The sequence below is a fragment of the Equus asinus genome, chromosome 5 (assembly GCF_041296235.1).
Source record: "Equus asinus isolate D_3611 breed Donkey chromosome 5, EquAss-T2T_v2, whole genome shotgun sequence".
Taxonomy (NCBI): Eukaryota; Metazoa; Chordata; class Mammalia; order Perissodactyla; family Equidae; genus Equus; species Equus asinus.
This window is the reverse complement of record NC_091794.1, coordinates 80,663,530-81,151,198: the sequence shown is the minus strand read 5'-3', so window position 1 is coordinate 81,151,198 and position 487,669 is coordinate 80,663,530. Positions and strand designations below refer to the sequence as shown.

At 43.6% G+C, this 487,669-nt stretch overlaps 14 protein-coding genes and 2 long non-coding RNA genes across 67 annotated transcripts; 9 read left to right on the top strand and 7 right to left on the bottom strand.

Annotated features, from left to right (window-relative positions):
- The first annotated feature begins 22,016 nt into the window (after window positions 1-22,016).
- Window positions 22,017-59,498, top strand: RIMKLA (ribosomal modification protein rimK like family member A). Of its 2 annotated transcripts, XM_044770520.2 has the most exons (6): window positions 22,017-22,273; window positions 25,872-26,033; window positions 46,265-46,495; window positions 49,700-49,786; window positions 54,855-55,058; window positions 57,145-59,498. In XM_044770520.2, exons 2-6 carry the CDS (start codon window positions 25,979-25,981, stop codon window positions 57,633-57,635), a joined length of 1,068 nt encoding a protein of 355 aa, XP_044626455.1. In that variant the 5' UTR covers window positions 22,017-22,273; window positions 25,872-25,978; the 3' UTR covers window positions 57,636-59,498. The 2 variants fall into 2 exon arrangements, with proteins under 2 accessions (XP_044626455.1, XP_014722813.1); XM_014867327.3 differs by lacking the exons at window positions 22,017-22,273; window positions 25,872-26,033 and adding an exon at window positions 31,499-31,797.
- A 16,782-nt stretch (window positions 59,499-76,280) lies between these two features.
- On the bottom strand, window positions 76,281-111,746 carry ZMYND12 (zinc finger MYND-type containing 12). 14 transcript variants are annotated; one of them, XM_044770550.2, is made up of 10 exons: window positions 111,559-111,694; window positions 97,693-97,791; window positions 92,643-92,784; window positions 91,280-91,451; window positions 84,213-84,382; window positions 81,771-81,893; window positions 80,640-80,751; window positions 79,077-79,222; window positions 78,007-78,140; window positions 76,859-77,024 (listed from the first exon to the last, which is right to left on the bottom strand). In XM_044770550.2, the coding sequence occupies exons 3-10, from the start codon at window positions 92,703-92,705 to the stop codon at window positions 77,006-77,008; spliced, it is 939 nt and encodes a 312-aa protein (XP_044626485.1). In that variant the 5' UTR covers window positions 92,706-92,784; window positions 97,693-97,791; window positions 111,559-111,694; the 3' UTR covers window positions 76,859-77,005. The 14 variants fall into 14 exon arrangements, with proteins under 14 accessions (XP_044626482.1, XP_070366251.1, XP_070366254.1 ...); XM_044770547.2 differs by lacking the exon at window positions 97,693-97,791 and having other exon boundaries at window positions 76,281-77,024; window positions 91,280-91,448; window positions 111,559-111,724; XM_070510150.1 differs by lacking the exon at window positions 78,007-78,140 and having other exon boundaries at window positions 76,281-77,024.
- Window positions 111,747-111,994: 248 nt separating this feature from the next.
- Window positions 111,995-116,648, top strand: PPCS (phosphopantothenoylcysteine synthetase). Of its 3 annotated transcripts, none has more exons than XM_014867309.3 (3): window positions 111,995-112,734; window positions 112,904-113,007; window positions 114,770-116,648. In XM_014867309.3, exons 1-3 carry the CDS (start codon window positions 112,161-112,163, stop codon window positions 115,091-115,093), a joined length of 1,002 nt encoding a protein of 333 aa, XP_014722795.3. In that variant the 5' UTR covers window positions 111,995-112,160; the 3' UTR covers window positions 115,094-116,648. The 3 variants fall into 3 exon arrangements, with proteins under 3 accessions (XP_014722795.3, XP_014722796.1, XP_014722797.1); XM_014867310.3 differs by having other exon boundaries at window positions 112,186-112,312; XM_014867311.3 differs by lacking the exons at window positions 111,995-112,734; window positions 112,904-113,007 and adding an exon at window positions 113,088-113,226.
- A 1,564-nt stretch (window positions 116,649-118,212) lies between these two features.
- Window positions 118,213-253,614, top strand: CCDC30 (coiled-coil domain containing 30). Of its 21 annotated transcripts, XM_044770533.2 has the most exons (20): window positions 118,263-118,609; window positions 122,747-122,814; window positions 125,549-125,691; window positions 126,449-126,631; window positions 132,850-133,043; window positions 139,788-139,877; window positions 143,162-143,315; window positions 147,184-147,255; window positions 152,933-153,048; window positions 155,149-155,247; window positions 199,510-199,689; window positions 208,399-208,608; window positions 211,942-212,096; window positions 225,929-226,091; window positions 231,998-232,110; window positions 240,918-241,059; window positions 244,955-245,091; window positions 247,051-247,165; window positions 252,833-252,900; window positions 253,253-253,614. In XM_044770533.2, the coding sequence occupies exons 5-20, from the start codon at window positions 132,876-132,878 to the stop codon at window positions 253,449-253,451; spliced, it is 2,181 nt and encodes a 726-aa protein (XP_044626468.1). In that variant the 5' UTR covers window positions 118,263-118,609; window positions 122,747-122,814; window positions 125,549-125,691; window positions 126,449-126,631; window positions 132,850-132,875; the 3' UTR covers window positions 253,452-253,614. The 21 variants fall into 21 exon arrangements, with proteins under 21 accessions (XP_044626469.1, XP_044626465.1, XP_070366242.1 ...); XM_070510141.1 differs by lacking the exon at window positions 122,747-122,814 and having other exon boundaries at window positions 118,233-118,609; window positions 126,554-126,631; XM_044770528.2 differs by lacking the exons at window positions 122,747-122,814; window positions 125,549-125,691 and adding an exon at window positions 128,817-128,937 and having other exon boundaries at window positions 118,249-118,609; window positions 126,554-126,631.
- LOC139045323 (uncharacterized) lies at window positions 143,170-150,134 on the bottom strand. Its single transcript, XR_011503458.1, has 4 exons — window positions 150,052-150,134; window positions 146,864-146,926; window positions 146,549-146,638; window positions 143,170-143,281 (listed from the first exon to the last, which is right to left on the bottom strand). It is a non-coding gene; the product is annotated as an uncharacterized lncRNA (long non-coding RNA).
- Window positions 253,615-255,894: 2,280 nt separating the features above from the next.
- Window positions 255,895-273,487, top strand: PPIH (peptidylprolyl isomerase H). 4 transcript variants are annotated; one of them, XR_011503456.1, is made up of 11 exons: window positions 255,936-256,066; window positions 256,409-256,473; window positions 256,772-256,795; window positions 257,069-257,113; window positions 257,341-257,383; window positions 260,946-261,038; window positions 264,689-264,776; window positions 265,275-265,315; window positions 266,111-266,200; window positions 266,453-266,645; window positions 267,155-267,221. XR_011503456.1 is itself a non-coding variant. In XM_014867303.3 (10 exons), exons 1-9 carry the CDS (start codon window positions 256,001-256,003, stop codon window positions 266,177-266,179), a joined length of 534 nt encoding a protein of 177 aa, XP_014722789.1. In that variant the 5' UTR covers window positions 255,895-256,000; the 3' UTR covers window positions 266,180-266,200; window positions 273,313-273,487. The 4 variants fall into 4 exon arrangements, 3 of the variants coding, with proteins under 3 accessions (XP_014722789.1, XP_044626492.1, XP_044626493.1); XM_014867303.3 differs by lacking the exons at window positions 266,453-266,645; window positions 267,155-267,221 and adding an exon at window positions 273,313-273,487 and having other exon boundaries at window positions 255,895-256,066; XM_044770557.2 differs by lacking the exons at window positions 266,453-266,645; window positions 267,155-267,221 and adding an exon at window positions 272,844-273,487.
- Window positions 273,488-278,125: 4,638 nt separating this feature from the next.
- YBX1 (Y-box binding protein 1) lies at window positions 278,126-297,833 on the top strand. 2 transcript variants are annotated; one of them, XM_044770559.2, is made up of 8 exons: window positions 278,126-278,493; window positions 279,147-279,210; window positions 287,922-287,955; window positions 290,650-290,739; window positions 291,036-291,338; window positions 291,617-291,699; window positions 296,539-296,804; window positions 297,452-297,833. In XM_044770559.2, the coding sequence occupies exons 1-7, from the start codon at window positions 278,328-278,330 to the stop codon at window positions 296,771-296,773; spliced, it is 975 nt and encodes a 324-aa protein (XP_044626494.1). In that variant the 5' UTR covers window positions 278,126-278,327; the 3' UTR covers window positions 296,774-296,804; window positions 297,452-297,833. The 2 variants fall into 2 exon arrangements, with proteins under 2 accessions (XP_044626494.1, XP_044626495.1); XM_044770560.2 differs by lacking the exon at window positions 290,650-290,739 and having other exon boundaries at window positions 278,162-278,493.
- Window positions 297,834-314,709: 16,876 nt separating this feature from the next.
- Window positions 314,710-321,166, bottom strand: CLDN19 (claudin 19). Its single transcript, XM_044770571.2, has 5 exons — window positions 320,659-321,166; window positions 319,293-319,457; window positions 319,109-319,193; window positions 317,159-317,311; window positions 314,710-316,389 (listed from the first exon to the last, which is right to left on the bottom strand). Exons 1-5 carry the CDS (start codon window positions 320,879-320,881, stop codon window positions 316,341-316,343), a joined length of 675 nt encoding a protein of 224 aa, XP_044626506.2. The 5' UTR covers window positions 320,882-321,166; the 3' UTR covers window positions 314,710-316,340.
- A 6,023-nt stretch (window positions 321,167-327,189) lies between these two features.
- On the bottom strand, window positions 327,190-344,255 carry P3H1 (prolyl 3-hydroxylase 1). Its single transcript, XM_014867280.3, has 15 exons — window positions 343,710-344,255; window positions 340,881-341,033; window positions 340,281-340,470; window positions 339,935-340,066; window positions 338,966-339,105; window positions 334,380-334,469; window positions 333,994-334,046; window positions 333,699-333,820; window positions 331,639-331,766; window positions 331,388-331,483; window positions 330,821-330,971; window positions 328,948-329,065; window positions 328,469-328,544; window positions 328,081-328,221; window positions 327,190-327,660 (listed from the first exon to the last, which is right to left on the bottom strand). Exons 1-15 carry the CDS (start codon window positions 344,172-344,174, stop codon window positions 327,517-327,519), a joined length of 2,199 nt encoding a protein of 732 aa, XP_014722766.1. The 5' UTR covers window positions 344,175-344,255; the 3' UTR covers window positions 327,190-327,516.
- Window positions 344,256-344,399: 144 nt separating this feature from the next.
- On the top strand, window positions 344,400-350,581 carry C5H1orf50 (chromosome 5 C1orf50 homolog). Of its 2 annotated transcripts, none has more exons than XM_014867282.3 (5): window positions 344,400-344,565; window positions 344,685-344,800; window positions 348,842-348,928; window positions 349,435-349,566; window positions 349,908-350,581. In XM_014867282.3, exons 1-5 carry the CDS (start codon window positions 344,487-344,489, stop codon window positions 350,091-350,093), a joined length of 600 nt encoding a protein of 199 aa, XP_014722768.3. In that variant the 5' UTR covers window positions 344,400-344,486; the 3' UTR covers window positions 350,094-350,581. The 2 variants fall into 2 exon arrangements, with proteins under 2 accessions (XP_014722768.3, XP_014722769.3); XM_014867283.3 differs by having other exon boundaries at window positions 344,427-344,556.
- On the bottom strand, window positions 350,256-357,296 carry LOC139045321 (uncharacterized). Its single transcript, XR_011503455.1, has 2 exons — window positions 357,156-357,296; window positions 350,256-351,484 (listed from the first exon to the last, which is right to left on the bottom strand). It is a non-coding gene; the product is annotated as an uncharacterized lncRNA (long non-coding RNA).
- On the top strand, window positions 353,539-371,243 carry TMEM269 (transmembrane protein 269). 3 transcript variants are annotated; one of them, XM_044770564.2, is made up of 8 exons: window positions 353,539-357,210; window positions 358,329-358,437; window positions 361,480-361,618; window positions 365,263-365,360; window positions 366,023-366,166; window positions 366,760-366,963; window positions 368,387-368,462; window positions 370,387-370,524. In XM_044770564.2, exons 1-7 carry the CDS (start codon window positions 357,043-357,045, stop codon window positions 368,416-368,418), a joined length of 894 nt encoding a protein of 297 aa, XP_044626499.2. In that variant the 5' UTR covers window positions 353,539-357,042; the 3' UTR covers window positions 368,419-368,462; window positions 370,387-370,524. The 3 variants fall into 3 exon arrangements, with proteins under 3 accessions (XP_044626499.2, XP_070366236.1, XP_044626498.2); XM_070510135.1 differs by lacking the exon at window positions 368,387-368,462 and having other exon boundaries at window positions 366,763-366,963; window positions 370,387-371,243; XM_044770563.2 differs by lacking the exon at window positions 368,387-368,462 and having other exon boundaries at window positions 370,387-371,243.
- Window positions 371,244-375,419: 4,176 nt separating this feature from the next.
- On the bottom strand, window positions 375,420-381,333 carry SVBP (small vasohibin binding protein). 3 transcript variants are annotated; one of them, XM_014867329.3, is made up of 3 exons: window positions 381,228-381,333; window positions 380,373-380,522; window positions 375,420-375,848 (listed from the first exon to the last, which is right to left on the bottom strand). In XM_014867329.3, the coding sequence occupies exons 2-3, from the start codon at window positions 380,484-380,486 to the stop codon at window positions 375,762-375,764; spliced, it is 201 nt and encodes a 66-aa protein (XP_014722815.1). In that variant the 5' UTR covers window positions 380,487-380,522; window positions 381,228-381,333; the 3' UTR covers window positions 375,420-375,761. The 3 variants fall into 3 exon arrangements, with proteins under 3 accessions (XP_014722815.1, XP_070366234.1, XP_070366235.1); XM_070510133.1 differs by having other exon boundaries at window positions 381,172-381,288; XM_070510134.1 differs by having other exon boundaries at window positions 381,144-381,280.
- Window positions 381,334-389,921: 8,588 nt separating this feature from the next.
- Window positions 389,922-407,023, top strand: ERMAP (erythroblast membrane associated protein (Scianna blood group)). The gene is made up of 12 exons (XM_014867337.3): window positions 389,922-390,114; window positions 394,844-394,933; window positions 395,169-395,507; window positions 395,768-396,049; window positions 397,590-397,706; window positions 398,223-398,255; window positions 399,253-399,285; window positions 401,495-401,515; window positions 402,306-402,326; window positions 402,425-402,451; window positions 402,553-402,579; window positions 404,440-407,023. The coding sequence occupies exons 2-12, from the start codon at window positions 394,849-394,851 to the stop codon at window positions 405,162-405,164; spliced, it is 1,710 nt and encodes a 569-aa protein (XP_014722823.3). The 5' UTR covers window positions 389,922-390,114; window positions 394,844-394,848; the 3' UTR covers window positions 405,165-407,023.
- Window positions 407,024-410,383: 3,360 nt separating this feature from the next.
- ZNF691 (zinc finger protein 691) lies at window positions 410,384-442,699 on the top strand. 7 transcript variants are annotated; one of them, XR_011503451.1, is made up of 6 exons: window positions 410,409-410,453; window positions 414,757-414,868; window positions 416,513-416,582; window positions 419,222-419,413; window positions 433,089-433,238; window positions 441,469-441,814. XR_011503451.1 is itself a non-coding variant. In XM_070510132.1 (2 exons), the coding sequence occupies exon 2, from the start codon at window positions 414,766-414,768 to the stop codon at window positions 415,612-415,614; it is 849 nt and encodes a 282-aa protein (XP_070366233.1). In that variant the 5' UTR covers window positions 410,384-410,453; window positions 414,757-414,765; the 3' UTR covers window positions 415,615-416,337. The 7 variants fall into 7 exon arrangements, 1 of the variants encoding a protein (XP_070366233.1); XR_011503450.1 differs by lacking the exon at window positions 441,469-441,814 and having other exon boundaries at window positions 410,384-410,453; window positions 433,089-434,953; XR_011503452.1 differs by lacking the exon at window positions 414,757-414,868 and having other exon boundaries at window positions 410,395-410,453; window positions 441,402-442,699.
- Window positions 442,700-457,443: 14,744 nt separating this feature from the next.
- SLC2A1 (solute carrier family 2 member 1) lies at window positions 457,444-486,010 on the bottom strand. The gene is made up of 10 exons (XM_044770574.2): window positions 485,687-486,010; window positions 474,050-474,145; window positions 462,721-462,881; window positions 462,323-462,563; window positions 461,474-461,636; window positions 461,195-461,382; window positions 460,905-461,009; window positions 460,334-460,435; window positions 458,934-459,137; window positions 457,444-458,540 (listed from the first exon to the last, which is right to left on the bottom strand). Exons 1-10 carry the CDS (start codon window positions 485,702-485,704, stop codon window positions 458,340-458,342), a joined length of 1,479 nt encoding a protein of 492 aa, XP_044626509.1. The 5' UTR covers window positions 485,705-486,010; the 3' UTR covers window positions 457,444-458,339.
- Between the last annotated feature and the right edge of the window lie 1,659 nt (window positions 486,011-487,669).

Sequence of the window (487,669 nt, the reverse complement as noted above, 5' to 3'; positions counted from 1 at the left end):
CATTCTTAGAGAAAAACTTCAAGGTGGTCATCCCATTTTAAAGAAGAGGAAACAGACTCAGTAGTTTGGGAGTGGTAGAGTCAGGATCCGAACCCAGAACTGTCTAGCTCTAAGCTCAGCTTCAAAGACCCTCTAAACCATCAGTTCACATAGAGGTACATTGATATGAGAATTGTAACTTACTGAGGGCTAGCCACTGCAAGCGGGTGTATTTACATCCAAGCACCAGTTGAGGAAGCCTTTCAAACCTTGTTAGAGACACAGCTGAGCTTGGGACCTACACACGCAAAGTCCCAAAGAACTCTCTTCAGTTTTTCTATAGACACAAACATAGTCCCAATAGTCTTTACTGCATGAGGGGGCAGGAGGCTCAAAATCTGTGTGTTTGGCAATCAAAAAAAGGGTAAAGTGACAGTAGTAGACCACATTATTGTTCCCAAACATTTACTGTGCCTCTCGGGTGGATGGTACTTCCCCACTCCATCCACAGCAGGCTTGGTTATGTGGCTTGCATTAGCCAATGAAATGCAAATAGCCATATGGGCCACTTCCAAGTGGATGCTTTAAGAGTCTGTGTGCTTCTCACTATTTCCCTTTCCTGCTGCCCTGATAAGCAGCAACGTTCAGGATAGAGGCTAATCCATCTGCCTCAGTCCCAGAGTGAAGACAACGTGCAACAAAGCCACAGCTGACCTGGGAAGGGCACCAAGCATAAGTGAGAAAAACAACCTTTGCTGATTGGGCCGTTGAGATTTGGGAGTTTTTACCATAATGTAACAGTGCCCATCCTGACTAATGCAGACCCTTTCTGAGTTTGTTTTCCTTTGGTGATCCAAATTTCTGGTGTCATCCACAGGTAAAAGAGGTTGCTTGGGAAGTATGAGAAGATAATAGGAAATGGGATGATTGGTGTAACATAGTGAAGGATTTGAAATTCAGTCCTGATCTGTGGGCTCAGACAAGCCTTTGTAAGATAGGTTCAATGGACCACATTATGTCCTAGAGGAAGTTACAAAGAGGGTTAAGATATAATCCCTGTTCTTTTTTTTTATTATTATTTTTAATTTTTGCTTCTTTTCCCAGAAGTCCCCCCAGTACATAGTTGTATATTTTAGTTGTGGGTTCTTCTATTTGTGGCATGTGGGACGCCGGCCCAGCATGACTTGATGAGTAGTGCTCAGTCTGCACCCAGGATCCAAACCAGTTAAACTCTATGCCACTGAAGCGGAGCGCGCAAACTCAACCACTCAGCAACGGGGCCAGCCCCACAATCCCTGTTCTTGAGGCAAGGGCCATCCTCATTCATTTTTAAACCTAGCACTCTACTAGGTGCCTGGAACCCACTAGGCACTCAATAAGTTTGTATAAATTTTTGTTAAGCTAATGCTATGGAATGATCTGGAACCATATCTCTAGTCTCCTAACTCCCTACAAAGGCTCTTCCTATGTGGTCTATTGCCTACTGGGGTCAGGTTAAGGGAACTTGAAGGAGAAGGCTATGGTAATATTATAAGCTAATTTTTATATAATACTTTACAATTTCTATGTCCTTCATTTATTTGAAATGCCACACAAATGAAAAATATCTGGAACATCAGGATCTGCAGGGCTGGAGCATAGTAGGCATTCAGTAAAGGCACACAAACCTCCCTAAGGAAATTACAGAGGAAAAAACCTTGAAGAAGAGCCCGATGGACTTGGCAATGAGAAATCTAGCTTGACGTGCACAGTGAATCAAGTTTTTCAATGGGACCAGATTAAAAGAACATGCAGGTGAAAGTTAACCTCAGACAAACAAAGGTGCAAGGCCCTAAGGCCGCACACTTGCCAGGCATCTCCAAAGAGTACGGGGCAGTAATTGAAAAATCTTCCACAGAACATCCTTGAAGCAAGAACCGAAGAAAGTTCTGAAAATGAATTAGGACTGCCCAAATCTGTGGATCAGTCCTTCAAAACCAGGAAGAGATTCAACCTGAGATTGCTACTGTTCACTTAAAAAGTTAAGATACTGCAAATATAACATGCATCTGCTTCTGAAGTATAACAGTGTTGGGCATGATTAGAATATTCAAAGGGCTAACACAAGGTAGAGAAATGAAGAGTTATCCAGTGAACCCATTAGGGTTAACCTTAAGGGATTAACCAAATTGAATAATGTGTACAAAGAGATTCTTTATTTTTTTGCCAGGAGATTACACTGGGGTTTCTTTTGGTTAAAAAAAAAATAACAGGGGCCGGCCCGGTGGCACAGCGGTTAAATGCACACGTTCCACTTCTCGGTGGCCCAGGGTTCGCTGGTTCAGATCACGGGTGCGGACACAGTGCCACTTGGCAAGCCATGCTGTGGTAGGCGTCCCACGTATAAAGCAGAGGAGGATGGGCACTGATGTTAGCTCAGGGCCAGTCTTCCTCAGCAAAAAGGGGAAGATTGGCAGCAGATTTTAGCTCAGGGCTAATCTTTCTCAAAAAAATAAAATAACAGAAATCCTTGCAACTGAAATATTTAAAATGAACTGACTTGATGTATGGGACTTTTTTAAAATACTTCAGAAAAAAATGTGGGGGAGATCTATGAAACAAGACTGGTAAAATGCTGATTCTACAGAAGTTCAGCGGAGGGACAGTGGCTTCTGTCAGCAATAGGGAGTGAAAAAGGAAGTAATATTTTACCTTACTAAATCCCCATAATGATCCTAAAAGTTGAAGATCACTGTCCCCATTTTACAGGTAAAGAAAACCGAGGTCACATTGCTAGTGAATGGTAATGTAAAGACTTGAGCCTCATAGGATTGCCTATGACTGAAATCCTTCCTTTTGCTAACTCCCCACACTGATTATCTAAACATGTTTTCTCAGATTCTGATGTTTTAATGGAAATGAAGAAGAGTTGTTTTTCTATGTAATGGAAACTTATTTGTAATTCCTATATCTTCTACCTTTCCTTATAGATGCTCATCCACCTTTGGGCAACTATTTTGAATAGTTCCTGATTCATGAAGTTGTTTTAATTTTATTTAATCTGAATTCATGATCCACCTATGACTTGCTCCCACTATTCAGCATAGGAGAATGAATGTGGATTTGTTTTTTTTGCAATGATTCTCGAAGCAAGAGATGCCAAAAGGCCTGTGTCCATGCACTCACACACATAAACACAAAGCTTATGTTTAAGTACCTAAGCAGACTTTTTTTCCTTTTTAACCATTTAGCAGTTACTTTATGGCTGTCTATGCCCACTTCAGCCATCTGATCTCTTTTTCTGCCACGTTAAGCATAGCCAAGCTTAACCCTTTTAGTGAAATTTCCTCTTCCTTGCAATCATGAAATATGTCATCTTTGTGCCTATAAATTGCATCTGGATTTGCTCTGTTTCTAAGATGAAATTTACTAGGAATGCTGATGAGATGTCTATCCATTCATTCAGCAAACATTTATTACATGCTAAGTGTGAGCTGGGTACTGTGCTCAGGGCTTGGAGAACAAAGATAAAAGCAATAGCTAGAGGGCAGTACAGCATAACAGTGACTAAGTGAGTCTGTGATAGTGATAAGTGAGAGTGATGTGAGTGAGGGTGGGCCCTCTTGCCTGGGGTTAAATCCTAGCCCTGCCACGCGCCAGCTCAATGACTTCAGTTGGGCAAATGGCTTCTTCTCTCTGAGACTCAATTTCCTCATCTGTGAATGGGGGTAATAATAGTACCTACTACACAGGTATGTTGTGAGTTATCTGAAACAATGCACGTGTAGAGTGCTTAACACCGTGCTCAGCGTGTGAGAAGTGTTCTAAATGTGAGCTCTTCCTACACCGCAGCATGGTTCATAGAGAAAGGAGAGTGCAGGAAGGAATCTGATCTGACTTTTAAAGAAAAGTTTGCAGACACGAAAACATTCGAATTCAGCTTTGAAGGATGAGTTCAGGTTTGTTGGTGCAAGGTAGGCAGGAAGGTGATTCCAAGGTGGCACAGATTTGAAGGGCCCTTCCATCTGCTGAGCTCCCTAGGGGTTGCGGGGCTGGATCAGATGAGATCTGTTTGGCCACCATCTCACAGTTCAACTCCTTCCTCTGCCCATTCCTCTTTACTTCACTCCCCCACCAGGACTGATCACAAAAGCATACCTCTTCACTCCCTAAAAAAACTTCTTGCCGGCAAACTCCCTCTCAGAGTCTGTTTTTTCAAGGAATCTAACCTACGACATCGTGAATGATACTAATTGTAATTTGAAATAGAGAAATATCATTGATGTGTACAATGTAGAAACCTCACTATGGAGAACTAGCTAGGGGAAATATACATTAATTTATTCATTAAACCATCAGAATGCATTTGCCCAACACTGTGCTAAGGAATATTCTGTATTTCATTACATCTAAGCATCCTTATTATGCATACATAATATTGTATAAATATCTACTTATACAAACTTGGATAAATGCACAGAATGTTGTAAATATGATTCCTTAACCTTTTTCAAATGTTTTTATTTTCGATGAAAACTTCAGATATGCAAATAGACAAATACAATGAACCACCATATATCCATCGAGTTTCAACAATTATCAAGTAGTAGCCAATCCTGTTTCCTCTAGATGTCCACCCTCACACTCACATTGCCCCTTCTGTTATTTTGAAGCAAATTCCAGACATCAGACCTCATCAATGCACACCTATTTCAAAAGTATATTTCCGAAAGATAAAAACTCTTTTTTTAACAAAACATACCATTATCTTATCTAAAAATTAGTGAGAATTTCTGAAGTCACTGGCATTAGTTATATCTTTGATCCATCCTGTCAGTGTTTAAATTTCCAATCACCTTATGAATTTTTAAATTTTTGTTTGTGTGAATCAAGGCTCAAATAATGAATGGAAACGGATGATATGTGTCCCTTAAACCTTTTTTAATTTATGAGTACTTTCTCTGCTCTTTTTTTTCTTGCAATGTATTTGTTGAAGAAACAACACTATTTTTCCTGTAGTATTTACCACAATATGGATCTTGCTTTTTGCTTCCCTGTGGTGGTTTTTAACATATACTCTGAACTCTGTGTTTGTTGTAAATCAGTAGTTGGGTCTAGAAGCTGAATCAGATTCACGTGTGATTTGATGCACAAAGTATCTGGTTATTTCTCCTCCCATTTTTCCCAATTAAATACTTTAAAAATTTTCCTCCCAGGGGCCGGCCCCGTGGCTGAATGGTTGGGTTCGCGTGCTCTGCTTCGGTGGCCCAGGGTTTCGCCAGTTCAGATCCTGGGCACAGACATGGCACCGCTCATCAAGTCACGTTGAGGCGGCATCCCACATGCCACAACCAGAAGGACCCACAACTAAAAATACACAACTATGTACTGGGGGGCTTTGGGAGAAAAAGGAAAAAATAAAATCTTTAAAAAAAAAATTTTCCTCCCAAGAAGTTAGCATAAGTTAGATTGCAAGTTCAGCATTGCAGCTGATGTATAGTCGGACCACCATAGGACAACTGATCTTTAGCCACACCGAAGATTAAATCTAGTCCTACTGTTATCCTATAATCTGTCATCACTATCTTATTATTCATAAAGTATTATTAAGAGGTAATCCTGGCATCCAGGACTGGGCTGGGTACCATGTTATACTAGTTGGAACCATTTATTGAGTCACTACTGTAAGCCAGCTACTTTATTAAGGTTATCTGTAATCATCACAGCAAACCCACAGTGTAAGTTTTATTATCCTCATTTTACAGAAGAAAACTAAATCTCAAGAAGATAAAATTACTTTCCTAGGGCCACACAATTGGCAAATGGCAGAAGCGGAGGTGGTATGTAAACACAGATCTGTCTTGCTCCCAAGGATCTGCTTTTTTTCCACTAACCCCTAGTCCTCTGAAAACACAACTGAATTATAAGAATGATCCCTGCCTTCAACAGGATTATATCTGTGTAGGAGAAAGCGATAAATTACTAAAACAATTAAATACTATCAGATTAACAAACACTATATAGAAGATGAATGATGAAAGTGTGTGCATTTTGCAAGCAGTGATTGCTATAAATGCACAGGAAGGAGGAAGGGAACCTCAATGTTGATTGAAGTTCCTGGGGGAGGTTTCATCAAGCAATGCAGAAATTATTGCAAATATAAAAGCTTTACCAATGAGCAAAGGGTCCTTTGCACAAGCGTACTCTCCCTTGGGATCCATGTCACAATGACACTAAGATTTCATCACCATGGCAACTGGTCATTGGACCAATGAAATAATCAGTTGTCATGGTAACGTGATCTCCATCTTACTCCCACCAGGCACCTGTTCCAAATCATCACATCCTTCAGCAACCTTGTACCACCTCAGTGCTCCTTTCTTCTTTCCCCTAGTCACCCTGTTATTCCCAGCCACCTATACCTGGGCCACAAAAATTATGGCTTGCTGTGTATATGAGAATATGAAAGCCAGAGCAAAAAAAGTGACTCTGTAGTGTAGAGCTTCACTACAGCCAGGGAGAACACCTCTAGAATGTAAGAGCTGAATGAACCAGAGCATTGAAGAAAGAGAGCATGTGATGCTTCCCTGCTCCATGTTTTCCTAAGTACAAATCCTTTGGATTTTGAAACATTGCACCATCCTGCATCTCCTCCTACCTTGCTCTATTCCTTCACTGGCTCCTTTTCTCCTCCTGTCTTCTAAATACAGATGTCTCTCAAGGCCCCACACTTTGTGTCTGCTCTTTCTCTAAACTGCACAGTCTGATACAGTAGCCACCAGCCACGTGATGGTTATAGAGCCCTTGAAAGTATTTATAGATGTGCTGAGCTGAGTATAAAATGCACAGCAGATTTAAAATGCACATACCAAAAAAAAAAGAATGTAAAATATCTCATTAATAATTTGTATGGTGATTACATGTTGAAATGATAATAATTTGGATATGTACGGTACAATAAAATATATTATTAAAATTTAACTTCCTCTGTTTCTTTTTTAATGTTTTTATTGTGGTTACTGAAAAATTTAGTTACAAGAGTGGCTCACACTCATGGCTTGTATCATATCCTATTGGACAGCACCTCTCTAAACTTTCCCCCTAAGCCTTCTCTCCCATGCTCCAGATGTCAAGTATCTCCTCTAGGAAATGATTCCAGGATCCCAAACCCCAACCTCTTTTCTGAAATCCAAACTCACGTTTCCAATGGCCTTCTGGCCCTTTCACAGATGCCACCAGCCCCTCAGCTCAGAACAAGCAAAGCCATGAGCTTTCTTCCCTCAAAACCTGTTTTCTCCTAACTGGGTTTATTCACCTTTTGTGTTACTTTCTTAGTGCTGCTGTAACAAAGTATCACAAACCGAGTGGCTCAAAACAACACAATTTTTCTTATCTTAGAGTTCTGCAGATCAGACGTCTTAAATGGATCCCGCTGGGCTAAAATCGAGGTGTCGCAGGGCTGCATTCCTCTGGAGGCTCCAGGAGAGAGTCCATTTCCTCACCTTTTCCAGCTGTGAGAGGCTGCCAGCATTCTTTGGCTCATGATCCCCTTCCATCTTCAAAGCCAGCAATGACTCGTCAAGCCTTTCTCATGCTGCCCCACTCTGGCACTGAGTGTCTTGCTTCCCTCTTTCACTTCTGAGGACCCTTGTGATTACACTGGGCCCATCAGGATAATCTCCCCATTTTGAGGTCAGCTGATTAGCAACTTCGTTTTCATCTTCAATCTCAATTCTCCCTTGCCTGGTAATATAACATATTTGCTGGTTCCAGGGGTTAGGGTGTGGACATCTCATCTGAAAGGGCTGGGCAGAGAGAGAACATCTGTGTGCAAGGCCAACAAGAAAAGAAATGGTAATCAGAGCAGATCAGAGGACAGCGCTCATTGCTTTCAAGGCGATTGTCGACAGGGAGCAGTTAAAGAGACTGGCTGGTACGGACATCATTGGTTTAACGCTTCTCACAGTTCACTGCCGAGTCTACCTCCCCAAGACTCCTTTCCTGATCACGCCTTTCCCCAGTTACTCCTTCCCTCCCTGATGGCTTGGGTACCTCCTTGGACATCTGTCTTATTCTTTTTGTATCATGATTATGTATGTAAGCACTTAGTCTTAACCTCTCTACTATGTTGGAAAATATTTTGTGAATAGGAACTATTTGCTTCACCTTTGTGTTTAACCATGATGCCTAACATGGTACTTAATATAGAGTAGCTTCTCAATAACTATTTTTTTCAATTTAATTGAATGGAGATAACTTGTGTTGACTTATAGAGCATGTGCTTTTTCACCACAGCTACTGGTTACTTTAAACAGTAATCACTCTCTTAATTGACTTCCACTTAACTGATACTCTTCATTCTGTCTTAAAAGAACCATCAGTGTAATCCTTGCAGCTAATGGGCTACTGTGCACTTGAGATATATGCTCATCCAGGGTCAGCTGTATTTTATTTCATAACCTATTGGTGCCAGGTGTACTTGATATTATAATTATATAATTTAATTTAAAGTTATGTAAAGCAATGTAATATGAATGTCAGAAGAATGAGAATTTTTTCTGCAAAGACTAAGTTGATTATCCCAGAAATGCAGGAAAGTGCAGCATCCTAAAACCTATTAATGTAGTATACCACTCGAACAGATTGAAGGAGAAAAACTAAACTGATCATTCCAATAAATGCAAAAAAGGCATCAACAAAATTTAACACTCATTATGATTTTTAAAATTTTTTTAAACTGGGATTAGAGGACCACTGTCCGTATTTACAGATAATATGATTTATTACATATGAAACCCTTAGATAATGCACAGAATAGAATCCATCAAAACCAGTAAGGGAATTTAGCAAATTTGCTGTATTCAAGATCAACGTGAAGAAATCAGTAGCCTTTCAACGTCAGTAAATATCTAGAGCTTGGGGTAAGAACAAAGAGCCTATTCTCAATAGTGACAAAAATAACAATTCCTCGGAATTGATCTGACAAAAAGTGTGTAAGGTCATTGTGAAGAAAGTTACAAAACTGAAGAATACACATACCTACACAGAAAGAGAGAGACCTGAATAAATGGAGAGATCTACCAGGTTCGTAAACTGGGAGATTCAGTATCATAAAGATGTAAATTCTTCCCAAACTAGTTTATAAATTCAATATAATTCTGAATGAAATCCAAATATGACTATTTGTGGAATTAAACAGACTGATCTTGAAATTCATGTGGAAGAGGAAAAGGACAAGACAGTTTTGAAGACGTAGAACAAAATAGGAAAACCGTTCCACCAGATATCAACTTATTTTAAAGTTACAGGATTTAAGATGGCATGATATTGGCTTAGGGATAGACAGATTGGCAAATGGAACAGAAAAGGGATCCCAGAAAGAGGTCCATGAATATATGCAGACTTGATGTATTCAAAAGTGGCATTACAAATATAGGGGGGAAGAATGAACTATTCAATAAATGAGAAATTTGGTTGTAAAGGATCCAAATAATACACCTGGACCCGCTTGCCTCCCGGGAGCCCCAGTTGCTACTGATATTCCTTCATCTCTTAACACATCTAGCTTTCTCAGTCTCACTGTAGAGTGAGAGCCTGGCTTTGGTGTGGCCTCCATTGCTCCAGATAGGGCAGAAGACACAATGGCTCTGGTGCCCAGGGCCCCACCCTACCAGATTCATGGAGGATATGGCTCTTTCATCATTGTCAGGCTCAGATAAAGCATCAAGCACCAGAGAACAGCACTGGTGGCTGGCTTTCCCACTGGCTACACAGAGAAAATGTGTAACTCAACCTGGAAGTGAATTAACTTCCAATGGGACAAATTTCAACCAAGAACCGGGAAGAGAAAAGAGAAGCCAGCAGGGGGCCGGCCCAGTGGCCTAGCCATTAAGTTCACACGTTCCCCTTCAGCAGCTGGGGGTTCACCCGTTGTATCCTGGGTCTGGACATGGCACCGCTTGGCAAGCCATGCTGTGGCAGGCATCCCACATATAAAGTAGAGGAAGATGGGTACGGATGTTAGCTCAGGGCCAGTCTTCCTCAGCAAAAAGAGGAGGATTGGCAGCAGATGTTAGCTCAGGGCTAATCTTCCTCAAAGAAAAAGAGGAGCCAGCAGATAAATTGTTCGCTCTTTCTGCTCTCTCTGATGGACTGTTCTGAGGTGTGGTGCTTCCACAGAACCTGTCGAGATGATGTCCTGGGTGACCAAGGCTGGATTTCCTTGGGAAGTTGTGGCCAGCTTGTATTTACTTTCTTTACTTCCACACTTCATTTCCCTTTTCCCTAATTCTTGCTGCCATGGGATGGCCCTTCTCAATATCTGTGCCTCAGGCTCTGTTTTTAGAGAACCTGGGCTAAGACTGTTATATCTACAGAAAAAAAAGAAAGCTAGGTCCCTACCCCAACACCATACCAGCAAGCATATCCAAGCAGAATAATGACCTAAATATGAAAAATAAAGCTTTAAAACATTTTGAGGAGAATGTTAGGAGAAGCTTTCCTTCAGAATAAGCAAGTATTTCTTAAAACCCAAAAACATAAACTATGACAGAAAAAGATTGATAAATGTGATTACCTATAATTTAAAAGCATTTATTTAACAAAAGATGACATGAACAAAGATAAATTACAAGCCTCAATCTGAGAAAGATATTTGCAATTCATTTAATTGACAAGGATAAGTGTCTAGAATTCAACAAAATTCCTACAAATCAAGAATAAAAGATAACCAATAGAGAAACGGGAAAAGGACAGAAACAAGCAATCCTAAAAGAGGACTTTTGGAGGGCCAATAATCATATGAAAAGATAAGGAACCTCATTATCGATTAGGCAAATCAAAATAAAACCTCTGGCGATACCATTGCACACCCGTCTAACCGGAAAAAAATTTAAAAGAATGATAGCATGAGTGTTGGATATGGAGCAGTGAACTCTCATACACTGCCAGTGATAGCATAAGTTGTCACAACCATATTAGAAAATAATTTGACAATATACTTGTGAAGCTGTACGTGCCCTTTGACCTTCAAATTCCATTTTTGGTATATTGGCTAGGCTAGAGAAACTCTCACGTATATATACAAGGAGATGTATGAAGGAATGATCACTGCAGTTTTGTTTGTAATAGAGAAAAATGGAAATACAGTAGCCCCCCTTATCCATGGAGGATATGTTCCAAGACCCCCAGTGGATGCCTGAAACCACAGATAGTACTAAATCCTACACATACTATGTTTTTTCCTGTCCATCCATACCTATTATAAAGTTTAATTTATGAATTAGGCACAGTAAGAGATTAACAAAATAATAATCTATAATAAATTGTGCTGTAATAAAATAGAACAATTATAGCAATATATAGTCTATAAAAATTACCATAAATCTTAGCAATTCCAGCATACAATTTTTTTTTTTTATTAAGTCGAGAACTTTCAGCTTTTCACTTAAAGGAAGCACTTTATGGCTTCTCTTTAGCATATCCGAATTGCCAGCTTTGCTACTCTTGCGCTTTGGGGTCATTATTAAGTAAAATAAGGGTTACTTGAGCACAAGCACTGTGATACGGTGACAGTTGATCTGATAACCAAGACAGCTACGTGACTAACGGGTGGGTAGAGTATACAGCGTGGATACACTGGACAAAGGTTCATGTCCTGGGCAGGACAGAGCTGGACGGGGCAAGATTTCATCATGCTAATCAAAATGGTGTGCAATTTAAAACTTATGAATTGTTTATTTCTGGAATTTTCCATTAAATATTTTCAGACCACAGTTGAGTGCAGATAACTGAAACCGTGGAAAGTGAAACTGCAGATAAGGGGGGACTACTGGAACTCAAATGTTCCACAAGAGAAAAAATAAAATAAATAAGTTTTAGAATATTTACAAAATACTATGCAGCAGTTCAGACGAATTAACTAGAGCTACGGATATCAACAAGGATATCATAATGATGAGAGAAAAAGATCAAGTTGCAGAATAATACATACAGTATAATGTGGTTTACACACGGATTCAAAACACGTAAAACAAAGTCACATATTTATTAACACACGTACGTAATAAGTATAAAAACACATAAGGTAAACCTAAACCCTGACTTCAGGATGATTGTTGTGGATGGGGAAAGTGAAATCAGCACGGAGTGTGCAGGACATTTCAACTTTATCTGTTGGGAAAATCTTGGGGCCGGCCCTGTGACTAAGGGGTTAATTGTGCACACTCCGCTGCAGCGGCCCAGGGTTTCACCGGTTTGGATCCTGGGCGTGGACATGGTACCCCTCATCAAGCCATGCTGAGGCAGTGTCCCACATGCCACAACTAGAAGGACCCACAACTAAAACATGTAATTATGTGCTGGGGGGATTTGCAGGGGGGAAAAAAAGAAGAAGATTGGCAACAGTTAGCTCAGGTGCCAATCTTTAAAAAAAAAAAGAAAAAGAAAAATCTGAAGTATGGCAAAATGTTAGCATTCATACAGCTGAGTGTGGGCACAGGTGTCCCTTCTGTTTTTCTCCTTGTATGTTTGCAACATTTCATTAATTTTTTTAAGCTAAGGGGAATGTTTTGAAAAGACTCAATAAAGGCTGAGTTCCTGAAAAACAAAAACAAAAACTTCCATTGAAATAAGTGTGTGCAAAACAATTGTAAGAAGTCGGGTAAATAATTCTAAGTAGTTTAAAGTCCTGAACACAGATTTCTTTCCCAGGTGTGTTTAAGTTCTTGCTTCACTTTAAAGAAAAACAAACAGGAAATCATAAAAATGCACAATTGTTGAGCGTGGTTTGTTCAGGAAAGATAACGCAGAGCTCCAATCAGTGGGCTCGTTCTCAGTCTTGCCTTACTTCAAGGCACTGGTGAAGGAAGGGATATAAATATGTTTCAAGTTGAAATAAAATATTTAAAGTAAGTATAGATCACATTTTGTGATTTCCTATTTTAACTGAATTATTCCCTTTCCGGTCCTGATCCTGCTGGATAAGAAGGCTTCTACTGTAATCATTCCAAGATCTATTCACACACATTAAAGGCCTCCGTGCTAGGCATGGAAGTAGGTGCAGATGGCTCCCAAAAGGACTGAGAGAACCAAAGAGGTAGGGGTGCAAGCATCCCGGGCAGAGGATAAAATGGGAACAAATTCAGCAAAAGATGGACAGCATGGATTTCTCCTACTGAAGGGTATAGGAGGAGGGGAGAGAGAAGCTTGGGAAGATAGGTTATGGTAAGACTGAAGAAAGAGGCACTTGAATTTTGTCTTAATCTCAATTTTAACATACTGTGGTTTCTAAATTGAAAGCATTCTGTTCATCATATTTTCAGTTGTCATGTCAGAAAGTAGTCATCTGCAGTTTCCAAGGCACTCTGAAGAAGCTTATGCTGATATCATTTCTAAGAATAACAAATTAAATGGGATCAGAGTTATCTCTTTAACCTTCTATAATAAGAGGTAAATTGTATTTCTTTTCTAAATAAAAGTTTTTTTCCCCGAGGAAGATTAGCGCTGAGCTAACATCCACTGCCAATCCTCCTCTTTTTGCTGAGGAAGATTGACCCTGAGTTAACATCTGTGCCCAACTTCCTCTGTTTTATATGTGGAACGCCTGCCACAGACTGGCCCTGAGCTAACATCTGTGCCCATCTTCCTCTACTTTATATGTGGGATGCCTGCCACAGAATGGCTTGACAAGCGGTTCATAGGTCCACACCTGGGATCTGAACCAGCGAACCCAGGACCCCTGAAGTGGAGCACGCAAACTTAACCGATGTGCCACCAGGCTGGCCCCTAAATAAATTTTTGTTGACAAAAAAATTCACACACCTTTAAAAAACTGGGGCCGGCCTGTGGCCTAAGAGGAGAATTCCTAGGTCGTAGTATACACACATTTTAAATTTCAGTCAATGCTGCCAATTTGCCCTCCAAAGTGGCTGTACCAATTTATATTTCTCTTAGCAGTCTCTGTGAAAATTACCTGTTCCAACTTTGTGAAATCTTTTACTATCCTTTCTAACGCAATATTAACAATCTTTTAAATTCCTTTGTTTGTTTTTTTTTTAACGATTTTATTTTTTCCTTTTTCTCCCCAAAGCCTCTCCGGGACATAGTCGTATATTCTTCGCTGTGGATCCTTCTAGTTGTGGCATGTGGGATGCTGCCTCAGCGTGGTCTGATAATTAGTGTCATGTCCGCGCCCAGGATTCGAACCAATGAAACACTGGGCCGCCTGCAGCGGAGTGCGTGAACTTAACCACTCGGCCACGGGGCCAGCCCCTAAATTCTCAACAATCCAACGAGTGAAGTTTTTTATTTTAAATTAAATTTTCCTGATTCCTAAGAGAGTTGGTCAAATGTGTATTTTAATATCTATATTGGCCATTTGTGTCTTCCCATTTCCAAATTGTCTGTGGTATCCTATTTTCTTTTTTCAATTACTCATAGGAGTTTATACATTATGAGTCTTAAGTGATACATATATTATAAATATTTTCTCTCAGTCTGTTATGTACCTTTATCTTTCTTTATGGTTTATACTTACTGTTTTACAGACTTTTTAAAATTGATATAGTCAAATGTATAACTTTTAAGGTTTTTTTCTATTTGAATCTTCTTCAGTAAGATTTTCCTTACTCCTAAGGCCATAAACATTTTTCTATCATTTTTTCTAATACTTGCATAGTGTTTTTTTATATTTAGGTTTTTAATTAATCATAAGTATATATTTTTAATGGTATTGGTAAGAATCCAACTTGACTTTTTTCTCCAAAAGGATTTCCAATTGTCTCCAACTACATTTTTGGGGTATCAGCTTTACAGAGAGAGAATGCACATCCGTGCGATCCACCCATTTAAAATGTACAATTCAAGGGTCCTCAGTACGTTCACAGAGCAGTACAGTCGTCACCACAGTGAATTTTGGAACATTTTCATCACCCCAAACAGAAACCTCGTACCCTTTTTACTCCAACCCTTTCCCCAGCCTTAGACAATCATTAATCTACTCACTGTCTCCATAAATTTGCCTATTCTGGACATTTCATATGAATGGAATCATACAACATGTGGTCTTTTGCGATTGGTTTCTTTCACTTAGCATAACGTTTCAAGGGTCATCCACATTGTAACGTGAATCAGTATTTCATTTCTTTTTATTACCAAATAATATTCCATTGTGTGGATATACCACATTTTATTTATTCATGCATCAGGTGATGGACATTTGGGTTGCTTCCATTTTTTGGCTATTATAATGATACTGGATGAGCATTGTGGGTGCTGGCAATCACTGATCTGGTTCTTGTTACTATAGGTTGATATTCTCTTTTCTAGAATTTAACATAAAAGAAATCATATTGTATGTATTCTTCCGTGTCCGGATTTTTTCACTCAGCATATTCTTTTCACAATTCACCCATCTTATTGCACATATCAGTAGTTCATACCTCTTTATGGCTGAATAACATTCCATTGCGTAGAAATACTCCAAAATTTTTAAATTTTGATGAAATCCAGTTTACCAATTTTTTAAAATTTCATGCTTTTTGGATATTATTCACAATGTGCCATTAAAATTTATTCATTGGGGAAGTGTTTCTCTCTGCTCCTGATGAATCTCAGGCATTCACATGACTCTGAGATAATAAAAGGTCCCATGGTCACAATAAATGACAGTCTCAGTTCAGGCATTAGAATGCCCAATTCTATGTCACAATCAAAATGTCAAACTTTATTTAAAGTGAAAATTCCTCTCTTCCACTAACTTGGACCTTCTGTGTGAACATTTATGGTAGGAATGAAGGGGAGCTAGAGTCATGACTATACTCTCTTTCTCCACCTACGACATCTCTTCCTCTTGCAGCTGGCTCTCTTAGGTTTGGGAGAGAGTCAAATAAGAAGTTTCTTTCAGACTTGGAAGAGAAACACTCTTGTTAAATAGTTCCAAGCTCTCTGGGATTGGCAAATATTCAAAGCTGACTATTTCTCTCTTGAGGTATGTTTGTGGGGTCTGCAGAGAGCCCCAGTAGGAACATCCTATTGTATACAATGCAGGTGATACCGTTTCCCTTCCATTCCCAGCTTTTGTTTTTTTAGTGGTCCTCTCTACACTTTCTATTGGAGTCTCATAGCTCTCCCAGGCGGTTTTCTTGGGCAAGATTTAAGAGTTTAAGCCTGCTCTACTTCCAAAAATCTTCCACCCTGACAAACTCTTGGAGCGCAGGCCTCTTGACATAATAATTTCTCCTTCACCCCTGTGGTTGGAGCAGCTAGCCAGCCCATCTCTGCCTTTCATGTGTTCTAGGCATGACTCAGGCACTGGTCCACTGCCTGGAAGAGTTACGCATCAAGGTCTCCAGGTGGCCCCACTTACATGGCTCCCTCTTGACTTGAGGAAAATGGGAAAGCATCTCCTACCCCTGCTTGTTGAGAGGGGAGGAGAGACACTCACAACATAGCTTTCTCCAGAAAAGTTCTCTTTACACAGTCCTGCACCAACAACCTTTAGGCCCCTGAGGGTGAGAATTGTGAAACTAGTTTTTTACTATCTGCTTTGAAACTCCTACAAGATGGTCTGCTGACAACTTTTTTATCTAATGTCTACTGCCTTAGGGTTTCTGGCTGAAACTTCCAATTTAAAATCCTATTACATTTGCATTTGTGAGCTAAACACTACTCGGGTGTGATGTATTATTCTTTTACTTCCTAATGGATTGAAATTGCCAATGTTTTATTTAAGATTGTGGAATCTAAGTTCATAAATGAAATTGACCTATACTTGTGTGCTTTTTGTATTGACCTCATAAGTGTCATGTAGCAGGATAGAAATTTGCATCCTATGACTCAGATGTGCCAAAGAATATAATGTTCATTATTTTTTACAACTAATCCTATCTTAGACTCAAGCCTCTACTCCTGCTAATAGCAGGGGAAAAATTTTAATTGTGTTTATGTATCTATGAGTTTAAATTTAATTTAGTCAATTCAGAATTCATGCTCACTCCCTGCTGGCTGTTTTTCTTCCTCAAACAGCAGGGGAGGAAACCTACACTATCCTGTGGCCTTCCCCATCCCATGGTTGAAGCCGCTGAAGGAAGGCTGGTCCACCTTATCTTTTCCAGTGTCATTCTGATGTCTAGTATTGAAATTCAGCATCCCTGTATTTTGTGCTTCCCTCATGCCAACTTCAGGCAGGGAAATAATCCAAATTATTAAGAAAATGCATCAGGAGGTATTTTCTAAATATTTTAACTAGTTTATTTACATTGAAATCCAAGACATTTATTGTTTATATGCTTTTTTTTTGCCCATTCAAGGATTCAATCACACATAATAGTCTTCCATATACTGGTGGGGAAGCTTGCTGCCTATTTCCCAGAATCCTCTCATGAAACCTATGCTAACAGCTGTTATCTACAATAGCTATGGCCCAGGTGCTTTACTTATATTATTTCTAATTTTTGCCATAACCCAGTGGAGTACATAATTCTATTGCCATTTTACAGAAAAATAAATTCAGGCAAAGAAAGGCGGCTGTATTAGTTAGGATACAGGCTAACTTGCTGTAACAAAGGGATACCAAAATACAGTGGCTTGAAGAAGGTGGAGGTTTATTTCTCTCTCACAAAACACAATAGAGGCAGGCAGAAAGTCTAGGGTGGCAGGTGGCTCTGCCTCTCACAGTTATCCAGAGACCCGGTACCTTCTGTCTCATTATTCCACCATCATCTAGGGTGTTGTCCCCATCCATATGGCAAAAGCTGGCTCACCAATACACATGCATGTCCCAGCCTATGGTAAGGAGGAAGAGAGAGGAGAAAGGACAGGCAGTTCCCTTTTTAAGGAAATTGCACACAAGCACTTCAGCTCACACCCCATCATCCAGAAATATCACAGTCACATGGCTGTGTCACAAGTCACATGTGTCACAAGTAACTACAAGGGAGGCTGAAAAATGTAGCCTCTACTTAATGGCCACATGCCAAGTTAAAACTAGTAGTGGTGGATGGGTATGGCAGTGATTCTATTACTCAAAGAAGAAGGAAATCATGGATATTGGGATCGTTTAGGTATCTCTGCCACAGAATCCAACGTGATGCTCTCCTTCCAAATTCTGAGCAGTGTGTCCAGATGAAAAATTACATTTCCTATTTCCCTTGCAGATAGGAGCAGCCAGTTAGATATAAGTGGAAGTCACTGGGTGGGGTTTCCTAAAAAGATTTAGTTGCCCTTCATCCCTTCATCCTTCCTGCTGTTTGGAAAGCAGGTGAGGTAGCTAGAGCTTAGAAAACCATATCAGACCATGAGTGACCTAGAACATGGAAGCCAGGTGCTAAAGATGGTGGGCATGCAGCAAAAGAGAGCCTAGAAGCTTAGTGATTGAGGAGCCACCACACCAAACTTGATCTGCCTAACTATGCACTTCTTTATTTTGAGGGAGAAATAAGCCTCTTTCCTATTTAAATTGCTCTAATTATGATCTTCTACAAACAACCAAACGTAACACCTAACTAATTCAAATTATTCGGTTCAGTGATGTATTCAAAGTCATGCAGCTAGCAAGAAATTCATGCTTAGATTTACCTAGTTCCAAAGCCCATATTCTCACTGCTCTAGGATTTTTTTTGTCTTTTACAAGACAGAGATGGTATCCTTTTGTAAAGAAGCTCCAATACAATGAAGAAATAATAGTTGGCTCCACCATATTTAGGCAAGATATTTATCCTTTACATGCAGAGTTCTTTATGTGATAAAGTATTTTGGCTAGCAAAATATTTCTCTATTAGATGTATGCAACATAAATTACAGAAAAGCACCATGAGCTATCAACCTAGGCATGATTTGTTATTTCTTATCTCTGACTTTTTCTATTAATATTAACTGGCTACTTGTTTCTTTCATTCTTAGCTAGCCTGTGCTGACAGACAAGCAGTAGGAGGTACCAGTGTTAAGGAAAATTAATGGGAAACATTTTTGAAATGTATAACATTCTATTATTTCCATTTGGAAAAAACCCACAATTATTTAAATCTAATACATTGGATCTGCCTTCTGGGACACATAGTTGGGGATTCTCTGATCTACATGATTGACTGATGGGGCTTATCCTATCAGGATGGAAAGGACGTACAAGATAATGAATAGGCTTTGAGAGCCATCATGACCCTCTGAGCCTGGATAAAGGATTGGCCTTTCAGGTATAGAGATCATTTGTTTAGATTAGGAAATCAACCACATGGATTATTTAACCTGCGTGTTCTAAACTGCTACTGGGGAAAATATTACTAGACTAAATGAAGAGAATTGTGCTACTTTTTTGGGCAAAATACCAAAAAGTGACTTAAGTTGTTTAGAAGGGTTTATTAAATAATATTCTTATCATTATAGCCTTTTGGGTAAAGGAGAAATGATTGTCTGAGGCTGTCAAAAATGTTTAGATTTAGAATGTCCTGTGTGGTATGAAGGAAACAGATAAAACTATGATTTATCAGCAAATGTCACCTTTTGGTTTTACGTTTTTGGTGGATGGAATAATGACACCCCTCTCCCAAGACGTCCATGTTCTAATCCCCAGAACCTATGAATGTGTTACTTTACATGGCAAAAGAGGCTTAGCAGATGTGATTAAGTTAAAAGTTTTAAAATAGAGATATTATTCTGCATGATCTTGGTGGGCCCAATGTAATGACAAGGGTCCTTAAAAGACGGAAGAGGGAGGCTGCAGAGAAAGAGAGAAGAGGTGACTAGGAAAGCAGAGGTTGGTGTGATACCGTTGCTGGAAGGGGCCCATGAACCGAGGAATGCAGAGAGCCATTAGAAGCTGAAAAAGACAAGGCACTGATTCTCCCTTAGACCCTCAGGAAGCAATGCAGCCCAGCTAACACTTGTTTTTAGCCCCATAAGACCCATTTTCAGACTTCTGACCTCTGGAACTAGAAGATAATAAATTTGTGTTGTTTTAAGCCACTAAATTCATGGTAATTTGTCACAGCAGCAATAAGAAATAGTGTATGTTATAGCAACAAGAGGAAACAAATATAGTCTTCAAACTTTTTGGGGGGGTCAAGCAAGGTAAAATAGTTGAAGCAGTAAAAAGTGGGATTCCACTCATTCTACTCCCAACCTCCCCCATCACTTACTAATGAGTTTGTTTTAGATGCAAATATGCAAATCAGGAATGAACTCTGGCTCTTTGGAGAAATGGCTGATTCTAGGATTGGGAGAGAAGACAGACAAGATAAGCCTGAAGCATCTTGTAGTGCCAGAAGGTAAGGAAGCGCTGAAAACAAAACAAAACACAGTCAGACAATGATGGGGATGTGTCAAAGGGACATGGGAACCAACTGAAAGAGCACCTTCTCTTATGAACATGAACAATACCATAGATCAAGCAAGACCAGGAAGTAGCCAGTAACCTTTGGGCCACATTTCCGTACATCCAGAATGGCTACGACAACATAATTCTTTACACTAGTGTTACCACCAGTTGGTTATGCTGTGCACAGCCTCTACAGGTACCATGAAGAACTTTACTGCATAAGTAGGTTTTTAGGGATATATTTCCCTAGAGATATAACAGACCAAAAATAAAGCAAGTCATGAGGAACATTTAGATGTATGTCAAATCTCACCCTTAGAATAAAAGGAGCATTAAGTGAACCCATGCCCAAATGATTTTCCTGGTACTATCTGTCCTTGCCCCTGTGCCCAGCCATCACATGCCTTTCTGAAAATAAGTACAGACTTTGCAGTTGCACCTGTGGTCTTCACCAGCTTGGGCATGTTTCCTCTTGGTAGTTGGCTCAGTTCAGCTAATTTGCTGTTGGCTCCTGGTGTTTGTCTATGAGTTTCTTGAACACCTAGAGACACTTCCAATGAGACTATGGAATTACAGTGTTTTAGAGCAGGCCTTAGAGGTTACTTTATTTAAATAATAGCTTATCTAAGTTAAAATCCTTCATTTTACAGATAAGGCTAGCAAGGTTTAAGTGACTTTCCTAATGTCCTATTGCTGGCTAGTTAGCAGTGCTAGCCAGACAGGACAAGAATTTGGGTCTCCTAGTTCAGCGGTTTTTTTCTACTACACATGCTGCCTCCTATATATTCCACCTAATCTCTGCTGTATTATACAGTACACTCTCTTCTACTGAACGTGACTAAATTATCTGATGCTGTCAAATAACAACCATGCCTAGGAGACTTTAGCTGGCTTCAGGATTAAAGAATAAATAAAATCTGAAGGCTTTAGCAAGACATGACAAAATAACCATGAAACACTGATAATATGTCGTCAGCTTCCCAAGCAAGAAAGGACACAGCCAATTACTATTAATTTTTCCGAGTAATGGGTGTGACTCATCTAACTTTTGCTATTTACCCAGGATTTGTTCAGTAAGTGCAGGACTGACATCTCATTTGGCAGATCTGTTTGAAAGTTGATTATGCAAAGTTGTTTCACTCCCATTGTTGAAATGATCTTTTCTTCACAATTTTCTTTCTTTTTGTTTCTTTCCTTTTTCTCCCAAAGCCTCCCAGTACCTAGTTGTATATTTTCTAGTTGTGGGTCCTTCCAGTTGTGGCATGTGGGATTCCCCCTCAGCATGGCTTGATGAGCCGTGCCACGTCCGCGCCAAGGATCTGAACTGGTGAAACCCTGGGCCGCCGAACTGGTGAAACCCTGGGCCGCCGAAGCAGAGCACACAAACTTAACCACTCGGCCACGGGGCCGGCCCCCACAATTTTCTATTTCCTTTAATCTGAGCAGTCAGATAGATCTAAACTCCTGTGACTAGGGCTACCTAATTCACAGTTCCCTCTACCTCTGGATTAGGTTCTTCTCATCTTCCTTGATGTGTTCAGTAACCACTTCAGGATACCTCCCTTCCACACCTCCCACTTCTCCCTATCCTATCCTTGGCTAGAACCCCGTCCAATCTAGTTTTATTGAGGATAACACAAAAGGAGAACAAGAGAATATCCCTGAGTGGCAGATTATGAAACACTCCTACTTCTTCAATTTCACACCCTTCTGCAGAAAAATAAAGGCAGAGGGCAGCAGTATGAGAGACACAGATTGAGAAATGGACACATATATTTGACTGGCTTTGATCTCCCTGAGTCACCACTCCAGAGGACACACCAGATGGCAACAGTGGCCACATTCTCTTCTGCTCCTGTTGGAGGAAGCCCCCACTGGGATGAAACTGGGATTAAGATCTTGGTGGAGTAAGGCGAGATGACACCTGTTCCAGTTCTCTATTGCACTCTCTGTTTTGCCTGACTGTTGAGGACCCTTTAGGGAAAGAACTCAAACCATGTCCAGGTACGGATATATTCATATATAGGTATGTCAGAGGAGCTGGGGGAAAGTAGGCATGGGTAGGGCTGATAGAAGCAAATTGCAGGCAGGACTCCAGATTCCTATGAAAGCAATCATCACAAAGAAAATGGTGAGGTGTGAGCTGGGTGTGTGCTGAGCCACACCCAGCACCAGAGTGGGAGGGTTGGTTAGCATGGTAGTTCTGGGACCAACATGGTGTCTATCACCTAAACTTGTCCAAACCCAGCTATTCCACGTGAGTGTCTTGCCTACATTCTGGGGAGGACCGAGAGGGGCAGCTTTAGGATGATGTAACATTAAAACACCTGCCTTTAATACGTCTGAGAGTCATTCCAATCCACCTGTGTGATTACATGTGAACATGGTTACTTCGGTACAGTAATGGTTGATGTCTTCATGAATGGTTCTCATAGTTTCTTAGCTTTTATTTTCTATTCTGATGAAAAATTTGCCAATTTCAGAAACATAGAACCCAACAGGCTTTACAAAGTACACAGCTGATTTCTGCGTGCTTTGGACAGTTCTGTCACATTCATGACGGTGTTTCATTATTTTTTGCTCTGGCATGTTGGGAGGGCATATGAGGACATTATGGTTGGATGGTGTCAGGGGGTGGGCCTGTGACCCCACTGCTCTCCCAGCGTTGTTTACAGTAGTGGCATTGCTCTGACACAGTGGCCAACAGAGGAGAGGGAGGTTCCTCTCTTTTTCAGAGGATGCAGCAAGAGCCTGCTGCTGTTGCCCTTAGTGAATCTTCATGCGATTAGAAAAAGTCATCTCCTGGGCGCAGTCACAGCTCCTGGGGGTATGGCTTGGTACCCTTGTACAAATAGAAGAAGGGCTTCTTTCTTCTGGAGAACACATCTGGGCAGGTGTACAACTTAAGCTTAGTGAGCTGCATTTCATGCTAGACTTTAGTCCCCATGTGTGCCCTTGTGTACCGAACAACCTACACAGCTGTGCATAATTGCACAACTGCATGCACTAGTCCGTCAGAGCATCTCAGAAGCTCATGGGCACATCTCCAAATAGAGCACTGAGAGGAGGTCCAGGATAGAAATGCAGCACCAGCCTCGGCCTGAGCAGCAGAGCGGCCAACATTGGTCCAGCCAAGTGGTGTCAGTGTTAAGTGGCAGTCCAAGGGAACCACAGAGCAGGGGTCCTCACAGAAGGCAAGCAGTGGTCAGTGTGGAATGTTAAGAGTAGTAATGAGTGAAAGCATGAAGTGAAGCCTGGGCTGTTTGGTGGGAACACTGAGATATTTACTGGGGACTCTCAGGCATTAGAAAGGAGAGTGTGGGGCATATTTCTTGTTTTGTCTGTCCAGACCCACACAAACTATGTAAGTGTGGTGATGCTGCTAATTACAGCACTCCAATTCCAGCCATAGGGCCCAGCCAACTGAGGTACCCCCTAGCCTTGGCCAGAATGATTGGCCCAGACGTAGGCCAATCAAAGTTCTTCCTGGGGACTTCTTCATTTAGAGGTAGAAGAAAACGCACTTGGCCTTCAAGATAAAGAGCATTAAGAATGTGAATGGAGGCCATCTTCCCTGCCATGTAGAGAAGGGTATCTCCCATAGAAGAGAACAGGATCAACACATAGAAAGAAGCAGAGCGAAAGGGAGAATGAGAGATATGGAAAGAGAAAGGAGGGGAGAGAGATTGAAAAAGTGAGAAAGACCAATTTGGAAAACGTATTTTAGTCCCCCGAGCTAGCTGCCACTGACGTCCACGCCTAGACTTCCAAAGATTGTGAGCCATCCCCTTTTTGCTTACACTAGTTTAAATAGGATTTCCATCATTTGTAAATAAATGACTTCTAACTAACACAGGCAGGGAAACCTGGAAGGGTTCTGAGCACCTGAGCCACCCAGGCGGGACCTATCTCCAACTCTCAAGTGACCTTGTGGAGTTGGGAACCTTCAATTCAATACAAGTTGCTGAAACATCTTCAGCTCATCAAGAACAGTTGAGTTACCTGCCTCTCAGTTCCTTGGATAATGCCAAGGCCTTTGGATGATCTGACTAAATTCTTGACTTTTTACGGTGAAATCCCCTTGCTTCTGACCCATGGCTTGGCTATACAAAAGGGTAGACTATGTGGCTGACCAGTCATCCATCTGACCTGGGAATTCTGCCTCACTGAACAGTTAGTAAACTTATACCAAAAGAGAAATTAATTCCTAAGATCTTACTGGTAAATCCTTTTGTAAAATAAAGAATATTTGCAATATGAGTAACCCTCTCAATAGGCTGATGTTATATGTTCAAATATTCATATTTTTAAGATAAATATATATTCATCCCCAAAAAGTCTATACAAATTGCATTTTGTGCTAGTGATAGGCCACAAAGCTAAGAAGCCATTCACATCTTGGACCAGTTAGCTTCAAACAGAAGGTAGCAACAATATTTATTAACCCAAAAATGGGCAAAGTCATTCACAGGTCAGGCATGATAGAGCCTTAGAAGGATGAACCAACAATGAGAGGAAAATGGCCAGCGCCCACTAGGAGCAGAATTGGGGGAAACTGACCTAGCTAAAGGGTCATTTGTCAATGTCCCAAGACCAGGAGGAAGCCAGGATTGAGCTCCAGCTGGTCTGTGTCAGGGAGATGCATAGCAGGTGAAGCCACACAGCAAGAGGGTCCAAGACCAATGGCAGTAAAATGGCAGTCAAGCCCTGGTTCTGGGTTAGCGGCCAGCCCCTAGGTGGTAAGGAAAACAGGTCTTGAGTTCCTCAGAGGCAGGCATTCACAAGAGCTAGCAAGAGAATCAGGATCCTAGACCAGCAGGGGTTTCAGGCTAGTGCTTCCATCCAAATGGGTGGAAGAATGCCCACTTACATGGCCCGGCCATTATAGATGAAAGCTACAACTCAGTGAGCAGGCAGGGGTTCAGGCGATGGTGCTATTTATTTTACCTGTTGGCAGGCAAAAGGAATTCAGCTCAGTTTAGGTTAAGGATACAAATATGGCTAAGACATAGCATATTTGCTCTCAAGTTGCTCACAGTCTAGATGGAGACAGAGCCATAAAGAGATGATTTCAAATCTGGGCAGATAGTGGGGGAAGTGCCAAAGGAGAGGGAGGCATCATGTGCTATGAGAAGACAAAGAGTGGTCACTTACCCCAAACTAGTTTAGGAAGACTCCTTGGAGAAGATATTACTTGAGCTGATTTTAGCAGGCAAAGAAAGGTAAGAAAGATTTACCATGAATAGTCACAGAAACAAGCCGCAGAAAAGCATATTCAGGGCATTTCACATAATTGGATATTACTGGAGTCGAAAGGGGTCTCCCATAGGCCACAGGGAGGTATGGTGGAAACTGTTTATCATCCTCATGTCCATTTTTCCTCTTCCGTTTAATAATAGAAGCCCTTTTCTCCCCCACTAAGTGTCAGCTGGGCATATACTTGTCCAATTAAGGAGATTCTCCAGCCTTCTTTGAAGAAGATGTGACCACAGGACCAAGTTCTTGGGATATGATTGGAAGCTAGGAGTATAAATTTCGTGTTACATCATTACAAGGAATCCACTTGCCCTCCACTTTTTCTTTCCTCTATTTCTCCTTACAGAGGTCTGGAACACAGACACGGCCAAGAGAGCCAGCCTCAAACACGCCAACAATGACCACATCCTGGCGTAGGTGGCACACTAAGAGGACAGAAACCTGGGTCCCAAGATGAACAAGTGGAGCAGAGCCACCTCTTCATCCTGGACATCCATCACTGGACTAAGTGAGCCAGAAATATATTTCTTGTGGAGTCACAGTCTTTTGGGGTCTCTTTGTCATGGAGGAATAGCCTGTACCCTACATGGAAGAAAAAGGATAGTGTTGAGGCATCTTACATAATTCCTGACTTGGTCAGAAATGGCTAAGCAGTGAGAAAAGTCTGAGACAATAAACGTCCATCTTTAATGATTATAGCTGAGGGAGGCCAGGGCTGACAGAAAGCAAGATAAGCAAAATACAGCCTTGTCTCAAGAGAGATAGGGAAAGCCCCCTGAAAATGATAAACTTCTACCTGGTTCTGGGAGCCTAGTTCACCCAGAGCAGGACAGCAGCTAGCAACCACCTGAATGTCTTCCTGGCACCCCGCCCTGCAAAGCTACACCCACTGTCATCTTTAAAAGATGACTCCAACAAGCTTCCAATGAAGAATGACGACCTATTGACTAACCCCATTTATTCTGTGTTAATCATGTTTGAAAAAGGGAAAAATTACTTCTAACCCGCCTCTATTTCCTGAAGAGGATGGGTCCTCTAGTTGGAAGACCTTCAGTTTTACTAAACACAGTAATTTATCAGCGGTGTAAGTTTGGAAGTAGAAACTGGGATAAAATGCATTCCTCTAGTAATAAAAGGGTTGAGGAATCTGCAAGGGGCTCTGAAAGTCGGAGTTAAGAGCAGCAAGGCTGGGGGGGTGGGGTGGGGTAGGGGGTTGAAAAATGTCCCCAGTGGCAGAAGCAGAGAGAGAGCACTCTGGAAAAAGAGGTGTGTTGTAGGGGGATTTTCAAGTGAATTGATGCAGTCTACATGATGTGAATCTTGTCTCCCCTTCAGCAAATTCTGCCTTGTTCACTAAGACCCTGGTTGAGAGGGTATAAGGCATGTGAGCTTGAACAAGAGGATGAGGGAAAAGCTGACATCTGAGTCACATACAGCATCTGTAGATAGAAGAAACCAGACCAAGGAAAGTGAGAGTCAGTGCCAGCGATTAACAATTCTAGAACATCAGACACCTTCCTTTGGTTATTAATTCTATAATTTTGAAATGATGAGTACTGGATTGTCATAATTTGAGAGTTACCATTCACCCAATAATTACTGAGTGCCTATTACTGAAATAATAATTGTGTTATTAATTGCTTATGAGAATTCAGCAAGGGAGAGCTTCCTTCTAGCTGAGGAGGGGGGAAATTTTAGGAAAGGCAACATGATGGAGCTCTATCTGAGCTGGGTCTTGGAGAATGGATAGGACTTCGTCATGCAAAGGCTTTTCAGAAGAAGGGAAGACCATGGATGATCTGACCAAAGCCAAAGTCACACATTTATTTTCAATAAATATTTATCAATATCCACTGTGTGCCAGGCACTTGCTAGGTCCCGGGGATATGAAGATGAATTTGGCTTTATAGGCTTCTGTTAATATATCCCTCAATTTTTCTACCCATTCTCTCATTCGTTTGCCACATCTATCAGGTCTTTCTTGGTCAAATTTCTGCATGGACAATTTTTCTTTCTTGAATCTATGTGTATGATGCTTCATTTGCTCCTTAAATGTACTACTTTCCATTTATTCTAGTGCATTTTAACCTGCTATTGATGATCATTTCTCTAATTTATTGAGGTCAATTGAATTTTGATCTTCTGTGTACTTGGCACATCCATCTGCTTGGGGTCATATGAAATATTTATAAAGACTTATACTTTCTTTCCACTGTCAAGACCCACATCTCCATATTCTTTTGTGCCAATATATAGTGAAGGTTGGAAGTCAGACAAGCAATATGGCCCCAGAGTCCCAGGTTACTAAAACCTAGTATATCTGTAATTGACCACAGTTTTGTCAACTGAAATTGCAACAAGGTCTCTTAAATGACTGTTATCAACAGATACCTGAGTACCTACCACAAGTAGCAACAGTGATGCACGATGCCTTGACCCCTGTTTTTGAAAGGTTTACACTCTAGATGAGGAGGCAAATAGACAATGCACACACATCTGTTTGGCAGGGGACTTTCTACTCGTTTTCCTCACAGAGTAAGAGAGAACAAAGTGAGAATGGGGGAGCATTCCTTCCTATTCCATCCTCCTCTGCCCTGTCCTCTTCCTGGTTTCCTACAGAAGGAAGAAGGAATTATACTCTGATTGGGCAGAACCCAGGACATTAATTAGTTCACAGTTTACCAGTGTTGGGGTCCTTCTGTGTTGAAAGATCCCACAGCTATGTGTGCTGCTTCTGCTCCCGAATTCCTGCCGAGTAGGCCAGCCCAGCTTTAGATGAGTAAAGATGGTCTGCTTTGCAGATCTGATCATCTCCTCGTCTCTTTCTGCAGGCTCGCCTATGCATGCTGGTCCCCAAATTTGGAAGGTGGAGGGAGAGCAGGGAATGAGGAAGCTTCACTTCAGCCTTAAACCTAAGCCATGTGACGCAACTCAGTCTTTTGGCAGAGTTCTGTTCCAGAGGTTATTGGGTGCTAGCTCAGCTATGAATAAAATGATCCTTTCGTTTCTATTCCAATCTCTTTTTTTGGTGCATAGTTCCCTTGAGGACCCTAGGGAGAGGAGAGACGATTAGCAGAGCAAGATTTGCTATTTCTCATCCTTCAGCGTGGCAAACTATATTGTTAGTCACAGTTCTTCACAAATTTTTGCTGCCCTTCCCAGGGAAGTGTTATATTTCCCTAGCCCACTGACATCAGACTTGGCCAGGTGAACTCGTTCTAACCAAGAATGTGTGAGCAGCTCTAACATGTATAAGTTCCAGGCAGAAGCACTAAGAGCCAGCATGTGACTCACCATGATCACTTTTCCTCTTCCACGAGACAAAACACTGTTCCAGATACAGGCTGCTCTATCAGCCTGGGTCCCGGCATAAAGACAACCTAGACTACAGCCAAAGTGCCCTGCCATGAACATGTATGGTACTTCAAAAAGGAAAAATTTGTTGTTGTAAACCACTTTGGAAGCACTTGTTACCGCAGCCTATGCTAGTTTATCCTGACTGATGCATTTACCTTATTACCATCTGTATCAAACACCATTGTCTGTCCTCCCAACATCTATTCTCCCTTCATTCCTCCTAAGAGAACCCTAATTCTGCCCAAGTATTCACCTAACTCTACATGCGCTTGGGGTAGGGGACTCCAGTTCCCAGCCACAGAGGGTGACTCATAATTAACTTAAGACATTCATGATGGTTTCTTACTCCTTGCTGGTGACTGACTCAGATTGGGGAGAGTGTGGAAAGTCTGCTTGAGGGCTTCTGAGACAGGTTTTCCTTGCCAATAAAAAGAGACACATGGAAGAAACAGTCTCTCCACTTCTGCTAGACATTGTGTATATGCATGTGTCAGCTGGAATTGTGGCAGCCATTTTGTAACTATGAGGGATACTGGCCTAAGGGTGTTAAGAGTGAAAAGATGGAAAGAATCTGAGTCCTTGGTAATGTTATTGAGCTGCTAAATGTACTAACCCTAGAGCTGATCCATCCCTATATTTCCTGTTACATAAGATACTACATTCTCCTTATTGTTTAAGAAAGTTGAATCTGGAATGGAGGGGAAAGGAATGAGTTTAGCTTCAGGGACATTGAGGTGATGGCAAGACAGCATCCTTTTTTTGCTTTTTATTGCTGAAGCTCAGAAGACGTCAGGGTTAACACTGAATTTGGGAGTCATCTATGGAAAAACATTACCTAAAGTAATACGTCTTAGAAAATAACACCAGAACCTGGGATAGTACCGCTGCGCTTGTGGAATTTCGATAATCTAGTAAAACTTTATACCTATACAAGTGTAGCCATCTCCTGGATATGCCACTACCCCACAACCTTACTTGTCACCCAACCTAGAAAAGAGAGATCACAAAGGTGGTAGCAACTTCCCAGGAGAGAAAGCAAAGACAGAGAGGAAGTGATTACAACAGCTGGATCCTCAGACCCTGCTCTCCTCAAGCCTGGGTTTTAGGGATCTTGGTAGCCATGTGCATTTGACTAAACATTCTAGTTTTGTGTAGAGGACTATGAAAATGGGTTATAAGGAACATCTAAATTTACTGACTCTTCTATACAAACTATCATTCCAGGAAACTATGGTTCTGATCACCTTATAGACATCCTATGTGATACTGCAGAAGCCCAGTAGGAAGCATCAGGGTCAACAAAATATATACACAGGACAGCAAGGAAATGGGCAACGTGGAAGACAGAGTCTCCAGTGTCTACTAAGTTGATCTGTGGTTAGCAGACAGTTTTGAAAGTTACTAATCCATAGGGCACTAGCTTACTGTCACTTTAAGAAAATACATGGGGGGAGCGGTATTTTGCCACACAAAAGGATTTACTTAACATTGCTTGAAAAAGAATTTTTGAAATTCTGTTGAGACAGAACTTTTCCAAAGGCACATCTAGTGAGTAAATGGATGCACTTGCATATTTACAAGGAAGCCTGTACCTTACCTGAGACATCTTGTCCCATTTCTAAGTTGTCATTGCTGGGCCTGCCTTGAAATTACTCTTGCTTCCCTAGGCCAAACCAAGGAGTTTTATTTTAATGAGCTGGAAGAGCAAATGCAGTCTCTAAAGATGGCTAACTTCAGTCTTGCAGTTATTTAAAAAGGAAAATCTGGCTTTGAACATTGTTGTTTGCAGGCGGAATTTGCAATTGGCTAAGACCAAGGACGGTGTTTAAAGATGACTCAGTTGTATGGCCTGGGGGGGGAGGGGGAAGATCAGCCAGTGGTCCTTCTAATCAAAAAGAGTCTTAGATCCGTTTTCATCACACTGAGGCTCTGTAGGCCCAGAAGCGCTTCATACTACGGGGGTGCGTGCAGTCTAAGAAAATCTGAGACCCTGAGAAACGCACCTTCAAACGATATGATCGGGAGGAGGCTAAAACCCAACTGCCCCTCACCCCCACGCCCAGCTCCAGGACTGGGGCAGAGAATTCCAAGGCCAGAGTCCAACTGGGGCCTGGCCGGGTGACCTTCGCCAGGCCCAGAGTCCCCCTCGGGACGTCCCTGAGGTGCTGCCCCGAGCTCTGTAGGGGGCCGCCAGTTCCCTCCAGCCCCCCAAGCGCTCGACATGGCCTTTGAGACGCATCCCGTGCGCGCTGCGCATCACGAGTCCGCCAGCTGGGATACCCTCTCCGCGCCACTGGGCCGCCGCCCCGGCCCCTCCCGCTCCGGCCGCGCCACCCCTCCTCCCGGCGGGGTCCAGGGCAGGGCAGGGATGCCCTCCCTCAGCCTCGCCATCGCCCGCCGGCGGCTCCCGGGCTCCCCGGGGCTCCGAGCCCCGCCCGGCTCCCCTCCCCCGGCCGCCGCAGGCCCGGGCCCGCCGCCCCTCCCGGGCGCCGCCGCCTCTGCAGCTGGCCGCGCGGCCGGCCCGCGCCGCCGCCGCGCGCTGATTGGCTGGCCGGGGGCGGCGGCGGCGCTGAGTGGCCGGGCAGATTCGCTGGGTCAGGGCTGCAGAGGCGCCTGGCGCACCGGCGGGAGCGGAGCCGCGGCGCGCGCTCGCCCGGGACGCCGGCCGCCCGCCCGCCCGCCCGCCAGCCCGAGCGAGCGGCCCGGGGCGCCGAGGGGCCCCGCCGCGCCGGGCGCCGCCAGCCTGGCCGCCATGTGCTCCCAGCTCTGGTTCCTGACGGACCGGCGCATCCGCGAGGACTACCCGCAGGTGCAGATCCTGCGCGCCCTCCGGCAGCGCTGCTCCGAGCAGGACGTGCGCTTCCGGGCGGTGCTCATGGACCAGATCGCCGTCACCGTCGTCGGCGGCCACCTCGGTGAGCGAGGCGGGCCCCGGGAGGGCGGGGAGGCGCGCCGGGGTCCCCAAGAGCCGGCCGGGTGGGCGCGCGCACCTGGGCCTCCCCAGCCAAGTCCTCTTCGGCCCCCAAAGCAGCCACTCTCCCCGCGAGACCTGCTTAGGTTGGAGAACGCCTCTAACCTTGAGAGCCTCCTTTGATCTGCCCTGGGGCCAAGATTTGAGGACGGGGTTTAATTTACTTAGGGGACTTTGTTTTGGGAGGAACTCCAATTCATCCGAAGCCGCCTGGAGGTCCGAGAAAAATCAATTTGCTAAGCCCAAATTTGCAAATTCTGCTTGCATCGATACCCTGTCCGTTTACACTGCGGAAACCCACACTAAATTTTCAAAATTGCCATTTAGATGAATGTTTTTAAAAGTTTTTCCAGGAGTATGTGAGCATCAGTAACGCAGTACATAGGATATTATTTCCCAAACTAGGAACCTGCTTATGGGGAGAAACCTAAGAAAACTTGGAGTCACCTCTTGAGTGTAAAGTGGGAGAGTAGCGACCTTTGCTGGGTTTTCTGACCCTCTTCCACCTCCCTGAAAGTGTTGAATTCTGATTCCAGAAAAGCCAAGATTTCAGGTGCAGACCATTCTGGCCTCACTGCTTTCACCACTGCTGTGTCCAAGAGACTTTCTTGGGTAAGACATGGTTATCGTCTGTGATCCTGACGTCAAAGGTTAAATATGTTGCTAGATGTTCTCAATTATCCTTTATACTAGTAGTCTCTGATTTAGGGATCTGCAGTTTAGGAGCCTCCCCTGGCTTGCTGTTTGAGTCCAGGCTCCACTGGAGGTATCCAGCCACTTCAGGGGGATCTAGGACTTGGGGGTTGTTGAGCCCAGATGAGGGTGCGTCTTGGGATACCCTTTCATATTATTTCACCCACGCCTGGTTAAATAAGCTCATAATTTGTTAGTTTCCTTTGGCAGGGGGAAAGGGATTCCAAATTCTGAACAGGCTACTCACTCATGAGATTTTGAATTATCTCCTGTTTCTAAGTGGAATCTGTTATCGATGTTTCATCCGTAAATTTATCTACACCCTTCATAAGTAATAGCAGATTGTATAGCCTGTTGGTGAAATATACTACAAATATTAGTGTCTTACATTTAGTCTAAAACAGTGTCTGTCAGCCGTGAAGGGTACCCTGTCTCTCTCCTTGACTTGCTAAAACTCTCACCGTAAGTTACCGTAGAGCTAGATTCCTGAACAGGGAATCTGCAGACCTGGATGCTCATTCTAGCTGCGCTACTAACAAGTATCTTGGCTTTGCCCTGGGCACGTCACTCTACGTCTTTGAATCTCAGGTTTCCAGTAGATAAAACTAAGGACCTCGTCCAGCTCTAAAATTCTGTGCGTCAGTGCTGTACTTAAATGGGATAATCTGTTCTATTTTGCTGGTCTAGATCTAGTGTGTCCATCTTCCACCCCCAGGGTCGGTTTGTTTCCTCTTCATTTTATTCATTTATTTTACAGCTTGTAAAGATGCCTGTTTTGAGATACAGTAACCAACATTCCACATCGTGTCCCTGCTGTAGATCCATCATGCATTCTGTGAAAGAGTAGGGAAGTGCTCTCTCTTATGTATCTAAAACCCCATTTTAAAGAATCAGTCCTAGAAAAAAAGAAAATCAAATCCTGGTGCTGCAGGAAACATTTAAACCCCTTTGTTTAGTGTCTTAACATTTTACTGGAATTCGTGTGTGAATGTATCTCAATCTATTCACAAACCAGGAGTTACTTTTTTTAAAACTACAAGAAAATCTACATAGTTATTTTTGTCTGGTCAATGGAGAAACTGCAGACAGGTATTTTTTTGATGCCATTTTAATTATTTGCTAATTCAGAGATAGCCACACACAAACCACAACACATCAAACAGACCTATTAGGTCACTATTTCTGCAGTCCAAAGCAGGCAAAAGATTTATCTGTTGTGGGAGTGGATTAATTAAAGCACAATGAAGTGAGTTCTGTGAGAAAAGGGAGCTCATTTGCTTTTTTTGGCGCTGAATAGTACCTAGAATAGTGCCTTGCACATAGTAGGCACTCAGTAAATATTTTTGGATGAATAAAGATGTGCACTCGATTCCCCAGTTTCTTCTATAGTCAAACTGTAGAAAACCCTTGGCAATTTGCTGAGCCAAAGTATTTCTCTGAAAAAACTCTAGAATTTCTTGGCTTTGAAATACAGAAATAGATAATTACAATGATATCGATGCTATTTCCCATTTGAGAATTATTGAATGTGAGAGCTGGAAAGGACCTTGAGGTCATCCATTCTAACCCCTTCATTTTACAAATGAACCTGATGCTTAAAGAGGTAAAGTGACTTACTCAATGCCATTCAGGTAGTTAGCAGCAAACCCACAGGTAAAAACCTAATCTCTGGGCCAGCCAGTGGTGTAGTGGTTAAGTTTGCGCACTCCACTTTGGAGGCCCAGGGTTTGCCAGTTTGGATCCTGGGCATCGACCTACACACCGCTCATCAAGCCATGCTGTGGTGGCGTCCCACATAGTAGAGCTAGAAGTACATACGACTAGGGTATACAACTATGTACTGGGGCTGTGGGGAGAAAAAACCCAAAAACCCTGGTCTCCTAAGTCCCAGCTCAGTGATATGGAATAAGTATGCTTTAGGACACCTGCAACGCATAGGTCCCTTCTCAGTAGATGTGGAATTGAACTGAATTAAATCAAATTGAGGCTAGACAGAGACTTTGCAATAAATTTTATAGTTTAGGAAGTTAAGGTACCACAGTTACAAAGGCTTCATACCTTCATTCCTTTCCATTCCTTCCTGAGATTAGTGTAGGAGTTGATGGAGTCACTTTGGGATGGGGATCAACAGTGCCTCGGAAAGTTGCTCAGACTTATTCCTGTGTGTCCCTCTGTGGAGCCCAAATCCAGAGATAAGAATTTCAGGTTATACCTGGAAATAGGATTCAGATAAGAGATGAAAAGTTTTGGATTTGCAGATTACTGTTATTTTAAATAAGACAATACATGTAAGCTGAAAATGCTGTGCAAATACAAGGTTTTGTGGTTATTACTTTTAACCCAGTGACCTACCCTGCCCAGCGTAGATTTGAGTGGGGGACTACTGGGAAGAGTGGAATGACCTTCAGGTGACTGAAGCACTTCTGGAGGAAACACCTTCCCGTCGCTTTCTGCTGAGTATAGCATTATGAGAATCATATCCATCTCCATCTCCTTTCTAGAAACCTCAAGTTCTTCATTCACTTAACAAATATTTATTAATTACTTTCAACTGTGGAGATAAGGTGGTGGTGCATTTGGTGGCACCAAAATTCCATAATAATAGTCATAGCAAAATATCTATAGTGTTTATTGTGTGCCGGGCATAGGTCTAGGTTCTTTTTACATTTAACTCGTAAACCTCAGTAAGGGTGTCTGGGCACATAGTACCAGGTGGGAGTTAGGACCAATACTCAGACTCTGGTCTCAGCCCTTTCTGATTCCTCTCTTCCACTCCACCCCATGCGTCAGCCTACACCGACCGCTGTGCCCCTTGCACTGAAATTCCCTCTGCCTGAGATGCCCATCTGGTCCAGCTCCCTCCCACATGGTAACTTTTATTCATCCTTCCAAGCCGGCTCAAGTCACTCAGCTCTATGAAGTCTTCCTTGAACCCCTACCCTGCCCCAAGCAGTCTGTCTCTTCCATCAGCTGCCAATAACATTGCACATACCTTTTGAAATAGCATTCATCATATTTCATTGTGATTTATCTATTTACAAGGTTTATCTCCCCTCTCTCCCTAAATGACTAGAGATTCCTCAAGTGTGTCTTCCATAAATGGCACACAGTATGCCTTCCCTTAATGTTTGTTAGTTGACTGAGTGAAGTGCCTTAAAGGCTAATTTGGAGTGTATGAGATTTTTCCTATAATTAGCTTCTGTGTTTGAGAACTCAAGATTGGATGTGTAAATGTTTTTGTGAGAAGCTGTTAGAGGAGGACAGAGTCACTAGTGCAAGTTAAGATCTTTGGCCACCCACTGGTCTCTACAATTGACTGTTGGAAACTCAGGGACAGATACCAAGACAGAACAAATAAATCTGACCTGGAAATGAGGGTTCGTTACAGTTTGTCTCAGGAGCAGAGTGATTCAGCATTCCTTTCCTTCCTTTCAGAGCTGAAACCTTGGTGGCCACACGGCAATTTCTAGGTCAGGTTCTCTAAAGTGTTCTGGGATACTGTTACTTGGGTCTTTGTAGTAGTCAGGTGAGTGAGATTTAAATGTTTGGGTGGGGGAGGTCCGAAGTAAATTTGTGTGAGGAAGTGGTCTTATCACAGCCTTCCCAAAGACAATAGAGGCCTCGTGGAGAAGGCGTGGGCTCCTGTTACCGTGCAAGGAGACGCGGCGGGAAAGGGTGTCACGCTAAGTCTTTGTGCACAGGGGCTGATCTTTAACCTCAGTCAGTCCCTGCTAAAGGCCTGTGTCTGCCACCTTGTCATCCGCGGGGCCGACCTCAAGGACTGAGGATGGGTTGGATGTTTAGTTTCTGTTTCTAACAGAAGTTTTTACGGATTCCTGTACCGTGAAGGAAAGAGTTCTAGAAGCAGTAGACTGGAATCCCTAGTGAATCTTAAAGCCCTACTCATTGATTTCTGTGCCACCTGTTGCTGCTTCCATAGCCCTTCCTCCAAATTTGTTAGGCTTGCCTGGTGGAAGGGGGTACAGCCATTCTCAGAGGGGTCCATGTCACCCCCATCCATCCACACCTCCTTGTCACTCTCCTTACTAGCAGGGAGTCCACTGGCATCCAGGCCCGTCAGTGCCAGCCTTCCCTCACTCCAGCCCCTTGCCTGGCCGCGTTACCCACTTCCCTGAGAGACTTCACCTTGTTAGGGGTTTGTATTGTTTTAATGCAGACCTGTAACATGATCCGAAATTCTCAGTCTATTTGATCCTTCACTATTAAAAAGTAACTCAAGATTCTACTATGAGAAAGTGATAAATTTAAGTTACTTTGCATTGAGGAACTAACAGCATTAATGGTTCTTCATTCTTGAAACTATTATTAATACTTTAATATCTTTTATGTGTCTTAATCTTCACAATAATCCTGCTCATTCATTTCTCTCACTCAACAAATATTAATTGAGTGCCCACTCTGTGCCAGGCACTGTGCTAGGGACCGGAGATACAATGGAGGGTAAGAACAGGCTCCTCTCTCACTATTATGATTTCATTCATTCATTCATTCGTTTGATCAACAGATATCTGTTGACTGCCTACTATGTGTAAGATATTGCTCTAGACACCAGAACAAAACAGGCAAAAATCCCTGCCTCTTGAGGTTACATTCTAGGTGGGGGAGGCAGAATACAAACAAGATAAGTAAAATATGTAGTATGTTAGTGAAAAGGGCTAAGGAGAAAAAAAGCAGGGAAGGGGGCTAGCATGTTTCTGGAGGTGGGGCAGGGGATTGCAATTTTAAATAGGTTGGCTGGGGTGGTCCTCACCCAGAAGGTGATGTTCAAGTAAAGACTTGAAGGAGGTGAGGAAGCAAGCCATTTGTAGAGTAGAGTAGTTTAGGCAAGAGGGAAGAGCAAGGGGACCAGTGTGGCCAGAGTAGAGTGAGCAAACGGGTGAGCATTAGGAGAGGAAGTCAGAGAGGTAGGGGCAGGGAGAGAGGAGATTTGTAGGGCCTTGCAGGTCACAGAAAAACTTTGACTTTTACTCTGGATGAGCTGGGAATCCAGTGAAGGGTTTTGAGCAGAGGAGTGACGTGACCCGCCTTATGTTCACAGGGTCATTGTGACTAGTGTTGAGAGTAGACTGATGGTAGCAAGGGCAGAGGCGGGGGAATCAGTTAGGAGGTTATTGCTACAATTCAGGTGAGAGGTGATGATTGTTGGACTAGAATGATGTCAAGGGAGGAGGGGGAAAGTGATGGAATTTTGGATATATTTTGAAGACAAAGTTGTCAGGGTTTGCCTAGTGGATCAGAAGTTGGATGTGCAGGAAAGACTAGTCAAGGAGGAGCGACCCAAAGAATAAAGTTTGCCATTTACTCATATGGAGAAGATGTGAGAGGAGTTGGTGAGGATCAGGACTCAGTCTGATACGGCCATTAAACCTCCAGGTGGAAATGTCAAATAGGCCGTTTATCATATGGTTTGGGATTCAGGGGAAAGCCTTGAAGATATCAAATGTGGGAGCATCTCCATACACCTATCAAGGGAGCGACCATAGATTGGAGAGAGAAGACGTCCAAGGACTGAGCTCTGGGGCACTCCAGTGTTCAGTGGTCCGGGAGAAGAAGAGGAACCAGCAAAGAATCCGAAGTAAAAGAAATGAAGAAACCCAGGTGAGTGTGGTGTCCTGGAAGCCAAGTGGAGAAAGTATTTCAAGAAGACGTGATCAGCAACATGCCGGCAGCAGCTCTGCCTGCCCATGGGTCCTGTCCCCATGCCAGCGGTGGCAGCAGCAGCTCCCCATGCCAGCAGCATCTCTGACTGCCCGTGGGTCCTGTCCCCACGCAGCACCCTGACTGCCCATGGGTCCTGTCCCCATGCCGGCAGCAGCAGAAGTTCTGACTGCCCATGGGTCCTGTCCCCATGCTATTCTATTCTCTAAATAAAAGAGCACTACTGCCAGAAAAAAAAAAAGAAGACGTGATCAGACTGTGTCACATGTGGCTGGTACATCAAGTGAGATGAGGAATGAGAATTGACCATTGGGTTTAGCAATGTGGATTTAGCATTAGTGACCCAGTTTCAGTGAAGTGATGGAAGCGGTGAATATGCACGCTGTCTTAGGAGTTTTGTTATAAAGGGAAGGTGAAAGTGGGTTGATAGCTTGCTATGGACTGAATTATGTCCCCTCCAAATTCATCTGTTGAAGCCTTAATCCCAATGTTAGGGTGTTTGGAGACGGGGCCTTTGGAAAGTAACTAGGTTTAGATGAGGTCATGAGGGTGGGGGCTCCTGATGGGATCAGTGCCCTTAGAAGAAGAGATCCGAGAACTTGATCAGAAGAAGAGATCCGAGAACTCTGCCCTGTGAGGATACAGTAGGAAAGCAGCTGTCCGCAAGCCAGGAACAGAGTCCTCACCAGACTCCAGTCATGCACCCTGATATCAGACTTCCAGTATCCAGAACTCTGAGGAATAAATGTGTGTTGTTTAAGCTGCCCTGTCTATGGTATTTTGTTACAGCAGCCTGAGATGACTAAGACACTGCTCAAAGGGGAGACAGGTGTGAGAGGCTTTTCTTAAAGAAAGGAGACATAACGGCATGTTGTATGCTGGTGTGAACGATCCAACAGGGAGAGAAAAACTGATGATGGAGGGGAGAGAGGTGAATTGCTGTAGCAGCGCCTTCAGTGAGAGGCGTTGGGATCGATTGCATATCTCAAGGAGTTGGCCTAAGCTGGGAGCAAGGACACTTGAGCTGTTATAAGATAACCTATATCATGCAGGTGCAGGTGGGCGGGTGGATGTGATCCTGGGAGTTTATAGAGAAGTCCTTTGATTGCTTCAGTTTTTCTCATTGAAATAGGAAGAGAGAAATGAGAAGGAGGGAGAAAGTAGTGAAGGTTTGAGGCAAGAAAAGAAAGTGTGGATAGTTGTCTAGGGTTTAGGGAGAGTGAGTGGAAGAGGGAGCTATAAGGCCTGTCAAGCAGCATTAAGGATGCTCTTGAGACCAATCAGCAGGTGTGTGTATTTTTTCTCCAGACATTTTCCATTGCACAGGAGGGCACATGAAGCAGGCAGAGAGTTGTATCGGTCTAACCAGTGTTGTGGTTTAGCCAAAAAAGAAACGAGTGCAAGGATTTGAGGGTATATGCTATGGTGCTTGACTATGGAACTTAAATAGGGTAAGAGGGGAAGTGAGGGGATGAAGAGGGTGAGAGACAGTGAAAAGGTAGGGGATCCATACATGGTAGTTCCTGGTGGGGTCCAAGTGTGCCTGGAGTTGGGGTCTAGAGAGAGCAAGCTGGAAAGACAGGAGACAGTGGTTGGAGATTGGAATTAGGATGATCGCATAGAGTCTAGAATGTAACCAGGAGTGGTGGCTGAGGTGGGGTGGGGGACAAGATCCTTGGAGGAAAGGAGCTCAAGAAACTGAGGGGCCTGGGAATTGGAAGAATTCGCCATAGGAATATTGAAATCACCAATATCTCTGACAGCGTGGCAGAGTCAGTGAGTCAGGAGCTAAAGCTTCAAAGACAGAATGGCGGGTGACCGGGGTCTGTAGATGACTTGCACAAGTGGGGTGATGTGTAGTCTGATGAAAGTCAACCTGGTGTTTTAGGGGGGAGAGAAGGAGAATGGTCTGGAAGCCGCAATGAGGAGCAGGGAGCGCATCTCTTCTACCTCTAGGCCCAGTAATCCAAGGTGTGAGGGAGGGAAAACAGTCACAGCTTGGGAGGGCTGGGGGAGCCATCTTGTTGCGAGAGCCGGGGTTCAGGTAGACTCAGAGAAAGAAGGGGAAGGCAATGCTCACTGAAAAGGTTGAGGATGGAGGACTTGCCGCCCGTTGATTGAGCCCCCGACGGCACAGTGGAGATAGAAATGGGAAGGTGGGATTAGAAAAGGCATTGTCAGGGCCCTGTTGGGTTTAGAGTCCAGGGAAATGACGTGACCTTGACACTGGAGTCCTGGGTGACTGATAGGAAAGGGAGAAAGGACTTGATGAGATTTGTCTTCATGGTTGCAGGAAAGATCGTGTTGGTGAGGTAGGGCGGACGAGGGAGGAAAGTTTCCAATTCTGGGACCCTTCCATTTTACAGATGAGGAAACTGAGACCCAGAGAGATTATTGTATCTTGCCAAGCTGTTAAATGACGGCAAGGAATTCAATCAAGTCTCTGAGTTGGAGGCCAGTACTTTGTCACTCTTCAGAGTTGCCTTTCATCTCATGAGGGCTCAACTCCTTGAAATGCTGTGGCAAATATTTACGTTATTCCTGAGATATCCCTGAACTCAGTGCTTATAAGATACTGTGTCTTTCCCATCAGTTTGTTTCCAAGAGGTAGACATTATGCATTTATTAGTTTTACACATTTCTTCTGAACGCAGAGGCACTATTAGTCAACATCTCTCTTCTGAAATTCTCCTTGATTCTCCCTCAGATATAATCACCTCCCTGCTCCCTCTTCCTTTGCTGTCTCTGTGCCCTGTTGTATCTACCGGCTTGAGCACCTCTCTCCTTATGTTGTAATCAGTCACCTCCTCTGCCCACCTCCTGCCCAACCAGACTGATAACTCTTCTTAATACCCAGCCACTCTGCCCGAAGCATTTACAGCATTAATCACAGTTGGATGTTGTCCTTCTTCTTAAATTCCAGGCATATTGCTTGTTTCACTCACATCCTCACCCCCATGCCCAGCCCTAAGATGGTGCCTGTTCCTTAGCTGTCAGTGGCCCTCTTATGTCCCTTTTGCCCTTACCGTTTGATGGCACCAGGGCCCCCTTTGTAACCACCAGCCCCCGAATCTCTGTCTAAGGACTTCCTCTGGTCGCAGGAGCCCACTGCCCACCCGTGCCTGGAAGCCAGAAGGGCCAAGGAATTAATATCCTGCTCCTGGAGCAGCCCTCGCACAAAGACTGAGTTGATGTATAAAAATGATAAATCGCCAGTTCTGTCGCCCCCTCGGGTGGAATAACTGAGGCGTGGGCACTAACACATTTCCTGGAGTTGCCCAGGGTGGTCGCTCACCCTCTTTTTGCCACATTCCCTTCTCTACTCCCCACCAGTGTTTCCTGAAGTTACTGCCCTCATACGCCTCTTGCACTTAAGTTCTTGTCTCTGGAGGCTGCTTCTGGGGAAACCCAAATTAACACTGGGCTTGGCCAAAGTGGGTGCTAATAAATATTTGCTGGATGAATGCGTGAAACAGGAAATGTGTGTTGAGTGAGTGAATGGATGTTAAAGTTGTGTCTGTCTTTCTTCATAAGGAGACTTTAAGTTCCGGGTAGGCAGAGACCACCTGGTTCGTCGTTGTATTCCTGCTTAATAGTGTGTCTGACTCATCCCAACAGTTCAGTAAAGGTTGAATTGGATTAAATGACCTCAAAATAGCACTTGGTAGAAAGAGAAAGTGGCGACATAATGACTGTGGTTTTAATGAGGTGGAGGTGAGATTTCTTTGGGCATTGTAACAAAGCACTTTAAGAGGGAAGGAGGAGTGGCCACAGCATCTCCTCATTAAGAATAAAAGTAACTTCCTTATGAGGAAATGCTGGGGGTAGGGTGGAAACACCTGGGGAGTGACTGAGATAAGCCAGATCATATTTCAGATGACACATCTTCCTCATAACACACCAAGATAATATGAAGCGCTTAATGTATTGTCTACCTACTTTATTTCTTTATGTTGTCGATTCCTTTCTGATAACTTTCAGAGCTCACTATAAGCCACTATTTCATGATCCTGCTAAAATAATGGTTCCGAAGGCCGCCGTCAGCGAGGTCCTTGTTTGCTCTCACGCTGCAGTGTCCTGCTGCTTTCTTATTTCTGCCGCTTGCTTTGTACATGAGGGGGTTTTCTAGCATACTGGAAACCAGTTGAGTTTTGAAGCTTTCTCTTGCAAAGCCCAGGATATATGTGTGTGCACATAAATTAGTGCTGCGTGCGCACAGGTTGGGAGGCTGTGACCCATTCTTCGTCAGTTCTGTGTAAATGCAAAGACTTTTACAGTCAGATCTATTGCAGGTTTCATATTACTAGACACTTCTAACTTAAATGAGATAATATATGTGAAAGTTCTTAGCAAAGCTCCTAAAACACAGCAGATGCTCAATAAAAATGCCAGCCCAATTCAGATCTATGTGTGTACCTTTTCTTATCCATGCTTCTATTTCCCTCTTGGTTTGTATGATGAGAATGGTTTTTAATTTTTAGAGCTCTACTTTCCAGTAATGGTTTGCTTATTTCTAAAGCTGCTTCTCTGTATTATATAGTAAATTTCTTTGCTATGGCATATACAACTGTGAAAGTCTAGTTTTGTAGGAGTTGAGTTAATTTAACTGGATATATAAGCTAGAAAAAAACAGGTTCAGTTCTTTGGGAAAAGTTATCCCATTATTCTATCTTGTTTTTAATACATTAAAGTATTTCAAAATATAAATAATGGAGAGTTCAAAAGGAAATGAGACACAATTACCCATGAAAGTAGATTATTCTTTTTAGAAGTAATAATATGGAGAAAATATTGTTGTGGTTTCAAAAAGTCGATTTAGACTAGGTTGGCTGTTGGTCATTGTGCTCACTAGTTTGGGGTCTGATCTTTTTCACTATCTTTTGGACCTGTTTTGGGACAGAGTGATCTTTTTAGTTAAAAAAAAAAAAAAGTTGTTCGAGGCTAAATATTAACTCTCAAGCCCAGTGTAGGAGTCTGGGAGACCCCAAATATGCCAGAAGCAACTTGGCTCCCTTCCCCCAGCCCTGCTCCCCAGGTCAAGTGATGCCGAGAGCAGTAGGACACTTAATTCCATGAAATCCCTTCTTACTCGAGGGCACCAGCCTCTCACTGTCAAGGGCTTTCCTTCCGCTCACTGGCAGCCAGGCGGAGCCCTGTCCTCCCTGATGTCCTGCATCAGCTCTTCGTTCCCTTGGCTTGAGGCCTGTAGATTGCAGTGGAGATGTTAAGGATCCTGGGAAAGATGACACATTAAGCTCCATCCTGTATTATCAGGTCCTTTCCTGAGAGGCGATATTAATGCTGAGAGGGAGAGAGATTACTAAGTGGTTAAAGGTCTCAGAATTCATTGACAGGTTTGCCAAGGGCCATCCTTAAACCCAAGCTGTTGTTCGCCATGGCTGTGTGAAACTGCCGAAGCCACAGTGAGTGGCAGCCTCATGCCTACTCCTTCTAGAAATGGTGATGTAGGTTAGGTTCAGATGGCACAGGGAGCGGGAATGAACAGGGGGCAAGTGAAGGTGCCCGTAGCAAGGATGCCGGAGCTGTGTCAATGGGCAGAGAAGTAACTGGTTGTGCAGATGTGTCCCTAACCGTGCCGTGTGCCTCTCTGCACGAGCTGGACGGCCGGCAGAGTCAGAGACCAGACCTGTCTAAGTGCTTGGGAGAGCCTTTTTGGCTACACTTTAACCCATTCCATTCTTCGTTTATTAAAGGCTTCAGTTGGAATGAGCCAGGCCCAAAGATTTACCTTTGGAGAAGAGAGATGAAGTCCTGGTAAGACTTCCTAGGTCTGTGTGAATCTGCTTGTTGAGGCTCAGCTGTCTCTGTCCACTTGTGGTTGGTACTTCCAGAGATGATTGAGTTCTTTTCTCTCATTTAGAAGTTTACCTGTTTGTCTGTGGTCTCGTGTTGGGATTGAAAAGCCAGACGTTTCTGCTGCTTGTCATTTCTCTAGGTCACTTTTCTGTTGCGAAGCCATTTTTCTCATCAGGTGATACAAATCTCCATAAATTGTCCTACCTTGCTTAGTAGAATGTCTGTGCAGTAATAATGCCAGTGCCTTACGTATGTATAGCATTTTATAGTTCAAAGCATTTTGCATATATTATCTCATTATGTAATGTCCTGGGCTGTTGCTTTTTCCCTGAATGTTCTGTATTTACTCACCATTTTCACCAACTTGAATACTTTTCTTTCTTTTTTCTCTTACCAATTTTGAGGGTACTGTACAAGGTTGGCTTTTTTCTCCCTTTTATATCATTTTTCACAGGGGCTGTCCGTGGAAAAGGAAAAAGCGTATATAAATGATACTGCCTTCTGATGGCAGAGTGAAGATAACCTGAATACTTTCTCTAAATCGCCCCTGAGAATTATGGTCCAGCTCCTTGGATTCACGCTGTCAGCAGAAGTACCAGAAACAATTTATCTTAATGATTGCACCTACCCCCTCTTTTTAAATTGATGAGACATCTCCCAGGGTGGGGAGAAACAGTGCAAGTTAGATCCATTTGGTAGTTTTGTGGTTTTGGTTTTTTTGTTTGCTTGGCTTGTTTTATTTTGCTTTGCTTACAGTTTTTGTATTGATATTATTCATCCCCCAATGGGGAAATAGTAACTTCTTTAGCACCTTTTCTCTTCTGGGAATTATATGGTTGTGCAGTGTATCTCTTATGAAATAGCGCTTTAGGTTAAAGCCTATATGGTGGTTCTGAAACTGTGTTTAAAAGATTTTCTTTAGAGCATTTTAGAGACTCCTTTAAGGGTTGCAAAGGCAGACCAAGTAATTCCCTGAACCCACTTCTCATTGCCCTACCCATCCCATTTTCCGTTTCCATCATCCCATCCCCAGGTGCTGGGTGCACCTGAGATGCCTAGGTAACTACTTAAAGTGATACAACCATAGGATCTCAGGGTTGAAAGAGACCAAGCAGGTTGCGGTGAGCTTCTGACCCTTGCATTCCTTCTGGGTCAGCCTTGGGTGACCAGTGAGCCTCGGCTCATTCCATCCTAAGGCAGTGGAAAAGTTTCCTTTTCTTGAACCCAAATCTATCTCCCTGTAGCTTCTGTACAGTTCAACAAACATCAAGTGCGTGTCATGCATCAGGCACTGTTCTTGGGGCTGGAGGAAAAAATAATGCTCATGGATAGTTCTGTCTCTTGGGATCATAGAAGATGAACCAAATAATTCTTCTGCGTGGAAGCCCTGCAGATACTTAAGACTGCACTCCTGGTCCTCTGAGCCTTCACTTCCAGCAAGTAGTCCCAGCTTACCCAGTGTCCTCTAGGTTCAGGTCCTTCTGCAGTAAGCAGCAGTTGTCTCTGGGTGCATTCTAGTTTTGTTTAATGTGGAATTAATTTTTCGTAGGTTGATTTTTTTAAAATGTTTTTGTTGTAAAGGTAATATGCAGTTGGAGACATTTTGGAATATACAGATAAGTGTAAAAAAGGAAATCACCTATAATTCCATTACCCACTATTAAAATATTGGTATATTTCCTTCCAGCCTTTTCTAACTTGTCTTTATAACCTTGTGTCTGGGTATTTTCACTTACCATTGACATTTTTTGCATTCATTATATTGAGGAAAATCATTTAAATGGTTACATAATATTCTAGAGAGACTTTTTAAGGTTAAGTCAGAAAAGAGTAGTAAGGATTCCTTAAGTGAGCAACACTGCTTTCGTTTCGTTACGTCTCCAGTCTCCTGAGCCACTACACTTTGAGTAATACTAGTGCCCAATGGGAGGAAGGTGCTGGACTATGTTATCCCCTGTGGATTCTGCTAACTGGGGTTATTCTCCATATGCTGCCTTTGTTTTTTTCTGTTCATTCTTGTGTGTTTCCTCATACTCACGCTCTACCCATTTGTTTGGAGTATAGGGTTGACTGTAGCTTCCTCGTTACAACAGGAGACCCAAGTGCCATTTTCAAGGCTGTCTTCCTGCTCGGTTCAGTCTTGAGGAGTCTGCTGGAGCCTGTTCTTCTTGTGAGACCCGACTACGGCGAGCATAGAGCTCACTTTTGTCCTCCAATTGCAGGCCTACAGCTGAACCAGAAGGCACTCACCACCTTCCCAGACGTGGTGCTCGTCCGGGTGCCCACACCCTCAGTGCAGTCGGACAGTGACATCACGGTCCTGCGACACCTGGAGAAATTGGGCTGCCGCCTAGTCAACCGCCCACAGAGCATTTTAAACTGCATCAACAAATTCTGGACATTCCAAGAGCTGGCTGGACATGGGGTGCCCATGCCAGACACTTTCTCCTATGGTGAGTCTTCTGGAAATAGGGTTGGAACTTAGCTTTCCAAACCACCTGCAGCTCTGTGTTTTCTCTTCCTGGAAGCCCTCTAGTATCTTTCGTTGGTTTTCAATGTGAGTCTGTTCATTTTAGGTGATTCAACATCTTGAGTCTTTATCGTGGTCATTCCCTCTGTCTGGAATGCCTTTGCATCTTTGTCTCTGTAATTCACTCATTAACTATGCATCTGGTGCACGCTATGTGTCAGCCACCACACTGGGCACTGGGCTCCAGCAGTAAGTGGAGAGTCCCACCCTCGGGCATTCCCAGTTCATCGGAGGCAGAGGACAGCAGGTACACAGGCAGTTTCAGTGCTGTGTAGTTAGTGCCACCGTAAGAGTTAGTGCAAGGTGGTACAGGAATAGATAGGAGAGCTCCTCATGTGGTTTAGAAGATATTGAGGAGGCTTCCTGAAGGAGAGAACATCTAAACTAAGCTGACAGTGTATCCAGCTAAAGCAAGGAATGCAGGAGAGTTGTCCAAGCAGAGTCATCTGCAGCAGAATATAGAAAGATCTAAACGCAAGAGAGAGCATGACCGATTGGTGGTATTGTGAATAGTTTGCAGGACGTAAGGGAGATAGAATTGAGATCTAAGGCTATAAAAACAAGAAGGAGCCATGTACAGCACAGGAAGGAGATTAGGCTTAATCCTGAGACTAACGGGGAGTTATTAGAAGTCTTTTAGCAAGGGGGTGCCCTCATCAGAGTTTGGAATATCACTTTGGCTACACTCTTGACAAGGAAGTGGACAGGGGCAAAATAGAGACAAGATATGTAGTGGTAGGCTTTTTAAATAATTCCAGTGACCAATGATGGTCTAAACTACATGGCCATGGTTGGAATGAAGATCAAGGAACAGATTCAGGAATTATGCAGGAGATAGAAATCATAGGACACGATTGATTGGATGCAAAGAGTGTGGAGAAGAATCAAGAGCGACTCTGGTTTCTGGTTTGGGCAACCAGATGTGAAAGCAAACACTCACGAGATGAGAAACAGATTGGTGGGTAGAGGGCGAGGAATGGCTGAGGAGACATGATTTCAGTTGGGGACATGTTCTGTTTGAGGTGTCTATAGTATATGCAAGTAAAAATACTCAGTAGGGGCAGATAAATGGATCTGGAGCTCCTGAGAGAGGTGTAGACTAAGAAAGTAGACTTGGAAACCTTCATTGTGTTAAGTGACGTCACAAGAATGGATGCGATTACTCAGGGAGAATATGTAGAATGAAGAGAGGTCTGAACTGTACACATAAAAGGGTTAAAATGGTAAATTTTATCACAATAAAAAATAAAATTTAGTAAAAGAGGGTTCAAGGAGTCCTTTAGAGAATGGGGAAAGGAAGAGAAACCTATAGCAGAGAGAAAGTAGAAGCAACTAGAGAGGTGAAAAGAGAGAGAAGAGAGATCACAGCAGCCAATGGACAGAGCATTCCAAGAGGATGGTATCACTGGAAGTATTGTTGGACTCAAAGGACAAGTGCCATAAGCACTAAGGCATGTGTTGGATTTGGCAATGAGGAGTTGAATGAAGACAGCTTCGGTTTAGTGATGGGGAGAGAAGCCAAATGGTCAGGGATGAGGAAATCGAAACCCTTTCGAGTAGGAGTAGTTCAATTATAGGAATACAAAGCTGTCGTTAAGGGATGATGCAGGGTCAAGGAATAGGGGTTTTGTTCGTTTAACATGGGAGAGAACTGAGCAGGTTTAAAATGCTGGTGGAATTAGGAACTGGGAGATTGCAGATACAGCAGAGAGGGGACCCTAAGTGGTGCAAGATCCCTGAGGAGGTGAGAGGGAGAGGGGTCCTAACTAAGCACAGGTGCAGGGATGGCCTTAGATAAGAAGAACACCTCTTTCCCTGTGTTATAAGGAAAGGAAAAAGAGATGGCTAGAGAGGAGTTAAATTTATCACTGATCTCAGGAAGTTGGGAGTTCTCTTATAAAATATCCTCTTGATAAAGACGCCCCTGGTTATCTACACTACCTCTTCATTTTTTTTAATTATTAGCACTTTTATGAACGACAGGTCTTATCAGTATTCCAGAGTGTTTTGCTTTGTAAAACTTGATGAACTACCATGACACCTGTGGTAGGCAGGATGGCAGTCCCCAAAGATGCAAATGTATAGGAAATCAAGGAAGTTTGTAAAGTGATTTAGAAATATTTTAATATGCATGATTCATATTTTTGAAATTAAGGCTTAAACAAGTGTAGCAGAGCCACTTCAGGCTTTCGAGTCATGCCTTAACTTCGGGTGAGACAAATGCCCAGGCTTGGTTTCTTTGGGTACTATTTTTCTATTGCTGTGTAACAAACTACTAAAATATACTAAAAACTTAGCTTAAACTAACACCGTTTATTATTTCATGGTTTCTATAGGTCGGAAGTCCAGCCATGGCATAGCTGGGTTCTTTGCTCAGGTCTCACGAGGCTGGATGGGACAGCAGGGCTGTGATCTCATCTGAGATCTGGGGTCTTCCAAGCTCACTGGTTGGGGTTGGTTATTCAGTTCCTTGCAGTTCTAGGACTGAGGTCCCCACTTTCTTGCTGACTATCAACTGAGGGCCATTCTTAACTCCTGGCGGCTGCCTACTGTCCCTGCCACATGGCCTTCTCTGCAATGTGGCAAGTTGCTCTTTCAGGGCCAGCAGGAGAGTCTGTCTGATTCTTTACCTTCTTTTAAAGGGTTCTCCTCATTAGGTCAGGCTCACGAAGAATCACCTCCTTTTTGATCAACTCAAAGTCAACTGATTATTAAACCTAATTACAAGAATGATATTCTGTCATATTCACTGGTCCTCCCACACTCAAGAGGGGGTGTGTACACCAGCAGGTAGGAATCTTGGGGGCTTAGAATTCTGCCTACTTCAGCCATTATAAAAGAAAAAATAACCTACTGTGCCTATGGGGTTGTTATGAGGATTCCATGAATGGGAGCCTGTGATGCCTTTGCCTCATAGAAGTACTTGATGCATGTTGGTGTCCTTATCTCTCTGCTCCCACCTTTTATATTACAGGTGCACAATGCGTGTCTGCCCCATCGGATGGGTTCAAATGGTTTGAATAAGAGAGACACGAGGCCTTGAATTAATTCTCACGGTGGGGGCAGCACTGAGCTGACTGCTCCCTGACTGTCAGCCTCACTTTCACTGACTTTCTTTTCTTGGCAGGTGGGCATGAAGACTTTTCAAAAATGATCGATGAAGCTGAGCCCCTGGGCTACCCGGTTGTGGTGAAGAGCACGCGAGGACACCAGGGTCAGTGCCGCTCCTCCCGGGCTTCCCTTAGAGCCGGGGCTCTGCCGGGCACCACCCTCCTCAGGCCTGGAGAAACGGAGTTCCCCCTTGGGAAGCTTGCAGCGTTGTCCCAACCTCTGTCCCCTCCTCCTGTCCCCACTGTCCTTGCATTCGTGAGGCCCTCTCATCCCTTCCCCGAACTATGGCAGCAGACTCCTGACTTGACTCTGCTTTCCCTAACTGCACTGCCAGTGCATCCTGTCTTCTTTTGGGGGAGTCATTTCTCTGAAGCATAGATCTGTTCTTGTCACTGCCTTGCTGAAGAACCCTCCCAGGAGCCTCATTGCCTGTTAGACAAAGTCCATGGTCCCCGCCTTGGCACTGCAGGCCCTGGACAGACAGCCGCAGCCTTCCTGTGCAGCCTTCTCTGGCCACATGGGCCCTCCACAGTCCATCCTAGACGTCTGCTTTTTCCCCAACTAGGCCGTGTGTTTCCCTCTCTTTCACCCTCTGCTCTCGTCCCTTTGCTGGGAAGGCCGTCTTCCTCTGCTGGACTTCTGCTCACCCTTTAAGGCCAGCTCCAGGTGTCATTTCTTTTCTCTCCACATCTCTGGCCTCCCTCCCTCTCTTCCAGACAAAATTACTTACTTTTCCCTTTGGGTTTCTATAGCACTTTGTCCACGCCCCTAGCATAGTCCTACACCTGATGACAGTCACAGGTTTATGTGCCTTTTCCCTTTCTTGACTTTGAACTGCTTGGGGCGGGAACCAGGTCCTGTGCATCTCTGTCTCTGAGACCTATGATGTGCTCAGTACATAGTAGGACTCAGTAGCTGTGGAAGAGGACACTGCAGCAGGGTGTGAGCAGGTAACTCATGATGACACCCAGATGGCACACTCAAACGCTCAGGGCATCTGGCGTGAGAGGAAGTGCCCTAAAGAGACACGCAGTGAGCCATTCCTCTGATGTGGGGACTGTGCACAGAAGTGGACGGGACCTGACCACGGAGCTCCAGTGTGTAGAGAGTAGAGATAGTTGCGTGGCAGCGTGGGGACCGCTGTGGGAGGCATCTGGTTGAGCCTAAAGGAGGGAGAGGCCAGCCCTGCCACAGGGCAGGGAAGTGTCATTGGAAGGAAAGGAGGCTTGAGTTGGAGTGTGGCGTTCGCACTGGAGGAAGAGAGTGAGCAAACTGCAGGGCAGATGTGAGCAAAGCAGCCTGGGAGGGTGGAGGGTCCTGTTGACGAGTGAGAGAAAGGAGTTTGGGCGGCAAGGGGGCCTCTAATACTACTCGGTTATGTTACAGTGCTAAAAGTCAGGGGCTGTCAACGAATATTCTTATCATGGTAAAATACACGTAACACAAAATTCAACTAATATTTATTGAGTGCCCACAGAGGGCCAGGCACCCTTCTAGGCTCTGGGGATACAGAAAGGATCAAAACAAAAATTCCTGCCATCAAGGAGCTCACCTTGTAGGAAGGTAAGACAGACAATAAACAGAAATTAAGTAGAATATGTAGTTTTTAAAAATGTTTCAAAGTTTGAATTCACATTAGAAGTTTACCATTTTAAAGCATATAATTTGGTGGATTTTAGTAGAGTGTTCACTATTGTGTGCAGTCATCATCATCATTATCTAATTTCAGAATATTTCCATCTTCCCAAAAGGTAGGAGTCCGTGCCAGTTGCTCCTTCTTTAGTCCCTGGCACTACTAATCTACCTTCTGTTTCTATGGATTTGCCTATTCTGGATATTTCTTATCAATGAAATCATATAATATGTGGCCTTTTGTGTCTGGCTTCTTTTACTTAGCATAATTTTTTTACATGATTTAACATAATGTTATAGCTTGCCTCAGTACTTTATCCCTTTTTATGACTCAGTAATATTCCATTGTGTGGATATACCACATTTTCTTTATCTGTTCATCAGTTGATGGACATTTGGGTTGTTTCCACTTTGTGTCTGTTATAAATAGTGCTGCTGTGAACATTTGTGTATGAGTTTTTGTGTGGACATATGTTTTCATTTCTCTTGGGTATCTACCTAAGACTGGAATTGCTGGGTCATATAGTAATTCAGAGGAACTGCCAAACTGTTTTCCGTAACGGTTATGCCATTTTACATTCCCACCAGCAGTGTACAAGGGTTCCAGTTTCTCCACAACCTCCCTAACCCTTGTTTTATTTAGTATTCATTCACTTATTTATTTACTATTTATTTGTTTTTATTTACAGCCATCCTAGTGGCTGTAATGTGGCATCTTATGGTTTTGTGGCTTTGATTTGTCTTTCCCTAATGACAAATGATGTTGACTATCTCTTCATGTGGTTCTTGGCCATTTTGTATATCTTCTATGGAGAAATGTCTATTCAAATCCTTTGCCCATTTTTCAATTGGATTATTTGTCTTTTTTATTGTTGAGTTTTTAAGAGTTCTTTATATATTGTGGCTACTACATTCTTATCAGATATATAATTTGAACATGTTTTTTCCCCACTCTCTAGGTTGTCTTTTGACTTTCTTGATAGTGTCCTTTGCTGCACAAAGTTTTTGATTTTGATAAAGTCCAATTCATCTATTTTTTCCCCAGTTGCTTCTGCTTTTGATGTCATTTTGTGCTCACCTAATCCAAGGTCACCCCGATGTACACCTGTGTTTCCTTCTAAGAGTTTTATAGTTTTAGCCCTTACACTTAGGTCTTTGATCTATTTTGAGTTAATTTGTTTAGAGGGTGGGATATAGGAGTCCAACTTCATTCTTTTGCATGTGGATATCCAGTTTTCCCGGTATCATCTGTTGAAGAGATCATTCTTTCCCCATTGAATGTTCTTAGAACTCTTGTCAAAAATCAACTGACTCGGGCCAGCCTGGTGGCATAGAGGTTACATTTGTGTCCTCTGCTTCAGCAGCCCAGGGTTTGTGGGTTCACATCCTGGATGTGGACCTATATACCACTCAGCAAGCCGTGCTGTGGCAGCATCCACATACAAAATAGAAGAAGATTGGCACAGATGTTAGCTCAGTGACAATCTTCCTCAAAAAGAGGAAGACTGGCAATAGATGGTAGCTCAGGGCCAATCTTCCTCACCCCCCCAAAAAAAAAATCGACCATAAATGAGAGGGTTTATTTCTGGGCTCTCAGTTCTATTCCATTGATCTACATATGCCATGCCACACTGTCTTGATTACTCTAACTTTGTGTTAGTTTTGAAATTGGGAAGTATGAGTCCTCGAACTCTGTCCTTCTTTTTCAAGTTTGTATCAGCTGCTTTGAGTGTCTTGCATTTCCATATAAATTTTAGGATTAACTCATCAATTTCTGTAAAAAAAGAAATTGGAATATTGGTAGGGATTGCATTGAATCTGTAGATCAATTTGAGGAGTATTGCCTTCTTAACAACAGTAAGTTATCCAGTCTCTGAACATGGGATGTCTTTCCATTTATTTAGATCTTCAATTTCTTAAAACAAAAATATCTTCTAGTTTTCAGTGTATAAATCTTGTATTTCTTTGGTTAAATTTATTCCTAAAATTTTTTATTCCTTTTGATGCTATTTTAAATGGAATTGTGTTAACTTCATTTTCAGATTATTCATCACTAGTGTAACATGTAGTATCTTAGGGAAAATAGATAGGAAATAAACAAAGTTACAGCAGTTAAGTTAGATTCTAGCATATGGAAATAAATCTAAAGAACGCAGCGGACTGGTACAGGTTGTACCTTTGAGAAAGTTACTAGTCTGGTGGACCCTTATTTTCCTCATCTGTAATACAGAAATAACTATCTTTGTCCTAATGGCTTCACAGGGTTAGTATGAAGTATAAATGAAATAATAAAAAAACATAGTGTTCAGCACATAGTAGATGATTAATCCTAGTGTCCTTCTACCTCTTTTTTTTTTTTTTTTTCTCCTTGCCTTAAAACTGTAGCTCCTTTATTAACCACAGACTAAGTAAGCCCCATATTAGAACCTCTGTGCCAGGAACCAGGGAATCCAGCCCCTATTCCCAGCCCCCATCTCTGCTGAAAATCCTCCCTCCTGTCTAGAGAACCGCCCGTGCCTATGACCACATCCCAGCCCTCTGATGCCAGGGCCAGATCTCCTTTGCCAAGTGTCCAATGATTGAGACCTGTTTTGGAGGTTACTTTTCAGTCTTATCTGCCACTAGCGGCTGATGCCCGTCACTCTTCATTAAGACTTCAGAAGAGTCCCACTCCATTTAAGGTGGTGGCATGCATCTTAGGAAAACCATCTTTTAGTTTCATATTTGCTAACAAGAATGCTCAGGTCAGATTTGCCGAGCAAACCTATCAGGAAGCCCTGCTCAGATCTGTTAGCTAATGTGCCAATGGAAAGCAGATGCCAAATAATCACAAAAGTATGGGTGATTCAAGCAGAAAATGAAGAATTTGGAGTCAAAAGAAAAAGGTTTCCCCAGAGATCAATAGAAGTATAGATCATTCATTTAGAATTAATAGGTATAACCAAATAATAAGTTTCTTAGGTTTACAGGGAGGAAGAGTGGCTGTCAGCGGCTCCCTCTTTGGACTCCCATAGTATTTGCACAGACCTCTCTTAGTGCCATATCATGCTGTGTTGTAATTATCTTTTTTGGATCTCTCTCCATCTAGACTTGGAATTCCTCTAACATATGTTCAATTAATTATATTCTGTAATATTGATTGACACTTGCTTTGTGCATTGAGCCCAGTGTGATGAGCCTAATGAACATCCTCGGGGTGATAAAAGATGCTAGCTAACTGTTTTTGGACCTGAATTGACTAGATCCTTAGGATTTTATCTTGACCCCCTTCTCTGTATTTCTGGAATACATTATTATGTCATTTTGAAAAAAGAATGGTGGTGGAGGGAGAGGGACCTGAGTAAAATCAAGAGAAAATAAAGTTCAATGGCCATTTGATAAGAAGCAGGAGTCTGGTGCGAGAAATAGAAGTGGCCAACCTGAGGCAAGTTTGGAAAGAGTAGATGACTGTGTGGGACGGCCAGGGAGGTGGGACGGCTGGCACAGGATTCAGAGGCTTCTGTAACTACTTCTCTTGCTCTTTGTCTTTCTTCTTAAAGGAAAAGCTGTTTTTCTTGCAAGAGATAAACATCACATCTCAGACATCTGCCATCTCATCCGCCATGATGTGCCCTACCTGTTCCAGAAGTATGTGAAGGAGTCCCACGGAAAAGATATCCGGGTGGTGGTGGTAGGGGGCCAGGTGATAGGCTCTATGCTCCGCTGCTCCACGGATGGACGGATGCAGAGCAACTGCTCTCTTGGTAAGGTACAAAAGCTCAGAGTCAGTTCATTGGTCAAGGGAGGGCGCTAGGATTTTTCACTGGGATTTTGGGACCCAGTCAGTCAGTGGATATCAGTCCCTCCTGTCCTGTCAGACTCTCCTCTAGGTGCCGAGATCACAGATAAGAGTTGGAAACAAGCAGCAAGCAGTCCAGGAGGGGGACAGATGGGCGTAACTGTTGTGACAGAGGTCAGGCCAGGCGTGTCAGGCCACTGAGGTTAGAACCCTACCCTGTAGGTGTTAGGACCTAGCGGTCAGGTTTAAACCAGGGAGTGACGTGAGGATCAGTGTTTGAGAAAAACGGACATCTGTGTGGAGGATGAATTGAAGGCATAAGATGGGAGGCACAGAGGTGAATTTGGAAGCTGTTGCAACAGATTAGGCAAGAAATAACAAGGGTCTAAACTAAGGCAATGGCAGGAGATAGAAGCATATTCTGCTTTTACATTATTAAAATTTTAATTATAAAAAAATTTAATTATAAAAAAATTATAAAAGTTGTGTTTTTCTTATATATATGATGTTATTAGAAAGCTGCCATTTATGGTCAAATGCACAACCTGTCCCATTAATCTATTGATAAAGCTTATGTTCTGATGTGGTGGAGACATTCCAGGAGGGATGTAAATTCTCGTCCCCATCACAGAAAGCTATTGTCAACCTCATTGAATGAATTTGTCTGTTGGGAACATGAAAAAAAATACCTGCAGTTATTATTTCCTAAGTTGCCAGATGAGTGTACCAAGTCTAGTGACTTTAATAAAGGGGCTGAGACACTGATCCAGTCCTTCCTTCAGTAATAGTGGTTGAGCAGTTGCCATGAGCGGACTCCATGGTAGATTTGGAGAGTGCAGCGATTGATGAAAGTGCCTGCCCTCGGGCAGCTTACAGTCCAGTAAAGGAGAACACGCGTAAACGGATCATTGTGAGATACTGTGATAAACTGGTGTGATAGAGGCAAAGCCTCGATCAACCTGACACTGTACCAAGTACCTAACGTTCTCTCATTTAGTTTTCATGGCGATCACGTGTGGGGCCACAGTATTGAACCTAATGTGTTATCATCCTGTCTGTTTCAGTCACTGTTCTCTGACAAAGAATCACACAGTTTTGTAATTTATCCGTGTTACTTTTCTTGGTGAGCTGTTTGGGAGCCTCTTCCTTATACAGTGTAGTCGGTGGGGAAGGGACAGTGTTACAGTAAAGACATTAGTTATCAGACCTGAGAATACAAGTCAAGTCTTTCCAGGAGACTAAGAGAAGACTGTTAAATCTGAGGTCCTAGCTTTTTTATAAGTTAGGGCTATCAGACTCTCTCTGTGTGTTGGTGTAGGATTTTATCTCACAAGCCTCTCCATCTCTCTCTTTTTAAAAAATAATACCTTAATTTTGTTTTTTCTGATCATAAAAGGAATATATTCTCAGTGTAGAAAATTTGGAAAATAAAGCAAAATCAAATGAAAAAAGATATTTATCATTGATCCCACCACCTAGAGACAAGCAATGTTAACATTTTGGTATGGTTCTTTCTGATTTCTTTTTCTGACAGTATCTTTTTGCATAGTTATGGTCCTACTGTACAGTCCTTAATCCTTCTAAGTATTTTCCCACGGGAACTCCAGCTCTCTATGAGCATTATTATTAACTGTTGTAAAATATGCTGTTTTCCTCCACTGTGAGATATTAACATGGAAATTTTTCATTTATTCATCAACAAATATTTATTGACTATCTACTACGTACCAGGCACAATGATTTTCCAGTATTTTAAATAACTCTGCCATCCACATCTTTCTGCATAAGCTTTTTTTCCATTACGTATTACTGTTTCCTTCTTGGCGGGATGACTGGGTTAGAGGATATAAGCATTTTTAAATCTCTAGATAAGAAATGGCCATGTTGTTTTCCCAGAGGGTGTCCTGATTTCCATCCAGACCTTTTGTGAGTAATGAAAATGCCCATCTTGTTGGCCTTCCTTAGCGTTCCCCCATCTCTTCCTTGCAGAGTAATTTGAATCGTTAGTCAGTGTCTGATGTCACTCTTCTATCACTGTGCTTTCCCCATAGGTGGTGTGGGTGTCATGTGCCCGCTGACAGAACAAGGCAAGCAGTTGGCTATTCAGGTGTCCAACATCCTGGGCATGGACTTCTGTGGCATTGATCTCCTCATCATGGACGATGGCTCTTTTGTGGTGTGTGAGGCAAACGCCAACGTCGGTTTCCTAGCCTTCGACCAGGCGTGCAACTTAGATGTGGGTGGGATCATTGCAGACTACACCATGTCCTTGCTGCCAAATAGGCAGACTGGGAAGATGGCCGTCCTCCCAGGACTGTCGAGTCCCAGGGAGAAGAAAGAGCCAGATGGCTGTGCTTCAGCTCAGGGAGTTGCAGAAAACGTCTACACCATCAACAGTGGGTCTACCTCTAGTGAGAGTGAGCCTGAACTGGCAGAGATCCGAGATTCCTCAGCAAGCACAACAGGGGCCCCGCCCCCCATGCTGCCCGAACCCGGCTACAACATTAACAACAGGATTGCTTCGGAATTAAAACTTAAGTGAATTCCTACTTTTTGGCAGCGTATAAACCAAATCCTATTGCTTCCTTAGTAGTTTTGAGTGAATAAAATCTGGACTAATGTGATTTCATTTGCACAGAAACTAGAAATCCCATCTGGGCACTCAGCATTCTTTATAACGATGATTTAAGCAAATGGCCTAGCTTTGTGGTTTTTACGAAGACTAATTTAAAAACACTCACCAAGAACAACATCCCGACTGATCAATTCGGGCCCATGTCTGCTGCGACCACTTGGATATTATGGCTGACTTAAGGCACTGACTGTGTGCTGGCTTCTGGCTTCTAGCAATAGAGCCCATTTTCTCAGAATGGCTCCTGGAAATACTACACTCAAAAGCAACCCCCTGATGGAGACGCATGCAGAAGAGGTGGAACGTGACTGTAGTTATGTGCTCTTCATTAAGTGTGTGCGTGTGATGCTTGGAGACGACTCAGTTCAAGCACTACAAGAGGGTCAGCCTCTGCTCCCCTGACAGTCACCATCTTGACCATGTTTCTCTGACACTCAGGATATGGTGTTTTAGGGAGCTTCCTCATTAGCATTTTCAATGAAGCACTTTGTAGAAAGCAAGAACAAATGTTCTTTGACTTCACTCGTTGGCAAATGTCCTGCTCTGTAACTGGGGCTTTCTACAAATTGCTTTGCCACTACGAATTTATGGACCCTGCTTCAACTAATGCCAGCCCCAGCAGCCTCTCGCACCTTTGCTGCCTTTGGCCTCAGCTGGAAATGCACTTCAATGAGCCAGTGGCCACACACTTTCTTTCTTAAGCGTGCACTAGAATCGAACACCATGGACTTTCTTTTCAGTGGACTTTGTTCAGATGTCATCCAGAAGCCAGTGGGTTTTTGTCGTGGAAAGCTACTGGGAGATAATCATTTTCCCCCTCCTCTACTGGAACTTTGTGGAGTGCTTAGCTCTTGGAGGTTTTCTTGTATGAGATGGTGTCGTGGGCCTGTTAGGTAGAGCCATTGGAAACACACTCCAATACCCTTGACATTCTAGTCTTATCCAGGTTCCAGAGACCTGTCCTTACCCACTTTTCCAAACCTGGGAGACTCAGGTATCAGGAATACTCATTGCACATTTCGGGGGAAGTTGGATAATGCAGACATGACACCAAGTGCTTTTCATTTTAACTCTTCAAGCAGTAGAGGATGATCCTTCCTTTGGGAGACAACATGGAGATGGAATGTTCCATTTCTGCTTATATGAAGTATGACTGAAAATGAGCAAGACTACCTTTTGAACCAAACACACTAAACATATGCACTCAAGAGTTCCCACAATTGGAGTTATTTCCTTCGGAGACCATACTCTTGAGCTGTGATGTTGCATGTGCCAACAACACATAGAATTCCTCTTTGGAGTTATCTTTGAAGCCATGCAAGGAAAGAGGCCTCACAACCTTAAAGTCAGATCTTGTTTTCACACCACCCTTCCCCCATGGTAGTCCCAAGCTCCATCACTTATGTTATGTATCGGTCTTACCTTTTAATGCTCTTTGGCTGTTAAGAAATCATTCCTCAAAAAATAAATCTACCCTTAAAGGACAAAGACTTACCAACATTGAGGAAGGTTACAAGTGGACCATTGCCAAGGAGGGTTCTAGAAATGTTCTCAGTAAGGCCAGCTTCACTGGACTAAACAGACCATACATCTTCCCAAGGTGACTACTTCGAAGGCAACAACACCCATTTGGGTGTATAAATTCCTGTACTTATTCTGCTGTAAATGGAAAATGTGTATAGAGTCAAACTATTACATTTTTTTCACAACACATTTAAGTAGAAATTGGCTTTTAAAATATTGTGGCTAAAATCAGATCTCACCAAGTAACAATTGTACAATGGAAAAATGTTCAGCACCATGTAATGGAGATGTCACGCTGTACAGATGTAGTTTAAATGCAGTCCAACATAGGGTGCATGCCACTGAAGTGTAACTCTAGTAATGTGTCTTGTACAGTTGAAAATGATAATACTTCACCTTTATATAGGTTAAGACATGTACCTTATCTTTACCACTCAGGGTGGGTTTAGAAGAAGGATAGTTCTAGGTCTGTTCTTGCTGGAATTGGCCAGATGCTTTCCGTGTAAACGTGAACCACATGATGACCTTCTGGAAGCTGCATTCACTCCTCCCCACTGTTTAGTGTAAGCCCAGTCTCCCTACTTTATCTAAAAGGATGCCAGTGGGTCCCATCCTGAGCACAGCAGCTAGAGAGTGCTTCCAGATTTGTCAGAGGGGGCCCATTTTCCAGCTGCCAGTGACATCTGTGGTCATTGGCATCATTCCTTGGAACCGAGCCCTGTCCAGAAGCAGAGAAAGCTGGATCCCTGCCGCGTCAGAGCCCCTTTCCAGGATTTCCCATACTGGCTGTGGACCCTGTCAGCCTCAGATGGGAGGCCAGGCCACCCTTGTCACAGCTGCCCACAAGGCCTACTGGAAGCAACATGGGGCACAGAGCCAGGTCCTGGTTCTGGCTTTCCCCTTAAACAGCTGATGGAACCTGGTGCAATCAGGTGGACTCCGCGTCCATTTTTCCCTTCTTCAGCTAGGGCAGATGCCTGCTCTGTTTCCCTCTTGGGCCTGCTCTGAGAGTAAAGTGAGTGAATTACTGAGATTGTATCATGTGTGAGCTGATGGAAGAACACTTCTCACACCTGGTTTTGTAACAGCTTCTCATCACCCCTCCTCTGAGGGAGTTAAGAAAGAGGCCGTGAATTCTTGACATCAGCACACTAAACAGTGGCAGGGGCCCTGGAAAGGATGCAGCTTCTCACAGGCCTTACGACCTGAAAGGAGTAAGGCTCTTAGTGTATTCAAACAGCTTTCTGGATGTTAGCGTATAGAACCCGAAACTCTTGACTCATAGACCAACTAACAGTCTTCCTTATGTAACATAAATTGCAGTGTGTATACGGTCTCCCATTATCTGGTAGTAGCATCTTGAAACTGGTCAAAACTTGAATGCCAATAGCTCAGTCACTCAGAATATATATGATTCTGCACTTGGGAAAGATGTCTTTATGCTATCTGTCTGATTGCTAACGGGTGTGTGGGTTGCCAGAATGTGGCTTTGGGGCTTTAGGATCTGATAAACAATATAAGTGGATGACAAGCTATTAGTATCATAATTGCAGGCTCACTGCTCCCAGCTAAGAGAGGATTCCACGGCTGTTGAGGACTGGGAGGGGAGGAAAAGGAAGGAGAAAGGTCTGGGATAGTTTTGCAACACTTCAGTTGAAGAAATAAGAAACCCGGATCATTTGGAATTCTAGTGGGAAGGAGGAAGAAATGGCTCTTCTGTGGGTTATTTTAATGAAAGAATCATGAATATGTATTGATTAGAAGTAAGGGTCTTTGAAACTATTCTGTGTAAAGATGATGAGATGCATGGATTCCCATCCACCTCGGCGGAAGTGAAAGAGACATCCCTCCTTTAAGTCCTGATGAATGCTGGTGTTGAGAACACTCTGAACGTAAATGGGGCGGAGATTAAAGCAGTCGCTAGGCGTTCCAGGATCACCCCAGTAACAGCTGACCCTCCCAGAAGTTAATGAACGAGAATGCCATGTGCGGGCAAGCCTAGGGCCCCAGCTGTCTGAGGTCGGTTTAAGGAACCATGTGGGAGAGCGACCCCCAAGTCAGAAAAACAGGACGCTTCACTTAATTCTCTCCTTTGCACCTGGAAGTGAGGCTTCTGTTTGCTGTCAGTCTGTGCAGATGTTTTGGGAAGAGGAACTGACAACAGTCCTCTTTTGTCACCATCCCTGAGGGTCGTGTTCTTAGGTCTGGTGCTGCAGCCTGGTAGAAAACCTCATGCTGTTTTTGATGGCCTCTGTGACTCAAGATCAGATCCTGGCTTTCAAATGTGTTTACCTGGGAGACCACCCATCTCAGGAATATATTGGGGTTTCTTTTGCTGAGGAAGATTCGCCCTGAGCTAACATCTGTGCCAGTCTTCCTCTATTTTGTATGTGGGTCACCGCCACAGCATGGCTGCTGATGAACGATGTAGGTCTGTGCCCAGGAACTGAACCCAGGCCGCCAAAGCGGAGTGCGCCAAACTTAACCACCAGGCCACAGGGCCAGCCCCGGGAATATATTATTTTAATCCTTTCTTAAAACTGTATTATGCTTCCATTCCAAGTCTGTGGCTAGACTCTGCAGCCCTCCTTCTAAAACTCACACAGCTAAGTACGAAACATTGTTCCTTCAAGCCTTTCAATTTCCTTCTCCAGATGTGTCCTCCATGCCAGCATGTGGGACTGTCCTGGGCCCTGTGCTGGCATCCCAGCCCTGTTTGGTAGGCTCACTCTGCCATTTCATGTTCACTGAGGCTCCCAGGCAACACTGAGAAAGTCACCTACAGAGCCAGATGTGAGGCCACAGGACTAACAGCACTTTGGAGACCAGTTCAGTCCCCCATTACAGCCAGGGAATCTGAATCCCAGAGGCCAAGGCACACAGCTAGTCAGCAGCAATGCTGGGACCCGGGCGGTCTGATTCCCCATCCAGTTTAACATACTACCAGAGGTGGCTCTGTTCTTCCTTGGCATCCTGTTATGGCTGCCATCCTGGACCCGCCCTCTGCCCATTCCCCTTCTGCTGAGCCTCCGCTCTGAATCAACATGGTGTTGATGTTGGCTTCAGCTCTTGGATGGCTTTTAGGTGAGAGCCCCAAAGGCGAGTGTGGATTTCCATGGTGCAAGCTGGCTCGTGGCCTGTGCCGTCTTTAGACCATTTAGCCCCACCTCATACCATCAGTGATGGGATGTGGGAGAAGGCCCCTGCCAAGATGACTGAAGGCTCCCTTCGCCCCGGTTTGGCTGGTGTTCCCTCACTGTGGAATGTCTTGGGTTTGTGGAGGCCTTTGTGGGCCTCTGCAGAGGCCAAGGGCTTGAAGGCACACCTGAGCAGGGATCTTGACTGATACACCTGTTCCAGCTGCAATCAGCCACAGTCAGAATTTCCCTCCCACTTGCAGTTCCACAGTGCATCCCCCTTGCAGCCAGCCACTAGGTGCGATTCCTTCCTGTTGTAGTCCACATGTCTGATGAGGACGCTCCCGCCCCTTGAGATCCAGGTAAGTCTGGTAACTGAGCCTTTGGATCTTTGTGATTTCTAAGGGACTTACATTGTGGCCATCACTGCTGACTCCAGACCTCAGCTAACTCATTTTAAGCAAGGGTGGTGTTTCATCCCTGCACTGCATCAGCTGAGACATGCTCAATTCCCTCCCCCAGTTTCACACACACCAAAATTCAAATGAGTCTGTGTGTGTGCACGTGCGTGTGTGCCTGTGTGTGTTTCACTGATGTGAGAGGAAATGGAAGACACTGCAGCAATGCAGACATGGCGCCCCCATTCATATAATGTTCTGAGACACTACAGAGGAATCCACACACTTTCCGTTCCGCATGGTACCTGTCTCCCTTCTTGGGACAAACCAAATCCATTTGCGTTCCCTAGTACAGCAGTATAGCCATTCCCTTTCTTAATTTGATTCCAACACCCTTACCTTCAAAATTTCATCTTCTGTGACAGTTGGCTCATTAAAGGCATTTTCCTAAACAAAGATGGCTCCCTCCTGAAGAGGAACTCGAGTGCCATCTCTTAGGATGATGTATTTTTCGTCCCCACCACGCTAGCCAGGTATCACAAGAACCATGTTCACCACTAGCTGTCAGGGTCATCATGCTTTATGGAAAGCACCATGGACTGATGTAAATGGTGCCAGGTTGAGTTAGCCCCGGCTCAAATCCTGACTCGATAACTTACAGCTTGTGTAACGTCGAGAAAGTCACTTAATCTTGCTAAACCTTCGTTTCATCCCCTATAGATGTGATAAATAAACACAATCTTGAATGTGAAGCACTTAACCACATGTCTGGCTTTCAGCAGGCTCCTTGCCTCTTGCTTCCTCCACTGTCAGCAATCACAACAGCTCCTTCCCGCGATCGTGGCTCAGTGCCAAGGGATAAAAGCTGGCAGACAGCAGCTTTACAGCTGGGAAAAGAGATGCTTGGGGTTAAGGGGGCTGGCAGCTGCTCAAGCATGCTGTGGTTTAGGCTTGACGATTAGGAGGTCCATCCATCCTTGAGAGTCTATGATACTGTAGGGTAAGATATAGGGGGTGTATTTGGCTTAGAAAAATCCTGGAGGAAAGGCTGCCCTGGACAAGTGGGAGGCAGGAAAGCTGATGAGCAGCCTGACCTTGGATGATTTAGCACCTGGTTTCTTTGGCTGTTCCTGTAATAGGTTTGCTGGCTTTGCATCAAATAGAAGGAGGAGGTGCCAGGGGCTTGAATTAAATCTGTCAAACAGAGGGTGAGGGGAGTGCAGAAGGCCGGGGGGCTGTGCAGGGAACTCTGATAGCCCGATAGCACCATCTGGACTTGGCATGACAAGCTGGGGCTGACAGCTCTCAGATCAGATGGAACCAGCCAATAAAGCAGCTAAAATTCTGCTATCCTGGGCCCGTCCCGAGTGGGATTCCCAGAATCTCCCATTTAAAAGGAACGCTGATCTCCTTCAAGGGGAGAGCTGGGGCTCTGAATCACTCTGCAGAACTAATAAAGGTCTTTGCAAAGGCAGGACTAGGCAGGTGGCTGGTTTGTTCAGACCCACCTGGAGGTCCCCAGAACACCAGTGGTATGCTGGAGCTGGCTTGTACCAGCCCATGACAGCGGATTGTTAAATTTTCAGGAATTTTGTGAGCTGGTTGGTAAACAGAGCCATCATTAAGAATTACATGAACCTAAAATTAAATAAAGTATATTAAAAATGTAGGTAATAAATACTCAAAATTCATCACTTCCTAATTATTGTGTTATTTTCTATGCTCTTGAGGTTATTGACATCTATTGGATTCGTACGGTGGAAATGCTGTATAACGGTGTGCTACAGTGCATCTCGTCCCAGCTCCACCATTCAGTGACATCACAACGGTAACTTGAAATCAGCCATGGTGGGAATATGCTATCCCACAGAGATGGGCAGACACTACATGTCAAGTTTTTCCCCTTAGAGAGCTGGCTGTTAAACATTTATCAGCACACCACTGCCACTGGGTGACCGAGAAGGAAACTGAGACACAGAAGCATTGAAACATCTTAGTTCCAGCGAGGTAGCATGTGTGATGTATTTCTCAGAAGCAGGTGTCCCGTTATAATGTGCAGAAGTGACAGGAAGGAAAACATTTGAAAACACTGCTTCTCTGCTTGTTTTTGTCTTGCCTCTGTTTTTCACACATGAGAAATCTTGTTTCGTTTGCTCCTAAACCTGCAGAGCAATTTGTGAGGGTCTGTCTCACCCACCGGCTGTACTTCAGCTCAGTTCCCTCCAGGAAGGTGAATTGTAGTTTTTCCTGCCTAACTGGTAAACTGAAAAGGTGCTGTAAAGAATGTATCTTAACTAGGCACCCAAGGAGCTCATTTCCAAGCGGCTTGTACAGCAATAACAATGTTAACGTCTCCAACAGAGAAAAAATCATTTAGAAATAATTGTTTTGCTGTTTTGGCTTTTTATCAAAATTATTACTGTGGAACAGAATTCCTTGTCTTCCTTTGTCCTCAAAACTCTGTGCCTTTTGGTTATTCTTTTTAAGTAAGAATCAATGCTGAATCTACATTTTATTATTTTCATATCATAAAATGAGGACAAAGCTTCATAGAAACTTCATCCTATTCGCTTGCACACCAGCTGCATTCTGAAAAACCATAATTTTCCTTTCAAACGCAAAGTGCCGTCTGAATTGTAATATTGCCAACTCTCAACTGTCAAGATGATGGAGGAATACACTAATGCAGATGGTATGAGCTTATCGTGGGCCTGCTCAGCGTGCTTTCCTGGACTGACATTTGAATTAAAGATTCAAATAGCAAGTGAGAGCTGAAAGCCATTAAAAATGGCTGTGTGGGGCAGTAAGGGGCCCAGGGGACTGAAAGAATCTGTGTCCCCAGCTGAAGAGCCATCAGGACTTGTGTCTGCCTGCCATTTCAAAAGGCTTTCTGGCAGGAACAGTGCTAAGACCTTTAGGAGCTAACTGTGGTCAGCACAGGCCTGAGAGCCTTGAACTAAGGCTGTTCCTCAGCTTGCGAGGGTCAGGGAGCCCAGTCTGAGGTCAGAGAGTCCCGGGGAAAATGCCTGATTGTTGCAGCCAAGGATGATACTATCGTACCACTCACATCGTCCTTCACCCAGACTCTGGGGAATGCGACCTATAGTTCTTTTTTATTTTATATGAAAATTTTCAGACCACACAAAAGTAGAATAGTAAACTCCCCAGATTTTAAATTATCAAAATTTTCTATTTTTACTGCATCTAGTTCTTTTCCTTAAGCATTTAAAAATAAATCCCACCCACCCTGTCTTTTCTCCTCTGCATCCTTCAGCATGCGTCTCTTTTTTAAAAGCATCTGTCCTTATGCCTTTACCACATACAGGAAAATTAACGATACTTCCTTGTACCGTCTAATTCCCAGTCCATATTCAAATTCCCCCAGTTGTCTCGAAAAGAGCTGCATTTAGCTGCATCATAGACCCATGTACTGGGGGCAGGAGGTACTTGGGAAAGGGTGGTGACTGCTTCCCCACCGTCCTGACTGTGGCTCTGATGGAAACTGCTGAAGGGGCACCTGTGGAGAGAGCTTTCCTCCCAAGTTGTTGGATCCTGGCATTTCCTCTCCTCAAGGAATCAGCCTATGAACTTCCCCTTCTATTTGCCAAGGTCCCAAGGTGGCTCTCTGAGACATTCTCAGCTTCATGCTGCTGACTTCCCCTGGCTGTCACGCGGTCCCCACTTCCCTGCTTCTCCTGCAGCTCATCCTTCACTGAGGGCATCTCCTCAAGCAGGGAAGCACCTTCTCCCAAGCATTGCCACTCCTCCACCAGCCTCAGATCTACCGCACTCTCAGATCTACCGCACCCCCTCTGCGAATCACAGCTCTGTAGATCTCCCACAGGGCCTGGGCTTCTCCATTTGTTAGAAAACTCTGGCTGAACTTCTCATGAGATAAGTCAGAGAGCATCTGAGTAGCAGCACAGGGTGTCACTCCTCTGACTACAGAGACAAGTGAATGCACTGCTTGCTCAGGGCTTTTCTCTTCCCCTAAAGAACATTATTAAGACAATGGTGAAATCTGAACAAGGTCTGTATTTTATTGTCTGAGTGTATCCTATTTCCTGATTTTCTTTCTTTTTTTTTTTTTTGCTGAGGAAGATTTGCTCTGAGCTAACATCCGCTGCCAATCTTCCTCTTTCTGTATGTGAGCTGCCACCACAGCACGGCCACTGACAGATGAGTGGTGTAGGTCCGCAGCCAGGAACAAAACCCCAGGCCACCAAAGAAGAGTGCACTGAACTTAACCACTAGACCACTGGCACTGGCCCCTGATTTCCTGATTTTGATGACTGTACTGATGAGAATATGTAAGAGTGTTCTTGTTTTTAGAAAATACACATTAAACATTGAGGGATAGGGGGACATCAGGTCGGCAACTTACTTTCCAATGGTTCCAAAACTAATGGGTATCTATAGGGAGGAAATAATAAAGCAAATGGGGTAAAATGTTAACATTTGGGGAATCTGGGTGAGAGGTCTGTGGGACTTCTTTGTACGAATGGTCTGAATAAACGTGAGATCTGTTGGCCTCATCTGCCGGTCTCACCTCTTCTCCAGTAAACGGTCTCTCCCAGGGCCTGGGCCCTCTTCTCCTCCTTCTCCCTCTTCTCTCCCCTCGGCCATGTCCTCCATTTCCATGGTATTAATTACCATCTACGTGATACTCTCACATTTCTCTCTCGAACCCAGGCTTCTTTTCTTAAAGTCAGATTGCGTGTCCAGTTGCCTCCCTTTTTATGTCTCAAATGTCATGTAAGTATCTCAAATTCACCTGGCCCCAGTCTGAACTCACATTCTTCTCTCTCTCCTGCAAACTCGCTCCTCTTCCAGGGCCTCCCCACGTGAGTGCACCATGCCAACCGCTTGCTCAAACCAGGAAAACACAAAACACGACTCCAGTTGTCATTTTTGGCTGCCGTCTTCCTCATCTCCCACATCCAATTTTGTTTCTTGTGGTGAAGCTCGACTTTCAAACTCTGAATGGTCTTTTTTCATTGAAAACTTTTTTCTTGCTTATTCATCAAGATGTTCTGGGAGATTTACAATCCTCACAAAGGTTCGCAAGAAAGGGACAACTTTCGTAATATATAATCCTGGTTTTACATCCTGGGCTTAATAGTAACCTTGTTTATATGTTTTTAAAACGTGCTGCTGTTTATTTAAGTATTTATCAACTATTGAAACTGTTTGTGTATACATATATATTAAATAAAGTATCTCCATCACATCATCATCAATCTTGATGAATATTAGGAAAGTCATACTTTTTCTATCAAACAAAATGATGACATGGTCTGACATTCAAGCGACGCCCCATCATCTTTTCTAAAGCATTTACTTTGCCAATCATTTGTTTTCTGTGACCTATTGTTCTTGAGAGATGATGCACTTCGCAGAGCCATTGTGAATACAGACACCTCACTTGCATGATCTATATCCTTACTGGGCCGTGCTGGTGGTAGTTTGATTCCGATTGACCATCTGAGGCCCTATGGCACAGCACAGTCCACAGCTGTGCAATGATAGAACGTTATTCAGTGGGAATGCAGAGCAACTACTCAAAGCGAATCTCTTTTTTATTGTGGTAACATTGGTTTACAACATTACATAAATTTCAGGTGTACATCATTATATTTTGATTTCTGTGTAGACTGCATCGTGTTCACCACCCAGAGACTAATTACAGTCCATCATCAAACACACGTGCCTAATCACTCCTTTCACCTCCTCCCTCCCTGCTTCCCCTTTGGTAACCACCAGTCCAATCTCTGGCTCTGTGTTTGTTCATTGTTGTTTTTATCGTCTATTTATGAGTGAGATCAAACGGTATTTGACTTTCTCCCTCTGACTTATTTTGCTTAGCATAATACCCTCAAGGTCCATCCGTGCTGTCATAGATGGCAAGATTTCATCCTTTTTTATGGCTGAGTAGTATTCCACTGTGTGTATATACCACATCTTCTTCATCCATTCGTCACTTGATGGGCACCTAGGTTGCTTCCAAGTTGTGGCTATTGTGAATAATGCTGCAATGAACATAGCGGTGCATATATCTTTACACATTCATGTTTTCATGTTCTTTGGATAAATACTGAACAGTGGAATACCTGGATTATATGGTAGCTCTATTCTTAATTTTTTTCTTTTCTTTTTTTTTTTTTTGTTTTTGAGGAAGATTAGCCCTGAGCTAACATCTGCCACCAATCCTCCTCTTTTTTGCTGAGGAAGACTGGCTCTGAGCTAACATCCATGCCCATCTTCCTCTACTTTTTATGTGGGACGCCTACCCCAGCATGGCTTGACAAGCAGTGGGTAGGTCTGCACCTGGGATCTGAACCGGCGAATCCTGGGCTGCTGAAGCAGAACATGCAAACTTAACTGTTGCACCACTGGGCCGGCCGCTCTATTCTTAATTTTTTGAGGAATCTCCATACTGTTTTCCATAGTGGCTTCACCAGTTTGCACTCCCACCAGCATTGTATGAGAGTTCCCTTTTCTCCACATCCTCTCCAACACTTGTTGTTTCCTGTATTGTTAATTACAGCCATTCTGCTGGGTGTGAGGTGATATCTCATTGTAGTTTTGATTTGCATTTCCCTGATAATTAGTGATGTTGAACATCTTTTCATGTGCCTGTTGGCCATCTGTATATCTTCTTTGGAGAAATGTCTGTTCAGACCTTTTGCCCATTTTTTAATTGGGTTTTTAGTATTTTTATTGTTGAGATGTATGAGTTCTTTACATATTTTGGATATTAACCCCTTATCAGACATATGGTTTGCAAATATCTTCTCCCAGTTGTTAGGTTGCCTTTTCAGTTAGGTGATGATTTCCTTTGCTGTGCAGAAGCTTTTTAGTTTGCTGTAGTCCCTTTTGTTTATTTTTTCTATTGTTTCCCTTGCCCAGTCAGACATGGTACTTGAAAATATGATGCTAAGACTGATGCCTATATTTTCTTCCAGAAGTTTTATGGTTTCGGGTCTTACATTCAAGTCTTTAATCCATTTTGAGTTGATTTTTGTGCATGGTGTAAGGTAATGGTCTACTTTCATTCTTTTGCATGTGGCTGTCAGTGTTCCCAACACCATTTATTGAAAAGACTTTCCTTTCTTCGTTGTATGTTCTTGGCTCCCTTGTCAAATATTAGCTGTCCATAAATGTGTGGGTTTATTTCTGGGCTCTTGATTCTGTTTCATTGATGTGTGTGTCTGTTTTTGTGCCAGTACCATGCTGTTTTGATGACAATAGCTTTGTAATATATTTTGAAATCACAGATTGTGATACCCCCTGCTTTGTTTATTTCTCAGGATTCATTTGGCTATTTGGGGTCCTTTGTTGTTCCATATAAATTTTAGGATTCTTTGTTCTATTTCTGTGAAAAATGTTGTTGGAACTTTGATAGGGATTGTGTTGAATCTGTAGTTTGCTTTAGGGAAGTATGGACATTTTAACAATGTTAATTCTTCCAATCCAAGAACATGGAATATCTTTCCATTTCTTTGTATCTTCTTCAATTTCTTTCAACAATGTTTTATAGTTTTTAGTGTACAGGTCTTTCACCTCTTTGGTTAAATTTATTCCTAGATATTTTATTCTTTTTGTAGCAATTGTAAATGGGATTGTATTCTTAATTTCTCTTTCTGCTACTTTGTTGTTAGTGTCAAAGTGAATTTTTGTTAAACAGGGGTTCACTGACAACAGGACAGAATTTGTAACATGCATATGTAATTGCTAGTAGAAAAAATTTAGCCCAGCCTTTCAGGGATGATCCCTCAGCTCCACACCAACAAATAATGCCAGAGATGCTCAGGAAAGATGTGATTCCCTGGTGAGAAGATAATAGGCACTCTTATCTTCCAGAACCCCTGGTTCTCTTCAACCTGCTTACATCTTTTTGGGTCAAGTAAACCACATTTTACAGAGATCTTTGTAAATGAGATTATGTCCTGTATCACTGTATCATATAGGAAATTGAAATACATTTTCATTGAAAAGTCAAAAAAATGAGGGCAAAATAAAACATTTTCAGGTTAATGAAAGAAAGAAAATCTGAGAATTTGCCATCAGCAAACCCTCACTGTGGAACATACTAAAAGTATTTTTATGTAATGTGAGCCCTAACAGAGGGTGTGAAAAACAAGGAAGAATATGATGACTTTATAAAATAATAATTATGACTTGTGGGTTTAAGATGTATTTCAAATAAATAACAGTAATAATATATAAGTTAGGGAGAAGCAAATAGAGTTAAAAGGTTTTAAAGACTTAAGAGTCAACATCCTGAATAAGTTTAGACTTTGATAAGTTAGAAATGAATATGTGAATTTCTGGAGTAATACTGAAAGAACATAAACGTGGTATATAACCCGCAAACTAGCAGATGAAGGGAGAAAATGGAATGAGAAAGAATATATAATAAATCCAAAAGAAAGAAGGGGGAATATGGAACATGCAGGGCAAATAAAAGGCAGAAAATAAGATCATAAATTTAAACTCAAATATTTAGCATATAAATAAGATATAAATTGACTAAATGATTCTTTAAAAATTACAGATATAAAAATATCTAATTCTATTATTATTTTTTTTTATTAATGTTATGATAGATTACAACCTTGTGAGATTTCAGTTGTACATTTTTGTTAGTCATGTTGTGGGTACACCACTTCCCCCTTTGTGCCCTCCCCCCACCCCCCCTTTTCCCTGGTAACCACTGATCTGATCTCCTTATCAATATACTAACTTCCACCTATGAGTGGAGTCATATAGAGTTCGTCTTTCTCTGACTGGCTTATTTCGCTTAACATAATACCCTCGAGGTCCATCCATGTTGTTGTGAATGGGCCAATTTTGTCTTTTTTTATGGCTGAGTAGTATTCCATTGTGTATATATACCACATCTTCTTTATCCAATCATCAGTTTCTGGGCATGTAGGCTGGTTCCACATCTTGGCTATTGTAGATAATGCTGCAATGAACATAGGGGTGCAACGGACTCTTGAGATTTCTGATATCAGGTTCTTAGGATAGATACCCAGTAATGGGATGGCTGGGTCATAGGGTATTTCTATTTTTAACTTTTTGAGAAATCTCCATACTGTTTTCCATAGTGGCTGTACCAGTTTGCATTCCCACCAACAGTGTATGAGGGTTCCTTTTTCTCCACAACCTCTCCAACATTTGTCGCTCTTGGTTTTGGATGTTTTTGCCAATCTAACGGGTGTAAGGTGATATCTTAGTGTAGTTTTGATTTGCATTTCCCTGATGATTAGCAATGATGAACATCTTTTCATGTGTCTATTGGCCATATTCATATCTTCTTTTGAGAAATGTCTGTTCATGTCCTCTGCCCATTTTTTGATCGGGTTGTTTGTTTTTTTGTTGTTAAGCAGTGTGAGTTCTTTGTATATTATGGAGATTAACCCTTTGTCGGATAAGTGGCTTGTAAATATTTTTTCCCAATTAGTGAGCTGTTTTTTGGTTTCAATCCTGTTTTCCCTTGCCTTGAAGAAGCTCTTTAGTCTGATGAAGTCCCATTTGTTTATTCTTTCTATTGTTTCCCTCAACTGAGGAGTTATAGTGTCCGAAAAGATTCTTTTGAAACTGATGTCAAAGAGTGTACTGCCTATATTCTCTTCCAAAAGACTTATTGTCTCAGGCCTAATCTTTAGGTCTTTGATCCATTTTGAGTTTATTTTGGTGTGTGGTGAAAAAGAATGGTCAATTTTCAATCTTTTGCATGTGGCTGTCCAGTTTTCCCAGCACCATTTGTTGAAGAGACTTTCTTTTCTCCATTGTAGGCCCTCTGCTCCTTTGTCGAAGATTAGCTGTCCATAGATGTGTGGTTTTATCTCTGGGCTTTCAATTCTGTTCCATTGATCTGTGGACCTGTTTTTGTACCAGTACCATGCTGTTTTGATCACTGTAGCTTTGTAGTATGTTTTGAAATTGGGGATTGTGATTCCGCCGGCTTTGTTTTTCTTGCTCAGGATTGCTTTAGCAATTCGCGGTCTTTTGTTGCCCCATATGAATTTTAGGATTGTTTGTTCAATTTCTGTGAAGAATGTTCTTGGGATTCTGATTGGGATAGCATTGAATCTGTAGATTGCTTTAGGTAGTATGGACATTTTAACTATGTTTATTCTTCCAATCCATGTGCATGGAATGTCTTTCCATCTCTTTATGTCATTGTCAATTTCTTTCAAGAAAGTCTTGTAGTTTTCATTGTATAGAGCCTTCACTTCCTTGGTTAAGTTTATCCCAAGGTATTTTATTCTTTTCGTTGCGATTGTGAATGGGATTGAGTTCTTGAGTTCTTTTTCTGTTAGTTCATTGTTAGTGTATAGAGATGCTACTGATTTATGCACGTTAATTTTATACCCTGCTACTTTGCTGTAGTTGTTGATTATTTCTAATAGTTTTTCTATGGATTCTTTGGGGTTTTCTATATATAAGATCATGTCGTCTGCAAACAGTGAGAGTTTTACTTCTTCATTACCTATTTGGATTCCTTTTATTTCTTTTTCCTGCCGAATTGCTCTGGCCAGCACCTCCAGTGCTATGTTGAATAGGAGTGGTGAAAGTGGGCACCCTTGTCTTGTTCCTGTCCTCAGTGGGATGGCTTTCAGTTTTTGTCCATTGAGTATGATGTTGGCTGTGGGTTTGTCATATATGGCCTTTATTATGTTGAGGTACTTTCCTTCTATACCCATTTTATTGAGGGTTTTTATCATAAATGGGTGTTGGATCTTGTCGAATGCTTTCTCTGCGTCTATTGAGATGATCATGTGGTTTTTGTTTTTCATTTTGTTGATGTAGTGTATCACATTGATTGAGTTGTGGATGTTGATCTAATTCTATTATTTTTACAAGAGATATATCCAAATATATCCAAACATAAGGATACAGATTGTCTGAAAGTAAAAGGTTGCAAGAAGATAAAGACACGTTTGGTTTTTTTTTAAAGATGGGCACCTGAATTAACAACTCTTGCCAGTCTTCTTTTCTTCTTCTTCTTCTTCTTCTCCCCAAAGCCCCCAGTACATAGTTGTGTATTCTAGTTGTGAGTGCCTCTAGTTATGCTAGGTACATATTTAGTCAGGGTTTAGTTGGGAAAACAGAAGCCTCTCTAGGCATTTTGAGTAAAGAGATTTATTTAATCCAGGGAATTAGAGGCTTACACATCTTTGAAATGGCTGGGTGATAAAGATCAGGGGGCTTTCACAGGAAATCTACTTTCAGGAAAGCAACAGCGGGTGATTTTCAGAAAATTAATGGCTGTTCCGTCTCATCCAGCCTCCAAATCTTGTGCAGTTGCCCCTCATTGGCAAAATTTAATCCAGAATCATAAAAAGAAAGAGATATGAGGAACTATAGTTCCAAGATTCCCCTTCAGAGCAGAGGTAAGTGCTGAAGCAGAGGTAAGTGATGATGCCAACTGATAACAAGCAACCCAGCCCCAAAGGAAATAGGTGTAGCTACATTAATATCAGACCAAAATTGACTAGAGATAAAGAGAATCACTTCATAATACAAAAAATAAAGATTCAATTCCCCAGGAAAATACAATATTTAAATTTGTACTTGCCTCATAACGAAGCCTCAAAATGTATAAAGCAAAGATTTAACAGAACTACAGGGAAAAATAGATACATCCACAGTCATATTGGATGGACTTTATATACCTTTCTCAGAAATAAAGAATTCAGCCAGGATATACAAGATATGAAAATATGAAGAAATTTGATTTAATGGACACAGATAGGGGACTGAGCCCAATAATTCCATTCTCTTCTAGCACACACAGAACATTTACAAATAATAACCATATCCTGGGCCATAAAGCAAATCTCAACCAATTTCTAAAAGCAAAATTGTACACAGCATATTTTATGACCTCAATGAAATTAAACTAGAAATCAACAACAAAGAAGTAATTGAAGTCATCATCATTTAAGAATCATACTTCTAAAAGACTCATGAGTCATAAAAATTAAGAAATATTTAGAACAAAATAACTATAAAAATATTGCATTTCATAATATGTGGGATCAACTAAAGCAGTATTTAGAGGAAAACTTATAGCCTTAAATGCAAGTATTAGGGGCTGGCCCCATGGCCGAGTGGTTAAGTTTGCGCAGTCCACTTCGGCGGCCCAGAGTTTCACCACTTCAGATCCTGGATACAGACATGGCACTGCTCATCAGGCCATGTTGAGGTGGCATCTCATGTGCCACAAATAGAAGGCCCCACAACTAAAATATACAACTATGTACTGGGGGGATTTGGTGAGAAAAAGCAATAAAAAAAAAAAGATTGGCAACAGTTGTTAGCTCAGGTGCCAATCTTTAAAAAAAAAATGTAAGTATTAGAAAAGCAGAAAGGCTGAAAATTAAATTACTAGACTTGAAAAACCAGACAATTATGCCCCATATTCAAGAGGAAAATCAATCAACAGGAAGAATACATTTAAGTAATTTAATTTAAACAATAGTTTTGTAAATATACTCAGTGGGGAAGGATTCATGAAGAATTCAGGGGTGGAGAGAAAAGAGAATAGGTAAGGGGGGGGGGGGGGGAGGAGAAAGGGGCCAATGAATATTAAAGAAGAGAGCTAGAGTTTAACGAAATGAACTCTGAAGGGCTTTCTTAGAATAGAGAAATTCTAATATTTTCTTTTGAATGATCTGCTGAAGAGTGGTTGATTCCTCTCCTCACCCCTCCAGTCTTGGTTAAGCATCTACTGAAAGAGCTGGCTCAGATTTGGGGTTGGGGTGAGAATCAAGAAAGGATTGTGTTGATGAAATTGAAGCTGAAAATTGGAGCAAGAGACAGCTGGTAGAGAAGTAAGACCCTGGGGCTTCATAGCCATTTCAGAGAAGCATAAGAATGCCCAAGGTATGGAATTGGGGTTCCAGCGGATTTTACCTAGACCTGAAGGGTGGTCCATCTGACATATTTTTATTCTATGTGTCAGAGTGAATTAACTTACAGTGAGGAACATAAAACTTTCCGACAGGTCCTTGACTTGCATATCCTCTCCCTGGGTGCAGATCTACCCGGGAAGCAGAACGCTAAGAAGAGGGCAGGCTGCTCGGTGAGTCTGGAGAAAAAAAGGATGTTCTGAATGGCCAGAGTCATCAATGGGACAAGCTGATACAGCCATGGCCACAAATGGGCCATTTTACACAATAATGAATGAGATTATGGGGGGATCAGGGTCACAAAGCTATTAAGTGACAGCTGGGATTTGAACCCAGGCTCATCTGACTCCAAGGCCTGCACTCCATCCCCTATATCACAGGGGGGGCCTTTCAGAGCGCTTCTCCCCTAGACAGTGCAGATGGCTCACATCTGCTTCAAATCATTGTCTCAGAAAAGAAAGGCACCAGCCTGGAATGGTGTCTCAGCCAGCCCATGCTGGGGCTCCTTGCAAGGCCCAGGGCCTTCTCCGGCAAAGGCGTATGATTTATGTCTGAATTTTGCTTTTTGTTGTCTGTATGTCTTCTGTCCTTGTTCCTTTATTCCTCCTTTACTGCCTTCTTTTGCACTGAGTGGATCTTTCCTAGTGTACCATTTTAATTACGTTGTTGATTTTTAACTATTTTTTTAGAGTAATTTTCTTAGTGATTGCTCTAGAAATTATAATGGACTTTTTAATCACAATCTCCTTCAGATTAATGTTAACTCCATACCAGTAGAATAGAGAAACTTTGCTCCAATTATAGCTTTATTCCCTACCCCCTTCTTTGGCAAAGATCTATGAAACATGCATCCCTGGGAAACTTCTGGGAAATATGATAAACTATTTGCAGTTTAATTACAAATACATATTAGCGAGCTGACAGCACGTTACTCAAAGTCATACAAAGTCACAATAAACCAAGTGCAGAGGTCAGGATAACCAACCGTTTTACTGATCCCTGTGCCTAAAGCTCTCCATTCCCTCGCGTATGCTGTGCAAGAACAGAAACACAGGTATTTGTGCAGTCGCAGGGGGAGAGGGTGGGAACCTCAGCAAGTCAGGCACCTCGAAGCAGTTGTGCAAGGCCGGACTGTAGCAGACGTTCAACAACTCCATGAAGAGCCCCTGACGTGGAGCTCATAGGGCACTAAGTAACGGGATGGGCATCTTCAGCTGAGATGAGACTGAGTAAGTCTTGAATGGAGTTCTGTTCCTGGTCACTGAGCTGTTGCTCTCTGGCTAGATCGAGGGCTCTCATGGCATATTCTTGTGCCTGGATTAGAATTGCAGTGGCAAAAGGAGGTCATCACAGGAAAGCATTACATTGGGAAGCCCCCTCCGCACCCAACCCTGGAAACATGGGAAAGGACCCATTAGCTTCTCACACCAGCCACTGAGCTCTTGTTGGGAACCTGTGAACACACACTTGGTCCTTACAGCCAGCCACACGTGTGCTGGGTGGGGCAGGGGGCACCAGAAAAACACACTGAGTTTGACAAACTAAGAACTAAGAAAGCACAGCTTCTTAGCAAAGCGAGCTCTTGGTAGGATCTTATAAGCCTTTTGAACCAACACTGGAAGGCACAGAGGTGCCAGGCACCACAAGTAAACTGCCATCCTGAGGGCCATGTGGCCCAGAGTGAGACTTGGACAGAGGCTTCACAGGACACCTTGGGACAGACTCTGGCGTGCCTGCCCTCCCACCTTCCCTCCCTCCCTCCCTTCCTTCCTCCTTCCTTTCTTTCAATAAATATTTGAATAATAATTCAAATTCAATTTGAATTCAATAATTCAAATGTCCAAATAATTTGAATAAGGAACTATTTATTGAATGGCTGCTATGTTCCTGATACTGTGACTACAGGCAGAAATTCCTGCCCTTGTGGAACTTACAGTGTAGTAGAGAGAGGGGAAATAAACAAGATATCTAAGTAAAACTGATAGTATCTTAAATAGTGATACATGCTAAGGGAAAAAAATAAACCAGGAAAGGGGGATGGGAAGCATCAGGGGTGGCAGTGGGGTTTCGTAATTTTAGACGGAAACTACAGGGAAAGCTTCATTGAAAAGAAGATAAGTGAGCAAAGACCTGAAGGAAATGAGGGCCAGTCTTGAGTAAACAGATGTGTCCCTTTTCTCTAAGGACCTCTGGTAGATCTAACACCTTGGGGTAATGATTTCCTAAGTATACAGCAGAAAATTGGACCCTGAACTGTAGAAAAGAGGTTCTGTCCAATGTAAACTTGGAAACTCACCCATCCCAGGTGGGGTTAGAGTCTCTCCTTTGAGCTCCCACAGTGCCCTGGGCTTCTCTATCACCTCTATTATAACCCACTGGCTGTGAGCTACTCCAGGCCCTGGTACACAGTAGGTGCTTAGTAAAAGTTTGCTGCAGAAAGGAAAGAAGGAAGAAAGGGACAGAGGAAGGGAGAGAGAGGGGAAAGGAATCTCAAATTTTCTGTGTCACCCACACAGAAAGGCTTCCGCTAATTGGCCCTCCCTCTCTCTGTCTCCTTACCTGCCTTATTTTTCTTTGTAGCGCTTTTCGCCATCTGAAGTTACATTAAACATTTATATGTTCACTTGTTTATTGTGACTTCCCCTCCTCCCAAAACACGTAAGTTCCACGGAGACAGGGAACTAAGCTGGAGCTTCACCACTGCAGCCCCAGGCCCTGAAACAGTGCCTTGCAAATGTAGATGCTCAATAAATACTTCAATGAATGAGTGAATCGGCTCATCAATAAATCAATAAACCTGAGATTTGCCACTTACTGTCTGTAAGAATTTGGACAAATAGTGGGCCCTCTCTGTGCCTCAGTTTCCTTACCTGCAAAGTGGGAATAATGAAACACCTACTTCATAAGGTTGGTATGAGAAATATGATAATTCATGTAAAATACCTAGACCAGTGTCTGGCATGTAATAAGCACTCAGAAACGATCACCTTTTCAGTCATTTCATGGCAACCCATTTCCACCTGGATCCCCCAGCAACAAGGAACTCACTAACTGAGCGTAGTTAGAGCTACTACACCATTCCTCCAAGGACTCCCCAGAGCCCTCATGTCCTGCCGACTTCCTAGCACCGCCCCAGCCTCAGTTTACCTATGCGACCCTGGGAAGGCTCCTTTGAAGGAAGAAGACAACCCAGTTTCCATTATGCAGGCTGGACTCAACAAATGAGAAATATGAGGAGCAACTGAACTTTTCTGGAGTGAGGGCTTACTCTGAGGGCAAAAACTAGTGTGACTGGGCAAAACATAGCTAAATTCAACCAGAGGCATTTCTCCATTTAAGACATGCTGCTTCTCTAGGGAAACTTGCCTTTGAAGAATTCATCATCAGGTGGTAAAGCATGACCAGGGTTTTCAGAACAAAGATAGTTTTTTGGGGGGCTGTGTCAGAGGTAGATTCTCGAATGTTCCAGATTGAAGTCAGGATCCGAATGGCTTCTGCTTCCTGGGCTTCATCTGCAGTGGAAAGGGAGGGAAGAAGAAACAGCCCTGGGGGCAACTGAGTCTCCCTCAGCGATAAGCACTGAGCTGTTCGGGCTCCAGGCCTTCTGAGGCCTCCTCACAGGGGCACTGGTGGAGGGAGCACAAAGCACAGGCAGTTCCTCAGCTGGAGAACTGCCACCCCGGGCTGAGCAGGAAGGTGGAATGTTCTCCAGCGCTGCCTCGCATGTCATTATCAGAGTAACCTAAAAAAATGTTCATTCCTACAGGTCCCAGAGTCGCTAGGGTTTCTCTCTTTCAGAGTCCTGAATCAGATCTCTCAGGCTCCCAGGTAGTGGGAATTCGTCACAGCAGGATCCCTTGGGTCCAGCTCAGCTTCTGCTCTACAGCAAGAGGAAGGAGCGGGGGCTTCTTACACCTGCAGCAGCTTCATCCTTCTCCCCTAAATCCACAGATGCTTAAGCAATAGCCTTCCACCTCCCCAACACGAGTCTGTCCACAACTTCCCCAGAAGTCTTTGGTCCTACTTTAGTCACTATTTATTGACTTATTATGAGTTATTATGGGCCAGGTACTTAACAGCACTTTTTAAGTACTAGGCTTAGAGAAAAAGACAAAAAACAACAGATACCACAATGTTAAGGTTGGATATCTGATTTCCAAGTTTTCTGCTTTAACGTGAACCACTTTTATAATGAGAGAAAACCCAATAAAGTTATTAATTTTTTAAACCTTAGCTCAAAACCTCTCCTCCAAGAAGTCTTCCCTCTTCCACACCATCCAACTATCCTCACCTCTTCGTGCTGGGACTCCCCTTGTAACATAATTGGTACTCACAGAAATTTTCTTTTGGTATTTCACATGGGTTCTGTCGCACCGCCTACACTGTATGTCTTTTTTTAGCAGAAACTAGATCCTCTGTCTCTTGTCATTATCTCAGGGGGAATGATGTTGTACAGTGCTACTCAACACTCAGCCCTTTGGGGAGCCCGGGGGCAGTGAGATGAATCAAACTCAGCCCTGCCACTGAGAAGCTCGCCGTCCAGTAAAGGAAGAAGATAACACAGCAGAACAAATAAATGAGCAATGCGCCATCTGCGCAGTCTGCCTCGGCTGGTGTGCCCTGGAGGGATAACACCAAGAAATGGATGCTCTGCACGAATCACAGGGGCCTCTGGCAGGGTATTTTCCCCTCCAAATCCGTCCTTTATTAATCCCCTGAAGGGCTGTGTGTGATGCTAGGGATCTGAATTCTTCCCAACACTGGTCAAATCCCTTTAAGGCCCTGTCTCAGTTTCTCCATCAGCAAAATGGGGAAGATGGCTCTGATGTGTTCCATGGCAGGGACAGCCGCTCTCCCTCTTGGGGCAAGGCCTGTGGATTAGGAGGGATGACGTCACTGCTCTGCTTCTTAGGGAGAGCTGCCACTTACCCAAGCCAGTGTCGGTCTCAAATCGTTTGCCCAGTAAATCTATTTGTTGGATGCGAGCCTGCGAGAGGACTTGATAGTGATTGTTCAAATATTTATTCCAGATCTCAGAGACCTGTTGGGAAAGGAGATGGCAATCAGACAAGCAGGCCAGACCTTAGCCATCGGACCCACCAGTTGAGAGGGCAGCACCTCTGGCCAGGTTTCCTGACTGTCTGCAGACTCCCTCTCTCATTGTGCCCAGAGGCAGGGGGAGCCTTAGGAGCCCAAACAGACCTGGCCAAAGTGAGTGTGACAAGCATTGGGCAGCAAAGGGCAGGAGGCAGGCTGATTGGGGGACAGCCCCGGTGGAGTCTAATAATAATAGCTACCATTTGTTGAGTGCGTACAACGAAACCTTTACATCCTCACAACATCCCAATTGAGGTCATATTCTCATTATTCCCATTTAATAGATAAATAAACTGAGGCTCAGAGAAGTTAAGATCACAGTTGACTTTGGTGAGAGCTGCCATGTGGCACAGCCAGGATTTATATTCAAGTCTGTCTGACTCCAAAGCTCATTTCTTTTTGGCTACACCACAATGCTCCTTCCTCACAGTCGGGCCTAAAATATGAATAAACGGTCACAGGATGAGCGCCTATATCATACACAGAAATGGTTGGTTGCTAAGTGAAGTGTTTCTGTATGAAAATAACCAACATTTTAATATATTGGAAACAGCTTCGAATATTTTACATGTAAAGATAGAAATTGTAAAATACTCTCATGTTCTTTGATCCCTGCATAGAACATTTCAGCAATAATTTTCCCTTAAAATCTTATCTCCTCCTCTATCACACACCTCAGTATGCTTGCTCCTATGGGGATGACAGAGCATAGGGCAGTCTGTTTGGTTCTTATTGACCCATCATTTATTATTTGTTAACTGCCCTATGGATACTAAGGACAGGTCTATTTTGGTAGTGGGGAAGCAGGAAGAAAGAAAAGTGGAATATATCATGTATCAGGCTACGTGACATGGGGCAAGTGACTTCATCTCTCCGCCCCAAATTTCTCATGAATGGTCTGATACTGGTTGTAAGATACAAGGCCTAAGTGTCAAGGCTCAGCTTCCACATCCCCCAGCTCACCTTGGTGTACAGTGTGTCTGCCCGGTCCAACTTTTTAAGGCCATAGAAGATATTAGCTAGGTGGAAATAGCCTCCTGAGGTCCTGATGTCCTCTGTTCCAAATGCACAACTGGCAAAATAAATCTATAGCAGAAGGAAGAAGATTACTAGAGTTCTCTTTGTAAATCATACATCTGATAAAGAACTTGTATCCAGAATACATAAAGAAAGTTACAACAATTAAAAAATGGGCAAAGGATCTGAATAGACATGTCTCCAAAAAGATATCCCAATGGTTAATAAGCACATGAAATGATGCTCAAAATTATTAGTCATTAAGGAAGTGCAAAATAAAACCACAATGAGAAACAATTTCACACACATTAGAATGGCTATGATCAAAAAGGCATAAAATAACAAGGATTGGTGAGGATATAGAGAAAATAGAACCCTTGTACATTGCTAGTGGGAATATGAAATGGTACAGCCTCGGTGGAAAACAGTCTGGCAGTCCTCGAAAAGTTAAACATAGCATTATTATATGAGCCAGCAATTCCATTCTTAGGTAGACACCCAAGAGAAATGAAAACGTGTCCACACAAAGACTTATACACAAATGTTCATAGCAGCATTATTCATCATAACCAAAAAGTGGAAACAACCTAAATGTCCATCAACTGATGAATCGATAAACAAATCATGGTATATCCAGGTGACGAAATACTACTCAGTAATAAAAGGAATAAGGTATTGAGACAACCACACGATGAATCTCAAAATAATGACACTAAGTGAAAGAAGTCAGAGGCAAAAGACCACATATGATTCTGTTTATATGAAATGTCCAGAAAAGGCAAATCTAGAGAGACAGAAAGCGTTTGCCTGGGGCTGAGAGTGGGAATGAGAAATGACTGTAAGTGGATATGAGGGATTTCTTTGGGGCGATGGAAATGTTCTAAAACTGGACTGTGCTGACGGTTGCAAAACTCTGTAAATTTATTAAAATCATTGAACTGGACATCTAAAATGGGTAAATTTTAGGGTATGTATCAATAAAGCTGTGTTTTGTTTTGTTTTGTTAAAAAACCTAGGCTGAGGAATCGAGCTTGATCTAATTCTGTGTGGCGCAGCTCAAGACAGATGTGCCTCTGCTCAATTTATTGGAGGGGTCAAGTATAAAAAGAAAGCACAAATGAAGAATTATCTCATTCATTCAGAATATTAAAATGTATTAGTCAGGCTCCAGGTGGAAACAGATGGCACCCTCAAAAGGATTACCTGAAGACAGTTTAATGAAAGGATTATTTACAGAGGTGTAGAAGAGTTAAGGAACCAATGAGAGCTGGGGAAGCATGAGGGACCATCAACAGCAAGAAACTATTACCATCCTGCCTCCTGAAGGAGCCAAGGGAGAGAGCAGGGTCACCAGGGCAGAGCTAGAGCAATGAAAAAGGCTACCACACATGGGCTGTGGCCACAGAGGAACACGGCCCCGGCCAGAAGTGGGCTGGGGCAGAAAGGCAGCAGAGAGAGTAAATGCCCAACCTCTCTCCTCTCCCAACCTCCACTCCCCTGCCATGCCTCTCACTCTCCAAACCCAACCAAGGCCAGAGAGCAATGGAGTCCAGGTTGTGTGGTCTGTAGAGGCCAGCCTCCCAGGGCCGAGGAGGGGCAGAGAATGGATTTGGGATGAGGGGACATGGAGAATAACCAGCACAAGAATGTTTCCAGTGACTTTACGGGCCTTGTGCAGTGGCGGCAACGAGAGGGAGAAGTGCCCAGTGAGGAGGCTGAAGAGAGAACCATCCTGTGTGGAGAACACAGTCTGACCCTAACCTCATCCAGATTTCAGGCTCAGGAACTCTTCTCTCTGATAACATCATCCAATACTGAAATCCTAACAGAAACCTAGATAACCCTCATCATCCTATCTAACATTTGCAGAGTGTTATAGTCTAGAAAGCACTTTCATACACCTTGAGCTCATTCAAATTTAATAGCCACACTCTGAACTAGAGACAGTGATGTTATTTATAAAAATAGTCGCCAAAGTGCTGCACATGCATTGTTCTGTTTTAATCTCTGCAATGACTCAATGAGGCAGAGACTAGCTTATGATTTCTGTCTTACCGGTGATGAAAGAAGTTAAATAATTTGTCCAAGACTATGCAGCTGGTGAAACGACAGAGCTGGAAGTGGAATAAAGCCCTGTCCTAACCAGTATGCTGTTCTGCAACCCTTTATCCAGCAAGTGACGTTGTGGAAATGATGTGACCTGGCCAAGGTCACACAGCCAGGAGAGGAAAGGCTTGGACACAAATTGATAAAGTTGCGTTCTCGCTAATACCCAACCAGTCAGTTGTAAACAGAAAGTTTTAGAGAAATGCTCAGTTAACAAACACACAAAAAACTAAACAGAGCTGTTCTCAGAAACATTCACGTGTTATAATTTCACTTGTTTACATCATTAGCCAGATGATAACGGGCTTCCTCATAGTTTTCCTTAGCCATATAGAGAAGTCCCAGGTTCCGATGCAGTAACGAGTGGGTGGCATAAGGGCATTCAGTTGACTTGAGGACTGTCCACTGGGCTTGGCATAGATATTCCTCAGCCTGGACAATCCGGCCCAGACCTGCCCAAAAGAAGTAAAGAAGGTTATAATTCATATCCTGGCCAGAGAACACATGATGAAACATGAGTCCTCACACACTCACTCATTTATTGATTACTCAAACATTTATTGACACATAAAAACTTGTACACGAATGTTCACAGTGGCCTAGTCATAATAGCCAAAATAGAGAAACAAGTTGAATGTCCATCAGCTGATGAGTAGATATACGAAATGTGGTCTATCCAAATCTATGAGTGGAATATCATTCAGTCACCAAAAGGAATGGAGTACTGATAGATGCTCAACATGGATGAACCTGGAAAACATTATGCTAAGTGAAAGAAGCCAGACACAAAAGGCCACATATTGTGTGATTCCACTTACATGAAATGTCCAGGATAGGTAAATCCACAGAGACAGAAAGCAGATTAGTGGTGGCCAGGGAATGTGGGTGTGGAGAAATGGGATGTGACTGCTAATATGGTATGGGTTCCATTTGGGGGTGACTAAAATGTTCCGGAATTAGATGTGGTGATGGTTGCACAATCTTATGAATACACCAAAACCATTGAATTGTATTTTCAAAGGGTGAATCTTATGGTAGATGAATTATGTCTCAATTAAAAAATACATGTATATGTATACTTAGTTCCTTTTATGTACCAGGCCTTGTGTTGAGTGATGGAGATTCAAAGATGGATTAAAGCCATTACCTTTGAAAAATTTACAGCCAAGTTGGGGGACATGAGTGGGGAACACATGCGTGATGTGAAAACAAATATATTTATAACACAGTGTAAGTGCAATGATAGTAACATCATAAAGTTTGCAAGTGGCAGAGAGTAGGATGTGTTTAATTCTATGGATGGGGTGGACAGGACACGGAGTGAGGAGAGGCATGGTGAGTGCTGTGGACTGAATGTTATGTTTAATTCATATGCCGAAGCCCTAATCCCCAAAGTGATGTATTTGGAGGTAAGGCCCTTGGGAGGTAATTAGATCCAGAAAGTGGAGCCCTTATGAATGAGATTAGTGCCTTTATAAGAAGAGACACAAGAGAGAGGATCTCTCTTTTGGCCACGTGAGGATACAGTGAGAAGGTGGCTGTCCAGAAGCCAGGAGGTGGGCGCTCCTCAGATACTGAATTTGCTGGTACTTTGATCGTGGACATCCAGCCTCCAGAACTGTGAGAAATAACTGTGTATTGTTTAAGCCACTGAGTCTATGATATTTGTTATAGCAGCTGAGCTGACTTGCATGATGGAGCTTGATACATGTGGAAAAAAAAAATAGAGCATTTTAAGAAAAGGAGAAAGAATTGGATTTAGATTCAGAAGGGTCTTCTGGAGCCAGTGTGGAGGAGGGAACAGAGGGGAGGGAGAAAAGCGGAAGGCTCACTGGAAGGCTTCTGAAACAGTTCAGACAAGCCCTGACAAGAGCCCGAATAAGCCAGTGAATGAAGGTGGAGCAGATCAAGAGACATTTAGGAGCTACAATGGACAACCCATAGTTACTAAGTGAAAATCACCTTCGTTTCTAATATTCAGATACTGTTGACACTTTGTTTAGCTGTAAAGATACATAATGGTTTCCTGTTTGCCTCCTAGGGAGGTTGTCAGAACTGAAGAGAAAACTACTCTGACAGCCTTCTGCAGGGGAGGAGGCATGCCCTGGGTATGAAGTATTTCCTATTATGGATGCTGCAGCAGAAATGGCACCAATAAAGGGTCAGGAGATGAGGACATAAACCTCTCATAAGTCAACCTTCTGTTCTTCTCTGTCCTTCCTCCCAGGCCTAGTTCACAGGTAAGCATGGTTTTATTCTAGTTGTAATCACATGGCACTGAATTAAAGGGGAGAGGTAAAGAAGAAGCAATCCACAGAAGGAAGCAAGTAGCTTTGCTTGACCAAAGCTCAAACTAAAATGGGAAAATACTAGTTTAGAAGCAAGGGGCCTAGGTCCATGATCCTGGCTCATGTGAACATGGCAAGTCACATCTTCCATTTGGGTTTTGTCTATAAAATGAGAGCTTTAGACTGAGACCTTCTCAAATTTAAAGAAGCAAGTGACTCTTAGCTAAGATTGTTTAGATGGGGAAAAGATTGGTAGAGGGCATTGACATACATCGGAAATTTTAAATGTTCATTGTCCAGTTCTTATTCCAAGTAATGCCAAAGAAAGAAGGCTCGAGGCCAAGCTGAACCAGCAACTACAAACATCAATCCCAAAGAAAAAGGCCTATTTGGGAGAAAAACTATGAGGTTGAAAATTCAGAAAGCGGGCCATAGTGAGGTAAGAGGAATGGGCTGTTAGGAGCAGGTCAGAACTAAGATTGTGACCAGTGAGTGGTAAGTTTAGGCATGGCCTCTTGTATATACACTGCTCGCCTGGAGAGGTGTAGGGTGGAGTGGAGGTAGTGGAGACATAAAGCTGCCAAAGGAAGTGAGACTATCCTCAGGGGTGATTTTAACAGTCACGGAGTAGGTACAGGAAGGACAGCCAGGAGCAATGGCACTCATCTGAAGGGGGAGACAACAGCCTTACACTGGCTTAGTGGCAGATCTGAGAGACATAACGGGGGAAGATTTTGCAGCCCTTGGTGATGAAAGGAAAGGAGCACAGAATAAAGTGGTCACAGGTGATTCAAAGGTGTGGCTGTGAGCACCCAGCAGAAGAGAAGGGAACCAGTACTTGCGGTGGGCCAGCTATTTGCCGTGCACTATGCTAGGACATTGGCATTTATGATTTAAGTCTGCCAACCCCCTGTGAAAGAAATGGCAGAGGAGGGATTTACAGAGGAGGAAACTTCATTCGTTCACTTAACCATATATTCATCCTATTTGAGTCTCTACTACTCTGCTAGATGCTCTGCGCTTGCTGGTGAATAAAACAGATGTGATCCCTGACTTTAAGGAGCTTACAATTAAGTGAAGTAGGTACACAAGAAACAAATGAAAAATGAAATTCTATGAAGGAAATGAACAGAGCACAGTTATCAAGAAAAAGCAGGGAGAGGGGTCAGCCCAGTGGTGCAGCAGTTAAGTTCGCATGTGGTGGGTCAGCGGCCCAGGGTTTGCCGGTTCGGATCCCAGGTGTGGACCTACGTACTGCTTGTCAAGCCATGCTGTGGCAGGCGTCCCACATATAAAGTAGAGGAAGATAAGCACGGATGTTAGCTCAGGGCCAGTCTTCCTCAGCAAAAAGAGGAAGATTGGCAGCAGATGTTAGCTCAGGCCTAATCTTCCTCAAAACAATAACAACAACAACAACAAAAGAAAAAGCAGGGAGAAACCTATTTTGGATGATTAGGGAACACCTCTCTGAGAAGGAGACATTTAAGCAGGAAACTGAAGGTTGCAAAGAAGTCAGCCATGGAGAAAAGAGCATTCCAGGCAGAAGGAACAGTATGTGTGAGGGCCCTGAGGTGAGAAGGAGCTTGATGCCTAGGGTCACCAACCAGTAAAGAAGGAGTTGGAATGTGAACCCAGGTTCTCCGGGTTCCAAAGCACTGACAGCGTTGGGGCAAGATAAGTAAGGTGGCTCCTCTTTGAAGTGTTACTGAAAATATCATCTCTAGTTGATTAAAATTCCAAAGTTTTACCAAAAAAAAAAAAAAAAAAGCTGAATACCCCTTATTTTCCATTCCAGTCTGGAGGAATCTCTAAGATGGGAAAGAGGCATGTACACAAGGGATATGATTTATTTAGACTTTCCAGAAGGTTGGCAAGGCTTTAAATCAATGACTGTGGGAGTTATAGTGAAACCTTCCATTTACACAGAACTTTCCAGCTTGCAAAGCACTTTCATGTTCATTACACACGAAGTCATTTAATGCTCAAAACAATCCTGTGAAGAGGGACTCAAATTTCACAAGTGCCCACACAGTGCCCACTAGGTGTCAGGTACTGTGAGAGGAGTTTTTGAGTACCTTCTCTGTACTAAGAAGCACCGTTCTGGGTGTGCAGACACTATGATGAGTAAGAACAGATAGAGTTAGGGATCTCCCTGAGCTTATGGTCTAGTGGAGGAGAGATTTTAGTTAAATAATCTCGTCAACAAATGTATGATTATTATTGAGGTAAGTGCCCAGAAAAAAGCAAGAGGTTTCTAAGTGGGTACATAAAAAAGAGACCTGACCTAGTCTGGGGACTTGGGAAAAGCTTCTGGACAAGGGGGTGGTAACTCTTGAGCTGAGACCTGAAGGATGAATTAGGAGTTAGTTAGGTGGAGGGGAGGGGAGGGGAAGTGGGGAGAGTGCCTGGGGAAGAGCCTTCTAGAGCAGGGGAGCATCACAGTGCCTCCGAGGAACCCAGAGAAGGCCAGTGTAACTAAAAGGGAGAAAGAAAAGAATGCGAGATGAAGCGAGAGAATTCATAAAGGCTGGACCGAGCAGGGCCTCACAGGTTGCTTTAGGAATTTGGTCTTTATTTGGTGGAGCAACTTGAACACATTTTGTGTGGAGGCCAGATTGGAGGGGGGCCCAGAGAAGACGTGCATAGACCCGTTAACAGGCAGTCGTCCAGATGAGAGGCAATGAGACTCAGCCAAGGTGACGTTTCTAAAATCCCATAGCTAGTCAGTGTCAGAAATAAACAGAACCTGGGCTGTGTTTCCTTGTCCAGTGCTCTTCCCAAGAGTTTTGGAGGAGGGACTGTCTGGAATGGGGAGTCAGGCCTGAGCAGAGTGAGGAGGACATTCTTGCAGTTAAGTAGCCTGGTATCCCCATACCAGAGCCCAAACCAGTGAGAAGGGGATCCATGTAGAAGAGGCAGCCCAGAATGAGGAGTCAGAGCCCACGCGGGGAGAGGAGGGCGTCTGCAAGAGGAAAGGATGGGGTTGGAGGTGGGAGATTGGTTCCTACAGGGGCATTCATTAAATATATAAATATATTAATGAAAAGGGAGCTATGAATATGAATGGGAGAAAATGAGATTGAACTCTGTGGTAGCATTGGACTGGATTTGGATGTACTGGTATGGGTCCATGGTCGTATATATATATATATATATATACACATATATATAGAAAGAGAGAGGGAGAGATACAGATATAGATATATAGAAGTAAATTTTGATGTAATGTGTGTATACATACCCATATTATTATATTTACACATATTCCCTAACTCTGTCCACTGAGAAGGCCTGGGAGCAGTCATACCCTATTATCAACGCATATATCCAGTGCACAACTCTTGGCTTCTGAATTCCATTTTCCACCAAAAGAAATCAAGGTTCCTTGGAGGCATGTTCCGGAAAGCAGGAAAATGATCAAAGAACAAAGGGGATGTGTCAAGGAGACACAGAAGCCAGCTTGAAGGGGCTGCCACTTGCCAAATCAAAGACAGTTTGAGCATCAAATTAATGATAGTAATGGATTATAACCCATTGAGTAAAACAGAAGACCAAAAGTCTATATGATATAAATAAATAAATGAATACATTGAAAGTTTGATGAGGAATGGGATATTTATATAGTTTCAAAATACCTCCCCATATAATACTTATTAACTGCAAAGAGGGGAAAGAGCAACTCTACAGAGAAGCTTGGAAGATACCACCTTAATAAAGTAACTTAAATGGACATCATCAGTAATGGAACAAATAGAAAACATGTGCCAACTTAGAAGATGGGATGAGACGAACACAGCATCGCTTCTGTGATATTACTGCCAAAGATACATCACCTGAATCAGGTCATGAGAAAACATCAGAGAAACCCAAATGGAGGGACATTTTATAAAATAATTGGCCTTTAATCTTTAAAAGTGTCAAAATCATAAAAGTCAAGGAAAGATTGAGGATCTGTTCCAGAATGGAGGAGACTAGAGAGACATGGCAACAAAATGAAAAGCATGATTCTGAACTGTATCATTTTGCCATGAAAATGTTATTGGGACAATTGGAGAAACTCGAATAGGGTCCGCTTGGTGGATGATAGCAGGTGATGGTTGTATTGTGGTTGTGAAGGAGAATGTCTGCAGGAAATACACACTGAAATACTCAAGGCATAGGGCATGAGCCAAGCAACTTACTTTCAGATAGCTCAGGGAAAAAAGGTCTTTGCATTGTATTTCCAAGAGCTTAACTGCTTAAAAAGTTGGTTTTTAAAAAAATAGTGGCTATTAAGATGCATAAAGTGGTAGGACAGTACCTAAAACACTGTAGATGCTCAAAAATGTTAATTCCCCTCAAAAATGCTAATTCTCCTCTTATAGCAAACACCATGTAGGCTGTCTGCCAAGTCTGTGCTCTTACTCTCAGAACTGCCTCTCCCATCTACAGGAGCCAGTTGCTATATTCCTGTTTGAACTGTGTGACCTTGACACAAAGGTAGATAAAGGTAGGTACCACTCTCAAGCTGACTCAACACAATTCTTTCTTCTAGGAATTTAAAATTGGAAATCAAATGCTAATTAGTTTCCTTTACCCACCTTGAACCTGCAGGACTTGTAAATTCAATGTAAATTCAGCTACATCTGACATCTAGGGGTAGCTGTCTTCTGCAGTAAGCATAGGGTAGAAAAATTTGGTCTGCAGAGACGGAAGATAAAGCCGATGTGGAGAGAGAAACAGAGACAAGAGACAAGGCACGGGAGAGAAACTGAGAGCAGCAGCCTTAGTTTGTTATAGCATTCTCATTCTAGTACCTCATGAAGCCTCAATTCCCCCGGACACTCCAGTGTCCTAATAAATTTCCTCCTTTTGCTTAGATCAGCTTGAGTGGATTTCTGTCAGTTGTAGCCAAAAGTCCAGGACATCTCCTTCCCCACCTTGTGCCAAACTTTACAGCAACTCTGCTCTTCCACAAAAGGTGTCCTGGTGCCACTGCCAAGGCTGGACTGTTTGGCCACTGATATGACCCAATATAGCACTTCTTAAGGGCTCGGGGGGTCTTGAGTTGGTTTCACTTACCAAGGCTCGCCTCGGCCAACAGCAGGTAAGCAGGCACAAGCTCCACTGAACTCAGGCCATGCACATTCATGCGGAAGCGAAGAGAATGCAAAGCTGCTGGGACAGCATCTTCATGTTTTCCTTCAAAGAGATATTTCTGGGCTACGGTGTAGCAGAACTCAATCAAATGCTTCTGTGGAAGAAAAAACTAGATCATCCGGACGGTCTAATGGTAAAAGGCAATGCCAAATATAGAGGTACATTTGGAGATATGGCCAACATCTGACGAATTGATTCAGGGTACACAGTGAGCCTGCCTATATTAAGGTGGACGCGAGACCCCAAATAGGTGATATAAAAAGGCAAAGCTGGACTGTGAGTTCCTCAAGGTCCAGGAACAAGGGTCTTCTCAGCTTAGCTCAGTGCTTGGCATAAATGAGCGCTCAATATAAAATTATTAAACGCATGTTATTCTTACATTTATAATAAAAATTTAGTTTAGCAAAGCTGTCACGTCTCAGGACAATCCAAAACTTTCCGCCTTTCTATTTGAGTTAATTTTGAGAGAACATCTTATTTTTCCCTCTGGAATTATCCTGCTTAGCTAATATCGGAAACAACTTTAACTCTGCATTGTTATCAGGCCACTCTCAAAGTGTCACAAGACTAAAACTGATGAATCTGGTGTTTTGAGACTTACGGCTTTGAAAACGCTATTTTTTTGAACACGAATTTATATGCTATCAATGCTGTGATAATAGTTTTCCTAATCTCCTTTACCTTTTCATTAGTATATCCATACATCAGTTTTTGACCTCCTGCTATGTGCCTAAGCTCTTATCACAGTTCTTGGCATATGTGGATGTTATGGGTAAATTTCGTGCCCCCATGAATTTCCTATGTTGAAGCTCTAACCCCAGTACTTCAAATGTGACTGCCTTTGGAGACAGGGCCTTGACAGAGGTGATTAAGGTAAAATGAGGCCATAGGGTGGGCCCTATCCAGTGGGACTGGTGTCCTTATAAGAAGAGGAATTTGGACACACAGACACCAGGGATGCGTGTGCGCAGAGGAAACCAACCCTGCTGACACCTATCATTGATCTTGGACTTCCAGCCTCCAGAACTGTGAGAAAACAAATTTCTGTTGTTTAAGCCCCCTGGCCTGTGCTATTTTGTTACGGTGGCCCCAGGAAACGAATACACCAGGTATTCAGGAAATACGTGGAGGAAACTGACGGAACGGTATCGAGGACATAAAGACATAAAACAACAGCCGTGCCCCCAGAGCGGTTACCATTTAGTGATCTCCCCCAGCACACCCTCTTTCCTGGGCGTTCCGCTGCACCCACAAGTCAAGCCCGTGGCAGTCCTGCAGGACGTACCTGCCGCTGCTGCAGCTGCTGCAGCCCGTGCTTCCGTTCTTCCTCCGAGTTGTAGAAGGGCATGGAGGTACGCAGCGGAATCAGGAGCTGGCAGATCTTCTCGTGGATGCTGCCCCAGTCAGCTCTTTGATGAACCACACCACTGACAATAAAGACATGGGCTTCGTTATCTTCACCTCTGGCCTGATCTAAGATTCTGCTGGCCCTACTACTGGGCCCTAGAAACCAGAAGAGTAAGCCCAGCACAAACCAGGCAGGGAACCCCAAGCCATTCCTGACGCGAATCTCTTTTCTTTCACGTGGTCATTTGATGGTGTAAAAATTAGTTCGGGACGGGGTGGGTGGGAGGCTGCTGTGTCTGCAGGCACAGGTGTGCTGCTGTGGCTATTCTGCTTTTCTGCTTAATTAGTAACAACGAAGACAACTTTAACTCTGCATGGTTCTAAGACCATTTTCAAATATCTGAAGACTGCAGCTGACCGATTTGAGGGCCTTTTTTCTTGGGGAAGGGAAAGGAGTTTACATTTGATGAGGCCCTAGGAGACGCTTCCCTGTACTCGGTTCCACCATGTTGCATGGCTCTGGAGAGCACCACTTGCATTGTCTTCTGTGCTCCACAGGGCCATTCACACAGAACACAATGTGAATGCCCCCCAGTCCCAGGGGTGCAGCAGGGGGTTTTGCATGTACCTACCTAACTTTTTGAAAACAAAACAAAATCTATTATTACTGTTTCAAAGGTAAACAAGCATAGGCATGGAGAGCCCAAGTAGTTACTCTAAGCCTGTACTCCAAAGCCAGTTGTTTTTATAGCTCTCCAGAGGGAGCTACTGTGACAGTTGGGTGTACTGCTCTTCTGGCTATTTTACATGCATATTTAGTGCTTTTAAACACTTAATTGGACAGCACAGATATAGAACATTTGCATCACTGCAGAAAATTCTATTGGACAGCACTCCTACAGAGAATCCACTCCCATTCCTTAAATAATTGCCTCTGTGAATGACTCCCCTATCTATTACCCAGTTCTGACCCTTCCTCCAATTATGTTTTTTTCTATGTTTTAAAATTGATGTATATTCACATGCCATAAAACTCACCATTTTAAGTGTACAATTCAGTGTTTTTTTAGTATGTTCACTAGGTTATGTAACCATCACCCAACCTAATTCCGGGACATTTTCATTACTCAAAAAAAACTCCATCCACTCTAGCAGTTACTCTCATGCTTCCCTCCACCCATTGGTGCCCAGAAACCACTAATCTACTTTCTCTATTTATGTGTCTATTCTGGACATTGCACACAAATGGAAACAGACGATATGTGGTCTTTCACGTCAGCCTTCTTTCACTTAGGATGATTTTTTCAAGGTTCATCCATGTGGTACCATGTATCAATATTTTATCCATTTTTACAACTGAATAATATTCCACTATAAGACTATAGCATAATTTTTTTATTCATTCATCAGTTGATGGACATTTGGGTTATTTCCACTTTGTGCCTATTATGAATAATGCTGCTATGAACATTTGTGTACAACTCTGTGTGTGGACACATTTTCATTTCTTTGGGGTATCTACCTAAGAATAGAATTGCTTAGTCATATAATAACTCTATGTTTAACTTTTCGAGGACTGCCAAACTATCTTCTACAGAGGCTGTACCTTTTTACAATCCCACCAGGAGTGTATGAGGGTTTCATTTTTTCTACATCCTTGCCAACACCTGTTATTTTTCTGTCTTTTTTATTATAGCCATTGTAGTGTGGTATCTCATTGTGATTTTACTTTATATTTCCTTAATAGCCAATAATGTTGAGAAGCACTTCATGTGCTTATTGGCCATTTATATATCTTCTTTGGGGAAATGTTTATTCAAATCCCTTGCCCATTTTTTAACTGGGCCTTTTATCTTTTTACTGTTGAGTTTTAAGAGTTTGTAGGGGCTGGCCCTGTGGCCGAGTGGTTAAGTTCACGCGCTCCGCTGCAGGCGGCCCAGTGTTTCATTGGTTTGAATCCTGGGCACGGACATGGCACTGCTCATTAAACCACACTGAGGCAGTGACCCACATGCCACAAATAGAAGGACCCACAACGAAGAATATACAACTACGTACTGGGGGGCTTTGGGGAGAAAAAGGAAAAAAATAAAATCTTTAAAAAAAAAAGAGTTTGTAAAGAACTGGAAACTAGTTCCTTTTCAGATATATGATTTGCAAATATTTTCTCCCATTCTGTGGGTTGTCTTTTCACTCTCTTGATAGTGTTCTCTGATGCACAAAAGTTTTTAATTTTGATGATGTCCAACTTTTTTCCTTTGGTTCCTTGTGCTTTTGGTGTCACATCTAAGAACAGTTGCCTAATGCAAGATCACAAAGATTCATAACTGTTTCCTTCTAAAGTTTTATGTTTTTAGCAGCTATATTTAGGTCTTTTTGTTTATGGTGTAAGGTATGGACCCAAATTTATTCTTTTGCATGTGGATATCCAAATATCCCAGCACCATTTGGAAGGAAACATTCCTTCCCCAATTGGCACTCTTGTTAAAAATCAATTGACCATAGATGTAATGTGTTTATTTCTGGACTCTCAATTCTACTCCATTGATGTACATGTCTGTCCTTATGCCAGTACCACACTGTCTTCAATACTGTACCTTTGTAGTAAATTTTGAAACTGAGAAGTGTGAGTCCTCCAACTTTGTTCTTTTTCAAGATTGTTTTAGCTATCCTGGGTCCCTTGCATTTTCATATGAACTTTAGGGTCAGTGTGTCCATTTATGCAAAAATGACAACTGAAATTCTGATGGGGATTGCATTGAATCTGCAGATCAATTTGGGGAATGTTACTATCTTAACAATACCAAGTCTTCTAATCTATGAATATGAAACATCTTTCCATTTATTTAGGTCTTCTTTCTAATTTCTTTCAACGACATTTTGCAGTTTTCAGTGTATAAGTCTTATACTTTTTTGGTTAAATTTATTCCTTTTTTGGTGTTATTGAAAATAGAATGGCTTTCTTAATTTAATTTTCAGGTTGTTCATCACTAGCATGTAGAAACACAACTGATTTTTGCAGATTGATCTTGTATCCTGTAACCTTGCTGAATTCAGTTGCAAAAACCTATTAAGGTTTTTTTGTGGGTTCTTTAGGGGTTTCTCTATATAAGATCATATCATTTGCAAATAGAGGTACTTTTACTCCTTATTTTCCAAGCTGGATGCCTTTTATTGCATTGTCTTGCCTAATTGACCCAACTAGAACCTCTAGTAAAATGTTGAATAGAAGTGGTGAAAGTGACATTCTTGTCTTATTCCTGATTTCAGGAGGGAAAGCTTTTAGTCTTTGTCTATTAAGTACAGTGTTAACTCTGTGTTTCTCTATGGGTTTTTCATAGATACCCTTTACCAAGTTATGGATGTTACTTTCTATTCCCAGTTTGGTAAGTGTTTTTATCATAAAAGGTGTTGGATTTTTGTCAAAACGCTTTTTCTACATTTATTGAGATGATCATCTGGTTTTTGTATTTTATTCTATTAATATTCTATTATTAAGGATTCTATATATTAAGGGTAATATTCTAGTAAGTCTTATATTGATTGATTGTATGTTGAACCAACCTTGAATTCCTGGGAAAAATCCTACCTGGTCATGTTGTATAATCCTTTTTATGTGCTGCTGGATTTGGCTTGCCAGTATTTTGTTGAGGATTTTTGCATCTATATTCATAAAGGATATTGGTCTGTAGTTTTCTTTTCTTGTGATGTGTTTGTCTGGTTTTGGTATCAGGATAATATTGACCTCATAAAATGAGTGGAGAGCTGTTCCTTCCTCTGTTTTTTTCTTCTTTGAAAGAGTTTGTGAAAAATTGGTGTTAATTCTTCTTTAAATATTTGATAGAATTCACCAGTGAAGTCATCTGGTCCAGAGCTTTTCTTTGTGGAAATTTTTTTTTATTACTAGCAAAATCTCTTGGGTTATAGATCTACTTAGATATTCTATTTCATCTTCAATCAGTTTTGGTAGTTTTTTTCTTATTAGGAATATATTTCATCCATGTTCTGTAATTTGTTGGCATACAAGTGAACATAGTATTCTCTTTTATTTCTGCAAAGTTGGTAGCAATGTCCCCGATTTCATTTCTGGTTTTAATAATTTGAGTCTTCTTTTCTTGGTCAGTCTAGCTAAAGGTTTGTCAATTTTATTGACCTTTTTAAAGAACTAACTTTTGGTTTTGTTGATTCTCTTGTTTTCTTATTATGTATTTCATTTATCTCTGCTCTAACTTTTAATATTTCCCTCCTTCTGCCAGCTTTGGGTTGAGTTTGCTCTTTTTTCTCTAGTTTCTTAAAGTGGAAGGCTGAGTTATTGATTTGAGATCTTCCTTCTTTTTTAATGTACGTGTTTGCAGCTATAAATTTCCCTCTGAGTACTGCTTTCACTGCATCCCATAAGTTTTAGTATGTTGTGTTTTTGTTCTCATTTCATCTTGATGAGGTTCAGGACAGGCTTCCCTGAAATAATGTGGATTATTTTGAGTTGCAAACAACCTAGGCTCAGAAGGCTCAAGAAGAACCTTGACCTTCCCCCAAACTGCCTATAAGAACTTAAGATAGAAGGGCCTGTCCCAGGAAGGAACTATCATCATAGATAACTCTAGTATCATAGGAACTAGGTGAGGTAGACAGGGAGGAACTTAGCAAGGCCCATTTGATCAAAGTCCTCTCGGGTCCCATTGTTCCTAGATGGCCCAGCAAACATTTGTTTACCAAACATGAACTCTTTTCATCTCCCTGTAAATTGCCTTTTTTCCCTTTGAAGTCCCAGGTCTCTATTTCCTTTACCTTAGTCCAGAATGGCATATATACCTCATTTTGCCTGTCACTGGAATTTTTCTTGCTTATGAGAATTCCCCATGTGCATGTATTAAACTTTGCTTGATTTTCTCCTGTTAACCTGCTTTATGTCATTTTAATTATTCAATCAGCCATAAGAACCAGAAGGTGAACCACCACATTTTTGGCTTGGTTGGCAGGATACTCACTGGTTGGCAAGATCTTCTCTGGCTGAAAAAACTGCCTTGTCTGGCTGGAAGAACTGCTTTCTCCCTAGGACTAGTGCAGATGAAGAGATCCTGGGTCATCTGACAAGACACAAGAGGTAATATTTCTTACCATGTCAGCTTCCCAGAATCTCTTATCTGCAGGGTCTGGTGAAAGCAAGCAATGAGAATTTTTTCTCTCTCATTCTAAATTTAGATCAGCAAGAGAAAATATTTGTGAAACTAGTTTCTTAGGCTTTCAGCAACTCTGGTATTTGGTGCAATACTCTCAGCTTTATTGATCCTTTTCCTCCCAGAGATGGTCATTGTTTTTTTTCTTTGTCTCTGTCTTTCATGTCATTTGTCGTAAGAAGGAAATACCATAGGGTAGGACATAAGCCTAAGCCCTGTAAGCTTGTTGTTTGAGGCAACCCTGCAGACTGGTGAATTTGAGGGTCTCAGCAGATTGATGTCTATTTAGATAAACTTTGCTGTGGGTTAATATGCACATGAGGTAAAAGCTATTGCTCAGGGACATCTTGGGAGCCAAAGCCACAAAGTTGGCGGGCAAGGGTGGAGCACTGAAGACCCATGAGGGTGCTCACCACCACAGGAAGGCTCCCATGATAGGATAAATGGGTCATGGAATGGGTTAGATCAACAGTAGGTCACCCACAACCTCAAGAAAGTTTTGGTGCAATGAAGTACTCTGTAAAACACACACGTGGCACATCTCTCCTAGGTGTTAGTTTGGCCCCAAGAGACTCAAGGCTTAGCTAAAGCTGTTAATATGCATATAAGAAAAACCAGATGAGGTTTTTCCTTCCTTCTTGTTCTGTCCTGAGAGCTTGGCTTTTTGGCCAGTGAGAATATTATCTGGTCTCCGCCATCTGGAAGGTGCATTTACCAGAGCGCACCTTCGTGGCTAGTTGAATAGACTGGGGTTCCAAGATGCAAAATCACCATCAGCACACTCTTTGTCTGGCTGTGCCAGCTCTCAGAAGAGTTTGTCATAAGGGGTCCCAGTCCATAAGAGGCCTTTTTGTCTCAACCTTCATTGCTTGTTAGTGCTAGAAAAATACCATTCCAGTGGCACCTGCCCAGTGTCACTGATTAGTCGGTCTGTGACTGGAGGCCTCCCACGCTCTCCTGGGAGACTGGAGACACCATTTTCACTATACCATCCTTACTACCTGTGCAACGAAGGTCTTTACTTTCTCTGACTATTTTTGGGAGTGAACTTTTTGGGTCATGGGGGCTAACCATCTGTGCCCTGTCCAGGGATGCCTCTAGCATCCATGGTAAAGATTTATTCCAAGCCTGGAAAGTTACCTCTGGGTCTTCCCATAAGGCTTATTGTACTGAGTTGCTATTGGGATAAATATACAAATGAAGATCCTTTTTATCAATGGCCAGACAATGGATCTTTTAAATTGGAAAAACTTCTATATTTTAAAAATATTTTAGAGAGCTCTCATCACAAGCAGCAGCCTTATTGGTATTTATGAGAGCATCAAATTGAAAAGAAAACCCAAAATAAGTATAACAGTTAGCCTCAGGGAATTCCTTAATAAAATGAAAGAACAGAAGTCAGACTTAGAACAAAGATGAAAAACAAATCTAACAAAAATTCCCCTTCTCCTCCCTCTTATACTCTCCTATATCCCCTACTCCCTGACCCCCGAAGGTCTTTCGGATCTCTAGGTCCCTGGTTTAAACCTGCTCCCTCTCAATGCTCAGCTCCTCAGCCAGCTTCTCAGTGAGTTCCCTTAGATCCTTAAACTCCAGCTTCTCCAGAAAACCTCCAGCTGCCTATTTTAACTTCCCTCTTAGAAGACTTACAGGAGGCACTCAGGCCTGACCTCCAAGCTAGGGTCTTACGGGTCACTTGCATAAATGCTGAAAGCCAAGAAGTGAATTTAGCAGAAGCAGCCAGGAAGGGCCAAAAGGCTCACTTTGCTGTCCCTTATGAGTCCTCCTACTTCCCAGGGCTCTGTAATCAGGCTCTGCCAGCTTCAGGCATTCCTATGCAGTGTCCATTGTGGATGTATCCTGGACCTCTGCTCACAGAATTCACGTCCGCGGGACACCAGCCAATTTATTAAATTATAAAACCCTCCTGCCTCCATTGTCAGAAGATCCTACAAAATTTAGAGAGGAGTTAGAAAGATTAGCAGCAATTCATAACCCCACTCACAGAGACCTTGACTGGCTGCTAAGGGATGTTCTTCTAGCCCACGATTATACAGTAGTTATCAAACAGGCCAGACGTCCCCCTGGAGAAGATCCCTCTCATAGGGGAAACAGACCGCCAGCCCCTCTCCAAGGCCCTCCTGTAAATGGCTAGGAAATGGCTCTGCTAGAGGCGATATTCAAGGTTTAATAGGAATGATTTTAGAGGCATTTCCTCCTAAAGTTAATTGGTCAAGAATTGAATTGTGCACTCAGAAAGAAGGGAACATCTAAAGGCCTTTGCTGAACGTTTTATGCAAAGTTTTCAAAGCCACACTGCACTAAACCCAGAAGCCCCAGAGCACAGGGCTCTCCCAATTCCTGCTTTACAAGGAAATTTTCTCCTGATATTAAAAAACAAATTCAAAATAGTGTGTTTGGTTGGTCTGGGCAACTGTTAAGTGTGATAATGGAAGCTGCTACACAATTCTTTGAAAAAAGTCTGCAGGAAAGCAGCAGAAAAAAAAAAAATTAAAAGCAACCATTCTCTCTTTGCAGCTTGAATCTTCAGAGGAGAAAAATGTGACTCTGAGAGTAAATTAAAGCCTACTCAGAGGCTCCCTATTTGCTTCCAGACAAGTGCAGGTATTGCAAGAAACTGGGGCCTTGGAAAAAAATTGTCCCACACTTAAGAGAAGGGAACATTTAAGAAGTAGCCCCCGAGGCCCCAGCACCCCCAGAAGGTTCATTTTTCTCCTCCTGAGGGGCATTTCCCCCTCAAATGATGGGGTCGGCCAATCCTCAGTGGCACCTCAGAGCCTACCATTAAACTTAAAATAGAGGATGGGGAACTGAATTTCTTAATTGAAACTCGTGCAACTCTTGCTACTATCCATTCAGAGGATTTCTTTGTCACCTCTGATTCTATTCAAGCTGCTAGAGTCTCTGGGGAGCCTATTTCATTGCCCATAACTCAGCCCACCCCAATATCTTTACGCCTTAACACCCATCATGCCTTTCTAGTGTCTGACTGTTCTACTAGCAAACTTTTTTGGCAGAGATTTTTTTCTGTAAATTTACTGTCACTATAAATTGTAATGAGAAAGGTGTTTTTATCTCCCTGCCCTCAGACCAAACCCCAAATCTCCTATTTTCCTGCTAGAAAGTCATGCTGATTTAAATTCATCTGAAGAGGATGAGTCTTTAAAAGATGTTTCAATTAGTCTTTGGGCTACACATGCAAATGAAGTAGGATTGTTACCGAGTGCAGAACCCGTGCACATTACTTGGAAAAAGAATACACCGTTTCCATCAGTACAAAGAACGTAATCTGTAAGACTTCCTTTTGCAACAGAGTGTACTAGTTTTTACTTCCTCAGCTTTTAATACTCCAGTCTTGCCAATGAAGAAGGCAAATTTGACTCAGTTGGGAACCAGATCTATAGATTTGTACAAGATCTGAGAGTCAGAAACTCTTGTGTAATTCCTCAGCATCCTGTGATCCCTAATCCAGCTGTCATCCTGACCTCAGTTCCTGCTGATGCAGCCTGGTTTACAGTAGTTGATCTCTGCTCAGTTTTCTTTCCAATCCCATTGCACCCTGACTCACAATTTATTTTTACACTTACATTTACAGGGAGGCAATTAACATGGTCACACCTACCTCAGGGATCTCCTTAAGTCCCCCTCAACATTTTCCCAAGTCCGTAAAGCAGACTTGGATTCTGTAGCCTTTACCCAAGGCTCCACACTTGTTCAGAATGTTGGTGACCTTGCATTCTGTAACCAAACTAAACAGGGAGCTCTTAGAGACGCCCTCATTCTCCTGAAGACACAAGCTGCATGAGGCCATAAAGCCTCCAGATCTAAACTTCAGAGGGTACGAATGACTGGTACCTACTTAGGGCATGAGATATCTCAAGGCATCCAAAAGCTACCCTCAAAAGCCTTGAGTCAATTTTGTTCATCCCTCTCTCCCAAATGACAAAACAGCTACATAAATTTCTAAGGGCAGCTAGTTACTGCCACCAATGGATTCCTAACTTTGCAGCCCTTGCTAAACCTCTATATGCCCTTCTCCCAGATATCATTCCAGAGCCTATTTCCTGGCCTTCACAGGCATTAACCTCCTGTGAAGCATTAAAATTTGCTTTGTCCACAGCTCCGGCTCTTGGCTTACTTAATTTTCACAAATCTTTTCATCTATACTGCCAGGAAAATAATGGGATTGCTACAGGCAATCTAGGACAGTCTATTGCCTCTCAGATATGTCCTATAGCATATTTCTCATGCCAACTAGACCCTGTGGCATTAGGTATGCCCCCATGCTTGTGTGCGTGGCTGCAGCTGCCACCTTGTTTGACAAAGCCAGTACTCTTACATTAGGCTCCCCCATTCATCTCTATGTTCCCCATGCCGTGTCTGCTGTTTTACAAGTTCATAGGACGCAGCACCTCTCTACACAGCGACAGACCACCTATGAGCAGGCTCTCTGACCAATCCTTTCATCACAAACATCATTGTAACACTTTAAATCCAGCTACTTGATTAACCCTCCCTGATGATGGACAGCCTTACTCTACTCGACATGACTGCCTTACAACTATAGAATTGGTCTCAAAGCCATGAGAGGATCTCTCAGACATCCCTTTAGATAACTCAGACTTACTTCTATTTTGTGATGGCTCCTGTAAATGAAATTTACGGGGAAACATAAAAACTGGTTATGCCTTAGTTTCCCCTCATGAAACTCTCAAGGCTCTTTAGCCACTGTAAAATCAGCCCAAGCTGCTGAACTCATAGCTTTTACTAGACCTTGCACCTTAGCAAAAGGGAAAACTGCCACTATCTACACAGACTCCAGATTTGCTTTTGGAGTCTGCATGCTGTTGGCACAATTTGAAAATCCATGGATTCTTGACTTCTACAGGAACTCCTATTGTTAATGGGCATAGACTCCCTGCCCTATTGCAAGCTTTTCATCTTCCTTCTAAAATTGCCATTGTTCATTGTTCAGCCCATACTAAGGAGACAGATGCTCTGTCTTTAGGAAATGATAAGACTGACAGAGCTGCTAAACATGTAGCTCAAAACAGACTCCCCTAACCTTTTTCCGCTGAACTTTTAAACCTGCCTTAATGCCCGGCTGATAATATTAACTATCAGACAAATGCCCCACAATCTGAAAATAACAATTGGACAAAAAAGGGTGACAAATAATGATCACATGGATTGGACATTGGGCCAAACGGAATTCCTGTACCTCCTTTGCTTTTGGCTTTTTGGCTTGCACTTATCTCCCATCAAATGGGACATATGTGTACAGTGGGGATAGTTAAGGAATTGACAGACAATTGCTTTTGCCCTGGCATCCACAAAATTTCTGACCAAGTTATTTTCCAGTGCACTACTTGCAGATCTCACCAAATTTCTGGGAGAAATCAACATACCCCAGGACGTCCTCCTAGGCCCACGCTGCCCTTTGCCGCACTCCAAATCAATCTTATAGATTTGCCCCCAGCCTTAGGCTACTGTCACTGTTTGGTTATTGTCTGCATGTTTAGTGGATGGACAGAATGCTGTCCATCTAGACGTGCTGATGCCACAACACTGGTAAAGAAATGAATAACTGAAATTATTTCTCATTTAGGCATTCCTTTATGGATTGAATCAGACCAAGGAACTCATTTTACAGCAGACATAAACCGCTTGCTTGCAGAAACTCTGGGGCACTCATGAAAATTTCATATCCCATATCATTCTCAAACTGGACTTAAATGGCCAGAAGCTTTGCCCTGAGCCCTTATAAAGATCATGGATTAACTCCTTTTGAAATAGTTTTGGACACCCGATGCCTACCAGCATCTCTAAACCTTTCATTCCTGGCTTAAATGAATACTGTAGGAACTTAAGTGAAAAATTCGATGCTGTGACTAGCTATACACAAGAATTAACTAGTATACTTGAAGCACATTGTCAACAGGTAAAAGAGGTGTGGCTCCCACCGACTGCGAAGGCTTGCCATCCCTTGCCACCAGAAGACCAAATGTACATCAAGGTCTTTGAGGAAAACATGTGCCATCACCTTCCTGGGAAGGAGCTTATGAAGTACTACTAATCACCTACACTGCCATCAGAATAAAAGAAAAATCTTCCTGGATCCATGCAAGCCATGCCAAATAGACACAGCACATCGCTCTCAAGACAGCTGGGAGACAGTTCCCACAGATGACCTAAAACTAAGGATCCCCAGGGCCAATCCCCAGGCCCCAGAAGCAGCTGGCATCATGAAGTAGACAGCTTTTCCCAAGATCACAGACCAAGAAACTGCTTTCACCTATTCTCCCCATCCCCTCCACTTTTACAACTCCAGATGCACACACTTAAAAAAACAACCTTTTATTACTAACGAATATTTTTAAAATCATTTCTTAGAAAGCTGACTGGAAAGAGTTGGTCTCTATCTACCCTACTTCTCCTCTCTAAGTTTCCACTATGGGCTCTTTTTCAGTCTGTCTTACTCTTACTAGCCCTCTCTTTTTCAACAGGTTGAGTGCAGACCAAACATCCCCTTATGCCAGTTTACTAAACCCTGGCCATGCTAACTAATCAATCTGACTGTTGGTTATGTCAACATCTAGATAGTGCAAAAGAACCTTAGCTATTCTTTGTTTCTTCTGATATGAACACCTGGTGGACCAATATGGAAGATGGATGACCACAGGGTACGGTATCCAAAAGAAAAACATCACTCTGACTCTTCTCCTAGCTCCTTCTGTCACCAAATACTCCACCCTAAATGTCAGCCAACTTACAAACTTGGGTTCCTTTGTTCCTAAGTTTGTGCCACATAAATGTGCCAGTGGAGATATCATAGAGAAGCTGCTTGTGTATCACAACTCCAGGTTCTTTTCCCCAGCTTTGGAGATTATGAATTGGAAAGGCGATCTTAAATCTCTCCATGGTAATGGAACAAGAGTTCAATACCACTGTACAAACTTTGAAAACACTCCAGTCAGAGGTTAACAGTCCAGCCTCTGTGGTGCTCCACAATCGACGTGCTCTGAACACACTGACTGCCCAGCAAGGAGAAGCTTGTGCAATCACCAGTGAGAAATGTTGCTTTTAGGTGAATCAATTAGGGCAAGTAGTATGCAATTTATATCATTAAAAGAGAAGATTAACATTTTCCAGCAGATAAATGAAGCTCACACATTTTATTGGACTGACCTATCCCAGGATTGGGGAACTGGTTTAACGGGGTGTGGGGAAATGTGCTCCAATCTGTTCTTTTCTGTTTGTTCATCCTCATTCTAATCTATGTTCTTTTCTCCCTTTGCAGATTTCTTACCATTCGGCTACTAACCCCTTTTCTCTCTCCACAGTCACCAGTTCAGCTTTTAATATGTGAAACTTCCAGATAAATTTCAGAAGAGGGAAATGACAGGGTTCAGGGCAGGCTGCCTCAAGATGTGGCACTCTGGGATGCAGATTATTTCAAGCTGAAAACAATCAAGGCTCAGAAGGCTCAAGAAGAACCTTTGACCCTCCCCTAAAGTGCCTAAAAGAATTTAAGATAGAAGGGCCTGTCCCAGGAAGGAACTATCACCATAGATAACTCTAGTATCATAGGAACTAGGTGAGGTAGACAGGGAGGAACCTAGCAAGGCCCATTTGATCAAAGTCCTCTCCTGTCCCTTTGTGCCTAGATGGCCCAGCAAACATTTGTTTACCAAGCATGAACTCTTTTCATCCTCCTGTAAATTGCCTTCTTTCCCTTTGAAGTCCCAGGTCTCTATTTCCTTTCCCTTAGTCCAGAACGGCATATATACTTCATTTTGCCTGACTGTCACTGGAATTCTTCTTGCTTATGAGAATTCCCTATGTGCACATATTAAACTTTGTTTGAATTTCTCCTGTTAACCTGCCTTATGTCATTTTAATTTTTCCATCAGTGATAAGAACCAGAAGGGGAAGGGGGGAACTTTCCTCTACTCCACAATCTCAAAGCATTTTCTAATTTCCCTCGTGATTTCTTCTTTAACCCATTCGTTGTTTGAGTGTGTTATTTCCATACATTCATAAATTTCCCAAATTTCCTTGCTATTGATTACTAATTTTGTTCCATTGTGGTTGGAGAAAATACTTTGTATGATTTCAGTCCTTATAAATTTATTGAGACTTGTTTTATAGTCTAACATATGGTCTATTCTGGAAAATGTTCCATATGTACTTAAGAAGAATGTGTATTCTGCTGTTATTGGGTGGTGTTCTATAGACATCTGTTAGGTCTAGTCGGTTTATAGTGTTGTTCAAGTCTTATATTTCCTACTGTTGTTCTCTCTAGTTGTTCTATTCGTTATTGAAAATGGGATATTAAAGTGTCCAACTATTATTATTGAATTATTTCTCCTTTCAATTCTGACAGTTATTGTTTCATGTATTCTAAGACTGTTGTTGGATGCACACAATCTTGGGTTTTTGCATTTTTATTGCCTATTACATATTTTTATTTAATGTGAGGAAGTTAACTGTTTCATTCCATTTATACATATTCCAAAATAGGTAACAATAACCTAGAGCAGGGGTCAACAAAGTTTTCCTGTAAAGGCCCAGATAGTAAATATTTTAAGCTTTGAGAGCTGTATGCTCTCTGTTGCAACTACTCAACTCTATTGTAGCACAAAAGCAGTCATACACAATACACAGCTGTGTTTGAGCACTCTTTCTCCTTCCTTCCTTCCTTCTGGGACAACAGAAATGCAATAAAGTGTTTTCTTCATAAACTGTGACTGCTATTACAGAAATGACACAAAGCATTTTAAAAAGGTTTTTTCGATACAAAATTGTTGTAAACGAATCAATAAAAGCACTTAACAGCCAGGATATAGAAACAGTTGAGTTCCACAGGGTATTTATTAAGTAGGGGCTTGTTGAATAATGGTGCAAGCAATGGAAATATTAACTTAACTGCCTGAACTTTTGTTCCACTGAGAGCATTTGACATATCTTCCTTTCTAAATAAAGTGAGCATTATTTATATATTCATGAGCTCTCTCATTCTTCATCTGTCTCACCCCTAACACCCAACACAGGCCTACGCATAAAGAAGGAGTTGAATGGGGTTGGCCCAGTGGCACAGTGGTTAAGTTTGCATGCTCTGCTTTGGTGGCCTAGGGTTTGTGGGTTCGGATCCTTGGCGCGGACATGGCACCACTCATCAAGCCATGCTGTGGTGGCATCCCGCATAAAAAATAGAGGAAGATTAAGGGGCCGGCCCCATGGTCGAGTGGTTAAGTTCGCGCGCTCTGCTTTGGTGGCCCAGGGTTTCGCTGCTTCAGATCCTGGGTGTGGACCTGGCACCGCTCATCAGGCCATGCTGAGAGGGCGTCCCACATGCCACAACTAGAAGGACCCACAACTGAAAATACACAACTATGTACCAAGGAGCTTTAGGGAGGAAAAAGGAAAAAAATAAAATCTTTGGGCCTGGCCCGGTGGCGCAGAGGTTAAGTGTGCACATTCCACTTCTTGGCGGCCTGGGGTTCACCGGTTCGGATCCTGGGTGCGGACATGGCACCACTTGGCACACCATGCTGTGGTAGGGGTCCCACATATAAAGTAGAGGAAGATGGGCACAGATGTTAGCTCAGGCCAGGCTTCCTCAGCAAAAAAAAGAGGAGGACTGGCAGTAGTTAGCTCAGGGCTAATCTTCCTCAAAAAAAAAAAAGAAAAAAATAGAGGAAGATTGACACAGATGTTAGCTCAAGGCCCATCTCCCTCACCAAAAAAAAGACTTTAAAAATATGTTCTCAACCAGGGCTCACAATCAAGTAGCTTGTGAGCCAGACATGTTCTGTTTGGCCATTATCATGTTTCTTAAACTAAATTTGAATGTCTTTAGGCAGAGCATTCATTCTCCAGTTCACCACAGATCCTACTGTCTCTGACTATTGAACACTATTTCACTGTTTTCTTTTCCCGGCCAGTAATCTGTGCCCCATATGTTAAATAAACAGAAAAATTATTGCAAAATACTCTTATCTATATACCATAATTTGCTAGCCTATAGTACTGAAGCCTCTTTCACCTGTCAGTAATGTTTCAGTGTGTACTTTAATAAAATTTCCTTTTCTTAAAAATGTTCTATTCCCTGGGAACATTCTCACAATTCAACATAGAATGACATGCACATGATTATACAGAGTGTATAAAATAAATGTATTTATAGAAAAAGAATGTAAGGAAATTCACCAAAATATCAAGTTATTGACCTCTGGGTTATGAGATTACAGATGATTTTTCTTCTTTATTTTTTATATTTTCAAGTTTTCTGCAGTGAGCATAAATTACATTTATAATCAGGAAAAAAATCATTTCCCAAAAAAATAAACTTTCACAAATTCAAGTTGATTGTCCTTCCTGCTCTTTAAATTTGGGATGAGGAAAAAGAATATTTATTGAGTGCCAACTTGGTCCCAGACATGGTGCTAGATTCTTTACATTCAATCACAAAAACCCTGTGAGGGAGAGGTACTAAAGGCCCCATATTTGAGATATAGAACAACTACCTCAGTTTTATTTTATGGAAAAATATTGAAATCTCCAGAACACAAGGATATAGAAATCTGGAGAAAAGAGGGAGAAACAAAGAGGTGAAGACCTTAAAGAAAATTAAAGGCAGTGAAAGAAGAGAAAGAAAATAATGGAGGATAAGAGCATAGGAAATGATAATTTATTCATGCATTCATCAAATATTTAGTTTCGACTATTTCAAGACACTTTGCTGGTGACCTCAGGGTATACATAGATGGGCATACATGTGACAGTCCTTCTACACACACTCAACATGACACCCTGCACTAATGGAGCATAACAAAACTGAGATAACACGCTCACCAACAACTAAAATGGAGAAGAGAAGTAAGAGTCATCTGAGAGCACAGCGTAACTGCAAAGTGAGTTGAGGGGAAGAAGGAGGTACTTCTGGTTGGAGGGATGAAGGGGACAGGGGAAGACGTGGAGGGATGAAGGGGACAGGGAAGAAGCAGAGGGATGAAGGGGACAGGGAAGAAGCAGAGGGAGGAAGGGGACAGGGGAAGACGTGGAGGGATGAAGGGGACAGGGGAAGAAGCAGAGGGAGGAAGGGGACAGGGAAGAAGCAGAGGGACGAAGGGGACAGGGGAAGAGGTGGATGCTCATACTAGGCAAAGGGGTCTAATCTCTCCCAAGTGCCAGGTCTGTACTTAAAGTTGCTTACTGGCCATCTCTCCTAAGTGACTTGAAGGCCCCTCAAACTCTGTGTCCTCAATCCAATCTGTCACCCATCACCTCCTCCCTCTGTTCCTTGGCCAGTTAATAGGTTTATTATCTATTCAGAGGTTCATTTATTCAGCAAATGATCATTGAGTGTCTGGTATGTGCGGGCACTAAGCCTAGTAAAAGACACAGATATTTAACAAATAAACATAAGAATATAAAAGTATAGGAAAAGTGAAGAAAAATGTGAGAGAGAAAAATGAGAGAGGAGTATTTAGATTGGGATTTCCAGAAAGACCTCTTGGAAGAAATAACATTTCTGGGAACTGAAGGATGAGAGGGAGCTGGGAAGATTCATGGGTGAAGGGGAGGTCCCCAGCAGAGGGTACAGGCTGGGCAAAGAATCCAGGGAGGGAAAGACTTAGCAAATTAGAACTGAAAGAAAGCCTCTGAAACTACATCACGGAAAAGAGGGGGTGAGCGTGGTGGGAAATGAGGGTAGAGAGGTAACCAGGGCTTTGCAGTTTCTGTTACAAATTCTGAATTGTATTCTATACACAATGAAGACACAGCAATGAAAACACATCCCTGCTCTCATGGGGCAAACAGACTAGGGAGGAACACAGACCATTAAACAACTGATTTCAATCTGGGTCATAAACGTTAGGACAGGAGACATAAACAGTGCAGTGACAGCACTGAGGAGGGACACCTAACCCAGTCTGAGAGAGGTATGTCTACTCTCCACTGGGACCCCTGCAACAACTTCTCAATCAGTTATGCAACTTTCAGTGCCTACCCTCCAATCTATCTTGCACACCACTGCCTGGCATCTTTCCTTAATGCAGATGAGAACATGTCAAAACCATCATGGCCTCCCACAGGATCAATTTCAAACTCCTTGATCTCACATCACCATTTGGCCCTAAACTTTATCTTCTTGTTTAAACTCCTACTACCACCTATCACAATGATTTTGCAAACTCTTTTTTTTTTTTTTTTTTTTGAGGAAGATCAGCCCTGAGCTAACATCTGCTGCCAATCCTCCTCTTTTTGCTTAGGAAGACTGGCCCTGAGCTAACATCCGTGCCCATCTTCCTCTACTTTATACATGGGCCGCCTGCCACAGCATCACTTGATGAGTGACGCCATGTCTGCACCCGGGATCAGAACCAGCGAACCCTGGGCCACCAAAGCGGAATGTGTGAACTTAACCACTGTGCCACCAGATGGCCCCTTGCAAACTCTTTTTGACTCAACCCATAGTAAGAAATACGTTTTACCAGTACAAACATACATATGCACATAAAACACGAAAACAAAAAGTTTTAAGAAACAATTCAACTAGGATTACTCTGATACTTTCTCTTCTATTTTTTTTCCTAAAATGCTGGTTGTGATTTATTCACCACCTGCTAATGAGTCCCAGACTGCAGTTTGAAAACCAATGACTGCTCCCTCCACTATCATCTTCTCTAATCTCTACCCAGCTCTGAACAAAGTGTTCTTTCATCCCTTACCTAAGATATCCTGGACCCCAGGAGTGACCTACCCTTCCTTCTTTATTGTTCCTTCACCAAGCAAGTTCCTACTGACCTTTCGAGACTCAGCTCAAATGCGACTTCTTCAGAGAAACCTTTCCAGATCCTGTCCCAGTCACCATGCTTCCGTCCTTAGAGGTCCCAGGGAATGGCACAGCCTGAGTGTCAGTACTTGCCACGTAGGGTGTATCATAATGACTTTCTTTTTTAAACAAGTTGGTAGGTTTCTGAACACCAGGAACCTAGCTGTTTTATCTCAGGCCCAAAATAGTCTAATCTGAAGCAAAGGTCTTAGATTGTTATGCTGAATAAAAGAAAATCGATCTTCTGTTGTACTAGCCGCCCACACGCTCACCACCGTGGCTGTGCACCGGACAAACCAGCCTTCCTTCTACGGCTCAAACGCGTCAGTGCTTCCTCCCTCAGAGCCTCACTGTGCCACTCTTCCCCCAGCATTTCCAGGAGCCTGCTCCTACCTTATCTTCAGATCAACAGTCTACCCTGAAAGGCTGTCTGCCCAGACTCCCATCACATTTCCTTCGTCTTTATGGCATTTATCACTCTCTGAAATTACCTTGTTTTGTGTTTGTTAGTTTACTTAGCCGTCTTCCGCAGATGTTAGATCTTTGAGGGAGAGGGTCTACCGAGTTTTCCCCAGGAACTCCCCCCAGTAGAACAGTGCACAGCACACAGTAGGCCCTCAACAAAGTCTGGTGACGAGCGAGTGAGCGGGAGAGGAGGCAGACGAGTACACAGAAGTCCCAGGGACCCGTGTGGGAGCCGCCTGGAGGGTTCCCTGGTGGGGCCTTTCCGGCTCACGCAAGGCAGCCAGGCCCACATCTGTGATGGGGAGAGAGCGAGGGACCTGAGCGCCCAGGTGCCACCTTTCAGGGCCTACCAGTAGTAAGTGACCGTGCAGGCCGTGCACACCCGTTCGGCCGGGGCGTCGCACACCTCACAGCAGAGCCGGCGCCCCTTGGGCACCGCCAGCGGGTAGATCACGTTCATGCTGCAGCCGGCGGCGTCCGTCTCCAGGACGGTTGCCAGGCCAGGCTACGCGGGACGCCGGCGTCACGTGACCACGACGGGGCAGCCTCGTTCCCAACATTTCAAGGGCAAGAGGGAGGGGCGTGACTCTACTGACCCCTGGGGTGTGTTTGTGGGGTTAAAAAAAAAACCGAAAAACGACTCCCACACAAATCTCAAACGTTAAATGGCCCCCAGGCTAATTCCCTTGGAATCCAAGTCCAAGAAGGCCTATATGGTGGCCGGTAAGGATCAAACATGGCCTGTTCTTTACCCAGGCTAGGGAACTAACACGATGGCACGTGACCCTTCCAGAGGCTTGCGCAGCCAAGAACCCCCGTCAGCTCGGCGTCAATATTTCTGGGCTGTACGGCAGAATCAGCACGCATTTCCAGACGTGGAGAAACCTACAGTGACGTCCAGCGCAGGGTAGCGAACCTCCCCCTCATTACTGCGGCTGCGCGTGGCCCAGGTATGGGGGCAAGGGGCGTGGTGCCGGCCGCCCTGGAGCCTGCGCAGGCGCGAGGGCGCCAGAGACTGATGGCGGAAGTGGATCTGGTCGCCGAGTTCCCCCAGCCAGCCGGTGCCGCGCGCTGGGCCGAGGTTATGGCTCGCTTCGCCGCCAGGTTGGGCGAGCAGGGCCGACGGGTGGTGTTGGTCACTTCTGGAGGCACCAAGGTGCCACTGGAAGCCCGGCCAGTGCGCTTCCTGGACAACTTCAGCAGCGGGCGGCGCGGTGCAGCCTCGGCCGAGGCCTTCCTGGCCGCGGGTTACGGCGTTCTGTTCCTGTACCGCGCGCGCTCCGCCTTCCCCTTTGCCCACCGCTTCCCGCCCCAGACCTGGCTGTCGGCTCTGCGGCCCTCCGACCCAGGCCCTTCGGGCTTGCTGAGCCTGCAGGCCGAGGAGAATGCACTCCCGGGCTTCGCTGCGGCTCTGCGGAGCTACCAGGAGGCTGCGGCTGCCGGCACCTTCCTGGCCGTAGAGTTCACCACTTTGGCGGACTATTTGCATCTGCTGCAGGCTGCGGCCCAGGCCCTCAATCCGCTAGGTGCGTGCCCTGGGAGTCCACCGGTTGCCCCGAGGCAGAGCCTTTCTCCCCGACACTTGTCCCCTTACCCACTCCTTACCCCGGGTCTCACAGCTGGCGAGCCTGAATTGAAAATGAACTGATCCTATACCCCCTTCCGGTTTATTACACCCTGTGCTTATCTTTGCAGGCTCTTCTGCGATGTTTTACCTGGCTGCGGCCGTGTCAGATTTCTATGTGCCTGTCTCTGAAATGCCTCAACACAAGATCCAGTCATCTGGGGGCCCACTGCAGGTGATGGGCGCTTCTCTTCCAGAGATCTGATCCCCTATAACCAATCTTGGGTTAATTCCCTCTTGATCTGGAGATGGCCTTTCTGCATTCCGTATGTGCTAGGCACTAGGGATACAGAGATGAATAAGACACCGCCCTCCCTCAAGGACCTCACAATCTAGTGAGGGAGCTGGATACAGACATAATTTACAATACAGAGTGATAAATGCTCTAGTAGAGGTACGTACAAAGTGAAGTCAGAACGTGGGGTGAGTGAATCTTGGGGAAGTCAAGGAAGGCTTTCTGGAGGAGATGACTTGAACTGGGTTTTAAAAGATGAGCAGAGGGTATACTAGACAAAGTAGGGAAGGTCTTTCCGGATAGGGTACATAATTGGAGTTTGGAAGTGGGCAGTATGCTGTGAACCGAAGTTTGGTAAAGCTGGAGAACAGGGAGAGTGGTGGAGGTGGAGGGCAGACTGAAGAAACACTCACTTCATACAAGACTTTGTATTCTTTCTTAAGGAGCTTGGGCTTTGTCCTGTGAAGCCGGGGGAAACATAAATAGGAGAATGAGATTAAGGTTTTATTTGAGGAGAACATTCTAGCATCGTATGAAAGGTGAATTTGAGAGCGAGGGTGGTCGGGGATAGACTGGATGGAAGTTATTGCTGTAGTTTAAGGAAGACGTATGGGTAGGGTAGCGATGTGGTTGAGATGTTGAGATGACCTGGCTTCTTGGAACCTTAGGGAATTCTTAGTCATTTATTGGTGATACAAGTAGAATTTAAATAGGAGAAACTCTACCTGTGGAGCACTTGCTGACTTTGTAGGATAGTGCGTTTGTTCATTTCTTCAACAAATGTTTATCAAGTGCATGCTCTATGCCAGACATACTGTAGGACCTGGAGATAAGACAGTGAAAAGACACACGCTGTGTCCTTATGTTGCTTATACTCTGCAGAGGAGATGATAAGTAAGTCAAATGCCTACTATGTTAGGTAGTGCTAAATGCTAAGGAGAAAAGTAAAGTGGGGATGGGTATATGATCCCTATTACACTTGCCAACTTTTTGAGGGGAAATCCTGATGATTAGCTTAGTGATTTCACACTTTTGAAATTCTGGGAGCTTTAAGTTTATCCCGTATTTTTTATTTCTGTCTTGAAAGTACACAAAACAACTCAACATTCCCTTTAGAAGAGATCGAGAGTGGTATAAAGGAGTTTTGATCAAGTGAAAATAAAGAAAATCAGATCTGTTTCCTCAGTGCTAAGATGTATTACAAGTGACAATTTTTAAATGAAATCAAATAGCCATTCTGTTAGTGTAAGAAATATTTTAGGCTGAGAGGCTTAAAAACTTTGTTTATAAACCCAACTTTATTTGAGCTTTTGCCAAAGTAACATTTGCATGAATAGATTATTTGCATTTGTTTATTTGAGAGTTTGGTTGAAAAAATAAAGGGGAATGTTTGAGAAAATGTAACGCTGTTGTTTAGAGCTCTGTTAATGGTGATGAGGGTGGCAGGCCAGGGCTGAGTCATTAGATGTGGTTTGCCCCAGAGTATGGATGAAGCCTTGAAATTAGTCATCCTCATGAACCCTATAGAGCCAAGGCTTTTAAGCTAAGCATTTCATGTGCTTTGAAGAGTTTGAGAAAGAGAAATCCCACTTAAATTGACATAGCCAAAAATCTGAGTCCCTGCTTCTTTAGTTTCCCATGAGATTGACCTGGTAGGTAGTGACCGTTGTTTGCTTATTAAGCTTTTCTTTTTCCAATACAGATAACAATGAAGATGGTGCCAAAAATGCTTTCTCCTTTGGTTAAAGACTGGGCTCCCAAAGCATTTATAATTTCCTTTAAGTTGGAGACTGACCCCTCCATCGTAATTGATCGTGCACGGAATGCTTTGGAAATTTATCGACATCAAGTGGTGGTGGCTAATATCCTTGAGTCCCTACGGTCCCTTGTGGTTATTATAACCAAAGACTCAGAAACCAAGTTATTGCTATCAGAAGAAGAACTAGAAAAAGGCATAGAGATAGAAGAGAAGATAGTGGATGACCTTCAGTCTCGACACACAGCTTTTATAGATGACAAAAACTGAAGTAAAAAGCCCATATAGGATTAAAAATTGTTCAGTGGACCAGGGCTCTTACGAATGGTGAGAACTAGAATAAATCCTTTGCTTTCATAAAGACAGAAAATGAAGGGACAAAGCAGTGAGTGGTGTGCAGGCGAATATGGTTTGGTATTTGTCTTTTAAAGATCATTTCATCCTCATTAAAAATGAAAACAAAGGCAAAGCAGTTATGACCAAACCACCTGACACACTCACCTAAATGTCAACTTGATTTTGAAAATGAACAGGAGCTGTTTCTCACTTGTAAGAAAAAGAGCTTATTGGGAATTATATTCCTCAAAATATACATATGGGGCCTATCAACCTCCTTCATACTATAAAAAGGATTATGGATGCATGAATGGCCATGCTTTGAAGATCACATATTTGTTGATGCCTGCTATGTGGTAGGACCTGAGGATTAAAAAGGTGAATGAACATGCCTAATTTGGGAAATGGATATCTAAAAAATTAAGTGCAATAAAATGTGTGCCCAAAAGCCGATACAGTGGAAAAGATGTTGTTTTTTGGAAATTTATCAAAGATGGGCGTAGGAGAGGACAGCTCTCTAGAGATAGAATGCCTCTAGAATGACGAGCTTCCCACTCCGTTTACTTTTTGCATCTTGTCCTAGATTCAGTCCCTATTTGAGTTTACAATTTACCTTTCAAATATTTAGGACTGCTTTGCAGGGAAACTTAATCACCTTGGGCCAGGCAGGGGCCCACTGGTGACCTCTGCCCTGAGGGAAGCATTACAATGTGGTAAATAGTTTTGGCTTTGGAGTCATCGTAGTCAGGCTTGACTATTCCAGGTGTGCCACCTACTAGCTTTGTAAACTTAGACATGTGACTTAGTCTCAGTTTACTCATCTATAAAATGGGGATAATTTCTGCAAAATAATGCCATTTGTTGTGAGATTTAAATAAAGCAGTGAAGGGGCTGGCCCCGTGGCCAAGTGGTTAAGTTTGCGAGCTCTGCTTTGGCAGCCCAGTGTTTCACGGGTTCAGATACTGGGCTATGGCACCGCTCGTCAGGCCATGCTCAGGCGGTGTCTCACATGCCACAACTAGAAGGACCCACAACTAAAATATACAACTATGTACTGGGGGGATTTGGGGAGAAAAAGCAGAAAAAAAAAAGAAGATCGGCAATAGTTGTTAGCTCAGGTGCCAATCTTTAAAAAAAAAAAACAACGGTGAAGATAAAGCATTAGTCTGGCACCTGGCACATAGTTCACAATAAATGGTCGCAATGATTATTTTTCTCACTTAGCGAGGCAGTATTATGCTGGTGACCTGCTCGAGCCCTGAATCCTTGAGGTTTTCAAAGCTCCTCTCACTGCCCTGGGCTTTGGGTTGGGAGTGCACAAGAAGTGTAGTCCAGAAAACTCCAGAGTGCAATGTGAAAAACTACCATTAATAACTAGGTAGGAGCAGGTACTGTACTTCACATAAAAATTTGATTTTGAATGCAATTTGTGATATTTCTTGGAGTGAGTTGGGAAGGGTTAGCCCAATGCATCTGATGGATAATAGAGGTACAATAAATTTTAATTGGAAAGATTTCAGCAGAAGCGCCATGATGCACTGAAATACCTCATTGAATCGGGAAGTGTAAACTTGAGCTGAGGAGCAGGAACTGCAGCATCAGGACTGTTGTGGAAGCAGCAGTCCCACTAAACAAAAATTTTAAATTACCGTCAGGCAAAACCCCAAAAGCAACAGGCTCTATCAGCAGTGGCTGCAGTGCTGAAGCAGCAGGAAGTGGAAGATTGACTTTCTTCCCGACATCTGTATCTTCGTATGGATGATGACTGTCATCATCTTTGAACGTACAATGAGAATAAATGGAGTTAAAACTAGAAGTGATCCTAACGTTTATTTTTGCCACAATCATTCCTTCCTTTGGGAACTATTTCCTATCCTGTTTTGTTAATGCTTAAAAACCACCACCACTACCCTACATGGAATTATTTAAAGTGTTTTCCAATTCAGTTTAGTTTCCATTCAGAGCACTTAAACAGTATTTACAGTGTAAAAGCCCCAAGAGGTTTTGGTTTTTGTTTTAACAGCAAGTGGAAGTGTATTTAAAAAAGGAAAGAATGAAAAGAAACAGGAGTCAATGAGAGCAAATAAGAAGGAACTTGATCTAGATTGGAGGACCAAGGAACAAATCCCTGGGGAAGTGACGCTTGATCTGATAAGTAGGAGTTAAGTGGGCTGGAGGTGATGGTCGTGAGCATTTTAGATCAGGGATAAAACACTTGGAAGGGCTCTGGTGCCAGAGGGAGAGGCGAGAGCACTTCTGGAAAGTAAGGGGTAAGAGTCGTCAAGATAATGCATGTAGAAGCTGCAAAGCTTTGGGAAAGATCCTGTGCGGACCTAGAATAAGAGTAAGAAAGGCAAGTAGGTGTTTGGGATACCACCAAGGCAAGGACCCCAAAACATGAGTAAAGTCGAGCTTTGATGAACTAACTAGAATCTGGCCATAAGAGCATTAAAATGAAGATGATGTAAACCGAGTGTATGTTAAATTTTGTGTCATTTAGAAGTTTTTATTTTGCATTACATGGGTGGAGGATATGGTTCGCCTAAACGGAATTTTTAGTGCTTAGGACTTTCAAAGGTCTTCAGCCTTAGGGATAATTCTAGTTAACTCCGGTTTCTTCGTTTTTACGATAATAAGCCAGGTCCAAAAGTGTTGTGATTGTCTTAGGTGCCCCAGGTAGGTAGTGGCAGATCTAGGCCTAAAATTCAGAACTTCTGACCTAGCACCCTCTCCCTTTTGAGAATGAAGTTACTGTAGAAAAATAAATCCAAGGTTATTAGGCTGGGGCTCTAGAAAAGGCCTGCCGGGAAGCTATTTGAGAACTAAATGCTCTGTAACAAAATGTAACCTCTAAATCGCAAGTGTGCGCCATGACGTTACCATGGTTACTACGAAGCCAATGGAATGAGACGTACCTTCGTTCCTGCCGGAGGCACCCCGCCCCACGACCCGAAGGCCAATGATGTGCGTCGTAACAATGGTCTCCACAGGAAGGACCGCCCCTGAGCCAATGGTGTGCGTCGTTTCTATGGTTCCCAGCGGAAGGACGCCTTGGCGTCTCTGCGGCGAGCGCGGTTGCTATGACGCCCGGGACTCCTAAGGCACCTGCGACGGGCCGCGGAGCGGCGGGGGAGCGGAGCGGCCCGGGGACCCTCGCCGCCTCTCCAAAAGACGATTTCCGGCCTGGTTCCAGAGTTTCCCGCCTCAGCCCCGAGGAGGGAAGCAGCTGTTCTCCGCTCTTTTTCAGCGTTCCCGGTCTTTCCCGCTTCTCTCCCCAGTATGGCCCGAAACGACTGGACGAGAGCCTCCTCTGGCTCGGCCTTCCGAGCCGCGGGCTGGAGGGATTCCGCCTGAAGAACGACTCGCCCGTTGCCCGGGACCCAGCCGCCACAGGCATCTGGAATTAGGCTGCCGCTCCTATGGAGAGAGGGCTCAGAACGCCCCAGTTAGGTAGGCGGTCCTTGTCTCACTTTCCAGGCCAAGACTCACCCTTGCACAGACGGCGGCACCTGACGGTCCAGGCCGTTACAAGGTCCACGAGGCCACGGCTCCCCCGGTTTGAGGCCTGAGAACAAAGAACTGCCATTTTTGGCTTCCACTTTAATTCCCGATGAAGCTCTGGAGGCCCTTTGTATCCTCAACTTCAGACGTCATCAAGTCAGTTCCCTTCTGCTTTCAAGCTACAACCTCATCCACTTCTCTCATCACCCTGAGCACCAGTTTTCTCATCTTGCTCATTCCACAGCCATTTCACCCTTTCTCGTCCACGCTGCACGTTACTGAATGTCCGTTTGTCTCCACTACCTCTGTCATCTGTAGTCCACCCCCTTTCGCTTTCCTGCTACAAATGCTTTGGGTCGCTAAGTATTTCACATTCTCCAGGCCTAGAATCATTTGGAAGATTTTCTCGGTTTCTCTGCACTATAGCGAGCTTTCTGTCTTGGGTAAACTAGAGACTTGAATGGAGAAGCGCACACTGGTAAATACAAGCAGTAAATTACTACCAGCCAAGTGTGGCTTGAAAATGGAGGGAAAAAAATCATAATGCATTTTTGGGCCAACCCTAGGCTTATATAAAGAAAGAAGATTGTTCCTTGCTTAAGTGAATACTGTGTTAGGCTTAAATTTTAGTGATGTGTTCATGCATGTGAAAAGATCATTCAGAATGATCATGTAACAGGATTTCAACTTTAAGCCCATATGAACCCAACACCTTGATACGATAGAATTTTCTGGAAAGGAGATGCTTGAAACAGTTCTTGTGTCTCCTCTTCATGTCAGTTTCTTAATCAGAAATCATTCTTTGTGCTGTGAGCCAAGAAACGAAAACAATGAGGAGGAATGATTGAAAATAAATATTTTTGGCAAGGCGGCAGCCTCAATAGTCCTAAAAAGACTGGAACAGAGGGCTTTAGAAATAGAATGAGTCATTTAGATCCAGTGCAATTGTATTTTAGCTTGGAAAACTAATTTGTCTGAAAGTATGTGTTCCTTGTTGAGTCTTACTGTTTCTTCTTCAGTAGTTTGAAGATATGCAAAGGGTACATTTTTAACAGATATTTCTGGGGCTAGAATGATTTGGATTTTTTATTTCTCAGGCCAATTACAGCCATTATTTGTGATGTCTCATGCTTCCAGCCAGGTCAAATTTCCAAATACTGAGAAATTCAGCTTTCTCTTCTATAATAGCTTAGAAAAGAAAAACTAATTCTACACCTTTTTCAATTTTTCCTGTTAAATGGAAACTGAATAAATTTTAATTCTTGAAAAAAGGGTCTGTTAGGTGCTATATTTTAAGGCACTTTCCTTTCCCCTCAATATATATTTATTGAAGAAACACCTTTCTGGCAACATTAACATAATTTAAAAAAATTATCCTCTCACACTAGCATAGTAGTTCTAAACCTGGGGAATGATTTTGCCCCCTTCCCCTCCCAAAGAGACACTTGGCAATGAATGGAGACATTTTCAGTTGTCCCAACTGGGCATCCAGTTGGTAGAAGCCAGGGATGCTGCTACACATCCTCCTATACTCGAACATCCGCCCACTACGAAGGATTAGCCAGCCCACAATGTGAATAGTGCCAAGGTTGAGAAACTCTGTCCTAACACGTCAACAGTTCATTTTTCTGTTCTATGTCAATCCTTGGTCACATGTGTACATCTTTATGTAGTTATAGTGTACATTTTGCCTTTCTTTTTCACTTTAATTTTATATTTTAAGCATTTAAACATTGCTACATTGTATTCAACTTTTTTAAAAAGTATTTTTCTCCTCATTTGAGAATTGAAAAGGAAGAAATTGTGTATACAAACATGGATCGTATTTAAGACGTCTGTAAGCTTTAAATTATATTTGTGTAGAACGAAGAAGCAAAGGTGAGAATGAAGAACTTGACTGGATATTTCAGTTTTCATGGCAATGCTATTTACTTTGTTCCCTCGTGTCACTGAAAGACCATGGGATTCAAAGCTCATCCTTTGTCAGAGCCAGGAGAGGTGCTGTAGCATGAGGTATGGTCCTGGCCCCTGCACTGTAGTGGGAGGGCGCCTGCTAGGAGAAGTAAGAACAAGTAGAAATGACTCTGCACCCATTCTCCTTGCCCACTTCCCATTTGAAATTCTTTGTCTCTGTCTCAGCTTGTTTTGGCAGCGTTACCACCTCATTCTTTGTATCTAGAAGTTTTTGGAAGCCCCAGAACACTACAGGATGTGCTTTTTCCCTGAGAGTGGATTTTTAAGACACTCAATGGACATTTATTCAGTATCTACTTGGAGAGACTAGTATGCTTGTATGCTTTGTTATGTAGATAATTTTAGGCACAATTTAGATGGCAGCACATTTATAATTCAAAGAGTGGATTTATTTTATCTCAAGATTTGCTTTGTTAGAATTTTCAAGTTACTCAACCATTGAGTGCCAATAAATCCACTGGAAAAATGTTTGTGCTGGGATGTCATAGCAGAACAGGCAGAGGGGCCCAGATGTGCAAAGTCATGGAAATACAAGCTGCATGATGGGGATCAATAAGTATACTGGTGTGAAGGGCTTATATCAAGGTATGGCAGAAGATAAGACTAGAGAGACAGGCAGGAAGTAGATTGTGAAGAATCTCTGGTGCCCGCGAAGGTGTTTGAACTCTTCCTGAAAGCAATGGCCATGTTAAGCAGCAAGTGATTTGTATTCAGAAGGATCAGTCTGAGAGTTTTGTAGAGTAGAGATTGGATGAGGTCCAGCCTGGCAGCAGGGAAATCAGTTAAGGATGCTATTACACTAAACTGGGCAAATAGTGAGGAGAGACTAGACTAAATCAGCAACCTTAGACATGGAGAGGGTGAATTAGAAAATGATAAAAGAGGTAGAATCTACAAATTCAGGAACTGATTGTGCATGAGAGTGGAATGAATAAGGAGAGGCCAAGGATGACTCCCAGGTTTCTGCCTTGGGAAACTATATCAATGGGGATTTTATTAACTGGAATATGGAAGGAGGAGTGGGAATACAGTAAGAGAAAGATGAGTGGATTGTTCAAGCTGAATTGTTCACTAGACAATTGGATATGCATTGGCCTTAGATAGTAGACTCATTTTATATTGCCTTCCTGGCCTGTATCCTCTCGTCTGGAACTTGTACCTCTCTGCCAATCCTTGCTTAAAGAGTAGGCTTTGGTGACCATATTTGTACCCCTGCTTCCAACCTATTCCAGCCACAACTCATTGACTGAGGATTATATAACTAACCTCGGAGAGGAGGGCACAATTCTTTGGGTGAGCAACAAATAAGTGTCTCTCATAAATTTGAACTAAGAGATAAAGAACAGAAATGACTTAATTGGAAAAGTCACATAGACTTAGGACTTGAATGGGTTTTCAGCCTTGCTGATGAGCAAGCAAAGAAAGTCTATCCATGTAGAGACTCAAGTTAATGAGGGGAGATTTGTAGGGAAACCCAGAGATGAAGGATCTCATAGGTCAGGGTAGACTAGTAATGGCTGTCCAGTTCCATATCCAATTCCAGTGTAGACATGTTTAGTTTGCAGCATAGTCCCTTGTGTCTTATTCTTTCAGTAACCCTCCTGTAGTGGTTGGAGTTGGTTGGCCGTGAGGGAGAGAAAGCTCAAAATAATAATGACTTGAAAAAAAAATGTATTTCTCTCACATAAAAGTCATAAAAAGATGATAGGGCAGCATCTTGAAATTATCAGGAGACTCAGATTTCATCTCTTGTGATAGTATATCATCCACGGCATGTGGCTTCCACCTCATGGTGTCCAGGATGGCTGCTCAGGCTTCAGCTATCTTGTCTGCATTCTAGCCAGTAGAAAGGAGGAAGGAGTGAGGAAGAGGGCATCCTTTTCCTATAAGGACACTTCCTAGAGGTGGCACACATTCCATTTACATCCCCTTGGTCAACACTTAGTCACATGGCTATATCTAGCAGTAAGGCAGGTAGCCGTGTGATCAGTCAAAAAATTGAATGTCTTATTTCTGTGGAAAAAGGAATGAATAAATATTGAAAGACAACTGCCAGTCTCTGCCGTATGCACTTGTATTTGTTCTAACTTCAGTATTTCTGTTTCTTGCTAGTTTTTCTAGATACATCTGGAGTTTAGCAGAAATAGATTACTATTTAATCCTCCTAACAACCCAATGAGGTAGGCATTACTATTATATCCATTTTATTTTGGGGAAATCAAAGCTTAAAGGATTTAGATGACTTGCCTAAGTCACACAGCTAGAAATTGGTGGAGCCAGGGTTAGAACCAAGGTATGTCAGGCTCCTATGTCCAAACCATTAATCACCATGATAGCGAGAGGGGCAGAGAGCCAAAGGCAGGTTCTTAGGAATGGCGACATTTGAAGGGTGTGGAAGAAGAAGAGCCCAGGAAGAACACAGAGAAGGAAAGGCCGGAGAGGTAAGAGTAAAAACAGGAGAAAGTGATATCACACAGCAGAGAAAGGAAGCACTTTCAAGAAAGGAGCAAACAGATATTGTAGAGAGATCATATATAAAAAGAACAGAAACGTCAGTTGGATTTGGCATTTTGAGGGTCATTGTCAACTGAGTTTGAGTACGGTGGTAAGAGCAGAAGCCAAAATACAGTGGTTTGAGGGGTGAAAGACAAATTAGAAAGAGGATAATAACATGAGGGGGATATGGTGGCATCAAAGGAAGGTTATCTTTGTATCTTTATTTTTAAGAACAGAGACATCTTGAGCTAAGGATAAGACATTAGTACTGAGGGAGCTAATGAGCTTACAGAAAAGAAAAAGCTTTCTTGAGGAAGCAATATGGAGTGGGATCTAGAACATAGGTAAAGGGATTAGCTTTGGTCAGGAGAATGGAAAGATCTTCCACTGAGAAAGGAAAGAGGACAGATGTCTAAAGATGAGGGTTAGTATGTTGGTGGTAGTGGAAGAAGCTGACATGATGATGACCTTAGTTTTACTAGTGTTGTGAGAGAAAAGGTGATCTGCCAGAACAGGGGAGAGGTGAAATTTGGAGTTTGACAGGACAGGTGGAAGTTCCAAATAGTTGCTGAATGAAATGGTAACAGAAGCTGGCAAAGAATGCATAGAATGACTATGCAAGTAGAGAAACTTGGCTCAGGCTGCAGACCATGAATTTGTAGTGGCTCTAGTCTGCATGCTTGTTTTATTTTTGTCTACCAGCACTCAGCAAACTAAAATAGGTAAAGAATAGTCAAGTGGTTAAACTGTTCCAGAGCTGGGATTTTCAAGGAAGGTGGGACAAGGAGCAAGATAATTGGGGACATTGATGAGAGACTTGAAAGGATCAACAATTGGGTCCAGGCTTGAGGGGGACATAAGTGAAACCAAAGAGTATCTGGTAGTTTGAGAGGATGTAATGGTCCAGGGACTGGAGATCTCACTGTCATTGTAGAATAAATATAGTTTAAGAGAGCAACAACTTCACATCCATTAGTATGACTATTATTTCTGTTTTTATGGTACTTCCTCAAAAAGTTAAACACAGAATTATATATCCAGCAATTCCATCCCCAGGTATATAACCAAAACAATTGAAAGCAGGCATTCAAACAGATACTTGTACACCAGTATTCACAGTGGTGTTATTTGCAATAGTCAAAAGGTGGAACCAACCTAAACGTCCATCAACAGATGAATGGATAAACAAAATACATATGTTGGAATATTATCCAACTTAAAAAGGAAGGAAATTCTGATACATGCTATAAAATGGATGAACCTTGAAGACATTATGCTGAGTGAAATAAGCCAGAAACAAAAGGACAAATATTGTATAATTCCCTCTATGAGGTACCTGAAACAGGCAGATTTATAGACAGAAAGTAGAGTAGAGATTACCAGTGGCTGGGCGAAGAGGGAAATGAGGAGCTATTGCTTACTGGGTACACAGTTCATGTTTAGAGTAATGAAAAATTCTGAAAATGGATAGTGGTGGTGGTTGCACAACATTGTGAATATACTTAATGTCACTGAATTCTACACTTGAGAATGGTTAAAATGGTAAATTTTAGATTTCATATATTTACCACACATAAAAAGAAAGCAGGAAGTATGGAAGGTGGTGGTGAGAGTGGGACATTTGGAGTTTAGGATTGCAGGATTTCAGCAGTGGTTCAGGTTATGACAAGGGCTCGGATGTAGCCATGGGAATGGATGGCTGAGTAGAATGGAGATTAAAGATCACTGGCTTTGGGGGGTGGTCAAGTCTAGGAACTCAGATGAGTCATGCACTTGGATATTGACCTACACTGTCCTCCTGACCAGCAAGCCTCCTCTTCCTATATCCCTGCTTACCCTCTGATGCCCCCAAATCTCCCAGAAGCCAAGGATCCAAAGGAATCCTTAATATCCCCCATCCCTTTTTCCTTTCAACTTCCTCCAACTTAAGGCTCCACACCTACAACATGGGGGGGATTATGCTACTCCCTGGGGGCAGGCAACCCACAGTACAAGAGTTGTAATAATTCAAACACTTATTTTCTAATTACAATCTCATCAATTTGTCACAACAGTATTTAACATTTTGATGTCTTTGCTTCCAGTCTTTTCCTTGTGTGTCTGGTGTTCACATAGTTGTAATAATACTTTTGCATTCTGCTTTTTCTCTTATCATTATAATGTAAGCATTTTTCCATATTGCCAAGTGGGCCTCCCAGGTTGCTATGTACTCCTAGTGTCTTGGGCTCTCTGATACACAGGACCAAAACCACAAGTAACTGAATAATGCTCAGAGACCTTCTAGGGAGAAGGAGGATATGAATGGGGACCGGATGATGGGGGTGGGGGTGGGGGAGCACAAGAAGATTTATAGCTATAAGTCATGGGGAGGGCACATGGGGGTACAAAGATTCAGACCAGGGTCCTTTTTTCTTTCAGTATGAGTATCAGATGATAATTAAAATTCTATATATCATCCACCGAAACTGTTGATATGAAAATGATGAGACTCTGGAAAACTTAGCAAGAAAGAAGAAAAATGAAAAAAATATAGTTTTGCTGTTAAAAAAACAAAAGTGAAGGTAATTATGTGGACTAGCTGCAGTAAAATAATAATTATGCTTATCACTACAATTCTGGTCAGATTAACTTCATTAAAAGTTGTTTGATTATAACAGAGAGTCTTATTCATAGTTAATGGTTCTAGTAACACAGATATCACTTCATCAGTCAGCAGAAATTTCTTTCACCTACCGGGTAGTGCAAGTTGACTACGTTCAACTTAAAAAAATTAAAGACAGTATTGATGTCAGTCTTAGATCAAGAAGTTTAGAAGAAAGCTGCATGACTTAGAAGTCAACAAAAATTATAATACACATTCTGTGAGCGAAATAACTCCTTGACAGTATCAAATTAGTGGGCTCTCTACCTTCCAGAGGAGTCCTTTTATTTCTAAATATTCAGTAGAAGGAACAAAAGCTTTTTTTGAATTTATAACATTGCAAGGGGCCTTTGGGAGATTTTCAGGTTATTAAATTGTAAGCTTAAGAACTAGGCAGACAGGAAAGCTTGTATTTTTTAAAACACTCTACCATACATTTGCATTATATATATCGTGTCGTTTCTTATTATAAAAGCTGTTCAAAGCTTTAATTTTTTTTGTAAGCTATTTTTTGTAAGTGTTCATTGTAACTGGATACATAACCACTAGTTAATAGGGAAACTAAACTATACTTTTTAGAGAATCTAATTCTAGGCATATATGCATATCAGATTTCTTGCGCGCTCAGTTGTGTGTGTGTGTGTGTACGTATGCATATGCTTATCTCTTCTATCAAGGGAAAAGTTCAGTTCAAAGACATACTTCACCATCTCAAGAAAGAAGGGATTGAACCCCTTGCTACTGCAGAAGAACAACTGTCTTTTATCTGGTGCTTATTCTAGCACGGTGAAGACAGGCTGAGGGCTGCTACCAGAAATCTAGAAGAGCTTTCGGTGAAGCACATGGAAGAAATGAAAGAAGTAAGACTAAAAACATAAAGTTTTAAGATATCTGTGGCTTTGTTAATTGTCTTTTATTAAATTAGCACATTAAAAACCAACATTTGAATTTCATCCACTAACCAAACTATAATGGGGTGAAAGAGATAAATGTCATTAGTTTGAAAATATTTGTAATAAATTATAAATCATTTAAAAAAAACCCCAACATTTGAATATCACTGTATAGTCTGCAAAGCATTCACATGTACATTTTTTTTCATGAAATATATCGACAGTCTATATTGGTTTCCAATAGAGTACATATACAGGAGGTTGCCCAGAGATGATTAGTTGAATATCCAAATAGGTCTGCTCAATGTGGCTTTCATTATCTTGATAAATTCCTCCTTGTCTCAATAACTGACCCTCTGGCTGACTCTCTTGCTTGTCAGCTTAGAAACCTGATTAGTCAGCTTACTGTGAGTGGGCCTGCTTCTCGAAGGGGGGCTTGTATTAACTAAACTCACAGAGAAGTTTATAGAAAAATAGACATCGACTTAGTAACTGACGATAAAAAATGTAATTGCCAGAGGAATCATTCACATATGTCCTGTGGCTAATGCATTCTCTCCCTACAGGTGCACTGCATGGGAAGCCAAATTTTAATCAGATGTTTACTTGGTGAACAAATGATTCTAAATTTTTATAGCACTGGCTAAGATAGCCAGATTTTCACAATAGGGCTATCTATACCTGCCCTTGTTTCTGGACCTGTTGTATCTAGGACCAGGGTACCTAGCCCTTAGATGGGTAGATAATGGCAATTTTTTACTCTTATCTCTTTGTGATATTTCCAGTACTAATCAACCTACTTTCTTATATATTCTCAGTTTAAATGAGTTAATTCTCTCAGGTTGCTTGGGAATCGCTCTGCTGAGTTTCCAGATCTCAGTCCAGATAGATAACTTGATTTTTAAATTTACCTCTTAGAGGGCAATCTGATTTCCAAACTCTTAAAGAGGAATGCAGCTTCTTTAGAACATAAGCAGTGTAGCATAAGAGACTGTGAACTTTAACGTTGGGCAGATGGGGGTGAAAAAATGCCATTAGCACTATCTCTCTGTATAACCTTGGGCAAGTAACTTATTTGAGCTTGAAATTCCTCATCTGTAAGATGGGGATAATAATAGTTTCTTGAAAGAGATTTGTGAGGTTTACACAAGGCAATGTGTATAAAACATTTCACACATGTACTTGGTACCTAATAAGTAGTCAATAAATTGTAGCTATTATTATTAGAAATAGGTACTACTGTTCCTGCCATTTTAAAGAGGAGGAAACTGAAATTTACCAGGAAGTTATAAAGTTGGACTGCAGTCCTGTGTTTCTTCTACTATACCATTCAGCTTTTTGTTCATTTTCTGAGGAGTTGTACAGTAGGCTTCAAAACAATTCAGCAATATGCAGTTCAGTTATTTTGGTAGTCTAATTCTAAGCAATTTGGCACAATAAGAGCTCAGTCTCAGATTCTGGCCCACCCGAGTGTGAAGTGTGGCTCCTCCCCTTATGCCTTGTGTGACAAGACAAGTCCCTTCGCCTGTCTCAGCCTGCTTCCTCACCTTCAAAGTGGGAGGATAACAGTCTCAAGGGTTGTGGTGAAAGTTAAATATTTGATGTCCCTAACATAGTGCCTGGAGCACATAGCTAGCTCTCAATCTATTTTTATTAGCCACATAAAAGTGAGGCTGTCCTATTAACCAGAAACTTTTTAAAGAATACCCAATAATATAATACAATCTCCTATTAACATTTCAGACATTTTAATCATCAGTTTTGGCATAGGTGTATAAACATAATTATTGTTTAGATTTTTCTCTGTTCATGGGTATCATGACCATATTTCCTAAGCTGTAGATAAGGAGATTTGATTTGAAAACTGATATATTAATGGAAAAAGTATTAAAGATTGTGGCTGTCTCATGAAATTTGTGTTATGTGTCATCATATCTATGGGAAACAATGTCTGAAAACAGAAAACAGCTGGAAGAAAGTTTAGAGAGAGAGACCCACACTTAAGGAAAGCTGAGTTTTCTGTTTGTTTCTCAGACTACAGACATGATAATATGGTGATCTCTTAATGGCTCTGTCACTTAATAGAGTTTTAATGTGAGTTAAAATATGCACCATGGACTAAAAGTAAGAAAATATATTATTTTCTTTTTAGGTGGAAAATTGTGCAAACCATGTGTGTAACTTAACAGAAGAAAGAGCAGGATTTTCTAGTGGTTATGAAAAGGAAAATGAACAGCTTAGACATGAGTTTAAAGGGCTCCAAGTCAAACAGGGTAACTTTTCTCATTGTAAAAATGTAAATTTAATTTTTTTCTGATTCTAAAAATTAACATGTGACGGTTATAGAAAATTTGGGAAGGGAAAAAATTGCTATATATCCTCCACCCCAAGAAAAGTACTTGTAGTGTTTTAGGTGTATTTTTTGCCTGTCTTTTTGAAGTATATGTTCTGAAATACTGTGAAACATGTGTGCAAGGGTGCGGAATGGTTATTTCCATCAATGTCTGTTATAGCACTTACCACGCTGTGTCATAATTACCTGTGTCAGTTCCTCTGGGGCAGAGATTATGTCCTAGTCTTAGTGGTTTCTGAGTTCCCCACAACACCTGCCTTGTAAAGTACCTAGCGTATTAAGGACTCAGGAAATATTTATTAAGTACTACAAAGCTATAAGAGAAGATACAGATAGGACCCCTTTATAATATTCTACTTTGCTTAGCTCCACAAATTAGATATTATTATATGCAGCCAATGATTATTTATATTTACTGTATGTTTCTTAATTGCTCAGCATTTTTCTTGCAGTTCAGATACTCTATTTGGGATCATTTTCCTTTTAGAACTTCCTTTCACGAGGGTCTGTTGATGGAAAAGTTTTCTTCTTTATTTTGAATCTTAGATGCAGAAAAGGTTGAGTTAATCATAGGACATACTTCACATATTTCTACACTTTTTTTTTTTGAGGAAGATTAGCCCTGAGCTAACATCTGCCGCCAATCCTCCTCTTTTTGCTGAGGAAGACTGGCCCTGAGCTAACATCCATGCCCATCTTCTTCTACTTTATATTTGGGACACCTACCACCGCATGGCTTGCCAAGCGGTGTCGTGTCCGCACCCAGGATATGAACCAGCGAACCCCAGGCCGCTGAAGCAGAACATGCGCACTTAACCACTGCGCCACTAGGCCAGCCCTATTTCTACACTCTTGTTTTTGTTTGTTCTTTCTTTCTTGTTTTCCACTGGATATATTGAGTTTTCTTCTGCTGGTTTAAAAGTTTGCTTTCTATATTTGTTCATATAGTGGTTACATTTTAAGAGTTTTCTCTATTTTTTTCTGTCATTTTTAGTTATTCTCAGGAGGAGGGTTGTTCAGGGCTTTAATCTGCCAAACTACAAGAAACAAGATGCTGTATGTCCTGCCTCCAACACCAATTAGCTGGTGAAGGACTGGTGAATAGGGCAGTGGTGTCATTATCACGTGGAAGTTCATGTACAGTTCTCCTAGCATGTTAATGATTTGGGCTACCAGCAAGCCTTGAAGTTTAGACACAAGCCCATTCATTCCGCATTCTTCTTCTGGGCTCAGTTTGGCCACATTTTGCCTCAGAAGTGCTTATTGCAAAGATATCCCTAATCCTTGTACATTTTGCCTTTGTTTCCATAACTCTGCAGACTCCTGCTCACCTGTACAGCAAGCTTGATTTTTTTCTAAAAAAAAGGATAAAATCCTCTATTTACTATAGTATTATTTTATTTTTTAAGAACTTGCTCTTTAAATATACCTGTATAATTATTAGAATTGTCATTATCTGTTGTAGCACTCTACACAATGACAAAGGTTTTGAGTACTCTACACCAATCTGTTTGTTCGATAAGCTCTACTATTCTTAGTGAGCAATTTTGCAAAATACGAGGTTTTCTTTATTAGAAACACATATGTCAATCACATCAGAATGCTCATGTAACTAAAGGATATCTTTTGAAGGTAGAGCTAACATGATTTGATAATAGGTTTAATGTTGGGTGGGAGAAAAGCAGAGAAGTCACTGGTGACCCAAAGTGTTTTGGCCTGAGCAGTTAGAATAGTGGAGTTCCTAACTGCTCAGACGGGGGAAACTGTGGGAGGTCCCTTTGGGGGAGATAGTAAAGAGTTGGCTTTTGGACATGTAAATTTTGAGGTGTATATTAGACAACCAAGTGGAAATGTCAAGTAGGCAATTGTGTGTGTATCTGGAATGCAGCAGTAAAGATGTAAATTTGAGAGTCATCAGCATAGAGCTAATACCTACAGGCTTGAAACCAAAGGAGATAACATAGGAAGTGAAAAGAAGAAAAAAAGATTCAGAGCTGAGTCATTCTAGTGTTTAGAGGTTGGAAAGGTGAGAAATCAGCAAAGGAGTGTGAGGAGTGGCAAGTGAGGGAGGAGGAAAACCAGCAGGGTGTGGTGTCCCAGAAGAGAAATAAAGAAAGTGTTTTAAGAAGAGGATGGGAACAACTGGGTTGGACACCTCTGCGGGGCTGTGTGCAATGAGGACACATCACTGACCATTGGATTTGGTCACACGGAGGTCATCAGTGACTTTGAGGAGAGCTGTTTCTGTGTGTTGGTGGATATGAAAGCCTGACTGGAGTGAATTCAGGAAAGTGTGGTAGGAGAGAAGGAGGGGGCATGGCTGTGGTTGACCCTTTCTTGAATTGTGCTGTAAAGGGGGATGAAGAAATGATGCAGAAGCTGGAGGGAGATATGAGGTTGAAGGAAGGTCTTTTGGTGTTGTTTTTGCCATTGTTATTTTTAATGGGAGATATTATAGCATGTCGTTAAGATGAGTATAATGCTTAGTTGGGAAGAAAGCTTGATGAGGCAATAGAGAGAGCAATCAGTTGGCAAGAGTGTTGTCTTTGAGGTAAGAAGGAGTGGGATCCAGTGCACAAGGGGAGGGCCTGGCCTTAGGAGCAAGGGTAGTTTGTTAAATCTCACGAGAGGGAAGAGTATGTGGGAACTGGCACATTTGGCAAGCGGAACTTGTGGAAGTTCTCTTCAGAGTGCCCTCTTTCCTCAGTGAAATCAGAAGCAGGGTGTTCAGCTGAGAGTGAGGATGGGGAAGGAGATGTTGGAGGCTCGAGGAGAGAGAGGAATGAAGTAGTGATCTAGATCTCTGCACAATGAGAGGTGACCAAGGAAATGAAGGAGGATGGCTAGGCAGCAACAAGGGCCCACTTCAGTCAGCACTGGCTGTGCAGTTTTCTCCAGCCACGTTCATTTTCTGAAGTGAAGTGCAGAGGAGGTGAAGAGTTGAATTTAAACAGATTGGAGTTTTGCCAACCAAGTATAATGGAATAAAAGAGGGGCAAGGGAGTTGTGAATGTTTTTAAGGGAGCAAGTATAATCATAGATTATAGACTCTAAGCTCGATAAGAAAATAAATGAGAACAGGAGCGGGTAAGGAACATTGAAAAGTGTTTAAAATCAATAGATTATAGATTCCAGTATGGTCGAAAACTTGTTGAAATTGAGCTACTAGAAGTACATGGAGAGGGATGATGCGACCATAGGATGCCTGAAACTGAGACTGAGGAGAGGCTACAGTTATTGCTAATGACGAGGACTAGGGAATTACTATGGAGTAGGTGGCTGAGATGGGGTAGGGGACCAGATCTTTGGAAGTTAGCTGGTGAAGGGACTGAGAAGCCAGGGCGCTAGAATAATTATCTCCCTGAATATTGAAATCACCAAGAACTTTGGCAGGATTAGTTGAGTGACCCTGTATAGGTTTTTTGTCTTCTTGGTACCTGAGTCCTCATCTCATAAAAGGAATAATCATGGTTCCTACCTCACTGGGTTGTTGTAAGGATCAAATGAGATAAATTTATCTCAAATGCTTCGTACAATACCCGCCGCATAGGAAGCAGTTAATAAAACAACAAAGTTTAAAGTTATGCAAGAAAAAATTTTAACCTTATGAAAGTAGTAATAATATCTACTGCTTTTGAGAACGTTTTCACACTACTAATTTTGAAAGTTTGCAAACACCCTGGAGAGATGGGGAGAAGAGTGATAGTATCGGTATAGCTTACTTTTTAAAATTAATTTGTTATCTAATTAAGAACTCATTTAACGTCTTATAGAACAATCATTTGCCTGTATGTCTTTTAAAAGTTTTATTTCTGTTATTTCTTCCCAACAGAAGCAAAAATAAAGGAGGTTGAAGAAATGTTGTATCAAGAAGGCTTATCTGATATAGCTCTGAGCAGCCCCAGTGAACAGACTGCGTACTTACTGGTGGAAAGAAGTGCACTCTTGAGGAAACTGGAACTTGGGGGCCCCAAGGCAGAGTCACAAAGATGTATGAGCAGTAACCTACTGAAAGAATTTCCCCAGGTATTCCAAAATTAACTAGATAATTGAATAAGAGGCAGGCCAGTTTTTAAATGCATTTGTTCATTTAATCATTCATTCATTCAAATATCAGAAAGCCAGTGTAACAGTGCTTAACAACACAGGCTTTGGGTTTGGATGGACTTCCTCTGCCACTTGTTAGCACTATGTCCTTCAGCAAGGTAGTTAACTTCTGTGAGCCTTGATTTCCACATCTATAAAATCTGGGATCAACTTAACTAAACCAAAAGATGATCATGAAAATGAAATAATGTATATAAAGCTCTAGAACAGTACCTCACACTTTAATTAGCATGATTGTTTTTATTTATTGGGAACTTACCACATACCAAGCTTGTGCTAGTGGATGTAGAAACGAAGTCAGATTAGACATGATCTGGTCTTGCAAGAAACTTACAGGCTAATAAAAGGAAAGAAATAAACCAGCGGTTATAGTTCAGTTTCAGTGTGGAAAGTTCTATGATGAGGGAAACTCGGGGGAGGGGCTAAGTCAGGATGGGTAGAAAAGACTTACAGAAGACGTGATCTTGAGTAGTAGTTTGAAAGCTGAGTAGATGTTAGCTAGATGAAAAAGCTGGGAAAGGCATTCCTGGCAGAGGAAACAGTGTACAATACATAGTGGTTCATGTGAGTGAGTACTGAGAAATGTGGCTGGAGATATTTTCAGGAACTATGTCATGGTGAGACTCATATGCTAAGCTAAAGAGTTTGGACTGAGCACCCAGCAATGTTCCTGGACCATACTAGAGGCATAAAAATATTTTGAATGTACAAATGATTGACTTTGATATAGAAGGTCTGGAGAGTCACTGAATGATTTTAAGAGGAGAGTAACATGATCTGATTGGTATTCTAGAAAAATCAGTCTGGTCACAGTAGAAGGATGGATTGGATAGGGGCCAGACTGGAAACAAGCATTTCAGGGGATTATATAGTAAGTAATTAAAGAATGAGAACCAAAAACAAGGCTCAGAGTGTAAACAGAGAAAGGAAGATGAACTAAGGAGTTGTGAAGGAGATGGAATCTATAAAACAAACTGGACATTGTGGGGTGAAGTCTTGGATGACTCTAAGGCTGTCTATGCAGTCACTGTTAGGTCATAGTTTTGCCACTAACAAAAAAAATTAAAACAGATTCAAGAAAGATTTTTTATTAGAAAATGTAACTCTTAAAATTTCTGTGGCGTCCTCAGTTATATTTTGAGCTAATTTACCTGAGAATAAAGTAATCAGCAGAGTCACTTTTTTTGTAGAAACTGACACGCTGACTCTAAAATTGATTTGGAAAGACAAAGGACCTAGAATAGCCAAAACAACTTTGAAAAAGGAAAACAGAGTTGGAAGATACACACTTCCTGTTTTCAAGACTTACTGTAGAGCTGCACTAATCAAGAAAGCTTAGTATTGGTGTAAAGATAGATGTACAGATCAATGGAACAGAATAAAGAATCCAGAAATAGGCCCACACCTATATAGTCAATTGATTTTTAACAAGGGTGCCAAGGTCATTCAATGGGAAAAATATAACCTTTTCAACAAATTATGCTGGAACAATTGGATAGACATATGCAAAAAAACCCAGAAACACCCCAAAACCCTCAGCTCTGTTGAAGTTCCCTTCCCCACTGATGAAGGAAAATTTCCTTATCCTAAATACTAAGAGATGGCTGAACACATGACACCTAACACTGAACAGAGATAATATTGTTAGTTTATTAGCAACATATGCTCACAGCCCAGAGGAGGAGGATACTGCCTACCATGCAGGGCCAGAAGGGGTTGTACTCAGGAATAGTTGAACTCATAGGGGCTATAGGAGGCAGACCTTGTAGTAACAGTAGGGTGAGGTGCCCCCTGGTTCCCATGGGAGGATATAAATGGCTTGGTCGAAAAATTCCACAGGCTGGCAGGGATATGAAACCCATTAGACTGAGGACTGAGTGGAGTACAGCTGGCCTGGCTGATAGGGAACTAGCTGGGTGGGGAATCTTTCCTGTTGGATGGGGGCATATCTGTCAAGAGCAGGGGAATTCATGATTAATGCCTTTGGTGCACTGTGAGGCTCAAGGATGTTAAGGCAGCACATGAAATTTTAGGCCTTACGATACACTTATCTAACACCGTATGCAAAAATTAACTCAAAATTGTTCATAAATCATGTGGGAGATAAAATTCATAGAAGAAAAAATGGCTCATAGATCATGTAGGAGATAAAATTCACAGAAGAAAATCTTAGTGATCTTGGATTTGGCAAGATTTTCATAAGACAGGAAAAACACAAAGTATAAAAGAAAATAATAAATCGAACTTCATAAAAATTCAGATCATTTGTTCTTCAAAAGACACTGTTGCGAAAATGAAAGAGCAAGCCATAGACTGGGAGGCAATATTTAAAAAAAAAATCCAGCAAAAGCTTCACACCTAAATATATAAATAACTTTTATAACTCAATAATAATAACATATACGACCCAGTTAAAAATGGATAAAAGATTTAGACACTGTACCAAAGAAGATAGACAAATGGCAAATAAATACATGAAAAGATGCTTAACTTCATTTACCATTAGGAAAACACAAATTAAAAATCACAATGAGGTACCACTATATATGTACTGGAATGGCTAAAATTATAAAGACTTAACCATATCAAGTGTTGGTGAGAATGAGAAGCAACTAGAATTCTCATATTCTACTGATGGAAGTGTAAAATGATCCAACCACTTTGGAAACTAGTTTGGCATTTTCTTAAAAAGTTAAATATATACTTGTACAACCCTGCCATTCCACTCCTAGGAATATGCTCAAGAGAAATGAAAGTGTGTGCCCACATAAACACTTATACATGTTATAGCAACTTTAATTGTAATTGCCTCAAACTAGAATTAACAGAAATGTTTATCAACAGGTAACTGTATAGATCTATACAAGGGAATATTACTTTTAGTAATAAAAAAGAATGAACATTCAGCAAAATGGATAAATCTCAAAATAACTATCTGAGTGAAATAAGCCAGACAAGAAAGAGTACATAGTCTATGATTTCATTTATATAAAGTAGTAGAAAATGCAAACTACTGTCTAGTAATAGAAACGGATCAGTGGTTGCCTGGGGACAGTGATGGGGAAGGAACGGATTATAAGGAAGCAAAGGAAACTCTTGGGGGTGGTAGATATTTTCATGACCTTGATCGTGGTGTTAGTTTCATGGATGTTTATGTAACCAAAAAAATTGTTCACTGTAAATATGTGCAGCTTATTGTATGTCAATTATACCTTTAAAAAGCTTTTAAAAAAGATTTTCCAAAGACGGTCTTGTTATTATGAAATGTAGCTTGTAAAAATTCCGTTGCCTCCCTAGTTATATTTTGCATAGGCGAATATTGAACTCACCTGTGCATAAAGTAGTTGAAAGAGTCATTCCAACTGAAATGGAGCCGCATATGATGACTTGGAAGCCCAAGGAATTTTGCAAGTCCTGATCTATATGCTAATTACATTCTACTTTGTTTTTATTTTGTTGGTTTTCTAACTTAATATAGGCATGTAGTAAAAAAAAGATTCAAGCAATATAAAATTGAATAAAAAGTGAGTTATTTTCTCACCCCAAATCCTCAGGTCCAGACTCCTAAGCTACCACTGCCAATAATTTTTTATTTATCCTTCCAGAAAATTTCCATCATTTAAAATACAAATTATATTCCATTATGCATATTGTTTTCACTTTGTAAACAGTGCATATAGATTTACCTTAGTCTTTTTGACAACTTATATATTCTCTTGAATGGACGTATCACAATTTATTTAACCACTTTATTGTTAGATGACAGAGGGTGAAGGGATGACATTTAATGCCAGGAATAATCAAAGATTTAAAAAAACATTTTATTATGGAATATCATAATGTATATGCAGAAAAATGATAAAACTTAAAAGTACAGTTTAACAAATAGTTATAGAGCATACACCCATGTAACCACTGGCCTTGTTAACAATACAGCATTGCCAACTCCCTGGAAGCCTCCTTTTCTGATCATCACCTCCCTTCTCCTCACCAAGGAATGCAAACCTAAATAATATGTACAGTAGTTTAATTTTGCCTATTTTTGAACATTATATACAATCAACTTTGGGAATTGCTTTTTTGTGAAACATTATTTTTGTGTTATTTATCTTTTAAAAATTTTGCGTGTGTGCTTTTTTTTTTTTGGTGAGGAGGATTGGCCCTGAGCCAACATCTGTTGCCAATCTTCCTCTTTTTTTCCCTCCCCAAAGCACCAATACATAGTTGTATATCCTAATTGTAAGTCCTTCTAGTTCTTCTATGTGGGATGCTGCCACAGTGTGGCTTGATGAGTGGTGTGCAGGTTTGTGCCCAGGATCCGAACTGGTGAACCTCAGGTCACTGAAGCAGAGCATGCAAACTTAACCACTCAGCCATGGGGCCAGCCCCTGTATTATTTGTCTTTAATCAACTTGTCATTGCTATATATTATTCCATTGTGTGAATATATGACCTGACACTATCCATTCTATGTTAATTTGGGTTGTTTCCAATTTATACCTATTATGAATGTACTATAGTTTATCAATTATGCTGCTGTGAGTATTCTTACAAATGTGCATGCATCATGTAGGATATATACCTAGGAGTAGATTTAGGGAAGTGTAGAGTATGTAGATCTTCAGCTTTACCAGATATTGTCAAACTGTCTTTTTAAGTAGTTGTACCAATTTATAGTGGCACCCATAGTGTGTGAGATGTGCTCCTCATCAATACTTGATATTGTCGATCTTTTATGTTTTTGCTAAACTATTGGATGCATAATGATATCTTGCGTTGGTTTTAATTAGTATTTCCCTGATTGCTAATGAATTTAGTATGATTATTGGTCATTTGGATTTCCTATTTTGTTAATACCTGCTCAGATCTTTTGTCCATTTTAAAACTGAGTTGTCTGTCTTTTTCTTACTGATTTATAGAAATTCTCTTTATGTTCTGGTTTCAAGTCCATTGTTGGTTGTGTGTATCGCCAATGCTTTGTCTCCCACTCTGTGGCTTGCCTTTTTAACATTCTTAATAGTGCCTTTTAATGAATGGAAGTTCTTAAATTTAATGTAGTTAAATTTATCAATCATTTCTTTTATGGTTAGTGTTTTTCTGTCCTGTTTAAGAAATTCTTATCTTCTGGAATTCTGATTTTTGGTTGCTTTGAATTTGTATATCAATTTAAGAGGAATTGACTATCTTAAACTATTAATGTGGTCTGTGATCATGGAAATCTCTCCGTTTATTTTTTATTGTATATAAGTAAAGTTTTATAATGTTCCCCACAAAATCTTGCACATTTTTTTGTTACATTTATTCCTAGGTACCTCAAATTTTGAATGCTATTAATGGTAAATGCTATCTTTATTTTTTTTAGTGTAATTTTCTAATTATCTGTTGCTGGAATTACAAGTATAATTTTTTTTATATTGGCCTATAGCTAGCAATGTTGCTAACATTTCTCATTTATTTTAATAATTTATTTGAAGATTTAAAATTTTTCTACGTGTACAATCATATTATCTGAAAATAATAATACTTTTGTCCTTTCCAGTTTGTATTCCTTTTAATTCTTTTTCTTACCTTTCTGTACTGACTAAGATCTCGAATGAGTATCATCTTTTTTTTTTAAAGATTGGCACCTGAGGTAACAACTGTTGCCAGTCTTTTGTGTGTGTGTGTGTGCTTTTTCTCCCTGAATCCCCCCAGTACATAGTTGTATATTTTAGTTGTGGGTCCTTCTAGTTGTGGCATGTGGGATGCTGCCTTAACGTGGCCTGACAAGTGGTGCCATGTCCACGCCCAGGATCCAAACTGGCAAAACCCTGGGCCGCCACAGCAGAGCATGTGAAATTAACCACTCAGCCATGGGGCTGGCCCCAAGTATCATCTTTAATAGCAGATATACTTGTCTCATTATTGGTATCAGAGAGAAAGAATTCAGCAATTCACTATTAAGTATGAAGTTTGCTGAAGGCTTTTTTTTGATGATACTCTTTATCAGGTTAAGAAGAGTTTTTATTAGGAATCAATGTTGAATTTTAGAAAAATGTTTTTTCCATAGCCATTGAGAAGATGAAACAATTTAGAACTTTAATCTGTTAATGTAAGAATTTTGTTGGTAAATTTTTTAATGTTAAACCTATCTTCCATTGCTGGGATAAATCCAACTTTTTCATATATTATTTTTTCTAAATGCTAGTAGATTGGGTTTGATAAAATTTTAAGATTTTTGCATCTATGTTTATAAATGAGATTGCCCTGTGACTTTTCTTTCTTGTATTATCTTTGTCAGCTTTAATATCAAGGTTTGTCTAGCCAGTGTTAGCCAACAGTTTTTCATTATTGCCTCCATAACCAGACTTTTCAGATGAGTTTGCTTAATTACTCCCCTATGAAATTTTAATGCTACTGATATAATCTATTTCTACTTATATACTGTAGGCATATCTATACCTTCTACATAAAAAGAGTAATTACTACCCCCTCCTCCAGGAACCAGTTTTCGTGTCCTTGGGGATAATATTGTCTCATTGGAAATGTATAGTCTAGCCTCATAAAATGGTTTGGATTATGCTCCCTCTTTTTCTAGCTGGTTATTTTTTTTTATTTAAATGACATTTTTATTCATGAAGACGAATTGATGTAAGTTTCACTTATCTCTTGATATTTATTTAGGAGAAATTTGAACAAATCAACCAACCTCTGCAAAGAGAACATCAGAAACATCAGGAACCTGTGCATCTGTCTAAAGAACATCTGAGTGAGGTAAAAGAAAAATTATAATTATTTATTTAATAATAGTAGCTAATTACAAGGTAACTTTTACCTTGGAAGTATTTTTTGAATATATTAAAAAGTACAGATTCATGCTGTAAAAATTATCAAATTGTGCATATAAGTATTATAAACATCACAAAAATTTGAGAAGAAAAAAATCTATCATCTATTTAACACAATAGATGATTTTTATTGAATGTATCAAAATTTAAACAATCAATGTATGTTATGTCCTTTGAAACATCACCTTGGGTCAGTACATATTTCTTCCCAAATATGTTTGGAGAGTTCTGGTTATCTGCTCCACTGTGGCTGAGCTTGCATTCTCTCTCGTGCCAGTTGTGGGCTTGCTGGTCGACATTACATGGTGTCAGAAGTGGGATCCAGAGGCGCTGACTACCAAGGAATGACAGCCTCCAGAATTGAGTGAGGTTCCTGCTGTGCTCTTTGCTTCTGCGGGTTCCATAACTTTCAGTTTGCCTGCTCTTGGTAAATGAAGACATCAAACACCACACTTTACAGCCTGGAGACTTCATCTTTTGGGAAAAGGCATCTCCATAAAGACTCCCTCTAATCTTGTTGGAAGGGCCCCAATCAGGTGTTGCTGACTAAGCCCTGTGCCACCAGGTTCTAAGGAATGGACTTCTGGATTCATGGGTCTTATCTGAAAAAGGCCCCCAAACCTGATTAGTGTTGACTTACAGCTAAGAATTTCTAAGGACTTGGGGGTGACATCAGCATCATGGCAGAGTGAGCTCTCCCTGTGAACTCTCCCCTCTAAGATACAACAAAAAGGACATTCATATTCCAACAGAGGACACCCACAAAACACAAAAGACATCTGAGAGACCCATGCAGCCATTCTTTGGAAGGTGGAGGCATTGGAGCCCCCCCCCCCCAGAGGAAGTGGAACAAGGTAATAGAAATCTTCTCTTCCTCCCAAAGGGTAGTGACCCAGGGACTGTGAGTGGCTCCAAGAGGAAAGGGGGGAGGGGGTGATCCTCCACGGGAACACCATTGCTCTTTGAGGCCCCTCACAGCCTGAGGGAAAGTCCAACACAGAGGTGACTTGCTATCACAGGAGTGTCTTCATCAAGCTAATACCCTAGGAAAGTAGAAGCCCCTGAGATGGCACATGAGAAAGAAACCACCCCCCACCCCAGCCCAGTGCCCCAATTCAGCAGCTGGGAGCTGATCCACAGATCACAGCAGGCTCAGAATACACAGCTCTTGACCCACACTCAGTGGTGGCAGGTGGAAGTGGCAATCAAATACTACCACAATGTAGAAGCACAAATCCACGCCATCTGGCAGTATGAATAAATATATTAAATCTCCAGACCAGAAGGAAAATGACAAGTACCCAGAAATCAATCCTGAAGGCACAGAAATATATAATCTAAATGACAGAGAATTCAAAATAACTATCATAAAACTCAATGAGTTAAAATAAAATGCAAATAGACAGTTTAATGAATTCAGGAGCTACTTCACAAAAGAGATTGAAACTATAAAGAAGAACCAATCAGAAATATTGGAGATGAAAAACACAATGGATGAGATAAAGAAGACTATCAATTCCCTGAATAATAGAGCTGATATTATGGAGGAGTGACTCAGCAATATTGAGGACAGAAATATAGAAATGCTTCAGATGGAGAATGAGAGAGAACTAAGACTAAAAAGAAATGAAGAAATTCTCCAAGAAATATCCAACTCAATTAGGAAATGCAACATAAGGATTATAGGTATTCCAGAGGGGGAAGAAAGGAGAATGGAGCAGAGAGCTTGTTCAAAGAAATAACGTCCTAAACTTGGAGAAGGAGATAGAAATTCAAGTGAAAGAAGCCAATAGATCTCCTAAATATATCAAAGTAAAAGACCTACTGCAAGGCATACAATAGTGAAGCTAGCAAAAGTCAATGACAAAGAAAAATACTAAGGGCAGCAAGGCAGAAGAAAATAACTTACAAAGGAACCCCCATCAGTCTTTCAGTGGATTTCTCAGCAGAAACCTTACAGACTAGGAGAGACTAGAATGATATATTCAAATCTATGAACAACAAAAACTTTCAGCCAAGAATGCTCTATTCAGTGAAAATATCTTTCAGATATGATGGAGAAATAAGAACTTTCTGAGATAAACAAAAGATAAGGGAAGTTAATTGCCACAAGACCTCCTGTACGAGAAATCCTCAAGAAAGCCCTCACACCAGAAAACAAATGTTTGGAGCTCTTTTTTTGGGGAATCCTTTAGAATGTACAGCACATTATTTTAAATATAATCAATTCTCTTCATGGAATTTAATTTTTTGATCTGGGGAAATGTTATGAAGAGCTAACTCCAGTGAATAAAGTATATATTGGGAATTTAACCCTGGGAAGTAACCCAAGATAAATATATATATGGGTGGAACTGTATATCATAGTATTCTTTTCAATAGCAAAAATTGGAAACTACCAAAATGTTTAAATGATCATATAAATTATATTGTAGCCACTCTGAAACATTATATTACCTTTAAAAATTATCATTATAGAATCTCTACAGCACTGTGGGAAAATGTTCCTCATATAATGTTAAATGAAAAAGCCAGACAGGAGCTTGTACATAGATTAGGATTATGACTATGTAAAAATGTATGTGAATAGAAACTACTGCAAGGAAATATATCAATATGCTAAAAGTGGTTTTGTTATGTAAGTGGTATTCTGGTTGTTTTCTTATCTTTTAGAAAATTTTGTATAATGGTTATATTTGTGTAAAACTAATACATATTTTGGGGATCAAAAGCAAAATATAACTGAGACTGAATTTCTTACTTAGTTTTTAAAATGCCTTGAAAATAATTTCAGAAAATGATCTAAGCATGATTTGAGCCTTAAGTGTGTGCATACCTAGAAATTAAATGAAATACTTTATGAGAAAGCATTTTATAAACTGTATTTAATGTACCATATAAATGAGGAGTATTTTCTCTCTTTTTTTCCAGATGATACTAATTTTTATGATTAAATTTCTATGTATTTATAATCATATAACCATAATCTCTCAGATATGTTAGGTTGAATCATATGAAATTGCATGTTTATAGGTCAAAACAATTAAATATCACCAATTTTATATGGTTCAACCTAATGAAGAGACGCCCATAAATGAAATATTCTTTTGCTACTTTTCTTTATTGCTTTCAAACTTTTATAGAAAATAGCATGATGTCATAAGAGTATATTTACTTTTTGCTGTACTACTAAAAATAGTATTATTTCAGTCCCATAATGAAGACCTGGAAAAAGAGAAAGTATCACAAAACTGCCTAGAGAGAGATGTGGAACAAGAAGCAAAGAAGCTGGAAATGGCCCATGAAGAGATCCGAAGGCTCGCTGATGAACTACAAGGGAAGGAGAAAGAACAGAGTAAATTAGGTAAGCTGTGGTCACAGATGAACGTTTCCAACCATGTTTTAAGTGTAATGCTCTTTACTCATGGGGAACCTGAGTGCATTGAGAGAAAAGTCTTTTAGGATAAACTCATCAAAGTCTGATAAGCAGCCTCATTTTCTACAGTGTCCTAAAACTTTTATTGAAGCATAAGCATAACATTACTACCAAAATGTGCACACCTCCTAAGTGTACACCTCCCGGCGCCCCAGAAGCCCCCTTTGTTCCTTCTCCCTGTGCCCGTACTCTCTCCCCTCTCTAAGAGTAACCACTCTCCTGACTGGTAACACTCTTACTGAGTATTGCCTACAGGCAGTGTGCGTTTTTTAGTTCAGTTTGTTTCTCTCATTCAGTCTTTAGTTTGTGGGATTCATTCACATTGTTACGTACAGCAGTAGTTTGCTCACTTTTGCTGTTTGCATAGTATTCCACTGAATAAACATACCACAGCTTATTTTGTCCATTCTACTGTTGATAGACATTGTGTTGTTTTCAGTGGTGGTCTATTCTGAATAGTGCTGCTATGAATATCCTTGTCCTTATCTAGCATTTCCATTGTGATATACCTCAGAGTAGAGTTATTGGATCAAAGTATTATGGGTATGTTCTACTTTGGTAGATTACTGCCATGTGGTCTTCCAAATAGTAGTATTAATTTAAGCTCTCCTCAGTTGTATAGGAGGTTTTGCTTGCTCCACATTCTTTGTCAATATTTGGTATTGTCAGTCTTATTAACTCTACCTCTTCTGGTGAGCATGTAGTAGTATTTATTGTGGCATTTATTTGCATTTCCCTGATGGCTAATGAAGTTGAAAACCCTTTCCTATATTTGTTGTATATTTCCTACATTGTTGTTGCTCATTTGGATATACTATTTTGTGAAGTTCTTGCTCAACCCTCTTGTATATTTTTCTATTGGGTTGTGTCTCTATGTTTTATCAATTTGTAGGAGTTCTTTATGTATTCTGGATATGAGCCTTTTGTTGGTTATAAATGTTATGTCGGGTTTTTGCAGCCATACAGAAATGCTAATATGTGTCAAGTCAGGTGCAACAGAAGTGTTTACAGCTTCTGGGTTTTCATGTGTAAAGCCTTTTCTATATCACTACAAGGTTATTTAAAATGTTCACCTCTGGTTTTGGGTTTTTTTTTTTACTACTTTTATGATTTCATTATTTATATTTTAATCTTTGCTTTATCTATAAATTATTTTAGTATAAAGCTTAAAATTTTTGTTATCCCCTTTCTGTACTTACATTTTGTGATGAATAAAGAAATTAGACTGATTCTTCTTCAAATGCAGTATATAGGTTACTTTATGATCATATCTAAAAAATGTTAAATGTTTAAAACAGTAATGATTTTGCCAAATTAATTGCAGGATTAAAAACCAAGAATATCAGGAAGGATGAGATTTTGTTATTAACACATTTTAAACAGTGAACACAAATGAACTCTGTGGAATGATGGAATTGTTCTATATCTCATTTGAGTTGCTGGGTACATAATTTGTCTGTATTTGTGAAAATTCATCGAACTATACACTTAAAAAAGGATGAATTTTACTGTATGCAAATTATATCTCAATAAACCCAATTAGAAAAAAAAAGAAATTTGGCCATGTGAGTTTGATGAGAAGTAGTGTTTTCTACTTGCAATACAGAAGGAGCGAGGAAAAGCAGGACGCCCATTACTCTTAGTTACGTTTGAATACAACAGAACATAATCCTACAGCAGCCTGTTCCATTAGCAGTTGATTGGTCTGCTAGATCCTAAACTGGTAAGTGAAAGCTATCTCCACAGTCAGTATACTGGGGGACTGGTGAGAAGCTGAATCAGCAAGTCCTTTTAAAATATCATATGTCATATCCATGTGTACCCTATGTGTAACTTCTTGAATCATTAATTTATAGCCAGAATTTATTTCTAAGTATATGTGTTATACGATAGTGTTTCCCAAATTAGCCTATTTCTTTCAACTGACTCTTTTAAGAGAAGGGCTTTATTTTAGTTTATTCTCTGGTTCTCTGTCACATCCAAAAATTTAGATGAGAATGAAAAATTTTGGACAATAATAAAAATATTTTTCAACAATAAATTCAGGCCAGCCCTGGTGGTCTGGTGGTTAAGTATGATGTGCTCTGCTTTGGCAGCCCAGATTCGATTCCTGGGCATGGACCTACACCACTCTGTTAGCAGCTATGCTGTCCTGGCAACCCACATACTAAAAAATAAATGAAGATTGTCATTATCACAGATATTAGCTCAGGGTGAATCTTCCTCAGGAAAAAAAAAGAATAAAAAAGAATTCATGTCAAATATTTAGAGTATTCGTCAATAAATAAATTACAAGAAAAAGATGAATTTTAAAAGATTTAAGGGAATTATTAGCCAAATATATTGTGTGGCCTTTAGTGGATTTTGATTCAAACACATTTTTAACATTTATGAAACAATTGGAAGTTTGAATACTTATTGGATGTTTGTATTAAGGAATCATTGTTAAATTTCCTTATTCTCACATAATGGTATTGAATTGATGTGTACACTTTAGAAAACAATTTGGCAGTTTCTCAAGATGTTAAGTGTAAAATTGTCATGTGACCCAGTGATTCCACTCTTAAGTATCTACCCAGGAGAAATGAAAATGTATGTCCACACAAAGACTGGTAGGTGAATGTTCAGAGCACTATTATTTACCATAGCCAAAAGATAGAAATGACCCAAATGTCCATCAATTGGTGAATGGATGACCAAAATGTGGTGTATCCATTGTGTGCAGAAACTAGTTAACATAGAAGCCCTGACACTGCCGTCCTTAGAAAGTCCTGCTTGTGCGATTAGCCCTTGGCCAGCGTCTGGGAACTTGGATTTGGGGAGGGTTCCTGCCATTCCCAACTTATGATAGTGGCTCCCTGTGCCTAAACTATTTGTACAAACAATGTGGTTTATGCTAAAAACCTGCTTTCCTTCTGAGAGTCTGGAATTTTGGTACGTCCTAGGCAGAAAGTGGTGTATATGTGACCAGCCCCCAATAAGAACCATTGACACTCTCTCTAATGAACTTCCCTGCCTGACAACTTTTCACACATATTGTTGGTTTTTGCTGGAGAAAAGACTCTTGGAACTTTGTGCCTGATTTCCTCTGGACTTCGCCCCATGCACCTTTTCTGTGTGATTAGGAATGATCTCCGACAAGATTCTTGTTAGTCCCTTACTTCTGCGAGATTCCTCATCCTGACGTCACAGGAGGCCTGTCAGCCATGTCACTGGTGTTGAGTAGACCACAGGAGGCAAAGTAATAAAACCTGGATTAGAGAACCCAAATCCAATCAACTCCAATGCCCCATGTTCCTTCCCTGTACCATTCTGCCATCCTCATACAATTCTTGAATAGTACCAAAAGTTAGTTCCTGAAATTTTACTAGTTTGCTATGTCTAGCAACTACTAGCAAAATTTTTAATATTGTTAATTGCAGGAATAAATTTAAAGTATTTCTGAGTGTAATTTCTTTTTACTAAACTGGTAGTACCTTGCTTAAAAAGTTCCAGCTGTTCCTGTTGTTTACAGTGGTTCAAACTCTTCAGCATAGAATCTGATTAGGGAAATAGGGAACGATAACAAGAAAGATTACAAGGTTAGATGATCAGGGGTAAGGATAAATATAGAGTGACGTAGGAACACTAAGAGGTGAGTCTGGGAAAGCTTCCTGGAGGAGGTGACATTTATGCAGAAACTCAAAGGACAACCATCAGAAAGAAAATGTTCCAAAGAGAGAGAGTCATTTGAAATTTGATTATTACATTAATCACTTGCTCCTTGCACAAATATTTTGTTTCCTTTTTCTTCTAGATTCTGCACTTGAGAAGGCTCAACTAGAAATTGAGAAATTGAAAGGACATTTGATAAAGCTGAAAGAAAATGGTGAGTCATTTTAGCAGATATAATATTTAATAATAATACATTATATAAGCATAGATTCAATAATATTTTAAAATAATAACATTATTTAATAATTATGATAATAATAGTACTACGATCACTATTATTACTGTTTCTACTACCATTACTACCACTTGTTGCCTACTAAGTAAAGTACTTTGCCAGGCACTTTAGATGTATTATCTCAAATTCTCACAACAATTCCAAGTAGTGAGCAGTAGTATTCCCATTTTATAGATAAAGAAACTGAGTCATGGGGGCTGTCCCCGTGGCTGAGTGGTTAAGTTCGCGCACTCTGCTGCAGGCGGCCCAGTGTTTCGTCAGTTCGAATCCTGGGCGCGGACATGGCACCGCTCATCAAGCCACGCTGAGGCGGCGTCCCATATGCCACAACTAGAAGGACCCACAACTAAGAATGTACAACTATATACCGGGGGGCTTTGGGGAGAAAAAGGAAAAAATAAAATCTTAAAAAAAAAAAGAAAAAAGAAACTGAGTCATGGCAAAGTTAAGTGAATTATCCAATAGCCATAGAACTTATATACATCTGACTCCAAAACCTGTGGTCAACACAAATAATACATATTTTACTGGGACCACTGAGATCAAGACACTTTATAGTGCATTTAACACCTCACACCTATTTGTTCACTGGGAAACCAACGGTCTTGGAATCAGTGATGAATTAGTTAATCTGATCCTAGCTTGACTAGGTAAAAACGCTGCCAGTTATAAATAATATAATGAAATTTGAATGTTGGAATGGAATGTAACTACAAAAATAATTTAAAATATATTTCCTGGTTTTAAGTAATTCTAAAACTAGGTTTACCCTGTGATATTGTGATTTATAACAAGAAATATATATTTGGTCTTTATCCAGTTCCTGGCACCAAGTTCCTGAAACTCTTGCAGTTTCCTAAGTGATGAGACAGATCAAGTTGTCTTTTGTTATGTTAATGAGGACTTTTGGAAAGCCCCTAAGTAACCACAGGATAGGAGCTGGTTGCCAGGGGAGCCAACCATGTGATTAGTAGGTTGGAACTTTCAGTCCCAACCCCTACTCCCCAACCTCCCCTCTCCAAACTCCCACCCCACTACTCCCACCTCCACCACCTGGGAGGGAAGAAGGGCTGGAGAGTGAGTTCAATCACCAGTGGCCAACGATTTAATCAATCATGCCTATGTATGTAATGAAGGCTTCAGAAAAACCCAAAAGGAGAGGATTCGGAGAGCTTCCGGGTTGGTGAACACATGGAGATTTGGGGAGAGTGGTGCGCTCTGGGAGGGCCAGGAAGCTCCACGCCCCTTTCCCCATACCTTGCCCTTATGCGTCTCTTCTATCTAGCTGTTCCTGACTTATGTCCTTTTATAACAAACTGATAATCTAGTAGGTAAAATGTTTCTCTGAGTTCTGTGAACTGCTCTAACAAATTAGTTGAATAAGGAGAGGGTCATGAGAACCTCTGATTTATAACGGGTTGGTTAGAAGCACAGGTAACTTGGGCTTGAGATTGGCATCTGCAGTGGAGGGCAGTCTTGTGGGACTGAGCCCTTAGCCTATGGAATCTGATGCTATCTCCAGGTCGATAGCGTCAGAATTGAGTTAAATTGTAGGACAACCAGCTGATGTCTGAGAATTGCTTGGATATGTGGGGGGAAACCCACACACATTGTGATTGATGATGAGGATTTTTAACCCTCCTTTTTGAAAATATATGAATACAATTATAAAATGAACATGACTTTCTTGGTAGTTGGTAGAGGAAGTAAACAAAATCAATAGGGATATAGAAGATCTAATAACACTAGCAACCAGCATGACCTAATTGATAATTATAGAAAACTCCACCAGAAGTAGTACATTCTTTTCAAGTACACATGGGACATTCACAAAGAGAGACCATCCTGGGCCATAAAACAAATTTGTACAGAAGAACTGAAATTATACAATTTATATCCTCTGACCATAATAGGATTAAAATGAAAAGCAATAACAGAAGTATGTTTAGAAAATCCCCCAATATTTGGAAGTTAAATAAGATACTTCTAAATTGCCATGCTTTCAGAGAAAAAAAATTACAAGAGATATTAAAAATATTTTCTATGAATTAATTTGAATGAAAATGAAAACACAACATGTCAGTATTTGTGGGATGCAACTAAGTCAATACTTAGAGGGAAATTTATACCATTTAATGCTTATACGAGAAATCAAGAAAGAACTCAAAATAATCTAAGCTTCTACCTTGGAAACCGAAAATGAGAATAAATTAAATCTAAAGCAAACAAACAAAAAAAAAGGAGATATTAAAAATAAGAGTTGAAGTCAATAAAATTAAAAAGAGAACCACAATAAATTAGTGGAACCAAGAGTTGGTTCTTTGGAAGGATCAATAACATTGGTAAACTTCTAACTAGATTGTTCATGAAAAAATGAGAGAAGACACAAATTACTAATATATGAAATGACAGAGAGAACATTCCCATAGATCAAAAAGATAACAAGGGAATATTTTGAATAATTTTATGACAATAAATTTGATGACCTGGGTGAGATGGATGCATTCCTTGAAAGACACAAACTACCAAACCTCATTCAAAAAAAATAGATAGCCCTAAATCTATCAAAGAAATTGAATTTGTAGTTAAAAATCTTCCCAAAAAGAAAACTCCAGGCTCAGACAGCTTCACTGGTGAATTCTAACAAACTTTTAAGGAATAAATAATACTGATTTTACGTAAACTCTCCCAGAAAATTGAAGAGCAAATACTTACCCACTTTTAGGTGGTCCACATCACCTTGATAACAAAACCAAAAGAACTTGTAAAAAGTACAGAGAGTAAGGAGGAGCTTGTTGGGTAGTAAAAATAAATTGTGTTTATGTAGAGTGGATTGGCTAAATAAGCTACTAAACAGTGGATGCCTTGCGTCTATTAATAAGAATGGTTATATATACACACAGATTTATGTGCACTGACAGGAGCAGATGTGGGTGATATGTTATCAAGCGAAAAAAGCAAGCCATAGAGTACTACATGTGCTATAATATCATTTGGTTTTTCTTTTTGTAGGGAGTATGTATGTGTGTCCCCCACAGGACTGCTATGAGGTGGTACACACCAATATGGCAGGAAAGTTGTGAAGACACTGGAATCATTTTTGTGTAAATTGTAAATAGCTGCTGCCCTGAGTCTTCCAAGTGTCTCCCACCTACCCTGACTCTCCCAGCTCCTTCCAGCCCCTTGTCTTTCCAGCCACTAAAGGGATGTTCTCTAGAAGTCTGCTCCAAAGCTACATTCTAATAGGTGAGGGTTCATGCTTCCCCAGTTAAATATTTTTAATACAATCGTTGTCTGTATGTTAGGATATGCATATAAATTTTTAAAGAATGTTAACCAAGGGGCCAGGCCCCTGGCCCAGTGGTTAAGTTCGCGTGCTCTGCTGTGGTGGCCCAGGGTTTCACCGGTTCAAATCTTGGACGCGGACATGACACTGCTTGTCAGGCCATGCTGAAGCGGCGTCCCACATGCCGCAACTAGAAGGACCCACAACTAAGAATATACAACTAAGTACTGGGGGGCTTTGGGAAGAAAAATGAAAAAAAGAAAAAAAAAGAAGAATATTTACCAAGTATTAACAATATTATTTTGGGTCAGGGTAGTAGATAAGGGTTGGATGAGAATATCCACTTTGAACATAAATGTATAGCTTGATTTTTTCTTTTAACAAAAAGCCCATATTCCATTTGTGACCAGCAAAACAATCCTGGTTTTAGTGACCTATTTAAAATAAGCCATTATTCAACTTTATTTTTAAGATTTGTGAAAATTAAAAATACTGGTAACATCCACTATGGAGAAATGGGCAGTGTCATTGTGAGAATGTAACTTTGTACAATCTTTTTGAAGACTAATTTGGCAGTATCTATTAAATTTTTTAAATGCACGTGTCCTCTGATCCAGCTATCCCATTTCTGAGGATTTATTTTTTGGAAATAGTGTCATAAGTACCTAAAGATTGATGAACAAGGATAATGATTTTAGAATTATTTACAAGAGTAAACATTGGCAACAAACCTAAACCTTCATCAGTAGGGAAAAGTAAAACAAATTATGGCACACTTGGACAGTGGCCTGCTGTGCAGAACAGAACGAGAGAGTGGATAAACAAATTGTGGCGTATTAATAAGGTGGACTAAAGAGTAGAGAGGAACAAATTATTGATACAATGCAGATGAGTCCCAAAAATATGTAGTGAGCAAAGAAGCCTGACACAAAAAAACATGTATTATTATAAGATCCCATTTATATGAAAATCAAGAAGAAGCAAAACTAGTCTATGGTGACAGAAGGTAGAAAGTGGTTGTGGGGGTGGGTGGGAGTAGAGGACTGACTGAAAGGGACGTGAGGGAGGTTTATGGGGTGATAGACATGTTCTGTATCTTTTTGGAGGGGAAGTTCACAGGTATATAAAATAGTCAAAGTTCATTGAACTGAACACTTAAGATACATTTATATTGTATATAAATTATTTGTATTATTATTATATATAAACTATTATATTTTACATAATTTATACCTCAATTAAAAAGTAGTTCCAAGTGAGAAATGGAAAATGACCATAAAGATTGTCCTGTAAAGATAGCCATGATATCTGCACAAGTGGTAGGGTTGCACGCAGTATTGTACAGCATTGTTTAAAGTTTTAAAAACTTACATGGGCAAAAGGTAGGACAAATCTTGCCCTCCATGTATACATATATATATGGATATGGATAGTGAGTGATTTTTTTTCTCTTTTGTGTGTTTTCAACATTTTTCAAATTAAAAGAATTTACATACTAAGGAGGGAAAAAAGAGGGTAGCAAGGGAGAAAAAAGAAAAAGAAACAATTAATGCAAGTTAAAAACACAACAGGAAATGAAGAAGGAAAGCAAAGGAGACTTTAAAGCAGCGAAAGAAAAATAAGAGAAACCTAAGTGAAAAATCACTGAAAAGAAACAGCTACAAATTCAGGAAAGTCACAGGCAGCGAGTTTGCACTATGGAAACTTTGATGAGAGCTAGAAAGAGCAGGTCTTAACGTGAGGTGCTAAGCTGAGAGTGGACTAACATTCTATGGGCAAGTGCTACAGGCAAAAAGATGGTTTTGATGAAGTAAGTTGATTTCACTCGGAAAATCTGTCCATTTACTCCTCCCAGTCACTACGTCAGTCATCTGGGGGGGCCCTGCTGTCAGCGAGTGGAAGAACGTATCTAGGAGTCTATGAGGTGTGTAAGACAGACAGGACCACAAGGAAGCCACGAAGATAATTTTCTCAGTCATTTAACTTTTAGAAGATAGCCTCAACTGTTTTAAAATTCCAGGTCCTGGAAGAACTTCTACTGCTGGAAACCCTACTCTCAAAAAGTCCAACTCGTTAGTCTGGTGTGAGAAATAAAAAAAAACATTCCATTCTGTTTCATTAGGTTGGTAGAATATTCCAGGGCTGGACTTGAGAGTCTAGCAGCTCCCCTTTGCAGGGAATCGTGTATGTGGAGTCGTGGTAGGACTGAAGAAAAGGGCAGGAAATAGCATATCCTTCGTTTTTAAGAGTTAGTGCCCTCAAATTAAAACTTTGATCTGGTTGAGTGAACTGTGCTCTTCTCTGTTTTAGGTTCAATTGACTTACAGAAAGCAAAGGAACATAATAAGAGACTGGATGAGGAAATCCTGGCTTTAAGAAATCGCGTTCGATCACTTGACTCAGAAAAGAAAGAGCTTGGAGAAGTGGTAAGTTGTTTAGTTTGTTCTTAGAATGTATTTAAATGTGTATAGGAGAACGATCAGCAGTAGAGTGACATAGATATGCATCACCTACTGGTTATCAGTGAGGGCGGACACTGGTGGTGATAGCATCCCACGTAGATGCCATACTTTGCCCCGGATACCTTCTATCAGTATTTATATTTTATACATTTTAACTACCTTTGCTAAACAGTAATGTTATTGCTATTGTGTCAGTTTAGGATCTTTTCTTTTCTTTCTTTCTTTCTTTTTTTTTTGCTGAGGAAGTTTGGCCCTGAGCTAACATCTGTTGTCAATCTCCCTCTTTTTTGCTGAGGAAGATTTGCCCTGAGCTAACATCTGTGCCTATCTTCCTCTATTTTGTATGTGGGATGCTGCCACAGCATGGCCACTGCTGAGCAGTGCATGTCTGCGCCCAGGAACCAAACTCGGGCTGCTAAAGCAGAGCACGCCAAACTTAACCACTAGGCCACTGGGGCTGGCCCAGGATCTTTTCTTTTTAATAAAGATTTAGATAATAGTTTATACTTAACACATTTACCAAAGACAAATTATTACTCTATTATATTGGATAAGTTTGAGATTATTAATGATAAACCCTTAGTTGTATTACATTTTTGAGCCATTTCTTCTTAGCAATATATTGATTTTTTTTTTTTTTAAAGATTTTATTTTTTCCTTTTTCTCCCCAAAGCCCCCCGGTACATAGTTGTGTATTCTTCATTGTGGGTTCTTCTAGTTGTGGCATGTGGGACGCTGCCTCAGCGTGGTCTGATGAGCAGTGCCATGTCCGCGCCCAGGATTCGAACCAACGAAACACTGGGCCGCCTGCAGCGGAGCGCGCGAACTTAACCACTCGGCCACGGGGCCAGCCCCAGCAATATATTGATTTTTAATATGTACTTCCAAGTTCTGGGTATGTTATATCTCTTTTCAATTTCACTTTATATTCATTTCATAATCATATCTCTAGTATCTAACACTCCTGGCATATATACTAAGCACTCAAGAAATTTTGTTGCAAGAAGGAATAAAAACCCATTAGGATAGCTATTATCAAAATAATAGAAAATAACAAATGTTGATGAGGATATGGAGAAATCGGAAACCCTTGTGTATTGTTGGTGAGAATGTTAAATGGTACAACCACCATGGAAAACAGTATGGCACTTCCTTTAAAAAGTGAACATAGAGTTACCTTATGATCCAGCAATTCTGCTTCTGGGTGTATACCCAAAAGAATTGAAAGCAGGGACTCAGGGATATTTGTGCACTTACGTTCATAGCAGTGTTATTCACAATAACCAAAAGGTTGAAGCAACTCAAGTATCCACTGACAGATGAATGGATAAACAAAATGTGGTATATGCATGCAATGGAATATTATTCAGCCTTAAAGAGGAAGGAAATTCTGACATACGCTGCCGCATGGATGAAGCTTGAAGACATGCTAATCAAATAAGCAAGTCACAAAAGGACAAATAGTGTATGATTCCACTTAAATGAGGTACCTAGAGTAGTCAAAATCCTAGAGTCAGAAAGTAGAATGGTGGTTGCCAGCAGATGGGCTCAAGAGCAGGAAGCGGAGTTATCGTTTAACGGATGTAGAGTTTGAGCTTTGCAAGATGAAAAGAATTCTGGAGATGGATGGTGGTGATGGTTGTACAACAATATGACTGTGCTTAATGCTACTGGACTGTGCACTTAAAAATGGGTAACATGGTAAATTTTGTGTATATTTTATCATAATTTAAAAAATGCAATCATAAGAAAGAATGAATACACAAAGACTGTTCAAGTTCTTCAAGTTTAGTCTTTGTAAATTTATATATCTAACATAAATATGTATATATATATGCGAGATAAAGTTCAGGAAGGATAAATCCCAAACAGTGTTATTTCTGAAAAAGGGGAGGGGATTGTGGGGTAAAGTTATATGAAGGAAAATATCACTTTTTACTCTATATTCCTGTTTTGTTTGAATTTTTTACAGGTAGAATGTATTCATATATTACCTATATATTTTTAAAACAAAGCAGTGCACCCCCCAACAACTTTTGTATTTAAAATGCTTTTGCATTTAAGGTCGAAAGACTTAAAGGAGAGATTGGTGAATCTCCAGAGAATAAGCAACTTGGAAACCTCTCCCCTGGAAAAACTGTGGGTGCTGAACAGAGAACACAGGTAGGTTAATGTTCTGTTCTTTCTGATTTCTTATTTTTAACTGAGTCCCATTTTTCCCAAGTACACCAGAGCAGTTTGTGCTAGTCATTTGCTACTCTCCTCTTATTGCCTGTCTGTTTCTATTGCTCACCAGTTAGAGTGGAGGAAGAAATTGGGGTACAGAGGATGTGTTTCTGTTCACTTCTTCCCCACAGGGAGCAAGTAATATGAAGCATGTAATGGATTGTTTCTTTTTAAAAAAAGAGAATCTTGCAAAGATACAACCAATATGAGCATTTTAAATCACCAAAATGGAGTTGATTCATAGAATTGATCAATGACGGGGAGTGGCGAGCGGGAACCACACTGAACATAATAAGATACTATAGAGAGTGAATAAGGTTCAGGCTCCAGCGGGTACAGTGTCTAGTCTTTCAGCGTAATCAGCCTCTGAAGTGGTGGGCAAAGTGATCAAACACAAGACAGATGGAGGCAAGAGCCTCGTGTTTTAGAGCGGGCTGTTTCAGACAATCAGGTGAAGGAGCTAAACTGGTTTCGGGTGGCCTTTCCTCTCACATGCCTAAGATGAGTGACAGCCCTTGTTGCCGAGGGATCTCCTTCACCAGAGCTTGTTTTTACTGGAACTCCCTGGGCTCCATGCCCCAGACCTCTTAGATATCAAGGAAACTGTAGCCACAGAATTTCTTGGGTCCCCATCCAAGGACCTAGTATCCTTCCTGTCTTCCAGCCCCCTTGTAGGTAAATAATGTATTTTTGTAGGAAGGAAGGAAGGGAGGAAGAAAGGAAAGAAGGAATTTATAGGCAGGATTTCAGTTAACTTTTACTGCAATTATTCCCAAAGAACCCAGTGGTGCTCTAATTTAAAGCAAGTAACCATTTTTGTTAGTTTCTTATTTATCCTTCCAATATTTCTTTACTCAAATACAAGCAATTTCTTTCTTTCTTTCTTCCTTCCTTCCTTCCTTCCGTCTTTCTTTCTTTCCCTAAAATGCTCCTGGAGATCCTTCCATAACATACAAGAGATCTCCTCATTCTGTAGAGCCGTCTAGCATTCTATTGTGTGGACGGACTGTAATTTATTTAACCAGTCTCCTGTTGATGGACACTTGGGTTGTTCCCAGTCTTGTGCATATATGTACACAGGTGTTTCTGTAGGATAGATTCACAGAAATGGGATTGTAGGGTTAGAAGGTAGATGCATTTGTAATTTTGGTAGATATTGTCAGATACTACTGAGTGGAAATTGTACCATTTTCCTCTCTCATCAGCCGTGTATAAGAAAGCCAGTTTCTTAAAAAATTCATCAACCAAATGTATTGTCAAACTTTTGTATTTTTACTAAATGATAGGTGAGAATGAGTATCTCAGTGTAGTTTTAGTTTTCATTTATCTATTTATAGTGAGATTGAATATTTCTCATAGGTTTAAAAATTATTTGTATTTCTTTTGCAAAATTAACTTTATTGAAATATTTAATACACTATAAGCATACATGTTTTAGGAGTGGAGTTCAATGAGCTTTGACAAATGCATACATCTGAATAACCACAATCACTGCAATCAAGACAGAAAACATTCATTAGCCAGAAAGTTCCCTCCCCCTTTGCCATCAATTTCCCCTACTCCACCACTTTCTATTACCATACCTGTTCTGGAATTTCAAATAAATAGAATCGTCTAGTATATACTCTTTTGCGTTTGGCTTTTTTCACTTCAAATAATTCTTTTGAGATTTATCCATGTTGTTGCCTGTATCAATAGTTCATTTTTTATATTGCTGAATAATATTCCTGTACATGAATATACCATAAATTGTTTATCCACCCACTAGTTGATAGACAATCAGGTTGTTTCCAGGTTTTGACTGTTAGGAATAAAGCTGTTACTAGGATTCATATATCAGTCTTTGGGAGTTTTTTTTTCCTCTTGGATAAATACCTGGTAATGGAATTACTGAGTCATAGAGTAAGTGTATGTTTAATTTTATGAGAAACCGCCAGACTTTTCCAAAGTAGTTGTACAATTTTACATTCCTACCAACAATGGTATGGAGGTTTCCATCACTCCTTATCTTCACCAACATTGTTATTGTCAGTCTTTTTAATTCTAGCTATTCTAGTAGGGATGTAGTGGTATCTCATTGTGGTTTTAATTTGACTTTTGAGAGTGTCTAATGACAGTGAGTATGTTTTGATGTACCCATTGGCCGTTTGTATATGTTCTTTTATAAAACATCTGTTCAAATATTTTGCTCATTTTTAGTTATATGTATGCCTTATATTGAATTGTAAGAATTCTTTATATATTTTGGATACCAGTCATTCATTAGATATATGTATTTCAGATCTTTTCTCTCAGTCTATGGCTTGTCTTTTTTCATTTTCTTAACAGTGTTTTAGGTAGTGTTTTTAAATTTTGATGGAGCCCAATTCATCAGTGTTTTCTTTTATGAATTTATGATAGGACACAAAAAGAAATGTTTAGCTAACATCTAAGAAATCTTTGTCTACATCAAGGTCACAAAATATTTCTCTTATCTTTTCTTCTAAAGGTCTAATAGTTTTACCTTTTATGTTTAGGTTAATGATCCATCAGAAATAATTTTTGCATATCGTGTGAGGTAAGGGTTAAATTTCATCTATTTCCAGATGAATAGCCACTTATTCCAGAACCGTTTACTGAAAGTAGAGTTATTTCCTTATTGAATACCTTTGATACCTGTATTAAAAATCAATTATGCAGGTCTATTTCTGAACTCTATTCTCTTCTGTTAATCTATATGTTTGTTCTTAGGATAATAGCATGCTGTCATTTTATTGTAAGTCTTGAAATCAGAAAGAAAACATATCCAATTTTGTTTTTCTTTTCCAAAATTGTTTTGGCTATTCAAGGTCCTTTGCGTTTTCGTATACATTTTAGAATCAACTTGTCAATTTTGACAAAAATGCCTGGCTAGGATTTTGACCGGGATTGCATTGAATCTTCAGATTGCTTTAGGGAAAATTGATATTTTAGCAATACTGAGTGCTCCAATGTGCACAGTCTATCTTTCCATTTATTTGTGTCTTCTTTAATTTATCTCAGCAACGTTTTGTAGTTTTCAGCACACAGATTTTACACGTTTAATTAAATTTGTTCTGTTTAAAAATTGAAATATAATTTACACACCATAGAATTCACCCTAAGTATACAATTCAGTGTTTTTTAGTATATTCACAAAGTTGTGCAATTATCACCACTATCTAATTCCAGAACATTTTCGTTACCCCAGAAAGAAGCCCCATACCCATTAGCAGTCATTCCTCAATCCTCCAGCCCCCCAGCCCTTGGTGACCACTAATCTACTTTTTATCTCTTTGAATTTGCCTATTCTGTACATTTCATATAAATTGGATCGTATAATACATGGCCTCTTGCATCTGGCTTCTTTCACTTAGCATAATGTTTTCAAGATTTAACCATATTGTAGCATGAACCAGTACTTTATTCCTTTGTATGGCAGAATAATATTCCATTGTATGGCTATATACACATTTTCACTTTTCATTCATCAATTGATGGACATTTGGTAGTTTCCACCTCGGTGCTATTATAAATAGTGCTGCTGTGAACATTCATGTACAAATGTTTGTGTGGACATGTTTTCATTTCTCTTGGTTATGTACCTTGCGTGGAAAAGCTAGATCATATGTTATTTCTGTGTTTAACCTTCTGAAGAACTGCCAGATTATTTTCCAAAGCACCTGCACCATTAGACATTCCCATCAGCAGTGTACGAAAGTTCCCATTTCTCCACTTCTTTACCAACATTTGTTATATTCTGTCTTTTTTATTATAGCCATCCTAGTGGGTGTGAAACTGTATCTCAGTGTAGTTTTGATTTGCATTTCCTGAATGACTGATGATATTGAGCTTCTTTTCGTGTGCTTATTGGCCATTTGTATATCTTCTTTGGAAAATGTCTATTCAAATCCTTTGCCTTTTTTTTTTTTGCTGAGGAAGATGCTAACATCTGTTGCCAATCTTCCTCTTTTTGCTTGAGGGAGATTGTTGCTGAGCTAACATCAGTGCCAATTTTATTCTATTTTGTATGTGGGACACCACCATAGCATGGCTTGATGAGTGCTGTGTAGGTCCGCGCCCGGGTTTCAAACCGGTAAACCCTGGGCTACCAAAGTGGAGCATGCAAACTTAACCACTACACAACCAAGTTAGCCCCTTAATAGAGTTATTTGTCTTTTTATTGTTGAGCTGCAAGAGCTCTTTATATGATTTGTTTATTAGTCTCTCTTATGGACGGAATTGTGAACCACCCAAAATATGTTAAAGTTGCAACCCCCCGTACCTGTGAAGGTAATCTCATTTGGAAATAGAGTCTTTGCAAATGTAATTAAGTTAAGATAAACTCATTAGGATGGGCTCCAACCCAATATAACTGGTGTGCTTATAAGAGTAAACGCCATGTGAAGATAGAGACACACAGGGAGTGCCATGTGATGACAGAGCCAGAGATTGGAGTGATGCAGCTGTAAGCCAAAGAACACCAAGAATTGATGGCCACCTCTAGAAGCTAGGAGGAGACAAGGAAAGATTGTACCCAGAGTCTCAGAGGGAATATTGCCCTGCTGACACCTGGATTTCGGAGTTCTAGCCTCCAGAACTTGAGAGAATACATTTCTGTTGTTTTAAGCTGCCTGGTTTGTGGTGCTTTGTTTTGGCAGCCCTAGGAAACTCACACAGATTTTGGCCTCACAAAGTGAGATGCTTGGATACAAATGCCTAAAACTGTAGAGGTGGCTTTGGAATTGTGTTATGTGTAGATGCTAAAATAATTTTGAGGTGCTAGATAGAAAAGGCCTAAGTTGCCTTGAAGAGACTGTTGGTATAAATATGGACCTTAAAGGCAGTTCAGGTGAGAGCTGAGAAAGAAGTGAGAACTATAGGGAAAGCTTCTATCATCTTAGAGAATTCATGGATTGCCATGGACAGAATATTGCTAGAAATATGAACATTAAAGGTGCTTCAGGTGAGTCCTCAGACAGCAATGTTATTGGACTCTGGAGAAAAGGTGATACTTGTTATAAAGTAGCAGAGAACTTGGTTGAATTATGTTTTACCTCTGGGTAGAAAGTGAAACCTGTAAGTGATGAACTTAGATATTTAGCTGAGGTGATTTCCAAACAAAACACATAAGGTGTGGCCTGGTTTATCCTTATTGCTTGTGGTAAAATGTGAGAGGAAAGAATAAATTGAGGAATAAACTGTTGATAAAAAAGGAATGAACACCTGATGTTACAAGCCCCATAAGACACTGTTATTATTTTTGCTTTAGTCTATTATCTTTTAAGGGGATTTTTTAATGGAAAAAAGAGTCTTTCATATTTAAACACATATTAACCATTTCTAGAGCTCATCATTACTCTGTATGGATCCATGTTTCCTTCTGGTACCCTACTTCTTCAGCCTGAGGAACATGATTTAATATTTCTTTTAGTGCAGATCTACTAGTCTTTGTTTTACTTTCTTCCTTCTTTCCTGTTTTGTTTTGTTTTGTTTTTGAGGAAGATTAGCCCTCAGCTAACATCTGCCACCAATCCTCCTGTCTTTTTTTCTGAGGAAGACTGGCCCTGAGCTAACATCTGTGCCCATCTCCCTCTACTTTATATGTGGAAAGCCTGCCACAGCATGGCTTGATAAGTGATGCCCTGTCCACACCTGGGATCTGAACCGGCAGACCCCAGGCCACCGAAATGGAACATGTGAACTTAACCGCTGTGCCACCAGGCAGGCCCCTTTCCTTTTTTTTAACCATGGTAAAATACGTGTAACAGAAAATTTACCATGTTAACTATTTTTGAGTTACAGTTCAGTGATATTAAGAACATTTATGTTATTGTGCAACCATTACCACCATCCACTTTCAGAACTCTCTTCATCTTGTAAAACTGAAACTCTATAGCTATTAAACAATAACTCCTCATTCGGCTCTTTGCCCTCATTCCCTGGCAACCACCATTCTACTTTCTGTCTCCATGATTTCGACTACTCCAGGTCCCTCATAGAAGTGGAATCATACTCTATTTGCCCTTTTGTGACTTGCTTATTTCTAGCATAATGTCTTCAAGTTTCACCCATGTTATGGCATATGTCAGAATTTTATTCCTTTTCAAGGCTGAATGATATTCCATTGTATGTATATACCACATTTTGTTTATCTATTCATACATCAGTGGACATTTGGGTTGCTTCCACATTTCAGCTATTGTGAATAATGCTTCTAGAGACGCAAGTGTACCAATATCTGTTCAAGTTCCTGCTTTCATTTCTTTTGGGTATATTCCTAGATGTGGAATTGCTGGATCATATGGTAATCCTCTGTTTAATTTTGTTGAGAAAACACCATACCATTTTCCACAATAACTGCAACATTTTACATTCCCACCAACAGTGCACAAGTATTTCAATTTCTTGAAATCCTCGCAACACTTGTTCTTTTCTGTTTTTTTGCTGGTAGCTATGCTAGTGAGTGTGATGTAGTATCTCATTGTGGTCTTGATTTGGGTTTCCGTAGTAATTAATGATGTTGAGCATCTTTTCATCTGCTTATTGACATTTAGATATCTTTGTTGGAGAAATACCTATTTAAGTCCTTTGCTCATTTTTTAATTAGGTTGTTTGTTTTTATGTTGTCGAATTTTAGGAATTCTCTATATGTTCTGTTTATATTAATCCCTTATCACATATATAACTTGCAAATATTTTTTCCCATTCCATAGGTTGCCTTTCACTCTGTTGATAGTATCCTTTGATGCACAAAATTTTTAATTTTCATGAAGTCCAGTTTGTCTCATTTTCCTTTTGTTGCCTGTGTCTTTGATGTCATATCCAAGAAATCATTGCCAAATCCAATGCTGTGAAGCTTTTCTCCTGTTTCTAGAAGTTTATAGTTTTAGGTTTTACATTTAAGCCTTTGATGCATTTTGAGTTAATTTTTATATGTGCTGTTAGATAAGGGTCCAACTTCATTCTTTTGCGGGTGGATGTCCAGTTATCTCAGCATCATTTGTTGTAAAGACTGTCCTTTTCCCACTGAATGGTCTTGACACACTTGTCAAATCATTTCACCATATATGCGAAGATTTTTTTCTGGGCTCTGTGTTCTTTTGGGTTTTTTTTTAGATTTTAATTTTCCTTTTTCTCCCCAAAGCCCCCCGGTACACACTTGTACATTTCTAGTTGTGGGTCCTTCCACTTGTGGCACATGGGACCCCACCTCAGCATGGCCTGACGAGCGGTGCCATATCCACGCCCAGGATCCGAACCGGCGAAACCCTGGGCCACTGAAGTGGAGCGCACGAACTTAACCACTCAGTCATGGGGCCAGCCCCTGGGCTCTGTGTTCTATTCCGTCGATGTCTATGTCTGTCTTTATGCCAGTACCACACTTGTTTGACTACTGTAGCTTTGTAGTAAGTTTTAAAATCTGGGAGTGGGAGTCCTTCAGCTTTGTTCTTCTTTTTTAAGATGGTTTGGGCTATTTGGCATTCCATATGCATTTTAGGATGAGTTTTTCTATTTCTGCAAAAAATGTCATTGGGATTTTGATAGGGATTGCATTGAATCTATAGGTCGCTTTGGGTAGTATTGACATCTTAACAACATTAAGTATTTCAAGCCATGAACATGGGATGTGTTTCCATTTGCTTATTTCTTCCAGCAATGTTTTGTAGTTGTTTTTTCTTTTAAAGATTTTATTTTTCCTTTTTTTCTCCCAAAGCCCCTTGATACATAGTTGTGTATTTTCAGTTGTGGGTCCTTCTAGTTGTGGGATGCCGCCTCAGCATGTTTTGATGAGCAGTGTCACATCCGCACCCAGGATTTGAACTGGTGAAACCCTGGGCCACCAAAGCAGAGCACAGGAACTTTAACCACTCAGCTACGAGGCGTGCCCCTTTTTGTAGTTTTCATTGGACAAGTCTTTCACCTCCTTGGTTAAGTTAATTCCTAAGTATTTTATTCTTTTTGATGCTACTATAAATAGAACCATTTTTATAATTTCCTGTTCAGATTGTTCATTGTTAGTATCTTGAAGTACAACTGATTTTTGTGTGTGTTGACTTTGTATCCTGCTACTTGGATGAATTTATTTATCTTTTCTAAGAGTTTATGGAATCCTTAAGGTTTTCTACATATAAGATCATATCTTCTACAAACAGAGATAGTTTTACTTCTCCCTTCCAATTTGGATGCCTTTTATTTACTTTTCCTTGCTTAATTGCTCTGGCTAGAACTTTTAGTACTATATTGAATAGAAGTAGGGTACCAGGACATCCTTGCTTTGCTCCTGATCTTAGAGGAAAAGGTTTCAGTTTTTCATAAACCTTTTATTATGTTGAGGTAGTTTCCTTCTAATTCTAACTTATAGAGTGGTTTTTTTTAATCATGAGAGGGTGTTGAATTTTGTCAAATGCTTTTTTTGTTTTTTTTTTTTTTAAATTTATTTTTTTCCTTTTTCTCCCCAAAGCCCCCCGGTACATAGTTGTGTATTCTTCGTTGTGGGTCCTTCTAGTTGTGGTATGTGGGACGCCGCCTCAGCGTGGTTTGATGAGCAGTGTCATGTCCGCGCCCAGGATTCGAACCAACGAAACACTGGGCCGCCTGCGGCGGAGCGCGCGAACTCAACCACTCAGCCACGGGGCCAGCCCCTGTCAAATGCTTTTTATGCATCAGTTGAGGTGATTGTGCAGTTTTTTTCTTTTATTCTGTTAATGCGGTGTACTACATTGATCAATTGTCTTATGTTGAACCATCTTTGCATTCCAGGAATAAATCTCACTTGGTCATGGTATATAATCCTTCTAATATGGTGCTGGCTTTGTTTTGCTAGTATTTTGTCGAGGGTTTTTGCATCGCTGTTCATAAGGGATATTAGTCTGTAGTTTTCCTGTAGTGTCGTTGTCTGGCTTTGGTATCAAGGTACTGCTGGCTGCATAGGATGAGTTAGAAGTGTCTCTTCCCTTTCCAGTTTTGGGAAAAGTTTGAAAAGGATTGGTGTTAGTTATTCTTTAAGTATTTGGTAGAATTCACTAGTGAAGCCATCAGGTCCACGGCTTTTCTTTGTACAGAAGATTTTTGATTACTGATTACTCCTTACTGGTTCATAGGTATATTCAAAACTTCTGTTTCTTTGTCTTCCAGTCTGTGTTGGTTTTGTGTTTCTAGGAATTTGTCCATTTCATCTAGGTTGTTTGGTTTTTTGGTGTAAAATTGTTCAGAGTACTCTCTTATAATCCTTTTTATTTCTGTAGAATCAGTGGTAATGTCCCCACTTTCAATTCTTCTTTTAGTAATTTTAGTCTTCTCTTTTTTTTCTTAGTCATTTTAGCTAAAGTTTTGTCAATTTTGTTGATCTTTTCAAAGAACCAACTTTTGGTTTCACTGATTTTCTATGTTTTTCTATTCTCTATTTTATCTCTGCTCTAACCTTTATTATTTCTTTTTATTACCTTTGAATTTAGTTTGTTGTTCTTTTACTAGTTTCTTAAATTGTAAAGTTAGGTTGTTGATTTGAGATATTTCTTGTTCTTTAACGTAAGCATTTATAGCTATAAATTTTCTCCTTGGCACTGCTTTCATTGTATCCCATAAGTCTTGGTATGTTGTGCTTTCAGTTTCATTCATCCCTAAGTATTTCCTAATTTCTCTTGTGATTTCTTCTTTGATCCATTGGTTGTTTAAGAATGTGTTGTTGAAATTTCCACAAAACATGAATTTCTCAGTTTTCCTTCTGTTATTAATTTCTAACTCTATCCCATTGTGGTCTGAGAAGATACTTGGTATGATATCTGTCTTTTTAAATCTAGTAAGTCTTAGTTTGTGGTTTAAGAGATGGTCTATTCTAAAGAATGTGCTGTGTGCACTTGAGAAGAATGTCTATTCTGTTGTCGTTTGAGTAGAGTGTCCTGTATATGTCTGTTATAACTTATTAGTTTATTGTGTTGTTCAAGTCCTCTATTTCCTTACTTACTTTATATCTGGTTGTTTTATCCATTATTGAGAGTGGGGTATGATGTCTTTGGCCCTTTTTATAGAACTGTCTATTTCTTAATTCAATTCTGCCAATTGTTGCCTTATATATTTTTGTTGGTTACTAGGTATATAAATATTTATAATTATTATATCTTGTTGCTGTATTAAAACTTTTATTAATATATAATGTCCTCCTCTGTCTCCTGTAATCTTTTTTGATTTAAACCTATTTCATCTGATATTGGTTTAACCACTCCTGCTCTCTTTTGGTTACTATTTGCATGGAAAAAAATTTTTATCCTTTCACTTTCAAGTGAATCTCTTGTAGCCAGTATATAGTTGGATCACGTTCTGTTTTTATCCATTCTGTTAGTGTTTGCCTTTTGATTGGAGAGGCTAATCCCTTTACATTTAAAGTAATTATTAAAGTTCTTCTGTCATTTTGCCATGTGTTCCTATGTTTCTTGTAGATTTTTGACCCTCATTTCTTGTATTACCATTTTTCTTGTATGTAGTTGATTTTTTCTGTAAACATCTGAATTCCCTTTTCATTTCCTTTTGAGTACACTCTATAACTATTTTCTTTGTGGTTACCATAGGGATTACATTTAACATGCTAAAGTTATAACACTATAATTTGAATTTATGCCAAATTAACTCCAATAATATGCAAAAACTCTACTCATTTACAGCTCTGTCCCCATCCCTTTCAGTTATTGATGTCACAGAATTACATCTTTGTATATTGTGTGTTGAAAAACATGAACTAATAATTGCTTTTTAAAATGCATTAGGGGACCAGCCCTGTGGCTGAGTGGTTAAGTTTGTATGTTCCAATTCGATGGCCCAGGGTTTCACTGGTTCAGATCCTGGGCACAGACCTAGCACAGCTCATCAAGCCATGCTGAGGCAGCGTCCCACATAGTAGAACTGGAGGGACCTACGACTAGAATATACAACTATGTACTGGGAGGCTTTGGAGAGAAGAAGAAGGAAAAAAAAAAGATTGGCAATAAATGTTAGCTCAGAGCCAATCTTTGAAGAAAATGCATTAGTCTCTTAAATTATGTAGAAACCAAAATGTGGAATTAGAAACCAAAGTTACAATAATATTAGCTTTTAGACTAATAATAATTATTTATTTGTTTGTTTGTTTGTTTGTTTGTTTATTTACTTATTTTTTGAGGAAGATTAGCCCTGAGCTAACTACTGCCAGTCCTCCTCTTTTTGCAGAGGAAGACTACCCCTGAGCTAACATGTGTGCCCATCTTCCTCTACTTAATATGTGGTGTGCCTACCACAGCATGGCGTGCCAAGCAGTGCCATGTCCACACCCAGGATCTGAACCAGTGAACCCTGCACCACCAAGAAGCGGAACATGCGAACTTAACCATTGCGCCACCGGGCCAGCCCCTAGACTAATAATAATTTTTTAAAACATTGTATTAGTCTCTTAAATCATGTAGAAAATGAAAAGTGGAGTTTCAAATTATTGTTACAATAATACTGGCTTTTGTAATTGCTCATGTATTTACCTACAAGATCTTTATCTCTTCATATGGCTTTAAGTTACTGTCTGGCATCTCTTCATTTCACCCTGCAGGACTCCCTTTAAGATTTCTCACAGGGCAGGCCAAGTGGTAACATGCTCCCTCAGCTTTTGCTTATCTACAAATGTCTTAATTTCTTCCTCACTCTTGAAAGGACAGTTTTGCTAGATACAGGATTCTTGGTTGACAATTTTTTGTCTTTTAGCATTTTGAATATATAAGTTCATTGCCTTCTAGGCTCCAAAGTTTCTGATGAGAAATCTGCTGATAATCTTATTGAGGATCCCCTATATGTGTTGAGTCACTTCTCTCTTGCTGCATTCAAGATGATCTCCTTGCCTTTGATTTTCAATAGTTTGGTTATAATGTGTCTCAGTGTGGGTCTCTTTGAGTTCATCCTTCTTGCAATCACTGGAAACTTCTTGGATATTTGTATTCATGTCTTTATCAAATAGCCATTTTCTTTTGTCTTTGACAGTGACCATGATTGTGGCCTATTCCTTGTTCTATCATCCATGTATCCTGAAGGAGGCTCCTCTGGGAAGCAGGCACCAAGACGAACTTAGACTTGCAAAAGAGTATTGGGGGTGATACCTGAGAAGAATAAAAGGAAGGAGCAGACATGGGCAGGCAGAGCCTTCAGATTGTGATGCAGGTCTGACATCTGTTAAAGAAGAGAGAAAAGGAAGGAAGATTGGATAGGAAGAGTCTCAGACTGTAGTGAAGCTCTGAGAAGTCTCACACAGCCCAATAGGGCACTTTGGCACAATGATAACCTGTGGAGGAATTACACGTTAGCCAGAAATGTCCAGGACCTAATATCCCCACCTGCTCAGTCACTCACTGGAGGCTGCCTGGGAAGTGTGGCAAGTTCTTTCTTGAAGGGAGATATGACACTCTGTGGCCCTCTATATCACGGAATTCTTGACAATAGAGAAGATCCTTGGAGAATAACTGGTTAATCTACCTCCCTCTTAGATAGATGTTGTCTGTGACATTCTAGATAAATAAACATCTGTCTTATCTTAAAAGACATTCAGAAAAGAAGATCATACAGTTCCCTAATGTTTAATATTAAGTATGAGAAATTTTTCCTGTGTCTAATCTCAATCCTCTAGGCTGTGGTACAAACTGGTTTTCTTTTCCTTGTCATCAAGACTTGAAATGTATGTGTATTTCTGAAATAATAAAGCTTTATACTGACTCTCAATGATCCTTTCACTTACTTCATCCCACATAAAGCCAGTGGGAATGGACTAATGAGGAACATTGTAAGTAAGTGTTTCTTCTCTTTAAACCTGTTTACGAGTAGAAGTCTATAAAACTAGAAAAGGTACTCAGTGAATAAGTAATTAATTATAGTTAAATGACCTTTTAAAGTCATTTCCTGGGGAAAGAGGATGAAGCTAAATAGATTTTCGCCTTCAAAGTTCTCTCTCGATCTTTCACAGAGAAAAATACCACCTCAAGTTTCCTTGATTGTGTTTGTGTTTAGCAGACAGGCAATAGTGATATCACTAAATTAACTATTAATTAAATATTCACTATAGGATGATTCTCAGCAGAGGAATTAAGTGAACTGATTGCTATAATCAGTAGGTAAGGTGTACAGCCCTTTCCTATGAGCTTGTTTCCAGATCTTGCCCTACTGCCTTTCCTACTTGCTTTCCTTGGTGTGAATCTTGGACTTTTAGATGGGCACTCCAGTGCCTCATGCAGTCCTTCCTGATCTCTGACTACTTTGTTTTCTGTTTCGTGCAAAAAGAAAATGAAAGGATGGAAACTAAAATTTGAGTGCCTATAATATTGTAATGACTCTGCTGGGGATTTAACGGATTCATTAAATGTTAACGGAAATTAGAAGAGGTAGGTATTGTTCACCATGCTTTACAGATTAGGAAACCAACACCACAAATTCATAAATGTGGAAGTCGAGATTTCAAATTTCAACTGACTACAAGACCCACGTTTTTGCCACTGTGATTTTCAGACTGTCTCAGGATCCTGCTGTTCCGCAGACGCAAATCTCTAGATCTCCTACCTCCACAGCAACCACAGAAGCCGCTAGTTCTGGGCACTTTGGAGACAGTTTCCTCATAAGAATTCTTTTGAAAATAAAAGGGAGGGGAGAGTCCTGTGACTTAAGACAAATAATTTAGAAAACCACGCCCTTAAATCAAGCAGGCTCCTCAAATGTGACTGTGTTCCTTACCCATTGCTACACTAGACAGACCATCTTAGTGCTGCCAGTCTGTGTATCCTCAGAGAAAAGGCTTAAAATAGAAGAAGTGCTAATGTGTCTGGCAGGAATGAGAACAGCCACGATATATTGAGCATCTGTCACCTGCCATGATTTGTTCTAGGCACTTTACAAACATACTCGCGTGTAATCCCTTTTCCAGCCCTCCCCAAGGTAAGTAGGACTATTACCATTTCATATTTGAGAGAACCTAAAGGAATTTGACCAAAGTAAGAGGGAGAGCCAGGAGTTGATCCAGGTTTGTCTGCCCTAGAGCTCATTTTCTGCACAAGACCGACTCTTGTGAGGATTATAAGGGGATTTGTATAGGGGGTTTATTACAACCCATGGGGGATATCACATGCCCAGCACTGAACATGTAAACCATCTCTACCTGGAGGTGATACCAGGCAGTATCATTTTCTTCAGTGCCTGCTTTTGCCATCTCATTAGACTGTGCCTGTGAGAGAGCACAGCGCAATGCAAGCACATAGAGAGGGTGGTGGTAAAAACTGTCATACTGTGCCTGGGAGGTTCAGTTTTGTTCAGAGCATTAGGTGATCCCCACCTTTCAGATGGTAGAACATTGAAAGTGGAAAATTCTGAGCTGTTACACCGTTCTCCAGAGTCGTTGGCAGCTACCTTGTGCCGGTGAGGCGATTCCCTGACAAGTCCGTAGGTCCTCTTTGTTTACTGCTGGCTGACACATGAGGTAGGCTCCCTTCAGCTACCCAGAGGTCTCCATATCCCATTGCTCATTTCTCTCGTTATTTGCTGCCCCTTTCTTGTGTTTTTCTGCTTTAAATTTTGGTCACCAGTCTCATGAAGTACATAAACTGCCTAAATGCATAACTATATTTGGTATGGCACAACTTATGGTAAATTTCAAATATCTGTGCTTCTGAAAAGCTATCTTTTAAAAGTTGTAGCATTAAAATACATGACATTCTCACACTGAGAAAACACGAAGCAAATGAGGGGAGTTCATTTTTAAGAGTTGAAATGTTTCCTGTGCTTGGTACTGAGGCATCTCAGGTGGTGTAAGGGTGGGGCTAAGGATGCTCTTGCCTTGAGTGCTGAATGCAGCAGCATGTCATGCGTGGATGTGCAAAAATGTTTACCAGTGCAGACGCTGGCTGATGAAGAGGGAGAAGCTGCTCTGGGGAAAAAATATATCCTTCCCTATATCCTTGTACACAACTGCTAAGAAGTCAACACCATTCTTAACTCGGTCTTTTGTCTATACCACTGCACAGGAGGATTTTTAAAAGTTACACTTGGGTTTTAGCATTCATTTTTCTAGTAGCATCCCCCATTCTTTCCAATTCATCAGTTTGCAATTGCTATTCCTGTTTTATTAATATTAAACATGAGAAAGGTAAATTATTGATAATCAACTTTTACTAAGCAAATTAATTTTTTTTAATCTGAAAGTTAATACACATCTGGCAGTAAGTTCTGAATCTAGAAATGCAAGCAAAGCTCCAAAATACCTTCCCCCAAATTTAATTAGACAAAACTCTTTGATGAATTAACCTTTCCTTTCTTCAGTCTAAGTAAATGATTATTTTTATCTCTGAATTAAACTAAAAACTTAATTGAAGTTTCTGTTGAAACCTAATTCTGAATAAAAGTGATATCACTGTTGGTGTCTTCTGTTTCCAAATTACATGTAAATACTCATAAACTTCCTTTACATATAGCTTTGTTACTGGGCCAATCAACAATAAAAAGTTAATTTGGAAAGTTAAAAAAAAAGGTAAATTATCAGCTTGATTAATTCAGAACAATCAGGATTCTCTAGTTTGTTTTTCTAATACTTGTTCTTGTTCTCATTGGTTCAGCTGCCAAACTGCAGCAAGGGCTCAAATACATAATAAAGCAACTCTCCGAAGAATCCAAGACCAGATAAGAGGTGAAACTTGTTAGTAGGCGAGATTTCTGGGGTAAAGCCTCTGGGAAAGACACTTAAGAAATATAGCTTATCTTTTCACTGTTTTTTATCTTTTTTTTTTATTGAGGTTACGATAGTTTACAAAATTGTCAAATTTCAGTTGTCCGTTATTATCTGTCAGTTATCTTATAGGTGCACCACTTCACCTTTTGTGTGCACCCCCCACCCCCCTTTCCCCTGGTAACCACTAAATAGTTCTCTTTGCCCATGTGTTTGCTTATCTTGCACTTATGAGTGAAATCATACAGTATTTGTCTTTCTCCATCTGGCTTATTTCACTTAACATAATACCCTTAAGGTCCATCCATGTTGTTGCAAATGTGACAATTTTGTCTTTTTTATGGCTGAGTAGTATTCCATTATATATATATATACCATATCTTCTTTATCCAGTCATCAGTCGATGGGCACTTAAGTTGCTTCCATGTCTTGGCTATTGTGAATAATGCTACAATGAACACAGGGGTGCATAGCCTCTTTGAATTGCTGATTTCAAGTTCTTTAGATAGCTACCAAGTAGTGAGATGGTTGGATCACATGGTATTTCTGTTTTTAGTCTTTTGAGAAACCTCCATACTGTTTTCCATAGTGGCTGAACCAGTTTGCATTCCCACCAGCAGTGTATGAGGGTTCCTTTTTCTCCACAACCTCTGCAACCTTTGTTGTTTTTCGTCTTGGTGATTATAGCCATTCTAACAGGTGTAAGGTGGTATCTTAGCATACTTTTTGATTTGCATTTCCGTGATGATCAGTGATGTTGAGCATCTTTTCATGTGCCTATTGGCCATCTGTATATCTTTGGAGAAAATGTCTGTTCATATCCTCTGCCCATTTTTTGATCAGGTTGTTTGATTTTTTTGCTGTTGAGTTGTGCGAGTTCTTTAAATATTATGGAGATTAACCCTTTGTCAGATATACGATTTGCAAATATTTTTTCCCAGTTGGTGGGTTGTCTTTTCATTTCAATCCTGGTTTCCCTTGCCTTGTAGAAGCTCTTTAGCCTGATGAAGTCCCACTTGTTTATTTTTTCTTTTGTTTCCCTTGTCCGAGAAGACACGATATCTGAAAAGATCCTTTTAAGACAGATATCAAAGAGTGTACTGCCTATATTTTCTTCTAGAAGTTTTATGGTTTCAGGTCTTACCTTCAAGTCTTTGATCCATCTTGAGTTTATTTTTCTGAATGGTCTAAGAGAATGGTCTACTTTCATTCTTTTACATGTGGCTATCCAGTGTTCCCAACACCATTTATTGGAGAGATTTTCCTTTCTCCATTGTATGTTCTCAGCCCCTTTGTCAAAGATTAGCTATCCGGAGATGTGTGGTTTTATTTCTGGGCTTTCAATTCTGTTCCATTGATCTATGTGCCTGTTTTTTTTTTCACTAGTACCATGCTGTTTTGATTACTATAGCTTTGTAGTATATTTTGAAGTCAGAGATTGTGATGCCTCCAGCTTTGTTCTTTTTGCTCAGGATTGCTTTAGCAATTTGGGGTCTTTGGTTGCCCCATATGAATTTTAGGATTCTTTGTTCTATTTTTGTGAAAAATGTCATTGGGCTTCTGATTGGGATTGCATTGAATCTGTAGATTGCTTTAGGCAGTGCGGACATTTTAATTATGTTTATTCTTCCAATCCATGTGCATGGAATGTCTTTCCATTTCTTTATGTCATCAATTTCTTTCAGAAAAGTCTTATAGTTTTCATTGTATGGATCTTTCACTTCCTCGGTTAAATTTATTCCAAGATATTTTATTCTTTTTGTTGCAAGTGTGAATGGGATTGTGTCCTTGAGTTCTCTTTCTGTTAGTTTGTTATTAGAGTGTAGAAATGCAACTGATTTATATAAGTTGATTTTGTACCCTGAAACTTTGCTGTAATTGTTGATTATTTCTAGTAGCTTTCCGATGGATTTTTAAGGGTTTTCTATATATAAAATCATGTCGTCTGCAAAGAACAAGAGTTTCACTTCTTCACTCCCTATTTGGATTCCTTTTATTTATTTTTCTTGCCTAATTGCTCTAGCCAAAACTTCTAGTACTATGTGGAATAAGAGTGGTGAGAGTGGGCACCCTTGTCTTGTTCATGATTTCAGAGGGATGGCTTTCAGTTTATCCTCATTGAGTATGATGTTGGCTGTGGGTTTGTCATATATGGCCTTTATTATGTTGAGGTACTTTCCTGCTATACCCATTTTATTGAGCATTTTAATCATGAATTGATGTTGGATCTTGTCAAATGCTTTCTCTGTGTCTATTGAGATGACCATGTGGTTTTTGTTCTTCATTTTCTTAATGTGGTGTATCACATTGATTGACTTGTGGATGTTGAACCATCCCTGTGATGGTTCATCCCACTTGATCATGGTGTATGATCTTTTTAATGTTTTGCTGTATTTTGTTCACCAATATTTTGTTGAGGATTTTTGCATCTCTATGTTCATCAGTGATATTGGCCTATAATTTTCCTTCTTTGTGTTGTCCTTGTCTGGCTTTGGTATCAGGGTGATGTTGGCCTCGTAGAATGTGTCATGAAGTGTTCCATCTTCCTCAATTTTCTGGAATAGTTTGAGAAGGATAGGTATTAAATCATCTTTGAATGTTTGGTGGAATTCTCCAGAGAAGCCATCTCATCCTTGGCTTTTCTTTTGGGGGAGGTTTTTGATTACTCTTTCAATCTCTTTACCTATTCAGTCTATTCAGACGTCTTGTGGTGATGAGCTGTCTTAACTTTTGTTTATCTGGGAAAGTTTTTATTTCTCCATCATATTTTAGGGATATTTTCACTGGATAGAGTATTCTTCGCTGGAAGTTTTGTCTTTCAGAATTTTGAATATATCATTCCACTCTCTCCTAGCCTGTAAGGTTTCTGCTGAGAAATCTGCTGACAGCCTGATAGGGGTCCCTTTGTAAGTTATTTTTTTCTGCCTTGCTGCCCTTAATATTTTTTCTTTGTCATTGACTTTTGCCAGCTTTACTACTTTATGCCTTGGAGTTGGTCTTTTTGCACTGATAAAGTTTGGAGATCTATTGGCTTCTGTCACATAGATTTCCAGCTCTCTGCCCAGATTTGGGAAGTTCTCAGCTGTTATTTCTTTGAACAAGCTTTCTGCTCCATTCTCCTTCTCTTCTCCCTCTGAAATACCTATAATCCTTATGTTGTATTTCCTAATTGAGTCAGATATTTCTGGGAGAGTTTCTTTATTTCTTTTTAGTCTTAGTTCTCTCTCCTCCTGTATCCTAAGCATTTCTATATTCCCACCCTCCAGACTGCTAATTCTGTCCTCCATAATATCAGCCCTACTGTTCAGGGAGTCCAGATTTTTGTTTATCTCATCCATTGTGTTTTTCATCTCCAACATTTCTATTAGTTCTTTTTCATAGTTTCAAGCTCTTTTGTGATGTAGCTCCTGAACTCGTTGAGTTGTCTATCAGTATTCTTTTTTAACTCGTTGAGTTTTTTAATGATAGCTATTTTGAATTCTTTGTCATTTAGGTTATAGATTTATGTGTCTTCAGGATTGATTTCTGGGTACTTGGTATTTTCCTTCTGTTCTGGAGATTTAATATATTTTTTCATACTGCTTGATGGCATATATTTGTGCCTCCACATAGAGATAGAATTTGGTTACAGCTTCCACTCGCTGCCACTGAGGGGAGCGGGCAGGACCTGTGTAATCTGCACCCGCAAGGATCCCTGTCAGCTGTTCCTGGCCGAGCCTGGGCCACTCTTTGGGATTGCAGTGGCCCTGTGGGGTCTCCCACCGAGTGTGGGAACAATCACATGGGGGCTCCGGATTGCTGCCGCCCGCTCCCACAGACTCACCTAGACTCAACCCCCCCTTAGGGACTGCAGCAGTGTTACGGGCTTTCAAGGCAACCAGGAGCTTATTCACCCAGACTCACAGGTCTGCCACCGTCTGGTCCTAGGTTGTACCAGCTGTTGTGCTTGGTGGGTGGGGCCTCCCCACTGGGTCTGAGCCTGTGCCACTTGCTGCAACTGTAGTGGGATTGTGGACTCTCCCACTAGTTGAGAGAGTGATCACACAGGGGCTCAGGGCTCTGTCACCTTCTCCACAGTCCCTCCAGTTGTACTGCCCCTTCACAGCTGCTATGATACTGTGGACGTTTGTGGTAGCTGAGGGCACTCTTTTCCAGGCTGCAGATATGCCACCATCTCTTCCTAGGTCGCACCAGCCTTTGAGGTTGGTGGGCAGGGCCTCCCCTCTGGGATGGAGCCTGAGTCACTCCCTGGGGCTGTGGTGGGACTGTGGACTTTCCCACTGGACCTGGGAGCAATCGTGCTGGGACTGAGTGTTGTCTCACCCACTCCTGCAGTGCCGGTGGATCTCACTTGACCCTTCAGGGCCGCAGCAGAGCTATGGGTGTTTAAGGCAGCCAGCGGTTTGTTCACCCAGACTCGCAGCTGTGCTGCATCTGTTCCTACGTCGCACCAGCCCTTGTGCTTGGTGGGCAGGGCCTCTCCAATTGGGCAGAGCCAGGTCACTCCCTGGGGCCATGGTGGGGCCGTGGATTTTCCCACTGGACCAAGGAGCAATCATGGGGTGCTCAGGGCTGCAGTCACCTGATTCCACAGTTGTACCAAGGCACATACCCACCCTCAGGGCCACTGCAGTGCTATGAGTGCTTTAGCCAGGAAAGCAATCACTCGTGAGTAGTGAGCTGTCTGGGGGCTAAAGAGTTCTCACCTATGCCCACCTCCTTCCTGGGGGTAGTCCATCAACCTTCCAATGTATAGCAGCGCAGGTCTCTCGGGCATCCTGAAGTGCTGTGTGATTATCCTCCCTTGATTAATGAATGTCCATTTAGTTGTAGTTCAAAGGAGGAGAGACAAAGGGAATTGCTCACTCCACCATGTTGCTGACATCACTCCTTCAGTGTTTTTTAAGGCTGGTTTTTCTTGTTCTTTTTTTTTTTTTTTTGAGGAAGATTAGCCCTGAGCTAACATCTACCACCAATCCTCCTCTTTTTGCTGAGGAACATTGGCCCTGACCTAACATCTGTGCCCATCTTCCTCCACTTTATATGTGAGAAACCTGCCACAGCATGGCTTGGTAAACAGTGTGTAGGTCCGCACCCAGGATCCAAATCAGCAAATTGGGCCACCGAAGTGGAACATGTGAACTTAGCCACTACACCACCAGGCCGGCCCCTCAGTGTTTTTTAAAAATAACACATGTATGTATGTATTTTAACTGGTGATTTATTTGGATTAAGATTTCCATTTTAGAGTCTGAATTATCAGTAATATAGGAAGACAGAAGAGAAACCAGTATGAAAGGTCAAGAGACAGTGAAAGTGCAAGATTTGAATGAGGTAAGAAATAAAAAGATATTTTCAGTTATGTTTTCCAATACAGGTGAAGCAAAGGCCATAAGGATGTTTAAGAATTACTAAAAATAGGCAAAAGGAAAAAAATACACTCCCAGGAAGGTTAAATCTACATCCTGTGATTGTGATCAGCGGTCACACAAAGCCTTCCAGGAGAAGTCAGTCAGCAGGGAGACCATTAAAAATGGATTTAAGATAAACCACTGTGTTGAAAGCATAAGGGTGATTTAAAGGTATTGTCTGACGAAAGAATAAATGTGAACATTCAGAGCAATCCAATGATATAAACTGCCATTTACAGATATTTTCTATACTCGAGGTGCCCATATATACCTAGGCATTATTATCCCTATTTTTCAGATGAGGAAACTGAGGCCGATAAAAGTTACATAACTGGCTCAGGGTCCCACTGTTGGTGAATTAGTAGGACAGGACTGGTAGGACTTGTTTCTGACATATCATTCTATGGTTCCCAGATTTGAGAGTATAGACGTGTCACTCTTGTGCTCCTCCCTGAATGGCTGATCTGCATATGCAGTTAGTTCACTAGGCAGGTTTGCTCTGCCAATGGAGAAGGGTCTGAGCTTGATGGCAGTATTAAGGAAATTGACTCAATTCTCACTCTGTAGTCACTAAACTACACTTTGACCTCAGTTTAATTTCCTAATAGGTTTTTGTACACAAGACCAAACACACTTTGGCAAGTCTGAATAGAGTAGATATTAAAATAAGTGTTAGACGACTCCTCTGGAGAGTTTATTAAACTAAGCGCTAGATGGCTTCGCTGGTGAATTCTATCAAACATTCAAAGAAGAATTAATACCAGTCCTTCTCAAACTCTTCCAAAAATAGAAGAGGAGGGAACACTTCCAAACTCATTCTACAGAGCCAGCATTACCCTGATGCCAAAACCAGGCAATACATCAGAAGAAAATTACAGGCCAATTTCCGTAATAAACATAGATGCAAAAATCCTCAACAAAATATTGCAAACCAAATTCAACAGTACATTAAAAAGGATCATACACCATAATCAAGTGAATTTATTCCAGAGATGCCGGAATGGTTCAACATCCTCAAATCAATCAATGTGATACACCACATTAACAAAATGAAGGATAAAAATCATATGATCATCTCAATAGATGCAGAAAAAGCATTTGACAAAATTCAACATCCATTTATGATAAAACTCTCAACCATAAAAGCCATATATACAAGCCCACAGTTAACATCATACTCAATGGTGAAAAGCTGAAATCTTTTCCTCTAAGATCAGGAACAAGACAAGGATGCCCACTCTTGCCACTCTGATTCAACATGGTATTGGGAGTCCTAGCTGAGCAATTAGGCAAGAAAAAAATAAATAAATAAAAGACATCCAAATTGGAAAGGGAGAAGTAAGACTGTCACTATTTGCAGATGACACAATATTGTATATAGAAAACGCTAAAGACTCCAGCAAAAAATTGTACAAATTCGGTAAACAAATTCAGTAAAGTTGCAGGATACAAAATCAATATACAAAAATCTGTTGCATTTCTATATACTAACATGAACTATCAAAAAGAGAAATTAAGAAAACAATCTCATTTACAATTGAATCAAAAAGAATAAAATCCTAGGAATAAATTTAACCAAGGAGATGAAAGACCTGTACACTGAAAACTATGACATTAATGATAGAAATTGAAGAAGACACAAATAAATGGAAAGATATTCCATGCTCATGAATTGGAAGAATTAATACTGCTAAAATGTTCATACTACACAAAGCAATCTACAGATTCAATGCAATCCCTATCAAAATTCCAATGGCATTTTTCACAGAAATAGAACCATCCTAAAGTGTGTATGGGACCACAAAAGACCCGAATAGCCAAAGCAATCTTGAGAAAGAAGAACAAAGCTGGAGGCATCATACTTCCTGATTCCAAACTATATTACAAAACTATAGTAATCAAAATAGTATGATATTGGCATAAAAACAGACATCAATGGAATAGCATAGAGAGCCCAGAAATAAACCCACACATATATGGTTAATTAATTTATAGCAAAGGAACCAAGAATACACAATGGGGAATGGACAGTCTCTTCAGTAAATGATGTTGGGACAACTGGACAGCTGCATGCAAAAGAATGATAGTCAACCACTATCTTACAACACACTATCTTACAACACACACAAAAAAATCAACTGAAAATTGTTTAAAGACTTGAATGTAAGACCTAAAACTGTAAAACCTCTAGAAGAAAACATGAGCAGTATACTCCTTAACGTCTATCTTGGTGTTGACTTTTTTGATCTGACATCAAAAATAAACAAGTGGGACTACATCAAACCAAAAAGCTTCTGCACAGCAAAGAAAACCATCAATAAAATGAAAAGGCAACCTACTGGATGTGAGAAAATATTTGCAACTCATATATCTGATAAGGGGTTAATATCCAAAATATATAAAGAATTCATACAACTCAATAGCAAAAAAACAATCTGATTAGAAAATGGGCAGAGGATCTGAGTAGACATTTTTCCCAAGAAAATATACAGATGGCCAACAGGTACATGAAAAGGTGCTCAACGTCTCTAACCTTCAGAGAAATGCAAACATAAACCACAATGAGATATCACCTCACACCTGTTATAATGTCTGTTATCAAAAAGACAAGAAATAACAACTGTTGGCGAGGATGTGGAGAAAGGGGAACCCTTATGAACTGTTGGTGGAAATGTAAATTGGTGCAGCCACTATGGAAAACAGTATGGAGGTTCCTCAAAAAATTAAAAATAGAACTACCATGTGATCCAGCAATTCTACTTTTGGGTATTTATCCAAAGGAAATGAAAACACTAATTCTAAAAGATACATGCACCGCTATGTTCATTGCAGCATTATTTACAATAGCCAAAATGTGGAAACAACCTAAATGTCCATTGATGGATGAATGGATAAAGAAAAAGTGGTATACATACACAATGGAATATTATACTGCTATAAAAAAGAATGAAAACTTGCCATTTGTGACACCATGGATGGACCTTGAGGGCATTATGCTAAGTGAAATAAGTCAGACAGAAATTGATAAATACCATATGATCTCACTTATATGTGGCATCTATTTTAAAAAATAACAACAAAAAAATGAGCTTATGGAGGTAGAGAACAGATTAGTGGTTGTCTGAAGCAGAGTCGGGGTTGGGAAAAATGGGTAAAGGGGGTCAAAAGGCACAAATTTCCAGTTATAAAATGAATAAGTCATGGGGATGTAGTGTATGGCACAGTTAATAATACTGTATTTCTATATTTGAAAGTAGCTAGGAGAGAGGAGCTTGAAAGTTCTTACCACAAGGAAAAAAATTGTAACTATGTATAGTACAGATGTTAACTGTACTATTGTGGTGACCATTTTGCAAAATATACAAATAGCAAGTCATTATGTTGTACACCTGAAAATAACATAATGTTACGTGTCAATTATGCCTCAAAAGTAAGGGCCTGCAGTAGAGTTGGTTTGAATCCCAGTGCTGACTGTGTGACCTTGGGCACATTACCTAATATATCCGAGCCTCACCCTCATCTCTGTAGAAAGAAGGTAATAATAGTTCCAATCTCATAGGGGTTCTGAGAAAACAACATGAGATAATACGTGTAAAGCATTTACCATGCTGTCTAACATATGGTAAGCACTAAATAAATAGTAGCTTGCTATTATTATTTTTTCAGTTATTATTATTATCAATTGATTTGGTAAGATTTCAACAATACCTTATATTTAGTAGGTGCTTAAAATTTACAAAATACTTTCAAAATTAGATTTTAATCCTGCTGTAATGACTATAATGTATGTAGGACAAGTATTAGCTCCATTTCACAGTTGAGAAAACAGGCTTAGAGAGGAAAAAAACTGCATCTTGTGAGCTATGGTACCGTAAACTAGTTTTCCCAGCTTCGTGTCTCCCCTAGATGACTTTATAACTGTATTAGGCAGAGAATGTTTATTATCAGAATTTGTAGGAAACGTTATTATTGTATATAGAATTAATTGTGTAAAATACTTTTTGCAGATATTGAAAATGAGCCAAGAAAATATTGAAATATTTGAAAGTGAGTTGTCAGAAGAAGGAGAAAGGAGAAAGCAATTGACATCTGATCTTAATACTGTACAGAAGGCTTTGAAAGTTGACAGTGAGGTATTTTGCCATTCAGGGTATTATTTTCCTCTTTTTGCATTCCCAATTTAGGGATTCCGTGTTATCGTTTATTTTTATTTTAACGTAAATTGTAGCTATAGAATTAGTAATGATGGGGTGACTATTGTCTCCCCACACTGAGTTCCAGCATTAGCCAAAAAGAGTCCTTGAAGTGGCAGGTTTTTGATTGTGATGGTGGTCATGGAGTCATAGACTTGCCTGTCGTTTTCACCACTTGTGCTACCATCTTGCAAAGGTGTGTCAGGAGACATAACCAGCCTACATCTGGAAGAGAGACCTGGAAGTGAGTTCATGGAAGTCTAGATCACCAATTTAGAGGACTTAATCAGTTTGCAGGGTGGGTGAAAGCCAGTGCAATGCCCCAAATCCCATCCTGATGACCTACAGGGATTTTCCATGAAATGAGGTAGGAAATTGATACCACCTGGCCTCTTCCTGTGGCTCTGGGTGGCCACTCCCTACCTTCTCTCCTTTTGCCCAATGCCTTCCTCATCAACATTCTCCTCCCTCTCTGATCTCAAGGCTTTGGGGATATACCAAGTAGCTCCTCTCCTAATGTAAATTTTATATCACCTGCTCCCTTCATAGGGCACCACAGACTGACTCTCAGGCCCCAGTGACCCACCAGTCAAACACTGCATATTCCATGTCATCAATGTAGAAATTTGATAAAAATCTACATCTAACTAAAGTGTTTCCTTTCATGGATACGAAAGAAAATCAGGATTAGAGGAAACCCTAGTTGATTAAGTAATTAAATATACATTATTAAGTTAGGCAGTATAATTTGTAATTAAGAACACAGAGTTTGAAGTCAGACAGTTTGAATCTCAGCTTGACCACTTCCTGGCTATGCGAATTTAGGCAGATCACTTAAGTTCTCTGAGACTCAGTTTCAATAACTTACCTCATGGGGTTGTCACAAGATTAAAGGTAAACCACATCACATTGTTCTATAAAAGGTAACTTTAAAAAAGATACATTTTAAAACAGGTAGTATAACTAATGCGGGAGTTGCTGAAGAATTTAGCTCTCTACAAGGCTTCTGTAAAGTAGAAATGACTCCAGAAACCCAGTCTTTCAACCTGTAAATAATAGAAACTACAAATGCTCGGTTTAATTAATTGATTTGAGTAAACTTTGTTTTAACTACTAAGAAAAGAGTCTGTCAGCCAGAAGGATAGGTTGAAGTATTCAAAACAAAAAAATTATCAGAGTCATTCAGAGATTCCTTTTTAGAAATATTATACCTTTAATGGGGAAAGTCTTATTTTATTCTACTAAATATCTTCATTTCTTAATCAGGAATTACAAAAATCAAAATCAGAACTTATATGCCTTTATCATGAAATTCAAAGTCTTCCAGGGGCAGCAGAAGACAGAGACCATTTTTTAATAGCATATGACCTGCTACAAAGAGAGAATTCTGAATTAAAAACGAAGGTGAGGCTGAATTATTAAGTATTAAATGTTCAAGGTATGAATACCTTTTATGAAGACAAGATAAAAGGAAATTAATTTTCAGTAAGAGATGACTTGGAAATTGAAGTTTCTTTTACTGTTATAGAATAAATTGCCATATAGTGTGGGTTATAAGTCAAGCTATATTTCAGGATACATATTCAGACTTCAGACTTTTAGGATTAATCTATGCATTTTTTATCTTAAATCAACTTCCCAACACCTTAGTTTTTGAAGCAGATATTATAATGTAAAAGGTTTACTTAAAATTACGTATGGTCCAGCAATTCTACTTCTGGGTATCTATCCAGAAGAATTGAAAGCAGGGTCTTGAAGAGAGATTTTTACACCCATGTTCATAGCAGCATTATCCACAATAGCTAAAATGTGGAACAACTCAAATGTCCATCGATGGATGAATGGATGAGCAAATCATGATGTATACATAGAATGGAGTATTATTCAACCTTAAAAAGGAAGGAAATGCTGCAATTTGCTAAATGGATGATTCAGCATATTGATGGATGGATGAACATATGTGAACCTTAAGGACATTATCCTAAGTGAAATAAGCCAATCACAAAAAGACAAATACTATATGATTCCACTTATTTGAGGTACTTAGAGTAGTCGAAATCATAAAGACGGAAAATATAATGGTGGTTGCCAGGGAGAGGGAAGAACGAATGGGGAGTTATTGTTTAGTAGGTGGAAAGTTTGTTTTACAGGATGAAAAGAGTGATGGGGATGGATGATGGTGATGCTTCACAACAATGTGAATATATTGAATACTGCTGGACTTACACCTAAAAATGGTCCAGATTCTCAGCCTAAGCTCTGCCCTGCCTACGCTAGGGCCTCAAGCAAAAGTGCAACAATCAACTTAATATTTTAATATTTTAAGGTCCTTAAACATGGCTGATTATTAGCTTGAGCTATGTCACTACGATAACATTTTTATAGGGAAGAGCCTGAGGAGCAGAGTTGGTCCTGTTCCACAACATCTGTGTTGTAAATGTCCTGTGGATTTAACTTCCTTCCTGGCACAGAGCAAAGCCGCCCACTTAAGATGTACACCAGCTTTGTCACGTGAGAAGCCAGAAGACCTAGGAGACGCTTAGTCTTCATGTCACCATCCTCTTCAGAAACCTTCAGCGGTTCTCAATTTGCTATAACATCAAGTCTAAATTCTGTTTCGCTTTCTTTACTTCTTAAGAAACTAACATTTATTATCTGTAATGTTTAAATTTTTACAATGACCATAAAAATCAGCAATTAAGTAACATTTTGGAATCTGTTGTCCTGCTTAGAAAAGTAATACAAGCTCATTGAGAAAATTCTTGTCTTTCAAGTCCCTTCATAATCTGACCCCTCCCCTCAATCTTGCCTTGTTTCCTCAGCTCCTCATCTTGTAGCCTCTACTCCAGAAAGACCATCCTCCTCACTTCTGCACAAATACTCTGGACTCAGGTCCACAGTAGTGCCTTTGACTATATTGCTCAGGCTTAAAATGTGCTGTAATCTCTTCTTCACCTGTCCACATCTTCCCACTCCCTAAGGCCCAGTTCAAGACTAACCTTCTCCCCTGGAGAGGTTATAGTGTGTAAAAGATTAAATGGATTTATGAGATTATAATCCATATCACACCCTGTAGTTTCTCTTCAGAGAATTGTGAAGGCCTAGGAAACCAAACAAAGGGATCTCTTAAAGTGACTTAAATTGATCTTTAGAGTTAAATCCATTGTGGTGTTAGAATCAAACATAGTAACCACAGAAACTGCATTTTCAGAGGCTCAGAATGGGAGTCAGACAGGTTGTCATCTATCTTAGTGCAAAACTTTGATGGGTATCCATCTTCCATTCTTAGAACTATCCCCCACCCACCCTTTCTTCTGCCTTCTGGAGGTGTTTCTTCATTTTATGTGAAGATATAAAGAGCACACTTTGAGGAAAGGAATCTGTTGGTCCAAAAAATACCCAGAACGAATGTTTTACTAAGTCGCACGACAGAGCAGCAACTCTCAAAGCGTCCACTTGCATCAGAATTACCTGGGAGACTTGTTTAAAGCGAGAAGCTCCAATTCCCAGCCCAGACCCCTGGCTCTGAATCTCAGGGGTCGGGAGGGGATGTGAGACTGCATTTTTGAACTCCTCAGTTGATGCCATTTTACACTAAAGTTTGAGAATCACAGTGATAGTCTGGTTCAGGTGTCTCCAAACAAGTAGAATCAGACTGGAAGATATTTGTTCTCTGTAACGTATATCTAATATTCTGTTTAATGTTTTCATGAGCAATGTGTAGCTTTTATGAACCAATAAAGTACACTGGAAATTTGAATACGAAAATGTGTGATCATAATGTGAAACTCTATAGACCTCATCTTCGGCTTGTTAAAAGGTAGAACAAAACCCTAAATGGCACTTTTAGAACACAAGCCCAGAGGCCAAAAAATACTCTTTTTTAAAACCAAGAACTTACACACCCTTATGCCTATGGTAAAAATGGATTAAATTATGTAATAACTGCAAAGTATTAAATTAGAAAAAGACTTCAATTTGGATGTCAATTTATATTATTTAAGCCAATCATGATTGAAGCATTTAATAGAATCAATACACTTTTGTCACATCATTCATAAGAGTATGCAAAATGGAATATTTGTCTTTTCACTTAACTTTACAGGTCTTGAGGCTGTCACAAGAGTTCGAACAATTAAGTCATTTTACTGTAGGGAGAAAGACTCCAGCTGATAATTTAATTACAAGTGAAAATATCTGTAAAGATCTTGTGTCTCACATACCAATTTTGGAAGTAGAGATTCAAAGCACAAAGGAAGAGAAAGTGGAACTCTGGTAAATTGAGAAAATTCATGTCACATTAATTATTTGGGGGGTACATTTTATTGGCTTGATCATTATAAGTATTTGACATTCATTTCCAAATGATGTGCGTGGAAAAATTAGTTATAAGCATTCCCCAAAGAGTTTGTCTTTTGATATGTTATATTTTTTAACTGTTTTTCTTGCTTTTGAAGATAAATATATGCACCTTTTCTTTTTGTTGAGGAAGATTAGCCCTGAGCTAACATCTGCCACCAATCTTCCTCTTTTGCTGAGGAAGACTGGCCCTGAGCTAACATCCGTGCCCATCTTCCTCTACCGTATATGTGGGACACCTGCCAGAGCATGGCTTGACAAGTGATGCATAGGTCCATGCCTGGGATCTGAACCAGCAAACCCCAGGCCACCAAAGCGAAACGTGTGAACTTAACCACTGCACCACCAGGCCAGCCCCAATAAATACATGCTTTTTATAGAAAATTTGGAAAGCAGGGAAAAGTATAAGGAGATTATGGTAACCCATAATTTCTACCAGGAAGAGATGTTAACATCCTAATTTTTCTTTTTTGTTTTTTATCTGTACACATACATATATATGGTTTGTTTTTTTTTTTACATAATTAAGACTATACTCTTCAGAGAGTTGTGTTTTTTGCTGTTTTTATTTAACATTGTATCTTATAATTGTTTTGAGGACGTTTTTCTTTCTTCCTTGTTTCTTAATCTTGCCCTCTAACTCTTGTATTTCTACTTTTTTTCACCAAAAGTATCTTTCACAGAAACTTTTGAGGCTTGGGCAAATGCATTACTCTGTTTTGGCACAAAAACAAATGCAATAAAATTTTGTCTGGGCAAAAGCCCAGAACTAGACCATCGAAAGGAAACAATAGATATCAATTTTGACTTATCTACCTTACTAAAGGATAATCATTAATGAACTGGGAAAATATGGTCTTGGTGTAGTCATATTTATGTCTTTGCAAATCTTCTACAATAGAAGGAGATTGTTTTTCCGCTTTGGGGCCCCTGAATTTTATGCCTACTAAAAAATTGCTTTTACCTTTAGAGTGGGCTCTGAGTCCAAGATTCACAGTCGTGAAACCCCGTTGCAGAAGTGGGAAGAGCATATTGGAGAGACTGTGGGGAGCAGGTGTGATAGTGGTCGGAAGACCAAACAGCCGAGAAGCTGGGTCACAGCATCTAGGTTTGCTGTAGGGAAAGAAGAAAGTCTGGTTCTTGAGCACTGGAACAGTGTATTACAGGATTTCTGAGGGAGATTGTTCTAGTATCTCTATATTAGATGAATTGGAGAGGAAAGACAGACCAAGTAATCCAGATATAAGCCACTGATGAAGAGATAGGGGCCTAGATTGACTAAGAGGCAATGGAGAGGAAATGGCCAATCTGAATGCTTTTCAGAGAAGGAGTTGACATTAACGATCAAAGCTGACAAAAATCCACCCAGTTGATTTGGGATAACTGGCAGGAATACTTGCCACAGGGAGCAAGGCTGTGGCCTTAATTCATTTGGAGGTGGGGGACGTTGCCATGAAAAAGATACTGGGCTTCTCTATAAAGAGCTTCTTGCTGTCACCCGTTTCCACAACTTGGTCCAAACTGCTTCCCATCCCTGGGACTGTGAGAAGTCTATATATCTTCCTATGCTTCCCTTTCTCCTCTTCTCGTAATGTTCCCCTGCTTGCTTTTCTCCTGTGCCCCACTTCACAGACTCCACTTATCTCAGAGCCATCACACAATCACATTCAATAATAAATTGAGTATCTACCGTGTGCCAGGTACTGTAGGTAGATACTGAGAATACAAAATAAGACGCAGTTCCTACCCTTATGGTACATAAAGCCTGATGGGGGAAGTCAGACAGTTAAACAAGGGAATATTGGATACTAGAGGAGAACAAAGGAGGGGCCCCAGCTCAGGCTATAAACCAGAAAATATTCTTAAAGGAAATGGCAAACTGAGCCCTAAAGTATGGGTAATCAAGAACCAAGCAAAGAGATGGGAGAGTAATATTCAGGGGGATATGACATGTGCAAGGGAAAGCATGATTTGTTTGAGGACCTAAAAGTGACCTCAGTGCTGCTATATAGCATAGAATGTGAAGAGAGGAAATGGGGACGGAGATGATGAGAATGAAGAGGTAGTCAGGGAGTCCATCATGAAGGAACACGAATGCCTCCATTAGGGAGTTTGACAGTAGGAAACTACTGCAGGGTTTAGTAACATAGGAGAGACAAAAACAGATTTGTGCTTTAGAAAAATCACTCTGCTTGCTGTGTGTGAAATTGATTGTGGATACAAGAACTAGGATAGCAAGACCAGTTAGGAGGCTGTTATTGTAATCTAGGTGAGAGATGATGGTGTTTGTGGGGATGGAGAAAAGGGAATGGAATTGAGAGGAGGTAGGATGAACAGGACTTAGGGATTGATGAATATAGGAAGCAAGGAAGAAGGTAAGGTAGGTAGAGGCTTGAGTATAGGAACAAGCTAAGGAAGACTTCTAAGTTTCTGATTTGATGGTGTCATTCACTGAGTTAAGGAACATAGTTTTGAGGGAGGAGAGAACATATTGACATGTCTTTGGAACAGTCATGTGGGGATGTTCAACAAACAAGTAGATTTATGGGTTTGGAGCTCAGGAGAGAGTCCTGGGCTGGAGAGAAATTTGAGAATCATCAATAAGTAAATGGTCGCAAAAGTCATGTGATAGTTGAAATGGTCCCGTATGTTGCTTAATAAAAGCACCTGAAGGCAGAAACCTAAGGAAAACCTCTCTATAAGAGACAAAAAGAGTACCCCCAAAGGTGACTGAGACAAAAGAGCCAGAGAAATAAAGTCAGGAAAGTGTGTGTCACAGAAGCCAGATTAGAGAGTATTTCAAGAAGGAAGGAATAGTCGATAGTGTCATATACTGTCAAGCATTCAAATAAAATAAGGGGAAAAAAGTGACTACTACATTTAACAATAAGAAGGTGATTGAGGACTTTAATAAGAGTACTTCCAATGAAGGGCAGAAAACATTGCTTTCCAGATCCCATCTCCTGGGATGGTGAATGGGAGTGAACTAAGGAGGGCATAGGGGATGAGGAAGTGAAAATGCAGAGTATAGATAATGCTTTCCAAAAGTTTTGGTTGTGAAGGGGAGAAGAGAATACAGAGCTGAGGTAAGGGGAAATTTGTGTACGCTTAAATGTTGGTGGGAAAGAGTCCCCAGATGGACCGGTTAGGATTCAGAACACCAGGAGATGGACTAGCCTTGGTCAGGAGGTAGGCCGCCTTGTCCATCGTAGCAGGAGGAAGAATGGGAAGATCAACAGAGGTCCAAGTGAGTTTTTGACTTGAGAGGGACTCAGAGGACTTATTCAAGTATTTCTGTGTCCTCTGTGAAGTAGGAAGCAAAGCCATCTGAGGAAAGTGAGAGAGGAATAGAACCATTAGAGTTTATCACAGTGTGAAAAAAGTTTGAAATAACCACTGTGCAGAATGGAAAAGAAAGCTGACTGCGCAGAGCAGGTAGTGTTGAGGCCCAGTTATGGCCAGAAACCCTGAATTTGTATGGCATCTATCTTTGGGAGTATGTGACATTCTTTAGCAACATTTAGTATAGGCATGAGAAGACAGCTGGATTTATCCAGAATTGAGGTTTTGCTGCCTGAGTGCAGTGGAAGGACAATGGGGCAAGAGAGTTGAACATTTTATTTAGACAGTGATTAAAATAATGAACTCTAGACTCCACATTGGACAATGAAGCAAGTAAAGGGAGCTGACAGAAAAAGAGACTAGGAATTGAAGGTACTTATGATTGCACTGAGAACAAATTATGTAAAAAGAAAAAGCTGGAATCTGGATATCCAATTTTAGTATTTCAGAAGTGAAGCAGTTACTGATGATATAACCCATAGTGATGTTATACAAGTAGTTGGCAAAGTGGGAGAGACGAGAAGGTAATTGGAAATAAGGAGACTGAGGAAGTGAGATGTCAAGTTGGTGGGTGATCTCTATGGACCTTGGATTCTTCCAGGATGATGGCAGGACTTGAGGTGAAGAAGACGCCAGAGAGCCATGAGCCAAAATCTTCAATTGAAGAGAAGTAGAGAGTGTTACAGCACGCCTAGCATGGTCCCATGCACATAGAAGCTGCTCAGTAAGCCAAATTGATTGATTCTTGTAGTACATCTCTTCTACTAGATTTTAAGCTACTTTAAGATAATGGACTATGTCTTGTTCTTCTGTTGTTTATAGTGCTTTTGTTATAGAGTAATGGAATCTTAGAATAGGAGGGACCTGCAGGAGATCTTCTAACCGTGGTTTTCAAACTTCTACCTTCCAAAACTTTAGGAGCTCTATAGAAGGGGCTCAGAAACGACCTTGGGAGATGAAGAGAGACTGATGAGTGAGACCATGAGCCCTCCGCTCCCATATCAGCCGGAGAAGATCCACTTTATCTGTTTCATATGTGGAGTTCTATGTAAGATTTTACTTCAAGAAAGGGTCCACAGCTAAAATAAGTTTGAAAACCACTGGTATTTAGCTAAGTCTTCTCTTTTCACAGAAGAGGGCTCTGAGACCAAGAGAACTGAGATGACTATTTCAGTCACAGTCACATACTTAGCAAGTTATTAGCAGGACTACGTGAGGTCCCAAATCTCCTAACTCTGAGTCAGGAGAAGTTACCACTTCATCTGCTTTGGAGAGAACATCGTCACAAATATCCCAAGGACAAGAAGGTGCTGGGACACTTGTTTTTTAGGTCAATGAGCTTTATGGTGTTAAAAAATTGCTCAGGACTGACTTAGTCTCTGTATGTGCACAACACGGGAGAGGGATAGGAGGAAGAGTGAAGCCTAGTCCATCTTGTTCTGGACTGTCTCCAGTGTCGAGAACAATGCCTGACACATAGGAGGTACTCAAAAAATATTTGAATGAATGAAATTTTTGCCCTACTCCCATTATGTACTTTCAGCTGAACCCCAAGTTGTACTTCCAATAGCAGCCCCAAGCTTCCAGAGCCCAGCTGATCTCAGCCTGGGTTTGCTTCATTAGGAAGCTTGAGCCAGAACAGCTGGTAGCTTCTTCTTGCCCTTAATGCCTAATGAGCTTTATTTTTTCTAACACACTCTCATTCACCGTCCCATTGTATCCTTACTACCTTTATCAAGAATTTTTTGATATATGTTCAAGTTGATTTTCATTTCCAGTTCAACTTGACAGTGAATTTAGATCCATTTCACAGACTGATGTATTTTTCCTCTTTCTCCAAATTATTCCTTCTTCAGTCCAATCCATTCAGTGAATAGTCCCTCCATTTACACAGTTGATCAAGCCAAAAACTAGGAGTCACCATTGGTTCCTCCCCACCTCTAACCCATCAACAAATCCTATCAGTTCTACCATGAAAATATAAAATATTTAATCTACCTATTTCCATCTATATCTCCACTGCTACTACTCTACTCCATGGCACTAGTATTGCTCACTCGGACCTATCACAATACCTTCCTAACTGGCTTCTCTGCTTCCATACCTCTTTCCCAATCCATTCTCCAGGGAGCAACCAAAATGGTCTTTTAAGAATGCAAATTGAATAATAACACTCCCTCTCTTAAAAACCTCTCAATGGCTTCCCATTGCACTTAAAATAAAATCTAAACCCTGACCATGACCAATAAGGCCCTCTGAGATTTGGCCTCTGCCTACCTCTCCAATTCCATCTTTGTGCCATTCCCCACCTTGTTCATCATGCAGACTTTCAGATCCTCTGCTTCCCTCCTGCTTTGCCTGCTCCTTAACCCTTGGCCCTATTCTATTCTAATTCTAACTAGTCTATTCTCCATTTGTATAAGTTTTTCATTTCAAGAATGTTATATAAATGTAACCATGCAATATGTAATCTTTTGAGGTTGGCTTTTTTCACTCAAGCTAATTCTCTAGAGCTCTTCTAGGTTAGTGTGTATCAGTAGTTGGATCCTTTTGATTGCTGAGTGGTGTTCTCTCTGTTGTTTGGATTGGGTAATTTCTATTGTTCTGTCTTCAAGTTCACTGATTCTTTTCTCTGTCCCCTCTATTCCACTGTTGATTCCATCCATTGAGTTTTTCAATTTTGGTTATTGAATTTTTCAGTTCAAAAATTTCCATTTGGTTCTTCCTTAAATATTCTATTTCTTTGCTGAGACTTTCTAGTTCTTTTCTATTTTTTTTTCTTTTCTTTTCTTCTTCTTTTCCCCAAAGCCCCCCAGTACATAGTTGTATATTCTAGTTGTAGGTCCTTCTGGTTGTGCTATGTGGGACACCACCTCAGCATGGCTTGATGAGTGATGCCATGTCCGTGCCCAGGATCTGGTGAAACCCTGGGCCACTGAAGCAGAGCACGCAAACCCAACCACTCGGCCATAGGGCTGGCTCCTCTAGTTCTTTTCTGAGACTATTTTTTCATTTGTTTCAAGTGTGTTCATAGTTACTCATTGAAGCATTTTTACAATGGCTGATTTAAAATCTTTTCCAGATAATTCTTGATTTTCTCATCTATTGTTGCCTTTTCTCATTCATGTTGAGATTCCTTTGGTTCTTGGTATGATGAGTAATTTTAGATTAAAAATGAATATTTTGGGTATTATGTTATGAGGCTGTAGATCTTATTTAAACCTCCTGTTTATATGGCTTCTTCTGACACCAATCTGGCAGTGGAAGCTGGTGCTCTCTCATTACCACCCCAGGTTGGGTAGAAGTCCAGGTTCCCCACTCAGTCTCCATGGACACCCAAGGAAAGAAGGGCTCCTCATTACTGCCAATGAGGATGGGAGTTCCTACTCCCCACTAGGCCTCTGCTTATACTGTTCTGACTGTGAGGGGGAAGAATGCCTTGTTATTGCTCCCCCCTTTGCCCCCGTGATATCATGAGGAGGATGGGTATGGGTGGTCTTGTTACACTGGGTGGTGGTGAAAGTCTTGACTCTCCATAGGCCTCCTCGGACATCACCCCAGTGGAAAGGGACAAGGATGCCTCCTTACTGCCAGGTAGGAATGAAAGTCCAGACTCCCCATATCTGTTACTGCCTGGCAGGGATGAAAGTCCCTGCTCCCTATTGGCCTCTGACACCACCCTAGTGGGGAATTTTGGGTGTCTCATTATAGCCTGGTGAAGGTGGAAGTATAGGCTCCCAGCTTGACCTTTGCTGACATGGGTGGGGATGGGGACCACAGTTTTTTCTGTGGTGTTTGACTGGAGAAAAGTGAGTATTGTCCAAAAGGTTTTTTCTTGCTTGGCTTTCCATTTCCTGGTCTTCTATCTAGTGAGAACAGGCTTTCGTCTGTGCTTCTTGGTGTTGTCTGGGTTGCCAGCTTCTTCAGCTCCAAGTCCTGGATATATGAGGCCAAAAGAAAACCCAGGACACTCAGCCATGTCATTCCTCAGGTCTGGAGTTTCCTAACTGGTCTAACTTCTTTCCACCTTTCAGAGTCTTCTTATGTTTGTTTTATATATAACGCCCAGGGTTTTTAGTTGCACTTGGTGGGAGAAATAGGGAAAAGTATGTCTACTCCATCTTCCTAGAAGCAGTTTTTCCATTTTTAAAAATATAACGTAAATGTTTGCATTTTCCCAGTCTTCAAGTGTATCTAGCTTTTATTGGATTAGGAAAAGGAAAAGGGTTTATGGAGGATAGAAAAAAATCATTGTTATTTTATCAGAAATTTATTTTTAAGACATTTCACTCTATCTCCTATTGTTGTGAATCATTTGAATATATCATCTTTAAAAGACTGCTGAGTTCAAAATAAAATATTTAATTCTTTTTATATACAGTGTTAAAGGAATTTTAAAAGGAAAAAAACTTCCCTAGACACAATTTTTCCCCTGTTCCCTTCTGGTTTATATATATATTTTTTTTCTATAGTATGTATTATGTTTATATACCTATACATACATATATATTGTTTATTGTTCCACCATTTTACTTTAATAGGTATTTTTCATGTTGATGAATAGTCTCTATACCACTTTCAGGTTGATTTAACTTTAATCCTCTTAGCCATTTCCATGTCTCCATTTAGTCACTGTTTTAAATAGCATGGTTATGAGCATTATTATACATTCAGCTTTTTTCTTCTTCTGAGTTATTTTATGGCAGTAGGTTCATTGGTATGCAATTATTCAGTCTGAAAGGATCTGAACATTTTTATGGCTCTTGATCTGTATTGCCAAATTGCTTTCTTGAAGAATTTGAGCACCAACTATAATTTGTGAAGCATGCTGTGCTAGGCTCTGAGGTACCTGAAACAAGATTAAGGGAATAAAAACAAAATTGGCATGTTTGTGTTCACTCTACTTTCCATCCACACTCTCCAACATGCCGTCGGAGGTGCATTCCTCTGCTTGATGTACGTGGCTCATATGGTTTTCCTCCTTCCTCTCTGGCTTCTCAGCCTCCTCTTCATGCTCCCATTTCCCTGATTGTTTTCCTTACAAGTCTTTAGGCTCCTGTCTAGAATGATCTTCCTCCTCTCACTTTCCCCCTTCTCCCTGGCTCATCTCATCCAATCCCAAAGTTTCTGCTCACGTCCTTCTGTACCTGGATCTTCGCCGCTGGCATCTCTCCAGTCTACGTCCACATTCCCGCTTCTTGATCTACCATCCACATTCCCATTTGCCCCAGTCAGAAATCCAGGTGTCATCCATTATTCCTTTTTCTCTCTCACCTACCACATCCAATAAGTGACAAATCTTATCAATATTGTCTTTTAAAAATCTCTAGAATCCTTTGCTTCTTTCCGTTCCCACCATCCTATTCTAGTCACTGTTATTTATTTCGTGGGTCACTACAGCAGTCCCTCAACTGCTTTCGCTACCACACGGCATCCAAATGACCTTTCTAACGCGCGTTCTCTGTCTTACCTCTGGGCTGTTACCTCTCTTGTTTACTAAGTCATCTGACAACACCTTTATTTTTCCCTGTTCTCATCTATCCAACACCCCCCCAACATACATACACATGAGCAAGTGTGCACATAACTCCACCTTTACATTTCCCCAGCTGCGCCTGCTCATCCATCAGGCCTCAGATTACTTACTGCTTACTACGTACTACTACTTAAGTACTAGTTTACTTACTACTAGATTACTAATCACTTGTTTACTTACTCTTATTTCTCCTTAAATTGTAAGCTCCTTAGGGCAGGAATTATGTCCTGTCGTAGCCCTAGTGCCTCCCAAAGTGCCTGGAGCTTATTGAACTACTATTTTTTTTTAATCTTTATAAGCTGTGTCTGCCCAATGCTATACTAAAAGTTGAAAAACTCACTTAAACTGGTTGTTCGGGTGTCAACAAAAATCCGTGAGGGGTCATCTTCCTGAATGTGAGAGAAAAATATGACTCATTTGTTCTAAAAGTTTACTTATAAGAATAAGCTAATCGCTCTGCTGTAGCGTTCAAGTTGAAAATCTTATTTGCAGCACTTGACTGGTAGAGTTTTGTTCTCCATATTCTGCTACACGCTGTATAGTGAGCGTTTTGATAGTTTTTTTAATCATTATATTTGCATCAAGTCCTGAACTAGGAGAAAGCCAGCAGAAGGAAATAGCAGAGGAGTCAGTAAAGGAGGGCACTTTTCCAAGAGAGGGGCAGAAGGAGGCGAGCTCACAGCAGAACCGAGATGTGAACCGGGAAGAACAGCAGTTGCCCTTGAAGCCTGAGGAAGCCATGAGGCTTAGAGAAGAGCTGAGCCGTATAAATCAGAGCCTCCTTCAGTCTCAGAGCTCTGGGGATAGTTCAGATGACGCTAGTGCCCAGGTAGGTGCTGTAAACACGTGCCCTGACTGGGTCCGTTTCCATAGATCGGCTGTGGATATAAGCATAATTTTTATGTCATCATTAGTGTGTATTTGTTGAGCAATACCATAACCATGGCCCGAATGGTAATAAAATAGCAACCAAAATCTGAACTAAGCCGTCAATTGATGCACTTTGTAACACAGGGTTCTTAGTTTCCATCCAGCTCAGCAGGAAAAACTGCTGATTGGCTGCCCTGGGTAGGTGGGTTGGAGAATGGCAGGATTTGTACCACATTTTCTATTCCTGGTATCTAGCTTAGATGCACAAGATGCTTTGTTTTGTTGGAGAAAAGACCACTGACTTGGAATTATTTTAAATATGGCTTTTGCTACTTACTAGAGATCTGCCTGCAGGAGAAATAAAGGGAGTGACTGCCAGCCACGCCTCAGTTCTTATACCTCAATCTTACAGGATCCCTCTTGTACAGATTAAGATTTCCCTACACACACCTTTCTAGGAATTATTTCGAGATCCACAGAGGGAGGCCTTTGTACTCATGAGTAAACCAACTTCGAAAGACTGATATATTTGAAAAGTGATTCAAGTATACATTTAGAAAAAAAGGGAGAGTAACGGTAAAGGAAGTCAAAAATATATTTGAAAAGAGGTTCAGATACAGTGTTTGAAAACTAGGCAAGTCACAGTAAACAAGGAAACTATACACCTGAAAGAAGATTCAGATACATTTGAAAGGAAAGGTCGTCAGTCACTGGGTTTGTTCAGAAGACTCAAAGGAAGTGTGACATCAGATATTCAAAAAGAGGTTAATTTGGGGGCCGGCCTGGTGGCATAGTGGTTAAGTTCACGAGCTCCACTTCAGCAGCCCAGTGTTCACAGGTTCGGATCCCAGGCACGGATCTAGCACCACTCATCAGGCCATGCTGTGGCAGGCATCCCACATATAAAATGGAGGAAGACAGCACAGATGTTAGCTCAGGGCCAATCTTCCTCAGCAAAAAGAGGAGGATTGGCAGCAGATGTTAGCTCAGGGCTAATCTTACTCAAAAAAAAAAAAAAGTTTAATTCTACACATCCTAGACAGGCCCTTTTTTGGGCAGTGGGCCAGTGTAGGAGGCATGGGCAGAGGCTAACACTGAGGTCATGAGGATTGTAAAATCTTTGCTTATGAGCTTAAAATGATCCATGTACTTTTAGAATAATGATATTTGGAGTATGAGAAGTAACTCTCTGGTAAATTTATTAATTTTCTTTAATTTACCCTTTCCCATTGTTTGAAGAATCATTTCTCAATACCCAGGCAGGAGGTGAAAACTATTAAATATGTAAAAATTCTGTGGGAAACCTGGGAGAATAGCCACTTTGTGAAAGGACGTATAGTCCTAAATACCACATAGCCTCTTAGGCTATTATTCTTGCATATTTCAGTAATTTTTTTCATAATAATGGCTTTGAATTATTGAAAGGAGTGTAAGTTGCTCTTATTCACTTATTCAACCAATATTAATTGTGTATCTATGATGTGTCAGGCCCTGTGTTAAGGCACATACAGCAGTAAACAGGTGTGGGCCTCATGGGAAAAAATAACATACTCGTATTTTGAACTTCACATTTCCCAAAGCACCATCATACACACTATTTCATTTTCTTCTTTAAGCTGGCAAGGAAGAAAATACATTTTAGACAGGTTTTTTTCTGTAATGTACTGTGCAGTGATAATTTCAGAACTTCTTTCTGTGTATAGGGTTCTTTGACCTCCTGATGGCTATAGATTGTTCTGCTTTTTAGTTCTTGTGTATGTGTGTAGTTTTTTGGTCTTCAGCCCTGTTGCCAGGTTGGTGTCTGGTTCCTAGCTGCTATCCATGTGTGCTGTGTCTTCTAGTATCAACGTGCAAACCTAAGCAACTACAGGCTGAGACGAGATATCAAACTTTAAAGAATGCTTATAAATGGCAAATACATAGAAAAAAGAACCGTGAGAGCCTCTTTCATGAGTGTGTGAGCTCTATTGTTCATATGTATTTGTGACATCATCTGGGCTGCTGATGGCCTTTGGGGGCTTAATGTCTATATTCCAGATGAGGTTGTGATAGGTGATTTCGAGATATTACTTTCCCAGTATTCTTGAAACAAGCTGGAACGACCATTAATTATCTCAATTTTATCTGTTTAAAACCTAACTTCATGTTTTTTCATAACATTATTGAATATTTACTATGCTCTAGGCACTATACTAAATACCCTGTTTATATGAAGCAATACAATGAGGCAGGAATATTATTTTTGCCATTTTATCGATGAGGAAACTGAGGCTTTACAGAGGTTAATTAGCCCAAAATGACACATTGTGGCAGAACCTGGGTCTGTCTACTCTAGAGCTTGACCTTTTAACTGCTATGTCATTTGCTTCCAATTGCTGAGAAACTCAAAGAAAGAACACAGTTCTCATGTCAGGCTAATTTCCTAAGGAAGGCTGGCAAGCTGACTCCCCAGCGCTCTCTCTGTTGTGGATTATCTTGGTGAATTCATCCAGGGTTTGGCCCTTAAGCTTGCAGGCTTAAAAACTTGATGTATTAGCCCCCTAGATTAGATCTGTGTCTTGTGGATAAACTCACATTAAACCAAACTTTCAAGACTACTGGGTAAAATCAAAATGTCAATTAGTTATTCTTCTGTAATAATTAATTATAAATATCCCTTGTTAAAGGTTACTGTTTAAATGAACAGTTGCATTACCTGTAGAGAGCTAAGAAAGACAAATCAAAATCTGAAGGATGTTTGATGAATAGGGAGCCAGAACAAGTGGACTTAGTTTGATAATTGACATATTCACAGATTATGGTGGCCTGTTGCATCTGCATTCACTGGATAAGAATATTTAAAGCTAGTAGTGTTTAACTCTGTTTCCACAATAGGAATGATCTTGTCATTGGGACCAGCATATGAACTTGGTTTGTATTAAATTTTTATTTTATTAAGATAATATTTTAAAATATTAAAAGCTAAATTTTAGGCCTATAAAATTAAGGTAATTCATGCTGGTTCCAACTTTAATTCTTAAGGTATTATAAATTCTTTGAGATGGAAGAGATATTAGGCATCATCTGGTCTTATGCTTTTACTTTGCAGATGGGTAAACTGACACCCCGAGAGGATAATTGCCTTAATAAATCTGTTGACTGATCAAGAAAGGACCCCTATGTGCTTTACTTGTCCCTCTTAGCAGCCTGAATGGGTCTTTATGCCTCTGCAGTAACTTCCTACCAGGAAGTAATTTACATGTTGGCAACTTGATTGGCTGCCTGGTAGCTTCTTTAATAGTTGCCTTTCTTGAAAATAATTTGCATTTCTACTCTGGCAAGCTGACTTTACCGGAAAATGTAGGCAGGAGCAACTACTGTTCTGGCTTTTCTCATCTTCAGAACAGGTGAAAAACTTCTGTACTTTTGTCCCGTTGATTAAATGGGGTGATTCTCTTGCATACTCTGTTTTGGTATGGTAAATGGCTATCTAGGCTGGTGATTACGTATTAATTGTCGAAAGCTGCTGTATAATGATTAAATCAGAAGATAGAGTGGTGATAGGGCTTTCCAGGCTTCAGGAGAATGCTTGTTTTCAGGCGGAAGAAGGCAGTTAAAGGAAAGCAAAGTCAGGTGCATGATCTGTAATGGGTAAGGTGACTGAGTGCTCGCTCTGTGCTGGGCATTGTGCTCAGTGCTTGAATGCGTTATCCCACTTCCCCTTTACTCCATCCGGCGCTTATCATTATTATCCCCATTTTAAGATGAGGAAAATGAAACGGAGAAAGACTAAGTAACTTTTCCAAAATCGTCCAATTAGTAAGTGATAGAGTCAGGATTGAAACCCAGATGTATCTAATTCCACAGTTAGGGTTCCTAATAATTACATTATAATCCCATTAAAGGCTTTTCTCTAGGGGCCTCAGACACTTGCAACTCCAAAACAAGCAAACTGGAGTTTGACTGCTTTCTGACTAAACCAAGATAGGGATTGAAGGGCTAACAGGACTTGGGGAATTCTGTGCTGCAATTCCATTGTGAGCGAGATAGAGCTAGAATAAAGACATGGGCTTTTCAGAAAGTCACGGACAGGAAGGACACCGGACCAGGACTCGGGGAACGCTAAGTATATCTCATCTGTTGAATTGGATAAGGTTAAATTCTTTATCTACTCAGCACACCTGTGTGTGCCCACCTTTTAGACATCCCAAATGACTACTCCTTTGGTCAAGGTAGTTTTATTGCACTGGAGAGACGTGATAAGAGAGTATGTTGTTAGTAACTGAAGGGGAATCATCAGGTAGTGAAAAGGAAGTGATGAGAAAGGCTAGGAATTTAATATATCTTGCTAAATCTTCTCTCTCCTTTTGCCAAGAGACACAACACATATATGCACACACGCACACATGCACACACACCACTCAAACACATTCACACTCTACTTCTTCACGCATTGACTCTTTGAGCTCCCCATTTAAAGCACGTCGCCATGTAAATTGTCCATGCTTGTGTTCCCCTTCATTAATAGGAAAAATAAGAAAGTTGCTTGTCTATGCTTGACTGCTTTTGTTCACCTAATTTCTTTGATAGCTTCACTCTAATATAACAGGAGTTAAACTATATGAACATGCACCAACTAGCCATAAATGTAAAAGTAATTTGTTGTAGGTAAGCCAATTCCCAAAACATTTCCCTGTGAATAATCACATTCTGACAATTCTGGTTCTGAGGGCTGGAACCCTTGTTTTACCAATATTCTTTCAAATTGTCCATGTTTCTCTTTTAAAATGTTTGTTTTAGGATCCATCACCTGGAGAAAAACTGAAATACCAGCAGCAAGAGGAACTACAACAACTTCGCCAGAATTTACACCGGCTCCAGATTCTTTGCAACTCAGCTGAGAAAGAGCTTCGATATGAGCGAGGAAAGAACTTGGACTTAAAGCAACATAATAGCTTACTTCACGAAGAAAGCATTAAGGTAATTCTCGTGGGCGCGTGCTTTATTGAAGGATCTCAGTTACTCAACTGACCCTGGGAATAAACGCATCAAAATTCCTCAACTTTATAACTCATGTTAGGGGCCACAGATGGGTGGACAATGTGAGCTATCTGATAAGTCACTCCTGTAACTTTTCCCCACCAAGCAGGCACGCAGCGCAGTCGCTCCTCTGCTGTTGAAGAGGTGTGTGTGCTGTCCACCTACAAGGATGGAAAGTTTTTAAGTTACACGATCTTTTGAAATCATTACCTAAAACTTTTAGCCCTTACTAAATTTCAGTGACCTGAGCCCAAACCCTGCTTGTCCTGCCCTAATTCTATGTCTAGACTTATTTATCCCTCATAGATGTATCCATTATTGTTTGAATCAAATGTCTGCTGCACCAAGGTACCATTCCTGGGAGGGGGAAATTGTTCTTCCTCTCAGAATGCGTGAGAAAGTTCTGGGAACATCCCCCAGGCATGCTTGTTTTAAAATAATCTATGTAGGACTGCCATCCACAGGTTCATCTAAATTTTTTGAACCACGTAAATGTTTAAACTGAACCACCATGTAAAATACTACTTCCTTTTACTTGTGGTTCAATTCTGTAAATGTATATTAGGGGACCTGGGTAGCCCCTATCTAAGGTTCTGGAATTCAACATCCAACAAATATTTATTGAGCGTCAGTCATATGCTGGGCAGGCAACCTTGTTGCTACTGAGGGTTTAATGGTAGGCAAAACAGACATAATCTTTATCCCCTGGTGCAAGGGTCAGCAAACTTTGGCCCATGGGTCAAATCCTGCCTGCCTTCTGTTTTTATAAAGTTTGGTTGGCACACAGCCATATCTGTTTTTTACATATTTTTGGTGGCTGCTTTTGAACTACAAAAGCAGATTTGAATAGTTCTAACAGAGACCCTATGGCACACAAAGGCTAAAATGTTTACTATCTGGCCCTTTATAGGAAAAATTTGTCTACCCCCGGTGTAGCAAGATCAATGGACTTTATTTGAAAAGTGACATAAAAATGGATTAAGAAAGGTCCCTACTTTTCATGAGCTCAGAGTCTAATAGGAGAGAGAGAGAAAAAAAAAAATAGTCATTTATCCCAAACTTCAAGGGAAGCCCTTTTAAGAGTTCTGGTATTTCAGAGTTATTTGAATAAACCTCTTCCCTATCTTCACCTCTCTTGTTTTTTTGAATATTTATCCTATTCCCTCAAGCCTTTGTAGGTTTAAATTAAATTCCAAATCTTTATCACATTTCCTTGTAAGACAGCCTTTTACCTTTCCCTTCAAACATATTTCTTAGACCATTTTAACTGTCAGCTCTGAATATATTCAAGCAATACTACATCTTTCTCAAGGGGCAACGATCAGAACACTGGTCATGATGTCTTCTTTTTGATTGGCACCCTATAAGTATTTCTTGAATTAGTGAACGAGTCCTTCAGGGATGGGTAAATGATAACTTGGTAAAAAAAAAGAGACGATATTTTTGGTTCTGTTTTAAAGCTCCTTCATGGTGGGGTAAAACATTGGCCATTTTAGTAACAAGACATCAGTCTTTTGGCTGGTCGCCTAGGCCAGGCACCTAAGCAGAGTCATATACAGCAGCCAACCACCTTTTATTGGCAGTTTCTCCACTTTATTATAAATCTCCCCACGACCCTAAAGGGTCAGCATGTTAGAGATGAGAAAACTGGTCAAGGTTGCAAAGCTAGCAGATTGTGGAGTCAGAACTTAAACCCAGCCTTATTTCTCTCTTTCCTGTGTAGAGCTGTATTTCCATATTATACCCCTCCTCAGTTTGGTGTCATTTTGGAACTTTAGGTTTGAAAACTTAGAGCTCACTTTTTAAAATCCACTCAGAGATGATCAAACTCTGGGTCCCTGGCTAATGTTAGATGTACTTATAAGACCGATTAAGAAACCAGAATATTTATTGCTTTTAAACCATTTTATTTTGAAATATAACACTCAGGAAGTACATAAAACATAAATATATAGTTTAACAAATTGTTGTAAAGTGACTACTTGTGTAACCACCACCCAGGAGAAGAAAAAGCACATTGCCCACATACCAGTGGCCCCTGAGAGCCTCTTTCCCATCATAGTCCCATCGCCTTCTCATCCGAGCAGGGACCACTAATTCTGGTAATTACTCTCTTGCTTTACTTTATAGTTTTACCACCTGTGTATGAGTCCCATGCAATATAGTTGAGTTTTGCCTCTTTTTGAATATTTTACAAATATAATCAATCAGTATATGCCCCTTGTGTCTGTCTTCTTATGATCTACTTTGTTTGGAAGATTCTATCGTGCTGTGGTGTATAGCCATTGTCCATTCGTTTTCTTTGCAGTATAGTATTCCACCATAAGAAAATGCCATAATTTATTTATTATTTCTATGGTTTATGGACATCTTGCATGTTTTCAGCTTGGGGCTATTAAGAAGATTGCTACAGGCTTGCAGAGCTTCAAGCAGAGAGCCATTCTGCCACCACCAACACTGAGACACTTTACTGGGTCCTCTTCCTGATACTTGGGTGTTCCACCCTAAAGCTGAAGAAGCTGCCCTAGATGCAATATCATTGGCCATAACAGTGTTTGCTCCAGTGTTGCGGTCTCATTTCATCACTACCACCATTACCAAAATGCTGAGTGTTGGCTCTATGACGCGTGAACACAGGTCCCTGAGGCCTGTAGCTTTCTCAGCCTATGATCAATATATTATGAAAGAACTTGTACCCTTTATATTTACAGTAACAGGTTTAGGATTCATACTCTTGAATGAATCCAATGCACTAAATATTCCAACACTCGAGTTCTTCTTTTCTTTGATGTCTTTGTTTCTTCTTCTGTTCTTTGGATCTGAGTCTCACTGAGCTTTTCATGGTTCCATTTTCTTGAAAAATGAAACTTCCAGGCTATCTAATAGGTTAGAGTGCCTTTTGAGAAGAAATTAACAGTAAATAGATTTCTTCCTGTTAATAAGGTTTCAAAAGCTCTACCAATCTTCCAAAGTAAAATGAGAAAATGAAAAAAAAAAAAGAGAGAGAGAGGTTGAAGTGGTTTAGAATGACAGGGGGGATAAAGGGGATTTTCACTGGAAAAATAGGAAGCTTATTAAAGCTTAATCTGGAATTTCTTTTGGGGAATACCAAAGAGACAGCTTATTACAGTATTTTTCCTGTTGACCTATATTGACCCACCAATGATATTGAGGCATTTCACTCTTAGCATTTAATTTCTTCATGCATTCATTTCTATTATGTTTAGTAAAGTATTTTGATCGTTTTTACATGTCTGTTAATGTTTTGGGGGATGGCATTTCTGGTCCTCAGAAATTAATGCAAAAGGAGGTTTCATAAACTCAGCACTGTGGACACTTGGGCAGCTTTTACCCAAAGAGTTTTGCCTTTAAACAGAGAGCAGAAGAGAACGTTACTTCACATATGTTCATTTAGTGAATGTAAGACTTTTTCCTGAATAGTGAGATGTATGAAAGGATCTGAGTAATGCCTCTACTTTTTTAAAAATGCTGCTATGAACATTCATGTCCATGTGCCCTCATGTTCATAAGTATGCCTTTCCCTAGATGAGAAGAGTTATTGTGTCATAGGGTATATATGACTTCAACCCTTTCTGAAGTTTCATCCTCCCACCAGCGTGCATGGAGGTTCCTATTGCTCTACATCCTTGCCAACTCTTGATACCGTCAGACTTGAAAACTTTTGTTAATCTGGAATATGCGTATAGTGCTAGCTCCTTGCAGCTGTAATTTGCATTTCCCTGTTCACAAATGAAGTTGAGCAGCTTTTTACATATTTATTTGGCATTTGAGTTCCTCTTTTGTGACGTGCCTGTTCGAAGTTTTGTTTACTTTTCTTTCAGGCTTCTGTCCTTTTAATTTTTCCATTAATTTATAGGAGTTCTTTATATATGAACCCTTGATCAGGTATATATTACAAACCTCTTCTACTCTGGCTTCTATTTTTACTCTCTAAATGTGATATCTTTTGATGGATCGAAGTTTGTCATTTTAATCTAATCAATGTTTACCTTTATAATTGGTGATTTGGGGATCTGGTTTAAGAAATCTTTGTCTACCTTAAAGTTATAAAGATATTCTTCTACGTTACTATATTGTTGCTTGGGTCATAAAAATATTGGTATATGTGTGGAGTGTTTCTGAGCTCTCTATTCTGTTCCATTATTCTATGTGTCTATTCTTGTGCAAGTAACATGCTATCTTAATTACTTTAGCTTTATGTAAATCTTAATGTTAGATAGAGCAAATCCTTCACCTCGTTCTTCTTGTTCTAGGATGTCTTGGCTATCTTGGCCACTTGATATTCTATATAAATTTTATCATCAGTTATCAAGTAACATGCACATACCCATATGCACTCACAGACAACACATATGTACTCACAACCTTTTGGAATTTTAGCTGGAATTACACTGAATCTATAGACAAATTTGGGCAGAATTTAAATCTTTACAATATTGAATTCTCTAATTTATGAAATATGTGTGTGTATTACATTTAGGTCTGCTTTAATTTCTCTTAATATCATAATTTTCTTTGTGGAGGTCTTATACATCTTTTGTTAGACATATTCCTAGGTGCTGATATTTCCCATACTATTATAAATGGTAGCTTAAAAACTTTTTCATTTTCTCACTAGTGCTTATAGTTGTATATATATTATATATAATATATAGTTATGCAATTAATATATAAAATTGCATGTTTACAATTATGTGCATAAATGTAAACTTGCCACATAAAAATGCAATTAATTTTTTAATAAAAACTTTGCCATACTTTTAAATTAATTCTTATATTTATATTATTTTGGATTTTCTATGTAAGCAATCATATCCGAGAATAAATATAATTTTCTTTCTTCTCTTTTAAATGTTATACCTTTTGGGGTCAATTTTATGATGATGGATGGAAACTAGGCTTTTGGTAGTGAGAATACTGTGGTGTATACAGAAGTCGAATTATAATGCTGTATACCTGAACCTTATATAATGTTATAAACCAGCGTTACCTTGATAAAAAAAAAGAAAGAAGAAGAAGAAAGATGCATTCAGCACAGTGTTATTTCAGTGAATGGAAGTGATGCCTGCTATAATGCACGTAGTGAAGTGTTTGAGAATACATTTAATAAAAATTTTTTTAACAAGCTAAAAAAAGAATAAATGTTACTTTTTTTTTAAGATTTTATTTTTTCTTTTTCTCCCCAAAGCCCCCCGGTACATAGTTGTATATATTTTAGTTGTGGGTCCTTCTAGTTGTGGTATGTGGGATGCCGCCTCAGCATGGCCTGATGAGTGGTGCCATGTCCGCACCCAGGATCCGAACCTGTGAAACCCTGGGCCGCAGAAGCAGAGCACAGGAACATAACCACTTGGCCAAGGGGCTGCCCCTAAATGCTACATCTTTCATTCTTTTTTTCCTGTTCTGTGCAGTGGCTGGTACTATGCTAAAAAGAATTGGTGATAGCGGGTGTCCTTTTCTCATTCCCAATCTCAAAGGAAAAGCTCTCAACTTTCACCAGTTAGTATATTTTTTGTATTTTTTTTTAAATAGACGTTCTTGATCACGTTAAGGAAATTATTTTATAGTGTTAGTTTGTTCAGTGTTTTATAACAAGTACTTATTGAATTTCATCAAATTCTTTTTCTGCGTATTTTGAAAAGATAAGATTTTTTACATATTAATCTGTTAAGATGGTGAATTACATTGATTGATTTTCTAATGTCAATTCAACTTTGCATTCCTGGGATAAACGCAACTTCATCATTAATTATTATCCTTTTCCTACATTGCTGATTTTGGCTTGCTAATATGTCTGGGATTTTTGCATCTGAATTCCTGGGTGAAACTGGCTTGTCATTTTCCTTTCTCCTAATGTCTGTGTCAGATGTTGTTGTCACAGTTATCCTAGCCTCTTAACATAAGATGAATAAAATACCCTCTTTTTCTGTTTTCTGGAGGAGTTTGCATAAAATTACAATTATTTGTTGTTAAATAATTACCAGGACTCAACTCTGAATCCTTCTGATTCTAGAGTTTTCTTTTGGGAAGACTTCCAATTACTGATTGTTTCTTAATAGTTGTGAGAAGTCACATTTTTTATTTCTTCTTTTATCAACTTTGGCATATTTTATTTTCCTAGAACTTTTTCCTTTTCATTTACATTTTTAAAATTTCTATTTGAACCTATTTGTCAATTTTTTGACATAGTGATGGTCCTTTTTACTTTTGTGATACTAGTTACCTACGCTTTGCTGCTTTTCTCTTGTTTAGTCTCACTAGAAGTTTATCCATTTTATTAGACTTTTCAAAGAACCAACTTTTAGCTTTGTTGATCCCCTCTATTATATTCTTTTCAGATAAATAACAGATACAGGTATTTCACAGTTTAGAGGCCGTATAGGGTGGAGTACTGGATTAGAATCAGAAAATCTATATTTAGACCTTGGCTCTATCATTTGCCAACTATATTTGAGACTCAGTTTTTTCATCTCTAAAATGAGGTAAAATGTCAATCTCAGCTACTTCATAGATATGAAAGCCTAACCAATGTAAAATAATTATATTAATATCTGCCTCAGTTCCATACTTCAGATACAATAGATGTTCTCTAAGCGGATCTTAAAGAACAACAGTTAACCTGTATTGGGTGTTGCCTGTGTGTCTGGCCTTACTCTTGATGCTTTCATTGCTTTCTTTTATTTAATGTAGCCTCACAAGTGTCCTATGAGATAAGAGGTTATTATCCCCGTATCACAGATGAAGAAACTGATGCTCAGAGAGGTTGAACATTATTAACTTTTAGATTCACTTGATAAAATCTGGTTGGTTAATACAGAGTCACAGGTGGAGGAAATTATTGTTATCATCTCTATGAATTCAGTTGAAAAGCTTTGAGCACGGGGAATTCTGTTTTGCATGAGGAAAAGTAAATTCTGTCTCAGCATTCTTGTCTGTGAGCGCTGCCTAGGATGTACATTCATCAGGTTCTGATGTTCCTTAGGCTATTATTCATTTATTTGCTCAGTAAATATTGATTAATCATCTACTCTTAGGCACTTTGATGGGCCTTGGATACTGAGAAGTGAATAAAACCCATGGTCCCTGCTTTCTTGAAACTTAAGACTGTGGAAGAAGGATGACAAGTAGATAAATACATGTTTAATTATAAATTGTGATAAGTTCCATGAAAGAAATAAATGTGGCACAGTAAGTAAGGAGACCTCTTCAGATTAAATCATCATGAAAATTTTCTCCTACAAAGTGACATTTAAGCTAAAACCTGAAGAAATGGCAGGACACTGTTGAGGCTGTTGCTATGGCCCAGGCTAGAGATGATAATTATCTAGACTAGGGTAATGACACAAACGACACAAATGGATTGACGCAAGACATGTTGTGGAGGTAGAGTGACAACATGTGCTCAATTGGCTGATGATGGAAAAGGAAGGCTCAAGGATGACTCTCAGGTTACTGGCCTGAACAAAAGGTTGCTGGTGGCATCATTTACTGAAATCAGGAAGTCTGTGAGAAAAACGATTTTGGAGATATGGGCAGAATCAAGGAGTTTCATTTTGGCAGTTACTGGCCTAAAGGTGGTATTTTAAGTCATGAGAATGAATCTAGAGAGAGAATGATCCACTCTCAAGGCCTAGGAGAGTCCAATAATATTTAGATGTTGGGTAGAATTAGAGCAGTCTACAGAAGAGACCGAGAAGGAACAGCAGAGAGGTAAGTGAAAACTGGGAGAGTTTGATATCACAGACTCCAAGAGAGGAGAACTTTCTGAGATAGAAGGAGTAAACACTACTGAGAGGTAATTGTCCATTGGATTTATTTTGGCAATGGGGAGGTCAACAGTGCCCTTGGCAGAAACAGTTTCATGAAGTAGTGGGAATGAATGCCAGCTTGGAATAGATTGAAAAAAGAGTGGAAAATGTTTAGACTAGGCATGTATAGACACTCTTAGGAAAATTCCTTTGTCCAGCTGCCATCTGGCTAGATAGACTTTGGCAAAACTTGCTAACACATGGTCGTGTTGTCTGTACAAATTCCTATACCATGAAGTGAAAATATGTCGTACCAAGAAGTGTGGTCCTATACGAAACTAACTTGATTTTTAGCATGGCTTTCGTACATTGTGGAATAGTTTACTAATTTTCAGTATTTAACAGACTGCTATGAAAGTGTGAGAGAAAGCACAGAATAGTGTTGCTTACTTCGTCTTAACATTTTACATGAAAATTGTAGTACCATTTAATGAAATGCTCAGTGTTCGATTTCTCAAAATTAGTCTTAGGTTTCTCAGAACTCCAAAAAATAATGGAGTGTATTACTCATATTCCAAATGGTATAGCCTTGTGATCAAAGGTATTTTAGTGAGAATTTTAAGGCTAAATATGGAGTAATGGCTCGGGGCCCCACTAAAAGTCTCATTTATTGGAGCTTTTTCATCTGTTCCCACATAACAACAACAGCAAAAATTGTACACTTAGTTTTTGTAGTGGCAAAAAAGGGGTGATCAACCACATGACATTGGTATTTGTCAGCTCTTGGAGGCTGCACTCGTTTGAAAGCTGCTTATTCTGGCTCACATTCACGTTTGTTTCATGCTTATTTTCATCACTCTTATTTATTCCCCACCTCTAGATCAAAATGGAACTAAAGCAGGCCCAGCAGAAGTTGTTAGACAGTGCAAAGATGTGCTCATCACTCACGGCAGAGTGGAAGCACTGTCAGCAGAAAATCAGAGAACTGGAGCTGGAAGTACTTAACCAGGCTCAGAGCATTAAATCACAGAACAACCTACAGGAAAAGCTGGCTCAGGAGAAATCCAAAGTTGCTGATGCAGAGGAAAAGGTAATTATCCTCACGCTTAATAAAGAGCATGCAGCGGATACCGCCACTGAAATCCTGTTTCCCCAAGGATTTTAAGGAATAGATATGGTGAAAACTTGATAGAATTCTAGGATTTTTCTTTATTCTCCCATGCTTTCCTCTCTTTTGACTTCACTTGCTCCTACAGTTCCGGTAAATCTTGTGTGTTTATTTTAAACTGCATGAACTTAGAAAGGGAAGTTTCATTAAAGTTATAACATGAACTTAACTGACTGAGACGATATGACTTTTGTTCTATACTTTCAAATTTTAAGGGACTTAGTCTCCTCTCATTTGGATTCCGTGTTTATACGATTTTTATTTTGTAATTTTTTTGTTTTTGTTTTTGTTGTTTTTGAGGAATATTAGCCCTGAGCTAACGTCTGCTGTCAATCCTCCTTTTTGCTGAGGAAGACTGGCCCTGAGCTAACATCCATGCTCATCTTCCTCCACTTTATATGTGGGACACCTACCACATATACATGGCTTGCCAAGCGGTGCCATGTCTGCACCCGGGATCCGAACTGGCGAACCCCGGGCCACCAAAGCAGAATGTATGCACTTAACCGCCGCGCTACTGGGCCAGCCGTATTTTCTAATTTTTGGAGGAGTTTGTGACTGAAATGAATCATTTTGAAATATTGCCCCTGCATTGTGGATTCCCCAGCACCAGGTGGCAGTAGTATGTAACGGTTGCACGTTTTGATCAGTGGGTTTGTCTGAGTCAAATCTTAACATTAAAACAAGCATCAAAAAGTAGATGACAGCAATCTGAATTAAACTTGAAAGCTAATGTTGAACTCCAGAAGCAGCACAAGAGAGTTCATAGTGTAATTTCATTTATATGAGGTTCAAGAATAGACAAAATTAGGCTATGGTGATAGGATAGTAGTTGTCTTTACGAGGGGCGTTAACTGCGAGGACATGAGGGAATCTTCTGTGGTGCTGGAAGTATTCTGTATCTTGGTCTGGGAGATGGTTATATAAGCAAAACTTCATTGAGTTGAGTATGAGATAGATATGTCTACTTTACTGTATGTATGTTATTACTCCATAAAAAAGTAGTTTCAAGATTGGTAAAATTTTTAAATTTAGACAATACTAAATATTAGTACTGGAATTTGTGCAACAGGAACTTTTATATTCTGATTGCAGTTAGAAGAGTAAATTAGTATAAACGCTTTGGAAAGCAATTTGACATTAGCGTGTAGGTAGGTTAAAAATATATACACCATGCAACCCAACACTTCTACTACGAGGCATAAACACTAGAGAAAATATTGTACTGCACGTATGTATCAGGAGACAGGAATACAATCATTTTCATACTAACATTGTTCCAAATAGCAGAAAATTGTAAACAACCCAAACGTCCACTGACATGAGATCGAATAAATAAATTGTGTATTTACACAATAGCACACAGCAGTGAAAATGAAAGACAACCTACACGTACATGTTGTAGTTCAAAATGATAGTGAATGAAAAGCAAGTCACCAAAACCACAGTATGAGTCCAATGCTACTGTAGCCCAAATAGTACAAAATAAAAACTATGTCATATAGAGATATGTATTATTAAAGGAAAAAGAAAGAAAATGATTAACACAAAATTCAAGATGTTGATTTTCTGAGGTGAGGAGAGGAGGATAATCAAAGAGAGTCTCTTGGGTTTGAAGCCCACAGAGTGGACTTCAAAAATATTGGAAATGTTCGCTGTCTTAAGTTGGGTGGCAGGTTCAAAAGTTTGGCCTAGGTCCTTGACAGAGAGGCCAATGAGTTGAGACTTTCATCTGTGGCGTTAAGAATGAATATCTTTAAGCAAGCATTTTCCCTAGGCGGAACTAAATGGGGCAGCTCAAAAGAACTTGACCTGTCCTCACACGACCTGGCTGCCCACTGCGGTTGCCCTTGGATCATTCTACATGTTCACCTCTGCTATGATATGTGGGCTCTGCAGGGACCTAGGGCTGATGCAGGAAGCCCTTCCCTTGGAAAGGACTGCCATCCCCTGGCATTCATTGAATGTCTGTGGGGAATATGATGACAAACCGTTGTAAAGGAGTCGTTGTGTCAGGAATACAATAGAGAGAGAACAGCTATTCTGCTGAAAACTATCATTCAGCAAATATTTACTGAGCACGTACTATAAACCAGTCACAATTTTAGGTGGCACAACGGTTTATAAAACATAAGTAAACAAACTAAAAGAAGATTTATCTAACAAAACATTTTTCTAATGACACTTTTAATCTAACATAAATTTGAAAATAAAATTATATACCTCTCTTCCAATTCATAACTCTTATTTTTGGTTCTACAAGGGCATTAAAGAATGTATTACTGGTGCTAGGCAATATGCTAATAGGTTACTTGATTTATAAGAGACTTCTACTTTGTTTTGAGATATTACTCATGAATCTAGCCACGCTGGAGAAACTAGACACTCTCACACATTGCTGTTGGAAGTGTAAATTGGTCTAATACCTAGGGAGACACTTTGGCATTATCTATTAAACAAACAAATATAATAACTCTTCCTTAGCAAATCCACATCTCATAAGTTATTCTAGAGACGTTGTTTGTAATAGTATGAATTATTATAGCAAAAGATTGGAATCAACCTAAATACCCATCAGTATGGGGCATAGTTAAATATCCTTACAGTGGAAAAGTATGCAGCTGTAATAGAGAAGACAATGCTATATATGTATAATATGGAAAAATCACTGAGTGTATTGTTATAATAAAAGCAAGGTACATAGGTATATATAATATGGCATTATTTGAGTAAAAAAATGTGTGTATGGGGGAGAACTATATAATAATATTTGTTCATATATGCATAAATCAGTTTCTGGGAGGGCACATAAGACACTAACACCAGTGGTTAGCTATTTGGTGGAGGGAGAGAGAGGACGGATGGGAAGGAGACTATTTACTAGACAGTTTAGTGTACACACTCACGTTAGACTTTGTGAATGCATTACGTATGGCAAAACTTAGGAATTTGTTTTAAAACAAGGGGCATATATGTATGGTGACAGATGGAAACTAGACTTTTGGTGGTAAACACGATGCTGTCCATACAGAAGCTGAGATATAATGAGGTACACCTGAAATTTACAGTATGCTCTAAAGCAATGTGACCTCAATAAAATAAAAAATAAAAATAGGTAAATCTAGCCGTACTCTTTACTTTAGATGAGATTTGTACGTTAGCACTACTGTATTTGCTATTTATGTGGGATTTCCCTATTTGGAAAATAGGTCACACTCTTCTTAAAGTTTTATTTGTAAACTTTTTTCATTCAAGATCTTGGATCTGCAGCAGAAATTAAAGCATGCTCAAAAAGTCTGTGTCACAGACGCTTGTATTTTGGGGAAGAAGCAACAAGAAGAAAGGATAAAAGAAGCAATGGAAAATGAAGCTAAAATAAAGCAACAATACGAGGAAGAGCAGCAGAAGAGGTAAGAGGAGCAAAGATGTCAGTTTCCCACGGGCTAACCGTGATTGAGTTTGCCAGCCGCATCAACGTACTGGTGTATTTCCTGTGTCCCCGCTGGAGTAAACTCAGTCACACGCCTTCTTATTTACAGCACTTACCACACTGTGTTCGAATTGTTTATTTCCTTGTTCGTCTTTCGCACTAAAGTGTGGGGCCCTTAAGGACAGGAATTATTTCCTGTTGTTCTGAGACACACTTGGTACACCAGTGAATTTTCTTTAGTGACTGGATTGCCTATGAAATATGATGCTCTGGGATTTGCTTTTCTAACATGATTGGCACAAAATGCAGACTAGAATGAAGTTGGTGTTTTGTATTTATCAGCTGATTTTCTTCAAAAAATTTCCAGGTACTTTGTGGTATCTTAATCATGAACAGGCTGCTCCCAGATAGGAACTGTCTAATTTTTTTCCTAAAATTATTATGGTTATTATTAGGATTCTTACTTAAATGATCTTCTTGGATGCCCTAGACTTCAGTAACTGATGCTTCTTATTTCTGTGGCACTCAGAGTGATTCACATATATTTTAAGAAAAATATGGTTTGGGGTTGGCCCCGTGGCTGAGTGGTTAAGTTTGCGTGCTCTGCTGCAGGCGGCCCAGGGTTTCATTGGTTCGGATCCTGGGTGCGGACATGGCACCACTCATTGAGCCATGCTGAGGCGGCGTCCCACATACCACAACTAGAAGGACCCACGACCAAGAATACACAGCTATGTACCTGGGGGCTTTGGGGAGAAAAAGGAAAAAAATAAAATCTTTAAAAAAAGAAAAAAAAGAAAAATATGGTTTTAGCCACTGAAAAGAAATTCAGACATTCACCTATACTATGAATCTCAGAAACAATTTCAGCTCTAGTGTAGGGCCTGGCACTCAATGAATATTTAGTGAATGAATGAATGTTTGAGTAAATGAATGAATGAGTGTATGAACGCATGATAAACTCACCCAGTGAGGTACAGTAGAAAAATCCTCATCTCACTGTCACTTCTAGCAGGATAGCAGCCCATCCTCCTGTTATAATACGACAGATCCTGAATAAACTACAGTAATTATACCTTTTAAAGTATTACTCACAAAGCAAGAGAAAGCCCTACAGGCAAACATAATGAGATAAAGCAAAAATAATGAATGGTAAAGAAACTGGTAAGTCAAGCGGAAATAACAATATCAGCCCGCGGCTCAGGAGAAGCAGCTGAGGAAGTTTGCCACAAGGTAGGAGAGTTGAACTAGAGACTCCAGTATGAAGCTGGGAATCCTGAGGAGCTAAAGTGTCCCTCCACAGGCAGCCCCTGGCTTCCTAAATAAGAAAATCCAAATGATCTCTGCAGGAAAGCAATCCCAATTGAGATATTAAGGATTCCCATATATTAAGTTTAATCAAATACAAGCTTACAATCAAAACAATCACCAAATAACACCAGGAAACTGGCTACCATGAATGAAAGTCAGCAGAAACAACAAACACCAGATTTCTAATTGCCAAGAACCTCAGCGATTGGAATTACAAAGAATAGATTGTAAAATGACTGTGTGAAGTTTTTAAAGAAAAACATGTCATCAAAGAATTGAACAAGGAAAAGGGCTGTTTAATTTTCCTGAAACTTGCTTTCTTATCTCCAAGGTGGGAATAGCAATACCAGTTCGATACGTCTTTTGTGAAGATTGGCTGAGAAAAAATATGTGGAAGTAATATTTAAACTAAGTATAGGAAAATGAAATATGTAGGGAAATTCTGTTCCACAAAAAGGGGACTATCTAGTGTACGTGGTTTTGTAACCTGAGGAAAGCAACCCCAATTTAGATGTATTTAGATTGTAACCTACCTTTTCACTTAAAATATTATGATCTGTTTACCTGCCATTAAATCTTCTTCTAGAACATTCTTTTAATAATATACCATAATTTATTTAATCAATTTCTTATTGTTGGATATTTACATTTTTCCCAGTTTCTTGTTATAGCAAACTATGATGCAATAAATATCCTTGCAGCCAAATTTTTGTGCATATCCTTTATTATTTCTTTGGGATAAATTCTGGCAAGTACAATTATAATTACAACTGCTCATTATAAAATTTCAAATACTAAAGACCTGTATAAAATAAAAAGTGTAAGTTGTTCAGGAGTCTATCCTTCAGCAACAGCCACTTTAAGTGGTTACTACATACTTCTCAGATTTTTTTCTGTGCATACACGTATATTTTTTATCATTCTTGTTTTGTTAACAAAAGTTGAATCATTTTAAATATATTGCTTTGGAACTTGCGTTTTTATAACATGGACATCCTATTAGTCACTCAGTAGCCATATCACCTTGGGCAAGTTTCGTATCCTCTCAGCATCTGTCCCTCCCTGCCTCATGGGATCATTGTGTGGATTGAATGAGTTGCTAGCAGTTGGCTTGTATCAGTGTCTGGCACATAGTAAGTACTTGGATCAGTCAGGGCTCAATCAGAGAAGTAGAACCATATATTTCATAAGAGATTTTTTATGGGGATTTGGTCTTATGCAGTTATGGGAGCGGGTCACACATTCTGTAAGACTGTGGTCTTTGCGGCTCACGCTGGAGCTTGAAGTCTGCAGGGCAAACAGTTCAGAAAGTGAAGATGGAAATAAAGTGAGGGAGAGCAATGGAAAGCTGGAACCCATGAGCACAAGCTGAACCCACAAGGATGGACTGGCACCCATGTCAGTGTTCACTGCCTCCAACCTTGATAAAGTAGGTATCCTGCAGGAGAAGCTGGTCTCCCTCATCGAGGAGCTAAACAGACATCTGGCCCAGGAGATGCAGAAGGGGAAGGAGGATCTGGAGGAAGGTGGAGCTGTTCCAGGCTTGGCTGTTGCCTCACGCCAAGGTGAGCAGCAGATAAGCGCCAATATTTATGAGCTACAAAAGCGCCCGCTCCGACTTTCCAAGAGTAAAAAGGAAAATGCTTCACTTCCACCCTCCAAATCTTGCACAAATATATCTCTTGTAGGCCACTCTAGCCAGAACATACGTGGAAGGAATTCCTAGCCAAGTTGACACATTTTACAAAGCCACTACTAAAAAGGTGTTATTATTGTTGTTTTTGCAATATTTGATGTTATTGTTAATGTTGTCATAATCATCATCATCTTCTTCAGTGAAGTGAAAAATGTTCATTTTGACTGGAAGAAAATGTCTGGGGATAAGGGAAGTGGCAAAAAAATGAGGCTAGAAAGGTAAGCTAAGCCTGGCCATGCCGAGCCTGACCAGCCACATGAAGGAGTTTGGACATGTTCATGGGAGATATTGGTCTTTTTTCCTTTCTTGTAATATCTTTATCTGGTTTTGGTGTTAGGCTAATGCTGGCCTCATAGAATTAGTTAGGAAGTGTCCCCTCTTCTTCAAATTTTCTGGAAGAGATTGTAGAGAATTGATGTGATTTCTTCCTTAAATGTTTGGTAGAATTTACCACTGAAACCTTCTGGGCCTACTGCTTTATTTCTTGGAAGGTTATTAAATATTGATTCAGTTTCTTTAACTAGATACAGGCCTATCCAGATTATCTATTTCTTCTTGTGTAAGTTTTAGTAGAATGTGTCTTTTGAGGAATCGGTCCATTTCATCTAAGTTATCAAATTTGTGGGCAGAGTTGTTCATAAGACTTTTTTATTGTCCTTTCAATGTCCATGGGATCAGTAGTGATGATCTTTCATTTCTGATATTAGTAATTTTTATCTTCTCTGTTTCTTGGTTAGTGATGCAGGCTTGGCAAGCCAAGGAGTCGAAAGAAAGATTTCTTGGACTCTCAAGGTCTCGTGCTCCTTTATTCAGAGAATAGCATGGGGACAGGGCCCATGGGTAGTAAGAGCTGCAACATGGGGACAGGACCCATGGGCAGCGAAGAGCTGCTGGCATGGGAACAGGACCCATGGGCAGTGAAGAATTGCTGGATGGGGACAGCACCCATGGGCAGCGAAGAGCTGCAAACATGGGTTGAGGGTAGGGCTAAATTTACAAGGCATAGGTATGTGAGTTATCTCTTCATAAGACAAAGGAAAGATTATGTAAAAAAATCGTTAAAATGGTATCAGTGTAGGTGGGGTCTGGTTATTGGGTGGCTATAACTTTACATAAGAATCAGGTTAGGGGCCAGCCCTGTGGCCGAGTGGTTAAGTTGGCACACTCACTTCAGCGGCCCAGGGTTTCATTGGTTTGGATCCTGGGCGTGGACATGGCACCGCTCGTCAGGCCACACTGAGACGTGTCCCACATGCCACAGCTAGAAGGACCCACAACTAAAATATACAACTATGTATTGGGGGAATCTGGGGAGAAAAAGCAGAAGAAAAGAAAAAGATTGGCAACAGTTGTTAGTTCAGGTGCCAATCTTTTTTTAAAAAAAAGAGTCAGATCAGATCAGGTCAGGATGATATAGATCAGTGTGTAGGCCAGGATGCCTTGGGCTTTTCTCCCTGGGGAAGCCTTGATCCTCATCATAAAACAGCCCCCTGAACCCATTTGGCCCTGAAATCTTTTGGGAATATGGATGATGGTCCATCTTCTGTAGCTACTTCCAGCTGTACAAAGTCATAGAGCTGTCCTTAAATGAGGCCATAGGGGTACAGGCAGGAAGTTCAGTGGGCAGGAAGGTTGTGCCTGCAGAGTCCAAGGCTGGCAAGGTATACAGATCCTCTGGAGATGAGAGAATCATTTGACAAGAAGGGGTCCAGGAGGTGAAACTGTTGACATGTGAAAGACAAACAACAAAATAGACAACAAATTATAATAAGAAATATAAGCAATATGATTAACCCAATGAATAAGGCTTTGAAAAGTAGTCCAGAGACCTGGTCCTGACCAGGAGTTCAACCAATCATTTAGGGATAGGGTAGGGTCAGACATGGATTTAATTTGGTGACTCATATCAGATAGGAAATTTGCATAGGGCTTGCATGTGCCAGATGACACTTTTGATTCTAATTGGGGAAGGAAAATTGAGGCAAGGTGATCATACCAGTGGAAGACAGAATGGATCCAGCATTGTTGTAGGTTGGGTAGGTTAGCAGGGGGAGATATAGTAAATGTAGTTCTACCTTGCATCCAGACAAAGCCTAGGCTGCATCGTCCAATCCATTCAGGTGGCAGCCAAGGCCATAAGTTGGAGCCACATAACCATTGAGTGCTCTTGGGTGCTAACCAATGTATGCTGGGCCGTCTATCCCAGTCAGTCTCAAATCAATCAGTGTTTTTTAAGGCTATGATATAAGAATACATATAATGGGGAATTTGTCCCTTAGGTCAGATGTTATTAGGCCACATATCACAATTGTGATTGCTTTGTTCCCAACATAGAGTGGCCTTTTGACTGAGTTGACCACTAGTAGGAGTGACCCAAACATATTCGTACCAAATTTGGTATAGTCCATCCTGTGTGCATCGATAGGTTGGGGACTTTACCTTTGGAACTCATTGTTTATGATCCACCTGTGACAAGGCATATTTAGTTAGTATTTGGGCAATAGAGTTGAAGGAAAAGGTTTGATTGTGGCCAGGGAGCTCCCAGGTATCAGAGACAGATGGCCACAAGGAGACATTATGATTAGTAATAGATGAATCTTGTAGAAGAGCTAGAATCTAATATCCATGAATGTGTACTATAGCTTCTACTGAAACATAATTTTTCTCTCTAAAATCACCCTCATTTTTACAAGAGACAGACAAATTAAGATTAACTGGTTTGCAAAATAAGTGTAGTTTCAATAAAACTGGGTCCAAGTATTTACATAAGTGCAGCAAGAATAGCAATTGACCATATAGGCTCTTTTAAATCTGCTTTGCTGGAATTTTTTAATGAGGAATCTCAGATTGAACTTTAAAGCCCTCTCGAGGGCCAACCCCATGGCCGAGTGGTTAAGTTTGTGCACTCCACTTTGGTGGCCCAGGGTTTTATTGGCTTGGATCCTGGGTGCAGACATGGCACTACTCATCAAGCCATGCTGAGGCAGCATGCCGCATGCCACAACTAGAAGGACCCACAACTAAGAATATACAACTATATATCCGGGGGCTTTGGGGAGAAAAAGGAAAAAAATAAAATCTTTAAAGGCCTCTCGAGGCCAGAAAAGCCAAGGCAAGGACTTGCCATAAGATTTTGCCTGCAATACCTACAGATTTGGGTGGACTCCTCTCTTCTCGAGGTCCCCCAAAATATTTCAAGGTTCCTTGCACCTGCCAGATAAGTGAGCTTCCTTACTTACCAGGGAAGATTGTTGGAACCTCTGTAAACAAGGAACCAGGCCAATATTTCCAAGTGGCTTTATTCCACAAAGTCAACCTTATTCCTCAAAGGCACTATTGTCATATCTGAGTCTGTATGTTTCTCTCAAATATGACATTCCAGTCAAAGCCTTGGTAATATAACCAATGTGTCTTGTTATAAGGAGAACAGATTCTTATTGAACTTATGCAAATAACTATATTGCCAGGAAATAACCTCACTCACTCACTGAGTTTCCAAATTCTGGAGGGATCAAGTAGGGAGAAAAAGATAAATGTTTCAGTTCTGCTCACAATGGTATAATTTCACCAAATTGCTATAAGTCATAGCATAAGAGAAAAGAGAAAAAGATTTCCTTAAATCTGAGAAAACAAAACAAAACATCAAAAATTCAACAATATTTCAAACAAAAGTCACAAAAAACTAGAATCATCCTCATCAGTTCATACAGTCCTGTGTAATCGACTCTTGATCTTAATCTTCTGTTAGCAGATTTATGAGGTCATCAGTTTCTCCATTACAACTCTGTAATTTCTTACCCAGTTCAGTTTTACAATCTGAAAGTTTATCAGAAACCTGTATTCTAGAATCCTGTGTCAGAATCCTTTCCATGAATTTCTCTGCAGAGGAAACATATTAAAAAAAAAAAAAAGAACACTTCTTTGAATAGGAAACAATGCTCACTGCAAAATAATGCTCAGTTATCCATTCAAAGTGACAACAGAAACAAGACCAGTTAAAACAGTCAAAAAATCTTAGGAGAGACCTCTTTCTTTCTAAATATAGGAAATTATTTTAGCAAAACACAGATTTTCTGTCTTTTAGGTAGACTTCGAGCAGGCCAAAAGTTCAGGAAAATTATCCTTTGAGAGAAAACCAAATTTTAATTTCTACACCAGCTCATTTTTAACATTAAGACTCATTTGTTTAACTGGATTTACTTTAATCTTACCCAACTTGACCAGGCATAAAACTCCTTTCTGAATTTCTCTTTCACAAACCTTCTACAACTTTCTCTTTACATTCAGAATTTGTCCCATGCTTTCTTTCTTCCCTTCTAGTACTTTAGGGCAAATTTATCTTTCTTAACCCAACAGACAAAAATACTTCCATTCTTTATACCCTCTTTACTGAAAACATACATTTTTACTTTCCTTAAATACAGAGCTGTTTTCCTTATTAATTTCCAGTAGCTTTAATTACATATATTAATTAGAATTTTTAACCCTTACAGACCCTAGTAAAAACTAAAAAACTAAGCAATTATGAAGCACCTTTTATATCAGCATTCTAAATACTTTTCATAACTTCTAGGAAACATGCTACCTCACAGTAGTAAAACACAGGTATGTTTGCTAATAGACCCAAACATCCTTTAGCCTCTCTGCAATAAGAAGCCAAAGGTAGATAACCTAGACATATTTAGCAATAATGTTTCAGCATCCCATCCTATCCAAAAATGACCCAGATACTCAGCAAATTTTTATCATTTAACTTAACTTTGCAAAACTCTAAAATTTTAAGTTACCAAAAAGAATTTGGAAGCTGTTTTTTCCCAACTATACAGATCATAAAACATAATTATTGTACCCAGAAACTCTTACCCATTTTTATCTATTTAAATCATTTGTTTCCAACAATTAAGTTCAGATTACCCACAAAAACCTCATGAGATATTAGACAAAGTTAGCTATCATTTAAAGCTATTATTTTGCTGACAAATTTCTAACAGACAACATGAGCTTATTTGACTAGTAAACCCAGGCTGCATGTCTGCATCATATCCAAATACTGACAACTTTGAGGACATGCCTATTTCAATCAAACTGAAAGACTTAAACAAGCTTTCATTTACCAAACATTAATTCACATCACATTAACTTGAAAGACTTTGGGTTAATTTCTACTACATTTAGAATTTATGTAAGCACTTACCTTAAGCCAATTAAACAGAGATCTTGACTTTGGCCATACCATCCAGAGGTAAAATATCACACATATATAACATACATATAGCCACACATACACAGTGTCTCCACAGATATTGTTTTAAAATTACTGCTAAGAATCAGGTACAGTAATACAAAGCTTGCCAGTTATGAATCCAAATTTTGTTTTAAGGCTTTTTACCAATATTTGTGGAGAAGACACTCAAGATGCTAGCTTTTTGCCAAGGGCATGCTTATAGCTGTTTTTTCCTTTTTCCCCTTTTTTTCTCCTCAGTCTTAGGAATTAGTGATGGGCTAAATAGTCCCCAGAGGATTTGTAAGCTCTTTTTTTTTTTTTAAGATTTTATTTTTCCTTTTTCTCCCTAAAACCCCTGGGTACATAGTTGTGTATTTTTTTTTAGTTGTGGGTCCTTCTAGTTGTGGCATGTGGGACACTGCCTCAGCATGGCTTGATGAGCAGTGCCATGTCCACACCCAGGATTCAAATTGGTGAAACCCTGGGCCACTGAAGCAGAGTGTGTGAACTTAACCACTCAGACACGTGGCTAGCCCCTGCAAGCTCTTTGAGATAAGGGAAATGGGTGGAACCTGAACTGCCTCTAGAGCTGCTTTTCCAGCCTTACAAGGATTTTCCAAGGACAGTTGCTCTTGACTTTTCAGATACTGGGTTGTAACGCAAATGACATTCTAGGTTGATCTACCTGTCCAACTACATCACAAAGGCACAGAGAAACCCCTCAAGTTTTCTCTAAGATGCAGTTTCTGGGGCATAACCCTCCAATTGGAAGTGTTTCCAGTTAATTAAAATGCACCTAAGGGGTGAGTCTCTGGGGATGCTTGGGGCGTTCCCCATGGCAGTAAAGCCGGTGTCTAACTGACTGCGGCTGGAGAAAGGGTGCAGAGCCCAACTGTGGGTGTCAGTATTATTATAAGATTTAGTCAAGTCCCACTCAGCCTGGGCACTTAGTCCCTGAGCCAGCACAAGTCGAGACAGGGAAACAGGAGGCAAAGGCCTGGAGCTGGGCGGGGACTGGCGCTCCCAGTGCCAGGGTTGAGAGTTAAGTCCCTGGCAAAAGTGTTAAGTTTTCTATTTTACGGAACGTCCAGGTTCAGCTCAGGTCCAGCCTGAACTTAAACTTGACTTGGTGACAACAGAGCTGGTGATGGAATGAAACAGACAAAGAAAGGAAAAGAAGAGATCAGGCCTCACCCTCATGGCCTCTTCCCTATGGTTATCAAGATAAGGGTCACAGACAGTTCAGTGCAAGAGCACACAACCCCAGCAGGACAGTTCACAGAATAAATCACAGGTCTCCTATCCTCATAACTGACTCAATAGGTGACTAAAATACTCAACGAGTCAACTGCCAAGAGAGGGCACCCAACTTGGGGTTGCTGGCATGATTGGGCCTGGAAACCAGAGTTGGGGGGCTCCCAGGGGTGGAGCCTTTGACTCTTTAAAGATTTCTTTGTTTCTCACTTGCAAAGTTCGGAAGGAGCCCAAAATGGCCACTGTAACTTTAAGAGATGAAAGGAAAGGGTCCATTACCTTGAAAATCCCCCCTGAACCTAGGGCAGTGTCCTACCTGTTGTTCCACCTGTGGGGTTCCTATAGCAAGGGGTGATGGGGGCATCCCCCTGCATTGCATCCCTTGTATACCTTCCCTATTGTGCCTGGCAGTAATAGGTGCCTGGTGAATCGTCCAAGAGATGAAAGAATAGAGAAAAACAGTGAAGAATTTTCCACCGGTCTCTGGAACATTCTACCCAATTACATCCTGGAGCCGTTCTCCCAAGAATGGGTTGCCATATTCAACCCAATGTTAGAGTTTGGTACTTTCCTTGAACTGGAGTCCTGATTGGGACTTTCCCACGGTTTGGACTGTGGTCAGGAACCCTAGGGAGGGATACTAATCCAGCCTTAGGAAAAGAAACCTGCCAGGGAGTCTTGGAGATTGGCGACCATGCTAATGACTTAAGTGGTCCACCAGCACTAGACATGGCATGAGGAAGGAATGGATTAATTCATTCTTCATCACCCTCAGGCTTAAGGTACTGATTCTCTTAAGGCTGAATGCCATTATTTGCCCCATAGATTAGCCATGGGCAGCAAATGTGGATTCCTACAGCTGTCTGAGAAGGTTCCTGATGGAGAAGTGAATTTAGATCCATCCTTGAAAAAGAGGGAGGCACAAAGAAAAAGAACACCAGAACTTAAGCTCACAGGCCAGTGAAGCAAGATCCGCGTATGGGCCACCAGAAGAAATGATGTAGGCTCTGATGCGGGCTTGGCGAGTCAAGGAGCTGAAAGAAAGATTTCTTGGACTCTCAAGGTCTGGTAGTAGTGCTCCTTTATTCAGAGAATAGCATGAGGACAGGACCCATGGGCAGCGAAGAGCTGTTGGCATGGGGACAGGACCCATGGGCAGCAAAGAACTGCTGGCATGGGGACAGGACCCATGGGCAGTGAAGAGCTGCAAACCTGGGTTGAGGTTAGGGCTAAATTTATAAGGCATAGGTATGTGAGTTAGCTCTTTACAAGACAAAGGAAAGATTATGTAAAAAGTTGTTAAAATGGTATCAGTGTAGGTGGGGTCTTGTTATTGGGTGGTCCTATAACTTTAGATAAGAATCAGATCTGATCTGGTCAGGAAATCCTATGATTCCCAAAGGATGATATAGATCACTATGTAGGCCAGGATGCCTTGAGCGTTTCTCCCTGGGGCAACCTTGATCCTCATCATTTATTCTGGCTAGAGTTTATCAATTTTGTTGATCTTTTCAAAGACCCAGCTTTGGTTTCACTGTTTTTCTGTATTGTTTTCCTGTTTTCAATTTCATTGCTTTCTGCTCTAATTTTTATTATTTCTTTTTTTCTGCTTTGTTTAGGCTCATATTGGTCTTCTTTTTCTAGTTTCATAAGGTGGAAGCTTAGATAATTGATTTTTGATCTTTCTTCTTTTATAATATTTGCTTTTAAAGCTATGTTTCTCTCTAGCACTTTTCCTGCATCCCATAACTTTTATAAGTTGTATTTTTATTTTCATGTGAAATCATGTAATTCAAAATATTTCTAAAATTTCTTTTGAGACTTCTTTGATCCATGTATTATTTAGAAGTGTGTTCATCTAATCTCCAAATATTTGGGGATTGTCCATCTATCGTTCTGTTATTAATTTATAGTTTCGTAATATTATTTTAAACAGTTGTATAGCACTCTGGCCCACAGATATATCATGATTTATGTAAAATACTTTTTAGACTTTTTTTGCTGTTATAAATAACGCTGCAATGAATGTCCCCATACATAAGACTTTGCCACTGCAATGAAGTATGGTAAGCATTATGCTGAGGGAGGTTTAGGATGCTGTGATAGCACATGGCAGGAACACCTAATCTATTCCAGGGAGCTCAAGAAAGCCTTCCTCAAAGAAAGCTACTTAAACTGCAGGCGAAGTAGTTGGCATGGGAAAGCTAAGTAGAGACTATTAGGCAAAGGAAGACCTGGAAGAGAAAGATAGGGGAAAAAGCTGGAGTTGCAGGGGAGGAATAAGTGTGGAGGGTGATTTGTTTCAGGAAGTGAAAAGAGTTCATTTTTCCTGGAGCAAAATGTTTTGGATAGAGGGAGTGGCAAGAAAATGAGGCTAGATAGGTAAGCTAGCTAACAAGCCATACTAAAGAGGTTGGACTTTCTCTTAAGAGTAATGGGGAACCACTGAGGAGTTTCAGCAGAGGGTGTGGTGTGATCAGATTGTGATTTAGAAAGAGCACGCTGGTTGTTTTGTAAACGAAGAATTGAAAGAGAGGTTAAGGCTACTGGGGAGAGAGGGAGTCTCATCAATCTGTCAATTTTATAATTTTATACATTGGCAGAACTGGTTTGTTACCCTTTCATTGTTCAAATTCTCTATATAATATAGGAATTAATTTCTAAGATGTTCATGCGTTGCTTTTAAAGTTTGACTTGCTACTTTTCAACACCAGTTTCTAGCTCTTAAGTTCTACTGCAGATGACTCAAGGGTTTTTAGTTCTAGTAGATTAAAATTTCCCTGTCAGCTCCAAAACTTATCTCTTAGTCCCGTCTCTTGATCAGAAATTCAGAATGGAACCAAAAAAGAAGAAGTAGACAGGAATAGCAGGGCATTGCTCAGGTGTATAATCAATTAGGTGAAACAGCTGAAAGGGAGCATGTTGTAGCCACAAAATAACGAATAAACATTCTATAGATAAGAGAGAGAAGTTGAGTTTTACTTGAGCCAAGGTGATGACTATAATCTAGGAAGGCAGTTTCCACAAAGGAAGACAGCGTTCTAGAGTAGCATGGTTTTCAGTACAGTTTTACAGCTTTTTAGAACAAAGAAAGTACATTAAACACTTCCAGGATACGTAGTCATCAAAGTTTCAAAGAGGTATTCAGTTGCAAGGTCAACAGGCCCCTGATGTCAGAGAAAGGGAATTTATCCTCAGGAATACTAGTATTACCAATAGGGCGTTACCGAGAACTGGCGTCATAGGAGGGGAAGAATGCATTGTCTTAAAAGAGTGCATTCTTTTACTTTGAGATAATGTTTAATGCACTCTTTACTTTAATGGTTAAGCAGAAGTAAAATGTATGTTTGATAGGCCATAAGTCAGGCTTCTTTAGTTCAAGCTGAATCAGTTTTGAAGCAGAACAGCTACCCCATATTCCTGAATATGTGAAAATCTGTTGTCAATGTGAATGGTAGAAGGTAAGCTACAACCATCCTTGGAGAGCCTGCACTTACACCCAGAAACATGAGAAGAACTAGAGGTTGAGAGATATGAGCCCCATGTCTCAAATATAAATCTTTCCCAATAATCCATTGATTTCTGAGAAAACTGAAGTTAGAGAAAGCAAATTCATTTGTCCAATACAGTATTTGCGTGACCTAGCACGTAGGTGAGAATTGTGCTCACCAGTGCCATTTCATCATCATCATCATCATCTTCTTCTTCTTTTTCTACATGACTTTCCTAAGTCCAAAGAACCTTGTCTGAAATCCTCAAAAATTCTTTCCACAAAGTGTAATCTGATAGACTCCCTTGGAAAGAGTTAAGTACTTATGGCTCTTTTGGAAAAGGGTGAATTTCCTCATCAAACACAGGCTCATTCATGATTCAGCTGCAGTAGTGTCAACATGAGTGCATTAGTATCAATAGTGTTTGTAACCAACACTATATTGAACCAAGAAGATGGAGGGATTCAACTTGTAAAGCAGTGAGAAGAGTAGAAAGAATATGGGATTCAGGATCAGAACCCTACCTCCATCTTGTCCTAGCTGTGTGACCTTGAGCACGTTAATTAAACCTCTCTATACCACAGCTTCCTTTCTGAAACAAGGAAAATTACTTCTTCTTCTCTGTAGGGTTGTTTTGAGGAGTGAGAGAGAGAACTAAGAAAAGCTTCTGTCACAAAGGAGCTTCCTTGTGTTGGTCCCTTTATCTTCCAGACACATGCCCCACCTTACTGAACCAAAAAAATCCCCTGTGATGGTATAACAGTTTTAGGTCAAAGATTTTCATTTGCAAAGCTTTGCAGTTCACAGTGTGAATTAACTACTTTGATTGCCCTCAGGAAACTCCTGGATCAGAATATAAGTGAGCTACAAAAGCAAGTGAAACTCTTACAGGATAAAGAGAATCAACTGGAAATGACCAGTTCTCAGCAACAAATCAGAATTCAACAACAAGAGACCCAACTTAAACAATTGGAAAATGAAAACAGAAAATCTGATGAGGTAAGAAAGTAAATATATATGCTTCTCTGTTTTGCCATTCCCGTAGCCCTGAGTAATAGCTGATAATAGCTAATAATTATTGAGTGCCTAGCATTTTACCCATTAGGTGTGGTCAGGGTTCAATCAGGAAAGCAGAATCTACTCTAGGTATTTCAGGTGAGAAGGGATTTAACACGGAGAATAACATGCTTACAACACTGTTGGAAGGGAGAGGGAAGGGTGAGTAGAAGGTCAGGAAGGACTGTTGCTGGCTTTCAATACATCCGGGAGTTCAGAAAGCCAACTCCTGTAGCACCTAAGTAGGGGACTTGCAGGAAGTCTCCCTGAGGCCCCTACAAAGGTCTCATCTGCTGTCTGCTCATTCTTCTACCTGCTAGTGTCAGAGAAGAACAATGGCTTGTCCTCCCACCAGTGCTTTCCAAATCTTGTGCAAGTGCCTCTCATTTGCAGAAACTACACTGGAACTCCGCTGTCAAGGGAGTCTGGGAAATGTAGCTTCCAAACTTCCAACCTTGCAGCACAGGGGAGAGCTTGGAAAAATGAGGACCCTGTTGAGCAACAGTGCAGTCTACTTTGAATAGTCAGCATCCGTACAAAACCTTTTACCCGTATTTAACCTAATAAACAAGAAGGATATTATGCTTCTACCTATACGATGCATTATCACTCATGTAAATGAAGACACTCTTAACCTCTCAAAGGTCCTATCAGTATCTGTGATCATTTTGGGGTAATGTTAATTTCCACTTCTTCGGTTTCAATCCACAGGGATATACCATAACTTTAAAACTTATTTATAAAGTTAACTACCAATAATACAATAACATGCACTTTGCCAGTGGAGTATTGGTGTGAGAAGCCACTTCCATCTCTTGGTCCCTTCCCATGTATTCTGGCTATGAGAGAAAGAGCATCATATATATATATATATACATATATATATATATTTTTTTTTTTTTTTTCCCCAAGGAAGATTAGCTCTGAGCTAACACCTGCTGCCAATCCTCTTCTTTTTGCTGAGGAATACTGGCCCTGAGGAAGACTGGCCCTGGGCTAACATCCATGCCCATCTTCCTCTGCTTTATATGTGGGACGCCTACCACAGCATGGCTTGCCAAGTGGCACCGTGTCCACACCCGTGATCTGAACCGGCGAACTCTGGGCCGCTGAAGCAGAACGTGCGAACTTAACCACTGTGCCACCAGCTGGCCCCTAAGAGCATCGTATAGTAATCACTGGTTAAAAGTTTATACATCCTGATGGCCGGCCCAGTGGCACAGCGATTACGTGTGCACGTTCCACTTTGGCATCCCAGGGTCCGCTGGTTTGGATCCCGGGTGTGGACATGGCAGTGCTTGGTAAAAGCCATGCTGTGGTAGGCATCCCACATATAAAGTAGAGGAAGATGGGCATGGATGTTAGCTCAGGGCCAGTCTTCCTCAGCAAAAAGAGGAGGATTGGTAGCAGATATTAGGGCTAATCTTCCTAGGGAAAAAAAAAATCTTTATACATCATCTTACAGGACATCATCTAACCCCAAAAGATGTTGTCACCTAGCCAGCATCATAACTACATCTTCCATAGGTCTTTCCACTGTTTTGTCTGGTTAGTTTTTTCTGGATGATGAGCTGTATGGTGAGACCAATGACTCTCATACTTATAAGCCTTTGTTTCACTTCTCTTACTGTAAAAAGCTTTTCTTGTTCAGAAGCAATGTTGAGTAGTATATCATGATAAGAAATAAGGAATTTGGTAAGTCCACAGATAGTGGTCCTGGCAAAAGCATTATGTACAGAGAAAGCAAATCTGTATCTAAAAAAAGTATCTACTCCACTAAGGACAAACTGTGGTTCTGTCCGTGATAGAAGGGGGCCCAGTGTGATAAGCCTGCATGTAATAAAGCCCCAGTGGATGGGGCCATAACAGTTGCTCAGTGTTGGTCTTTGCTTTTGTCAGGTTGAGTGGATTAGCCTTGGTGACCCTTTGTAAAACATATTCCTGCCACTGTACACTTTGTCCATGAGCCCATTGAACAAGTGAATAGGTGCTGGAAAAAGAGGCTAAGTGACATCTACAGAATGGACTCTTCTTTCCACCTGATAACTGAGAGCCACCTCTCCTGTGGATGCCCTCTGCTAAGCAAAAATACATGAAACACAGATATTTTCACACTCTAGGCCTCTGCCATCCATATTGTGGCAACTAGCCACAGGTGGCTATATAAATTTAAATTAATTAAAATTAAATAAAATTTAAAATTCAGTTCCTCAGACACACTGGCCATATTTCAGGTGCTCAATAGCTACACATGGCTAGTGACTACCATCTTGGAGGGTGCAGATATAGAATATTTCCATCATTGCAGAAAATTCTGTTGGACGGCATTTCTAGCCTAGGCCCCTTTCCCAGAACTCATTCTCACCAGTCCTCCAATGTTATTCTTTCCAGATTCCTGACCGTCTGGCCAAACTATTAGAAACTTTCTATGAATTAATTTAGGTCCATGCCTCTGGCCGTCTCTCTTTCCAGGCAAAGTGAACGCAAGCTTTGCCCACTGAGATTGCCCTTCCTGCTGTTCTTAAGGGCCTCCCCGCAGTAGGGCTGTAATGCTGCGGCAGCCCTGTTTCAAGTGGTTGCAGCATATTGTTCAGGACCATATGTAAATCAGGCCTAAATATATTCTTTCTCAGTTCACTTGTCATAAGGACCAGTGACCCTCACCCTCATAGGGTCACTCCCCATGAGGCCATATGTTTCGGTTTAGAGAGACGGTCATGCAATAGAAGGAAGTACCACTTGCTCATGCAACTGTGTGCCTCTAGGACCTGCTCAGGCTCAGTATCCTACACAGCACTTCCACTCGAAGGTGGAATACTGCTGTATGTGCTCAACTTAATGGCTTGGTGAATCATATAACACCCAGTTTCAGGAAGGGCAGCTCAGGTTACTTGATCACTTGATTTTTCATGGCCAAGTATTCAGGCTCCACCAGGGCCCAGTCACAAGCAAGGACCTTCCTCAAAAAGTGGATAGTTATTATGGGAGGAGGGGTTGCTTCTCTCATAAATCCTAAGGTTAAATTATCTTACTAAAGCTTGCCACAGGCTCCACATAGCATCCTCATCCACCACCAAAACTTGGAGCATCTTTGGATCTGCTGGGTCGTAAATTTAGCCCAAGTGGCGAAGGAGTTTGCACTGCAGCCTGGCACAGCTGCAGATCTTTGTCTTGCTTTGGGCACCACTAAAAACTTACAACCTTGAAGGTTACTTGATAAATAGGTTGAAGGAGCAGTTGTGGTATATGTTCGTTCTAGAATCTGAAGAGGCACTCCAAGCACTTGGCCTTTTCTACCATCAGTAGCCCTCTCTCCTCAGGTCGGAAAGCCAGTGGGGAGAATCTGCCATTCCAGATGGTCTATTCTGAGTATACATTCAAGAACTGGGGAAATAACCCTTGGCGGGATTCACAACCCGCCTAGGCCAACTGTAAAACATATGCTGAGGCAATGAATCACTGCAGACAGACTCTAAGATACACTGTGAGTTTAAGCTCCATGTTTCACCTTACTCCTTTAAGCCCCCCTATGAATTGTGAACCTCAGTGGCATTTTGGGTTCCAACATATTAGCGTTGACTCAGAACCACTGTGCTATAATTCCCCAAAAGTCTATACGGGGCTGGCCCCGTGGCCGAGTGGTTAAGTTCGCGCGCTCTGCTGCAGGCGGCCCAGTGTTTCGTTGGTTCGAATCCTGGGCGCGGACATGGCACTGCTCATCAAGCCACGCTGAGGCAGCGTCCCACATGCCACAACTAGAAGGACCCACAACGAAGAATATACAACTATGTACCGGAGGGCTTTGGGGAGAAAAAGGAAAAAATAAAATCTTTAAAAAAAAAAAAAAGTCTATATAATTCCCTTTCTCCAATGCCCTGTCACCTTGATGAAAAGCCACGGATCTCTTTGAAGAAGACTTGAGAGATCACTTACTTATGGCAGTGTCTCAGGGTTTTTCCTGAAGACAACCTGGCATTCCCATCATTCAAAGGACTCTGGGTCTCTGAACTGGCTCAGGTCTGGGGATTAAGAGGCCAATACTCTCCATTGTTGTCATTCAAATTGAGCCTCTGTTCACCAGACCCAGGGGTTTTTATTTATTTATTTAAAAAAATACAATTCAAGTAAGACTTTGATAGATTGCTCATCTATTTTAGTCCTACAATCATGGTGATCAATTAACCACAACCAAAGATTGCCACTTGACCTCTGACACTCTGTAGTATCATCATCCCCAATAAAATCAGGGATCTATTTTAATGTTGGCACCTCCCACCATTGTGCTTAATAGGATAGCATTATAGAGGATTTTAAAAAACCTGGTGCCCTTTTCTCCAGTGTATTTGGCAAAGCTTTGGTGAAGAGAGTGTCTTCTGAGGGATGTGTGAGTCACTGTGATGAGGTGGGTGAGCAGGTTACCAATGATAAATCTACCCCAAATTTCCTATCTCTCATGTCAAGGAAGTATGGCATCTTAATGTCATTTAATATAGGCTATCGTTGAGTCTAAATTGCAGTCAACCAACCAAGCAAATAATTGAAGTCACTTTAGATGTTCAAGTTAACACATTAAATCCTGAAGCTCTGGTAAGTGCATCCATATCAATACCTTCAGCCTATTCAATATTATATTCCTTTCTTCCTAGTGTAATGCCTACGAATACATTTTTACATATATTCCTCAGGTTTCGGTCAATTTAAGTTGGCAGAGTATTTTCATTCTTTCAATATGGCAGTCCCTATACTCAACCCTCGCTCCCCAGGATGTGCTGGCATCTGACTCTAGTTATAGGATTGGATGAGAATTAGTGGTGTAGGGGTCTTGAGAACAATGAGTATCCTCTTACAGGATAACTGCTCAAGTGAAGTCAATACACAGTCCTCAGGCAAGAACCGTTAATCTCTTGAGACAGCAGAGGAATATCTTATGCTGATAGGAGAGGCTCGGTAGAGTTTGGAGGTCCAGAGTACCCAAAGTCTTGGGAATCCTGGCAGATGTACTCATTTCCAATTCTCAGATTCCATGCATTCCCAAACAAAGCGTTATTTTTCACATAAGAGACCTGGCAAGGCTATGAAATCAACTTGTGTTTTAATTGTGCAAGCTATTTGATGAAATTTGGGACTTAGTTTTTGAATACATTGACCTGCTGCCTACAAGAGGGAAGAGTTTCTTTCAGGGCACTCATAGAAACTCTCTGGGTCTCTGACTATGCCTTGTTCCAATAAATAAATCCCCAAGTTGAACATTTTCTCCTCGTAAGCTCATTAACATGGTCAGATGTGGCTAGCCCACCCCACACTCCTTATAGTTTTCAATTCTGTTATAACATTGTTTGTAGCAATCATGTGGTCTCCCAAAGCACTTCATCACGGGCAACTATAAGTTATAATTTAGTCAATGCTTGTGTCATGGATTATAGTACTAGTGACAAGATCACACTGCCTTTAAATCTAACCAGGTCAGATAACCAATTCCAGATTCCCATCTTTGAGGATCTGTTCACTGGATCTACTTCTAGAACCAAATACTTTATTAGTCAGGGTTAGGTCAGGAAAACACTTTCTGTACTTTCACTTTATGTGCTTCAAACTGGAAGACTTTTTATATAGGGAATTGGGTGCTTGCAAAACCACTGGAAAGGCTGGGGGAGCAAAGGCAGGGGGAAGTGCTGCTGGCTTCCAGGGAATCTGCGAGTGCAGAAATCACAGGAAGTGACTGTGGTTTCAGCAGCTGGGGTCACTGTTAGCCTTTTTCAGCAGAAAGTCTTTGCCAATTTACATTCCCTCAACAGCATATCTTAATTCAGCACAGAGTATTCTCATTAAAAAAAAAAAATGTTTTTCAGCATCTCAAGAGCAACCAGGAGTTGTCGGAGAAGCTGTCTGGGTTGCAGCAAGAGAAAGAAGCTCTGTGTGAAGAATACGGGCAGTTTCTGAAGCAGCTTGATGTGCATGTGAGGTAAACAAGTTCCCTTTGGCAGAATGCTGTGTAGAGTAGCTGCTTCTTACTGAGCCAGCTCCAGGGCAGCAGGGGATGCCCACTGAAGCGACCTTTCAAGAGGCCAACATGGTTTGCCTTTGTTCCTAGAAGTTCTGTCTATAGGGGTTTTCCTAGAGAGACATGGGGCCCAGTTTCTTCCCAAGAGAGGCAGGGAGAAGGGAATTACTATTTACTGAGCTCTGGTGGTGTCTAACTTCTTGCTTTTCTCCACATATACCCTTCCCACTTGCTTTAGGCTTTTTTCCCCTCACATGCTCTCCTCAGCCTGCACCACCCTCTCGCCATTTCAACTCTTCATTTCAACTCATAAATCTTAGACTAGGAGTCACCTTCCCTAAGAAGTCTCTCTTGACCCCTCCCCAGCCTGCGTTGGGTGAGGTGCTCATTCTCTGTGCCCCTATAACCCTTTGTACGTGGCTCCCTGTACTTATCTCAGAACTTGCCACGTTGTTTTGAATAATGTGATTCACTACCTATCTTCCTCACCAGACTATAGGCTTTTCAGCGGTGTGGGCCATGGTCTTACTCATCTTTTTATCCATAGTCCCTGGTATATAGGAGGTGCTCAAAAAAAATAAAAATTTGCGTTCCTGAACTTCCTGCTATTTCTTCTGCTCCCTGCTCATCATCCACCAGATCCTCCTGCTCTCCTCTTCTCTGGAATGTAGCATAGTGGTTCAGAGTCTGGAGTCTGGAGCCATACTGCCTGGGTACCCATACTGCCTGGGTATACACATATCAGATAAATATCAGTGTCCAAAGGTAAAATGGCATTGGGTCTTTAGGCAGTTAAGATTTTTTTTTTTCATTTCACAAGTAATGAAACAACAATGCAATTTTGTGAATGAAAGAAAACTTACCCAGAATCCCTCCCATGTTCACTCCTAGTCTCGTTCAGTGAACACAGTTTTATGATTTCACTATCATAGCTTAGATAAAATTTTATTTTCTCTTTCTCTTAATATCACCTCATAAGCATTGTGCTTTGTTGCTACAGTCTTTGAATTTGCTTATTTTTATAAAACATAATATTTCATGCAGTTGACATGCCCTTGTGCTGAAAGTGGCAGTTACACTTCAGTTGCTAAAGAAAACTAACAGAACCCCATGACAGTGCTTACAGGTGTACAGCTCATCACAGGAGAAGGGTACAATATCGCAACAGAATTAGGGTCAGGATATGCATCGCAGCCCATGGCTGTCTCACAGCAGATCGTCCCGAGGGGTCAGGCAGGGGCCCCAGAGGTCCTCCCTCTGTCCCCCTGGATGCACCTTCTCTCTCAGGTCAGCAACCACTGCCATAGGCACTGAACACCTCACAACCAGGGATCCCAAAAATGGAATCTCGGCTGAGATTTTTTTCTATTCTGCTGGTCATGGAAGCATACTTCTGCTGTGTAACCAGCCTCAAGAGCAGAGCGTTCTTGGGGTCTCAAAGAGACTAGGTACGAATCATCAGTCTCCGTGTTATCAGCAAACAGTGCTGACAAGCTGGTGCAAAGTGCCATGAAACTCCTCGGACCTGTGGTTACAAAGCAATATGATTTCAATCAGTATATTTCATTCCTTGACCAGCGGTCTGCAGCAAGCAAGAACTTTAGCAAAACAGCTCAGGTCAATTCCAGGCCTGCTGGAATCAACCTCACATTGTAGACCTAACTTAGTTAAGAATTACTCACTGGTTCTGTGATTGATATTTTCATTCAAAATAACACTGAAAAAAAAGTTTTGATATATATTTTTTTCATTTAAAAAATTATTTTTATAGAACAAATTCCCAGGAGTGGAATTATTGGTCAAAAAGCTGGAACTCTGGATCTCAAAATGTATTGACAAACATTCAGAAGCATCCTGCCAAAATTTCCTGGCGTCATTATCTAAGAGTAGCACTATCGCCCCATCCTCATTAGCATTGGATGCTCCTATTGGGAGGGAGGGCGCTAATGAAATTTCCCCAATATTCTTTGTTTTAATTGAGATATAATTTACATACAATAAATGCACAATTTGATGAGTTTTGACAAATACATACACCCACACAACCATTACCCCAGTCAAGATACAGAACATTTCCATTATCCCTTGTAGTTCTCTCCTACCTTTTTGGAGTCAATCTGTATTTCCTGCTCCTCCCACATCCCCTGATTTCTGTCTCTCCTAGAATTTCATCTAAATGGAATTACACTGCGTGTAATCTTTTGTGTCCGACTTCTTTTGCTCAACATAGTCTCTGATTTTTAATGCTCACTTAGTCATAAATTACTTGTCATTTTATTGTGAATTTCTTTGGTGGCTAGTGAGGCGGAATGTTTTTCATGTTATCTGCCCACAGCCCTTAGGACAGTGGATCCTAACTCTAGCTGCACATGCCTGGGCCCCACCCCGGGTCAAGAAGTCCGAATCTGTGGGGATCAACTTGGGGGTCAATAGTTGTCTAAAAGCTTCCCCATGTGATTCTGATGTGCATCCAGAGTTGAAAACTACAACTTTAGGAAAGAAAATGGAAGTAATTGTCAAAACTCTAGGTTCATTTTTGTGTTTTTTTCCTTGATCCCAGTCCTGACCTTTACAGACAATGCTTATTTTTTCCATGTTTTCCCATCCAGCGGAAGAAATTCCTTGCCTTTTTGAAATAAAAATAATAGAAAGACCATCTGGTTTTGCTTAAACCTAAGCAAAAAGTTGTCCCTAAATTTTAGAACATGAATATTGTGCAGCCTCACACTGCTAGTCGTTAACGAAGCCAAAAATAAACTTAGACAATCCGCGTGTTCTTTGGGCAAGTTGGCCAACAGAACTTCTGACCAAACTGATAGGTGTGCCAAATAGCCAGCTAGGGATGGGAAGGCAGGGCTGTAAGCTCTCACCAGCTGTACTGCATCAACATACTCTTCAAAGCGTGCATAACACGACAGGAAGAAGCGTGAATATCAAGCGGTAGGAGCTAGTTAGGTCAAGTATAATGCATTCACTTGACGGAGCATCATGAAACTGTAAAAGATGGTGGCTATGTAGACTAGATAACAGCATGGGGAAAGGCTAATGCTATCATAAATGAAAAGCACATAGGGGGCCGGCCCCGGGGCCCAGTGGTTAAGTTCATGAGCTCTGCTTCAGCCGCCCAGGGTTTCACCAGTCCGGATCCTGGGCGCGGACCTAGAACCACTCATCAAGCCATGCTGAGGCGGTGTCCCACATAGCTCAACCGGAAGAACCTACAACTATAATATACAAATATGTGCTGGGGGCTTTGGGGAGAATAAGAAAATAAATAGAGTCTCCAGCTCTTTACCAAAAAAAATTGGATAAAAATTTTAATGTAGACCATTTTTATACAAAAGATGCTTATAAAGCACTGGAAGGAAATGTAACAATACTGTATAATACTGATCATATTGGGAGTTGGATTTTTTTTTCTTTTTGAGGAAGATTAGCCCTGAGCTAATATCTGCTGCCAATCCTCCTCTTTTTGCTGAGGAAGATTGTCACTGAGCTAACATCCGTGCCCATCTTCCTCTATTTTATATGTGGGACGCCTGCCACAGCATGGCTTGATAAGCAGTGAGCAGGTCCGCACCCAGGATCTGAACTGGTGAACCCCGGGCCACCAAAGCAGAGCACACGAACTTAGCCACTATGCCACCGGGCCAGTCCCAGGGAGTTGGATTTGTTTCCCAAATTTTCTATAATTTATCATCTTACTTTAAAGGATAAATTTATTTTTTAATAGTCTAAATGGCAGAATAAGAGAGACGGCAGCTTCCTGGCATGGGGAGCTTAGAGACTCAGATTTTAATATCCCAGGGCAGGCTGTGTAAAAAAAATCCAGAAATACTGTGTTTGAAATGATATCAAAACATCAGAGTAGCTGTGAATAGCTGGGACACCCAGGGGACAGCAGGTAGGGGGTGTGTACACTGCTAGATGTTACACTTCTAAAGCCATGGACCAGAGGATGCTGAGACCCGGTGACGTCTTCCAACAAGCTATTCCTAGTAAAAGGAAAGCAAGAACATTTATGAGATGGAAATACCTCCCTGTAAAGAATCGAAGTCACAGCAGTGGTGACTGTGAACACAATCTGCAAACATATGTACCTCATGTTATGTAGTGGGCGCCGCAAGCGCCACAGAACTGAATGGGTCTCAGGCAGTTTTATGAACCAGGTCTCTAGACCAACTCTGTTAGTTAGGATGTAGGTTGAGTTGCTGTAGCAGTGACCCTGAATAAGAGTGGCTTAAAAAGGGGAGAGGTTTCTCTCTCACCTCGCTGTGCAGTCATAAGCAGTCCAGGATGGGTATGGTGGCTCAATGTGTCAGAAGCCTAGACTCCTTGTATCTTGTTGCTCCAGCATCTTTAACATGTTGCCCTGATCCACATAGTTCAAGATGGTTCGCTGCCATATCCGTATTCCAGCCAACAAGGAGGAAGAAAGAGGGGAAGGCAAGGGTATTGCATTTTCCCTTAAGGTACACTGCTTCCACTGACATTCTTTTGCCCAGAACTTACTCATGGCCTCATTTAGCTGCAAGGAAAGCCGGAAAACGTAGTTGATATACTGAGCAACCAAGTGCCCAGCTAAAAGTCAGGGGGTCTATAATGATAGAAGACGGAGAACATAGACTGGGGACAACCCTAGTCAGTCACTGCCACACTCTGACAAGCTCTATCTAGCCTGGTGTGCATGTCTCTGGCCTACAGCGTAGTTTCTGGCTAACAGATAAATTAATCTTCTAAAGGAAAAACCTGAAAAATGATTCTTTTATGTATAATCAGCAAGTAGGAGAGAGAGGGGCACTATTTTGGAAAATGGAGGAGTCTTGTGAAAACACATTTAGAGGTAAGACATAACTTACAAGAGCGTAAGAGTCTCTTGGAGTCGTTCTTCCATAACAGTTTGACTAGAATTAGCATCTAGATAAGTCTGCTTTGCTCCTCCCCTCCCATCTGGTTCCTAGTTCTTGTATAAAACAAAATATGTCATTAGGAGAAATCAGCAATATCTGTTTTGCCTGGATTTGCTATGTTATAGCACTGGGGTATAGTGGAAGATCACAGACTCTGGGTCAGATTCTTCTCTGTAGAAGTAACTTCCCTCTGTGTCGGGTTTGGTGATTCATTAAAAGGGTTCACAGAACTCAGAAAAGCTGTTATATTCCTACTTATTGTCTATTATGGTGAAAGGATACAGATTAAAATCAGCAAAGGAAAAAGGCACATAGGGCAGAGTCCACGAGAGGCAAGACACAAGCAAGCTTCCCTTTGTCCTCTCCCGGTGGGGTAGGACAGACAGTATTTAACTGTCCCAGCAACAATGTGCGACAACATGTATGAAGTATTCCCAACCAGGGAAATTCACCTAAGCCTTGACATCCAGGGATTTTACCAGGGGTCAGTCACGTAGACATGGAGTGCCCCAGTGATTGACCTTAGCTACTCAGTCTCCGGTCCCCCAACTCCCCAAAGGTCAAACCGATACAGTGTGGCCCAGGCCCCTACGTGAACAAAAGCACCATAAGTCATGTTATTAGCATAAAATATCTGTTGAGGCCCAAGGCCACAGGTATACAAAGGCATCGTTCTCAGGCAGGCTATTCCGAGGGCTTAGAGGTTGTCTCCCCGGGGCAGTCAAGGGAGGCGGAGGGTTTGAATACCATCCCGCTGAGTTAGCGCTACTGCACAGCCTCCATCTCCTGACTCGTGGAGTGAGGAGACCGTCTCCACGAGTTTGCTGCAAAATCAAATGAGACATCTCGTGAACAGCCTGGAGCACATGTCAGTCCCTTCACGTAGTTGGGCTTCCTCCAGTTTGAGCGTCAGAGCCCCAGGTGAGATCAGACAGTTGACGTGGGCAGACTGCCCAGCATCATGGGTCTCCATGACTGTGCCCTCGGGTGCCGACAGTGACAAAGAGTAGATTCCTCTTTCCTTAAATGCTTTTTGTTTCAGTTTAAAAGGCATTATCCAAACTTCTAGGCATTCAGGGGTCGGGGTATAGAGACAATTAGAATAGTTTTTTGTTTTAGAGTAGTTTCTCTGTTTTTAAGATAGGCTATAATTGACCACAAAGAATGAGAATCTAATATATTTAGACAAAAAATTTGTTCTTATGTAACAAGAAATCTAGGGACGGTGATTGTTGAGGCTGATTCAGCTGCTTGGCAGTGTCGTTAAGGACCAGGCTCTTTCCTTCCTCCGCTCTGCCATGCTTGCTGGGTGGTGTTTTCGTCTTTAGGTTTTTCACCTCCTGGTTACAAGCCAGTGGCTGCAGCTGCAGGTAGCACAACCTCAGCAGGAGGGTGGCCAGGGCAGACAGAGATGGGTTCTCAGGTTCTCACCTCTCCCAGAAGTGCCTAGCAGGAGTGACTTGTCTCACATGTCCATCCCTCCCCCCAACACACACACCTGGGGCCCACCACCTTCCTTGAGATGGAGGGATCTCTGTGGACACCTAAATGAAATCTGGGTTCCGTTAGGAAAGAAGAAAGGCCATACCTGCATCTTACAGCCTGCCACAAGTAGTCTCTATCGTGAAACAGAAGTGGTGAGGAGGTCCCTCCCAAATGTGCCCGGTGCTTTCTCTCAAACTCTAGCCTGCAGCAGAACCCCCCGGAGGACTTGGTAAAACCCAGGTCCCCCCCCGAGAGGTTCTGACCTGTAGTTCTGGGATGGGGCCTGCGTCTTTGCCTTTCTAACGAGTTCCCAGGTGATGCTGATGTTGCTGGTCAGAACACAGTTCGAGAACCACTGCTGTTGGCTTAGAGAAAACCTAGTTTAGGAACGTTAGCCAGAGCAACGGTTCTCAGTAGAGGGCAGTTTGCCTCCCAGGCAAGGGGGCATTTGGCAACGTCTGGAGACATTTTGGGTTGTCACACTGTAGAAGGTGCCACTGGTATCTAGTGGGAAGAGGCCAAGGATGCTGCTAAGCATTCAACAAAACACAGCACAGGCTTCCACAACAAAAAACTATCTGGCCCAAAATGTCAGTAGTGCAGACGTTGAGAAACCCTAGCTTAGAGTGATTTTGTGTCATCAGACCTAATAAGTTCTAAGTGAAACTTCTTAATTTTTAATTTGAAGAAGCACTTCTGAGTAATGATATTCTTATTGGGAAAGCACAGTCGCCTTCCGAGAGGTTTGCCTGGTGGTGGTGTGGAGGCTCTAATCTGTTTTCTTGTTTACTCAAATTAGCTGTTATAGGAGCTTGAAATGGTGACTTAGATTTTTGTTTGTCCTGTTTTTTGAGATATAATTCACATAGCATACAATTCACTCACTGAAAGTATACAATTCAATGGCTTTTAGTTGTACACCCATTACCACAATCAATTTTAGAACATTTCATTACCCCAAAAAGAAACCCTTGGGGCCACCCCCATGGCGTAGTGGTTAAGTTTGGCACACTCTGCTTTGGCGGCCCGGGTTTGTGGGTTCACTTGCTGGGCATGGACCTATACCACTCATCAGCCATGCTATGGGAGTGACCCACATATAAAGTGGAAGAAGATTGGCACTGTTGTTAGCGCAAGCTAATCTTCCTCAAGCAAAACAAGAGGAGGATTGGCAACAGATGTTAACTCAGGGCTAATCTTCCTCAGAAAAAAAAAAGAAGAAAAAGAAAGAGAAGAAAAGAAACCCTTCAGCTATCACTCTTCTGTCCCCAATTTTTCTCCCCACCCCGAGTGCTAGGCAACCACTAATCTACTTTCTTTTTCTCTACATTTGCCTATTTTGGACATTTCATATAAATGTAATCATATAATGTGTGGTCCTTTGTGACTGGCTTCTTTAACTTAGCATAATGCTTTCAAAGTTCATTCCTGTTGTAGCATGGATCATTCATTCCTTTTTATGGCTGAATAATGTTCCATTGTGCAGATATTCCATATTTTGTTTATCCATTCATCATTTGCGGGAAATTTGGGTTGTTTCTGCCTTTTGGCTATTGTGAATAGTACTACAGTGAACATTCATGTACAGGCTTTTGTGTGGACATATGTTTCATTTCTCTTGGGTATATACGTAGGAGTGGAATTGCTGGGTCATATGGCTCTATGTTTAACCATCTGAGGAACTGCCAGGCTTTTTCCAAGAGGCGGCACCATTTGACATTCCTACAAACAGTGTATGAGAGTTCCAATTTCTCCACATCCTTGCCAGTACTTGTTATTATCTTTCTTTTTGATTTTAGTCATCCTAGTGGGTGCAAAGTGACATTTCACTGTAGTTTTGATTTGTGTTTCCTTAATGGCTAATGATCTTGAACATCTTTTCATGTCCTTATTGGAGGTGAGTCAGAGTTATGTCAGAATCAGAGTAAGAGTCTTGAGCAGAGATCTATGTAGAATTGGCATTTGGAAGTCCAGACCCAAGGCAAGGACTGAGAGCAGACCAGGTTATCTGGAAAATAGACAAGACTGAAGTGGGTTATATCACTGTCCAAGTATATAGCCAAGAACTAGAAAATTTTATATTAGTGACTGAATCAGTGGAGCAGGATTCAGAGGATAGATGTCAGGGATCATAAGTCAAGCAATTTCCTGAGTTGAGGATGACTAAAGCTGGTGTTATTTAGGAGGTTATCCTTGGTCGATTCCCCACCTTGTAGGCAGGAAGTCCTGCAGATGTGAGGCAGGACAAGCGCCCACATCTGGTGCCAGGCCCTGACAAAGCAAGAAGAAGAAACCCAAGAAAGGTTCCTATTGAGGAGGTAAAATAAATTTTCACTGTGTTGAGGTGTGCCCATATTTAAATTTATTTTCTAGAAACTATAATGAGAAACATCAGCACTACAAAGCCAAGCTTCGGAGAGTCAAGGATCGTTTAGTGCATGAAGTAGGACTACGAGATGAGAGAATCAAACAACTTGAAAATGAAATTGGAACGCTGCAGCAACAAGTGAAAATGGTGAGAAACAAAAAGACAAAGAGCTCACTGATGGTGCCAGTGGTCGATCATTTAGAGAAAGCCCACTCATTTTTAAAATTTATTTTATGGCCTCTTCATAGCCCATACTTTCATTTCTCCGCACCTCCTTTCAATGTGAGTAATTGTTTAAGCCCTGCCAAAAAATACGTAAGACTCATGGTGGTAGTAAACCAAGTTGAACACTGAAAATATCTGCACTGCCAGCTTATGATTAGTGTCTTACCTTCAAATGAAAACATCTTCTCTTAAACACCCTTCAGCAGAGACTTCCAAACCACCCTCAGTAACTCATTCCTACTCTGTGCGGCCCTCATTTTGCCTCAAACTTCTGTCAGTTTTAAATGGCAGTGAAAATAGGTGACCCCCATTCCTCTATCAATCCTTGATGAGTGCCTTCAAGCTCTTTTCTAAATATCCATAGTTTCTTTATGTTTGTCTCATTGCCCTTGTGACTGTGTGTGGCTAAGAAGGAAACGGTCAGATGAATCAAATCAAATGCAGAATGGTCTTGAGATTCTTAAACTATATAAACTCAAAATAGAGAGCCACTGACTTGGCCAGTACCGTTTTCCCTTCTTGAGATCCCCAGCCCATTTCAGAATTTTGAAAACTCTGTCTTCACTCCTAAAATACTCATTTCTACACCCAACAAATTTTTATTGCACCACCACTGTGTGCCAAGGATACCAAAATAATTCACGTAATTTTAGTTATCCCACAGGCTATTATGGGACTCCAGGTTAAGAATCCCTGGATTCCACACAATGAAACGTTTGAGGATTGGAACAGATGGGCCACCAATGTTGTATTCCTTGTTTAAAAAAAACCCTCTTGATACTCTAAACTGTAGTGAGAGAGGAAAATAAGTTAGATTTTGCAGTCTCCTTCTATCTTGTCGCTAATCCTCTAAACTTTGAAAGACTCAGATCCAGGTTAGACTCACAACTAGGAAAACAATATGGAAAGTATACAGAAGAAAGTAGCAACCCTGGTTCATGGACCTGCCAGAAATGTCGTCAGCCTACTTCTGCGTTACCAATTCTTCCTCGTAGTGCCTGCCTTCCACTTCGAGGCTTACATGGCAAAACTGCCTCCTACTTTCAGCGTCCATGTTTTCTTTCTTCCCGACTGTACCATGTTGAATAGTGTCCCCCCAAAATCCATGTCTACCCAGAACCTCAGAATGTGACCTAATTCGGAAATAAGGTCTTTACAGGTATAATTAGTTAAGATGAGGTCATATTGGATTAGAGTGAACCCTAAATCCAACATGACTAGTGTCATTATAGGATGGAAGAAGACACACAGACAGATGTACACAGGGGAAGAAGGCTATGTAACGATGGAGGCAGAGATTGGTGTGATGAAGCTACAAGCCAAGGAACACCAAGGATTGCTGGCAGCCACCAGCTAGGAGCGAGGCATAGAACAGACTGTCCCTCAGAGCTCCCAGAGGGAACGAACCCGGCTGACACCTCGACTTTAGACTTCTAGCCTCCACAACTGTGAGAAAACAAATTCCTGTTGTCTTAAGCCGCCGGTTTGTGGCAATCTGTTATGGCAGCCTTAGGAAACTAACACATCTACCCAAAGAACCACAGGTCTCCATGAAATATACTGGAGATCGCAAAGAAGCAGAGGCTAAGAAGAGTCTTTGGACCATTTGCTCACTACCGTTGAAGGGTACTGTGGACTTTGGCCTTAGACAGACTTGGATGCAAAGTCTAGCCCTGCCACTTCATAGTTCTGTGACCTTGCACAAGTCCCTGTGTATCATTTTCCTCATCTGTAAAATGTGGGAAACAATCCCTAATTCACAAGGCTTCTGTGAGGATTAAAATATGAAATGCCTAAAGTGGTATCTGGCACATATAAATTTTCATAGATGTTATTTTCTTCTTTTTAATGTAAAATCTCTTAGAAACATGTTAATCGGTAGATGTATAATTCACAAGAGAAATTGTGAACAGAATGGGAAATACTTAGCCTAGAGAAAACTGACGTGAGATCTTTAATGCCACAGTGGTACACACCTGGAGGTCCTGATTTTACTATTTTAGGGCCGATGAACCAGAGCCCTAAGTGTAATAAAGCTGGGCTTACTTTCTAAACGCTAAGTCTCCAGACCATAATGCCACTTTTTTGGGTTCCATTCCTTCCACCTTCTCTTTATACGGTGAGCCGATCGAGTCCTCTGACTGTTGTGACCATCCAGACCAGATTCCCCTAAATATTTCACCCTATCATTAGAGCTGTGTCCTGAATTTTTGGTTCAAAAAAAATACAGTATTTCCGAAGAACGGTGTGTCAGTAGCCTGCCCCATCCAATTTCCTTTCTAATCCAGTTATGGCTGCATAGAGCATGTTTGTGGGACGGCTGCTCCTACTCTCAATCCTTACCATAAATATATTCAAATGATGGCAGGGGAGACTATTATTAGACATCGAAGGGTCCTGGATGAAGAACTTTAAAATCTGGAATGGTTTGTTTCAGAACATAACATAATCTCCTTCCTTATAATTCTTTAATGATAAGTAGACAGTCTTTTTCCTTTCTTTCTTTTGAGATATAATTGACATATAATATATTAGTTTCAGATATAGAGCATGATGATTCAATATTTGTGTATATTGTGAAATGATCACCACAATAAGTCTAGTTAACATCCATCACCGTACATAATTACAACATTTTTTTCTTGTGATGAGAACTTTTAAGACCTACTCTCTTAGCAACTTTCAAATAAGCAATATGGTATTGTTAACTATAGTCAAGATGCTGGTACATCACATCCCCATGACTTACTTATTTTATAACTGGAATTTTGTGCCTTTTGATCCCCTTCACCTATTTTGCCCACCCCACTACCCCCTGCCTCTGGCAACCACCATTCTGTTCTCTGTATCTAGGAGTCTTTTGGGTTTTTTAGATTCCATATATAGGGACAGTTTTTTCTGAATGATGTACATTAGTACCTTATTTAAAAGAGAGAGAGAAAGTTGCCCCTCTTAACCCTGTAATTCACCTGTCTGCCGGAGGTCCTTATTCTTCTCCCACTCCCACTCATTTTCACCCTTGGCTGGTGAGGAACAAACACTGAAAGGTGAAGGCAGTTGCCTGTTACCATTGGCGGGTCATTGGTGAAGGGAGAAGGGCAATTCTACACTGTTGAGCTTCTAAACTCCTCACCAACAGTGCGATTTACTAATATCTATTGACTGAATATAACACTTAGTGTTTTTTCACAAAATACACTCCTTTATCATTTTAGCTATAACTTCATTAGCTATTGCTTTCAGGTAAAGTCGTTGGTAGAAAATGAAACATGGTGTCAACCTCAAAATCATTTCAGCATCATCACTGCAAAGATATTCACAGTACCTGGCTTAGATGCTTGACTTGCCAAGCCAACTGAGATCTTGACTCTGGTTGTTGAGTGAGTTGGCTAAATTCCCATCTTCCTCCCTTTGCCTTAAAAAGACTATAACTCCAAAGCAGACGGAAATGTGTTATATGGAAACTTTTTTCAATCTGGAGAATTCAGTTGTATTTGTTAGTGATTTGATATCTACGGAATTAGAATACAGATGAGAGCACTGGGACTTTATTGAAAGTTGAGTGCTCAGATATTTTTAAATGTTAACCCTAAAGAATGAGTAAATGTCCAAACAAATTACGTGACATAAAATAACCAAAATAAATAGAAGAACAAGCTGGTGGACAATGTCAGCAAACAAGTGAAAACAGACTAGAGGACAGGAGAGAAAAAGTAAACAAGGGAAATTTGCTGTCAGAGTATAGAAACAGGCTGATGCTCCTAAATTTATAACGCTTTCTCCCACCATGGTAATTAGGGGGCTTTGTTATCCCTAGGAGAAGACATTCCAGGACCAGATCACTGCCCAAAATAATATCCTGCTCCTAGAAAATAGGAAACTTCTTGAGCAACTCACAGAGCAAGAAGAACTGATCCACAGCAACAAATGGATAATGTCTTCAGTCCAGAGCAGGTAGGTGCTGTCAGCTCCGAGTTGCCAGTGAACCCCACAAAGAGGATATTTCTCCCTCAACAAAGCAATCATCCCAGAGATTGTCCTTTGAGTGTGTGGCCTATCTCATAGCTCTTGTTCTGCCATCTGCTGTTTTCAGCAGTTCATACAAGTGGCAGAAGTTGTGAAATTAAAGAGAAAAATATCATGGTCGACCATTCAGATAGGCTCTTTCAGGTGGCATTGCCTCCCTGAGGACCCATCTATGCTTGTTCTGGCCTGTCACTTTGTGTGTGTTGACACTCATCTTTGTCATTTGATACCTATAGAATCAAGGTAGATCAAGAGAGGTCTCATCAGGCCATATGAGTGACTTAAATTCATTAAACTTACAAGATACCAGTATATTAATTTCTCATGAGAAATATGCCCAGCAGATAAAAATTCACATATCAGCCAGCCCAAGCATTCTCTCCTCTATAAGAACCTTTAATTACAGTCACAGTTTTCTTGGAGTATAGAATTAGAGCAAAGAGAGTGGGTTGATCTTAACAGATAGTATCACTAACAATAACTATAATGATTAACATTTTTTTGAGCACTTACTATACGCTAGTCACTGTTCTAAGCTCTCCCTCTATATTGATTTAATCCTCACACCAATCCCAGGAGGGAGGCACTATATAGCCTTATTTCATGAGGAGAAGCTCAGGTCCAGAGAATTTAGGGAACTCAGTCAGCCTAGTCGGTGGCAGAGCAGCATGTGGACGTCAGCAGCCTGGCCTTGGACACTACAGCACCGCAGTCTGGGGAGACATCTGCCAGGCAGACAGGAACTCTCCTTTCCGCTGCTTTGCGACAGTCTCTGATTATATTTTATTGTCTCTGTCTCCTCTTTTGTATATTCTATATAATCCATTGACCTTCTCAAACTATGTCATTGCTTCTGGCATCCCAACACAACTGACTGTTTACCCTTGTCTTAACATTAATAATGTTCCTGTCTTGCCCTCCTTGAAGACCCACTCTTGTCACCCAGAGTGGACGTGGATGTTTTCCTTAGAATAAGTTTTTTCTACGGGATGTTTCCTCATTTGACAGATGAGGGAACTGAGGCTCAGATTTAGTAATTTGCCAAGGGTCATACAGCTAGTAATTGGCAGAACCAGAACTCAAACACAAATCTCTGATGAAAACTATCATATTGTCATTATGTGTTCCAAATAAACTGTGGCCCTGGAGAGAAAGCCTGGTATAGTGGTTAAGGGCTAGGCTTAGAAGTCAGAAAGATCTGCGTTGGCATCCCAGCTCTACGACTTTCTGGTTTTATGTTCTTCAACAAGTTACTCTCCCCTCTCTGAGCCTCAGTTTCCCCATCTGTAAAACAGGCTTCATAGCAGTATTTCATGGGGTTGTCATGAGGATTAAATGAGCTAATGCACGAAAAGTTTTAAGTGCTTACTGTGTGGAAAGGTTACATGGTAACCTATCCATGGTGGTGCTTGGTCCATGGTAACTGGACCTTGGTAAGGCTACCATGGTAAGACTAAGCCCATGGTAGTACTTGGTGGGTGGTCGCTGCTGCTGCTACTACTACTACAGAAGTACGGGATGCCTGTGTGAGATCAGAACCGGAAGCAGGCTGTGTAGCTACAACATCTGAAGGGAGGCAGTCTCTTGTTTCAGCCCTACCCCTAAAAGGGCTCATTTCCTTCCTTAAGTTTCTCAGGGGCTGGAAGTGTTCCTTTCATATTCTTGCATATAGTATGTCTCTGTTCTCGGGATGTATTTAATGACTATGTACAGGCAAGAAACTTATTAATTTTTACTTGGTCTTGGAATATGATGGGAATTAGTCTGCCAAAGTTGGTTCTAAAATCTGGGCTAAGACCCAGAACTAGTGGGAAGTGGGACATAGTTTTGTGTTTTAGTAATGATACAGAAATTTTTGGTGATGACCCCAATTTATCCCATTCTTAGAGTACTTGTGCTGGATAAAGAAAATAAGCAATTACAGGAAAACAGTCTCCGGCTCACACAGCAAGTTGGCCTCTTAGAGCGCATTATAAGGAGCGTCCAGATTCGCAGAGGAGAGGTAACGGGCTTCTCATCAGGTCCTTACTATGAAGTTTGGGTTGCTAAGGATGCTGTGTTCTCTTTTCCCTTCATCTTCTTCATACTGTAGCCTGCACTTGGCCTCATGTTGGACTGTGGCAAAGAGGCTCACTGGCTGCACCCCAGGGCAGCAGACCCTGAGACTGCTCTTGGCCAGCTTTGTTCTTCATTGGGTCAGCTTTTATTGAACACTCTCATCCCATGTGATCCCAAAGCAATTTGTGCATGCCTCATAGCTTCTTCCTTAACACACTGCATTGTCATTGCCTTTCTGCTTCATCTCTCATCAACTCAGCAGCAATCCTGGGGGGCAAGGATTGTATCTCATATGTCATTGTATCTATGGACAGGTGCCCCATAAATATTTGAGAATGAGTGAATGTTAAGTGTTTTCACACATATGTCTCATTCTCAACAACTCTGTTTGCCATGTATTATTTTAGCCCCCTCTGAGAGATGAGCACATCTGAGGCTAAGAGAGGTAAAGTGAAGCTAGTCCAATCTGGCAATGAGTCAAGCTTAAGGAGAACATATGAGTCAGAGAAAAGCAATTATGCTACAAAAATGCAAGCAGACAAGTAGCCAAGACCAGAGAGATGCAGCAAATGGGATAGGTTCAGACAAGGTCCAGAGTCTGGCTGGTGAAGAAGTCAGCAAGAGGGACTGCAGTGAGCAGAGTTGCAGTCTGAATCCAGGATAGAGGCTGCTTGCTTTCTTCCCTGGCTTCTGTCACCTGCTAGATGTTTCTTCTCAGGATACTTCACAGTAGATCCTGCCTGTTGGGTACTATTACTATGAGCGCAAGACCTGCATCTTGTTTGCTCTCAGAAAGGCGATTATTTCCAAGCCATATGAGTTGTTTTTCAAATTTTGTCAAAAGTAGAATGGCTAGATTATATGGCCTAATTTCCAATAGTTTATGTCTTTGCTTGAGCTATAACTGCTCTCAATTGTCTAGTTATTTACTGTTTTACTTTAGTCATTCCTTCAACAAACATTTATCAATTCCAGGAGCTACACTAGGTCCTAGGAATATGAAGATAGACCCTGTTTTCAGAGGCCTTTAGTCTAGTAGAGAAGGACAGACACATACATGAATAACTCCTATAGAAGTCTTAACAGAGTATATGCTACGACCAACAGCTTTGAGATCCACAATATTGTCCTCAAATCAACATAGGAAATGTCACATGGGTCAGGACTGTGGTACATCAAGTTCAATGTTCCATGTGTGACAAAGGTACCAACTTGTAATATCTTGATACCTATTGGAAACAACTCCAAAATTGTTTTTAAACTTAGAATCTTAAGGATCCTTCAATTCAACCCTCTCATTTTATACAGGAGGGAGATAAAACCCCCGGGGGGTGGTTAAATGATATGTTTGAGGTCACACAGCTACTGCTTGCATTGCCTAGATCTCTTGGTTCTCAGTAACTGAGTATCACATACTGTAAATAGATCAGTATATAGATCTCTGAGATCAGACATATCCTAGATCGCTTCCTTCCTTGTAGCAACTCAGGGGCTAAAATGGTGACAGCTTGACATTTGTTGAGTGCTAACTATGTGCCTGGTACAGTGCTAAGCATTTTATGTATATTATCTTATTTAATCCACCAAATAATCTTATGTAATGTCTGTCATTCCATTTTCACAGCTGAAGAAACTGAGATCTAGAGAGGTGATGTGACGTCATTGCCCAAGTCACATAGCTAATAAGTAGAAGAGCAAGGAGTGAAGCCAACTCTCTCTGGTCCCTTGTTTTTAGCCACTATGTCATAATACCCTAAGTCTGCTGTTTCCCTTTTAGGGCATTGGTGTAACCAGGGACATGGCCTTGTAATAGGCATATTGCTTCCTGTATTGTAATTCCGTCTCTCTTCCCTCTTGGATTATAAACTCCGTGAGAGCAGGAACAATGTCCATCTTGTTACCCACTGTGTCCCAAGCATTTAACATCTGGGGTACGGCAACAACTTCTTAGCTCATCTCCTCTCAGTGTTTCCTCCTCTTCTGTCCTGCCCATTCATCTAAACTAATCTCCATGAAGCACTGCTTGATTTCACAGTACTTCATCTCAAAGAGTCACAGACACTTCCTTTGTCTATAAGATCAAGTCATTCATTCAACAAATATTTATTGAGCATATACAGTGTGCCAGGCCTCATATTGTTCTCCATATGGTTTGGATATGATGATGAACAAGAGATAGTGTTTGCCCTCACAGAACTCAAGCCTAGTGAGAATGACAGTCATATAACTGGCAACTCCCATGCATTGTGATAAGTTCTTGAATAGCAGTGGGCCCAGAATGCTATGGAAGCAAGAGGAGTGGTGGTTAGGGAAGGCTTCAGGAGTTGTTGATATCTAGGCCAGAAGCACTGAAGCCACACAGGAGCTTTCCTTATTCCAAATATCTTTCTGACATCAAACAAGCCTGATCAAATGAAACTAATATACTCACTGTTTCCCCAAAAGCTCTGAAGTTTCCCCCCTCTATATCATGTATTTCTCTTACTTAGAAAGACACATCCCATCTTCCCTCCTCTATCTTCCTGGCTTCCTGTTGTTCTTATGGCCTATAGCCAGAGGTGTCTTTAGAAGATACAGTGTGAGCGGGGCTGGCCCCATGGCCGAGTGGTTAAGTTTGCGCGCTCTACTTCAGCGGCCGAGGTTTTCACCGGTTCGGATCCTGGGCACGGGCATGGCACAGCTCATCAGGCCATGCTGAGGTGTCGTCCCACATGCCACAACTAGAAGGACCCACAACTAAAAAAATACACAACTATGTACCAGGGGGGCTTTGGGGAGAAAAAGGAAAAATAAAATCTTTAAAAAAAAAAAAGAGGAAGAAGATACAGTGTGAGCATATGACTTAAAACCATGCAATGACTTCCCACAGTCTAAAGGATAAAACCCAAATTTTCTGCCATGGTCTTCATATTCTCCATGACCTGGCCTCAGTCAATCTTACCCATCTCATCTCTCTTTGGCTCCCTTCTCCACTCTGTGCTCCACCCTGTCCAGGTCCCTCAATCCTACGTGCCATCAGCTCCCTCTGTTGCCTTCTCCCATGACTTCCCTCCCCCAGATTTTCTCTTGGCTGCTTCCTACTGTCCCATAGAATTCAATCTAAATGCCTCCTCTTTCATAAAGCTTGTCCTGAACCCTTCGCTCTCAAAATCTGGCTTTGTGTCCTTGATAGGTTTTCTCATTTCACCTTATGTGTCAAATCCCAGCTCAGCATTTTACTGATTGTGTGAAGAAGGGAGACCTGATTTACCTCCCAGGTCCCTCATTTGGGAAAATGAAGTAATGACACTAAAAGATGGCTGTTCCACACAAAAATCTGTACATGAATGTTCATAGCAGCATTATTCATAATAGCCAAGAGGTATAAACAACCCAAATGTCTATCAAATGATGAGCAGATAAATAAAATGTGGTATATCCATACAATGGAATATTATTCAGCCATAAAAAGGGATGAACTATTGATCCATTCTATAACATAGATGAACTTTAAAAATTTTATGTGAAGTAAAAAAGAAGCCAGTCACAAAAGACCACATATTGTATGATTCCGTATATATAAAATGTCCAAATAGGCAAATCCATAGACATACAAAGTAGATTAGTAGTTGCCAAGGGCTGAGGGCTTGAGGAATAGTGGGTTGTAGTTAAAAGGTATTGGGTTTATTTTGAGGGCGATGAAAGTGCTCTGAAATTGATTGTGATAATGATTGTTCAACTCTGGATATACTAAAAACCGTTGAATTATGCACTTTAAATGAGTGAACTGTATGGTATGTGTATTGTATCTCCATAAAGCTATTATGAGAGTAAATAAATATGTGTGTGAGTATATATATATATATATTTTTTTTTACAAAGATGGTCATTGAGGATAAAGTAGAATAATGCACATAAGTTACCTAGTATATTGGTTGGCAAGTAGTTGGCATTCAATAAATGACAGCTCCTTTCTCTCAGTGCATATATATCACTTGTTCTTATATGGAACAATTCTTGAGTTCCTCCTATAGGTTAGGTATGATTATGTTATTTAATTTTCACAACAACCCTGGAAGATTAGGCATTAATTGTTATGCTTACATTTTAGATGTAGGAGACAAGAGTCAGAGAGGTGAACGGGTTGCCAGAGTCTAACTGGTAGAGCCAGAATTCAAGCCTTGGTCTCCTAACTCCCAGTCCAGTAAAGTTCCCAACACGTTATAGCTCTCTCTCCTCCTTATATAAGCTTCTCACTTCTTTCAGGACAACTAAGAATTTCTCACAGAAACTGGTTGGTCTATATCAAAGGTTAAACTGAGGTCCAAGTTCAGGGGAATCGTAAACCCCCGTAATTGTACGTAAAATTTGGTCTGTGTTGATCTGTTTTTCTGAGAAAGACTATTTTGTTTTTAAAGTCATGAAACTCAAAACATATCCTTCCCCCCCCCCCGCCCCATTATTTAAGTGGACAGAAAATGTTTACCAGAGTATTAAGCAAAAATTTTCCTAAATAAATAGAATAGAATGATTATATCAACTAATATGAGGTAATTCATGTAGGAAAGTAGATATAAAAAGCAAGTTAGTAGTAAAAGCACTAATATAAAAAGTATGACATTTATAATGACAAAATATTCTATAGGTATTAAGGGGTTACATTTTGTTCCAGTTTTGTTGAGATATGATTGACATACAACATTGTATAAGTTTAAGGTGTACAATGTAATGATTTGATATATGTATATATTGCAAAACAGTTACCACAATAAGATTAGTTAACATCTGTCACCTCACATAGTTATAATTTTTCTCCCTTGTGATGAGAACTTCTAAGATCTACTCTCTTAGCAACTTTCAAATACACAATACAGTGTTGTTAACTATAATCATTGTGTTGTAGATTACATCCCCAGAACTTATTTATCTCATAACTGGAAGTTTGTACCTTTTGACCACCTTCACCTAATTCCCCCACCCCCCACATCACCCCCTGCCTCTGGCAATCACCAATCTCGTCTCTGTTTCTATGAGTTTGGTTTTTTCTAGATTCTACATATAAGTGAGATCATACAGTATTTGTCTTTCTCTGTCTGACTTACTTCACTTAGCATATGCCCTCAAGGTCCATCCATGTTGTCACAAATGGCAAGATTTCATTCTTTTTTATGGCTGAATAATATTCCACTGTGTATTCCACAATTTCTTTATCCATTCATCCATTGATGGACACTTAAGTGGCTTCCATATCTTGGCTGTTGCAAATAATGCTGCAGTGAACATGAGGCGCAGCTATCTTCAGGACAGTGATTTCATTCTCTTTGGATAAACATCCAGAAGTGCAATTGCTGAATCATATGATAGTTCTATTTTTAATTTTTTGAGGAACCTCCATACTATTTTACATAGTGGCTGCACTAGTTCACATTCCACCAACAGTGCACAAGAGTTCCCTTTCCTCCACATCCTCGCCAGCATTTGTTATTTATTATCTTTTTCTTGATAGCCATTATAGCAGGCATGAGGTGAGGAGATTACATTTTTAACCAAAAATATATATAAAGCATAAGTTCTAGGATCATATTGCCAATAGCGTATCATTATAATTTTTAATATTCATCTTTCTTTTTAGGAAACAACAATTAGTGACATCCCTGAATTTGAAGCATTGAACAAAATCTTGCCCTTACCAAACTCCAGGTTAGTAAAGTCAAGAAATCATCTGCATGCCTGAGTCATGGCTGCCTAACTAGTCCTGAGTTGCTGGCTTGAGGAAGCATAGCATTTTGGGGTAATTTTCTCTATATTTAGTATTTAAATCCTCTCCTAATTCCTTCTCCCCTCACCACTGTTTCACCCCTGCATCTGACAGAATCCTGACTTAAGGTAGAAAATAATCCATAAAAATAACTTTAAAGTAAATTTTATTTGGTTTTCCTTGTGTGTGACAGTTTTAAAAAACTGAAGTCCTTTTGATGCCTTATCCCTGTAACCTCAAAGTGCTAGCACAAGATCCTTTCTGCACGAAGTCCTCACATGTGGCCTTTCTTAGTTTTTCAGAAACAGGTTTGGTAGAGTCAGTTGGAAGTCTTCAGGAGACTGAAGAGCACGAGTCAGAAGAAGCCATGGCAAACCCCAAGGCTCTCGAGCCTCTTTCATGTTCACAGAATTCCAAAGCTGGACCCATAAACGTGGCTTCTCTGAAAGAGAGACGATGCATGCAAGAACAGGACCAAAAGTCAGAACTATAAAATCAGTGGTTTCTAAAACTAGACTGATCAAAGCTGCTAGCTGACAGCTTGGATGTGAAGGTGGAACGTGACATGGAGAAGAGTCATCACAGATCCCCACTGGGCATCAACCAGGAGTCTGCAAAACTGCTGATAAATTCATTAAACCAGTTCTAAAAGTGGATTTCTCAAGTTTGTTTGATATCCTCAAATGCCTTGTATTGATCAATGTCATAACAAGTTCAATGGCTTAATTAGGTTTCTGCTCAGCAGAACACATATATGGCTAATTCAGCATACTTTACCATTATTGTGAGTAGGTTCTTATTTATTTTTTAAAAGTAAAATAAAACAAATACTTTAAAAAGGAAAAACAACACTTCCTATAATCCCACATTCTTAACAAAACTATTTTCATTTTAGAGTTATTTCCTTCCAGTTCTGATTCAAATGCATGAATTTTAAATGGTTATCATACTACATATTCATTTTCATAGTCTGATTTTTAATTTAATATACCATAAAACATTTTCTCATATTTCAATAGTCTTCATAACTATTGTTTCATAGCCACCTGATATTCTATCATGTTGATGTTGTATAAATTTTCTTGTTGACATTTAACTTGTTTCTACTTTTTCACTATTTAAGATTATGCTGTGGTGAAAGTCTTTGTGAATGTAGCTCTTTTCTTCTCTTGAATTATCCTAGAAAACAAATTCACAAGATTGGGTCAAAGGATATAGATGTTATATAGTTTTGGTATGTCATTTATTGAATTACTTTAAAAAAAAAGTCGTGCATACTGTTTCCATAGTCAAGTTATTCAACCTCTTTAGGCCTCAATTTCTTGATCCAGAAAATGGGAACAATAATAGTTCCTATCCCTTGGGGTCATGAGGACCAAATGAAATGAAGCGTGTATTTAGCACTTAGTAACTGCTTAATAAATGCTAGATATCATCATTTATTTTCACTAGCAGTTTATGAGTATACAAGTTTTTCCAAAACTCATCAATATTGGATATTATCAATTTTAAAAATTTATTCTAAAATAGTTGTTACAAAACTAAACTGAAGGGTGAGTCCTGCTGCTACATCCTCCCCTTCCTCCTTTTCCCTCCTTATTCTCTTCCTCTTCCTTCATCTTCAATTGGCGATAGGGAGACCAACGGGAGAGAGAAAGTAACCAGAGATTAAAAAAAAAAAAAAAGACCCCTGAAGTTGAGACAAACTGAATTTTTATGTGTAACGCTTGCTTCCTCAGACCACTGAATTAGAAAGGATGACCAAAGGATGTAGGAAATAATAGCTATGATATGGAATACATGATCTGACTGCACGCCTCGCCCAAGGTCACCTTCTCTCACTCAGTTCATTGAATCCAGAGTCCTTACTATGTGTTATTCAATAGTAGGCACTGTAGCTACGCCTGTGAAGACAGACAGGGAGAGTATCTGCTTTCATGGAGTGCTATTAGTTTGCCGGATTTATGCATGTGTGGCAGGAGGTAAGGTGGGGACAGACAATATAATTTTGGATGTTGAGTGGCATGAAGAAAATAAACCAGTGATGTACCTGAAAGAGGAACAGAGGGCTACTTTAGATTGGGTGCAATGTTCCCAGTCTGTGTGACATCTGAGCTGAGACCTGAACTATAAGGAGCACTCCCCACCCCTATTAAGATCTAGAAGAGTATTAAAGACAATTAACAGTTGGCACCAAGGCCCTAAGAATATCCATCTCCGTGACCTCGAGGAACAGAGACGCCAGAGGGCAGAGTACCTGAGGGCAGGTGACACAGGATGAGGACAGGTAGGTGGTGGGTGACAACATAATGTAGGCCTTCCTATGTAAGGAACTGGATTTTACTTAAATAGGGGAAGCCAGGAGTGATTTATAAGCAAATTTATTTTAAAAGCTCTAGCTGCTCTGAAGAAAATGAAGTGGAGGTGACAAAAGTGGAAGCTTGTGGCAGAACTGGAACTAAAATTCTAGTATCCTGACTTCTGGAAAGGGTTGCATATTGACTGAGCAAGCCTTGTATGCCAGGCTGTTCTAAGTGCTGAGGATAAACACAGTTCGTGCCTTTGTGGGGCTCACAGACCAGTGGGCAGGCATGTGGGATGGTTCGGAGGCCTTAGCTGCAAGGGCTGATAAGGACCATGGAGATAGCTCAGTCCAAACCCCCTGGCCTGAGCGAGAATAATTTAGTGTAGCCCAGGAGCGGGATGCCAGTTAACCCTGAGCAAAAAAAAATGCCCAGCCTTTCTTCTGCCCTCTGTCCTCCACCTGCCTCTCCCCATCCTAGCCCCCCGGGAGAGTCAAGAGAGCTAACAGCTTGCGGACGTCTTTGCAGGGTGAGAAGCCCACGCCACCCACGCATCGCCCCTTTCCGGCGTGGGAGGCAGAGAGCGCTCCGCGGGGGGGGAGCGGGGCGGAGCGGGGCTTCCGGGGGCGGGGCCTCGGTCAGCTCTTTCTCTGCGCCTACGTCGAGGAAGAAACCCGCAGAGCGGGGCTTAAGTTCACCGGAAGCCCGAGCTCCTGTCTTCTGCTTCCGGGTCGGAGCGATGGCGGTGGCAAATTCAAGCCCCGTCAATCCCGTGGTGTTCTTTGATGTCAGCATTGGCGGCCAGGTGAGGCATGGGCCTAGCCCTGCGCCGAAGGGAAACTGCTCGGGGCCAGGCAGGCAGATCTCATCCACCGAGGGAGGCGGAGTGGGGAAGCCAGGAAGTGAAATTGGACCACAGCCTGTCGACCTGCGGGGCGGGAGGAAGGGAGGAGGAGGAGTCGCGCCCATCCCTGCGCTCGGCTGGCGGAGGAACTGGGCGGAACGACCGGATGGGCCATGGAGGCGGCGTGGAAGAGACCAAGCGGCGTTGGGGAGGGAAGGTCAGCCCTTCGGGTGCCGCGCTCTGTGTTGGTGTGGCCTTCCCGGTCTCGGACTGGGCCTTCTGACTGTCTCCCGCTGGTTGCAGGAAGTTGGCCGCATGAAGATCGAGCTCTTTGCAGACGTTGTGCCTAAAACGGCCGAGAATTTTAGGTAAGGAGATGCTCTAGCTCTGCCGGATTAACGGAACCAGAAGCTGGGCCCCTGTCTGTGGAATCGTCTGCCCTCCGTCCGCTCACTGCCCTTGAGACCTGATTCCTCTGGGTACCACCCTGTATGTCACGGTTTTGACTGTTCCCTTGTCAGTTTATCTTGTTAATCTGTATGTCTGGACGCTGACTGGCTGGTTGGTGGGCTTGCTGGCGCCAATGTCTGTCCTCCCCTCCGGAGATTAGGGGCGCTGGCAACTGTGATGTCATGGGACTGAATCGTTCACTCTTTTCCCTTTCAGGCAGTTCTGCACTGGAGAATTCAGGTCAGTCTCAGACGTGGTTGACTTCTCTGCTTGCTCCTGAGGGGTGTCCTGGGGCCGCAGTGCGGGTATTGGGTAACTACTGGCAGGCCTGGAATGATTGCTGATGACAGTGATAGAAGGTAATACCTCAAGGGTCCATCCTCAGTTCATTTGCCGCCTGTATCTCTTCTCCCCACCATCTTTAGGAGAGTCCCTTGGGCTCCAGTGTGTGGTAGACTGGAAAGGCCTATGATTACCTGTCATCATTCCAAGTCTCTTTCTTTTTGGTTATAGAAAAGATGGGGTTCCGATAGGATACAAAGGGAGCACCTTCCACAGGTAAGGCCTTTGGCAAACCATCGTGCGGGCTTTTAGAATGACTTCCTTGGGGGATTAGACTCTGTAGAGGAAAATAAAACCATACGATAATGATTTGAAGATTTATTAAAACCCGAAGTGATATACATTGTATTTTGAAATCACTGTTAATTTAAACTACGATGACTAAGTGAATGTTTTTCTAAACCAAAGAATCTTCTTTCAGGATCCTTTGTTCTCTGTTTCAGGGTCATAAAGGATTTCATGATTCAGGGTGGAGATTTTGTTAATGTAAGTACTGTTTCTTTCCATCAAAGACCTATAGGTTTGTTTGTTTGTTGTTCTTATTGCTGCTGCTACAGCAATAGTAAAAACTATTTTTACTACAGGGACGCAGTCTTAAGGCTTGAGAATAATAGCCAAGTTAGATGAGGGGAGGGTATGGGGAAGGGAATGTCATTTAGAGTTGCTGGCTACTGCTCACTGTACCACTAAATGATAGGCATCGGCACTTTGAATGAATCGCTAAGTTCCAAATTTCAGCCTTTTGCAGCCAGAAACTCAACTTTCCCAGCGTACCTTTAGATGATCCATGACACATTCAGATTAATTAGTCACATGAAACTTAGCTAGAAATCAGATGCAATTTGTTTTTTCTAAATGCTAAGTTCCTTTCCAGAGAGCTAAATGCTTATGCGCCATTTTCCCTTCCACTTCTGGTATCACAGTGCCTGGAAAGCTGAGTTTTTAATCAGAAGTGAATTAGTGGGCAAGAATCAGAGCAAGAGAGGCGATAGCTCTGGAGGGATGTTTTCTCTGTTCTCTGGGGAAGCCCAGTGGCTTAGTCCTTCTCTACTAAGGATGAGTTTCTTGTAGCTGGACTGTATGTGTCCCCCATGTCCAGCCTCCCCCCCGCCCCCAATCTTGGAGAGTGCCTTCTAAACCACATTTGGTTCTTTTCTAACTCTTTTGTCCCTACCCACCCGCTTCTCTGCATAGCCTTTCTTATTATCATTTGGTTGGTCATGGTGCTGTTTTCTTGGATCTGGGAGACGTTCTTTCCCCTTCGTGTGTATGTTTATTTAGTTGGACTCTTAGGAGTTTTTAAAGACCTCTCTCTTTCCTACATAGGTAAGGTTACAAACTGGCAGATATTAGGCCAAATCAGGCTTTTAGATGTTTTGTTTCACCTATATGATGTTGTAAAACTGGGAAATTTCACCAAAAAATTCTGGAGTTTTGTTTTTCCTCTAGAAAATGGAAAATAGGGGTGTGTTTCTCATGCAGCGACAGTTGGTTGGAATCAAGTAACTGCTCCCTTTAGACAGTATGTCCTTGCCATTTCACCACAGTCCCCACGACCTGCTTCCCTTATTTCTGTCACCTGCTCCATAGGCATTTAAGTTTGCACACAGTTGATGGTCATAGGGCTTGGAGTGACCATACACGTTTTTGTTAGGTGGTACGAAGGGCTGAGAAGCTTTCTTTGCCTTCTTTCCTTTCTTCCCGGAGGCTCCTGTATTGCCATATTGTCTCAGCAGGGACAAAACCAACTTCTTACTAGTCATTGCCAGGCATGTCCAATCACTTGCTGATAGCCCCAGGGTTAGACAGTAGTGATCAGCCAGAAGGCTGAGTTTCAGAGAGAAGCAATTGCTCAGAGCTGCCCTTAGGGAAGAAAAAATAGAATGAGCAAGAGGCAGAAGAAGCAGGATTTGAGACCTTCTAAAGTTGGACCAAGAATGTTTGTTTGTTTTGATTTTTGTTTTTTTCTGGTTGCAAAAGAAAAGTGCTAAAAAGAAAATAAATCCTCTTTCAAGGAATTTTGCCTCTCAAGGAATTATACTCTTGGCGTTTTAGTTTACAGCTGCCACTTTCCTTGTTGCGTAGGTGTGTGTGTCGAATATAATTTTTAACAGACTTAAGATCATACATATGTTTTAATTTTTTTGTACTTAACAGTTGTCTACATTTCTTGTCATTAAGTCGTCTTCCAAAACATCCTTTCCAATAGTACCTAATATTCCATTAGGAATAGACAATGAATTTATGTGATCACTCCACTACCGTTGAAGATATAAGTTACTTTCTGTTGTTTCCTTTGAAAATTAATTTTGTCATTTTCCTTACTCTGGCTTCTGGAGAGCAATAGATAGTGTGGTTTTTAGAGAATGATGGAGTAACTGATTTATCTCCTAGGTTTATCGGGAAATTGGAAGTGAACTTGTTTTCTCTTCCGTCTGTCTGTCTGTGGAGTTAAAGCTAGAATAGCTCACATTTCTACAGTGCCATACTGATTCCACAGTACTTTTCTCAGACACTGTCTAACTGGATCTTCGTGACAACGTGTAAAGAGTAGGTGATTCCATCCTCACTTGATAGGTGAGGAAACAGGCTCAGAGATAGGAAGGGACTTCCCCAGCTCATAAGTGATAGATCTGGATCTCAGATCCAGGTCTTTCCACTATGCAGAGCTTGGTTTTATTGATAATTTTTAGTCAAATAAAGGTTTGATTGGACAGTGTTCCTTCCCTGGCTTATGTTAATCCCCTTTGGTAGCCTTTTCCCTAAAAAATGATCTTTTTTTTGAGGAAGATTAACCCTGAGCTAACATCTGCCACCAATCATCATCCTCTTTTTGCTGAGGAAGACTGGCCCTGAACTAACATCCATGCCCATCTTCCTCTACTTTATATGTGGGACGCCTACCACAGCATGGCTGTTGCCAAGCGGTGCCATGTCCACACCCGGGATCTGAACCGGCGAACCCCGGGCCACCGAAGTGGAATGTGCGCACTTAACCGCTGCGCCACCAGGCCGGCCCATAAGGGATCTTTGATTCTGCACTAGGTCAGTGTTTTCCCTTTCTGACATGCACCACGTGTTCTTTTTTACTCTCTGGCTGGGAGAAGTTGGTCTTTGGCCCCCTTCAACCCCAGGGATTCTCTTTAAGCTCCTGCAGATATGGCCTTTGTCAAATTGCTTTATTACCCTAACTTAAGTTAGGTAATAAATGAAAAATGGGGAAGATGATAATGCTTATTCCACAGGGTTGTTGGAAAAGCAAAGAGATAATGCAAAGAAAGCTAGTTTAAGCAGAAATTGGGGATCTATGATAAGGTGTTTCATGGAACCCAAAGTGAGAAGTAGAACTAGGAACTGGAAAGCAACATAGAACCAAGGTAGTCCTTTCTCTCTGTTCCTCTAGTGCTCTCTGCGCACGTGTGTTGCATCCTCTTTGTGTTCTCCAGTCCACCTGTGGAAGGTTTTCAGCTCCAGCTTCCAGGTTTACATGATACAAGTTCAACCTCAAAGCGAACATCTGTCCTGCTTCATGATTCCCAGAAAAGGAAGTCTGGTTGGCCCTACATGAGTTAGGCCCTCTCCCTGGACCAGTCACCTTTGGCCAGGAGGGTGGCCTCATGTTGTACAGACTAGACTTCCAAGAGCCCACTCACCCGCATAGTTTGGGGGAGTCGCGCAGTAAGCAGTAAGTGGGTGCTTTGCTAGGACTGCAGGTCTAAGAGTGTTTGGGAATGGCAAGCATTATGTATATGATGACTTTACCATTGTTCCCTACTCTGCCTGTGTCTTAACCTGTCTTTCTAGAGGCCCAGCTGTGACCTGTTTTACCCAATTTGTGAGATGCCCTGGCCATTTTGTGGGCTGCAGGTGCCTTGCTTGGGGTTTGCTGTGATTGCAGGACAGGGTCAAAGAGGTGTGGCTCCCAACGTGACCTGTAAGAGTAAAAGCAGCTTTAGAAGCCAGGCTTTCGGTGCAGCAGCATCCTTGCCCTGGGCTTCAGGGCGCCGAGCACTCGCAAGTTACTAACACTTCTCTTCTCTCTGCTCAGGGAGATGGTACTGGAGTCGCCAGTATTTACCGGGGGCCATTTGCAGATGAAAATTTTAAACTTAGACACTCAGCTCCAGGCCTGCTTTCCATGGTAAGTGAAGTCCAATGAAGGTTTTGGGTTGGATTTATAGCCAGCTGGTATTTGAGCCCCTCCTGAGGCCCAGTGCTATCTCTTGGGATGGAAGCAAACGCTGTCCTTCTCTTGCTTGGCCCAAGGCTCACCTCTGCCATGCCCACCTCCTTCCTCAGTCTGGTTTGATTTTGTTGGGCTGAGCCCACCAGCAGGCTTTGGAACCAGAATCGAACTCCAATGTGTGCTTTCTTACCTTTGTTTGAGCCAGGACATGTGGCTAGGCTTTCAGCCTTGCTGCTCAGAATTTAGCTGGTTGTGCTTTCAAGCCCCACTGTTCACTCGCTCGTCACTCCACTCACCAGGGCTCACACAGCGCCCATTCACTCACACTGCCTTCTGGCTGGTCACCTCCTTTTCCTCCTTACCACTCCTTGCTCACCAACCCCCCCCCCATTTATAACCCCACTCACATGTCTCCCTTTCACGGTCCCCCCACCTGCCTCACTTAAACCCCCTCACCTCCCCACCCCTGCTCACTCTCCTCCGTGCTCACTCCCTCTTCACTTCCCCTTATTCTCCCCTCACTCATTTTCCCTTACCCCTCCCCGCTTGCCTCCCTGTCACTCTCCAACCCTCTCCCTCCCTCCCCCATTCACCCATTTCCCTCTGTCAGTGCCCCAACTCCCACTCCCCGAGACCCAACATTTACATGCACATTCTCTGTCCTGCTTGCCCACTCTTCCAGTCATCTGCTCAGGCGTTCATCAAGTAAAGATTTGTTGACACCCACACTGTTTCAGGCCTCATGAGAAGGCATCAGGATACAGACCTGATCCCTGCCCTCCTGACACTTAACATCCAATGGGGGAATCACATGTGCAAAATGACACACCCAGTACTTGTGTAACTCATGCCATCAGTGTATGCGGGTGAGGGCACCTCAGTATGTACAAGTATTCTGAAGGCCCCGAAGAATGAGGATAATTGCTGCCAGGAGCCAGGCAGGGCTTCACAGCAGAGGGGACATCGGAGTTCTTGAAGGAGTTCTCTACCAAATGACATTTCAAGTTGAGCAACAGCCCATGCAGAAGTATGTGACCATGGAATAGCAGGGTGGCATAGAAGGAACAGAGGGTGATGGGGGTGATGAAAACGTAAGATGTGAGTGGGGGAGGGAATGGCCAGGAGAGACAACTGGAGAGGCAGGTGGCTCTAGCTCCTAAAGGGCTTCAAATGCCAGAATAAGGCTGAGGTGTGTGGACGTTGTGTCATAGGTTACGGAGAGCCATCCACTTTCTTAAGCAGAGTTGATCAACTTCATGTTTTTGGCCACAGCGTGAGTGGCAGATGGGACTGAGCGCTGGGGTGGAGGAGCCCGTTCGGAGGCTGCCTCAGCAGTGGGCGAGGCGAGCACAGCAAGCGGTGTGCAAGCCCCTTTGCGGAAAGCCAGGCGGGGCGAGTGCCGGCAGAGGGTGTGGAGCAGCTTAGGTGGGCGCGGATCTTCGCCCCGAGGAGTGAAACCCCTCTAGTGCATGCCACTGTGTTAGCATCTGTGGAGGAGTCAGTGACACCGAAGAAAGCCTTGGTCTCCCCTCCTTCAGGCCGACCCTGGTTGAGTTGTGCTGTCACATATCTTGTAACAATTGTTTTTGCTTCTATCCTCCACTAAATCATGAGTTCCTCGAGGGCAGGCACTGGGTCTCATTGACCTCCAGGCCTTACTACTGGACCCAGAAAGGAGCTGAGCAGATGCTGATGAGTGACTGAAAGATAACCAGAACCATGGCTAACATTTATTGAGCACTTACTCAACGAGCACCTTATCTGCGTTAATTCATTTTAATCCAACATCCCTTTGGGATAGGTACAAATGAGGAAACGGAGGCACAGAGAGGTTATGTGACTAAACTAAGGTCACACAGCAAGTTGTGGAGCTAGGATTCAAGCTAAGTTATCTGTCTCCAGGGCTCCAGAGCTTATTCTCTAAACCAGTAAGCTCTACTGCCTGGAAGAATGAATAAATGAGTGCCTAAGGACAGGGAGTGTCTCCTGAACTATAAAAACACGTTATATGACTGTTTTCCTGCCTGCTTGCTAATAAATGTTTATACATTGAGCAGCAAGATAGGAAGGAAGGAAGGGAAGGAGGGATGGAGGAAGGATAAGAGGAAGAAAGGAATTGGGACCCTTGGGAGGTCTATCCCTTGTTCCAAAGCATAGGCCCACTCTGACCGGCTCAGGCAGTCCCTTACTTTCATATCTGAAATGTTCCTGAAGAAATGTACAAAAACCAAAAACAGCTTCACCTTACATAGGGAGTTTCTAAAGTATAACATAAAATCTCTAATTAGAGCTTACCTCCTGACAATATCTTTAAAGTATTTCATACATGTTTTTATTCCTTCACAGTTGAACACAGACTCAGTCAATTTAAATCTATTAAGCATCCAATTAAGGCTAGTGACCTATCTAATAATTTCCAGTTTTGCCTCAGTGGTATTAATTTTATGAGACCTGTGGTTTTAATAGGACTAGTACTTTTAGTTTTCCATTTTCTACCCATTTTTTCCCTAAAACAAGGGAAGTATACAACAAAATATTCACATAGTTCCACAGACACTATTGTGAGGCACTGCTGGTGAAACTGACTTGGGTTTGCTGATGCACGAATGTCTAATTTCAGCATTTTAAAGTGGTTTGGGGTATCAGTGGATAATGTACAGAAGTATACTTTGTATGAAAATCAAACGCCTTTTTACAAAGTATCACTGCATTGGCATTATAGCCTGTTTTTATAGTGCATTATTTAATGATGTGAAAACAGTTTCAAGGGAGGAAAAGGGAAGGCATATAGCTAGAGAGTTTCAGATTTTCTATTAAAAAAATACTTTTTTCCTGTAAAATTCAACAATAAAGGGTTTGAGGTGTAGCTATAAAAAGAAAACATTGATTGAATTAGTCCTTTTTTTCTAGCGTAGTGCTAGCATAGCAACTGCTTTCACCTTCTTAAATTTTTTTTTTTTGAGGAAGATTAGCCCTGAGCTAACTGCTGCCAATTCTCCTCTCTTTGTTGAGGAAGACCGGTCCTGAGCTAACGTCCATGCCCATCTTCCTCTACTTTATATGTGGGATACCTGCCACAGCATGGCTTGCCAAGCGGCGCCACGTCCGCACCAGGGATCTGAATCAGTGAACCCTGGGCCGCCCAAGTGGAACATGCACACTTAACCACTGCACCACTGGGCCGGCCCTCACCTTCTTAAATGTTTTTAACTGCCATTATTAGGATACAGTGCAAAGCTATTCAGACAAAACAGCTTATGGCATAGGCAACAGGCTTTTGCTCAGCCGGTAGCTAATTTCTAACTGTAATCCAGTTATAAACAGTATTGGGCTAAATACAGCAAAGCAGGCCCCATCAACAATTGTTCTCATAAAAATTCACATTGTAGGAGAGATGTATGTTTATTCAAGGATCCAGCTCCATGAGGGCAGAGATTGTGTGTCCTGTTCATCTCTGTGCCCTTAGATTGTAGCTTAGGCCCTGGCTCATGATAGATGCTCAGTAAGGTTCGCTGGAAGAAAGCATGGAGGAATCTTTCGGGAATCTTGCCCTCCAGCTAGCATGACCAAGAAAACTCACTGCACGTGTATTTGGTTTCCATCAGGCCAACAGTGGTCCCAGCACAAATGGCTGCCAGTTCTTCATCACCTGCTCTAAGTGTGATTGGCTGGATGGGAAGCACGTAGTGTTTGGTGAGTCCTGCTCCTGTCCCACAGTCCAGGCCCCCTTCACCTGGAGTGGGACATCCAGAGGAGCCAGTCCCAGAACTCTCATACCAAGAGTGCTCAACTGACGTAACTGGGTAACAGTAGGGATGGTGAACGTGGTGGGAGGTGGGGAGCGTGTGTGGTTAGAGAACTGGAGGAAAGGACGAAGGGGCCATGTGATGTAGTGTGTAACCACCTGGGTAATAAGTATGTCTGGGGGAAACCTGGATGGTAGCACTGAAGAAATTCTTCACAAAGGCCCGTGGTACAGTGGGGCTTTGCAATCTCTCAGCCCTGGGTTTGAGCCCTAACTCTGCTGTTTACTACCTGTGACCTTGGGCAAGTCATTTCACTTCCACTGAATCTGAATTTCCTGACATTGGTACAAGGATCAAATGGGATGATGACTAAGATTGGGCATTGGAAGTTAGAAAATGCTCTGCAAATGAGAGTGGTAAAGTCCAGTTCATACTCTTCCCGCAGGGAAAATCATTGATGGACTTCTGGTGATGAGAAAGATTGAGGTGAGTCCTGTTTTCATTTTCTCTTTTGCAGCCATGTGGTCTAGTACTACCTGACTAGTGTCCAGGCGCCAGAGAACCATGAGCGGGCTCCAGTTTGTTAGGCCCAGTCTTCTTTGCCTCCAGTGACATGGCCTCCCTCAGGAAAAGGGAGGAGAGACCACATGCCTCCCACGTTTTCCTTGCCTGCAAGTCAGGCTCTCTAGGACACACTGAGGCGTGGCCTCTGGTGGCCCCTTCACCTACCTGATAAAATCCCACTCTGCATGGCACTGAGGATCCTTCGTGACCGAGTCCCTGTCTGCCTCTCCACGGCCCCTTTTGCCACTATCTCCTCCACCTTCCAGTAGCATCAGGCTGCTAGCTCTTCTCTAACTGCCACCCACGTCCCACTTCTTGCTCCTTCGGCCCCTGAGCCTTGGCTCGTGCTTTTTCCTCTGCCCGGAATGCTCTTCTCCTTTCTTTTCCTCTTGGTGGCCCATTCATCTTGGCAGGCCCAGCTCAAGCAATCCTGTTCTGTGACTCCTTCCCTGACCTCTAAGCAGCAGATTAGTTGCCTCCTGTATGCGCTCTTTCTTATAACGCATTACATTGTTACACATCGCAGTTTTGATATTTTTAAGTGTTGTGCATTTTCTCTTTGATCTGTCTTATGTGCTTTACCTGTCTGCTAGGACATGGACTGTTGTCACATCAGTCTGAGTCCTCAGTCCTTAGCACAGGGGCCGGCAGGCATTAGTAGATGTTCGGTGAGTGTGTGTCTGAGTGGATGAATCTCCATGGTGCTTTCTCTCCTAGAATGTTCCCACAGGCCCCAACAATAAGCCCAAGCTGCCTGTGGTGATCTCACAGTGTGGGGAGATGTAGTCCAGCGCGAGACCGGATCAGGTAAGCGTGTCTTTCTCTCCTAGTTCAGAGTCAGACCCCAGAGAAGGCAGCACGGTGTAGTGGAAAGAACTTTCAACTTGAAGTCATGGGATTGAGCCCATTCCGTCTCTTTGTGACTTTGGAGAAGTCAGTTCCCTTCTCTGAGCCTGTTTCTTCATCTGTCAGATGGGGATAATACTTATTTCCTAAAGTCATCCCAAGGATCAAAAGAAAAAGGGTGATTAGGGCCCTTTACTTTCTGCCATTTTGTAGTTTACACAGTAGCCACCTGAAAACCATCAGGAGTTTCTGACAGCATTCTCGGACTGCAAGTCCACGCAGTAGTCCCCTCCAGCCCTGGGGACTTCCTGCTGGGACCAGCTTGGGCAGCCAGGAGACACACCTGTCAGCCTCTCGTCAGAACGGATGCTGCCATTCAGGTCGTGACTTTGTATTTGCCAGCCTGGTAGGTGCATGTGACACATTTCTCAACCTGCGTAGACTCCCTTCCTGCGCACGTTTGCCACTGCTGGTTCTGTGCTGTGCATCACTCGAGGCACAGAGACGGGGGCAAAGAACTGAGAGAGGCCTGTGCTTTTCAGGAGCTTATGGGAAATATGACACGTTCTCAGAGTGATCACTAGTAATATAAGTGACAGTGTTAACCGTTATGAATTCAAGGGAAAAATTGATCTCTTCCAGCTAGGTGAGGGAGGGGGGTGGTGTTTTGCCTGCCTGCCTTTTTTTTTTCCCCCCAAACCTGCATAAAAGTTTGAAGCATAGTACATTAAACCCACATATATCTTTCACCTAGATTCACCAATGATTAACTTCTTGTTTTATCATTTTACTTTGACATGTTTTTTTCTTTCCCTTCTTCCCTCTCCTCCCATTCCATCCCTTCGCCCCCTCTCTCCTGCTCTCCTTCCTCCCTCCCTGCTGCTTTCCTTCCCTCTGTCCCTTCCCCATTTGAAGGTTGAAGACTTCTTGACACTTTACCCCTAAATACTTCAGCAAGCGACTCCTAAAAATAAAAACATCCTACATAACCACCACGATATTATCTAATAAACACGATATTATCTAATAAACACGTTCAGACTTCCCCAGTTGTCCACAAAGTAACCATTACAGCTCTTAAAGTGCTGTAAACAAGGTTCACATATTTCATTTGCTAGTTTATTTTTGATTACAAAAGTAACATAATATAATCTGGTGAAAATTTTCAGACAAAACAGTTAAAGTCGCCCCCTTGCTCCCCCTTCCCTCCCCTCTGTCCACAGGTAACTTCTTTATTGGTTTGATGTATGGCTGTCAGGGCTTCTCTTTGCCTCTCTTTTGGGGAGGTTTTGTTTTTCCTGAATGGCATCATACTATATTAGTCATCATTTTTTCTCCCATTTTGCATTATGTCTTGAAGACTTTCCTTCCTCTATTCATGTAAAATGACCTCACATTTTTTAAAAAACTGATATGTGACGTTTGTAATGATTTGAATAGTTACACACTGAGTGTCAGTTGCTTTATACCTTGTGACTATATTCTCCAGAATATATATTTTTTTAAAAATTGGCAGTGTGTTGCTTATCTTAACTTTGGTGATATCCTTTGTTGAACAGAAGTTTTAAATTTTGATGAGGTCAAAATTATCAGTCTTTTCCCTTATGACTTTTGTGTTGTCATGTTTAAGAAGGTCCTTACTACCTCAGATCATAATGCCTTCTGTATTTTTCTAATATTTCTATAGTTTATTTGTATACTTACAAAATTGTCTAGAATTTATTTTTCTGTACTCTGTCTTTTTTTCCAAATGGAGAGCTAGTCAAATACCAGACCATTTTAATGACTGTACATACCTCTATCTGTGACTGACTTCGTGTTCACGGCATCTGGCACTTATAGGCGTTCAGTGTAAATTTAATACATGAGTTAATTGAGAGGGAGAATGTCAGGCATTTTAGGCAGGGAACTGGTGTGAGCAAATGCTGAGGCAGGAATGCACAAGTGTGTGCTGGAAGTTGCACATGGCCCTTTCTCTCGTCCAGCCAGATGGTCCCATGTCAGGCCGAGTTGACACCCTGAGCTTTCCTTTCTGCCAGGACTGGAGGCCCCTGGGGCGACCTGCTCTCCTCCCTCTCTCACTCACTTCTTTGCTGTAACTAAAGTTGAGCTCATGCGTCCTTTTCCTTCTAAAGATTGACCACTCATCACTACCAGAGGACAGAAGATAATAAAAAAGAATGAAGTTTAGAAATTTTTTGTTTGGGGCCTCTGTTCTGTGTTTTTCTTTCCTTACAGAAAGTTACTGGAAATCCTTATTGAGGGTTTGATTTCTGAGGCTGGCGATCATCAACCCTCCCCTACTCACCCACTAGCAAAGGTCATGTAAACCTGTGCCCTCCCATGAAAGCCCCTCTTCTCAGACTGCAGCCCAAGCAGAACAGATGCCACAGGGGCCGTTTGACCTTCCAGAGGCCCTCTAGTCCAGGACTGTCCAGTAGTCAGTCCTTTCTGTGATGGTGGAAATGTTCTACATCTGTGCTGTCCAATATGGTAGCTTCCAGCCACATGTGACAGTTGAACACTTGAAATGTGGCTGGTGACTAAAGGACAGAATTTTTTATTTAATTTTAATTAAATTTAAAGAGCCACATGTGGTACCTCCAATTACTCTCCAAACACTGACTTACTCAGAATTGAATCTCTCATAGCTAATACATAGGGACAATATACTATAAGCACTTATTTATTGAATGTTTCTTGTGCTCAAATATTAAGCTAAGAACTTTACTTGAATTACCTCGTTTAACTTTACCAAAAATCTCTATCATAGGTTTTAAGGTCTTAGGGAATCTAGATGGCAGTCTGACCTCAAGGGGTTCCACAGATGGGTGCCCCACTTTGGGTTTCTGAGTACTGTGATTTGGGAGGAAGTAAGGAAAAGAGTAGATTCATTCCTCTGGGGAGCAGGAGAATTTGTCATCATTTTTCTTCCCACCTATAAAGTTACAAGCATCTCTAATTCTTATAGGAGCATTTCAGATCCCTCAGGTTGTTTGGGGCAGAACAATGGTTGACGGCCACTACAGAAGATGTTTTCAAGCCCTATTGGGCAGTAGTTCTCAAACAATAATGTGCATGTGAATCACCAGGAGAAGGTGTTAAAATGCAGGTTCTGATTCAGTGGGTCTGGATTTGGGGCCTGAGATTCTGCATTTCTAACCAGCTGGAAGGTGATGCTGATGCTGACTTTGAGTGGCAAGGCTAGAGAGAATAACACAGGCTGTCTTTTAATTGAGAACCTGCCATATTCCAATCGGAAAAGACCCAGGAGCAGATCATCTCTTGGTGGCACTGGTCCAGCAGGAATCTACTGCATTCAATCAAGAACCCACCTGATCATGCATTTGAGGCCTCGTTCCTAGGCACTGGAAACATAAGAAACAGGAAGGAGACAGAACACCGGTGGGGTCACTTGATCAACTGTACCTCCCTATGAAGCACTTTCTTCCCTAACTCTTTTGTGTTTTGCCTTAGGTCCTGACTTCGGTTTTAGTGAAGACGAGTTATTTCTACAGCTCTAGATGTAGAAACCTTGTTTTTATCTCAGTGGGTCCTATGAAAGTTTTTTAGGATGAATTTGGTTAGGCGTAGGTAAATATACCTTGGCCCTTAGGATTCTCCTGCCATAGTCTGAACTGGATTCTTTGCTACCTACAACCACCCGGGGGCTGGTGGAACCTCTCTTTTGAAAGTCTCTTTGAGAGCCTCTTTGAAGAGCTCTGGCAGCCCCGCTAGTCTGAATTGCTGCTCCTCTCTGTGATCCCCAAACCTGGTACCTGTCTCAAGTAGACAAGAGCTTTCTTTTGTTCATTGTTTCCCAAATTTCCCTGAAGATAAGAATCACCTGGGACACTTGTTAAACCTGCTAATTCTGAGATCCCTCCCCTGGAGAGTTTGAGTGAGTTTGAGGTAGGACCTAAGATGCCGTTTGCAAGAAGCATCTGAGATGCTTCCTATTAGAGAAGTGTAGGTAACCAGCCACATTTCAAGTGTTCAATTGTCACATGTGGCTGGAAGCTACCATATTGGACAGCACAGATGTAGAACATTTCCACCATCACAGAAAGGACTGACTACTGGACAGTCCTGGACTAGAGGGCCTCTGGAAGGTCAAACGGCCCCTGTGGCATCTGTTCTGCTTGGGCTGCAGTCTGAGAAGAGGGGCTTTCATGGGAGGGCACAGGTTTACATGACCTTTGCTAGTGGGTGAGTAGGGGAGGGTTGATGATCGCCACCCTCAGAAATCAAACCCTCAATAAGGATTTCCAGCCTTAGGTGGTGCTGGGATGAATATCTTTTATTTTAACGTTTTCATCTTAAGAGCAAATAAATAACAACACATAATTTTACAGTTGTTATAGCTTACAGTGAGGCATTATTGAAGTTCAAATAGTGATTAGGTTAAAAATTGTGCCTGGATGGTGGATCTGTTAACAGTTGTGAAGGTGCTATTGGAATGACTGAGGTTTAGGAAACACTGTCCCCTGTTCTGGGATCACCTGTAGATGTGATACGTTCCTGTAGAGGAAGATTATGAAAGATATGTTGGTGGCACGTGGGCCCGTCTTTCATTCATTCCACAACTAAGCACTAGTAATTAAGATAGGTCCCATGCTGCGTATGAGGCTACAAATTGGAAAAGCCCAGTTTCTGCCTTCGAAGAACTCAGTCTTTGGGGGAAACTGACAGCTACAGTACCATAAAGCACTGGACTGGAGGTTTTTGGACAAAGCAAGGAAAGCCTGATTTCCTGTGTCAGCCTGGTGTGGTTTGGGAAGACTGCAGGAGAGAGGATGCTTCAGCTGAGTAGAAAGAATAAAACTTAGTAGGTGGCTAAAAGTGGGGAGGGCATTCCAGACAGAACAGCACGAGCAAAGGCACAAAAGGAAGAAACAGCAGGAATTGTAAAGGAAACTGCAAATAATCCCATATGGCCAAAGCAAGAGGGTATGAAAAGCAACAGGTAAGAGGTGAGGCTGGAGGGGGCCAGGGCCAGGTGTGAGAAGCAGTGCAGGCTGAGGAGTTCATATGTTATCTTTTTTTTGTTTTTTAAGCATTGGCACCTGGGCTAACAACTGTTGCCAATCTTTTTTTCTTTTTTTTTTTTTTCCTGCTTTATCTCCCCAAACCGCCCCCCCACCCCCCGCACACAGTTGTATATCTTAGTCGCCTGTCCTTCTAGTTGTGGGATGTGGGACGCCGGCCTCAACGTGGCCTGATGAGCGGTGCCATGTCCGCGCCCAGGATCCGAACCCTGGGCCGCCGCAGCGAAGCGCGCGAACTTAACCACTCGGCCACGGAGCCGGCCCCTATATGTTATCTTGAGGTTAGGCATGGGCCTCAGGCAGTATGTCCATTTCCCGCCCTGGGGCGAGAGTCCATTGTGCTCCTGGGATTCTCGAAAGGGGGCCTCGCCCTCGAAAAAGAACCAGGCAGGTAGGAGCCACTGAAGGACTTGGAGCAAGAGAATATTGTGATGGAATTTTCTTATTCAGAAGATGATTCTGGCAGCAATGTGGAGGAGGGTTTGGAGGCCAGTGAGGTGTCCAGTGCAGCAGTCCAGGCAAGAGGAAAGAGGTTCCACCGAGATTTGGCAGCAAACATTTGCGTGCCTGCTGGGCGTGTGACACTGTTTGTTCCCTGCCCTCAAACTCGGAAGCCATGCAAGCCAGAAAGGGAGGTGGTGGGGGAGAATGTCTGGCTTCATTCCAGTACAATCTAGTACAAAGGCAAAGCTCCTGGTGGTGTAACCAGGTCTTACACATGGAGGTACATCGTGTCAGTGGAATACTATATGGCCTTAAAAAGAATGAAGTAGATCTGTCTGTGCTGGCAAGATCTCCAAGGTAAATCAAGTGACAAAGTCAAGATGTGGTATGTTATGTAAGCACGATATTATTTATTTTCAATAACTATTTTAGAAATTACTGTAGTGCTGTATAGCCAACTGTTAATAATGGTTACCTCTGTGGAGTAGAGATTGCAAAGAGACTTTCTTTTCGGTTTATATTGTCTTGTATATGCTTGAATTCTCTCCATTGAGCATGTATCTTATAACAGAAATACATACTGTATATATATAGCTTTAATTAGTCCTGGTTCCCTCCCAGCCTCTCTGAGGAGCATGTGGCAAACATCAGTTTTGAATCATTTCCCAGTCCCTCTATCTCCTCCTCCCAGGTCTAGGCACAGTTAGCAGTCCCTCCTGGGTGCTCCCACAGAACTTGGTTCATCTCTCTATTAGAGCATCTAACAGTGTGTCACAAATGTGTGGGTCTGGTTTTCTCTAGACCGAGAACTCCTTGAGGCAGGGACCATGCTGACTGTCACAGTGCCTGGTCTGTGAGCTTAAGTCCTGGACCATGCATCTTATAAAGTGCATGTATATGTTTTTATACATTCTGCTTGAGGGCCCAGGGTTAAGCTTCTGTCTGAGCCTGCAGTATGACACTAGGACGCACTGTCCTCTGGAGGAAGGGTGTGGCCACATTTGCGGGGAGGGGGACAGCAGTATCTGAGTGTACTCACCCTGTTCTTTTAGTACAGCTGACTCCAAGGCCATAAACAGAGGGTGTGGACTTTCCCTTCTCTGTAACCCTAGGATCAAAACCTGCAAGGAAGAAGGATTGCTCTTTGTTCTAGAGCTCCATGGAGAACCCTCTTAAGGTCTGGCAAAAAGCACCCATACCTTGGAGCCAAACAGACCAGGAAGTCCCATCATTGTCAAGCCATTAAGTCCCTCGGGACCCTGATTTTCTCCTTTGCATAATTACAGATACTGTACACTACACAGAGTTGTGAAGGGTAAAGAATAAATGAGACAATATGCTTAGCCATAAATGTTAGTTTCTTTCTTCTTGGTTCTTGTGTCATATACCTCAGCTTTGCTGTGGGCAACTAAAAGTCTGGCCTGTGGCAAGAATCAGACTGACTCTGCTCTTTTGGGAAAAGAAGATCAGGAGGGTAGAGGATAGCAGGAGTGTTGTCTCTCCAGGACTGTCCCCTTCTAGTTCCTCTGAACTAATTATCTCTTCCATCTCTCACTGACTTCCCCGTCTCTGCCATTGTAGGCCTTCCCTTCTCTGAGTGATGCTCTTGAGTAAGATAATCTGGATTGGCCCCTGTGTTTACTTCTGTGCCTGCTGCTGCCCTATTTGATCCAGAGACTCGAAGTATCACAGATACAAAACACAAGATTTTCTGTTTAAGTTTTCAACTGTAAATAAAGTTTGTTTTTTGTTTTTGTATGTGTGTTATTTTTAAATGGTTGTAATGATAGCCCCATCTCCTCACACCTTAGCTTCGGCTGGGAGGACTGGTTCTCCCTGGAGGCCGGCACAGACCAGAGCCAGGCCCTGCTATGTATTGGTGATGCCTCAGGTTTGAAGCAGTTGTAGCAGTCCTCTCTCAGGTGCAGCTGATTGGGCAAAGAAGTAGAAGCCCCGGGGTCATAGTACACTGTTTATTCCAAGGATGTTCCCATTAGGGTCAGTTTGGTTGGTTCTGGAGCCTGGGGGAAAAGGGTCACTAACTTGGGATATTGTGAGACCATTTGGTAGAATGTGTCTTGCTCATGATGCAGTGGGAATAGTTTAGTTAAAAATCTTGGTGTGAATCTGGGGTCATTTTAAACAGTTGGGGTCTTGAGAAGTTCACTTCCCCTTTCAGAGCCCCAGTTTCCTCATCTATAAAATGGGGATAATAGTACCTGTCTACTTCATAGCATTGTTGGAAGAGTCAAATAAGAGTGTAAATGAAGGGAACTTGTAAACAGTAACATGCCTTGGGGAAAATGCTTGTTTTGAAAGGAAATAGCCCAACATAAAGTGATCCCACTGAGTATAATGTTTAAGAGGTAAAGAGAGTTCCCTGGTGTTTTTTTCATGAGGCCATTTCTGTGTTATCCTATTTCTACTTTCTTTTCCTGACTCACGGACAGGGATGACTCATAACTACTGGCAGCAGGCTACTGCAGCAGAGGGAGCAGAGAGCTAAGTTATATGACAGAATGGACCCGGTTACAGTGCCATTTCAGTGTACTGGGGGAAAGGGAGATGGTAACATATACAAGGGCCCTACAATATAGGTAATTGCAACTCTCTATAGCTAAGCAAACCAGGTTCAGGGGACAGTGAAGAAAGGACTGATCTACTGGAGGAGAGATCTTCAAGTAACTAGACAGGGTGGAATTATAAAGATAGGAAGGAGGAGGAGCAGCTAGGGTCCTGAGCTGATGTTCTTGGATGGGCCATTTAATTGAATTCAGTTACACTTGGCACCTGTATTCCATGCCAGTCTCTATCGTGGTTACTGGAGCTGCAATGATGAGTAAGATGTGGTCCATGCTTGTGACAGGAGATAGGCACAGTTTCGATTCAATGTGGTATTAGAATGTGAGCCCTTATGAGGGCAGGAAATTTTTTTTTTTCCTGCTGTGTCCCCAGCACCTAGAAGAGCTAAGCATCCAGTACCAACCTGGTAAGTCCCCGATAAATATTTGTTGCCTGAATGATAGTGGTATGTAGAAGATGCTATGGGAGTAGAGTGGAGAGACCAGGTGAGAGGAAGAAGTAACATCTGAGGTGAGTATTGGCAGCTCGGTTGGAATTGGCCAGGAGATAGGGTGGGGAGGGCTTTCCAGGAAGACGGAACTATGTTCTTGGGCAGAGTCTGTTAGAGATGGGGCACAAGGTGAAAGTTATTTTGCAAAGGAGATTCTTGGAATGAACCTCCTTGCCTTTCACCATCACTTAAAGGTAGGCCCTGGAGTTGTCTGAACTCTGGTCACCGAGCTGGGCAGCGTGAGCTCTCAGGGTGGCAGGGGACTAGCAGGACTGTGGAGTGGAGAGCTCCCGCCTTGGAACAGGAGATGAATTTTGACATGAACAGTTTATCCTCCAGTGCCTCAGTTCCATCACTGCAGTGGTACAGAGGTGGCTACAAGGAAACTAATTTCTTAAATAGCTCATCTTCACGCTCATTGAGCATGAGCAGAGAGCTTAGTGAAGTAATTGGATGAGTAGGTAATGATACTTTTAAGTAACATTTTAAAGACAAACGTTACAGAATTTATATTTCTGCTTGGGAAGCCGTCCCTTCAGAGCAGTTAGGGAAGGTTGCTCACTTACTCACAGAGCTGCTGCTGCCATTGTTCTCTCTGTCTTTGTAACTCCACTTTGGGGAAAAGCTCTCAAGCCTATAGGGCACATGTTTAAATGTCCTCAGTGTTGGCAGAACTGCCTTTTGAGGAAACATTTCCTTTTTAACAGTCAAAAGTCATTTGGAGCTGGAAGAGATGAACAGCAGCTCTAGAATCCACCTCCTTGTCTCCATACACATTGTTGCTGCTAGTGTTTCTCATTCGGATTACTGGTGCAGCTGCCCAGAAGACCTCTCTGCTGACAGTACCTTCTTATCCAATCCATTTTCTACACCACGTCATTCATGTAACAAATGTATTAAGAGATTGTGTGTCAGGTACTATGCTAGATGCTCCAGGAACTCATAGTCTGGCAGGGAAGAATTAGTGCAATACAGTGTGTTTAGATAGGAAAGTCTAGGAACAACTGAGGCAGCACCTGAAGGATGAAGAGGTAAGCGGGAGAAGGGAGAAAGGAAGAGTTACAAGTAGACAGAGTAGTATGTGATAGCCCAAAGAAAGCAACGGCTAAAAGATCACCTGGAAGGTTGGGTAGGGAATGTGAAAGGAGAGTGGGAGGTGAGTGTAGAGAAGTCACAGTCCGGTAAAGCACTTTAAGGAATTTGGACAATCCCAAGGGTAGTGGTAGTCACGGAAAGATCTTAAGGAAGACAGTGTCATGATCAGATGTTTTCAAAAGAACATTCCGGATATTATGGAGTGGGAATATTAGAGTAAGAGGTAGACAGAGTGGCTAGGCAGCCACAGCAAACTACGGTTGGCAGGCCAGATCTCACTCCCTGCTTTTCAATGGCTCGAGATCTAGGAATAAGAATGGTTTCTAGGGTCAGCCCAGTGGCATAATGGTTAAGTTTGCACGTTCTGCTTCGGCGGCCTGGGGTTCGCTAGTTTGGATCCTGGATGTGGACCTAGGCACCACTTGTCCAGTCATGCTGTGGCAGGCGTCCCACATATAAAGTAGAGGAAGATGGGCATGGATGTTAGCTCAGGGCTAATCTTCCTCAAAAAAAAAAAAGTTTCTAAATGTTTAAATAGTTGAGAAAAATCTGAAGAAGAGTATTTTGTGACATGTAAAAATCAAATTTTGGCAACCATAAATAAAGGTTTTTGGAACACAGATGCACTTGTTTACTGATTGTCTGTGGCTGCTTTCGGGCTCTAAAGTTGAGTAGCTGAGAGAATCATCTGGCCTGCAAAGCTGAAAATGTTTGCTCTCTAGCCCTTACAGAGAAGGTGTGCTCTAAGCCCTAGATGGCGATGGCCCACACCGGAGTAGTAGCAGTGGGAATGAAGAGACTCTGGCTTGGCATTTAGAGCTTGTTAGGACTGATTCAGAGCGCGTTTAGGAGGTGCAACTGACAGGCGTAGATGACGCTGATGGGGTAAGGACTACTGCACCAGCCTCCTAACTGCTTCCCCTACTTCTGTTTTTGCTGCTCTACATACAACCCATTCTCCATTGAACAGCCATTTAAAAAAAAAAGATCATGCCACTCCCTACTTACAACTAAAATTAGCCTTCTCACTATTGCCCTTAGGATAAATTTCAAATAAAATGTTCCTCATCTGACCCTGCCTACCTCTATAATCCAGTGTCTTCATTCTAGTCTTACTGGATTACTTTACTTGCATTTCCCATCTCATCCTGCCTTTAGGCCACTGCATAAACCTCCATGTGCCGGGAGTCAGCACTCCACCTTCTGCCCACCTCCACTCCCAAAACGCTTTGTGCTTTTGCAGCGGTGGAGTGTTTGGAATGTGGGGTTTTTAAATTTCTGCCTTCATCTCTAGACTGGATTTAAGAAAGCAGAAACTGACTGGTGAACTAGCCTGCCCCAGCAGTTAGGAGAGCTTAAGAAAGACGAATGAAGGTGGAGGACTTCAGCCACATAAGGTGGCAGCCTCAATTATAAATCGTTTTTGAAACGTGGACAGTAATCCCTGTTTCACGTGGTTGCTGTAAGGATAAAATGCAAGAAAAATCCCTAGCTTGCTCAGTAGACGTGAGCTGAAATTAAATCTGATTTGGGGCCAATACAAAAGGACATGAATACTTAACAAGATAGTCCTTCTATGCCTGGTAAGATGGATCCGAAGGCGGGTCCCCATGAAGTACACCCCAGCCCTCCGCCCCAAATATGCTGAGCAGGGGCGGTCTGAGAGCCTGCGTACCCCTCCAAGGTGACTGCTCCGCCGAAAACAGGCGCTCTTTGAATGCATACGGTTAAGTCTGTTCCAGAGACCCTCGGCTGTGCTGCGAGTACACGGCCATTGTAGAAAAGACGGCTCTATCCGCAGTAATGGTCTGAGGTCACAAGGACCATATTTGGAGCAGGGAGGGAGGCCTTCTCTCCACATGTGGCTGAGGTGTCGTCGGGCCCCCTTCCAAGCCCCCGGGTCAGGCTGGGTAATCCCGGCTCAGGTGTTTGGCTGTGTCCTTCCTTCGGCCAGGGCACAACCCTGGACGTGGGGCCCTCCCGCCCAGGCTGCAGCCTCGTGAAAGTCACGTTCTCTCTGCCCGTCCTCTCGGGCACTCTATGGTTCTCGTGGTGACTCTACTCTAATTCTAGTTCCGGTCTCTATGGCGGCGGCGGAGGCAGGAACGGTTGTAGGTCGGCCGAATTAGCCGCCTAAGAGCCAATGAGAGTGGAAGAGCGATAAAGTATTAGCCAGTAGAAGCCAGGAGTGGAGGTCAGGTGGTGAGATTGACAGCACCGCTGGCCAGTGAACGATGCTTAGGGCGGGTCGATCGCAGGGCTTATCCCGCCCGTCCCGCCATTCTCGCTAGTTCGATCGGTAGCGGGAGCGGAGAGCGGACCCCAGAGAGCCCTGAGCAGCCCCACCGCCGCCGCCGGCCTAGTTACCATCACACCCCGGGAGGAGCCGCAGCTGCCGCAGCCGGCCCCAGTCACCATCACCGCAACCATGAGCAGCGAGGCCGAGACCCAGCAGCCGCCCGCCGCCCCCCCCGCCGCCCCCGCCCTCAGCGCTGCCGACACCAAGCCCGGCACCACGGGCAGCGGCGCAGGGAGCGGCGGCCCGGGCGGCCTCACATCGGCGGCGCCTGCCGGCGGGGACAAGAAGGTCATCGGTGAGGGCCGAGCGGGGACGGGGGTGGGGCCGTAGGGCAGCCTGGCGGCGGAACCGTTAGCCCAAGCGGGGCGAGCCGGCGGGCGCGCGGTCGGGGGCACCGAGTCGGCGGCGCGCGGCCGCCCCTCCCCCAGGCCGCCCCACTCGCGGCCGCCGGCCCGCCCGCTCCGCGTGCCCGGCGGGCGCGCGCGCGCCGCCTCCCGCGCCCCCTGCGGACCCCGCGCGGCCGCGCGCCCCTCCCCCGGGCGGCTGCGCGCCGCCGGCCGCGTGTGCGGCGGGGTCCCTCCCCTCGGCGCCCGCCGGCCGCGTGCGCTCGGCCCTCACGCCGTTGTTCCGTCCCCACCCGCTCCCTTCCGCGTGTGCCCCGAGGGCGCGGCGCGCCTCCTACGCAGGCCGGAGTGGGCCGGGCCGCTTCCCCTTCCTCACGTGCTCGGCGCCCCGCGGCCGCACCCGCACCCGCGCCCCGGCCGCCTGGCCTCGGGGCCTCGAGCTCACCCACGTGCGCGGCTCGGGCGCCGGCGAGCGGGCCCCGAACAGAGAAAGGCTGTCAGGTGGCCGCCGGGGAGCGCGGGAGGGACCGGATGCTGAAGCGTGGCGGTTTGAAAAAAAAAATGGATGTCTGGTAATCGTGGGTTTTTTCTTCCCTCTTTCCAGCAACGAAGGTTTTGGGAACAGTAAAATGGTTCAATGTAAGAAACGGATATGGTTTCATCAACAGGTGAGATGACCGCCGCGGAAGCCCGGGCCCACGTCTTGCATGCTCCGCTCCCTCTGCAGGCTCGGGATGGCTCGAGCAGGTGTAGCTTGCCACCTCTGGTGTATTGTTGGTGTGGGTTTTGTTTCCTCTGATGACGGAAGGGATTAGTGGATGTAGAGATTCTTTGTTTTGCAGCTAAATATTAATCTGCAATTTAAAAGGCTTCTTATGCTGCAAAGCAATTTAAAAGGCAAGCGGAGCGAGCGAGCCAACTAACAGGGCGACCCGAGGAAACGAAGACCTAGTCTAATTCTCCTAGGTTTGGGCCCACCCCATTTTTGTCCTTGTCATCTTTTTATACGTTCTTGAAACCGGTATTTGAAAATGTGACCCACTAATTAGTGCATAGGGTGTTTACAGGCTGTCAACCTTCGGAGGTAACGGGATTTGACAGTGCCAGGATGGGGAGCCTTGTCCTTTTGACTATAAAGTTATTGCCTTTGTTGTGACATTTCGGCGTGTGCTGTCTTGAGTGCCTCGGATAAATTTCATGTTAGGACTACTTTGACAGCAGAGTTGCTCTTATTCGTAGAGTAAGTAACAGCTGGAAGAAAATGGTCTTTCCTTTTCTCAATTTTTCTTTCTCCTCTTGCCCTGAAGTTATACCTGTTAAATGACTTTTGTGACAGCTTTGGTTATAGCTTATTAGAGTGGCCTTAGTCTGCGATAACATTGTTCTTCGTGTGTGAAGGCGAAGCTACAAACTACATCCTTAGGATTAATCCTCAGGACTGTTTGTAGCGGTAGTGATGGTAACGCACAGGTTGCTCACGGCGCTCTTCAGTGGTCTCCTTGGAGCCGGGCATCGTTTTCAAGATGGCTGCCAGGGCCACTAGTGCAGCTACAGGGGTGGAGGGCACCGGGCTGCTGGTACCATGTGGGCCTTACAGGTGTGACACCATCTCGGCGTTTTCTTTCTTCCATACTTCAGAAGGCCTTAAACGACTAGATGTTCAAAAGAACACTTAAGATTAAGTAGTAACACCGCATGTTTGTGAAATGCATACCACTTCAGGAAACCAAATGGGCGAGATCAAGCTCACAGACAGACATAATAAAGTATTAAAGCAAAAGTGATTGTAAGTATTTGATGGTCCGTTTTCCACGTTTGCAGTTATGGAGAAACATTTTGTTTCTTCCAGAATCTTTAGGAATTTTCCATCTGTTTTTACACTGCCTTGTGACAAAGCTAAGGCTACATTTGTCATGTTCTTTTATAACGAGTTACTAATTAGGAAGGAAAGGAGTGCTTTGGTGCTTATATTTGACCAGTTTTTAGTTGGTTGATTGTGAGCATCACTTAGTATCTCTGTCTTACTCTCATTCTTCTTCCTGTCCTAACCCTTAAACCAGTGGTTTTCAAATTTAAGTGTGCTAACCATGGAAGGGTATTAAAAATGCAAATTCCTGAGTTCTTCCTTCCTAGCTTGGATTCGTTGGGTTTGGGGTACATTTTTAACAAGAATTTCAGGTGATTATGACTTGTGGGCCATATCTTGAAAACCATTGCTTTTAACCCTTGACCCAAGATAATGATAGGATATTGCTGGTATGCGCATCAGAAGGGACTGTAATTTGCAGCTTTTTCCGTGGTTAGGTTGTAGTTTGTGTGTGCTTTCAACGTGTAGCATGTGCCTCTGTTTTGCTGCATTTTGTTAAATGGCCATAGGTTATGATATTTTTGAAGCAAACAGTTGATACTCGCAGTAAGAGGAGTTCTTTACATATTGTTATTGTATGAGATACCATTCTTTGAATATCTCTGTTCTGACTTGCAATCAACTCAGTTGGTCATCTTCCAGGGCAAGTTCAATTAAATTGGCATTTGATGATCCTTTGTTTGGATTTTCCTAACCTAAACTTTTATATTTCTAAACTGGTCGTTTCAGTGATTCTCAGACTTTTTGAGTTAAGATACTGTAAAATCCGACTACGGTTAAGTCCAGGAAGATATATGTCTTAAAAGAACTACAGTTCTGGGGAGTTAGCAGTTGGCTCAGTGTGTGGACAGGGCTGGAGGCACCTGGCTCTCCTGAAGGGGTGGGGGAGCGGTCCTGTAAAGGAGAAGATGCAGTGTTTGCAATGATTACCTTGGCACTAATTTTAAGCTTGGGATTCTACGAAGAATATATTCTAGATTCTTAAGATTTTTGTAATTAAAGTGGATATTTTAATGTAAATTTCTTGCCTTCAAAGAAATATATTTTCATTGTAAGCATTTCAATCTGAATTATCTGTGATAATTTTTATAGCCTTGGTAGAATTATTTTTTAAAGGGTTTTCTTTTGATAGTTTTATTGTATAAAAGGTGCTAAATAAGAGCATGGAGCTTTAAAAATAGCAAAAATTTTGGCTTAATTTTGTTAGGCCATGTAATCTAGGAATTCTGAGGAATTCCTTTGTGTGCTGTGTCTGCAAAAGATAATTGGATTATGTGACTAGAAGGGTTTATTAGCTCCCCAAAATGACTTTTCATTTTATTATGAAAAACTTCACTCCAAACTATTGAAGACATCAATGGAAGGATACTACAGGGGTCAGTGGTTTCAGGGTTTCATTGTCTGCTTTTTAAATCTAGAAACCAGATTTTGTCTTTTGCTTCCAGCTGTTGAGGATTAATCCATGCTCACCAGACTCGTGAAAGGTTGGCATGAATCAGTAACAACTTACTTTTCAGTGGGGTATGCATCTTTTATAGTGACCAGAATAGGAGTACTTTTCTGCTCTCCAGTGTACTTAAAATGCTAAATTAGTCATTCTAATATTTTGAGTGGGCAAGGAATTTGGAGCAAAGAGACTCACGTAGGACAGAGGTCACAAACTGGTGGCCTACTAGTTAAATCTACCCCCAGATGTTTCATTTGGACAGTACAGTGTCTTAAAAAGAATTGGAATTAATTACCGACATTTAAAACTCAGGAGATAATGCCAAAAATATCAGATTATCATCTTTTTTAAGATAAATTTTAGCTTTGGGGCCTGTAGTCCCATGTAAATAAAAATCAACTGGCCGTGCGTATTATTAATCACTTTTAAATGGGACATACATTTCCCTTTTTACCGCAGTCTGTCAGGCTTAGTTTTCTCCTGATATTGACTGCCCTTCCTGCTTGGCCTGTGTATATGCATTTGAGTTTATTACTCATGGTTTAGGAAGAGTATAATAAACCAAGCCAGGGAGAGGCTTAGCTATCCCTCTTTACAAAAATACTTAGTCATGGCTGTCACGTTCACTCTCCCTTTTGGGGATCCCATGTGTATATAACTGATAAAGGTGACTTCCTTCACACATGGTGATAAAAGTAGCTAGTGTTTATTAAGTACTTGTACCAGGCACTATTGTAAATGCTTTAAATGAACAAATTAATTTTCAAGACTTTTGATGTGTGAGTGCTGTTCTGAGGCACAGAAAGGTTGGGTAAATTTGCCCCAGGAAGCATAGCTAGTAAGTTGCAGAGCTAGGATTTGAACTCGCTTTTCTGACTCTGGAGTTTGTGTTTACTAAGTGCTATTATGCCGTCTCTGAAAATAGACTCTAGTCATCTTCAAATTGATTGTTGTCCACATTGTTACAGATAATTTGTTAGGGTGGATATTCTTAGCCATTGAAAGATCTCCAGCATGTCACCGAAGCTCTTATGTGCTGACTACTAGTTCCCCAGATCTGAAAAGCTCTCTGCTTCTCACTGCCAATTTCATGTAGTTGGGGATTGCCATAACAGTTCCAGTTCATCATGTGGATTGGCTTTATGAATTAAAGGACTTGCTTAATAGCTAATATTGGGAGGCAGTTAAGGAATTAAAGGAGGGAACGTTAGACGTTTATCCCACTTCTGAATCTTTTTACTTCTGTTCTTATGTGACTGGTGATTTGAGAATGGGTTTTGCCTTTTTAAAGGGTTGTTTAAAAAAGAAGAAAGAGCAGCCGGCCCCATGGTGGAGTGGTTGTTTGTGCTCCCCACTTCAGTGGCCCAGGGTTTTCTGGTTCGGATCCTGGGCGCGGACATGGCACCACTCATCAGGCCATACTGAGGCGGCATCCCACATAGCTCACCCAGAAGGACCTACAGCTAGAATATACAACCAAGTACTGGGGGCTTTGGGGACTGGGACCGGGTCTGGGGGGGGGTGATGATTGGCAAAAGATGTCAGCTCAGGTGCCAATCTTTTTTTTTTTTAAAAGAAGAAGAAGAGGAAGAAAGAATAGCCACAGAGCCTGACCTCACAAAGCCTAAAATGCTATGTGGTCCTTTAAAAGTTTGTAGACCTGTGGAAAGATGATTGCCAAGTCTCTTGGGCAGTTAAAGTCAGACTGATCTTAAGTCATAGAAGTCATGGATAGTCTACAACATAATTGACTAAATGTTGTCGTGCTGGGGAATGGTTAAAGACTTGGCAGTGTGGTGCTGAGGAAGAGATGGGGAGGAGGGAGGCATAAAAAGATAATTTAAGTAGTCCCCAAGTCATGATGTGTCATTGGCAGTCTTAAAAAGCACTATGTATTGGTTGGTTTTTTGAGAACTGGGGCTCTTAATAAGACAGTGACTTGGCATTTTAGGATTGATTTATGTTCTGGCTATGTTAACAACTGATCTTAAGTTGGCCAGAAGTCATCTGTGTTCGCCAAGTCTTTGATATGTAAAATCTTTTCATCTTAAAATCTAGAATAGAGAGCTAGTGTATTCACCTGTTTTTCTAGTACTTGGGGCTGTGGTTGCTTAGTTTCCTATACTCCAGTCTCAGCTCTTGGTAGCATCTACTATCCAGTTCACCTAAGGCAGAAGGGTAGAAAGTAGTGTAGGAAATGAGAGTGTATCTGTTGGGTGTGAGGAGTGTTTAATAGAGAACAAGTGAAAAGATAAGTGGGGTTTGTGATCTTAGGGCACATCTGCAGGACTCGATGTCTGGATGCTTTGGGTTCTGGAGCTTATAGATGCTAAATCCTGGAGTTTGTTTTTATAGCTATAGGATCATAAATTTATGCATTTGGGCATGTTAAGCTGTTGGAATGGCTTGGTGTGGTAATCTGCAACAAGGTAATAGCATAAGAGCATTTGGTTGTGAATGGATGAGCCTGTGTATGGTAGGTCTGTCTGATGGCAGTTCTGTGACTTGGCTAAAAATGTTTCGTAAAATTTTAGGATATCTTAAGACCCTTTTTAAGTTGGATATATTTAATAGTATAGGGGTTTAGTGCTGGCTGCATGGTTACCCTTCTTTGTGCTACATTAGGAACTCTTGAAGAGACTTCCATTTTCTTTCAATCCCAGCAGGGTTTCTTCCTCTTTCTTTAGCATTCCTCTAACTTAGAACAGTGTCCCCTTTTCTCTTCAGCCCCTTGCTCTGTGATTCCTTTTTCCTTGAAGTCAGTATTGTGTCCTCATTTGCTGAATAAGAACAATACTGTATTTCTAGGTAGGTGAGAAAATCTTCCAAGTGTGTTTTTCATTAAAAAATTTTCTGCAGTAAATAGTGTCCTTATTAACATGGGGTAGAGTAGAAGAATACAACCGAAAGAGTACACTTGATTGCAGGAGACTGGGAGGGCTGGCATGTGATAAACAGAGTGATGGCTGATGGAGTAGTGTAGACCCATGCTGTCCAGTACAGTAGCCATCAGACACATGTGCTTGTTGAGCACTTGAAATTTGCCTAGTGCACTTGAGAAAATGAATTTTTATTCTAATTAGTACCTTAAAACTGATACTCAATTTAGTGTTTTGAACCACTTTTTGAGTAGCTTGAGTATGTGAATCTTGTTTTCCGAAATGTGAAATACTCCAGTTTTTTTATTGATTATACATGTGGAAATAATGAAATTAATTTTACCTGTTTTTACTTATGGCTACTAGAAAATATACTTATATTTGGCTTGTATGTTGTTTCTTTTTTATTTTTGAGGAAGATTGGCCCTGAGGTAACACCTGTGCCCATCCCCCTCTATTTTATATGTGGGGTGCTGCCACAGCATGGCTTGATAAGCTGTGCATAGGTCCACGCCCAGGATCTGAACCGGTGAACCCCTGGCTGGCCCCGTATATTTTGTTTCTATTGGACAGCAGTTCTGGGCACCAGACTGCAAGTGAAATAATTGTTTCAAGTGGCAGCAGTATGGATAGGCTTGGATTTGAATATAGTGTGGCTTTCACTGGGTTTAAAAAAGAAATAGTGAACACATAATAAGTGGTTGCTGTTATCCCCAACTTAACAAATAAGGCAACTTGCCTAAGAGCATGTCATTACTAATGGGATAGCTGGGATTCCAGTTTTGGCTCCACTGGTTCTAGTAAGGAGTTCTTAACTGCTGTACTCTACATACCACCTGCTCCTCTCTCTGATTAGTATGGCTAAACATACTGTAATATGCAGAAAACCATATTGGTCATTCAGCTGCTCTGTTGGATTGAATGGTGGTGGCCTTCTAGATTAAAATCCTTGAGGATAGGTCATGTCGTATTTTTATTTCTGGTGCTTAGCATAGTAGCTAGCTAGCTAGCACAAGAAAATACAGTCATTCATTGCTTAAGACAGGGATACGTTCTGAGAAATCCATGGTTAAGGAGATTTTGTTGTCATGTGAACATCATCTAGTGTACTTTCGCAGACCTAGATGGTATCGCCTATTACACACCTAGGCTGTATGATACTAATCTTATGGGACCGCTGTCGAATATGTGGTTGTGTGTGCAGTCCATCATTGACAGAAACATTATGTGGTGCATAACTATACTCACCTTTATTTTAAAGGAATGAATGAAGCCTTTGGATTTGCTATCCTTTCATTGTAGGCCCACTGGCTTGTGGCAGATTTTGGAATAACTAATAAGATGGAATAATGTGAAAGAGTAGCTTTTAGAACAGTAAAAGGTGACGGTAATTACATTTTAATTTTAGAAACTGGCCTAGTATTAAGTGAATAGTAGGCACTCAATAAATATTTTAAAAATTTGAGAACCCACCATGTTCCTACAATATGCTGCGTGCTAGGTGAAAGTATTTTAATTGCTGCTTTTCCTTCCTCAGTAAGATCTCTAGTGGCCACGGCATGCATTTTTTCCAGTGTTACTGTAGATCAGGGGTCAAAAAACTACCAAGTCACAACTGGTTTGGTTTGGTTTGTGAGCTGAGAATGGTTTTTACATGTTGAAGGGTTGTGTGGGGGAATATGTAGCAGAGCCCTGGTCTCATCACGGAATAACTGTACTGCAGGCAAGGGTATAGGGATCCTTATTATTTGTAGTCTTTTCAGAAAATTGGAGAAACCATATGCTGTTACCTACTTCTAAAGCTAAAATGGAAGGATTTCCAGACTGGTCCTTTTTGAGTTTTCAGCATAGTGAAGACCAGGGCCTGGAGAGTCAGACCTACCACTATGAGGAAATGACCACATACTTTATTTTCCCAGTTTATAGGATGGGGGTTGATAATAGCATCTGCCTCAGGATTGTGAGGATTGAGTGATACAGTTAAAGCATGTGGCACAGTATCTGGAGCTTAAACCCTCTATAACGTAAGCTGCTCTGTGTCTATTTCGTTTTTCCCATTTTGCAGGTGAAGAAAGGATCCAGTGAGGAGGCAGCTTTCCAGCATCAGAGAATTGTTAACAGTAGAATGAGGGCTAAAAATTTGGTTTTATGTTAGCATTTCCTTGAATTTCTGGGTAGTCATTTGACAAATTGTAACTAGATCAGTGTAATGCATCTAAACCATAGTTGTCTATCTTGGCTGAAACTGCATTTTCTGAGCAGTCGAATTTCTTCCTAAAATTCATTTACACTTTGGCCATGATAATCCCTAGTAGGTTGATTTAGTTTCAGCAGAATAAATGAGTACTATGTTGTCTGGCATGACGTCATTAGTGAGTTTTTGTTTAGTGTTTGTCTCCATAAAGCATCTCCCTAAGCTGCTTTCCAGGGATGACTGTCTCGTGTATTGCCTACTTTGTACTGTTGGTAAAAAGATTGTCCTGACTAAATAAGTAGTTTGGTACATTTTCTAATATTCCTTTTATAACCTTGAAGTACCATGTTTGCCAGGTGAATAATGTGGATACTGGTGGTGTCCATGTTTGTACTTCATTATGGTTTTTTCTTTTTATAAATTAATACTTTATTTTTAAGAGCAGTTTTAGGTTCGTGGCAGAATTGAGCAGAGAATACAGAGTTCCTGTATACGACATGCCCATACCCACGTGGCCTCCCCTGTGATCCTACACCAGAGAGATATGTTTGTTACAATTTACATTGCCATGTCATTGTCACCCCAAGTCCATAGTTTATGTTAGGGCTCACTCCTGGTGTTCTGCATTCTTAGGGGGTTTTAGTGGTCACTTTTAGGACCTCAAGAAGAGTTGGGAATTGGAAACGGTGATGAGGAAATGATTGAGGACGAAGTGAAAAAGAAGGAAGCTGGGAAATAATGGAAGGAAATATAAGGAGTGACAAGACAGCTGTTGCTAGTCACTTCTACCCTCTTAATAGCTTAGTTAGGTCACCCTTTGATTTTAGGCTTTTTTTTTTTTTTTTATCTTCTACAGGTAGTGAGGTTACAACTGTTGGCAACAGCTTAGTCTTTAAAGCAGAAATCATGATGGCTTACTAGTTTTGTTTTTAATCTTTGGCACTGAAATATATTCCATTTTCTGACTGGTTCAACTTGGTCCTGTCTTGCAGGAATGACACCAAGGAAGATGTATTTGTACACCAGGTGAGTGCTCGTGTGGATCTTTACACTTCTAGCTCAAGGCCTCTCAGAAGAAAAGGGTGATGTCTTCTCAACTGTTGTTCTTTGCAAAAAGATTATTAAGCCCAACCACCAAAGAATTCATTTAGTTCCCACAGGAAGAGTGGTAGCATGCTTAAATGTATACATTGAAACATTGTATTGTCAGTTCACTTTATTAAAATAGGTGTTTCAAATTGGTATTTTGTTAATAGTTGTAGCTTTGTAAAATATTGAATGTGCTTAACTCAGTACACTGAATTTTCATACCTAATTTAAGATTAACGAAAAACCACCATTAACCTAAACTTGAACTAATGTTGCTATGAACAGACAGAAACTTTGACGAGATATTTTCAAATGCTATTAGGTTTACCTCTGGTGAGGACAGATCACAGTAATCAGGAGGGAAATAGCTAGAACAAAGCTGGAAAACATTAATTTGAAATGAATGCTAGAAAACTAGCAAAGTAATGTAGGTCCTTCTCTTTATTCTAAAGCACTTTGAATGGGTAAGATGTTTTTACCTCTGGAGAATTTTGGCTGGCTTGGAAAATTTAGAAATCGCCATTAGTTTATGGTTAAGTGAAAAGGCAGCGTGGCAAAGTTGGCAATTAATCACTAAATAATTTTTAGATTAGCTTTAGTGTTTTGAGAGGGAAAAAATAACATAGGGATAGCTACTACGTGCTGAACTTTCTCAAATACCATTTAAGGGAAATATTTTGAAATACGCTTGAGGGTTAAGGAATTTATTGTTTAAAATAAGAGATTGCCAAATGAACACTAATATCGCAAACTTAAGTATATTATAGGCTCCATTGGACTTAATTACCCTCACAGTTATGCAGTAGGTAGGAAAAACACGTTTGTATGTGTGTACTTACGTGCTCTGCAATTTTTTCATAAGACTGTTGAAATACTGTGTTGAAAATCAAAACTTTTAAACCAGGTTTTTATACTGTAATCCAGACATCAAAAGACAGTCACTTTCCACACCATACCTTTGTTCAGGCAGGTGCGAGCTTGCATGGCAGCGTACTTCTTAGGAAGGGCTGTCTTGGGTTGGTGCTTTGTAGCTCTCTGAAGTGTCCTCTACAGCATTCAGTGGCAATGAAGGGGAAAGCCAGATCAATTTCTAGTATGTCCAGAACCCTATCAGATAATAGCAGGAACAAATACAAGTATGGGAACATTTAAATTCGTCACATAAATATAGGACTGCTCAGACGATGTTATTTTAAAGCAAATGTTTGTTTTATAAAATTGAACCAATTTTTACGTGTTCCTTAACTTCCCTTCTGATGTTCAAGGGAATATGTAGACTTAGGAACAAGAGACAGCAAGGCCTGTCAGCAACACTAAAGGGTTTGAGGAGTGTGGGGAGGGCATTGAGGATGCGGACCGAAATAGTAGTTTTGGGATTTTAATTATCCAGACTTCTGCTATCCCCTATGACTGCAGGTAATTGAGAGGTGGCTATATATGAAAGGTATGAAAACTTTGTGACAGTTTAGATGACAGATGAGATCAACTATTTGGCTGAACGCATGACACCCACTTGTACTGACCCACAAGTTGTCACCAATATGCTTTCCTCTTTATTTTGGAAGTGGTTTCAACATTTAGTTGTTTCTTGGGACTTTTGGCTGCTCAGGTCTTAGTGGTGTATCAAGGAGACTGCAGTTCTGGGCAACTTAGCTTAATTGGCTTCAGATTTGTTGGTTGTCCTGCCTCCTCTGGAGTGGAAATGCATGGGTGATCCTGTAATGAATCCCACTGTGATGTAGTAGGATGAACATGGGGTTTGCAGTCCCAAGACCTGGATTTAGAAAAGTCCACACTCAGCTGCTTATTAGCTGCACGACCTTGGGCAAGTCACCTAACTTTTAAAAGCCTGTTTTATCATCTGTTAAAAAGGAGTAATAATACCTCATGTCATCTGTCACAAGGAGATTGAATAGGTAATATATGAAAGAACTCAGTGGAAGTACTACACACAAATGTGAGGTGTTATTCTTCCCCTTTTACTTGGTTGTAGCAGTCTAGAGAACAAGTAACAATGAGACTTATTGTATTGGGGGAGGTAATAACCAACTGTCCCATGCAGTCAGAAAATATAAAAAGTGACACGGTTAATACATGTGAATTGCACTTCCATTGAAGTATTATCACAGGTTGGAAGGGATTTTGGTTGACCTTTGCAATTGAGTTGGATATGGTACCACAGGGACAAGTTGGTTTGGTCAACTTTGAAGCGTGCAAACCTCAACTCGCCTGTCATCTAAACTGGCCCTGTGTGGGGCTAGCTTCTACTATTAAGTGCAGTCTTTGGGGGATAGGTGGATATCCTCATTTTGTTCAAAGCTACACATAATGCTTTTGCAAAAAGCATTTTTTAAAAATGTATATTGTTGTGTCTGTCTTGAGTGTTAAATTATTTGTTTTAGTTTGGAAAATAGTGGTAAAATGCTGGGGCCTTGTAAGATTGGAGTATTGTGATTGAGGTTGGGGGTAGCATTGGTCCCTGTTTTTCTAAATTTATTGACGGTTTGGTCTTATTAAAGGTAAATTTAAGTATTGTATCCAAGCTAAAATAATATTGACTCTGGTACATTTTAAATGAAAAAGCACATTATTCTCCCCTGTTAATCTATTTTTGGAATGTGATATTACTAGACTGCCATAAAGAAGAATAACCCCAGGAAGTACCTTCGCAGTGTAGGAGATGGAGAGACTGTGGAGTTTGATGTTGTTGAAGGAGAAAAGGTGAGGATGCTTTTTGTGTAAAGGTTTGACTTCAGTATGGCAATATTGTGGAGATCTCATCCGTGAGGATGGTGGCTCTAATGTGGATTGATGGGTCAGGTGACCACGTGAACACAGGTGCATCAAACCTAATGTGCTGGCTGCAGTTAGAGGGCGATCTCTTCAGAACAGTGAGGAACTAATAGTTAATCATTTCTATGCACCCCTGGCCACATAGACTCTTTGTTTGTGTTGTGTAAATTTGGTTAAGTGTACTTAATTCCATTGTCACTGTCAATATATGATGGCTTTTGTAGGGTGCGGAGGCAGCAAATGTTACAGGCCCTGGTGGAGTTCCAGTGCAAGGCAGTAAATATGCAGCAGACCGTAACCATTATAGACGCTATCCACGTCGCAGGGGTCCTCCACGCAATTACCAGCAGAATTACCAGAATAGTGAGAGTGGGGAAAAGAATGAGGGATCGGAGAGCGCTCCCGAAGGCCAGGCTCAACAACGCCGGCCCTACCGCAGGCGACGGTTCCCACCTTACTACATGCGGAGACCCTATGGGCGTCGACCACAGTATTCCAACCCTCCTGTGCAAGGAGAAGTGATGGAGGTAAGTCTCACCAGAAAGTAAAAGGATGGACAGCAGCATGTGGTAACTTTTGATAGGACTGCATTTTAAACATTTCCTGGGTGTCTTCCCCTATATTGGATTAATCGTACAGGAAGCACTTTTTGATTCCTAATAACCAGAAATTTAATGACTTATAATCACAGTTATTAGGTGATTTCCTTTATTTACTTTTAACTTCTGTATTTAGACTTTGGATTTGTCTGGTTGGGCTTTTACTGTTACTGATCCATTTGGCTCAATGTGCATTGTCTTTTCAGGGTGCTGACAACCAGGGTGCAGGAGAACAAGGTAGACCAGTGAGGCAGAATATGTATCGGGGTTACAGACCACGATTCCGCAGGTATGGTTTTCATTAAAAAATTTCTCCGACATCTGTTAGGACTTGGTCACGTCGTCTCCTGCTGTCTTTTTGAGTCATTTATCTGTTAGCACTCACATTTTCTTTCAGCAGATGGCTAAGGTGAACCTGAAGTCAGTTGTCTTTGAGAGTATGTTCTTTGCATCTTTGCTGCTTGTGTAGATGAGCTCTACTTTATACAGTTGTTGTTCCTCCCCCTCTAATGAGGGTATGGAATTAAGACCTGCTTCATTGGGAAGGAGAAAGGTAAAAGTAATCTTTTAAGCATTAGGCTCTGAACTGCACCGTATCATAAATGAAGAATCAACAGAGTTTTATCTTTGAGATGGCACAATTTTTCATTAAACACTTCTCAGTGTAAGTAGGTACTTTTTTTTGTCACCCTAAAGTTGCAAAGTGAAATCACTCCATTAAGAATTTACATTTTGGGAAAAAGAAACCCAATTCCCTATTAGCCTTAACCAACCAACCTACCTGCTTGGGTATTAGAGAATCCTTTTTAAATGGAGGATGTTTAATGATTAGAGTATAGACTAATTGGGGAAGAGCTCCATGAGCCAGACATGTTTAGTACATAAGTGTAGTGCACCATGATGCAGTAGTCCCAGTCCCACACTGGCAGGATGGAATAGTGTGTACAGGTAATTCTTGAAAGGGTCTTATATCAAAGCATTGAGTCTCTACAAGTGATCCCTAACGGTAACTGGTAATATACTCAAAAACCCAATACAGTAATAACTCTTCTTAACTGATAATCGCTTACGTAGCAACCTTCACTGTAGATGTCCAAATAAGTTTTAAGAAACAAGTTACTGGGGCCAGCTCAGTGGCATTGTGGCTCGTTCCATGTAGTCCACTTTGGTGGCCTGGGGTGCACGGGTTTGGATCCTGGGCGCAGACCTACACGCCACTCATCAAGCCATCCTGTGGCAGCATCCCACATACGAAAAATAGAGGAAGATTGGCACAGGTGTTAGTAGCTCAGGGCCAATATTACCAAAAAAAGAAAAACAAGTTCCTTACTATAAAAGTACCCAAAATACAATATAGAAGTCTTCAAAATATGTTGAACTGTAGAAGAGAGGAGGTTTCTAACTACAACTTTTCTGTTTTACGAAAATGAGCACTCAGTGGAGCTTTAGGAACTAGGAAGCCCAATTGAGATTATATTACCTACATCAGTATATGTCTGTTGAATTTTTTGCTGAGGAAGATTAGCCCTGAGCTAACATTCATGCCAGTCTTCCTCCACTTTATATGTGGGTCACCGCCACAGCATGGCTGACAAGTGGTATAGGTCTGAGCCTGGGATCTCAACCCTTGAACCTGGGCCGGCAAGGTGGAGCGCACTGAACTTAACAACTGCACCACAGGGCTGGCCCTTGTATGTTGAGTTTTGCAATAGGCATGTCTGTGATGTATTTTTTCCTTCTTTCCATTGATGTATGTTCTGTCCTGAGAGTTTCTAATTCATGAAAACGAGCTCAAGTCTTAGCTGATGTTCACTGAAATTGGAGTTCTCTAATACTGGAGCCACCAGGAGATTGTGTTGGCTGTGTGCTGGATGTTGGAGATAGATGAGCTCTTCCTGTTGAGTGAGGAAAATTATTTTTCATGCTGACAGATTGTTAGGCTTTGTTGATCTTGAACTGAATTATGGTTCAAACTGTTTTAAACCTAAACATAGATACCTTGCAAAAATATTGCAAATAATATCAGAATAGCATTTTTTAAACAGTGTTAAATGTTTTAAAGTTGGTCTAAGATAAGCTTTCATGGCAGTCTATCCATTACATCCATGGGTGCCAACAGCAGAATCCTTGATTTATCTTTTTGTTACACTGTAGAACTGCTTAAATTTTCTGCCTAGTTTCATTGTGTCGTTAAAAATAGCACATGAATTTTTGTTGAGTGCTTCAGTTTTACTGTTTGCTTTTTGATTTAAGTTAGACTTCGTAGTCTTCATTCGAATGGATAGACTTGTTGACAATGCCAGATAACTCCTATGGTGACATAGAATTGCCTTAAAATTTACAATGATTCTGTCAATGAATGCAGGGCTTTCCAGACCATTTATCCAGGAATTTTTTTGTTCAGTTTGAATAGTAAATGACACATATTGCCTATAATGTGTAGTCTGAAGTCCTGATTGGTATAGGTCCAAGAGCAAATTGAAAGAGATCTGAGGCAGGTAAAGCAGGAGTTTTGCTGAAAAAAAAGACAAATGAGGTGGCACTAAGGTAAGAGTGGCTTCATGAAAGGATCCTTATTTATGGGAAATGAGAGCATATTTGTAGGCTCAAAAATGCAATAGAAGAGGACAGTTGGCAGGAGAGTGACTGCTGGAACTGTCTTCAGTTGGGATAGTTTTGTCCACAAGTAGGGGTTGGCCTTTCGCTAGGAACCATGGGCATTTCTTGTGTAAGAACCCGGAGTATGTGGGCCGCCTGTGTGTTAGTAAAGTCAAAAGGAGAGGTAAGAGAGGAGGTTTGGGAAGTTTGGAACAAAGATGTGAAATTATATCTGTAAAAGAAGAATAGGGGAAATCAAATAATAGAGTAGTAATCACAAATTTAAAGTGCATCCACCCAGCATGGTTGTATTTTTCCAGCCACTTTGAGTAGCAGGCTCAGATTGGGCAGAGAGTTGGATTTGTCCTGCATTTGTTTACCCAGATGGAGATACTGGGGTTGGGATTGGTTATAATGATAAATGGTGAACTTTATACTTACATAAGGGGGGAGGTAAGGATTAAGGGAGTGTGAGGGACAGGCTGGGTGATAGGATCACTGAATTATAGGTGCTAGTGGAAGTAAAGAATGAGAGAACAAGAAGGAATAAGAAGGGCGGACTGGAGAGTGGAATGCTTGAAATTGAGCAAACTCAAGTAGAAAACAAGGACCAGATGGGAGGCCAAGAATCTAAAAGCCTGGGTTATTTGGGGCTGTCGTGATAACTACGACAGGAAAATGATGGTAAATGACACACAGCCTAACGTAAGATTTGAAAGCTTGGGGTTTGGACAGAAATGGGGGGAATGGTCTAAGAAGCCACAGTGATAGGGATGGGGCAGCTCCATTCGTAGGCTGCAGGAGAAAGCCAGAGCAGTTTTGCCAAAGATTGGCCATGAGTTCCAAAAAAATGGGAAGGTTTCAGGAGAAGGGGAGGGGTTGGAATGGGTAGTTGGGAGATTGGAGGATTTAGAAGTGAAAAATGGGGTGTACAGATCTAAATTGGAATTAAAACCTATGATGACTGATAGGTTAGGTATAAAAGGCATGATGTTAACGTTGGTGTTCCTGGGGTGCTGTGATTATGGATGGAGGAAAGGCCAAGAAAACGTCACTGTTTTCTGATGTTTGTAATCACCAGGGAAAGAAATCGAGTGTCTTTTTCTCGATGATTAAAAAAGTTGTGATCTTTTTTTGGTGCTGGGTTATTTTTAATTTCAGGCCATTGAAGATAATATATTGATGGAATGTAACACTTAAACTTTTTTCATGTGTGCAACTCAGTGGCTTTTAGTATACTCAAAAAGTTATGCAACCATTACTGCTGATTCCAGACATTATCACCCACCTCCCCCCAAAAAATATCCATTAGCAGTCACTCCCCATTCCTCTCTATCCCAGCCACTTGCTTACACTAGGCTACTTTCTGTCGCTGGATTTGCCTTTTGTGGACATGTCATATAAATGGAATCAAAATATGTGGCTTCTTTATGTGCTTAGCTTCTCTGGCTTAGCCTGTTTTTAAAGTTCATCCACGTTGTAGCATGTATTGGTACTTGATTCCTTATTATGGACAAATCATGTTCCATTCTATGGGTATCATGTTTTGTTTCTAAATCAGTTCATGAACATTTGAGTTGTTTCCACTTTTTTTGTTATTTAAAAATATTATTCTCTTGGGTATAGACCCTTGAGTGAAATCGCTGGGTCACATAGTAACTCCTCAAAATTTGGAGGAGTTTCCAAAGCTGCTGTGCCATTTTATATTCCTGCCAGCCATGTATGAGGAATTCCCGTTTCTCCACATCTTCACTGACGCTGGTCATTTTCCGACCTTTTGGTTGTGGCCATCCCAGTAGATAATGAAGTTGTGTCATGGGTTTTGATTTGCATTTCCCTAATGATTGACTAGCAGTTGCTGTGTACCGTCATTTATATGCAGGGGGGAGGGCATCTTTTTTTATTTTGATTTCTTGCCTTTTTAGCAAGTGTTCTTCTGCAAAGGTTAGCAGTTGTTCCCAAGCCATAAAGCCATTTTATTTTTCTTTTAAAATTTTTTTATTTTATTTCATGTATTTATTTTTTGTGAGGAAGATTAACCCTGAGCTAACATCTGTGCCCGTCTTCCTCTACTTTATATGTGGATCACCACCACAGTGTGGCTGACGAGTGGTGTACATCTGTGTCAGGGATGTGAACCCAGGCCACCAGAGCTGAGCGTGCTGAACTGAACCACTACGGCCATGGGGCTGGCCCCAAGAGCCCGTTTTAAAATAACATCAGAGTTTGATGGTGGTGTGCCCATTTTAGTCATTTCACGATTAGCTTTGTAATAAGAGTATAGTGTGAGTAAAAGTTTGCTAGTCCATTAAAACCAGATTTAAATGCTCATCTTCCAGTTAACACTTCCAAATACTTGTTTGTGAAATATGAACCAAGTTTGCTCTATGATTTCTACTAACTTACTTGCAGACCGCTTGACAGAAAGGTCAGATATGGTGTTTGGTTGAGTGGATCAAGTGTTAACACTGGTGGGTGGGCTAAAGAAAGAAGGTTTTATCATTGCAAGATTGCCCAATATTCATTCCAGGGGCCCTCCTCGCCAAAGACAGCCTAGAGAGGATGGCAATGAAGAAGATAAGGAAAATCAAGGAGATGAGACCCAAGGTCAGCAGCCACCTCAACGTCGGTACCGCCGCAACTTCAATTACCGACGCAGACGCCCAGAAAACCCTAAACCACAAGATGGCAAAGAGACAAAAGCAGCCGATCCACCAGCTGAGAATTCGTCCGCTCCCGAGGCTGAGCAGGGCGGGGCTGAGTAAATGCCGGCTTACCATCTCTACCATCATCCGGGTAAGTAAGCCTAGGTGGGCTTCAGGCCTCTGAGCAGTCTTGAGTGGTATGCATTAAGGCAAGAGAAAAAACCCAGTCCATCGGGTAAGGTAAGCTGTGTTTACTTACAGTGTCTTCCGCCTGAATTAATCTCACAGTTGCTTAAATTCTGCCTTTTGGTAATGGCCAATATCAGACCATTCTTGGCCTCCAGTCACCTCAGTTCTTCTACCTGGAGGCCTGTCTTCACGTTGTGTCTTGAGTATTAGAGCCTTCTGTCAACCTCTCTGAGTGAGTTTGGTGATTTCAGTACATTATCTTCAGGGAAAGTGGCAGCTTTGACATCGTATCATCAGTTCCAAAATTAAGGGATTCCTTTGCTGTCAGCCTTTACTTGATACTGAGAGACATGTAATTGTCTCTGCTAGGCTCTTGAATTATCATTTTCAGCCAGTAGTTCTTTTCGTCTTTTCCCTCTATACTATTTGTGGGTGGCGAAAGGTCATCCAGAACCTGCAAGTAACCGTTGTTGTCACACAGCAGTGTCCACTCCTGTTGTAAATCACTGCCTTCCCTACTTAGCTAATGTGAACTGGAGCCATGTGGTGTCCTAAGAGAGCATTGCAGTGAACTGTGCGAGATAACCTTTGTTCTGTTTTTCTTTACAGTTTAGTCATCCAACAAGAAGAAATGAATATGAAATTCCAGCAATAAGAAATGAACAAAAGATTGGAGCTGAAGACCTTAAGTGCTTGCTTTTTGCCTGTTGACCAGATAACTAGAACTATCTGCATTATCTATGCAGCATGGGGTTTTTATTATTTTTACCTAAAGATGTCTCTTTTTGGTAATGACAAACGTGTTTTTTAAAAAAAAAAAAAAAGCCTGGTTTTTCTCAATACACCTTTAAAGGTTTTTAAATTGTTTCATATCTGGTCAAGTTGAGATTTTTAAGAACCTCATTTTTAATTTGTAATAAAAGTTTACAACTTGATTTTTTCAAAAAAGTCAACAAACTGCAAGCACCTGTTAATAAAGGTCTTAAATAATTGTCTTTGTGTATATTTCTGTATTGTTTTATTTTCGTTTATAAATCCTTGGCTGGTGGTAGGACCCTTAGCTTAGACCTGTCTGCAGATAGATGGTACTCACTGGTAATTGCTCGGGGAAATTTTCTTAAAATGTGTAATTCTTCATTAAGTGACGTAACTATGGGCTCGTGCTTAAAAATTGGAAAATACTTACTTACTGTTATAATTAGCCGTTGGCCTCTTTGTACGGTCCTTCTGCTGGGAGGCAGTGGTAAAGGGGACTGGACATGCTCCAGCAAAGACCAGCTGGATTCTAATCCCTGGAAGCCACTTTTTTCTGTCTCCGATTTCAGCCCGCCAAGTGAAGGCATCCACCTTAGAGCTGTCAGGTGCCTGCCATGGAGCCCGGCGTCACAGTCACTAGAGACGGTAACAACATAACGTAACACCTGTGGAAAGGCTACAGACATTGAGATCAGTGAACTCAACTCCTTTGTAACCTAAGCTTGTTCTGGCTATTCCTTTAAAATGTCTCCTTAGATGCTGTTTGACTCCCTTTATGGACTAGTCTGGCTGCTGTCCAGAGACTCATTCTGGGTCATTCAGGCCAGCTTTTGTGGCCCAGGGGAAAGATGATGGGATGTAGAGTAGGCTGGAGTGGCACATCCAGGAGTCCTGCAGTGCTGTGTAAGTCCAGATGGTGGTGCCACTTCCCACAATGTGCTCAGGGTTCACAGAACCAAGACTGCATTGCTCTGTTTATTTCCATTCTAAGGGACTGGTGAATAAAGTGGGAAGGTAATACACAAGTAGGCAACACTCTTTCAAACTTCTCTTTCAAATTTGAGACAACTCTTTGCCTTTCATGAAAATATATTCAGTGTAAGCAAGAGTACAGTGGAACAAACACTTAAACACTGCTGGCGGCGTGTAAAATGTAGTGATTTTTGTAATTGCACAAATTCAGATATATATCATGGAAATAGAAGTGCCAACAATATTGGCTAAATATCCAATAGTGTTAAGATGTGATTTTGAAAACCATGGCAAGGAGGCAGGTTTTGTGATACAGTCTTGCTAATGTTGCAGGCACAACTACCTGTGCATTTTTTTCCAATGTGCTTCCCCTGTGTTGCCTGGCACTTTCTGAATTCCTTCACTGTGTGTAAGAATTAGGTAGCCTGCGAGTCTCTGTAAGACGATCCAAAGAACACAGTCTTTCTTGCAACTAGAAAACAGGTTGAGAACCTGGTTGGCCAGTCGGATGCACCAGGGTGAGACTGGAGAAGTCAATACTGTTTGCTAGAGAGGAGGGTGGAAGCAGCGCTTTGTAGCTGCAAAGGCTTTGGTTTTCTCATCCGGCAACTCTGCCTCTTAGTTTTTGACATTTAGCCTTGACCCTGGTTCTCTAGCCTTAACAATTATGAATACCTAATTCTTTTATAAGATGAGCTATGTGGCTGGAGCAGAGTGAGCACAGGAGATTGGTGGTGAATTAGGTGCCATCACATCAGGCACGTGAAGTGTTCTGTTCCCTTTAAAATGAGGAAGAAAGTGAGGATGCTTGCTATCACGGTTTCTGTTGAACACTGCACAGGAGAACCTGGGCTGCGCGGTGAGAAAGATTGGGAAGGAAAGGAAACATAAATGATAGTGGTAACAAAACCCAAGAGCTTGCAGTTAAAGAATGGGTAATTTATTAGTAAATGGCTAAAACATTCCTGTATAATAATAGTAGAAAATGTCTACTTTGTGGTAGTAGTATGGGAAAGTACTAACACTTTCAAACTCTGGGAGGAAGCAAAACTATTCAAAGACATTAAGGAAAATTGGAGGTTTTCATGCTCATGGATATTGAGGTCTGAGCATGTCAATTCATCTATTGGTTCAAATTAAGTTAAGTAAAAAATTCAAAAGGTCTTTTTTTGGTGGAGCTTAGAGAAAGGAGAAGGAGACGGAGGTCTGAAGAGAGGGAAGGATGTAAAACAGTTGTCTTGGAGAATGGGAAAACAAATGTATAGGGAAATAGAATTGCCAGCAGGAGGAGCGGAGGGTTGGGTTTCACCAGGGCTTTGCCAGCTTTCCTCAACAGAGGAAGAGCAAAGGTATTGAAAGTGAATGCATACCAGGGTAGAGTTAAAGTCCCCAGGTCCAGATATGGAACCTGATTAGGCAAAACCAGTAAGAGCTTGGCATTCTCTGGTGCCTGGAGTTGATCTGTGAGTTGGCAAGTGTTCCAAACTGACAGTGGAGTAGAAGTACTAATTTAGGAGAGCTGGAACAATATGGGGTGGTGGTCCCAGACTGGCATGCTTAACCTTGAGATGTGGTGCGCTTACTGGTAATGACAAGGTTTAGGTTATGGTCACGTAAGTGGAAGGCAGGAGGAGGAAGAGATGATACTGGAGAAAAGAGGTAAAAAAAAAAAAAAAAATAGACCATAGTGTTCAAAGGATCTTCTCTATCGGTGCTGAAATTACCACAAGTGATGGTAGAAGTAGTGGGTGTGGGGAAGACAATGATGGTGACCCTGAAATAAAAATCTTCACGGTTGGGCCAGCACGGTGATGCAGCGATTAAGTGTGCACGTTCCACTTCGGCGGCCCGGGGTTTGCCGGTTCGGATCCCGGGTGCAGACATGGCACCGCTTGGCACGCCATGCTATGGCAGGCATCCCACATATAAAGTAGAGGAAGATGGGCATGGATGTAAGCTCAGGGCTAGTCTTCCTCAGTGAAAAGAGGAGGATTGGCAGCAGTTAGCTCAGGGCTAATCTTCCTCAAAAAAAAAAAAAAAAATGCAAGGAATGCTGCTGGGTAAGACATTTAGTTTGAAGGCATGGGCTTAAAGGAAGCTGGGGGTTTTGAGGGCTTCCAAGGGAGGAAAAATGGTTTAGACGTGGCAATGGAGTAACAGGAGACCTAGTTCACCACTAGGCACCATGGTACTTGGCATTCAGGAGAAGAAAAGCCACAACTGAAGGCTCCAAGGGTACTAGCGTCCTAGGGGTGAGTCTGGTTAGAGGTAGAGTAAGAAGATGAGAGGGAGGAGGCTGGTGACTGAATTCCAGAGCACAGGGTGGAGGTTTTGGGAGGGAGCAGTGTTGGGTCAGAGTAGGAGTTGGAGAGAGCTAAATGGAATTAAGGTAGTAACAGCTGATGGGGAAGCTTGAACATCTAGTAGAGACTGATACATAGAAGTGATAAGACAGCATAGGCTCGGTCCTAAGGTTGTCTGGAAGGATTCGTCTGACACTATGGTGGTGAGGCTGGAGGCTGGCTTGTGGCTTCCTGGCTCTGAGTGGTGCCCTAGGTAGAGAGCCTGCTTGCATCCCTTTAATTTGGCTACCTGTTTATAAAGGCTATAAATGATACAGGATAAGGGGACAGAGTGTTAACTTGCACCATATGTACGTATCTGAGTGATGTTTTAGCTCTTAGAGGCTCAGGCAGCTAGCTTGTACAGCCCTCCACTTTAATTCTGTCTGGGCTAAAGAACTAGTGGTAGAGAGTCTGGAGTATTTTAAAATAGAATGATTTTCATTTTGGAAAGATTACTATGGGGCAAAAGAAAAGTTTGATCACAAAAGAAGTGACCAATTTGGACATTGTTGCAGAAGTCCAGATAAATGGTGAGACCTGGACCATAGATGTGGCAGTAGGACAGAGGGGGTCACATTTGAGATGCTTTCAGAAATGGAGTTGACTGATCTAGGTGACTACCTGAGTGTAGGGATGAGGAAGAGAGAAGAATCCAGCATGATGGCAGAATGCTGATGCAGATGGTACCATTTACTGGAATAGAGAATGCACAAAGGGGAGGGCTATGGTCAATTTTAGATGTATGGAATTTGAGGTGCCTGTGGGACATCCATGGAGAGTTTGCAGGAAGCAGATTTGGGGCTTAGGGAGTAAAGTGTAGACCAAAGCTGAATTTTTGACACTCGTCATGTGGCTATTGAGAGTTGTGGTCATGGATGAAATCACATCACTTGAGTATATGTGGAGAGCAGAGGGTGGAAACTCAAAACTTGGAACAAGACCAAGAACATAAAAGTAAAAGTAATGGCCGGGAAAAGATGTGGAAAATCCAGAAAAGGGGACATCAGAATCCTAGAGAACAAGGAAGGTAATGGTTCAGTCGGCATCAGAGTCAAGAGATCCAAGAAGGTGAAGGCTAGAAAGTGTCCATTGGGCTTAGCAACAGGGAGAGTGATGGAGCCTCCCTGTGGAAATGTGGGGCTGGGCCCCCGGGTGCAGCAGGTGGAGGGGCGACTAGGGCTGCAACTCCCCCACCCTCTGCATCTCAGTAACAGCCAGTCTGTCCTTACAGGTCCCAGCCAAAACCTTCAGAGTCAATGCTGACTTCTCACTTCACTCCACATCCAATGAGTCTGCAAATGCCACTGATTCTGCCTTTGAAACATCCAGAGTGTGACCAGTTCTCATGGCCTCCAACCCTCTGGGTCCACACCTCCATCACCTGGGTTATTGTAGGCGTGAGCCGCCTAGGTGAGCTGTCTGCTACTTCATTCCCACCCCAGCCCCCCCTGCAGTCGCTTCTCAACATAGGAGCCAGGGTGTCGTCTTAAAAACTTTGTCAGGCTTTCGGTCACTTCTCTGCTCAAAACCCTGCAGAGGCTTCCAGTTTCACTTTTGAGCAGAAGCCAGTGTTCCTACAGGCGGCTTCACAATGTGGCCCCACCTGTCGCACTCCCACTTTCTACTGCTCTCCCCCTCATTTACTCCACTCCAACCTCACAGCCCGCCTTTTCCTCAAACGTGCCAGGCACACTCCCACCTCAAGGCCTTTAACTGGCTTTGGCCTCTTGATAGGAAGACTGTTTCCTTGGATGACTAAATGGCTGTCTTCCCAGTTCTTACAGATCTTCGGCGAGGTAGTCAAAGACCTCCTTCCCTGACCATTCTAAAATAGCAGCCCTTGGGGCCGGCCCCATGGCGCAGTGGTTAGGTGTGCACGTTCTGCTGCTCAGCGGCCCAGAGTTCGCCGGTTCGGATCCTGGGTGTGGACATGGCACCACTTGACAAGCCATGCTGTGGTAGGCGTCCCACATATAATGTAGAGGAAGATGGGCATGGATGTCAGCTCAAGGCCAGTTTTCCTCAGCAAAAAGGAGGATTGGCAGTAGTTAGCTCAGGGCTAATCTTCCTCAAAAAATAAAATAAAATAGCAGCCTTCCACATGCCCAGATCTCCCAATCTCCTTACCCCGCTTGATTTTTCTCCGTGGTGCGTATCATCATCTGCCCACCTGTATTTGCTTATGTATTCGATGTCTGCTAGAAGGTAGGCTCCATAAGAGCAGGGGTTTTTGTCTGTTTTGTTCACAGCTGCTATGTCCCAGCATCTACAACAGGGCGAAGGAGTCCGGAGTGAAAGCTCAGTAAAAACAAAGTGGAATGAAGGAAGCAAGGGCTGCCTCGGGGAGGGAGATACAGTCATGTGACCGTATAATTTATATATTAGCCAGATACGGTGCTCTTGAGAGTGAGAGGGGTGTTGTTATCGATTACAGGGGGTGACAGGACTGCCCTGGGCAACGTGGGAGTTCTGGTCAATCTAGAGATAGGTTGACTTGGGAGGAGGGTTTTTTAGGATGAAGAGAGATGTTTATAAGGGGAGGGAGAAAGAACCAACCAAGAAGATAGCTTTATGATTATGGTGCAACCAAATGCCTCACTTTACCCTGTGCAGAAAATCCAGTTTTCACAAAGCATTTTGAGACACCAGGAAGGAAAGTGATTTGTAGTCAGAAACCGTGAATTCCAGTCCTGCCAATGAAACTTCACCTTCCGGAGCCTCGGTGTGGAGCCACCACATAAGAGTCAGTACTGAACACTGAAGTATTTCCCAAGGTCTACGGACCATCCACAAGAAAATCAAGATTCCTGGATCCCGCCATCAGACTGCCTCATCCAAACGCAGGGGATGAGCCTCAGAATGAGCATTTAAATCTGTAAAATAGAGATGCTCATAGTACCTACTTCCTGAAGTTCTTGTGAGGATTAAGTGAGACTGCGATAATACCTGACATTTTGTTAGTGCTCAATAAATGTTGGCTGTTATTATTACAGGAATATTGTCAGGAGCAACTGAGATAATAGCTGTGAAAATGGTAAACAAAGTGATGGCCATGAGAATGTGACTTGCAGACCTCTCACTACAGGGAACATAACTGACCCCAGATTCTTTGCTCTGAGATCTACCACCATGTTTGCCCTGAGGTCATGCTTCCCAAGTACCCCCAAGCCAATGAGTGAGCTTGGCAGAGATTCTAAAGTAGTTTGTTCCTGGGAGACATGGGACCCCACTGACAGCTGACTTTGGCTCAAGGACTCCCCTGGTGGCCTTGCCAAACTTGCCTTACACCGCCTGGTAGTCTAGGATGCTTCCACCCGATATTCCTTCACTCAGGCACTGTCATGGCTCCCCCAGCTCTCTCCCTGCGTTCTCTCACAGATGTTCCCCTAATAAAATCCTCACACGTTTTATCCTATTCGGGGTCTACTGTTTGGAGGACCAAGACTAACATAAGAAGCATCATTAAAAAGTAAGGAGGTGGGGGCTGGCCACATGGCTGAGTGGTTAAGTTCGCATGCTCCGCCTTTGGCGGCCTGGGGTTTCGCTGGTTCAGATCGTGGGCACAGACATGGCACCACTCATCAGGCCATGTTGAGGTGGTGTCCCACATGCCACAACTAGAAGGACCCACAACTAAAAATATACAACTATGTACTGGGAGGATTGGGGGAGAAAAAGCAGGGGGGTGGGGGGGGGAAGATTGGCAACAGTTGTTAGCTCAGATGCCAATCTTGAAAAAAAAAAAGGTAAGGAGGTGAGGAAGGATTCTGGAAAGATAGCTGAGTAGTAAGAACCAGTAATCTCTTCCCCAACTCAGACAAGTACACTGGCAGAATAGATCTGATGTAACTATGTTGGAACTCTGGAGTCTGTTGAAGGCTTGCAACATCTAGTGAAGTCTTATATGGTAAACTGAGGTTGATTTTGGGAATTCAGCTCCTAGCTCAGCAACAGCTACTTATCCCCTCATTCAGCCCTGTGGCAAGCAGTTGTGCACATGTTCCTGGAGCAGCTTGCACATGGCTTGCAGGAGCCAGAGTGGGCAACAAGGACCCTGTCTTCTGAATATCAGGGATCTGTGTTCTGGTTGTTGATTGCTGCTTCTGATCAAGGAGGTACAGACAGAGGCAGCAGCCGTTCTTGCACCTACCCTGCATTGTTACAAGCCCCTCCTCCCCAGCTGAAGTGACTTCCAGGGGAAATAAGGCACTGGTGCCTCCCCCACTCTCACTCATTATAGTCTTTTGCCCCCTCTTGAGAGCCAGACATTAAAGACTAGGGGACAGTCAAAAGGAGCTACAGATATGAGGGAAATTAGAAAGTCACTCCACATGCCCAGGGAAGGCACAGGCTCAGAAAAGACCTTAATTTTACAACTCAGCCTGACCCTTGGCATAGAGACAGCCTCGAACAATAAAAACAAAAACCAACAGCAAACCTTGGGCAAGAGAGATAATCTGATTTCCAGAGTTACCATATTACTAGATTGAAATGTCCAGTTTTTAACCACAGCAAAAAAAAATCACAAAGCATATAAAGAAAAAGGGAAATATGGCCCATTCAAAGGAAAGAAAAGAAACCAACAGAAACCGTCCCTGAGAAAGACCTGATGGTTCTTCTACTAGACAAAAATTTTAAAACAACTGCCTTCAAGATGCTCATAGAACTAAAGGAAGATGTGGAGAAAGTCAAGAAAATGATCTATGAACAAAATGGAAATATCAATAAAGAGAGAAAACCTAAAAAGAAACCAAAAGGAAATTCTACAGTTGAAAAGTATAATAGTTGAAATGTAAAGTTCACTAGAAGGATTCAAAGGCAGAAGAAATAATCTGTGAACTTGAAGATAAGACTATTGAAATTGTTGAGTCTGAAGAAAGAAAAAGGATTGAAGAAAAGTGAACAGAGCCTAAGGGCTATGTGGGACACCAGCAAGCAGACCAACACACGCATTGTGGGAGTGCCAGAAGGAGAAGAGAGAGAGAAGGGGGCAGAGAGAATATTTGAAGAAATAATGTGATGGCTGAAAACTTGATGGAAGACATAACCATACAAGAAGCTCAACAAACTCCAAGTAGGATGAACTAAAAAAGACCCAGACCAAGACACATTATACTCAAACTGTCGAAAGCCAAACACAGAGAATCTTGAAATCAGCAAGAAAGAAGCAATTCATCACATACAAAAGATCCTCAATAAGATTACCAGAAGATTTCTCATCAGAAACTTTGGAAGCCAGAAGGCAATGGGCTGGTGTATTTAAAGTGTTAAAAGAAAAAACTGTCAACCAAGAATCCTATATGTGAAAAATCACAAAAGATAAATTCTTTATGATTCCACTTATATGAGGTACTTAGATTAGGCAAAATCATAGAGACAGAAAAGAGAATGGTGGTAATAGGGAGTTAATGTTTAGTGGGTATAGAGTTTCAGTTTTGCAAGATGGAAAGAGTTCTGTAGATGGATAATGCTGATGGTTGTGCCTATGAACGTACTTAACACCACTGAACTGTACACTTTAAAATGGTTATGATGGTAAATGTTATGTGTATTTGCTGCAATAAAAAAGTTGAAACAAATGATGGGAAAGATGTAGGGAAGAGTAGGCTGGAAACAGAAAACAGATTTTTGGGTCTTGCAGTCATTGTCAGATTTTGTAGAAAGAGAAGTTAAATGACCTAACCAAGGAAGAAAAACTAGTGGAAACAACCAATATTTAAAGGCCATTTTATGAGGCTTTATTATTTGTATGTTATCTTTCTTTCCCATTTCTGTAAAAATGACATAAGGCAAGAGTCATGTGCTCATTATATAATTTTTGGAATGCATATTTAAGTTAAAAACTAATAAAATTTTTGAAAATGAGGTGATACAATTTTAAGCCAACTCTGTGGTAAGTATTTTGATATCTAATAATTTTGTTGATTTGGATTGTCATTAACAATCACTTTCACAGAAGAGGAAGTAAGAAACAAAAATGCTCTACTTCAGTAATAATTTTAAAATGTACTCTAGAATTAGATGATGGCATTTTGAAGAGATGCTTCTTGACATCCACTTCTGGTAATGTCAGACCAACTCTTCTGCTGAAGACAGTTAAGAACAATAGAGAAGACATTTTTTAAAATCTTTCTAAAAGCAACAAACTACTGAGAGGTTTCCACACTAGGTCCAGGAGAGGATGCTAATGTAGAAAAGTGAATCTGATGCTCTAGGCTACTTTTCCCCTGGATACATCTGTTCATCGGGAACAGGCAGCTGAGAGTCTGGGGGCGGATCTGGAAGTGTGTTTGCTGATCTGGAAGGGGCAGGCATACAGTGCTAGAGGGAAAAATTTTGAGTCCAGCCCCACCAGGTGTGGGAATCCTTGTGAACTACCCTGTGCTTTGAGTTGGGAACTTTGAATAGTTGTACCATAGTAGTTAACTAAACCAACCCTCACGTGGATTGCAACCTGACGTGGAGTCATATGAGGACCCAGAAATCTCAAGCCCTGAACTTGGATGAAGGTGATCCAGAATTGCTAGTGCCCCCAGGCACCAAGCTAAAGCAAATAAAATATTATCTGAGGAAAATAATATAATCCTAGGCTTTAGATTGTTTCTACAAATATCCTACAAATGCCAAATCAAGCATGTATTCAAAGATAACTAGGCCTACAAAGAGACAAGACACCATGAATGAGGACCACAAAAATGAGACAATAGAAAAAGACCAATGGGAACCCCAGACACCGAAAACAGCAGACACAGAGTGTAAAGCAACTATGTTTACTATGTTCGTGGAGATAAAGGGAGAAACTTGACAATTTTAGAAAGTGTTATAGGCTGAATTGTGTCCCTCTCCCACCAAATTCATATATTGAAGTTCTAACCCCCAATACCTCAGATTGTGACTGTATTTAGACACAGAGTCTTTAAAGAGGTAAGTAAGGTTAAATGAGGTTATTGACATGGGCCGTAATCCAATATGACTGGTCCTTATAAGAAGAGGAGATTAGGACATGGACACACACATGAGGAAGGATCATGTAGAGACACCAAAAGAAGACAGCCTTCTACAGTCTAAGGAGAGAGGCTTCAGAATGAAACCAACTCTGCAGGCACCTAGATCTTGGACTTCCAGCCTCCAGGACTGTGAGGAAATACATTTCTGTTGTTTAAGCCAGCCGATCTGTGATATTTTATTATGGCAGTTAACTAAGGGGCTGGCCCCCATGGCAGAGTGGTTAAGTTTGCATGCTCCGCTTTGGCAGCCTGTAATTTGCTGATTCGGATCCTAGGTGTGGACCCACACACTGCTCATCAAGCCATGCTGTGGCAGCATCCCACATAGGAGAAATAGAATGACTTACATCTGGGATATACAACTATGTACTGGGGCCTTGGGGGAAAAAGATTAGTTAACTGAGAGATAGTTGAAAGGAAACCATTTGTAATGAAGTAGAGAGAATGAAAAATATGGGGGCCAGCCCAGTGGCGCAGTGGTTGAATTTGTGCTCTGCTTTGGCAGCCTGGAATTTGCTGGTTTGGATCCCAGGTGGGGACCTACACACCACACTCATCAAGCCATGCTTAGGTGGCGTCCCACAGATGTTAGCTCAGGGGCAATCTTCCTCACCAAAAATAAATAAATAAAGAAGAGGGGCCGGCCTGGTGGCATAATGGTTAAGTTCACATGCTCCGCTTTGGTGGCCCAGGGTTTGCAGATCCTGGGTGCAGACTCATCAAGCCATGTTGTGGTGGCATCCCACATAAAATAGAGGAAGATGGGCACAGATGTTTAGCTCAGCATCACTCTTCCTCAAGCAAAAAGAGGAAGACTGGCAACAGATGTTAGCTCAGGGCCCATCTTCCTGACCAAAAGGAAAAAAAGAATAAAAAATTTGGAAAATAGAGAAGAAAAGCTAAGAGAGAGAAAATATTGTAGGAAAACCAACCAGACTAGAATTGGAACGACAGAAGAAAGGAAAAATGAGAGAATTGAAGAGATAATGGCTGAGACTTATTTGGAAATGATGGGGGGACCCCAAAAGAAAGAGTCAAGAAGCGCAAAAAGGTTAAATAAAAAGAAATCCACTCTAAACACATCAATAATGGTACCACATTTTAAAAGAAGACAAAAGAGGAACTATTACAAGGAGCCAGAAAAAAAAAAGATTACTTTCAAAGGAGTGACATTTAAGCTACTGTTTGATTTCTCAACAGAAACAATGGGTAGCAGAAAACAGTGGAATGCTGTCTGCAGTGATCTGAAAGAAAATAAATGCCAACGTAGGATTCTATACACAGTAGGATACGAAGGTGAAAAAAGACATTGTGAGACAAGAATGGAGAGCATGCACAAGCAGACTTGCACTCACAAGCAGAAGGAAATGATCCCATTTGGAACCTTAGGAGATACAAAAGGAATGAAAAGGAAAGAAAGAGTTAAGTCCCAAACAAACGTTGCCTACCTCTGAGATGGGGTGGAAGCAAAAGCTGCCTGTCTTTAGGGAAAGTAGGAAACCCACTCAGGACTAGGATCCTGCACTGAAACAAAACTAAAGTCGGCTGCCTGGTGGGAGGGTAGGAAACTTACTCCCATCTGAGACCCTTCCCATGACAACGCAGAGCTCAGATGCTGTGTGGGGAGGAGAAAGCCCGGCCCCTCAGGCTGAGGCGCACAGGATCTGCCTAGACTAAGGAGGGAGCAGGGCAACCAAGAAAACTCCCCTGCTGCCAACATGAGCCTTGCATCCTAAAATAAACAAGGCGAGCTACTGCTGGGGAGGGGCAAGAGCATGGCGAGAGAGTCCCTCTGGGGGGCACGCCTGCAGGGAGTGTTGAAGTTGAGACTCAGGAACCCTAAGAACTTTGGATTCCAGGTCTCAAACTAAGCAGAAGGCGGCAGCAGCCTGCCATCATCAGCAACGAGGAATTGCCTAGATGTGCCTCCCAAATGACGACAGAGCAGAGGAAAGAATTCATGGGGGCCCATCCCCGTGGCCAAGGGGTTAAGTTCACGTACTCCCTTTGGTGGCCCATGGTTTCACCGGTTCAGATCCTGGGCACAGACATGGCACCACTCATCAAGCCATGCTGAGGCGGCATCCCAAATGCCACAACTAGAAGGACCCACAACTAAAACTACACAACCAGGTGCCGAGGGGCTTTGGGGAGAAAAAGGAAAAATAAAATCTTAAAAAAAAAAAAAAAAGAATTCATGAACCAGATAATAGGTCAGTAGAAATTATCCAATCTGAAACACAGAGAAAGACATGGGAGAAAATAAAACAGAATATTTAAGAGCTGTGATACAATATCAAGCACGCCATTGACATAGCAGAGGAAGACAGGGAAAATGAGGCAGAAAAAATATTTGAAAAAGTAATGGCTGAAAATTTTCCAAAATCAATGAAAGATAACAAATTGCAGATCCAGAAAACCTCAAGCAGAATGAACACGAAGGAAAAACATACCCTGGGGCCAGCCCCATGGCCGAGTGGTTAAGTTCATGCGCTCTGCTTCCGTGGCCTAGGATATTGCTGGTTCGGATCCTGTGCACGGACACAGCACCGCTCATCAGGCCATGCTGAGGTGGCGTCCCACATGCCACAATTAGAAGGACCCACAACTGAAATATACAACTATGTACTGGGGGGATTTGGGGAGAAAAAGCAAAAAAGAAAAGAAAAGAAAAGAAAAGAAAAGAAAAGAAAAGAAAAAACATGCCCAGGCACTTCATAGTCAAACTTCTGAAAACCAAAGATGCAGAAAATCTGGAAAGCAGCCAGAAAGAAAAACAGAGGAACAAAAATAAGAATTATAGCAGACTTTTCCTTTAAAAACTATATAAGGTAGAAGACACTAGGATGACACCTATAAATACTAAAGGAGTGAGGAGTTAACCCAGAATTCTACACTCAGCGAAAACACCTTTCAAAAATGAAGGTGGGGTCCAGCCCTGTGGCCTAGTGGTTAAGGTTGGCACGTTCCGCTTCAGCAGCCCGGGTTCGGTTCCCAGGCACAGACATACACCACTTGTTGGTGGCCATGCTGTGGCAGCGGCTCACATACAAAATGGAAGAAGATTAGCAACAGATGTTAGCTCAGGGCGAATCTTCCTCACCAAAAAAAAAAAAGGGTGAAATAAAGATTTTTTGTTTTCACCATGGGCGAGCCCAAAGCTTTCCTTTCCACTGCCATCTTGGGAGGTGTCAACGTTTGCTGGACTTTTAAGTGCCCTCTGGGAAGAGCAGCTTCTCAGTATTCCAACTTTCCCTTAGACCTTTCAATCTTGAAATAATTTCAAACTTTAGAGAAAAGTTGCAAGAACAGTTCCGAGAACTCCTGCATGCCTTTCCCTTAGATTGCCCAACTGATATTCTACTACAAATATTTGCCTTGTAACTCTTTCTTCGTGTGTATCTGTGTGTATTTTTTTCTGATGGCTCATCATCCTTTTAGTACTTCAGTGTGTATTTTTTTTTTCTGCTTTTTCTCCCCAAATCCCCCTGGCACGTAGTTGTATATTTTAGTTTGTGGGTCCTTCTAGTTGTGGCATGTGGGACGCCGCCTCAATGTTGCCTGATGAGCAGTGCCATGTCCGCGCCCAGGATCAGAACCAGTGAAACCCCAGGCCACCGAAGAAGAACACGTGAACTTAACCACTCAGCCATGGGGCCGGCCCCCAGTGTGTATTTCCTAAAATGCAAGGACACTGTCCCACAAACCCATAAAACCACTATCTGAAACTATCAAGCTCAGGAAATTAACCCTGATATAGTACTGTCATCTCAACCACAAACACTGTTCAAATTTCACTAGTTGTCCCAAGAATGTCATTTATAGGACCAGAATACAATCCAGGATCGATCGTTGCGTTTAGTTATAATATCTCTTCAACCTCCTCAATCTGGGACAGCTCCTCAGTCTTTGCTCGACTTTCATAACTTGGATGCTTTTGAAGAGTACAGGCAGTTATTTTGTAGAATAACCTCAATTTGGATTTTTCTATCGTCATCAGTGATTCAATTTCTGCACCTTCAGCAAGAATATCATATAAACGATGCTGTGTTCTTCTCAGGGCATGATATCAAGGGATGCACAATTCTGACTTGTCCCTTTACTGGAGGTGTTCACTCTTATCACTTGATTAAGATACGGGTGCTATGTTTCACCACTGTAAATTTAAGTGTTTTGTGCTTATCAGTTAATAAATTATTCATATTAGCTGGCATTTTACTGTAAAGTAGAGCTTTTTCTTCTTCCCTGCTCATTTATTTGATTATTCATATCGGTATGGACTAATGGATTCTTATTTTTATTCACTGAGTTAAAATCCATTACTATCATTATTTATTTTGATGCCAAAATTGTCCCAGATAATGCCAGTGGGCACCCCTTTATTCTGGCTTCTGTATCCTTTAGACATGTCTCCATCATTCCTTGAGCACTTTCTTACTTTCTGGAACATGAAGGTGCTCCGAGCTTATTTTGTACTTTCCTTACCCCAGCCATCAAATCAGCCATTTCTCCATGGAGCCCTGGTAGCTTCTAGTGGAAAATGGTATTCAGAAATCAAGATAAGGACTTGCTACTCGGGTGTCATTGCTTCAAGGCCTCTCTAGGACATAGAGCTCATAGATATACGTATGTATATATCACACGTACACACACACATCTATTTCAATATTTATCTACATATATTAAAAGCCATGTGTTCATCCAGATACCACCAACTCCAATCCAACACCACAGGATTTGTCCTAATCTTTCCCCTGTCCATCTTTGTCAATCTGTTCTCTGGCAGTGAGAAGCCTGACTCCCATTATCTCTGGTATATTCACTTATTTGTTCAATCTCCTTCTATGGAACCAGTCCTCAACCCTGCCAGCCAAGGCCTCCTCAGCTTCGTGGTGACCTCGTGGGCCACTGTGCAGCCCAGAGGGGGAAGGCCAGCTTCTCAGGTCTGACGTGGTGATTCCACAGCACAGCGTCAGCGCCGCAATGCTTTGAAGAGTGTTTTACACTTTTCCTAACACCGTCAGTGTTTTCAACAGGAGGGTTGTCCAGAATAAAACTGCCTGCAGTATTCTCATAAACTGAATCAAATACTCTTTTTCTGTGCTCTCTGAGGAGAGAAAGTTGGGAAGCACAGCTTTGGGTGTTGTCCGTTTTTCATTTCCAGTTTCGCCTCGATCAGGTTTGCCTGTGCCTCCCCGTAGACTTGCCAGCTCTGGACGAAATCATAAATTGACCCACTCTCAAAATACCTAATATTCAAATGATGGAGGACACCGAGGTAAGTGAAATTCTCATCTAGAAGAGGAGAAGCACCACACGGCCTCCACCAGCCGACACCAGCGCGCCTCCACCCTCAGTCTGCGCGCCAATTGCCCGGGGAAACACCTCCTCGTGTCACTCGGCCTGGGGGCCTGAGACTCTGTTTCTAACAAGTTTCCAGTGATGGGATGCCGCCGTAGGAGGATGGTGCTTGGAGCAGCAAGAGTCTCTCGAATGTTCATCACCCTCACTCCTGTGGTCGGCGGGGGTATATTAAATGATACAACCGTCAAAGCTTAGATGGATTTTTAGCCCTTTTTTTTTCATTTGCAAACATACACACAAACAGAGTAGAGTGACCCCGAAGTACCACTGGCATTTATCAGTCTTATAACTTCCTCTGCCCTTGACCTCTGTGTTGCTAGAGTATTTTAAAGCAAATCCAGCCATTATATCATTTCACTGTGCTCCTCTACCAGACGAGGATTAAAAAAAGAAAAGACCAGTGTCATTACCACATGCAATTAGCAATGCATACAACACAAAATTAACACTAACTCATTGCCATCGTCTGACATGCATCCATATCCCTGTTCTCAGACGCGTGGTTTTCCAGCGTCTTCCCAGGCAGCAGGTGAGTCCTGGTCAGCTACGCCAGTGCCCGGGTCCCTCCCTTTCGCTGAACACCTTCTCTGGCCATGTTCCCTGGGTCTGCGGCTTTCTTTAGGGGTTGAGCACACAGGGATATTCCTCCTAAAACCGTGTTCCATGCCCTGCCAATTTCAGTCTGAGAGCTCTGCTAATAATAGCAAAAGCTTTAGGATCATGCCCTTTGAGTGTGAGCCCCACTTCCTGGGTCTCCTCCCAATCCTTTAGCCTTGGGGCTGGGACAGTAAACAGGAGCCCAGTCAGGAGGCCAGGAAAGTCGGCTCTGCCACCGGCTGGCAGTCCAGGCAAACCTGACGTGGATACTGGAGAGAGGTTGCTTTAGGAGAGGCCTGGGGGACTAGGCTTCACAAACTCCTCTAACTTCTCCCAGACATCTCCTTCCCATTGCCAGGATCCCGCTGCGTCGTTTACCAGTGTCTTCATCAGGTTGTATGTGCTTATCTGACTGCCCTCTCGACTCCCCAGCCATCCCTGCTTCCCTTCACAAGGATCAGACTGAAGCTTGTTCCCGCCCTGCCGTCAGGCCCGCCCGCTGGCGTGGAGCTCGCCTCTCCCGCAGCCTGTCCCTGAAACCAAGAAGCCACCGGCACCAACATCTTCCCATCAAGACCCAAGCCTATGGAGGACCCTGAGCCTCAAGAGACAACACACGGTTTCCAGGCCAACTGCCTCATGACCAGAGAGAGCATTGCCAAGTCCCCAGCCTGGGACAGGGAGCCTCTGGGCCCCACATCCCACCCTGCTCAGCGGCACCTGTGCCAGGAACCCTCACTCAGTTCCCAGGTTCCAAATTCAGTGTCAGTCATGGCTCTTTTGGCTGCGTGCGACAGAAATCAAACTCAGAATTGCTTCAGCGGCATGGGATCTGTTTATTGGGAGGATGTGGGAATCTCTCAGAACAGCCTGGTCTCAGGAAGGGCACAAGGAGACAGGCCTTTCCTCTCCTCGCCTCTTCTTGGAGACGCCTTTCTCCCCTGAGACCCTCACAGCCCTGAGCTTTAGGCCCCACAGAAGTGCCCTCAGTGCTGACCACACCTCGCTGCCCTTGGGGGCTGCCTGGACCCAGATACCCAGGTCCACCCCAGGCCAATTAAGCTGGGATGTCCAGGGAGGGAGGCTGGGCCTCAGCTCTCCAAGTGACTCAGACACCCACCCAGGGCTGAGAACCGCTGCGTTATAGCTCGGGCACCCCAAGCGACTCTTTTGTAGTTCTCATTCATCATTTGAGGGGCAGGACTCTGGTGAACCCATTTAGGGTCAGGTGCCCACCTCCTCTGGCCAGAGGCTGGATGGGCTGCATGAAATGGCTGCTCCTGAGGCGCCCCCGTGGACGCGCTGCAGCTGGCAGGCCCAGGTCACTGTGCGGACAATCCCACAGCAGCTCCACTGATCGCTTCTCTCCTCCCGTCCCCAACCTTGGTCGGAGCATGGGCGACAGTCATCTTGCCTTACTTCACCTCTCAGAGTCGAGCTCCAGGGAGAAGGTTGAGCTGTGTCCTTGGGATTTGGTGACTTGGTGGGAGATGTGATCACGAGACAGGTGGTGGAGGAAGCCAGAACAGAGCTGGCTGAGGCGGCCATGGGGAAGTCAAGGGGTGGTTATAAATAGCTCTTTCCAGATGGAAGCAAGAGGGGGCAGTGGCCAGAGAGAGACTCAGGGTCCAGGGAGGAGAGGTGGGGTGGGAGAGGCCTGAGCATGAGGGGCAGGGCTGATCCGGTTAAGTTCCCTACATTCCTCTGAGGGCATCTCCAGCTTCTAAACTAAGGGGGTGGTACCCATACTTCAGGACCAAAAGCCCTTGCAGCTCTGACTGCACCTCTGGGTGAGGATGGAGCTCCAGCAACAGTCTCAGGCAGCCTCAGGCCGCCCCCTCCCTCCTTTGGTTCCAGGGCAGGGATGCAGCAGGACCTCAGCAGACTGGACAGCAAGAAGAGGGGTGGGAGAAAGGGGCAGCATTGCTGTGGGAGCAGAGCTGGGGGCTTCCAACCTTGCTCAGGATAATCCCAAAGCCTGAAAGGCCCTAACGTCCTTCCCCTGGTGTCTCTCCACTTGGCGAGCTCCTCCAGTGTCCCCTCACGCTGGCTCTGATCCCCAGCACCTGGCTGCAGGGCCTCCCAGGGAGGCAGAGTAACAGGGGCGGGCTGTGTCTCTGTTCAGACAGGGCCAGTCCTCAGGTGGGGTCTCCCTTCAAGGAGAGCCTGGTGTCAGGCCCAAAGCCAGGCTGGGCAGGGGGCAGGGGCCCTGAATTCTTTCCTGATCAGCCTTGGGTATTCTGTGTATCCCACCCTGGACCTCTGTCACCCAAGCTTTATGCCCAAGGACCCCAGGGACCAGTGCTGACCTCTCTGAGCCAGCCCCCAACCTAGCCATGCTGGGGACAGACCAAATGACACCACACTTGGGGCTGGATGTTCACTTCTCTTTTGAAAAAATACCAAACACATAGTCTAGGTGAGCAGGGGGACAGAGCCAGGCTGGGGACCTGGACATTACACACCCAGGGGGCCCTTGACGGAGGCGGACAATTTAACAACTGGTCTGAAAGTCAAAAGAGAGAGAGCTGGTTAGTTGAGGGAGCCACAGTGTGGGGAGGCAAGGGCTGTGGGGTTCAGGCCCAGACACAGGGACTGGCCAGCATGGTCAGACCTGGGCCCTCACAGCAGCCCTGCCTGGGGCCTGTTCCCGGGGGCAGGGGTGACATGGTCTGGCCCAGCCATCTGTGTGGGTGTCCACACAGCACTAGGCATACTGGAAGAGCCCGAGAGCTGGACTCAGAGAAAACGGGGCCAAGCCTCTTGGTCTCTCTGAACCTGTTTCCTTTCTATAACATAGGGACATTCCTCATCCTGGCACTGCCTCCTTTATGGGGTTGCTGTGGGAGCCCGTGGGCCCGGGGTGGGGTGGGGGATGGAGGGCTCTGGCCTCCCCAGGGCACTGGGCACCACAGTCCATCTTTCCTGCTGCGTCCCCAGGGCCCAGCACAGAGTAGACACTCCTGGAACCCCCTGGTGAGTGACTAGGCGGCTGGGGAGAGGGCCGGCACCCGGGCTGGTGTGTGGACAGGCCCGCGCCTGTACCTGGAGTTGTCCTGCCCCTGTGGGCGGGATGCTGCATCCGGCCTCTCTCTGAGTGTCTGGGTCTGGGTCTCAGAGTGCAGGTTGGGTGCCTGTGTTGGGGACAAGGTGCTCAGAGCCCTAGACGGAGCTTGGGAGACACTCTGTGCCCTACTGGCCCTGCCCAGAGTTCTGCAGGGCTGGTGGAGTGCTGGGCGGGAGGCCGCTGGGCACGGGCAGGGGCTCAGACGTACTCTCGGGCCGCAGCTGAGGGGCCGGGCCGGTAGGGCTGCGGGCTGTTGTTGGATCTCTCGGGCTCCGGGCACGTGCAGCAGAGGAAGGAGCCCCCCAGCATGGCCAGGCCGGCAGAGGCCCAGCCCACAAACAGGGCTGGGCCAAACTCATACCTGCAAGGGGTTGGGAGGATGCCATCAGGTGTGGCTGCCACCAGGCCGCGCTTCAGCCCTCCCCAGGGGCTCCAGAGCCTCGGCCCGGCAGGGGACGGGCAGGGGGTGGGGTGCTAGGATGGGGGCCTCCCCAGCCTCCTCAGTCTCTCCGGATAAGTTGGGGTGAATGCCCATCCTTCCTCCTGCCCCCACCCCAGTGTATCAACACCACGCAGGGTGACCCAGGCCCAAGGTGGGCCTGTTCCTGCCAGTAGAGGGAGTATCCACCAGGTCTTGTGGAGGAGGAGCAGGGCAGTCCCGCCATCTCTTTCTCTCAGTCACCGTCTGGCCCACAGAACTCCCAGCCGGGGCTCTGGCTGCCTCCCTGGGCTCTCCACTTACAGGCCCCACTGGGCAGCCCAGCACCTTTTGCAGTGCCCCGGGCCTCCCCACCTCTGTGCCTTTGCATGAGGCATGCCCTCCTGGAAATGCCCCCTTCTGCGCTTCCTGTGCTCCGTTGCCTTCAGGGCCCAGATCAGATGCCACCTCCTCGTGGGGGCTTTCCCTGTGCCCTCTGTGTGGCCCGCCTTGCTCTCACTTACTGGGTGGCCCTTCAGTCCCTTACTTGTTCGGCTCCCTGGGGAGCGCCTGAGGGCAGACAGCACCAGATTCATCCATGTCCCCAGGCGCCAGCACAGGGCCTGCAACCCAGGCAGCTTTGGGGAGCCCAGAAGGGACGTGTGCCGGCCTGCCATCTCTGTGCTGAGCCACCTCTCGCTTGGCAGGTCTGCATAGCTAGAGCTGCCAGCTCCAGGGAACGAGCCTCATGCCTGAGGTCTCCTTTTCCTCCCCACTCCACACCTCTGCCTCCTCCAGGGAGCCCTCCCAACTGTGACAGCCCAGGCATCTTTTCTCATCCTCTCTCCACCCCAGGTCTCAAGGTCTGTCGGGATGTCTGGGCTTGAGACTGTCCCATTCTCTGCTCTGGGCAGAGCTGAGAGGGGAGGGAGGAGCCAGGATGGGCTCAGGAGTTCCAGAGAGCCCCCTATTCAACCCCCACACCCTCGGCCTTACAAGTCCTGACCATTCGAGCTCTTCAATCTCTCTGAAGCTACTCTCCACGGCTGGTCCCCCTGCCCCAGGCCCTCTGCTCAGACCTCTGCAACAGCGCCTTACTGATCCTGCCCCCTCCCCGCCACTCTGCACATCACAGCGGAGGGATTGTCTGCTGCCTTCCCCCCCAGGATAGGGAACAAAACCTTCTTGTGCCACAAGGCCCGCCACCATCTGATCTGCTGTTATCACTTCTCCATCCTCATCCCCCCAATGCCCCACCCAAAGTAACTGCTCCTCCTGCAGGATAACAGCTCGGGTTTGCTGAGCGCTCTCCAGGGCACAGGCACCGTGCCAAATCCCTGAGCTGCACCATCCCACTGAACCGTCAGGATCACACGTGAGCTGGTTCCTCGGGTCCTGACTCCGTGTTACGGGGGGGAACCCAGGTGCAGAAAGATGGAGGAACTTGCCCATCACTCAGCCAGCACTGGCAGAGCCGGGACTTAAACCCAGAGCCAGGGTGCTTAGCTCTCTGCGGGTGCCTGCTGCTCCTGGGGTGTCCTCCACAGGCCTCCTGCCCCTTTGGAGGGCCTGGCCACACCTTGCCTGGCTCCCCCTCCAGAGGGCCGCTCCGTGACAGCACTCGGGCCCTGTCCCTTATTTCACCCTCCAACTGCCCCTCTGGACAAAGGCCAGTGGCCCCAGAGGAGGTGGATTGGGAGGCCCTGCCCGTCCCCTCGCAAGCCATGCCCTGGCACTCACCTGGCATTGACAGGTGTGCTTGGGTTGAAGAACTCCTGGGTCACCAGGGTGGCATACCACGAGACGGCCGTTAAAGTGCAGAGGCCTAAGGACCAAGGAGAGGATGCTCAGCCCTGCTCTGGCCACTCAGGGTGGGGCCACCTGCCATGGCCAAGATGGTGGAGAAGGAGCCAGGGGCACTCACCTGCCAGGAGGAAGAGGGCTCCCCCGGAGATGGCGATGCGGCCCTTGGCGATGGGGTTGCTGTCTCCGACCCGGGTGCACTTCATGCCAATGACGCTAAGGACCATGCCGACGAAGCCCAGGAGCACGGCCACCACCATCAGGGCTCGCGCTGACTGGATGTGACCTGGGCGAGGTGGGGGGGACTGAGCCAGTGGTGGGAGAAGTGGGTGGTGGGAGGAGCCCAGATGGGAGGGGCTGGAGCTGGAGGCTCCTCCTGGGCTGCAGATGTGAGGGGATAGTGAGGACACAAGTGACAACAAGGTGTGAGGACAGGGTGTGGGCTGAGCTTCTCGCTTAACCCCACTGTTCACTCCCCCTTGCTGGCTCTTGCGGGTGGTGTGCGGTGACGGTGATGGGTAGTTTGAGTTCTCTCATCTGCTGCTTTCTGGCCTGGGAAGGTTGGGGGGCGGAGAACAAGGACAGACGGGGGACTCCCTTTTGGGCTGCCCGCCTCCCAAGCACTGGGGGCGGCTCCTCCTGGGGCCTTTCAGATTCAGCAGAAGGAGGAGTTGAAAGTGTCTGAGGCCCAGCTCAGCCCAGGTTGGCCCTCGGGCAGGGACACCTCCCCATGGGCCATTCTGGACTCTGGTTGCCTTCCCCTCTGCCCTTTGAGTCACCCTCAGCAGCCATATGCCTGATGCTCTGTGGGTTCCTGAGTCCCTGAGAGAGGCCAGATGACCTGCTTGGACTGGCGCTGTGGGGGCTGTGCGGCAGCAGCCCGCCTCAGGCCCGTGGGTCAGCTCCGAGCCAGGGAGAGAGCTGCAGTGGGGCCTGCTTACCAGCCAACTTGTCAGGTTCAACTCCACACCCCAGGAGCAGAGGGAGAGGGGCCTGCCTGCTTGAGCACTTGTGCGTGCACATGAGTGTGTGTGCATGTTTGTAGGTGCACCGAGTGTGGGCATACTTGCCTAGGCAGCAGGATGGGCACGTCGCTGCATGCGCACAGCATCTGGGCATACAGGGTACGGGGCAAGCAGAGGGAGGGGTCTTGCCTGAGCCTTTTTGAGCGCCAGGCACGCATCTGGGCCTCCCACAGTCCCATAGAGTCATCGTGCCCCTTTACAGACCAGGACATCAGAACACAGACAGGGGTAGTGGCTCCTTCAAGGTTACAGCAGCAGAGCTGAGATCTGGACCCACGGCTGCCAGGACCTAGAGCCCTTGCCCCCGCTGGGCACCAGGCTGGCCTGGATTTTCAAAAGTGCACAGGGGGCAGGGGGCTGTCGTGTGGAGCCCAGGGCAGATGGCGACGACCGCAGGAAGGCTGGCTCCGGACCGCCCCCTCCCCCACGTCCCGCCCCCGGCCCGGCTGGCACGAGGCCTACCTTCCAGGGCGAGCAGGGAGTCGTAGAGCTTGCACTGCACCTGACCGGTGCTCTGGGAGGCACAGGACATCCAGAGCCCTTCGTAGAGGCCCACGGCCGTGATGATGGCGTCGCCCGCGTAGGAGGACTGCTTCCACTGCGGGAGGGCTGTGCTGGCGATGATGCCCACCCAGCCCCCCAGGGCCAGGAAGTAGCCCAGGAGCTGGAGGCCCGAGTTGGCCATGGCCCAGGGGAGGGGGCCGGGGGTCCCAGGGCTCAGGGCTGGGTCAGGGGCCCTGGGGGGCTGGGGTCATGGCCAGGTGAGAGGAGCAGCTGGCCTGGGGGTGGGGGTGCAGTGGGCGGTCAGAGGCTGAGAAGGAGAGGTGGCGGTGGCGCAGCAGCGGCAGCGGCGAAGGCAGCGGCTCCGGCTCTAGAATGCAGGGGGAGGCCCAGGGGCTGGAAAGGCCAGGGCCCGCCCACAGCGCCGGCTGCCTAAGCCAGGGCAGGGTCCCCAGCAAAGCTCATGCCCAGCCCCCTGGGGGTGGGGGGCGGGGCCACGGCCCAGGTGGGTACCCTGCGCCTGCTCAGCTCCAGGGATAGAGAAGGGAGGGGCTGGGAGGAGTGACCCTGCCTGCCCTCAGGGCCTTTCGGCCCAGGGAAATCCCTTTAGAAACCTGATGAAAGTGCCCTAAAATTCTCCTGCTTCCTACCCCAAGCCCCAGGCCTGAGATGATGGACTTTGCCCTTACTTGGCTGATATGACCCTTCGGGTTTTCTGTCCTCCGACTGTAGGACGCAAAAGAAATTGAGTTCCAGTTTGCAGCAGGTAATACTAGAGTTGGACACCAGGCAGAACTTTTTGGCTAGGGGTCTGAGGCCAGATATAAAGAGACTGGGCTGGGGAGGGGCTGTTGGGGACAGGGGTTCCTGGGTACCCCAGAGGCCGTGTATAGCAAAAACAGAGGAAGCCAGACCAGGGAAATATGCACAGTGGGGTCTGTTTGAGATCTGATTGGGGCAGAAGAGGGACCCCATCAAGGCTGGACAGAGCTGGCGGCCAGCCAGCAAGGAGCCTGGCAGGGAGGTGGGAGACAGCACCGACCTTCTGGCAGCAGCCCGAAGGAAGGCAGACTGCTCAGCCCCGTTAATCCCCTTGCTGGCTGGTTTAGCAGCTCCTGCTGGGGCCTGAGGCACCGGGCCCCGGCCCCCAGTTCCAGAACAGCCTGGCGGGGGAGCTGCGGCTTCTGTGCATTCCTGGGGTTCAGGCTGCCCTTCCAGCACCAACCCCCATCCCAGCTCAGCCCTCTGGAGCAGGGGAATGTTTAACTCTCCTCGACCTCATTAGCAATCTCCTCACGTTCAGTTTGGCCCCATGGGCTCTGCCTGGCGTGGGTGCAGGGGGAATGTCACAACCGTGCTCCCACTCCCGCCAGCCCCCCAGCCATCCCCGCCATCCCCAGAGGCCCACCCGCCTGTCCTGGACGGCACTGGGGGAAAGCGGGGTCCTGCTGCTGCGACCCCAGCCTGCTTCCTCCCCCGCAGCCTGGCTCCCCTTTGCAGGGGTCTGTCGGCAGCCTGCTCCCTCACATTCTTCACGTGGCTATGCAAACGAGAGGGTGCCAGGCACTGCACGGACAATGGCCGCCCTGTGTGCCCGCCCAAGGCGTGGGCCCCTGGTATGGCCTGCAACTCCAGCTAGGAGGAGGGGGCTGGGGAGGAGGGGGGAGTGGTCCACCCTGAGGGGTCAGGGGTGTCCACTTCTGGCTTCCACTTGTGAACGCTGGGCCCCCCTGCAGCCCTCTGTGCTGAGAAGGCCAGGGCCACACGGCTCTGTGTACACACAGACTTGCTTCCTGGCGGCCTGCGGGCCCTGAAAAGCAAGTGGGGCCTGGAGCAGCTGCAGAGGAGTCAGTCATGAACTCAGATTCTTCTCCCACAGACAATGACGAGACCGTCAGATCTAGGGGAGCGGAGCAGATTGCTGGAGCCCAGATTGGGGAGGGAGACTCCCGGGAACACAGCAAGCACCCTTTCTGTGTGCTGGCCATCTAACGCTGAGGGCAACCTCGCAGGGGGCGGTGCCTTCACCCAGAAGGAGCTGAGGCTGAGAGGTAACCCACCCCCAGCTAGGAAGCAGGGGAGGCCTTCCCACCAGCTCTGTGTGGCGTTAGCACCATGATCACCCACACCTCTGACTTTCTTGGGAGGACTGGGAGAGGTGGGGCAGCCATAACGTGCTCCTTGGAGGTGACTGACACCTGAGCTGGCTGTGGAGGCCACGTCCTCACCTCTAAAGGGGACGTCTGCTTCATGGAGTCGTGATGGTTGATGGAGCACGTGGCAGCCACTCAGCACAGGTTATTCCCCAAAGGCCAGGCCTGCTCTCTTTCCAGGCTGGGTGGGGGCCCCTTCTCCTGCCTTCTGCAGTGGCTCTCTGTAAGTAAGACCCAGGGGTTGTTCTGGTCTGAGGAGCAGGTCTGAGGCAAGTCTCTGAGCTCTGAGCCTCGGGATCTTCACGGCCACACAGAAAGAGTGTCAGAGCCACACAGGCCCTTGAGACCACAGACTACACCCCCTCCATTGACAAATGAGGAAGTGGAGAGCCAAAGAGGGGCAGGGAGCTGGTTGGTGTCACGCAGCTGCCTCCAGGACCAAAGTCTCTGCGGCCTTAGGGCTCTGAGCCCTTAGACATCAGGAAGCCTGCAGGCTCCTCCATCTTGGGCATCCCCAGAGCCCTCCCTCACCCTGGCACCCAGAGCCCCTTTGTGATCCGGAACAATGCTCACATCTCCCTCTGAAGCTCTTGTTTATAACCTTCTGTTACTTGAGGCTTTGAGTCTGTTGGACCAAACAGTCCTCTCGTCCCTGGAGGGCCTTCCCTTACCAATGTTCCAGAACTGTTGGGACTCAGATCTTGCTCCTGGAGTGGAGTTCCCTAACCTGGCAGAGCTTCTCCACCTGGGGCTCCTCCCATCCCGGGGTGGGGGGCTCCCTGCAGCCCAGGGACTCCCAGGCAAGTGGGGGCGCAAGAAGGCTCAGTGTCCCACCCCAGCCTCCATTAGGAGCTAACTAGAAACTGCCCTGGGGCGCCACACTTCACAGTGTAAAAAGTGCTGTTACATGCATTACAAGAAGCTTAGGGCTCTAGCTTTACCTCTGCCTCTGAAAAGCTGTGTGACATTTGGCAAGTCCCTTAGCTTCTCTGGGCCTGGTTCCTCCACTAAACATAGGGATAATACCACTTGTTTGTCTGGTTGATGAGGCAGTTTACAAGGATCAAATAACAGGTGAGAAGTGCTGTTGGAAAACAATATGCCTGAAGAAATGTGGCTAATGAAAGCTCTGTTCTAGAAAGACTCCCTCCTGGCGAGTCTCCCCTAGTGCCCTCTCATCCTGGGTGTGGGTGGACTACCTGTGGCTAAAGACCAACTGCCCTTCCTGCCTGGCAGTGCCTGGTGGGGAGCGGGCGCTCAGGAGTGTTGATCATTGACTGACCGACTGGTATGAAGATGAAATGCTTTCACCTCCCTCCCAAGGAAATTCTGGAGCGCTTTCCCTGGTCCTCTCCCACTGCCAGTTAGGAGGGTCTGATTCAGCTGGTTGCCGTCCAGCACATTCTCTGCAGCCACCACTGAAACGCTGAGGGCTGAGATGGTGGTGCTGGTTTCCCTGTCCCACCTGAGTCTGACATCCTGCGGAACCACAGGCTGGGACAGAGAGGACTTGCCTTGGGCCACGCAACCAGAAAGCAGCACAGCTGGCAATGTGGCCCCCCAACCGCCCTGGCCGCTCAGGCAGGACAAGCGCCCACATCTGGGATCCCGTAATGCTCTCCTTGGATTTCCACTCACAGCACTTGACACGTTCGTCACCCCCTTCCTGAGGACTGGAGGACTGGAGCTCGAGGCCCTGCCACAAGCCTTGTTTTTGTGTCCCACGTCTAACCCAGGGCGGGGCACCTCTCAGCACATGTGGCTGTCTGGTGGCACCCTGTCCTCCCCCAAAACCACCTGTGCACAGGATCTCTTGCTGCCCTGCTGAGAGCTCTGCCAGCTGCCTGGGGTGCAGGAGACCAGGGCTTCCATGGCCACATCTTCTGGTGCTTGCTGAGTTGCCTCCCCGGCCAACGCTCCAGGGGCGCTCTCCCTTCATCTCAAGCAAACTTCCCCCACGGCTGACATGTGCTTGCATGTGCTTTACCAGCACGAACCAAGCAGTCACAGCCGCATCTTGGCCTGGACCCCTCCACCACCTCCTGCTTCCGGACGACTCACCCACCCTAATTATAGGCACTTATCCGGGTCCTGTTGCTGTTGATAACATCTGGCCTTTCATGAGTTCGGCTGAGACAGTCTGCTGTCTCTATGTGGTTAGCATATGTTGAAAGTGTAAGGTCAACTGCCTTGATGTGGAAACTTCCGGAAGACCAGAATCAGGCTGATCAGTTTCTGTAATATCGAGTGTCTCCTATGTGCTAAGCATCATGCCAGGCGCGTATGAGCATTCCCTCGTTAACACTCTCCACCATCCGGGAAGGTAAGGACTGTGATCCATGTTGCTGGTGAGGAAACACTCTCGGAGGTCCCCCAGCTCAAGGTGGAAAAGAGTCTGGCCAAGCTCAGCATATGGATGAAGGTCATGCTCTTTCCATTACCACCGTCCTCTCTCCAAACAGGATGCGGGATCATCAATGACGGAAGGAGTGGGGACAGTTCTCCGGGATCGTTCCCGTGAACACTCACACGTGGTCCTGTCTCCCAGCTTAAGGACAGGCATCCCCTCACTCACATCTCCCCCACGTAGAGCCTAACTCCAAGAAGAGGTGTCTACACCTGCCTTCACCACTTATTCTCCCCTCCTCACTAGAACTCACTCCAGCCCATCTTTGGTCCAAATGATCTCACCGAAACATCGCTTGCTAAAGTTCGTCCTGATCCCAACGTCGCCAAACCCAAACCTGGGTTCTCCGTTCTTCTCCTCTCAACATCTCAGCAGCATTTGACACTGCCGCTCACTCCCGCCTCCAGGAAAGGCTCTCACCGACTTCCAGGACACCATCCCTCTCACCTTCCCCTGCTCACGACTGGTCCTAGTCTCTGTGGGGTCCCGCTGTCCTCCAGCCTGACTCAGTCTTCTGACTCTTCCTCTGTCTGTACCGCCCTCAGTCTCCTGGCTTTGAACACCATCCACATGCCAATGATGACTCCCAGAGTTACGGCTCCTACCTCCCCCCTCCCGGAACTCCAGACTCATATACTTGACTGTCTATTTGATATTTCCACTTGGATACCTAAAGGGCTCCTCAAACTAAGCATAACACGTGCAAAACCAAGCTCCTGGTTTCTACCTCACCCTCTCTCCCGCAGTCTTCCCCATCATAGGAAAGGGCGGCTCCATTTTTCCAAGTGCTTAGGCTGGAGTCCTTGATGTTCCTTTTTCTTATACCATTGAATCCATCAGCAACTCCTGTTGGCTCTACTTCAAAAACAGATCCAGAACCTGACCTTTTTCGCTGTCAGCACCCTGACCTGCACCACCCTCATTTCTCTCCGGGGTTACTCAGCAGCCTCCCCTCTGCTCTGTTGTCTCCATTTCTGCCCCCATAGCCCATCCTCCACCGACTGTCTCCACTGAGGCCTTTGAAATCTAAGTGGGAGGCCGTCACTCCTCTGCCCAAAACCCTCCCAGGGCTCCTGTCTCACTGAGTCAAAGCCCGGGTGCTCACAGTGGCTGACGAGGCCCCTGAGACTGATCTCACGGCTGCTCTCCGTGGCCACTCTGTGCCGCCACGTCAGCGTCCTAGCGTTCCTCCCTGATGTGCTGTCTTTTCTACCTCACAGGATCACACACCCACAGCCACACATTCACGTGTTTGTGACCTGTCTCCCCCACGGAAACAGCAGCTTAGTGAGGGCGGGGGCTTGTTTTGTGTGCTACCACATGCCCAGTGCCAGGCACCGAGCCAGTGCGCAGTAACGAAATACCAGTTGACTGAAGAAATGAGCAGAGTGCAGCTTCCCAAACTCACTAGCCGACAGCACCTCAAGCCAGGGAGGGAGCTGGGCTTGTGGCCAGAGGAGCTGAATCTCCAGTTCTGCTCTCTCTCTGTCTCCGGGAGGCATGTGTTGTTCTGCACACAGAGGCCCCGAGGTCCGGGGACTCTGAGGCCAGACGGCAGGGCAGGACGCATGTGGCTGACACGAGGGCAGCATGCCAGAGCACTGCTGACGGCTGCCAGCTGCCAGAGAGCGCTTAGCAATAATCCCTGCCGTTCATCCAGAGCATTCCAGTTTACACAATGCTGTCACATCCGATGCTGCATCTGGGCCACACAGCCGCCCAGAAGGTGGGCAGAGCGAGGATCATGATCCCCATTATACAGATGACGACCCCGAGGTCCTTGAGGTTAAGTGTCTGGCCTGCAGCTGCCCAGGAAGTGGCCGAGCCAGGTACTGAGCCAGGCCTCCTCGCACTGCACTGCCCGAGCAGTCTTTATCCAGTGAGACCTCTGGAGCAGATGGCCTATTTCCACTCTCCGAACAAACCACCGAATAAAAAAACACAAATCATTTATTCTTTGGCTGTCTACACAGACACTTAAATACTGTACTGCTGTCACGCGGCTGCCTGTGCTGGCCCCCAAGGGTGGCTCTGGGCCTGTGTCCTGAGCCCTGAGCCAGGTCCGGCCGGCAGAGGGCCGTCCTGCCATGTCCACTCCAAGAGCAGTAGCACTGTGCAGGCGGCCGTGAGCAGGGGCCCTTCGGCTGGGCAGTAGACTAAGCTCCCCACTGCTCCTCGGCCCCCAGGGGCTGGCCAGGCTGGAGGACAGAGTTCCACACAGTGGGTGTAATCGCCTGTCCACGTGTGAGCTGGACACTGTCAGAGCTCATCCTTGTGCCCTGACTCATTGCCAGAGGGGGACCCCTCTGCAGGTTCGGGGGGGCCCTCCTGGGCTTCCTGGGGGAGGTCCATCTCTTCTGGGCTAAAGAGCATCTTCACCAGGTCGTCCGCCTGTACCCGGTCCTGCAAGGACAAACCCCTGACTATTCAGAGAGGCCTCTGGAGCAGGTACTCACCACCTCTCAGGCACCACTTCCTAGAGAACAAGAAGGCTCTTCCTCAGCGGGCTCTCAGCTCAGCTCCTTCCCCGCAGGCCCTATCTGGGCAGGGAGCGCTGAGGTGGTGCCCAATGAGGCACCAAGAGCCGGGCTCATTCCCCATCTTGGCCCCCCCACCTGGAGCCCCTTTTATAAGTAAGGAAGAAGGGCCAGGGAGGAAGAGGCAGCGTGACCATGGTGACGCAGGGCTGGAGCGAGGAATCCTTCTGCACTCCCCAGCCCAGGGCTCCTTTCCTGTCTAAGCCCTTGGCAAGGGGATCCGGAGGAGCAGGAAGCAGAAGGGGGCCCTTCCAGGGACAGTCACCGCAGCACCACCGGCTCTCACCCGCTCGCTGTGTCGAGCGTCCAGCGTGAACCACAGGGCAATGGCACAGCGCTGCCCTCTGGTGACGGCCTTCACTCCGTGCGGGTTTTCAGTGCCCGACGAGAACCCCACAGCCCTTCCGCACTGGGGCTGCACCTCTGCCTAAAGGGGACAAAAGGAGGGGACACAGGACAAGGCCTGGAACCTGCCTTCAGAAGAGACATGGAGTCATCAGTGTCCAGGACCGAGGGTGGCTCCTCAGTCTGGCTTCCCAAAGACCAGAATGAAGAGAAAAGGTGACCAGTCAGAGGAGTAACCGGCACGTCACAAAGCCCCCTGGTTTGGGGAGGGGAGTGCTGGCACTTTGAGGGTTTCTGATTCCCAGGGAGTGGGACAAGGGTCCACTCACCGTCACGGTCTTGGCATCGAGTTCAGTGAAATAAAAGTTCCCTCCATCAAAGTCTCCATTTAGGTAAAGAATGGCACTGGGAAAGGCAGAGAGCACCTCAACACAGAACCCCTCCTCCTCCTGCTCCCCAGACAACCCACAGCTCCAGTACCCCCATCTCCAAGTGCTCTCAACCAGGAAGAAAGCTTTCTAGAACCTTTTCTAAAGCCTCACAAACACAAATCCCAACCTTCCCACCACTCCACCCTCACCCCAGAGATCTGCCACGTCCTTCTCTGGGGCACTTCTGTACCACATCCACCTTTCACTGTCCTGCTGATCACTACACTGTAAAGTTCCCTTATTGTCTGACGTCCTGTCCAGAGGGTCTGGGGACAAGGGACTGGACTCTGGGAACAGCTGGTCCCAAACCTGTGTGTGTGCATTGAGGGAGGGGGCAAAGTGCAGGGCCCTGGGGGCCTCAGAGGGAGAGCTGGCACCTGTAGTCCCGGAAGGTGTAGGCAGGGGGCTCCTTGATGCACACGAGGGCCTCGGCGTTCAGGATGCAGTTGTCCACGTGGACTGGGTGGCTACTGTCCTTCCTCTCAGCCTGTGCCTCTGGGGCCAAGGTGACACATGTTAGTGCTGGGGCACCTCAGGAGATATCATGGCTCTCCTGTGGGCACGAGGAGGGTGCCTCCCAATCTGTCTGGGTCTATGGGAACGCCCAGTGAACTAACGGGGTCTCTGGCTGGGCCAGCGGCCTAGGGCCACAATAAATCTGCAGGCAGCCCGGGAAGGTCCCTGGTGGGGTGAGCAGGGGCAGCAGCAGGGCTGTGGGGCCCTAACCAAGGGCAGGTCCAGGACTGAACGGCAGAACCCTGGCTCTGGCTAGCATGTCCATCAGAGGAGCACCCAGGGAACTGAAAACGAGGAGTCTGTAGGTCCGCAGGCTGCGGGCACAGTGAGACTCAACCCTCCAGTGGGGGATAAGGTGGGGATGGCATGAGGGGATCAGAGAAGAGCAAAGGCAAGGAGTTGAGGTCAGCAGGGGTCTAGGGGCGAGTGGAGAACACCGGAGGATGAACGGTGATGAAAGAGGACAGACAGGGCTGACTGTACAATGCCAGGCAGACGGCGTTCACGACAGCGAATGCATCTTCCCCCAGCACAAACCTCCTGCACACCTGTCAGGCTGGCGGCACCATCAAGTCACGGTAGATCCTCCTGTCTGTCCCCACTTGTCCAGCCACCAGGCCCTGTCCCTCCACCTCCTCCACCTCCCTCATGTCTTCTCTGTTTTCCTCTTGCTGCCACTTGCTGAGTTCAGGCCTTCGTTCTTGCCCACCACGGTCACGGCTGACAAGCTTCCCTTCCTCTGATCCACGCTCTCCAAATCCCCGAATCTCTCGACCCGCAGCAGCAAAACTAACCTTGTGAAAAGAAGGCCTCCCCGCGCCCTTCTCTGCTTGACTTTTCCTGGCTTCCACTGCCCTCGCCCCAGTGTGCCTCCACCCTGAGGCCCCGGGACACGTCCAGCTGCTGGCTGCGTGTCTGGCCTATTCCTTCGGGCATGCCCAGATTCTGAAGGATGCAAACATTCTGAGGGAGAGTGAAGCCCCCTAATCTCTGCCACCCATCAGCACCAGGGGCCCTCTGAAGGCCACGCATGACGGATCCGGCTGTGGGCCACGTATGATGCCTGGAGCATGGGCCGTTCCTTGCCCCTCCTCAGGAAAGCAAAAGGGAGTGTGAGAGAAGGAGAGGGAGAGAGGAACAAGCTCAAATCTGCTCCGACTTGTAAAACAGGTAGATCTCTCACAAACCTGGCATTTAACAACTAGTGACAGAGAACTTGCAACAAAGCTCATGATTGATCTAAAGACACCTGTAAGCCCAGTACCATCCTTGAGAACCACCAGCCCACAGGATAACCACCCTTGAATGTAGCTCTCCCTGATGGGGCTTCTGAGGACCGCATCAGCCTTGTCTGATTGCTCCCCCTTCAGCCTTACTCTCCAGAAATGGCAGCTTTCTTATTTCCCCACCTCCGGGTTGCCCGGTGCCTCCAGACCTTTGCACAGGCTCTTCTCTCTCGCTTGAACGTCCCCCATCCCCTCGTATTCTCCACAACCCCTACTCATCCTGCACTCAGTCATCACCTCCTCTGAGAAGCCCTCCAGGCTCCCTGTGGAGATGGGCTGTAACCTCCTCTGCTGTACCTCTTGCACTGGGTTGTGACTTATTTGTTTACGTCGGTTCCCCAATGAGGACGACGTGACTGTATCCTGTTCTTCCCCCGTCCTCAGCACCCAGCCAGTGCCCGGGCCCAGCATGTGCTCAGTGAAGGCTGTGGGGAGCAAGGAGGCCCACCTTCAATGGCGGTGCGGCACACCAGGTGGGAGTAGGAGAAGTAGAGGGGGGTGTCCAGGCGGAAGTAGGACTCCATGATGCGGCGCACCTTCTCTGTCACGTTGTAGTACAGGTGGGCGCTCTGCAGAGGGACTTTCCCCTCCTGTCCCAGCTGCAAGGAGACCCGGGTTCAGAATGCCCTCAACGCCCCTCTGTCGGCCGACAGAGACCACCGAGGCGCCAGGCCCACTCCTCATCCACCGCCGAAGGTGCAGTCTCTCTGCTTCCCACGTATAACGCCCCTCCCAGATGACGCTCTCCCCTTCCTTCCCACTTCTCTTGGTGAGTAATTTGTGCATCCTGCTCAGAAGGGCAGCCGTTCTCCAGAATGCACCCTCCCAGCTTTGGGAGTCAGCCTTGTCTTGTTCGCCTCCCGTTACTGCACTTGGTCTAATGGGCAGGACCCCCGCTGAATCCACCCCTCCTCCGAGGCAGCTGGAACGTCTGCAGGCAGACACCTTTTACCTTCCTCCACCGTCCCCAACTCCTCCCCACTCCACACTCTAGAACACTGAGGACTGACGTTACCTTGAGGGCTTTGAAGACAGTGACACCGTAGAACTTCTCGTTGGGGGTGTGTGGGGAGGTTTGGCCCCGGTAGCCATCTCCTGAAGTTGCTGCTGCCTATGAGGCCCGAAAAGCAGGCGGAGTCAGTCAGGGCGGCTGAGGTCTGAGGGGTCGAGTGCTCCCAGCAGGAGCCGGGCAAACCTCAGCACCCAAGAGGCACACAGTAGGGGAGGCTGGGCCCCCAGGGAGCAGGGGGTCACTGTTCCGCTTACGTTGGTGAGTCTCTGCAGCTCCCGGCACTCGTCGTCAGAGATGACGCCGTCCATCACCACCCGCTGGGAGCCATTCAAGACTTTGGAGTTCATGGTAAGACTGATGCCCTCATAGAGGAGGGGGCCACCTGCAAAGCAATGACAAGACCGGGCTAAACCCAGCAGTAATTCTGTCCGGACACTCTCCATCGGCGACTGCAGCCCTGTAAGGAACAGAAATTCCAGCTGTTTCCTGTTCACCAGGGAAATCTCCCATGCAGACTCTCCCAAAGTGGGGTGATCCAGAGGACAGAACTCGGAGCTGAAGCACAGGAGATCCAAGTGCTAGTCCCAGCTCCACTCCCAAATAGCTGCTGGCGCTGGGGCCTTCACAAAATGTTGAGAAAATATCGTAACACATTCCTAACACCCAAGCTCCAGAATCAGAAAGAACTGGGTTTGACTCCCGGATCCTCCAATTCACAGCTGTGTGACCTTGGCAAGTTACTTAACCTCCCTGAGCTTTAATTTTCTCATCTGGAAAATGGCATCTACCTCATAAGTGTGATGCCTGTTTGACGCAAAGAACACGAAGGCAAGTGAAAGACTTAGCACAATACTTGGCACATAGTAAGTGCTCAAAAGTTTAACCACCATCATATCATCCTCCTCATCCTCATCCTCATTTTTTTAAAATGAGGATCTTACAATTTGCCCAACTCACCGCCCAGGCAGTTACAAGAATCAAGAGAAATAACAGCGTGAAAGCACTCTGAAAACACAGGGGGCTGGACAAATTCTTTTCACATGTTAATCTTGTTAAATTAATCACTGTGGATTTGAGCAACTGTAGAGCAAAGGCCAACCTTGCACTCTTCTGTCTCTCATGGTATCTCTGTGCTGGGGACGCATGCGAGACTTAGCTCAACTCCGTCTACTTACTGGGGCCTCAGCACGTGCCAGGCACTGCGCCAGACAAGGGGAGGGACGAACACCTGAAGACAGCACCTGCTCCAACAATTATGCAAATAACCAGCACAAGGCGGACCTTGTGAAAGTACAAGCAAAAGTGCCTTGGAAGTTCAGCAGAAAGAGGGAGGGGAGCCTGATGGGCCAGGAGGTTAAGAAAGGCTTTGTATGGGGGTGGGCCTGGTGGCATAGTGGTTAAATTCGGCACACTCTGCTTCGGTGGCCTGCATTCATGGTTTCAGATCCTAGGCACGGACCTACTCCACGCAACAAGCCATGCTCTGGTGGAGTCCCACATACAAAATAGAGGAAGTCTGGCACAGATGTTAGTTCAGGGCTAATCTTCCTCAGAAAGAAAAAGGAGGCTTTGTAGGGTGTATCTGATGCCTCACAGGCAGAGATGATGCGAAGTGTATTAGGAGGAGGGACAGGCATAAACAAAGACTTGTGGGCACAGAGAGGCTCAAGGCACAGGAGCAGCCCAGTGTGGGAGAAGAGAAGATACAAACAGGAGAAGAGCAGAACGTACAGTTGAAGGGGAGGCAGGGAGATGGCGTCAGAGTCCCTGGGTTTGCAAGACTGGTCTAGCCCCTATGTGAGAAGGGGCAGGGACGGGCTCGAAGAGGAAAGGAGCACAGACAGGAGGACAAGAAAAGGGTTGGGGAGAGAGCTGAGAAACAGAGCAGAGTCATAACGGTAGGCCTCCTTGGAGGACTGGAGGCGAGGAGGAGCAAAGGAGACCTCAAGATTGAGTGGTAACGGGACGAATGACGGAAGTTGGGAGAAAAGAGCTTGGCAGTAGGGAGCCAAGATGAGTTTCGTCCTATAAATACTTCCTGAAGTGAACTAAACTAGTGTTACTGTGACACAGGAGTCTTATTTCTTAACCAAAGGCCAGTTCTCAGCGCTCTTTCCAGGTGGAAGTCCTGTTGAGAGTTGGAAGGATGCCGAGGTGAGGCTAAGCCCTGACCCGTGCTGGCTCAGACCCCAAGGCTGGCCCAGGGTGAGCGTGGCACTGCTGGGGGGTGGGGGGTGCTGCCCAGCTAACACGGGGATGACCCGCCTTGCTGCCTCCACAATGCTGCAGGTGGCCCTGAGCTCTGTCCTCTCACCTTCCCGGGTCAGCCTGCTCACATCCAGCGACTCCTTGGTCTTCTCTTCCACAAGGGTCTCAATCTCCTTCATGAGGTTTCCAATCTCCTGGGAGATACGGACGGCTGTTTCCCGTTCTGACCTGTGAGCACAGCCACCCTGAGGACTGTATCCCGGGGCTGGCCCTGGCTCCCACCCCAACCTCCCACACTGGGCCTGCCCACCCCTTGCCAGGAGTCCACATCTGCCTGGGCTCAGGAAGCCTCAGTGCTTCATCAGACCGATCCAATCATGCAGTTTCTTCAGGGTCCTCACTTCTGTTTCTCTTGCAATCTCTTGGGAATCACCTCTTCAGGAGTCCATGAATCCTAAAAGCAGTTCAGGAAGAAATGAACACTGTAGGGTGACCTACCTAATCTTCCAGGTCTCGATGCATAGATTAGGACCTACATGAAAATCCACCTTATCATCTGCCTCCTCTCAGGAGATAAAGCGAGAGGTCTTTGAACAAAGTCACCTGAAGCCAGCTGCCCAGAATTCCCCCATGTCTTCCTCTGTCTCCTGTCCACAGCTTCCACAGCTCCCACATTTGGCTAAACCCCTTAACACTTTTCTCCCCAGGGTCACACTGTGTACCACTCACCTCCATCCCCTGCCCTCCTCACTCTCTCCCTCCCCCCAGCTCCTGCACCCTGGCTCACCGGATCAACAAAGGGGATTCCAAAGACATCATAAGCGAAGAAGAGCAGCTCTTTCTCCAGCAGGCTTCGCTGTCGGTACTCCTGGGCACGCTGAGGAAACACAGTGGAAGGAATGCGCTGCAACTCAGCCCTGTCTGCTAACTCCCGGGGTGCCCCAGCATTCTACACGGTTGCTCCAGTGTGACCTGAGACTTCCTCTCCCACCAGCACTAGCGTGTCTGTTCCCCAGTTTGGGATGAAAGTTTCACTTCTGTGCTTGAAGGTTCCTCTTGCCTGGCACAAGCAGTACCTCTGAGGGAAGCCAGGCTTCCCTTGAAGGGAAAAAGACCCCTTCCTTCCCCTGCCAGCCCCCATTAATCTCTGAGACAGAAAATCTGATGATGCCAGGCGATGTGGAAATTTTCTTCAAAGAAGGAAAATTCCTTCTGTTTTTCTTTTTTTGCTTGCCAAGGAAGAGTAGCCCTGAGCTAACATCTCTGACAATCTTCCTCTATTTTATATGTGGGTTGCCACCACAGCACAGCTGATGAGTGGTCCGCACCTGGGATCTGAACCCACGAACCCAGGCTGCTGAAGCAGAGTGTGCCCAACTTAATCACTACACCCCGGGGCCAGTCCTGGAAAATTCCTTGACTTCTACAGGAGTTCAATACTCAGGAAGGAAACCTAGGTGACCCGTGTGTTGTTGATTTAATCTTTACAGTCACCTTTGAGGTTGATAATATTATCCTCATTTTACAGACGAGGACACTGAGGTGCAGAGGGGATATGCGACTTGTGTAAGGTGACACTATAGGAAATGGTAGAGCAGGGACCTACAGTCAAACCCAGGTCTCTCCAGCCCTAAAGCCCACGTGCTTTGCACTATGCCACCTGCCTCCCCTGGGACCGTGAACAGACCGTATCCCTCCCTGAGCTGGGCAGCTGCAGCCAGAGCAACGGGTGTGGCGTCTGGCCCTCCCCACGTGTGCCCACAGGTAGGGCTTACCCAGGGCAGGGAAACTAGGTACCTTCCAGGGTCACATCTGTCCCTAGGTGCCCTGCTAGTATCCAAGCAGCAGAAGGAAAGAAAAGACAAAGAAGGCATCATCAGTTGAAATAAAAGATGAGGGCAGTAGGGCAAATGCTAAAGGTGTCAAGGAGTCCTATATCATCTATTATATTTACCCAAGAGGAAGATGGACATTTTCTCCTAAGGACTTTAAATGATTAGCTTCCCTCACCAAGTTCTAGGCACCCAGCTAGGTACGTTATCTCACTGAGCCCTCTCCACCACTCTAGGAGGCTGCTAGGGAGCAAATCCCACTTCCACCATTTATTCATTCAATACTGACTTGTTGAGCATCAGCTCTGTGTCAGGAACTGTGCCGGTACAAGGAAAAAAGCAGGGAAGCAGAGATTCGAGTCGGCACTGCCACCACCACAGGCCACTGGGCGAGTTCCCTCATCTCCTGGAGACTAAATGTCCTTGCCTTTAAAATGGAAAGAGTGGCACCCACTTCCCAGGGCGGCTGCGAGGACTGGGTGAGATGATGGGTGTAAAGACAGCGCAGCGCTTGGCCGGGAACAGGGCTCAACAAACGTTTGTTACTTTCTTTCTAGAAGGGGGAGTTCTGGTTAAAAGTGGTAGATTCACCACATGGGCTTGTTTTCCCTTCCTTCCCTAGACTCATTAATTAGGGGGGAAAAGAAAAGGTTTCCACCGAGCAAGACAAAGAGACCAGAAGTGCCATCTCAAATCCAGGTGGTCACCATCTAGTGGCCAGAGAGGACAACTGCAAGGTAACCGGTCTCCACAGGAGAGGGACGGCAGGGGAAGGATTAGTTCTGCGGGGACTCTCGGGATTCCAGAGCTAGGAAGAGCCAGCCTTGGTTTTTTCCTTCGGGGTACGTTGGTGGCCCCACCTCACGGGGTGGTTAGGAGAATCAAATGAAATAAAAGCTATGAAAGAATTTTGTAAAGTATAAAATGCCACACACATTTGAAGCATGGTTATTTTCAACAGCAACAACCAGAATGGGAAGTCTGTGACTGCCACGTCATCTGCCTATTTCTCCCAGTGAACAGAGGAAAAATGAGGCACCCTGGGCTGGAGTCCAGGCAGGCCAGAAGACCTGTGGGGAAAGCACTCTGCTCCAGCTGGGTGTTCCTGGGCTAGTGGACAGCATGCTGCATGTGTCTCCCACACTGGGAACTTGGTGCCTAAGTGGATACGAAGAGGAAGGAGGAGAGAAGAAAACCGTCAGGTTCTGCCAGTTCCAGCTCCTTCCTCCACCTAGTCAGCTCCCCTCTTCTAGCCACTGCCTCACTCAGGCCTCGGAGGCTCTCCTCTGCACCACCACAATCGCCTCCAACTGCTCTCCTGTTTCCAGCTCCCTCCCCTTCTGAGCCCTGCCCCACCACATCTTGTCAGGCTCCTGCCTGGAACTCTTCCAGGGCTTATCGCCTCATGGAATAGAGTCTAAGGTTCTGGCGGGGCACTCTAAATCCTGCAAAATCTGACCCTCCCAGGCCTCACCTCCTGTAACTCCGCAGTACCACCTTCCACTTATTTGTGACAATTGTCCAGGTTGTTTGCACCTGCTGTTCTCTGTCTAAAAGGCCCTTCCCTGCCTCATTCACCTACTGGAGGCTTTTAAAACCGAATGTCAACACCACTTCCTCCTGCGAAGCCTTCCCTAATTCTCCAGTCGGCTGATGACTTCCCCTCCCTGCTTCCACTACAGCCTGCACGCACGTCTACTATTACATTCTCTTCACTGTTCTAGAAATTTTGGATTATATGCCTTTCTAAGGTGTGTTTTGGATAGCATTCAAAAGGACACGAAAGTAATCATATAAAGCTAAAGGAAATCCACAGAGTATCAACAGACATACATAGAAACATTCATGTCTCCCTCCCCACCCCTAACCTGTAGGCCTGTGCCTCAGGGGCAATCCCAATTAATAGTTTCTTATCAATCTGTCCAGAAAATTAAAAAAATATATATGTAGCATAAAAAAACATAAATAGGATATAATATAATTACAGTTCTCTATCTTCTTTCTTGACCTAAAATTCTATCATGGAGACAATTTCGTGTTGCTGCATAGTAATCTACTTATGCAATAAGAGTTGTCTTGTATGTCATTGAATGAATGTACCACAATTTAACCAGTCCCCAAATTGACAGTATTTAGCTTGTTTCCAGTTTTTTTGCTTTTAGCAGCGATGTCTTGATGCACATCTGTGCACATGTACCTCGGCGTGCTGTGCGGTACGGTTGCAGGAGAAATTCCAGCCGTCGAACTTCTGGTTAAATGAACAGTGCAATTGACAGCCCCCCCCAACAGTGCAGGGGTGTGCCTGCTTTCTCACCCCCTACATTTGTCCAATATATTTGTTGCATAACCAACTGAGAAGCCTCTGGGGTAACTGTAGCTAATTACCATTTTTTCTTTCGACAAAATGAAAAATTGGTCCAAAGTTACAGTCATTTTACACAGAATGTAGATGGGGTTTGGGAGAGGCCAGCAGGACACAAGTGGTTGAGGGCCACAGTGATAAGCCACCCCTGTTTCAGGAGGTGGCTGAGGTTAGAGGTGAGAAAACTGGCCACCTGCTACCCGTGTACCATCAGCAAGACCCCTGCGATGCCACCTGTGCACACAACACACTGGACACACGTGTACCGCGCCTGTCAGCCCACTGCCACATTTGACCCTCACCCTCATCCTGTGTTGCAGACAGAGCAAGAACCACAATCTGATTTTAGAGAAGGAGAAACTCAGACTCAGAGGAGCAATGCAGAGTGCCTAAGATCCTACACAATGTGCCAAGGATCACACAGCTAGTAAGTGGAGGAGCCAGGACTTGAGCCCAGACTAGTGATTGCAAATCCACATCACTGTTCTGGGCTCAAGAGGGACAGGGTCTAGGGTCTGTGCAGGGCTTACGTATGAATATCAAGGCTCAAATTTCATTACGTGAAAAACAGAGAATTTTCATGTTTTTAATTATAAAAATAATACCCATTCACTGCAGGGAATTTAGAAAATATGAATGAGCAAAACAGAAAAATCACCCATAACTCCAGCACCCAGAAATAACCACTGTTAACATTTCAGTGCATTCCACTTTAGTCTTTGTATTATCTAGACTTTTCTCTTATTTCTTGGGAATAGTGCTGAAAGAGGGAGAAATCAGACAATGGCAGAAAGAAGAGGGGATAGGGAGGAAAACAGAGACAGAAAACAGGTGAATGGAAAAAAAAATTTATCATGAAGTAAAAAATGATAGATCTTGGCCAAATGGCGTTAAGTCTCAAAGTATGGGGCACCAGAAAAGGGAAAGAACATGGCTGCTGTGCAGTTCTGCTTTTCCCTGCCAGCCCATAGAACAGACTTCTAGGCCCAGATAGTGTTAATTAGGCTCCCCTTGCTTCCTGTGCTCCCATGTTCTCTGAGTGACAGGTGTGGCCGTGCACTCACACCCCCGGCACCCTGCCCCTACCCAGCCCAGGCAGTGCGGGCTCCTCCTCCTCTACCCCACTCTCTGCCCTCTGCGTTCAGCTGGCAGCTGCCCTAACTAACGGAAGTCTCTCACCTCACGGGGACCAATGGTTGTGGCTTGTTCTTCTCCAAGCATAGCTGTATAGTAGGCCAGGTTTTGGTTCATCACCTCGTCATTGGGGAAGAAGAGGAGAAAGGTCCTGGCACACTCAATAGCCTGTGTATAATTCCCAACTGCAAAGCAAAAAAAAATGGCTGAGAAGAAAGAGTCTAACCCTGGGTACCAGGAACCACTAATGCTCAGTGTCAGCACAGCTCAAGCAATGATGGCACAACAAGACAGCACCGGCTACAGAACATGTCTGTCTGATTTAGGGGGAGAAGTTATAGAATACAGATAGAATATATAATTGATTCTAAGGTGCACAGTGTTGTCAGATAATTCAAACATTGGCCCCAATATTCCCAATCATTAGGCCAATTTCCGGAATATTCCCCTGTCTTTCTATCTTTTTTCCCCTATGGATTTTCAGAAGGGGAAGATTACAATAGCAGACTGCCTCTTTGGTAGAATGGTTCTTGTTGACATGTGTCAGTCTCCTCAACTAAGTATATATATTGTTTACTCTTGAACACCTGTAACGCTTAGCACACAGTAGAAACACAGTATAAGATCTGCTGACTTGCTGCTTTCTGGATATGGACAGCCCCTCGCCCAGAGAGCATCAGTGCCGTGCTAGGGAGAAGGGCTAGGAAACGTGCTGTGAGCTGGGTGAAGTGGTACTACCCTTGCCTTTACTGCAACTTAATTCAGGGGCAAAATCAGATTATAAACGTTATAGAAGGGGCAAGAGAGAGAGGTCCTAGAGTCTCCCTATCCCAGCTTTTTGGGCTGTTGGTAGCAGCTTCCAGGGCGGTGGCTTGTGACAAGGCCCCCAGGTACCTCCCAGAGCCACAGAGAGAAGTCAAACATGTTGAAGAAGCCCTGTGGTCATAGTCCCTGCCTACCTTGCTTTTGGCTTCCTAGTTAAAAGCTGCCAGGAAAGAGGAAAGCAGGCCTTACTGTTATAGTAGGCAAACTGCAGGTAATTATAATGCGATGGGAGGAAGTCTTCGAAGGGCTTCTCTCGACTTGGGTGGGAAGCAAGCTCAGTGACACAGTTCTGCTTACAGCTGAGGACCTGGATGTAATGATCTGAAAGGAATCAAAGAGGGGGAATACCCATAAGGCCAACCTTCAGTATGAAAAGTCTGGTTAAGATGAACAAATTCTAGAGGAAGCAATTTTCAGTCAGGTTCCCAGATTTAAAGAAATTCGAGAATGAGGCTGAAGACGCTGCATCTGTATTATCACGACATTGCCCTTGGAGCCCAGGCAGGCCTGGCCAGGGCTGGCTCCCAGCACGCACCTGCGATGGCCTGGAAGAGGTCGGCGTTGTAGTCGAGGTAGTTGTAGCCATCATAGTCATAGGGCCCTTCGCAGAGGGCGCGGCACTCCTCGTCGGCCACAAAGTACTCGCGCAGCGCTGCCTCTAGGTGGGGCACGGCTTCCTGTGGCCGCTCCTCGGAGTAGAGTCGTACTCCCAGTCGAAACTCGTGCTACTGGGAGGAAGGGGTACTCAAATGCAGGCCACAGACAACCCTCTCTCCTTGCCCATGGCCACCTTCACAGGCGGCCTCATTTCCTGCTGGCTCAGGGGATTCAAAGAAAATCTGAAGGCGTGAGAAAGGGCTCATGACGTTAATTCAAAAAGGATGATGAAAAATACACAGACAATACGGCACCAAATCAGGTTAAAAATTAGATATAGAAGACAAAAAAATTGGCCAAAATATCAACCACTGGTTTTCTTAAGGTGGCAGTATTATAGAAGATCACTTTCTGTTTTGTACTTATCTGCATTTTTCTAATGTTGTTCAATGAACACACGTTGCTTCTGGAATCAGAAAACAACCCTAGTAAACGTGACTTTGATAAAAAGAGAGAGAAGGGGATCAAGTTTTTTCACCATATGGGGTTTGGCCTCAAGATCCTTGAAGTCGGCCTCCTTCACCCCAGACATGGTTTGGTAATAGTCTAGGTTCTGACGCATCTCCATGTGCTCGGGATTGCCCACGAAGAAGGTGTGTGCTGCTGCTACGGCCTTCTCCAACTTGTTTATCTAAGAACGAAGCACAAGAACATAATTCTCACACCCAAACCCTGAAGGTTTGTGTCCAAATGTGCAGTCCACAGTAAACAGGAAATCCCAGCCTTCCTGAGCCTTCCACTCAAACCATGCCCCAGCTCCCGCCAGCCCGAAAAAACACACCTACTGCAGGAACTACATACCAGAGATTAGCACTGGGCCCTGGGCAGATTTTCAGCTATTTTTCAAATCAGGCTAAGGGGTCCCCAAACTACAGAAGGTAACGCTTCAGCAGTGTAAACTTTCTAATTTAAAACAAAGGTCGTATTGTAGGGGGCATGTCACGGAAGACTACCGCCCAAACAACATATTCTCAAGATTCAGATGTAGCAACTGAGCTGAAGACAGCCTCAAGCTTCAAGGATTTAGGGGTATGGGAGAAAGAGCAGTTCACAATTAGACCATACCTAAGAATTTGCCTAGAAAATGCCTTTGTTTTTGCACAAAATAAGTGTTTTTTGACAGATTCATGTAAAAGGTGGGTCACTGAAAAATCCTAAGGTCCTATACCAAATCCAGACATGGCATCTTCTGACTCAAGGCCCCGGACTCATGAGGTTAAAACAAGTGGCTACACAGAAATCTGAGGGGGGAAAAATGTGCTACAGGCCACAGTAACGCTCATAGCAACGGACTCCAGCTTGTCAAAGTGACACAGTTCATACACAGAATCCAAAATAAACCACTGATGACCTAGTGATTAACTACATGGGCTGTGGTGTCAGACAGACTGGTGACAAATCTAGGTTTAATTGCTGGGGCTGTAGACAAGTTACTTAAAGTTTACTTTCTAAACTCAGTTCCCTAAATTGTCATCTGAAGATATCACTTGCTGCCTCATAGGACTGCAGGGAAGGTTAACCGAGGTGACATATACGCAGCTTCTAACACATGGTGCCAGGTGTTCAATAAGTGTCAGCTCAGTAACTGTAAATATTAGCATATTATTAATACGCTAAGAAAATATTTTTTCTTTTCTGGTCATCAGCACTAGTAAATGCACACTAAACAAGAAGTCAGCCTTGGCCTGCGACCCTAAAATAGCTAGGTGACCCAAGGCCAATAATCCCCATCTCAGTACCCCAGTTTCCTTAATTTTAAAATGAGAAATTCCCTCAAGTCTATCCCTGTTATGGTGCTATTCCCTGCCCTGTCTTACAGCACTGCGCTTGCCTTTCTCTGTTCTCCCCCAGCTCCTCACTCCTCACTCCACCCTAGCCCTTCTTTACTCCTTAAGCACCGAGGCACCGACTTTCCTTCTCTTGTGTGGACAACTGCATTCATCTCCTAATGGTTCACCCTGCCACCACGTTCTCCTTCTTCCAAAGCTTATTCCACGTGGCTCCCAGAAGTGGCATTCTAAAACCCAATTCTGAGGATGGCTCCCTGAGGCCTGCAGAATTCTCTTTCCAGTCCGGCCTCACTCTATCTAGAATGGCTACCCTCCCTTTCCTCTAGCAATATTTAGGATCAGCTTCAAATGTCATCTCTTCTTTCAAGTCTAATTTCTCTGAGACAAAGCTAGATTCTCCCTCCTTTGTGCTCTCACAGACCTATGTACACATGCTTTTAGCAGTCCTTCCTATAGCGATTCTCAACAGCAAAGCAAGACAAAACAAAAACATATCTAGTCAAACCTTTTAATTACCTGTACAAGAACTGGAATGTAGTCGGTATTCAATAAATGTTTGTCAAAGAGTTTTAAGAAGTGCTGTTAAGTGACATGACCAAAGACATAGCCTAACATTTTGCTTTCAGGCCCAGTATTCATCCGAGTAACTGGGAGGAATGGAGCAGAACTGTGTAAGCAAAATGCTTGTGGAGAGGTGGAAATCTGAGGTTCCCAAGATTTTCCAAGTCTCTCTTTAGGTTGAACTGAAGGTCTGTTAAGCTATGGATATTACAGATAATCAGTACAGCTCCTTCTTCTTTTATCTCCCCCAATAAAATGAGGCTAATGATAATATCTACCTTACAGGATAGATATTGCCAGGATCTGTGCAAATGAATTAACAGACGCAATGTACATAAAATAATGCCTGGAAGTCTGTGCTGGCTACCATCATCATCACCGCACAAGCCAGGAGCGCTCCAAATCCACATATACACTTGGACTTAAGCCTCTCTGGAATTCCTAAAAATACTCATTTTCTTTGGAAACCGGACAGAATAGCCAGAGGGTCCCTCACAGGGAGTGGCCAGACAGCCCCTACTGGCGACGTGGCAACCTCACGTCCTGAAAGAGAGCTGCTGCTTTCGGGCAGCAGGAAAAGCATCACTGAAAAATGAACCGGAAGGAGGATATTGTAGAAAGGTCCCAGCTTCTCACTCGGACACTTACAATGAAATCAGGATGAGAGACCCAAGCTGCCGCTCTAGGGGTCCTCCCGGGGGAACGCAAGGCCGGTTTTGCTCGGTCCGTGCCTTATCCCCTAGGCTGGACCTTTGGGGTTACCATCTCCCTATGAGAGCCAGGCGAGACAGGTCTCCCGGCAGGGTCCCTGCTCTCCCTGGATCCGAGGAGAGCTCCCTGGCCAGGAGGCCACCTTCCCTCTCCGCGGACACTTTCCTGGCCCCCCAAGTTTGCCCGGATCGCTTGCAACCACGCCCAGAAGGACCCCGACCGCCCGAGCCCGGGCAGGTCTGCACCTTGAAATAGGCGACCTGCAGGTAGTTGTAGGGGCTCCGCTTGCGGAACTCCAACTCCAGCTCCTCGCTGAGCGAGTGGGCTGCCGGCGGCCCCAGGCAGCGGCGCAGGCAAGCGGCGCGGCGCAGCAGGCCCCCGAAGAAGCGCAGGTCGTGCAGGGCGGCGGCGCCCCAGGCCTGCGCCGGGCTCGGGGGCGAGTCGGCGTCCAGCTCCCACGGCAGGTCGGCGGCACACCGGGTGCGGCAGCGCAGGCGGAGGGAGCGCAGGGCGGCCCGCGAGCGCAGCGCCCGCTCCATGCTCAGGACCACCCCGGCCCAGTCCCCGCGCGCGTAGGCCGCAGTGCCCTCGGCGAAGAGCAGATCAGGCGCCGCCATGTCCCATCCCGCCTCGGACTCCAGCTCCGCCCGGGAGGCGGCTGCGGCGACGGCCAGCAGGGTGGTCAGCAGCCTCAACGCCCGTGCCGCCATTGCCTCCTCAGACCTAACGGACCGCTCGTCATCAGCCACGAAGGCCGGAGTCCCACCCCCGGGGCCCCGCCTCCGAGTGAAGCCCCGCCTCCCAGGCCGGACAGCGCATGCCCAGGAGGTTTGCCCCGCCTCTTTCGCTTTCCTGGACCCCGCCCCTCAGCGGAACCCTGTGCGTCAGCCGGAGTCCCGCCTCCGAGCGCAGGCCGTGCGTCGCAGCTCCGACGCCCAGTGGCCAGGGAGCACGAAAGCCCCGCCCACGGACCTGTATGAGCGTGCCCTTCCGCCTCGCGCGCACTGGGATAGAGCGCTGTCATGGAGAGTGACGCGACGGCGGGGCAGACAGAGGGCGTCCAGGAAAACCAAGGAGTTCTGTCGGCGACAGGTCGGGGAGGTACGCAGGGCGGGAGTCAGAAGGGGGCAAGAAGCCCTCACGGGGCAGCTGGGCTCCCGGGCTCCGCGGGAGGCCGAGGGCGGGCTCTCACGGCCTGTGTTCCCGGGTGTGTGTCGCAGGAGGCCTGGTGGAGCTCGCCCCGACCCCCGGCGGCCTGGCCCTGGTGAGCCCCTACCACACCCACCGGGTCGGGGACCCCCTAGACCTCGTGGCGCTCGCAGAGCAGGTGCAGAAGGTGAGGAGGCGCGGCTGGGGAAGGCTCTGACCGTCTTCGTTCGTGTTTGGCCCCGCGTCTCGGGGCTCGGACCTCACAGCCACCTAGCGTGGGTTGGCGTGTGTTGTGGTCTCCGTTCACACACGGGGGAAACGGATTGTCGTGGCGAGTGGGTGGCCTGACTCGAACTCTGATCTTAGGAAGACCAAAAAGGCTCCTTTAGCTGCTACTTGAGTGCCCATAATCTCCCTTCGTGGGCAGGTGTGCAAGGCCCTTTCACTGTTCATTATCGCATTTGGGCCTTGGGACACAGCCCTTTAAGGAGGCAGGACTGTTGTTCTTCCCATTTGACGCGTGAGGAGAAGTTTCCCGGGAAGCTTCAGGATTACAAATGCAGGTTCTACGGGGATGCATAGTCCACTTACTTTGAACTGCTTACCTGTGACCTGAAAGCTTGTAAAACTTATCCTCTGGAAGGGCAAGGACTCTACGATTTGTCCGCTGTCCTCTTTCACGGAACACGGAATTCCCACTCCCAGTGCTTAGACATTGATTGCCAAAAGAGGTAAAATAAGGAGAAAATGTGAAATAATAGAAGCAGTACTGGGGGTTTGGACACATGAGTTTTAATCCCACTTTTGATGTTAACTTGCACTGTGACTTGAGGCAAATTACTTTTCTCAGCTTCTTGATCTGTAAAATGCAGGGTTTGAACTAGGAGAGCTCCTACATCTACAGCTCTGAAAAACCAGATTCCATCTAATCTCTCACCAAGACTTCCAGCTGTAGGATCCTCTTCAGGATGTGCAGATATAGGGCCCTGCTGCTTTAAAGCTTATGTAGCCCCTCAACCTTGTGTCACATTTGGCCTTGATTATATTCAGAGGTCTTTATTTTGCTCAAAAATGTTTAAGAATGGGGGCTGGCCCCGTGGCCGAGTGGTTAAGTTTGCGCGCTCCGCTGCAGGCGGCCCAGTGTTTCGTTGGTTCGAATCCTGGGAGCGGACATGGCACTGCCCATCAGACCACGCTGAGGCAGCATCCCACATGCCACAACTAGAAGGACCCACAACGAAGACTACACAACTATGTACTAGGGGGCTTTGGGGAGAAAAAGAAAAAAAATAAAATCTTTAAAAAAAAAAAAATGTTTAAGAATGTGCTCAAATGCCTTCACGGATACATCTCTGTACTTCAGGGGGGTTTTGTTTCTTTCAATGGGGAAGATTTTTATTTATTTATTTAATTTTTTTTTACTGCAGTCACCTTGGTGTATATCATTATATAAATTTCAGGTGTACATCATTATATTTCGACTTCTGTGTAGACTGCGTCTTGTTGACCACCAAAAGTCTAGTTACCATCTGTCACCATAACTAGTTTTTTTTTTTAATTAAATATTCAAATGCTCAGGAAAACTCCTGTGACTCAAACCTTGTGCCTTCTCTTTTCTAGAGGGGTGGGGAGCAAAGTATAGCTTTTATGGATTAGGAGAGTGTCCTGTGTCTGTTTAATCAGAACTCTTATCTGGAGGGAGGCTGCCAGGGCCAAATCTTAGGTAAACATTTTCGTGGGTTGGTGAGTGACCATCATGTTTGTTACAGTGGCCTGAAACAAAGAAAGAAGGAACACAGTTTTTGTCCTTCAGCCTATAATCTAGTGAAATATAGAGGAGGCATTATCGTGCTGCCTCCATTTTTCCAATGTTATCAGTCTTTAAGAAGCTGAATTAAAAAACACTCTAGAGACAAATTGAATCAAGCATATTTACTGTGTGTGTACCGAAGTGTGCTTTCTAGCAGGACTGACTTCTGACATGCCATTTGGGTACTAATGTGTGTTCATAAAGCCAGCAGCCCTGGTGTTAAGGCATAAAATTTGGAATCAGACTGATCCGTGTTCAAATCTTCAACTGCTGTTTATTAGCTGTCAAACCTTGGACAGGTTACTTCACCTCTTTGAGTCTAATTCCTAAAATGAGGCAGTGAAGTTATCGCCAACTTCATACGGCGTTATGAGAATTCAATGAGATGATATATGTAGAGGGTCTCAGAGTGTTTGGGGCCAGAGTTTGTGCTTAGTAATTATAGGTACTCTTTCCCTCATGGCGGGCCCTTTCCTTTCCCTCAGACCCACGTCAAATGTCACATCCTCCCTGAGGCCTTCACATCTGCAGAAGGTTAAACCCCACCCCATCCAAATGACAGTTTTATTAAATTGAATTTGAATGCCTCGAGGCTACACATGCATCCTAATTCCCGCAGTCCTCGCCATTCCCTTTTATTAAACCAGTTACTTCATTCCTTTGTTATCTTTGATCTGCTCCTACCATATAATTATGGTTATTTCCTTCATAATAGTGTGTCGTTATTCCGAGTACATATAAACTATTTAATTGCCTTTCTTTTTGGTGTCTGTATTACCTAGAGCTGTGCTGTACAGTATGGTAGCCACTAGCCACATACGGCTATTGAACTCCTGGAATGTATGGTTAGCACAACTGAGAAACTGAATTTTAAATTGTATGTAATTTCAATTAATTTAAATTTAAAAAGCTGATAATTGATTCAATTACTAGAAACTTTTAAGTATATTTGGAACAACTTGAGTATGTGAATCGACTCTTTGAACTGTAAATTTTGTGAAGTCTAAATATAGATCAAGTATTTCCAATGAAAATTTAGCATCCAAATTGTTAGGTACTGTGAATATAAAATACACACTTAATATGAAATGTAAAATGTCTCATTAACAATCTTTTTACATTGATTACATGTTGAAATGATAATTTTTTTGCTATATTGGGTTAAATTAAAGATATTGGAACTAATTTAACTTATTTTGACTTTTAACATGGCTACTAGAAAATTTTAAATTACATGTGTGACTTGGTTCATATTCTAAAGGACAGTTGCATCAGACTGTAACCTTGACGAGGGTAGGGCCTTCTCTCTCATGTTCGCTGATGCATCCAGTGCCCAGCGTGATGTCCGACACGCTGTAGTTAATTGTGGATTTGCGGATCAGATAAATGATTGACTCAGCTTACTCAGTTATTTCTGTTTGCTCCTAACACTGGCTTATACCTTGCTTTTACCTTACGCTTCCTCAACTAACCAGCAAATTCTCTTAATATTAATTAGTTCAAGTTTAGCTTCCTAATTTCTTTTCCTTAACTTAATTGTATACTACTGGAAGTTAATCAGCTTTTCTTGAAAGTAAACTGGAAGTTTTTGACAGATTTCTGATGCCTGAGTGATAATCCTTCCCAATACAAGAATTGGTCACATCAGTCTCTCCTAGCTTTGAAAATTATTTGATTTATTTTAAGCACTTTCTCTTGCCTTCACTTGCGTTTCCCAGCACATGACAGGCAGCCTTCTGTGTACATTATAACTTTGTTTCAGGTCTAGGTCATAGTGCAGTCTTCTAAAAATACATTTTAAGTAACAATTAGGAATGCAGTTATAGTTAAAATATAATTAGGTGTGATGTAAATAATTCAACTGAGGTAATGGTCAGATTAACAGATACTTTTTGTATATAGCTTGATTCCTACATAGCAGGTGATAAGAGCCATATCACACATGTCTTTGGATTTTCATCGTAAGACCCATCCTTGATTTCAGAGATGTTTAAACCTGAGAAAATAGATGGAGACCTGAGGAATAAGTGGGGTTGTCAGGCAAAGAACAAGGGGGAAAATGTATTAGATGGGGAAGAGAGCATATTCAGTATATTTGGTAGCAAGACAGAGCAGGGCATATTGGAGGACTGAAGAAGTTCCGTGTGACTAGACTGTAGAGTGAAGAGGGTAGAAAGCTGTGGGAAAGAGCACTTGGTGGTGTGATGTGGGGTCATGTCAGGGTAGGCTTCCCATAAGCAGTGCTGTTTGAGCTGGGCTTTGAAGTGAGTGGGGGTCCATGAGGGAATGGTGAGGATGGGAAGAATATTACAGGCAGAAGCGAAGATATTGTCATAACCTCACATTGGGATCTAAATAAGAACATCATAGATGTCTTATCCTTTTTTGACTGACAGTTTGGGTTTCTCTCGCCTTCAGGCTGATGAATTCATCCGAGCAAATGCCACCAACAAGCTCACAGTCATAGCCGAGCAAATCCAATATTTGCAAGAACAAGCCAGGAAGGTAAGTTGGCTTTTAGGCAGGCTTTCATTTTCTTCATTTAATTCATAGGATTAACTGAGTTTACTTGTAATCATTGTAGCTTGTTTATCTTCACCCTCCTCCTAGAAATACAGAGGTGTTGGGTGAAATAGAGTAAGTCCAAGAGATTAAGTATAAGTTTTTCACTGGGAGAAAGTTCAGTGAGGTAAAGCATTTTGAGGGGAAAAATGTTTTCGGTTATAAGAGAAATGTACTTACTATAGAAAAATAGGAAAAAAATTTAAAAACCACTCAAAGCCAGTAATGCTCAACACTTTGAAATATAATTCTTCTAAAGGCATTTTTGCAGCATAGTAGCATAGTCTAATTTTTGTCTCTTCAGAATGATCTGGATCCCAGTAGTGATTCATTGCCATGGGGGAGCAATATCCTAAGCATTGAAGAGTTTCAGATTTTGATTGGGATGATCGATGAATATGAGTGCCTGTTCCTTCCAATACCTGATTTGTTACATCTGCGGCTCTTAGGTTTTGGAAGATGCTCGCAGAGATGCTGACTTGCACCATGTAGCTTGTAATATCATCAAAAAACCTGGCAACATTTACTACCTTTATAAACGGGAGAGTGGTCAGCAGTATTTTTCCATTATTTCGCCAAAGGTAAGAACATTTATTTTTTTGCACAAAAAGCTATTCTAGCCTTTGAGAAATTCTTGGCATGTGTATGTGAAAATGTAGGCACAGGGATTGGTAAATGGTTTCCTAGAAAATTGGAGGTATGTGAGCCCAGACATGACCCTGAAAAATATACATGTGCCTAAATTATTTCACAGTCATCTCTGTTAAGGGAGGTATCTGATGTGTATTGTAATGCTTTCCAAGGCTGATTCTGACTGGTCTGAAGTGAAAAGCCAAAAAAGAAATTTGTGGCATAATTAGGAAATGAGCTCAGTTTCTTTACTGCCTACCCTGATCAGAGCTGACTCCTTTGCTTTCTCTAGGAATGGGGAACAAGTTGTCCACATGACTTCCTTGGTGCCTACAAGTTACAGCATGACTTGTCCTGGACTCCATATGAGGACATTGAGAAGCAAGATGCTAAAATCAGCATAATGGACACGTTGCTAAGCCAGCCAATGGCCCTGCCTCCACGCGCTGAACCCAACTTCCAGGGACTGACTCACTGAGAGTGGACTCTGACAGACAGCTCTCATGGCAAGGACCTGTCACCTCCTGCTTGTCCCTGTTCTCTGCCTTGATGGGAGGTGACATGAGAATTGAGGGCATGTAGGTGAATCATGACCATCTCGGAAGGAGACCCTGTGTGAATGTAAATGCTGTCGTGATTATTACTTTGAGTTGTGATGGTAATGAATCACATCAGTCTCTTTTGGAATCCTCTCTGGATCACAGCTGGCAGTGTACTTTCCTTCTCCTTTATCTCCATCTGTTCTCCCCATAAGTCAGAGCACTAGAGAAAGAAGAATTTCTTCTTCCCACAGAAAGGTTGGCAAGTCATTTTCCAGAGAGGACTGTTTTTAGTCTTTGTAACTGAAAGTGTTTAAGATTAGGGTTGAGGCTGTTTAATAGTTATTGCAACTCCAGCTTAAAATTCATCTGGGAACAAGAATGTTGGGTAATGGAGGATGATAAACAACTTGGCTTGGCTGGATTAGAGTGTGTGATCCTGGTATTTCTGCACTGTTGATGAGATTTGGCTTGCTCCTTCTGTGCTTAATGCCTAGCTAGAGACTAGAGAATCTGAGGCAGCAGCAATGGCCAGGATTTGGGAAGGTCAGCCTCTAAACTTACAGAATTGTAGACTTGGAAGAGATGTTGGAGGCTGCCACTAACAATTGTATGAATCCACTCTGTAGCCTCAGAGGGGGAGATCCAGAGTTCAGCCGTCTGCAGCGGGACAAATCCATTTATTTAAATGGCATCTTTAAAATATTGTGGAAGAGAGAATAGGGCGGTGGGTGAGGAAAAAGAAAAACAGGCAACCTGTTGATTATGAGTTAACTGATTGAAACTCATTTTGACCTGAATTATTAAAAAACTTAACAGAGACTTTTTGGCCGAGTTACTCTAGTTCTGATTCTGGACTATTGTGGGGCTCTACCTCACTTCCTGTTTGTTCAGTGGGATTAATTAAATGTATAGTATATCCAGCATGGCTGTACTTCTTTTAGTGCCATGTACTCCATTATAGCGTGCTCTAAAAGGAGAGATGTGTACTTGAAAACACAGTTCCTTTCTGGGGATGGATGTCTCTCGTGCTGATCTGCTAGGCACAAAACCCTAACCCTATCTGGTGTTCATGGCCTTTCCTTAAAGGCCATGCTCCTTGTGAACTATAAATGGTCTGCAAAGGCCCAACACAGGATGGGGCTAGACCCTGCAAGGTCACCCAGGTGATACTTGGTCACTCAGTTCACAGGGGAGTCCTCTGTGGAGTCAGCTGCAAAAGCCTCTGACTGGGTTGCTGCAGGACACTCAGTGGCACGGTGGTTGGTATAGTGGTATAGCAGTTGATTCTGACCTCAGAAAGTTTCCCAGGTTTTCAGAAGGTTCTGACCTGCATGGTAATGACACATTTTGAGTAGTGCTTTATTAGTTATCTATTGCTGCATAAATCACCACAAACTTAGTGGCTTAAAACAACACACATTTATGATTTCATAGTTTCCAAGGGTCAGGGGTTTAGGCACACTTAACTGTGTCGTCTGCTTCAAGGTTTCTCACAAGGCTGCAAACAAATGACTGGCCAGGGCTCGGTTCTCATCTGAAGGCTCAACTGGAGAAGGATCTTTTTGTAAGCTCACTTAAGTTGTTGGCAAAATTTCTGTTCCTCAAGGGTTGTTGGACTGAGCTTGTTGACTGTTTACTAACAGACTGTTAACCAGAGCTGCCCTTAGTTCCTTACCACAGGGGTCTCCCCACCATGGCCAACAAGGATGACAGTCTGCTAGCAGGGTGGAAGACACAGTCTTCCATAGTCCAGTCACAGGAGTGACATCTCATACCTTTGCTGTACTCTGTTGATAAGAAGCGAGTCACTAGGCCAGCCCACACTCGGGAGGGAATTATGCAAGGGCATGAGTGCTAGAAGGCAGCAATCATTGAATCGTTGAACAGATCTTAGAATCTATCTGTCCCACTACTCAGCTGAGAGGGGGAAAGGAGGGTCCTGGGTAAAAGAGGCAGCATTACAAAGCAGTTAAGTGTGGAGGTGGTGAAGTCACAGATCTGGACTTGACTCCCAACTCTGACAAAATAACCTCCCTGCTGGCATCCCTGCTTCCTCTGTCCCCTCTCCAGTCCATTCTGCAGACAGTCATCAGCTTGATCTTTTGAAAATGCAAATCCCCCTCACTCTTGATATTTCCTAACTACTGAAGCAGACAAGAGGGCAGTGATTCGAAAGAAAACTTCCTTCTGTTCAATAAGGTGTGCTCCCCACACTGACCACAGGCGGTGCCGTTGGTCTTTCCTGCTTGAGCCAACTGCCAAACTTAGGGAAAGTTAGTGGCAATGTGAAGTGATTTTGGAGGTAACATCTCAGAATGGGGTGCTAGGACCCATTGATTATATACATCCATCTACCCATGCAATCATTTCATAAGTGTTAAGTGCCTTCTAGATTCCGGGTTCTGAAGCATAACACAACTGAGTAAGACAGACCTGTTTCCAAGGAGCTCACAGTCTAGTGGGGGAGAAACCCAGTTGACAATTACAATATGGAATAAGAAGGGCTGTGACAGAGGTAAGCGTGGAATATCATGGAGCAACGTGGAGGGGTGCCTAACTCAGCTTGGAGAATTTGGGAAGACTTCTTGGAGGAGCCAACGCCTGCTTAGGTTTGAAAAACAAAGAGAGCTTGGTTGGAGACTCCGGCTGTCCTCTCTATAGGAAGGTCGTCTTTGAGGTTTGGGGTGGGGCTCATTTTTAGGTGGAGTATATTTTTGAATGAGAAAGAGATAGCCACTTAATAAGCCATATCAACCAAAATAATCCTGGCAGTCAGGAGCGGGGTAGAGGTAGGTTCTGATTAGAAAACTCTTTAACAGCTAAGAGATAGGTAGATGAAAAATGCAAGGAAAAGCAATTCCAGACAAGAAGCAATAGGACATCTGAGGAATTGTAGCCAGTTTAAAGTGAAGAATATGGGCCAGGGGCTATGGGAAAAGGGCTAATTGTAGGCTTTGGGGTAGGGAGTTGGTAATATTGGCCTTTTAGAATACTGTTTTGGCAGCAGAGGATGAGTGGAGGGAAGACCCTTAGGAACCTCCATCCCTAATCAAGAGATGATGGAGGTCTGAACTAACATAGCAGTGGTGGAATGACGGTACCAGATTTCATTGATTGTAAGATGTACTTTCCTTCCCCCACATTTTATTATCTGAAACCTGGAAGCTTCTAAAAATCAATGACATGTCTTAGTTTAAGTGGCAGCATTTTTTTCTTTCTTAGAGCTACATAAAATAATAGTGTGTCATACAATGGATGGCATCTTAGATTTGATGAAATATGGTATTTTGAAAGTACAATAAATTGCCATCTTTTTTTTTTTGAGGAAGATTAGCCCTGAGCTAACATCTGCCGCTAATCCTTTTTTTTTTTTTTGCTGAGGAAGACTGGCCCTGAGCTAACATCCATGCCCATCTTCCTCTGCTTTTTATGTGTGGGACGCCTGCCACAGTATGGCTTGATAAGCAGTGCGTAGGTCTGCACCTGGGATCTGAAATGGTGAACCCTGGGCCGCTGAAGCAGAATGTGCTAACTTAACTGCTGTGCCACCGGGCTGGCCCCAGATTGCCATCTTATTAATTAATAAGATATGAGGGGATGAGTGAGAGGAAAGAATCTTGGATAATTCTTGAATTTCTGGCTTGAGTATCTATATGGATGGTGGGGATCCACTCAACAAAATATGGAAGAGGAAGATATCCCTGATATTTTCCAGAATAATTAGCAATCCATGTTTGCTTCAATAATCCACTGTGCTGGCCCTGCCAGGGTTTACTGGGTGTGAGTGATGGCTGGCTGTACTTCCCTGTCTCCATCTTAGGGGTCTAGAAAGAGGGAAGGAGGGCTGGCTGGTGTCCTTATCTCCTCAAGTTATTGTCAGTCAATGCCCAAGCATTGAGAGTACTGGTGATGTAGATATAGATATAAAGATGATAAATACTGTTCAGTGAGCTTTTATTCTGCCAAGCATATCCATGATCTGATTTAATTTTCACATAACTCACCATATGAGGTATATAGTATTCCTATTTTACAAAGTAGAAACATCTGCTCAGAGATTAAGCAACTGGCCCATGATTATACAGCTAGAAAGTGGCAGAGGTCAGACTCAAAACAGTCCTGTTTGATTCAAGTCTGACCATAACCATAACCCTGTTTTGGCTGATTAAGACAGTCCTAGAGGATCTCAGTGTAGAGGTATAAAGAAAGTAAACTACAGAAGTGATAGAGTAAGATGTGTATATGGGATTCCATAGGAGTAGTGCACTTGACTGCTTAGTGATGAGCGGGCAGGGGATGTGTATCAGGGCCCAGAGCAGTTAAGGTCACATGACATGTAACCAATTGAGCCAATATCTCTGGCACTAAAGCCCATGTGCAAAACTCCCATGCACAAGATAGGGGCGTGCCCTGAAGGAGCTGGAGCCCGGAAGGAGGGAGCTACCTAGTGCCTGCGGTAATGAGACTTCTGTTGTCTAAAGCAGCATTTGATTCAGTGGACCACTCCCTGCTTGAAAGCTTTTTTTCTTCATTTTGATTTGGAATATCACCATCCTGCTTTTCTCTTACTTCACTGACTGCGCCTTTTTGTCTCCTGACACCTACCTTTTGGACTGTTGTGGGGCCAAGTCCTTTGCCCTCTTTTATTTCTCTTTACATGGTGATCTAATGCATTCCCATGGCTTTACATAGCACCCAGATGCTGCTGACTCGCATGCATGTCTCCAGCACTGATCTCCCCCAAGTTTTGTTCAGACTTGTTTGTTTATCCAGCAGCCTCACTAGACATTATTACAAACCTAACGTGACCAAAACGAAAGTCTTAAGTTCTACCAAAAACCTGTTTTGTCACCAGTCCTATTTCCATCAGCACCTATCTCACGCTGCTGTTGAGGCCAAAAATCTAAGTCATCCTTGATTCCGTTTGTTCTTCCCACAGCAATCAGCAAGCCTTCTCATCTGTCTTCAACATACCTCCCAAATCTGACTGCTGGTCACCACCTCCACCCCTACCCCCTTAGTCCAAGCCACCAACATCTCTAGCCTGGACTAATATAGTAGCCTCCTAAATTACTCTCCTGCCTCCATTCTGACCCTCCTTCAGTCTATATCCACAGAGGCTTAGCATCGTCTTTCACAAATATAAATCAGGTCACAACACCTCTATATAAAAGTGACCCAAGAATTTCTCATTACACTTAGAATCAACTCCAGACTTCTGGCCGAGGTTCTATGTGACCTGCCGTTCTCAGTGCTCACCCTGTTCCCGCTGACCTTGTTGCTCTTTTAGTACATCAAACTCCTTCCTACTTCACAGCGTTTACATTTGCTATTCCCTCTGCCTGGGACATTTCCCCCAAGATCTCTGCACGGTTTGCGTCTTCTCATCATTTAGGTCCCTGCTCAAACATCACTTCACTGATACCCTGTCGGAAACACTACCTCCTCTCACCTCACAATAACTGCTGACCCTGCTCTGTTTTCCAGAGCACTTATCAGGACCAGACCTTATGTGTTGCCTTTCCTCCATACTCGAGTGTAAGTCCCGTGAGGACAGTGCCTGTCTTGTTCACGGCAATATCCCTAGCACCTAAAATAGTGCTGGCTCATCATAAATCCTTGAGTAACGGAGGAATGGATGGACATCTGTGGCTCTGTACTTATATCCCGCAGAGGATCTAAGTCAATGCAGCTAATAGAAACTAAGTGTGAGCCACACGTGTGATTTTAAAATTTTTAGTAGCCACATTAAAAAGTAAGTGAAATTAACTTTAATAATACATTTTATCTAACCCAGTATATTCAAACTATTAACATTTCAACAAATAATGCTAAAAAATTATTAGTGAGTTATTTTACATTCTTTTTTTTGAATTAAGTCTTCAAACTCTGGTGTGTATTTTACACTGTATGGCACAGCTTAATTTGGACTAGCCACGTTTTAAGTGCTTAAGAGCCATATGTGGCTTGTGGCCACCATATTAGTGCAAGCGTAGATAGTTTCACCTTACTGCTCTTGTCTCTACTTCCTGTGAGATTCAGAAACTTCTGGCAGATGAGGAGGAGGGTCTTTCTTAGCTACCCCTGCCTCCTCTCCTTCTTCTGAGGGAAGTCTTGGGGATGTCCAGGCTAACAGATGCATGATCATGTTCTTAGAATAATCATAATGATTGAGCTTCTACTCTGTGCTTAGCACTTCATATAATCTCATTTAACTCTCAATTCCATTTTATAGATTAGGAAATAGGTTCAGGAAAGCAAACTAACCTGCTCAAATTTACACATTGGGTAAGTGTTAGAGCTGGAATGTAAACTTGGTTAAAAGTTAAAGCCAGTATTATAACCGCTTTGCTACAGTTCTTAATTTGCCACTTGAATGGTCCACGTGGCATGGACAAATGAAGAGAAGTGCAAATGATAGAAAGAAGCCGACCTGACCCTTGGGCTTCGACTGGTAGCACACTTGTAGGTGCTTGGTTCTTTCTTTTAGTATCACAGTCTGGACCCCAGCATCCCTTTACAGCCTCCTCTTCCCCAGCTCTCTTCCAGCCCATCTCTCACACACCATGCATTCTGGTCTCCTCACCTGCCAAGCCTTCCCACACTCGCCACCATCGAAAGATTAGTTCCCTCCTCTCAGATCCCTCCATCCCCCTCCACACCCCGCCTCCCCGCCGCGCCCATTACAAAACCTAGGGCTCCCCTGCAAATTGAGGCCCCTCTTCCCGCCAAACAAAGCCCCCCTTGCCCCTCCCGTGCCTCTCGGGGATTGTGAGCTAAGAGCCAGGGATAAGAGGCTCGGGACTGTGCGGCCCCCTCGCCTGGGCTGGCCCGCCACCGCCACACAGGAAGCGAGGAAGGAGCGCCGCCCCACCCCATCTAGGAATGTCCAGTCCCCGGGTGAGCCTCCGCGGCGGCGCAGGTCCCTCCCCAGAGTCCTGTCCGCCACCAGGCTCCCGGGAAAGGAGCTGTCCCAACGTGCGGGAGCCCAGCCCCACCTCCGTCTTTTCCATCTTTTCGCTGGGGTGGCGTTGTTGTTGTCATCGTTGTCAAGTGAGGCCTGGACAGGACACGGGACAGCGGGCAGGGAAGGGCGGGGAGGGAAGCGCTGGTTCTCCAGTTCGGACAGAACAGCCTCCGGAAGAGGCCGGCTCTCTGTTGGGGGGGGTGGGGGGGGGGTATGGTGGCCTCTCCGGCAGAGACAGGGGGGCGTCTCTAACTAGAGTGACTGTGCCCTGTGTCTCGCCGCCTGCTGGAGGCGTCCACCTGGAGCATCCTCACTCCAGTGTTGTGCCTGGGGTTCTGGGCAAGGCACTGGCACCGCCATTCGTTTCCTTTCCTGAGAAATCTCCGGTATCTTACTCAACTCTCCCCTCTCCTTCCGCAAACAATCCCAGTGTCCCGCCATTTCTGCTCGCTCACTGCTCTCTCCTCACTCGCCAGTCTCATGGCTGGTTTCCTTTACTTCAATTTCTTCTTCTGGATTACCCCCTCCCCCATCCCCTTCCTGAACATCACTGCCTATCCACAGGCTGCAATTCAAGGTCACACGGGCATGTCACTAACTGTGGCCTCCCTGCCGACTTGGCCTCCTGGCAGCCCTGTCTCCCTGGGATTCAGCCTCTTTATTGTGCTTTCGCACCTGCAAAGCCCTTTGCCAAGAAGGCCTCCACTTTGTTCATCCTTAGAGATGCTTGGTAAATATCACATAGCGAAAGCTCCCCCTGCCGTCACCCCAGACTTAGTCCAGTCTTCCCCTGTGCACCCGCGGCAACTGGACACCCCCTTGGCCAACATAAACTTGCCATGCTGCCTTCGTTGTCCCTATACACATTTTCCTCCCCTACCAGACTCTGTCCAAGCTTCTTGGGGATGCAGTCTGGGTCTTGTTCTCTCTGTCCCCAGGACACACAGGGCTGGCACAGAGCAGGCATCAGCAAAAATATTTTTTTTAGTGAGTAAATGGAAGATCATAAGTGTTGGGGAGATGCTGGGTGTGTTAAAGGGGCCGGGTTGTTGAGAGTTCATTTGAGAAGGCTTCTTGGGAGACAAAGTGAACAGGCTTTGAGGCAGGGGAGAGAGGTGATTTGGTGCAGTGGGAGGATCTCGGGGAAGCAACAGAGTGACAAACTCTGTTAATTTAACCATCATTGAACAACTTCTATTGTCAGGCCTCCTGCTGGGCACAGGGGACCTCCATCAGCACGCACGTGGCTACCCCTGTAGCAGAGGAGGAAAACCAGCTAGGCAATGCCAATACAGAGTGCCAAGTGTCGCACGGTGAGTGCAAGGAGATGTGGCTCTGCAGAGGAGGAGCACCTCCCGGCTCAAGGGGTGTGTCAGACTTCCCAAGGAGGACCACTACCCAACCCAAGACCAGAAGGAGGGCCAAAGAAAGGGTCAAGGGGCAATAGAGAGCGGAAGCTGAGAGTTGAGCAGGGCCTCATCCTGAAGGACTTGTATACCAAATGCAGTTGGACTCTATCCTGAGGGCATTGGGCAGCCACTGATGGCTTCCAAGAAGCTGGGGAGTGACGCGATCTAGTCCTGCCGGCTGCTGCTATGCAATGCCTCAGCTCTGACCTTCTTTTCTGAGAAGGCTTCTCTGAGCCCCCTGACAGGCTGGGCCTCTCTTTATGCTCCCTCAGCAGCCTGACCACTTCTCCTCTTCTGTGCGGTGTTGCGTATCTCTGCTAGACTGAGCTCCTTTAGGGATGAGTCCAGGTCTTAATCTTCTCTGTGTCCCAAGCACCAGCCACCAAATCTTGCTCGTGACTAAATGTTTGCTGAATGAATGGAGTGTTCCCTTATTCTCTGGATTTCTATAGCCCTTCCTCTCGGGTCTACATCCTTTCATACCTGAGACCTGTGCATTATGCTGAAAATAGCTTTAATTGGGAAAGAGGATGCCCAATTCAAATCCTGGCTCCACCATTTACTGAGACAAGTTGCTTAACTATCCTGAAACCTCAGTTTCCTCATCCATAAGATGAAGTGCCATCGTGAACAGAGTCTATAAGACTCCACATGCTTGCATGAGTCTTATTTTCCTAGATAGATGTAATTTCCACAAAGGCAGGGACCAAGGGTTTTCCCCAGCACTTAGCTCAGTCTGAGCCTACAATGAGTACAGTGCTCAGTCCCGTTGGTTGGTAGACAGCAGAGTACAGAGGTAAGAACTCTGAGAATGAAGTTGTAAGTCTTGTTCTGCCACTTCCGGTGTAACCTTGAACAAGGTTCTTCTCCTCTCTGAGTCTCTTTGCCTTACCTGGCAAGTAGGAACATTAAGCCTTACCTAGCAGACCTCACAGGACCAATGGAAGCCACAGAAGTGAAAGTGCTTTGTGAATGAAAGGGATAATATAGTAAACAATTGATCATTAATTAAAAGAAATAACTGTGTAGTAGTACAGGTGAGGCGTGTCTAGGAATTGGTAAACATATACCAGGCATTTGCTGACTGCCTCTGAGAGGCAGGGATACTGGGATTCTGCTTTTTCAGGCAACAGTAAGCTAGGCTGGAATAGAGGTCTTGCTGGGGTCAACCCTGAGGCCCAGCGTAGACCGGGAGGGAGGGGTTCCTGGGGAGGGAGGATGCAGCCAGTCCTGTGCCTCCCTCCCCTCCCAGATTTCTCTGGCTTGCATTGCTTCCTGTCTTTGGTTTTGAGGGGCTCTGGCATGAGAAGGACTCAGGAGTCCTGATGGCTTTAGCGATGTAGCTCCTGAAACCTGTTGGAGAATGAGGCTGGCCTATGGGAGCAGTGAGCCCCACAGTGCAGCCCTCATCAGCTCCTAGTCCCAAATGCCAAGTCTGGTCCCCTCCCAGGCTCTGACATCTTGGTGGCAGGGTTTATAGGAAATGATCATGATTTTTCTTGACTCTTGCCCAGACCAGAAGGGCCTGGGGCTGTTCCAAGGGGCAGGGGGATGCAGAGTCTCAGCTTCTTCACCTCTAAAATGAATGAGGATTAAATGAGAGAACAGACATGGAAACACCTCAGAACTTGTGTATTTCACTCAAGCGCAGGATTCCTATTTGTGAGTAGCATGTTTACACCAGCCACTGGGGCTTTCTGGTCTCAGAGAGCACTGGGGGCTCTTTCTCCAAAAGAAACTTAGTTTCACAAACAGTTTATGTGTAAGGAGTGCACACATTTAGACAGGCAGGCTGTGAAAATGGGCAGGGCCCCTGATTCCCTGCTGCAGAGAGGGGCTGGGAGGAAGGAGGGGCCCTGGCAGGGCCTGCCGTGACCTGTGGAGGCTGAAGCTGCCAACAGGGCTGGCCAGCTGAGCTCTCCCAGGCCCCACCCCACAAATCTCCTCCTGCTGAGATCTATGCCCCCAGCAGAAGCAGCACGAGACTTAGAACCAAACAGGCAGGATTAGGTTTTATTCACCTAGTATGTGACTCTGGGCCAGTATCTCCATTTCTCTGAACCTGTCTCCTCGTTCATTGAATGGGGAGAACCGTAGCACCATCTTTCAGGCCATCAGGATCAGAAGAGAGAACGTAGTGAAAAGGGCTTTGTGAACTCTTGTGCTGTCCATATTCATTTCATGTTTCTTAACTCCTCCCCTGTTGGAGCTGAGCCTGTTGTTGTGGTTGGGGTCTGTCAGAACCAGGACCTGGGGGCACCTCAGCCGCAGCCCTGTCCTTCTGGGACGGTGAGCGTGGCCTGTGGGACAGAGGCACCTGAGTCTCCAGTGGGTCCCTTTTGTGCTTCCTTCCCCTCTGGTAGCCTCTCTCCCCTTGGGACCCTCCTGGGGTGAGGGGGTTACCCCTTCCCAGTGTTTTTTGTTCCTGTGTATTAAAAGTATTATTTAGTTATTATTAAAGTATTATTTAATATACACTAAAGTTTTAGAAGTAGCTTTGTAATTTAAAAAGGGGGGTTCATCTATGACAAAGGGCTGTATGACAAAAGGCTCATCTCTTGGTTGGGGGAAGCTCCATCCTCCTGCACCGTGGGGCAAGGGGGTCTCAGGAGGGTCAACATATGGGCTGGAGGGAGGTCTGTGCTATAGGGCAAGAGGTACAGTCAGAGACGGGCTGGAGACTATAGTTGTGCTGGTTCTCTCGCTTTGCTATTGATCTTTCCCAAGATACTCATCTTCAGCATCTTTGTCCTTTGCCCCCTGGGTCTCCTTCATCTGCCTCCTGTCTCCCTCATTCCAGCCAGTGGAATAGTGTTGGAGGGTGCAGCTCTGGGATGAGGTCTAGGAGACCAGGAGCTACCTGGTCCCTGGGAGGATCCCATAAGTAAACCTCTTATGGGACTCTTTGACCTTGGGAACCCCTTGCCCCTCTCCCCTGGGCCCCAGGTCAGTGCACCAGTTTCTGTCTGATTGACAACCAGAGCCGCTCCCAGATGAGTGAATTTTCCTGGAAGGATGTTACCAGTGCCTTGTCCCTGGCCAACTTGATCCTGGGGCTTTTCTCCATCTTCTGCAGCTTCTGCAAGTAGGTCTTGGGCCCAGCAAGCTCTTAGCCAAGAGCTGGAGCCAATGGCATGAGGGAAGGCGGGGGGATTCTAGAGAGCTGGGCACTGAGGCATAGGGATCAACTGGGGACAGCAGAAAGTACAGTGGTTGGGAGTCAAGGGGCCAAGATCCTAGCCTCAGACCTTGGCTAGGTCACATCTCTGAGCCTTCATTTCTCCGTCTTTAAAACAAGGAGTTTGTGCTATGATCTCTAGTTCCTTCCAGTTAAGGCGTCTAGAATCATTTTTATGAGAAAATCAAGAGATTCTATTCTGATAGTCTTTACCCAATCCTTAGGTAGGCAGGCTACTATTCAAATTTTTTCATTCTTAAATTAGAACATATGGTCTGGTAGAATATTTGAAATTAGCACTGTTCTAGAAAATCTGAGACATATATATGGGCCCCCCAAAAGTTGTAAACAAATTATATTTCTATAAATTGGATCATATTTCAGTGCTTTGGCAAATCAGCTCTTTAAACATAAATCACTTATAATGCAAATAACATCCTCCTAATCTATTTGATTCTCTATCACCCTCAGCAAGTGACTTCTCTGGATCTGTTTCTCAGCCATAAAATAAGATCATTTTACCTGATGATGTTTAAGTTCACTTCCAGTTTGAAAATTTTATGATTCTCTAAGTCTGGGTTTTTGGCATTTCATAAAGTGGAGCGTACTTGCAAGCAGAAAATCTCTATTCTTAGTTTTAGCCTAATCTTCCAGATGTGTAGTTCCCTCTAGACACATAGGTATGGGTCTAAACAAAGGAAATAATGAGGTTGTTTGGGGACAGCTGAGGTCTGGGGTGAGGCTCTCTGTTTGCTTCTCCTGAGCCACCCAGGCGATGCAATCAGGGTGTAGATTTGGGAATGGCCTTCTAGGGGAGCTTGGCCTGAGACTAGTGGCTACTCTCAGAGGAGTCTGAGAGCATGTGCTGGACAGAAGCATAGAATCCTCAAATGCAGAGTCTAAAAGAGATCTTGAAAATCATTTAGAGCATCAAAATACATGAGAGAAAAACACATAGAACTTCAAGGAGAAACTGACAAATCCACTATCATAGGTGGAGATTTCAACAGCCCTCTATCAGTAATTGACAGATCCAGCAGGCAGAAAATCAGTAAGGATATGGTTGAACTGAACAGCACTATAAGTCAACTGGATCTCATTGATATTTATAGAATACTCCAGCAACAGTAGAATACACATTCTTCTCAAGCTCACCAAGATAGATCACATTCCAGGCTATAAGACACTCCTCAACAAACTTAAAAGAATAGAAATCATACAAAGTATGCTTTCAGACCACAGGGAATTAAACTAGAAATCAATAACAGAAAGATAACTAGAAAATTCTGAAATATGTGGAGGTTAAACAACACACTTCTAAATAATACAAGGATGAAAGAAGTCATCTCAAGAGAAATTAAAAATATTTTGAACTAAGGGAAAATGAAAATACAACTTATCAAAGTTTATGAGATGCTGTGAAAACAGTACTTAGAGGGAAATTTATAGCACTGAATACATATTTTAGAAAAGAAGTCTCCTCTGTGAAAGACAACATCAAGAGAATTAGAAGACAAGCTACAGACTGGGAGAAAATATTTGCAAAAGATACATCTGATAAAGGACTATAATTCACAATATATGAGGCTTTAAACTCAACAATAAGAACAAACAACCGAATTAAAAAATCGGCCAAAGACCTTAACAGACATCTCACCAAAGAAGATACACAGATGGCAAATAAGCATATGAAAAGATGCTCAACATCATATGTCATCAGGGAAATACAAATTAAAATAATAATGAGATCTCACTACACACCTATTAGAATGGCCAGAATCCAGAACAATGACGACAAAAATCGATGTTGAGATTGTGGAGCAGCAGGAACTCTCATTCATTGCTGGTGGGGATGCGAAATGGTCCAGCCACTTTGGAAGACAGTTTGGTAGTTTCTTACAAAACTGAACATACTCTTACCGTATGATTCAGCAGTCATACTGCTTGGTACTTATCCAAGTGAATTGAAAACTATGTCCACACAAAAACCTGCACACAGATGTTTATAGAAGCTTTATTCATAATTTCCAAAACTGGGAAGCAACCAAGATGTCCCTTAGTAGGTGAATGGATAAATGAACTGTGGTACACACAGACAGTGGGATATTTTTCAGTGCTAAAAAGAAATGAGCTATTAAGCCACGAGAAGACATAGAGGAACCCTAAAAGCATATTACCAAGTGAAAGACACCAATCTGAAAAGGCTACGTACTGTATGATTCCAACTACATGACATTATGGAAAAGGAAAAAACATGGAGACAATAAAAAGATCAGTGATTGCCAGGGGAGGGTGGGAGAAATGAATAGGCATAGCACAGAGGATTTCTAGGACAGTGAAAATACTCTGTATGATATTATAGTGATGGACGTATGTCACGGTAAATTTGTCCAAGCTCATAGAATATACAAGAGTGAACTCTAAGGTAAACAATAGACTTTCAGTGATTATGATGTTTCAGTGCAGGTTCATCCTTGATATATACAAAGAACCAGAATGTACCACTCTGGTGAGTGATGTTGATAATGAAGGAGGTTATGCATATATGAGGGCAGGGGGTATTTGTGAAATCTCTGTACCTTCCTCTCAATTTTGTTGTAAACCTAAAACTTCTCTAAAAAAATAAAGTCTTAGAGATAATTGAAAAGAAGGAAGATCTAAAATCAATAATGTAAGCTTCCACAATAGGAAACTAGAAAAAGAAGAGCAAATTAAATCCAAAGTAAGCAGAAGAAAAATAATAAAAATTATTAATTTTGACATTAATTAGCCATTAATGAAATTGAAAACAAGAAATCAGTAGGGAAAGTCAATGAAACCAAAAGCTGGTTCTTTGAAAAGATCAATAAAATTGATAAGCCTCTAGCCAGGCTAACCAAGAAAGAAGAGAAGACACAAATTATTGGTATCAGAAATGAAAGAGGGGACATCTCTACTGACCCCACGGGCATTGAACATATAGTAAAGGACTATTGTGAACAACTCTATGCCCACAAATCTGGTAACCTAAATGAAATGGACCAAGCTTTAAAGACATAAGCTACCAAAACTCACACTAGGAGAAATAGATAATCTTCAGAGGCCTATAACTATTAAAGAAATCATTTGGCACAAATGCCTTATTTTACAGATGGAGGAACAGAGGCCTAGAGAAGAGGGAGTGATTTAGCTGAGAATTCACAGTGAGACAGTTGCAGGGCCTGGGCTAGAACATAAGACCCCCATGCCATCAAATATGCCTGTAATTTAGAGTTGGATGGGAACTTACTGATTACCTAGGGGGTTCAGGGCACTCCTTTAAAACTGTGGGTTCAGAGTATGGAAGGGATGTAGGTATGTGTGAGGGAGGGTGTGTGCATGTGTGTGTGTGTGTGTGTGTGGTGTGTAAAGCAGTATATATCAAAATGGACGTGAACATGGGGAACATGCAGGGGTCTGTGAATGGGTGCAAGTGTAGGAACTGTATTGGTGTCTTGGGGGTGTGTGGAGTGCTTGTCCAGTGGAGACTATGAAAGAGCTGCCCTGTTTGGACCTGCTGGCCTGTACTTTAGGAAGTCCCACTGTGCCTCCTGGATGCTTCTGATGAGCTTCCTGTTAGACATGGCGGTCAGGGCAATGACCAGACACCTCAACATCTGCTCCAAGTTGGGTGAGTCCAGGCCTCAGACTACTTCTCCTTGACCCCAGAAGCACCCAGCTCAGGTCCCCTCCTCCATCCTCTAACACCCAGTGGGTTTTCGTCAGTCACCACTCCTGTTCACATCTCTCCGAGTATAGCAGAAGGAGCCCCAGAGCGGGAGTTTGGGAGCCCCACGGTCTGGATCTAGCTCTTCTGCTGGCTCATTTATTGATCTTTGGCCATCCTTGTCCTGGCTTTCAGTTTCCTTATCTGCCCTGCCTCCCTGTTCAGGGCTAATCCAGGAATTGGGAGTGGGAGTGGTGGCTGCAGTGGGGGGAAAAGAAAAATTACCCCAAGCAGAGCAGCTGTTTAAAATACAATAAAATATTTCTATGTAAGATTTTGCTTGAAAAAAGGGTTCCATAGCTTATCAATTTGTATCCCATTGTAGTCCAACCCTTGCCTGTTAAAGGATGGGAAACTAAGACCTGGACAGGGACGGACTTGCCTAGGGCCACATGGTCAGTCTGAGGCAGAGCCAGGAGGGGACCCCAGACTGCCCCGGGGGGAGCAGCTGTTGCTCTCTGGGACCTCCGGACCCTGCTTGTCACCATTCCAGCTCTCCCACCAGAGCGGACTAAGGTACAAGACGTGTGAGTCTCAGTTCTTCTAACCTTGGCCTTCTGGAGCAGGAGCTGAGCTGAATGACTTTGCTGTCTTCACCACCTTTGGCCTGGCGTCAGCCCTGCTCCTAGGCGTGAATGGGGCTCTGAACGGGTTCCTGGCCATCATCTATGTGTTAGCTGCTTCTTTCCGCCTGTGTTTTTATTCAAGTGGTGAGTGGAACCCAGGTTGCCTCATGGCTCAGGGAATAGAACCACGGAGGGGGAGGAGCTTGGATGCCAGAAGCCTGGGGTGCAGTAAGTGCCTCCTCTCCTTCCCTTAATGGGTTCCTCCTCCTGCCTTCTCCCTGCCCCGGCCCTCTGGAGGCTGCAGGCTGCATTGGCAGAGCCTTTCTCTGGGAGGCAGGGGTCCTCGGTTTGGACCAACTGTGCCTTTTTCTCGCTGTGTCACCTTTGGATGGAGCACATGGATTCACAGACTCTAGAACTAGAGGTCATACTCCAGTTTCCCAAAACAGATGGAGAAACTGAGCTCTGACAAGGGCAATTCCCTTGCTGAAATTCACAACACAAGGGAGTGCAGACGCAGAGGAGAACAACTCAGAGGACCCTTCTCCAGAGGCTTCCTGGGCCCGGGGCACATGCCTGGTCCTAGCTGCCTGCTTTACCCTGGGGATCCAGTGCACAACCCACACATCGCCTCTGTGAATAAGTGAATGCTTTACAACCTGCCACTGCCCTGGGATTAAGGGGGTTTGGAGCGTGGGGTGGGGAAGACCTAAAGTCCTCGTGTTTTCTTTCCCTAGCAGGCATTCCCTTCACATACAAAGGTCTACCCTGCCCCTATGCTTCCTGTGTCTTGGCCTCCACCTCCCTTCTGACCAAAGGCAACACATTCATTCTCTCTTGCATGGCCTCACTCATGATCCTCTTCATGATGGACCAAAGTTACTACCCACACGACGAAATCCTGGAGTCTCAGAACTGGAAAAAAATGGTTTATCTGGCAGGTGAGTGAAAATACTGCTCTCAAATGTCACTAGATGTCGTGTATTATTACTACTGCTCATGGCCCCTCTGTACCTCACCCAGCATCCCCCAGCTCCCTTACCCGGCGTTATTTTTCTCCGCAGAATTTATCATCATCTGACATACATTTCCTGGTTTGTTGTCTGTACACACTAAACTTGCCCCCAGTAGAGGACTGTCTTATTCATGCTGTAATCTCCAGTATCTCGGATAGCGCCAGTCACATAGCAGATGCTCAATAAATATTTGTTGAACGTTCTTGAGTTCAATGGGAATTTAGGGAATTCCTGCCATATGCTAGGTACTGGGAATCAAATTGGTAAACTAGACAAACACTTCCTGCCTCAGGATTTACCGTCTGATGGGGGAGACAGACACCAAACAAATAATGGCAGAAATAACTAGAAATGTATAGTTTTGATGTGCTGTGAAGTACAGGGTGCTCTGAGAGGGTGTCAGAGGGTGGCCTAATTTAGACCGGGATGACTTGAAGAGTGGGAAAAGGTCCTTAAGGTAAATGAAAGCTGGGTGAAGATGGTCAAAAGGTAAAAACTCCACTTATAAATAAGTCCTGGGGATGTAAGTTACAGTATGGTGACTATGGTGAATGATACTGTATTGGATATTTGAAAGCTGCTAAAAGAGCAGATCTTAAAAGTTCTCATCACAAGAAAAAAAATCGTAACTATGTGAGATGGATGTTAGCTAAACTTGTGGTATCGTGTTGTAATATATACATATATCAAATCATTATGTTGTATACCTTGGACTAATACCAGTGTATTTTATGTCAATTACATCAATAAAACTGGAAAAAATTTGATAAATGAAACCAAGCGGTGGGTAGGAGAGGTGGTTCCGAAGAGGAAACAGTCTTTTGTGAAGGCTTTGAGGCAAGAAGGTGCTGGATGCCACAGTGCAGCAGTGTGGCTGGAACTTGCTGAGGGGGCTAGTGACACCAACCGAGGCCGGTGGGCACACTGGGCAGGATTCGGGATTTCATCCTAAAGGCAAATGAGAAGCCTCTGAAGGGATTTCTGGGCGACAGTTTTAAGTGAGCCCTTTGACTGTAATGTAGAGAATAGATTATAGGAGACTGAGAAATAGAGGAATGACTTTTTGTCAGATGACAGGTGATGGTGGTGGTGGACATGAAGAGCTTTGAGATACATGTTGGAAATAAAATGAATATTGAGGAAGCAGGTTTTGGGCTAAAGCAATTGAATGATGGGTTCCAGGCCATGAGGTCCTGTCACACCTGGTCCTGGTCTTGTAAACAAGACGAACGTCTGTGGGGATGCTCAGCTTCTTCCTTTCTTCCCTCATTGTGGGTCCACTGTGGTTTGTAGGGCCCCAGGTTCCAGCCTGACCTTCCCCTTTAGGTTCACACCTTTTCTTCTGCAGCATCAGCACCAACAACCCTGTCCAAGTTCTAGGCGCTGGCTCCCTCTGTGCCCCAGATGGTGAAGGCAGAATGGAGGTAAGAGGAGTCTTGGTTTAGAACCAAACAGACCTGAGTTCGAGTTCGAACTCAGCACACACTAGTTGCATCGAGTTGGGTTAATTGCTTCACTGTTTTGAGCTCAGTCTTCATCTATAAAATGAAGCCAATAATCCCTTGCAGGACTCTTGAGATTAAATGAGATAATGGAGATAAATCCTCTGGCACAGGTGTCCTGTAAATGGAAATTTCCAGCCCCCTTCTTCCCTCCACCTGCCTTCTTCTATCTCATGGTGACAGTGTTTCCCACAATGTTCTTTGTGCCTGTAGACACCACTGATCCCCTCTTCTCAAAATAAACCATGCACCTGCCCTTAGCCTTCCTTGGATTGCCTTTGCTGTATGAGTAAAGCAGGAAACTGCACCCTACAGACTTTTGGCACTGGTTAATGCCAGAGCCCTTCTGGACAGACTTCAAAATGGGGGCTGTGGACAGTCCTCTTCCCCGGAGCGCAGCCAATCACCTTTCTAGACTGAGGTTCCTCCTCCTCCACAGAGCTTTGTGCATCTGAGAAACTGGCCTATGGCTCCTGAGACCTTATGTCACGTATTTTCCAGGACAACTCTGATTTAAAATATTGTCTCATTGCCTCAACAGACCAATGACTGTTCTTGAACTGCAGTCTTCCAAAGTTCCAGTACACCTCTGTAACTGCTTCTTACCCCAGAGGTGTCTTCTGTCAGGTCGTATGTTCTGATTTCTCTGGAGGAACACTTGGTGGTTACACCCGTGGAAATGCCATTGGCCCATACTCTCCCACCCTCCTTTGAGCTCTCTGAGGCTGTGTAAGTGTCTAGTTTTGAAGAGTCCGGCAGACATGGGTTTGAATCAGGACCTTGTGCAGGTTACATCCTTCTGTTTCCTTATCTGAAAAATAGGCTTAATTCTAAATCACAGGATAATTGTGAAATGTAAGTGATATAATTCTTGTAACATACCTAGCAGAATGTCTAGTGCAAAGTAGATATTCCACAAATGTTGGTGCCCTTTTGCCTTTTGGTGGTGAATCTGAGATTCAAATTGTGTTGGGGGTCCCCCAAGACCACCTCCAGGTTCCACAATTCTCTAGGAGCGCTCACAGGACTCTGCATAGAATTGTACTCAGGGCTAAGATTTATTACAGCAAAAGGATACAGAGCAAAATCAGCAGAGGGAAGGTGAAAAGGGTGAAGTGTGGAGAGGCCAGGCACCAACTTCCAAGAGTCCTCTCCCAGTAGAGTCACACAGGACACATTTAATTCATCCAGCACTGAACTGTGACGACAAATGTGAAGTTTTGTCTACCCAGAAGTTCTTTAGAGACTCACTGCTCAAAGGTTTTGTAGGAACTAGCCACATAGGCACCCTCTGCCTAGCCAATATCCCATACCAAAACCCCATGCTTCGATGGAAAGAAATCACTGTTCCATATAAACTATCTTGCTTGTACAGTCTGAGCACAGTGGCCACTCTTACGGTTAGGGAACTGTTTACTATTCAAGTTTCCAGACACCAGCCAAGGGCCAACCTTGCAAGCAAGGTCTCAGGCCTGCTATGTTAACTCTTTTCTGCATACATGTAATATTGCATTGGCCACTATCACATGTTAAACTTGAAACAATTAAGAACATATATATTTTTTTTCCTAACAAGGCATCTGGGCAGCTCATATTTGTTTTTGGCTAAGATTGATTTCTGATCTGAATTTGACAAAATGGAACCTGAGATTGCATTAGATTCTAATTGTCTAGTTACATATAGACAAAACTTCTTAAAGGCAGGGCTCATGTCTCATTGGTTTTTGTTTCTTAGGCACTATGAATAAAACGTGAAGGATGGAAGGATGGAGATGAGAGAGTAGAGGGTGGAAAATACACATAGAGCTTCATAAAAATTGAGCGTTTGCCTTTTTTCTTCTTCCAGGTGTCATCATGCTATTTTTGTCTCCATTCTCGCTAACCGCTTTTTACTGCCTGATGTGGTCGCTGTCCTACATCTTCTTTCCAGAAGTTCTGTGGGGCAAGGCAGAGTGTCTTAGGCTACAGCACGGAGGAAACTAAATAGCTCTACCAACTGCCCCTGGCCTCTGTGGGGTTTGTGCCAGCGTGCCGGGCCAAGCCTGCCTTATCCTCACTAAATCTTTCCTTGTCCCTGCATTGTGCGTGTGCAAGATACATGTTGCCTTGAACCAGAGCAGCCCACAGTGGGGCCAGCGGCCTTCACTTCTGCCTCTTTATTCAGGGCTCTGAATCCCTTGGGGATAACAGTTGCCTATGTCACATAGAACAGAATTTTTTCTTAAGCTAAACTTGGGCCAGGTTTGAGTTCCAGCTTTGTTTTTAGCTGAGTGACCTTGTGTACTGTGGTTAACCTCTAGGAAAGGAGTGAAACCATTGGTATTGGTATGGCCTCCACTCCAGTGGTGGGGTGGTGCTCACTAAAGCATTTCTTTTTTTTTTTTTTTCCTTCTTCTTGTTCTTCTCCCCAAAACCCCGCAGTACATAGTTGTATATTCTAGTTGTAGGCCCTTCTGGTTGTGCTATGTGGGACGCTGCCTCAGCATGGCCTGATGAGCGGTGCCATGTCCACGCCCGGGATCCCAGCCAGCGAAACCCTGGGCCGCTCAAGCAGAGGGCGCGAACTCAACCACTCGGCCACGGAGCTGGCCCCTAACGCATTTCTTAAACTCGCAGTGTCTGGCTCTGTAGATCAGAGCAATCACAGGACAATCATGTTGCCCAACTTGAATGTGTGTGGGATTTTGTAACTTAAAATTCTATGTTTCAACAATGAAAGCGTCTGCCTTTTGCTTTGTTTAGAGATTAGACATATTGGCAGCTTGAGGACATCATTTTCCAGGATCTGTTGAGTGGTTTTTCCCTAAGCCCTAAAATACTAAACTCTAGATATTAAACACTACTTCATATTCTAAAATCCAGATCAAATAAAAATAAACAATATTGCTTTCAGGTCCACTGAAAGCAACACCCCCCAGCACTGCCTCTGGACTTTCTCCCTCCAGATGTTTCACCAAAGGACTGTTGGCTAGTTCCGCCCCTACCTCAACCAGGGCACCAGAGCCCCTTTCACCTCAGGTCTAACTTCTTGAAGTTTGCAGCACAGTACATGTGGCAAATATGCATTAAATCTAAAATTAGGTTTTAAAAATAGAAATCCAAAGAAGTTCATATGACTATGATTTGGTTTTAAAGGAACAGCTAGCTCCCGCCTCTTCCCCACTGCCCTCTATTCATATCTCAGCTGTATCACGGATGTTTTTTCCTAGTTAGATGAACATGTCTGTGTCCCACTACATTTTAAGTTCCTTCAGTTTTATGTTTTTGTATTTCTGCTGCCTGCCACAGTGCCTGGTGCTCAAAAATGTTTACTTTGGAGATGAATTGAATTAAACACGACACATAAAATAACTAGAATAGTGAATGATGTGTAAAAGGGGTTAAGTAAATGTTAGATCTCTCCTTCTCTCCCCTCTAGCCTTCCTCCCTTTCTGTTAGATAACTTTCCATTTAAAATAACAGTAACAATAATAGTTAACATATATTTAGCCCTTCTTCTGTGCCAGGAACTGATCCTTGCACTTTACTATTCCACTTAATCCTGCACACAACCCAACGAGGGAAGCGACGATAGGCTTAAGTCAGAAGTTCTGAAAGTGTTTCTGACACCTTTTCAGGGCTAAAACTATCTTCTTAATAATCCTAAAACCGGGACTGAAATGTCGCTATTGACATTTTGCTAATGGTGCAAAGCAACTGTGGGTAAAGCTGCTGGGACCTTGGTGCGAATCCAGGCAGCGGCACTAAATGGTACTGGTTGTCTCGAGGAAAAACATTGGTTTGAGTCTGAACTGAACTAGCTGCTTTTCTTATGAAACACCAAAGGATGACTGACAGACAAACTAGGGTTTTTCAGACGTGGTTTTCTTGAAATATGAACTGGGTGAGACTGTCTCTTCAAGAAAAAACAGTTCTTGTTGCCAAGGATAAAATTTGAGCATTTAAGTGAGCATTAGAATTTTGGAAACTTGTATCCACTACCTTGACACTGACAGTTTTCCAATACTCAAAGACAGTTCTTTTTTGAAGAAGAAGAAGATTAGCCCCCAGCTAACATCCATGCCCATCTTTCTCTACTTTATATGTGGAACGCCACCACAGCATGGCTTGAGAAGTGGTGCATAGGTCTGCGCCCAGGATCCGAACTGATGAACCCTGGGCCGCTGAAGCAGATTGCATGAACTTAACTGCTACACCACTGGGCTGGTCCTTACTCAAAGACATTTCTTTTTTTTTTTTAAAGATTTTATTTTTCCTTTTTCTCCCAAGGCTCACTGGTACATAGTTGTGTATTTTTAGTTGTGGGTCCTTCTAGTTGTGGCATGTGGGACGCCACCTCAGCGTGGCTTGATGAGCGGTGCCACGTCTGTGCCTGGGATTCAAACTGGCAAAACCCTGGGCCGCTGAAGCAGAGTGTGCAAACCTAATCACTTGGCCACAGGGCTGGCCCCTCAAAGACATTTCTGATGTGATCAGTGGGGATATTAATGAATATGTTTTTGTTTGTTTTTTGGTGAGGAAGATTGACCCTGAGCTAACATTTATTGCCAATCTTCCACCTTTTGTTTGAGGAAGATTGTTGCTAACATCTGTGGCAGTCCTCCTCTATTTTGTATGTGGGAAGCTGCCACAGCATGGTTTGATGAGTGATATGTAGGTCTGTGCCTGGGATCTGAAACTGTGAACCCCAGGCCGCTGAAACGGAGTGCATGAACTTAACCACTATACCACTGGGCCAGCCCCATTATTAATTTTTTGATGCAAGCCTTCAAAAACATCTTCTCTTACCTCTGATAAACTGGGAATGGATCACATCAGGGCTGAGGCATTTCATGCAAGTAAGCAGAAACGATGTGTTCTAGTTTTCATTGATTATGCTTCTAAGAGCCTTAGCATTTGTGCTGTTCCAACTATGGATACAAAGGCCTCTGGAGCCCTTACCTTGGCATTTCTCAGGTAGGAGATAAACCATTTCGTTCTTTAAAATGTGAATAAAAAGATGATCCATTCCTGTCTTGGTTCAGGTATCCTCTCATTTCTCAAACTTTTTTTTTTTTTTTTTTTTACCACAACCCACAGTAAGAAAAAACTTTGACCTCAAATGCAGTATACACATTCGTAAGTGTATATAAACCTGAAACAAAAGCTTCATGAGACAATATACTTACCACATGTGATATTTTTTAATCTATTCTATTATTTCATTTAAAAGAAAAGCTGGCCACAATTTATTAAACTGATTTTACAAACGCTTACAGTTTGAAAAACTGCAACACTAGAACACCTCTCTAGAACAGAGTGTGCCCAGGGCTGATACACGTTAATACAAGCAGTTCCCAGCTAAGGATCAGAATCTTTCCAGCCAACACTCATGAAATACTTGGTTCTGTGAAATCTGAAACATTTCTCATGAAACAAGGTGTCTGGGAAGGGAAGTAACATTTACTGAGTATCTATTACACACATTACCTTATTTATTTCTCAACCAGTGATCCTGAGAGGAAGAAAATACTATTCCATTACATAGATGCGAAAAGTGAGGCTTGGAGAAGTTAGTAACTTATCCAGCATAGAATTGGTGCTTGAGGAGCTGGCCCTGTGGCCTAGTGGTTAAGTTCGGCGTGCTCTGCTTCAGTGGCCTAGGTTCAGTTCTGGGTGCAGACCTACACCACTCATCAGTGGCCATGTTGTTGCAGCGACTCACATACAAAATAGAGGAAGACTGGCAACAGATGTTAGCTCAGGGCGAATCTTCCTCAGCAAAAAAAAAGAAAAAAAGAATTGGTAGTTGACCCCAGGTCATTTGTCTCCAAAAATTGTGCTCTTTCTAACACACGACAGCATTTCCTTAGGTTTATGACAACAGCTCACCCCAAACCCCTACTCCTCCAAAAAACAAAACCAAAAAATTTCCATTCACTCAAATTCAGCAGGATACCACAGAACTGAATTACCATTTGTGGGGATAATTTATGTAGAGATTATCCTTATTTTTGGGCTCTCCCCAAAACACATTCCCCTGCAGTGGTAGCAAGTTTCTTACACCCCATTAACGCCCCAGTTTACTCCTAAAACAAGCCACAGCAATGGGAACAGAATTCTCAGCGACTTCAGAGGCAGCAGGGAGACAAAGAGGAGCGGGGGACCACTTAAGACGTCCCAGCACCGGCTGGGAAAACGCAGGCATTTCCAGTGCGGAGAGTGAAGGAGGTAGCAGCGTTTGGCTCTTTTGCTATAACTGATGATCTGCCTCATCTCCACACATATTCCACTTCATGACATCCTTCTTCCCCCTACTCCGGAGGAATAGCTGGAAATGAAACATCCTGAGAGAACAGCCTCTCCTTTTGCGCAGCATTAACATAATGCCAGCGCTAGAACTGAGGTATGAGCCACCATTCCTGACGCCAACGTCTGCTGCAGAAACAACTTTACATTTCCACACCCAAGATGGCGGGCGCATGGGTCCAGCCTGAATATTCCCATCATCAACCCATTTCTAGGCCTGGTAAAGTAGCCCCCAAAATGAAAAACCCAAAGCACCTGCACCCCTCTCCCTGTTGGTGCACGCCTGCCGCTGGCTGTCTACATGCGCAAAGGGAGAAGGGTCCCAGCTTCCAGCCCCAACCCTGAGCAGCGGTTCACCTGGGAGTAAAGGGTCGCGTATTTATACCTGTGTGGCCAAAATCTTAGGGTCTGTGAGGTCTCCAGGAAGAATGAGAACTGGAAGCAGTCACGGTCTTTCTCTCCTCTCCTGTCCACTCCCCTCCCGAGGGAGAAAGGGTGCCCTCTGCTCACCTCAACTCTTCTTACCCCGTACAGTCTTTTTGAGGGCACTTTCTACGGCTAGGCACCCCCAAACTAACGTATGAGCAAATGAACATTTTATTAGAATTTTATTTGTATTTTTGGAGAAGATTTAGTTTCACAAGAAACTGATTTTTCTCAAACAATAGAAAAAGGTTAAAAAAAAAACACAAGGATCTATTGTCTTAGAAGAATAAAACAAGTCTCTTCAGCAAGCATTGGGCCAATTCAGACTGGAGAAACCAGTGAGGCAGAAGTGACATAGGCAGTTCAGATGGATCCAGTTTTAGGAATAACACAAATGTCTTCTTGCCTAGTTCTGTAAGGCTCCAAATGGGCCATCTCAGCTTAAACCTGGTAAGAGGCTCACAAACGAAGCCTCCAGGGCCCCATCTCGGTGGACGCAGGGGCGGCTCACTCTCCGGGAGGCTGCATCTGCTTGCAGAACTCATCGAACTGCTGCTGCTCCAGCTCTGTCATGACTCTGTTGAGAGCATAGATCTGACGGGCAGAAAAAGAGAGGTCAGCAATGGACGCGGCTGCTCGGCATACCTTCAGACACAACAGGCCGGGTCATTTGAAAATCCCAGAACCGCATCAGTAATGCAGGCACAGTGATAAGCGAACAGCAGAGGTGGAGATGAATTCTATTTGGGGAATCATGAAAGAAGAAGGGAGGCAGGTGGCTTGCTCTGACTTTAAAGGATCAGCAGGATTCGAACAGGTAGAGATTGGGGAAGGGACATGATAGGTGCGGGGGGCGGGGATTATGATTAAATAAATATAATGGAAAAGTATAAGATTAGTTCTGGAAACTTCAAGTATGCTTATATACTATGAAGGCTATTACAGAGTGGGAGTTGGGGAGCTGGAGAAACCCAGGAAAGTATGTTGGGGTCGTAGATAGCTGCTATGCCAAGGAATCTGGACTTATCAGTCCAGCTCTGGAGAGCCAGCAAAGGCAAGTGGGCAGGGGAGCAACCTGATTATCGGTGCTCTGGGAAAGAGAACTGGAGACTGTGTGCGGGGCGGAGTGAGGGGAGGAGAGGTCACAGGCCGCTCAGGAGGCATCTCTGACAGCAGTCCAGGAAGGAGGGGAGGGGAAGGTGACCTAGGCAGGCAGTGGGGGTGGAAAGAAACCGCAAAATGTACTGAGGTGAAAGGCAGGGTACCCACCTTGTTCCTCAGCTTGCAGCCCTCCATCAATCCACTAAGAACAGAAACATCATAAAACTTCCCAATTTGTGGAAGAGAAAAACAAAGGGGTATGTTTATGTGTAGGGGATATAACTTGATTAATTAAAAAGAAGACAAGGGGGGAACACAGAAACTGAGAAGTGAGACAAATGGGCAGTGCAAAATAAGAGCAGAAATTAATGAAAAAGCAACCAAATGTACAATAGAGAGGATCACCATAACTGTGAGACAGATCTTGGAAAACACTGAAGAAAACCCTGCAAACCTCTGGCGTGACCGATCAGCTCAAAGGGAGTGGACACAAGAAAACATGATTAGAATTAAAAGAAAACATAATTACTGGTACCATGGAGATTAAAACAAAACATGCACTTTGTGTCAATAAGTTTGAAAACTTAAATTCCTAGAAAAAGTAAAAGGATAAAAACTGACTAGGATAAATAGAAAACTTGAATGATCCTATAATGGTTTTTTTTCCAAATATTTTTTTATTGTGGTGAGATCCTATCATCTTTAAGGAAAATGAAATTCCACAGTGATGAAAATAGTTACAAACACCACCACAAGTGATTCTCAAAAAGCATCATACTGACAGTTAAAATGGTTAAGTTTTATGTTATGTATATGTTACCACAGTAAAAACAAATAAATAAATTAGAATGGTTAAACAAAAGATGCTGAGTGAAGAGAGCCAGTCACAAAATATAGTAACATATATAAAGTTCAGAACCCCCCAGATTTAGACAATATATTGTTATGCTACAAAATATTATTTAGGGGTAGACAGAGAAGTAGTAAATTAATACAGAACAGCAAGGGAGTGATTAGAGTAAAATTAAGGAACGAGGCCGCTGCTAGTGGGAAGGCCTGGGGACGTGCCGAGGGGGCCCGAGGGGCTCTAAGTTGTGGGTTGCGTTCTATTTCTCTAGTTGGGTGTTAGGTACAAGGGTGTGTTTTATTCATATTCTCTAAGCTGCACACACACATTATACGTATACTTTTAACACATATATGTTTTTTAAAAATCCTCATCCGTGCTTTAATGAGCATTTGTAATCTGCACATTACTGTGCTGAGACTGAGAGGACATTAAATAGCTTCTTGGAGACCCCTAGATCAAGGAGGCAGACTGGTGGGAGAAAGGGGAAAATCAAAGAAAAAAGAAACTTAACATGGGTCAGGGGGTCCGAGCCAAGGAATGACAGACTTTCAGGAAGAAAAGGGCCCCCAATAGTGTCAAATGCTGCTTCAATTGCCAAATGTACCTTCTGCTCCCCTTCACCCCTCACATCTCTCCTTCACATGGAACTTTCTGGAATGTGGCATCTTTGCAGAACTGAATGGGAACTGTGCCTCTTCCTCCCCCGAAGGGGTCTTGTCACATTCCTGTGTTAGGAGACTGCATTCCAGGCAATGCACATAAAGAACGCAGCAAGGCAGCTGTAAGGCGGGCGCAAAAAGCAGGAGGCTAAGGTCAGAAGATCTTAGCTCGCAGTCCTGCCTGCAATCTCGCATTAACGACGGATTCTGGTCACATCGCTTCACTTCAAAGTGGGGATAATACCTTCTCCCTCACAGAGGTATTTCATCTATCCCCACCTTATTCCAGGAAGGATTTACAAAGGTGAAAATGGGAGTAACAATAATACCTGTGTAACAATAACGAGCCCTGGGGTAAGGATACATGTGGCCGTGCATGTCAGGTTGGCCCTGTGCCCGGCACATCTGAAGTGCTCAACAAGGGCTAGAGTGCAACTCCAATATTACATTTCAGCCAGTCAACATAAGCATTGTCAGTTGTTCAATTTAGAGTCCACACAACAAACACAAACCGACCACATGAAGCACAGATGCCTACTAACAATCGAGGCCCGTACTGAGCGCTTTCTCAGTGCCAGGCTGTGCTAAGTGCGCGACATGTAGCATTTCTGTTCCTGACAACAATCCTGTGAGGCAGAGATTGCCATCCTCATTTCACCAAGGAGGAATCGAGGAACAGCAGTTCAGAGAGGTTACGCATCTTGTCCAAGGTCACAGGGGAAGAAGTGGGGTTTACGGAGGAGCTGGGACTTGAAATCAGACAAGTAAATCTGACCTGTGGAACCTCATGGGAAGGGCGTCAATAAGGACACGAACGACGTCCTGAACAACACCTGTCCCCATAGCGTGCACAAAGGAGTGTCCTAGGGCTGCTTCTTACAGTGGCCCTCAAATGTTCGCCAAAGGGCCCTGCAGTAAAACCATCTGGGGGCAGGATCCAGCAGGGGCGGGGAGGTGAAGGAGAGGGGAGGACAATTTGTTGGAATCCAGGTCCACAGCTTCAGACGGTCTGTCTTAATCCAAAGGCAGATTTCAGTTTACAGATTAACTGCAAACACACTATTACATTTACTTACCATGTTTACTCTCTGCCTCCCCCACCCAGTGCAGCTCCAGAAGGCAAAGATTCTTCCCTGCCTGTGCAGTCATGGGTCTCAAGTTCCCACAACAGTGCCTGGCACACGGGAGCCGCTCAATATTTGTTTAATGAACGGATCAAATTAACAAAAATTTAAAATCTGCCACTAGCAAGTGTTGCAAAGGAAGTGAGGAATGAGAATTCTCTTCCACTGCTAATGGGGGTGCAAACTCGGACAATTTCTTTGAGAGCAATTTGGCAATGTTTAGTAAAACTGAAATGTACCCAGTATCTCTACTTGTAGTTACATAAGCCCTAAGAAATTCTAGCACAGGTGCCAAAGGAGACACCTAAAGGTTTTTCATTAAAGCAATGTTTGCAAAAGCAAAAAAACTACAAATAATGCAAATGTCCATCACTGGAGGAACACGTTAATACACTAAAGTGGATTCATAAAAGAGACTACTGTAAGCAGTGTGAGGAATAAACTAGATTCTTATATTAACATGAATAGTCTAAAAAACATAATGTAAGCAAAACGCAAAACAAAACGTGGAACTTTATTAATTTAAACATTTAAAACACAAAAGAACATTGTATCTTGTTGAAGGATATCTATTAATATATTTGAGTATAAAAATATAAAAAAAAAAATAGTGGTTGCCCATAAGGAGGAGTAAAAGGGTGTATGACAGGAAAGGGGCAAAGGGGACTTCAAATTTATATGTAATTTTTATTTATCTTATTTCAAAAAGACTCCAGGCAAATACGACAAAACATTAACCATTACCAATCTGGGTGTTGAGTACCCAGGTCATTGTTGTAACAGTCTATTTTTCTGTGTTTTTAAATTTCTTACAAAAAGAGAGAAAGAAATGAACAAAATGAACAGAAGGAGGGAAAAGAGTGTAGCAAGCTTTTTCCTGATATTAAATACTGAAAATACCCACATCTGGACGTGGTTCAACAGAGGCAGGGTAAACCGCTTAAGCTTTTTATTCTCAAGTTGATTGTAAGTGTTGACAGAACAAAGGAACACACTGGTGGGAGCTGAGCTTGGGCCTCCACTTCCTGGGTGTGAGCAGCCCCTCTCTGGGTGAAATCCTGCACATCTGTGCCAGGGGGTGTCTGACATCTGCTCTCTCACTCTGAACCCGCCCTTGCACACCCCTTCTCTTTCTTCTTTCCCTCAGGTCCCTCCCACAGAGGCCAGGAGTCCTCTGGAGACCTGGGACTGGCCAGGCTCTGACGCTAACTGGCACGTGACTCTGGGCTGCCCCTTCATCATTCTGGCCCTCAGTGATCTCTCTAAACCTGGCGAGCACCTGTTCTGGCAGAGGCCAGCAGGGCCCCATCACAGCTCTCCTCTCTGCTATTTCTCTATTCCCGCATCACCTCCAGCAGCCCACAGGCCCCCTCCTCCATCTCACCTCTGCTCTTTGTCTCTGCTTCAGCTCCTGCTGAGCTGACTTCTGCTTGGCCTTCTCAACTCTGCTGACAGGTTCTTTAACTTTGGATTTTTCTTTACGTGCAGGTGGATCCATGACTCGGCTTCTGAATACTTCTTAGTCAGCTCTGACCTGGATGGTACAGAAAGAGGCTGACTTAAAAAAAAAAAAAAAAAAAAAAAGAGAAAGAACTGCCAGTCACTCGCTCAGCCCCTTCTTTGACAGGTGAGGCAGAGCGGCCCGGTGGAAAGGGCGCTAGATTTCGAGGAGCAGGACCTGAGTCCCACCGCCGCGACCTCGCTGGGCGTCCCTGGGAAAATCTCCCCACACTGAGCCTCAGTTTTCTCTGTCCGCAAAATGGGACAACAGTCCATTCCCTGGCCTCCTGCCAGAGCTGCCCTGAGGTCCAAATGAAAAGGCCCACGTGGAAGCGCTTCACACACTGCAGCGCGCTGCACCCAGCGTGGGGCTGTGTAACCGCGAGGACCCCCAGGCCCAGGGGGACCGGCCAGGCGAGGTCTCGAAGCGGGGCGGCCCGAGCCTCGCTCCCTCCCGGGCCTTCGGGCCACGGCTTCCCCACGGCCGCCCCGCCGGACAGTTACATCCCGGCTCGGCCGCAGGGTCCCCGCCCCCGCACGGGCCCGCCCTCCGCCGCCCGGCCCGCCCTGGGCCCCAGCCCGGCCCCAGGGGAGGCCGCCCCTCCCGCCGCTGCCCTTTCCGGGTGCGAAATGGCGGCGGGCGGCGCGCGGGCACCTGCGCCTTCCCTCTCCGGCCTCCGGACCTTGGGGCCCGCCGCGTCGCAGACACGGCCCACGCGGGGATCCCCGCCAGTTCTACCTCGGGGCCTGGAGTCCCGAGCCCGCCGCGCCTCGGATTGGGCGGGGCCGGCGCCGGGGGCGGGGCCGGGGGGGTGGAGCGGCGGGCTGGTGCGCCCCGAGGCCCCGCCCACAGGCAGGGCCGCGCGTGCGCAGAGAAGCTGCCTGGACTCCCAGGGAGGGCGCTGGGGTAGGGGCCGTTAGGAGTAACCAAAGCTTTTCCTGGGAATATATCCTGGGACAGCCGCTAGACTTGGAAGGGCGAGCTCTGAGACCTGGGACTGGAATTGTAATCTTCTGAACCTCAGTTTCTTAATTCCAAAAGCTGAGACGGTGATTGCTGCCTTCTTGATTTACAAGCTTATTAGGAAGATCAAGTGAGATGCTGTTTGCCACACTGCTTTGAAAAAGGAAATTGTGACAGAAGCACGGTCAATATAAACATAGAGAAACGTTCAAGTTCACTGATAATTGATAATTTTACAGTTACGATTTTGCAAATTAAAATAGCTGGCTATCATTTTTCATTTATTAGATTAGTAAGGATTGAAGAAAGTCGTAGATAAGTGCTTTGACAACAGAAATCTTGTGCAATCTGATAATAACAACAAGAACAATAATAATAGCTACCTCTCTTCTGGGCTTCCAGGCACTGTTTTTAGAGCTTCACATTTATTCTTCATAATAAGTATGTATAATAATATACTAATATTATCCCCATTTTACAGATAAGGGAACAGAGGCACGGAGAAGTTAAGTGACTTGTCCAAGGTCACGTGCCTGGTACGTGCCTCAGCAAGTATTTCAGCCAGGATACAGGATAGGACAGTGGCCTATCCAAAGGAAAACGTGTTCAGCCCCATTGCTTTTGTTCCTCCAAGGACTCGCCAAGAACTGAAACAAATGATGGAGGCTAAGCAGACAGTAGCTCAGACCGGCACTCATACCTCTTCAAAGTATAAATTGTCACAACCTTTTTGGAAGCTCGTTTAGCATTATACATCAGACACCTTAAAAAGAGCACAACTCCACAAAAAGACAAATATGGCCTGGTTCCTCTCATACGAGATATCTAAAGTAGTCAAACTCAGAAAGTAGACTGGTGATCGATGGGGGCTGGGAGAGGGGGAGAAAGGAAGTTATTTAATGGATACAGAGTTTCAGTTTTGCAAGATGAAATATGCATATAGTTAATACCACTGTGCTGTACACTTAAAAATGATCAGAATGGTAAATTTTGTTTTGTGTTTTTTTACCACAATAAAAAAGAATGAGCACAACTTTTGACTCAGCAACTCCACTTCTAAGTTATCCTAACTAAATCATCAGAGAGAGAACTATCCCTAAGAGTAAAAAGCTGGAAACAACCAAAATATTTGTAACAGGAGTTGATTAAATACCTGATAGGATAGCTATAATGGGATTCTGTGCAGCCGTTAAAATGACATAGAAGAATATCAATTGACATAATAAAATGTTTTTAGTATATTAAATGAAAAAGTTACAAAAATATATGCAACATAATCACAATATTTGTTTTATTGTTTCAAAAAAGATTATTATATACATGGAAAAGAGGCTTGATGAAAACACACCACAACGTAAATCCGGATTACTTTAAGAGTAAAGGTTGTTTTTATCTTCTTTGTGGCTTTATGTATTTTCTAAAATTTCCACGATGAATATTTATACTTGAGCAAGATTTATACTTTCTTCTTTCAATTAGAAGAAAGTGCAATAAATGTTATTTTTTAAACTCTATACAAATGTTGATTGGATTATTATTAGTAGTAAACTTAACAAAGCCAGAGTCTATTTCAGAAGTGTTGGCATAATAGTGGTATTTTACGTTTGTGTCATCTTGTACAGTTCATAAGGTTTATACAAGCTCTGGATTCGATTACAGCTGGAGACAGGGCAGGGACTTTTGGGAGGCATTAAAAAGCCAACGAAAACAGACTGGATATAGGGTATGAGGGAGTGGAAAAGCCAGACAGGAAGATTGGAAAAATAGTGTGGAAGCACTGATAAACGTGAAGGTATGATGAGTTGGCTTGGGAAAGGCCGAGGAAGAGGATAAGTCAGAGGTGTGTGTGTGTGTGTGTGTGTGTGTGTGTGAGAGAGAGAGAGAAAGATGGTTAGTTTACACTTTTCTTTTCTTTTCTTGCTGAGGAAGATTTGTCTAACACCTGTTGCCAATCTTCCTCTTTTTTGGATTGAGGAAGATTAGCCCTGAGCTAATATCTGTGCTGGTCTTACTCTGTTTTCCTCTATTTTGTATTTGGGTTACTGCCATAGCAGGACTTGAGAGGTGGTATAGGTCCATACCTGGGATCCGAACCCATGTACCTGAGCTGCTGAAGCAAAGGGCTCCAGGCTTAACCGCTGTACCACGGTGCCAGCCCTAGGTTAGTTTACACTTATAGGTGGCAATAGGCAAGAAGAGTCCAGTAAGCATGAGGTTCCACAAAGACACAGGTGTGGAGATACTGGTTGAGTATTCTTCATCAGGAAAGTGAATGCTGGAGCCAGGAGGGAAGGAAAGTCCCCTCCTTGTTCTTCTTCCACGAGTTTACGATCTCTCTCTCATCAACAGACTCTTGACCAGTCTGCAAAATTCCCTCGTTGGTTGACTGAGAGCTTACATTAATATAACTATAGAATATTCTTACAGTCAAGGTATATCCCATACTAAGACTACATTCACTTTATTGAACAACTTCTTTTCTTCTGGAGTCAAAAATTGCCTATTTTTTTATTTACTTCACTATCTATGCATCTATTGTGAATTATTCCAGAAACTCTCCATCAGGACTATAAAACATCTCTTGATCTGGTCACATGAACTAGTGAGCTTGCAATGTCATTTTTTGTTGTTGGAGATATCCTTCCTTAGGCCCAACCTCCTCTCGCTGCAAACCGTCATCTTAGCCTTACTGTCTGACTGTTATTCTAGGACTTTCCCCAACCACATTCTGGGGATTCCCGTCTGCTGTCTCCTGGGTCTTCCCATTCATGATTTATTCTCTCATTTTGAAGGAGCACATTCTCCAGTAACTTCCCCAGAAGAGGTTCATGGGAGGTAAATTTTTGAAATCTTGCTTGTCTAAAAATGGCTTTATTTTATTCTCACACTTGATTGACAGTGCAGCAGGGTACAAATTTGTAGATTGGAAATCATTTTCCCTCAGAATTTTAAAGTGTTAATCCATTGTCATCCAGCTTCTCATGTGGCTAGACTCTTGAGAAGTCTGATTTATTCTGATTTCTGTTACTTCCTAGGTAATTTTTGTTTGTTCATTTGTTTATGGAAGATTTTAGGATATATATTTTTCCTTCGTCCTTGGGATGCTGAACCCTCATAATGACGTGTCCTGGTAAGTCTTTTTCATTCACTGCGCTAGGCACTCAGTGGTCCTTTTCAACTGGGAAATGTATAGTCTTCAATTCTGGAAAATTTTCTCTGTGATAGATTCCCTTGTTTTTTCATCTTTCCTCTTTCATTTTCCATCTCTTGGTTTTGTTTATTCCACTTTAAAGAGATTTTCCTGAACTTTATCCTCTAGTTTTTCTATTGAATTTTCTCATTTCTGCGATAAGATTTTAATTTCCAAGAGTTTTTCCTAGTTCCCTGACTTTCCTTTCGGCAGCCTCCTGCTTTTATGTTGTGAACTCAGGATCTTCTCTTATTTTGTATTTCTGAGGATATCAGTTGGAATTTTCTGCCATTTCTTCTGCTTCCTAGATTGTCTCTGGTGTTTATTTTGGTCTCTGTCTTTCAAGTCGGAGGCTTTCCTCAGATAATAATAATAGCTACCATTTACTGGATGTCAAGGTCTATTCTAAGTATTTTACATGTTTTAACTAATTTAATCCTTGATGAGGTAGTTATCATTCTTATCCTTGGTTTACCAATGAGGAAACTGAGACACAGAAAGGTTAAGGCCCTTGTCCAGGTCACACAGCTTGGAAGAGAACCTGAATCCAGTCAAGCTTTTAGCTTCCCAGTTTACTGGAAATATGAGGAATAGAGAAATAAGTCAAATGATACCACAAGGAAGCAATCAGCCAAATCCAGAATATGGGACAGTGTGCAAGACAAATTACCTAGTTTTACCAACAATCAAGGGTATAAGGAAAAATTTAAAAAGAAAGGCAGAGGGATCCTTATGGAATAAAGACACTTAAGACGTGTAACAACAAAATGCAGCGTGTGTACCTTGTTTGGATCATGATTTGAACCAACCATGTGTAAAAAGACATGTTTGACACCATTGAAAATATGTGAACATAGATTGGATATCAAATAATATCAAGAGATTATTGTCAATTTTGGTAGGTGTGCTAATGGCATAATGTATGTAGTTGTGTGTGTGTGTGTTTAAGAAAAGTCCTTATCAGGTAGATGCATTCTGAGGCACTCGCAATTTAAATGATATAATGGCTGGAATTTACTTTAAAATAGTCCAGGGGGAAAAAAAAAGATGAGAGGGGGATGGATAAAATAAAAATTGGCAGCATATCAATAATCATTTAATCTGAGACATAAGTACCGGGAGCTTCCTGATAATACTGTCTCTACTTTTGTGTGCATTTGAAAATTTTCATAATAAGTTTAATAATGTGAAAGAAAATAAATTTAAAATAAATATGTATAGAATGAGTGAGGCGCTGAAAACCTGAGTGGAGTTTCTGTGAGCTTGGCCTCCGGGCTGTAGTAGGATGCTGGGACAGGCACCCTGCCGCTTCCTTGGGGAACTCAAGGGTATCTGTATCAGGTCTTCTCTTTTGGGCCATCTTCTTTCTCTGGAGAAGATCACTTCTCTCCTGGGGAGAATCAGTCTGGTTCTCTGGGCTCTGAGAGCTGGGAGTGGGAAGGGGCTTAACTATTCATTGAGGGCTTTCACTCAGTCCCATTTCAGATGATGCCTCATCACCCCATGCCATCCCACTCGTCCCCTTGGGGGACTCCCCAAACCAGAAGCCTCTTTGGTCAGAACAGGGGGGGCGGAGTCCCCTGACCATTTGGGGAAGGTGGCAGGGCCAAAGAGGGTGGTGTCTAACTGCTCCTTCTACAGACTACAGGCCTCCCATTTTCCAAAAGTCCCTGATCCCATCACCGCAAGCCTGGAAGGTTCTCAGTTGAGAATCAGCTTTCTTCTTGTTGACATGCCCCCGCCTCGCCCCCTCTATAGGCTCCTGGGTTAGGTTTCTGTTTTTACTGAGTCAGTTACTAGTCATCCATCTGCTTTCCTTCGTTCAGAGATTGACTGACACTTCTATTTCACAGTTACTTCCTGTCTCGTTCTCTTTCCTTATGGGCTTTTCCTTTTTCATTCCATAATTGTGAAATTTGGGGAGGTAACAGAGATATGCATTTGTGTTCAATGAACCATATTTATTTAACTGGAAGTCCAGAGGTCCATCTCCTTCTTTAAAGCAGAGTACAGTTTAATTTTTATAAATTGACCTGTGGTTAATGAATGGAGGATTATAGGCTTCTGCCCAAAATAAATTTAAAAATCTAGAATCAAGAAATAATTACTGAGATCAAAACCATTATAAACATACCTAAGTAAAAATACAGTTTATTCATTATTATGTATTGCATGGCCCAATTTTTTTAGGAAAAAAGTCTAGAAGCATATAGACCAAAAATGTTAAGGGTTATCACTATATTCCGGAATTATGAGTGATGTCTATAGCTATATCACTTTTCTCACCTCTGGGATTTAGAAGTCCAAAAAGAAAATTGCACAAGAAGAAACCAATTTTATGATGTGATTTAGATTATCTGATAAAGTTAAAGTGCTTCTTGAGGAAGCAGTAAATATACTAATAATGAAAATTGTCACTTTGGAAAACAATTTAGCATCATCTACAACCTTGCAATATACCACTTTTACTTGTATATTCTCAGGGCCCCTTTACACTCTTAAAAATTATTGAAGACCCCAAAGAGATTAGTTTATGTGAGTTATAGCTTTTGAAATTTACCATATTAAATTAATTTTTTATTTTACCATTTATTAATTTACCATATTAAATTAAAATTACCATATTAAATTAAAACCAAGGAATTTAAAATGTAATTATTACTTTAAAAATAATAAACACATTAAATATTAACATAAACAACATATTTTATGAAAAACAACTATTGTCTGAAAAAATTAGTGAGAAGAGTGTCATTGCTTTATATTTCTGTAAATCTTTTAAGTGTCTGGCTTCATAGAAGACAGCTGTGTTTTCATATCAGTTATTCCACTGACTCTGCTGCAGTGTGTTTTGTGGTTGAAGTGTATGTAATTGGAAAAGGAGCATTTCAATCGCCTGCTCAGATAATTGTGGATGGTCTTCTTTGATACTATGCCAGAACTCTACAAATGGTAGTTTCTTAAAGATTGTTGCAACATGGAATCTGAAACCATAACAATGAACTTTTTTCTCTTGTAGCTTTACTGAGATGTAACTGACATATAACATTGTGTAAGTTTAAGGTGTTCCAGGTGTTGATTTGATACTTACATATTGCAAAATGATAACCACCATAACGTTTGTTAACATTTTCATCACGTCGCATAATTACCATTTCTTTTTAGTAGTGAGAATATTTAACACCTATTCTCTTAGCAACTTTCACGTATATGCTACACCAATGAACTATTCAGGCTCTGTTACAGTAAAACTCACTATCTTGCATTTTGACTGGATCTTATCTATGCGTGATTTTGTCAAGCCAAGCATTAGTCATTTGAAAATTATTGGTTCACTGAGTTATGTAAATCTTTTAAATGTTGCCACATTTCATTATACAACATCAAAATCACATTCATTAAAGTCACCGCAAATCTCATCAGAAAAGTCTTTCCTTATTGGGAAGCTATCAAGCTCACAGTGGCAGATGAAAGTTTTCCAAATTTCTAATTTTCATTAAAAATATTGAATTTTCAGCAAACAAAACTGTCAGTTGTTTTCTTTGCAGTGACAGATGCACTTGGTTCCTTTTGGAGAAAACGTCTGCCAGATGCCCAAGGCTGAATAATCGTAGTTTTTCTACCAGATGTACTTCTAGGTAAGAATGGTGTTCATGAGTAGAGGAGCTGGTTCAACTCACAATTCAATCACTTAACCCTTTTCCTAGGGAGTCCTCACACCTTGATATGCAGCAGAACTGCTGACCTCCCATTTTTAATATTTAAATACGGAATATTTAAAAGATATGTGTTCAGTGGTTGAAGTTTAATAAAATTAGTAACTTTTACTGCAGTTTGGTGCCACTCCCTTGATTTGTACTAAGGTGCTGGCAGTTTTACCCATCATTGCTTTCGCAGTGTCGTTGAAAATGTCACCACAGTGAAAAAGGCAAATAACAGCTTAGTATTACTATAAACGTAATAATACTGGGGGACTTCCTGAAAGGGTCTCAGGGTCTCCCAGAGTTCACGGACCGCACATTGAGAACTGCTGCCTTGAGAAACTCTTGCACGTGTGAACCAGGAAACATATATCAAGGATGTTTGCAGCAGCACTGTTTGTAACAGCAAAAGTCCAGAAACAACATATTTTCATCAGCAAGGGAATGGACGAACTGTTGGTATATTTATACAATGGTCTACCACACAGTGGTGAATGGACGTACCAGAGCTCCGTGCATCAATCTGGGTGAATTTCAGTGTCTTCATTTGTACTCCACCAAAAGCAGAGCGGGAGACAGACCTTTGGTGAGAGCGTTTATTTAGAAGGTGATCTCAGAAATGGTGAGTGAGAAGACAAGGAAGGAAGAACAACAGAACGTGCCTTATTGAGCTGTGATGACTGTGGGCCACTGTGCTCCTTCTCGCTGGGAACTCTCTGAGGAATCGTGTAGAACACAGCTCAGAAGGGTCCCTCTAAAGGTGTGAGGTTGGTGCATTTTCCACTGACTCCCATCAGCGCCCCATTTGATCCCCTGGGACACTAACTTCTCTGAACCCCTGGGCTGCACACAGGCTGAACAGCCTTCCCAGGCTTTGGAGAGAGCCGGAGAGAGAGAAGCAAAGAGATGCTGTGGCCTTTGAGGTGGCGTGCTGGTAGCTTGCCTGCAAGTCTCAGCTATCCGAAATCAGGTCGGCTGAGGGGATGTGGCATGGGCCACCACAGGTATCTGCCAGACTGAGAAAGTACTGTTGAGTGAAAAAAGGAAATCATGGAGAATTCTGTACAACGTGCTCCATGCTTATAAAGGTCAAAAATGCACAAAAGCATATAATGCATTGTTAGGAATGCAAAGTGGATATTATGAATATACAATTATGGATATTTTGCAAGCATGATGGGCAGGAAAGGGGTTATCACATGTTGGGAGACAGTAAGCAAGTTTGCTTGTCAGAAAGCGCATGTCTGGGTGCAGCTGGAGATAAAGGTGGTGAGTTAAAGAAGGTAGCTAATTGGTGAGTGTCTTTGAAACCAATCTTCAAATTTACTTTGATTTGGAAAGTAAGGGGAGCAAACTTTTCAGAAAGGGTGTGATAGGATCAAAATGTATCAAAGGGAATCACTATGCAGTTAGCTTGGGAGGGAAAAGGAGCTAAGGGACGAAGGTCCCTCACACCCGGTGGCACTTGGAGGTTCCCTCACTTGTAGGGAGCTTCCTCTTTGCCCTGGTCCTTTATCAGGGGCAGACAGGCAGGGCGTGGCTTGTTGGTGTATAGAGACAGCTAGCAGGGAGTCTGTGGAGGCAGAGGGAGCCCCTGCTGAGGACTGAGGGCTTGAGAATGAAAGATGACCTTTTCCCAGGTCCACCTTCGGAGCCCTTCCTGGTGCTACTGCCTGATGCCCGATCTCCCCGAGTGGACGGAGGGAGCGTTCCCCACTTGGAGACTCCAGCTCTGCCAGTGAGGGGCAAAGGGCCTCTGATTCCAAAGGCGGTGAGTCCTCTCCCCTCTCATTCTTTTTAGTCCTTGACTTTCTCAGGATCCTCAGGTTCGATGGAGAAACTTTCTCCTTACCCAAAAGAACAATTTCAAGGATGAAGTGGGGCAATGGTTAACTGTCACTTGAGGAGCACAGAGGGGGACAAGTGACCAGGGGGCTGGATGGGTTTTGTCTAAAGACTCTCATTTATTTATTATTGTCATTGTTATTAATTAGTACGGCTAACATTTATTTGGCCCTTACCATTAGCCAGGTCCTGTGCCGCGTGTTCTCAGACTGGCCATCTGTAGATTTGCAGGGTCTTCTTAAGCTGCGTGGAGTTATCAAGGGAAGTTCTCTTGCAATGTTTTTTCTGATTTACAAGTTTTTGAAATTAAACTGTTTCAAACTGAAAGTATAAATGACTGCCTGAGGGAAAATATTTCCAACATGTGTAGTAGAAAAAAATTGTTAGTATATGAAGAATTTTTTTTGAAGTAACATTGGTTTATAACATTATATAAATTTCAGATGTACATCATTGTATTTTGATTTCTATATAGTAGTCATATCCACCACCCAAAGACTCATTACCCTCTTTCACTGTAAACATGTGCCCTTTTACTCCTTTCACCCTCCCCCACCTTCCCCTTTGGTAACTACCAACCTAATCTCTGTACCTATGTGTTCGTGGTTGTAGTTTAGTATAGGAAGAATTTTGCAAACATTAAGAAAGAGACAAATGCCCAAATAGAAAAATGGACTAAGTATATAGATGGGTAATTGATGAAATACAAATAACAAATGAGTAATCAAAGAAATACAAATAAAAATGAAACACCATTAATTCTTTATAAAGAGATGCCATTTTGCTGCTCATTAAACTGACAAAGATTTAAAAAAAGATAAAACCAAGTCATGGCAAAGTTGTGGGGAAATAAGCAATTTCATACATTTTTGGTAAATTGATATGACCTTTCTGGAGGACAATTCAGCAGTGTGAATTAAAAGTCTCTCCATTTTAAACATGGGAAACAAGGCGTAAGAGTTTAAGTGACTTGCTTCAAGTTACAAAATCAAGCCAACAGTAGGACTAAGACTTCTAACTCCAGCCCTCAATCCACTATCAACTGCAGCAATGCTGATAATGGCAATGAGTTGGAAAGCAACCTAAATATCCTACAATATTGGATTATTTAAAAAATTCTTGCATATCCATGATGGAACAATGACATCACTAAAAGAATGTTTGATGGCATGGGAAAGTGAACCTAATGTGGCGCTTGGGGAAAAAATCAGGTATCAAAACAGTATAAAGAGTGTGGTCCTATGTTTTGAAAAAGTTATGTACATGCACAAAAAAATATTTGAAGAAACATATTATCTCTGGGTGGAGGAATTACAGAAGATTTTAAAATTTTTGCCCTTTTTCCTTGCAATTTCCAAATTTTCTATAATAAGTGGGATAGAAAAAGCAATAAATTTTATTTGATAAAAACTGTAAAATAGCTGAAATGCCGTGGGGCTACTGTGGAGGTCAGCTGGAGCTGGCTGAGTTGTGGGTGCTTCAGGGCAAGGAGGACCCATCCCAGAGGGCAATGTGAGGGGCCCACAGAGTCTGAGGGAGTTTGAGGCCACAGAGCAGGGGAGAGGTGAGAAGAGAGGGTTTTTAGTTCTTTAAGTAGGATGGATACAAAGAAAAAATTAAAATTCTAGACAGAGCAATGAAAAACATACATATTTACATACACCAATGTATTTGGGGACCTGACATACCACAGGTGACTTACAGCAAAGGTGGCACCTAGAAAATGATGAGGGAGACTCTCACTCACCATCTGTTCACACTTTTACTTTTTCAGTCTTCTTCTCTGTTTCTCCTCTCCTGTTCTTTGATTTCTTCTCCCCATCCGACTTGGAAACTTCCATTGAATACCATGGATTTCCTTCACCGTTGCTCTGCTTTCGAGGCCCTCAAAATTAGAATCTGACTAATCCTTCTCTTAACTCAACACTTTTTTAAATCTTGGGCATCGAGTTTCCAAATTAAGTTATTTCTAGCAGAGAACTGAAAGTTAGATAAACATTCTTGAAATATAATTTTTTCTTTTCATGAACCAGAAATGTAGCATATTGGAGCTTGAAAGGAATCTAAAGTTCCTTCTAATCAAAATTCCTTAATTAAATTAATTAATTTTTTGCTCAATTTAGTTTTGTGGTAAGTTTTGTTGTCAGTATATTATACTTTATCAATAGTGGGGAAATAGAGATGAGAAAAATTGCCCATATTTCCACCACCTTAATTATTAACAAGTACTATTCATATTTTATGGGACTTCCTTTTAGCTCCTTTCTTTCACACTCTTTAGTGTAGTTATAATCACTGTAAATATATTATTTTGTATTTTGCTTTCAACACATCATTACTAGTTTTCATTTGAAATACAGACTTGATGAGCCCTAATTTGCTTAGTCATTTCTTTACTGATGGACCAGCAGATACTCCAGTTTTTCGCTATTATAAAAATACGACTGAGATAATGTGACCTGTCATATTTCAGATTCTTTCCTTAGAGTATATTTCCAGAATATTTTTTACTGGATCAAAAGGCAAATACATTTTCTTACTTCTTGTTACTTCCCAGTTTACAATGAACTCAGCAAATGTAAATGAATCTCCTGTTTTAAAGATGGGAAACTCAGGGTCTAAGAATTTAAGTGCTTTGCTCAAAGTTAGAAAGTCATACAGTTAGTTAGGGACCAAGCCAAGTCTAAAACCAAGCCCTCTGACTCCAGCCCTCAGTCCGCCAGGGATACCAGGCTTTCTTTTACCTTTGGTTTTATTTAGCCTTAGATTCTTGGGAATTCTCCCATTAGCTTACTCTTTTCTCTTTTCAGATGAGATTATGACTGAAATTCACACCCTTACCAAAAAAGCTAAGATATGTCACACTAGTCACACTCTATGCAACAATAGCAGAATACACTTGTTTTTTCAAGACACACGAAACATTTACCAAAATTGACCATATGCTAGCACATAAAACAAGTCAATAAGTTTAAAAGGATTGCCATCATACAGAGTATGTTTTCTGACCACAATGGAATTAAATTAGAAATCAATAACAGGAGGTCATCTTGAAAATTCCCAAATATCTGGAAACTAGATAACACACTTCTGAATAACCCACAGATCAAAGAAGAAATCAAAAGGGAAATTAGAAAGTATTTTGAATGTAGTGAAAATGCAAACTGCTACCTATCAAAATTTGTGAGAAGCCACTAAAACAATACCAAGGGAGAAATTTATTGTACTAAATGACTATGTTAGAAAAGAAGATCTCAAATCAATGACCTAAGCAATGAGAAAAAGAACAAATTTAAACCCAAGAGAAGCAGAAGAAAGGGAGTAATAAAGATCTGAGCAGAAACCAATAAAATAGAAAACAGAAAAACATTAGAGAAAAATCAATGAAACCGAAAACTGGTTCTTGAGAAAAGCAATAAAATTGATAAACCTCTGGCCAGAATGATCAAAGAAAAAGAGACACAAATTACAGATATCAGGAGTAAGAGAGGTGACATCACTACAGATTCCAACTAATTAAGCAAATTCCTTGAAAGACCCTAACTACCAAAGCTCACTCAAGAAGAAACAGGCAACCTGAATTACTCTGTATTTATTAAAGAGACTGAATATGTAGCTACAAGCCTTCTCATAAAGAAAACTCTAGGCCCAGATGGCTGCACTGGTGAGTTCCATCAAACATTTGAGGAGGAAATAGTACCAGCGCTGCATAAACTCTTCCAGAAGGTTGAAGAGGACAGAATCCTGCTCATCTCCTTCTGGGTGAATTACCCAAATCAGAAAAAGACAGTACAAGAAAAGTACTGATTCACATCCCTCACGGACATAGAGGCAAAAATTCTTAAAATTTAAACACATTTTCTCCAAAGATATAGAAAAAGGATACTACATCATGATTGACTGGGGTTTATTCCCAGAATGCAAGGTGGGTATAACATTAAAAAAAATTGATCAGTGTAATTTACTATATTAACAAACTAAAAATTAAAAATCATATGATCATCTCAATAGATACAGAAATATTATTTGACAAAGTTTAACATCCATTCCTGATAAAAACTCTCAGAAAACTAGGAAGAGAAGGGAATTTCCTTGACTTGATGAAGGGCATCTATGAAAAGCTTATGGCTAACATTACACCCAGTAGTGAAAGAAGGCAGTTGAGGTGGTTTCAGGAGGCAGTCTCTGGGAGCACATCACCACGTTCCTTGTACTCTGGTGTTTACCTGGTTCATTGTGGGTCTCATTCGTTCAGATTCCTCCCTACGCCTCCTAAGCAACTCTCAGCATCTCACCTTCCCATCCTGAGTTGTCCTGATTCAGGCTTTTATAGACTTGACCATGATGCCAGCCTCTGTGTTGAGCTTTTAGCTCCTTCAGTCTTCACAATAAGCCTGCAAGGAGGCACAGTTGTTATACTCATTTTGAAGACAGAGAAACAGAGTCTCAGAGAAGTTGTCGCAAGGACACACAGAGGACACACAAAGATACACAAGGATACACAGAGGTAGGTAGCAGAGCTGGGATTCGAACCCTGTTCTGTGTGATTCCAGAGCACAGGCTGTGCAGCCTCCATCTTCATCTCACCTCTGAGGCTGTACGCTTTCTCACAATCACCAACCTTTTCTTGTGTCTCCCTGTGTCTGTCCTTCTAGGTCGGATGGCGATGGCAAGTTCCTCTGGCTCCCGGCTCTCCAGCTGCCTCATCACGCTCATCTTCCTCCAGCTGCCCCTGCGTGTGTCAGGTAGGAATTTCTGAACCTCCTTCCCTGCCTGCCACATCTGATGATGGAGTCCCAAGAATAAAGAGGTCTGGTCAGAGGCCTTATTTCTTCTTGGGTTCTATCTTCCCCCAGTCCTTTCCAATGCCCTTCTCGGGCGCTGTCCTTCCCCAAGACGCCCCCTCCGTCATGCCTTGCCAAGCACTTGCTCTCCTGTCCCTCCTAGACACGTTGTCCCTTTTTTGTCCTCACCGCACAGGGGACGCCAGCAACGTCCACTCAGCCCCGCTAGGGGGCACAGCCGAGCTGCCCTGCCCCGTCTCCCTCTGGGGAGTCACGGCGCTCCCTGCCGTGACGTGGCTGCGGTCCTCGCCCTCGGGGAGCTCCCAGGCTGTTCACGTGTTCCGGGATGGGCAGGACCGGGAGGAAGAAGTGATGCCACAATATAAGGGGAGAACGAAGCTGGTGAGAGACGCCCAAGAGGGAAGTGTCACTCTGGAGATCCGCGACGTTCAGTTGGAGGACCGAGGGCTCTACAGATGTCAAATCCAGGTCGGAAATCTGAGTCGAGAGGGCACCGTGACCTTGCAGGTTGCAGGTTAGTCATTTTTAAATGAGGACTGAAGTGCCCCCAAGATCTGAATCATGGGATGCAGTTACTGTTAGGGATGGATTTGCAAAGGCATTGAGATGAAGCCAGAGACTGTCTCATCCCCTTGGGAGAAGTATGCGGGTCAGAGAGATGGCAAGTGCCCTTAATAGCCATCCCGGCTCACCAGGGGAGGCTGTGGGAGTGAGAAGAGGGATCAGCCTGGGAGACGCCCTTGCGAGGCCCTGCCAGGCATCTCTCCCCTCCAGTTCTAGGCTCCGATCCTTACATCCACGTGAAGGGGTTTGACACTGGATGGATCCAGCTGGTGTGCAGGTCGGTGGGGTGGTTCCCCAAGCCTTGGGCCCAGTGGAGAGACCCTCAAGGCAGAGTGCTTCCATCCCTGTCGGAGGCCTATTCCCTGGATGAAGCTGGGCTCTTCGGAACAGCGGTGTCCAGCAAGGTCACCGACACCACCCTGGGGAATGTGTCCTGCACCATCCGCAACGTGGCCCTTGACCAAGAGAAGACCACAGCCATGGTCATAGCAGGTAAAATCTGGGACAGAAAACAGGCTCGAAGCCCCTGGTGGTGCCAAAGAAAACTCCTACCCTAGTGGAAATTTTATAAAGAGTTTTTGAATTTTTAAAATTCTAAGAATAACACAGGTTTATTGTAGAAAACTTGAAAAAGTACAGAACATTTTATGTTAACATTTGGGGGAAGCCTGGATGAAAGATACGTAGAACTTCTTTGTATTGTTTTTGCAAGGTTTCTATAAGTCTGACATTATTTTAAAATAAAGTTAAAAAGAATTGCAGGACATTTTAAAGAAACCAAAATATGGGCTAGAATCTCATAAATTGGAGAGAACCACTGCTAACATTTTGGGACCTTTCTTTCCAGACTTTCTTGTATGTCTGAGTGTGCATGTGTTATGTGTATGTATTCTTATGCCTGGGCTTTTTTTCCCCACTTACAATATTATGAGCATTTTTTGCCTATGTCCTTAAGTAATTCTCGGCAACACGATATATAAGGGCTGCATAGTATTACATTGTGTGATTATAGCATAATAAAATTAGTCAAAGCCCTATTTCTGGACATCTGGATGGTTTCCAATTTTTCTTCATATTATAACTAAGGGCGCTGTGAACATTTTTGCATGTATTTTGGGAAGTGATTCTGATTATTTTCTTAGAATTAGATTATTTTCTTAGATTGTAGAATTGACAGGTCAAAGGAGTATGAACCTTTTAAAGACCATTGAAACATGGGACCATATGGCACAGAAGGGTGGTGTTAGAGCCAAGAAAGATAGACTGTGCCTGGGGTCCCAGGTGGGGAGGGGTCATGGACCTCTGCTCATTGCTTCCTTCTTGGCTCTCTCTGTCCCCCTCCCTTCTTCTCTTACTCCTGCCCCTGCCACTCACTGAATGCTGAGTGCTTTACAGCTTCATCTCTTTAAATCTCCCAAGAACCCACTGGGAGAGGGAGTATTATCATCCCTGTTTTACAGATGACAAACCAGGCTTGGGTTCGTCTCTTGCCTAGGGTCCCACAGTGGTTGAGCGAGGACTCACACCCAGCTTAGGCTCTTCAAGAATTGTCACAGCACCTCTTCTGCTCTTTTTTTCTTGGCCTGCTGCTGTAGCACCATAGAAATGGTTTTGCCGCTGCTGATAGGGCTCGGGGCAAAGGGATCATTGACTGCTCACGAGAAAAGTGTAGGTGATGCCTGAGGAAGCATCTCCGGTTCTCCAAAGTCCCTGGATAATTTTTCCATTGAATGATAGGGCAGGACAAGGCTGTGGTTGAGAAGCTGAGTTTAACCCATTGTGTTCGGGCAGGACCATTGAAGCCACTTCTGAGAGATGAACATTTCACTTTAAAGTCATCCCTGGTCCTCCAGGGTTTGAGTTATTGAGAGAAGCAAAGAGCCTCACCAGTCTTGGCTGGCGGTCTCTCCCTAGAGGTGATGGAGGCAGCTGGGAGGTGCCTGAGCCATCTGCCATCTGAGGTGGGGCCCTTGGCGTAGGAGAAGCTTTCAGGAGTCTCCTTGAGCGTGGACATGGGTGGTTTCTGTTTCAGCCCCGTCTCCAGGGAGCCTCTCTTCCTCAGCGGTGGCTCTTGCTGTGATCCTGCCTGTCCTGGGGCTTCTCATAGTGGTGGGCATTTGCCTCATCTGGAAGCAAAGAAGATCAAAAGGTAAGTAAGTGGTAAGGGAGCCGGGGCTGGCAGGAAGTGGGACCCCGGCTTTTTTAGGAAAAGGCCGGGAGGAAATAGATGTAGACGTGACAGTCATCCACAGGCTGGAGAGAAAACTGGGAGAGCCATTCTCTGGGGACTGACACTGCAGAGAGGATCAGGGAAACTGCAGAAGCTCCTGGGCAGAGCCGTGAAATCTGACCTTTTGAGAAAGTAAAAATAACTGATCCTGCCAGTCTTCTACTTAAGAAATCCAGTTCTAGCCATAGGATAAAACCCTCATAAATATAATCACATTTCACAAGATCTCGGGGTTGCAAAGTACCTTGAAAGTCACACAATCTGGCACTCCTTTCCCTGTCTGATGGCTTGAAGACCCTCTAATCCTTTCAAATGGTCACACACCCACAGTGACAAGGAGCAAAGTCCTGCTCAGGCAGCTTGGACCATCTCTGGATAACTGTTAGAAAAAGTCCTTCCTTAAGCTGAGCTGACATCTCTCTCTCTCCCTTCCAGAGAAGCTTCTCTATGAACAGGCGGTGGAGGTGGGTAAGTGTCCAGGGATGGCTGGGGATGTTTCTCTGTTTTGTTCATGTTTGTGCTTCTAGTGCCCGCTACTCTAAATTCTGTACCTGAAGATCCCAACGTCTGTGTCCTTGGTGGTAGCGGACGGGGTTGGGGCTGGTGGTCTATACCTGTTCTTCCCAGTCTTTGCTGACTCCTACTTGTAATAGCTTGCCTTCCAATACGTTTGGTGATTTTTTCTGTGAACTCCTTGCTTGACCTTATTCTATGGGAGTCATGTAGGTCTAATGTGGGGGAAGCTTTTATTCCTTCCACAAATAATTGATAACCATCTACTAAGTGCCCCGGACTATACTAGATGCTGGGGGCACAGTGGTAAGCAAAAGCAGGCAGTCTTTGCCTTCTTGGAGTTTCCAGTCTAGTCAGGGAGATGTACATGAACTCAATAATTACAAAAATAATGTGTACAAAGGCCATCAAAGGAAGTTCTGAGGGCCGTGAAGACTGTGACCAATAGCAATAAACTAACTTCAGGGAGGGGAGAGGAGTTCCCAGAGGAAGTGGTGTTGACCTGGAGGATGAACCGGCATGGGGGAAGAGGGGAGAGAAACCATCCACAGCAGAAAGAACAGTTTGAGAAAGAAACAGTGCAGAGTGAGCAGAAGGGTGACATGAGGCTGTGGAGTTAGGTGAGGGCCAGGCCACAGGAGGCCTTGTAGACCACAGAGAGGACTTTAGTCTTTGTCCTCAGAGCAGTGGTAAAGCGGTGAATGGGGCTATCCCAATCAGAATTGTGCTTTGAGAAGCTCTCTCTGGCAGCAGAGCTGGGAAGAAGACAGGCTGTGGGGGCAATTTGGCCCACTATTTCTGTCATCCAGGTGAGAGATGATGATGTCTGGATCAGGGAGGTGGAGGTGGAGATAGAGGTGGACAGGTTCAGGAGCAAGTTAAATCAACAGGAATCAGGGACCGTCAAGGTAGTGGCACAGAATTTCATTTTCTTTTACTTTCCTTCCTCTAGAAAATCTTCTCACAGGCCATGCAAAAGAAAAAGGTAATTGTATGTATAGAATAAAGGGTAGGGAACAAATAACAAATAACATTCTTTCTCCTTCTACATAAGTGCCCTCAGTCTACTGCTATATGCACATTATATATACACATCAGTCACACATATATAGCCTCCACTAATATTATTGGAATTTACTTTCCAATGTCAAGAGGCTATAGGGTTGGTGGCAGTGGGTGAGGGGACGCCCATGGTCAAAATTCATAGATCTGGATTATCGTGAGCTCCCTTCATCAGCCTTTCCACCAGTCATCTAAAAAGAAGCTCTAGGTACTATTTAAAAATATATTAATGTGGTCACATGGAATGTGTGAAAATCTCAAGGATCCATACAACTTTCACATGGAGAGAGGCGGTGTGATACAGTGGGAGGGTCATAGGCTCTGGGGCCAGCAACACCTGGCTCAGATCATTGGTCTGCCACTTCCTGGCCTTGGATAGGTCACCTTACTGTTCTGAGCTTTGGTTTCCTCCTCTGTAAAAATGAGGATAATAAGTCCCCTCAACTGATTGTTTTCAGGACTAAAGAGACAACTTAAAAAAATTTCCTATTACAGTGCCCGGAACTCCTTTCCCTTATTGTCATTTCATCTCCACTAATTGAGTGTTTGGTCTGGGCCACTGAGCATAAAAGTTAGACACCCAGGGTACAAAAAAAGCCAAGTCTAACTGGAAAGACAAGTCACTGTCTCAGAAATGGCTCCACATGCAACGGTTTGGGCATCTCCTCTCTTCCTCTCTTCCACCTCCTCCACGTAGATGAAAGTGTGGGGATGCACACCTCAGGCACACTAGGGCCATTCTGTGCAAGAGCGGAAGGAACAGTGTGGTGTGGTGGAGAAGGCCTCCGACTAGGATTCAGACAGATTTGACCTTGAATCCTGCCTCTTTGGCCACTTACTAACTGGATGACCTGGGAAAATTTCCATGTCCCTCTGAGCTCAGACCACCACTCTGTAAAATGGGAATAACAATTATGTGTATCTCACATTGTTGAGACGATTCAGTGCCTACCTCATTATAAGAACAGGACACAACAAATGGAGGCTACTGGTAGTGGGAATAGTAAAAAATAAACCATAAGCTCCTTCGGGGCCACATCATATCCTTGCAGGACATTTGGTCCTGTCCAAAACATCCATCAGACATTTGGTCCACACCAAAAGGTCCTTGATATCTGGTCACATTTGGTCCCGTGAAAAACGTCCATGGAGACATTGGGTCCATGCCAAAGGTCCTTGATATTTGCAGGACTTTGTGGTCCTGTCCAAAACATCCATCAGACATTGGGTCCACACCAAAAAGTCCTTGATATCTGGTCATATTTAGTCCAAAACGTCCATGGAGACATTGAGTCCATGCCAAAAGAACCAAAAGGTCCTTGATATTTGGTCCTGTCCAAAACAATTTGGCATGAACCAAATATACTCATGGACGTTTTGGATAGGACCAAACGTCAAGAACCTTTTGGCGTGGACCCAATGTCTTATGGGCCAAATGTCTTATGGACCAAATATGTTAGGGATGTTTTAGACAGCACCAAATGTCTGCTAATCCATCATATTCAGCTTCATTGCCCCAATGCCTAGTGCCCAACATATGGGCAACCCTTAGGACAAGGCCTGGCAGTGGACTCAAATTCAATTCTCTGGCAGGGCCAGTGCTAGGGGAAAATGTGGGCCAGATGGCCCCTCCAGGAAAGTCACAAGTACTCCCCTGAAGCATATACTTATGTCCCCAAACCTTCTATAATCTCCGAATCTGTGACTCTCTCCACAAGACTTCAGGGGAGTTACTGTAGAGAATAATAAAGCCATGTCAACAAGTGGTGCTGGGCCTTTAGCTAGTTTTCACTGTAGATAATTACAAACAGTAGGTTATAAAAGGGCAGAGAGGCACACACTCATGTCCACACAGTTACAAATGTACAGAAACACTCATACATACAGCAAAAATGAAACCAGACAGACTAAAAGGAAGGAGGAACCAAAGTCCCAGGCAGTCTGGGTCAATGGAAAGTGGCACCAGCACCATTAGATTCCTGTCTGACCTCTGGGAGATGTGACTGGGTTAGGGGCCGATAGGATCACGGTCATCCTTTCCACCATAGGGAGAATGGAGTGATGAGCGTTTCTGGGCTCCGGGGATAAAGTGGCAGCACCTGCTCACCCATGCCTCTTTCTTTGTTTTTTAGGAAAGCTCCATAAAGCCCTCAGTAAGTTCTGCTCCTCAACCATAGGACCAGCCTCCTTCTGCTGACATCTTTGCTTTAGGATGAGTGTCTCAGTTTCACTTCCTGGGGCAGATGAGAGGGGGCAAGTGTACTTTGAGCCATGGGGTTGGGGATTTCGTGGCTCTCAAAGTCCTCTTTTCTCAAACATTCTCTGCTCCTCTTTCCTGCACAACTGTTATCCAGTTTCTAAATGGGAAACGTTTTACCCACAAGAGATGCAGCTGCATAGATGAAGCCATCTGGAAGACTCAGCTCCCAGGCATTTATCCCCTTAGGTGGGATCCAAGGTGGACGGATCCTCATTAAACTTAAGATGTGGAGTAGCGCTTCTCCACCATTTTATGTATGAGAACGTCTCCATAACAAAAAAATACTCAGACATGTGACATATCTGTTTTATTTTACATTGAGAAAATATACCTAAGAAAATCTAACGGAAGTGCAGCGATAGTTTGAAATGAACTTATATTTCACTCTTCTCTCACAACATCTGCATACATTTGTGCTATCATTACCTATATGTGTGAGGTGCAGTATTCATTCAGTCTGCGGGTAAGTTTTGGCTCACACAGAAATTCGCTGACCCTCTGGGGCATCTCTGGGGACCCCTGGCTCACATCTGGGAGCCATGGCTGTTGCAAGCCCCGTCGTGGGCAAGTTTGGGGTGTTGCTAGCGAGGATTTGATGTGGGCGTGTGGTTGGGATGGGACTGTAGCATTAGGGGCATGTGGAAGCCCTCGTTCTGATTTGTCAAATTGTTTTTATTCTTTAGAGAAACTCCGGCAGGAATTGAGTAAGTTTCCCATGTTTTTACAACTTACATACCAACTTATCTCCTGTTGATTCTGTATCTCCAGTGATAGCTCATCCTCCTTGTTTCTTCTTTTATAGAGGTGAAAAGAGCTGCAGCAAATTCAGGTGAGATGCACTTCCCCCATGCTTGGCACAGAAGCGCCCCCCCCCCCCCGCCCCCGCTCCGTTTCTCCATCACTTTAAAAATCCTCTTTTATGTCTTTCAGGCTGGAGAAGGGCCCGCCTGCACTTTGGTAAGCACACCATTCAAATCCATCCATATTTCAGAGCCCATTGTTCTGTTCCTTTGGAATGCAGACTATAATTTAAAAAAATTTTTAAATCAAATCTGTGTGTCTGCTTATCAAATTTTTAAAAAAACCTTTGTTGGTTTTTGAGGGGTCACATCTAGATTTAGAAAGTCTCCCCTCTTTTAGAGCACTGGCAAATATTTGGTTTCATCTTCTTATGGGTTTTCTATGATTTTTGAGATTTTTCTTAAGTCTCTTGGTTGTATGTATTTCTTCTTTGTGACTTGTCTGCTCCTGTCCTATCCTGGCTACTTTTTATATAAAGTATATAAATTCTTGGTCATATTTGTCACACACTATTTTTCTGCATTTTTCATTTCCATTTTAATTTCTTTATAGTATTTTCTTGATGCGTGAGTGTTTTCTTTTTATGTCATCAAATTTATTAATCTTTTCCTGTATAGTCTCTTTCCGTGCTTTCAGGTTAGGGAAGTCCTTCCTATGCCACAATTGGATAAATAGCCAGGGCTCCTGTCCCTTCTACACATCTTCTTTCTCTGAAGATCAATTTGCTTGGGGGTTGGTCATTGAGGTTCTGAGGAGGGGATGGGTTGGGCAGATGCCCCAACAACATAGACTACAAAAGTTTTGATAGTTTTATTCGAAAAGGTTTGCGCATCTCTCTTTCAATTTATTCCTAAACAGTTTGCATTTTTTGCTGCTGTTTCTGTGAGAGCTGTTATTTTCACTGCTTTGGGGGCCTTGTTAATTTTCCAGGCTGCTGCTTCCATCCCCCTGCTGTTCGCTGTCTTCCTTCAGGCAGGTACAATGGAATCCGTGATCGGCCACTTGAGAGAACACCAGGTCGCCTTGGGTGGCGTTCTCTCACAAACCCTTCTCACACTCACAGTCTGGCTTGCTCCCATCACCTCGGCAGATTCCGGATTTCATGGATTTAACTCTCCAAGAAGACCCTGATTTCTGTACTTGGGGAAGGAGGGAGACTCCCTGTGACCCTCATAATCCACAATTTTAAGGAAGAATCCTTCTCTCTATATTAACCTTTTAAAGATTTTATTTTTTTCCTTTTTCTCCCCAAAGCCCTCCGGTACATAGTTGTGTATTCTTCATTGTGGGTTCTTCTAGTTGTGGCATGTGGGACGCTGCCTCAGCGTGGTCTGATGAGCAGTGCCATGTCCGCGCCCAGGATTCGAACTAACAAAACACTGGGCCGCCTGCAGCGGAGCGCGCGAACTTAACCACTCGGCCACGGGGCCAGCCCCTCTATATTAACCTTTTAAAATGACAATTATGAGCAACAATTTTAGCTGACAAAATGAGCATCGCGCACTCAGTGTGAGCGAGGCGCTCTCTCGTGCATTAGCTCATCAGATCTGCACGACAGCTCTACAGTGCAGGTGCTGCCATTATTCCCATTTTACAGATGAAGAAACTAAGGTTTCGAGATGACTAACAAGCCTAAGGTCACATAACTAGCATGTGGTAGAGGTTGGACTCAAACATCCTACCTGGCTGCTGTGTCTAACATCAAAGCTTATGTTTATTATCATCCATTAGCTTCCTGTGGAACATCGAAGACAAAGGCACTATTTCCTAAGGAATAAGGCAGCTTCACACAGATGAAAAGCTTTTCCTCTTTCCCTCAATACCCTATCAGGAGATCTAGGAGACTGAAAGACAGTATTCTTTGGTTCCAGTACATATGGGGGAGGGGGACCCATGAACTAACATAGGCCAATGACCGTGGTTGCAGACCTAGAGATTAGTTTTTCCTCTAAAGCTACCCAAAGATGGCTTAAGACCTAGCGTTCCCAAACCTCACCTCTCTCTGACTCTCTGCAGTGGCGGTGACCCTGGACCCGGACACCGCACATCCCAAACTCATCCTGTCTGAGGACCGGAGATGTGTGAAGCTTGGAGACAGAAGACAGCCTGTGCCTGACAACCCCCAGAGATTTGATTTCGTCGTCAGCGTCCTGGGCTCTGAGTACTTCACGGCTGGCTGTCACTACTGGGAGGTGTACGTGGGAGACAAGACCAAATGGATCCTGGGGGTGTGTAGTGACTCAGTGAGCAGGAAGGGGAAGGTCACCGCCTCGCCTGCCAATGGACACTGGCTCGTGCGACAGAGTCAGGGGAATGAGTACGAAGCCCTCACTTCCCCGCAGACCTACTTCCGCCTGAAAGAGCCCCCGAGGTGTGTGGGGATTTTCCTGGACTATGAGGCAGGAGTCATCTCCTTCTACAATGTGACTGACAAATCCCACATCTTTACTTTCACCCACACTTTCTCTGGCCCCCTTCGCCCTTTCTTTGAACCTTGCCTTCATGATGAAGGCAGGAACATGGCACCTCTAATCATCCTTTCAGAACTTCAGAAATCTGAGGAATCAATTGTGCCCAAGCCAGAAGAAAAAGGCCGTGCCAATGGAGACGTGGCCCTGAAGGTGGACCCTTCCTTACTGCCCCCTCAGACACCAGAGCTTTTGCCCCTCAAGGATATGATCCTGTCCTGGCCCTCTGACCTTAGCCCAGCCCTCCAGGGGCTCAATGTGCCTTCTTTTTAGGGACATGCCCCATTACTCGCTCCCCTGACCGTCCAGCCCAGTGCCCTGGATTTCAGTCTCCTGGCCCAACACGTGATTCTGGAACATCTCATCTTCTTTCCCCAAATCCAGATCCTTTTGTGGTTTCAATTTGTACCAGCTTTCTCCCCGGGCTCAGTTCTAAACCCTTCCCTCTTTCTGGGCACTTGAAGTTGTCATTGCCCTGGAAGGAGCATTCTTGAAAGCCGAATGAACGATCAGATTAGGTTTAGGTGGTGATGTTGAAGGTGTGTCCCCGAGATCCAGGGGTTCTCTACTTGAGGGGTATTTAGAAGAACTTCCTCCTGCCTCATCCTGCATTTGAGCTTTTGGTCATGACGTTATGGTGCCCAATCCCTGACTTCTTACTTTTCCCATCAAGAATTGCTTTTCTCCTTTTCTGTCTCTCAGTTCAGGCCTCTAGCCCTCAAAGCCAGTTTTTAAAAAGTAAACATGTTTTGGATGACACACTCTTCCTTCATTCTTCTGGAATATGAGACAGGGGCTCAGGACAGAGGGGTACAAGATGCCATCCTTTTCCATTTCCTTGATGCTGTTTACACCCTAGTTTGGTGACATCCAGAGCTAATGTACGTGCTTTCAAAGCTGATTTATCTATTGATGATACCCAGGTACAGGGACTGTAAACGTGGTCGCTATAATCCTGAAATGCCTCGGGAGCACAATCATGGAGCTGGGAAGCAGTTTCAGAGCAGCCCAGCTGCATGTGGCCTTGAAAAGACGGTGGCGGTGAGTCTTGTGCTGGCCCTTTTGAATCCCGTCCTGGGATTCAGAGAGGCCCAGCTAGAAAGAGTGGCAATTTTTTTCCCACAAGAAATGATATTGAAAGACTTGACTGTTTATGTAGCAAACAGCCTCTTAGGTCAAAGAGTATTGATTTCAAATAGGAAGTTAGTAGGCCAGGTGTGAAAATAAAATAACGAACCTGATTTTTGGTGTGGATTGCAGAAAGAAGCCACTTTCAAGTCACACACATATGTGATCTGGCCTCTTTGTGGACGTGTTGGGTATCAGTCTGCAGATGGGTACACGGTTCTACCCAACAGAATATGTATGCAGAGAGAGAGAAAGAGAGAGAGAGAGGGAGGGAGAGAAAGAGAGGTCTTTATTATAAGGAACTGGCTCTTGCAATTATGGAGGCTGGCAAGTCCCAAGATCTGTGGGGTCAGTCAGCAAGCTGGAGACCCAAGGCAGCCAATGGTTTAGTTCCTGGCTGAGACCGAAGGCCCCAAACCCGGGAAAACCTGCATTGTAGGTCCAGTTTGAAGGTTGACACACAGGCTCAAGACACAGGAAGAACCAATATTTCAGTTTGAGTCTGAAGGTAGGCAAAAAGTTGATGGCTCAGTCTGAAGGCTGTCAGGCAGGAAGAATTCTCTTTTTCTAGGAGGAGGGTCAGCTTTTTGGTTCTGTTCAGGCCTTCAACTGATTGGATGAGGCCCACCCATGTAAGGGAGGGGAATCTGCTTTACTCAATCTACTGATTTAAATGTTAATCTCATGCAAAAACACCCTCACAGGAATCACCCAGAATGTTTGACCAGATATGTGGGCACCTCGTAACCCAGTCAAGCTGACATATAAAACTAACCATCACAGTGCCTGAGTGGAATTTTTTGTTTGCTTTTGTACTGTTCTTAAATAAAAGTTTGGTATTCTTTGTTTGGCGTGCTGTTATTTTTATCATGAATGAGAAGTTGTGGGGAAAGGTTTGGGGCTGGTAGTAGAAAAGCACACTATGGGATTGGTTTCCCAAACAGCCTCAAATTCACCCAAGCAAGCTGTAACCACAGTTAAAAATAAAGCCACAGTTTTATTTCTGAGTCTGCCTTCTCAGTATTTTATTTATATCCATTTATAAACTAATAATATATGTGGATTATTTATATTTCACTCATCCATATTCAGTTTCAAACATACTTTCCTGAATAACTCAATCTTAAAACTAACTTTCATTGTTCACACTGGTTGCACCCAAGAGAACTTACCAGCAGGAAAGAGAACTGATATTTGTGGAGGGAGAAGCTTTAGGTGATTAAACTCATTTAATCCTTACAACAGTTCTGCCAGGGATTTCATAGGGGAGGGAAATTGTGCTCGTGGGTGGTAGAACTGGGACTATAAATCTGGTTTATCTAGCTCTGAAGACAATACTCTTTGCTCTTTGCGCTGAAATACCATGCATACACGAGAAGCCTGTAGAATTCTAGCCTATATAGTAGACATTTTTTTTTTATTAATGTTATGATAGATTACAACCTCGTAAGATTTCAGTTGTACATTATTGTTAGTCATGTTGTGGGTACACCTCTTCCCCCTTTGTGCCCTCCCCTCTCCCCCCCTTTTCCCTGGCAACCACCGATCAGATCTCCTTGTCAATATGTTAACTTCCACCGATGAGTGGAGTCATATAGAGTTCGTCTTTCTCTGACTGGCTTATTTCGCTTAACATAATACCCTCGAGGTCCATCCACGTTGCTGCGAATGGGCCAATTTTGTCCTTTTTTTATGGCTGAGTAGTATTCCATTGTGTATATATACCACATCTTCTTTATCCAATCATCAGTTTCTGGGCATGTAGGTTGGTTCCACGTCTTGGCTATTGTAAATAATGCTGCGATGAATATAGGGGTGCCAGGGACTCTTGGGATTTCTGATTTCAGGTTCTTAGGATAGATACCCAGTAATGGGATGGCTGGGTCATAGGGTATTTCTATTTTTAACTTTTTGAGAAATCTCCATACTGTTTTCCATAGTGGCTGTACCAGTTTGCATTCCCACCAGCAGTGTATGAGGGTTCCTTTTTCTCCACAACCTCTCCAACATTTGTCGCTCTTGGTTTTGGATGTTTTTGCCAATCTAACAGGTGTAAGGTGATATCTTAGTGTAGTTTTGATTTGCATTTCCCTGATGATTAGTGATGATGAACATCTTTTCATGTGTCTATTGGCCATATTTATGTCTTCTTTTGAGGAATGTCTGTTCATGTCCTCTGCCCATTTTTTGATCGGGTTGTTTGTTTTTTTGTTGTTAAGTCGTGTGAGTTCTTCGTATATTATGGAGATTAACCCTTTGTCGGATAAGTGGCTTGTAAATATTTTTTCCCAATTAGTGAGCTGTTTTTTTGTTTCAATCCTGTTTTCCCTTGCCTTGAAGAAGCTCTTTAGTCTGATGAAGTCCCATTTGTTTATTCTTTCTATTGTTTCCCTCAACTGAGGAGTTATAGTGTCCCAAAAGATTCTTTTGAAACTGATGTCAAAGAGTGTACTGCCTATAATCTCTTCTAGAAGACTTATTGTTTCAGGCCTAATCTTTAGGTCTTTGATCCATTTTGACTTTATTTTGGTGTGTGGTGAAAAAGAATGGTCAATTTTCAATCTTTTGCATGTGGCTGTCCAGTTTTCCCAGCACCATTTGTTGAAGAGACTTTCTTTTCTCCATTGTAGGCCCTCTGCTCCTTTGTCGAAGATTAGCTGTCCATAGATGTGTGGTTTTATCTCTGGGCTTTCAATTCTGTTCCATTGATCTGTGGACCTGTTTTTGTACCAGTACCATGCTGTTTTGATCACTGTAGCTTTGTAGTATGTTTTGAAATCGGGGATTGTGATTCCACCGGCTTTGTTTTTCTTGCTCAGGATTGCTTTAGCAATTTGTGGTGTTTTGTTGCCCCATATGAATTTTAGGATTCTTTGTTCAATTTCTGTGAAGAATGTTCTTGGGATTCTGATTGGGATAGCATTGAATCTGTAGGTTGCTTTAGGTAGTATGGACATTTTAACTATGTTTATTCTTCCAATCCATGTGCATGGAATGTCTTTCCATCTCTTTATGTCGTCATCAATTTCTTTCAAGAAAGTCTTGTAGTTTTCATTGTATAGATCCTTCACTTCCTTGGTTAAGTTTATCCCAAGGTATTTTATTCTTTTCATTGCGATTGTGAATGGGATTGAGTTCTTGAGTTCTTTTTCTGTTAGTTCATTGTTAGTGTATAGAAATGCTACTGATTTATGTATGTTGATTTTATACCCTGCTACTTTGCTGTAGTTGTTGATTATTTCTAATAGTTTTTCTATGGATTCTTTGGGGTTTTCTATATATAAGATCATGTTGTCTGCAAACAGCGAGAGTTTTACTTCTTCATTACCTATTTGGATTCCTTTTATTTCTTTTTCCTGCCGAATTGCTCTGGCCAACACCTCCAGTACTATGTTGAATAGGAGTGGTGAAAGTGGGCACCCTTGTCTTGTTCCTGTCCTCACAGGGATGGCTTTCAGTTTTTGTCCATTGAGTATGATGTTGGCTGTGGGTTTGTCATATATGGCCTTTATTACGTTGAGGTACTTTCCTTCTATACCCATTTTATTGAGGGTTTTTATCATAAATGGGTGTTGGATCTTGTCGAATGCTTTCTCTGCATCTATTGAGATGATCATGTGGTTTTTGTTTTTCATTTTGTTGATGCAGTGTATCACGTTGATTGAGTTGTGGATGTTGAACCATCCCTGTGTATATAGTAGACATTTTTTTTAAGTAAAAGCTGGAAGAAAAAAAAAATCAGAATCCTGGGTATACCTTAGTGGTCTTGCGTCTGGATTGATGAATGACAGTCGGTTCAACTATGTAGGACCCGGAAAAGTCCCTGCACAGGGGCGTTGGGAGACCCAGAGGTGGTTCCTGGGACAGCGAACATTTAGCTTCTCTGACAAGCGGATTGGGTTAGTTATCTTCCAGTTCTACAATCCTTTAAGTTAGGGACCAAGAGTGAGGCGCAGGACTCTAGGCTTCACGGGATGTCTACAGGACCGACAAGGGTCACCAATTCAAAGTAAAGAGATACTCTGAGTTCATGACCCCTTGGAGGTCATGTAGGTTACCGCTACGTATTCTACAACTTCCCAGACCGGTGGTCCTGCATGCTGGGCTTTAACCTCGGAGCGCAGAAGAAAATCCGACCACTGTGGAAAGTACCCGGTCTCCGCGGCTCCGCTGTAAACTTCGCAAATTTCTTCTTTGAGCCTAAGATCTTCCTTGGGACTACAACCCCCAGCAGGCCACGCCCGAGACCAAAGCTTATTGGCGGTTCCCCCTGGGTTTCTTGCGCTGTGGCAGCTAGTCTAGCCAATGGAAAGGAAGAGTCATCCTCAGGAACCAATCCTGGAGAGGTAGGGCGGATCCCTTCTGGGTTCCGGCTCCGGCTCCTCCCCCGGTCCACCGAGGCGGCGCTGTACCTGACCGAGCGGCGGGAGCCAGGTGGGTCCCGGTTGGGCCCGAGCTCGCGGGGGGAGGCGGACACGGTTCGTGGGGAGCTCTGAGCACGGCCCCTTCCCTCTCACCGGGGAGTTGTAGCTGTGGCTGTGCTCCCCGGACACGGTGGGGAGCAAATGGGGCCCTGTGGTCTCTCCGCCCCGACCCTCGTCCCCCACCCCGGGCCTCCGCGGCCAGGCTGCTGGCCCCAGCCCCTACCCTCGGGCCCTTCTCTTGCTGGCCTTTGAGTACCAGCCCCTCTGCCACTGACCATGCCTTTGGGGTCAGCCCCACCTCGTCTCCTACTCCGGCTCCAAGCCTGCCGGCAACTCTTAACCCAGCTCCTGTCTAAGAACGCCGGTACCCTCGGACTCCGCCATCGGCTTCTCCTCGCCCCGCTACAGACAACCCAGCCTATTGGGCCTCGGTCGCCTGACCCCTCTGATTGCAGCCTTTGCCCTTGTCCCCTGACCATCTCCTCAGACCTTCTGACTCCTTTGGTGCTCTTCTATCTCTGACCCGTTATCCAGCTGCCTTGTACAATTCCCTCTCATTCAACACGTTGCCTCTGGGCTTTTCCCTTCCTCCTTCCCCTAGCCCTTGACTTGACCCTGAGAGACTCGAACTTTGGCCATTCAGATCACTTTCCAGCTTGACCCCTTCCCTCTAACCCAGACCCTTGGCCTTCGGCATCTGTGATCACCAGCCCCATCTTCTTGGCTCTTGCTTCTTAGACCTGGCCCGTTCTCCCCTGCCTCGCTGCCTTCCACGCGTGGTCTTTTCTGTACCTCTGAGCCTCCTGGGAAGACAAGCCCCATGGGCCGCTTTCTCCCCCAAATGTCTGAAATGTGACAGGAAAGTGCCTCTGTACGTTCCCTGCCACTCTCTTCTCAGTAGATAGGGGGCGCCCCATCTCTGCAAGTCCAGACGGTGCTCATCTATCCCGCAAGTCTAGCTCAAATACCAGCTTTTCCATGGAGCTGCTCATCCCTGGTCTCTTCAGGGAGATATGCTTGTGTCGTCTGAACTCCTGTGGCACTGGTTTTATTTCCTTCCTCCCCTCCTTCCTTCTGTCTCTCCTCTCTCTCCCTCCCTCCCTCCCTCTTGTCTCCCTCCAATCCTAGTGTCCTGCTCAAAAGCACTGGCTTTGGAGTGATGGGCGCAGGTCCCAGTTCTGCCACTCGTTTGCTGTGTGCCCTGGGGCAAGTTACAATTTCTCTGAGCCTTAGTTTCCTCATCTTTAAAGTAAGTTGTGAAAATGAAATGAGATGATTCATGTATAGTGCTTAGTCCAGGGCCTAGCACTTGGTATGAGCTTAAAAAATGCTAACTCTTATTATTATTGGTTCCTGTATAATGTGCCAGGTGCTATGCAAGGCACTGAGGAGTGGGTACAAAGGTGCTTAAGGCGCCGTCCTTGCGCTCCTGGAACTTAACCTTCTACACTGTATGGCAGTTTCTGGAGTCCACGGCCTGTTTCACTGCACGGTACCATAAACTGTTTGAGTCTAGTAACCCCAATCCTAAATCTTTTTGCTCTTATTTTGACCGAGCATTCAGCCCTGGGTAGAGTCAGAGCTCCGTGAAGTATAGGTTCTCAGAATAGCAGGATTGGAAGTGAGTGGAGGCTGTGTAGCTCATTGCACAGAGAGATACTGGAGCCCTCGGTGGGCTGGGCAGGGGTAGGGCATGAATTAAGACCATATCCATTCACTCACATTCAAAAGACGTTTGAGCAGTGGGCCTTGTGCTGGGGAGAGAGCACCAAAATGAACCAGGCCTTGCTCTCCAGTTTCTTATAAACTACTAGTGGAAACAGACATGTCCACAGATAATTGCAGATCACTGTAAAAGCAAGTCAAAGATTCTGGGGGGACATAAAGGAGGAAGTGGGCAGGAATCAAGAGATTGCTGAGGAACGATGGGTGGGAATAGACACAAGCAAGCATGAAATGGGTTCTGGAGACAGGCCTGGCCTCCATTCATTCAACTCATTCAACAAATATTTATTAAAGATCTTCCCTATATGACTGCCACTACTCCAGGAGTTTGGGTTACATTAGTGACTAAGGCCCTCACGGGACTTATGTTTTAGCAGGGGGAGACAGAAAATAAGAAGTAGACATAATGAATTATTAGAATGGTAGGAGGTGAGAAGTGCTGTGGGGCAGGGGGACTGGAAGTGTGGGAGGGGATTGCAATTTTTAAAAGGATGGTCAGAAAACAGTGAGTAAGTATCAAGGAATAAATTGTTTCTGATGTTTACTTGCATGTTTGAAAGTGAAGCAAGCCTACTATTTTTCACGTTGCTTATCTAGATTCTTCAGGAAACACTTTCTAACAGGGGTTGGTCAAGTAGAGCTTGCTTCCTTTTGTTTTAAATCAAGCTTTATTGGAATACGGCCACACTCATTCATATTGTCTGTGGCTGCTTTTACCATACAATAGCAGAGTCCAGCAGCTGCAACAGAGATCCTATGGCCCCAAATATTTACTACATATTTACTATCTGGCCCATTACAGAAAAAGTTTGCCAACCCCCACCCCTTAAAGATTTGAGGCTCTGTCTATATTTCACATTTTCGATTATATACAGTCTTATACCATTTTTTAATCAAAATTGTTTTTTCTTTCCTAACAAGATCACATAAGGGATCTTTTTCATCCTTGTATGCTCCACAGGGCTAGGACATAGTGTCTTCAGCAACTGTAATAGCAGCTGTCATTTGCTGAATGACTAGTATGTGCCATACGTTACACTGGGCATATTACAGGCATTTTCTCGAACACAAAGCCCTGCCATGTGGGCAGGTATCACAATCTAGTGATGTGGGAGTTGAGGCTCAGAGTGGTTGAATAATTTGCAGAGTTATAAAGATAGTACGTGTCCCACTAGGCTCCAACCCTAAATGTCATCGGTGCCCCTTCCATTACTTTATGTTGCTGTTTTCCAAAAATACTTGTTGACTTGAAGGAATTATCAGTCTTTCATTTCCTGTCATCGATGAGTCTGTGCTTCCCTCCTGCATCCCTTTGTTCATGTCACTCTATACAGTATCTCCACCAGCCCACCCTGCCTTTTGAAATGTCATCATTTCTTCAAGGCCCAGAGGAAACACCACACTCTTCTCTTATCGGAAGTACTTCTTCCCCTCATTCCCTGTTCTTGGCTGAAGGAGCTCAAAAGAGTCTCTGCAGCTTAGCAAGCATTTACTGATGTTTGCATAAGTAGGTCCTGTGCTGGGCACTGTCTCTGTGTGTGTAGCTGTGTGTATGGGGAAGTGTGTGGTTTGTGTATCTGCATCTGTGTGTGTCTTGGTGTGTATGTTGCATGTGAGTGTGTGGCTGTGTGTGAGATTATATGTGGTGTGACAGTATGGCTGTGTGTGTGTTATGGTGTGTGATTGTGGAGCCGTGTATGTGGCTGTATGTGTGGGAGGACTGTGTATGTGTGTAGCTGTGTGTGGCTAATGTGTGGTGTGAGAGGGTAGATGTGGTGTGAGTATATGTATGTGTCTGTGTGTGGCTGTATATATGTGACTGTGTGGTATGTGTGTGTGGTGTGAGAATGTAGCTGAGTGTGTTTGGTGTGTGATTATGGCTGTGTGTGTGGTGTGAGTATGTATGCCTTTGTGTGTGTGCACGTGCAGCTGTGTATGGTGTGTGAGAGTGGACGTATGTACTGAGCAATCAGAACAGACACGGCCCAGGCCCTGCAGGAGGTCTTGGAGGTCCCAGAGGTTAACTCTTTAGTTGCTGGATTATAGTGAGTTCGGGGGATGGGAAGGGTGGCAGAACACTGAAGAGGATTCAAAGCCGGGCCTTGTAAACAAGTAGGAGAGCCTCAAGAATTAGAAGTTCTGTTGTGTTCATTTTGAAAGCGGGCAAATAGATGGTTACTTTTAAGGAAGGTTTTTCAAAAAAGATCAAACATAAAAGGAGTTTCAGTTAACTTACAGTTAGGCAGAAAAACTGAACTTATCCCCAGATAGAAGCTCCTTTACTTGCCTATGAATTAGAGTCTAGTCTGTCATTGTTTAGTGGTATTAAGAAAAGTGACATTAATCAAATTGCACAAATATCATCTGTTGGAGGTGCCATCTTTTTGCTCTGGTGGGTAGTTTTAAATATCTGTGGAAGTTTGTCACCTGAAAGTTAATAAGTAAAGGCATTCTATCCAAGGATTCCAGTTAACTGATGGATCATTTCATGGGGAAGGTTTACACCCCTTCAACCAGAACAAAAGATTTCCCTGTGATCTGGCCTGACCCAAAGAATAAAGGCGTTGGCCATTTGTGTTCATTCTCAGGGTTCAGAGATGGGCAGTGAGAAGGAGCAGAGTCCAGAGCAGCACCTGCCCGAGGAAGGGGAGCGGGGGAAGCCTTGGAGAGTGGATGACTCCGAGGGCCTTCGGATCCCAGGTGGGGAGAAAGAGCACGGGCAGGAGAGCCTGTCAGAGGGGCCACAGGGAATCCAACCAAAAAAGCAGAAAGTCACTGTCCCCGCTGGAGAGCCGGGGGACCCCATTGCACATCCAAGGCCCGAGGCTGACGAGAAGCCCTTTATATGTGCCCAGTGTGGGAAAACCTTCAATAATACCTCCAACCTGAGAACACACCAGCGGATCCACACCGGCGAGAAACCTTACAAGTGTTCTGAATGTGGCAAGAGCTTCTCGAGAAGCTCCAACCGCATCCGCCATGAGCGGATCCACCTGGAAGAGAAGCACTACAAGTGTCCCAAGTGTCAGGAGAGCTTCCGGCGGCACTCGGATCTCACCACGCACCAGCAAGATCACCTGGGCAAGCGGCCATACCGCTGTGACATCTGTGACAAGAGCTTCAGCCAGAGCGCCACGCTGGCTGTGCATCACCGGACCCACCTCGAGCCAGCACCTTACATCTGCTGTGAGTGCGGGAAGAGCTTCAGCAACAGCTCCAGCTTTGGCGTGCACCATCGCACCCACACAGGCGAGAGGCCTTATGAGTGTGCTGAATGTGGGCGGACCTTCAGCGATATCTCCAACTTTGGAGCACACCAGAGGACCCACAGAGGGGAGAAGCCCTACCGGTGCACTCTGTGTGGAAAACATTTCTCCCGGAGCTCAAATCTCATCCGCCACCAGAAAACGCACATGGGAGAGCAGGCGGGGAAAGATTCCAGCTGAAGGAGAGACCCAGGGAGAGAGTGAGGGAGACAGAATGGGAGACCCCAACCTAGTGTATGAGGATCTTTAGGATCTGCTGCTGCCCCTTTGATCTCAAGCCCTTCATCCCACTTTGGAGAATGGTTTCCTGTTGCCTCCGAAACCAGTATCTTCAGGAAGTCCTGAGAAGGGACTCTGAGTAAAAATCCTTGCCTCTTTCCAGGCCAAAATCTTGCATTGGAAAGTCAGAGGACCGAGTCTTGTCTTCATCTCCTGGGGATGATGGAGAAATAGGGTAGGCTTAGTACATGCTCATGTCATTAGGACAACCGTCCCCTGGCGTTTGAGGAAGCATCTGTGAGATGGGCATCACTGTCTGAAGGCACTCCAAATTGTATATGAACTGCTTAGGGCACACTTTAGTGGCCTGCTAGTTCCCACTGCTCTGCCCTACCTGGGCTGGGAGGAGCAACCTTCCCAAGGGAGGGGGCCTCTTTGGCCTGGAGAACAGGTCTGAGGTCCTGCCTTAGGAGTGAAAGAGAAGCCCTCAGGGAGCCATGATCCAGGGACCTTCACACTCCCCCATGTTTGTGACTTGTTACCCCCACCCCAACCTGCATCTGTTCCCCAAGTGATTAGCAGTAAAACCTTTCAAGGAAAAGTACCTGTGCACTTATTTGGGGCCACCAAAGCACTGGGGAGCTGGAGAGATGGTCACACTGTGGCCACTCTGGAAGGGAGTAGAATTCCAAGAAAGAACGAAGGGGTGGCTGCTCTGAAAAGCAAGGAAAGCAGGCTGAGTCTGGGGCCTTTGAGGAGGAAGGGGAAAGGAAAGGAAGTAACATTAATTGAGCATCCACTATAAGCCATAGATTGTGCAGGTCACATTTACATTCTTTATCTCACTTTGTTGGCACAGCAACCCTCAAGGGAATAAGATGAAGCAATTGAGGAAGGGTGAAGTCACTTGCCATGAAGTCACACAGCAGGTATGTGGTGGAGCTAGAGTTCAAACTTGGGCATCCCTTGATTCTGAGCTGATGCACTCATCACTACATTCTCCTTGTTGGCTTCTGAAGGAGGAGCTGCTTAGAGGGCTGGCCTGGGACCAAGTGATTCCCTGGAAGTGAGAGCTAGTATGACTTCTTGATATCCTGGACCGTGGGCTCTGTGGGAAGTCAGTGTCAAGCATGAGGGCCTTTTCAACTTTAGATTATTGACTGACACTTATTCTGTGCCCAGGAAAAATGGTGGTGTAAGGGAGCAGAGGGTGAGGGGTGGGACGAGATGAACCTATAATAAGAGCCTTTGCCCTTAGTAGCAATAGCTTAGTTCCTAAGGCTGGGACCACTTGGCAGGGACCATGGCTGGCTTCCTTCCCTTCTGGGGGAAGCCTGACTCCACATGGCAGAGTTCAGTGTTTCCTACATGGAAGTTTAGTGTTCAACCAGATTTCCTCCAACAAATACAAAAAGACCTCACTCTACCTCTCTTGCCAATCTGGGGTCCTGTTCTTCCAGAGTGAGGGGCCCTCTTCATTTGTAGCCAATTGGCAGAATGTGATTCTGGCACTAGGCTTGGAACTGGCACCATCCATGACCCTATCACATGGGACCTGCCATCCACCCATGGAGGGACATGCCAGGAGCTTTACACTTGTCATCTTATTGAATCCTCACAACAACCCTGTGAAGTAAGAATTATGCACATTTGACAGGTGCAGAAACAGGCTGACATAAAGTAACTTGCCTAGGATTACATAGCAAATAAATGGCAGGGTCAGGAACCGAACCTACTTCTGCCCAAATCCAAAGCCTGTGTTTTTTCCAACTGTAAAAGAAGACTTCCCAGATGATTCCCTGACATTTGTAGGATGCTTTGCAGTTTATAAAGCACTTTTATTTCGTATACGTTGTCCTTCTTGAAAATCTCCATACAAAATATTTTAAACATATAGTCACCCAAACTTGCATGCATAAATGGGCACACTCCCTAATAAAAAAAATAGTCGCCATTAAACACCTACTGAGTGCCAGTTATTGTACACCTATTATCTCTGATCTCCATAAGTATCCTGTAAGGTCGTAGTATCCCCATTTTCAAGATAAGAAAGTTCTGAGAGGTTAAATGACCTGAACTGGGGCTGAGCTTGGATTCAAATCAGGTATGTCTGATTCCAAGGCCAAGCTCTTCATTATACCCATTACAAGCTAGGTCTACTAGTCTCTCAGTCTGGGGAGCTTGGTATCATTATCCTTCCAGACCTAGAGCCTTAGTGACAACTGCTGTGACTTTTTGGGAGTCTCTGCTGCCAGTAAGACCCAGGAGCAGTGTACCAGGCACCTGCTTTGATCTTGGGGTGTAACTTGCTGGACAATCTCATTTGCCCTTTTTTGACCAAGTTCATAGGCTAGGGTTTGTCTGTTGGTCCAGACTAGTGTTTGAGTCCTGACTAGTCCATTTATTCACTCTCTGACTTCCTTTTTTGTTAACTTCTTTTATTTTCTCCTTCATTTTCTTCTCCCCTTCCCCTTCTCCCCCGCTTCCCTCCCCTTCCTTTTTCCATCTCTTCCTCCTAGTTACTATGACAATGAAGAAGACATGGCTCGTGTGTTCTCTGAGTACAGGAGATTGGCACATAAACCCAGAGTTCCAATGCAGGATAGTAGGTGTCATTACAGTTGTACTGTACTGTTGTACAGTTGTACCAAGGTGCTGTAGGAGCCCAGGGGAGGGCCTTAACCTGGCCTGTACTGGACACTGGGGCCCAGAAAGTAAATAAGACATAGTTCTTCCTGTAAGGAACTCAAAGGAAGAGAAGCTCCCCTTTGAACTAGGTGTTGGGGGAACACAGGTGGGAGTGGCTAACTTCAGAGGGGAGGAGGAGGCTAGACAATGATTGAATTTGGTCTTGAAGAATGAGTAGGTGTTTACCAGGTAAAAAAAATGGAAGGTTATTTAAGATGGGAAGGAAGGCTTAATGTTTTAGGGAATGATTAAACATTTGATGTAGTTAGAGTTTTCCTGTGTGAGGAGGAGATGAAGCTGGTAAGGTAGACAGGGGCCAGACTGTGAAGGGTGTTGAATGCCAGGATAAAGAATTTTGGACTCTGGATGTTAGAAAATTTTAAAGCAAAGGAATGGCATGATCACATTCACCCTTTAGGAAGAACACTCAGGCTAGTGTGGAGGATGAACTAAAGGGGGTCAGGTAAATTGGGAACATGCTGTATAAATAAGCCAGGTGCCATATAACGTAGAGGTCTGTCGGGGCCCTCCTGCCCCACAGAGAGCTCTGTATGATTGCCTCAGAGCCTTGCCAGTTCCACAGAATGGGAAAGTCCAAACCCTCCACACAATTTCTGCAGATTCCTGGGATTTATGCTTTTAGGGTCTTCTTTTGCCTGAGTTCCCTGTGGTCTCTTCAAGCCTTCTCTGTTTTGTCCCCATTAGTCCTGTCACAGAACTAAGAACCTTCACTGGCTTCCCTGAGAAATTCTGTCACACCAAGCATTTTTGTAAGTTTAGACTCCCCTCAAGAGATTGGGAGTCTTGGGTAGGGGTCACATCATGCCATGGCTTCCTCTCTTCGTTTCTCCCATCTCTGCCCTTTCCCCCTCTCTTCCAGATTATCCTGGAAACTCCAGGTTGTTTTAACTATTGTAAAAAGTGGTTTAAGATGTCATCATCATGGTGGCACAGAGGATCCCTTTGTCTCTCCCCTTCAACCAAAGTGAGTAAAACATCCATAACCCAACAAAGGCTACGTTTCTCAACATACCAAGACACTGGAGAGATCCACACGTTGGTACATATGAAGGTAGGTGAAGAGGAGCACATAGAGGAGGTTAAATAGGGAAACAGCAGAGGCAGAGCCCAGGACCTTGGACCCCTGGCTGTGGCAGCTGAGCCAGCAGCCTCCAGCCCCAGAGAATGCAGTGGGGCAGCAGTAGAGGTGTGTGTGTGACTGCAGCCAGCCAGCTGTGGTGGCACCTGTGGCATGGGGAGCAGAGCAGTAGTGGAGATGGAGCCCCATGATCCTGGGCCCCCATCTGTGTCTCAGAGCCTGATAGCAGCAGTGGAGGCATGCACAGGACTCCAATATCCCAACCACAGTGGTGCCTGTGTCCACAAGGTAAAAGGCAACAGCAGAGATGATTCCCTGTGAAACCAGCTCTCTCCTCACTCCTCCCCCACACCCCCACCATGGCAGCATAGTTTCCAACCAGGTGATCTTGGATGCAATGGAGGCATCAGCCATCCTTGTACTCCCCAGTGGGGAAACCAGTGACTGCAGTGACACCAGCAACAGCAAGTCATCAGTAACCCTCAGAGGTGCAGGCGGCAATGATGAGAGTACCAGCAATACCCCGAATAGAGGCAGTGGAGAGTGGAACATGCAGATCCTCAAATATAGCCAGAGGAAATGCAGATAAAAGAAATCAAAACTAGTGCTATAGTGCCACCTACTGAAAAACAAAAGAGAGGTCTCTAATCTCCAACCAATTGAAAAATTTGAATCTAAACAAACAAAGCTATACCTAAATAGGAAAAGTGTCTGCTACAACAAATGAACCAGCAGAGGAATAACTCAACGAGAACCATGAAAAACATGGTGACATGATATCACAAAAAGAAAATGACACTTCTGCAGAAACCAAATATAAAGTCATGGAAGATTGTGATCTAACTGATAAAGAATTCAAAATACCTATCATGAAGAAACTCAGTGAGCTACAAAAAAACTCAGAAAGGCAGTTCACTGAGCTCAAGTATAAAATTAATAGAAAGACTACTTTACCAAAGAGATTGACAGTCTAAAAAAGAACCAAACAGAAATTCTGAAGCCGAAGAACTCAATAAATGAGATGAAGAATGTAACAGAAAGCATTGGAAATAGAGCAGACCATATGGAACACTCTATTCAGAAACACTATCCTTCAGATATGATGGAGAAACAAAAGCTTTTCCAGAAAAACAAAAGCTGAGGGAGTTCATTGCCACTAGACCTGCCTTACAAGAAATGATGAAGGGAGCCCTCATACCTGAAACAAAAAGGCAAAGATTTACAAAGCCTTAAGCAAGGAAATGAATAGACAGACAAAAATCAGAAAATTGCAGCTCCCTATCAGAATAGGTTAGCAAACAATTATAACATAAAAGATAAAGGGGAAGAAAACATCAAAAATAACTATAAACACTTGAATTTAATCACAAACTGACAAGACAAAAAAGAATAATTTGTGACAACAATAACGCAGAAGGGGAAGAAGAAAGGGATGGAACCTGCTTAGGCTAGTGGAGATAAGAGGCTATCGGAAAAAGGACTGTCTCATCTATCAGATCTTTTATACAAACCTCATGGTAACCACTAATCAAAAAATCAGAGCAGAGTCACAAATCGTAAATGAAGAGAAAGCTGAGAAACCCATCACAGAAAACCACCAAACTGAAATGGCAGTCAGAAATACAAAGGGCAAGAAACAATGGAAATACAGGAAACTGGAAAACAAGAGATAAAATAGTAGCATTAAGCCCTTATATATGAAGAATCACTGTAAATGTAAATGGATTGAATTCTCCAATCAAAAGACACAGAGTGGCTAGACGGATTAAAAAAACAAGACCCAACAAGAAGCTGCCTCCAGGAAACACATCTCAGCTCTAAAGACAAACACAGGCTCAGAGTGAAGGGATGGAAGATGATACTCCAAGCAAATGACAAGCAAAAGAAAGCAGGTGTAGCCATATTTATATCAGACAAAGCAGACTTCAAGATAAAAAAGAGTGGTAGACAAAAAGGGGCATTATATAACGATAAAAGGACATTCCACCAAGAGGACATAACAATTATTAATATATATGCACCTACCAGAGAAACACCAAAGTATATAAAACAACTATTAACAGACCTAAAGGGAGAAATTAACAGCAACACAATAATAGTAGGGGACCTCACACCCCACTTACATAAATGGATAGATCATCAAGGCAGAAAGTCAACAAGGAGGCAGTGGCCTTAAATAAAAACCTAGACCAGATGGACTTAATAGATATATATAGAACATTCCATCCCAAAACAGAAGAATACACATTCTTCTCAAGTGCACACGGAACATTCTCAAAGATAGACCATATGTTGGGAAACAAGTCAAGTGTCAATAAATTTAAGATGACCGAAATCACATCAAGTATCTTTTCTGACTACAATGCTATGAAATTAGAAATCAACAAGGAAAAGGCTGGGAAAGTCACAAATATTTGAAGAGTAAACAACATGCCACTGAACTACCATTGGATCAAAGAAGAAATAAAAAAATACCTGGAAACAAGTGAAAATGAAAACACAGCATACTAACTCTTATAGGATGCATCAAAAGTGGTTCTAAGAAGGAAATTTGTAGCAATACAGGTCTACCTCAACAAACAAGAAAAATCTCGTGAGTAATTTTTTTTTTTTTTAAGTCAAGGTAGAGAGAACTTTATACTTATTATTATTTTTTTAATGAATTCCTTTTGGGTGAGGAAGATTGACCCTGAGCTAACATCTGTTGCCAATCTTCCTCTTTTTTTCCTCCACAAAGCCTCAGTACATAGTTGTGTATCTTTGTTGCAAGTCAATCTAGTTCCTTCAGGTGGGAAGCCACCACAACATGTCTTGATGAGCATGCTTCTCATGTAGTTCTGTGTCCAGGATACAAACCAGTGAACCTTGGGCCACTGAAGCAGAGCACAGGAACTTAACCACTTGGCCATGGGCCCAACCCCTCAAATAAGTAATCTTAAAATACACCTTAAAAAAACTAGAAAAAGAAGAACAAACAAAGCCCAAAGTCAGCAGAAGGAGGGAATAATAAAAATTAGAGCAGAAACAATGAATAGAGACTAAAAAAATAATAACAAGGATGAATGAAACTAAGAGCTGGTTCTTTAAGAAGACAAACCCTTAGTCATATTCACTAAGAAAAAAAGAGAGAAGGCTCAAATGAATAAAATTAGAAATGAAAGGAAAAATTACAATGGATACCACAGAAACACAAAAGATTATAAGAGAACACTATGAAAAACTATATGCTAACAAATTGGATAACCTAGAAGAAATGGATAAATTCTTAGAATGATACAACCTCGTAAAACCTAATAAAGAAGAAATAAAGAATCTGAATAGATCAATCACAAGTAAAGAGATTGAAACAGTAATCAAAAACTTCCCAAAAAACAGAAGTTCAGGACCAGATGGCTTCTCTGGAGAATTCTACCAAACATTCAAAGATTTAATTTCTATCCTTCTCAAACTATTCCAAAAAATTGAAGACGACGAGATGCTTCCTAACTCATTCTACAAGGCCAATATTACCCTGACACCAAATCCAGACAAGGACAACATGAAAAAGGAAAATTACAGGCCAATATCACTGATGAAAGTAGATGCAAAAATCCTCAACAAAATATTGAATTCTGTTCAATACAGGAAATTGAATACAGCAATACATTAAAAGGATCATACCATGATCAAGTGAGATTTATTCCAGGGATGCAAGGATGATTCAACATCCACAAATCAATCGATGAGATGCACTACATTAACTAAGTGAAAAATAAAAACCACATGATCATCTCAATACATGCAGAGAAAGCATTTGACAGGATTCTGCATCCATTTATGGCAAAAACTCTCAATAAAAAAGGTATAGAAGGAAAGTACTTCAACATAGTAAAGGCCATATATAAGAAACCCACTGCTGGGGCTGGCCCCGTGGCTGAGTGGTTAAGTTCGCGCGCTCCGCTGCAGGCGGCCCAGTGTTTCGTTAGTTCGAATCCTGGGCGCGGACATGGTACTGCTCATCAGACCACGCTGAGGCAGCGTCCCACATGCCACAACTAGAAGAACCCACAACGAAGAATACACAACTATGTACCGGGGGGCTTTGGGGAGAAAAAGGAAAAAAAAAATAAAATCTTTAAAAAAAAAAAAAAAGAAACCCACTGCTAACATCATACTCAATGGTGAAAAACTGAAAGCTATCCCTCTAAGAACAGGAACAAGACAAGGATGCCCACTCTCACCACTCTTATTCAGAATAGTATTGTAAGTCCTAGCTAGAGCAATTAGGCAAGAAAGAGAAATAAAATGTATCCAAGTTGGAAAGGAAGAAGTAAAACAGATGATATAGTTTTATATATAGAAACCCCAAAGAATGTACCAAAAACACTATTAGAAATAATAAATAAATGTACTGAAGTTGCAAGATACAAAATCAACATACAAAAATCAGGAGCATTTCTATACTCTAACAACAAACTAGCAGAAGGAGAAATCAAGAATACAATCCCATTTGCAATTGCAACAAAAGAATAAAATACCTAGGAATAGATTTAACCAAGGTGAAAGACCTGTATATGGAACACTATAAGATATTGTTGAAAGAAATCGAAGAAGACCTAAAGAAATGTAAAATTATTCCATGGTTATGGATTGGAAGGATAAACAGTTAAAATGTCCATATTACCTAAAGCAATCTACAGATTCAATGCAACCCCTATCAAAATCCTGATGACATTTTTCAAAGAAATAGAACTAAGAATCCTAAAATTTATATGGAACAACAAAAGACCCCGAATAACCAAAACAATCCTGAGAAAAAAGAAGAAAGCTGAATGTATCACACTCCCTGATTTCAAAGTATACTACAAAGCTATAGTAATCAAAACAGTGTGGTACTGACAGAAAAACAGACATACAGATCAATGGAACGGAATTGAGAGCCCAGAAATAAACCCACACATTTATGGACAGCTAGTTTACAACAAAGAATGGAGAATGGAGATACAATGCACATACAATGGAGAAAGGAAAGTCTCTTCAATAAATAGTGTTGGGAAAACTGGACAACCATGTGGAAAATAATGAAAGTAGACCACTATCTTACACCATTCACAAAAATTAACTCAAAAGGGATTAAAGACTTGAATATAAGACCTGAAACCAGAAAACTAGAAGAAAACATAGGCAGTATGCTCTTTGACATTCGTCTTAGAAATATCTTTTTGGGTATGTCTCCTCAGGCAAGGGAAACAAAAGAAAAAATAAACAAATGGGACTACATCAGAACAAAAAGCTTCTGTACAGCAAAGGAAACCATTAACAAAATAAGAAAACATCAGTTGAGAGAGGATATTTGAAAATCACGTATCTGATAGGAGGTTAATATCCAAAATATATAAAGAACTCATACAACTTAACAACAAAAGCAACCCAATTTTAAAATGAGCAGAGGAGTGACATCAGCAACATGGTGGAGTGAGCAGTTCTCTTTGTCTCTCCTCCTTTGAGCTACAACTAAATGGACATTCATTGATCAATGGAGGATAGCCACACAACACATCAAGATGCCTGAGAGACCCATCCAGCTATACATCTGAGGGTGGATGGACTACCCACAGGGAGATGGTGGAGATAGGTGAGCACTCTCTGGTCCCCAGGCAGCCCACTACCTGCATGTGACTGCTCTCTTGGCTGAAGTGCTCATACCACCACCGTGACCCCAAGAGTGGGTGTCTACCTTGGCGTGACTGTGGAAACATGTGATGTCAGCCCTGAGCCCCCATATGATCACTGTCTGGTCCAGAGGGAAAACCCACAGTCCCACTGTGGTCCCAGGGAGTGGCTCTGGCTTGGACCCAGTGGGGGGTCCTGCCCACCAAGCACAAGAGCTGGTGCAACCTAAGCACAGACCTAGGAGCAGATGACGGCATATCTGAGGCTGGGTGAACGAGCTATGGCTGCTGCAAATGCCTGCAGTGCCATTGCAGCCCCAAAGGAGGGAGTTTGGCTTGGCAGGACTTTGATAGCATGTGGCAGCAGCCCTGAGCCCCCATGTGATCACTCTCTTGACCGGTGGCAGAGTGCACAGTCCCACCATGATCCTAGGGAGTGGCTCTGGCTTGGTCCCAGTGGGGAGGCTGTGCCCACCAAGCACAATAGCTGGTACAACCTAGGACCAGATGGCAGTGGAGCTGCAAGTCTAGGCAAACAAGCTCCAGCTACCGTGAACATCCATAGTACTGCTGTGGTCCTGAAGTGGGGAGCACATCTGGGTGGGACTGTGGGAGCAGGTGGCAGCATTCTGGAGACCCACATGATTGCTTTGCCATTTGATGGGAGACCCCACAGGGCCACTGCAATCCCAAGGAGTGGACAAGGCTCGGTCAGGCACAGCTGATGGGGATCCTGGTAGGCTCAGATTACACAGCTCCCGCCCCTCCCGCCAGTGATGGCAAGTGGAAGCTGTGGCCAAATACTATCTCTATGCAGAGGCACAAATCCACGCTGTCATGCAGAATGGAAAAATATATTAAATCTCCAGACCAGAAGGAAAATGATAAGTACCCAGGAATCAATCCTGAAGGCACAGAAATTTATAATCTAAATGACAGAGAATTCAAAATAGCTATCATAAAAAACTCAATGAGTTAAAAGAAAATATAGATAGACAGTTCAATGAAATCAGGAATAAATTTAATGAACAGAGGGACTTATTCACAAAAGAGATTGAAATTATAAAGAAGAACCAATCAGAAATGTTGGAGATAAAAAACAAATGGATGAGATAAAGAAAAATCTGGACTCCTTGAACAATAAAGCTGGTATTATGGAGGAACAAATCAGCAGTCTTGAGGGCAGAAATATAGAAATGCTTCAGATGGAGGAGGAGCAAGAACTACAACTAAAAAGAAATGAAAAAATTCTCCAAGAAATATCTGACTCAATTGGAAATGCAACATAAGAATTATAGGTATTACAGAGGGAGAAGAGGAGGAGAATGGAGCAGAGAGCTTGTTCAAAGAAATAATAGCTGAGAACTTACCAAACCTGGGGAAGGAGCAGGAAATACAAGTGACAGAAACCAATAGATCTCCAAACATTATCAGTGTAAAAAGACCTTCTCCAAGGCATATAGTAGTAAAGCTGGCAAAAGTCAATGATGAAGAAAAAATATTAAGGGTAGTAAGGCAGAAGAAAATAATTTACAAAGGAACCCCTATCAGGCCTTCAGCAGTTTTCTCAGCAGAAATCTTAGCAGGCTAGGAGAGAGTGGAATGACACATTCAAAATTCTGAAAGACAAAAACTTTCAGCCAAGAATACTCTATCCAGCGAAAATATCCTTCAGATATGATGGAAACATAAAAACTTTCCCAGATAAACAAAAGCTAAGGGAGTTCATCACCACAAGTCCCCCCACACAAGAAATCCTCAAGAGGGTCCTCATACTTGAAAAAAAGAAAAAGGTTACAAAACCCTGAGGAAGGAGATAAATAGATAGACAAAATCAGAAAATTATAGCTCTCTATCAGAACAGGTTAGCAAACACTTAACTATAACATTAAAGATAAAGGGAAGGAAAACACCAAAAATAAATATAATCTTGTCATTTTAACCACAGACTCACAACACAAGATAGCATAAGATGTAACAATAACAACTTAGAAGGGGCAGAGGAAAGAGATGGAATCAGCTTAGTCTAAGGAATAAGAGGCTATCAGAAAATGGACTATCTCATCTACAAGGTTTTATTTATACAAACCTTATGGTAACCACTAAAAAAATAATTAGAACAGAGACAAAAATAATAAATAAAGATAAAACTAAGAAAACCAGCATAGAAAACTACCTAACCAAATTAGTAGTCTGAAATACGTGGGACAAGAAACAAAGAAAATGCAGAAGAACCAGAAAACAAGGAATAAAATGGTAGTATTAAGCTCTCATATATGAATAATCACTCTAAATGTAAATTGATTGAATTTTCCAATCAGAAGAGACTAAGTGGCAGGATGGATTAAAAAACAACACCCAACCATATACTGCCTCCAGGAAACACATCAGCTCCAAAGACAAGCATAGGCTCAGAGTGAAGGGATAGAGATGATACTCCAAGCTAATAATGAACAAAAGAAAGCAGGTGTTGCCATACTTATAGCAGACAAAGTAAACTTCAGGATAAGACAGATAAAGAGAGACAAAGAGGGGCAGCATATAATGATAAAAGAGACACTCCACCAAGAAGACATAACACTTATAAATGTCTATGCTCTCAACACAGGTGCACCAAAGTATGTAAAGCAACTATTGAGAAACCTAAAAGGAGATATTAATAACAACACTATAATATAGGGAACGTCAACACTCCACTTACACAATGGATAGACCATCCAGACAGAAAGTCAACAAGGAAATTGTGGATTTAACTGAAAAACTAGACCAGATGGACTTAATAGATATATATAGAACACTTTATCCTAAAACAGCAGGTTACACATTCTTCTCAAGTGTGCATGGAACATTCTCAAGGATAGACTATATTTGGGGAAACAAGGCAAGCCTCAATAAATTTAAGAAGATTGAAATTATATCAAGCATCTTTTCTGACCATAATGCTATGAAACTAGAAATCAATTACAAGAAAAAACTGGGAAAGGGACAAAGACGTGGAGACTAAACAACATGCTACTGAACAACCAATGGATCATTGAAGAAATCAAAGGAGAAATCAAAAAGTATCTGGAGACAAATGAAAATGAAAACACACCACACCAACTCATATGGGATGCAGCAAAAGCAGTCCTAAGAGGGAAGTTCATTGCAATACAGGCTCACCTTAACAAACAAGAAAAATCTCAGATAAGCAATCTCAAACTACACCTAACAGAATTAGAAAAAGAAAAACAAACAAAGCCCAAAGTCAGTAGAAGGAGGGAAATAATAAAAATTAGAGGAGAAAGAAATGAAATTGAAACAAAAAAGACAGTAGAAATGATCAATGAAACAAAAAGCTGGTTCTTTGAAGAAGATAAACAAAATTGACAAATCCTTGGCCAGACTCATTAAGAAAGAAAGAGAGAAAGCTCAAATGAAATTAGAAATGAAAGAAGAGAAATTACAGTGGATACCACAGAAATACAAAGGATTATAAGAGAATACCATGAAAAACTATATGTCAACAAATTGGGCAATCTAGAATAAATGGATAAATTCTTAGACTTGTACAACCTCCCAAAACTGAATCAAGAAGAAATAGAGAATCTGAATAGACCAATCACAAGTAAAGATATTGAAACAGTAATAAAAAAAACTCCCCCAAAATAAAAGTCCAGGACCAGATGGCTTCTCTGGAGAATTCTACCAAACATTCAAAGAAGATGTAATACCTATCCTTCTCAAACTATTCCAGAAAATTGAGGAAGATGGAACACTTCCTAACACATTCTATGAGGTGAATATCACCCTGATCCCAAAGCCAGACAAGGACAAAACAAAGAAGGAAAATTACAGGCCAATATCACTGATGAACATAGACGCAAAAATCTTCAACAAAATATTGGCAAACCAAATACAGCAATACATTAAAAAGATTATACACCATGGTCAAGTGGGATGTATACTAGGGACACAGGGATGGTTCAACATTTGCAAATCAATCAATGTGATACACCACATTAACAAAATGAGGGTCAAAAGCCACATGATCATCTCAATAGATACAGAGAAAGCATTTGACAAGATCCAACATCCATTTATGATGAAAACTCTTAATAGAATGAGTATAGAAGGAAAGTACCTCAACATAATAAAGGCCATATATGACAAACCCACTGCCAACGTCATACTCAGTGGGGGAAAATTGAAAGCCATCCCCCTGAGAACAGGAACAAGACAAGGGTGCCCACTCTCACCACTCTTATTCAGCATAGTACTGGAGGTTTTGGCCAGAGATGTTAGGCAAGAAAAAGAAATAAAAGGAATCCAAATAGACAATGAAAAGGTGAAATTCTTGCTGTTTGCAGACAACATGATTTTACCTACAGATAACCCTAAAGAATCCATTGAAAAACTATTAGAAATAATCAACAACTATAGCAAAGTTGCAGGGTACAAAATCAACTTACAAAAATCACTTGCATTTCTCTACTCTAATAACGAACTAACAGAAAGAGAACACAAGAACACAATTCCATTTACAAACACAACAAAAAGAATAAAATATCTTGGGATGAACTTAACCAAGGAGGTGAAAGACCTGTATAATGAAAACTATAAGACATTTCTGAAAGAAATTGATGATGACATAAAGAAATGGAAAGATATTCTAGGCACATGGGTTGGAAGAATAAACATCATTAAAATGTCCATATTACCTAAAGGAATCTACAGATTCAATGCAATCCCAATCAGAATCCCAGTGACATTCTTCACGGAAATAGAACAAAGAATCTTGAAATTCTTATGGGGTAACAAAAGACCCTGAATAGCTAAAGCAATCCTGAGAAAAAAGAACAAAGCTGGAGGCATCACAATCCCTGACTTCAAAATATACTACGAAACCATAGTAATCAAAACCGCATGGTACTGGTACAAAAACAGGCACACAGATCAAGGGGATAGAAGTGAAAGCTAAGAAATAAAACCACACATCTATGGACAGTTAATCTTCAACAAAGGTGCTAAAAACAGACAGTGGAGAAAGGAAAGTCTCTTCAATAAATGGTGTTGGGAAATCTGGGCAGCCACACACAAAAGAATGAAAGTAGACCATTATCTTATACTATACACAAAAATAAACTCAAAATGCATAAAAGACTTGAAGATAAGACCTGAAACCATAAAACTTCTGGAAGAAAATATAGGCAGTATACCCTTTGACAACAGTCTTAAAAGGATCTTTTCAAATACCATGTCTTCTTGGACAAGGGAAACAAAAAGAAAAAATAAACAAGTGGGACTTCATCAGACTAAAGAGCTTCTGCAAGGCAAGGGAAACCAGGATCAAAATGAAAAGACAACCCACCAATTGAGAGAAAATATTTGCAAATCATATATCCGACAAGGGGTTAATCTCCATAATATATAAAGAACTCACACAACTCAACACCAAGAAAACAAACAACTTAATAAAAAAATGGGTGCATGATATGAACAGACATTTCTCCAAAGAAGATATACAGACAGCCAATAGGCACATGAAAAGATGTTCAACACTCCTAATCATCAGGGAAATACAAATCAAAACTACACTAAGATATCATCTTACATCCATTAGAATTACTATAATAACCAAGACAACCAATAACAAATGCTGGAGAGGTTTTGGAGAAAACAGAACACATACACTGCTAGTGTGAATGCAAGCTGGTGCAGCCACTCTGGAAAACAGTATGGAGATTTATCAAAAAATTAAAAATAGAAATACCTTATGACCCAGCTATCCCACTACTGGGTATTTATCCAGAGAACTTGGAATCAACAGTTCAAAGAAACTTATGCATCCCTATGCTCATTGCAGCATTATTCACAGTAGCCAAGATGTGGAAGCAACCCAAGTGCCCACTGATTGATGATTGGCTAAAGGAGATGTGGTATATACACACACACACACAATGAAATACTACTCACCCATAAAAAAGACAAAATTGTCCCATTTGCAATAACATAGATGGACCTTAAGGGTATTATGTTAAGCAAAGTAAGCCAGACAGAGAAAGGCAAACACCATATGATTTCACTCAGATGTGGAAGATAATCAAACCCACGGACAAAGAGAACTGTTTAGTGGTTACCGGGGGGAAGGGGGTCAGGGGTTGGGCACAAAGGGTGAAGGGGCACACTTATATGGTGACTGACAAATAATCATGTACAACTGAAATTTCACAATGTTGTAAACTATCACAATCCCAATATAAAAAACATGAGCAGAGAATCTGAACAGGCATTCTTCCAAAGAAGATATAAAGATGGCCAACAGGCACATGAAGAGATATTATGGAAATTTAAATCAAAACTACAATGAGATATGACCTCACACATGTCAGAATGCCTCTTATTAAAATGACAAGAAATAACAAGTGTTGGAGAGGATGTGCAGAAAAGGGAACCCTTGTAACACTGCTGTGGGAATGTAAATTGGTGTAGCCACTATGGAAAACAGTATGGAGATTCCTCAAAAAATGAAAAATAGAACCATATGAGCCAGTGATTCCAGTTCTGAGTATTTATCCAAAGAACATGAAAGCACTAATTCGAAAAGATATATGCATCCCTGTGTTCGTTGCAGCATTATTCACAATAGCCAAGGTTTGGAAACAACCTAAGTGCCCATTAACAGATGAATTAATAAAGATATGGTATATACACCCAGTGGAATACTACTCAACCATAAAAAAGATGAAATCTTGCCATTTGCGACAATGTGGATGGTTCTTGAGGGTATTATGCTAAATGAAATAAGTCAGATGTAGAAAGAGAAGTACTATTTGATTTCACCCATATGTGGAAGATAAAACAACAACAAGCAAATACATAGATATAGAGAACAGATTGGTGGTTACCAGAGGGGAAGTGTAGTCGGGGGAGGATGAAAGGAGTGAACGGGGACATTTGTATGGTGATGAATGGAAACTAGACTTTTGGTGGTAAACAAGATGTAGGCTATACAGAAGCCAAAATATAATGATGTTCATCTGAAATTTATACAAGTTTATAAAACCAATGCTACCTCAATAAGAAAAAAAAGCTATTTAGCTTTCCTCAGCCCCGATGTCAATTTGCATACACAAACACATCAAAAATCTCAGCAGAACAAACGCCTCACCATTTAACAGCATAAACCCACCCCATCAAGCAGTTGCAAAAATAAACAAACAAATACCCTTGGAGATTTGCAAAGCACGCAAACATATTTGTGGTTCAAGAGAGTAGTCTGAGCACCAGTGATTGTTTCCTCTTCCTTCTGAGACCCCACTAAAATGACGGAAAAGGAATATAACAGCAAAGAAAATGGCAGGGAAGATGGGTGGCAGGTACATAGACTTCAACAAATTTCTAGAAGTAGATGACGTACATTGATAGCTCAACAGAGTGGAGGAACCATAGCCCAGAACATAGGCAATGGCAGTGAGAGCCAGTCTTCCTGGCAAAATCCCGGAGAGGCTCTGAGTTTATAATTAGCAAGTACTGAGGACAGACATGAAAAGTAGACTTAAAAACTAGAGAGTCTGTAGAAGGTCTTTCTGTGCAGAAGCTGACACCAGTCACTCCCCAACTTACCTCCAGGAGGGAGAGTGACTGGCACTCACCTCTAGACAAACAACACACACACACGCACAAACACACACACACACGGACAAACACACACACACAGCAAAAACCCGGAAGGCTCATTCTATAGAAATCCAATAAATCTCCAGGAGAACTGAGTGTGTTTAGTGTGATGTTGACATCCCAGAATAAAACTTTTGTCATTCTGACATTTACAAACCCTCCCTGGACCCATTCCCCCAAGAATTGCCCACCCACTCACCCCACAGTAAAGCCTGCCAGAAGACCCCACTCATTCTTACTATTTAACAGGGCTGTCTCTCAGGGAAACAGATACAGCAACAGTGGAAACCAGTTCAATTACTGAGATTAATCAACTTGATCTTTTATTCCATAAACAGGCAACCAGGAGCACCAGGATTATGCTGACAGCTAGAAGTATGAGAAAGAGACAAGATAAACAGAATAAGCGACTCCGGACAACAGCAAATTGTAATGGCACAGTAGAATATTTAAAAATTCTGATTCTATCCTCAGGAAGATGTGGGAAGGTATGACCTTTATAAAACAAGAAAGGTTGCTAGTGGAAAGACACAATTAGAAACTAAGAAATAGCTTTTGGAAATTAAACATATGATAGTTAAAATAAGATATTCAAGAGACAACTTGGAAGATCAAATCAAAAGAGCCCCTAAAATGTAGAGCAAAAATACAAAGATATGGAAAGAATAAATAAAAGACATAGATCAGCCCAAGAGGTTTTTATGATGAAGACTGATGATTGTCCTTCAAAATCTGTTCACCCATTTTGGGGGGCACTTAACTAACCAACATTTCCCAGTCTCCTTTGCAGTAAAGTATAATAATATGATTTAAGTTCTTGCCAATGGAAAATGAGCAGAAATGGTATGTGACATTTCTGGGTCTAGCCTCAGGAAAGCAGGCATGCCTTCACTTCACTTTCTTTTCCCTTTTCACCAGCTGTAACCTGCAGGAACCCAGCTTTGATGACTGAAGACTATACAATGTCCTAGTGTAGCCTTACCAGATAAAACATAGGACACCCAGTTAAATTTGAATTTCAGATAAACAATGAATCATTTTTAGTACAAGTATGTCCCAGATACTGCATCCTAGTGGATGGCAGAGCAACAGGATAAAAGGAACTGGGTTCTTGAATTTATCATGTAGCAATGCTACCCTGCTCACCTCACAACCCTTAGTGAGAGAGAAACACACTTTTTTGCACTCCAAGCAACTGCTTTGTTGGGTCTTTTTTATGACATCCTAACCTTTCACCTTAACTAATACTTAGAAGTGAATTTCTTCCATAACATGACTGTGGCCCATCTTATCATATATGGTGTCTTACTTTTACCATTGGTCATTTTTTCCCCCACATTTTAACATCTCCAAAATTGGAACATGTGCAATAATTGATGCTGCTTTAGAGAAATGAAATATCACACTACAAGAAAGAGATAAGACCATGATCTCAGCAAGATGGTGCGATAGGAAGTCCTAGCCTTCATCTCCAACAGAGACACTGACTTAACAACAATGTATGGATCAAAATACCTTTATGAGAACTCCAGAAACCCATAAGCTGTCACAGCTCAGTTTGGGTTGTTCTTTGGGAGGGTGGCGGGTAAGGTGGGGAGAAAAGCAGATCATGCATCCAACGTTTTGGCTTTGCAGAGGGCCACCAGAGGGAGTGGTTTCTGTCTCATCTGATTTGGAGTACTGATGGGGAGCCAAAATACTTCAGATGCCTCTGAGCACAACATACTGTTCGATGCTGCTGTGTCAGGTGGCTTGGTGCCGTGGCACCAGAGAACCTGCAGTACCACGGACAGACACCAGAGGGAGCAAGAGATTATGGAAAGAGAAAACACCTGAAAAAGAAACCAGCAAACCTCTCTGATTGGGAAATAGCTACACAAGCTCAGAGAAGTTGTATCCACCAAAAAGTTTTCACAGGTCCTCAGAATCTCTAGCTAGGCTGATTATTGAGGGTCTTCCCTTGCCTGAAGCCAGTCCATAAGAAAATCAGGATAATGATGCATGAACAAAATGAGAATATCAACAAAGAGACAGAAACTATAAAAAAGAAGCAAGCAGGAATTCTGAAATTGAAGAATACACTAACTGAAACTGAAAAATCCATCAGAGGGGTTCAACATCACACTTCATCAAACAGAAGAAAGAATCAGCAAACTTGAAGACAGGCCATTTGACATTACCGAGTCAGAGGAACAGAAGCCATAAAGAATGAAGAAAAATGAAGAAAGCCCTAAGGGACTTATAGGATACTATAAAGCAGGCCAATATATACATTATGGGAGTTCCAGAAGAAGAAAGGAGAGAAAAAGGGGCAGAGTGCTTATTTGAAGAAATAATGGCCAAAAAACTCCCAAAACTAAGGAAGGAAATGGACATCCAAATTCAAGATGGTCGAAGGACTCCAAGTACGATGAATCCAAAGAGGCCTCATCAAGACACATTATAATCAAACTGTCAAAAGTCAAAGACAAAGAGAGAATCTTGGAAGCAACTGGCTACATACAAGGGAGCACCCATAGAATTATCAATGTATTCTCAGCAGAAACCCCACAGGTCAGAAGTGAGTGGGATGATATATTCAAGGCACTGCAAGGAAAAACCTGCCAACCAATAATACTCTACCTGCAAAAACCATCTTTCAAAATGAAGGAGAAATAAGGACTTTCCCAGAAAAACAAAAGCTGAGGAAATTCATCAGCACTAGGTATGTCTTACAAGAAATCTCTAAGGGAGTCCACAAGTTGAAACAGAAGGATTCTAGACAGAAACATGAAAGCATAGGAAAATATACAGCTGTTGGTAAAGGTAAAAATATAAAGAAATAGAGAATATTGTAATATTGTAACGGTGTTCCAAAAAGCACTTTTAATTATAGTATAGGATTTAAAAGATAAATGAGTAAAAATAACTCTAACTATAAAACTATGTTAATGAACACAATTTGTATAAAGATGTAGTTTATGACATCAGTAACATAAAATGGAAGGTGGGGAGATGCAAAAGAGTTGGGGTTTTGTATATGATTGAAGTTGTTAGCTTAAAATAGATTATTATAACTAGAAGATGTTTTGTGTAAGCCCTATAGTAACCACACACACACACAAAATACCTATGGAAGATACACACAAAAAAAATGAAAAAGGAATCAAAGCACGTCAATACAAAAAACCAACACACACAAGGAAAGCAGAAAGAGAGGAAAAAGGGACAAAATAGCTACAAGACAGAAAATGAACAAAATGGCAATAGTAACTGCTTCCCTTTTAGTAATTATTTTAAATATAAAGGGATAAACTCCTCAATCGAAAGACATAGAGTGGCTGCGTGGGTTTAAAAACAAAAAAACAAAGAATGATACCCAACTATATGCTGTCTGCAACAGAGTCACTTTACATATAAAGACACACATAAGCTGAAAGTCTAAAGAAGAAAAAAGATTCCACGCAAATAGTAACCAAAAGAGAGCAAAAGTGGCCATATTTATATCAGATAAAATAGACTTTAAGTCAAAAACTGTCACAAGAGACAAAGAAGGACATTATATAATGATGAAAGGCTCAATTCACTAGGAAGATATAATAATTATAAATATATATGCACTTAACATTAGAGCACCAAAATATATGAAACAAACATTGTCAGAACTGAAGAGAAAAATAGTAACAATAATAGTAGGATATTTCAATACCCCACTTTAAATAATGGGTAGAACAGCTAGACAAAAGATCAATAAGGAAACAGGTGACATGAACAACGCAATAAACCAAATGGACCTAACAGACATATACAGAACATTCCACCCAACATCAGCAGAATACACATTCTTCTCAAGTACACGTGGAACATTCCCCAGGATAGATCACATGTTAGGCCACAAAGCAAGTCTTAACAAAGTTAGGAGGATTGGAATCATACTAAGTATCTTTTCTGACTAGAGTGGAATGAAACTAGCAATCAGCAACAGAAGGAAAATTGGAAAATTCACAAATATGTGGAAATTAAACAAAACACTTTTGAATAACCAATGGGTGAAAGAAGAAATCACAAGGGAAATCATAAAATATCTTGAGACAAGTGAAAATGAAAACACAGCATACCACAATTTATGGGATATAGAAAAGCAACACTAAGAGGGAAGTTTGTAGCAGAACATGCCTACATTAAAAAAGAAGAAAGATCTCAAATCAGCAACTCACTTTATGCCTCAAGGAACTAGAAAAAGAAGAAAAAACTAAACCCAAAGTTATCTTCTGATAACTGAAGATTAGAGTAGAAATAAATGAAATAGAGATTAGAAAAAAATCAACAAAACTGGGAATTGACTTCTTGAAAAGGTCAACAAAATTGACAAACCCTTAGCTAGGCTAAGTAAGAAAAAAGAGAAGACTCAAATAACAAAAATCAGAAATGAAAGAGGAGACATTGCAACTAATGCCACAGAAGCAAAGAGGATCATAAAAGACTACTATGAACAAGTATACTCCAACAAATTGGATAACCTAGAAGAAATGGATAAATTATTGGAAACATACAACCCACCAAGACTGAATCATGAAGAAATAGAAAATATGAACAAATCAGTAACTATTAAGATTGAATCAGTAATCAAAATGCTCCCAACAAAGAAAAGTCCTGGATCAGATGGTTTTATAGGAGAATTCTACCAAATATTTCAGGAGGAATTAATGCCAATGCTTCTCAAATTCTTCCAAAAAATTGAAGAGGAAAGGACATGTCCAACATTTTATGAGGCCAGCATTACCTTGATACCAAAGAAAGACACTACAAGAAAAGAAAAAACTACAGACCAATATCCCTCAAGAATATGATGTAAAAATCCTCAACAAAATACTAGCAAACAGAATTTGAGAGCACATTAAAAGTATTATATATCATGACCAAGTTATATTTATCCCCAGGATGCATGGTGTGAAAATCAATAAATGTAATATACCACTAACAGATGAAGGACAAGAATCACATGAGCATCTCAACTTTGCAGAAAAAGTATTGGACAAAACTCAACATCCTATCACGATAAAAACACGCAACAAACTAAGTATAGAAGCAATGTACCTCAACATAATAAAGACCATATGTGAAAAGCCTACAGGGAACATCATACTCAACAGTGAAAAACTGAAAGCTTTTCCTCCAAGATTAGGAACAAGGCAAGGATGCCCACTCTTACTACTTTTATTCAACATAGTACTTGAAGTCCTAGCCAGAGAAATTACAGAGATTAGATAGATAGATAGATAAAAGGCATCCAAATTAGAAAGGAAAAAGTGAAATTATCTCTGTTTGCAGATGATCTGATCTTATATGTAGAAAACCCTGAAGACTCTACATAAAAAAAAAACCTGTTAGAACTAATAAACAAATTCAGTTGCAGAATAGAAAATCCACATACAAAAATCAGTTGCATTTCTATAGACCAACAATGAACTAACTGAAAAGGAAATTAAGAAACAATCCCATTTATAATGCATCAAAAAGAATGAAATACTTAGGATAAACTTGCCCAAGGAGGCAAAAGGCTCATACACTGAAAACAATAAAACAATGCTGAAATAAATTAAAGTAGACACAAATAAATGGAAAGACATCCCATGTTCATGCATTGAAAGATAACATTGTTAAGATATCTATGCCACCCAAAGTGATATATCGGTTCCATTCTATCCCCATCAAAATCTTGGCAATTTTTTACAGAAATAAAAAAAATCCTAAAATTCACATGGTACCACGAAAGACTCGCAAAAGCCAAAGCAATCTTGAGAAAGAAGAACAAAGCTGGAGGCATCACACTTTCTCATTTAAAAATATATTACAGAGCTACAGTAATAAAAACAGTATGATATCAGTATAAAGACAGACATATAGAATAACGGAACAGAATAGAGGGCCACGTGTATACAGTCAACTGACCTTTGACAAGAGAGCCAAGAATACACAATGGAAGGGATAGTCTCCTCAACAAATAGTGTTGGGAAAACTGGGTATCCACATGCAAAAGAATGCAATTAGACCCCTATCTTACACCATACACAAAATTCAACTCAAAATGGATTAAAGACTTAAATGTAAGATCTGAAACTGTAAAACCCCTAGAATAAAACATAAGGGAAAATCTTCTTGACACTGGTCTTTGTAATTTCTTGGATATGACACCAAAATCACAGGCAACAAAAGCAAAAATAGACAAGAGGGACAACATCAAACTATAAAAAACTTCTGAACAGCAAAGGGCACTGTCAACAAAATGAAAAGGTAACCTATAGAGTGGGAGAAAATATTGCAAACCCTATATCTGATAAGGGGTTAATAGCCAAAAGATAAAACGAACTCCTACAACTCAATTGCAAAAAAACAAAAACCTGATTAAAAAATGGGTTAGGACTTGAATAGACATTTCTCCAAAGAAGACATATGAATGGCCGACAGGTATATGAAAAGGTGCTTGACATCACTAATCATGAGGGAAATGCAAATCAAAACCACAATGAGATGTTACCTCACACCTGTTAGGATGGCCACTATTAACAAAACAAGTGTTGATGAGGATGTGGAGAAACTGGAACTCTTGTGCACTGTTGGCAGAAATATAAAATGGTGCAGCTGCTGTGGAAAACAGTATGGAGATTCCTCAAAAAGTTAAAAATTGAACTACCATGTGATCCAGCAATCCCATTTCTGGGTATCTATCTAAAAGAATTGAAAGAAGGATCTCAAAGAGATGTCTTTACTCCCAAGTGCATTGCAGCATTGTTCACAATAGCCAAGGTATGGAAAGCCCCTAAATGTCCATCAATGTGGGGTAGATAAAGAAAATGTTGTATATACATACGATGGAATATTAATCAGCCTTAAAAAAAAAAGTAAATCCCACCATGTCCAACAATATGGATGAGCCTTGAGGACATTACGCTGAGCGAAATAAGCCAGTCATAGTTGGACAGATACTTCGTGATTCTACTTATAAAGTTTCGGTCATGCAGGGTGAATAAGTACTAGAGACAATACAATTCCTTTAGTAACAATAATACAACGTAGTGCCCAGAGTAACAATACTGTTTGTATACTTAAAATTTGGTGAGGGTGAATCCCATGTTAAATGTTCTTACCACAATAAATAAACAAACAAATGCAATGTAAGGACACAGAAAGGTTAAAGTTAAAAGGATTCAAAAAGATAACTCAAGTAATTACTAACCAAAAATAAGAGAAAAAGGGGCCTGTGTGTAGCTATGTTAATATGAGAAATCACAGATTATAAAGGGAAAAGTATTATTACCAGGTTTAAAAAAAAGGCCATGTAATGATGAGTTCCAATTCAACAGGAATATATAATAATCCTGAAGCCATGAGCACCTAATAAAGCCTCAAAACTTAGATGTGGCCTTATTACTTCTGGGTGGAAGCTCTAAGAATCAGTGTGTTTTGCCACCTGCTTGTGCCTCCCTCTGCCACGGCAATCGAGACTGCCCGGGCAGGCCTTCTCTGTCAGCCTGGGTCCCAGAGGGAGGATGGGGAAAACACTTCCAGCCAATTCATGATGGGCATGACGCACGAGCAAGAAATAAATCTTTAATGGGTTGTTTGCTTTTGACAGCTTTATTGAGGTAGAATTGGCATACCATGAACTACACATATTTAAAATGTATAATTTGATAAGTTTTGACACAGGTATGCACCTGTAAAGTCATCACCACAATCAGATAATGAACATATCCATTATCCTCCAAAATCCCTCTCATCTTCATGTTCCATTTGGTTCCAGGTGACTACTGAATCTGCTTTGGTCATTGTAGATTTGGTTGCATTTACTGGAATTTTATAGAAATGGAATCGTACGGTATGTACAGTTGTTTTGTGGGTGCTGGCCCCGTGGCCAAGTGGTTAAGTTCCACACTCCGCCTCGGGGCCCAGGGTTTCACTGGTTAGGATCCTGGGCGCGGACCGAGCACCAGTCATCAAGCCATGCTGAGGCAGTGTCCCACATAGCAGAACCAGAAGGACCTGCAACTAGAATATGCAACTATGTACTGGGGGCTTTGGGGAGAAGAAAGAAAAAAAATTGAAAACAGATGTTAGCTCAGGTGCCAATCTTTAGAAAAGTGTACCATTGTGTTTTAGTTTCATTTCCCAAGTGACTAATGATACTGCAGATCTGTCTATGTGCTTATTCAGTATCCATAAATCATCTGAACAGAAGTGTCTGTTCAAATATCTGCCCATTTTTTATTAAAAAAAGTTTTATTACTCAAAACTTCTGGTCTTTGAAAGACAGTGTTAAGAGAATAAAAAGATGAGCGAGGGAGGGGACAGGGGTGTGACTATAAAGAATAGCACAAGGGAGCTCTTCATGGTGATAGAATAGTTCTGCATCTTGATCGTGCTGGTGGTTACATACATATACACATGTGAAAAAATAACACAGAACTATACACATACGCTGTACCAATATCATATTCCTGGCTTTGATAGTGTATGATAATTATGTAAGAAATGATTGTGAGAAAATAGAAAAAATATGTATTGGTCTCTGTCCTGGTTCCTGGCACAGAGCTCCTAAAACCCTTGGAATTTCCTAAGTGATAAGAGCACTAAGAGCATCTTTTGTTCTAATATTTGGTCTTTGACTCCAGTTCCTAACACAGAGCTCCTGAAACCCTTGGAATTCCCCGGGTGATAAGAGTGTCTTTTGTTTTTGAGATGACTCTGGATGGGGACCAGTCACCAGAAAGACCAAGTCATGATTAAAAGCTTGGAATTTTCAGCCTCACCCACCATTCTCTTGAGAAAGGAGAGGGATGGAAAATGGAGTGAATAACTGATCGTGCCTGCATAAGGAAGCCTCCGTAAAAATCCCAATAGCATGGAATTTGAGGAGCTCCCATGGTGGTGAACACATCCATGTACCAGGAGGGTGATACACCCTAACTCCACAGGGACAGAAGCTCCTGCGTTCGGGACCCTCCAGACCTTGCCCTACGTGTATCTTCACTGGCTGTTCATGTGTCTCCTTTATCATGTCCTTTAATAAACTAGTAAGCATAAGCAAGTATTTCCCTGAGTTCTGTGAGCCACTCTAGCAAATAATGGAATCCAAGGAGGAGGAGGTCTTGGGAACTCAGTTTTGTAGCCAAGTCGGACAGACGTTGCGGGTAACTGGGAGACCTACTGCTCGCGATTGGCATCTGAAGTGGAAGCAGTCTCGTGGGACTGAGCCCCTAACCTGTGGGTTCTGGTGCTATGTCCAGGCAGATAGTGTCAGAATTGAGTTAATTTGTAGGAAACCCAGGTGGTGTAGCAGAGAACTGCCTGTTCTGGGGAACGCCACCCCCCCCCCGCCCCCCGCCCCCATCCCTCACCTCTGGTATCAGAACTGTTGTGAGTGTGGCAGTGGTATGAGAGTAAAGGATAAACAGAAGGAAACTGAGTTTTTCCAACTCAATAACCACCGAGGGGAAATGGGTGAAGGCTATACAGGGCCTCTTGACTTTCTTTGCAACTACCTGTGAATCTAAAATTATTTCAAAATTGAAAATTAAAAAGAAAAAACAAACCACAGACTCTCTAAAGTAAATGGTGTTTGGACAATTGATTATCGATTAGAGGCAAAATAAAACTGGATCCCTATCTTACAATATACATAAAAATCAATTCCTAGAGTATTAAAGACCTTCATAGGAAAAGAAAACTATTAGAGAAGACAATATGGAAGATTGTATTTGTGGCTGCAAGATAGGAAAATGTTTCTTAATCTAACCAAAAAAGAATAAACCAAAAGGAAGAAAATCAATAAATGTGACTACGTGAACATTAAGCATTTCTATTCACATAAAGAGAGCAAAAAGATGAGCGGCAAACCGAAAGAATAATTGCAACACATAAAACTGAATAAGATTTAATATCTAGAATAGATAAATAACTTCTATAAATCAATAAGAAAAAGACAAGTCCATTAGCAAAATGGACAAAGAAATGAGGAGTATTTTCACTCAGGAGAAAGCACGAGTAACCCGTAAACACATGAAAAAATTTTCGGGTTCATTTGAAATCAGGGAAATGTAGGTTGAAACCACAATAAAATCCAAATTTGACAACCACCAAATGTCAAAGTTAGATAATACCAAATGTTAGCTAGACTATGGAGTAACGGGGGCTTTCAGATGTTGCTGATACTGGTGTAAATTGGAAAAGCCCCTAGGAAAATAGTACAGCATTACCTTAAAAAGTTGGACATGCATGTACCCTACAAGCTAGCAATTCTACTACTAGATAAATGTCCTACAGAGACTCTCTCACGTGCACACCAAGAGACGTGTAGAAGAATGTTTACAGTAGCATTGTTCACAAGAGCAAAACAAACAAGGATAACAAGAGTAACTGGCTTTATGGTTTTGAGATTTATCTTTATTGCATGACGCTGTGTTCTTTGACTTTTACTGCTCTATTGTACGAATACTATTGTATTAGAGGAAATGCCACAACTTATTTATCTAGTCTCTTCCTTAAAAGCAATGAAGTCAGACTGTTTTATTGGTGAATTTTTACTAGCCTTTCAAAGGAACAGATAATTCTTAACTTACACATGTTATTCCAAAGGGGACAAATTATCCAACTCATTTTTAAGAAGTTAATATAATATTGATGCCAAAACTATTTAAGAACAGTAGAATGGACAATCTCATTTGTGAACATGGATGCAAAAATTCTAAATAAAAATATTAAATTTTAAATCCAATAGTAAATTTAAAAATAATGTATTACAACCAAAGTACAGCTTATTCCAGGGATGTACGGATTTTCGAAAATTAGACACTCCGTCACTGTTTTTGGCTTCTTCACCTAGTCCCACTACTTCTTTGCAGGCAATAGCACAAGCCAGGAGAACAGTCAAAGCAGTCAGCGACGACAGTTACTCTGATCCAGGCCGAATTACATAGGGAACGAATGTCTGGCGTTCATTCACACAGCAAGGCTAACAATTTCAACACACAGATAAAATAGATGTGCAACCGCATAAGTGACTAACTTAAACTGACTAGATTGAAATCGACAGGAGACTTGACTGTTTTATGGATCCAGAACCCAGAAGCTCTCTTTGAGTGTAAAGACCTAAGATAATCTTTTCTTTCATGACATCATGTCTTTGTCTTCTGCGTAAATCCCTTGTAAGTGCCTCCCGAGACCTTCTCCCAAGGTAGAGCTAACTTCAGTGTAATGAATAGATTCAGGTAAGGATCATCAACGGATGCTAAAACCATTGGGTGAAAGATTGTTGCAGAACAGGATACTTACACAGAGTATCATTCCATAGGTTACTTGATTAACTACAAAGGGGAAAAGTTACCTTTAAAATTGGGACCTGAACCAAGTGATCAAACTTAACCATCCCCAACAGTGAGACAAACTGACATTATGTGCCTCACGATGTGATGTAATGAGAAGTACATAACATCATGTATGCAGTATTTTTGCCAAAAATGGTTAACTTGAATCTAATTGTGGGAGAAAAGTGACCAAATCCAGACTGTGGGACGTTCTAAAAGACAACTTCCCTGGATTCTTCAAAAATAGTAGAGTCATAAAATACTATCTATGTGTATGCGTGCACACATGCACATGTGTGTGTGCTGTTCTAGATTAAAGACAAAGATTAAAGGACACTAAAAAGGCTTGACAACCAAATGCAATACGGGATCCTTAATTGGGTCTTAGATCAAATAGGAAAAAAGTTATAAAGGTAACTTTGGGAATGACTGATGAAATTTTAGTATGAAATTTTAGTATGTTATTGTATATTGGATATAATTATATTAATGTCATATTTCTTGGCTGTGATAAGGGTATTACAGATATGTAGGAGAATGTTCTTGATCTTAAAAAGTTACATGCTGTGTATCCAGGCATAAAATGTCATGATGTCTGGAACTTTCAAATGGTTCAGCAGAAAAAGAAAAAAATATATAGATGGATACTTACATAAATAAAATGTGGCCAAATGTTAACAACTGGCGAACCTAGGTGATGGATAAGCTATTAATTCGTTGTGCTATAATCTCACCTTTCCTCGGGATTATTTTTCAAAATAAAAAGTTCAGAAAAAACAAAAAGCTGGAAAATGCACCTATTGCAATTGGAAAGAGGAAAGGGCAGCAAAGAACAGAGGGGACGCAGTGCAGCATCTCTGAGACTTCAGTTCTGCTTGGTTAATCACCCACTGTGTTCCTGAAACCTTCACTTTTGTGGCCGCAAAAATGGAAACAGTCTGTAATTTTTCCTTGTTTTTTTCCTCTCTCTTCCAAAGGTCTGACTGATCTGAATAGTTTCTCCCAAATTTACTGACTTAATTAGTTTTATTTCTTTTAGTTAACCCTGATGCCTTTTCCTCCTCCTCTATGATAAATTCCTCTTCTCAATTTCCCCTCTTTGATTAATACTGTCCTTTCAAAAGATGGAATTCATCTTAATAAAGGAGGAAAACCACATGATCACCTCCCTTGATGCAAGGAAAGCATGCAATAAAATTCAGTGCCTCTTCAAAAATAAGAAAAGAAGAGAAATTCCTGCATATAAGAATGAGCATCTATAGCAAAACCTCCATCAAACTTCATACTTTAAAGTACAAGTATGCTTCCAAACCTTAGAAGTATTTCCTTTAACTTTGGTAGCTAAACAGGCCAATAAGATGGGGTACTTCTATCACCACTAATACTCACCATGATATTGGAGGTCCTGACCAACATAATAAGACCCCAATATGAAAGAGGAAGTATAAAGATTGGAAAGGAAGAGATTTATTTGCAGATTATGTGATCATTTGCATGAAAAATAATGATAATAAGAGTAGTTAACATTTCTTGAGCACCTAATGTGTGCAGGGGCTGTTCAGTAAGCATTACACATGATGCCTACTTATTCCTACTTTTTTAAAAACCTAAGGCGATAGGTACAATCATTATCCCCATCTTACAGATAGTGACACTAAGGCACAGAGAAGGCAAGACATTCACTTGAGGTTAACCTAAGCACTCTAACTCTAGGGCCTAAAATTTAACCACTGTTCTGTATTATAACTTTCCTATAATCAACACAATTTGCGGCAGACACGGAGAGGTATGAGAAGTGTTCAAGATCTGATGCAATAAAATTCGTATGTCTCTAGAGCTAGAGGAGAAGACGTAACAATGGTTCTCAACCTTGGCTGCATGTTAGAACCACCTGGGGAGCTTTGAAAATCCTGATGCTCAGGCTGCACCCAGAGCAATTATTGGGAATTCCACAATTACATGGGAATCCTGGAAGAAGGGTGGAAAGGCCTCAGTACTTTTTAAAGAACAACTGCATTAAAATATCTTAGATAGCTCAAGAACCCACTCAAACCATGAGAGGTTTCCTCTCTTGCAACCTGGGTGAGGTTGCAAATTTGCACCAGGTGAATTACAGAGGGTGTAGTTTGAACCCAGGAGGAGGATATGGACTAGAAGTCCACACTTGTTACGGTGACTATAAAAAGGGCTCGTGGTATCCACATTCGGCTCAGGTAGATTCATCCTGGAAACCTGCAAGGCTCAGAACCTGCTCCCCAGCATCAAATCTGACGGATAATGATCTTACTGTGTTAATAAACTGTCAACCCAATAGCCTCAGCTTGTTTTAAGACGTGAACCCCAGCCTTCCTGAGAAGGTAACTGTATCACCGCCATGAATTGTTGAGCCGGTCCCCTCAACATGGCCCCCCAGAGGTAACTCTATCACGATGGTGAATTGTTGACCCAGTAATCTAACTCCTTGGAGATGCTAGAACTTCTTTCTCAGTGAGCAAGTGGCTTTTCAAAACTGAAAAGGCTTAGAATTAAAATAGAGATGACAAGTAAATCAAACCTACCATATTAATGCTTTTGTGTTTGAAACAAGCTTGTGTGTGTGTATATGTGTGTGTGTTTGGCACTTAAAGTGTAATTCTGAAATAATATGGCAGATTGAAGAATCTGATAAATTAGCCTAATTTGATGGATTAGACCTGTGAGCTGTAAGAAAATTTAATTGTTTGTAAATAGTATTGGACTATTTGACAACTAGATCCACTAGATACATATGTTATTTATATATAAGTAACCAGTTTTTGTTAAGTCCTTGGGAAGGACTTGCTTATTCAGGATGAAGCCTGATTGATCAGGCATATGACAGGTGTGAAATGAAAAGGGAATATGTGAAATTTACAAATTCAGTTTAAAATGCTTAATGCAAGTACAGCTTATAAGTTTAAAAACGGGATCAATTATTTAACGGAATTTAGTTTGTTCTACCTAAGTTACTTGAACAATAATAAAAGATCCCCTTAAGCCTAATTATTATTTGATATAAATATAATCAACTTACAAATAGAACAGTATACTTGTAAAAACTGAACTTTTAAATCTTAAATAAAACCAGGGTTTTGAGTTTGTAGATGAAAAATTTAATATTGATTTAAAACCTAAGATGCTGTAAACAGTCTTTTGTAATCACAAAATCTGCCTTGAGACAAGAAAAAAAATCACATTGACGCTATTATTATCTTCATTTAACCAACGAAGAAACTGAAGCTCAGAAAGGTTAAGAAGCCAGCAGTCAACTCCATGCATGCCTGCCTCTAAAGCCTGTGCTCTTAACTAGTTCGTATGTGGCTTTCCTGACCAACCGACCCCATGGAAAGTCAAGTGGCTTCAGAGCAATTCAATAAAACATTTGAAGTGACTTAATCGATGTCCGCTAATATGCACTGCAGGTTGATTTTATAGCTAAGCAGTCAATTTCAGCTCAAGGAAAGAGACTATTGGCTCACGTGACTGAAAAGCCTGGCTTCAGGCAGGGTTCCTACAGACTCAAACCCTGCTTCTCTCTGGCCCTCTGTCTGTGTTGGCTCCATTCACAGACAGGCTTTCTTTCTCCTGTGGTGCAAGAGGACTGGTGCCATCCGTCTGGGCTCAAGTACAGCTAAAAACTGCGGCCTCTTTCCCAACTGTTCACACAAAAGAATCATTGCATCTCATTGACTCAGATTAGCTCACGCGTCTCTTCTGGAACCAATCACTGTGTCTGGAGGAATGTGATGTTTAACTGGCCGTGCCTGGAGTCAACTCCACCACAAGGGGATTGGATGACAGGCAGCAGAAACAGATGTCTACTGCAGCAGGCAAACTTACCTGTCTCACTTCAGGTTCTTGGGAGTACCTCCCTACATTACTCAGGTTTACTGCTAACACACACTCTTCCTTTTGGCCCAGAATCACTATATGCTAGAACTTACTTGTGTATCCTTGATTTTTCCCATTGCTGCATTTTGAAGGCAGGGATACCTGTCTTGCCTTGCTTCAGTGACTGACATGAAAGCTGTTTAGGGACTTGTCTAAATGAACAAAACCCAGATTATAGGAGCCTGAGTTTGTTACCTCAGAAAAGAAAGGAAAATGAAGATGGAAAAGTGTTTTTATGTTATTATGGGTGGTAGCTATGTAGTGTAAGGATGGAAAGTCAAATTCATCAAACACTTATTGATAACTTCTTTGTGTTAGGCTGATCCCCGTTGGGGACAGTGTTCTAGTGGCCTTTAAGGAGCACCTAATCTAAGGGAAGAGATACATGGAAGGTATTAGTTACTGTGATTGGTTTTGGCCCAGATCCAGGTTAGAATGGGCCACCATAGAGCGCTTGGTAATGGATTGAGTCCTACAGAGGATTGGGTTGTCGTGTGTGATGTTGGGTGGTTTAAGGTTGTTAGTTTGTGTCTATGGAGCACCCCCATAAAGTTCCTGATGCCCAAGGCCTGGGGCATGGGGATAGGCAGGTCAGAGGGCTCCCAGAATAGGTCCAGGTCCTGGCTCAGGGTTACTCCTATTAATCTGTTAACAATGTGAAGAACCTAGCCACAAATCGACCCAGATACCCACCAAACCATAGACATAGAGGGCAGACTGGGACAAATCCGAGACCCATGCTGCCAGACACCCTATGAAATGGAGCACTGTCCCAGAGACAGCACGTCTGCAGACATGGAAGGAGTGCTGCTCAGTTCCAGGGGAGGGTGTGTGGGGTGCCTGGACTTGAGCCTCTGTGAAGTGCAGTTCCTGACATTTTTCACTTGGGCTGTGCAGAGGAAGGACATCTTCAACTGCACCCATTCCAAGAGCGTGGCAGTGACCACTCAGAAGCCAAGCTTTGCTTAGGAACAGGAGCAAAGCTGCAAGGGAGACATTCAGGCCCTAGAGAGAGCCGTTCATTCCATTTCCCTCCTACCTCTCTGAAGTGAGAGGCTAGTGAGAGAAGACAGCCCACTGTGACACACTTTTCTCACTGTGTGTGGGTCTGAAATAAACATGGAGAGCTTCTTCTGAAGGTGAAGAGGGACCAGGCTACCCTCCGGCCAAACACAAACCCTGCTGCTTCTATATGTGGCCCTGGGCAGCTGCGTATCCTCATCACTCAAGGCCTGCCAGACGCTTCCCTTGACCTGCATGTCCCTCATTCAATATTAAGCACACCCTGTGAGATAGAGTCAGTTATTATCCTTATCTCATAGCGAAAGAAACAGAGTCTGAGAGGTCACAGAGTCAATATGCAGCATTACTTAGATTAAAACTCTGTGCTTCCTATTTCAAGATCATTTTCTTAGCCACCACACTTCAAGTACATAAGTAGCTGCACTTGACAGAAAGCACGTAGCACTGCCCCTAGGGGTGATGATCTGACAAGAACAGAGCTGCTGGACTTCTTTATGTCTCAGTTTGTTCAGCAATAAATGGAAATAACTGCCTCTTCTTTTGGGCAGAGTAATAGGAGATAAGAAGATGGGTTTCCCTCTCGATTTGATTGCCAAGGAGGCAGCTAAGCCATGATGGAAATAGGAGGTCGGTCAAGAGTGTGGTTCATGTTGGTGGCCCAACTGCAATGACTTCATCTACACAACGGGCCTAATCATAGTATCTCCCTCATAGGTTGTCGTTAGGATTCAATGTATTAATATATGTCATGGATTTAAAATGGTGCTTGACAAATATCACTCACTACCTAAACATCAGCTACTATTGGTATTAAAGACAGAAACTTCGCCACCAGGGATCACTGTGGCCATAAATATAGGTAACCTCCAAGCAGGGATGGCAAAGCTGGCACTCACCTTGGCTTCCTCAGTAGGCGTTTAGTTTGGGAGATCAGCTAGCTATAATCTTGGCCAATAGAAAGCAGAGCTCAAAGACATGACAGGGATGGAGAAATAAAGTGTCAGGAAATAATAATAGCTCCTATTTTTACCATTTTTATGGTCAAGCACTACATTAAGAGCATATCAACTTGGTCTTGTCTAATCCTCATAGGCACCCGGGGTAGGTATTATTAACTGTGTCCCTTGTCTTAGCCTCCACTCCCACCTCTGTAAAAAGACAATAAGAAGTGATGAGGTTTTGTCCCTAAGCGACATGACCCAGAGCCCACACTTCTCACCTCTACCCTCACTGCTTTTTGAGGTCTACCACTGAGAACCAGATGTCAGGGCTGTAGGGGGACGGAGACTCACTGTAGTTACATCCCAACCTACACTACGGTGTGTGGAAAGAAATTATAAGCCCCGAATACTTTGATGGACCTTGTTTAAAATTAGATTTTAAACCCAAGGCGACAAGAGTCAAAGGTACGTCATGAGAAACTTTGAGTAAAGCCTATTGGCACAAGCATTCTTGAAAAGACAAAGCACCAATAGATCTTGTACCCTCTGCTTGGAAAGAAAGGAGAGAGGTGAGAGAATATTTACCTACCAGTTTTTATAAAGTTTAAGTTAAATCTATACTTATTCTTTATACTTATTTTTGTCTTAGAGAGCAATTGAATTCTGAAGACTCCTTGCTAGAAAGGGCAACGAAATTACTGTAATAGAGGATTGTTTTCCTAATTATCTTCCATGGGTTGTTGTGACCTTACAGCTGTATTTTTATCACAGATAATTATATATTTTGAAATGCAAGGAATGGTGTTGGTCGCCTCAAAGGTGTAAAATATGCCATAGGAGGCTGGATTTGCTCACCAACCCTATAATAACGAACCTGCTGACTGTAACCGCTTATAATTAACACAAATAAAATAACAAAAGTGTCAAGTCTCTTCTTACCTTAAAAAACAGAACAAAACAAAAAACAAGGTCCTCGAGTGATCTACAAGGCCCTGCATGATCTGGCGTCCTGCCACCTCTGTGATCTCACCTACCTGTCACCTTGATCCAGACGCCCTGGCCTCCTTGCTGGTCCTCCAACACACCAAACGTGGTCCCGCCTTTGGACCTTTGAATTTGCCGACCATCAGAGCCAGAGATGACCTTGGGAATGGAAGAGATCCCTGGGAATTCACAGAAATCTTGGGGGTGATTTTCTGAATAGTGTGGAAGGGGGAATATGGAGTAACTCCAGCTGATACCTGCACTCCACATACATTATCTTATTTCATATCACGACAGATGAGAAGACTGAAGATCAGAAAGGTGAAGTGACTTGCTCAAGGTTATTCAGCTAAGTAGCAGAGCAAGAATCTGAAATCAGCTCTATTTGACTCTAGAAACCATGTTCTTTCCAAGACAACACATAGCTTAGGAGAAAGATCGGCAAAGAGTGTATGTTAAGTGCTCAGTTAAGCAACAGTTGAAGGAATGAACAAACGCTTCATGGAGAAAGTGACAGTTAATTTGGTCTTTTTGAGATCAGACAGACTTTGGAGAGACCAAAGGCAGACCAGGAGAAAGAAGGAGCTTGAACAAAAAGTTTTAGGGTGAGACAGTTAGGTGAGAAGCTGTCCAGGGAACACTGAGTATGTCACTTGGCTGGATCTTAGGGTGTTAAAGGAGAGTATTGGGAGAAAAGGTCTCCAAAGACCAGAATGTGAAAGATCTTGACTGCTAGGTTAAGGAATTTGGGCTTTACCATGAGACAGTGGGGAGCATTAAGCCATAGAGTAATGTGGTCAGACACTGTTTTAGGAAGATAATTCCGGGGTGCCAGGGACAGGGTTTCCAAATGGATTTGTTGAAATAGTCCTAGTAAAGGGTTATCTCCAAAGCAATCTATTCTCTCTGAACCCCTGAGAGGTTGAGGTTAAAACCTGCTCTGACCTAAATGTTCACACAACAAAGAGTAGTGGCAGCAGTGTCCCAAAGAATGATGAGCCAGGCCCCAACTAGGAGTTTCCTCAGCCAACTCCTTAGGCTGTGATGGGATGTGATTACCTAGTGGAAAACAAGAGTAGCTGGGAGGGCAGTCTGTGTAGAGGGAACCCCAAAGGCTTGTAGGGGAAGGAGTACATGGAGGTCAGAGGACAGAGTAATCAATGCCTGGAAGATGGTTGGTGATGTGTATCAAGGCTGCCCCAGGGAGAGAAGCCCAAGGCGTCCTGCCCTACATACCGATCTATATCATCCTCCGGGAAGCATAGAACGTCCTGACCTGATCTGACCTGATTCTTATCCAAACTTATAGGGCTACCCAATAACCAGACCCCACCTGCACTGATACCATTTTAACGATGTTTTTTATGATCTTTCCCTTGTCTTGTAAAGAAATAACTCACATACTATGCCTTATAAATTTAGCTCTACCCTCAACCCATTGCAGCTCGTCACTGCCCTGGGTCCTGTTCCCATGCTATTCTCTGAATAAAGGAGCACTACTACCAGACCTTGAGAATCCAGGAAATCTTTCTTTTGACTCCTCAGCTCACTGAGCCCGTATCATTTCTTCCGGTGGCCTATATGGGGATCTTGCTTCATCGGCTTGTGATCTTAAGTTCTGGTAAGTGCCCTTTTCTTCTTTGTGCCTTCCTCTTTTTCAAGGATGGATCTAAATTCACTTTTCCATCGGGAACCTTCTCAGACAGCTGTATGAATCCATGTTTGCTGCCCATGGCTACTCTATGGGGCAAACCATGGCATCCAGCTCAAAGAGAATCAGTACCTTAAGCATAAGGGTGATGAAGAATGAATTAATCCATTCCTTCCTAATCCTATCTCTAATATATAAATTTTACATGGGCACAGGTCGACCACTTAAGTCATTAGGACGGTTGCCAATCTCCAAGACTCCTGTGGCAGGTTTCTTTTCCTAAGGTTGGATTGGCATCCCTCCCTATGGCTCCTGACCACACTGAACTGTGGGAAAGTCCCAATCAGGACTCTGGTTCGAGGAAAGTACCAAACTCTAAACTTTGGTTAAGTGTGGGAGCCCCTTCTTGGGAGAATGGCTCCAGGACACAATTGGGTAGAATATCCCCCAGATCAGTGGAAAATTCCTCACTGTTTTCTCTATTCTTTTATCTCTGGAACCATTCACCAGGCACCTATTACTGCCAGGCACAATAGGGAAGACATACAAGAGATGCAATGCAGGGGGCGCCCCCCCCATCACCCCTTGCTATAGGAACCCCACAGGAGGAACAATGGGTAGGATGCTGCCCTAGGTTCAGGGAGGATTTTCAAGGTAATGGAACTTTCCTTTCATCTCTTAAAGTTACAGTGGCCATTTTGGTCTCTGTTTGAGCTTTGCAACTGAGAAACTAAGGAATCTTCAAAGAGTCAAAAGCTCCACCCCTGAGAGCTCCCACTCTGATTTCTGGGCCTGATCACCCTGGCGACCCTAAGTGGGGCGCCCTCTCTTGGCAGTTGACTTGTTGAGTATTTTAGGTGCCTACTGAGTTGGTTATGAGGATAGGAGACCTGTGATTTATTCTGTGAACTGTCCTGCTGGGGTTGTGTGCCCCAGCATGGGAACTGTTATGTGACTCTTATCTTGATAACCATCGGGAAGAGGCCAGGAGGGGGAGACCTGATCTCCTCTTTTTCTTTCTGTGTCTGTTTCATTCATCACCACCTCTGTTGTCACCAAGTTGAGCTTAAGTTCAGGCTGGACCTGAGCAGAACCTGGACTTTCTTTAAATCAAAAATTTAAACCTTGTGCCACTATAAAAACTGAATGTTGTGTCTATATTCCTGACTACCATCAAAATATCTCTGGCTTCCTATCTCATATAAGCCACCAAATTAAATCCATGTCTGACCCTACCCTATCCCTAAATGATTGGTTGGACTCCTGGTCAGGTCAAGGCCTCTCGACTACTATCAAAGCGTTATTCATTGGGTTAATCACATTGCTGGTATTTCTTATTATAATTTGTTGTATATTTCATTGTCTTCCACATGTCAACAGTTTCACCTCCTGGACCCCTTCTTGTCAAATGATTCTCTCATCTCCAGAGGATCTGTATACCTTGTCAGCCTTGGACTCTGGATGCAACCTTCCTGTCCACTGAACTTTCTGCCGGTACCCCTATGGCCCCATTTAGGGACAGCTCTATGACTTTGTACAGCTGGAAGTAGTTAAGGAAGATTGACCATAGTCCATATCCCCAAAAGATTTCAGGGCCAAATGGGTTCAGGGGGGATTTTATGATGAGGATCAAGGCTGCCCCAGGGAGAGAAGCCCAAGGCATCTGCTCTACATTCAGATCTATATCATCCTCTAGGAAGCATAGGACGTCTTGACCTGATCTGACCTGATTCTTATCCAAAGTTATAGGGCCACCCAATAACCAGACCCCACCTACACTGATACCATTTTAACAATGTTTTTCATGATCTTTCCTTTGTCTTGTAAAGAAATAACTCACATACTATGCTTTATAAATTTAGCCCTACCCTCAACCCATTGCAGCTCTTCACTTCCCATGGGTCCTGTCCCCATGTTGTGGCTCTTACTGCTCATGGGTCCTGTGCCCATGCTATTCTCTGAATAAAGGAGCACTACTACCAGACCTTGAGAATCCAAGAAATCTTTCTTTCTACTCCTTGGCACACTGAGCCTGCATCAATTGGGGTGGGGTCGTGGGCAGTGGTGAGGGATGAGGCTGCATCTGAGAGCTAGAAACTGATGGTGAATGGCCTTGAATTTCCCGGCTAAGGAAGCTGGACATTATCTTAAGGGAAATGGGGACCCAGGCAAGGTTTTAAGCAGGAGAGAGACATGACTAAATGTGCATTTTAGAAAGATCACCAAGAGTGCAGCGTGGAGAATGAGAGGAAAGAGACAGGAAGCAGAGAGAACAGTGAAGAGGTGCTGTAGTGGTCCTAGGAGAGATGATGAGTGGCTGCACTATGGCCAGCAATTGCAAAGGACAGAAGGGGTCAGATTTGTAGGAAACAAATAAAAATCATAGTTTGAGAGAGGGGGCATTAAAAATGTAGTTTTGACAGGCGAGAATGAATATTCTTTCCCTATTATTAAATACACATTCTGAATTGTTGGGTTGTGTGCCTAAAACCGCCCTGAAGAACTCAGATTGTGGAACCACTTTGAGTCTAAATTCTCGTGCATTCATTCAACACTCCAGACCATACTCTGTGGTGGGAATTGGAGACAAAGGGATGACTTAGAAGTTGCCTCCCCAGTCTGGTGGAAGGACAGTCAACTCCTGTACAGTGTGGAGAGAGCTTTGATGGGGGAAACAGGACTCTTTGGGGTCCAGTGGGGGAACCTGATCTGGAAGGTTTCGAGGGAAAGGCGACTTTTAGCCCAGGATATCAGATAAACGATGTCACAAAACTGTCATCGAACTTAGCGCTGGAAAAGATGACGGCCTGGGAGCAGCCCCATTACCTATTCACCCCTTTCGTAAGAAACCGTAGACGTCACTTTGCGCAACAGGTAGCCCAGGTGAGTTACACTCCCCAGAGTGCTGGCGCTAAAGCAGCCACCGTGGCTCGCTCCTGGAGCAAACACATCTCCCAGAAGACCCACGTGCACAGCTCCCCTAACAGCCAGCGCCTGGATCGCCGCCTGGGCCGCCTCCCGGAGCAGCGATTGGTGGAGGCCTGGAGCCCGCCCCTCGGCATCCCAACCGTGCGGCTCTGATTGGTAGAGACGCCGCATAGCTCCGCCCCTCCTGCGTGTGGACAAAGGGAGGCTCGCGATGTGGGTACGCGATTGCTGAGCCTGACGTGGAGCATGGCAGTTAGGGTCTGCGGGGGATGGACGATCGCTCCGGCCCCCAATCTACACCCGCGGTGGACTGCGGTCCCTAGAGAAAAGGCGTCAAGGGACCGGAAGCTGTGCCTCCCGGAGCATTGTGGGCCATGACTTGGGCGGGCCCCGGCTCCCGGCGCCTGCGTGCGCCCCGCAGTTTGGGAAATGGCCGGCGCTCGGCAGCTAGGTGCGAACCCAGTGCGGGGAGGGAACCGGGGAGTGGGCTCTCGGTACTTTTTAGATCCAGGTCTGGAGCGCTGGACCGGGGTGGCGCTGGGGCGCCGCCAGGCTCTGCCCGGCTTCAGGGGCTCTGGCGCACGGGCGCCAAGGAGCGGCACGGGTTCTGCGCGCCATCTGCTTTGCATCCGTACGCTCCGGCGGCTGGCGCCCCCGCCCCGCCCTATCCCCGCCCCCGGTTTGTGTCTTTTCCATTCGGCGGAACAGCTGCCAGAGTGCCGCCGTAAATTTTAAGACCCCCGAGTGCACCCCTGGCAGGCTGGGCCTGATTCTTCTCTTTGCACTGTCCCTCCGGGGGGCCCCCTCGTAAAGCTTAGAGATAACTCCTTTCAACAGAAGCTTTTTTGGGTACACGTAAGGCTTCCTCCGTCCCACCTGACCCCAGCCCTTCTCTAAACCTCACTCCTCACTTGTGAGATGGGGAGGGGTAACTCCTCAGATTCTTTGTACCTGATGATAATACACGTAGGTAATTACATTTATTAAATCCGTTTTCCCTTCTCAGCCCCTCCTTAAAACCCCACTTCATGCCAAGATTTTATAGTTTTGCTTGTGTGCAGTTATGAAGGCTTCGACAGGCAAATTACCTGTCTCCACCCCCCACCCCTACCCATTGTCAGCCGAGTCTCGGGACAAATATCCTTGGTGTTTTATTACATCAAATATTTTCGGAGTGCTTGCTGTGTGCCAAGCTCTGCACTTAGTGCTGAAGACCCAGATGAACCAAAGGGAGACTTCTTTCGTGAAATTGAGATGTGGGAGAAATTGGGCCCTGCGATAAAGGGTGGAAGGGTATAGTGTCACAGGAAAGGAACAGATGAAGCGGTCTTGGAATTCAGGGGTGAGAGACAAGGGTCAGAAGTCTTTAAAGCGGAGGCGGTAACACATGAGCTGGAACCAGAGGGGGCATTTGCAAATGAAATGGGTGGGAGAAGGCAGCTTGACAGCTCACTGGGCCCAAGAAATGAACATGTTTCATTTTGCTTATATGGGGGTGTGGGGAGCAGCTGGATATGGGGTAGGGCTTGTGTAGCGTAATTGCTAAAAGCAGGGGTTTTGGCTTATTTGCTGTGACACTTCAGGCACATAATCTCTTTGAACCTGTCAAATGTACATATAGTACTTACCTCACATTCAAGATAAGGCATGTCAAGGCCTGGGCATCAAGCTTAGCACATAGCTGTCATTTTTTGAATACCATCTATCATATGCGAAGGAAAATGGGAATGCCTTGAATGCCAAGATATTTAGATTTTCTCTGGGTAATAGGGATCATATAGCTTTTTGAGCAATAGAGTAGAGTACACCAAACAGAGGTGCCTGGAAGGGACTGGACCTCAAGTCAAAAAGTGTGAGGCCATTCCAGCCGTTGCTTCTCTCCCACACCTCAACCCACAAGCATTTCAAAACCACATTTCTAAAAACCAGCCATTTATATCTGTTTAGGTAAGTTACAGAGGGAGTAAGGTGGTGTATTTACAAGTTGGTTTGTCCAGAAATACTATAACTTAGTGTCTGTATTTAATATTGACAACCAAAAAAAATATATATATAAATATCTTCCATCTATACACAGCAGGGCAGGAGTGTCCATGTCTTCTTGAGCAGTGAGTTATCAGCCTCCCCGTGGCCCTCCTCTCATAGTGATTGATCATCTGGCCCTCAGTGCAAAGGAGACTAGAACCTGGCAGCCCATTCTGGCCCTTCCCCTCTCCTCCCTGCACTCCAGTGCTTCCAACTGGTCTCAGGCAAGGAAAGATTAATTCGAGTGGTTGGGTAGGAAGAGATGGGAACGGGCAAATCCTAATGGAGCCTGACCTTTAGGGTGGGGAGATCCAGGCCAACAGAAGGGAGCGGCCAGAGCCACCTCTTGAGTAGAAGCCTCAGTCCGTGGTTCGATTAGTGTGTCCTTGGTCACAGGTCCAGCCCTACAGATTAGCTTGGTGAAGAAGGCAAGTGTCTAGGTAGGGCTTGGTCCCCACCCATAGGCACTGAGCCATTCAGGGTGAAGCCTGGGGGGTGGGTACAGGAGACTCTGGCTGATAAAAAAATAACAAAATCAGTAATAAAAAAAATTATAAAACCTGTTGCTTGTCTGAATAGATCTGAGCAACAGTCTTGCTTTTGTTAAAATCCTGGAGCCATGAAAGTCCTGAATATTCTTCTGGACATCATTGCTGGCTGAAGAAAATAGAGCCCCAGGCCCGGCTCCGTTGAGATCTGTCAGTTTGGAAGTCTCATCCAGCAGCCTGTGCTCCGAGAGATACGTGGGGCTGCTGGGAGCAGGCCGGGCTGGTGGTGCGGGGCGCCTCACACTTGGGAATCAGCCCCCAGGGGGTGGAAGAGCTCCTCGGGTGTCTTGTCACTTTGGCTGGCTCCCCCCTGCCGGAAACCAGAAGCAATCTCATCGAAGGTCCGGCCTTTGGTCTCGGGAACTTTGAAGTAGGTGAAGATGAAGAACAGAACCAGGAGCACGGTGAAGATGATGAAGACATACGGACCACAGAGTTGCTGAAAGACACAGACACACTTGGTTGGAGCCCTGACCCTGGATCCTGGTTGTAAGACCTTGGCTACATCACCTTACCTCTGGGCCTTTGACCTGAAAAAGGGAACAGCCACCCGCAACCCGGGAGTGCTGGATGATTAAATGAGACCGCCTGCACCTGGCACGTACCAGGCTCTAGGGAAGGGTTCCCACTACAGAGGGGAGTGGGGACAATTCCAAGCTAAGGAAAGACCCCTGGAGTTGAGGTCAGGATTCTTAGCGATGTGACTGGGTTTCTGAGCCTCAAGTTCCTCCTCAGCATGATCCCAGTGAACAGCTAGGACAGCACTTTGCACAGCACTATGGGGGCCGGCATGCAGGAGAGACACGGTGAGTGTGGAGACAAGCGTTCTCACCTCCACATACTGGAAGCACATGCCCACAAGGAAATTTGAGGCCCAGTTGGAGAAGCCAGAGACAGCAATGGCAGCAGGGCGAGGACCCTGGCTAAAGAGTTCAGCCACAATGAACCAAGGGATGGGGCCAGGGCCCACTTCAAAGAAGGCCACAAAGCCAAAGATGGCCACGATGCTCAGATAGGACATCCAGGGCAGCTGCTCCTGTTGAGGACAAGAGAGGGGAGGACAGTTAGATTGGGCAGTGATGGATTCTCAGAGGAAACAGAAACTGCAGAGGCAGCCCAGGGCGGGGCTAAGGGCTCTGGGCTAGAAGGCAGGAGGCCTGGGGCTGATCCTGGATTTGCAGTGTGACTTGGGTACCCTGCACTAGGTCTCAGTTTCCTCATCTGAACAAGATGATCTAAGTCCTGCAGGGTGACTGTGAGCTCAAGTCTACCCTCTGTGCAAGTGGGAGGTGCTAAGAGGTCCCTGTGGTCCCCTGGCTCTGGCTGCAGAGCAGTTGGCCTGCAGCAGGAGGATGTGGGAGAACATTCCGGGGGTGAGAGTTAGAAGGCCAGGAAGGTGCCCAGCTCAGGGCTGGCACAGAGGAAACCCTAGGCATGTGGTTCTGTACATAATCATTCTCCTCGAGGAGGCCACAATAGAAGAGTTACAGGCTTTGGTTCAGATCCCAGATCTGCTGCTCATCACTTGCCACGTGCTGGACCTCTTGGCAGTCACCAGATTTCCTAAGCTTTAGTTCAGCTATAAAATGAGCACCTGAGTGTTTTCCTTGCCCTGAGGTTGGAGAAATGAGTGTTCATGCACATGAAGCACCTGGCAGAAGGTTATCCCCGAGGTTACAGTGACAGGCTTAGACCTGAGGTCGATTCCTGGCTTCGGCCCTCATCTGCTGCTTTACTAACCTCACTGGGGCTGTTTCCTCCCCTGTGAAATGGGAATACTCATTGACCTACCCTGCCAGTCGTGAGGACTGAATGAGATGGGGCATGTTTCCACGCCACTGCTGAGGTGGGGAGGAGGGCATTACTTTCTAGGGCTGTTCTGAAGATGAATTGAGGCTACAGATGAAGACTTTGAAAGGTTTGGAACTGGGCAAAGCACCTCCCTGGGGAGAGGGAACTTGGGGTCTGGGGCCAGAGGTGCTGTTGTGAGAAAGCCCCAAACAGGAAGGAGCCAGTTCAAGACAGGGCATGAGTAGGGCGGAAGGAGACAAGCTAAGGAGACAAAAGGTCAGGTCCAGGCCTGGGGGGTGGAACTAGGTGGAGGGCAGCCCCACCTGGCCTCTGGGTGCTGCTGGCCAGGCTGGGGCTGAGACATGCCCTCCGGGATCTAAAGCCCGTGTGAGCTTTCCACCCACCCCCTGCCACCTCCCCGCCCAGAGCACGGCAACTCACCAGCAGTGCCACGGCGATGGTCATGAGCACAGCACAGCCCGCCATGCCACCCAGGCCTATGAGGTGCAGGGTCCGCCGGCCGGCTCGTTCCACCACAAACAACTGTGGGTAGAGACGGTGTCAGTGCCACCCCCGCCAGGTGCCCCTTGGAAACACCCCACCCAAAGGCTCACCCCAAGTGCTGGGAAAGCCATATGGCACTGCAGAGATGAAGGGGAAGAGGGTACCATCTCCTCCCCAGGGCTGGGCTTGGGGACCACATAGGATCCAAGGAGGAGAGAGCTGGCCCTGGAGCCCGACAGCAGTACAGAAGGGGAGAGCTGGCCTTGGAAAGTCAGACAGCTGAGCATCCTGGCTGTGACTGTGGGCAAGCCATTGCACTTCTCTGAGCATCAGTGTCATCAGCTGTTTGATATGTGTAATGGACTTGCCAAGTTGTTGAGGGTGAAATAAGATAGCACTTATGGAGCGCATGGCTCACAGTAAACACTGCCATTCAGTCATGAGGCCCTGCCGCCCTGAGTTGGACCCTGGCTGTTGACTGGTGGGGGGCAATGACACCAAGACTCACCGACACGACAGTGAAGGCTGTGTTGACAATGCCAGCGCCGATGGTGGCGTACACAGGCTGCTGCACCCCCGCTTTCTCGAAGATGCTTGTGGAGTAATAGAAAACCTACAGGACAGAGGAGTCGTTGGGGCTCAGCCAGGGCCCTGCCCCTGCCTCTATCCCAGTGGGATAGGACACAGGATGAGTAGAGAATGAAGGCGACACGGCATAGTGCCCTTATGGGTTCAGGTTCTAAAGGAAAGCTTCTCCTTTGGCAGGGGCCACAGGAAAGGGTAGGTGGGGGCACTCACAGCGTTGATGCCTGACAGCTGCTGGGACAGCTGCAGCATCACAGCGATGAGGATGGGCTGGCGGTAGGTGGGCGAGCGGAACAGCTCCAGGATGGTGACCTTCTTCTCCCGCATCATCTGCCGACTCTCCTCCTTCATCTCCTGAAGGTCTCGGGTCACGTCTGCCGTTCCGCGCAGCTTCTTCAGCACTGGGGGGACCGGAGGGAAGGTGGGGGTGGCTCAGAGCAGGAAGAAGGGCAGGGCCAGGGGGTGGGGAGGAGGGCAGGGCCCTGCCCGTACCACTCTTGGCCCGGTTCTCCTCATTGCGGTTGATGAGCAGGAAGCGGGGGCTCTCGGGGCAGAAGGGCAGCAGGATGCACTGCACCACGGCCGGGAGGAAGGTGATGCTCAGCAGCAGGGGCCACAGCTCCTCATTGCCCATGATGGAGTCCAGGCCGAACACCTGGGGGAAGCAGGGATGGAGGGGGGTTGGGGGGAGGTGAGGGAGAGTGGCTGTGAGCGCCCCTGCCTTGGTCCCCGCTCCACCCACAGAGGCCTTCACCTGCTGCTTTAAAAAAAAAAAGCCCCAGTTCTGGAGGCTCTGCCACTAATGTGAGGCTTAACTTCTCTGAACCTCAGTTTCCTCATCTGTAACAAGGGGAAAGCAGGACCTACCTCACTAGCATTGGTGGGAGGACAAATGACATGGCTACAAATGTGTTCAGCACAGGGCACGGGGGCTGCTACTCTGCCACAGGACGATTTTAGGGATGGGGAAGGGAAAGTCTTCTGGAGAGAGGGGAGTGTATCTATAAAGGTATCAAGGCCTGGAGGCCTGGAAGAGCCTGGCACGCTGAGGAACCAGTGGGATCCCCAGGGTGAGAGGAAAGGACCCGAGGCTGAGTGGCCTGGGATGAGCGGGTCAAGTCATCTGGACTTGCTCTCCAGCCAGGGAGACCCTGGGAGCACTGTGAGTGGTGGCGTGTTCTCTGAGCCCTATGCCTAGGATGTCTACTACGAGGCTGCCTTTGCAGGGCTGTGGAAAACTGCATGAGGTCTTGTCAGAGGACTGTCTGGACACAGGCCCGAGAACCAGTGAAGCGGTGGGGTGGAGGCAGTGCTGGGCGAGCAGACCCGGCCCCTGCGTACCTGGGCGATGAGGATGCCGATGACGACACTCAACTGGTGCAGGGTGCCCAGAGCCCCACGAAGGGCCGTGGGGGACACCTCCCCCACGTACATGGGCACGAAGCCCGTGCTCAGGCCGCTGTACACACCGATGATGAAACGGCCCAGGATCAGCATCTCAAAGGACTTGCCCAGTTTTGAGAAGCCCATGAGCACAGCGGCCACGAACGCAAGCAGGTTCACCATCAGCATCGAGTTCCGCCTGGGGGTGGGGTCACAGGTCAGGTGAGTCCCTGGATCCCCTGGGACTCCCTAGGGACTGGGTCCTAGGGAATACCCTGGAACAGGCAGGGAACTCTCCCCTACCTCCCACTCCCATCTGGGACTCCCTGGGCACGACCAAGACCCCTTCTGCTCACCGGCCAAAGCGGTTAACAAAAAGGCCCACAGAGAAGGCTCCAAGCATGCCCCCTATGGAGAAGATGGCCACGGAGAGGGACCAGAGCGTGGTGAGTGTGGAGGGCAAGATGGGCTCCCCGTAGCGGTGGATCCAGGTCTCGTTGTAGAATTCCTCGATCACCTGCAGGGGGAGAAGCAGCCTGGTGGGCGGGGCCAGGACCCAGCCTTCTTTTCCACTGGCCCTTGCCCTCCCGGCGCAAAGAAAGCCATTTCATCCCGAGATGCTGGAGAGGGCCCTGCACCCAGCCAGGCCTGGCCCCAAACTCACTGCATGTTCTTGAGCCAAGTCCCTCCCCTTTTTCCAGCCTCAGTTTCCCCAGGAGAGAAACACTGGACTGGGCTCCACCTCCGAGAGCGGTGTCAGCTCTCACGCTTCCCCCAGGTGTGGTTTCCAGTGCCCTGTGGTTTCACACGCTCGACAAGACTTGCTGGGGATGATGGCAAATGAACAGTGGTGGAAGTGTGGGCATTGAGCAAAGAGAGGTTCAGAGAGGAGGTTCTTCTTCCCACTTGCCCCTTTTCTCCTCAAGGTGCTTAAAGCCCCAGCTCCTGCTGCCCCGCCTTCTCCCCCCTACTCCCTCAGTCCCAACCCCCATGGCGGGGAGTAAATACAGCTGGACAGACAGATTTTGCCATTCTGGAGGCCCTGGGAGACAGGGAAGGGTAGGTTCACTGACTGCACTCAGGGCCTGGTGTGACCAACTTGCACACAAGCCATGCCCATGGGACGCTGCTGTGTTCTGTCCCGCAGGCCCAGCTCCTCGTCGTGGCTGGCCAGGGAGTGCCACCTTAAAGGACCTCTGGCCTCCTCCCCTCTCCCAGGTGCCCAGCTGGGAGGTAGGGGGAAGGCTGCGGACAAGGAAGCAGTTCCAGGAACTGGAGACACCTGTCCTGACACGGGCCTGCTCGCCAGCCCTGCCCCCAGCCAGGGGAGGGCCTGGCCGGATCCTAGCAATGTGGCAGGCGGGCAGCACCGGTTCTGCCTGAGCACACTCACCCTACTCTCAGGCAACACAGACACACACCCAGTGCTATGGGACTGGCCAGACCCACCCAGCCATATGTGTCACTGGGCGCAGGCCCAATGTATTCAGAAACAGCTTCCTGTGTACACATCCCATCACACACACATACTCGTGCTCACATAATCAGAATACTCCTGGCTTCAGCCAGTCACAAACCTGCATGCCCCTCTTCCCCTTACTGTTTGCAGCTCAAGCTCAACTCCACGGGAACCCAGCCCATCCCAGACCCCTCCCCACACACGTTGCTTGGTGATGCACACACATCAGTACGCAGTCACCTGTACAACCTCCACCATCACTGCTGTTGGTCCTCCCAAGCCCTCCTGAACCCCAAGGGTCTAGGAGAAGAGGAGGCTGTGGGTAGCCACAATTGCCAAAGGGGAAACTGAGGCCCAGTGCCAGGAATGCTCGTTGAGTACACTGGGCCTGGCCCCACAGCTGCAGTGGGTCCTTGGCCTCTAACCATCCTTTTTCTGCCCTGCTGCCCATCATCTGTCCCAGGTCCGGAGGCAGCTGACAGAGGCCAGGCTCCAGGGGGTGAGGATAGGTTGACACGGGGATGGGAGGAGGGAGAGGCAGCCCTAACGATCTACTTGTCTGTCCCAGGGAAGCCAGACAGTGCAGGGGTTAGGAACCTGGACACAACCAAGTTCAGATCCCAGCTCTGCCACTCATCTCCAGTATGACCGAGGGCAAATTATTTAATCTCAAACGACGACATGAGCAATATCTACTTCATAGTGCTGCAGGGAACTAATGACACATCCTTACAGCGCTTACCCAGTGCCTGGCACCATCACTCAGCCCAGGGACCCCACCACATTCCAGTACTGACCCGAGGGCAGTGCAGGCCACTGACCAAGTCGAACCAAGCCTGCATCCCATAATTCAAAATCAAGGCTCCTGCCAGATAGCAGTCCGATCCCCCGACCTCCACCATCTCCACCTTTGCCCTTGGCACAATTTCCCCACCCTCCCTGGTTTCTTGGCCTGGAGGGCCCACCCTGCCTTACCACGCTGAAACCTTTTTGAGATCCAGCTCAAAGGGTCCCAGGAGTGTGTCCTCCCTGAGGGCAGGAACCCCAGTGGAGTCCCACCAGGGCCTGTCCCAGAGCTGGTGCCAGGGACACCTGGTGAGTAGAATGGAGGAGTCAATGAAGAAGGGCCTAGGCTCCCCTCTTGGGAGCCCCTGGCTTCTGCTGGGGGCAGAGGGAAGGCAGATTTTAACAAAACAGAACACAAAGTGCTTGTGTTCTTCAGTGAACAAACCAGCCCCACAGGAGGGCTGGATGGGCACAGGAATGCCTCATGCATCGGGCTCTGCAGAGAACAAGCTGTCCTGGGTAAGGGAGTTGTCCACACAAACGACACTCACCCTTCTGAGGGCCCACGCCCTCCCTGACCCATCCTCTGGGCGGAAAGTGTTCTCCCTCCTGTCACTCTCACTTCGCTGCCCACGAGCAGGGCTCCAGGGCACGGATGTCCTTGGGGCCCTCTGCAGGGGCAAGAAGGGGTGTTTGCCCCAGATGGCTCTTCATGTTCGCCTTCCGTAGTTCTCAGGGTCTGCCCTCCCCGCTCCTCCCGTGGTTCAGATGCTTGTCTCACAGAACTCTCCACGTATCCTACTGAATTTTGCCAACAAGTCAGCTAATGGAACTTGTTTGAATCGTGTGCAAGAAAGAGTCAATAAGTAAGGGCTGGGGAAGGGCTTACTGCCTAAATGAGCTTAAGGACGTGGGGTGAGGTTTCTGTTTTGGCAGTTCAGGTCTTTAACTCTCTTCTTAGGGTGGGCTGGAGAGGAGGAGGCAGCCAATAGAGGACCGTGTGCTTAAGTGAGGTGTTACCAGAGCCCCCGAGGTAAGTCTCCTGCCTGTGGTAACAAGTCAGAGGGACCACACCTTGTCCAGGGCTTGCTCCTCTGTGGCTCGTGAGCCCCTCTGCTACTCACACCACTTTATGGGGTTGAGGGGAGGGGAGCGGCCAGCCCCCTTCACCTTTGCCTCATCCTCTCCACACCCCTGTAGCACTTCCTGGCCAAGCCAGGGCTGTGCAGTGGGTTCCTCCCTCCGGATCTGGTGCTTGAGATTTCTGAGAAGAAGCTATGCCTGGTTTTCCATTCCTGCTGCTGGTGTGGACGCTGTGTCTTCTCCCCACTGGGGGTCCATGCCCCATGTGGGGCTCAAAGCTGGCCTCAGGCCCAGGAGAGCAGGGAGTCCCTGGAGAATCAGAACCCTACATGTGGAGAAGTTCTGAGGTCACCTCTTCCGCTCAGTCATAGCCCTCAGCATCCATCCTAGCAGTGGCTGGGTACCACCCACGGGAAGAAGAGCCTACTTAGGTAGTAACCCCCAACAGGATCCCACAGAGCCCATCTCCACAGCAGGGATAATGGCAGCCTCCTCAGCCCCGTTTGAGGCCAGGGCTGGCACGTGCCTCTTCTGAACGCTCCCACCTCATGTGCTGGTCACAAGCCTGGGAGATGCCCTTGATCCTGCCGCGGCCCCCATCCAATCAATGACCAGGTCCTGTCGATTGTGCCTCCAAATTTGTCCTCCTCTCTACCCCTCCAGCACCTGCCCTGCGGCTCGCCCGGGCTCTGACTCCTCCCATCCACCGAAGCCAGGTTCCACTTTCGACGATTCATTACTCCCCAACATGGCCGCACGTGGAATGGCCCAGGCGCAGCCTCCCTCTGCGTCCCTGCTTCCTTCCCAGCCCATCCCCAACCTCTCCACCCCGCCGAGGGTCTGTGAGGGCATGCACGCTGGGGAGAAAGGAGGGGCCCGGTCAGTGTGAGGGGGGCTGTCACGGCGTCAGCCCGTCTAGGGTCGGGAGCTATTAGCGATCTCTCCCATCACCCCCTCACTGCACCAGAGGGCAGAGGCCCACTCAGCGACACTGTAGGGGCCAGCGGGCAGAAGCTGAGATCACTTGGACTGGAGGGTTTCCAGGAAAAAGCCATTTCTCACCCCGGCAGTTCTCCTGGGGTCGGGGGAGGAGGCTCACGTCCCGTCTGACTCCTTGGGAGTCTCCCACCCCCACCCCCACCCCAGGCCACTGGGGCTGAAGGACCACACGTCTGCCTTCTGTGCAGGAAATTCCGACTTCCTCTGTGTGCAGGCTCTGGCTGCAGGGAGGCCCTGGCCGTGAGGCGGAACATGCTGCCCCGCATGGAGGAGGTCGTTACTCTCACTGCTGTTGTTCTCCAAGAGGGAGGTTGCCATCTTCCGAGGAGCATTACGGACAGGGTTTTCCATTATAAAATTGCTGGAAGACAGAGCATTGCTCTAAGGAACTTACAGCCTAAGAAAGAACCTGAAGGAACTCAGGGCCTGCCTCAGGGAGTAAAGCTCTAGCTACAGACCCTGCCTGGCTGCTCCTGGCAGAAGGACCCAGAATTCTGCAAAGCTCCAGGGCACAAACTTCAGCTCAAGGGAAAGAGCTTTCTAGGCTTTGGAGGATGAGATTACCTGGTAGTGAGTTCCCTGTCAGTGGGAAGCATGCAAGTCAAAGTTATCTAGAGCAGGGACTGGTACACATTTTATATAAAAGGATAGATAGAAAATATTAGGGTATGCAGACCACATATGGCCTCTGTTGCTTATTTTTCTTCTTTTTTTTCCCTAATCTTTTAAAAATATAAAAACCATTCTTAGCCCACAGGCCATACAAAAACAGGCTGCTAGCTGGATTTGGCTCTCCTGCCAACCGTTGATCTAGAATTCTAGATTACTGCCAAGAGACGGAGTCTATGTTTTGGAACCTCCGGCTGGTCTTGCCCTCCTTCCCTGTGGACATTCCTCTATCCCAGGAGGCCTGGGTCTTCTCGATTACCCCAAGAGGGAGTCAGAGCTCCCTCTCAGCCCTCTCGTCTCTCTCTCGTAGATGTTACTGTGGGGATGAAGGGGTTAAACAGCCACCTGGGCCTTGAGCGCCAGTTAGGAGGCAAGGCCAGCCTGTCCAGTTCGGTCCCTCAGCCTGGCCTTGAGGCCTATTCCCTGTTCCCCGCCTTCCCCTCCCCACCAGCTGGGGCTGCCCCCCATCCAGCCCAGAGCTTATGTCTCCATAGCAACCCTCAGCCACACCCCAGGGGCAGCTGGGAGTTCAGAGCCAGATGCTACAGGTGGGGCTGGACAGAAAGCCCTGCCTCCCTGGGACCTGGGGGAAGAGGCCAAGGCAGCCGGATGGAGCTAGAAGCTGGGCTCCAACCTCACAGCAGAGGATCGGACCACCCAGGCTGCCTCTCCAGAAGAACCCCGAGGTGACTTCTCTCCAAACCCTGGCCAGGCCTTCTCTCCAGCCCCTCCCTGCTCCCTGGTCTCCAGGGCTCCCCTGCAGACATGGGGCTGGGGTCTTCATCTCCCTGTGCAGCCCCCAGCCTTCCCTGCCCCCACCCCTACCCTCAGGATGAAGTGCCTCCTCCCACTCCCACACAGCAACTCCCCCTTCCTCCCTGGGCACCTCGTGCCTCTGCATTTGCCCGCGTGCTGCTTCTTCGCCTTTTCCCTGGTGAGCTTTCCTTCCAGAGAATGCACAAACACCTTTCTGGAAAGTCTTCCTGATAACCACCCCTCCTTCCCTCCTGCAGTGCTTCTCACACGGGGCGACTGGGCCCCCAGAGGACATCTGGCATCTAGTGGGGAGAGGCCAAGGATGCTGCTGAACATCCTACTATGCGTGCGACAGACCCCACAACACCAAAGCACTGTCTGGCCCCAAACATCAACAGTGTTGAGACAAACCCTGCTGGGTGGGCCAGGTGCCTTCTCCCTCCCCTGGCCTGTCCAGGTTTCCAGCACTGCCCTGCGACAGTGAACTACAAGGTACTGTGTGCTCCCTCCAGACTAAATTTCAACATGGGGACGATCTGAGTCATCCGTGTCTCTGGGTCCCAGCACAGGGCTGGGGGTAGAAAGAAAGGGCGGTCACTAGTTGATAAACAAGCCATGCCTCTGAGGGACTTACGAGATGATGTAGCTGTGACAGGGTGCAATGTTGAAAGAGGTTGTGCAACTGTTGAGATGTCTATACATGACTGAGCTTGACTCAGCTCAGAAGCCAGAGCGGGAGGGACCAGCTGGGCAGCAGGTGGGTGTGTGAAAGGGTGTTTCAGTGCCCATCTGACTCTAGGAATAACAGCCATTCCTTCTACAGTGGTCAAGGACACAGACTGGAGCCGGACTCCCTGGATTCAAATCCCAGCTCTGCCACTTACTAGCTGTGTGTCCTTGGTTTAATTGCTTAACATCTCTGTGCCTCAGATTCTTATAAAACAGGGATTATAGTGCCTACCTAATGGGGCTATTATAAGAAACAACTGCATTACAATTTCTAAAGCACTTAGAACAATGCCTGGCACACAGTAAGCTGTGAGGGTTGGTATTAGTGGAGATGGGTGAAGGGGAGTGGGGACCCAGGATTCCATGGATCCAGGCAGAGCTAAGGAAATGGTGCCCAGCTCAGCCTGAGGGGGCAGAGGCCTGGGCTGGGAGGCAGGCCCTACTTTCAGTATTTTCACTCACCAAGTGGGTCATCTTGGGCAGACCTCATCTGCTCTCCAGACCAAGTCCCTCCTTTGTCAAATAAGGAAGGTTGAGCCCACGGACCATCAGGCCCTTTTTAGCCTAAGCTGTCTGGTTTCTGAGGATGCCTCATTCTCAGACATGCCTGACACTGTCCCTTGGCCAGGAATTCATGGTTTCTAAATGGCCTTTAGTCATCTCTGTTGGCAACTAAGCCACTTGCGGGGTTGGGGGGGAGAGGCAGTTCTCCATCCACCCACTATGCCGGTCAGGATGCCCTTGTTCATTTATTCACTCTCTCTGTGGCTGGGCTTGCCTCCTCTGCCTCCTCCCCTCTCCCCGGGAGAGACAGGAGGCCTGGCAGGGGCAAGACACAGGGATGTCGTCATCACTCATGCAGTATGGGGCAGGGGAAGGAGGGGCGGGCGAGGAGGTTTGAGGCCCGGAGTCCAGTCCGCGAGCCTCCATTTCTTCCATCATGAGACAAGGAAGATAACCCCAGCCCCACCCGCCATGTGGGGCTAGTGAGAGGAGATAATTTATGGGGAGGTGCTTTGTAAACATTTAAGATAATGTTATGATTAATTAACCGCTTCCAGGAGGAAGCCCTTTGGGGCCTGTCTCACCAGCAGACCAAGCTTCTGGTAATTAACAGCCGGACTGGCATCCTCACCATTACTAGGCAGTCTCCTCAGCAGAGCAGGCCAACCCGGCTGGCCCAGCAGTTTCCTAAGAGAAAGTCCTTCTAAACAGACAAAGGCAGTCGGCGTGTTCATCATCCCGCATCAGCGGAACACTTCCTGCCGCTGCATCTCTGCACAAGCTGTCCCCATTGCCGGGGATACCTGCCCTCCTTCCCCACGAGGCCGACCCACCCTTCAAGGTCTAGCAGGGTTGTGAAGCCCTTCCTCTCTCTCCCATCACCCGGCCCCAGCATGAGCCATTCCTTCCTCTTTGCTCCCACAGCACCTTGAAGCCCTCCTTTAGTTATACTCTGGCTTTCCCCAAGGGAAATGATCCTCTGATGGTGAGTCTGCAGGGCAGGGAGAGGGCCCAGCTCAGACCATGTGTTAGGCAGCTCCCTGAGGGCCAGGAGGTGCCTGCTGTGTTCACCCCTCTATCCCTCCACACTGTCTGGGACGGTACCTGGCACAGTTTTTGTGGAAGGGAAGTGTTGGCAGAAGTGAATCCCTGTGCCACCCCAGGACAATGGCTTCAGCGCCTCCATGAGCGGGCTCTGAGCCGCGCTTTCATCTCTTACTCTTGTGTCGTCCTAGCCCCGCTTCACATGTCAAGTTTGTCACTTCTAATCTGCTCCTGGTTGGAAAAAACTACGGCCAAGCTTGTGTAAAGTGCAAAAGCAAACAGATGGAGCAGCCTGAGTGTGCGCCCCAGGAAATGCCGCTGGAGTTCAGTGTGTGTGCTATCGATGTTGGCCACTCAGGTCTCCCTTCAGTCCTCAGAGGCTGGTTTCTGATGTGACCTTTGGACAGGTGCCCACAAAGGCGCCTGTAAATGCCGTTTAAAGGCTCAGCTGAGCCCTCTGGGCTGCCCACAAGGCCTTGGAGACACCTGGCCAGCCGCCCCACCCAGCGTCCTCGGCAGTTCTCACCTTTCCCTGTTTCTGAATAGACAGGAGGCCCCAGAATTGAAGAACTCTGCTCTGGGTTTGTCCACATCCACAACCTAAGGAATATCTTAGTCCCTCCTGGCTTCAGCTCTGCTCCACCTCTACGTGCCTCCTAAAGGACCCCTCTCCCCTCCTTATCCCACCTTCTCCTCCTCTGTCGATTTCTTACAACCTGGTGAAAAATGAAATCTTCATCTTAAAAAAAAAAACCCTAGTTGGACGACCCCTCCGGCTACCACCCCTTTTCTCCCTTCCCCACCAAGTCTCTCAGAAGGGCCTGGAAGGGCTGTCTCTACTCTTTCCCATCTTTCCCTCCCTCTTTGACCCACTGCAGGGAGGTATCTACCCACACGGCTCCACCTGGTCAGCCTTTGTCACCACAGGGTCACTGTCAGGTCTCATACATTCAGCAACATGAGGCTGATTTGTCCAGTTTGTCCAGGTCAACCTCTGGGTCACCTGACGCATTCCTTCACCCTGTTTATCCACCCACTACATACCAGGTGTCCCTTACTATGGGCAGGACTGTTCTAGGTGCTAAGGACATGGCCGTGAACAAACCATACCAACACGGATGTCTTCAGGTGCTTCCGTTCTCCTGTCTTTGAGGTTCTTGTCTCTGGCTTACAGGTGCCCACTCTTTTCGTCCTACCAAGGACCCTCTTCTTCTGTCAATGGGGATGTTCTCTGGAGCATGACCCTTACTTCTTTTTATTCTACACAGTCTCTCGACATCTTCCTCTACTGCTATTTAGATTCCAGTGACCAGCTCCCCACCCTTCTCCAGCTCACTGCCCCCCTGAGAAACAGACCCCATGTTCAAGTGCTTCCTGTACGTGTCCAGCTGGGTCACACCAAACCTTCATTCCCACATCCCACAGGCACCTCTCAGCTCCTCCATACCGGCTCCTCCTCCAGATCCCACATCACGTAACCCGGAAAAAACCTAGAAGCCACTTTTGAACTGAGGACCAAATCCTGCCCATCTTCCTACTCAGTGTTTGTCTTTCTGCCTCTATGACCACAGCAGCTTTCTCGGCCATTCCCCATCTCTAGTCCCACATTCTCAGAGCCATCCCACTGCACCAGACTCCTGAATCATTTCCCTAAAATGCAAATCTGATCATATCTGGCCTCTTCAATGGGTGCCTGTTGTCCCGACTCTGAAGTCCCTAGCCTCTAGCTCTGCCTACATGTTAGTGCCCACATGCCCATTCTGAGTGTGCCATGCCACACGGGTGGCTGGCTATTTTGCAGACGAAATCCACCCATGAGGCTCTTAGTGGTCAGGCTCTGGTTCACCCTGTTGGCCTCCTAGCCTTCTCACCTTAGTGACACACCACACTTTCTCTCCTCTGGGCATTTTCTTCCCACCTTTGCAGGCCCTCTGCTCACCCCGATCTTGTTCTGTTACTGGAAAAGACCTCCTCTATCCTGACCTTTGAGTCCTCGTTCTGTCAGTAACTCTGTCAATAACTCTGTAATCACTTAATCGAGTAGTTCTCAACTTTGACGACACATTAGAAGCAGCTGGGGAGCTTTACAAATTTGATGCCCAAGCCGCAACCCAGACCAATTAGATCAGACTCTGGCAGCATCCAGGGGACCCCAATGTGCGATCTAGTGGAGAGCTCCGCCTCCCTCTAACACTGTACAGACTTTCCATCTGTAAGGATTCCCAAAGGGCGTCAGCTCCAAGGCACACACCTTGGCAAGAGCTGTTCAGAGTACTTAGCAAAGCCAGGGCTTGGGGCTGTTCCAAGCATGGGCCCACAGTCGCCATTTCAGATGAGCCTGGAAAAGTCCCATCACCTCTGCTGCAGCTGAGCGTGACTCAGCAGGCCAAGCCTTCCCACTGACCGGCTCCCCAGCATCGGGTGTGGCCCCTGCAGCCACCCTCCGCCTATTTGGAGGAAGCCCAGCTGTGGCTCCCAATGCTGCCCAGCTCCCCCAGACAGGCCCCTGATCCTCGGGAGCCAGACGCACTCACTTTCTTGCTACACCCGTCTGGACAAAGAATGTGGTCCTGACAGGAAGACTGTCCACTCTCATTTCATCCTCTTCAGGAAGCTACAGATTTTCAAACTGACAAGGCGGTTGGTCAGGAAGACAGTCTGAGGTTGTGGAAACAACAGAGTTTGGCTTCTGACTCCGCCATTCACTAGCTATGTGACCTTGCCCCCTTGGTCATTATATCTGCCTGCCCAGGGCTTCTGTTTTCAGGTCTATAAAACGGAAATCACCACCCAAGCTCATAAACATATGCAAAAGGCCTGGTATAGCGGAGGGACTTTGGACAATTGCCTTTCCTGCCTCCTTTCCTCTTCTCTCCTCCCTAAAGCAGGTGGGCTGGGCTGGAGGTGATTGCTGGGTCCCTCCAGTCCTGACATTCAAGTGAACAAGTGAGGACAGATCTGGGATGCATCGTGGGGAGAAGGAAGTAAGTGCAGATCTCCACCCACTGCGGTTCCCTAGGGCAAGGCGTCATTTTTGCTTTGACTGGCACAGGGCCTCCAGGGAGAGGAGGCAGTTTCAACTGGGAACAACAGGACGCCTTACAAGGGAGTATGCTGCATGTGGACAGGTGTGAGCACAGGCTCAGGGACCACGTGGTAGGGAGGGCTCCAAGGCAGACTGGTGCTGGGTACCAGCTCCATCTCTGACTAGCTGGCTGATGCCAGGCAGTTCTCTTCTCGCTGGCCACTCTCCACACCTGCAGGATGGGAATGGTGATCGCTGCCTGTCTGCCTTATAGCGCTGTGTGAGCGGCAAGTGAGATAAGCCCTCTGTAGCTCCAGAGTGCCACATAAATGCAGCATCGTTACACCAAGCATTGCTTTGATTATTATCAATGTCTGTGTTGGGCGGGACGTTGGCCAAGATGACCTATAAGACCCTGTGATTCTGCAGGCCCTGAGCTCCTAGAAGTCTGCAGCCCCAAGACTCCAAGGCGAAAACCAAGAGTCTCTAACCTGTTTAGGCCCAGAAAATCGGCTGGTGATGCAGATAGTGAGCTGACCTAAATGACTCTGATACCCAAGAGGCAGGGTGAGTGTGCGGCGCACAGCGGAGCAAGCTGGTGTGGATAAGCCAAGGCGGGCACAGCACTCACCTTCTGGGGGGCGTTGATGACTCCAGTGTTGTAGCCATACTGCAGGGAGCCAAGCACTGCCCCTCCCACGGCCAGCATGAGGCGGCCCGTCAGCTTCTGCAGAGGAAAAAACACACTGTTACAGGCATGTCTGGGCCCAGGTTACTCCAGGGCAGGCCTGAGCTGGCAGGTTCCCTTGTTCAGATATCTTGCCTGACTCCTGGCACCAAACCAGTCCTTCTCCCAGGAAACTTGGCCACTTCCTGACTTCAGGTGTCCGAACCAGCCCTGCCGACTTCTAGATACTAGGCTGGCCAGACTCCTTCCTGGGGAGATGGGGTTAGGCTCTTCTCTCTCTCTGGAGCCAGGTCTTGGCTAGAGAGGAGCAGGTCTTGGCATTCTCTGCGGTCTCATTCCCCTGGTGGAGCCATGTCTGGGGTTCAGGTGGCTCCAGACTCTCTGGCTGGGAGGCCCAGGAACCAACGCCCCATGCAAGGGGGGCCAAATGACATGGAGGAGCAGCATAGATGGGGGAAAGCACCTGGATTTGGAGCCTAAGATGCTGGCTTCTAATTCCAGAACACCTGCCTCCTTGCTCTGTGAATTCCAGCAGGCTAAGTCACCCTTCCCTGCTCCTCTAGGACCCTCTGTTTGCTTGTCTGCAAAATGGGAACAGTCATGCTTATCAGCATTGGAGATGTGGTCTGTCCCCCCCTCCCCTCCATTCACAGGGTGGGAAACTGAGCCTCTGAAAGAGAGGCAGAGACAAGTTCCAGGTCACTCAGGGGTCTGCAGAGAGCCAGGCTAGAGCTCAGGGCTCCTGGTCCCCCACCCAATGTCCCTCATGGCGACCATCCCCAGACCATGAGCTTCCCAGGGTTATGTGGACATCTATGACGCACCAGCCAGGAATGTGCCTTGGAAAAGTATATGACATCGAGGTGAGTAAGAGCGTTGGGCCAACGTGTTTCCAATGGCAAAGGGCTGGGGGAGAAAAAGAGTGGTAAGTTTCTGTCCCCTAGAAGCTTAGGGCATAAAGGCAGCAGACAGGGAAGAGGCCAGCCAGCAGGAGGGCCCTGGGTGAGCAAGGTGCCTGTGAGAGAAAAGGAGAGGACTCTTTTTTCTTTTAAAAGGGAGATGCCAAGAAATGTGACATCAGGCAGCCCCTTAACTGGGTGTGAGAGAATGGAGCTGGGGGAGGGACACCGAAGAAACAACTGGCACTCGCCAAGTGCGCCACACTGGGCTGAGCACCGGAGGGGAGGGAGGGTTGGGAAGCACAGAATCCCAAGCCAAACCTGTGGCGGGGAGAGCCTCAGCTCGGCCACGGCCTTGCTATGGGCCCCCGTTTCCCCCACAGAACCCAGAAGCAGCCCTAACTTCAAGATCCTCAGATAGGCCTGGGCTTAGCTGTTAATCAGACCTGTTCCTGGTACGGCCGTTTCTTCTCTAGAAGCAGTCCATCAGGCCAACGATTGTGAAAGCCAAGGTTCTCACATCAGAGGCTAAGAAAGAGGAAGGAGGCATCAGCCAGCCCAAGTGCACAAGCCAGAGCCCATTGTTTGGCAGGGGAGAGGGCTGGGCTCTTCCTTCCCGCTGGGCCACCTGGCCCCTTCCTGGCCAGACTCACTCTGGACATCCACCCCAGATGCTGGGGCTGTCCTTGGGGCGGGCTGCACTCCCTTAAATCCTATCCTAGCCCACCTCGAAAACACCCCCTGCTCAGCATGCCCCAGGACCCCGCCAAGTCTCCCTTCTCTCAACTCCTCAGGGGGCCTTCAGACCGAGGGCTGTCAGTCCTGAGTGGGTGGTAAGCACCTGACCTCCTCTGGTGGGCCCTGGCCCAGCCCAACTCATAGGGTGACTACGGGGATTCAGTAAGAGGACGTGGGAAGGCACTGAGCATTGACAGAAGGAGGACTCAACAGCGGCTGTCGAACCCCAGCAGCGAGGGCTTTCTGCCCGTGAGTCACACGCGTTAGCTCAGGGTTGTCCATCGTGTGATACGAACGGCACACAAGATATTTTTTTTTCTAGTACATGCTAGAATAAATATAAACTAGTAATGCAAACCTAGGATTTCATAAAATGTGGCCCAGCTACAGGATGGAATACAACAAAAAGAAAGCTCTTTAGGTACTGACTTGGGATACTCCCCAAGTTATCTGAAGTAAAAGGCAAAGCTTCAGAGCATGTGTGTTGTATGCTACCTTTTATGTAAAAAGAAAAAAAAAAGGCTGGGTGCCTGGAGAAGATATAGATCTACTTACACAAAAGAACACACAAGCAAAGCAGGGTGACATTGGAGCGGGGCCTGGCGGGCAGAGGCAGAGTGGGAGGCTTTCATTTCATACCCTTTTGTACTTTTTTTTTTTTTTTACAAGCCCTGTGGTTTCATATTACTTAGAACAAGTTAAATAAAAACATAAGTGAAAAATACAGATGTTATGTGGATCTGGTAAAAATCACGCTGGTCAGTAGTGCGTGAATGATGCTGCAGCAGGGCAGGGGCTCTGTGAGAGGTAAATACTATTACTTCAGGCCTTGTTTTCAGGCTGGCTCTGATGTTCCAGGGGTCTCTAGGCCTCCGAAGTCACCCCTGGGGTGCTGATGAGCAGCTGTAGCCTCTGGGAGTGGGGGCTGCTGGGAACCAAGGATAAACCCCTCTGAAGGACTTTGCCACCTGGTAGGTCAAGGTCAAACTCTGCTTTAGAAAACCTGCCTACCCACACCCTCAGTTACATCCACGTTCACCCAAGCAGGCTGCTGCTTTAGGAACTACTGAAATGCTCAGGGACCCGTGCCGCAGGCCCTGGAGGAAACAGGCCCCAACCCTGGCATCAAGGAAGAGCTTCTGGTCCAGCAGGGAGGCTCCTGTGGTCTGAGCTTCAACCAGGGGGTGGGAGAAAGCACTGTGGGAGGCCTGGAGGGAGAGACTTGTAATTTTGCCTGGGGAGAATCGAAGATGGGTTCCCAGGAGGGGACACTGGCGTTGGGCTGTGAGGAACATGCCGGGAGTATGCCACGTGAGGAAGCGGTGGGAAGACTGCATTCCAGGTAGACAGAACAGTATGTGCAGGAGGAAGGAAAGAGGCCCCACGCGGCTGGATGAAATGGGGTGCTCCGTGTGGCTAGATGCTAGATACAGGGAGGAGCATGGCGCCTGCTCCTTGGTAGGCAGGCGGCACTGAGACCAGTCACATATCCACACTCGCATCTCCTACCCCCACGGCTGGAGCACCGCTGGACTTGGAATCAGGAGACCCACGCCGAAAGGCAGGGAGCTGCTTCCCTTCACCTTGGAGCTGGGATGCGTGGTGGTCGTGGCTCTGGGCCTCGGTTTCCTCACATAGGAAATGAGGACAAGAGCTCCCTCACCAAAAGGGGTGTTGCTGTCAAGTTCTGTATCAGCGCCCATCACGGAGCCTGGCAGGGTTCACTCAACAAACTTGCTGAATCAGGGAAAGATGAGAAGCCACCCTCAACTGCGTCACCACAGCACCATGTACCCCCACCGGCCCTGCGGCTGGAACTGAAACACGGTGATGAAGTCCATTCACTGGACACGTATTTATTTAGGACCAACGAAGATGGACTACTTGGTGATGCCTTAGAGAAGGGTTTGTACAAACCCCACAGCTTCTGGCTTTCTTGTAGAAGCCTTTTTTAGGGATGGAGAAGCAATGTGGAACCCAAAATCTGGGACCCCCTGCCACCCATCGCCACTTCCCGGGGATAGGGCTCCCTCCTAGAACATTTCATTCCATCTCCTCCAGCCCTTTGCCCTTGTTGTGTCCTCTAGAGTCTCCAGCTTTTGCTGCAGGCAGTTGGGAATACCTGCCTGCTGTCCACCCACCAGACTGGACACTCCCTTAAGAATGGGATTTACAGTGTCCAGGGTGAGGCACAGCACAGAACCTTTGTAAAACAAAGAAAACCCAGCACTTCTGAAATTAGCTTTTGTGCAAAACTGGTTCTGTGAGTATCTGATCTGCCAGAATGGTGTTCATCCTAGCAGATTTTTACTCAGCCATTTACCAAACCCCTGATGAGTACTGGAACATGAGCTCTGAGAGGTGGAAACAGGCTAACAGTCACTCCCCAACCTCCCACCCCAACCCAGAGGACTACAGAGGAAAGATGGCTGAAGTCAGGCAGACCTGAGTGCAAATCCTGACCCTCCTAGGAGGCCCAGGCTCAGGGTCCGGCACCCACCCCTCGCCATACCTATCCCAGTTCTGTCGTTATGGAGGCCCCCTGAGAGCTCTCCCTCTCCCAGGAAGGCATCAATGAGGTGTCAGCTTCCAGACCTCTCCTCCCACCCACTGGGATGCAGATGGCCCGGGCCATGTTGGCATAACTTGCTGAGCACCATGGCCTTTTGGTTCTCACCTTAGTGCCCGTCCCTGGCACAGTGCTCCAGCCCTGGGGTGGCCTGTAGCAGGCCCTTGGTCAATATTGGCAGAAGGAGGGCACGGGGCTATTGTCATTCAGAGGCAGGGCATTCCCTGCAGGAGGAGGGTCCTGGAGCCAGCACACGCCAGATGTCGCTCCCAGGCCCTCTTCCTCCCACAGCTTCCCACATGGCTTGCTGTGGTACACTGGAGCGTGGGACACGGGCCTTTGTGACTGCTTGGTCCCCAGTTGTAAGAAGCGTGCAGAGAGGAGTTTATGGGATCCATGACAGCTCTGGCTCCCTTTTTATTTATTTTGTGTACATTTCTTTTCTAAGATTTCATTTGAACAAAATTCTGGGCATTAAAAAAGAAACAAGCCCAAGAAATTGCAGAATTGCCGTTAACACCCTCGAATGATAGATGGGGAGCCGAAGGTCAGAGGGCAGGGGCCCATGACATTCAGGAAACAAAAACCAGGGCTGGGACCTGAGTGCTCTGTATTCCGAGACAGGCGTTTTACCCTCTGACCTCTTCCATCCTGCCAAGTCTTTCCAAAAATAAGACCGATGGGTTAACCCTCCGAAGCCTGACCTTCAGCAGACCTCAGGCATTTACTCCTCTAGAAGCCATTCCCTTCAAGCCATCCAGGGACGTCAGGGCTTCTGCATGGCTGAGCCTCCCCTGCACCCCACGGTGGCCCTGGAGGCAGAAGGTACTCATCAATCTTTAAAGCAGAGAGGAGAGGAGGGAGCTGCCGCATTTATCAGCCCCAGCAGCGGCATTGGTGGCACTGGGCAGCGTGCCAGGGGCTGCCTATGCATCCTGATTTAACCACCAGGGCACACTCTGGGGGAGAGATTGCTCCCACTTCACAGACCAGGAGATAGGAGGCCAGAGAGGAAAAAGCAGATAACCAGAAGGCCCTCGGCTTCTGCAAAGCTTCAACCTGGGGGGGGTCTCTGATACCAAACTCTATGCCCTTCCTGCTCGTGTCCTCCCCACTGCTTCCGGGTACTGGTCCCTGAAGGAAACAAGGTTTCTACCTGGTGCGTCCTATCGAGGTCAAATTCCATTCCAGCAACTCGCTGGGCCTTGTCCACTCTGAGCCAGGACAGTCCAGACCCGAGCTCAGAAATGTTTTGGCCATTTGGGTGGATTTTGCTCTAAGCCAAGGTTGGCAAACTTTGGCCCGTGGGCCAAATCCAGCTAAGAACGAGTTTTACATATTTAAGTGGTTAGGGGGAAAAAAAAGAAGAAGACTAATATTTCGAGACACATGAAAATTAATTCAAATTTCAATGACCATTAATACATTTGATTGGAATACAGCCATACTTGTTTGTTTATATGCTATTTATGGCTGCTTTTGCATTACAATGACAGAGCTGAGCAGTTGTGGCCCACAGAGCCGATGACAGTTACTCACTATTGGGTCCTTTACAGAAAAAGTTTGCCAATCTCTGCTTTAAGCCCCAGGTGCCCTGAACTGCTATGTGCAAACCCAACACAAGAAACTGCACAGGATTTTCAAAGCCTTCCAGGCAAAACCAAGTCATCCTCCCCAAATAACCGAAAACGTGTTTGTCCTAAAATGGGATGCAAACAACTGGCTCCCTGGGCTGTGTGTGTGGTCCTAGGTCAGGACCTGGACATCTGGAGAGGCTGACGCCCCGAGAGGTACCTATTCGGTGGTGAGATGGGCACCCATTTGACGATGATAAAATTAATTTGATAAGACCATGGGAACATGCAAAGGCCCCCCACACTCTCAGCTTAAGTCCCAGCTCCCACACTTGTGTGACCTGGAAAATACTCCTTCCCCTAAGACCTCCACTTCTCTATAGGAGGAGTTTCCTAAGAAGAATAAATTATATTACTAAGGAAAGATAATGCCTTAAGGCACATTTCCAACACTATCCTTGTCGTTGGGGATTCAGCAATAAACTGAACCAAATTCCTGCCTTCGTGGAAGCTGATATTTTAGTTGGGGGTGGGGGGGTGGGGCAGAAAAAAAATACCTAAAAGACATCAGGTGGTGAGTGGTATGAAGAAAGAAAGTGATGGGGGTGCTATTTCTTAATCCTGGAGGGACATGCCTGTAATGGAATATTACGCAGCTGTTGGAAAGAATGCAACACATCTGTATGTACTTGATACGAAAGAGCTCCAGGGTAGACTGTTAAGGGAAAAAAGCGAGGTCCAAACAACATAGAGGATGTACATTTTGTGTAGGAAGCGGGAGATAACGAACTTGTACAATGCCACTTGCTTGTGCGCGCAGAGAGAAACACGGTACATATTTACCTCTAAAGGATGGTGGGTGAATAGGATGGGCCATGCAGGGCTGCACAGAACTATGTAGAAAGTGTGATCCAATTACATAAAAATACATTTGTAGGCATCATACCCACGCACAAGAGGTCTGGAGTAAACACCAAACCATCGCGGCTGGGAGAAGACGCCTCCTCTTTCGCTTGGTACGCTTCTCTACAGTTGGCTCCACTACTTCTGTAGCAAAAAAAAAATCCACCGTCTGACCTAGAGAGCTAGCTTTTATCCCTACTACAGCTGAGAAACAAGCTCCAGCAGGAGGTGTGGCTGGCCTGAGGTCAAATGGTAAGGCCCTTTCCTCCCCAGTCCCTAATGCCAAGACTGGGCTGGGCGATCTGGGCAGATGTCCTGTCCAGCAGAGGCCTTAGCAACCAAGGGCTCCATAAGCTGGGGTCTGGCAAGAGCTCTCTCCCTTCCAGGGTGCCGAGGCCTTGGGGAGGCAAAAGCCAGCAAGGTGATGGTGCTGAGGCCTTAGAGATGATGAACAGTGCCCTCATTCTGCCCAGCTCAGGGCCTGGGAGCCCCACTCGGTTACTGCAAAATCCCAATGCTTATGCATCAGCTACTGCCTCCCTGGCCTGGTGGCTGGATGGCAGAGCTTCCGGCTCCGCTCCACCCCTCCCACAGAGGGAGGGAACAATTGGAGGCTTGTTTTGGTGGCCTGGCCTGGGCCTGCCAGTCTGGACAGAGCCTCTCTGAGCCCAGGAGTTCAACCAGGAACCTTCTCGGCTTCCACCATCCTGAGGACGCGGGTTACCGAACTGAGTGGCTTTGCCACCTCTACGCCCAGGAGTGAGGTGGGGGAAGGGGTGAGGTTGCAGGTCCCAAGCCAATGCTGCACACTTCCCCCTTTGTTCCAGGCCTCCCCGGCTCTGCCAGCCTCGGGGAGAGGAGAACTGGATGCCCGGCCCCTTGGAGCAGGAGCAGAGCTCTAGGTCCCGATATCCTGTGACCAGGAGGCACTGGGTAAAGCTGAGCTCCCTGAAGTCACAAGCTGATTAGGGGGGATTTGGGGCTGACCCAGCTCCAGGGCAGGCAGGGTCAGGTCCGTGAATGGCTCAGAGGCACAGGACAAGGATCATCATGGAGACGTTTACAATCTCTGCACACCCAAACTAGCCGCACAAAAGATCTTTCCACTTAAAATAGCCACCAGCCTGATTTAGGGCACTGGGCCAGTCTCACCACATCCACAATGGGGGAACCTCCGTTTTACAGGGAAGAAAAGCAAGGTTCTGAGGAAAGCCACTTCCCCAAGGTCAGAGTTTTGTGCAGACAAGTTTTGTTTCCATGACAGAAGGCCTTCAGTTGTCAAGTTATATCTAGTCCAACTTTCAGACTCACTGCACCCAGAAAGAGCCTGCAAAGTCCTGGAGTCTGAGAATTCTGCTCTTTTGGGGTGAGTGGAGGGTGGCACAGAAGACAAGAGGTACGGAGAAGGCATCCTTTTTTATTTTTAAAATGGAGAATATTCCAAATTTTTTTGTGACAGCCTTATTGTGGACAAGTCTCTTTCCCTTTTCCAGCCTCAGTTTCCCCACCTGTCAAACGGACGGCTGGGCCATGTGCTAGAAGGTCCCTTCCAGCTCTGACTTTCCCTTATCCTCTTATGTCATCCTAGAAAGGCTGGCAGTGTGTTTTGAAGCGGGAGGCTAGTGTGTGACCTTGGGAAAGTCATTTTTCACTGGACCGTAATGTCATCGCAATTCGTTATCTCCCTCACAGGGAAGGCTGGGCAGCTACATGAGTTGACCCATCTCTGGGCCTGGCACTCTCAACCATGTGCTACTTCTGCAAACCAGCTTCCCGACAGACAAACCCCTGCTGGAGAAGAAATGGCCAGCGGGAGCTTTAATGATTTACCTGACCAAGTGCTACTCACGACCTCGGCATCCTGGGGCTCCCCAAATGCTCACATTGCCAGAATGCCAGCCTTCTGGACAGAAGCCGCAACCCAGGTACAGGTCACCTAGGGCCCAGGTAAGTGCAATGCATCATGGGAGTCCAAAGACGCAAGGAATATTTATGGAGCGTCTATCGACACACACATTTTTTTTCTGAATTCTTCAGACACTCTAGTGATAAAAATATCATTCTGCAGATGAGGTAACTGAGCTGAGCTGGAATTCAACACCACATTGCAGGACTTCAAAAGCCTATGCTCTTTGTACCACTGCGGGGCTGAGGAACCCTGTAGATTTCTGACTTCTCCTTTGTCTGCAGGGCAGAGGAGGCAGAGGCCCTGGGGTGGCACCAGGGAGGACTAGCAGGGAGTTCTTCACAAAGGGTTGGGTGGGACACCCTGGGGCAGTGCTCGCCCTTGCCTGCTGTCCAGGAGGGAGTATGAGCAAACCCCTGGTAGGATGGGAGGGGATTTAATCTGCCCCCCCCCCCCCACTTCCTACTCAGTTAAGCTCATTGGTGAGTTGCAGAGGAGCTGACAGAACACGGGGAAGTCAGCCGAGTCAAGCCCCAGCTCCTAGGAGATGAAGAGGAACATAGTAGACAACTTCTGAGCCAGACACACCTGGTTTTCAGACCTTGTGCAAGCGATACAACCTCTCCAGGCCTCCAGGTAACATCCTGCACAAGAGGGCTATGCTGGCCCATCAAATCAGCAGTCTCCAAAGGGAAGGGCTTTATTCCAGAATGTACACAGGGTGAGCCATAGGATTAGCAAAAAAAAAATGTATTTTTACTGTACCTGCTATCTGTATTTCTTTTGAAATTTTTATTCTATGTAGATGTATAATCTACTAGTGTAACAGTGCACGTATATCAATCTATAAATACAGATAAACCACTGGGAAGGAGGTACTCCAAAATTATTGACTGATGGGGCAGGCAGTCAAAGCCTGGAGGGTATTACATGGAAAACACCCACCTGCTACAGCACTTAGAAGCAGCTGGCACACGGGCAGCTTGCAGTTAGGCAAACTCTCTCCTCTCAGCTCAAAATTCAAGAAAGCCTCTGGTGCAAAGGGGCAGCGGAGGCGGAAAGCCCTTTCTTTTTGGCCTGGGCTCAAATCCAGCCACTGACCAGCTGTGTGACTTCAGGACAGTTACTTCCCTTCTCTGATCTCCAGGCCCAGGAACCAGCAGGACTACATGGACGGTCAGTGACAGTGACAAGCATTTTACCAAGAGCCTAGTAAACTGTAATGGGTTGGTGATTTTCTCTTCCACTTTTCTGTCTCCATTCAGAAGTCACTTATCAACTCAGCAATCACACGCTCAGGGTCCTGCGGTGGTGCAGGAAGTGACAAAAGTATTCCTCTCTCACGAGGGAGAAACTGAGGCCCAGAGAGGTGAATCGGCTTGCCAGAGCCCTGAAATAACACAGCAAGTATTTGGACCGCGAGGTCTCCAGGCCTTACCACTGGCTAAAATCGCTTCTCCTTTTCTTTTAATTTCATCACATCCCAACATAATGGCTCACCTATGATTGCCAGCAAATGTCTTCCGGGCTCGGGGTCTCCCCTCAAGCCCGAGGGCCAGGGCAGGAAGAAGCAAGTTGTCTGGATTCAACAGATATGAAGGACCTTTTTCCCTTGAGGGTACAGCCGAGTGTCACCGCCACACACCACTCGGCCCAGCCAAGACCCCGTGCAGTCCCACGGACACCTCCACGGCCCAGAGGAAGGGCAGGGCAGAGGTCAGACCTATCCCTGCATTCCAGGGAAAAAAATAGGCATCCCCATGCCTCCCCCAGTCGAGGAGATGGGAAAATTCAAGAGGATAAAAGGGAGCGTTTCAAAGATAAAAGGGAGCGTTACAAGTGGGAAAAAAGGAGGAAGGAGAGAAACAATGCCCAGCACACAGGAGGGGCTTAAGAAGTATTTGTAGATGAGGAACCGTTCTGGGAAAGTCACAAAGATCCTCCGCGGGACAAACCCGTTTATAGACAAAAAAAGAGATCCTATCTAGGCAGCGGTTTGCTCCCAAAGGAAGAAGAGTGCTCATCTATTCGGAGGACGGAGTCCCTCGTTCCCCAGCCCCCAGGCCTGCGCTCTTCCAGCTCCACGCCAGCCTGGGGCCCCTTTCCGGCCCCGGCCGCCCGGGCTCGCGGCGGCGGCCCCCGGGGTGCTTCTCCGCCCGGCGCTCACCAGCCCCGCCGGAGCAGGGAAACGCGCCACCTCGGAGCACATCTCCCCGAGGGAAACACTTTGGAGCCCGCGCTACTCGGAAAGAAGGGCCTCAGAGGCCGGCTTTTCGTCTCCACCCTGGAGGAAGGCACCCTGGAGTTAGAGCCCCAGCCTTAAGAAAGTGTCCTCCGCCACGAAACCTCCGAGGGCTGGAGCGAGGACGGCGCCGGGCGGCGTTAAACGCCAAACCCAGGCGGCGCGCGTGCTGCGGCGCGGGGGAGAGGCGAGCAGCGGTTCCCAGCCCGCGGAGCAGCTACCGGTCCCGCCTCCTCCGGGCGCCGGGTTGGGGCCGGGCCGGGGGCTCGGCCGGCTCAGCCAATGGGCGCCGCGCTCAAGCCCCCTCCCGCGCGGGAGGAGTCAGCGCGGGGCCGCAGCCCCGGAGATCGTGAGCGACGTGCCGCGCCCCGGCCCCGGGTCCCCCGGCCCCTCCGCGTCGCGTGGACTGCGCGGCGCCCCATGAGGGAAGCCAGATACTCAGTGCGGGCACCAACTACGCACGCGGCGCGCTCGCGCCTGCCAGATCCCGAACTCATCCCCACCCGCATTCCACCCCCCCCCCCCCCCGGCAGGGCGCTGCGCTCTAGGCCGGCGCCGAGAGGCTCCGAGACGCGCGCCGCCCACCCCGGGCGCACAGCGTGGCCGGGCCGCGGGGGAAGCCCAGGCCGGCGGAGGAGTGGACAGGGATCCGCGCCTTTGTGCCGCGGAGGAGGCCCAGGCCAGCGGAGGGGTCGGAGGGGTCCGCGCCTTTGTTCCGGGCGGGGAGGGCCCGCGGGCGCGCTACTCACCTTGCTGCTGGGATCCATGGCCGCGCTCCGCCGGAGACTGTGGCAACGCCGGGTGCGCGGGCGACGATGGGCGGGCGGGCGGCGCTCTCTGGCTCAGGCTCCTGCCCCGGTCCTGAGACTCCGACTGCGACTCCGACTCCGACTCCGATAGCTTGGCCTCCCGCGCGCTGGCGAGCTAGCTCCCAGGCCCACGATCTCCACGCTTGCCGGGGCTACCTCCAGCTTCTTGGCGGCGAGCTCGCGGGCGGTAGCGTTTATAGGACCCCGGCCATTGGCTGCTGCTCTCCGTGTGTGTGCTGGGGTGGGCAGACCCTGAGGGGCGGGGCCTGGGGCACGTCCGGGGCGGGGCTTCGCGGGGAGGGGGGCCGGGGACCCGGAGGGGGGCGGCGGCGATTCGGGCCGGGACTTCGCTCTGGCTTCAGGTCTCCCTAGCTCCATGTGCCCTGGGTCCGGGCAGCGCGCTCGCTGTGTGACCCTGAGCAAGTGTGCACGCCTCTCTGAGCCTCAGCGGCCTCTAGCAAAATGGTGGAGCTGGTACCCGGCTGTAAGGCAAATTGGGAACGGGATAGGGTAGCGCTTAAGAGCGAGGACTCTGGAGTCCTCGCTCTCAGAGTCCTCGCTCTGCCACTGGATAACTTCGGTAAACTAGGGATAATAATAGCACCACCTCATGAGTTTGTTATGAAGATTAAGTGAGTTAATATTTATAAAATGTTTAGAATAGTGTCTGTTATGTGGTAAGTGGTATTTAAGTATTTGTTAGACTACGGGAGGTCTCGCTCCACGCTTCTCTCCCTTCCCCCTCTTTACCCCCCACATTCCTGTTTGTGAGCCAAGCCTTGCTTTAGCACAGGCTGGGCTCTTTGCCTGGAAATCCGTACCCAGCTCTTCTCTGGGCTTTAACATCACCTCCTCTGGGAAGCCTTCCTCTACTGCCGACAGTTACATGTGAATCTATGGTGACAGTGAAGTAGGAAAAATATATGAATGGTCAGAACACAGGAGACCTTGGGTTTGAACCAGCTCCACTGTATGCTACTCCTGGGTGATCCTAGGCAAGGGGCTGATCTATGAGCTTGGGTTTTCTTATGGGTAAAAGGGAATTAATACCACCACCAACCTCATGTGCTGTCATGAGAGTTACAATTTCCAGAAAAGCTCATGAAGTGCTTAGAACACGATGACATGTGGTAAGTCCTCCTTTAGTGGTAGGGGTATAATTTCACCTGATTTTATCTGATTTCCTCATCTAGACCCATGCCTTACTTGAGACACAGTGAAGGAAAGACCCCAGTCCAAAAGTCTGGCCAGAATCCTGAGGTTAGGCTGAGGGTCCCTTTCCCTGTGGAGGGGCCGGGGGATGCGTTAGTTGCTTTGGAAAAGAAGAGGCTGAATTGACCGCATGACCCCTGGAGGCCTCTGCCCGTCTGTGTATTCAGTGCTGGCCCAGGGGGCACCCTGGCTGGGCATGGAGCCCTAGAAGGGAAAGCAGGCCCCTCCTGGGCACACCCCTGCCCATGGCTCCTATTTCTGTGGTCTCCCAGCCTGGAAAGCTTGGGGCCACCTCTCTCCTCTTCCAGGCACCAGAGGCCATCAAGTCCTGCTGATTTCACCTCCTCCACCTCCTCCATCCCTCCCTGCTGCCTGCAGGGCCTCCTGCTCCTCTGGTCTCTCCTCCTCCAGTCCCACTCTCCTGCTTCTATGTCCAACACTGTCACAGAGGGAACAAGGCCCAGCCCAGCCATCACGGCCCTCAGGGCACCCATTTACAAGCTCGGCCTCACCCCTCACACCAGCACTTTCTACATCTCTGCCTTTGCTCAGCTTATTTCCTCTGCCTGACTCCCTCCACCTCCAGCTCAACATGCCAAAATGCTACTGATGGCAGAGAGCACCCCTGGACTGGGGCCTCCTCCGGGAAGTATCCCTGGTCCCCCAAGAGGGACTCTTTCTCTCCTTTACCCTTTGGTGTTTCTTAATGTG

Coding starts and splice junctions, on each gene's coding strand:
- SLC2A1 (XM_044770574.2), bottom strand. Junction 462,564..462,720: donor TTTGTTAACCGCTTTGGCCG/GTGAGCAGAAGG, acceptor CCCCACCCCCAG/GCGGAACTCGATGCTGATGG. Junction 460,436..460,904: donor CAGCCTTCACTGTCGTGTCG/GTGAGTCTTGGT, acceptor CTCTACCCACAG/TTGTTTGTGGTGGAACGAGC.
- YBX1 (XM_044770559.2), top strand. CDS start 278,328: ATGAGCAGCGAGGCCGAGACCCAGCAGCCGCCCGCCGCCCCCCCCGCC. Junction 287,956..290,649: donor AAGATGTATTTGTACACCAG/GTGAGTGCTCGT, acceptor TGATATTACTAG/ACTGCCATAAAGAAGAATAA. Junction 291,339..291,616: donor TGCAAGGAGAAGTGATGGAG/GTAAGTCTCACC, acceptor TTGTCTTTTCAG/GGTGCTGACAACCAGGGTGC.
- CCDC30 (XM_044770528.2), top strand. Junction 153,049..155,148: donor AGAAAGAGCTTGGAGAAGTG/GTAAGTTGTTTA, acceptor TTTGCATTTAAG/GTCGAAAGACTTAAAGGAGA. Junction 226,092..231,997: donor AAAACAGAAAATCTGATGAG/GTAAGAAAGTAA, acceptor AATGTTTTTCAG/CATCTCAAGAGCAACCAGGA.
- C5H1orf50 (XM_014867282.3), top strand. CDS start 344,487: ATGGAGAGTGACGCGACGGCGGGGCAGACAGAGGGCGTCCAGGAAAAC. Junction 348,929..349,434: donor TGCAAGAACAAGCCAGGAAG/GTAAGTTGGCTT, acceptor TGCGGCTCTTAG/GTTTTGGAAGATGCTCGCAG. Junction 349,567..349,907: donor TTTCCATTATTTCGCCAAAG/GTAAGAACATTT, acceptor TGCTTTCTCTAG/GAATGGGGAACAAGTTGTCC.
- RIMKLA (XM_014867327.3), top strand. CDS start 31,635: ATGTGCTCCCAGCTCTGGTTCCTGACGGACCGGCGCATCCGCGAGGAC. Junction 31,798..46,264: donor CGTCGTCGGCGGCCACCTCG/GTGAGCGAGGCG, acceptor CTCCAATTGCAG/GCCTACAGCTGAACCAGAAG. Junction 49,787..54,854: donor GAGCACGCGAGGACACCAGG/GTCAGTGCCGCT, acceptor TTCTTCTTAAAG/GAAAAGCTGTTTTTCTTGCA.
- PPIH (XM_014867303.3), top strand. CDS start 256,001: ATGGCGGTGGCAAATTCAAGCCCCGTCAATCCCGTGGTGTTCTTTGAT. Junction 261,039..264,688: donor CTCCAGGCCTGCTTTCCATG/GTAAGTGAAGTC, acceptor GGTTTCCATCAG/GCCAACAGTGGTCCCAGCAC. Junction 265,316..266,110: donor TGGTGATGAGAAAGATTGAG/GTGAGTCCTGTT, acceptor TTTCTCTCCTAG/AATGTTCCCACAGGCCCCAA.
- CLDN19 (XM_044770571.2), bottom strand. CDS start 320,881: ATGGCCAACTCGGGCCTCCAGCTCCTGGGCTACTTCCTGGCCCTGGGG. Junction 319,458..320,658: donor CTCCCTGCTCGCCCTGGAAG/GTAGGCCTCGTG, acceptor CACCTCGCCCAG/GTCACATCCAGTCAGCGCGA. Junction 317,312..319,108: donor AGCACACCTGTCAATGCCAG/GTGAGTGCCAGG, acceptor AACCCCTTGCAG/GTATGAGTTTGGCCCAGCCC.
- ZNF691 (XM_070510132.1), top strand. CDS start 414,766: ATGGGCAGTGAGAAGGAGCAGAGTCCAGAGCAGCACCTGCCCGAGGAA.
- ERMAP (XM_014867337.3), top strand. CDS start 394,849: ATGGCGATGGCAAGTTCCTCTGGCTCCCGGCTCTCCAGCTGCCTCATC. Junction 396,050..397,589: donor CACAGCCATGGTCATAGCAG/GTAAAATCTGGG, acceptor TTTCTGTTTCAG/CCCCGTCTCCAGGGAGCCTC. Junction 402,580..404,439: donor AAGGGCCCGCCTGCACTTTG/GTAAGCACACCA, acceptor GACTCTCTGCAG/TGGCGGTGACCCTGGACCCG.
- P3H1 (XM_014867280.3), bottom strand. CDS start 344,174: ATGGCGGCACGGGCGTTGAGGCTGCTGACCACCCTGCTGGCCGTCGCC. Junction 340,471..340,880: donor TTGAGGCCAAACCCCATATG/GTGAAAAAACTT, acceptor TCCTCCCAGTAG/CACGAGTTTCGACTGGGAGT. Junction 330,972..331,387: donor CTGTCTTCAAAGCCCTCAAG/GTAACGTCAGTC, acceptor GTCTCCTTGCAG/CTGGGACAGGAGGGGAAAGT.
- TMEM269 (XM_044770563.2), top strand. CDS start 357,043: ATGTCCAGTCCCCGGGTGAGCCTCCGCGGCGGCGCAGGTCCCTCCCCA. Junction 366,167..366,759: donor CCTGTGTTTTTATTCAAGTG/GTGAGTGGAACC, acceptor TTCTTTCCCTAG/CAGGCATTCCCTTCACATAC. Junction 366,964..370,386: donor AAAAATGGTTTATCTGGCAG/GTGAGTGAAAAT, acceptor TTCTTCTTCCAG/GTGTCATCATGCTATTTTTG.
- PPCS (XM_014867309.3), top strand. CDS start 112,161: ATGGGGGCAAGGGGCGTGGTGCCGGCCGCCCTGGAGCCTGCGCAGGCG. Junction 112,735..112,903: donor CCAGGCCCTCAATCCGCTAG/GTGCGTGCCCTG, acceptor TTATCTTTGCAG/GCTCTTCTGCGATGTTTTAC. Junction 113,008..114,769: donor CATCTGGGGGCCCACTGCAG/GTGATGGGCGCT, acceptor TTTCCAATACAG/ATAACAATGAAGATGGTGCC.
- SVBP (XM_014867329.3), bottom strand. CDS start 380,486: ATGGATCCACCTGCACGTAAAGAAAAATCCAAAGTTAAAGAACCTGTC. Junction 375,849..380,372: donor AGCAGAGACAAAGAGCAGAG/GTGAGATGGAGG, acceptor TCTGCCCGTCAG/ATCTATGCTCTCAACAGAGT.
- ZMYND12 (XM_044770546.2), bottom strand. CDS start 111,668: ATGAACGTGATCTACCCGCTGGCGGTGCCCAAGGGGCGCCGGCTCTGC. Junction 84,383..91,279: donor GTTGGCCGAGGCGAGCCTTG/GTAAGTGAAACC, acceptor TCTTTTGGGCAG/GTCTGGGCCGGATTGTCCAG. Junction 79,223..80,639: donor TGAGACCGACACTGGCTTGG/GTAAGTGGCAGC, acceptor TTTCCACTGCAG/ATGAAGCCCAGGAAGCAGAA.